Source organism: Chelon labrosus (genome assembly GCF_963514085.1).
Source record: "Chelon labrosus genome assembly, chromosome: 17".
Lineage (NCBI taxonomy): Eukaryota > Metazoa > Chordata > Actinopteri > Mugiliformes > Mugilidae > Chelon > Chelon labrosus.
The window spans coordinates 11718767-12247696 of NC_140350.1; the positions used below are offsets into that span (position 1 = coordinate 11718767).

A 528930-nucleotide genomic window follows, 5' to 3' on the forward strand; every position below is an offset into this window, starting at 1 on the left:
AGGAAGGAAAATGATTTTAATAGAAACTCAAAATCCAGGGAACGAGAGGCTCTGCAGCTGCGAGGCAGAGTAATCCAAAAACACTACTCCAAGAACAAGTACCAGAACCAAGACGGGAAACACAGGAACACGAGGAAGCGTGAGACAAACACCACAGAACAGGGGAAACATAGCAGATGATTTGACAGAGAACAAAGGGAAAGGCAGGACTATATATACACGCACACGTGGGCAGAGGGGTTAACGAGACAAAGGTGAAACTAATGGGGGCGGAACACGAAAGGAGAAACCAATCCAACAATCAAAGTGGGGAAAAAACAGGAAGTAACACGAAACAAGAAACACCAAGGAAGAACTTTACAACAGAGGAACAGGAAACACAAGGAAAAACCAAACAGTGTCACAGAAAACACTCCAAATTCCAAAACATGACACAAGTAATAAGATGAATGGTGAATGTAATTGTCTACTGTTCTGGCAAATTCTGAACTGGCAAAAGTCTAAACTTCTGATCCATTTTCCTTATATGTTGTTCAATTAGAAATGTTATTATTCTGTTAATGTGTATATGATTTCTATAAACGTATCCTGGAACGCGAGGTAAAGAAACTAACAAAATGTTGGACGCTAGTCTCAGCGTAAACTTAAGAGACTTAACAGTTCTTGGAACAGTTTAGTTCATAACTCGTGTTTTGTCCTTGGTGCTTACAGCCTTCGGAAAGCCAACAGATTGATGGACCGACCATAAACTGAAACGTTTGGGCCCTCGCGGGAATCTCTGACACCTGCACACGCTCGCGAGGAAACATCAGGGGTTGTGGGGAGATGAGAATCTTTTTTTTATTTATTTTATTTTTTTAACAGCACATTGAATCTTTTTTATGCTTTCATTCTTTTCTTCGCTGACTGATTGCTCCGCACCGCGGTCCAGAGAACGGTTTATTTTTTTAACATTTAACAAATCTGATTAATGGGGCTATTTTTAATAATGTACAAACAAAGTGCATGAAACACTCACTCAAAATGGAGTTTAAAAACGGCCCCAAAGTCTCCGAGGGGTTATTCCTTACGTTTCTTGTAATTTCTCACTAATTAACAGTGCAGCAGAGTTCAAGCATCTTGGCTCGGTAACACAAAGTCTGACTCCGTTTCTGCGTCCAGGCAGGTACTGCGGTGCTTTGTTTTCCTCTTGACAGTCTCACTTGTCATCTCTCTCCTCCCTTTCCTCCCCTGCATCTCACTCTCCTCTCCCCTGCAGTGCGAAGTATGAGTGACACTAGTGAGGGAGTCCTGTAACACGAGGTCAGCACAAATGAGAACCAGGCTCGCACTGACTCAGCTGGCTCCTTTCTCCTGTCATTTTTCCTCCACTTGACGCCACGCACAAAAAAAAGTGGAAACTCACTATAAATAGCAATTCTCGAGGCCAAGAGCCAAATAGGCCCAGTGACTGTTTTTCCTCTGCAAATCCTGTTAGTCATGCAAGTGGCACAGCGTAAAATGGAGGCAGAAATTAACTCTGTTAGTACTTAAAGTAACTTTTTGGTAATTTGGTTGTTGACCTTTACGCTGTGAGAAAACACATATGGTATGTGCAGAACACATAAATACGCATTTCCCAAGCAGCGGCAAGAAGCTTTTCCTTTGCCTACAGAGCAAACAACTGATAAACAGCTTGAAGCTGATTCTCGTCACGCTGGGTTTTCCTGAGAACCTTTTGAATGTCACGGCATGAAAGGATGTATGCGTTCGTGGTGATTTCCTGGGAGGGAGACGGCAGAGAACAAGAGAAGATTCACTGGGGCTGACCTGAGCTCGGAACAAAAGATGAGTTAGCCAACTTCCACAATTCATCTTTGTTGTTCCGGGAATCCGTTCAAAGAGATTTCGGGGCAAATTGATTGGAGTTATTTGTCTGACCTCACGTGGAAATGTCCATATTTGACTGAAGCGAAATGCAAAATGACGAACAGTGTCCTGATGTTGTTGTGAATGAAGCCTTTGCAGGCCAAGACGCTTACTTGGACCAGGCAGCAGTAGTATTTCAAATAACACACCTCCACTTGCTTTGCTTCAGCTCCAGATCGTTTTAAAATTACATTTATTTTTAATCACATTTAAAATTTGAAATAGTTGTCTGTTATCCAAGCGGACAAGTTCTACAGCAGGTCTTTTCCACATCTCCAGATGAGAATATTTTGACAAGTATACTGAACTTCAAGTGAAACAATCTGCGCCCCTTAAAATATTTTGCCACGCAACGTGTAGCCTGATTGTCGTGAGGAAATAAGAAAATACATCAGGTGTTAATGCTGGCGATATCCTCAAACATTCCAGTTTTATTCATATCATACCGAGATGTATCAATAATAAAGTTTATGAAATAGAAATCAGTGGGCTACGAAAACACGTAGTTAAGAGGAATTCAGCGGAAGGCAAAATCATTAATACCATTTGGATGCCTTTCTGTTTTTTTACAATGCAATCTAACACTGTAAGGCTACATTTATTTCTTCGTGAATACGTCTTTGTGGAATCTTTTACAGTTTGAAATCCCCGCAGCACCTCGAGCTCCGTTAAAAGATCCTTTTGTGGCTCATTACTCTCAGAGCTCCTATTGCTGCGCTCCTTTTTTCCATGTTGTTTTCTGTCTGCACTGACCTACATTCACGACTACTGTATCAACTGGTGGAGAGCAGCGATGCGTTTCTTTGGTGGTACACAATACTTCATGCTTAACAGACACGTGCACATTTCGTCTTTTAAGCGGCCGCACATTCATGTACGCGTACTGATTCATTGTTTAATAAAGCTGAACTGATCAAAGCCAGAATGAAAAAGCACCTGGACGCTAACTGCGGCGTGGGCCAAGTCTAATACGATGTTCGCAGGCCTCGTTCCCGGAGAGTGCAGCTGCTGGAAAGAAAATAGTCTTTAACAGGGTGTACTTTCTTGGAATGCAGCGTTTGAGGAGAGTAAGATTTATCAAAGTGCCTTTTCTCCAAAGACTTCACTTCTCTTCCAAACACTTGCGGTGCATTTTCTGGCAATTACAATTAAATTCCAAAAGCTGTCAGTGAAAATTACACTTTCTCAACAATTGAGAGTTACATTTATGTGTAGATTTTCAGTCATCCAGTTCACGGTAATCCTAAGCACTTGAACAAAAAGCAACAGGACTTATTATTATTTTTGTTTCTTGGAGACATTTCACCTCTCTTCTAAAAGGTTTTTTTAGTACTAACCAAGAAATTAAAATGCAACTCATGGGTTGCTTATACTGTTGTAATACTAAAAGCTGTTAAATGATCTTAACTTGTCTTTAATGTGCTGTATCTCATGCATGTCATGCAAAATTAAATCAGATAAAATTGTCTTTGTAAATCATTCAGCTCTGGATAGGCTTTGAGAGGGTTTAGTCAAGTTGAAAAGCAAATAAACAAGAGTGAGTGCAGACGAGCAAGTGGATATTCAGGAGTTTTGGCTGCACTTGTTTTGTTAAATTAATATTCATTCAATAAGACATGGGCTTTTAGTTGTGGATGACTGTTACTTCAAGAATGAGTGGGGTGAATGGGGCTTTAGTGTGCCTTTCTGGTATCACCGCTCTTTCTCAGACCGTTGCTTTATAACAAAACACAGACACAAATATCACAGCGCACCAAGGATTCCATACAGGGCTTACATCTTCTCCAGGGGATATACTTCTGTTCCAGACAGATTTCTCCCAGATTTTAAAACCCCTGCAAAGTATGTGCCTTCAGGAGCTGGATCTGAGCCAGTATCAGCTGGGGAGATTGTTGTGGGCCATGTGTGTCACTGTGTAGTAGCCCCCGTTAGTGAAGGGGTAGGCTGCAAAAGCAGTTGTGGGACAGCAGGCTGTAAACACAGCTGTGTGTGGAGGTAAATGTGAAAACCAGGGCAGCAAGATGGTTCGTCCACAGTGAAGTCTATAGTTTAGGTAATATGTTTTTGCTATGTAGTTGTCTGTATAATATAGGATGAATGTATGGACCATCCCTGTGACCAGTACACTCAATCGTAAAATGATTAAAAATAGAAGAGTGTTTGTGCAATTCATCATCACCTTTCATTTCATGAGAGAAAACAATCTAATTTACGCTACAGGCGCTTCTGTCTCTGGCTCTTTCTCTTGCACCTTGTCAAAATGGCTATACGTGATGACCAAATGAGGCAGAAATCCCCAGCAGCTATGCAAACATGTCTATCCATATGAAATAAACATTTTATAATTATTCAGCTATATCAACATCATATGCCTTTATATGAGCTGGAATAACTGACTGGAGTTTGGCTAGAGTTTCTGCGACTATTTCAGGGTGGCGTTAAGTTGTATGTGCATGGTTCAAAATGTTTCCGACCTCCCCGCTCTTCAAAGTTAATATTTGCAGCCCAGATCACTTGGAACACGGTTAAACTTTAATTAGTTCTCAGCTCTTCTCGTGAAGTCTTGGTTTGAAATCAAAAAAAGATGAAGTCTGAATCCAGTTTGTCAAAAGAGATCAGTAGGAATTTATTATTTGCTTTAAATACATGTACAGCTCCTTTTTTTTCTTCCCGTCATTGCTCCACTGATCAGTCACTGGCAGACAAGTCAAGGTTCTCCGACACAGAAATGTTTCTGAGACAGCATGTTGTGCTGGAGTTTGGCTCATGGCATGAGTAGCTTTTAGCTGAACCAGTGCCAGCCTTGCATGAGGCGGTTTGTACGGTAATGTTGAACTAAGAACAGAGGTAGCAGCCATTTCTTGAAAACAAGAGGACATCCAATCACTGCAATTTAGAAGATTAAAAACAGGCCCGCATGATAAATACACCAAAGAACAAGAAAGATGCTCGTAAAGCCGTTGGCCTCTCGCTGCAATAATGTGTTGGTAAAAGTGATTCTAGACAGTGAGAGGAAATAAAGAAGGTGCAGATGAGTTAGACATATGCAACCTGAAAACACCTCATCATGTCGCTGGAAATATTGATGCATGAATCACAGAAATCCTACAGTACATATAAATACTGCACTGGTTGCTAAATCCTTGTACATTCATCTATCATGCATATAGGCTTTTGCTTCCCACTTGTCTGGCTCATGTGCTACAATTGTCAAAGTTAAGCCGCTTTCCAATGCGAATCTCAGCTTGGACCTTGCTTCTTATTTCCATTGTGCTGAGAGGAACAACTTCACAGTAAAAATGCAAGTAAATGACGGATGTAACTGACTTTAGGAAGCACTTTCTTTCAAAGACACAGAGGTGATCAGCAAATTCAGTTGTCCCTGAATAACAAAGGGAATGTGCTGTTGTGCCTGTGTGTACACCACAACAGAGTGCTGGACTGCTGGAGAAGCAGGCTTTTAGATTGAGAAATCAGATCCAGTTGCCCGTTTTGGATTTGGGTTGATCAACAATTTGACAAAAAAAAAAAAAAAAAATCTTAAGGTAGCAACACAGCACAGAGTGAGCTGCGTTTGGTTTCCTACTGTCAAACTGTGGCAGAAAGTCCTCTTTTCATATAAATAATAGTAAAAACACAAACGTCTGCCTCTCACACACATCCGAACTGTCACAAGAGTCTCTAAAAAGCCTAGGAGACACGCACAGTATACATAGCATAACCTGCATACATACAAATATACATATACGCAATACACACAAAAAACAAAAACCTCTCAATGTGGAATAATGGATCTGAAATCATAAATTTATATAAAAATATAAAAATAAAAGTAAAATCAAAAGAAGTGTCATCTGAATTGTGAGAAAAAACATTAATCCCCATTGCTCCGCCACTTTGTGATGCATTGGCAATTCAATGAATCTGTCTTCGTGAATGCACATTGTTTATCTGTCCATGGGATTCACGACGTGTCCAGAGGCCATTTCAAAAATAGCCGCTAGCTGAGTTTAATACTGAAGTGTAAAAATGTCCACGGACACAAAGAGAGGGACGAGGTCCTTTGCTCTCTGGCCAGCCAGCGAGGTAACACGAAAACTACACATCTATCTACACACTAAGGGATCTCTGACTGAAGGGCATGGTAAGTGCACATTCCCATGAAGAGGTCAGTTCACCTCTTACCCCTGATCAGTTCATGGAGACCTGCGTCACTGTGAAAATGGAAGGGTGGGCAGCTCCTGTTAAATCAGGCACACACACTTCTGTGTTTTCTTGCAACGCTGCCGACCAGTGGGAGCAAGAATTCAAATATTCTACCCAGAGTACGTTAAGTAGGTTTTTGTGGGTGTTTATTGCCCATAATTCACATGGTTGAGCTTTTGAAACAAGTGCATCTATCTGGGCATTTGTAACACCGTCCTTCTTATGATAAAGACCATGATTTCTGAGAATGACAGTACAATTGACTTCCAATTGACTTCCTTTGTTCCATGCCAGAGAACATCAAAAAGGATGGTCTATCGTGCTTTGTTTGAGATGTCAGTCTTAGTTCCTCCTTAAATATTTTTGTCATTTTTTCAATCATATTCTCATCTCATGATCTGGACTCTGGTCCAATGAGGGCTCCCTGGTGCTGATCATGGACGCTGAGGGCCCTTGATTGACTCCAAATGGAGAAACAGCTGGAGATCGAGCTGCCAAAGGGGACAGAGAAGGGGAGAAGCTTGGGGACATTGCTGCTGATGAAATGGACCCCTCGTGACTGATAGGGGACCTGCGGAGCGAAGCCAAGTGAGGGAATGTCCGCCCAATCACTGGGACTTTTGGGGGAACTGACATGGCCCCTGGATGGGCCACTGATGTGATGAGCGGTGGAGGGTCAATTCTAGGCTTGGGATCAATTTTGGGCTTGGGGTGGAATGGCTGGCGAGGGTTCTGGCTCTGCTGAGCAGTTTCATCTTTCAGCCTGGCAATCTCTGTGAAGACATTAGCGAGAGGTTGGAACTGAGGGCACCAGTTGAGAAGGTAATCCCAGTTATAGCTACCACGAAGCTCCTCATCACTGGCAACAATAGCTGTGAGGGAACCATCCACAGAAGGTTTACCATCCTCAGGGAATGCATAATCCTTGGGGAGGGAAATGTTGAGACCACGGCCTACTCCGAGGTAACCACCTCCCTCGTCCCTATAGACCGGGAGTTGGCCAGAGAGCAAGGTCCCACTGAGACTGCCTCCCAGTTTCTTCCCTTTGAACCAGGTGCTGCCCTCCAAAGCAGCAGGCTCACAGGAAATATCAGAGAGCTGGTCAGCATCCTGTTGGATTCCAGAGTCTGGTCCTCTGGCTGAGATGTGCTCCTGCATGGAAGAGGTGATGGAGGCGACGCGAGGATACTCGTTTATCATCCTGATCTCATCATCCTCTGCTGCCTCCGCTGATCCCCTCCCACTGGAGTGAGAAGGATCCAGTGAGCCTCCTCTAGTGTAGGGACCACCACCGGCCCCACCCTGATCGCCAGCATAGCCTGGTAGGGCCTGGTGGTAGATCCTGTCGCCTCCTGGTCCTGAGCTGCAATCATCCAGTTTCTGCAAGGCAGTTCCTGAGGTAACAGTTCTATTTCCTGCATCCTGAGCCTTCTTCCTTCTGCGTGACTTGACCAGGAACACCACAACGGCCATTACCACAAGCAATACGATAAAACCAAGAGACACTGCAATTATGCTAACAAGCAGGATGTTGACATCAGCAGCTAGGCCAAAGTTGGTGTTTGAGACATCAATGGATACTTGGGCTGTAGTGGTACGGGACGTATCTAGAGGACTGTGAGCTTTCACATCCAGGGTCATTAACCTGGTTTCTCGTTTATTCCGTCCTGAACCGCTACTACTACTACTGCTGCTGCCTGAACTGTCCAACTTGAGGAAAATCACCCCAGTGGTTTTGTTGACATCAAAATACGGAGAGCTGGAGGTAAGAGAATAGAGAATGATACCATCGACCCCTCCATCCTCATCGTTTGCTTGGACTTGGCCGATGCTCTGGCCTTTCTTGGCTCCCTCTGGGACTTCAAAGGAAAAATCAGAGGATGTGAAGAGTGGGTCATATTCATCCTCACCCGTGACAAACACCTGTACAGTCACAGTGGCTGAATGGTTTCCTGAATCTACTGCCATAGCTACAAAATTGAAGGAGTTGATCTTTTCAAAGTCAAATGGGATTTTGCTTCTGATTTCTCCTGAATTGTGGTCCACGGCAAAGCTATCTTTTCCTGCCCCAGACCGCTCAACCATGAAATACTTCAGCTGTCCAAAAACCCCTGTGTCGTGGTCTATGGCATGTAGAACAGTAACAGCTGAGTTTGCTGGTTGGTTTTCTCTGATGCTGGCGGTCAGGACTTCAACGGGAAAGAATGGATGATTATCATTTACATCTTTGACCTCAACGATGACAGGAGCTAGCGCGAAGTGACCCTGTCCATCTGTGGCTTGAATAATGATAATATGGGTGGACTGGTGCTCCCGATCAAGTGCTCGCTGGAGTCGCAAGGCTCCAGTCCACTGGTCCATGGTAAAAAGGTTCACCTCATCACCAGAGCTGATAGTATACTGGACTTCAGCATTGGGAGTTGAGTCAGAGTCTGTAGAAAAAAAGATGACAATGAAGTACATTGAATTAACTGTAAGACATAGTCAGAAATTACAGATAAAAAAGAAGATATTTGCTCACCTGTAGCAGTCAGCCGTATGATCTCAGTCCCAGCAGCAGCTCCCTCACTTAATGACACAGTATATTCTGCCCTGCTGAACACTGGAGGGTTATCGTTCACATCGGCAATGGTTATTACCGCAACAACACTAGAGCTTCTCTGGGGCACACCACGGTCTGACACCACCACGGTAAGGTTGTACAGTGGCTTGGTTTCAAAGTCAAGCCCCTCGGCCAACAGTAGAGTCCCAACTGTCTGGAAGCCCCGTCCCTCCAGGAACCTCACACTGCTTTCAATCTGGAAAGCGTTTCCTTCATTCCCGTTGGCGATAGCAAAGTCAAAGCCGCAGTTTTCTCGAGAGAGGTCGCTGTCAAATGCCTCAAAAGTCAAAACTGTTGACCCTGGGATGGTGTCCTCAGAAACTGTAGCCCTGCAAGACGGAACAGTAGGCTTGTAAGGACAGCTGTTGAAGTTACACTGAAATACATAAAAACTCTATGAACTGACCTGTAATCTGATTGGTGAAACACGGGAGCGTTGTCATTGACATCAGAGATTTGAACCTGCACTGTAGTAAGAGAGGAGAGTGGAGGCGAGCCTCCATCGCGAGCTTCAATGACAATACTGACAGACGGACGCTCTGGGTCAAACTCAGCTCTGTGATTGATGAACAGTGTTCCTGGATACAGAAGCAATGACATGGATTCAGTCAAAATGTTTCTTTCAACATGTGATAAATCTTACTTTCATTTAAAACTGTCCAGTACATGAAAATATTTCAAGAAGAAGCCAAGTGTTATTTACCATTGGTGGGGTCAATGTAGAAACCCTCCTGTGTTGATGAAATCACCCTGTAGGTGATCCTTCCATTCTCTCCAGAGTCCCTGTCAGTTGCTGTTACTGTGATAACCGCACTTCCTGGTGGCGTGTGCTCAGGCAGAGTAATCTGGAGGGAAAAAATACCGAGCATGAGGACAAAAGAAACAAAACAGGCATCAAGTGGTCACATAAAACGTGTGATAAAATTCCCAAACTTGCGGCACGGAGGTCAGGACTCACTACACTCTGAGGGGAGTTTGCATTTTATAATGTAGTTCCTGTTTTTCCTGTGTGAGTGAATGCTGAGATCATTTCCTGAGATGTAGCAGTAAATATTATATACGCTCATCTCCACAACTTCTCCCCAGTCAATGTTAGGTAGTTAACTTTTATCGCCCTCACTAGCCACAAGTTGGGAATGTACTTGTGTGTTTTTACAGTGTATGTCACATCCAAGAGAGCATTTTCAAAATAGTCTGCTGGACAGGAACAATCTCTGAAGTGAATTTATTTTGCTATTAAACTTTACAAGGTGTGAATACGCCAGAAATTTAAACCCAAATTCTGTGTTTCCTCAAGTGTATGGTGGAAATATGTGCTTTCTTTCCCTACTGTATTTATAGCGAACATTAAAACAAAGTAACACAAATAACACAATAAAAATTATGGTACGGCATATGCCAACCTACCTGATAGAGATCCTGGGTGAATGCAGGTGCATTGTCGTTAATATCCTCCACCACTATCGTGATGTTAGCCTCAGTTTGGTGCTGGCTGTCTGTGGCTCTGACAGTCACAGTGTACCACGTCTTCTCCTCAAAGTCTAAAGGAGCGGTGAGTGACACGCCCCCACTGTAGCGGTGAATCCCAAACTTGCCTAAGGCTGTTGGGTCCAGCTGCAATGAGTAGGACAGGGCAGGACTGGAGTCGACATCGTTTCCTGTCACCAGAGTGATCTCTGAGCCAATCAAAGTATCTGCCAGAGAAAGCATTTAGAAACAAACCTATTAGTTTCATTTTATATTGCATCCTGCACAGTCATGAAGCCTAACTGTGCAGGATTTGTTTTGTAAATACATTGCATCTGCTGTGGAGTGACATATATATGACACATAACCAGAATTCCCTTAAAAGTAAATACTTACTCTCTGGGATGCGGATTTCTTGGGGTAAAGGAATGGTGGGGCTGTTGTCATTCTGGTCAACAATGATCACAGTCAGTGTGGCTGAGCCAGCCAATCGTGGACTTCCTCTATCAGTTGCTGTAACTACGAGCCTGTGTGGGGGGGGGGGGGGGGGGGGCAGAAAAATAGGGTGTTTCTCTTATTACATTTGTAGTTGCAGAGAAAATTATGTGCATCTACTGAGTATACTTTATTTGTATACTGGTAACTCTATACATTTTTGAAAGCAACATGTACAAAGTAAAAATGTTTTAGTGAACAAGAGCCCTTTTATAGAATTTGAAAATGCAGCTTTGATACATCTGGCATGCAGATATTGGTTTGCACTGATGCTTATAACTTAAACAGACTATGTCAGTTTCCTAACCAGCTATCTAAACACAACGTGGCGGAGTGAATATTATTCATAATATGCCACGTCTAATTTGTTCCTTATGTTTACGTCTATGTAAACATAATGGACTTTTTGCACACCACATTGCATGAACACTTATTGCACATGAAAAATAGATATCAGTTCTCAAAACATCCACGTAAAATGGTGATTTAGTCAAAGAACAGATCTGTCCTCACTTGGTCTGTGTAAAGATCTCACGGTCCATGATGGCTGCAGTGGTGATGCTCCCTGTCACAGGGTCGATCTTAAACAGGCCGCTCATGCTTGATGATTGGATGGAATAGGTCACCTGACCATTCTGGCCCTGATCCACATCCTCAGCGACCACCTGGGAGAAGGAGGGGAAGGAGAGGACGGGGAAAAAGGCAGAATTAATTTATTTTTACCCTGAGTGGAACCAGCCAACCAAATACCTGTATGACTTTGCAATATAGAGCAGTTTTTCCGCTCGTGGGCACCTGTATGATTGGCATTTCATATCCTTGTGCTTCTTTCATGTAGGCCACATAATTCTGCAGCTGGAAGCGGGGAAGGTTGTCATTGACATCCTGCAGGATCAAGTTAATAGCCATGTATGATGTGGAGGACACGGTATCAGCCTTCACGACGAGACGGAGTCTGGGAGTGTCTTCAAAGTCTAAGCCGTTGGAGCTCTGAACCCAGATTTCACCTGCAGGACATACATAAAAAAGAGGATTAAAAACAGAAGATCAGGACAGGATTATGATACTGGTTTTGGTGTGTATACGGTATTTTTGAGAATCAACATCTCATTAACACATCCAGTGGAAGATATTCTTTAAAAAAGAAATGTCAATGTGAATTTAACCTGTTGAAGAGCTGATGCTGAAGGCCTTCTTTCTGTTCCCGCTGAAGAGGCTATAGCTGATATCGTTACGAGTCCCATCTGGATGTTGAGCCTGAGCCTGAGCCACAGCTGTGCCTGCATTTTTTTTTTTTTTTAATAGATATTTGAAAAAGATTTAATTGTGAAAGCAGATGAACTGACAAAGGTATACACAGGAGCAAAACCAATGATTAAATTCTTTTAATTCCTAGCAATACTGTCCAACCTTTTGCTGCATTCTCCTGTATGCTGACGTCCCTAGCATTCCTAGAGAAGCGAATTCCATTGTACTCCTCCTCCTTCACGTAAATCACCACCACCCCCTGTGCAGACTGAGCCGGGCTGCCCTGGTCCATGGCCTCCACTATCAGGGTTCTCTGAGCCTGGGTCAGCTCTCCCAGGGGCACAGTGGCCTGGATCTCCCCGGTCAGGGAGTTGATATTGAAGCCCTTCACTGGGGCGGCGAAACGATAAAACACAGAACCGTTGGCTCCAAAGTCCTTGTCCTCAGCCTTCATGGTGGCTAAAACTCGATGGGAACGCCTGCTGGACACTTCGATGACCAACGGATCTTGGATGAAGAAGGGAGTGTTGTCGTTGACGTCTAGGATGGTGACTGTTACCTATACCGTGAAAATATATTTCTATAAATCAGCACAAATCAAGAACCTCCTAAACCCAACACGAGTCATAAACTCAAGGAATTTCTTCAACGATAAGAAAACTGAACACCTTCGATGCCTCCACTTACCTGAGCAGAAGTGTTCCTGGGTGCAGCTGGTGAAAGGTCAACAGCAAACACCTGGAAGCTGTATGACGCCCGTTTCTCCCGGTCCAGGGGGGCTGACGTGGTGATACGACCAGTTTTGTCATCCACGGTGAATGCTCCATGTGCCTCCCGGCTGAGAAAATACAGAACCTTCCCATTTAGTTCGTCATCAGCATCTATGGCTGTCACCTGGAAATTGAAAAAGAGTATGTGAGATGTTCGAAAAAGACAAACATGTATTTTGAATCATCGTAAAATTTATTTCTAATTACCTCCAGAACGTGGGATCCCTGTTCAGCATCCTCCGACACATCCACCATGTAGCTGCTTTTACTGAAGACAGGGCTGTTGTCATTGACGTCCATCACTCTGACTTCCACTGTGACAGTGGCGCTGAGAGCGGGGCTGCCTCGATCCGTGGCCACCACCTCCAGAGTGTATTCTGCCCTTGTCTCCCTGTCAAGCCCGCGTGATGTGGACAAGGCTCCTGTGCTAGCGTGGAGTTGGAAATCTCCATCGGGGTCTCCCGCTGCAGGGAAGAGGATGAGGAGAAATGCTTACAGATTCATGTGGAAGACAAGAAAGGGCGGATATTTGTGCAAACTGTGCGCTTAAGCCAAGGTATGAACTTATATATACTTTTAATAAGACAGTGTCAAAAACGATCATGTGCAGAACTTAGAGTCAAGCCAAAAGCAATAAGCTACTTCAGCAAGAATAAACCCTGCACACTGTCAGTACAACTTCAGATAGCACTAAAAATGTTTCCAGGTGTCCGTTACAGTTATCTGTCACCACTCTCTAAATTTAAACTTGGCCATTTTCAGCTCAGAAAACAACAAAAATGAAGGAAATTTAACATTTCCCTCAGGATATTGTTAATTTCACAGTGGACGCGCCCCGGAACAGCAATTACAGCAATTGTGGTGAACTAAATGACTCTTTAAATCCAGCCTAATAAAATACTGGGGTTAGACACACAAAAGCTGTTTCTCACCAGTGATTCTGTACTCCAGCTCTCCACCAGGACCAGAGTCAGGGTCTGTGGCTTTGAGGAAGCAAAGCTCCACAGGGGCCTGGTTCTCCGGCACTTCGAGTTCGTACCACGACTTTGCAAAGATCGGGGCGTTGTCATTCACATCCTGCACCTCCACGCGGACAACAGCCTTGGCAAAGTTAGGAGGCAGCCCTCCGTCACGGGCATATACTGAGAAGAAAAGGAAATTATTAACATTGTTGAGATGTTCTCAAAAAATGATTTTAAACTGATAGACAAAGTAGTACCTGTGAGCGTGTATTGATTCTGTAGCTCTGCGTCCAGTTCCCTTGTGGTGGTGATGGCTCCCGTGACAGGGTTGATGACGAAGCCTTCCTCTGTCACGCCTCCATATGTTATTAGGCCATTGGAACCTGAATTGAGACACACACAAAAAGACCAAAAAATAAATAAATCAAGAGTCTGGGCACACTATGAAATTGGCAACGAGGCGGCATTAAATAGCAATGATATTAATGAATCCAAGGCCGCATGGGTCTGGTAGCAAATCCTAATGAAAGCTCCAGAAATACAGGGCTCTGGATGATGACTGTAACCACACATTTTCATTACCATGTGCTTGTGGTTTGGTTTAAAGAGATTTGGTCTCTCAAAACCATTTATGTTTCTCCATTGTTTAGTTACATTGCCTTCTAATTGGCTCTGCTTTTTTACAGTTTCTCTCCGCGTAGAAATTCAGAACCTTTTCTATTTGTGCTCATATCTTGATTCTTACTTTCTGTCTCTAATTTCCGCTCTTTGTACTTACGTTGTATATATTGAATGAAATCTTTTAAACCAACCTTGGTCCCTGTCAGTGGCTGTTACTGTCAACACTGTGGTTCCTGGGCCCCGGTTTTCCATCACCTGGGCCTCGAACTCTGCTCGCTGGAACACGGGAGCTTCGTCGTTCACATCAATCACCTGCACGCACAACACCTGAGAGGTGGAAAGCTGAGGTACCCCTTGGTCCTCTGCCACAATTGTCAGATTGAAGACTTCCTGCTCTTCCCGGTCAAGGGCTTTAAGGATGGACAGAGAGCCTGCAAGACAAATATATATACATATATATTGTTAGGAGTGAATAAGAACTCTCTAAAACTTTCCCAGATCACTCCGCGATGTTTTATGTGTTTTTTCGTCTTTAACTGTGTATCTAGCTGTTTTGGTGCCTGAGTAGGTGTTTATTTCTGTGAACATCCAATTTTCTGTACCTGAAAAAGGCAGCATTTGTATGCCTGGAGGCCTAGTAAAAACAAAATTCTCTACAGCTTTTCTTTATGAGATTTTCCACAGTAGGAGCATTGACCAGGAGGACCACTTTATTATTCACTTCCAGTACTTTAAACTTTCATTCAACGATCAGCGTACTGCAGCGCTATATCAGATGCATGTATGATTATTGCAAGGCAGGCAAACACACAGAAGCCACACAACTACGTCAAACCATGTAGCTCCCAAGCCGACTCCTGACCTTACCACTGGATGTTGTTTTTACCCGCTCCCTGTGCAACACTGGAGTATCTGCTTACCTTTAAATCTGCAGGGCATTAGCTAGTATGCGTGCATGTGTATTTTATGTAAATCACACTGGTTTAGATAGGCTCTGTGAATCAGACCTCCACTGCACAGGCTCTGGCTTCACTTACTCTCCTACCTTTTATGTCTGTATCCCACAGCACTGTCATCACCCTGGCTACAAGGAGGGTCAGCCAAAGTCAGAGGAAATATGAAATGCGTGTGTGTAATTTTCACAGCAGTGTACAAGTTTAGCTGACATGCAGTGCCTGAGAGACATTCGTAATTTATAAATGCCACTGCATGCCAAACATTCATTGTGTGTTGACTGTTTTGTGAGGCTGGATGTCTCTGTGAGGTCTGGCTTGCTGCTCCTGTCTGCTCTATCTGTTTTCTACCGTTTTGTTGTACTGGTACCAAACATATGATAAAGTATGAAATATCTGCATAATAAATGTTCATTTGTAGTGTTTCAGCCATAAAAAATGTATAAATATTTAGTCCGATAGTCCTAAAACAAGCAGATATAGAATATAATATACAGTTAATTAAATATAGGTTTATTTTTTTACTTCAACAAGTTTTCAAGCGGTTCATGCATCTAACAGTAAAGCAACACTACTGTGAAATAATGGAAAGTTGGCAAGGCAGGCATATAATTTCTAAGCGGTAATCAGTCTAATGATACCCCCCACATTAGCCAGGCAGTGTGGTAAACGTCTCCACAATACGTGCTAATCCGTTATTACAGCTATTATTAACCGCAAGCTTAACACCACGCAGTCCAAGAAACAAACCAGAAGTGAAATCAACTCCAGTTAATGCACACTTGACAGTAATGACGTAAAGATTTTTCTTCCATCTGGAAGCTGCATTAAGTGTCTGTCTTACGGTTCTTGATCCCATCCCAGCTAAAGCTGAGCACGCCTGCACCACCCAGCTCCAGCGATGAAGAGATTACTCATAAACATATATCTAAGATATCAAGGGCTGTCCACAGCCCTAGCCCAAATAAAGCTCAGTTCCCATGAACAAATCCGTCCAAGAAAGAACACCAATGCATTATTCAAGTGAAATATTGCTGTAAAGGCAGGGGTGTCCAAATCTTTTTTCGCTGAGGGCCACGTACGGAACAATATTTGAAGGGCTGGGCTACTTTGGCAAATAAATTCAGGAAAATAATGCTTGGGAAAAGTGTATATTTCATGCCTGTTATGCGAATAAGTAATTTGAATTATTAACACCTGAATACTGTGGAAAATATATTTTTAACTCATTGTTACTTACACCGATCAGGCATATCATCGCCTTCCTAACATTGTGTAGGTTTCCCTTGTGCCTCCAAAACAGTTCTGACTCATCAGAGAATGGACATGGGCCTTCTGAGGGTGTCCTGTGGTGTCTGCCAACAGGATGTTGTTAATGGGGTCCTTTGGGTCATATGGGTTGAGAGGAGGGGCCTCTGTGGATCATCCCACAGATACCTGATCAGTTTGGGATCTAGGGAACTTGGACGTTCCAGATGAAGTCATCGTCTGAGAAGGGTTTCCCATGTGGGGCAACTGTCATGATTGTAGAGCTTGCAGTCTAGCTGCCATTTGCTTAACTTTTGTTTGTTCGTTTCATCAGGTTCGGCACCTTCTTTGATTAATCTTGTTTTATGGAGAAGTAGGAGTAGGCCCGCGGGCCGTGGTTTGGACACCCCTGCTCAAAGGCACTGATAGATCCTCCAGTGAAGAAGGTTATGAGTGTTAAAGCTGTTAAGACCAAATAGTCACAGCAATTCAGTGCGTAATTATGATCTTCTGGAAAGTTTTGTTCATCCAGTCAGCTTCCATGGGTGGGATGCTCATTATCTATCAATCATCAAATCCCACGGAAAAAAAAGGCCATATCCTAATCCTGCTGTGCTAAATCATTCAACACAAGATTGTAAACACAAGACATTATAAATTTTACTCAAATTGTCCCATGATGCTGTGTAAATTGAATATTTATGGGGAATTCCATTTCTCCTGACATATAACCATTAACATATCCAATATTTTTAGATATTATGTCTCACTCTTAAGATTAGCTTACCAGTGTTGGAGTTCAGGTTAAAACGACCAGCACTGTTGCCTGCCTGAATCCTGTATGAGACTCTGCCATTTTCTCCTTCATCTTCATCTCGAGCCATCACGTACAGAATCACAAATCTGTCAGTGAAGACACAGGAAAAATGTTATGTTACAACAAACTCTCCAGACCATTATTAATGCTGTAGCTTTTTTAAAGGCCAGGACCATGAAAGCAAACTTGATATTTAAAAGGCTTCCTGGATGTTCCTCTTGTTTGTGGTCTGAAGACTGAAAGCTGTTAAAGCCATAGCTGAGCTGCAGCTGAAGGTATTCGAAAACAAACACTCACCCTACAGGCTGATCCTCCATGACGCTGACCGCAGACGGAGAGGTGAAGGCCGGAGCGTTGTCATTTTCGTCTGTCACAAACACTCGAGCAGTGACTGAACCCCAGCGCCTCTGAGAAGGATCCACTGCCTGGTCCGTGGCTCGCACCACAAGGTAGAGGGACGGCGTGGCCTCACGGTCTAACTTCTGCCCCAGGGTCAGGACTCCGGTGGAAGGGTCGAGGGTCAGGAGGTCGGGGGAATCGGGCCAGCAGTGCTCGATGGAATAATGTAGCTCACTGTTGGGTCCACTGCCATCCTATGTAAAAAAGAGCAGATGAATTCAACAAAAGGAAATGCATCCTGAAAAATTTTTTGATCATGTTGTTGGTCTGTTTTGGCTGGTTGGTTTAGTTGGTTATGTTTTTCTCACCTGATCCACAGCCTGGAACGTATATATGGAAGCCCCTGACTCTGTGCTCTCTGAGGTCACAATAGTAACAGGGTCTTCTGTGAACTGGGGGGCATGGTCATTGCTGTCCTGCACGTTGATGTCCAGTTTCACCATGTGGCTGCTGGGAAACGCCTGCGAGAAGTCCGACACCTCTACGTGCAGCGTGTACTTCGACCCCTTCTCGTAGTCCAGCTCCCGCACCAGGTACACGTCGCCCTTTAACCGGTCCACCATGAAAGTCCCATCCCGGTCTGTCCCTCCCACTACCAGATAGGTCACCTGGCCTTCCAGTATATCAGGTTCCTGCTGGTCAAGAGGGCGGACTGAACCGATGATGGAGCCCGGAGCCACTCCTTCGACGGTGTTCAGGGTCATAGAGAGAACATTGGGCTTTGGGGCAGACCTGGAGGAGCTGAGAACCTGGAGGAAAGGAAACTAGGGTCAAATGTTTGTTGTTATTAACATAATAATGGTGAGTCTGATTGCAGTCTCACATAGTTTTCCACCATCCATGGATGTGTTCCTGAACTGAGAAAAACAAACTTTCAGATGTATTATATCAATAGAGAATAGAAGAAATGCATCAAGGCAAGTGGTGTTCTTTATGTTTTACTGATGTTTTTTGATGTTTTGCAGATTGTGCAGTATATGGCTCCAACCCCAGCCCATCCCTAAACACAGCCTTGGGCTGTAGTCTGTTTCTGTTTTGTTGTTATTGCTATAATAACCCTCACAGGCATTCTCATTATACATGAAGTCATTATATGCAACAAATCCATCCAACAAATATCTTGACACTGCAGCGTTCTGGTTTCAACGGGAGAGTCAAGCTTTGTGACCTGTGACAGAGCAATGAAAGGTGGGAAGGCAGGGAAAACTGTAAGCAAACGCCACACATCCCGCAGTCGAGTTCTAATGGGGGGAAAAAAAAATAAGTGCCAGAGGGCCTTTGACACTTTGAACCACCGCAGGGTTTGACACTTCTGGAGCAGATCAAAGTGCAGTGAAGACAGCAAACATGAGCAGATTTCAACAAGCTCTGGTTTCATCATCAAAAAAACACCCATATATAAAAAATATTTATTACCAAGATGAGCTGCGTAGAATTGCGTTTTTCTTGTGTCTCTATTGAACAGGAATGAATAGACTGAAGCTAGAAAATGACGAAAGTGATTTGGATAATCTGCATTATTTAGACTCTATGACTGCCCCTGTGTGCATTTGCAGATATAATATATTTACATATGTAATGTAATGTAATGCGCACACAATTTTCATTTTTGTTACATTACAGGGTTGCAGCAACTAATAATTGATTGCAAGCTGTGTTTAAGTTGAAAATATTTGCAAGGGCCGACACGATTGAGTGGCAGAATTAATCTTACCATTTTTTATAGTCATTTGTCCAATTACTTTGCAGCTATTTCAATTATCTAGCGTTTCTAGCAACTGTACTGAACCATTTCAACATTTTCTCTCCAATGCTTTTATTCTTTATAAGCCAGCTCATGTGTGCATTGTAATACTTTGTGTACAACAATATCCCGGAGTCTGATTTTACCCGCAGTTTTGTGAAATGTTATCTCAAAATCATTACTCGGAAATGTGACCTCATGCGGGCATTTGAACGTGTCATTACAATGAGCGTGCATGCGTGCGTGTATGTGTGTATGTACAGTACTGCTGCCTGCTACCGTACGGCGGTGTATTCCCTTTCTCTCTCTGTGTGATTTGATGCAGCTGGCTCTCATCAAATCTCATCTGGGAGCATTTGATTCCAAGGTGCCTGTTTCCCCCCCTGTCTAATCTCAGTGTCGCACAAGCGGCGCACAGGGCGAAATCTAAAGCAAGCACTCCCGCAGTAATTAGCATCCTTTTCCTCTCTGAAATCACATCTCACAAAAACACAGAGCTCAAAGCTCCACAGTCAAAGCAAACCACCACCCTTTCTCTGGCTAAATGCCTCGGTGGCAGACATTCCTTCTTCCTGCTGTTGAATTCACGATATCGTATGTTGATATGCAGGACTGACCCCCCTACAGAAAGTTCAGGACATTAACTCACTCTAAACCGTCTCCCTCCTGCGGCTCGGTCTTTCTCACCATGGGTTTTGGTTACCCCAATAACCCTTGGATCAGGAAACACACACTAGATTGGATAGATTCTTTTGTTTATAAAAGCACGGGTTTGGTTTCCCTCCGTCTCATATTTACCTCCTTTTCCAATTCCTTTGACAGTTATACTGCTCGTTTTCCACACAGATTGAGGAAATTAATCACAGGAAGTAATGTGAAAGAACTGAGGTAAAGTGTAATGTGACAGATTTCAGTTTGGTCACCAGATTGGCATTTTGTCTAACACCCCCCCAAGCGCCTTTAAAAAGTTTTGAAAATACAACAAATGGGAAGGTTAAAGGAGGAGGAGAATATTGAAAATGTGGAGATCACGCTTACCTGTATCCGTAGCTGGCAGGTGGAGCTGAGGCCTGGCGTACCGTGGTCAGCAGCAATCACAGTGAAGGCGTACTCGGCTCGCTCCGCCCATCTCTGAGGGGAAGCGGTTCTAAGCTCGCCGCTGTTTGGGTGGAGGGAGAAACGTTCTGCTCTGGGGCCTGAGTATGTGGAGATAAAAGGTTATCAATGTACGGCTCTGTGAATACAATAGCAGGTAGATCAAATATGTAGAAGCGCAATTATGATGCTCACCGGACAAAGAGTAGTATATGGTCCCATTCTCTCCCTCGTCTGGGTCTTTAGCTGTCACTGTCCCCAGGACTGTCCCAGATGGAAGACCTTCCATCACCTATAACAAAGAAGTGTTACTGATTTCAGTGTCTCTTGAATTGATGACTGAATCGATGGATTCTCATTGAGCTATAATACTTATGTCCCAGAGCAGTTGGAGATCTCTCTACTATATCTATCTAATTTTCCTCCATTCTCACCTGAAAAAGCAGCTCCCTGTCCGGCCTGGTATGAGTGAAACTGGGGGCGTGGTCATTCTCATCCAGCACAGTGATATGAGCAGTACCAGTGGCGCTGCGAGGAGGCGTACCTCCATCCTGTACGACAACAACAAGCTGATAGCTGGACTGCTGCTCTCTGTCCAGGGCAAGGCGGGTGCTGATCTCGCCTAAAACATAAAAGAGAGGGAAGGGAAGGGAGAGTTAGTGAGTGATTCCAACACAAATTCAAATCAGAAAGCGCAAATCATTAATTCCTCAAGAGAAATGATGCTATCTATTAGTACTTATCCTCATCCAGTGTACCTGTTTGTGAGTTGATCTGGAAGTGCCTGTCAGTGTGAAGCAGCCTGTAGGTCAGTCGAGCATTTAGTCCTGCATCTCTGTCCGTAGCAGACACCCGGCCAAAGCCTGTTCCCGCCAGGAGATTCTCTCTGACAGCCAGGAACACCCTCTCCTGGCTCAGTCGTGGGGAATTATCGTTCTCATCTGTGACTGTCACCCGGACAGCGGCACTGCCAGTTCTCCCTATCCCTCCCGGGCCTGACGTGGCCAGGACAGTCAAGAGGTACATGTCTTTGACCTCTCGGTCCAGAGAGTTGCGGACAAAAAGCCAGCCGCTATCTGGCATGATGCCAAAACCGGCAGCATCTCCATCAGGCCTGAGGCGGTAGGAAATAGAGGAGGAGGAAGTTGATGAGGAGGAGCTTCCACCATTCCCAGAAGACTCTCTGTTGAGTGCTCGAACTTGAAGGAATCGTGTGTTGAGAGGTGTATTTTCTCGTAGCTCCACACGATAAGTCATGGTGTCAAAGTTGGGGCCTTGTGCATCTTGTGCCTGGATGTGCACAACAAGGGTGAAGGTGGAGCTGAGCTGAGGAGCTCCACCATCCTTGGCAACCACCTGAAGGTCATAGCGTGGCACACTTTCATATGACAGACTCCCAATCAGACGTACCTCCCCACTGCCCCGGTCAACACCGAACGTCCTCTGGCCACCGCTGCCTGCGGCCCCAGCAGAGACTAGGTCAAAGCTGAGCTGACCATTATGACCAGAGTCTTTGTCAGAGGCCTGAATACGGTAGATAACAGTCCCCATTTTGGTGATCTCAGGTAAAAGCAGAGACTCTGACGAGGAAGGGAGGAAGGTAGGGGCGTTGTCATTGACGTCTGAAATGGTAATGCGCACTCGACTGGTTCCGTACGCCGGAGGAGAGCCGAAGCGTGCTTGGATCTCCAGGTCAAGACTGGAACAGGTCTCATGGTCAAGAGGGAGCGCTGTGCGAATGGTTCCAGAGGCACTGTCCACTGTAAAGTAACCATCAGGGTCTCCAGAAGAGATGGAGTAGAAGATACCCTTGGAGACACCTGAATATAGAAGACAGAGAGAAAGGGCGATAAATAATACAATTAAGAGTTTAGCAACAAAATGACAGGAAACAGTGAAGAAAGCATGACAAAAGTATTATGAGCTATTCCTCCAAATGCTTGGTTTTTCACTTACAATAACATAAAACACAAAAAAGCAGCAAAAAGGATCTTTTGAGAAGTAGAACACGTCAAATATTTGGAATTTGGACACTAAAAGGTCCTGAAAGACTATAAATTTAGTCCATATGACCGCCGATTACCCTTTCCATCGCCAAATACATTATTTACAGGTATTCATATATCCTTTTAGGAGGCTGCTATATGTTGTGTGTACTCATGAAGTGGTGGATTCACTCAGAGTGGGTCTTGATTCACTGTCAGCCTCGTACAGCAACACAGGCACGAGTTAAATGTACATCTGTCCACTACACCACTGATCATTTTGACTCCCCCTCACAATCACATCCCCATCCAAATCCATGTCTCCATCATCAACAGTGAGAGAAAGGAAAAGTCTGGCAGCAGTGAAAATAATCCCTGGGAAAGCCCACGCTGTGTGATGGATGTGATTTCTTCATGGAGTGTGGGTTCTTGTTGCTACAGTATATGTTCAAATGCTGCGAGGTAAGGTATCATGCGCTCTCAGCCCATTAGTGCATTTCTGTCCTGGAACTTGTCAGAAAGATGGAAACATGCAGGCCACATGAAACCGTTTCTCACCATTGAGTCATATCAGCGCTAAAGGCAAGCCCGAAATGGCAAAACAAGGAACAGACTCAGGACGACGAGGAAACATTTAATCGGAGGACAGACAGACGTCTTTACCTGTTTTGGCGGCAGCACGCACCACTCCCACCGCCGTCCCCCTGAGAACGTCCTCGGGCACGGTGAAAAAATACTGCGCCTGTTCGAACACGGGGGACGCCACCGAGCCTCCCACCACGCTCACGTTCACCCTGGCGTTGACTGGCGCCGTCAGACCACCGCCGTCCTCAGCCGATATCACCATGGAGATTACCGTGTTGGCTTTGCCGTGGAGCGAGCGGGAGAGAGAAATCACACCTGCAGCGGAACAGAAGAAACAGAAAAGACAAATTACTCCGCGTTCTTTGGTTTTACGTTACCCCTTATACAGATCATTTAGCAAAACTGACTTGCAAAGGTAGAGAGCAAATAGAAAGTTGTAAGTTTGAACAAATGTATATAAAAAAAAAAGAGTATTTCTTCTAGCTATGCCATCAGTATATTTATCTAATGATGAAGTTCATGGCCAAAAGACAAACTGAGCTCCTGACTCAGTTTTGACCAAATGTGTAGTTTCCAGTATTTGTTCTGAATATTATCATAACGCGCTACAACACACCTGTGTCCTTGTTGAGGGTGAAGAAGTTGGAGCCTCCTCCCGGCACAGTGCGGTAGGTCACCCTGCCATTTTCTCCAAAATCCGGATCATTGGCCGTTACCTTGACGACAGAGGTTCCCGGGGCACTGTGGGTGCTGAGACTGACTGTGTACATGACAGGGTAGAAGGTGGGACGGTTGTCGTTGATGTCCACCACCGAGACCCTCACTCGGGCGACCGAGCTCAGACCCCCCTGTAAAAAATAGAAAACGACAGATCCCATGAGAAGGCATCGAAGATGTAACGATACCGCAGACCTTTGCGGACCAGTCCATCGAGATGAACGGCTGCTAAATTAAAATAAGACTATCTGTTGTAGTTAAATCACATCCTCCACGGTATATCCACAGAGACAATTAGTTTTTTATCCCTTGGTGAAAAGTGACAGTCCAGGACTTTCATGTTGATAATCCGTGGCAGTAGATTTATGTCACACTGTAAAGATGAACAGATGTAAAGGAAGACAGAAGGATGACTTGTCTGCTGAAGATCCCTAAAATATGGAGCCAATCAACCGTTGTATGCGTCTGTCAGTGAGGAGCAGGGTTTGCACTCATTACACTGTATCTGCGAGCTTAGTTTTATGAGACCATTAAAATCAGGGACAAAGGGAACAGACACCAGCTGGATCGAGCTGGGAATGTGGGAATGTGGGAATGTGCCGCAAATACTACTGTGACTAATAACATATGGTTGTGTGTCTATTTTTTATTATGAAACTCAATGATACTCAAGAGAACGGATGCTTAATTGCACCTTATTTTTAGTTTTCAGCTCCTATTTCAGTGCATTCATAGTGATTTATTGATGCTTTGAATGTATGTGGGACTACTGGGACGATCCAAGAGTGGAGAGTGGTCAGGTAAGGCATCATATTCAACTAAAATGGTATCGGTATCTAGTAAAAGTTTATTTAAACAGAAACATTTTAACTGGATCTGTTTCCCTACTTTTTTACCTCCCGGCATTCCCACTGTCTTCTCTGATTACTTTGCCATGCTGTTTCTGTTGCCGAGGCACTGAGTAAGCACAGGATGCTGCCGTCTTCCTAAAACATGTCCTGGATGTCACTTTGATCGGATTCATTTGAGTTTTGGGGCTTTGATCAGAAGGAGTACTACATATGAAGCAACGCAACATCAAATGACATACTGCACAGCATTCCTCCTCAGGCAACAGAACTAGTGGTTTGACTTTAGTGTAGTTTGACTTGTTGGTCTCCTATCGCCGCTATTATAAATTAAGCATTAGATGAAAAGATCGATGTCACTTACACATCTGAAAAATGAACAAATGAGGTGAATGCAGGCTGAAAATGAAGTCAATGTGGAAGCGCCCCAAACTGCAGTTCCAAGACTGTCCACTTGAGACTGAGTCCTAAAGTAAATCAACCCCTGAAGACCTCCAGGTTAAATTACTCAACTTTACAGCAGAAATAAACCTGTTTAAAGCCAATTTTCTAACATATCTCAATTGTTTACAATACATAAAGGTTATGCATAATTAAGGGCGGCGCTGCTTTGAATGACAGTTGGGTTGTATGTGCACTTTGGTTGTTAGCTGTGTCCTCTCCTTTCCTTTCCATCTCTTTGAACATTTTTAAATCAGGGAGTTAGTAGAAGTCAGACACTGCCAAGATGGTGATGACTGTTGCCACCGACATTGAGCTTCAATACCGTTCTTCTTGAGACCTGTTTGTGTTCGGCGTGGATGATTTGTCCATCTTTGTCCACAATGAATGGTTTAGTTAAGACACAAATCTAATCTCTTTGTGCTAAGCTAAGCTAATTTGCTGGGGGTTTCATACTTATCACACAGACACAAGAGTAGTATTAATGCTCTCATCTAACTCAAGAAAGTGAGTGCATGTATTTCACAAAGTAATACTTTGATTTGTCTGATAAAGTTACTAATTATTATTATTATTATACTATTGTGCAGAGGAAGTGTTTGCTTACTCCATCAGTTGCAGTTACAGTCAGGTCAAACTTGTCCAGTCCCTCATCCCGGTCCAGAGTTGTGCTGGTGCAGAGCTGGCCAGTCTCCTTGTCTATGGTAAAGTGGGTTGGTACTGCGCTTCCAGAGCCTGAACCCAGGGTGTAGACTATTGTGCCGAAGGAACCGCGGTCTTCATCTGTGGCTGACACCTGAGGGAAAAGAGACATGTGTTAAGACGGTCCACGGTCCACAGTCCACGGTCCAACGGCCCGTGAGACATTTCAAAACGCACCGCAGCAGGTCCCAAAAACCTACACGTGTCATGATTATTATATACGAGCTAAGGGCCTTTCTGTTATCACAATAATGTTCCGTAATACAGTCACCTCATAGGCTCACACATCTGCTCTTGTCCAAATATCACACACCATAGCACGACTTGTTATGATTTCCAGAGTACTATAAAAACGAGCATCTGTGAGAGCGATTCACCTTGATAAATCACAGTTATATGGTATGTTAAAAGAAATGGACAGATGTACCCCATGGTGTGGTTGAATACACTGGCAAAGAGATGGATGGTGCAGTGTAACCATGGCTACAGAGGGAGGGAACCGAGGGATAAGAGAAGAGAAGAGAAGAGAAGAGAAGAGAAGAGAAGAGAGGGAGCGTCTCAGGGTCAGAGGTCAACAAAGGCACTTAAAAGCATGTTAGGAGGTCAAGTGACATGAACTGGTTTTTAAAATAGCATTTAGATGTAACACAGACTGACATAAACACACCACTTAAACACACACCTCAGACATTAATCCTTACTCCATTTTTTCTCCTACAAACATTCGTCCTGACCCGACCTTTCACCCATTTGCTCTCATTTACATCCTTCTTTCGGCCAGACAAACACAGAAGCGCCCCCCGCACAAATAAACGTTGCACGCTGCGACAAAATCTATTAAAACACTGAGAAATCCCATAACACTACAAAGACGGCCTCGCAAAACACAAAAGGGAAACGTCCCGTGTGCTCTGAGGTAATGCGTCCGACTTGAGCTTTACACGTTGTTTGTTGGCGTTTATGGTGCTTGTTACGGAGTTTATGGAGCATTCTTGCTCAGATGTCGAAGCCTTGAAGGCAAGCCAAGAACAAGGAGGCATTGTGACATCACTTCCTGTCTGTCGTTCAGTCTCAGAAGGCAAAAGCAACGTATAGTACGAACTGTTGGATTTTCAAGAAACCTTTTCTGCTTTGATGCAAATACTGATTAATTTCTTTGACAAAGGAAGACTGCATGATATGCAATGCAAAACAGTAAAAGTATTTCACAATGTTTTATGTGCTAAATATGTAAATAAGGGTTAATTATGAGTTAATACTCTGAACGTAAGAGGAAGGCAAGTTTAAAAACCTGAAAGATAATCAATTTGTGCATAAAATATTCTATAACTCAAGTTATGAACAGTAATGCTGCACAATGAACAAATCTGTCTTTAATAACTTTCAGAATATATATCAGAGTAAAATTAAATAATCATATTCAAATGCTAATGGAGTACAATGGGTAAAGGACACTTTGGCCCTTGTTGACATTGCAAAATCCTATTCATTTTTGTTAGAAACCTTTTAAATTTTTCCCAGTGAATTATTACTTAAGGGAAAGTAGTAATCTAACTTTATATCACTTATTGTATCAGTTGTTTTTCTGTAGATAAGTGTCAGTTTGCGTTGCTGTCGAGTTTTCCACTCTCGAAAAAATGGCTGAAATAGACAAAGACAGGTGTAAAAGAGACATTACTTCTGCTTGTCCTTGTTGCTTAATGAGTCCATCACACGTCTGATTTCTACATTCAAACCTGCCCCGGCCCTGAACCCCGCAGAGCACAAGACCACCATAGCAGACATCCGGTCGGCAAACAGCCTCCCTCCCATCCCACCGACACATGTCTTCATCATTACACTCACCTATTGGCTATAGACACACGGAAACACTACCACCCTGACTCATACTGTTGCTCCTATAGGAAATTAAAACATGGGAATATTAGAACGGGTCCTTCTGGGATTTTAGTCAAAGCCTTGCCATGGCTAGACGGTTGTAGTTTTCCGAGGGGTCACACTGTACTTCCCTTCCTTTGGTCAGTGTTTACACCTGGGGGTTTTAGATCACCGCCTGGACTTCCTACAGAGTACAGTGTTGAGACTATCTTTGGGATCTAGGCTCATGGCTCAGTGTCCATCGTATCTTCCGGGCTGTCTGTGGTGGATTAGCCACCTGTGGCGATGAGAACTGGACAGTTGTGAACATGCTCATGAGTATATGATGACCCCATCTTTTTCACAAAATCTAATTAAGGAGGATTTAAACGCCCATGACCGCCCACCTGGCCATAGGGTGACTTCATCGTCACCTCTATCTATACCCCACAACACAGATTGTGAGAGTTTTCCAGGCTGGATAAGGCCACGAGAGAAACTCTGATTGTTAGGTTTGTAAAACTCAGCATCTGAACAGTGTACATGAAACTGCTTTTTAAAAGGAGGCTTAGACTGGAAAGGCTGGAAAGGACTTGCATAAAGGCTGGGAACAAGAGTAAGAGCAGGACATTGATTCTCCACACCCTGTAAAATTTAAAAACCCCAAGCAGTGTGGTATGGATTCTTCATGCTGGAATAACTACGCTAGACAAACATAAGGTTGGACTCGAAAATGGCTATGCGTGGATACCGTGGGAGCTGTAAAATAAAAAGATGTAATGCTGCTACATATTATATAGAGGACAGTGGTTATGTGGTTCAAGAGTTGAAATTACAGCATGACAAGCATCGTCCATGCCGTCACAACATTTTCCTCACTAGTGTTCTGTTTATACGACCCGGCCCACAAGGTTGGCTCTAACCAGATACCAAAAACTACTCTTCCGGGTTGCTGGAGTATCCTGCATTTACAGCATCTCCACCTTTATCTCTACCCCAAATAGTAGCACAGTTTTAAAGCCGATAAAGCAATCTAGTAAACACGCACCCTCGACATGTCTTCTTAAATCAAGAGATCTGCTGGGCCAGGCAAGGGAGGAATCCCTCCCACACCGGAGCCTGTTGTCTGATCCATGACCGGCCAGCCAGCCTCGGCTCCGCACCACTATTCCTCATCGTACTCTCCCGCGTTGTCCAGTTGTGATAAACACACTTACGCACATAGCAACACAAATACAAACACCAGCTCATACCTTTCAACATCTAAATTTATTTAGCTGTTGAGTAAGGTCTGTTTGCATAGCGCTTGTCTCCGTGATATTTCTGGTTAAAGTGCAACATGAATCTTCCACATTTATACAGACTTTTGGAAGGAGGCGGTGTATATTGTGAATAGCAGGGCAGTCTAGTCGTTGTAGAGCATGTTTTAAAATATACCTGTAATATTGAACCCAGACATTGAAGCTTTTCTGTATCCCATTACTTGCTGTTCCGGATGAAGCAACATTTTCAGATATACATGAGTGTATTCTAAGGTGGCCCCTTATTATATCATAGCACAATAATGGGGGTTTTGGAATTTGATTTTCATACTTTGTCGGCTCAAAGTAAAACTAATGGCTGCCTGGAAGGTGGTAAATGCCTGGTCTGTGGTCTCCAGCAATGCTAAGTGCAGCATACACAATTTACAGTTAATGGGCTAAATCTTGCGGAACCACCAGTGTGGTGCCCTGATATCTGATGTAAGGAAATGTTTTCAGAGAAAATATTTGAAAAACAAGCCCAGGAACTCACTCATGACAGCATGTTAAGATAACAAAAATCAAAGCTATTGCATGAAAAAAACGGCGTGTGTGTGTGTGCTGAGTATGTCTGGAAATTTGTATTGAAATGATATGATGACAGTTGTTTCTTCAGACAAGATGCAGACTTATGATAGGAACATGGCTAAAATTAGTTTGTCTTAATGGCAACTGACATTCAGATCCTGCATTTAAAGTTCAGGATCACTTCTAGCATGTATTATCTGAGATACTAGCAGTACAGCATCCTTTTTTGATTTTTAGGATACATAGTTTAGTAGTGGAAAAAATAACATCAGTCCTCAAACTGAACCATCTGCCAGCCATCTAAACTTGTAATACATGAACCGTAACTTTGATTTGCTTACTGCGCCGTACACTGACTGACTACTATACATCTGTTCAAAGACAGGACCTAAGCTTGGTGAGAACTATGTGAAAAACAGTCGGGAAGAGCGTGCCGAGTATCAGATTCAGCCAGGACTCAGGCCTGGAGCTTTTCCTCCATAGAGGGCCATTCATCCCAGGCTGGGACAGAAGAGGAGCCATCAGTCACTGGAGCATTAGCAAAGATCCAGACCTCATCACTCATATGCTTCGCTCTTCTTCTCAACCCCCGCTTTTCTTCTTTCTGTCTATTTGCATGTCTACCTTTCCATTTAGCTTTCCTCTTATGCTCCCATGTCACTCTTGTTCGCTTTCAGACAGGGTGGATGTCTCGCCATGGGTCCACTTAGAACTCAGACACACACCTCAATGCACATTACCTAGATTCATCTGTCAGTGTTATTTCATGATGCAAAGAAGGAGTGGTCTTCTGTCTGGAAGGTGGAGCAGATGATACCAGTGAGCCAAGATCTTCTCTTTTGTTCTGCCCACGACGTATCAAAACCCCAAGAGGACACATGAGCTGATGTGTTCCAGGTTTTATTTGCTTTCACTCCTAAAACTGGAATACGTTCTCATCTTCTCACCCCTTTCCTTCCTTCTTTCACTACGCTCACAGCTCTGTCCCTGTTGCCATACTCCATCTCTGCTCTCTTTTCCACTCCTCTATTCTCATCTTCTCCAGATGTGGGCTCGGGTCCAGGTTGATCCTGCTGTTCTCTGCAGTTTGTCTCTGTAAAACATCAGTTAGTGTCAGGAGGAGTCTGCGCGCGGCTACTTTGGACTCAGCTGCAGCTCAGGACTTTTACAGGTTCTTGGGAAAGAGAGTTTCTATAGACTTTGGTAGTAAAAACCTATAAAACCCAGAGATTTAATCTGGCTCTTTCTTCTGACTGGTGCCAGGCCTGAATGTTTACAAGGCCATCACCAGATCAGATAGGCCAAGAGCAAGGCTAATGCAAATGCTGTACACTGAAATAGTATTAAAGTATGATACCAGTATATTGCAATTTGGGTATTACTTAGTAGAAATCGTTTCTGTTGGTTATGTAATCAGGACTTTAGCTAGAACTGGTGAGTTTGGACCCCTTTTCACATATTTTTTGTTCAATCTCAAGCCAAGTCCATCCCTGTACAATACATATATTTACAACCTGGTACAAAAAAAACAAAAACGTGTTGGTTTCTATAAATTCCCCGTCCATGACAACTGTAGATAAGTTACATTTTTATGTAACCCACTCATTTAAATAGCATCAAGACTTAAAGTTATGCATTAATAAGGGGCATGGTCACTTTCACAGGCTGCTAGCTGTCTGCCTGGGCAACACCCAATCGCAGAGGTAGGAGGAGACAGGGACTGCCAAGATGGCCTCCCACACTGAGCTTCAAAAACCCTTTTCATTAAGCCTATGGGTGACGTAATGGAGGGCTTATCAACCTTTATATACTTATTCTAGGGATGTCACTACATCCTCTGACGTCAAAAGTGAACTTAATGTCTACAAGTATACTATTGTCAACAATAACCATAAAAATCTACTCTCCGGGTCTGGAGCTTGTGAACTGAATGCATATTTGCACCCAAGCTCAAGTTATTTACAACCAACTGAAACAAGAGTCCGGGTTTGAAAGCTATAGGTAGTGATGCAGTGTCAGAAGGAGCTAAAGCATTCATTTAACTTCAGTGCACTCGTTTCCACTGGCACATTCCTCTGCTCCCCAGCGAGCCACATTCCTCATTTTAGGCATTTTCAAGTCTCCAAATCAATTTCTGCCTCTGGGTTGCTGATGAGAGGAGGCACTACGGGTACAATTAAGATGTATGGCAAGGAAGGAGAGAGGCAGAGAGGGGAGGGGAAGGTGGGAGAGGTAATGAAGGGGTGGAAATAGTCTGGCAGAGGAACAAAAGGAAGGGCTAATGATAACATGAGACCTTGAAACGGGAATGAGGAGGACAGAGGCCTCATCTCCCTTCTCGTTCAGTCTCCATTCCTCCCTTGACCTCCCCTTTTCTTATATAGTGTCTCGCCTCTCCTCTGTCCTCTCTCTCACTCTTTCTTTCAGCACCCTATTACGGCAAGTGCTTGTTGTCTTTCATGTGGAGTTCACGGCTGGAAATAATTAGGAACATCAAACCAGCGAAGGGAAGAGAAGGGGAGGGAGGTGAGAGAGAGCGAGCGAGACAGAATGATTTCTATATTTGGTAGAAAGAATGCTAATAGTATTAATGAACATAACAAGGGATGATGGCAAGCAAAACTCCCTCTGCCTCAGTCTCTCAGAAATGTGCATATTTGTATACACACTCACACGCAGCAAGCCAAATGGTAAACTACGCTGCAGAGTTACAGCTTTGGCCCGCCGAGTTTAACATGCAGACATGTGGTGTGTATTAGGAAGTTTATCTTCGGGCTGCATCTCATGTTAAAGGACACAAGGCACGGTTTACCCATGCTGGTTTAACGACATGCTGTCAGTGCGTATGCCTGGTTATGCTCCAAACTCAAAAGCAACAAACATAAAGATAGGCAGGAATCTGTTGCCTTGATTAGGAAGTACGTATCGTTTAGAATCAAAAATAACTACAAGACCTGGGTCAATGCAATGTAGTGTACTTAAGCATACACCAAAAAGAATTAAGCTCAACTAGAACAACATTACAGGTGCATAAAAGCAGCTGTTTCTGGCTTTTCCTAAACTGGAACCACTGACTGTTCAGCACAACACCATCAATTATCAGAAATACTGGCACTTTAGTTTTCAGCTGACTGATTAACTGACTGACCATAACAAAGCAATATCATTTTTTTTCATTAAAGCCTGTACATCGATCAGGCATAACATTATGACCACCTTCCTAATATTGTGTAGGTCTCCCATGTGCCTCCAAAACAGTTGTGACTCATCAGAGAATGGACAAGGGCTTTCTGAGGGTGTCCTGTGGTGTCTGGCAACAAAATGTTGTTAGTGGGGGCCTGTGGGTTGAGGGGAGGGGCCTCTGTGGATCAGGATCTAGTGAATTTGGAGGCCAGGTCAACACCTTGTGCTGTTCTTCATGTTCCTAAACCGTTTTTGTGTGTGTGCCTGTGTCAGGCTGCATCCTGCTGGGGATGGCTGCGGCCATCAAGGAGTGTCATTGCTATGGGGTGGGGGTACCTGGTCTGGTCTAGGTGGGTGCTACATGTCTAAGTTACATCCACGTGAACGCCAGGTCCTAATGTTTCCCAGCAGAACACTGAATTGTCACAAGATGGTCAATGCTATTCACTTCTCCTGTCAGTGGTCATAATGTTACGCCTGATCGGTGTATGTTTTATTCTTGAGACACGCTCGGAAGAATAATTTATTTGCGGCAATTAGACCAAGCCTCTCGCCGACAGCTCTGCTGATCAGGAACAAGCTGCCATCACTTTTCTAAAATTGTGTTGAAAACGAAAGGAGACTGAATGCGGGTTAAAAGCGAGGTCAGAGGGAGATAAAAAGCTGGTTACAGGGATGGGCAGAGAGATTAAGGGGAGCACAATGACGGATGACATCACTTCACTGGACTCTCTGGAGTGATAAGGGACGCGGGAGATTTAGATGGCAGCGGTCCTATCTTGTGCAAAGCCCTGCATTATGGCTACTCTTGTGCAATTTAGCATGTACCCGCCTGTACTGTACTCTGTGTGTGTGTGTGTGTGTGTGTCGGAGGCAGTTTTCAGTGCGGATCTTCTGGGCTCTGATTGACAGCTGGCCTAATCACAGAAAAAAAAAAAAATCAGCCCTATTTTTTTAAGTTATTGTTAAATATTAATAGCCATTTAAACCCTGTGTCTCTGTCTGTGACCGAAGCCTCAGCGAGACTCTGGCTAGTGCAGCAGCTGCTAGCAACAGTTCTGCACATCCGTGAAATGCCAGAGGTCTTATTTTTGCTATCTTCTAACAGGGAAGCTAACAAGAAACAAGAGCTCAACGCTGAAGGGGGATGTGCAGGAGAGACAGTTACTTCAAATGAATGATTTTCGTCATTGAATTGTCTTAAGTCTGCACACAACGGAAGGAAACGCAGTGACCGATCAATAACATTTTTCGGCATCAGTGTTGCTTTTTAAAGCATAATTAGGGAAATCAACATTGCGACCTCGTAAATGATCCTTGGTCAGCAATCAAATTTGGATATTTTTGAGCTTAATGAGGCTCAGCGCTGTTACTGTGCTGATGAACAGTGCGGCTGCTCTGTTTTACGTATCCTCAAAATATCAAATTACAGCAAAAGCAAAGCAAAAGCTTCTAAAAGACGAAACACACAATGCATGAGAGTCAAGTTTGTTACTCTCTAAGTCGTCTGCTTTGATTTACAGAGCGACATCTATGATATAAAGTGAGCAGTGATTATCACTCATTGTCCTCCAGTTGTAATTTCGCTCCAGAGATGAAGAGAAAACAATAATTAAGGAGCACAAACATGGACAGAAGTTGGACCTCAGACTGGGGACTGCTGTCTCAGACCGTCTGAGCTGCTGGGTTTGTGGATGAATGAGAGGAGGAATGATTGAGAGTGAGCGTCCCACAGCTGCCTCGGGGACACCACTCTGGGTAATTTCACGTCCTCAGCTCGCTAAAACAGCAGTATGTGTTTAAGAAGATGCGTCTGTGTTTCTGCTACAGCACGTCTCCCAGAATGGGAGCAAGACGTGTGTGTGTATATATAAATTTGGGGCATTTCAGTGGTTTGTGCAATAAAAACATGACAAAGAGATGGAGGGAATGTGGAATCTTTTTTTTTTCCTCAACTGGCACACCGCAGGATTTTATTTTCTCTTCGACGAATGTGTGGGACTTTCAGACCACTGTTAAAAGAGTATATCATCGGGAGCGGGCGCTTGGAATTTGAGGGTTAGCATCTTGTTGTTGGTTATTGTTTCCAGTTAGTGCTTTATGTTTAAAGCAGCCTGTCTGCATGGAGAGAGGGGAAGGGACGGAGGCGTAGCACGGAAAATCTGGGCTCCATACATCCATGCATGTGCACATGGTCACATTTAGCACCCATTTACTTTTTCCATGTCAAACAATTTATACAGCCGAAAGTGAAAATTATTATCCTAATTGTGAAGGCCCTCCCCATTTTCTATACCCTCACTACAACTCAGAGTCTCTGGAAACTGAGAAAAGAAGGAGGTGTGGAGACTGTCCATCACTGCTGTTGGCCGATTCTTGAGCTTGTGTGGGCTTTGCAAATTTGGGACACCTAATCAATGTGTGTTTGTGCGTGTGGGCAGACACAGTGAGTAGTTCTGATTATGGCTATTGATCGGTCCATCTGGGAAAGCAAAAAGCACAGAAAGGAGGAAATCAATAGGTGTGATTTTAACAATCCATCACAAAGACAGCTGTTGCGGGGGAAGAGAAAGTCAATGTCAGCCTTCTACATATCTAAGATATTCAAGATAAGATTCTGCCGTTACTAGTGTTTTCAAAGAAGAGAAAAAATGTTTGATCCCAGCTTTGATGTGGTCAAGCATGTGCTCCTGAGAAACCTCCTGCTATCTTTACGTTTACATTCTTCAGTTGAGCTTTTTCCCGATAAAGTTGGCGGTTTAAAATAAACTTTATTAATCTTAAAACAAACTTTCCTAATCTGGACCCAGAGGGGAAACCTCCTGCCCTCGCAATAATATGGTTCAAGTTGATTCACAAATAGATGCGCTCACAATACCTTCTAAACGTGCCACACAAAGGGCTTATCCCCGTTGATTGCACAGCTTCGCTCCAATAAACCAAAATAGTGTCTCTAAGCCCGCGCAACCCTCCGCCCACTTAGTCATGCTTCCTGGATGAGATCCCTGAGGCCTTTATGACCTCAGCGACCGCCATGTCAACAGGGCGCTTCAGCACTAAGGACAATCAAAGGTAAACTGATTAACACCAGATGACAGCCAAATAACGTACCTTTTTGGTTGTGAGTAATGGATTTTTCTAACAACCACAAGCAGTGTGTTACCGTCAGTATTTAAACAGATATCCTAATTAGAAGTGGGCAATAATTCCATTGTATCCAACCAACTTTTAGCGACGTCACATGGTTGTATTATCATTTTATTGTGTTGTTACTGAAGAATCAGTGCAGTTTTGTCGGATCTGAAGCAGTTGTTGTGCTGCACTCAACTCCAGTTGGTTTCTTGATGTATGATTTTGTCCACAGTTGACTGATTTTTAAACACAAAAAGTCCAAAAGTTATAATTGCCCAGTCAGTACGCCGATTTATTCAGACATTTTAGCTGCCTGGTTAAAAACAGTTGGGAGTTTCTAAACGAATCAAATGAATAAAAAATAGTTTTGTTTACCCAAACATGACAGAGCGAAAAGCCACAAAAGTCTCTCTGCTACTCCCCGCCCTCCACCAAAAGCTCAAAACAAAGCAGATTAAAAATGGCTGACTTCATCCAAACACGGAGGTAAACTCCAGAAATCATTTGTCATTGCCACAATGATTCCTTGCATCATGCGCCGCTGACTGGGTCGGGGCTTTGTCGTTCGCTGCCAGATGGAAGCCTTTAACTCAAAGACATTATTTATCTTCTATTATCTCTGCCCGGGGGCTAAGAATACAATAAATCTAACCAAACTTGAGTTAAAGGATTCTACACTGACATGTTTCCAATTCAAACTAAATCATGGGTGTATAAAGTAAATGTGATTGAAACCGAGACCCCCCCCTCTGTAGAGCAGGAGTCTTCCAGGCTAGCTCGATTTTCTTCATATAAACATTTATGTTTCAGCGTCATTTTATTTCTCAATCTGTAAACCAACACCGAGCTATGTGGGAGGTTGACGCTAATAAGGCAGAGTGTGTTTATCGTTATAAGTAAGCTAGGCTTTATTGGGGACAGACTAAACTAGCTTTGAGTGTCCCTCATTGACAATATTAGTTTCAGGGATGTGCGTGTGTGTGCGTGTGCGCATGTGTGTGATATGTGGGTCTGCGTATGATCAAATGAGCGTGAGTCTCAGGGGTCAAAGGTCAGACAAACTTCCAGCTGCACCTCTCTTTCCTTGACCCCCCCCCCAGAGACGAGTCTGAGCGCGTGCGTCAGCCGTGATGGAGCACGGATGTCTCACTGGCAAGAAAAAGGGAGAGCAACACCTGTTATCTTTGTTGAAAATAATGCAGCTTTGATTACAGGGAATCAATCTGGTCTCAACGAGGAAATCCAAAACGAGGTTTTGAAACTGTCAGGGTTCATCTCACTTTTGTTTTCTTAAAGAACGGCAGGTCAACTGATTCAGTCAGCTGTGAGCGTGTGTTTTCTCTCCCTGAATCCCTCGTCTACGTCTGTAGTTTCTCCATCTCGCTCCTTCTTTCTCTTGTTCTTCCTGAGGTCAGGCAGTTAGTGACCTCCGCCTCGGGGAGGTGATAATAGTAAAAGATAGCAGGAGCACCCCTGAGCCTTGAGCTTACATCTGGTGTTGGGTTACTCTGATAGTTGTTGACTGCAGAGGGGAACAGCATCTCCAAACCAGAGGGTCCGTGTGTGTTTGTGTGTCTTTGTACACAGTTTCTGACCGAGCATGCACTCTACAAACACACAAGTAGGAAATAAAACAGCTTTCTTTAAAGGTAATCAAATCTTTGGTGAGAATACACGCTGTGTTTAGCATTATAAACGTACCTCTTCTAAACAAGGGTAGCTCATTCTCTCTCAGTTTCTGTCCCACACACACAGTATACGGTAGTGCTGACCACAAGCATATTTTGATACAAATACTGTCATTTTAAGACAAATTGGGAGGTCATAAATGAAAAAAAGACACATAAAGGTCTCCTGGGTCCAAAAGACATTTTGGCCAGTTTTGTCCTCGTCTGACACTTTTCATCTCCATATATAATAGCTACAGTCCTCATTACAGCTGCCTCCTTATAGATGTTTCTATTCTGAATAAATGCTGACATCCGTTACTTCCATCCATCATCTGTAACTGTTTATCATGTGGAGGGGTGAGGGAGGATGGAGCCTAAGCCAGCTGGCATTTGACGAGAGGCGGAGTACACCCCGAACAGGCTGCCAGTCCATCACGGGGCAGAGATAACCACCCGCTCTCGCACCTTTCACCTACTAAGAATCACCAATTAGCATAGCATGCCTGTCTTTAGACTGTGAGAGGAAGCTGGAGCACCTGGAGAAAACCCTAACAGGCACAGGCGTGATATTTATAGAAGCTCTTCACCAGACAGTAAAAGTGTAAAACCAAAACTCATGCACATCCATGCATATCTGATTGTTTGTGCGGTTCGCGGCCATGACCTGGTGCAGCTCCTGCAGTCATGTGCAACTTAAGGGTCACACAACAAGCAGCAAAGGGAGCTTGACATCAGTCGACAATGGAACTAAGTTGATTGTGCAGTTAGGAATAACGGGCAGCTATGGTAACTGGATTAGCGTCTCATTGACCTGGGCCTGAACCACAGCCAGAGTCAGAGATGGGTCACCCGTAAGTGACTGTTGAGAGAATCGTATAAAGGTTCTTCTGTCTGTGTTAATGCTCATTAGCCTGGGTTAAGGTTAAAAAGAAACTAAACGCAGTTAGAAAACTTAATGTTGATAAGGTTAAGCTATTTGTGTCCCATACAAGACCCTATAGGTCACGACCTCCAGCTACGACACACGATGTGTGATTTAGAAACTGATTGACGCTGTTAAAAAAAAAAAAACTCATTACGCCACACATGCAAAGACACACTTGTGCACCCGTACATACAAACTGCTGAATGGTCAGCGTTCAGTGAGGGCTATTACATCTTAATGAATTCTATTGATTAACTTTATTCAGCTGACGGTTCAGGCGCCAACCCTTCAATACGCACGCACACACGTGTTTCAAAGGTATAACCAAGTTCTGCTTAATTGACCCGCAGAGACACAAGAAGCCTCCACGTGCATGGGTGAAGTGAGGATATTAGACACTGCAATTACATATTCATACACAGCCAGAGGGGATAAAAAAGTAGCTTACCCGTCTTAAAATAATTTCCTGACTCGGCACATGAGCGGTGAATATGAGGAAGTGGTGAGAATTCAATCATTGTCCTGATTCCTAAAGCACCTGTTAAATCACAGTTCGTGCAGGACCAAAGCCTGATCCCCAGAATTTAGACCGTGCTCAGAAGAGGCAGCCAAGTTATTCTCAGAATAAAGTGTTCATTTTTAAGGTGCTTTAGCTGCCTAAATCCTCTTTGTCGTTTTTCCCTTTATTTGGTCCTCGAGCTTTTCATCAGTTTTCATCAGTTTTCATCAGTTTCACGACACGGGATTAAAGCTAATTGCTCCTTTGGGTCGGCAACTTTCTCTCTCATTTGTTTTTCTGTCCCTCCGTTTTCTGTGCTAACAAAAGACATTCACTAGAGACAGTGACGCCTCAGACAAACAGCAGGGAACCCAGCAGATTAAAGCAAGCACCGGAGGCCTCATAAACCCCAAAACACACTTGGTAAACTGGGCTGTCAGTGATGTAGAGCACCTATTAAAGATGCATTCATGTCCGCAGAGGTATACAAGCGCATATGTGCACACTCCTCCCCACCACCGTCATCCCATCCTCCACGGCGAGCTCAGCCAACTGGAATTTCCAAGAAAAACAGGTTGGCTATGCATGATGCAGCCCTGGGGTCAGAGATACAGCCAACTCCTGCATGCAGCGAATCAGGCAGGGATGAAGAAAAGGAGCGAAAGAGGGAGAATGTGAGAGAAAAAAAAAAAAAGAGGAAAGAAAAGGAGGGTTAGCAACACACACCAACGGTTCTTTTTGTGGAAAGAAAGACTTAAATCAGCCGCACGTCCGCACTTCATCAGTCAGATCACTGGGAAACGAGTTCTCAGCACAAAGACCAACTTGAAGCACTCTACAGAAAAGTAGTAGCTTCAAACACTGCAGGCACGAACTAGGCAGACAGAGCCTGAGCCACAGATTACTCCATTGTCTCCAATAAAAACCTATAAAAGCAGACCACAGGTATTTGAAGGAATGTTGAACGCTTAGACAGTTATTTTATCTGAGTGTTGGGGAACCGAAAATCTTAATTGCATGAACAGACGCGTAGAGGCAGAGATAAGCTGGAATGAAGATTAATTTAGAGCTGAGTAGCCTCAATCTAGAGAGATGCTGGATTCAAGGCAAAGAAATAATGAGACTCCAGCGACTGATTAATTAAGGGGCCCTTTCTGTCTTCATCGCTCCATCTTCTCTGTTATTTGTATCTCCCCGCCGCTTTCATTCACCGTGCTGAATCATTTCCACAGTGCCTCTGACGTCATTGCAGCCCATTACCTCATCTTTAATGCAGAAAGTTTGAGCAAATTTGCCCCCGCAGGAGATAGAACAAAGCCTTCCTCACACTTCTTCCTTTGGTAAAAGTTGGAAAGAGCGTGCAAAGTCTCTGGCAGGGTGAAAAACAGAGGGCCCAGCAGCAGAAGACGCCACGCGCCAACATTTATAACGGGGTCCAACCAGAAATGTTGGACATGATCACTTGCACTCTGCTGTGTGAATCATAACGCACCCATCACTGCTGTCCAAGATAGGAAGAGAGACGGAGGTGTAAACAGAAGTTGGGAGTTAAAGGGATGAAAGAGAGATTACACTAATGGTATGGTACTGAGAGATGAGGCGAAAGTGTCGGGTAAAGTGTGTGAACGGAGGAGTGGAAATTGTTAGCGTGCACGGGGAAAGGTGCGTAGCGAGGGTGGGAGAGAGGGAGCAGAACTAATGTGGTGTTCTGGAGATGTGACAGAGGGTTAGAGCAGAAGAGGACAGAGAGAACGCCAAAGGGAACAAAGGAGAACGCTTTGCGGGAATAAACAAGAAGACTATTTTGACTTTCCTTTAGTTGTCTTTTTCGGCATCACGTGCTGCCACGGAGGAGGGGAGGACAGGCGACGAAGTTTGAGAGGTTTAGCCGAGAGTTAGAGGAGAGATTAGCCCAAAGTCACGGGGTAAACAGACCTCCAACACAGTAAGCCGAGGGGTTCAAAGAAGAAGGCGCTGACTAAGATGCACTAAGCCACACAGTAATGTGAAATGATGAGGTCCCAGCTATCACATGGCCGGTCACACCAATGCTGCCGGGGCGTGGGATGAGAGGGGGCGGAGGACTGAGGGTGGCGCAGGTTATTACCCAGATCAAAGCCACGTTAGAGGAGATTTGAGTTTCAGAGACTGTGAGTTGAATGGAGGGTGGAGATGTAAAGATACACCTAACGGTATTTTAAAGAGGTTAAAGTGGCCCTGTTAAGTCATACCCCAAATCTTATTTTATAAAATTGCCTGCAGCCTTTACTCATCCCAAGCCCGTGCTACTAAGAAAAATTAGGTTAATGTAGTTTTCCTCACCCCTTAATATACGGCGCTCACCATTTCTTGCAACATGCACCTGCTATGACAGATTTGCATCCCACTGCCTCCCCAACCCCCACTATACCGCTGCCAGAAACAGCTTGTGCCCGTGCCCATCCTCTCTGTTTGCTTACCCTTTCGCGTATTTACTTGACCTCCAAAAGGGAGCCACATGATGATATTTTTCTCACCCCCCTAAACTCCCCCCGCGCAGCTCGGATAGCAGTGTGGTACCTTAGCCAGCAAAGCTCACCCTCACCGGGGTCACATTTAGCTTGGCTCAGCACTTACGCGGGAGAACGACAGGGGGACAACCGATACAACTGCAGAAGAAAGACAGGAGTGTTCGGGAGTGGGATAAGATACAGAAGACGGTGGAAGAGGGGTGGAACTAAAAGAGGTCCCTGCTGCCTTTAAAGTGTGATTGGTTTTCTCTTTTATTACACTGCGTCGACTCTGCACTCTGCTTCACTGTGTGGATTAACGCCTTGACCCACACGTACAAATAAAAGGAAGGAAGCACTAACCTGAAGCATGCATGGCTGTATTATGCACCTACGTCCCACCTCCTCTTTAACATCATAACACAGTGATTTACCTTCCATTTAATATATAATGGCAGTTATTAAGGATGTCGATGCGATGTTTCACTCGGTAGCAAACCTCCAGCACGCAGAGCTAGGCCTCCATGTGACAAAAGGCTGTCTCTTACAGAATGATTGAAGCGTGAAAAGAGACCAGCACCAGTGACGGAAACGGCAGCAGCCGCTTAAACGATGTAGAAACAACACGGCCCTGTAAATTTCTATCTCAAACACATTGCTCCCTGAGGGGCTTGTCAAAACAGGCCTGTCAAACCCGGTTAGCGAGCAACTATAGGCGCACAATGGCGCCTTGTGTGCGGGGGCCAACCAAAACCTCTCCGAGGTCCCCCCCTTGTTGGCCTGTCTTTGCGCTGACAGGATATTTTCCTTAAACGTGTTTCTTTTTTATACCTCCATTTCATTCTTATCTCATCCTCCTCTACTATTTGAGTCCTTTTTTTGATCTCTTGTCTACCCATGCTGTTTCCTGACTGTTTTATTGACAATTTGTCCCCACTGGACTTAGCGCTTAAGGCGACGCGTGCAATATTGTTTGCTGAGAGCAGAACCCAGAAAGCCTGGTTAATTGCCTTTTAAAGCCGCCATTTTCCATTTTCTTCCTCTGTTTTACTTAATTGGAACACAATCCATCTCTACATTGGAATTTGAATCCCTCTATCCAACTCTATCTTCGTACGCGCTGTTGTATTTTCAATGTGCATTTATTTTCTGTTATGGTTACAGTTTACTGTCCGTTACTTCACAGACAGGGTGTGTCGCATGCATTTCAGGATGTTTTTTTGCTGCAGTCCACTCTCATTTTGGTTTTGACCAGAGAAAAGTACCAAAATATATTTATGGTTGATTTTTATTTTATTCCGCGGGTGTGCGGCGTTTCCTCCGCTGCACCATCCATCCAGCGGTGGCAGAACCGCAGTGCAAAAAATATGTAAGAAAATCCGACAGGTAAGACACTAATCATTATCATGTCCGCTGTCATTGTCCTACCAAAAAAAACGCACACTTTTGTTATGTATGTGTAATTTAATCTCATTAAACATTTAAGGTTATGAACTGCAACACAGGAAATGGGATTGTGATGTGGTTTGAAAATGGACCACAGGCTAAAACTGATTCGCAAAAAAAAAGAGAAGAAGAAAAAACACACCACACACACACACACAGTGTAAACAATGTGATGAATTCCTCATGCGATGGTGGAAATATTCTGTTTGTTTGGTATTTTTCTACATATTTCGGTTTTATTTTGATGTCTTCTTCACAAAATTAGGAGTTGGACAAACATTCAGTAGCTTCAGTAATAGCTGAGGGCTAAAGATTGAACTCCTTAAATCAGTTGAGCCCTTTCTTTCTTTTGATGACATTGTTTTAATCCATGTGACATTAACCGCACAGTGAAAAGTCAACGAAACCATGAAGCCAACACTAACATGAATATTTGAATGCGACATCAAAAAAGACCCTTTGAGGCAGGAAACATCGTTCCTTTCTCAGCCCTATCCCTGCCAGCTCTTTTTATCCCTATGTTTTTAATCTTTGTTTTTTCTCTTTTGTCTTCTTGCTTCCCACTCTCCTCCTCCTCCTCCTTCTCCTTCTCCTCCTCCATGCTCCAGTCAGTGCCAGCCTCCGCTCCCTTTGTTCTCCACTAGGTGTGGCCGATGACAGAAGGCTAGGGGGCAGCACTGCAAACTCAGGCATCGCTCTAACGCCGCTTCACTGATTCGCTGCTTTGATGCTCTTGATAATCTCCAGCACTCGCCGTGGCACACACTGGCACAGGGCTACACAGTCCGTGATTACACGCATGCACGCAGGCTTGCCCGCTGCTGCGAACAGGTTCGAAACCCAGACGTCTGCAAAACCCGCGTCAGACCAATTTCTGCGCAAAACGACGAAGCAAAATCTGATCTTTGCAATTGGCACAACGCACAGGGAGAGCTCAGATTTAGGCTTACAACGGCAGAACAACAGCTGCAATGCGCCATCCATCAAAGAACTGGGTCCATGATTAGACATTGTGTTTCAATTGCTCTGTGTTGCACCAGAACAGCAAAGAGAGCAGTGTCAGGTTCAGACAACAAAGAATGAAGGAAGGCTGAGTGGGGATGCACACACCCAGACACAGCTGATTGCTTCGCCTAAAGTTACTCATCATCATCATTTTCCCTGAATAGGCCACGCAACAGTGTATAGAAGTATAACTATAACTCCTGCAATGAACAAATAACAAATAAGGTTGAAACTCTGATTCCCCTTTCTAACCAAAATAATGACGAGAATAGTGGAACAACCAACAGCACTTTTGCTGGACTATGAGAAACCGTATGCCATTATTTTAGTACCAGTGGACACAGAAAGTGTCACTTTATGACAAGCCCAGCTCTAGACTCAAGGCTCTGATGTGCTCACTGGCACAAAGCTGCATGTGTATATTAAGTTTCACAATCATAGCAACAGCACAGTGTAAATCCTGTTTTTGGATGGTTGTACCTTCAAACTGAATCCCTTAAAGTCAAGAGAGTCCCCAGGCCTTTGCTTACAAAACTGTCATACTTCATTAGTTTGAGCCGTTTTGGTATCAGATCTTTCACTTGATTCTGATGAACACATTCACAGTCAGGCCAAGTGATCTTAATACAGTGAAGTAATTCCACATTCACGTTGCGCCAAAATTCATAATTACATACGATGGTAGATAAAATGAACTGGGAAGATTGCAGTGCATCATCGCCAAAATAGGAGAATGTTTCCATTAGATAGGTTCCCTAAACTAGATGAAAAGAAAGATCAGCACAGTAATAACCCGTTCTAGTGTATCATGAAAGTCTGTGTCATTACCCCTGGGTTCAGTTTGATTCCATACCCCTGGCATTGGAGTGAGTGAAAGAGAAGATCTAGATTGACCTGTCAGCAACGTGTTAGTTAGGCCTGTCTTATTCCAACCTGCCTGCATTGTGTCCCACAGCACGGTCCTTGCAGCCCTCATCACAGCCTGCAGCTGCTGTAAACAAGGCTCCGAGCCAGGTGTATCAGGTGACTTCCCAGTCAAACCCTAAAGAGAGATTCAGCCTTACTGGCATGACTTAATTCAACGATGATGAAAAACACAGCTAAGTGGAGCACCAGGATTTTGTCATTGCTGGATATTCCTGACCGCTCACCTTACATGGGCTTTGAAATAAAACCACAGATGACAGAGAGAGACGTAAGCTGTTAAGAGATTACTGTGTTGCTGTGGACAAACTAGACCACCTACTCCTGGGGTGTCCAAATAGTTTTCGCGGAGGGCCACATAAGGAAAAATATACAAAGGGTTGGGTCACTCAGGTGAGGTAACTCGGCAAATAAATCTTGGTAATTTATGCTTGATATATAATAATGCTTTTTGGTGAGGCACTCTTTTATGAAGTCATCATCTGAGAAAGGTCGGCAATAAGTTGAGTAGCTCAGAACTGGCTATTGGGGCATTCTCCTGTGTTTTGTCAGCATGGGACCACCAGTGTTGGTCTGAAGTCTGGTTTAGTAGTATCTCATCGTGTATTATACACTTCCATCACAGCAACAGTTTCATTGCGTATCAAACAGACACACTTCGCCTCGTTTTCTGTGGAGAAATATTCATTTTCTCACCATGTCCTACATTTTCTGCACTCACTTGCTATCTTATGCTTCTTTGGTTCTGCCATTTTTGGTCACCTGTTGGCAAAAGTATTCCCTGATTAATCTTGTTGAATCTGTTGCCGTGGTCTCATCAGCCTGCCCAGTCTTCATGGCCTCCTGCAGTTATCCACTCCTACCTGAATGAACAATTCTCCAACCTGCCTATGATTCCTCTTACATTTTCAAACTGTCATGTAACATCATCAGTTTGTATCATAAGATTCCACGTGTACGCTTTAGTCAGATATGTGTATCTATGACAGATGTATGTTTATCTTGCTGTTCTCTTCTCTCTTTCTTCTGTCTGTACCCGGCTGGCCTTAGGCAGATGGGTCCCTCCATAAGAGCTGGGTTCTGCTCAAGGTTTCTTCCTGTTAAAAGGGAGTTTTTCCTTGCCACCGTCGCCTTCAGGCTTGCTCTGGGGGTTGCAGGCCGGGTTTTGCAAAGCGTCTTGAGACGATTTGTATTGTTATTGACGCGATATAAATAAAATTGAACTGAACTGAACTGCAGCGTTCAAGAAGCTAGTGTCACCTATTTTGAAAACTAAATATGTGCAAGTTCCACCTGTGGACCATATTCCATTATAGGTTCAGAATTTGCTGTGTGCCAACTAAAAATGGACCAAACCTACTCACACAAACACACGTACTGAATATATAGCATAAACAAGCACAATGCACTGAAGAGCAACCTCAAGTTACCATCTGAAGCAGATTATTGTTACAAATGTGGGGATATTAAATCAATCTTTCACACAAGAAATCGAGTATTTGGGCACTGATAGAAACTTCGATCAGATTTTTTGATCCTTTATAGTGTATTTGATAGAAATCACATCACAACCTGGTTCTGAATAAGAAAAGATGGTTGTCATTCCCCTTATTTACTGGTTAGCCATGAATATCTGACCCAAATAACTGATTTCCAACTCAATTCATTCATTCATTCATCTGTAACCGTTTGTCCTGTGAAAGGTCGCTGTCATTGGGCGAGAGGCGGGGTACACCCTGGACAGATCGGCAGTCTATCACAGAGCTAACACAGAGAGACAGACAACCATTCACACTCACATGCACACCTACGGCCAATTTAGAATAACCAATGAACCTAATGAGCCTGTCTTTGGACGGTGGGAGGAAGCTGGAGTACCCAGAGAGAACCCACATAGACACAGGGAGAACATGCAAACTCCACACAGAAAGGCCCAGTCGGCCTCCAACTCAATTTGCTATGTTAAATTTACAATTGCTGCAGAATAAGTGTTTAAATTCGGAAGTTAACGCCATAAAGATGACCAGATATATTACTGAGACTGAAAGACCATAATGAAAGAACATAAGTTACATGTTCCATAGCCCTGGCATTGGAATGAGTGAAAGAGTCTAAATTAACCTGTCCAGCTTTTAGAGGAAATAAAGCAAGCCCCCACCACACACACAAATTTCATTTATAAAATCAAATTAACTCCCCCCTATCCTCAACTTTTACCCTGTCCCTGACTGCTTGCTGGGTAAGGAGTGGATTTCCATATCTCTTGGACCGGACGCCGCGGTGTGCGACTGGATTAGAACTGAGACAGGAAATGATGCGATCAACCAGGAAGCTGCCGCTATTGTTGGGACCAAAAAAACGGAAGCTCTGCTCTGGACGATATGCTCGAGAGCTGGAGTTCTGTGAAAAAAAAGACTCACACCAGAAAGTGCACGGAAATACGAAACAAAAACAGCACACACACACACACACACACACACACACACTCTTGAACATAAAGCTGAGCTATTAATGAGAATTCCTCAAGGAAGTTGACCCAAGAACTTCAGCTGCATATCTTTCCATTTACATCGACACAGTCTGTGTATTTGACTAAATACTGAAAATATGTGCAGATTTATTTCTTGAAATCCTTCTTCCTTGTTATAAAACAATGTGAAATACCAGTGAAGGAGACAGGCCTGTTATTGCAGACTATAGCTTAACAAAAAAAGAAAATTACAAACTGATCCGTCAAGGTAGCAAAGACAGTGAAATGCTTGTGTGAAAAGGAACAAGTCCATTACCAAATTAGATTCCTCACATTTTCACTCCACGAGATAATTCTTAGATGTGCGCAGACCCCGTGGGGCCTTGTTCGCTTTTAACCCCAGCAGTAATTCTGGTCTGACTCAACGTTTGCAGTTTGCTGACATGCATTTCACACATCTCAACCACAGATTCAATTAAAACCTTTTTACGGCGTCGCCCCAGGAGAAACACACTCGCGTCCCCGTGCTCAGATTTTAAGCACATCCCTCCGGCTCTCGTCACTCCTCGTACACACATAAAACGAACTCTGGTGACAGAATTCTTTTCTTGTCAGCGTCCAAGTCTTGATGTTGCGCGGCATTGATTTACACATCTAGGCGTGAACTACTTATCAACATCCAAAATTCTCTCAGACCGACAGCGAGAGAGAGAGAGAGAGACGTGCAGAAAATAGAACTGACATAAACAGTGCAGAGCTTCCAAATGGCTCCGAGCGAGCCGATGTTTAGCTGCGTCGAACATGCGTCTCTTTGTGTGTCTTTCTCTGCCATGTCTATTTACCATGAAAACCTCATAATGAACAAGGACAAAAAGATGATTGTCAATCTGAATGATGATTAAATTGGATTTTTACATGCTACCAACAGCAACAGACAAACTGTGCGCCTACATGTGTGTGCGAACGAAGAAAAAGCACGTATATGACTCCAACGGTGACAGCCAGACTGTACGAGGCGTCAGGGATTTGGTGTGAAAATCAATCTCGACCAGCCATGAGCAAAGCTCTGTGAAATAATAAAGAAGAAAAGCGCTGCAGACAGAGGCTTAGATGAAATGGACCTTTCATCGCTTCATTGTAGGGGCCGACTCACAAGACGACACATCTGGATTACTCATACGGCCCTAATCAAACAGCTAGCCGCGGGTGCGACTCGCTCAGAGGGAGAGCAGCAGGTTAATAGACTGTATGCCAGCGTGAGCGTTCGCATGTGTGCCGATGTGCACCTCCTGTTTACAGTTAGCTTCATGCTATAATGTGGTTAACTGTGTGAGAAATTCAACTTAGAGATGGATCACATCTGGCACAGTTTAAATAGCCTTGGTGTGGTAAACAAAATATGTCTTTCAATATTAATAACAACAAATATGGATCCCTCTCCCAGCGTGAGAGTCTTTCCATCAGCATCAGTTGTGCAGTTGTTTTTCAATCTCCTGTTCCCTCTTAGTAGATGTAGTAGATAATATAAACCAAACTTGTTGTTTTCTTGCATCCCTGCCTCTCTGTGAGCTCCACATCCCCGTAGTAAAATGATTTGATCCTTCTGTTGATACAGCAGAGCACAATACAAGCCAGCCTCTTGCTTCATGTGATATTCTCTGGCTCCTCCGTCATTTATTCAGAGGAACGAAAAGGTTGTTTTAGGACTGATCCTCCGCAGCTACGAATCAAAGTGGCTTGATCAGCAGGGGGCTTACAAGTGGAGGAATGAGACACCGAAAACGGAAATGCAACACGACTTTGGTTTCATCAGATACGGTGGAATTTCGGAACAAACGACCCTGCCCAGGTAAAGCCTGCGCTCTGTTTTCCGTGCCGTCAGTCTCTCAGAGCGCAGCGGGGACGCTTCTTGACAGCAAACATCTCAGGTGTACTTCCTCCTGTCGGTTCAGGCAATACACAGCCTGGAAGAACCGAACTATCTGACTTGTTGACAGAGTTTGAGAGGGAGTAAAGTCTTTAAAGGAAGGGTAGTTCCAGGTACCAGTTTCCAGAGTTTTTGAGGCGGGGGCATGAGTCTGGTACTTGGTACTTGCCACACTGTGATGTACATGAGCTCTGAGTAGCACGGGAAGAACCTACATCACATGTAGATATAGTATACATGTCCTGGGCTGGTGCTTTTATGCCTTCTGTCTGGTTTTGGGAGGGTGGTCTTCTAGACGTCCCCTTCGTACCTGCACATGATCAATAGGCCTGTAAATGTTTTAGCACTGGAGCTACAAGGGGCATAAAATATTAAAGGGACAGAGTGAAACACAACCTTATGGGGACATGGGAGGGATTATATGTGCCTGCCTGTGTGTGTGTGTGTGTGTGTGGAGGAAGAGGAGGAAGAGGGGTGACGCTAGAGAGCCAGGCAGCATTTTAAAGTACCGCATCAGTCACTCTACACCATTGTTTGCAAGACGAAAGGAAGAGGGGCTGAAACCCAAATTCTTCATTCTGCAAGCAACTAGTTCCTTGATAAGAGTGTAAACCGCATCCCAGCTTCTCATCAATAATACTTGTTTCTGTCATGGGCAATCGGTGGTGAAGTTATCTGTCCTCGGAGGAGAAATGCACATAAACAGACTCAAGGAGATTACGTATAATTTGTTTACGTCTAAACCACCGCATAGCTCAAACTCTGGCTTCCAATTCAACAAACCACTGACATGAGGGATTACCTTTAACCAGTCCTGTTCCACTCTCCCGCACACTTACAAACGCTCCACTCACCTCAGGCTCCACATGATTCACTTGAATGTATATACACCAAATGAAGTCCAGCCCAAACACGCCCGCTCATGCGTTTGTGCGGAAGCAGAACTGACCTCCCCGTTACTATGGGTGTTAAATGACAACTGGGCACGAGGGAGTGGAAGTTGGGCCTGAATGGGCGTCTTTATGACAAGAGTAACGTGATAGGTTGTATTTATGATTAAGGAAACGGAGCACAGTAGAGAGGGAGGCATGGTCTTTTGTTGGTTTATCAAAAGCTGAATCTTGATCTCATGATATGTTGCGAGAACATGGCAACGTTACAACAACACAAAGGCAAAAATGTAATGCGTTAGACGGATCAACTAATTTATTTTCAGTTAAACTAAACTAGCAATATGTTTTAACCAGAAGTTGTCCATCACCTGTATAGTTTGGCCAAAATGAGTGAATGAGTGAAGAGGTGACAACTGTTTTTTTTACCACCTATGTCCGAGCCCAAATTCCACATTTCCCAGTCTGTGAACTTTGCAACAGCCCTCTTAACCTGCACGACCCCGTGACGACCTCCAGCGGGGACAAAGAAACACAAGCACATGTTCGTCTTCTCAAAAACTGGCATTTTACTCACATTAACAAAAGCTCAGTTCTAGTTGTGAAACTACTCTTTACCTTTTTGCTTAATTTTTTAATTTTTCTCTCTTAGGAACTCTCCACAAAAGCACTGCATGCGCTTCATTTTCATCTCATGCCTTCTCATACTGATGATGGATGAAAGATTGGAAGAGAATTAAGATCCGATTTGGGTGATCCAATCACGTAAAAGACAGGTGTGAACATCCCCAGGACGCATTGAGACACAATACGACCTAAATCACATTAAAGCTCGCCTCATTCATTCAGAAAAGACATCGCACCGCAAGTGATGTGCACACACATAAAACAATGCTGTTCTAAGTTCTGGAGCAGCGGTAGAGATCCGTTAGAGACAGTAGCTGTTAAAATATTGTACTGCGCACCAGACGGTGTCAGGGTCTATATTCACACAGAGCGCAAAACTGAGATTGGATCTGGATACGGATTTGGTTCAGGTCTGAACACAAGTACCTAAAAGTCACTTGCGTTCAGATCGCCCAGATCGGATCTTAAATGCAAGGTCCGATCTGGCCCTGTGTAGTACCTGAAAGAGTACAGATTTCATTGATGCCAATGCATGACATTCTCTACAAAATCGGTTTACACAGGCATTCTGGTCATGAAACCTATGCAGTACCAAAATTACTGTGTAATGTTTCAATCCAAGTAATAGATCAATCTTGAGATGCAATCTTTTTTCTTCCAGGATACAGCCGCATTATGTAACAGGAGTTTAAACATAGGCTTGAGTTACCTCCACTTTCCTTGTGCATTATTGTGTGTACATTATGTGAGAGAGACAGGGCTGACAGATGGCTTGAGGTCCCGACTCACCACCTCGCGTGCGTAGCGGGCCTCAGACCCAGCTCTTACCCCTTGTCTATGCCCCAGGCCCAGGCCTTAACCCAATCAGAGAGATGGATAAACCAGACGCACACATGTGAATGTTTACATTCATCTGCTAAATATATACCTTAGGGGAGAGAAGATTGAGAGGATGAAACAGACAGGCAAACAGACTGTTGTATGGGGGTGTAACAAAGTCTAAAGAAACAGGGAGCATTTTAATAAGCACAATCTGTAAGCTCAGGTTTTATCACATCTAGCTTTTTCCTCTCATCTCCTCCTCCTTGTCCCTTCTCCAGGTCACTGCAGCAGTTGGTCGATGTAAATTCAGACCAGCTATTAGACTAATTTCCTCACAGCTGACTCACCCTGGAGACGGTCAGTAATAAACTCTATGCCAGATGGAGAATACTGTGCTGTGGCGCTGAGATCACTGTTGATAATTCACTTTTTCCCACCATTCAACACACGAGGGGTAAGGCCGGGCGAGGGAACATGTGGGAGCGCTCGTGTGGCCGCATGTGATTGCTTCCAAGTGTGAATAGGAAAAGATGGTAAAAATTTAAAAATCACAAATTATTTTTTTCTTAAAAGGAAAAAAAAAAATCCCTGAAAAACAAATCACTGAAAATGATTATAATTCAAATTGTGGCAAGTGGAAAAATATGTGTCATGTGTGGAAATAATGAGCCGAAGAGTGAAACACCAGCCTTACAAAAGCAGTGCCACTGCAGATATGCTGCACCATTAGTTGATATGCAGCCAGCGTTCAACTTCGCTCCTGTCCAGGTCCTTCATCACGGGGAAATTAGGCAAACAACTGAGCTACTGCCAACTTTACCGTGACTAAAACGGTTTGAGGAGATGAGGTGAGAAGGAAACGTGAGGGTGTTGAGAAAAAGGGGGCACCTCGCGATTATAGTAGCTGTAACTGATCAGGACATTGGAGCGAGGATTGAGGAGGAGTGAAGTTAAAACCAGGGAGGGGCGGTTACATGAGATCCTGACCTTAACCCCGGCGACCCTTAGGGGAAATACTACAGAAACCCATGGGTGCACACATAAACTCTGAGGTTTACTGCATGTATAAACACACCGCATACTAAATGGTGGTTTCGTGCATGTGTATGTCTGGCTCGGTGCGCAAAAGACAAAGTGAAGAAGACCAAAAAGTGGAAAAAGAACAGACCCAGACAGAGAGTGCGGACTATTTGAGAGCTGTCCACAGTAAATCACAGTAATAGTTCTCTTTGAAAATTCCTATAAGTGAGGTCCAGCAGAGGGACGCCGCTGGCCAACTTAATAGTGCAGATTAAATCTCTATAGCTGGACTATAAACGGGCGTCTCTTTGTTTCCATAGGTCTTCTATAGCCTGCATCTCACATTACCTCTGTCCTGACTCTGTGGTCTTATGGCTAACCAACCCTGACTCCTAACTCCTAAACCTGACTCCTGTCTCCTTCAGGTGCCATTAAGCCTAGAGCCGTGGTTCCCAAACTGGGGGCCAGACACCATTACATGGCCTAAGGGGGCTCTAGGGGGTCTCAACTCAAATGAGAGTAGTTTGTCACTCATACAAGCACTGCGAATTACGGTTAATTATTTAATATATAAATATAATAATGAATAAGTTAAAGCAAGAAACCACGTGATCTCCATTCAACATCATATCTGGTGAAATTCCAAGCAAATTCTATGTCCATCTGACATCAACATGATATCTTATATGCTGCACGCTATATGTCATACCCAATACAGGGAAAGTTCTTCACTCCCTTGCAGTCGATCTGGCAGCTCCTGCATGTCAGATCTTTGCTCTGCATGCCTTCACATACAGTAGTCCTATAGAAAGTCCTTGCTGGTCCAACATGAATATGAATATGGGTGGAAGTCGGGGTAAAAGCCCCAAGGATGGAACTGTCAGCTGTGATTCAGGTTGTAGGAGTTGAGATTAAAAGTACCTTTGTCTCACACACCTGAGAGACCCCAATGCATCTGACACAGTCACCCTGTTTTGAACAGCTGAGCCCAACATCAGGCTTGCATGGAGAACCCCACCCTTCTTCTATTGTAGGTTTTTCCAGGAGTGGGAGAGTCTGATCGCTAAACCAGGCAGTGTGTTATACCCTTAATCCAGGGGTCTCAGGTACCTGCCCCCTCATTATTCCACTCCAGAGCTGAATCCATAGAATTTCTTCTTGGGCTGGGGACAACCCAGAACGACGAAGGAGTACGAACGGTGGAATTTCGGTGTCACTGTTAAGTCACTCCATAAGCCAGCTGTCAGCCATGAAATAAGTGTGTGTTTGTTTTATTGGCACACTATCCAGCCAACATAACCTCTGAATGATCCTGATTATACCGACATTGTGCGCCCGCATTCGTAATGCGTGTATACATTCGTGCACAAAGGTCAGCATTGACTGGGGCAGGGGACAGGGAGCACAGTGAGAGCATACACACAAAAACTGAGTGAATGACTGATTTATTAGGTGTATAATTGCCACGGCTTTCCTCTATCTTGGCTGTGGATCTCTGCTGGATGTCCAGTTTGTGTGTGGGTGTGCTGCTGTGTGTGTTGGAGCGGGCAGTGTGCGACGGAGTCGGATTAATGGAACACTCAGCACGCACCTCCGTGCCGACCACCGGCATTGCATTAACCTTGTACACGGAGATATTGAAAAAGAAAGGCCGTGAAATCATGTGTATAGCTGAATGTGGGTGTGTTTGGCAGGTCAGTTGCACGCCTGTCCATCTCATTTTCATCTCTCGGTCTTCTCTTTTTCTGTTTTTCTGTGTAAGAATAGGCTTAAATATTTGAAGACCTTGAAGAAGCAGGTTGTGAAATGGTTAGGGTACCGTTCTCTCAATGGAACCACTGTTGTTTACTGGACAACGTGATACTGGAGCCACTTTTATGATGATGTGCTGTGCTATGATGTATACATATTTGTGTTAAAATGTTGACTTAAAGGTGATATTGGACGCCCAATTCCACAAGCATACTAGTGGAGTAAGGATCAATTGTATGACACTAGCAAATAATGGCATGGCAACAATATCTAAAACTAGCTGTGGGGGATCCAGATCCTAAAGGTTGATATTTTTGTTTCTTAGTCTGACCTTTCATTTCTACGGCATATGGACATCTGAGCATCCGGTGTGTGTGTTCTGCTAGATAAGCTACGTGATCTTGCCTTGCTGCAGAGAAGAGGAACCCAGGCCAAACCCTAGCTTTAGCCATTGTTGTGTTCACTGTTTCACTCCTTGGCTACCTGTCCTTCCACATGATTGACAAGGAGTTAACAATCATAGACTATTTCTGTGCTGGTGTGGTGCTAGCTGGTTAGCATGCATTACTTAAGATATAGATAACGAGACAGCAACACGACAGAAATTTGTCTTTTACATATTTACTGGCGTTTCTCATGTTCATTTGTTGATTTTTTTTATGTTACGTTCTTGGTTATTATTATTATTTGGTTTTATTATCATGGCTACTCTTTTATTGCACGCTGCTGAAACATAGATTGTTTATTAAAGATGGACGACGGGACAGCTCCTCAAAAGTGAAGCCACAGCAAGTAGAGCTCCCCTAGTGGCTGGCTGCAGTATAGCTCATTTTAGTTACTCCTTTCAGTTTCAGTTTAGCTATAGAAATAGGATGTGCAATCATGATGACTACCAGCTCCAGTTGCCATGCCAACCGCTCTGTGAAGCAGTCCCCAGTAGGAATAAATAAATAAATAAATGAGTATAATCCCAAATTATTTTGTGACTGGTGGAGGTAGAGCAGAGTGCAGGATTAATCGAAAATGTGAGTGAGTCTGGAGGACGTGTGTGCGGATCACTGATAACGTGACTCCGCGTGGCTCCACTCTCGGACCGCACTGTGCAGACTCTGGCTCCAAATTTGAAAGATAGCGCCACCTGTATCCCCGTAATTCTACCATCAGTTCGACCAATGCGAGGAGGTGCATATTTTATACAGTCTATATGCTGGAGTCACAAAATGACAAAAAAAAAAACATGTGAGTGCAAAAAGTGAACATTGATCCCTCATCACTATCATCATTGTTTTATGTTTTAAACGTTATTTCCTCCAGTCTAAAAAAAATGCATTTTTAAAGTTACTATTTGTAGTGGATTAGGATTCCAGCCCTGATTTGGCGTCTCCTTTTGACTCCTGGAGACACTCTGCTACATCTGTTACTCTGGTGACTCAGTGTATTTCATTTAGGATTTCAGCCAAATGCTTTCTGGTGATATGTCAAGTCTTAGTGATGTTAAGTCAAAAGAGAGAAAAGCTAACACACATGCACACTTGCAGACGGCCAGAGAGCTGCGCCAGAAAAGAAATCTTATTCATCAAAACTGACCTTGTGAAAATGAAGACCCGTGTACTGTCCCCTAAATCACGAGGATGAAATAGCAGGGGTGAAAAGGAGTCAAATCACTTCATCACTAAGTGCACAGGCTGGAGCCATGACTGAAAACAAAAAGCGATGATCGGAAAAAGAGTAGTTCAGGACGTGGAAAGCTTTCCTCCAAAAATAGGAGAACATGTTTTGTTTTTTTAGTATAAATGTTGATCTAACTAAAGGGTACAGACTGAACTCATTTGTTACGGACAAATTTCCTTTGCCAGATTATATGATTCATTTGTGTATTCTAACTCGTGATTGTCTTTAACTCCTGCAGAATCTTTCCCACTGAGAACCTGTTTCAGAAATACTAAATGAGCCACTGATTGGACTTAAAGCTGAGGTTCAAGTCCTTTGAATGGTAAACCGGCGAAGACGGCTCTGAATTCTGAGCCTTAATTATGTGTCTTCAGGGCCGTGCAGCAGGGGGACATTAATTAAGCTAAATGATCCTTCCTCTACAAAACACTTTGCAGCATTCATCGAGGAACAAGCAGGAGAATTGCTCCCGTGGCGTGAAATATAGGTGTGCATTGTACGGAGCTGTGGGCAGCCCGGACAACGCTACAGGGTTCACATCCACTCCACTATGAAAGAGAGGCAGCTGGAAGAAAAGGCCGGGCTAACGGGCAAAATGGAGGACGTGTGATTGGACTGAGAACAGGACGTCTGCTGCGCAAATAAATATAAAAGAATAATCACCCACAAAAAAAAAAAAGAAGAAAAAAGAAGAAAGAAAGACAGAAAGAAAGAGTCCACTCTATTTCACGTTGTAGTTTTCCATTTTGGAAGCTGGTCCCTCCCTCCTCCTCCTTCATATTTTACACACATGGCTTGGATGGATGGGGCTGTCGAGTGGCACTCTGGGATTAGAGGCGCACACATAAACACATACAGATACACGTGCATCCTCACATTGATGCGTTCACAAGTCCTGTACATGCTCTCTCTCTCTCACTCACACACTAGATATTGAGGAAGCCTGTGAGGTGATTGTTACCAGATGAGGAGGTCGTCCATCCAGTTTCACTCTGTGACAGACAAAAGATTGCACCGACTTTTCCTCATCCTTTCCTCAATGTGTGTGTGTGTGTGTGTGTGTTTGTGTGCGAGAGAGAAAGGGAGAAAGATTTTTCAAGCATGTTCAAGTAGTTTGGGAAGGGGGAGGGGGCTTGTGTCTTAATGAATGAGGGGTAAACCCCCCTTTTTCACTGGATGAGCTGGCAGCTGGCATATGTGTGTCCCATTCAAACAGAGTGACATGTTTAATTTGACAATTAAGAAAACAAAGGACTGCACAGAGCCACAGTTGGAGGCTGTGTATACTGCATGTGTGTGGGTGCCACAATCAAGATTCATTACCGAACTGAAAGAGGCAGAAGGGGAAGTATTGTGGATGCAGAATCCCAAAAAGCTTTAGGAAACCTGGACTGTCAGTTCGGATAAGCGAGAAAAGAAAAGAAGCCGTGAGCGAAGGCAAGGCAAGAACAGAACAAACTTAAGCGGGAATTTACTTTTCTGCTAATTCAAACCACCGGCCCTAAGCTCCTGCCAGTCAATCTGGCTCACGCGTGGAGTATTTACAGTTGTGGAAAGTAGGGAAAGCATTACTTCAGTTTACCTCAAAGCAGCAGCAGCAGCAGCAGCAGACCACAGGGATTTAAAGGTGATGCAAATAAATCCAGCGCGCTGTGTTTCTTTTCAGCTGGCTGAGGATCGTTAACCTCACATTATGTCACACTTCAGGTGTTGTAAAAGCAAGCCGAGGGCTTACTCATGCACACACGGTGTCTGTCTTGTAAGTGCGCATGAAATCGCGCGACATGAAATCGCATCCATACAAAAACACAGCTCGCGTTCTACATGGGGAGCGGCGAGCCAAATTAAAGCCGATTTCCTCAGAGGTAAAGAAAGAAATTTTATATTTTTTGGCCTAAAGAATACAGCATTGTAACAAGGAACTAAGGGAGGCTGTTAAAGGAGTTTTACAATTTCTGAAACTACTGCTTTTAATGCAGTTAAATAAAAGATATTCAATTCTTCTCTATTTTAAGCACACATTTTTGCAAGTTCAAGGATATGAAGAACTGCCAAGTTATCTCCTATATGTGTGTTACATTTGACCATAACCCATAAATCATTCTGAGACACTTTTACCTCAGCCTTTGAGCAAAGTCTCCTGAAATTTTCATTTTTATTTTGATTTAAATGTACTCTGATTTGCCACGTGGCAAACTCTGCCAGAAATAAATCATTCATTCTCCATTTTGGCTGAAAGAGGCCCAAATTTCCATCCCCGCTTATCATGAGATACAGACGCTAACCCCGCTCCCCGTAATTCCTTCTGTCTCCCCCTCTTTCCCCCCGCGTCCTCCTCCCCTTGCTTTATTCCCTGTGGTCCTGAGAGTCCTGTTACCATGGTTACCGCTGAACGATGGCTCCAGCCCTTTAGAAAACCATCATGCTTCCCCCCACCGCGCACACACGCACGCACATGCTATCTGTATGAAGTAATGACGACCATCCTTCACGTGTGTGAGTGTTCATGTGAAGACTGTCTGCTTGCTCCTCTCTGTGCCCAGTTACAATAACATGACCCCACTCTCCCCGTGACAGCACTGAAAAACACCTTTCTGTGGACGATCCCTCCCTTCGCACAGACACACACATACACACACACAATCCAATCTACGCTCATTCTCATCTGGCCGGTCTAATTTGCAAAGACAGATAGAGTCCCCTCACTGCAGCTATTATGGTCTAATCAATAGCATCTAGTGCAACCTTGTGGCATTTCTTGTACCATTCTGCACATTGTCGACACTGGGGAACGCGATAGACCGCTTTAAAAATAAATTACATCTAGAAGGACTCTCTTTACTCCGTTTCCATAAAACGCCTTGTTAGATGACCTGCATGGCTGCCGTGCCCGCAACCAGTCTGCTCCACATCCAATTCTCCTCTGCACTGCTCTACTTTAGTAATAAATATGTGTTTAAATGTGTGTGTGTGTGTGTGTGTGTGTGTGTGTGTGAGCCAAGCAGGGCGGGAGAGGAATAGCCCGTTTCAAGGGCGTACTCAGACAGACAGAGGTGAAGTCACGCACGTAAACGCTCACACACACACACACACTTACACTTACACACACGAGTAACGGTGATGAATTGGCCCGGCCCCACCTCCCCTGTCCTCCTTCCACGTCCCTCATTGTCATGGTAACCATCAGCACCTCCGCTGCATCCCGCATTCAGGCTTTCACACCAGCCATCCTTTTCGTCTGGCTTTTTTTTCTTTTTTTTTTTTGGAGCCTCGCTCGCTGAGTTGTGGTCTTTCCAGAGCCACTTCATTTCATTACTCTGAACCATCAACAGCTTTAGCTCTTCATTATTAAAAGCATTCAATTCCTTGCACATTTCACACCGCAAAGTCTGCAGCGGTTTTTATAACATGGTTATGGATATTTCCACGTCCTGAAACCTGCATTTTTAACCGACCTCAGTGCCTCTGCCCTCATGCAGCATCAGTCGCTATTCAATGTGAATGAGCTGTGATTGTGACCAATTATTTGCGTTACTTCCTAATTTGCCTCATCATGTTACTATTATGAAGTCATTAAGGCTCACATGTTGGTTCACTTTAGAATCTACTATGTCATCCAAACCAGTGGAGAATCTATGAATTAAAAGCATTGTTTTGTGGTTCGCTAATCTAAATGTGTTCGCTCTCACTCCCATTTTTTAAGCACAGGTAACGTCATATCATTACACTCTGTTAATATGAATCTATTACCACCATTGGGAACTTCAATACAAATGTGCATTGTGCTACATTTCATTCAAGCATCTGCTCTGCACTTCCTGTCATCTTAGTTTCTCCATCTGCTTGACTTGAAAGAACCCTTCTTTAGATAAGAAACAAAGGCTCGGGAGGAGAAAATACCCTTCGACGGATTCACATTAGCCCTTGTATCCGGTGTTGAAGCAGCTGATCTGGAGCTCCGAGATCCTTGCAATCAAGCAGCTCCTCTGTAATCGCGCCCTGGAGCAGGGCACAAAGTGCTCTATGAAGCTTGCCAGCAGCGTGGGTGTTTACCAGTATGCATGTGTCTGCGGGGGAAGCGTGTACGCATGGGTATAGATAAGTGTGTGTTCGCGTGTGTGTGTGAACACCACTTGACAGCGTCAGAAATCACTTTCAGCTTACTAAATTGATATTCCCCTACAGAGAGTGGGACGCAGGCCAACGTCTGCGCCTGCCAGAGAGTCAGGGAGGGCCAGACCAGTCTAAGGGAGACTGGTTTGTACAATCATGCATAGATACAAACACCACCAAGATATTGTCAATACTGACTTGCAAGTGCATTAGGTACACTCATGAAAACGAATGCATTCTAGCTGAACAGTTTTGAAAGAAATCTTAGCTTCATGAAGGTTTTAGAGGCTGTGGGTGGTAGTACTGTTGAATTGTATTGTGTTGTACTGACACATGTTCATTTTATTTTGACAACCCCATTTTATTCAATACAGTTTCACAGCAACACAAACTATATCCTCCAAAAGGATCATAGGTTTGAATTACCACCCTTCTTATGCTGTTTCAACATAAACTGAACATTATAACAATCAAGACGGGGGACTCACAGCAGGACTGTTATACTAGAATACATTCATTTACTAGTGTACCTAATGAACTAGCAAGTCAGTGTACACCGATCAGCCACAACATTATGACCACTGACGGGAGAAAACAATAACACTGACCATCTTGTGACAATACAATATTCTGCTGGGAAACTTTTGGACCTGGCATTCATGTGGATGTTACTTAGAACATTTGTACTTGTACCACCCACCTAGACCAGACCAGGCACTCTCACCCCATAGCAATGACACTCCTTGATGGCAGCATCCACAGAGGCCCCTCCCCTCAACCCATAAAACCCGATGGCCCCCACTAACAACATTATGTTGCCAGACACCACAGGACACCCTCAGAAGGACCATGTCCATTCTCTGATGAGTCACATCTGTTTTGGAGGCACAAGGGAGACCTACACGTAAAGTTATGCCTGATCGGTGTAAATAAATACCATCTTTATAAGGCATTCATTGCATGTATTTTGTAAAGTAGAGGTACACTTTTCTTATCATCCGGAACCTAAGAACCAAAATAATTTTTCTGTATCATCTGTATGAAAACGCATGAACGGGACATTAGATTCAATAAGAAAATGTATCTCTTTTCATCTTCCAAGCACAACCAACTGCTCCCGCTTGCCACAACAGTCCCGCTCTGCTGAGCCGTGACGGGAAAACATTAAGCTGTGGTGAGTGACAGCAGCTAGGACACCAGATGTTGACATTTAACGATGGCTGGTGCAGCTCCCTGCTACTTTTCCTGTTGTCAGTTCCTTTGATCCATTTTGTAGGAACAGAGCTGCGTACGGCATTCACGCAATGACAGCTTGTGTAGTTTATTTATTTATTTATTTTCCTCTCACAAGTGTTAGAAGAGTGCTCATCGGTTCATAGTAATGTACACGTCTACTGCCTTTTTTCTCTTAGGATTGTGCACCTTGGCCTGAAAACATCATCTAGTAGCACTTTGCCTGCTAACTTCTGCGGGATGGACATGTTATTTCAAAACCAAGAGATTTATTCCAAGTAGTATAAAGAGCTTCCTAAACTGCACACTGCACACTAGGGTGTGTTAGCCCGCAGTAAATCTGCTCCAAAACCACAGAACTGAATTTGGGCCACGTGCACCAGAAATGTTGGTTCTCCTAAATTGACATTAAATCTGACACATCCTTACTCTAAAAGTTAAATCACTTACAGCAGCAAGACACAACGCAGGCCAAATCAGAGGATTTACCTTACCTCAGCCAACACCTACCACCCCAGCCAAATGCCTGCAAATGTATTCAGTACGGGGTTAAAACATCACATAGCAACTACTGTTTAATGTCAGAAAGAGTCATCTTGGAGTACTTACACAACTCCAACACAAACACCTTATGCGTGAGCAGACTTCGGTCATCGACCTTGCACAGTTTTCGGGATGGAGATACTGAAAGGTACAGTGACAGAAGAGATAAAGAATCCCTTTACCCTAATAACAACTTACAGGACGTAAGGTTCGACAAGAGGATAGACCACCCTGAAGCAGCAGACATGTGGATTAATGCTCTATTTGGAATGAAGCCTTGTCAGAGATGCTTAATATCAAGTTTTTAGAGAAATGATCAAAACCATAATTATATAATAAATCGCAAATTTACCAGTGGCAAAAAGCCACGATGTTCAAGTGTATCAGTACTGATACTTTAAACACTAATCGATTCATGGCTTTAATAAAAATAAAAAATCAGTTGTAAATCTAAAAAAGGAAAAACAGACACTTATCTCCAGGCTGCTTTTTAAATTAGCGCTTTGCTCGATTGGTTCACCGAGTTCAAAACAGCACATTGTACAGTACAGGGGAGCTTCAAGGCCGAGTCTGAAAATGGGACTTTGTTTGCTTTTGGGAAAATAATTGATATGGGAAAATAATAATTAATAATAAAAAATCTATGAATCTAATTCTCATGTGATTCTACGTTCCAACCTTTTTATCCTTCTCTGATCTTCTCTCCGTTAGTTGTCATCGCTCGTTCGGTCGCTTCCGTCCTGTCGCTCTTGCAGTTGAGAATTTTTACAGTTGAAAACAAACACGGTGAAGCTATTTCCACTCCTGTAGCCCTTCCAACCGTGTCTGACAGACAGCAACCACAAAATACACACGCACACATTGGCGTGCACGGAGTCCCACAGTGGAAAAAAGACTCCTACCTACTCTGGATACTATCCTTCAAGGTTGAAGCTCTGGTACAAGCATTTATTTAAATCTGGACATCAAAATCTGAAGTTTTGTAATCACAAATGCACCACGTGTACAGTTATACAGTATATGCATAATGAAGTGTCGCAGACAGGAATCACAAAGAGGGAGAGAAGGGCACTAGTGGAGGTTAGTGGTGGCAGGTGAGAAGTAATAAAAGACCTCTTGTAAAAAAAAATTCCACTATGGGGGAATGGAAACTTTCTTTCACTTTTTCTGATGTTGCTCTAACCTTTAATAGACATTTCACGGTGAGAGCTATCCTTATAAACGCTGAAGTCCAAAGAAAAGGCAATATGAGGTGCACGCATGACAGAAATGCATCTGGGAGATGTAAAGGAAGCGAAAGAGACATGATGTGGACCATATTGAATATAAAACACCTCTCTGTGATCTCATATGGACAAGGCAAAAAAAAAAAAAAAAAGACTGTTGTGTCTTTTGGCACTATTAACGCATCACAAGGACTACTAATCTTCCTCTCTCGGCTTCTCTCAGTATCTCCTGAGGTGAGAAGGAAGGAGGAGAGGACAAGTCAGATTATTAAATTGATGATTCATTTGAGAAAACAAATATCTGTAGCTACACTGTCTTTGACCCGCGAAGGGAAAATAAATAGCGTGGAGAGAGCTGGGACACAGACACAACACCAGAGGAGCAGGGCCGGCCAGACAACCGCTCCGAGGCTGCTACGCCAACACACACAAACACCCACACGCAAACAACAAGTCATGCCCGACTAGCGCAACAGCTTAAATCATTCACATTTTTTTACCACAAAAACTCAGACCCTGAAGAGAGAGAAAGAGTGATCCTGGTCACACCCAAATGTGACTTCAAATCTAAAATTGATCGGCCTGTTAAGCCGAAAAGACAGTAATTGATACGCTGGGAAACACATGCTCACACGGCCCTTCACCCCTAAGTTTTTGACCACCTGCTGCCCCACACCGCAGAACCCCTCCCAAAGCAAATACAGCACGGGGAAACACAGGAAGCATGCTAATTTACACCAACTTAACTCGGTGTGTCGTGTAATTAGATTAGAGCGACCTAATGAACTGCAGAGCAACACAAGAATCACCTGCTGCTGGCATGCGGTGTGTATGTGTGTGTGTGGCTGTGATTTTGTTCCTTTGACTTTGCTCCTTCCACTCCCTCTCAAACGGCAGAGAGCCGGAGAGGTGGAGGATTTGAGCAACAAGAGATGAGACGGTGGCAAAATGGATGCTCAGGCAGAGACAGACACGACGTCCGGACAGCTGATAACGCCTGAAGGGGAACACAAAGCAAAAGCAGCCCAGCAAGAGAGCTGCAACAGTGAGATAGGCAGGAGGGAGAGGGAAAGTGTGAATGCGTGGCTACAGTTTTGTCTGGATTCTTTACGGGAGGATCCTGCGTCTGTTTGATATCGGCGTGTTCCACAGACAAGGGAAGCTATCGCGACCGTTTTCTTGCTAAAGCTGAACGCGTTCACCTTATCAGTTTCAGACTGGTGATAGGAAACCTCTGAACAAAAGACAGAGTTTTGTATTGTCTGTACACGTTTATCCATTTCTGAGTTGATAAATCCGTTTGAGAACTCAGGGTCTACAAGACGAGCCCAGAAAACCAAATACTGTTTCTTAAAGGTCCACTGTGTAGGATTTATATGGTTTTAGTGTCAAAAATGGAAGCCCTTGAGCCCTTTATATCCACCTATGAAGCAGGTCCGCCTCCACAGAGGCTGCCATGCTGCACCGCCATTATTCTACTTATTCTACTCTTCATTTTTAGGAGCAGGATAGTTACCAATTTGGTTGTTATCTGCAACCTCATGACTAGATGAAACTTTTAATCAATTCGCTGACCCACAATTTGGTTAACCATCAAGTTACTCAGATTTCTGCACCAATCCAATCCATTTTATTCTGTTGTAAATTAAATACATTTGGTCTAACCACAGTATGTCTGAAAGCATTTTGAAGGCACGCTCTGTGATGGGTTGATCAATAATCTACATAACTGATCATTTCATCTTAACTCCTCCTCAAAAAAGGGAGAGCGGAGCGATGCTTGAATACATGCAGATAAAAACAAAACATGGTCGTTTTGAAAAAAGACACGCACTTTTTGATTTTTCTTTACATCTTTTAGCTTTTGGAATGACTCCTTTTATGACCCCATTGTGTGTCACTGCACAAGGGAGAGAGAATAAAAAGGATGTTTTGGTCTTTAAAGCTCCAGTGCTTGGCAACACCAAGCAGCCCAGTACAAAGAAATAAGTATTTTCCATTCTTGATAGAGAAAGCCATGAGGATAAAAGCCAACGAGACATGAGGTAAAACGAAGAAGAAAAAAAGGAAAAAAAAAGAATGCAAAGCGAGGTACTCACTACCAGATGAGATGAAGAAATGGAAGAGAAAGCAGTCAAACTGGAGAGGGACTGAAAAAAAAGAGGGAGTGAGAGAAGAAAAGCCCTTACTGCCATATGGTACAGAGTATTGGGCTTAATGAGGCGTGAGGCCATCCCGTCCGCAGAGGCATCAGGCAGTCAGATCACACATGAATGAACACTCTGATAGGTTTAGAACGCAGCATGTGCCAACAACTTTTGATATGGAACCAAAACACTGCCAGAGCAACCTGAAAGATCTGAAAAATGTCCTAGCGAAATGAAAGCTGTCTGATAAGAAGTTTAAAACTTTGAAGCTCATTAAAACTACTGAAAATATTCAGTAGCGGCGATGTTGTCAGGATCACGGGACAATCTGGGCTCTGAAGTGATACCTCTACCCCAAAAAAACATAAACACTTCAAAAAATGATTTGCACCATTAGGTTATCTAGTTGCAACCTTGGTAGATTTGGCAACACCTGCGGTAACTCTACATAACTGCATTTTTAGCAACCAGAGGGGGCAGCAAATAGGCCTTGAAGGACTTATCAGTGATTAAATACAGGAGAAAAAGTGTAATGGGTGTACGTGTTTGCAGACCAGTGTATCGACTTCATAGTGCTTCGTGTAGAATAATTTCCCCCCTCAATTTAATTTAAAGGGCCCAAATTACCAAAAGCTACAAATAGCGCATAAACATATGGTAATAAAACCAAAATTAAAATGATCTGGCGTCTCCTCTGTGGTATCTGGCTCATAGTTCGATTCGAGACAACTGATTCTGAAATTTTTCTTTGTGGTATCGTAACAAAGTTCAGCTGCACATTGTTCTAAACTTACGGTTTTCACTGGAACCACTTTCTCCTGAAGAAACAGTCCATATGAAAACTGTCCGCACTTGTGTTTTCAGACCTCACTGGACTGGAGGGCTTTCGTTCTTAAATTCAACCACAGCACATGTTTGCACTGCTGGCCCTGCCATATTCCCGCTTAACCTTCTGCATTATGATGGCATCACAAAGTTATAAATTTAACAGCAGATACACGAGTGTCATTGCTTCGGCAGTAGCCAGTGCCTGGCCTGGTCTAGGTGGGTGGTACGTGTCTAAGCAACATCCACACGAATGCCAGGGCCAAAAGTTTCCCAGCAGAACATTGGATTGTCACAAGATGGTCAATGTCAGTGGTCATAATGTTATGCCTGATCGGTGTAAGTCTACACTAAATCTAAAGTGTTAGACTAACTCAGACAACCAAGAGATAGGCTTTGCCATCACTGCCAACTGTTCAAGAGTCGAGACTAAAAATGGAGGTTCTTATAAAGAAATAAAACGTAATATTTCTAAAAACACTCAGAAAGACACCACCATTGTCAATTTCACAAATCATGCCCACTTCATTACGTATAAGGTTTATGCCCTCAAGTGAAAAACCCAAAATGGATTTCATTCATGGCATCTGAGTCTCCAGTAGCAAACAGGTGATAAATTCAGTGAGTGTTGATGGATGTTATGAGAATAGTTCACATAGCAGACACACCATCCTGATCCTTCGTCACACACATCCTGTCAACATCGCCGGCAGCTGAGAAACGTCTGGGCTGGTGAGAGAGAGCAAGGGAAAGAGACAGAAACACTGTACCGGAGTGAAAGAGAAAGAGTAAGCATGTCAGAACAGGGGCCAGCTGTTAACAGCATGAAACGATTCACCAAAGTTGTGGATCACACTGGTGTCTGTTGGTGTGTAGACTTGTTATCGGTTAGCACCTGTTAGATACCTCCTAGCATGTGGTGACAGGGATCGCTGCAACCTATAGCCTCGCTTCACTCAGCTATCGGTCCAAGCAAATTAAACACACTGACAGATTAATTAAAACACACAAGACAAAGTTTCAACAGCACCAGGCCATACTAAAGCACAGCTGCCACTGGCGAGTCCAGCGAGCAGGATGGAAGACATCAAGCGGTCAATAAATTTCATCTTCCTCCCTCTATTTCAAGCTTAATAAAAGCTCAAGTGTGTGTGTGTGTGTGTGTGTGTGTGTGTGTGTGTGTGTGTGTTGTGAGTCTGGGCCGGAGAAGAGTGTGTGAGCTCCAAGTGGAAGCTGTGGTTTGTTCTGGCTCCGGTTTCCAAGGGGTTCAGATTGAGCACAACTCCAGCAGGAGACTGGTTCGGTGTTCCAGGAAGTTTAAGCCGGATACCTTCCTGCGTTCGGGGTGTCACCATATATCTCTGGCTCTATTGCTATTGGTTTAACAAATGCGATTAGTCTCAGTGTGGGTGCGTGTGTGTGTTTTAAATATGATTAGAGTTTCCCCATATAGACTTTAGCCACGGGGTCGCTAATGTTGGACTTCACACCAAAAGGGCTGATTGCTCTGACAGACAGCCGTGCTGTGTTTGTCTAAGTGGTTTTGTGGGAGGTTCAGGAGGACTAGCTCCACCTGTCAAAAGAAACCAGTCTCCTTCCTATGTGCTTTTGCTCTATTTCAACCACCTCCACGCCGTGCCTACTTATGTGCCATTCTCAAATGATTTTATCAGACTACCAGCGAGGCTTGCGTGGTTGGTGAGACAGTCTGTCAGATAAGAGTTGTGCTGCAGAGAAAGATATCACCACATGAAATAACCATCAGGTCTAAATTTCCCCATGGCCAGCAGGTTGGTGAACGTCAAAGCATAATTCTGTTTGAATACGGCAAATCACGGTTTCCAAATGAGCAGATTTAATAGATAATTGACGATAACAACCAGCGGACATGACTTCTGGGCTGTATTCATGTTTTCCCTACAATATTTCACTTTTTGATTCTCAAAATGACTATGGCTACGTACAGCGCTCAGAGACTTGGCAGCGCCGATGTGCTGCAGTGTCAACAAGTCATTCCCCCTCTCTTTGTACATGTCCCAGATGAGCACATCTGCGTGTCTGTCCACATGATTGAGTGTTGTTTAACAGGCTTGACCAGGAAACCACATGCTGAACATCACAGGGGAGATGCATCACCTGCTGAAAGTGAGGTCTTGGCTTCAGAAGTGTACACAAGTACACATACACAGATGTAGGACATGCAGGCGTGCACATACAGTCACGCATGCTTTCCTCTTTGAGGCCTTGAACTCAACTGTCTAAACTAAGTTAGGGTCCTTTTATTTAGCTTTTTCTCTTCTTTCATTTGGATGGTTTTTGCCTAGGTGTTGTCTAAACTGCAACTCATCTACTGATGTCAGTTAGTGCTGCATTTGAGCCTTGACCAGAGGGCGACCCTTGTGACATTAACTGAGTTTTTTCCAGCAGTGAGGTTTTGCTAGATGTCATCATCTCATTAGTTTTGACAGAAAGGCACAAGGAAGAAAATGCTTGGAAAAAGCACAAATTATGACCAAGAAAGACAAAAAGAGATCTAAAAGAGATCTAAAAATATCGACTCAATGGTAGTAGTGATTACTCAGATCAGATGAGTAGATTTTCGTGACCTTCACATACGTTTTAGAAGTTTTAGCAAAGACCAAGCACCACTCTTAATAAGCCACTTTTTACCACCAGCAACAATTTGTGCAGTTCTCATGACCTTTACCTTCTCAGGTTATGAACCTGATTCCGATGGATGTTCATGCCTTACAAACACACACATGCAAACACACACACCCACACACACACACACTGAGGCACTATAACCTCTCATGCCTGGGAAATACTTTAAGGAAGCGGGGGAAGAGGAAAGTAGGGAAACCGAGAAATAAATAACTCCTTTGTGCCGGCGCTACATAAACAGTACAGCGCATTACAGATTACTACAGTGGCCAAACTGATAAGAGGCTTCCTACACACTGCATATGGGTGTGTGTGTGCGTGTGTGTGTGTGAGTGTGAAACTGCATTAGAGCAAATAAAGGAAAAAACAGACAGAAACGGGTAAAAAAGGAAACCCGGAACTTAGTCTTAGCAAAACAAGAGAGAGAAAAGTATATGTCCTTCATATACTTCTTCTGATAACACATTTCCTTGTTTAGATATTAAACATTGGCTGATTTCCCTTCGTTTTTATACAAGTGTGCAAAATCAAAACTTAGCCAGCCAGGCCGCTATAATAATTCCAAAATCCAAATAGTGATTGCGATCTATTGTAAATATTGGTACAATTCTGAGAACATTCTGCCTGCGTCTCGACTCTGTTAGGAACGTGACAAAATCTCACAATAGCATTGTCGGAGCCAAGCGGCATCAGACAAAAATGTAAACGACTGGACCAGATGACCCAGTTCTTCACTTTGTCAGTATCTGACCAGTGTCTCAGTAGCTGGTAAAGAGTCAAATGGAGAAAAAATCTGGGACAAGACTCATTTTGCTGTGTTGTCAGGTCTAATATCGTTTGCGCGTGCGTCCTGTCTGAGTGGCCACATATTCCATTAACAAGGGAAAAAAAACAGCAACTGCCATTACACTGCAAATTGCTGCCCTTGTGAAGTAGACGCTAGCTTGTAGAATCTTGGCTCAGCTACAGCAAGCCTAAAGGAACGTGTTGGAATAAGCAAATAAAACCTTATTCACTCGCTCTGGCATCCTGGAAAACCACCCGTGATGTCTGGCATGGGACTACGCCTGCGCCTACTGCCAGAATAACTGCCGGCAAGGATTGGAAAAAGGAGTAACAGTTGATAGCAACAACTGGAATGGAGGTCTAGTGGGTTCATTTAGTTGCTTGAGGGATAGAATAATTCAACAGAGCAGGGAGCAAATTACAGGGTTCAGATAGGCAGCAACGTAGATTGTATTCGAATGCAATGACACTTGGGGCTTTTACTTTCTCAATCCTTCCAGGTCGATCAAGTGATAGGAGATGCAGCTTCATTTGCATCTCATATCACTACTCCTCATTACCTTCTGTTACTTCCCTCGTCTCATGTCTTCCCTAAGGAGCAGGTCCATATGCCATGTGGTATTTCCACAGAATACCAACCAGCCATCCTTTCCAAATGCATATCTGCGAGTCAAAACTCATATCAACCCCGCAAGTCAATTAGAACTGAAGGAGCCATTCGGATAAATGGTGAAATGTCTTCAAGAAAACTCAAGACCAGTCTAGTCACCTTTGTTTTTAGATATTTGCGTGTTCAGTGAACCCGCATCTATGTGAAATTCTACTATTAATCTTCTTTAAAAAATACTGAGAAAAGCCTCTTTCTCTTTGTGTTCCTCCACTTCACATTAGAGGGGTAAGACCATCTTGTGAAAACAGTTGGCCTAAACGATGCAAGATGCCAATTTAAGACCTTGCTCGATGACAAATAGGCCAGGCATGCTTTTTTATTTTTCGGGAGAGGTCCTCCTTTTATACGAGTGCCGCTGGAGTCGAGATAAAAACAAAACAGCTGAGATGCAGCAAGATAATGTGCTGATACGCAGGGCAACTCCTGGTTACTTCAGCAACTCTATGGGGTGAGAGAGAGGACATACCAGAACAGAGTAAATCTGCTCAAGGTACCTTCAAGAAGTCTCACTCTCTGCCTTTCTCTCTCCGCTTTCTTTTCTCTCTAAATGAACACATTGAATGGTTGCACTTCTCTCATCTCAGAGCCCAGACTTTGTGAATCACATCACAATGTGTCAGTGCTTCCAAGGGCGCTGTCCTTTTCTAAAATGAAACTTTTGCTTTTGACTTCTGACATGACTTTCATTTCCAGATGGGTTCGTATTGATGTATAAATCAGGCTTTTGCCAGCGGAGTAATCAGAGAGGTCTTATAGGGAGGGTGTGAATGAAATGAGAGTGAATAAAGAGATGAGAAGACAAGGGAGACAGTGAATACTTAGTTTTGGCTGTATAAGTAGGACAAGCCAGCACACAGCAAGATTGAATATCATGAGAATTAAAAATGGCTGTTTCAAACTAAATCGTCTTGTATTTATAAAACTCTTTTCTACCCTGTTGGTACTCAAAGTGCTTTACAGTCACAGTGACAAATCTACTCATTCACTCACACAAGCACTCACATATTCACACACCAGTGGACTGGGACTAAGGGAGGGTTCTGTGTCTTGCTCAAGGACACTTCGGCATGTGGCATGTTACGGGGATCGAACCGCTAACCCTCCAGTTTGTGGACAACCAATTCTACATACTGAGCCACAGCCGACAAATAAGAGATGAGTAGAGTGAAAACAGAGAAAAAGAGAAAGATGAAAGAAAACAGAGTGGAAAGGAGAGGAGAGAAAACTCTCTTTGTCAACATTCCTCTTACCTCTAAGAAGCAGGTCCCAGCTGGGGTGTTCTCCTTGATGGAGGCATTGTAGAAGCTGCTGGAAAACACAGGTGTGTTATCGTTGATATCCTGAAGGACAATGTCCACTTTCGCCGTGGATGACAGAGGCGGCCGACCGCTATCCGTCGCAACAACAGTCACACTAGGGGCTGGCTCCGATTCAAAGTCCAGAGCAGTTGCGGTGGTAATGATTCCTGTAACTGGGTCGATCGAAAACCAATCAGAGTGAGAGTTTTTGCCCTTTAGCAGGCTATACCGGATGTCCCCGTTGGGGCCCTGGTCCTTGTCCCTGGCAGTGACTTGAAGAACAAAGGATCCAGGATACACAACCTCAGGAATAGTTTGTCGGTAGGCCTGCTGGTCAAACAGCGGTGGGTTGTCATTGACATCGGTCACCTGGATGGTAAAAGAGGACTCCGCCCTCAGGGGAGGTGTGCCAGAGTCTGTGGCCATCACCCTGAGGTCGTACGAATCCCGCTCCTCTCTGTCCAAAACCTGGTCGACGTATATCAGGTAAATAATGCTGTCCTTGGTTGTTAAAGCAAACTTCCCATCTCCCCCTTCGAGGGACACGTTAACGTTGGCATACTCTCCATAGTCTGGGTCGGTAACCGATATCCGAGCTACGTACTGGCCTGGTTGGGCTCCCTCTGAGATTCTCGGAGAGCCGTCCTCACTGAGGAAGATGATGGTCATGGTAGGCTGGTTGTCATTGTAGTCACGGACGTGAATAGTCACAAAGGCATTGGTCACCTGGGAAAAGATAATGGTGTAAGACTCTTGTTACTGTGCTCTACTTTAAAAACATCATACACTGAGCTTAATCCTCAGAAATAATTAGCCATTATGCAATTACCTCAGGGTGGCTGGCATTGTCCCTGGCCTGCACCACCAGTTCATGGACCCTCTTCAACTCAAAGTCCAAGGGTCTATTCAAAGTGATGACCCCTGACTTTATATCAATGACAAAGTAGCGCTCAGGATCACTCTGACGCCGGTTGATTTCGTAAAGCACCAGACCATTGTCGCCTTCATCCTCATCTGTTGCAAACACCTACAGAAATGAGTCAAATAACAAATTAACCCAGTGAACCTGGAAAGATTGCTGTTGTTTTGTTAATAAGGCAAAAGCAGATTTTAACTAACCTGCAGGATGCTACTTCCTTGCGGGAGACTTTCGGAGATAATAGCATGGTATCTGCTCTGATTGAAGGCCGGCGCATGATCATTGATGTCAGTCACTGTCACTTCCAGGGTCATGGATCCCATTCTTCTTGGTGAACCCCCATCATACGCCTCCAGGACAAGGGTGTACGATGAGCGTTTCTCCCTGTCCAGCTGTCCACTGACCACCAGGTCTAGATACAACACCTTGTTAGCAGCTCTCTTTGTCTCAAGTTTGAATGTCTGGCCTACATTTCCCTCTCGAATAACATAGTCTTGGGTGGTCAGCTGGTCCTTGTCAGCATCAGTAGCAGGCTCCAAAGAAAATCTTGTCCCCACTGCTGTGTGCTCAGGGATTTTGAGAGCAACTTTCTTTTTGGGGAACACAGGTGCGTGGTCATTGATGTCATTGACAGTGATTGACACCTCAATAGTGATACCCGTCATTGTCACGGCGATAAAGCTATAGTGGTCCCTCTGCTCACGATCCAGACGGCGTGCGGTGGTAATGATGCCCGTGTTCTCATCGATGTTGAGGTCGTTGCCAACGCCTGTGCCCTCATGGTCTGAGATGAAGTAAAGACTGGCAGTTTCACCAGGCGGTAACCCAGCGCTGATGTCTCCGACGATGGTACCTGCCGGTTGCTCTTCATCCAGCTGGAGCTCCAGGGCTCCGAGAACAGATTGTGACTGAACTAGAACAAAGATGAAGCAAAAATAAAAAAGTGGTTTCTGTTGCCACAGACTTGAATACACACAGGGTCGGCTGACCCAAGCCCTCCGTCTTGACCCTTTACTTGTTATCGACATGGCTGGGCTCTGCTACGCCTGGAAGAGAATAACAAGAGAGAGAAAGACAAAGATCAGAAAAGACATAGATATATTTTATGAAAAATTCACTAAATGCTCTTAGCACAAAATGAAAACAAAATGTTCTTTAATTTCAAAGTGGAGTACGTATCTTAAATCCTTGCATGACAATGTGCTAACACTTTAACAGTCCAGAGCTGATATTAAAGACACTGCCTGATGAATTTCAGATTTTTTTCCCCATAAAATGGATATACATACTGTATAACGTTTTGGAAAGAACTACTCAGCTGGATCAGAAACCTTTGAAATAGCAATGGAAATGGAAGTCTAAATCGGTCCAGAATCCACATTGGCTTTAACCACACCGAGGACAGAATCATAAACTATATTTATCTCAAGGATAACATTTTTTATTCACTGGGTGAGAACATCTTAAAGTGTCCAGAACATCACACACTTAAATCCCAAGGGAAAACCCATTAAAGTCACTAAATCCATTAAAGAGCAAAATCCTTTGTAAGAGTTTTTATATCCGACACAGATGACAACAGTTAATGCTTACATACAGTACACACATGTACAAACACATGGAATGCATGGGAAAGTAAGTATATGGCAGCTTCACCAGGGCCTTCACCGGGTAAAGAAGTCATTTAAGACTGTGAGCTACGCCTCTATGTACCACAAACACTGAATCATGCACACATCCAGAAAGATAATGTCATCCTCATGCTAATGCTAAATCTAATCATGAGCAGATATACATACTGCAACTGTCCACAAGGGTCTGAATCAGAGTCAAGCTCAAAACTTTGTTTATGGTCTGCTTGGTGTGCCTAATCAAAAGACTTTCCAAAACTCACCTGTCACAGTCTGAGCTACCCTGCAGCAAAGCCACCATCTGGCACTTCCAGCAAGTTAAAACAAACACCAATAATTATTTGCAAATGGCAATTGACCCAGCTTTGACACACATAGTTTCGCATACTACCATAAAATCCTGGAAACGCACCCATAACTGTTCTGGCGAGTTTAGCCGAACAAGTTAAACTGCACTCTCACGAGATAGATGCACATTTTACCCCTTGATGAGGTCTGCAAATATTTAGATTGCGTTCAAATTGAGACCAATTGTTTATGCATGTTCCTCTCGTATTTATAAGGGAGATTTATTGAGCGTGTAACTCTTCAAAACATCCTGCAATGAGGAAAGCAATCTAGCCCAGACATAAATCATCCATCACACTTTCAGACCAGAGGCTCAAAGATGATGCTTTAACAATCCTGTACACTGATCCGAACATTAATACCTAAACTCTCTGGAATGTGAATGAGCTTTTACTAGCTAATATTTGGTCTATAAAAAAAAAATGTGTAATGCAGGCAGAATGCCAGTAGCGGACGGGAGGCAAGTGGTCGGTGCCGGGTGTTGGCCCTTGCCGGTCAGCCATATTCACCCAGACAATCGCTCCCACAGTGCATGTATAATGTGGACAGTTAACTTTAGGAATGTATTCCATCTCTAGAGAAAAAGCCAACCTGCGACCGGCTGCAGGATTTGCACATACGTTGAACTGAAGCATTCATACCCAGACATGCAAAAACACTATAGAGTGAACTTCTGGAAGCAAGTGGAGAAACTGGCTGCCGTCCCATGTAAATATGAAAACCTATGTCTTTCTAATGGAAACCATTTAAGGAGAAGGGCAGCACTCATTAGTAAAGACACATTCACTCTATCAGTCACAAACATGGCGAAATATTTCAGCCTTTGAGCTTAATTTACTAATTTCATAGCTGGTTTCATTTCGATTTTACAACTAATTTCTTGCAGCAGGAGAAACCCAAATGATCATTGCATGCATTGATTCTACTGAGCAATGCTCCTTAAAGACTTCTTTGAGCATAACCACAAATAAAACACAATTATTTTACATCTATTGAATCCTCCTGTTTTCATCTACGTCACCAGACTCTCGAGTGACCTTGACCTCCTGCGGTAGTTTATAAGGCCTCCGAGGAGGAAAGATTAATAAAGGCTATAGCTCCAGTGGGACACGGAAAGGGACACCGATACTGGCCCCTCTGCTGAGGTCACTGACCTCTACATCTGGTCCAGGCGGCTGCTCTGGACAGTTGCTGCACTCCTCCACAAAGAGTGTGGGGGGGGGGCAGAGTTAAGACTGAGCGCATGTCTGCAATACACACCCTTCCTTTGTTGTGTTTGATGCGCATCAAAGTCGGTGTTTGTTTTTGTTTTTTCCCTACTGGACTCTCCTCCTTAAGCACGAGTGGGAAGAAAAGAGAGAAGAGATTGAAGTTGAAGGCAGAGGTCTGAGGGAGACAATTAGGGGCGTGATGATGAAAAGTAGTCTTTCTGCTGCCGAGAGGGAAACTCGGAGTCAGAGCCTGGGCCTTTTGAGACCCAGCTATGATGAAATTAACCCACAATATTATAATGGAGCCATTGAGGAGACCAGGGAGAGCAAAAAAGTGAAAAAAAAAAGAGAACAAAGCAGAGAAATGGAAAGAGTGGATTCAGGACACAATAGAAAAAAGTGATTACAGTTTGCCTGGGCAGCCTTATTGTCTTTAGGGACCACTGAACTGTGTAGGCAAAACTTAAAACAAGGTCAGAAAGGGTGTTTTCCAAAGTGTGTCGTTTTACGTCCTCTCTCCTTCGCTGCTTTAGCCGAGTGTCAGAAAGAGGTTATACCGATGAACCGATCTCATGGCTGCCATCTGTCACTGTCAATGAGCAGTCGGTCCATGACATCATCTCCCCTTTGGCGTGTGCTGTAATACACTAGTGTTTAACCTGGAAAACGCAAGCTGATGAGGAATGGGGAGAGCAAAGGCTAAAATGTACCTCATGCTGAAATAATACTGGCTTTAGCAGATGGTCAGTGGAGTACAAGATTGCTACCTGATTCACTCCCTCTAGTGGCACTCTTTATAACACTGACTAAAACTATTTCCTGTTAAATAAACAAGACAAAATGAGCAATCAAGAAGTTCCAACCTGAGTGGTTACACAGGTTTTTACGTGTTCGAGACATGTGTGAGCTAACGGTGACATCATCTCTGTGCGACCACACTGACAGACAGGGCAGACCCCGAGGGCTCCATGCAGTCTCAGCCACATTATATCTGGCATTGCATCCCCATAATCTGCCTCTGCTGTGTGCAAGCCTCAAAGCCTCAAATACATGGGCCTCCACTTTTAAGTGCTGCTACCAAATAATAGAGACCCATGGCGTTTTCTATATGTGACCAGTTAAAGAAGCGCAGTATGTGTACGGGGGATGTGTGTGTGTTTACGCTTCCAAATATCAGTTGGGAGGAATAACTTTTCCTCTTGCAGTGCCATCTCTCTATCCCACGCGTGTTCTCTCCTCCTCCCTCCCTCCCTCCTTCCCTCCCTCCTTCCCTCCCTCTGTCCGTCCCCTCTAATGGATTTAGCAGATCAGGTTGGGCACGCAATGGATACCCGCAGCCAAGCTAAACAGGACCCAAAGTCACGAACTTCCAACTAAGAAAAAAACGGCCATTCCTTACCACCTCTATCTCTGCCATGTTGCTTCGATGGAACAGCGCAGAGTTGAATTCAACCTCAGCGGTTGAGAGGTCTGGCATGAAGTGCACATTTTTGGCCGCCACTCGTTCGGCCCTGCTACGGCTTCTGTGTCACCCAGAACAAACATTGGCCAGACCTTCTGGTTGACAGCAAAGTCGGACAGGGTAAAAGGCACTGGATATTACCTCTATCAACATCTGCAGAAATCTGATTGGTGTTGAAATTTGCAACAGTTTACTTGAAATCCATGGCATTGAGATAGACTCCTCATAGTTTTAACGTCATTATAAAAAACTGCTTCTCAGCAAGTGTATAATTACATTTAAATGGCTGGAGAATGAAGGGTTAGGTCAGGTTGTGGCGAACACACTGCAGTGATAAAAAAGCTTTGTGAGAAGAGGGAGATCCAGTCTGGTGGGGGGGTAGAGGATGGAGGAATGCTTTGCATCTCAGTTTTCATGTCGTTTGGGTTGCGTGTGTTTAGGGGAGGGGGGGGGGGGGGGGGGGGGGGGCGACAAATATGACCCCTGTCTCCCCTTGAGTTGCCTTTCCCTGGATATCTGGATATAGACATCCCATTTCTAACCCCAGCTGTCACCAGCACTACAGGCATGTGTGTGTTGTATGTTGTATGAGTTGCAGCCTAAAGTCTGTAATAAAGGAGGATACCAGTTTTAATTACTTTCCATAATTGGCTCGATTTTAAAACAGATTTGACCCCAATCCAACGATTCTAAAGTATTACAGCTCAAGTAACTCAGACAGCCAGACGACAACTGTCTGGACACTTACACAAGCACTGAAATATACATGCATGTGCTCCATCAGGGCTCAATCAATATTAATACTACTACTCATAGAGAGAGAGTTCATCACTGTGTCAAACAGTTAGGGCACTTCATCCCGCGGGATGCACACAGCCGTAAAAGCTCTCACAACCTGCGAAACACACCTATCTGGTTTTGTGTAGACCGGTGTGAGACTAAGTAAGTACGTTTGAATTAATTATGATCAAGTGAGTTCCTTGGCAGTTCCCCACTGTTGCTCAAGTGGTTGACGTGGCACTGAGGGATGAGCAAACCATCCACAAATATTTACTTTAAATGAGAAAGCGCTGGACTACAACAGTGATTATTAACTCTGGTTCCAACAAACCAGTTGTTGCATTCTTCCCAGTTTACCTCAACTCTGTAAAGACTTTTGTTTTTAATTCCATCCGTGAAATGTTGCTCTGGAGTTTGGTTTTATTACTTATTTCCTGCATAAATGTCCACGTCAGTGACATCAGTGAGGCTGAAGCAAGAGAGGCTGAGAGTGGGGGAGGATGGGGGGGGGGGGGTCGCATGAGACTCGTCAGTTCACAGCTAGAGCCACCCTCTGTGCCAATAGCCCACTGAGACTGGAGCTTTGAAGTTCAAGTCTACATCGTGTGTTCATATTGCAGCTTTTGTTACACTGTGCAGCACAAATCAGAATAGAATAAAGCAGAAGACACCAAATTTTTTATATTTTTTTTTTTGTTCCACTCCAAAGATACTTGGAAAGTGAGATATTTTTTTATGGTTTGGCTCCACACTCTCGTTTGGACGTTAAACCATGCGATGAAAATGAGATTTAAGTGGTGATCTGTTGTTTAAGTTTTGTTTTATTCTCAGCCATGATTGTACATTATGTGGCCTCATATTTGGTTTGGTGTTATTAAAGATAATATTAAATAAAATCACATATGGTTGCTGCATCCCAATCTTTGCTGACAAGAAAACCACCAAAGTGCTCTTTTCGTTCATCTGTGGATTAAACTATGGCCTTCATTCTGTAGTGGAGCACCATTACAAGTTATGACAGGCTGAAGTTATCAAATCAGCCTCTGTTAACTGTACAGCTGCGAAATAAGCTTGTTACGCTTCAATTTTTGTGTCTCTTCACTCAAATTCTTCCTTGATTCCACGGGGATATTAGCTAAGGGAACAAACAACTGCAGACTCAGAAATTCTACGGCCACAGCATGACAACCCAGAGCTGGCGTGATGACTCAGATTTGTTTATTTACTCTCACAGAGGCTGTCAAGTGGGATACACAGACACACACAGTTACAAACTGCACCAGGTCCCCTGCGACAAAACGTCCTAGATTTTACTACCCGGCAGATACTGCAGAGATAGGAGGAGCGCAGGAAGAATGGGGACTAGGGATGCAGAAGAAAAGTTTGATTCTGAACAAGAAAATTATTGCCGCGGTGACAGAAAGAGGAGCGAGAAGAAGTTGGACCGAGTGAGTGCACGAAAGCAGACTCACAATCATAAATAATGGACCATCGCTGAAGCCATGGAGCAAGTGAAAACACAGCCGGAGGAGCTTCACTTGCCTCTTAACCTTCAGGGCCATACTGCCAAGTGAATGTGCAGCCAGCTTTGCTCTTCTGATGAATTTTACTATGGCCATGTTTTTTTTAAGAAACAAGACAAAGGGTAGAAGATTAGAACGGTTGAAAAAAAAAAAAAAAAGACAAGCAAAGAAGGGTGGGAAGATGTCCATAAAGGTAAAGCGGCAGCTGCCATATACCATCACTCATCGCCCCTCCCCATCAGAGCATGTTTAATATCCCACAAGGGCAAGCTGTCGAGCTCAACCATATCCATGGCTCTGTCAAACATTATTACATCAGGGGTGAAACAGAGATAAATACCCTCATAGTAGATGAGCAAACGGGTTCTCTACTTATGATCTGGTCTGTGAGGTTGAACACCAATCCTGTCCTCTGCCGTGAAAAGCAGTACTGGAAACAATTAAGCTTCAGGAAATATTCTTTGTGAAGGTGGAAGACATTAAAATGTACAAATAACTGCTTAATGACTCCACTTGGTCCCATATTAATCTAAAACACGCTGCAGGTTTATGCTAGTATTTTGGCGTTTGCATTAACAGACATCGTTCATGTGTGAGTGTGTAGCTTGTGTGTGTTGTTGTGAACCATTGTATCTGGATGTTAAATCTAATGCAAATAATGAACAATCGCTCTGGAGTTGATTATAGTGCAATTAAAATTTCAATTGCAATTTCAACAAAATCACTTGAGTTGTGTGCGTGAGTGTGTATGACTGATACCTACACACACATGTAGGAATGGTGCATTGTCTTACTTTCATTCCCCGGAGGCTTAGCCTAACCTTAAATGCCGAACCCTAACCTTTACCCCAACCTTAACCCTGTCATAATTCTGAACCTAAAACTCTAAAACGAATGTTTAACCTTGTGAGTGGAGTAGGAGCGTGTCCCCACGTGTGATGAACACTTTAAACTGAGGAAAGTTTCAAAGACAAAACACTCAGCTGACAGTCAAAACAGGGTCCGGAGAAAGGAAAGCTTCAATCTGTCTTGTAACCTAAGCACACATTCTCACACATGTGCAGGAAAACACCCACTTTAATCTCCTTCTTGCATTCCTTCCAATGAAATAATCAGCTACATGGCCTAACAGCAAACAAGGCACAGAGTCCTGTCGGGTCATGTTATTGTTTCCGAAAACACATAAATATTAATCAAAGTGATAAAATGCTTTGTTGAAGAGTTTGCCAGGTTTTGGATCTTCTTTGGCTGATCGATCTGGGAAACTATCACAATCTGTAATTATTCATCTGTAGCTCAGAATATGGGCCAGTGACTTGGTTTATTAGTTATTAAATTCTCCATCAGCTCTCGAGTTAGTGGCGCGCCAACAGCTGTTCTCCAAGAAAATGCCTTTGTATCGTGTTACTCCATTATATTTCTTGTGGTAAGTCTGGGAATTAAGTGCGTCTGTCTTTGTTTTTTATTGTGTTCTACAGTGTTGAACAGACATCAGTACATATCAGTTAGTAATGACTAAATAAAAGCATGATAAAAAAAGATGCATGATAAAAGGTTTGAGGCTTCAATATAAAAATCTATTTTAGAACAGATCAATGGTGCTTTGTTCCAAGTCAGATAAATCAACAACAAGCAACTTGGTTTGCGGTCTCTCAGTCAACTGAGTCGATATCGTCTAGTCCAATCAAATTGCCATTGGTCAGACAATCACTGGTGTGACTGTGATAAGGAGAAAGGTGCTACAGCAGTATAGCTGTCCCTGGTGAATCCATAGTTTGGCCATGAGAGACATCTCGGAGGTGCTAACTTTTTATGTAAGTCTCTTGTTGGAATTATATCAAGACTTGTGGCCACTTTGAGTGACAAGCAGCTACAGTCGCGAGTTATAGATGGTTTAGACCAGTGGTTTTCAAAGTGGGGGCCACGGCCCCCTGGGGGGAAACTGCCTCAGACAGTTGGAGGGAAGATAAGAAAAAAAATTTGAAAAATGAAAAAAATATAATCAAATTATTTTTAACCATTATTATAAAATATAATCTAACGATTTTATGAATCATTATTATAAAATATAATCTAATTGTTTTTTAAATCATTACCATAAAACATAATTATTAATAATATATCATATCTAAATGTTATTTGCCAAGCTCATCTTTCCGATTCCCTGCCAGTCAAAACATCATTCATGACCTCATAATCTGTGTAGACCTGGCGGTTTGCGCCATTTATCAAGCTGCTTTGCTCCTCAAGCTAGCATGTAGCTAGCGTGTAGCTAGCGCAAAATGAACAGGTTTTTGACAAGAAAGAGACTGAAGGAACAGACCAACAGCCCTGTCGTGGAGGACACTGCTGCAAAAAAAAACTCCTGGCCAACTAAAATCAGAAAATATGAGGGAGCACTTATGCTAAACAAATGTAATAGTTATTGAATTGTGAATAAAAGTAAGAAACATTATAAAAGATGACGTTTCTTTACATATTTTGTAGCATTGTCTGTAGGTTTGCAAAGGGGGTCCCCGGCCAGAAGCTAATGCTGTTTGGGGGGCCTTGGCATGGAAAAGTTTGGGAACCCCTGGTTTAGACTGCTGGGTTAAGTAGGTTAAGTAAGTTAAGCAGAAGCTATGGCGGCAGCGCAGACCCTGCGCAGGCCCTAGTGCCGTAGCTGACGTGCTACGTATGTAACTACGTGCCGCAGCGACGCAAAGCACAAGAGCTGTGATTGGTCAACTAGTGTGTTTCCGCTTTAGTATTTTTGGCAGCTTCTTCATTTCCACAAATTTCGAATTGATTGTTTTGGATCAATAACGATGGAACACATCGTGGAAAGGTTAACTGAGGAGGTTCGGCGATACAACACTGAACATTTGTATGACTCATCTTCGTGGAAATTTCGGCGAAAATCTCAGTAGCCATTGCTGAAAGTGAAGCAGGAAGTAGAAAGTGAAGCAGGAAGTAAAAACAAAAATTAACCCGACTGGCAAAAAGACACAGCGCCAACCAGCGTTTGGGTGGCATTTTTACAGAGCGAGCCAGACTGACGAGCGCACAAGCGGAAATGACTCGCATCGGCGCAGGCTACGTGCGTAAGTTACGGCGTCTGTGTCATGCAGTACTCTAATAGAGGAGGAGTCAGGCCCTCAAGATGGCAACATGCCCATGCTGTCCACACTGAGCTTCAAAACACCTCTTCTTGAAATCTATGGGGGGCTTCACTAAAGGTTTGTCAATCATTATATATAATCATTGGGTTTACTCTGCAAATGGTAAGCTAACTTGCCTCAATTGCAATGCCCAGCCAATTTTTGTGCCTAACACTTGAGGCTTTGAGGGTGGACGTCAGAAATGTGGGTAAGTTAAAATTTGTCATCTTTAAGTCTGTTGTTCTTTCAGTATAAAGAAATGAGGTTAAAATGATTACATATGCCCTACTAGCATTTATTTTAATTTACTATTATTTATGCTAGAAATGATACAAGTTAGTGTGCAGAAAGATTTTGTTTGGTTGGCTACAGCCCTACAAACAGTACATAAAAGCATATTTGATTTTCCAAAAGGTCACACCGCTCCCACTTCAAGAAACCCAAAAGTTTCTACCAGTTTTTTCCTCTTCTCTTGTTTTGTTCCACTCCACCCACCCACACACACACCCAGTCTCCGAGTCCCTTAACTTGCATAACGCATTGCTATACCTGAGCTACAATGCCTTACACAGCTCTCAACCTGGTGCAAGTGTTTGAAGTAACCAGAAGCTCAGATCATCTCACTGACTTCATTAAAAACACATGAGACGCTACACGGGCAGGGCTGCCTCTTCTGCTTTCTGCTCGCCTCAGAGCTCAGACTCTTCTCATCCGTCAAGCACCCAGATGGGCAGTGGTTACCACATTTCATTCATCTTTGTTCAGAGCTATTCCCACATTTATCCCTTCATGTGACTCATGAAATTAATACATCACTTCATTCAGATACATGTGGGCAAAAGCAGTGCACAGGCCTGAACTGAGCATCCCCACAAAGGGTGGAAAAAAATCAATCTTTCTGCTAGAATCTGGGAGGATTCAGCACTGAGACAACTAATCAATTAATCGATTAAGGGATAGACAGAAAACCAGTCAGCAATAATTAAAGCATTTAACAAGCAAAAAATGGCAAACGATTTAATGTACAGGGAACAAGTTGGAGTTTTCGACATTTTAAACAGGTTTATGACATTCAAGAGACTAAATGGTAACTCTGTTCATAAAAATAATAACCGAGAGATTAATTGCTGATGGAAATGGTCGTCATTTGCTGCCCTAATGAGACGTCTTCATCTTCAAAGGCGCCACATTTCCCTCGTGCGAGCACAGAAACAGCCATGCTCGCTCTGTCCATCTATAGCGACTAGAAGAAAACCATAACTCTGATGATCTAGCCAGACTTTGGCGCTCGGAAGCCAGTGTCACAGGTCCAACCGAGACAACACCGAGCTTAGACAAATTCCATCTGCAGCTTCGTCCAGGAATATATAACAACCCATTTCCAGCAGTCATTATCCTAGTTCTTAATCTTGAGCCAGCTGAAGGCCTGGCCAGAAGCTACACTGACCAGCTTGGATTAATGTCCAAATTAGACATTTCACAAGTTGAGGCATTTGGAATTTGGGGTTTTAGTGGGGTAGTCCCAAAGCAGTGTGCCTGTTGCCTTGCTGACAGCAACCATTGTTCTGTAAAGACGTACTTTTTTTAATTTGTCCATTCTCTGTACATGTCAACCGATAGTTACGCTACAAACGTTGCGTGCAGCCTGGACAAAGACCATGAATAATGATGATGACAGTTACATCACAAGTGGGCCTCAGAACAAACAAAAAAAGGAATTGGACCATCTCAGAGCTCCGGCCAGTCAATCACTCTGCGTCCGACAGGAGCGTCGTTTCCTTTGATTGACTGAGTAATATCTTCTCCAGAGCCACAGATAAATTGGCTTTCAAAGCATACGTAGGGAGGTAAGGTCCGAATTTCCCAAGGGGAAAGACAAGAGTGCACTTTCGGAAAATAGGTTTTAGTCTGAGCTTAAGGATGAACTATGACTTGTTTGCTAACATGTACTTAACATAAACGCATTCCTATGACCACAGGCTGAAAAGTACAGCATCCTGTACCTCGTAATTCAATTATTATCTCTCAAAGCGGCAACAAGAATTAAAAAGATATCATTCACATCAATAATTTAGAGACTTTAATGAAATTCTACAAAAGCACCAATCATTTTAAAGCCATGCCACACGGGGCACTGAAACCAACGTGAGCCAATATTTTGGGTACCACATGGACTAGCCTTAAATTTAACAATAGTCTAATTAAATTTCACAATTACACTCACAGCAAGATGCGGTGATTGTAGCTGCCATGGCAACCAAGTACAGCCCGAGGGCACAATTAGAGAAATCTGGAGCGATCAGCAAAGAGAATTCCTTATCAATGGGAATCATATTTTCTTACTCTACTACTAAAGCTATTAATAACCGCCTGAATTTCCCGTGGATGGATGATGCAAACAAAAAGTGGCTTTCCAGGAAACCGAAGCTGCTCCGTCACACGTTGCGGCAGCATAACCCCGGCTACGGTCCACGTGCTGCTTGATAAATTAAGATGCCATTGAACTCCTTCAATGTTGAGTCTCTGCTTTGTGTTATGTCTAAGACAATGGTCTGAGGGGTAAATACAAACACCAACACAGACCTCTGGCATCAGCAGCGTGCACAGGGTGAAAGATGGAAGGTAAATATTTCCTCTAGCTACTTGTGGAGCCAGAAAGCAGGGAAACAAACCTTTTTGTTTATGCTTAATTTTTTTTTTTTTTCGGGGTTGGCTGTCATCTTCTGTCCATTCGACACAGTGGTGAAAGCATTAATCAGTTTAACATTTGCAGGACTTGATGTTTGAGGTTATCGCCGGGGACGGGACACTGTTGGGAATATAACTAAATGAGGTAATGTTCGGCTTGTGGATGTGATGTGTTTACGCTCGTGCGTGTGAGAGGGACGGAGAAAGAGGGAGGGGGAGTCTCTGAGTCACTTTCCGATATTTGTGCTCAGACACTGATTTCCCATGCTTGAAGAACAAAACCCAGGAAGAAACAGTGCTGGGATACAATTAGACAGATTTTAGCTTGAGCTGCAACATTTGGATGGGAAGATGGCCCCGTCTCTTTCTCTTACTGGCAGTGAACCGTGATTTGAGACAATGAGCTGAAACAGACATTGCACAAAAACCTTTGCTCCGCAATGTAGCATCTTTGTTTTGTCAACTCTGACTTCGCAATTCAGAAAACTTACTCTGTGAGAGAGGGGATATAGGATAAAATCTGGCATGTAAAGAAACCTGGCTGCACTAGACATATTGTTCTTCTTATGTGGGCTCTGTAGGAGCTACAAAAAAGGACAACATGTATACAGCACAAGCAGGATTTCAGCATCAATGTGGGTGGCAAGTTCGCAGTTTGATTACACTGTGTATCTTTAGAGTAAACTCTCCAAATTGCTTTTCATTTGTAAAAGAATAAAGCCTCGGCATTGGGGCATTCCATAAAAGTAATGCCATTAGAATCGACAAAAAAAATATCCTTAAAGACTGTGGACTGTATTGTATTTCTTCTTGAAGCAAGGCGAACCTGATGACAGCTTCAAAGAGAAATGTAAAAATATTTGCCTGTATGTCAAGTGTAAGATTTCACGATTCAAGTAAGTGGCGGCCAACATTTGCCCAAAAATAATCTGATATAAAACAAAGGGAATGTGGATTTTTTTTTGTGATGTGGGTATCATTCAGTCACCTCCCCCTTAAGAGTGTAATATGAAGTCATTCCACAGATGCTGTTGTTTAAGAAGCGTGTGTGTTTTGGGCCCTGGTGAGAATCAAGCCCCTGACCCAGTCGGAGTCTGTATCATGCTCGCCCATTCGGCTACACAGAGCCACATGAAGTGCAAGGTAAACAGCGCACTGTTTACATGGTTGATAAGCCCCGAAAAGACTTGACAGAGAACTGAATAAATAGATCTCTCTGCCTTGACAAGCTTGTTAAAGACGGCATTAAAACCACAGGTTGTAACATTTGCTATCGCAGCCTTGTTTGACAAGGCCCAAATGAAGATGAATGAAACCATCTTTTGCAAGGAACTCGGGGGGTCAAGGTGGACACCTCAGCTGCCCACACTCCAAAATTGACCGCCCAAAGTCACATTAAAATGTGATCTAGGCTGAAAAATATTTAGATTTTTCCAAAATCTCCAGCATGTGTATCAAATTGATCCAAAATGTGACTGTGGAAATGTTTTTCTTATGTTAGTATCCTGCTCCTGTAGCGAAGGATCTCTCGTTCAGCAGCTGATGTAATTATAAGTTGTTTGCACAAACATGAGCTCCGACTAGAGGTCCATATGGTTCCCGTTAGAAAAAGTCTTGCTGCACACCTCATCACAGACCAAGAGGCCGAGGCTGCGGCCAGCATACTGCAAAGCTGGAGAACACACTCACCATGTAAGTGGAGAGCGGAATAATGCAAAGATTCGTATTCCCTCCTTACAGCAGAAAGCCGGGAGCTGCGGATGCCAGCAGACACCAGAAAAAGACTAGAATAACTATTGTGGTCAAGAGCTTGAATATGCCCCGGGATTCCCATTTTTAGCTTTTGGCCATGTAAACATATACTGGCAGAAGTTTCTGCTATAAATACACTTTGGAAAACACGTTAGAAAAAGAAAAATTTATTTGTTGGATAACAAAAGTGCGTCTTGGACTTCATGCTTTTGTATGTTTAAGGCATTATGCGGTCTCCGAGATGGTTCCTCTGCGATCTTTGCTTCTGTTTTCACAATCATACTAGAAAAGAGGAGATCTCAGCACAGCAGGCCCCGCAAGTCTTCTAAGTGCCTTGCTCGGTGGCACACAGGAGCACTCCAAAGTCTCTCCACCAGTGATGCCTTGCAGTCAGCCCTGCACTGTCACATCAGTTGGTCCCTCCAGGAAATACTTCAAAAAATGCTGGCCCACTTTGTGTACGGAATGGTGTTTCCCATTAAGTGGTTCTGTCCTCCGTCCAAAACAAAAAGTGCAGTTGCTCTAAGCTGCCAGCCCTGTGGAAGAAACCACTGACTAACTGTTATTAAATAGTTCCATAAGGAATAATAAGCTTATGTGGTATCCTACTAGAATGACCCTTTTTTTATGTTTGGTATTTATTTTAAATGGGGAGTCATTCTTTTTGGGGTTTTTTCCGCTTCCAACCAGGCTGCTTGGCTGGCTCAGCTCTGAATGGTGATCAATAATTAACATAAAAGGCTACACTGCATCTCCATGATCCACCGTGCTACTTTTGTATAGTCTCCCACATCCCGGCGGTCTGAGCAGCTACTAGCTCATGCATGCAAGGTGCAGATGCAGGGTGCACCCCCCCTCTGCAAAACCAGAAGCCTCCACCCAAGAAAGAGCTCATTTCTCTACCTTTATCCATTGCTTGTCAGTGATAGAGAGCACACACACACACTGCATATGAGAATAAATGAGAAGCTGTCACTTACATTCATTGGACCCACTCCGTTGCTCTGGATGCGCGCTCTGGATATCCCCTCCAAAAACCTGATTAGTATGCAAACTGGTTTCCAATCCACCCCCAAAAGACAGACAATCCTCCGGGACAAAATCTTGAATGGAGCCGTGCTGGCCAGCCGGACTGTGCTTTTTTTTTCTCTTTCTTTTTCTTTTTACATAATATCCACAAAATGACAGCTGTGCCAATTCCACAGATTTAATTTTTTGATCAGGCTGACCGGCAGGTTTTGTTACTCCACCGGTGAAAGGTCTTTTTGCGTCTCCGTCGCCCTGTCAGGTGAGCGCGTTTGGATCAGCTGAGGAGCCGAGTACTACGGCTTTCTTCGCTGTCTGCAGCAGAAAAGGAGCCGCCGGTGGTGCTCTGCGCGGTCCCTAGCTTATCCTAAATGTTTCTCTCCTCTCTGGGCTCTCTCAGCATCCAGCCACTCGTACGCGGTGTGCGTGTGCCGAGACAGACGCTTCAGGGCACCGTGCACCTCACTAACTGAAAGCCGACTCCTCCGCCACAAGGCCCAGCCCCCCTACTCTTCTCCATAGCCTCTCCTCCGCCTCTCCCCCTCCCTCCTTCGCCGAGTTGGATTGCTAATTTATTCGGGTAGCTACACAAAAGGGGGGACACTGGAGAGGGAGGCTGTGGAATACAGTAGGAGAGAGGGGAGAAAGACCGGAGAGCAGACTTTGGTGCCCCCCAGCTCCGTTCAGTGGAAGTACCCAGACTTTGAGACAAAGGAGCGCACCATGCGCAATCAACACATTATCCAAGTCCCTGTTTTATTAGTGAGCAATCATAAAAATAAGACTCAAATGTCTGGGGTTCATATACTTGTTTTTAAGTAACTATTTTTTACTGGCATTCAAATGTTTAGACAAACTGGTTCTTAAAATTAAGAATAAGACAACATGTTGCAATGATAAAACTAGGCACATTTATGCCAAAAGTTACTTGCACACAATAAATGAACAATCTTTAGATTTATTAGAAGAAAAAAAAAAAATAAATAACCCGACCGATTGAGTTGCATTCAAGGTATGTGGTTTCAAAAAGGTTTCAGATATCTGGATTAAAGCTCAAGACTGTAAGAGTAGGAAGCAGATCAGGGCTGGGCTGAATTTCAGAAACATAAACACACACACACACACCATCGGGCTGCTAGCATCAGCAAAGATGGGAGTCATCCATCACCCCAGATTTTAGGTCAACCTCCACCTGCATCACTGGAGCAGAGCGAGGAAGGAGATGTGGAGGAGGGAGGGATGGCGTGGAGGCGGGAGGTGCGAACACGAGGAGAGGCCTGTAGGTGGACAAGGACGGCGATCGATCCCCCCCTGCTTTGGGATTGCCATTCCGCCGCCGTGTGCTCTGTTTACCTACGTCGGCCGTGACATAATGGCCAGACACCACATACTCGGACCCCTTTAACTCTACAGGAGACCCATTTTTACATCAGAAGGTGTTTGGTTAGCGGCAAATGCAGGAAGCAGTGATCTATGAAACACAAACAAACATAATGTCCTGCTTCAATATACTGTGACAGTGGTCACTTGGGGGTTGAACCATCAGTTGTAGTAGTATTAATGCAGTGTGCTGCCATTAAAGTATAAAACTGTGTCCCAGAGGAGCAACAAGTAAGAAGTGGAAACGTAAAGGCACTAGTTGGAAGTAGATTTGCGCCATTTTAAATCACCTTCAGACTATTTCACAACATCTGATACATTCCGCTTGCTGCTAACTTAAAATGATAACTGTTCAGAAATAATCAATATGCTCCATGCAATAGGCAAAAAAGCATAATGAGTGTCCTCCTTTAACAAGTGGTACATTGCAGTACTATAAGCAGCCTATATTCTTGGTTTAAGTTTTACATAACAACATGTTTTAAGTAAAAGAGCTGCTTTACAGAGTTTTTGTTTTGTCGCACCGTTGTTTGAAGGGCAGTAACTTTTGTCCTAAAAGTAAGAGAGACAACTTACTGAACATTGTCTAACAATCTGCTAGCCTTCCTGTAATGAAGTAGATTTGTGTGGAGCCTGATTCTAAATTGGCCGTAGGTGTGAATGGTTGTCTGTCTCTCTGTGTTAGCCCTGCGATGGACTGGTGGCCTGTGCAGGGTGTACCCTGCCTCTAGCACGATGACAGCCCGGGATAGGGTCCGGACCCCCGTGACCCTTCAGAGGACAAGCGGTTACAGAAAATGAATGAATGAACAAATATGTGGAGCCCATAAAGCACTTCACTGTTTCACCAGTTGAAGTCATGTTCCTTATTGAGTATAAAACATGCTCGTCTCTGCCACAAACTGGGCAACTGTGGAATCATTCAGCATCAAGAATAATGGTCTGATACCTGTAAACATTTGTAATTCCATGATTTCATGCTTTTAGCTATTGAAAGGCTTAAAAAGGCTATTTCCAGAGGTTAGCCTTAGATTTTCTGGTATATACTCACCATTCATTCAGTCTTGACAAAAAAAAAAAGACTTTGCTTTTTTTTGTATTCTTATATAAGTTAGATAAGTGTACCAGTTCCTACAATACAAAATCTCTCCCCTGTCCTCACCCTTTCACTCTTAATTCCTAACTCAACCTGAGGCCTTGAATACACATGCATTTCTAACATGGCAAAGGGATAACATGAAAAGATCCAATTTATAGCCAAGATAGTAAATGATTTACCAGTTGTGGGCGGCCTGTCTTTGTTGGATTTGATTTATGGGGGCAGTGTTTTACATGATATTTGCTGTATTTTCAAAAGAAGAACCACTCAGCAGGGGGAAAAAATGGAAAGTTTAAAAGGCAGAAAGGTTCTGATTGGTTTGGACAAAGATGTGTTTTTCAAGACAGTGGAATGAACAATCCCGCTTATAAAATTTGGACAATATCTTTGTCTCAGCAATAAATGTTTTAATTTCCCCGGAGAGACATCTTAATTTTAATCGAAGTGTCCTCGCAGAGTGGCCAGTTGTGCATGTGTGGTTGTGTAAATCTACTGCACGTGTTTGTAAGTGAATTTACTCAGCATCGATTTTGTTGTGTGAACACTTGCCACAGAGTTGCAATTACACAACTTTAACCGAGAGCAGATGGCTAAGGAGTGACGCTTTTGGTGGGGCTCCCCACGACGGAGGAGATCAGTGCAAGATTTATATCAGTGCCACACACATTCATAAATGCAAAATGTCTTTCTCCCAAATACAGGCACACGCATAAAAACGGAGACACATACGGACATATATCATGACTACGGAGCACCACGAGAGGATTTATTTGGCTCCCGTGTCTATCCTGTTTGTCAGTTCCTCCCTCTAACCTCAAAATTGACAGTCTGACCATGATAACCCAAGTCTACATTTCAAAATCTGTAGATTTACAGTATGTCACGTCTTAGATAAGCCTTGTGTTTATTCCAACTCCATGCATTCATAACTAAACTGATTAAACCAGCAGTCAGTGTACACTCCCAGAAACCCTTCGGAATTCAATTAATCTTACCTCAAGAGCATCATCCGTTGTTTTAGACAAATTTTAGGAATAATCACAGCGTAGAAATAAGTGTGCCATGGCAGTTAGCGTACAGCTAGTGGCTCTGAAGTCATCTGGAAATGCATCGTTAGGAGCTAATGGAGGGGCTTGTCTATATTGGCTGTACATTTGCGCTTGTTGGCCGGGTCGCTCTCTCTTTCCTACACTAACACTCACACGCAGTTGACTGCAGCACCGTGACGCCTCCGGTGTGAAATCAAAGCATTGGATCGGACATATTAGTATGCTTGAGTATTTAGTGGACTGAAATTGATTTTTAAATTTTATCACTTAAAAGGAAAAAAAGGTGAAGCATAATTCTCTGGAAGGAACAATGCTTTGACTGGCAAGCAGCAAAATACCTTAGCTCCATAAATCCTGCTCCATCCAAGCATTAGAAACTAACACAAACTAAGGCGATATCCAGTTTCTTTCAAAGATATCCCCACATGTAGTTAATGAAGAGGTGGGGAAAGCTAATGGCTGAGGAGTAAGAAGACACTTTACTTTCTTCAACTTCCTTTTTTTCTGTAGAATTGTGTACAGGTGAACTTTCTTTTTCTTGCCACGTCTCTGCGTCTCTCTCTCAACCATCCAATTTCACCCTGTGTCTATGCAGGTGTCGGCCACAGATATCTGATCCGCACCTTTCCTGTGCAGCAGGATGAGATGAGGTCAGAACTGTGACTGTGCCAAAAGAGGAAAGAGGGGTGGTTTAGTCAGACCTTCCTTTCCCAGGGCCAAAATATCACGGCATACTCCTGATGAGTATAGGAAAAAGTACTTTACTTAGTACTTTTAAGTAACTTTTAACAAGCAATCATAAAATGTGAGATGCCCCAAGGATCCACTCTAGGACCACTTGCTTATCATGTCACTTGCTGATTATGTCATCAGGACACATTTATGGATAAATTAAAAAACCTCTCACAGCTTATTCAGGATAAAACCAAATGCATTACTTATTCTCATTTGAGTTACACTTGCTGAAGAGTCCCCATCTGTTTTAGAACTTTTTTTTTCTTTGTTACAGGTGAAACTATGCCTTTATATGATGATTTTATTTAAATTTTTAAAACTTGGAACAGACATCCTTGAGCTCAGTGCCTCAAATGGGATGAGGAAGCAGTAAAAACTGGGACATGGAATAACACATTATTCTTTTTGTTCTGGTGTTTGTTACCAGTATGAAAACACACACTAATACAAGTTATCATTTAAAATTTAGCTAGCTGTTACTGTCAGGAAAGTATACCTTTAAAATCCTGGAAATTAAGAAAATGACAATAAAATGATTCTCTTTGTTCCCTATAGGCACATTCACATTTTTCTGTTTTTCCCAAGTCTTCCAATGCCACTGGCCACAAATACAGTTGCATTTGTCCTCATCTGTGCATGCAGGGTATTCTCGGAGAGATTTTTTATAGCTTACTTTGCTCCGAGGCCAGTCTGCGTACCGCACAACCACACACCGGACCAGTGACTTTGGCTGTTCTTTCAAAGCTACTGCATTGTGCATTTCTGCAGATGTCACTGAAAGGGGACCAACAGTTGAGTATATTGTATTGAACGTAACCCAATGAGAGATGTGTTTTGTTCACCCAGCAAACAAGCGTTTCCATTTTGTTAGGTGTTGGCACCACGGTTCCTGTTGGTTACGTGTGGTTTCCTCTAGACCATTTTAGCTGTTTCAGTGATTTTTACTAGAGGATTGTTTATGGGAGTTTTCCGTGAGGATGTGAGCAGGTTTTGGACTATTTTGGGAAGAGACGGTGAGGATAAATAGAACGATGAATGGCAGAGCAGGAAAGGAGCATTGTTATTAGGAGCTCAGAGTGATAGTGTCTCCCCAGGGTTAAAATGTTTCAGGTTGTGAAATAACCGTGGCAGCTACTCACGCTTAAAATACCTGCCATATTCAGCACAGTGCCTTCCAGAATCCAGCATTAAGTCCTCTTGTCACTCCGCTAAATCCTAGCTTCATATTTTAGCCTTTATCTCAAATTACGTCACCTCAATGCTGTGCTTGTAGTTGAAAGAAATGTTAAAACTTGTCTTTTTCTGGCTGAACTGTTATAACTTTAGCGGCTGGCCTGTTTCCACTTGGCGAGGTTAAGGCCTCTTAGCATTAGCTAAATGTTTGCCGAGAAACTTATCTTAAGCATTCAAGCCTGACGGTCATAACTTTGCAGTGATCTTGAGAAAGGAGTGAAAACAGGAAAGCAGCAGTTCAGGTTTTATGCAGCAGTTGTTATGCCCCTTACACTCTCTCTCTATCTTTACATGCAGGCTGATATCAGAGCGGTTCCTCTGACGAGCTTCCAGGTTTTGTGCAATGAAGAAAATTAATGGGTCAAAAATCAATCTCTCGAGTTATGGCGAGTTTATTGCATTCACTTCTCGCATATCTCTCTCAGGAGCTCACGAGTTCTCCTTTTCAGCTCATTATCTTCTGTTCTTATCATTAGCCTCATCTAACTTTAGATGACTTGGACATCACATCTACACAATACCAGCAGACTGCATCCTCCTCTCCTGCACCCTTGTCTCCCGCTCTTCACTAATTTATCTCTCCAGGACACCTCTCTTCCTCCTGCTTCCTCCCGCTATCAGAATGTTTTATTGTTACAAAGCAAATGCACTGAGCAGATACTAAATCAGGGCGGCCTCCATCTGAGGCCTGAAATTGTTTAGGCGGTGGGGAAACTGTTTAGCTCCTGGATAAGAGACGTTCTGTAAAACACTGGCGACTGCGAAACACGTCGTATTATGTGCTGGTTTAATCGATGTTACACTCATGAACATTCAGCCTACTGAATGCAGGATAGCTACAGAGTTGTGCAGCCGCTTAGTGAATAGCTGCTGAAAAGTTTCCACAATGTGCTTCTAATACAAGCGTCTAGCAAACAGGAAGTAGCCAGTGCTGAGAACTTCCTGTATGAGCCCATCTACGGGCCAGCCTCCGTGCTATGGGCAAAGGAGGTTCCTGAATACGTCCTGACTGTGTGATTGTAGGTAAGTGTGTGTGTGTACGCTTGCCATTCAGCATTCCACCCCCTCAGCTTCCTTCCCCCACCCCGGCCCAGCTGATGCACGGCATCGTGGGAAAGAGAGAGTCGCACCTCCACGTACCACACTGGCTCTCTCACCACACGCATAAAACAGCAGAGAGGGGGACAGATTTAGTGGGTGTTGTGGGCCAGATGTGATGTCGTGTCGCACCGCTGTGACATTTTGCTGTTAATGTGCCACCGTGATTCCATATTTAGCGGCAATGACAGACGAGCCTGTGTGGTGGCGGCGGCTGAGAAAGCTCATTTGTTACATGGTGCATTTTAACCCAACCGGCCTTTCTTTGCATGGAGATAATTTATGTTCTGGATCAGATTTATACCTTTAGGATAAACATAACACACACACACAATCACACAAGCTTTATTTTCCTTTGTTCTCTCTTCTGTAGTCCCCCAAGACAAAATTTGCAGCTTTATGTGACAACTTTTAGAGTTTTGTTTATGTGTGTACGTGTGTGGCGCATGTGTTGTGGGACGCCTGAACCTTGGCTCAGCCCGCAAAGTGTGTGTCAGAGTCTTCAGAGGAAGAGGAAGATGAGAAGGTCAAGTGCGTTGGGGGAGATAAGTCGTAGCTCACGCTGGCCTTCTGGATCACCTGCTTCCTGTTTACTGCCGCACTAAAATGTTGTCCTGTGGAGATAACAAGGCTTTGAACTTTGACCTCCGTCGGAACAGGAGCACATCCTGCGACGGATGCCATATTGTTCAGGGCCCGGTCACACCTCGTCACATAATCGCTGTGACCCTCCATCTACTCACGTTTGGACAGTTTGTACGTCATAGTGGATCATAGTGCAGCATTATGATTGAGTGTTTTTTATTTAAAGTAGGCGTTTACCGTGACATTATCACCACTATTAATTAAATATTTCCTTGGATTGTTGTGCCGCAACACTAACTGAATGCAGTCAAAATTTTGCGTATTATTATTTTGTTGGCATAATTTAGTTTAAAATATATTCTTGAACTTGTGTTTCTAGATAACAAACCAGGTACGTTTTGCCCATCTACTAAAACAGACTTAAAGGGGAACTACTGTTTTTTACAACCTGGACCTTATTTCTGGCATAGAATACGCTTACTCGCCCATATAACTTTGGGGTTATTTTGAGTCCTTTGGAAGATATTTAGCTCCAGTGGAGTGTCACGTATATCCATATAGTGGGAGTGACTGGGGCACCGAAACACAGGCACTAAATAACGCATTATCTGCCGCGAAACTCCTTCATTTCACCAATATTTTGTTATGATAGGCTAGTGTTATAACCCGTTGAGTCCGGGGTTACCTGTTATCATCATCCGGGGTCTGTAGATTGACCTACTGACTTCTGACCTGGATGACATCATCTCTGAGCGCCACGCACACCGACGACAGTCGGCTTGTTTACCTGTAATTTGCTACTGCTAGTTTTTTGCAACATTGACGAATATTTTTCCGATTCTGAGGTTGTGGACGACAACTTTGTTTATGACGGACGTTCTTACCATTTTGAGCCAGAGTATACGGATGAGGAGATCGTTGAGAGGAGGATGCGGAGGCAGAGAGAGGAACAGCTGGCCAAAGAACAACAAACCACTGCACGTCCGCGAATAGACAACAGGTAACTCTAGACTCAATGGGGAATAGCACTAGCCTATCATAACAAAATATTGGTGAAATGAACAAGTTTCGCGGCAGATAATGCGTTATTTAGAGGCTATGTTTCGGTGCCCCAGTCACTCCCACTATATGGATATACGTGGCGCTCCGCTGGACCTAAATATCTTCCGAAGGACTCCAAATGACACCAAAGTTATATGGGTGAGTAAACGATCGTATTTTATGCCAGAAATAAGGTCCAGGTTGTAAAAAACGGTCGTTCCCCTTTAACATGTTCATATACATTTTTTGCATTTAATGAATACAACCTATTTGAAACTGTCTTCAAATTTCCAATCCTTCACACACAAAATGAAAACCAACAGACATGAACAACACAAAACTGTCCCTTATGCACACTCTGTTCTTTTTCATTAAAGCTCAGGGTATGACTTTTACCTCAAGACATCGCCGATGATAGATTGTATTCATGGTTTTACCTATCTTCTTGGAATAAAAAGCACAAACCCAAGGCAACTTTGTGTCTGGATAATTGTCAAGAAAAATTCCGACATCAGCTCTGTAACTCTCACAGCTGTCTGCGGCTGGAGCCAGGGCAGGAGCAGGAGAGTATTTTTTTGTGTCTATCCCAGAGCGTGATTTACATCCAGTGCAGTCTTCTCCCACCGCTCTAACTTTCCTTGATTGTTTGTTTTTTTTCGGAGAGTTTGGATTTCTTTCCCAATTAATAGCTTTCTACAGAAGGACAATAATCAAGATAGGGTAATGCTGGTCTCCCAGCCACTGCCGCACACAGTTCTGGCCACAATATGTTTACATTACGGAAGGCTGTCGGAGCTTTTAGAGGGATTAGGGCCAAGGGATGGAAAGGCTCCAGCAAAGTTCGTATTTGGATGCTGGGGTTAGTTTGGCAAAGTGACAAAAATATACGGAGGCTTGGAGAAAGATGGAGAGCTACAAGTTGAGGCCACAGTTTACAGGACACCCTAGAGTAGTTCAGGTTCTGTACGTGAGTTTTGTAAGAAAAGCTTAGTACAAAAGCGTTTTATTTCTTTTGGACTGCTTTTACGGAGAAAGGACACTCTGCTCTTTCAATTCATACAGCCACTAACATTCGCCTGAGGAGGCAGAGGAAAAGGTTGTTCTAGCAATATAAATAACAATCTGAGACTGATTTACTTTTGGTTCCGAGCACGGCAGAACTTCTCTATTAGATCTTCTTTGGAGCATTCAAGGCATGTCAACTGCACAGGGGGATTACTGCTATCTACATCATCAAGTACATGCTCTGCTGATGTAGTGACCTCTGTGTGTCCCTCAACATGTGACCTGAGGCATGGACCGTGAAGTCTGAATCCTCTGCGGTCTCCTTTAAGTAAAAAGTTCACTGATGGCATGCAAAGAGAGACAGACGAATAAAATGCCGTAAATACATTTAGCCGGTCCATAGTAAACACGGTAAACAAGGTTAAGTCTAGACTACACACTGATAGGAGTTGGAGACAGTTGATGCTGCTGATGATGTGGTGTGTGTCAGAGATTCCAGTGACTGCTGCGCTTCTTCCCAAAACTAACTTGCTAAACTCAATTTGAAAGTCTTGTCTCCTTAGTGTTATCACGTCCTGTCTCAGCTGAGATAGAGGGCAGGCAACGTGAAACCTGATGTTTTCGGTTTAGTAAAGTCATTTATTGCTTTGCGAATTAACGAAGAAACAAATGAGACGACAGAAAGAAAAAATAGTCAGGAGTGGATGCTGCTAAATCAAAGAAATCAAAGAAAGAAAGAAAACCAAAAAAAAAAAAAGCTGTTTTTGAACTGGGACGGAGCCTGGCCCAGTTCAAGTGTTTGAGGACATTAGACAAAACCTGAGGTCCAAACAACCATTGGTAAGAAGCTACTGAACAGGCAAGGACAATTGCTGCCTTCAAATGCTGTCGTGTTTACCATGTTCACGAGAGGACTCAATATGAACAGCCCTCTGTTATAGAGGTAGACACGATCTCACAAGTTTGCTGAGGTTTTTAGAAATGACGGAAGAGACTGATTATACGAATAATAAAAAAATTCTGTTTGCCACACCTTTAGATTTCCCTCATAGGGTGGCTTCAGATGCTCCAGTGTCTTCTAGATACTAGTTGATTAGCAGCTCGCCTTCCAGTCAGCATTAGCATGCGAAGGCCAAACATTTTGTGTGCACAACATCCCACGTCGCAATGAAAAGTTCAGGAGCTCCATTTGAAGGCACCGAATGGTTAACCACTAAAGAGCAGATGGAGATGTATGTATATACAGGTGGCTACTAGCAAGTGTTTCCTTTTGAAACCGATGCCAATACTGCAGCCGCTTGATTGTAGCGTGGCAGCGGGCAGCGGTCCAATTTGTCACCGTGGCTGGTGTGACGAGAAACAAGGACAGGAGAGCACAATTAATCAGGTTGACCAGCAGTGTGCAGCGACCTTGCTAAGGAGCTTAAACACATGTTGAGCTTTGCCAACAAATCTCTTTTCATTCAGTGTAGCTGTACATCGGTATGTATCAGGTACACAGTGGCTCCAAAAAGGATGATACCCATCACTCTACGATATCACGACACGGTTGCTAAATAGCACCGAGCTCATGTTGTGTTTTGACCAGTGAGTCCGCCCTCGGAGGTTTTAACTCTCTTCTCCCTTTGCAGCTCGGCAGTCTGTGAGACCCAAATATTTAAAGTGCCTTGTCCGTCATCTAAACACCCTTTCTGCGCTGACATATTTATTCAATTATGCTTCATTTTGCAGAGACAAAAAGAGGACCACGGCTCCCAGCCAAGCCGAGCGTATTTTCCACCAACAACTGTATAGTCCCAGTGGCTTTGATTCAAAACAGACCGGCAGAACCTTTGGATGCATGTATGACATTTGTTAAATTCTCTCTGTAAACCATTTTGACTGGTGAGGAAATCATAAACATTACTTTTGCACGATTCAAGCTCCAGGTATAAGCCGCTTGGAGTCGACAGTGTGGTGAGGTGTTTTTTGGAAGCAGGCCTTTGGCTTAACAAAGAAAACTGCATGAGCTACTAGTGATTACCTACCACAAGGGAGGTATTCTCCAGTTTACAACCATATTTCTTGTCTATTAAACATTTGTTTTTTAACGTGCGGGCCTCCTCAAGTTCAGGCCACATGTACTGGGCTTTCCAACGGGCAGCATACGTATTTGCGAATGCTCCAGCGTGTTTATTTATAACCATTGACTGCAAGAACAGATTGGGGTCTGTTCCGCGGTAATTTAAATATATGCGACAGCTATTATTTTTCTAACACTTCTCTTAAATGACAGAAAATGAGAGCGACCACAATGAATGTCCAAAGAAGCCAGCAGTGGCAGCTAATTCTTCATTTTTTTCCCCCATCATGCCCACTTCCACATGAGCTCGGAATATAATACGTGTGGTTACGCGGTTCAGCAAATGTGAAATATTGCTTTTAAAGATCACTCTGACATCCTGACAGGGCCACACTTTGATCAAATTTCTGTTGTAGGATAAGAAGAGGGATTTCCACCTCCATGTGTCCATTATGTATTTATATCTCTACAGCGCATACTAACAGTTAGTTAGACTTGGAAGGGTATGCATATCATTGCACAGTGACTACTGAGCACAGTAGGATGAAGCTGCCAGCTCAACTGTTGGTGGAAAGGAAAACAGTTGATTTTTTTCTCTTAAGTGTTGCAATCTGCAAACTTCTCAGTCTTCCTCCCGTGGTGTGCGATCTCTAATGCTGCTTACTTTGTGAACGACCACATTATGTTTATTTTAAGCGCTTTGGGTACAATCCAGCCATGTCCCAGTCCCTTCCATGAAACATAATGAGGCAGTCTTCATTTCCCCCCTTCTCTGATTTGCAATAACTGTGCCTATCAGGCAGACAGTGAGGTGCCAGGCATCTTTGAGAACTAGGTTAATGCCCTAACGACTTCATTTTTGTTTTTCCAAAGACAATCAGACGGATCTGTATACCTGGATGCCAAGGGGTGCTGACATTTCTTACACATCCCACGTGGCTCAAGCTGGCATCCTTCTCTTTTTGTTTTGCTCTTTCAATGTCCTCAGCTTTTCCCTCAGTGCCACTCCTCTTCTTTTTTAACCTAATTGCTACTTTTCTCTCTGAGTTTGCCTCAGAGGCACAACTTAATACTTTCTTCTGAAATATCACTGTGCTCCGCAGAGGCAGCCTATTTCATGTTGGTGAAGTGTGTCGGGTGCAGGGATTAGGGGATATTGAGGCTGTGGTTTTTGGGGGGGAGGGGGTTGTCGCCCTCCCGGGCAACCACTGTTTTATTCCCAAATTTTCCATGCATTAGGCCGTTATTATTTAACTACTGCAGCTTTCGTACACTCAAACGCACCGTGCACACCATCATGGCCATGCCATAGTGGCAGGACTTACCCAGGGAGAGAATGGTCACTGTGTTTCCCATCATTCTCCACACACACAGATAGCCCTAAATGGAAAAGCAAGGTGGTGTGCGCAACCACAACCAGAAAATCTGCTACACTGCTTAGGATCCCCACCGGCTGCCCACTTCACAGTGACCACTGATTTCTGAGCTCTGTAATCACGGTACACAGGACTATTTTAGTGCAATCTGACTATGGATTAGACAGCAAATTGCCAGGGATAGTGGACGTTTCCATGGAGAGGGTGGAAGTTGCTTGTAAGAAATAATAAACAGAGTGAAATCCAGATTAGACATGACGGCCTGAGAGCGGCGGCAGCTGGAGAAGCATGTTGTTTATCTGCGTCTATGATGTTCGCTTATTCAAAAGCAGAAAAAGAGAGATTTTACACGAGAAAAAACATAAAGAAACTAGGCAAATACATTTTCTTTTATTTCATCCTCACACTTAATCCCCTCCATTTGTGCGTGTCTAACTTATGACTGCTTCCTCATACACTATTAATCAGCTGGGTGTAATGACAAGCTGACATAGCCATAAATGTTTATACTCCGTCAAGCTCACACATATGTGTTGGAGGCCCACAAGCTTGTCCCGAGTCTTCCCAAAGTTGAATTCATTACAGACCTTGCGGTTGCAACTGTCATGAAAGTCAACTCAACCCAACAATTATCTCCTTTAATGAATAAAAATATGAGAACTCAGTCAATATCCCTCCAGTCTTTGCCTCACAGCCATGTGTTTAATAAACGCGACTCCCATCAGCTGGCAGACTGCTGAGATGTTGGCGCACAGTATGCCTCAGCCACATATGCAAACGCGCTGCAGAGGGAGATATAGATTGCACGTGGGCCATCTTTCACGGCATCAGGAAAATAAACTATGAAAACACTGACTGGAAAACTCGGCGATGATTTGAATTGGGAACCTGAGCGTGCATTCTTTGACATTGCCACATCTTCTGTCTGTTGCTTCCTATCCACCGCAGCAAAAATATGTGGGCTCTTCTCTCGCAAATCAGCGCGAAATCTTTCAGCGATAAAAACTGAAGAAGATGCACGGAGACGAAGAGTCCCGAGCGCTGGTGAAAGCACAAAGGCTTTATGCAGATGGCATGTAAATCATGCCAAAGAGAAAGAATCTACCTTGGCTCTATCGGTGATAATGGTGTAAATTACTGAAAGAATAACATCACTGTGCGATGAATCATCTCAGCAGCAACTGGGTCAATGCTGAAAGAGTAGGTACATCAAGCTGCTCTCATGAAGTCATCCAGAAAGTTTTTTTTTTTGTTTTTTTGTTACTGATTGGATTCCAGAAAAAAAATGTCTTTCATTACTCATAAAGAAACTTTTTTATCAAATGAAACACAAAGTTCATTCCTCTTTTATTGACTTTTGGAAACTGGAGAGAAACTTTGACAATGAAAGCAACTTTCACCGAAAACAAATCCCCTTACAATTCTCCCAGGTTGGTCTTGAAATCCAAAGCTACATGTTAATAGTTTCGACCATTGCCTAAGGTGATTAATGAGTGTTGCTATTAGCTTAACCACATTTCGCTGGAACCGGCCTCTGATCACTTCTAAAGCGGGGCGGCAAGACTCACCTGCTCCCCAAATGGTTAATTTCCTGAACATCAGAGGCAGTCGGCCACAAAGACAGGAAAGAGTTTATACAAACGTAAGGCTTTGATAGTTATGAGCTTATTGTGCCGCGCTGAACGCTCTCTCTGTGTGTGCTTGAGTGTGTGTGGAAGGGGAAATATGGGTGCCATGTGGGGTGGAAGGTGTGAGAGGAAGCGTAGCAGGCCTTCTCATTTGTTCACCATTAGATCCACTGCAATAGGCCCACTCTGAAACTACTTTGATGACTGTTCGGGAACCTCGCGGCGTTTGCCAGGTGTTCGGCGTGACCATAAAAAAGAAACTGAACACAGCAGTTCTTGTTCACACTCTTAGAATAATGCAATAATATTCCATTCTGCATTTTGCCCATCAGTTTGAATAATACGAAACACTTTTCCGAGTGCCACGGATCTCCTGTGAAGATTTAACAGGCGACCATTCTTTTGCTCAGCTGCTGCGGCGATCGCAGTCCAATAGAGATGGCAGGGAGCTGTGATTTTTATGAGACCCTTCATATGGCTTGTGGCTCCTCTTGTTCTTTGTTTCATTCTGTCCATCTGTCACACACTGATGAGCGTGCCAGTTATTATTCGAATGCTGGGTAATGCCAAAAGGCTCATAGTCCTGTGATGTGGTAGTTCTCCGAGGGAGACTTTAGCTGTGATGCAACCGGATGAGTTGGAAGAGATGAACATGCGAGGAGATTTCAGTTTGTACTTGACAAGAGGAAACTGTGTGTGCAGAAAACTTAAAATGTACCAAAAGACAGAGCACACTTTTCTGTGCATTCATGCAGGATTGCCTGTGTGAATGTGAATGTACGCTATTTTTTTTAGAAGGAGTGAGTCTGATCTGGAGCTAATTCTGCAGAGCTGAACCCACCCAGGGACGATGTGATCAGTCCCAGGCTACATGGAAGATTTCGAGTCGCTTCGGTGTTTTTTTTTTTTTTTTTCATTTCCAGGTGGTTTTCATTTTAGTGACAGTATCATCTTTGGATTCTCGTCCTCCTCAGCCGTCTGGCCCCTGCACCCGAACCCACCCTCTTTTTCGGTGTAACCCAACTCTCGTGTCCCGGCTTGCCCTCTCCAAACGTCTGTTTCTCCTCCGTTACTTCATTTCTGACACGCTGCAAAAGAAGGCACACTTTTAAAGTAGAAACACATTCAAGAGCTTTGTCACCCGACGGATATAAAATGTAGAAGTATTTTGACTTTCCCTTTTTTAAATGTGTTTATAACACAGCGATTCTGGTGACACATTTGCGGCACATACCAGTCATTTAGGTCTGAGCTTGCTAAGTCCGTCGCCGTTGTTCGGACCTAGTTAAAGGCATGGCTTCAACTCAAAAAGTGGGAGCAATTAAAAGCTCTGTTCCCAAACATTGTAGTTTGGTATTTTTACGCATGGTGTCACTGGACTCTCTTGTCGTCTTTCTACCCAACTGCATCCTCTTGAATTCCAGGTTTGGATACAAAAACCATTCAGAGTTTTCAATAAGTATGGCCACCAGTATCATTTTCTGTTTTCTCGGTTACAACATACTGACAACCGTGTCCATTTTGTCATTTGTGCATGACAGGGTCACACATTTCCATTAATATTTAGGAAAAAATATACTTCAGTTCGGAGACAATGCAACCTTAAACCTAAACACATCAGCATCAAAGTGCCTCTCATTTCTTCCTTAAACACAATCTGCATCCTTGCATCAGCAGGACATCCTATACCAACACAGCTGACCTCAGTAGACCTCCATCCACAGCCGACATGTGCATGTGCGGATAAGATGATGTGTGCCTGCACTCCATTAAAACACATCAGAGAAAGTGTGAGTTTTTTAAAAGGCTCTAAGCATAGGCTGTAATTTGCTAAATCTGTGTTTAGAGTCCACGCAGCGCATGTGCTGGTTGACTGTTTGGCACCGGGTTTTTTTTTTCCCCCCCTAAAATACAGTGGGCAGTAGCAGACCTCATCAAAGCCGCTCCACCGTTTAAGGCTCTTGCTGCCTGCAAAACGTAGTCCCCGGAGTATTTCAAAGGTCACGTAGACTCACGAAACCTCCTCCATAAACACACACACATGCGCAGGGCGATCCAGTGCACAGAGATGTCTGTAGCCGTACACAGATTAATCATATGGCTTTGCCATATGAAACTGAACCTGGCATTTCAGTTAGTGCCTGTGTACATTTGGACACAGCTAGCTAGGTCAAATGTTTCCTTTTGTTTCATCTATGCTAAGGGTCCTGTTTTTATTTAGCCCTTTTCTACTCAAAGCACTTAACAGTCACAATGACACTTCTACTCACATTCACATACCAGTGCCAAACATAGGTCCAGTGTCTTGTTCAAAGAAGCTTTGGCATGTGGTCCATGTGCCAGGGATTGAACTGCTAACAATCTGGTTCGGGAACAATTGGCAATTTTCAGCATGGTTACAGTTTAAGGCAACAGGGCTTGTTTAATGAAACACATTTGATTAACCTTAGTGGGAAAGGTCACTCAGGACATTAAGTGGAAGGAACTATTTCATCAAGTCTGATGACAGTTTGCCCATAAATATTGTACAGAACAATGGAGTGGGTGACTGGAGTGGAAACCAAAAGCACTCCGAAAGATTTCATGAGCTTTTCTTTGTAACGACTGGGAATGCTGATTTTTGGAGGGTTTAACTATTGTAGAGCGTAAGGAACGGAAAAACCAATGGCATGAAACACTTTTCTTTTCTACTTCTTAACTGATCCCTTCCTTCCCTTCAAGAGAGTTTGGCACGATAAATAGATCCGCTGATTAAAAGGGCCGGTCGGTGTTTTACATAGCGTTTAATAGTGGTTCTCTCCCCTCTTTAATGTGACTTATGTTTTGCTGAAATATCAGGATTTATTTTACTGCCATTGTCTTCTACCAAGCTTCTTACAGTCAAGTTTTACCACTTTATACCTGGGCAGTTGTTTCACACTATCAAGATCAGCCCCCTGGAGTTCAAGAGAGCTATAACTGCAGTTTAAATGGTCCCTATCCCCAGTCAAATCTGATAAAAAATACGCTCATAAGGATCTGGGACTTTGCATCATAATAAGGTTTTTAAAAGCCCGTTTCCCCCCACTGATTATTTCTGCACCTCTACTGCAATATTTCACAACACCGACTTCATTTACGGCTCAGTCTAGAGTGCCGTGATGTGAAAGCTTTTTGGGAGAGGCGCCAGGACATGTGTTGTACAACCACCATCTTTGGCGTTATCAACATTCCCCATAGAATGCCATTCAGGATTCCCTGCGTGGTTTCTGTGTCTTGTGTAACATCCTTGCAAAAATGCACAGTAGATATGAGCAAGGCAGGCTGATAAAGACATAATCAATAAGGTCAGATGAAGGTTAACTACCCCTCTCTGCCTCATTTGCTAAACATCTCAGTCAGCACCGGGCCAGCTATATCACAAAAAACCTCCATCTGGTGCTGGTAAAACGATGGAGTCCGTGGCCAGATAATTTGGGTCACATAAGTTCACTCTTCAAAATGGCAACACATGTAAAGTCTAAAGCTGTCAAGTAGCCAGCTTCTTGTCAGGCAAAATATTTCATGGTAAATGGAGGAAACCAAAACAGATTGAGTCTAAAAAAAAAGTTTATATCTCGCGCATTTATTAGGATTTTCAAGTACGGCTTGTTGTTAAAGGCTCTTGACTTTGCGCAGTGGGTTAATTTTCCATTTGATCAGTGGGGGTGTTTTAAAGAAATTGATGAAATTGTCCTGGTTAAAGCATCTGGTCCACATACTAAACTGCTCCCTGGTGTGGCGGTTAGCATGTAGCAGCTGTAATACAGGAAACATCTTGGCAGAGTTTATTCATTTCCAGGTGCATGGAAGTCAAAAGCAACCATAACTCTAACTTTTCTTTTTTACACATAGGGAAAGAAAAGAAATATATTGTCCTCATGTACAACATTAATGACCGCAATAATGTGCGAGGAAGAGGAATGTGGAAAAAAAGTGTAAATGTGTTTGGATGCAATCTTTGTGGGGCTTGTTTGTGTGAGCGTGTCCACGCTGGTTTATACTTAAATTCATGGTCCTGCACCGTAGTTAGAGCTGGAAGGCCGACATAGATTGGTGTTTGACCAGTGGTTTCCTCGCAGTAAAATACCAGCTGTCATCTCTTTAGCTTGGCACAATTTAGACAAACTAAATATATACATACACATCAAACTTCTGCATTGCAACAGCTTGAATGAACTGGGAACTATGTGGGCACTAGAGGAAAATACAAACTGGTTATTTTTAGCCTCACCGAAAACATGATTGTGAGTGGCTGGGGACGCCAAGCAGATAGCCTTCAAGCTTTGACAAAGAAATCAAGCTTAAAAATAGCACATTAAAAGAAGGGCTTTGACATTATCCTGCTAAAATCTCAAGTTTCCTTGATGTAATAGAACATCCCTGCAGCTTTACCAGGCATTGGGCACAATTTTAACACAAACAGCTGGTGTGGCCGAGACCAGACCAGGCACCCCGACTCCATTGCAATGGCACTCCTTGATGGCAGCAGCCATCCCCAACAGGATACCTTAGGTATTTAGGAACACCTCAAAAAAACATGAAGAACAGCACAAGGTGTTGACCTGGCCTCCAAATTCAGTAGATTCCAAACTGATCAAGTATCTGTGGGATGATCCAGAGGCCCCTCCCCTCAACCCATAGGACCCAAAGGCCCCCACTAACAACATTCTGTTGCCAGACACCACAGAACACCCTCAGAAGGCCCATGTCCATTCTCTGATGAGTCACAAGGGAGGCACAAGGGAAAACTACACAATATTAGGAAGGTTGTCATAATGTTATGTCTGATTTTTGTGATTGGACAACTTCAACAACCTTATTAAAGGTTTAGATGTTGAGGTTTGTGCTTTGTTTAGTCAAATAAAACAGTAAAAGTAATTTGAAATAATTCAAGAGTTTCTGGGTTTAAGGGCAGGAGAAGAATAAACTCAATGCACTTTAAACAAATGCTATTTCAGATTTTTTTCTTTTGTTAACAAGTATCGGTGGCGGCCTATCTCTGCAGTGTTATTTTCTCCATGAATCCTTTTTGGAGCATGACTTCTGTTACCGCTGCTTTTGCAATTCTTATAATGTCACTGCACGGCACAGACAAGGAGCATTTTTGGACACATACGCCCAACCCACACACAAACCATCACCACCGCCACACCATCAAACCCGTATGCCATTTGTTTGAAGAGAGTTTGTAGAGAGTATTTGAAAGTCTTGGGATTTGGTTTGCAATAAATAAGAAAACACTAGAAAACTGGCAAACATATATAAAACACTCTCACATTACCAGGCTTATGAGATATTAGAGTAAACCCCCATTGTGTTGTCATTATAGTCATCACACTATATAGAAATAAAGGAAAAAAAAAATAGAGCCAACTGTTGGGTGGTAGCCAACAAAGCTATCATGTGCACATGTCTGGTTGTCAGTTGCATATGCATGCATGTGAGCAGATGTGATTTCTGTGCTCCAAATCCACATGTTCATGTTCGTATATGTTTGGGGTATGCTGATATCACTCACATCAATCTCTTGCAGACACCGCACAGATGTTAGCAGTGTTCCAGCAGACACAAATACGACTGGAATAACAGCTGGAAGAAGAGAGCTCTGAAAAAAAAAATGATAAGGTCAAAACAGGCCTTGGGATGCTATCTGCGTCCTGGGGCTTTCCATGCTGGTGGGGAGCGTATATGCCTCTGCAAATGCACTCCAGGAGGTTTCTGTCCCAGTCTCTCCCGGCTGCAGATGACAGTCGGAACAAAGAAAGGCTCAAGGACTTTTCAGTAGTTTCGCTCCAGCTGCAAGTCTTCCCTCACTGTTGGAGAGGAAGAGAGGATAGAGGGAGGATGCCCTTGGGGCTTCATGGACAATAAATTCTCCATTATATCCTGGTATCCCCTTCATCTCAACTCCAAAACATGCTATCATCTACTACTGTACCGAATGGGACGTGGACTTCCTCCCTTGTGTTTGGGTTCACAGCAGAGGCCTGTTAGACAAAATACAGGCCAGCTCAGATATCTGCCTTCATTAAAACCTTGGTCCAGATGGGTCATTTGACTCCATTGTTGGGCATCAAGGGAATTTGCTAATTTAGACAGATGAAAACAAAACAGTAGTTTATGGCAGACGCTTGAAACACGAAATTGGCTGAGGAGGACTCAAACGCATGACTAAAGACAATGGTGGTGGACTGAAAGTCTTTACTTTAAAAGAAAAGGCAAAGATAAATCCCAAAAAAATCATTAGGAACAGAAAAGAGCACACTTGAAACATTTCTGACATGAAGTACAACGACAAACAGGCCAAGTGGGAAGGAAACACAGAGACTAAATACAAGGGAAACAATGAGACACAGGTGAGATAGATCAGAGGAGGGGCTAACAATCAGTTTGTAGCTTGTACAAAATATAACAAGAAATGGACAAAACACAGAGATAGAGTTAATCATGACCAGCTGCCACAGAGCTGAATATGACACAGCTCTCTTGGAGATGCTTTTAACATGCTTCTCGTGTTGGTGGTCTTTAAAGGATAACTCTTTTTACCCTTCACATGAAATAGTTTCGTCTTCTGTAACCGCTTGTCTTGTGAAGGGTTGCGGGGAGGAGGGGAACACCCTGGACAGGTCTCCAGTCCATCACAGGGCTAATACAGAGACTCAGACAACCATTCGCACTCACATACGCACCTATGGCCAATTTAGAATCACCAATTAACCTAACAAGCATGTCTTTGGATGGTGGGAGGAAGCTGGAGTACCTGGAGAGAACTCACACAGACACAGGGAGAACATGCAAACTCCACACAGAAAGACCCAGTCGGCTCATGGATTTGAACCTGGGACCTTCTTGCTGTGAGGCATCAGTGCTAACCACCACACCACACCACTCATCTGTGCCATAAAGCTCAGTTGTTGTCTTCATACTGTAAAAAAGTTCGTATTACGTGCCTTGTTTTTTATACACACCAGAGTTTATCCAATAGTCCCATATTTGACTTTCTCTAATACTAAAACACCGTCTATATGTTCATCCACACATTAAAATACAACGATCAGCCACAACATTAAAAATACTGACAGGAGAAATAAATAACATTGATCATCTTGTGACATTACAATGTTCTCCCGGGAAACCTTTGGACCTGGCATCCATGTGAATGTTACTTAGACATGTACCACCCACCTAGACCAGACCAGGCACCCCCACCCCACAGCAATGAGACTACTTGATGGCAGCAGCCATCCCCGGAAAGATGCAGCCTGACACAGACACAGGCACACACACAAAAACGCGTTAGGGACAACTCCAAAAAACATGAAAAAAAAAACGTGATTGTGAGTGGCTGGGGATGCCAAGCAGATAGCCTTCATTTCAAGCTTTGACAAAGAAATCAAGCTTAAAAATGGCACATTAAAAGAAGGCCTTTGACATTATCCTGATAAAATCTCAAGTTTCCTTGTTATAATAGAACATCCCTGCAGCTTTACCTGGCATTGGGCACAATTAAAATACAAACAGTTGGTGTGGCCGAGACCAGACCAGGCACCCCCACCCCATAGCAATGACACTCCTTGATGGGAGCAGCCATCCCCAGCAGGATGCAGCCTGACAAAGGCACACACGCAGGAACGCTTTAGTAACAACTCAAAAAAACATGAAGAACAGAACAAGGTGTTGACCTGGCCTCCAAATTCACTAGATCCCAAACTGATCAAGTATCTGTGGGATGATCCTCAGAGGCCCTTCCCCTCAGTGATCAGGCATAATGTTATGCCTGATCAGTGTATTTGAAGTGTAGACCATGGAGAAAAGACTAAATAAGACTAATCCTTTATTTTAGCCTTTGTTATTTATTTTATTCAAACAGCTGTATCATATCATAATTTTTGCTAACAATTTCCACTGTTAAGCCATTTTCCTTATATTATAAACCAAGCTAATGTAAACTGAAATAAAAAGCACCTATTAATAGACCGGCGAAAAAGCCGACGTAGCCAACTGGAGGCTGTAAAAAAAAAATGAGCTCACTGCAAGGAACAGGAGCAGGGGTGGGGTTTGAGTAAATCTGATAAATACAGATGTGCCTGTGTGGCTCTAACATCACTCCACGGCATGCCGGCTTACCATTCGCCAGTGAGGCTAAAGAGAAGGTTTACTGGCTCTGTGGTTAGGGTAATGTTAGAGTGAAACTGGACAGCTTCTGATTTGACCAGAGATACTGTTCCTCTCTCTGTCCGCCTGTGTGCTCACGTCTGTGTGTTTAAGAGCACGCCCCGACCAAATGCAATTAGTGTGAACCCACTTAAGACACACGCTGCTGTTAATATACCCAAAGAGACAATAAAACCTCCAGAGGGAAAATTGAGACCAGAGGAAAAAGAGACCAGATTAATCAACTGAGCACAAGATGATGACGACGGCAAAAAGGAATAATGACAAGGATAATGATGACGAAAATGTCAGGAGGACCATTAATGACACTCTGAAATTACAGACACTGAAAGGCTTCCACGTATCGCTGTTACTAAGCTTTCTTCTTTCCATTCTTCTCTGATTATCAGGTCCTGACATCTCCACGAATCCGGGCAGCAGGCTGATTAGTCCGACGCACTGAAGCAGAACCAGGCAGAGTATTGATTGTCACAGTGACCTTTCCTCTGCCACCGTTCCGGAGATGTGGGGGGATGCCGTTCTTTAAGACTGCGGCTCACCAGCAGGCGACGCGGCTAAAGATAGGAACAGTGGTCCACACAAATGACATTCATAGCTTTCAGGCGGTAAACTGTAATCATGGTGTTCTCAGCAGGGTGGCAGCACATCTTCAGCTCGGTCCTCCCACGCAGGGCCGGGAGGAAAATCAATTTAACTCCCAGTGTTTAAAGGAGCCCGTCTTAATGCAAGAACTAAAGCTTTTAACACTGATACATTTAGAATCACCAGTAAGACCAATCAACTTTTGTTTTACACAGACCTGGCTATGAAAACGATGCAATACAGCTGCCTCCAATCAGTCAAAAGTGTCAGGGTGGAGGCTTGATTGATTTTTTTAATCTTACATTACTTAAGTATTCAATCCATATATCACATTTTTATCTTTTCATATCACTCATCACCTCACTTTAGGTGTGGATGTCTGCAATTAAAGCAACGCAAGTTATGGATAAACACATTCAGGAGATGTGCAGGCCGTGTTTCTAATCCCAATTCGTTTCTCTTAAATGTGAGATGGAGACGGCAAAAGAAATGCAGAGATGAGGGCAGCTGGGGCCGCGTGTAAATAATGGCGGTTAAACACCTTTACTTGAAACGTTATCAAAAAAAGCCGGTCAATTTTCTCAAGTGGAGTAGTGCAGAGAAAATAAGGAGGACGTGAAGAAGGGAGGTATCAGGACCCGTAGGGGAACACAGGAAATAGACATTATTGGCAGTTACGACGGGGAATAGACATCTGTGGAAGGAGTGGTAACCACATGAAGCCATGGGATCCAGATGAGGCAGAGATGGGGTGGGCACATGGGATTGTCTCAGCGATATGAACAGATAAATCAGAAAAGACAACAACCTTGGGGAAAGTAGAAAAGCCAAAATAATGATTTTTTTTTTAAGATTGTTTCGTCTAAAAGTGTTTAGAACCCATCACTTAAAATGCACAAGAGGGAATTGGAGTAATTGGGGCATAACTCAAACAAACACTTGGCTAAGAGAAGACACAAACAACAGACAATTAAAAAGCACACACGGATATCACATGGGGAGAATTGGATGATCGGAGCAATCAGAGAAATGTCATGCGCACCATCCACGGCGAATGGCAGGCCCTGCCAGCAGGGGAGAAGCAGCACAGCAGTGTGACCTTTGTGGAAGGAAAAAGGGGTGGAGGAGGACTGAACAGATGAGTCACCTCCAACCGATGGTTTAGATGACAATAGGAGACAAAATGTTCTTGCTTATTGTCCACAGTCATTCTGGTACATACACAAACAACACACCGGCATCAGGAGTAAAAATGTAGCATGTAAAAGTTGAATGTGTCTTTTAATTTCCTGTGCATCTGAGAGTGTAGACTAAGAATTAAAATAAACGTTCAGCGGATCCTGGTGTGAGCAAATCATCCTCAAACGATCTCCATTTGCCCCATCGCTCCAGTCACACAAACCACCTCAAATGGGTTTTTATATTATAGTGAATTATCTCCTCACAGGGAGCACCAGAGTGAGATAAAGAGAGGTCTGTTAACTTCCTGGATCAACATCAGAGGTTGGGCCTTTGGTGATGTGGTGTGGTGCAGATGATCGTACTGCTGACTCAGCGAGTTTGGAAACCAGAAACCAAAGACCCCTCGGTCCCCTGCCTCCACGCTCAACCATGCACTGTCAAACCTCCCTTTAATCCTCATCGACCCCATGCGTGCCAGACGCACACAAGCCACCACCAAGACCGTCTCCCACCCGAGCTCCCTACCCCTGGGAAAACAGTGCAGACTATCGTCACCGCTCACCACACCTCTATCTAATTTAACCCGAAAAACCTCACGTTTGGTGCCAAGCAAGCCCCCTCCCCCTCCAACCCTTGGTTGCAGTGTGACCTCAGGCTTTGCACTTCATTCAAACTCGGTGTCAAAATTACCTTACAATCAAGCTGCAGTCACGGATCTTAAGATTTGAGGATGGAAATGGAGTAACTGCACTCTATGATCAGACGTCATCTCAGTTTCCACAAATTAAGCTCAGGCTGACACGTAATGTAAGACCAGGGTTTTCAAAAAAACGGGGAGAGGAAATTGCACACACTTTCACTGCCATGTTAAGTTTTTATTTCTCTTAAGTGCAAGGCAGCCTGAAACATCTTTTTTTCAGACTGAGGCCGTTCGTGTTTAGTGTGTCTTTATGTTCTCGTGGTTTCCCATAACAAACAGGTCCCATTTAAAGCCGAACTGATACCTTGTGATACATCATGTGTCGGTCGTATCTGATTTTAATCATAGTCAGAGCAGATTCACGCGAGGGAATTTTTATTACATTTCCTCCATCTCATTCATCTTTTGTGGTGGCCCACATCGGTTACACACTTCTTTGTTTCCACACTAACCCACTGGTCCAGTAACTAAGCAGCCATGCAATCTGACGGGGTTCCCGCCAGGATGTCTGACGTCCATTTATCATCCATACGACACACCATTTGCATGCTTACACGGTTTCCTTGAGTCTCACTTTTGTCCCAGAGAAAGGGCACGCACATAAGAAAAATAGGTTTGCATTTGCGCATGTGCACACACTAAGGACATTTGTATGTAGAGGACAAAGATAGAGAGGTGGTAACTTTTAGAAATTCAGTACAGAATTTAGAACAAAAAAAATAAATAAATAAATAAATAATATTTAAAGAATATAAAGAATAATATTTTCTGATTTCAACATAATTTCATTGCACTTGATTTTATTGTGCCCTTAAAGAGGAGCTTTTCTTTTGCTGGGGACCATGACATTACATGCAGACAGCTCTCAACTGGCCATCAGATCATTAAATTCAACCGTGACTGCACTCTCCACATAATAAAGTTTGTTATGGTTGAATGCGGAGTCATCAATACCCCCTTTGTTGCCTTTGTAAAAAACAGAAACACTTCGGAGAGGAGTAGCTCTGCTTTATGCTTACAGTCTAATCAACTGTTTAGAAAGTAAGATGAATATGACTGTTTTAAGACAAAATTATGGATGAATAATCTAAACTAAAACGAGTAGAAGAATTGGGTAGGCGTAGGATAGTAATTATGAAAATTCTATATAGTAATTATGTGCAACTGTGTGCCTGGAACAAGAGTGACACCCAGTGGACAATATCAAAAAGACAGCACCAATCCAACATGCTTGTCGTATGATCCAGAATTCATATTCAAATGAGAGTCAAGCCCAAAACACCAACAAATAAGCACAAATTGGTGTCAAACTGTTTATTGTAACACATACAAATATTATACTGTGTTTTTGACAGGTCAGGTTGCAACTGAATGTTTGAACGTGCCCAATAGTGAAACCGAATCTTCTGCGATTTGATCATGTCCCTGGATCCCAAAGATGGGTCTCCAGCCATTATGTACCACTTTTTATGGTTCCGTCAAATATCAAATAATATCAGGGTGACTTGTCGCCCTCTACTGGTTTGCATTTGTGTGTGCGCTTTGGCTGTTTCTTTTTTTTTTTTTTGCCCATCTGGCTTTGTTTTTCATTAAAATTCTGTCCCTGAGCCTGAACTCTTGCGTCCCGCGCCTGGGTTCTTTCAGACAGGTGTCTTAGTTCGCCAGTAGCTGAGTCCGATTAGTGAGACAGATTTCCATTAAGACAAAGACCTCCATCAAAGGCATACTTTTAACTGGGAGAGTATTGTTAAGAAACAGCACATACAATATGTGGTGGTTTTAAGCGAGCAACAGGAAGACTCCATACAGACCATACAGCGTGGTCTGAGTCTTCTTCATAGGTTTATGCTCTTCCCATATAATATAATTTAGGTCTTTACTTCATTATCATGTCTAAGAAAATGAACAATTCCATTGGAGAACAAACAGGAACATTTTAGCGGAATAGACATCTAAAAAAACATCAGTTGGTTCCTCTTAAAAGCGCTTCCTCAATCTGTGGTTGACTTGCATCACAGATTTGGGTGGTGCAATTTTCCTATTTATGCCAGGATTCTTATTATTTTACTCACTTCTATATTACATGGGCAAAATCAAACGTCTACTTTTGTGCGAAAGGCTTAAGCAGTTTTATACAGTAAACACTGCATATTTGGTGCATGTCATGAAATGTCTTCACAGAGTGACGGAAGAGGTCATTTCAACTACACCCGAGACACAAGGATACAAAATATTAAATCTCACAATAAACATGTATTAAAACAAAATACTCACAATCCCTTTGTAACGTCAGAGTTAGACCATTTTGAGGTATGTATAAATAATTTCTGAGGATGCTCCCACACTATTCCTCATCAAGACCCGCTACACTAGATGCACATCAATATTTCTTCATGTTACTATCTTGGCAAAATAAAAAAAAATAAAAAATAAAAAAAGAGATGTAACTGTCTGAAAACAAGTCACTGAGATATTTTTGGAAAAGGGTGAGCAAATGAGAAAAGTGCTGGTGAGGGTTTGGCTGTCCAAATGGCTCAGCCGAGAAGACGACTGTTCTCGTTCTGATCTTCAGAATTCTCCTCGTCTGAGCAGACAGGCTCTCGCCCATTGACCTCTTTGGGAACATCCACTCCTACTAGAGCTACCACCCTGAAATGTGGAAAAAAAAAAAAAAACAGTGATACGTTGCAAACTCTTAGGAGACATCTTTTCCTGTATCACCTGGTGTGTACAGTACAGTAAAAAAAGATTGAGATTGTTGAAGCATAGACTTTGTTATTCTGCAACTACCCACTATGTAACAGTAGAAGCAGGGCATGTGACAGAGTTGGACTCACTCAAGGAGTTTTATGTTTCACGCTACGCCCTCAGGACTGACTAAGCAGCACTACTTTGTCAACTCACTGGAACAAAACCAGTGGGAGAGCACAATGTGCAACGGGTAAGTATCCGTTTATAGCCTTGACTCATGGTATAGTTTTCACATACACACAATGTGCATGTCACAGGAAAGCTGAAGCTGGAGAAGAAATGAGGAACTTCTTGCTTTCTGAAGTAAAGCAAATCATTTCTCTATTTTTTGGAAACCGGGACTGTGCAGAAAAAAGAACTGTGTTATGCAACCGAATCTGTGGAGGGCAGCCCCACACCTGCCACCTACCACTCCATAAATCGGTCCTGTAGGACCATGAGAAAAAAAATAATAATAATAATAATAAAAATAAGTACAGTTTATAATCCAACATGTTCTAAATGGTGGCGGTAGAGCAGAGGGCAGCATTAATTAAACGAAAACGCGAGTCAGTCTGGCGGAAGCGTGGCTCCGTGTGGTTGGTCATTTAAGGGTGAGGTAAATACCGAATGATTCACTTACCCCAGGACAGACAAAGGAATGACACAGAGTCCTGCGGACAACTGGAAGGCAAAGCCAGGGTGCCATGTCACTGTAGCAGCATAAATACTGTTGAATACTGCGGACGACACGTTGTTGGTTAAACTCTCCAGAAAGGAGAGACAGGCAAACAGGGCTCCTGCAAAAACAGGACATAAGAAAAAAGAAGTGAGAGAGAGACAAAAAACAGGTGAAGCTTAAAATCAGATGTTCAGTTTCAAGGTTATCTTTGCTACAGGGAACAGAAACTCGTGAGTGTTTTGCTTTCAAGTGAACATTGAAGTTGCTTGGAGAGGCAACTCTTCAGTGTACTCTGGTGTACTCTGACTCTGCAAACACAGACAGAGACACGGTTCTATGGTTCATGCAAAGCCCTAAACCCACTCACCCTGCTCGGACTTTGAGATGATCTTTGACATCATGGAGCGCAGGACAGGGAAAGGCATGATAGACAGAAGCATCGGCACCCTCGCTGTGGTAAACAGATGAAAATTGGAATCGTACATCACATTGCTGCAGTTAGGATGTAACCAAACCAAACTGTGCTTACAGTCAATACAGTGTATTTAGGGTAAATTAATATTTCAGTTACATAAGAGTTGATAAAAACAGGCAGAAATTATAAATGGAACGGACATTTATGACATGACTAAAAAAACAAAGCACTGATAATATGTATTATAAATATGGCCAATTGTCTTACAAGCTCACGAAGCAACAATAAAAGATAATCCTAGTAGCATTTCTGCACCTAGTAAATTGCTGTAAAGGTAGGTTCTGTTAATCAGTAACCCTTTTAAAAATGTCCTGCTGCTTTTTTATATGCACTGCTGTGTATTTTTACAACTCCCCTATCTGTTTTATACACACATTAAAATATCCAATTTATTACCAATTCCTTCCTAAAACAAGCCACGTAAAAGAAAATCAATTTAAACGTCTACTACCTCTACTAAAAGTCTTTAGTAGATTGACTCACATGAATGAAAGAGACATTTTCCAAAGGAGTTGCAGTATTTTGATTTCCCTGATAAACAAATGTTTTTGTACAGAATAGGGACTTTGGATTTTGTTCACTGAAGATGCTTAGGGTGCTTGTTTTTTTATCATTGCTTACCTACAAACATCAATAAAGTGGTCGTAGCAAATGACACGATGACCATGCCGGTCGTGACAGAGAGGATCCCGAGCAGGACTATGAAGAGCTGTGGTACACCGCAGTATGTCAATGCCAGCACTCCCACAAAACTGATCACGAACACTGTAGTGGACATCGCCGAGCCATAGCCAATCAAAATCTCAGTCCAGCAGAGTGGCTCGTTTAGCTCGTATAGTGTGACCAAGTTGATTCCACCCACATAGGCGAAGGAGAAGCTGGTAAAGATGAGTATCAGGAGGAACAAAACTGTTTTAGTCCTGGAGCTGGCCCTTGCAAACATCTGGTAGACCCCAAAGACCATCTGTTTCATGGCTGAGGGCTGAAGGGAGCCATCTAAAATGGTACCATCTGGGGGAGGCTTCTTCACGGTCTCTTCCAGGATGAAAACTGCATAGAGTATGATCAAACACTGTCCCAGTGCAGAGGTTAGGAAAGGCCAGTTAAAGCCTGCAGCTCTCACAAAGTAGCCTGTTGATATTGCGGCTAACCCCGACAACAGGCCGATCATCATGTCCAGTCCAGCCATGCGCAACGTCTTCTGATGGCCATCCTCGCACAAGTCCGATACATAAGCGAAACAGCCCCCCAGAAAAGTGCCCAGGCCGCCAAACAGCGAACTGAGAAGTGAGGAACCAATGAGTAAGTAAACGTTGAGCTCAAAGTACGACACAGTCAGGAAGCTCAACGTGTAGAGCAACGTGCCAATCAAAGGCATAATGATGGGGGTCTTGCGTCCTCCCCGGTCACTATAAGCCACCAACATAAGAGTGACAACTAGAGATGGGATTGTGGAGAGGAGCTCTGAATAAAGGGAGAAGAGAGATGCTTGCCTCTGTACCTGGAAATGCAGACAGAGAGATAACAAAGTTTAGTCTAAAAATCATTAATAGGCTGTTACTGGATTGTCTGAATTTAACTACAATGGCATGAGAAGGCAAAACAACTATCTGACAAATGACACAAGTTAAACATATATGGACACTCTGTGATGACAGAACTTTGAGCTTTGCGTACATGTCATGTGAGGTTTTCTCGTTCACAGCTGAGGGGAACAAAGCCTTCTTCCGTGCAGGTGCACAGGTGACTATTTCTGGACCGGTTTTTCCAGTTTGTTTTTGTAACTTCTTTGCTACATTTAATTATTTGTATGATACATACCAAGGGTTAAATGGTACTAATTCCTCAAGAAGGATAGTTTTTTCCTGAATCCTTTCTTATAATTTGAAATAGCAATTGGTTTAAGAAGATTATCAATCTTTAGTCGCCAGCTATGATCTTGCTGCCACAGTACATGAGTGACTATGCAAGTTTAGAAGTAAATAGAAGTCACAAGACTCCCTTAATGGGCACTAGCTAAAGCTGTTACCCAAGTTGTGTGGTAAGATGGAATCTTAAAAGCCCGTGATACAAATTATGCTGTGTCATGACAGAAAAGTCTGAAAAGAAAAAGGTGGATAGCTGCTGACACAAGGTTCAGTCTGCAGTTGAACGTAATTGCTTATTCAGCTTATATTTTATCTTCTTTTCCTGAAGATAAAATACCAACAATATGTAACGCTGATGCAAAGTTTTTGTACTTATTACAGTCAAAATATCAATGTGTAATTTTGGAAACTTTCGTGTAAAAAACAAAAACTTCCATTGCTGCCATAACAGAGTCAACTGATCAGTCCCACATGCTTTCTGCAAGGCATGAAAAGTGACCCCAAACATGCAGTCTGAGTACAATGGGAATCTTTTGATACTAAATTCACTGAGTAAGTGTAGTGAGTTGTCCCAGATGCTTGGAATAACCTTCTCACAAAAGTACCTTACAATCCTATGTGCTGTTTGAAAGTGTTGCCCCACCACAAATCGTGTTGGTTTAGGTTCTGATGTGTTTACTGCACAAATATTGGCATTTCGGAATATTGCTCCGGGCTTCAGTAACTCATTAATGGATGCTTCTTAGCGTCCAAAAACTTCTGACTAACCTCATTAAAGTATGACTGGTTGCTGCTGTTGTGCGGTGCACATCTGGAGGTGTTGTCAGAGATGGGGTAGGTGGTGTTGGTCAGCTCCTGCCAGAGCCTCCGGTACACATACTGCTGCACAAGCGGGTAGATGAGGAAACTGCAAAAGGCGTACAGAGCCACCACCGGCTCCACGAGGTAAAGACCCTTCATTATGAGGGGCTAAAAACTTCCATGAAAAAGAAGAGAAGAGAAGAGAACACGTTTAGAGACAGACTTTGTAACGGATCACGACTTCAAAGTTAAATGCACACATCTGGGCAGACAAGTGGACACAAATTATTTCAAAACATCTGACACCGGCGTCCACAGCAAACAATATTCCTCTCAAAACCCTTAATCTTAAAATATTATTTGTTTGTTTTGTTTTTGTCTTTTCTTGATCACCGAGGAGATCATGTGCAGTACATCAACGATCCAGTTTCACAAGTACATACAACATAGAAGATAATAAATATCCCGAGTTTGCTCCTGTGCAAAGCTGCGAGATGAGCTGGGTCCGGTCAAAATTAGATAACCCGCCGGAAGATAACAACGTTTACCGTATTTATATCTACGACGTTAGCGAGGGAATACACTGTAACACGTACCTTTTAAATAGTCGCCCGGAACATTGTCTTCTCAGTTAGTTCAGTACCAGACAGTGTAGTTATGAAATAGATGTCACCACCTTAGTTATTTAACCAAACATACCAGGTTGATCTGAAACACAAAACCCCGCCTCTTACTGCATGCGATTGGACAGTAGCCTCTTGAGGCTGTTTTTATTGGATGGGAGGAACTGTCAATCATGAGTAAAAGTGGACGAGAACATTATGTGACTTTCTGCACAAGGAAATCCATTACTCCACATTAACCTGTATTTGAAATACCTCCAAGCTGCGTGAGTTGGATTTAGCTTGCAAAATGTTTAATTTGTGTACTTTAAAATGTCCTCTTAAGAAAGCCTACGCTCGAGCATTATTCGTTTTTTACGGCAACGTGAAGTAGCCGTGCTTTGCGTCGGAATGTACCATTTTGCCAACACACCGGGAAGGATTTTGTTGTGACAGGCAGCGGAGTAACAACCCGGCGGGGAAGACGGTAAGACGAGATACGTTGTCCTCCCTCGGCGTCATTTAAATAAAGCTGTCTGTTGTAGGGCCCAATAGAAATTTAAATGTATGTGTAGATTTAAATGTTTACAAATGCAATTGACAGTTTATCTTCCCGGACGTGCAGATAGTACCACCATCAAAATAGTGTAAGCTAGCGAATCATAGCTGCCCCTGTGATTAATCTAGCTAACTTGGCTAGCGTTACCAGCTAGCGTTAGATAGGTGAACGGCAGCAAGCTGCTTTCGCCCTCTTATCTTATCTCTCTCGTTTGCCTTGTCTGTCTCCCGTCGCTTAAAATCCAGCTTTCAAGCTAGCCGGCGGGTTAGCCTTAGCCCTGTGCAGTTTGCATTTTGAAGTCGTGACTGTCCGTGTCAGGATGGATGATATTTCACTTCCCTGGCCTAACTGTTAATCAACGTTAACGGACGCCGTGTTCCGACTGCCCATAATCTCCAGTTAAATCTGCAATATTTAGTTTAAATTAAGATTGGTTTATCATAGGCCTTGGCAACAACCCTACAGCTGATGTGGATGTTAGGTTTCGGATTTCGCAATGTAATCACGGATCACGCAATGTATTTCCCAAGATTTACTTAACACGTCCTTTTAGCAGATTCATTGACAATTAGAAACCTTAAAAGATATATTATCTGCAATGCTTAATATGTTGTGTTCAATATATGTATTCAATATATAATGACTGATACAGATTTTAGATCACCTCTCCATCAGCACTGAACAGAGGTTATTGACACTGTAGTCATCACCCAATTGCAGATGTGGTATCTTACTCAGATTAATGTCTTGTTTGATCAGCTGCCATTCGTTGCTTTTGGTTTCCACCCAGGTCATAGTATAGGTTTTCCCATCTTGGACCAACAATGGCCTTCAGCAAGGGATATCGCATCTACCACAAGCTGGATCCACCACCTTACAGTGTCATAGTGGAAACTAGGACCAGAGAGGAATGCCTCATGTTTGAATCTGGGGCTGTTGCTGTTCTGTGTAAGGCGCCTTGTTTGATTACACTTCAATAAGATATGACTCAGATTGTGTTTAAACCTTTACCCCTAATAAGGACACAGCAAGGGGAAATGCTTGATTTATTTGTGACTGCTATAATTTTTTAATCGCGGGCTACATTTAGCTCGAAGTTTAAGGGAGAGCTGGACAAATCTCTTCCTTACAGTTTGTTACTTTGTTTGTATTCTAGCGGCGGCAGAGAAGGAGGCCATTAAAAATACATACACCAAGATTGTTGATGCATACGGGATTCTGGGTGTCCTTCGCCTAAATCTGGGTAAGAAAACTGAATATATTTTTGTTTGTTTATTGCTCATCGACTGGATCCGATCCAGTTTTTGATCCCCCGGTACATGTGTGACGGTGAAGGCCCCCTGATTTGTGGCTCTGTTGCTGGTTACTTATAAGCTGCTTTCTCCAGCCTGTGACCTTGACTGTTCTTGTTATCACAACAAGGAAAAAACGGTGTAAAAGATTAAATCTCATAGATGGCTGAGATTTGACTGCTTGGGGATTTTGTAGAAGTGACATCAAAGTTTTATGCCTTTTAACGCGTGATATTTTTGTGTCTTATTTCCTCCCTTTCTTCTTGAAAATACAAACTCCCACCTTTTTTTTCCCCCACAGGTGACTCCATGCTTCACAGTCTTGTGGTTGTGACAGGATGCAGCTCTGTGGGCAAGGTGCAGGATTCAGAGGTTTTCAGGGTCACGCAGACAGACTTTATATCCCTGAAGAATGATCCAGCAGACGAGGACCGGATAGCTGAGGTGCGAAAAGTCCTCAACTCAGGACACTTCTACTTTGCTTGGTCTTCCACTGGAGTCAGCATGGACTTAAGTCTCAATGCACATCGCAGGATCCTTGAAGACACTACAGATAACCGCTTCTTTTGGTAAGGGCATGAAACAGTTACTGTTTGAGGTTGATATAGAGACAAGTAGGCAGGTATTTGGCTTTAAAATATTTCAAAGAATTAAGGGGAGTAGTTATGAACTTACGATTTGCTTTTGATTTAAAATGTGGTTTATTTCCAGTGTCTTATTTGCAGCAAAGCTTTGTGTATTTACTGTTGTTCCTGCCTTTCTATAACAACAGGAACCAATCTCTGCACCTGCACCTGAAACATTACGGAGTAAACTGTGATGACTGGCTGCTCAGGCTGATGTGTGGCGGCGTGGAGGTCAGGACCATCTATGCAGGGCACAAACAGGCCAAGGCTTGCATCTTCTCCCGCCTCAGCTCAGAGCGAGCCGGCACGCGCTTCAATGTGCGAGGAACAAATGATGACGGACAGGTGGCGAACTTTGTGGAGACCGAACAGGTGAATCACATCTTTTGCACTTTTACTGGGACGTTCTGTCTGAAAAGTGTGACGCTAAACTTCCGGTGTTGAAAAGTCTTTTTGGTGCTGTTGTTTGTTTTGTCTGTGTGTTCTGTGCATCTTGTCAGACGACACATTATTCCACATACAGAAAAATTATGAAGCTCGAGTCTGAAACGGTTTACTTAACAGTGATTTATATTCTTTATTAAATGGCATTCACGTCAGTATTTTTTTATTGCTGACTCAGCACATTGTCAAAAGATACATGTTTATTTGAATATGAAATTAACTTCTTGGTCCTTCATTGTTATAAGCAGTGTGGTAACCTGTATGGGTTTTTAACCTTTTTTATAGTTCCTGTTTGAGAAAATAACTGTTACGGGAAGGGTACAAAAAAGTGAACTACTACAATTACAATATAAAATTATGTAAATATGTGATCGGCACAGCACGGAGACTTGTAATCCCACGTACTGTCATTATAATTTTTCCTTTACGTTTCCTTTGTGTCCTGAAAACACAACTACAGACACATGTCGGTATTTTCCATAGTTGAATACACTGAAATTGCTCTTTCTTTTATTAGAACGTGTTTAATAGTGTGTTTTAGGAATGCATCTCTGTTTGTCACAATAAATGAACATAACTGAATTTTAATTTTGTTTTCGACAGGTTATTTTCCTGGATGACAAAGTCTCATCCTTCATACAGATCCGTGGGTCCATTCCTCTTTTCTGGGAGCAGCCAGGAATCCAGGTAATGAAAATTAAGCCCCACTGTATGACGATCAGAAACAAGCCCCCATGTTTCTGCAGTCCTGCCCTTTTCATTAATGCTGCAGTTAGAGTTGGAGCTCACTATTAAAACAGTGAACTGTGGTGAGCTTTCGCAAAGAAAGAGAAAAATCAATTGGATTTCCCTCTTAAGACGATGTCAAGGGATTAAAAAGCTTCCTTGTTATTACAAAAAAAAGATCTTAATCCTAGTTTTAACGCATTTTGTCGCTGTGTTCAGAAAAAGTCCATTAAGGGTGTTTTGTTGCACCTGAATGAAAACCGGCACCATATTGGACTGGATGAGAACCCCCACCTGGTATAATCCTTTTTGTTTTTTGGGCTCTGCTGGTGCTGGTGCTTTCATACTGTAGATAAGTGTTTCTCTGTGCAATGCCAAAGGCCATGGGTGAAACCATCCAAATCTCCTTAAGGATTTTCATTCTGGGACCTGACACGGTAACTGTTTGGGAAATATCATTTTGGCTAATTGGAGCAAGAACTAAACCCTTTGTCCTGACATTGCACAGCCTGGTAGATTAGATCAGATGTGGGGAAGGTTTATGATAGTAATAGTGGTTGGTAAAGGGCATTTTTCTGTTTTCCTCAGCTCCCAGACTTCTTTGGTCAGGTGAGAGCCTGGTCTGAAAACAACCCCGATCAACTTCACTTCATTTAGTCTGCTGAAATTCCCCAGGCGACTGGATAGGTGTTAATTGATAATATGGAAGATTGATCTGTTAAATCTGCAAGAGGCCCAAGGCAAGCCAAGGCCATATTAGTCACCTATTCAGACCAAACGCAGGATAGTGGGCTCGGGGTTGTTTTCAGACACAAATGTAGTCCTCCTGCTTTTAAAGCGCTGTTTTAGCTCTTCGTCACCTCTGCCAGTTGTGGCTTGTAGGCTCTCCTCCCCATACATTCCCTGAGCAGGATGTGTAATATTGGTTTCATCCAGAAGAAAAGTGGTTGGTTTTTAGAATACATGAGCAAAAGCTTGTGATTAGTATCCCAATCATAAGTGTAGTGTAGTGTCATGAAAGCTTTCAAGTAAAGATGTAAGTCTTTAGTGGTAGGGGCAGCTTCCTTCTAGTGAAATAGTTGTTGCAACATAAAAACAACATTGTCATCCTTCCTATGGTTATGTCATTGTAGTATAATACGAGCATTACATTAATATATACAGTATTGTCCCATCTTGGCTAATCAGTTGCACGATTTATTCAACTTTGAAACATGTGGTGAAAAGTAAATGCTTTGAAAAGAGGAGCATGGAATATTTGGTGTTGTCTGGCTGTGCAGCTATAATCCGAGTAGTTTCAGATGGCATCTCAGAAGCTTATTAAATATTCATAGCCTAGATCTGCACAGCAGTAGAGCAAGGAGCGTATGACAAATGACAGGAGCACAGAGCAAAATTCACACGCAAGCCTAACCAAAATAGGCATGCACAAACAAACTAAGCAAATGTATACAAAGCAGGGAAGGGGATTAGTGGACAGTACAAATGAAAAGGGAACCCAAGAGTCTTAAGGAAGGATAATGATGACAAGAGTACAGTGGAAGTGCACTCAGTAGGTCTCGGTAATATCCCCAGAGAAAATGCAGTCGTGATGATGAATGGCTGGTTTGGACCCAGAATGTGTGCTGTTCGCAACCTGAAGTGAGGGCAAGAGGCCTGTCATATTTGATTATATTTTTAACAACTGATGACGCACTATTACTGACAGTGAGGTTTTGAAAGGCAAGAAAGGGGAAGTGAAAGTATTTAATGTTGGTCCTCAGGTAGAGGTCTGTGCAGAACAAAAAAGGGACAAGTAGACACTTGCTGTGCAGAGTCAGCATATTCTCATGTAAGCTATTGTCTTGCTGAGCCTGTCCAGGTCTCCTTGTATTGTATTGTATTGTATTGTAATGTAATGTATGCTGAAAACATTCTGTGGTGTTTCTCATGATTCAGTCAGAGAAATTATACTCTCTATGTATATGGGAGAACAGAATAGGCAAAAAAATGTGTCGGCAAATCTGTTTTTCTACAAAAAGGTGTTAGATGACAGACGACAAGATGTCTGTGCTGCTCAGCGTCTTCGTATGAACAATTCTCCCTGTATTACCACTGTGTCACTGTTGCTCTTTGCTGTTCTTTCAAATGTTGTGTACAATTTCTGTCTCGAGTCCTTTCTTCATCAGGTTTTCTGGCCATCTTCAGAATGTGTTGCGCAACTTTCTTACTTTGATCATTACCAAAGAAGGACAATATGACTTATGTCTCTGCAGGTTGGTTCACATCGTGTCAAACTCTCAAGAGGATTTGAGGCAAATGCGCCGGCTTTCGAAAGGTAATTAAAATGTAATGTGCGGACGGTGTGTCTATGTGTGTAGTAGTTTCTGGCTGCTTTAGATGGGCTCCAGCAGATTAACAATCCTCTGAACAGCAGAGGAGACACCATCTCCCGCCCTTACTGTCTGCGCTCTGACTCTCTGGATCCATGAAAGAGAAGATGTTAACTGAAGTACGTCATCATAGGCTGATTTACTGTAGAGCAGGGGACATTAAAGACACAACAGCCCTTGATCAGCTGTTCCTAATCTGTAGTTTGCAGTTTGCTCATCTCTTTTGGAAGTTGACTTATAATTTGCATGTGCGTGACTTCAAGCTGTTAAAACAAATCAGTATTACCCAGTAAAAAGTATTCTTAAATGAGTTCTTTTCACGATACACACTGCAGAGTTAAGAAACAGAACAGAATCCTTTCGAACTGCTAGTGTGCTTCAGGACACTTAAGCCAGACATATTGTCAGCGAGACCTACGCTCACGACCATCTAGAGGAAAGATGATCGTACCAATCACTGTGCCACGCCTTGATAATAGCGGCTCCATTCTTATCAGCCTTCAGCAGCCACCTTATCAGTCTTCAAGTAGCCATGCTCGTGTTCACTCGGTTCAGAATGAAATGTAAAGCTATGAAGACTATGGGTGTTTCTTGATATCAGACATCTTGGTGTAAGCCAGGCTCAGTATTTCTGTCAAGTTATTAGTATGACTTCATGGAGACAAGGAAATCAGACTCGACAAACCTTTTCTCATGTAACACACCCCACTACACTAGGTAGTTGGCAGGGCTACTAGATCTGCAATGATGTGTCATCCTTTGTAATATGTTGCCAAGTATATCTCTGGTGACGTTGCATGGCTGGTACAAGGCCAAAAACTATACCAAGTTTGCTGCCCATATCTCCGTTTCTCTCTCGTACTCCCTTTTTGCCTTGTAATTTTGAACCAGTTTGATATAATAACCCTGGATTAAGCTTCTTTGCTTGAGCTTGTCCATTCTTCTGTCCCTCCACACTCTACCGCTTTGCAATATCACTAATGCACCTGGGTTTGTTTTGTCACTACATCTATAACACAACGCCACAAAAAAAAATCTAATTAGTTATATGTGTGTTTGTTTCCCAGACACTTCACTGCACTGCGCAGGTTGTATGGTAAGCAGGTGATCATAAACCTGCTTGGAAGTAAGGAAGGAGAACACATGCTCAGCAAGGCGTTTCAGGTGAGAGGAACCGTTCCGTACCCAAACAAAGACATGCACTGTATCGGATGTCAATAACTAGAGAGACAGACCACAATACACTGGCAACAAGTAATGTGAGAATGTGTCCTTTCTTAAGTAAAAAGCCACATTGTATTGATCTGTCTCACTAGAGACTAGGTTATTCGAAAAAAAAAATGGCCTTCAGGTGAAAACACTTGGCCAGCTATGTTGCAGGTATTTGATCTATATGATAAGGTTGTAAAACCAGACCTCCACGTTCACAGATTACTATCAAAGATCTCTTTGGAATTCAGTCTACTAGTTTTTCATTATAAAGGGCAAACTGCTTTGCTTTGCACAACATTTTTGGTTTGAATTTCAGGAAGTAAGTTATCTTGTTCTCTTGTCACCCTCAGAGTCACTTGAAGGCATCCGAGCATGCCACAGCTGTGAAAATGGTGAACTTTGACTACCACCAAAATGTGAAGGGTGGCAAGGCGGACAAACTCCACAGTGTCCTCAAACCATACCTCAGCAAATTCATGGAAGAGTGCGGGTTCTTCTACTACTCTGGAGAAACGGGCATTGCGAGGTGAGAAATAAATAAAAATGTGTATGAAGATGGAGTACAAGATGTAATCTTTCTTATTGTTTCCATCCACTTACATCTTCTATTCTCTAAACTTTCAAAATAAAATGTTCCAGTGACATAGTGAAAATACCACTTAAATGGTCTTTTATCACATCTTTTTAGGACTCAGGGAGGGACCGTCAGGACCAACTGCCTTGACTGCCTGGATAGAACCAACAGTGTCCAAGCCTTTTTTGCTCTTGAGGTAGGACTGTGTAGTTGTTTTTGTCATCTTCTGTTAAAATCTGTAGTCTTCACATGTGATGCTTTCAGCCTAACGCCCTCTTCTGTCATCACTTAGATGCTGCCTAAGCAGCTGGAAGAAATGGGTCTGACAGAGAAACCGCAGCTGGTGGCCAGGTTCCAGGAGGTTTTTAGGACCATGTGGTCCGCCAATGGTGACTCCGTCAGTAAGATCTACGCAGGCACTGGCGCTCTGGATGGCAAGGCTAAGGTATGGACAGTAAACACATACAGATACTCAATGTCACAGAAATTAACAGTTGAACCATTTATTTACATTGTATTGCACAGCAGGTTGTCAAATCTGTGTGTTGTGTGTAGAGCAGTGGAACTGTGAATGATAACATTTGACTTAATTCAGAATTTAGAAATTAATCAAACCTCAGTTTTACAGAAAAGGGCCTTTAGGAGCCATAAATAAAAATGGCACACATGCACACATGTCCTGCATGTTTGCAGAATTGAGGGAATTTACTTTGAACTTTGACAGTAAGACATAAATAGCGCTGTTTAATGAACGTGTCATGGATCCTCTTGCAGTGTGCATTCAGTGACATATTTCTGCATGTCGATCCTCTCTGTGTGTAGAGCTGTGTGTTTCTGTTTCTAAATTCTTGTGTGCTGTCTCTTTCGGCTGTCCTCTGGACCTCTCTACCTGTGTGGTAAGTGAACAAGACGGTCGATGTTGTTTTGAGCTGTCGGTCTATTTCTGGTGAATTATTGATTTCAGTGTCTGGGGGTTAAATGAGGATGATGATGATGATTGAGGAAAATGGCATTAACGGGACTTCTTTAGTTATTTGATGTTGTTTTTTAACTTGCGATACCTTGCGATACGTACTGTCTTGAAGACTCCATGGAGATCTCACTGCTGATCTATAGAAAATATTTAAAAAGAAAGAGAAAGTAGCTGTTGTTAAGTGGTCACTTTCTTACTACAGATTCATTGTCTAAATTACCTGTCAACACACGTCTTTCTTGCAACATAGAGGAATCAGTTCAAATTATCACCATGTGGCCATGAATCAAATCATGTCAAAATTTTTAAGTTGCACCTTGATGAGCAATTTTGATCCTTCTTTCAGTTCTAAAATGAGTGTTCATTGGATCTCTATGAAGTGTTGCTTCTTTCCTCTCTTCTGTTGCTGGAGTGGGACGCCCTGACTATTTTCACACCAAATGAGAGTGTCGCTTAGTGTTTTTATCTAATTGTTTTTATATTGCGTGTGTGTGTATTGTAGGGGGGGAAGCTTAAAGACGGAGCTCGCTCTGTGACACGGACCATCCAGAACAACTTCTTTGACAGCTCCAAACAAGAGGCCATAGACATCCTGAGGCTGGGCTCCACACTCAACAGTGATCTGGCGGACAAAGCTCGGGCCTTGCTGACCACTTCCAGTCTTTATGGTAATCCCTTACAACATGGGCAGTCTGCCACATGATTGCATGCATAACGTTTTCTTAACAAATTAAAGTTTTGCTGCATATTACACATTGCAGCTTTTGTATTTTGTACTTTTAGGAATGCATTCTTATTTTTCTGCTCAATCAGTGAGAAATAGTTCACATGTTTTGACATGTGTCTGTTGTAGCCCAAAGCTATTTTGCACAATAAGGGTTTGTCTGGCCTGTGTCAAGTAGGCAGCGTAATCTCCATGTGTCAGCTCTCCGTCCCCGTTAGATTAACACTGACCAACTGCTCTGCTGGTATTATCTGTGAAAGCACTGGTTAACCCACACTTCTCTCCCTTCTCTTCTCCTTGCTCTGGCACACAATCTTAGTCACTGAGCCTGTCTTACAATCAGGTATAGTAACTGACAGACTGCCACCAGTGAATGGATATTTTTCTCCCTTGTCCCATAGTTGTCCTATCATTTGAGTTTGTTGTTCATTCATTCACAATCCAGTGTTGGTAGTGGTTGAATCCGCTGTCTGTTGCATGTCACCAGGCTCCTACTGCAGTGATAAAAAGGACAAGGATCATTTGAATTTTGCAATAAAATTTGACACTCAAATCTACAGACTGTAAAGAACCATTACCAAGGTTGATTGTGTGAATGTTTTGTGTATTTCAACGAGAGTTCTGTTTTACATCCTCCCTTGCCCCATGTTTTCAGACATTGTTGTGGACTTCCTTCATTGTGTTTGGATTCTGTCCCATTGGTTTTGTTAGTTTTGAATAGCTTTTTCCCATTTTTGTTTCATTACCCTGTGTGCAACCCTTTCTACTTACACATACCTTGCCATTTTCCACTCTAACCCTGCTCGTTTCCTCCCTGCAGCCTCCCCGAGAGTATTGCTGGGAATGTGTCAGAACTATCATAAATACACGAGGCCCAAGCAGATCCGGGTGTGCGTCGGCACCTGGAATGTTAACGGCGGTAAACAGTTTCGCAGCATTGCTTTCCGCAATCAGACACTGAATGACTGGCTGCTGGATGCTCCAAAGAAGGCAGGACATCCTGAGTTCCAGGGTATGTTGGTTTTATTTATCTGCAGCCTCCGTGGAAAATGTTGTGTTTGGTAAATACATTTTTAGAGGGCTGCTCTTATTTATTAGCTTGAAGGAGAAGTTTGGCATTTGCTTTTCTGCCTTTCAATGAGGAAATGGATGCCACTGTCATGTCTGCAGCTAAATATCTTAAAACAAAACCTTGAAATGGGAAAATTATGCTCTCATTTTTTTATATTTTACATCTAATTTGTAAGTTTGAAAATAATCATTTGCTTTTAGGCGACACTGGTTGCCTTGCTTCAGTGGCAAAACTTCAGGAAGTGACTGATGTGACATCAATTTGATGTTTCCAGGGGACTCAAAAGATTTAGTCGGGAAAAAGTGCACAGAGGCAAACTACTATTTTATACTATTTGTAGTCGACGAAAATTAATTGTCAAGCACAGATGATTCTGCTATTTTACAACTCTACTGTCATAATTTTATGTTCAGCCTATAGGTTAACAGAACATCATATAGTGTTTCTGCTGCTCTACATTCAGTTAAATTGATTAGACACTTACATTGAACATAAACGTCACTTTTTTCATTTTACAGACAGCAAAGCCAACCCCATAGATATCTTTGCCATCGGTTTTGAGGAAATGGTTGAACTGAATGCCGGAAACATTGTCAGTGCCAGGTATGTGAGCAGGACTTCAATTTGAGATACCGGAGCTTTGTCACACAAAAGCGATTACAAAATAGCAAAGATATTTCATGCTAAAATACTTCTTTGTTTCTTGTCGTTTTTTTGTTTCTGCACTTTAACCTTCTGTTCTTGTTTCAGCACTACTAACCAGAAACTGTGGGCAGCTGAGCTCCAAAAAAACATCTCACGAGACCACAAGTATGTTCTGCTTGCTTCAGAGCAGCTGGTGGGAGTGTGCCTGTTTGTTTTCATCCGCCCACAGCATGCACCCTTCATCAGGTGAGATGCACAGATTCTCATTAGAAACATTTTCTTACGTGCTTTTGTGATCGTGTGGTGACGGATCTTGTAATAATTCATGTTTCAGGGATGTAGCTGTAGATACAGTAAAAACTGGAATGGGTGGGGCCACCGGTAATAAAGGTGGAGTGGCCATCCGCCTGTTGTTCCACACCACCAGCATCTGCTTCGTCTGCTCCCACTTTGCTGCTGGCCAATCACAGGTCAAGGAGAGGAACGATGACTACAATGAAATCACACGCAGACTCACCTTCCCTATGGTAATAATCATAACATTAACAAATCAATTTCAAATCCCCTTTTTGCTTATATTGCATGTATAACGACCTTTATCTTGTCCTCTAGGGTCGTTTGCTGTACTCACATGACTATGTATTCTGGTGTGGAGACTTCAATTATCGTATCAGCCTGCCCAATGAAGAAGTAAAGGAACTCATCAAACAGCAGAACTGGGATGCCCTGACAGCCGGAGACCAGTTGGTGGACCAGAAAAATGCTGGTTTGGTAAGATCTTCAGCACACATGAATACTTGTGGCATAAAGGACTGTTCATGTGGCTTTGCTCGCATTTCTTTTAGAAGTAAACCAATAACAACTAAATGTGATGACACAGTATCTGTATTTTAATTGTATCTGCATGTATGTACGTGTGGAAAAAGTCAAAATAATATTCTCTTAAAATGTCTTCCGCAGGTCTTCAGAGGTTTTATTGAGGGAAAATTAGATTTTGCCCCCACCTACAAGTATGACCTCTTCTCAGAAGATTATGACACCAGTGAGAAGTGCCGCACGCCAGCCTGGACTGACCGCATACTTTGGAAGAGGAGAAAGTGGAACTTTGACAAAACAGGTTGGATGCACATCCACTGCAGACAAGTCTTAATAAAGCAAATAATTATACCCCCTTCTGTGTAACACCTGTTAACTGAAGGCATCATAAAAAGACTGACAGAAAATATGTTTTAGGATTATTTGTGCTGCTGTAATGTAATCCTGCTTGCATTTATGTGTGACAGAATAAATGTTGCATGTTTTACAGCTGAGGAGATGAATGTTGTCGGCGCAACTTCTGCTGAGAATGAAGATGATCCAGACTACCCCTGGAGCCCTGGCACATTGAAGTACTATGGCAGAGCTGAACTTAAGACCTCAGACCACAGGTAATCACACCGTAAGATATATCTTTAAGAGTCAATGACTCAATTTTAAGTTTGGTCAACTGAAACTGTATGATCAGCTAGACAAGTATCAATATTGTTACATTGATGTCCTCAACATCTCCTGCCTCCTCTCTTGTCTGTCTTTAGGCCTGTGGTGGCAGTTATAGATGTGGACATCCTGGAGGTCGACCCTGAGGCTCGGCACCAGGTCTACAAAGACGTCATCGCCCTCCAGGGGCCTCCAGATGGCACCATCCTGGTGTCACTCTGCTCCTCAGGCCCTGAGGACTACTTTGACGATGCACTCATTGACGAGCTGCTGGACAAGTTTTCCCAGTTTGGAGAAGTCATCCTCATCAGGTGAGCCTGGCTTCTCAACGCAGATAGTGAGACAGACGTGCACCGTTGTCAGACACTTGCTCTGACAATTTTATTTATTTGTTTGTGCAGGTTTGTTGAGGAGAAGATGTGGGTGACCTTCCTGGAAGGTTACTCCGCTCTGGCTGCTCTGTCTCTCAGTGCTTCCACTGTAAGTCCTTACTGATTATATAAGTTGCTTCAAAGCCTAAAAAGCCTCATGTAAACCTTAACATTATTAAGATAATAATAATCATTAAGATAATGTGTCTTTAATTTAATAATCCAAGGGCTAATTGTGCTAATTTTGACGATACCCCAGAAATAATCCATATCGGTTTTTGCCAATATACCCAGGAACTAATGTCTCATCCTCTCTTGTGTATATCACCTGGTTTACATTGTAGGTTCTTGGCAAGGTCATTGACATCCGTCTGAAGAGTCCAGGCTGGATCAGGAGTCTGGAGGAGGAAATGAGTGTGGAGAGGATCTGTGGAAGCATTCCCACTTCAGCCAGCTCTACCCTTCTTGCTGAGGACACAGACATGGGGGACGATGATTACGATATGGAAGGTGAGGAGCGTCCCCCATGCAAACCCACTTCTTATCCACAAAAATGCTGTTTTATCTTTTGTTTTCTTTTACTGCTAGTATCAGGGAGGCTGTAGAGTTTATTTTCCAGGCATGAATTCCTCCCTTCTTATCTCCTGTATCAGGCGATGTTGACGATGAGGTGGAGGAGATCCTTCCCCAGCACCTTCAGCCTGGAGCAGGCTCTGGCCCTGGATCCTCCCCCCTTCCTTCTCCCCGCGGTAGTCCCTGTCCCTCCCCTACCCATGGAGAACCTGCTGCCCCCAGCAGGCCTAGTCGTGGAGCACAACCCTCCCGACCATCACAAGGTAAATACGATACACACTGCAGAATGACACACAGATGGAATACGGCTGCCACTAGTACAGTTAAGTCCTTTATTTAGGAAGCAGTCTGCCTGCTGGAATATAAACTGTAATTTTGTTGTGTTTGTAATGTGTGGAAGCAGATTTAAGTCCATCGACACTGAGGAGAGAATTTCCAGGTAACGCAATGTGTGATGATGTAGTTTGCTTAGTCTTTTGAGACACGTTTGTAGTGCATTATTAAAATGTGTGCAGTGTTAGCTTCCCCTTTTCTTTAGTCAAAATAGAATCACGCCTCTGCAGAGGGACCAATAATAGGATGTGTCTGCGTATGGTATTAGATTTTCTGAAATGGGGCACATGGCTGGATGTTTGACCACTGTGTGTAGAAAAGATTCACGTTCTTGCAATAGGACATACATTTTGTGAAATTTTACAAAAGGTATCCATATTGGGGAAAGGTGCATGCTCTCACCGAGTGTCTGGACAGTCACACGTTTTCTGAAAATAATTGTCATAACAACCATTTTCCTTGGCTACATTTGTGTTATATTTTTTCCTTCCAGGACCCCCTGTTGACTTCCAGCCTGGTGCCCCCACATCTCAATGCCTGGAGCCCAAACGCCCACCTCCCCCTCGCCCCAATGCCCCTCCAGCCAGACCTGCTCCCCCTCAGCGTCCACCACCACCTTCAGGTAAAATATCACGCTTTAGCAAGCTTAGTTAGAGAAACTAAATAAAATCCAACATTGGGAGTTTGGATATTGAATTCCTCATCATGGTGCAGGGTGTGATATTGTAGGCGGATGTTAACATTTTCACCTTTATCCCACTGCTTCACCTCACTCCTGAAGGAGGCATGAGCCCTCTACCAGTTAGAAAGGACTCTGCAGGTAATGTGGTTGCTTTAGTGTGTTTGTGTGCTTACATTGCTAAAGCATTTGATGGAGCTACTGCTATTTTCAGTCTAAGCTACACACAGAAAAGCAGTTATTGAGTTAGTGATGAGTAAGACAATCAGTAAGACATTCATAATTCATCACTGATGCCAGTAATGTCCTTCTATCATTGTAAATGAAAAGTTTCAACAGATAATGCAGAATGATAAATTTAGAGACTGAACAATAATTCCTGATGCCTTCATGCAAACGGTCTCCTTATATACAAAGCTACAAGGGCTCTGTGGAAGATAATTATAAACATGAATGGTCATTTTCTTGAGCATAGTGCACAAAACTCTTCATTGATTATCCAATGAATCCCCATAACTAAGGTACAATAGGGATCCATGTAAATCCAGACTTTGGGCTTGATATGATATGAGAGTGCTGCCAGTTAATGGGACTAGTTTTAAACTTTTAAACTTTCAGCTCTTTCTTTTAACTTAACATGATTTCCAGACCTCCTGTCCTGCAGTTGCTTTAATTGCTGCACAAAGATTGCAGTTAATTTCAGCATCACTGTATATGACTGCACGTGACATAGACCTTATCTTTAGGTTTAGCTTCAACTTGGACGTTGGAAAAGCTTAAAGTGGATACACACTAACTCTTCCTGTCCAGATTGACAAAAGAGTTAGCAGCAGCAACATGGTCATACATGTCATCCTAGTATCGTGGAGTTTAAATTTTGTTTACAACAAAGTGGCTCTTACTGGTTGTAGCACTATTGAGTTTCATGCAACAGTATTTTTCTTGAAACATCCGCCATAATGAAATCCGAATGGTGTGTTAGCAGACAAATATTCTGTTAAGAATTGAGGCTGCTGCTTGTGCATCGTCACTTCACCTCTCTTATAGAGAGGGCATATCTAGTACTCTAATGGTTAAGTTAGATACTGCAATCGTAAACCTAACCCGGACCTAGCCTTGTTGCACGTCATTTCTCATCCAGTTCCTTTTCCTAATTCCCTTGCTTCTTTGAAGAAAAGCAAATGCCAGCAATATATTTTAGAGAAGTGTTAGGTGCCAATCCCTTCTCTGTGTTATCATTGTGAATACTGTAAGACCACCCTTTGTCCTAGACATTATTGTCCCTATTTGAATTTATTGTAGTTTGTGTTATACCAACAATGCGGTTTGCAGCTACTTGTTCTTATTTCATCTTTATTATTGTTTATCCATATCTATGGCTGTAATTTATTTTGAAAATGCTGTTTCCCCCTTTTTGGCTTAAAGACTGGTGCGAATGTCCCAGCCCACTGCTTGGTAGGAGAGGCAGTGAAGGTAACTGGCCAGGCGTTGTGTTCTTAAATGTCTTGCCTCCTGTAGTCTTACACAGTCATCAATGTTTTCGATACTTTTTCCGACATTGATGGTTTACCTTTGGCAAATACTCCTTCACTGTGGGCCACTTCAGTCTTGTGTATGTTGAAGAGAGATGTGTGTGGTAGCCTGTTAGTTTATGTGAATGCAGAATAAGCAGGGAATGCAAAGGTTTGAGAGCCAGGTAAACCAACTACACTCAAACTTACTGCCTCTCTGGAAACAAATTCAGATTTTACTATTTATTACAATATTTGTGTTGAGGAGCACACACTATGTTTCACATAGTCATGTCCTCTGTTATTATTGACTAAATGAGTATTGATCTAGTTACTGTAGACTTTTTCAGTTTGCATAATGTAATCTGTTGCAGTTAGTGGGGAAATCCTCCTTCGACAGGTCGATATTCAGAGACCTGCTTCCTGTGACTAGCATACCGCTTTGTCTTTAACAATTATGTGGTTTGGTTTCCTTTGTGCTGCAAAGGACCAAAAAGCCCCGCTCTGCCTCGGACAGATGCTGCTGCAGGTGAGTGCCACAAAGCATGAGGTAGCCTCACATAGCATTAATGATTAATGACCAAGGATTGTATCTTTGCGAGGAGTTTCCTGGTACTTGTCGTGGTAAGGTTTTCCCTCTCTGACGGCTATAATTCAGTCGTATGTGTTAATCCCCTAATGACATAAAATATGCCTGTCTTAATGTTGGAGTATAGGATTTGGTTGCATAGCCCAACGGTGACTTGACCTGTCTTCACCTGACTTGTTTGTATGGTGGAACATGGTTTGCCAAGTCTGTCTGTCAGAGTCAGGGTGTGTGTGGTCAGCAGGGTTGACTTACATTTGATGATTGCACAGAGACGTATTACACAGAAGCAGACATCAAAGTGGCGTGGGAAAATGTTTGAGAGGGGCTCAGCAAGAGAATAGTGAAAGAAGAGGAGTATGCTTGCTGTGTGGTAAACAGTTGGCTCAGAGAACAAAGCCAGTCTCTCTTCCAGACCTCCTGCCGTCCAGGAATGACTAAGTCATCATTAATAATGAAGTCAGCCTTAGGGAATTTGTTCTGTCACAGGCTGAGGTGGGTTTGCAGTGTTCTCTTACGTAATTTAGTAAAGTACCTGCATTTCTTCAGACAAGGGACGAGCACTCATAATTAATATGGATTAGTATAAAATACTTCTGTCTGTCTTAACCCATTCAGGTCGAGGCCAGGTAGCTGCAGGTGCTTCCAGACCGGTGAGTCAAAAAGTTGTGACTCATAAAAGGAATTATAACAATATGTTCTGATTTTACTTTTTGATGTCAATTATCAATATACCCGTCCTCCAGAATATCCCTCCTCGAGCTGGGGTGATCAGTATGCCCCCTCAGTCTCGCCCACCACCACTCTCACACCCTGGAGCACCCAGGCCCATTCCAGAGGTACATCCTGGAGCCCCTCGACCTATCCCGGACACTCACCCTGGAGCTCCACGACCTGTGCCCAGTGGCCTGACCAAACCAACTGACCTGCCTCTGGGTAAAGAGATATGTTTTCATGGAGGGCAATATAATAGATGAATGACTGTAGAATATTATTATGGGGACATACCCAGCTTTGCCCTTTAATCATTGTGTTAGAACCAGGGCATGTGAGAAAGGGCGGGAGGAAGACATAAAGTACAGATGTCCTGGATTTTTCTATAATTTATATACTGTTATGCCGTCAGAAATCTTTGTACGAACCCAACAAACAGCCCTCCGTTGCACAGCCGTAGTGGCTACAGTTGTTGCTATGGTTGTGAAGTCTATTGTTCTCCACTTTTAAATTTGACCTTGAACCAGCTCCAGTGTATTTAAGACATTGACATTTTGAATAATGTAAAAGAAAAAGATGTGAAAGTCCTCACAATGGCAGCTTCCTGATGTTGGCCAGTCGGAACAAAGTATGCACATTGAAAGGAATGTCTTAAAGAGACAGGTGCAGAGGCAAAATCATGTGAAGATATGCTCGTAGAGCCCCAGAGTAAAATCTAAATTAAAAAAACATAGAAATCTAGAATTTAAACCTTGACTCTGTTCTCTTTCCTCGCTCAGGTCCTCCACTATCAGGACCATCTCCTGCAGGCCCCCCTGCAATGAAACCCCAGGTCCCGTCATCCATGCAGCCACCCATGCAGCCACCCATGCAGCCTCAGCCAGCTGCACCTTCAGTTCAGTCTCAGCTCCCACCGCCAATGCAACCCACATTTCCAGCTCCTCTCCAGCCACAACAAGCCGCAGCTCCATCAGCTGCAGCCGCTGCCGCCCCTGCTGGGCCTCAGCAGGGTCTAGCGTCTCCCAAACCCCCGCCACGTTCCCGCTCCTCTCACGCTCTGCCGCCTGATGCTGCCAAGTCTGAGACAACCCCAGCTGCACAGGTTGGTGCCAATTTCATTTTCATTGCATTGTTGGAATTTCAGCAACTGAACAAAGAACACTAACATTATTATTTATCGAGTATACTGAGATCTTTCTGCTTGCACTATTAAGTTCTGTTGCTTGAATTCTGCTGACGAGGCAAGCTGTTGTATGCTAGGTTATGACAGGTGTAGAAGATGAAGACTGCAACAACAGTAAAAAAAAAAAAAAAAAGGCCTTTCTGCTTCTTTGCCTCACATTAGATGAGCTCAGCTGTCTGTGTCATTCTTCCTGCTTTTGTCTCTGATACATTTGTCTCTTTCTCACAAGCTGGAGAAGCCCTCAGGGTGACAGGTACTTGATATTAAACCACCTTTTTGTCTCATCCTCCATAGAAAAAGAGTCCTCTGCTCTGATGTTATTACCTCTCATACATTACACCCAGTAACCGCCTCTTCCCTTATTATCTCAGTTGATTTTTATTACCTTTTACATCGAGTTATTTTAACCTGGATGTTTTCAGTCTACTGCAAGGCCTTGCATTTGTTTGTCTCAGGCTCATAAAATGGAGCGTTATTCGTTTTCACTCCTTTTTGTCAGTCAACATATCAAACCATTCAAAACAAATGATGATGAAAATGTGATGTTTGTTGTTCGCCATTTCCCCCCCCACTTGTCCTTGCCCATGTGCTCACTGTGCTACGGATGTTAAGAGTGAGCACATATGCAGGGACCTCATGGTTTGATTTGACATTTTGTTTAATTTTATATTCCTTCACTCATTTGTATTAGATTGTGGACTGTGACACATGCATCAGTTGCCACAACTAGTCAGTGTAGTAAATCAAACATGTTTTAGGTCTGTCGGATTAAAGATACCCTATGGAGGGCAGTTATGCAGCTGTGTAGTGCATTTAAGCCACAAAGCACAAAGAAGAGGAACACAGACGGATTACATGTCAGATGTTCTTCAATATAGGAATTCGCCATATTCTACTGTTAATAGCATCTTTCAATGTGATTTAATAGAGTCAAGGTGCATTCAGTATATTTATTATGGATGCCAAAAAGGAAATTAAAGTTGTTTACAAGGAAGCTCCAAAGGGTATCTTTAAACTGTGTTTTTTTGAATGTGTCATCCATTAGTCGGTTAAACACTACACTAATATTAGACCCTGGTTTATATTATCACAGCATCTGTTGAGACAGCTGAATGTCATTTTTCTTTGTTTTGTCCCTCCTCAGACCAATGGACTGAATGGAATCCAAAGAGAAGCACAATGGAAGCCTGACCCCTTTGACACACTTGCATCTGACTTCCTGTCCTCCTCTTCATCTACCTGCCGCGCCACCCAGTCACTTACCAGAGGCTCCTCTCTGCGTTCTCCACCCTCTCTTCCTCCATCTTCCTCCGCCACTCTCCCTTCCTCCTTCTCCGTCCAGTCCTCCGCACTATCCGACCTGCAGTTCCTGAATTCGTCCTCCTCCTCGTCGCTCTCCACCCCGTCGCCTTTCGCCTCCTCCCTGCTGCCTCCTCCCCCGGTCCCGTCTCGCAGTCGCTCTCAGGAGACGCTGCGTGCCTCCCCTGGCCTCTTCCCGGCTGAGCCACTTCCTGCCCGACCCAGCAGCACCAATCCCTTCACGGGCCCCCTGGCACAGCAGCATCAGCAGCGGCGCGCGCTCACCCCAGACTTCAGCGTCCAGCATCCAGCAGCAACAGCAAACCTTCAGAGAACCATGTCTGCTCTTTCCCAGCCACTGATCCCCACTCCTGCAGCTGCCGCTGCTACTGCGCCCACCTCCCAGCTCCAAAGGACAACGTTTGGACCATCATCCAGTCTTAATCCTTCACCTGCTCCTCTGCTCCCTCTTGCCCCTAGCCCATGTCCTGTCCCTACTTTGCCCCTGGCTCTGCCCTCTAGCCTTCCACCTGCTCTCGCGTCACATCGCCAGCCGTCTCCCGCAGGAGGGAAACCAACTCAGCAGTGGGTCACTTTTGATGATGATTTTCCAACTCCAGCCAAAACGCAACAGAACCCCGTCTTCCCTTCAAGTTCCCTATTGCCCCAAACCCAGACTCAGCCTTCTCGCCCTGTGTTTAATTTAGAGCCAGACTGGTTATCCTCTGGCCCTTCAGTATTCCAAACCATGACCCCCGTCCCAACTAGAACTGCAACCAATAACCCAAACTTCCCAGAGGGACCCAGTGACAACAGCTTCCTCCCCAGGGAGTCGACAGAACGATAAGATCACCCCCACGTGTTAAAGGGCATATCAGATATGTATAGATCTATGATAAATGTGTATATGTGTGTGTATGTACAAAAGAGACAGTATTTAAGAAGTATAGACCAATAGACCCCTTCTGAATCACAGGAAAGAATTTATATCTCGACCAGAAACGTGAGAAGTGTATGAGCCCAAATGTGTAACTTTACAACAGAGGTGTTTGCTTGTTCTCTGATATTAACACTTATTTTAATATGAATCCTTCTGATGTAATTTATGGCAGCGAACACGTGCCTGTGTCTACAGTATATTGTTATATAAAGTATGTCTACACGCGCACATCATGTTTGTAATCACCTGTGCAATATTGAGACATATCTTTGTGGTGCACTACATTTGCCTGCGACGTTTCACCTAAATCCGTGTACTCCCGCTGACACGTTGCGGCTCATATCTCTGATTCTGACTGATCTGGTCATCAGTGTGGTATTCTTTAAAGTAATCTCCAGTCGTCACGTTGTAGAAGGCTATGCACTTCAGGGTTTACATTTGTGTCCAAGTTTGCTGCTGTCTTCAGCGATCCGGTTGCTTCTCTGAGGGAAAAGTTACACGGCGTTCTTGCTTTTGTCATGAATGTACTTTAATTTTGCACTGGGTTTTTGCTACGGTCTCTTTGCTGACACCACAGTGTGAAAAAGTCAGAGTCAGTGAAACCGTTCACGGCCGCAGGACCGATGCTCTGAAATATCATCTCATCATAAAGCATTTTATTTTTCGCACTTTTCAAGTCAGCATTGTTCGTCTATGGGTTTTTCTAGCTCTATATCAAAACCTATACATAGCGATTATGTATAAATGTATAATTTCAATATGGAAACCTAAAGGTAAATGTGTTTGTGAAGACCATGCCAGTGGTTCTGCACAACTTTACTGATATGCACTGAGACGCCACACGTGCTCTCCTGGTTGTATTGTTGTAAACGGAGATCTCACAGATAGGTCAGACGCGAGATGACATTTCCTCTGCTCTTTATTGTTTGGAACCTTTTGATTTATCCAAAGCATGTGTGTACCGTTACTCAAGAGTAAGATGATGATGTGATTTTGGTATGCGGCCGCAAGCACAGTCCATCCTGAACAATAAGAGGGCACCTTTTTTTTTTTTTTTTTTAACTTTTGTTTCCTGAGGCTTATCATTTCTAGTAATATTTACTCTAAATATTCTAATATTGTTACAGTGGTGAGAAGTGATGTGTTGTGTTTGAGGTGCATATCGTCCGTTGTCGTGTTTGTGTTTGGATGTGAGTGCGTGTACAGAGTTAAGAGTGGAATACTGAAGCTTTTCCCCTTACGAAGCGGTATATTTCCTTACAGTTTCTGAACTTACAGCCGCCGTATTCACTTGCTCTTGGCTGTAATTGTATTTCAGCTCTAACCCGCCTATGGCCGTGGAAAGGCGTCACTGTACTGTACCGTACTCTAAGGACTTTTTCCCCTCAAAGCACCCGCCACCAAAATGAGAACTCCCCCTGTAGCAGCAGATTATTCAGCACCTTAACTGAATATGCAGACTGAACTACATGGCGTGCTCGGACCCAGGTGACTGTTGTGTCCTTCTCAGGCGCAGTGTGGCCCACATTCCAGACATTAGTGTCATTTGAGCGTCGCACTCTTCTCAGGGTTTGCAGACCCACCTGTGATATCAAACCCGTCGAAGGTGCCCACTGATATCTTAACCATTCTTGAGGTGTGTGCGGTGTTGTGTCAGTATTTCGTCCAGTACTTCACTCTTTCACTGCTGTTGGTCGAGATAAATGTTGACAGTGATGACAAGCAATAGATTTTCCACAGGAACGTTGAGATTAAGATCCGCCCTAACACGACACATGCCAGCCGTTGTAGTCACGTTGTTTCCCCCCCAACCTCAAGAATTATGTAATCGATGTATCAAAAAGCGTTTTGATGGTTCATTGAAGGTAATATATCAGACTTAAGAAGGTACCGGCTAACTAATGCTTCTGCGCTCTGTATAAAAATGTGTAAAATAAGCAAAAATGACCTTCATTCACTGCAACGAACGCAGTAGCTCTCTATGTAAGCAAGTGTATCAGGCTGCCTTTGCTTACATGTCGGTGTCATCTCTAAAATGCATTTATTGTGTTATCCAAATGTGTGCGGTAGATGCTGTAACAGTAGGTGGCTAGCCAGCGCTTTGTGTCATGTCACAGTTCCAGGCGAGGTTTTATAGGAAAACAAATTGCTCCCTTTGTGAAGTCGGTGTCCCTTTTTATGGCTATAATCCATAGTAAACAAGAGTCTGTGTTGTGGAACATATTCTGTACGTATTCAAGTGAAAACATGAAACTGTAATTCATGTTAATATCCAACGTTCCATATTTTAAGTGCACAGCAGATGGCACATTTATGTATGAAGCAGTTTATGTTGTATGTATGCAAAAATAAATGTACGTTGACTTGAGTGTTTGTCATTTTTGGACTGTTGTTTGCACATTACACTAATACACAAAATTAAGTGTTATCAGTCTTTTTACTGAGGCATTTGTTTCTGCACCACTATTAGCTGTGCATGTACTCATTCTGGCATTGAATATTTTCTTTTTGACATTATCAGGATACAACAAATCTTCACCTGATGTCTTTTTGTATGAATATATGACAGCCATGGTAGGCATTGCCAGTCATATTCACATTAAATTTGGGCTATGTGTCAAATAGTCAGCATTTTTCTACCTATTGGTACTTAAAGCGCCTTAAATTCACAAGGACACATCTACCCACTTGTTTGTCGACAATCTGGCTCTACGTGCTGCGCCACCGTTTGTTACTATCATTTAAAAATTGTGGGGTTTTTTTGTGATATGCGTCACCTTACTGGAGCTGCATTGCTTTGACTATATCTGCTATTTTTCTTTACCAGCAGGTGTTCTAGGTTAAGTTCATGAATTATCCCCTTAAAGGATGTGATAAAATAACTCCTCATTGACCCCTAGGGTGAATACATTTGCATTAAAATAGCTAAATTAATGGATTTGAGTTGGTCACATAATGAAAAGTGACGCTTTCCTCATTGAAAATTTGCACTTACTCTTATGTTGTCCCCCCGGGGACAAATAAAGTTTTTAGATTTTGAATCTGGATCTTAATATCACTGACCAAAATACGTCGTTACCATTATCTACCATTAGGGGGCAGTAACATTAATGTATCATCTACAATATCACCTGAAGAAGTATCCGGTCTGGCCAATGCTCATGTGCCTTATGTGAGGTTGTTATGTCGGTTGTAAACAAAGCGTGAGCCCAAACTGAACAGCGCAGGGACCGTGTTGTGCTTGTCGTTTTACATCACAGGTAAATGTCACTGTAGAGAAATGACCGTTTATCAGTCCGAGGTACCGGTCAATGTAAACAGCTTCATCAGTTAGCTAGCTAGCAAGCTAAGAGCTAACGTTAGGTGGGAGGTTTCTGGAAGCGTCCGCGCACCACAACACTGTTGCTATGGTTACACTGTTTTCTCTAAGTACCCCCGGGACACTTCTTCTTTTATTCTTCTGTTGCGGGTTTTATTCGGGAGGAGTTTAATTTTCTTTTTCTTCGTTTTTAGGAAGGAGGTGAACAGGTGCGTAAGATGGTGCAGCTGCATGTGAAGCGTGGAGAGGAAAGTCAGTTTCTATTCGACACCACAGTGGAGGCGCCTCTGGAGACGCTGATCCAGCAGATAACAGCCATTTACAACGGGAGACTGAAAGTGGACAGAATATGTTCAGGTAAAAACACACCCTTACTTCTATACAGTAGGCTATACTCACATTTTACTACTGCTTAAACTGCTTTACAGCAAAGTAGTACTACTCCTGTTATATTATTATGAATGAGAGACAGAGAAGTAGCTGAGCTGTAGCTGATAGTTGATAGTAGCATTGACATAAACTCTCTTGTTCCCCTGTGCACCCTCAGAGATCCCCGAGCTTGCAGACCACGGCATCACTCTCCCACCCAACATGCAGGGGCTGACAGAGGAGCAGATTGTGGAGCTGAACCTGATGGATGAATGGGAAGACAGGTGCATTCCCAGTGGAGGGCCTGTGCTTAGGAAGGACGAGATTGGAAGGAGGAACGGACAGGGTGAGTCCCCGGGTCATGCAACATTAATGCAACTCTTCTTTCGTAAAATGTTTTATTCGAACCCTCTTTACTCTTTCCTGTCCACCAGCTCCGAATGATAAGATGAAAGAGGTGTTGATGCGAACAGTGGATGAGGCCAAAGCACTCATCTCCAAAGTGAGTATTAGCGCGTAAAATACAGATCACCATTTGTAGTTTTTTTCACCAATCTGACCAACTTTTTCCTTCATCTTCTTTCAGAAACAAGTTCAAGCAAATGTCTGTGTTACTATGGAGATGGTAAAAGAAGCACTGGACCAGCTGAGGGGTGCGGTCATGATCGTGTACCCTATGGGGCTGCCTCCTCATGACCCCATCAGGATGGAGTTTGAGGATAAGGAAGACCTTTCAGGGACACAGGTGACACAGCTGCTCCAGTTTCAGTCAGCAACACAGGCTTCAGTTATTTACGTTATAATTGTTTTTTAAATAGGCAGTTTACGTTTTAGCCAACAGGGTTGTTGCATAAGATTTAACTCCTCTCTTCAACTTTCCCCTCAGGCATCTCTGCAGGTGATCACGGAGGATGAATGCCAGCTGTGGTGGGCTGCCAAAGAGATGCAGAGGGGGAAGAAGCTGCAGGACTATGTTGGCAAAAATGAAAAGACAAAGCTTGTAGTCAAAATCCAAAAGGTAAGAGTCATTTCAGCCAATCAGACAACGTATTTGTTATTTTACTGTATGTTTTTGAGAATCATTTTTGTCCCTTTGTTGTTATTAACTTAAGAAAGGACAGGGGGCGCCAGCTAGGGAGCCTCTGATTACGGATGAGCAGCAGAAACAGATGATGCTGCATTACCACAGACGACAGGAGGAGCTCAAGGTGAGGACAGGAGAATCACATTTCTGTGTTCCTCTTGGTATTGAATATACTTTCTGACCTTATAAATATAACATTTTCAGAAACTGGAGGAAGCGGATGACGATAGCTACATGGACTCAGAGTGGTCAGACAGACAGGCTCTCAAGAAACAGTTTCAAGGCCTCACAAATATCAAATGGGGACCGAGATAAAGACGACTCTGGATACCTGCCTTGACCTGGTTTTTCTAACAGCTCTAGGTGAAGCTGACAAAGATGCCTTATCCTGAAATCAGTTTCCTGTTGGTGTTGTTTAAGGTCTTCCAGATAATATTATATGTTCAGCTGATGCTTTCTTATGGTTTGGACATTTGAAGAAGACATCTGGACACATATGAGCAGATGTTGTGATCAACCTGATTTATTTAAAACATAACTGTGATCCCTGCGTTCCCTTACACATTTACAGCTCCACATTTTTACTGAAGCTGTGAAAGCTTTTTACTGTGTATAAAAAATAAAAAATAAAACAATGGTTTCCAGTGTTTCCTGCTGATACACAATGTCCATACATGTCGCACTATAACTGAGATAAGTCTCAGACATAATGTTCCAACTCGAACAAAGTTTTCCATCCCTTGGAGGACCGGGACAAGGATGCTACACCTTTCCTCTCTTTGTCTCACACATACACACCTCAAAAAATTGGTGCCGCGTTGGGGGCGGGAAGTTGCCACATATCTCCTGGCTCATCCCCAGAGCTTAGACTGTGTCAAAAAAAATAAAAAATCAACTGAGACGGTGCAGTGATAGAAACAGGCATGGCTAGTTTCAAGAAAAACTGAATATATATATAGACATCTACATGTGATGTGTGGATTTAAAGGACGATTCCACATTTTGTACATTCAAATCAGAGGAGTCTTAGTGATCAGTTATGGCAGATGAAACTTGATCATATGAGTCTCTGGTACAGTATGAATAGCTGCCAAATCAGCTACCACTAATGCAGTTATATCTGTAGTCTATAGGGACAAAAACAGCCTGTTCTTCTATTTTTCTGTGACATAATAAATAAAATGACTGCTGACATTATGACACGATTTCAAAAAAGTTCCTGATTTTGTACTGGTGTTAAAGGGGAGTTTATAGATGAGAGATTAAACTGTTTCATGGTCCCTTTAGATGACAGGCCACATAGCCTGACATGTTCTTTGGTTTGCATCATTAATCCAGCTGTAATGAGACCGTTTGATGATAAATTAGTACAATAATCTACCTGCATAAAGAGGCAACTTTAGCTTCTGACTAGTATTTTTATCCCCTTTTTGTAACAGTAAACAATGCTTCAGCCTGAAGTATTATCTTCATTTAGTGGTGAATATGAATAAATAAAACACCCCTTTTTGCTGGTACTGCAGTTTTACATGTGGATTTTTACAAACTGAAAGGCAAAACACACAAAAGAAAATGTATTACAATGCAAAAAAACAAAAAGATCACTCCTGAACAGCATCCGTAGATCATTGATTACTCAACACGAGCTGCCGTTCAGGTAGGAGTTCATCCAAATCTCCTGTATGATCATCTCTCTGCGTTCAATCCTCTCCGCCCTGTCCGCCGCCTCGCTCACGTACGTCACCTCCTCCCAGTCGTATGTCGCCTTCCTTTCCGCGGCTGAGATTAAAGAGCTTTCTGTTCCCCCATCGTCGTCGTCGTCGTCGTCATCATCTTCCTCCTCCTCCTCCTGACAGTTAGCGGTCTGACTGCCGGTCTTTCGTGCGAGTCTGTGGTCTCTGACCCGATGCCATCTGCAGGTCACTCGGACAGACACGGCCAGCAGTGTGAGCAGGAGGCCGATGCACACGCTGGAGGTGAACAACAGCGCCGCCGTTTCCGGGTGCTCTGTGTGGGAATGAAACGGATGAGTCGTAATAAAACATGAATTCATTCATCTTCTGTACCCGCTGTTAAGGGTCGCGGGGGTCTGCTGGAGCCTATCCCAGCTGTCATCGGGAGAGAGGCATGGGGTACACCCTGGACAGGTCGCCAGTCCATCGCAGGGCTAACGCACAGAGACAACCATTCACACTCACGGCCAATTTAGAATCACCAATTCACCTAATGAGCATGTCTTTGGACGGTGGGAGGAAGCCGGAGTACCCGGAGACACAGGGTACTCCGAGAACATGCAAACTCCACACAGAAAGGCCCAGCCAGCCCATGGATTCGAACCGGTGACCTTCTCGCTGTGAGGCATCAGTGCTCGCCACATGAATTTATGTATGAATTCATTTACCTCTGATGTAGGCATAGGTCAGGAGGGAGTTGCTCATCATAGCTCCTGAGTTGTGTGGCCTTCTGGACCCATTGGGAAACGGCTCCTCCGGATCTGCAGGAAAAGCCGTTGTTAAAATGTGAAACCAAAGACATTAAAAGCTAAAAACATGCTCTGGTGTTTTTACCTTTTTCTGTATCCGTGGTGGGAGGTGAGGTGGAGCTCAAAATGCTTGGGTTGGCCTCCCTCAGTAAAGTCTGCGGCACTGTTGGAAGGAAGACAGAGGAGTCTTTGTATCGCTGTGAACAAATTGATACAATAACTTTTTATTGGTGACTGTATCTGTACACTTGGCCGCTTGTCGACAAGCTACGCCCCACACCCAAACTGAGCCCACAGTGGACACTCACACTCTCAAATCATGAACGCTTTGTTCAGTTGTATTAATAACCAGCCAATAAGGTCAACAGGCAATGTTTTGCTGTAGATGGAGCCAGTCAGAAGAATTCAGCAACACACTGAAGTCACAACTCCAAATTACGATGCATGAACAATGTCGCTGGATGACCTAATTTGGCATTTATGGCAATAGCAGGAAGTTTGCCAGGATGTTAAATCCAGCTTCACGGTTTATTATTCCCTGCCACTTTGTTGCTGGGCGTGATGGGATAAGAGCAGCTGATGGCTGGGATCAGTCGATAAACAACAAACTAATGTTCGCTCTAGGAACTCTAATGAATGAGCCCTAACACAAACACATAACATGACGTAAGATATCATGTGAAGCGCTCAGCTCCTATTTAGAAACCCTCTCTGGTTTATCAGCCTGTGATTAGATTTTGTGAATGAGGAAGCAGAAGGAGTTTTACCGCAAGAATAGACCACGCTGAGGTACTTCCTGGTTCCTGGAAAGCAGGGGTCCTTGAAGGTGTGGTTGCCGACAGCAACAGCACACTTCTGTTTGTTGTAGCAGGACTTGGATACCAAGTGTACGGCCTCATGGTTGAGGCACTCTGCAGGGAGACAACAGATTTGACAGCCTCGCTCATTAAGAAGCAGTACATTTGTGTACTCAGTGATCTGTGCAGCAGCAACATCCCAAAGTGTGAGGAGTGTGTTTGTAGCAGTTTTTTCTCCATCCAGCAAAGCAAATACTCATCCAGTAACATCAACAATAGATTTGGTAGACTCAAATAAAGCATGACCATCATTGGTGTTATTACTGCGGGCTGTTTTTTTCCTTTTGTGGCAAAATAAAATCCTGTATTTAACTTGTGTTTTTCCTCAATGAAGACCACATTGCCCGCAGATCCTCATTGTTTTGTATCTTAAAGCTAATTTGTGATTTTAGTGTCTTCCAGATGCCAGATGTTTTTCGGCACGTCTCCGTAGGAAAAGAGGAGTTGAACATAAACTTAATGACGGCTGAATCCCATTTAGCTGCTTTGGTTTCAGGGCCTAGCAGCGTCACATGAGGCCAGCAGATGCTGCCAATCGAAAATATTAACGGTCTTGTTTGTGCAAATAAACTATGCAAAGTTTCGAACTGTTTTATTATATGTTATATTAAATCTGTTTGAAAATCGTCTATTAGTACGAAGCTCACATCGACTCACCGAACGGGGGTGGTCTCGTCAGGTGCGAGGGGCAGGTGTCCGTCTGACCCAGGCTCCTCCCGTAGACAGCTGCATAGATGTTCAGCACCCTGGGGGGCTTGCAGCGCAGCACCATGGTCTCTCCCTCACACACCACATGTCTTTTGTGTTCAGCTGAGGGAGGGCAAAAAAAAGAAACAGTAAAAACGAGGAGGTGGAGGGGTGGATATTTTTTTTTTGAGTAGCTGCGCAGATTTTCCATGCCGAGAGAAAGTATGTGCCAGGAGAAAGAGACGCTGGGACATGTCAGGTCTGAGCTGCTGAACTCACTGGGTTTACACTTGTAGTCCACGTGGAGGTATTTGGTAGTTCCCGGGCATGGGTCCTTTCCAAAGAGCAGGTGATTGACAGGCAGCTGGCAGTCTCTGTTGCTCTGACACTCTGACAGCAGCTTCTGCTCAGTCAGCAAATGCAGCACATGGGATAATGATATCACAATCCACAGTGAGCAAAGAACGACCGGAAAAAAAAAGAACCAAATCAGATGCAAAAAACAAATGAAACTGAAGACAGTCAGCTGAGCTTTTACCGTGTGACAGCATTCACTAGCCAGCTAACTTAAGGGTGGGGCATTTATTCGAAAACTAAAAAAACACATGGGGACAAAGCCATTCTTATAAAGCTGGTGACCACCCACCTATTAACGACCAACACAGCAAAAGTGAAAAGGGGCAGCGCATCCCATGCGTCCAGTAAAACACACCTGTAGGGCGGTAAAAGCTGAACAGCTGTGGTTGTGGGCCCTGAGAGGAAGGTCAGGGTCGGCCCCGCACAGCCGCACCTCGCCGCTCCCGTAGAAGGCCGACTGGATGGAGATGGTGGAGTGACGGGGACAGTGGAGTCGCAGGGGCTGTCCATCGCAGGCGTGAGCGGAGTGGCTGGTGATGATCCTGGAGAGGTAGTCTGAGACGCACAAAAGGGTCACGGGTTAGGTTGCGGAGCTTAAGACAGGACTCCCACTGCCGCCTCTGTGTTTTTAAGATCAGATTGTTTGTCCTCAGAGTCTCATGTTGCCTTAAACACCATTACAGTGCTGCCCGACTGCCTGTCCTGTTTCCTGTGCCGCATAGCACGCCAACTGGCATCCAACCAATACGACTGACCTTTTTTGTCGTGCGGTGTACAAACATGATCAGGTTACTTCTGATTTGAAGATCTTAAGAAGTTTACATGACATATCTAAAAGAAAATAGCTCTAGTAAGAATTAGAAGTGAGAAACAGAAATAGATATTTCAGATAAGACATCAGAATGCCACTCCATAAATAAAACAATACAGAAAATGGCTTGAACTATATTATGTCAAGAGTTGGATGAAGAGCTCCAACTCTAATGTTTGTCTGCCAGTTGAATGGATGCAGTTTAATGTAATTTTGTCATTTGTTTCCCTCATTTGTTCTACGCAATTAGCGCATCCAATTACACACTTGGAAGCAGTGAACATATTCTCATGAGACACCTCAGGAGCAGTTTGGAGGGTTTAGGTGCTCGCTCAAGGCACCTTAGTTGTGGACTTGGAAGGGATTCAAACCAGTGACCTTATGCTCCCATATATGGGCCAAAATATACAGTATAAACGGATCAGGCATAACATTATGACCACCTTCCTAATATTGTGTAGGTCTCCCTTGTGCCTCCAGAACAGTTGAGACTCATCAGAGAATGGACATGGGCCTTCTGAGGGTGTCCTGTGGTGTCTGGCAACAGAATGTTGTTAGTGGGGGACTTTGGGTCCTATGGGTTGAGGGGAGGGGCCTCAGTGGATCATCCCACAGATACTTGATCAGTTCGGGGTCTAGTGAATTTAGAGGCCAGGTCAACACTTTGTGCTGTTTTTCATCTTCTTTGAGTTGCACCGTTTTTGTGCGTGTCCCACTGGGGATGGCTGCTGCCATCAAGGAGTGTCATTGTTATGGGGTGGGGGTGCCTGGTCTGGTCTGGTCTAGGTGGGTGCTACATGTCTAAGTAACATCCACATGAATGCCAGGTCCAAAAGTTTCCCAGCAGAACATTGTATTGTCACAAGATGGTCATTTATGTTATTTACCTCTCCTGTCTACGGTTTTAATGTTGTGGCTGATCGGTGTGTATATTGTTTTTCAGATTTCAAATCAGATCTTTGGATATTTTATGAAAACTGTCAAGAGACACCTCCTCTTTATACATCAACATGGCAAACACAAGTTCCCCTCCCACCCCCACATATACTGCAGCTATTATTACACCAGCTATAACAAGCTCCATACCAAACCTACTGTCACTATCTGCAATGCTTTTCTTTATTATTATTATTATAATTATTATTATTGGGACAAACCCATCATCATCATCATCATCATCTTACTAGAAAAGTCAGCCAGTCCATTCATGCGTCTGGTCCACAGGAGTAAAGTCAGATAGAAGAGGCTGTGGCTCCAGTCCAGTCCGTGGCAAGGACGCGTCCAGCTCATGACTCGCATCCCCTGTCCCTTTGACCATACTGCATTAAAGAGACTCAAGAAATTCACTGCGAGACTTCACACAGGAAGGTGATCCACGAGGCCGCGAACGTGACGCTTCATCTCCTTAGCGCACAGAAACGCAGTCCCTGAGAGAAAGTCCCTTCTTCATCCCACCTGCCTTCCCTCAGCGGACAAAACACCGATAAAACTACTGCGGCTGTTTGGTGCCGAGCAGGAGCAGCCGCTGCCTCGGTGCGCAGTGACGGTCCACGGAGGAGGTTAGAAATAGCAGCTGCGCAACAAGTTGTAGAAACACAGTGACGGACGAGGGGCGATCAGCCCGACGCGTGGTTGTTCTCCCAGCAGCCCGAGTCTCCTTCAACAGATCTGTGAAAGGATGAGTGGGGAAACTGAAAGCGACTTACTGTAACAGCTGAGTGGGAAATCGTGATGTGGGCGTGGCAGATAAAACTATTTTAAATGGAAGAGGGGCGACACACACACACACACACACACACACGCTGGAATGACGCACTGGCACGGGTTGGATTTTTTTTCTCTCCCCATGAGGAACTTGTTTACTTTTAGGATTAAAGTGGTTTTCTTTATTCTGTTCATTTCCTATTTTACTTTCTCATGTTTTACTATCATAAACTTACAGTGTAAAGCACCAAATAGCCTTTAGTTTTTATTTTTAAGATCCTTTATTGATCCCACAGTGGGGACATTTAAAATGTTAGTACAGGAGATAGTACAGGAAGTGCATGATATTAGTATCAACTATTAATAAGTGAGAAAAATAAGTTACAAATTCTTTACAGCAGACGAATGTGTTCAGCCACAACATTAAAACCACTGACAGGAGAAGTGAATAACATTGACCATCTTGTGACAACACAATGTTCTGCTGGGAAACTTTTGGACCTGGCATTCATGTGGATGTTACTTAGACATGTACCACCCACCTAGACCAGACCAGACCAGGCCAGGCACACCCACCGCATGCGGGTGCCTTCTTGATGGCAGCAGCCATCCCCAGTGGAACACGCACAAAAACAGTTTAGGAACAACTCTATCTATCTATAAAAACATGAAGAACAGCACAAGGTGTTGATGAAGTATCTGTGGGATGATCCACAGAGGCCCCTCCCCTCAACCCATAGGACCCAAAGGCCCCCACTAACAACATCCTGTTGCCAGACACCACAGGACACCATCAGAACAACAACACCCAGGACAATACTGGGTTGCACACAATATTGAAACGTGCTTGTATCTTAGAGATACTGCATATGAAAAACATGTAGGCTATGAACATGTTTATGTTATTTTGGTAGATGTAAGGTTCTTTCTTCTCTCTGTATATTATAGTTCACTATATCTGTATAGAGTTGCTCTTTATTTCTGACTTCCATGGCCTTCCTAAACATCATTTGTCAAATGATGTGGTACCTGACCAAAGCTAAATTAATAAAAGATCGTGGCGAGTATGAAAGTCAAACAAGCGTTTCCTTTGGTGTCTTCACTTCTGAACTGAAAAGAGGCACCTGGATGAGTGGTGAAATGTTTTCAAGAAAACTCAAAAAGTCCGCTTGAGTTTGTTTTAGCTTTAGTAATACCATGTCTCGGATGACTGAGAATCAGCACATCAGCAGCATGTACCCAATGATCAGAGCACAAAGATAAATACATTAGTGTCAAGCGCTTGCGAAGAACAAGTGACTGATATTTAGATTCTGTTTCTTTTCATAAACCGCAGATACCCCCATCGTGGCGCCTTTCAATGAAGTTGGGGGCCTACTGGGTAAATTGCCCACATCCGTGACCCACTCCATGGTAACCGGTCAATCTCCAAGTCAAACTGCGGCGCAGACCTACAACAGTCAAACCGACAGAGACCGTTGGGGTCTCCATGCTCGGCCCCACGGGAGGGAGACAGGCTGGGTGGGGAGGAACTGTCAGGGTGGATGGGTGGATGGGAGGGGGGGTGTTATTTTGCATCCAAACAAGACAAGTTGGTTCCATTCTCTGCGCTTTAGCTTTAGGCACCAAGGGAGTGGCTCCAAGACCCCTTTCATGTGCTGTTATCCCTCTAAAGTCTGTGGAATTCTGTTGTTTCCTGCACTTTGCCTTTAAGACATATATCACTCATGACAGCCAGACAGTAAAATAACAACTGCATGCGAGAAAAAAATTGTTTATGGTAATATATTCATGTTTGGGGGTTGCAAAATGTGCAGAAATGTACAGACTATTTAAAAAAAACATAGAAATAACCAATAATAAAGCAATTATACTGTATTTTCCCAACACAGGATGAGACCACGTTAAAAAAAAACATATTGTTATTGATTCGCTTACTTAATATTTCACACAGTGAAGCCGTTTAGTTAATGCCACCTTGGTCGGCAAGAACGGATGATTAAAATGCATCTGGCGGACAAACTTGATCAAAGAAAAACTCTCACGACATGTTGTTTTAACTTGTTCAGACCGGGAGCACAGCCCCTGGATTAGACCACAGCGAGCCGAGAATAAAGACAAAACACTTGATTGGTGTTGACGATGTTTGCGACAAACAGGAAAGATGGAGGAGATGCAGAGAACGGATCCAAACGAGAGAGAGAATGATTATGACTTCCATCCTCTTCTGATGACGTCATGTGATTAGTGAGAGGTGGTCACAATTGCACTGAAATACTACATTTTGGAGAAGAAACTCTGAAGCAGAAAGTTGTCAGAAACTCTCAAAATACTATAAAATTTGCAGCATGCAACGGTTAGTTTTCAGTTTTTTTAATAACAGAATATGAAAAGATACTGAGCTTTTATTTTCCAAGGTACAATGACACTCTGAAGGTCCCCCAAAAATGTGAACTGGGCTGCCAAAAACAATAAAAGACACGTCACCAGGAATGGAAAGGACTACTTTATTATTTCACAAACACAGGAAAATTAAAGCTTAAAACACGTCTTTATTTAAAATCAGTCTTCATCTCAAGTTGGGAATCCAGAGCAGCCTGCAATCGAGCAAACAAAATAGCATTAGAATGAAAAAAGTAAGCAAATATACCTCACCCTTTATTAAACAAACTGGCACCACTCACCAGTTCTCTTTTCGCCTCTTCTATTTTCACTTGAGCGAGGGACGGGTTCTGTCGGGATTTATAAGAGTCAATAAGTCATTCCCAAATGTCTAAACGCAGTTCAACCATTTCTGTCAAGTTAATTAAGTGAAATTTACACACACAAATAATAATGTGTAACTTTCGGTTGGCGCTGAGACTTTGAAAAGTCACTAACAAACATACCGGGCTCAGGTCCATGTAAGGCTCCAGTTTCTTTTTCAAGGGCATGATTTCTTTTTTCAGCGCAGTGACTTCCTGTTGAGAGAAAAATAAGATGACACATTTCAAACCCTGAACGCAGGCGGTGTTACGTGATCATTCCCATGGTGATGAAAAGGGGAAAAGCTGTAATACCTCGGAGAGCTGCACAATGGCCTGGTGTGTAATAGACTTGTCCATGTCCCTGGAACCGAGTTGAGCCTGTCGGATTGAACGAGGAGAATAAAAACCAACCGCTAAAACAGTTTGAATGTTCAGACCGTCCTCTCAAAGGGCCATTAACTGTTGGACCGGTCTGAATCACACATGTTCTCTAAACCAAAGGCTCTAACATGATGCAGACAAGATGGTTTCCAAGACCATCCCCTGCATCGTTCCCTCCTCGACATTAGTGTTTTTTTAATCGGTAGACTGTGATGATCATTAAATTCTAGCTGACAATTAACTGTCATATAATTTATAGCGTTCCAACGAGTCAGTTGTCTTCGTTCTCCAACCATATCGAACAGCTGCCTCTCTTTGACTATGTACTGCGCTACACTATTAGCATGTGCCATCTGCTACTGTCACATTTATATTTACACTCGTCAGAAAAGCTTCTGCAAAAGCCAGTTGCTGGGATGGAACTGCTGCTGTGCTCGTCTCGCCAAGTTTGGAAAATTGCGTATTTGGCGCAATGCACCTTTGACCCCAACGTCTATGATGAACATCTGACGGATCCTCATATAAACTATGAACAGCCCGAGATAAACAACTTGCTGTTAAACCAAAGCAGAAGAGGATGCAACAAGATGACAACATTCAAAGAGTGTCACTCAAACGTGACATTTCTGTTCATTTCATCCAGGTGCATTTTTACCGGTGAGCCATTCTAACAATTATGCAAAAATAAAAAAATCACAATCGGCTCCAATAATTTAATAATAGTTTAGGCAATGATGTAGTAATTGCACCAGGCCTTAATGTTGGTAAATCTTTTTGGCTAGTGCTGACTGGCATTTTCTGTAACTGGAGATTTAGGGCACAAATCATTCGAATCTCTCTCGGCTGCATTGCAAGATGTCACTGGTAAAGTTGTGTTTTGTCCCAGAACGAACCTCCCACTCAGATATAAATATTAAAACAGAAACAGAGTAAAGAGCAAAGGACAATGCCACCACTACGTCTTCTTTCTGTTTGACTCTGGCTTTAACCCTGACTAAGGAGATCGTTGTGAACTGCAGGAAGAACAAAACAGACATTCAGCCGTTATTGATACGCCGGGACTGTGTGGAGACGGGGGTCAGACTTCCGCTTCCTGGGAGTCCACATGACAGAGGACTTAAACTGGGGTGTAAACACTGTTGAGCTAGTGAAGAAGGCCCAGAAGAAACTTTACATCCTGAGTTCTCAGGAAGAACTACATCTCTCAAAAACTGCGGGTGTCCTTCTATTGATGCACTGTCTGTGTGTGTGGTTCCCCAGCTGCACAGTAGCACAAAGGAAAGTGGGTCCAGGGAGTCATAATGGCCGTCAAGAGAATGATACTGCACAGCTCACACTGCCTCAGGAAAGACCAAAAAGTCATCACATCCGGACCAAAAACTTTTCGAAATGCTGCCATCAGGCAAATGATACAGGTCAATGAAAACCAGCGCTAACAGACTGAAAAATAGTTTCTATCCGACAGTTATTAATGTATTAAATGCTGCCAAAGCATAATTAATTCATATAATTTCTTAAGGAAATTTGCAATAACTTTGAAATATAGATGCATGTGTGTGTTTTTCCACCATGTCTTAGCATAATTTTTATATTATATTTTATTATTTAACTTTTTTTGCACTGAATGGACAGCGCTTAATTTCATCGTACATGTTACTATATACATATACATATATATATATATACACACACACACTGCGGTAATATGTATATGTATATGTATGTAAAGATGGTTTTCCTTTGCTAAGCTAAATTAAGATTACAGGGAGAGGTTACCCAAGTGAGTTGGTACAAACACTGACAAACACACCTTAGTAATGAGAAGACCTCTCATTAGTGCTCGATTCTCTGCCTTCTTGTCAATACTTCAATCCTAACCGTGTCTGTGTCTGATGACATTATAATCTCATCAGAGATCAGTGGGTTTGGAATAATTGTTGGTGCAACCAACTAGACAGCAACTGTTCGGTAAAGCATTATTCATTTAAACTGGGTTTTTACACTGTTGTCATCCATGCAGCACATGGGATTGTTTTCACTGAAAAGGGGCATGGCCATGAGAACCTACTCTGGATGACGTATTGCTGGTCTGATAGCTTTGACGACACTATTGCAGATATACTACACGTGTAACACAACAACATACCTCTGACCTCTCCCGTCTGTTACTGAGCTCCTTAGCCTTTGCCGTCACAAAATCCATGTTGAGCAGCCTCTCCTCTGCTTTGGCGCTCTCCACTGCCTGAAATTTGGCCGTTTTGTTGATATCCCTGAAAAAAAACAAAAAAAAATAAAGAACACCAGTTACAGATGTTACAGCAAATGGTTTATTTACATTGTTGTAATACAGATGTGCAAGTGGTGTTACAAATCCTCCCACCAAAGTCATGCTCTTACTCTTGTAAGTTGCCTCGCAGCACCAGAGTAGCGCCGATTCTCTTTCTGAGGGCCCGGAGTTCTTTCTCAAGTCTTCTGCTGGACTTCTCTGCCTCCAGAAGTTCACTGGTGAGGTCGTTGACTGCTGGCATGTAGCTACTCACAAAAAACAAAATCCATATCATGACACCCTTCAAGGAATCTGGGAAACTACTCATAAGGATAAAAAAAAGAAAGAATAATGACTGCGTACCTGCCAAGTGATGTATCTCTCACTCCAAGCACCATAGCATTGTCCACTAAAGCAGACAGATAGTCAGCAGTGGGCTTTGGCAAGCTTGCACAGGACAGACCAACACTGTGCAGAAGGACATCCTGGACATGAGCACCTAGGTGAAGAAAACACAGCTGTGAATACTTAATGGAGCAAGTAAATGAACCAGTGTTTTCTTACATTTGACTGAACACCACACAGAATACATATGTGTCTTTAAACAGAGCCATGGGTTAACAAATCAGCTTTTAATCCATCATTACTTTACTTTTCACTGCATATACAACAGCTCTGTTTTCTGTCAGCTACTCACCCTCAGCCTCATACTCTGATGATTTCTGCTTCAGGTCCTCTATGAGGAGAGCTGTATCGCTACACCGGGCTTCACTGGACAGTGCTAGCTGGTACAGTATGTCCACTGTCCTTGTGTTGACTTCAAAATGTGGCACCGGCTGATCGCCAAACACTGTGCTGAGCCAGCTGTTCACCTGAGAAACCGACAGAGGGTGTGAACAGTACACAGATGATTGTCAACGAATTCAGTTTTGTCAGCGAAACGCCAGATCTTTACCTTCTTGATCTTTTCACACATGACGAGAGGCGACGACAACTGTCTTCTTAACAATTTAAGATGCTATAACAACTAGCCATAAGAAAAACGACGTCGGTTTTCGCGCCGCCCAAATAAATTTTGATAACTTCCGGGTTATCAGCCAATGGGCTGTGCGCTACCTACGTTTGGAGACAGCAACAATTTATTTTATTTTTTTAATAAATTTGAGAAGGGTGAAAATTGTCAGTGAGACAAATGCATGCAAACAAAGCTTATGAAAACTTATGAAATAAATAAACACGAGAAAAAAAACGTATATCAGCTTTACGTCGCTTCCGGGGCTCACAATGCTGAAGATTAAGTCAAGATAGTTCACGTCGGTCCACCGAGTCTAGCCTCTTTGATTAAACTGGAAAGGGATGAAAGAACGAGCGAATAACAAAAAGAATATATAAATATCGAACTTCTGTCGTAAATAGTTTAATTATTAAGAGAATATCTGTGTGCAAAGTCAGGGAATATGACAAAACTTGACAAAAGATGGGGAAGACTTGTCAAATATGAAATTCCTTTTATTGGCAAAGTGGTGTATATATTGTGCATATGCGGCACGTAAATCATTTAAACATACTGTTTAGTATAAAAAATATTAAATCACGTACAGATATATTTTAATTCAAAGTACTTAATAATATTTAGCCATAAAAAACACATGGGGTGGAAGGCGGAAGTACATGGAGGTTATTATCTTGTTTGATTGTTTGTTTTTCTAACCGTGTCCCACCCTCTCCAGTCCAGTAGGTGGCGGTAATGCACATATAAGATGGTTCCCATCCACCAATAGCCTGCGGATCTTCACTTCAACATCAACAACCCGCCTTTTCCAAAGCAGCTTGGTTTGGAAAACATATCAGAAATGGCGACTTGTGACAAGCCATTAAAACTACCACGGAAAAATGCGAACAGCACGTTCGCAGTGTCCAGTATTACAGACTCGAGTATGATAAACTCCACCACCGTCGAGGAAAAGTATTTGGAGGAGAGGGACGAGGACAGCGACGACGGGCCCGTGGTCTTCATCTGCGGGAAGTGCAAGTTGCCCATTGGAGATTCAACAGCCTGGGAAGGAAGTGAAGATGAACAAAATCAAATCAGACTGAAGCGTGAGTCAGGGTTTTGGATTGTTTGCCGGTGCTTCAACTTGAGCTACTGAGTATTCAGGGAGGACAAAGAAACATAAAGGGTGTCCGGTAATACCTGATGTATGATACATTTTGGTTCATTGTTATAAATGTGCTGGCTCAGCCTGTATCATAAACATGAAACCATAGCAACATATCCAACAAGCTAACATCTGTAGCAGTCTAGTCAGGCCTACAAACCTGTGTGTTGGCATCGGCATCAGCTGACTGCCTCAACATTAGAACAGCATTTTAAAAGTCTTAATGTCTTATTTAAGTGTAGTAATTCAGTGCCTCATCCTCTGGATGTCATAGGTTGGTGAGTGTATCAAACAAGCCGGAAGAAGTCCAAACTTGGTAGTCTAGTTAAACCTGCCAGCTCGTGTATATACACACAAATCAGCCACAACATTAAAACCACTGACAGGCGCAATAAATAACATTGACCATCATGTGACAATGCTATGTTCTGGATGTCATGTACCAGACACCCCCACCCCATAGCAATGAGACGCCTTGATGGCAGCAGCCTGACACAGGAACACACACGAAAGCGGTTTAGGAACAACTAAAAAAAAAAAACATGAAGAACAACACAAGGTGTTGACCTGACCTCCAAATTCACTAGATCCGAAACTGATCAAGTATCTGTGCGATGATTCACAGAGGTCCCTCCCCTCAACTCATAGGACACAAAGGTCCCCACTAACAACATTCTGTTGCCAGACACCACAGGACACCCTCAGAAGACCTATGTCCATTCTCTGATGAGACAACTGTTTCGGAGGCACAAGGGAGACCTACACAATATTAGGAAGGTGGTCATAATGTTACGCCTGATCGTTTTAAGCCTCCACATATTTACTGTTATAAAGAACAATGTTTCCATTGCACTCAAAGCCTCTGGGATAGTAGCGATTGTTGCAGATATTAATCAAACCGTCGTGTTACAAGTGAAACAACTGAGTTAAGGCTTGTGAAAAACTTTCATATAAAACAAAAAGGAAAATTAATGGTTGTAACTTTTCTTTTTTTGGCGAGTGACAGTCAGGAACTAATGAATTATGTGCCCTATAAATTAAATTCTGGCACAGGTGTGGATAATGTTAAGCTTAATTTATAAGGTGTTGTGTGTCTGCTTCTCTAGAGTTGGCACTTTAAACCGCTAACAAGGACATTTCTGACTGAAAAGCAAAATGATAAGGGTGTTGTTGGGTAATTACACATGTAGAAGTTATCTTGTGAATACAGCGCTCCACTGTACATCACACATATTTGTGATGTTTTGGTCTCAGGCGTCACCGACAACGTTGTGATTGGAAAGGACTGTCACCTGTACGAAATGAGCAAACGAAATATCTGGTAAGACCCTTTACTCAAGTAAACATTGTGAAAGTCCTCTTTATAAATATATGGGAGTCCTAGCTGGATTTAAATCTGCCACACGCTGTCTGATGTCTTTGTGATTTCCCCCTCACAGTGTGATTGTGGATCTCTTCTGTCGAGGCTGCAGTTCTGTGCTCGGCATGGTTTACACATCCACACCCAAGAACATGGACCACAAAAGAGCTACGTTCTGGTTCAGAGTAGCTGACATCGACAGGTATGTTTAGGAGGCATAGGTTTGATTTTGTTTTATGCGTACAGAGGAAAAATAATAAGATTCTATTAACGCCAAAGTCATTATTGATTCTGCTTACTGGGCCGATTTGTTATTCATCATAATTACAATATTGTGTCGACATCCAGCTCACAAATATACAGTAAATACTAACAACAGCGCATGTTTTTTTTCCCCCCCCCGTACTTAACAAGTGCTACATCAAGATTCAACACTACACGTTTATTGTTCTGTAACTTCAATGATTGCAACAGAGGTAAAATGAAGCTCTCACATGACTCCAATTAGTAAAGGTAAACACTGAGCTGCACCTCTGGAAGTTATTCAAAATAGCATGACCTAATTTCCAGTGAAGGAGGGTGTGGGAGGCCGTTTGTATAGGCCACAACGCAAGCTCTGCTTAGATCAATAGGTGGAGTATAGACCAGGCCTTAAATACCATCCGAAACTAAGCACGTTGCAGGGCAGCGCTTGCCACCGCGATTCTCAGAAACGAGCCTAAGCCCTTGACCTGGCCTCCAAATCCTAATCCGCATGAGAGTCGGCAGGATTTGTTAAACCAAGCCCGATCCACGGACGTCCCACCTCACAATACACCGGACAGAAACAAATTGCTTCCAACATGCTGTTGCAAGTCACCGCATTATACCCCCAGAGGTCCTGTGGCCCCTGTAGAACCTACACAATATCTGGCAACAGGTTGAGGTGTACACCCTCGGCAACAGACTTGGCGGGAAGCAGTGGCTCCAAATGTACAACATTCCAGGAATTTACGCCCATGCGGCGTAGAAAAACATTTCAGTATGTTGTTGACGTGATCACAGTAGAGATATTATTACTGCCACCGTCGTAATCGTCCTTCGTTTCTTCTTCTCTGTCACGTTGTTACAAGTTTGATGTCAGTGTTTTTGCAATGCATGAACGCCAGAAAAAAAGAGGCTGCCTTCAACAAAAGGATTTGAAAAGCTCAGACAGCTTGGAACCAGTTTTCACAACCGAAACTGGATTTCAATACTCGAGGCGTGCTCATTTTGATGTGCATGTGATCAGTTTGATGCGTACGAAACGTGACTGCGCAGAGAACACCTTGCCTTGTTCCTCTAGATTAGTTTTGGTACTTTAAAGTGAATTATCATTAAAGCACGCAGGTGCGGCTTCATATGTGCGTGCGGTCCATGATCTGAGAAGATAAAACGGTCCTATTATTACTTCTATCTGGGAAGATGAGCAGCATGTACATCTTTTTTTGTTTTAAACATGCCATTAACAAATTCTGCAAAACCTCACGATCAATTATACAATCAATTAGAATACAGTAGAAATAAAAGACAAAAAAAAAAAAAAAGTCCTTTAAATGACAAACCAATGAGTTTAATTTTCAAACTAGCACAGAAAATATGGCTTTTGCTAATGTTATCCCAAGCTTGACACTGGTGGTGTTTGTGGTCCGGGTATCGTACACGTGCTGATGGTACAAATCCCCCGTTTACCAGTCTATTTAGCACCTTAATGTTTCAAACTAAATCTTTTTCAGCTACGTGCTTGGCTCTGCAAGCCAGAGTTTGGCAGCAGAGGGCTCCGAAGAGCAGCCAGTCACACTGGAGTACAGAGGCATTGTTGAAGAACAGATAACCGAGGTAAATTACTGCTGCTGCTTTTCTTTGTCTGGTCGTCTTGTTTTCTTGCTGTTTAAATAAGCGCTTCATTCACCGAGCATAGCGCATGCTAATCCAAACAAACATTAATTAATTGTAATCCTTAAAAATTGTATTGTCATTGTGTAAAATAATTAAAAAAAAAAAAAAAAAAGATGAGAACAGAAACTAGAGATTTGATCTACTCTGTTATAGCTATAGCAGGAGTTGCTGTGCTCTGCAGAAAGCCAGTCCTCTCTCATTACTTAAGATCAGCTCATTCATTGATTATCAATGCACAGGTCGTACTGGGGATGACATCAGCTTTGTTCTGGGAACCCCTTGCTGCTATAACGGGCAGACTGTTGAATCAGACATTACCTCATCTGTCTGTGTCATGTCCTGCAAACAGTTCAATTTTCTGTCCCGTTTCATAGAAGGGGTAAAAAAAAAAAAAGAAATTAATTATTTCTGGGATGTGGTTTTAATATTTCAATTTATTTATGTTTAGTTGTTTGTATATTTTAGCTTTAATTTCTTTTCATGCTTTATTATCATATTAGATAATATAGTGTAATTTTTTTCCCCCTATATTTTCCTGTAATATTGTAGTGGTTTCAAAGTTATTCTTAATCACCCTTTGTTTAAAAAAAAATGTCCATACAATCTCAAATTGACCAGTAGGGGGCGATAGCGCGCAGGAGTTACCTTGCAGCCCTCCCACACTCTTGCACCAGGGACAATAGATGTGATGGGGAGCATGTTGAGGAATCTTTGTTGGAGGAAAAACATGTTTTGATTCTGTAGCGCCTTTGTCACTGTAGCGTCACGCATGCATGGAATTTAGTTTTACTTGGCGGCGGCTGCCTCTGCATGTCCTTCATGTTACAGTCAACCTATCATTTTAAACAGGTTACTCAGCTTACGAGACTTAAAAAAAAAAAATCTGTGTTCGCACAGGAACATAAGGTGTGCTTTTAATTCTTTTTATGTCAGCCATAACCATAAAATTAATGCTTTAAAATAGTTCGGTTCATCTTACGCAATGAAACCGAGTTTACCTATTATGTGTCCTCAAACAAAGGGGCGTGTAAGAAAAACACTCACCTTATATAGTCCTTGTTTACTGTATAGGTTACTACTTAAATCTAGCTTGAATAGCCTGAAGATTAATCGGACTTGCGCATTGATCGTTTTAATTTTTGATGATATACCGCCATCATTCATTGTTAGTCATCGGTGACGACGTCATAAAAGCCTTTGATTGGGTCAGGAATTAGAATCTGTCATCACGTCTGTCGACATAAGTCACTAAACCTGTCAGATGTTAGACTTTAACTGCTTGAAGCAAAATTAAGTGGTGCGTGACAGACTTTTGATCCAGAACTTATCTTAGTATGCAAATTCAGTAACTTTTTGGTGCCCCGAAAAATGTTTCCGTGGCAACAGTTATCATAAACTGTCGCAACAGTTTGTGACTAAAGTCAGCGCCTGTGTTTAAACTGCGTTTTATTTTGTTACCGACATGAGCATGAATGAGTTTGGCTTTCTTTTTCTGGTAACTGCTGATTGAGTAAAGGTAATTTCACCACTTTCTGACGTGTTATGGGCTACAGGATTAATTGGTTATATTAGGTACGATACCACCAAACACATTCTTTTGGTATCAGAAGTTAAACTCAGGTATTGTTACTTCTAGTGTAATCTGTTTTATTTGGAGACTTTGTCCTCAACTGTACCACATATGATGATGATCCTCATCAGCTCTACTGCCATATCATTGTATTCTGTCCGCCTGACTTGTAGACACTTGTTTAGGTTGGTTGTTCTGGACACTCACTAACCTGTCTCCCCCACCCCCTCCCACTCTCCCACCATTGCTTCATACCCATCCATCCCTGACCACTTCCTCTCTGGGTTTTGTCATTCTTCCTCCCTGTCTCCCCTTTTCCAATTATGTCTCCTCCTCCTCCTCCTCTCTTTCCTCCTCACTGCTTCCTGCTGCTCCCTTCATTTCCCACCTGTCCATTTTCGCCTTTTGTTTCTTCCCTGTTCTGACTCCTTCCATTCTCACTCTCCGCTCTCCATTTTCCCTTTTTGCTGCTCATATTTACAACTCTGCACAATCTCAAAACTTGCCCCCCTCCCTTTCTCTCCTGCCCGACCCCCGTCCTTTCCAGATGAAAATGCTGGTCATGACCATGGTGGAGAGGCTGGAAATTATCGAGGCTGACCTTCAGGCGGGGTGCGATAAAGTGTGCAAATGATGGACGCCAACTTGTCTGAATGTGGGGATTTAATATCCACACTCCTCCCTGCCTTTCCATTAATGGTTCCTCCTTTAAGTCGCATCTCGGCCGCATTCCTTCAGTCACACATTGTGTTCTACACACCTAGACACACACTCACACACGCACACAGCTTCCACTCTGCTTTGTCCTGATTACCAATGGTGAAACAAAGACTGCCTGCACTTGTAATCAATCATGTTGCCAGCTCGGCTCCCGCGGCTCATGGCACCGTCTTCTCTGTAGGTCTGAGTGCGGAGTGAATGTGTGCTATGCGCAGAATGTTTATTTGTCCGGGATTTCATCAGGCAGGCTGCACACTCAGCACAATGATGTATTGATCGGGTCATTCGAAGCCACACACACACACTTTTTCTTTGTTCTCTCTCTATGTGTTCTCAAGTGTGGAGCCTTGAAGCCAGACAGGACTGCTGGTTATAAGCTTTTAATTTCAAGAATATGTATTGAAACAAGGTTTTCATTTCTGAAAAAAAAGAAGAAGAAGACTTTCACTTTGACTGTCTCACAAATAGGCACATTATTGGACAATTCTTCAGTGGAGTTATATAAAAACTTTTTTTGCCAACACCTACAGGAAATTGCATTCCTTCATTTGTTGTTATTGTTCATATTGACTCATTATTGTTTTGTTTGTTCTGTTTGAGTTCATTGTTTTAAAGATATATGTAATAAAAACATACAACTGTTTAACAACTTTAAACTGTGAGGATAATCTTTTTCTTAAATTGTCGGGGCTCATCCCGCTCTGTCTGTAATTAGAAGTATCTAATTTGGATTTAAGAGTCAAACAGCAGCTTTTAAGGTCTTTGAGTTTAGGGTTTTGAGAATGAGGAGGTTGATTATATATATATTAAAGCCTGGGTGTTTGTTTACCAACTGACCTCTAATGTGCCTAGCAACACTTTCTACCGAGGCAGGCAGGAAAGCAGCTCCATGCTGTACCGCTTGCCCTCCCTCACCCACGAGGTTTCATCAGCCTCACAGAACAACAACCGTTAGAAACGGCCAACCAGCACGCTGTATCCAAGGGCAGGTTGCGATGGCAACTGAGAGCACGTGCTATGCTGAGTGCCTGTTGCCATCTCGTCACCGCGCTCACTGCCGGAGGAACAGCCAGCCAGCTCGCTGGCCGGCATGCCTGTCAACAGACGTTATCCCCCCCGCTCATGCACATACACATGCATAGGGGAGGAGTCTTGAATGGAGTCCTCCACCCCACCCCATCCTTAATCTCTGTGTGATGTTTTTCTCTCTTTCTAACCCCACCCTCGCGTCTCTGTCTCCCTCCCCCTCCGTCTAATTCTCCCCACCCTCAACTGTTGGTGGGGTGGGAAAGTAAAAACAACAACAAACAAACCGCATGGTTTTTGTTGTTGTTTCTGCTGGTGTTGTTGTCTTCATCCAGCTCTCGCTAAGGATGAGGCGCCTGCGTGCATGCATGCTGCGAGTGGATGGTGCATGCCAGCCGGCCGGTTGTTCTGTCCAGACCAGAGGTGCGCCGTTGCACCTCACCACAGACTCATTTTGGAGATATGTCCCAGTTTGCTCGTTGTTCTGTTCAGAGGAATACCTCTTAAAGGCTAGAAGCTGAGTTTGAAGTCATCATCTCTGAATGGCTTCAGAACTCATGTAGCAGTTTTATATATATAGACTTAGTGTTGCCGGATGCATTGCACCGCCGAGTGCAATTATTGCACCGGTTTCACCTCGTTCACCCCTTATGTCTCAGCCAATCATTTACCACCCAAACCAAGACCAACATGGAAACACACGCGCGCAGACATCCGTCAGTACGTAAACACTCATTCTAAAAGCACTCGGGGACAAAGGATGAATAATGCAGAGGTAGTGTCTGAGAGAAAGTCGCCTCCCCTCTTTCCCTCCTTTTCACCTTCCCCAAGCAATAAGGAAGCAATGTTGCCATGGAGGCAATGAAGCCTCGGCTCGCTAACAGCCAATTACAGCCTTCCCTGTGTGAACCAGCGGACCAATGGCGGCTCAGGCTGATGCTGCTTTTACCACAGACACTGAGATCCCATTGGCTGTTCGCTGCTCTTTGATTGAATTTCTGATCTTGTTTTGGGGAGGAAAAAATATCTCAAGGAGTGCCACCTGTGCGCCAACTTAAAAATACGTTTGTTTTTTCCCATGGAGTGAAAAAGGGTTATTTAATGAGAAGAAAAGCAGGTTTCAGTGGTTTGTGAGACTTAAATTTAATACCATCCTTGGTTGTGTAATGAAGTGAGGATAGTGACAATAAGATGCATGTGTCAGTGGTTTTGTCAGTTAAAAGGCAAAAAAAAACAAAAAAACAACATTATTTCAGCTGTGACAAATGTAATCTTTCCAACGTGTAATCCACCTTTCCCAACATATTATTTGGTTTTCCCCTGACAAAGAGCCACACCCCACCAGTTGCTGCTTTTTGACCAATTCCTGGTTTAACTCTTGATCCTCCACAGCATTGCAGATTGCATGTCACACTGTTCCCTAACAGTCCATGCTTGTGAAATCTAATTTGTTGCCATACATTTATTTACATGGTGCTCATTGCTTATGTAATATGTAATAGTATTATATATGTAATAATGTACATATTATCTCTTTGAGAATATAACAAGGAATAATGTAAATAAATAATCCACTTGTGTGTAAAGAACCCAGCCGATCTTTTGACTTGATCAGTCGTCGCTGCTTTTCCTTACATAGTTGGTCATCCAGCATAATCTTGACCAAAGTCTCCTAAAGTCATTAACACAGTCTGGTGTCATCTTTGTCTTTGTGTCGCACTGACTGCTTAGATGGCTTGTCACTCAGTAAACCTCTTTCTCTGGGGTGTTACATTTCCCAAATTAATCTCAGGATCTTGAGCCTTTGTGAAACTTAACCCAGTTCTGTGATACCAGTAGTACTTCTGTGGCGAAACCGAAAAAAGTCAGAGATAAGCCACACAGCCTTCTCTCGCACATTAATCACCATCATCTGTGTCCGTGATCGAACAGCATAGCCGGCCAGTCAGTGGCTCGTCTGACGGAATAACCCAAATCCCCTGTTAGTACGCAAAGCCTCCTACTTCATTAGAAACATCTGCTTGTTTATTTCCCCCTGCGTCTTTGTGTACAGCAGTGTCTGCCAGGTAGTCTTGACCGCCTCTCACTCTCTCCGCCTCATCCTCTGCCGGTGTAAGAGTTGCTGATGGAGGCAGTTACTGCGGGGCTGCGTCTCTGAACCGGGATGCTCAAGTTGTGTGTGTGCGTGTGTGTGTGTGTGAGAACATCCGCTGCGTTCGTCACTGTGTAGCAGGTTAATCGTCTGTTTTTCTCAGACACAAAGGCTCGTCCGATTCCCCGAGACACCCCGGTGTGAGTGTGTGCGCGCCTATATGTGACGGAGGAGGGGGCTGAAAACAGGATTAGTGTCATCAGGATCTAAGCCTGAACAGATTGACAGGAATAACTCAGTCCTGCTGGACAGTAAGTGGTCAGTTTGGCCACACATTGAAAGGGAATACAAGTGATTTAACTATTCAAATGTGAGGTTTTTTTTTTTTTTTTTTTTTTTTTTTGGTCCAAAGACAGTTTCTGTTGTGATGTAGTGTTGTCAGTGTCATCAACCTGGGTATCAGTTTATAATATACAGCAAAGGCATAACTTTTTGCCAAAAACTGTCAGGAAATCATTTATAATATTAAAGATTTGGCCAGATATACAGCATGGCTTGGCGGTATGGACCAAAAAAAAAATATCTTTCAGTACTTGCATCTCAAAATATTTGTCCTTTGTATTTATTATAGGAAATGCCTTGAAAATTAACTTTATTTTCCAAGAAAACAAAATGGCATGTCACGATCTTTTTCGTTAACATAAAAAACTGATTGTGATGGGGGGAAAAAAAACCCGGATGGAGAGGTTTGTTTATCGCAGACTTTACACAAGGATTAATTTTAAAATAATCTGTGTGATTGACAAAGCTTTGTTCCTCCTTTATCTCATCAGTATGGATTTCTTGCATTAAAGCTAAGGCTGCACTCAGATTAATAAGGTACCACTGCTGTCAGAATCTCTGTCAACTATTTAAAAAGTTGTTTGACCTATAAAATGTGTTAAAAATGACTTACAATGCCCTTTATAATCTTCCAAAGGTATTCATTTTGTTCAACCAGCTATCTTAAACCAAAATACATGAGCTTTCTCTTAATATTAAGCAGAAAATCCTCAGGTTTGACTAGTTGTTTTTTTTTTGGCTTTATATAATGACTGTTAATTATGAAATGCTTGTCATCCTTTCTTCCTTATCTCTCACCTCTGTGATGTATTTCCAAAACATCGTCCGCCAATAACTACAAGTGGAACTGGTTTGGTAGCATTGCATTCTATCTGTAGTTGAACTTGCGCAGGTGTCCCCTGGAGGAGAGCTGAACACTAGCGTTACCTGTCCGTGGGCTGTAATACTCTTTCAGCGTGGTTAAGCCGCAGTATTCATGACCACAGCCTGTTTGTCTCACCAGACCGCCCAGGGATTTCGGTTAAATGTCCGTCTATCTTTGATAAACAAATGGCTCTGGGCTTTAATGCATTTTATAGGGCCGCGCTTGTCCCTCCGTTTTTTATCAGCTTAGCCACGCCGATTAATCGGACATCCCTGTTTGTGTCGTCCACCGCGTGCGTCTGTGTGTTTGTCTGGTGATCCCCCTTCTTTGTCTCGACAAGCCAGTGTCACCCAAAGAGGTTTATTATGGGGACCCACAGCTGAGTAGATTAGTGTCTACAGTGTGTTTTAGTGGAGAGGGAGGGGTCGTACTGAGTGTGTGTGTGTGTGTAAAACCCTAAGGATACTTCAGCTGTTGCAAGGGAGTGGGTTTTTTTTTTTTTTACCCGTCACAGGTGCCCCATGGGAAATGTGTGGTATGTGAGACAAGTGGCATATTGAGGTTGTAAAGTAACACGGATCCTCCCATAGCAAAGGGGCCAATCTTCATTAAGTCCTTGAGGAACTAAGAGCTCGAGGAACAAATTATAGATCACACGCTTTGTGTAGATTATACATAAATGAGCAAGAATGTGAATGTTGAATTATGCGGATTATAGTACCTAATTACTGTAATTAAGAGTATTTATATGATGCATTTTCTGCCAATCAGTTGTATATTGCCATGTGTGCACAAAGTACAAGATGTGCAAGGAATCAGCCAGACAGGTGCAATTTGAAAGACCAGACAGACACATTAAGGATTCAGTATAAATATTTAAAATACTTTATACAGCATAGAAATCTCTTGACACTCAAAACAAAATCCATCCGTTACAAAATCTTACAAAAGATCCCCCGAGTCCGCGTCAGTCTCAGTATCAACCGGAAAAAAGTTACAAAGACATAATTCCAAATCTTGACAGTACGCTCTGAATCATGCAGCTTTTCAATTGAGCAGGAAGAGATTCTACGGTATTTTAACAGTGAGAGGCCTCGTGTGCCGGGTGGAAGCCTTTTTGTTTCCCGTATAGAGTCAACTAATTATGTGATAATGTCGGTTCAATAGACATAGAAGTTCATTTGTACGGAGCAGCGCACGCAACAGGAACACGGGAGTGGTACTTTGTTTTTTTTAATTATTTATTTACAAGAACGATTTTCACATCACTCTGAGAGCTCTTGGCAAATACTCATCATTGCAGTTAACACTTAAGACTATTGCACAAACTACAGCATTAAGACAAAAGGAAGTGAATTATTTTCATGGATCCTAGTAGCGATTCTTTCCACTGTCATACCCTCAGCCTTAGGCGAGGTTAATCAGTTTTATAAGGCTTTCGATGCTCTATTTTTTATTTTTTTATTTTTTTCAATCAACTATGAACAGTGTATTCTGCAGTGAGGAAGTTGTAATCAAGACTTTTACAGTCCCGGTTGGTGTTAAAGATAAGACTTGTGTATAAAAAGTTAGAACTGTGAGTTATCAGTGCCGAGTGATCGTTCTATAAAAAGTGAGTATGATCCTACTCTTGGTACCTACGTCTATTTCATTGTGTTGATTCTAATGGCAACACTAAGACACTGCAACGCTGTGGCACAGTCCACACAATAAGCATGTCACAAGTGACTGCTGTTATACATTAACGTATGAATAATGCAGTGAGGTAAAAGATGGTAAAACACCGTTACTACAGGTTTTGGTTTTCAAGAATAGTGCAGTGAGCTTCTTCATCCAGACAGCATTTAGGATACAGTGCCTGCTGTCTGGAAGTCGGTGGCAATCAGAGTTTTTTTTTTTTTTTTTTTTTTTTTACAGAGAGACAAAACATTTATACATGTAATCAAGGTCAGGGGAAGAGTTGGGGTCTGTTAGCTGGTGTGAATCAGTTTGCGGTTCAATTAGTAACCAGTTACAGCAATATTACATATGAGAGTATCTCTAACTTGGTCTATAATACAGTATTGTGTGTGTACATTTGTTGCCAAAGCCCATTTTACATTAAGTCCCATGTCCACTCTGTATCTAGGACACTGCGGGGTTCCGTCATTGCCCAGGGATTCACTTCACATCTCATCATCTCTGTGTCACCACTTCATGTTACATAATGAGAGTGGTAACAAGAGATGGAAAACTTTGTTCTCATCCCTTTTCTTTTTTTTTTTCTTTTTTAAATATTCACATCCGTCATGAAAAGTGGCTCAGTTGCAGTAAAGGGACGGTTCACAGTTCAAAAGGCCGCTCCGGGAAGACCTCTCCAACTTAAAATGTTGAGAGGGTCCTTGAGTTCATTCTGTCTTTCTTTCATTTTCGTTTTTTCTTGTATGCCTCAGCAGAGTGTCTTTAGTGCACCTGAAGCACAGAGGAGAGTCTGCATGGGATAGGGAGGTGGGGACACCACTTCTTCTACAACTTGTTCTGGCCGAAATGTAAACGGCTGCAGCTGGACCTTCTTCTTTAGAATCTGTCCGATTCCCATATAGGGGAACTTGCTGCGGTGAGTTGGGCTCTCAGGATCACTGCTACTGCTGTTGGAAGGAGGACTGAATGCTGACGTGGGGTTAAGTGGGCTGAAAGCGGACTTCGGAGGGCTGAAAGCTGAGCTACCTGGGGGGCTTCCTATGGTGCTGGGGGGACTGCCACTGGTGTCAGAAGAACCGCACCAATCGGATGAGATGCTCTTCTTGGGCTGCGGGTTGACAATGAGGACGGGGGGACTGGGAATTGTGGCCTTTTTCAAGTAAGAGGAGTCAGGTTGGAAGGCAGAGACGTGGCGGGGTGGGGACAGAGTCCCGTTGGTCAGCTTGTACCAGGGTGAAGAGGGGGTGTCTTCTATCTGTTCAGCTTTGGATAGAGACCCAAAGGAGTGCATGCCGATGGGAGATGGTGCCGGTGGAGCAGGAATGTTGTGTTCCGGACTCGTGTTTACTGGCGGGAGAGTGGCCAAGCGCCTCCGTTGCTGTGGTGTGTTGGGAAAGAGAGGGTGGATCTCCAGATACTCCATGGAGGAGGAAGCAACAGTGCCGGGTGGTGCCAGGGGTGAATTACGATGTCCACCAGTTATGGCTCGCAATATACCTGAGGAAGACATTAGAAATATTCATTCAATACTGTATTTTGTTTGTCAGTGATCATTTGAAATGTACAACTTAAGTTTTTGTCGCAGATAAAACTGAATGGAAGCTCGAGAATAGCAGCTTCTCTCATAGCCTGGCCTGTGTGTCATGTCAAGACCCTCACACACATAATCATTTGAGAGAATGTAACAGTGAAGTCACAGAGAACATTCAGTTCTGACTTTAACCTTGTTCAGACCGGCCATTCTGACATGAACAGCCTGTGGGCTTTCTCATTAAGCACTTAGAGGTAAACGAGAAGAGAGAAAGGAGCTTAGGATTCAGCTTTGCCCTTGGTGCTCGTCTGTCACTCGTAAATTCCTCTTTAAAGGAGCGTGACATGGCACGCAGAAACATTTTATTAAAAACACCCAGGCCTAGTTCGAGAGAACAGACTTAAATGTTGCTTTATGCATTTTAGTTTAATTCCAAAAAAAAAAAAAACATTACTTACTTCTGTACTATGATTTTACTTTCATTTCATTTAAATGTCAACAGGTAAATTTAATTAAGAGAAAAAGTGTTTGTGTCTGCACTGGACTGGAGGGTTGTCCTTGATGTTTCCTCAGAAGGATGGAAGGATGGATGGATGGATGGATGGACAGACAAACAAGTGATGGGTGGATGGATGGGTGGATGGATGGACGGATGGATGGAGGGATGACTGGGTAACTATGTATGTGTGACACAGGTCGTTGTTGTGTGAGAACATGCATGCTCAGTCAACCTACCCTGTATGAATAAAGATGAATAAAATGGACACAATAAATACACAGGCACTTTTCAAAACAAACGTACTAGAACTTTTGTTTTGTTCAAGTATTTTGTACTAAACTATACAAATCCTCACCGGTTTTGGTTTTCTTCTCCTTGCTGGGCCCCTTGCTGACAGCCAGGTAGACGGGCGTCTGCTTTGGAGGGATGGTGAGCTTGTCCACGTGCTTTCTCCACTGGGTCTGGAAGTACTCATTTTTCTGCTTTTCTGCTTTCTTCTTTTCCTGGAACTGCATCTCCTGAGCAAACACAACAACATTTTAAAACAGGTCTTACCTGTTGTCTGTTTTTATTTCCTTATATTTCTGTTGGTCTTGTAATCATCTATGCACAAAAACTGAAATGAAGAATTGAGAAACGCTGCGAAGATCTTAAACGGGAACTGTCAAGAAAAATATGCTGTAAGAGTTCCGAGAGCTCCTTACCCTGTACTCTTTGGAGAGTCTCTTCATTTTCTTGTTGAGGAGGAAATAGACGGCAAGAGTGTGGCATGCGCGATTAGTGAGGACGGCGCTCAGCACCTCACTGTGCTTGTAGTCCATCTTCTCCGTCATGTGCAGCAACACTGTGTGGTTAATTTCTTCAATGTGGATCCTTCAAACAAAAAAAAAAAAATAGGGAATGTGAAGTGGGACAGTTAATACTTTGTGAAAATGATTTCTGTTTCCACAAAAACAAGAGTCAAAATCCTAAAGGTTCTCTACCTGTTGAGGTATGGTGCACCCGTGTTCTTGTTGGCCAGTTGTAGCCAGGAGTCAGCCATCACCTGATGGATATTTGGGCGCTTGCTGGGGTCGGGCTCAAGGAGCTTCTTCAGCAGACAGATTGCCGCTGAGACAAGAGAGGGGTAGAATAAATATCCATGCCCTCCCAATAACACTCTTCCCACTGCATTAACTAGAAAGACTACCGAAGAATATTAAAGCGTGTTTCTACAAGTTTCACAATACCATTGTCGTGAGAGAGTGCTCCTACCCACATACTTGGCTCTCATCCCATTGACCATAAACTTGGCTCTTATCCTGCTCATCCTCATTCATACTCCTGCCCCAACCTTCATTCTGATATTGCATAACTCAGATAGGATGTCATCTATGCTATTAGCTCAGGTAATAGCTACTTAATGTAAGTAGGTTAAGCCAGCCTTTAATTTGCATATTACAAAGTAAAACTGTTGTGACACGTTGAGGAGGGACTCAGATATGATCGCTACAGCTGCCAGTGAAGCGTGTCAGACACCTGTTCTTCTCGTCTTAGCGTGACGCCAATAAATAATAAAGAAGCCAAATAAAGAAGCCGATTAGTAATTGGTTCTTTCAGTGCCGACAACAACCGCAGTGAATAGCCTTCTCAGGAATTCTGACTAAAAAATTACAACTGCCTCCAAGTCAGGTTGGTCCAGTGCCTGTGGCTACTCTACAAAAGAAATATTCCTCTTATTCATAAATCCTAAAAACCAAAACGGCAGTACTGATTCCACATACCTTTGTATAATTTTAACTCCTGACAGTATTCCTGGGAAACGCTCACGTTAATGCTTTCTGTTGTATCCGTGCATGACTGCACTGATCTGCAGTCTAATGCCTCAGTAAATTTGGCATGATGTCAAAAGCTTTAAAAGAACTAACACGTGAATTCTTTAGCCTTGTGCTTTTCATTTTGTCTGTTTTTTTTTTTTGTTGTTGTTGTTGTTTAGAGTTACATTGAAAGGCATTTAAAAAGGAGTTTCAAATTCTACACCACATATTTTGTTCGCAACCAAGGGACACCTTGTTATTTATGATTTATCTACACACACACACACACACACACACACACACACACACAACGCTTGTACATTTGTATATTTACCAGTGGAGAGTGAGGGAGGTAGAGGGTTCATCTCCTTGTCCACCATCTTCTGGTGCAGAGCTCGAAGGCTGAAGGGCTCCACGGTGAACGGGAGCGTCCCAGTTAGCATCGCATACATGTTCACACCACTGGAAGAGCAAAAAGCACATGTCAGCTCTCGACTGCACACGTGCAATTATTTTATTTTTGAGTATCTTAAAAGGAAGGTAGACTCACATGGACCAGACGTCCACCTTTGGCCCATACTTCTTCCTTGAGAGCAGCTCTGGGGCAGCATAGGCCGGACTTCCGCACTGCGTGCTGAAGGGGTCAGAGTATCCCAAAATGCCAGCACAGTTACTGAGTCCAAAATCTGCGGAACAGAAGAGGTGAGGTGAGTGCTGTCTCTTGGTTTATTACAGTTATTTCAGGTCACATGTAATTTCTGTATTGACTTTTATTCAGAGGAAACTGAAGGAAACAAATGTAGGTACCTATTAGCTTGATGTTGTCCTGCTCATCCAACAGGAGGTTTTCTATCTTCAGATCCCTGTAAGACAAAGAGGGACACGGTCAGTGTTTACTGCAGATAACTTATCTGAGCCGCCGCCGCCGCCATCATACAATGCGTAGGAGAGGTCAGTGAGAATCGAACCCCCCTTCACCTCCCCACAAACCCGACGCTTACACACATAACCCTCCTAATGTGGGTCATGCTGGTTGATTTTCACGGTCTATTGTGTTCCTCTTCAGTCTCAAAAATCCTGTTATACAGTTATCTACATTAGCCATCTCGCTGTGATAGAAATTTAGTTCCCAGGCTTCAAGTAACAATAAACTGAATATTCCCAGGAAGAGGACTAAGAATTATATATCTTCTAAAATACTTATATTTGTGCACTTATTGAGCAGACGGCCTTGTTTTTTGTGGATTAATAACAATTTGTACAAGAAGGATTTAACCTACACTTCAATAACAGAATCCTGTCTGACTCGGAGGGCTTAAGTTCAGCTGTAACCCGTAAACAAACAGAAGCCGTTTGAATAGTTGGATGACAGGCCTGTCAACATATCGTGAGGAATTTGTAGAAAATATTTGTGTTGTTTTTACCTGTGCACAACGCCGGCCCTGTGCAGGTGCTCGACGGCCAGCACCAACTGCCGGATGTACTTCTGAGTCTCCCTTTCGTCGAGGCGTTTCTTGTCGTAGATGCGGTTCATCAGGTTCCCACCTGGGCACAGCTCCATCACCAGGTAGTAGCTGTTCTCCGTCTCCAAGATGTCCAGGAGCTGCGTGATGTTGGGGTGGCGGATCATCTGCTGGATGTGGCCCTCCCTCCGCAGATTCTTGGTGACATACGAGTCCTTCTTAGCCTTTCGTTTGTCAATCACCTTCACCGCCACCTGGAGAAATAAGGGAACGCCGTGTGTAAGAGGGTGAGGTTACAACCGACTTGGCAGCTGAAGTTCGACTCCGAAGCATTGCACCATATGATATTGTAAATAATACCCATGGCTTTGCACTGCTGTGTTTGGAAGGATTTCGGGGAGTTGTAGTGTAACAGGTGATGAGATACTCAATCTCTATTTCAGGGCGTACAACTGACACGGACCTCTCCCTCGCAGCTGCTCCCTAGTGTGGGGCAACCCAGGCGCTATAGGGCCCTGAGACTGGAGGAGGGGGAAGTGTGTGTGTGTGTGTGTGTGTGAGAGCTGCAGGGGTTACTGAACCATCATAAACTAGGGGTAAAAACAAATGTTACCCTATATATTGAGAAGGTGGCGGGGCCAAATGGACAGTTAATATTCCCCCATTTGCCTCAAAGCTGTCGCAGCTGAACATACGTTAGAAGCCAAATGTAGAACCTACTTGGAGGCCGAATCAATTAGAGCTGCTAATTATTCTAAAACAGATTCAACAAGCTAAGTACTATTTAACTACTCTTCCCAAACACTTCATCTGTGTTCCTCTACTCGTCATTCTCGTGCTGGAGAAGAAACTTCCAGAATCTCCTCATAAAAACCGAAGAACACGTCCTTTGGTTCAATGACAAACACATCCATTTGTAGATAATTACATTCAGTAACATGCTCTATTTCATCTTTCGCCCGTGTCTCCTTGTATACTGTCTAGACTGAGTTCAAGAGCATGGCTACCATGCACCGCAAATCATCTCAAGGAGAGTCCACAGACGTGGAAAGCCATGAAACTAATCACCATATCCATTAAAGAAATGGTGAGGGCCGAAGTGGTCGCGCGTCTCTTTCTTCTGCCCTTCAGCTCGTCTTTCGTTTTTACTTTCGTCCTTCGATAATTGATTCACCTTTTTTTTTTTTTTTTATGGGCGCTAATTAAACCTGGCTGAATGCGTGGAGTGCTGCCACAATATGAATGATGGCCTGTGTTTACAGCGTGGATAAGAGATGGGGTGAAGAGTGCGTATGGGGGGGATGGGACGTAGTATTTACAGTAGGCTAGTCTATATGAGGATCGGTGGGGTATGGGGGGGGGAGGGGTGCCTCATGCCAGGGGGCTTCTGGGGTGGGGGTGTTGTTTATCAGGCACCCCTCACAGACAGAAAAGGGGGGGGCGCGGGGGGTGTATGGAGGGGAAAGTGGGTTACAGACATTGAAAACACATGGGTATGACCTCCCCTACCCCCTGGACCATGAGAGCATCTCTCACCTCTCCTCACTTTCATGCCCCCCCTTGCCCGCCTTTAAACGCCCGCTCATCCCTGCATCCACACCGACTTTCTAGTGATGCTAAAAAAAGGACCCAGTATTTCCTTTCCCCCTGAATACCCTTTTGCTTGAATAAACTCACTGCCCTCCTCTCCCTCCCAGCCCCTGTTGGACGCCTTTATTCAAATGAATGAGAGAGAGAGAGAGAGAGCGAGAGAGAGAGAGCTCGGTTGTGTGATTGCCAGTGTTTGCATCATCCTCAACAAAGACAGTGAGGGAAGCTGGGGGGGAAAGGAGAGGAGCGTTTTATTATTTTCACACGGCAACAGAAAGTGGAGGGGTGTTGCCCCCTAATCAGACGTATACTGAAGCTGTATGCCCGTCTTGCATATCATACAGATATGTACGGAATGGCTTTGCGGGACTACACAGGAGAAAAAAAAGGAGGTGCTTGTTTTTCTAATATGCAAATATCTTGGCCGCTTCTCAAAAACGCCTGAAGAGACAAAGGCAACCAGTGGCCAATGGCTGCCCATATCAAAGCCCTGCGCTGGCGGAATCATAATGAGACTGGAGCCCATTTATCAACGACACGATTTCATATGCAAGTAGCAGCTCCGCTCTCTCATAGGCCGGGCAATTTCCCCCCTCTGTCCCTATCAGGGTCCTGCGCGCCCACAGCGCTGACACGGTGAGCTCACCACCAGCAGCAAACAAAGCAGAGGTTCAGAAAAAGCCACAGAGCGCACAACTAGTTATCCACCTTGTTAGGTGGGGGGAAAAGGGTTTCCAGCTTTTCTTTCTCTCTTTCACACACACACAATAAGTAAATATTGTCACTAGAGCAGCCCCGCTGTGTGTATACTGTGGTTCAACAGCTGGCGGTGCCAAATGAGCTCATTAACGCAAGCTCCCATTGCAAACAAGGCTGGTCGCTTTCTCCGAGGAAGAACTGATTGATCAGTGAGACTGACACTTGAGAAAAAGCGTAAATTGTTAAATTAAATGATGTATATTTATATATTTTTCTTGATGGACATGCAGCAGAAATGAAAGCATTGCCAAGCAAGCGTGAGCGAAGTGACAGCTGACACTGTCCACTGAGATGAAATTTAAAACCATACCTTGAAGTGATTTTATTTATTATTATTATTATAACACATTAAACAGTCTGTATAAACTTTGCGACGTTCTCAGATTGAAACCAAATTTTTACTAAAACCATATTTCATCTCCGCTTACCTTCTCTCCAGTTAACGCATGGAGACCTTCTCTAACTTTGGCGAACGATCCTTCTCCCAGTTTCCTCCCGATCAGATAGTTCCCGACCCGTTTGGTGTGATAAAAGTTCTTGAGGATGTCCGCTGCGGGACTGCATAGAGAAGCCGGGAGGACGTTCTCGTTCCCGGCACTATTTGGGGTTTTACCCTCCGCTAACCCGTGGCTGCTGTCCACTACCATGTCGCTGTCGGCAACTGGCATCACAGCTCCCTAGTCCAGAGTCTCCTTTCAGCAAGGGAGAAAAGGAACCGCAGCTCGACTCTCACCCACCTTAAAGGCAGGTATTAAATGCTTAGCGTCCGGTAATGTGCGTTAACACCGCTCAGTGTGCGTCTCGCCCCTAATTACAAATTAAGGGAACCGGAGCTGGCGCCACCTGTTCACCCGAATCATCCGGTCCGCACTCAGCAGTTTCCGAGCTTGGATTAAAATGACACGTAAAAAAAAAGCCCGACTCAGTAATGGAAAGTTAATAGTGTCACTGACGCAACCTGTCCTAATACTCGTAAGGGTTTTAAAAAAAAAACAGTGGCTCAGCCAGAGGTAGGCTATACGCGCTGCGTCTCCAAACATGCGTGAATGTCTGTATGCGGGCAGCGTGTTTTCCAGTTTGAAGTGACTTTCCCGGTCCTGTGGGTGGGCGTTTCTTAGTGTGAGGATGAGATACAAAAAAAAAACAACAACACAGTGGCAGTAGAAGGGGCACTTTTCAATCCAATCAGCGCAGGCGGGCGGAGCGCATGTGAGAACAAGGGGGACAACTCCACCCGGTACCACCTCCCCGTTCCGTTGAGTGCGTTTCGTGGTGCGATCAGATAGTACATGGGTATGAACAAAGAATACACTTGTAGCCGTAAAGCAGGCATATGAGCAGAGCTACTGTTGACATTTTGATATTTTGGAATATTTTTCCGGGTGCCTGCCCCCCTTCCATTTAGTAAGGATTGTGCGTAAAGTACGCAAAATGCACCGCACACATACCTGATCATTCAGTTATTGACACATTTCCAGTGGCAAACATGATCACATTTAAACAACTTAGACGACCATCATTTAGCTTAGCTGTTTTGAGTTTCAGCGGCTGTTGCTGAACTTTGAGTTATGACAACAATAGTAAGTTGCAGACAAAGAGTCATTTTCCTCCTCACTGGCTGAGGTGTTCACTGGCCTAATTAACGTGGTGTTCATCAATCAAAGGAGGACACCTGCAGGGAGGGGCATCAGTTTGAGGCACGTTTTTTTTTTCTTTCTTCCTGTACATGCATTCAACTCGGATTAATCTGCCCTTATATGACTTTATTCATCAGCATGTTTTGTTGCGTAACTCACACTGAACCTGCAATGTCTGAAATAAATAAACACACGGCGATTAATTTAAATCCATTAAATAAATAAAAAAAATCTAATAATAAAGATTGTGGTTTTTTTAGTCGGTGTCAGAGTGATGTTGATTCAGCTCTGTGGTATTTTGTGACGATGTTGTGTTACTATCCTGTTTTGTTCATTCATTGTATGGATCCCTGGAAGGAGAGAGGAGAACATCTACCCATGCAGTTAAACTTGCCTGCTGGACCATGCTTTCTAAGACGCCAAACAGACATACGGTCAAAGGTGTAAGTGCACCATCTATTGGAGTGTTTTGGTACTACATGAACATGCAGTAAGACACTAGTGAGTCCTGCAGTATTGGCAGGAAACTGATGTTGAAGTATTAAAATAAAAGCACTGATTTGATTCCTCTATGGCTGATATATTATTATATCTGACATCATAGATTAAAAATGCAGAAGGATCATATCTTCATCTTAAAAGCAAGTCAAATAAGTGTAGTGGAGATGAGAGTACAATATTTCACTCTGAATATCAGTGGAGTGGAAGTTTATTGTAGAAATAGAAATAATATAAGTATAAGAACCTCAAATTTGTGGTTACATTGCTACTGTATTTGAATAAATGTACTTGGTTATTGTGGTTACTGTTTATCATAGAATTTGAGGCAGTGATGATTATTCATTCATTCATCTTCTGTACCCGCTTAGTCCTGTTAAGGGTCGCGGGGGTCTGCTGGAGCCTATCCCAGCTGTCATCGGGCGAGAGGCAGGGGTACACCCTGGAAGAGGTCGCCAGTCCATCGCAGGGCTAACACAGAGAGACAGACAACCATTCACACGCAGTGATGATTAGATAAACCTAAAATCTCGACAAAATACTGCATTTGTTGGCTGCTGTGAAATGCACATTATAAGTTCTTTAAGATGACTGGGTAAGAAAACAATGCAGAAAATTCCCAAAACTAATGTCTGTACATCTGAGAGATGAACGAGTTCAATGGTCCCTATCTGAAAGGACCCACAGGACACTTGTACAGTCTGGTATGCATTTTCAATCTCTGCAGTACTCCGCCACCTAGTGGACAAACCCTAGAACAACAACATTGAATCCCATCATGCTTTGCTGTGCCCGCCGACCCGAAAGCTACCAATGCGAGGCTAACTGGCGTTAGCTACCGGGAGCGGACATGTTGTGCGGACCCTTCCTTGAATAAACATCGCTGCGAGAGGGGAATCGGGAATAACGGGGAAGGCCCGGAGCGTCTGGCAATCATGGACGCCGTCAACGCCTTTAACCAGGAGGTAAGCTGCACTGAGGGCTAGCCGAGACTCTGAGCTCACCGAGCTGCTGGTCATGGTGGAGGTGGTGGTGCTGCTGCTGCACCGGAGCTAACCGAGGAGGTCGGACCTGTGGGCCTGCTCGGGTAGCTAGCTAACTGGGCATCTTATACCTAACTGAGCTAGCGTGCGTTTTGTACACATGCAATGAAAGTAATGTTACTGAAACCAATGGCAGCGTTTTCTACCGCCTAGCAAGCTAATGAGGCTAATGTGCACTCGGCAGTGGTTTGAGCAGTAGCCGTTATGTTAGCTTGTGGGAGTTAGTTAGGTTTGCCAAGAGTGGTAACAATGCTACTAGCAAAGCTTTGAGCAAACATTCAACACAGGCATGTTCTGTTGTTAATGTCACAGTGCAAGTTAACCTAAACGTCCACTACTGCTTTACTAATATGCACAACTTGTGATGAATGTGTCAGCCTAAGTTAGTGTAAGGCCTGCTAGCACTGTTCATTCACAACCACAACACAGGTCAAGTCTTGTTGGTGTTGGTTGTTCCTCTTGTTCCTGCCTTTGGTATATTAAGCCCATTGATATAACAGTGGCTGCACCCACATAGTTTATTCACCAATGAGTGGCAAACTCAAATGAAAAAGTGCCCATCTTGTTCACTGCCCCCCAAAGCTCTATAACCCCATGGTTTTGGGCAGTTTCACATGATTATTGAGACATATCTTGAAAGTTTCAGTAGCTGTTTCAGTTTGACACATCGGTGGAGAAAGTAGGTGTTAGTAATGGATGCAAGTTAATGCTTTGTGGTGTAATATACACACAAGATCCAGCAGCAATCTCTCTGATCAGCGTGATCAACATTTGTGTCCATTCGAAGCTGGCAAGTGTCAAGAAAAATTAAAAACAAATACTATATTGGAACCACAAGGCCCAAAGTGGTAATTCTTAAAAGTACATTGTGATCACTGTGACCGTCGAAACAAAACTGAGTTTAAAATAGTTAGCCAGCATGGATCAAAATGGCGAAAAACATCTTCAACATGTTTTGAACCTACGGGCCGTGTCTTGTCTGCATCGTGGCCCCACATGCAAAAGAATAGAGGAAATAAATCTGACTGTGAGACCTCACGAAGTAAAAATAATTTGAAACATCGTTGGTGTTGTAATCAGGAAAACAACGTATAGTACCACTAAAAGTCAGTTGTGCGAAAATGATCCCATAGACAGTGCCCTATAATTGCACAATCTAGCCATAACAAGCAGGCGCAGGAGTACTTCAGACTTGGCGCAAGGGCGGCATTTCTTTTACAACTCAGACACCGCAAATGACATTACATAAACTCAGCATCTACAGACGGCATCAAAAAAATGAAACCGTGGTTGCTCTTTTGCACGAAGACTAGCCTTTGCTAAAGAACATGACAACTCAAATGTATATTACATTAGTTTGGCTCAGATGAGGTCCAGCATGTTTGGTTGTGGACCTGGACGCGACTGCTATAGGAAATGCGTAGTGCTGACAGTGAAGCACGGAGGTGGAAGTGGGAGGATATGGTGGTGCACAAGTGCGAAAGGCGCTGGGGAGATTGAGTTTATAGATGGCTCTGAGAATGCTTGTGTACATATCAAAATGCTGCCTGGCAAGATGTCTCAAGAAGATTAACACTAGAGGAATATTCATCTTGATAATGTTCATGAGCAAACTGACAAAACCACTGAAGAGTTTCTAAAGAAGACGGCAGTGAAAACTATGACTTAGCCAAGTATACCACATGACTTGAATCTAATAGAAAACCTTTAGGGTGTTCTAAATGGATAATTTAGTTTCTTTGAAATGGGGTTGTAAGCAGTAGGATATTATCACTGCTTTACCTTGTCGTCACACAGCCTCCAGCAAGTGGCTTGAGCCGATATATTGATCTGTTCTGTCTTCAAAGCCACAAGACTCTATTGACAAAAGCAGTAATTTTACCTCACAGGACACGGGGGGTGAGCATGTGTCCTTGTGTAACAAGTCTGTATTTTGTCTACATGGCATGAATTTTGCAGCTGCGCGTCTTGCTTTCAATCTTTCTCAGACCTGTGAAGAAGTTGAGCTCATATTTTCATTTTGCCATTCTGAGGTGTCTGCTGTACACGTGAAGGAATTACAGCGGGGAAATAAAAGTGGTAAATTATGACGGCACACTTAAATGCATTATCAGGCCTCTCAGAGTGGAACGAACCACACCGCAAGCAGTGGTCAGCCCAAGTAATTGATCAGTTTTGGAAATCACATAATCATAAAACAAGGCCAGCTTGTTAGAGTTTGGAATATCATTTAAATTTACCACTTGTTTAGCCCGTCTTATAAATGTGTGTGTCTTATGTTAGACGACATGATGTTTGACCCGTAAAATCAATGGAATAGAAATGATTATCATCACCTCTGAAATGACTCCAGCGTTGCCTTGTCTCTGTTCTCTGCTCTAGTTATTCTCTTTGATGGACTCCAAGCCCCCAATATCTCGGGCGAAGATGATCTCCATCACCAAATCAGCCATCAAAGCTATGAAAGTAAGACATTTGCCACCAGATAGTTACTTGTATATTTATTTAATCCGCGTTCGTTATGTCCAGATGATGACGTGCTCACTTGCTTTTCTCTTTCTCAGCTCTACAAACACGTGGTCCAGATTGTGGAGAAGTTTATCAAAAAGGTGAGCCAAACTTTTCAGTGTTTAGTTACTTTCTTATCGTCACCAAATATTAGTAAACTTAACTCATTTACTCGTCTTTCTCTCTGCAGTGTAAGCCTGAGTATAAGGTAGCTGGCTTGTACGTGGTGGATTCCATCGTGAGGCAGTCCAGACACCAGTTTGGACCGGACAAGGATGTGTTTGGTCCAAGGTTCACCAAAAACATTACAGGGACCTTTGAGAACCTTTGCCTTTGCCCCGTAGAGGACAGGGTAAGTACACAAAGAGATTCTGGACATTTAATTGCAATTCACGTTATCTAGAATGTTCTAGATCATATTTTCTTCCTCACGTATTTTCTTATTTTCATCGTAGAGTAAGATTGTGCGGGTGTTGAACCTGTGGCAGAAAAATGGGGTGTTCAAGATCGAGGTTATTCAGCCCCTCTTGGACATGGCGGCCGGTTCTGGCAGTGGCGCGGCCCCGTACGCGGGCGCGGACGAGCCAGGTAACGTTTGTGATGCACACAAGAAGCTGGTGATTACTGTAGAGCCACGAGCCATGATTTTGTTCAGAATTGCTTGCAGAATAATTCTAAACAATGCTGGAATTTAAAAGCATCTGCACACGCATGTTCATGCTGTGTCTCCTCTCTCAGGTTCATCTCCACCTCCAGCCAAAGAGCCAGTTACTGTGGCAACGGCAAACTCCACCATGACATCTGCTACTCTGCACAACTCTGACGCCTTTGCTGCTGTGGCACAGCTCTTCCAGGGTCAGCAGGTGCGTTTGTACTAATCCAGACCTCACCCTCATTCATTTCCTTGCGTTGTTGTCATTGCTTTCTCATGTCTTGGTGTTTAACTGCTGATTCTTGTTTCACTTTTAGCTTCAACAGATGCTCCAGAACTTTCAGCAACAGCCAGTGCAGCCTGAGACCACCACTCAGCCTTCTCTACATAACATTCAAACACACGCCCAAAATGTCTCCACTGGCTTGGGCATGGTCGCCCCACAACCTCTGCTGCCCTCCCAGCCTACCCAGCAATCACTCCAACAAAAAGCAGCCTTTGACAAGGTGACAGTCCATTTTGTTTATTTGCATGTGCCAAATACAAATTGTATTATTTGCGTATTCTCACATTCATCATTTGCCTCTTCCTTAGAAATTGCTAGACCGCTTTGACTATGATGACGAACCAGAAATTGGAGAAGAAACAAAGAAGGATGAAATCTCGTCACAGCCCTCCTTGTAAGCCCTTGATTTATTACATACACCACAGCACGTCTGTGATGCCAAGAAGTGGGAAGCTTTGATTGATTTTTAGAAATCTCATAAAAGCTGCGATGCTGACGGTGTTTTTTTTTTATCATCACAGTATGCAGCAGCCTCCAGCCTTCCCACAGCACATGGAGCACTTTAAACTGCAGATGGGCAACATGTCACAAGACCACTCACAACAGGTACAACAGAGCTACAACGTTTTTTCTTCTTGTTGAAAATGAACTCCTCTATTTAATTCTTTGGCCTTTGTTTTCCCTTTTCTATTTTCCTTGTTAAATTTCTGTTAAAGCTTCTATGTACGATGCAGTACACCAGTCAGCCACAACATTAAAACCACTGACTGGAGAAGTTAATAACATTGACCGTCTTGTGACAGTTCAATGTTCTGCTGGGAAACTTTTGGACCTGGCATTCATGTGGATGTTACTTAGACATGTACCACCCACCTAGACCAGACCAGACCAGACCAGGCACCCCCAACCCATAGCAATGACACTCCTTGATGGCAGCAGCCATCCCCAGCAGGATGCAGCCTGACACAGGCACACACACAAAAACAGTTTAGGAACAACTCAAAAAACATGAAAAACAGCACAAGGTGTTGACCTGGCCTCCAAATTCACTAGATACCAAACTGAACAAGTATCTGTAGGATGATGCCAAGGGGCCCCTCCCCTCTACCCATAGGACCCAAAGGCCCCCCACTAACAACTCTCCACCGCAGGACACCCTCAGAAGGCCCGTGTCCATTCTCTGATGAGTCACAACTGTTTTGGAGGCACAAGGGAGACCTACACAATATTAGGAAGGTGGTCATAATGTTATGCCTGATGGGTGTATGGGCTCTTTTTATATATGCGGAATCTCTTGATAAAAAAGAAGAAATTATTATCCGTTTCTGATAAATTGCCCTGTTGTAGGTGCACAGTACTTAATACAATTCTCTTTTTCAGCTTCCCGTCCCTCCTAATGGTCAGATCCAGACCTGTGGTTTATTGCCAGGGCAAAGCTTCCCAGTAACAATGCCTCCTATGGGGCATCCTCTGCCAGGACAGCCCCTCCCTGTTTCCACTGGGCTTCAGGGCTTCCCAGGGATATACCCTCCCCAGAGTGCAGCCCAGCAACAACAGGTAGACTTGACAGTAGTATAAAGAATATGTAAAATAGTAGCACCTAACAAGCTAAAAAACCTTTAGAGAGAATGTTTTTACATAATTTAATTTAATTCTGCTTGTGGTATGATACTGTGAATGCGTGTAGTATCTTAGAACAAAATATGTCTTCTCCACATCATTTCAGGATATGTCTATGGATATGGACCATTCATCCATGAGGGATGGCCGACACGTCCAAAGGTCACACTCAGGCTCAAGGTGAGCATCTAAAATGAGATATGTGGTTTCACACTGGGTTTCCATATCCAAACTAGAATTTCTTCTTTTCACTTTATTTGCGATATGTTCCCGATCGGTCGAACGTCAGTGTTTGAATGAGTTGTAATGGTGTTTTGTTTATTTACCCTCCAGATCACCAAAGCGGAGGAGGTCGCGGTCTAATTCCCGTACGCGGCGGTCCAGGCACAGGCGGTCCCGCTCGCGCTCCAGAGACCGCCGTCACCATTCGCCACACTCTCGCTCTCAGGAGCGCAGAGAGAGAGAGAAAGAGAGAGAGAGACGGCAGAAAGGCCTCCCACCACCCAAGAGCGAGACACTGAGCAGTGAGTCACTATCCGTTTGTGGTTACACTTATTTAAGTAAATCGACCTGCAAGATTGGAATAATCTATAATTTATTTTTATTTCACGTATTGCACATCAGTTCTAAATTCCTCTTCATATTACCCTTTGTCTCTCCTCTTCAGTTTGCAGTACAACTCTGTGGGTGGGCCAGTTGGACAAGAGAACACAACAACAAGACGTTGCCTGTATACTCGAAGAGTTTGGGCAGATAGAGTCCATCAATGTAAGTCGACACTCAGAGATCAGTTACATTGATCCAGCTGTGGCCTCATCCTGTAACACTGGAATTTGCATTAAATCCCCCTAAGATTTAAATTACACATTTTTTGTGTCTAGTGTTCACGATACAGCAAAATTGTCTTTTATATATTTAGTGTTTTATGTGTTAACTTAAGCTAATGTAAATCTGCTTATTTTGTTTGATATGTAAATACTGATTAAAAAAGGGTTTACACATAAAACCACACTTAATACCTAATGCTGCACATGTTTATGAAAAGATCTCGATCTCCGTTCAGTCATTACACTGAGTACAGATTGAAAATGGAAAATTAAATTTAAAACACAACCTCTTTTATTTTTTTCCTCACTGTCTGTCTCGCTATTTTCTTCAGATGATCCCTCCGCGTGGCTGTGCTTATATCGTCATGATCCATAGGCAAGATGCCTTCAGGGCTCTGCAGAAGCTTAGTAGAGGGCCGTACAAAGTAAACCAGAAAACCATCAAGGTAATGTAGGAAACAAACGGGTAGACAACACAAAACTAAACCAGTAGTTTTGTAATAGAATCAATAGCCTTTTGTTTTTCCCTCCAGATTGCCTGGGCTTTGAACAAGGGCATAAAGTCTGAGTTCAAACAGTATTGGGATGTAGAGTTGGGTGTCACCTACATACCCTGGTCCAAAATCCGAGAGGACCAGTTGGAGGAGTTGAAAGAAGGAGGAATGCTGGATGTCGACACCTTATCACCAGGTAAAAACTCTTTTGAGTATACACTCAAATTAGGACATAATATGTAATCACACACCACAGAGTCCCTGTTCACATCTGGCATTAATAAGCGTCCTGATCAAATCACAGCTGCACAGCATTAGTGACCACTTGTGATCGGGTCTCATTTTCCCGAGCTGTATTAGAATAAACCTCTATATGTTGTTTTTACCAGTAGGAAGCAGCAATGCACGTCCCATGCCCAGTCCATCAGAAATTAAAGGAGAATAAGCAATTAATAACATTACAGACTGTGATCCATTCATTGGTGTATTCCAAATCTTGCAAATTAATTTGGACGAGATGGTTTGAGTGACTGAATCTCAGTGCGTCTTGGGTGAATTCACATTTGTACTTTGCTCTGTCCACTAGTATTTAGATCTTCTTTGATGTTTGTTAATACCAAGTGTGAACAGGGCCTGTGCGAACTCTAGTTAGTCAAGTACTGAACAAGATGCCAAATGCTGAATCCTGAATTATACCTACCCGAATAAACCCTGCCATGGCTTTATTCATTTAAAATAACTTGGTATTGAAATCGGTGTCTTTCCAGAGTGGAGTGCAGTGAGGAACACTCTTGAGCACTCGGAGGAACTCACCCACAACGGCCGTTCAGACCAACAGCAGCTTGAGGAGACAAAAGTATTGCCTGTAGTGTCTTCGGCGGCTCTTCCCACACAGGTAAACAACACCTGAAATATAGTTTTAAGCTTTCAGAATAAGAAATGTCTTGATTTATCGCTGTTGGTAAAAATAAAAAGGTGTTGTCTGGTTGAGGTTTGTGGTTTGTTATTTATTCTTTGCCAGAGCTCAGTGCAGTAAATTCTTACAAATATCCTCAGGTTCCTCCAATGCAGCAGCCAATGGTGGGTTCTCTCCAGCCTCCTGTCTTTCCCGGTCCAATTGGCATGCCTCCGCCGTCCTTCCCTCCTGGTGTCCCTCCTCCTCCTTTCATCAGGCCGGGCTTTAACCCCATGCAGATGCCTCCAGGTAGGAATTCCTACAACCAGCTGTTCATGTAACAATTTCCCAGTTGGCATTTTTTTAGGAAACATTTATAAGTCTTTCTCACTTATCAAGAAAAATCCCATCACACACGTGCTGCCATGGATGCGTATTATGCTTGCACTGAATCAAAAAGGCAAATGCACTGTTTTTTTTTTTAACTGAATCTAACAAAAGTCTGTCATCCCTCTTCTTCTAGGTTTTCCTCCTCCAGGTGCCATGCCCTTAGGTCCCCCACCTGCTGCCAAAGGTGGAGTTGAGGACCCAGCTTTGGACCCAGCAGGTCTGGGCAATAGTAGAGATGACGAGGGTCCTAGCATATTTAACAACCAAATGGGACCTATGGGTCAGTTTATTTTTCTCTCTTGAGTTTTATTCAGACAGAGTGCTTTTGCCTGGCCTTCGTGGTACACAGTTCTAGGCATATTTTATTTGATGCTTTTCAAATTATTAAACTTCCTTTGAGTGTAATATGAAGCTGAGTTCAAATTAAAGCTCTATTTCGTATTTGTTTCTTCATCAGGTAACCAGGTGGGTGGTCCTCCAGGCTTACCTCCGGGCGGACCTCTAGGTGGACTTCCAGGTGGTCCTCTAGGTGGACCTCCAGGTTCACTTCCAGGGGGACCTCCTGGGGCACTTCCAGGTGGTCTTCCGGGTGGACCTCCTGGAAATATCCAACCAGCTTCTGGAGGTCTGCTAGGTGCACGCCCTGGTATAATCCCACTCCAACGTCCTCCCGCTCCCCCACCGTCACACATGCAACGTTTCCCTCCACCCCACGGTCCAAGACCACCTCACCCCAGTCTTCCCCCAATGCCCCCACAGATGATACCTAGGGGACCACACCCTCAGATGGTGCCCCATGAGCCCCCTCTGTCCAAAGGAGCCTTTGGAATGCCTCCTCCACACAATGTGAGGGCGCCTTTCCCTCATGGGCACGGCCCTCCTCCTCCACAAGGTCCTCCTCCACCTTTTATCAGGCCTGGGGTGCCTCGTGCTTTGGAGAGGCCAGAAGAAATGGACAGCAGACCATTCAGAGGAGACAGGCCTGGATTCAGAGACAGAGAGCCCGAGAGGGACAGAGACTGGGATCGAGACAGGGACAGAGAGAGGGACCGAGGCTTTGGGAGTGGAAGGCGTCCATTTGGCGACGGAGGAAGGGGAGGGGGTGGCGACAAAATGGATGGGAGGGAAAGGCTCGGAGGCTGGCAGGAAGATGGAGGCAATCAACGTGGAGGAGGATGGGAGAGAGACAGAGATCGGGACAGAGACCGAGACCGAGACCGCGACCGTGATCGAGACAGAGACCGAGACAGACGAGACTGGAGAGAGAGGCGAAGCAGCCTGGATAAAGACAGGGATCGCGGGAGAGGTGACGACGGGGAAAGGGACCGAGGCAGGGGGGAGGGAGGAGAAAGGGGAAGAGGCGAAGGAGGGAGTCGAGAAAGTGGCAGAGGAGCTGAAGGAAAAGGGGACAGGCCAAGGCGGTCAGAACGGCGAGAGAGGACCACGCGGTGGGACAAGGACGACCGATTGGCTGAACTGGAAAACATGGACAAATTTAGGACCTCTAATAGCTCAGAGCAACCTTCTGTGACTGCTGTTACCGTGGAAACCAGTAAAGAACCAGCTGTGGAAGCTTCTCATAAGGACGCAGAATCTGAACTTTTAGCTCCGCCACCAGAGGTAACTCCCGCAGGAGATCCAGCGCCCTCCGAGTCCTTACCTTCAGCTCAAAGTGAGCACACAGAAACTGAACAGGAAGCTGAATCATAGACTGTTCACTGAAAGATTAAAAAAAAAAAAAAGTTTTCCAGTTGTCTCAGCTCTTGGCAGATGATTTTGACCTAGACACAGTTTGTGAGTTGGTAATTGGACAGTTTCTGGGCAGTAGTTCATTTATTGAAAACAAACTGATCTCCCACACATGTCAGCTTCATGGGTTATGATACAAATAATAATTTGGCCTTGCATTTACTTCTCAAAACACCTGAAAATCAGTTTGGAAAAACGGCCGTAGTTCAATATTGGCAATTAACTGTAGTTTTTTTTACCTTCCTTTTAAGTTGCGAGAATGACCTTACATCTGTCCATATCTAGTTTTGTCTCTAGTTGCTTTGCACATGGAGGACACAATGACAATTTTTTTTTTTTCCCTCCATGCCGTCATCTATGGATAGCAGGAATACATAACATTGTAAATGTATCCTTTTATAAAGTAGTTTTTAAATTTGCCAAAATGTCATGTCGAACACTGAATATTGTTTCAAGCAACTCTGTGGTAATAGAGGCACCATTATATTTTCTTCATCATCTTGTCTTTTATGTTGACTCCTCATTGCAGCCAAAAAGAAACAAGATAGGACTACAGTGGCCTTAAAATCTAATCAAGTTACTTGCAGGCATTTGCACTGACAAGGGTTTGGGAGCTATTCTTCTGGACGTTGGCTTGGCTTGGTACTTTTCTCACAAAATGTCCTCACTTTTCATCCTTTGAACCACATCAGGTAGAATAAAGACAAGTATTGTCTCCACTCTACCAGACACTTGGTGCTGTAACTAAAGAGTGACATGCACTTCTATAGTTCAATACTCTGTGTCCTTAATATTCCTCTGTGAATACCTGGTTTTATGTTCTTGTATTTTTGACGTATTCCACTAGAGCTAAGACTCCTCAAAACATAGAACTCCTTAGAATCTAAAATTGATTTAAAAGATCTCTAACTCGATAGTTACTGATAAGCTGTAAAAGGTCAGTCAACACGTCATGTAATTCTAATGTTTTTACAAAGTAAAGATTATTTCACATGTTTTGATCACGCTTTACTCATCCAGATGTTACTTAATTGCAAAGATGTTTGTGTTAATTTTGTTGTTGGGTCACAAAATACTAGTCTCTTGTAGCCAGACTTAATTTTTATCAGAATGAGTCTCATAAAAATACAATTATATGCTGTGTTTCAACCCACACAGTGACAATAAATACCCCCTACACGCAATTTGATAGTAATATATCCAAGCAAAGCCACAAGATCACCACCATGGCACTCAGATGTCTATGTCGCTGTTACTCTTCTGTCCATCACCATACAAAATCTGCCCAGAGGATGTGGTTGGCCACACTGGTTCTCATCGGGCATAATGAATTCCTAATGGGGCTTCTCCAGGCCAAAATTTAGTAGCTAAGGACAAGGAAATTTCGGGATGGCTTGTAGGCAACAGAAATACAGGAGGCTGTTGCAAAGACCGAGAACATAACCTTTTACTGAGGCCAGTCAAATGTATTTGGGCTATGTAACGTGCACAAAAAGTAAGAATGGAAATGAATAATGGTGGATAAGTGTGAACTGAGTAAAGGGGATATACCCGACTCAAAAATAAAGATCCAGTTATGAAGATTTTCTCTGATATTACAGGGTTTCATCATAGTTTATGATTTTGATAACTGGCTGCAATATTTTCCAAATTGACATAATAAAAACCTAGTGCACGTGAAATGGTAGGATGTGTATACTTTAGTTTTTGCTGGTCCAAAGTTTCGCACCCCTGCCAAAATGTGTGTGATTTTATTTTTCAGTTAAATGAAGTAGAAGTTTAAAATGCATATTATAAGTTTAACATTCACATACCAAGTTTGATTTTTGAACTTTCTGTGTTTTGTTGAGGTTAACAGGCTTATTCTTTAAGCTTTACATTTGCGATGGTCTTTCCTCTATGAGTTAGGAAGGATAAGGATAATGATTTGAATCGTATATGAATTGCATTTTTTAATTTTAATCATAATGAGTTTTTGGCCACCTAGAAATACAAAATGAAATGTCTATGATAAACACAGCTTACAAGTGTCCGTTTCATTGAAGCGATACTACACCGAATATTAAATTGTTAAACTCTGACGCCCAGATTCTGCAAGTGCTTCTCTTGTTCTCAAATAACTTTACACTGAGGCAATGATGGCAATAGTAAGGTGAAGAAATGAAGAGTGTTTCTGTAAATATGCTTGTATCACTGACGATTCTAAAGGCGTCTTGGTAAATGTTGTTAATAATCTGTGGTTTGTTTTTCCCAGAGAAACAAGTTGACTCGAAAGGAGCGACTGAGGCCCTTTGCTTTAACGTTTTTAACTCCTAGTGGTTTGAATATTGACAGATGTTTCTATGATTTGTTAAAAAAGGCAAAAGACATGGACATAAAATCTTCAATATTTCAACCATAGGAAATTGTTTTTAATAAACTATTTTTGTACCAAAATCTTGCTTCATTTGTGTTCTGTTAACTGTTGATCAGGTGTAGATGGATGTGGAAGATGATGACCTTGAACACATTTTATATAAGCTGTTAAATCCCACAGGTCTAATATTTACTATCATATGCTTATAACCCTTAGAAAGTCTTGTCTGATCTTCACTAGAAAAAGTAAATGGGATCAGTGGCTCAGTGTTCATGCTATTTGTCACTAGATTTAATGATAATACTTTGTTAGATAAATTACTTGATCTGCAAATTGGATTAATACTGGATAAATCCTGTAACAACCAGCACTTTTACATGGCAGTCGTGCTTATGCAAATATAAAGCTTTTGCAATAATGTGTAAATACTAATATAGATGCCGTTTTACAAATCAACGTTGCTTGTTAGCAATGTTTTCGGACATTTTTTAATAATATAACTTGTTCAGTTGCTTGAAACGCTTGATAGGCTTCCGGTACCCATTGACCAATCAAAATGTATCTTTTTAACTGTATTTGATTCTGATTGGTTGTTTTGTAAAAAATAGGCCCGCCCACTAGCCACAGACACACATATGGTTGGTTGTCACTCTACTAGCAAGAGAGCACGCGACAGTAAGTTCGTCGAGCTGTGAAAGTGCTGCTGCGAAGATGGTGCTGAAAGCTGTTTGCGTGTTGAAAGGAGCTGGGGAGACCACTGGGACAGTTTTTTTTGAGCAGGAGGTAAGGTGTGCTACATTGTGTTAGGAGGAGAAACTGCCTAGCTGTTGTTTTAGAGAGAAATACCTGGCGAGTGAGCATGCACAGCCTCTAGGAAGCGTCGCCGCTCGAATGCTAACCTAGCTAAGCTCTTCATTCACAAGCTAGTAGTCAAGGTTTTCGGTTCAATACTAGTTCACTAGCTAACTAAATGTAACATTTCTTCGACAAGGCGTCGAACTTGTGCAGATTTGGCAAGCTCCCGCTGATTTGCATACGTTAGCTTACACAGTTTACGTTATTCAATGCAAATTGGGGGTCCCCTCTGTATGTTGCAAAACATCAGTTAGCGTAAAGTACGCACTCAGCCAAGTCTGCTGCTCGTCACTTCTTATTCAATGTAGCCTGCTTGTGTGAATGGGTAATTATCTATTTAGTGTAACAACTGAAATCAGTGCCTTGGCATTAAACGCGGTACCTTTGAACAAGGCCAGGGGTTTGTTAATGATTCAGCGTAGGACCGCCTGTTGCATAAGTTGCATGTTACGTTTCCAATGTCAGTATGTAACAATGCCAGACTGTGGTGGTTTGCAGGACAAGTGGGCCAACGCTTCTGCTTTAACATGTTTTGGTGAAAACATATTGTTGTGGGCCTGTGAAATAAGAGCAAAGGCTTGTCTAACAATTAGATTTTTTGCTGAGTCACTGCCCACCCAGGCATGTTTGGCCTGGCTGATAAGGATAACAGAGCTGGCCAGTCATGTTCCACTGAGGGTGAACCCCTGGACTGTTTTATTATACACAAAGATAAAATACTAGTATTGAAGGTCTTGTACCACATGCCCGTTAATGCATGATGACATGTCCATTTTAATGATAAAGAAATACAAAGGTGAAGTAGACACTCAGTAAAAATTGTTTTCCAGTGTTGGCATAGTATTTTAGGTACCATACTACAGAAAATATCTGCCAGGTGCAGGGCACGTGATTGGCTGGAAATGATCCTTGTTTTAGCTTCTAGTGCTTCTAGCCATCTGGTTTTGTCAGCCCCCTTTTTTTTTTTTTTTATGTCTCTGTGGTTGCCTGATGCATTGCATTTTCCTCTTCTACTAGGGCGCCTCTGCCCCTGTGAAGTTGACGGGAGAAATCAAAGGTCTTACCCCTGGTGAGCATGGCTTCCATGTCCACGCCTTTGGAGATAACACGAACGGTGAGCATCTAACAGTAGTCGTGCGATGATCTATAAGGTTTCTGAGAAATGCTTGATATTACTGTGTGTCTGAACGTTCCATGTGTGCTTTTTTTTTCGCCAGGATGCATCAGTGCAGGCCCTCACTTCAATCCCTACAACAAGAATCACGCTGGCCCCAAAGATGCAGAAAGGTGAGTCCACTCCGAGGCCCCGTCCACACGCACCAAAACGATCTTTTCCCCCCTCCGTTTTCCCTGGCATCGTTTCAAGAATATTTGCGTACCCACGGATCCGTCTCAACACGACTCAAAACACTACTTCATACTCTAGGCCTATGGGTGGCGCTGTTTCAGTTTCATAAATTCACCAAAAACGGAGAGGAAGAGGCGGAGCATGCGCATAAAGCTTGAACGCTGTTTACAAATCGGCTTTAGAAGAAACCAAACTCAAGGAGAAATTATATTTTGCCCTAGTAACCCTAATAGGCTCAATATCTTCTCCAGCAGGAACACGAGCATGTAGTCCACCATTGTTGTTGATGTTGTTATGAGACGTCTCGCGGGATATAAGAGGTGGAAGGCTGCTCGAGGGGTGTGGCGATGACATCATCGAAACGCATTTACCCGTTTTCGCGTTTTCGCCGTCCACACGAAAACTCAAGAGCTGCGTTTTGCGAATTTTTTCACCCTGGGACCAGGTTTCAGAAAAGTGCGTTTTAAGGTAATTTCAACTTGCAGGTAATGTGTTTACAGGATTCGTGTGGACGATCGGCCAAAACGATGCAAAACATCTGCGTTTAAACCAAAAAGCGCCTCCATGTGGACGGGGCCTGAGTGAAGAGAAGTATTGTTACAGGCCATATATTGTTTAGGAAACCACTGTGGTGGTTAACAGTTAATACAAATTGCTGCAAAATACCATTTAGATTTAGCATGAAATTTACATCCCTCTTAAATGCAAAATAACAATGTGCTGAATTATCTTAAACGTGAACTAACATGTTTGACAAGATCATATTTGATCAATAACTGAAAAAGCTCTGGTGTTTGTACAGCAGGGAGGGACAAAAATAAAGTTATGTAAGATTCAGTTTAGTCATGGTTACAAAGGTTTGTTTGATCACATAAGTCATATTTACTTTGATTTAGTGTCAACTCAGAGGTTTGCATAGTTTTGCATGCATTGTTTATAACTTGATACATTGTTTGGTGACGGGTGTTTTCACTAACAGATTAACATCTCACATTAGCATTGATTTGCTTTCTGTGAGTAGATTTCCGTGTTTTGTTTTGTTTTTCCTCCAGAGGATGTAACTTGGAGCACAGAGTTTTTGGGAAGCCACTTGTATTTAAAAGTGACAGCGGAGGCACAGACTGAAAATATGGTTAGAGAGAAACTGATACTAAATGTGGGAAGGATCAACAGCTGCATTAGAAAAATTCAGGGTTTCAGACCGACTGCTACTTCCTCATTATTAGTTTTAGCCCTTACTGAAACTCTGGTGATTATGAGACTAATGCAGGTTGCCATAATGTAATCTAATCTAATGTAATTACAAATCTTTTTCACATAACGATGTAAACTACCCAAATTATGTCCATTCTTTACCCATGTTTTTTTTTTTTTATATACAGGCTTCCTTCCTGTCAGTAAATTATGACTAAATCATTTTTTATGCAAACAGACACGTTGGAGACCTGGGCAATGTGACTGCAGGAGCCGATAATGTTGCCAAGCTAGACATCACAGACAAGATAATCACCCTCACGGGCCCCGACTCCATCATTGGCAGAACCATGGTGGTAAGAAAAAGTGTCATTTTGCTCACACTTAACAAAGCTTGAGAGTTAATATGGAGTACCTAAACTTTAATTCGTTGATGGAAAAACATTTGTCTTGTTTATTAGATCCACGAGAAGGCAGATGACCTTGGAAAAGGAGGAAACGAGGAGAGCCTGAAGACCGGTAATGCAGGTGGACGTCTGGCCTGTGGAGTCATTGGCATCGCCCAGTAAAGAAAACGCCAGAGTTCGAAGCACTGAAAACGCTTTTCCCCACAGCACTTAATGAGACCAACATAGCTACTTGATGTGACAGTCTGTCCTTTTTCAATTCTCTATGGCTTTCTGTCAAGAGAGTAGATGAGCCACTCTTTGCCCTGTCAGTTAGTAATGACAGTTGTATGTAAGAGTTTATATGTCTGCAGATTAATTTTGTTCCCAAAGAATTGGTAACGCACAAGTAATAACCAGAAATGTAAAAGTTACAAGATGAATAAATTGTTTATCTGAATCATGTGAGTAGTATGTCATTTAAAGTGTGTGTGGTGTGATGTTAACAGTGCAAACAAACCTGGATAAAGTTCAGCATTTCTTTGTAAAGTCAGACGTTACTGTAGTTGAATTGTATTGTAGCAGTTCTGGTTAGGGATGTGTGATAGTATGGCTTACTGACACTGAGTGTACCTGTGTTTAATCTTACTAGTTAACTGGAATATCAACTTCTTCAATGGTCTTTGCTTCCCTTACTGTGGCAAGTATTTTGAATGTTTCTGTTGCGCTAGTTGGATATGTAATGGTACAAGAACCCCCTGTTGTGAAATATGGCAGCCACTAGTGGTCTTCCTGAGATGATATTCTGTGCAGTCCAAGTGACAGACACGCCTGGTAGACGGTAAGGTAAGATAATGTTGAAAGAGGCAGTTTGTTATGGTCTGACGGTACCCTAAAGAAAAATTTTGGTTGTTGACATTAGATGCACATGGGACAACAAAGAGACATACAAGTAAATTAACCATTTTTCAAAACATCAAATATTTAGTGAACAAGTACACATTTAGAAGAAGGGAATTATAGTCTTCATTCCAGCAATAGCTTTGATCCAACTTCTCGCTGTATTAACCTCTATGTTCCTCTAGAGGGCGTTGCTACTCCTAATATCTCAAATTGCAACATTTACTACTCAGTTGCTTCATCACAGGTGGATCAGATCACATTTTATCCTCCTCTTCAAGATTAGAAAAAAAAAGCTCTCATGGGGATTTGTAAGAAGTGTAGGTGCGTGACTGAAAACATTTAGGTTGAGACTGGAATCCTGCCCTCTATTTTTCATCCATCCATTTTTAAACTGAACTGCTGAACAGTAGACACACCCCTTCCCACAGACAACCGGCGCGTGGCTGCTTAAATTGAAGACACTTGAAGCCTTTTATTTTTTTTCCTTTCACAGGAATTGTATATATTCCCACGTGTGCTCCTCTCCAGGAGAAATTAGATATTGGATGCTCTGCAGTGGAGTTAATACCTCGGGGAGCAATCCAGAGGAAGTGTTGTTTACACTTTGAATTCAAACAGAAAATGTTTAGTTTGCAAGATGTGTGAAATGATCATATATGTGACAATGCATGTGGAAATAAGTCAGTTTGTGCAAGATCGCATGGCCTTTTACTGCTCTCATCAACATTCGTGGTGGCAGAACACTGATTTAAACAGTGCAATATCTCTTGCACTCAGTTTTCAGGACAGATCTTTTACAGAATGTGTTTGGTACAATATGTTCATCACTTAATGCTGTGTGTGTGCTTTTGAACTGTGCTCGGGTAGTTATAGTGATGCCGTTTCACGCTGAGAACTCAAAGGCGGCCCAAATCTGCAAGTTGAAATGGCTGTATTAGTGTAGACAGATGCATCCGGCAGAGCAGAAAGACGGACTGACTGTAAAAGCTGGTATAAATAGCCTGGGAGTGGAGGTGATGAATAATAGAGACTGCCAATGCAGCTGACAGTGAGGTAGAGAGGGCACGACAGCAGGAGGATTCAACAAAAGCATAGAACATAGTGAAAATGCTTAGAATATCTCAAATGGAGAAAAAAAAAAAGAAGAAGGGATAATCCATGTTTGCATGGGCAAAAAAAAAAAGTTGCGCAATCAAGTATTTCGTTGGAACGCCTTTAGCTCTGATTACAGCACGCATTCACTGTGGCATTGTTTCGATAAGCTCCTGCAATGTCACAAGATTTATTTCCATCCAGTGTTGCATTCATTTTTCACCAAGATCTTGTATTGATGACGATGGGAGAGTCTGACCACTGCGCAGAGCCTTCTCCAGCAGATCCCAAAGATTCTCAATGGGGTTAAGGTCTGGACTCTGTGGTGGCCAATCCATGTGTGAAAATTATGTCTCATGCTCCCTGAACCACTCTTTCACAATTTGAGCCCAATGAAACCTGGCATTGACATCTTGGAATATGCCCGTGCCAGGGGGTATATTCAGGTAGTCAGCTGACCTCATTCTTTGGGCACACAATGTTGCTGAACCTAGACCTGACCAACTGCAGCAACCCCAGGTCATAGCACTGCCCCCACAGGCTTGTACAGTAGGCACTAGGCATGATGGGTGCATCACTTCATCTGCCTCTCTTCTTACCCTGATGCGATGGTTCCCCACTATCTTTCCAGTTTTTAACAAAGCGTTGGACATTTTTTCATCCAATTTTAGTAGTTTCTTCAATCTCTTTAGATGTTTTCTCTGCTTGATGCATGCCAATGATCTGACCCTTCTCAAACAGACTAACCTTTTTTCCACATTCACGGGATGTCTCTTTCGTCGACATAATTGTGAAAGAAATGAGAAGCTACTCATTGCATCAGTTGGGGTTAAATAACTTGCAGCAATTGTCCAACAGGAGGCTCGTACCTATTTGCTTTGTTAAATCCAGGTGGCGGCTTTGTTTTTGGCCAGGCAGTGTATGTACATTATGTGCATGAAGGCCTTTGTTAGATTGAATTTTTACATGCAACATGCAAGTTTTAACTTACATACATTACCTTTCACCTTTACAGCACAGGTTTTCAATTTCAGTGAAATCTAAGAATGCAAACCACGCAACTATACCCAAGTAATGCTAGGAGCTCGACTGTCGCTGCGTTTCAACAGCAAGTTTGCAGGTGAAAGGTGATGCTTAAGGTGTATTCTTTCTTCAGCAGCCATTGCTTCAGGGCTATACGTGTCTGAGTATCTATGCGTGTTCTTCCCAGGAATACATGTAAACCTGTCTTACAGCATTCACGGCTTTTGTTCGGTTTTGTACTCTCAGTGAATGCGTGAGTGTGAGTATGTGCAATCATATTAAAGAAGGAACGGAAGGGAAAAACGTTCCACTGTAAACTGATGCCCCACACCCACAGCTACGCAATCACGACAGGGAGGTGGTGAGGCTGCCCTGCTGGTGTTCACACAGGGATGACTCAGAGGTGGAGGTTCTTCTTTTTAACCACGTTACGTAAGTGCACTTTACTGGCATGTGTGTTTGAGTGTTTTTGTCTATGTGACTCTGTGAGTAGGTGTATTTAATGAGTGGTCACTGTGTGTTTTTTTTTGTTTTATTCTCTTTAAACCAGCTCTGCACTCTGAAGCACTGCTGACAAGAACCAGTGCGGACACATTTCTGAGACAGTTTTCCCCCCCTGGGCTGCAGTAATAAATATATGGCCTAGCACTCCAGCTCAACACTCTGGACAGGCTTTTACTTGTTTAACAGTTGCATGAAGTACGCAGAGCACAGATGAGCTTAAACATTATGATCCCCACTGCCTGAGATGCAGTGCAGGCAAGAAGACTCATCTGGCTCATCTGTATGTTCCTACCCCGTCCTCAGTCTGTGTATGTACATTTTTCTTCTTTCCTGTTTGTCGGTCGGTTGATCCTAATGGATATTATTCAGGAAGTATGTCTCATCAGTTCAGGCTTGGAATTAAATTGCCACCACCGGAGACATATTATTGACCAAAGGTTGCGTGATTTATGACTCAAATGCCATACAGCATGCACACAGGTGCATGTTTGCAACCTATTCTGCTCTCAAGCCTGAATGCCCCCATTGAGGTATCGGTAGTCACTCCCCTGTGACCTTCCTCTATTCTCTGGGGGTGAAAGTTCACCTTCCGGTACACCTTCTACCACTGACATTGTGGGGGATATTTTAGAGGCTAGGAGCCATAGGTCAGGGGGTGAAATGCCATAAATGGTGCCCAACCTATGAGACATGGTTGGGTGGTAGACAGACTAATTACAAGGCCCCTGTGACCTAACCTTTGACCCCCGAGCTGTGTGTCATGGGATCATGTGAGCGGAGCCCCTGAACGCTGAACACTTCCTTAGGCTTTTCTCTCTTTCTGTGGATATAATTTTATGCTCTCCACCTCTAAGTAGATAGAGATTGTCACACATGTTTCTGCATTACACGGATGAAAATGGTTCAGACACGGCAGCAGGTTGTAGGACAGGGCAACACCGTGTTCAGTCTGCTTAGAAGTGACTCCGGAGGGATTCAAAGGCCTATTTAACACATTGCAACCCTTTTCTCATCCATGGTCAAACAGCAGTCTAGGGGTTTGACCTTTGAACTCGGTGAGCCGCCAGCCCCGCACGACCATAACTCTCACCTCTATTCAAGAAGGTGCTTATTATTCTTTCTAGGATCTCCAACTCTGTTCGCTGGATTTGAAAGGCAAGGGACACCGACATGATTGGATATTTGGCAGCTGAGCGCACTTCCAGATGCTGACCTTGCATGAGATTCCACAGATGCTTCTGTGTCTCACTTCTGAATGGTCAGTGGTAGGAATATCACGCACCATTACCAACCAAATTACATATTTTGCAGACGAACAAACAATATTTGTGTATTATGCCTTTTCAGTGCCATATCTCTAGGGACTTTATGCCGTATTATACAGCGTGAGCTTTCTACCTCTACATGACACCTATACACAACATCATGATCAAGGCTTGATAATCCTGCAATATTTTAAGGTCTGGGCAGTTGAACGGATGAGCAATGTTGTTACCTGAAATGAAAATGAAATGCCAGTTGAAACAATACTCACATCAGCCAGCTATAATGTATATTTGTGTCTGACATCGTTTACCATGGCTGCAGTCTTAGCTCAATGTGTTAGCTTGCCAAAATTTCATTAATGGCACAAAATACAACGTACATCTGAGCCTGATGAGAGGCCACTAGTTCACACGACTTTTCTATGAAAGCGTGTGGGAAATAATCCAGCGATACTCGTGCTCATCTGCATGTTTTATACATATAAATCGAATGAAATGAGTTTGGAATTGTAGCCTTCCCTCCTCTCCCCCCACCCCCCTTTTGTTCCCTGGAGTACACCCATGCAGATTTCTCCCCTGCAGACAGACTCTGGATTCAGTTATGTAAATTCTTACCCTATTCTACTGTTATCTAAGCAAATATTTAGCTGGTAGTTACAGAAACAGGAAGCGCTGAGCAAGATGAGGAGAATAAGCCAGTTGTCAAACACTGTCAGCTAAAATGGTGAGCAGGAAAAGGTGTTTCACTGTCCAGAGCTACTTTCTGTTCAGAGTTCTGATCGGAGTGAGAGATTAGTCTTTACTCACACATGCAGAAGCTGAGTCTCGAAAGCTCCCAGTGCGCACTGGTGCACTTGTGTGTGTATTGAGTCTTTCCATTTACTCTCATACTGTATGTGCATGTGAGATGTGCTGCACAGGTGTGAAGTGCTCTGCAGTTCCCAGCAGAATAGAGACCACTACACACTTTTGTCAGGGAGAGAGGGAAAAGGCTGGAGAGAAGGAGGGAACAGAGGAATGGGAAAGGGTCAATGAGTCTTCTCGCAGAGACTTAAAACTACATTGTCCACAGCCAGACTAGAGCTGCTTCCCTCACAGGCCTTTTTCTTCTGCTCTTTCCTTCTCCTTTCTGGCTATTACAGATAATAGAGCGCGCCTCGGCTCTGACCCCGTCGCTCTTTGAGATGAAGGAGGAAATTACTGTGCTAATATGCGCATATTTTGCATTCTTTTGAAATACCCAACTTGAAATTATACCCTTCACCCCATGTTTTGCTTAATTATTCATCTACTCGTGAAACGTTTTTGGAAAGTAAAGTATGTTCAGGGATTCGAACCGCGTGAAGACTAGGGTTTCATCCGCTGGGCTGACCGTTTTCTCAGTCATCGGAAATAAAGTCCCCGAACATTAGTGGACGTGGTCAGCTTTCTTGTTACGTACGAACAACTGTTGAAAATCTAAATGTATTTTAGTTGATGTACAACTAGACATTTCAGCTCTAGAGAAGACACGTTTAGACCAGGAACTAACTCTTTTTCTCCTAAGGACTAATCTCATTAGATGTTATTTCTTTTCCCAATTCTAAACCACAAACGTGATACGACTGTGGCACATAGCGACTACACTCACTTGCCGGTTCATTAGGTACACTGCTGAAAGCAAACTGCACAAAATTTTAGCTCCGTGACTGTTAAAATGTTCAGTTTATGTTGAAACACTGTAAGAAAGGCGGTTAATCAACTGTGTGATTACTGGTGTTAAACTGTATTGTTGTTATTAGCCCTGTTTAGCCTTGCCTGCTAACTAAAATAGAGTTGTGAAAATAATAGAAACATGTATCATTACCATTCAATGGTACTACAAACCACAGGCTCCAAAATGAAAACACACGTCAATCAACCGCTCTCTCGGTTATTTTAAACAAATGCTGAGTAGATTCAGTGCAGGACTGTTGTATTTGAATGTTTTCACTAGTGTGCCTAATGAACTGGCAAGCGATTGAGCAAGAGCGCTTGACCTCTGCCGTGCACCAAGCTTTAATCGAGGGTGACTATTTAAAATTAGCCAAATATCCTCCACTTTGGGTACAACACTATAAGCAGGTACATGTTCTTATTACACCAATTTGTGTAAGTAAGTAATAAAATGGTATTGTTATGTTTAATATGTAGTTTCCTGTTAACCTACTCCTTGAGCGTGGTGACTATTACTCACTGCCGGCCCTATGTGTGTGTGACGGTAAAAATGTGCTCCTGCTGGCGTTTAAAGTTATCGTATTAATTACTTGTGGCGCCCCCGGCCTTGTTAGTCCTGGACAGCAATTAACCTGCCTTAATTAGACTCGTGTTGCCGAAGGAGGCGAGACAACAACACCTGCAATTACAGAGAGGAGGTTAGAGTGATTATTCTGCTGTGTGCGGCACTGTGCAGCTAGTAATAACCCCTGCATTGGTATCTATTTGTAGCCACCAGCAAAAGAAATAAAATAAAAAAATAATAAAATTTCCTCTGATCAGCTGGCTGTGCCATACTTCCTCTGGGAACTGATGTTGACCTTTCTCAGGTGAGAATTTGTTTCTTCTGTATTACACCAGGTAGTCTAAATGCTTGTAAATCCAGTTTCCTTCCAACTGCAGGCACTATCTTTACAGCACCTTTGGTCTACATGCACTTATACTCTATTATCTACGTAATCTCTATAATTATTTCTTTTGTCTATTACTGTTTTCACAATGTACCGGTTGCTTGTTCCAACTCGTTCATCAGCAGGTTAAGATTAAAATTAGACCGTCATTAGGGTGAAAGTTAAACGTAAGCCTGTGTGGTTAGTCTTGAACACTTTATGACGCATGGATGCACCAACAGGATCAGCAGCTGCTCTTTAACCGTGACCGTGACGCTGTTATCTTGCTGAAGTTGCGCTCCAAACTTTTTGCTCGGTTAGTCAGTTGAAAACAGCAAGAAGGGGAGAGGTCACGATGAGGGCAGTTTGTCACTTTTCCCCTGAATGTACTCATCAGTACTTGACAGTACCATAACAAGAGCCACAAAACAGCTGGAGTTAATGAGATGGGGGGAACGGCCTCTTCTGCTTCACCTCACCCATCCAAAGGTCAGCTTCCATTCTTGTCACATGACTGAGAGCAATGGATACCTATGTGTGTTTGTGTGTGTGTGTGTGTGTGTGTGTAGAGAGAGGTCTTCTCTGCTTTTATGACTGTGTCTAATTGAGACGTATGACCAGTGTTTTCCGTTTAAATCCACTTTCTGAAATCAATTCCCTAATCCACTTATTCATTATCTGATTGAATGCCACAGTAATCACAGAAAAAAAAAGATAATTTGACAAATGCAAACCCTCAGATCTACAGTTCAATGTCTGATAGAATCAGTAACGAAACAATAAATTGCAAATTATAGAACCCAGAAAAAACAATGCATTAACTAATGTAAGCCTTATTTGGGAAGAAAATGCGTATGGTGGTAAATGTCAAGAGGCAAATGATTTTTCATCCCGTATTGTGGCATACATTAAACACATATAATGTAATTACACGTCAATTTAAAGGACAGTTTTGGAAGTCAGGAAAGTTGCAGTTTGTTGTAAATACAGTAAAATATCATTTTGTTTTTTTCTAGTAAACACTCTATATCTTGTCTCAATTTTCACCATGAACACCAACGTAGTCTTCTCCTTGATGCATTTGAAATTCTCTGCCTGTCTATCTGTCAAAGCCTGTACAGAGATAAAGTTCTTATGTCATTTGCATGACTTTTGGGGGTGTAGTCTTTCTTCTGGCATATCTTCGTACTCACTTCAACAGTGTGATACTTCAACAATTTTATGATAAACTATGACTTTCTTGACTTACGACAATGTCTTTTAAATTGCCAATCCTATGTGTAATTCATGCACAATTAAAAAATGATCAAAAAATATTTGTTTTCTCAACACTGACTACACCGTTCACTCATAACATTATGACCACCTTCCTAATATTGTGTAGGTCTCCCTTGTGCCTCTAAAACAGTTGTGACTTATCAGAGACTGGACATGGGCCTTCTGAGGGTGTCCTGTGGTGCCTGGCAACAGAATGTTGTTAGTGGGGGCCTTTGGGTCCTATGGGTTGAGGGGAGTGGCCTCTGTAGATCATCCCACAGATACTTGATCAGTTTGGGATCTAGTGAATTTGGAGGCCAGGTCAACACCTTGTGCTGTTCTTCATGTTTTTTTTAGTTGTTCCTAAACTGTTTTTGTGTGTGTGGACTAAATCAGCATTTATCCAAGACTGAGAAGGGCACTGATATTTTTTGTTTGTTTATTTCAAATGTCAAATGGCCAGATGATAGTAGTTATAGTTGTCTTTGGGCCTTTTTGGGGGTTCACTGAGCTTAAACAGTTCAATAGCTTGGTGGCATGTTTCAGCCCCATTCACTAAAATCCCATCCTTCTCTGCCTCCTGTCGTCTGCCTCTTTCTGGCTGTTTGAGCTTCTAATTATTCAAGCTTGCCAGCATAAACTTACCACAGCATTGATGTGTTAGCAGCGTCACACTAGTCCAAATTTGCCTCTAGCTCACACGCAATATAACACACACAGACACACAGACACACAGGAAGACTCTGTCGTGTTTTTTTTTTTTTGTTTGTTTTTTCTCATAGCAGGACACAATGGTCCTTGGTTCTGCTGATGTACACAGAAAGCCTCAGAGTTGGAGGATGCAGTGGGTGTCAGGTGTCCTCACCTGATATCCCACTGCACAATATCTTCCACTTCTGCAGTCTGAGGGATTTTGCCGAGTGCGTGCTTGTGCAAATTTGGATATTTTTGCATTTCGGTCTAAGTATTCAGAAATGCAGGAGAACCTGAGAGGGAGTCATTTAATTTTACCTTGTTGTGCAAAAAGACAGGATTGTAATTAATAATACTTACAATAGTTTGTTGTATGTGTGTGTTTAGCCTAAATTATTCTTGGTTTCTTTGTTGCTCTAAATCCACTTAGATCTCCGAGGAAGAAAACGTTGCGCATATACATGTTTGCGTGTTTGCGCGTCTCGTCTCTGTCTCTGTCTCTGCGTATCTTTCTCAGTGGGTGGTAACTGTTAAACTCTTCCATTTGGCGGGATTACTCCTCCACTCTGTCCTGTGGGAGAAGCCGTCAGCCCGTCAGAGGAACACTATACCTTCTGATGCTTTAATCCCTTCTTCCCTCTCCTCCCCTCCTTTTCCCACACTCAACCTCTTAACCTCATCTTCCATTTTCTCTCCCCCTCCCTCCCTCCTTTTTTTTTTTGCAGGGGCTGTCAACTTTCAGCTGAGGTGGCTGAAACTCAGTACATGCAGCAGTGGTTGTGTTTAAAGCTGCGATGTTACAGCTCAGTCTGACAAATTCAGTACCAGGAAGCTGCTGTTTTTTTTTTCTCCATGTTTTTATTTCACGAGTGCGAAATAACAATCGCATTATCACATTATGTAGCATGCTGAGACTTTGTTATTCATTCTGATTATTTGCCTTCGCCTTTGTGTTGTGCTGAGTGTAATACTAGAAACCTGAGAGTAACTGGATGGAGCTAGATGATGAAGATTTGGGAGGGCTGTGTGTAACACATAGTGAATGATGCAATGAGACAAGCACAACTGCCTGGCCAGAAAAGGTCTAATTCTGTCTCTACTGCTTGACCTGGAAACAACCCATACATGAAGATTTCTTTAATGAATGCGCTTGTGGGTGTATGTGGTTGTAATTTGTGTGTGAAAGACGTGACAAAGAAAGAGAGAGAAAATTTGAAAACCTTAATAACGCCGGCAGCTGTACTTGCGCATTAGTTAGCTGTGCTTTGGGCTAAATGCTAGCAGCTTGCAAAAGGCATGTTTGCGGGGGTCAGCGCGCAAAAAACGTAGTCATCTGCCAAGTCTGCACAATTTGTGTCTGCACTGCTAGTGAGCGGAGGGTACGTGAGTCATGACAGTAGCTAGTTTTGTGGCTGTGCTAGGAGATTCACCATTATCCACATCTTTAAAATGAATCATTTCCATCGTCCAACAGTAAACATATGCTGTTTAACTCCTGGCAAGAAATTGTTCCAAATTCTCCAGAAATGATGCGCTACATCCACCCACGGATGGGACGGGAAGTCAACAAACTCCATCTGCATGTCATTTTATTACTCTTGGAACACCTCATCATGAGATGAGAAGCAACACTGATGATCTCATTACAATTTCTTTTGATTTTCTTCTGAGAAACCTGCGTCCTGGTGTTTATGTAAATGTTACTCTGATATTTACCAAGTGAACATTGTTGCAGACCAAGCACACCCCAATGGCGAAGGCAAGGAGGTGTTCCTTGCATCCCGGTGCCATGTGTTCCCCAAGTAAGCGATGCACACTCACCTGGCTACTCGTGTGATATGAAAGAAAACAGGCTTCATCAGATGAGGCCGTCTTTTTCTATTGTTCCTGATCATTACAGTGCTCATGTGCCCATAGTTCGGGGCTTTCGGCAGTGGAAAGGCGTCAGAATGGGCACCCTGACTGGTTTATTGTGAGGATCTGTGTTTTCTGACGCCTTTTTATGAGAACCATCATTAACGTTTTCAGCAATTTGAGCTATAGTGGCGCTAATTGGACCACACGGGCCGGCCTTTGCTCCACATGTGCTTAAATGAGCCACCCATGAACTCAGTGAGTTAACCACTTTGGTACATACTGATCTCTGAAGAAGAACACACATGAGTGGCAGCTTTGGAGATGCTCTGACTGCCCAACCACTAACATTTGGCCTTTGCCCAAGTCGCTCTTTCCACTCGCGCATTTTTCCTTCTTCTAACAGTTCAGCTTTGAGGACAAAATGTTCACCTTGTGCCTAGTATACCCCACCCACTGGCATGTGCCAAGATATTTTCTTTCCAAACGCGTGGGAAAGGGTCTTGTCACTTCATCGTAGAAACACAAAAGACCCTCTCCAGAGCCAGTGTTTGGTTTGTACTGTTTTGGCTGCCATAGAAATGTGCCACTGCCGGTTCCTGCTCCCTGTGTAAGGAGCTAAATTAAGCTAACAAAAATGCTCGAAAGATAAATAAATCTCACACACCTAGTTCACCAGGTGTTAGCTTGTCAAGGGATTCTATTGGTAACTGTCTACAATCATCAATGAAATAGAGGGAAACTCATTGATCTAAAATTCTGTTTGTACTCTTGGATAATGATTAATTATTCTGTTTTTACAGAGCCAAGGCGCGATTCCACTGTGTTTGACTTTTTAACCCACACAATTTCAAGTGTGCTTGTTTGCTGGCCAGTCTTATGTGTAGTATTAGATCTCGGGGCTAGTGATTTTTCCAGGATTGCGTGTCAGAATTTATTTCCATCCTTTCCCAAGAATCTCTGATGAGGAGTGAAATCTTTTGATGTTCGAGGCTGCGGCCCATAAGGGTTTGAGCTTATGGTGTGTCTGGGACGTGCTTTAATAAAAAAAGAGCAGGGGCGGTTGTGCGCATTTGCGGCTGTCCGGGTAATCAAACGGGCCGCGCAGTTTGCGGCTCGTGAGTTTGTGACAAGGTCAGGAGGTTGCGTGGTGCGTGTGCAGCCATCTGAGCTCAGCTACATGCAGCCTTGTCTGTCTCTCACTCTCTGAGATGACTCCTCATGTCCTACGCACACTTTTTTTTCTTCCTTTGATCGCATTCCTTTCTTTACAAATGAGAGCAAGGGAGCTGAGGTACACCAGAATAAAAACAAAAGAGATCTATACTGTGTTCCCACCCCTGCCGTGCGTTTGTATCCCACATAATTATCTTCGAATTCAGCACCCTAATTATCACTGATCCTTGTTTACATTATGATTTGCAAGTATGATACCTCTCTCCCGGGTGATGAGAGATGCCTCTTTCTCAGCCTGTGAAAGTTTTCAATCATCCAGATCACAGTATATCCAAAAAAACAAAGCTCCTCTCTTCCTCTCTGTCTGTTTTGGGATATCTTTTTATCCTCGTGACAAAAGCCCAGTTTGGATACCCACATGTTCTGCTGTGTTTTTCTGTCTTTTCCTTTCCTTCTGTCCCTGAGGGTATTGTCTGCGCTCGATGCTGTAGCGTTCTGATGACCTCCAGCTTTGGATTTCAGAGGTTGGTGAGAATCAACCAACCATTTGCTTCTTGGAGCCACAGATCTTTTAATAGACCACTTAGTGGAAACTACTCTGTTGAACTTAGTCAAAATCCATTTGGTTTGTTGGTTCTTGGGGGGTTTCGGACGAAGCCCTTTCAGATATCACTCTGCCGACTCTTGCAAGATACTTCAAGCTTTATGTTTACCGCCTGTTTCAGTCTTGATCTTGATCCACGTTGGACGCTATAATGTCTTAACCGATTAAAGTAGTGCTGACTGTAGTGCCCTGTCTTGTTTTATTCATCCTTCTGTTTATCTCAGCATAAGATAGACAAAGACAAAGTAATCCATTTTGGTGTAGTATTAATTATGTCGTGTGTCCAGGGGAAGGTTTTCTAGTTTGTTTGTTACAATTGCACAGAGCATCTCTCGTGATTACTCCATTTCTAGTGCTTGTGCTAATTAAGGTAGATGCAACTTCTTATTTAGCGTTAAGATACAAGAGTTTCATCAGTCTCATCTCACTAGCTTGAACTAACTCTTAACAAGAAAGCATTTCATTGATCAAATCTCTCCCAGTTTACGAAACGGCCATGCTCGGCTACACTGTTGGTGAGTCACTGCTAAAGTGTTGCTCAAGCGCTGCACGTTGACATTGTTGGTGACATCCTCCATTTGAAACTAGTGAAACATACACATTTGATTGGTTTACACGTCATCGGATCATCAAAAAAAAAAAAGAAGGCCAGCTCAACTGATCACACGTCTCGTGGCGACAAGTGTCGTGCTTCTCTATCGGCCATAGTGAGAACATTACTCCTGATGCACCTTGTACAGTGGACCCACTTACACATTTCTGTTTCCTGTATAGATCGTCTAGAATCCTGTGACCTCTTGTCAATCTCATATCGATCTATCCGCCTTCAACCTCCAACCTCTAGTTCTATAAAACTGTGTGGTAAGCAGAGTTTGTGCAGGTGCTGAACTTCTCTTGAGTCCGATTTTCTTAAAAGCTGTAGCTGTGCCAATAAAAAAGCATCACGTGTGCTTTACATAATTTAGTTTTTAGTTCTTGTCTGTACTACTTATCTGAGTCACTTTCTCCAGCAGCAAGGCTCACATTCCTAACCACTGTGTCAGATTTAACTGCACCGTGACGAGTTTCAGTTAGTCTGTGGTTATCAGATTCAATAAAATTATGCTGTTTTTTTTTTCCCCTTTTGTTTTTCTTTTTTTTTTCCCCTTTTGTGAAGGTCATGTTCCTCTACGCTGAAAGAGCATTTTAACAAACAATATGCAGCGTTTTAGGAGCAGTAACGCGAGACTGGCCAAAATAAAATGAACAGTACACAATGTACCTGTTTAATAACCGCGCTGTAGGTAATGAGCTAACCTCCCCTCCATGAATATTCATTTTATTCATAGCTTTGGGCTAAGGTTGTGCCGCATGACCTTGCAGTATAAGGAAAATATCCCATTACCCCTTTAGCAACATCAGCTTGGTTTTATACCAGCTTGTTTATTGTCCGTCTCCTCCTATAGGGGCCATTAGAAGGCGTGTGCACCAGAATGTATTCACATGCTGCACGTGAAATACAACTAAAGGAGTTAATCATTGTGTTTTTGGCATGAACGTTTAATCGCTTGTCAAAAAACTGACCAATCAAAGACAATGTAAACCGAACACCAAGCATGGTGGATGAGTACTGAAGCCCTGTCTGTATCTCTGTGGTTTTATGTTGGGTATAGGATGAGGGGACACAGAGACCCACTCGCGATCTCCTACACTTGACGAATGAAATAACTGACATCTGGCCTATCGCGTCAAGCCCGAGCTGTCCATCATGGCGTCACCCTTGATGCATGACATAGTTTCTTTGTGTTGATCATGGAGGTATGCGGCCTAACACCTGATGCCTGCTTATCCTCCGGTTTGAAGGCCTGTCAGTCACATCTGTCGTCACTATTAATGACTACGGTTGGGTCCTCCTGTGTACCTGTCCAATTTATTTTTACGTCTGGAGCGTATCCGTGTGTCTGTCATACGATGTGTTCTTTGTGCACATGCTACAGTACATGTGCATATATATATATATATATATATATATAGTGGCGTTCCATGCTAATGGAAAATGTAATAGTGCTAGACAGGGATTAGCTGATATGACCTCGAGCAGTAGACCAACCGGTAGCTAATGTGAGCCTAAAAGAAAGGTAGCAAGCCTGATACTATTGTGGCCCAGTGGTATACATTATTCATCACCTCTACTCGCATGGCTGGTGATGATGATTTTATCAAATCTGGCAAGGTGGGTGTCAGCTGGGTGGGGGAAATCCTGACTGACTGTGTATATGTGCATATCTTTCTTTTGTCCCTTTCCCGGTGCAGCGTGTTCATGAAGCAGCAGAGATGGCAGGAGGCATGAAATGGGAAACCAATCTCATCCTGTCAGCTTTTAACCGATATCGCCAACCCCGCCTACACACATACTGTACACGCTGTGATAACATCTGAAAGGTGGAGTCTGTTGTGCCGAAAGGCCATCTCAGGTGTGCAGGAAGACAGGTGAAAAAAAACACGAACACACTGTCAGTCCTGCTACCAAGTAGTAAGTTTATTTGACAGGAAACACAACCGGTGGACGGGTTTTGATATCCATTTACTCCACACTGTTTTACCTGCTAACCGAACAGCTGCACAAGCAATGTGTGTTCACATTACAAAAGCAGCACACCAAAATTATGTGTGCAGACAGAATAAAACAAGCAACATCCCCCTCTCCACTTTACATAACATCCTCCACCTTCGGCTGTTGTTATTGCCTCCTCGGCATGCTGCTCGCTCAAACATGCCATCACATCCACTGCTGTAAGTTATCATTAACAAATTTTCTCCCCACTCCTTGGGTAATTGCATTACCGCCCAACAACAGTAGGAGTGTGGGAACCGGTTGCTGTTCCTCCTGCTAGATTGGTTATTTCCTGTTTCAGCTGGATTGCAGCACACCGCAGCCCTCTCCAGCTATATTGTTAGATAACTCAGAGACAACAAACAGAGGCAGAGGGGGAGGGGGCAGCTTGGGGAAGAGGGGGTGGTCTGATGAGTTGACAGTCGGACAGATAGCATAATGTATGTGCACCCACATACACACAATCTTTACACAAAAGAACTGTGATAGGAAAGAGTCACTGCTGTGCCATTGTCTGAGTAAGGTGCTGAAATATCACCATGTGCCCGGGGGTAAAAAGCTGGGAGTGTGTGAGCTGTGTGTGTTGTCCTGGCACCTGGGTGCATGTGCGTACACTTGCGACTTTGTGCTGGTGACTGTCTCCCCTTTCTCTCCCCGTGGAGGCCGTGTCAGGTCCTTTTGTCGGGTTGGATCTGTTACCTTCCCCTGCCCTTTGTCCCGACATGTTTGCCTCTATAAATGTTAAACAACCAAGCCCCCGTTATTTCTGTGGCTTCACCGCAGACGGAGACAACGGGGGACCATCACTTTATTATGTAATCGTCCCTGTTTTTCTCATAAATTCCCATGCCCCTGAGCCAAATATTCTGGTGAACGACGATCTTTAGAGAGAAAAAAAGTCTCTTCTTATTGGAGTGTACTTTATATTTATAGATTTAAAGATACACTGTGCATATATGAGAATCACTAAGACACATAGATAAGTTTCTTTTTAAAAACTGCAGACATACATTTTTTGGATTTCTCTGCACTTCCTGCCTTTTGATCGTGACATAAACTTAAACTTTCTGAAGTAAATACATTAAGTTAGAGTAATTTAAAATCCAAAACGAGTTTCTCTCTGTAAAAAACTAGGAACAAAAACTTGAATACTTAAGCTTCAGTCATTTATTTCTAACAAAAACAATGTTTAAAGCGACAGTGTGGGACTTCAGGATCATCAACATTTTCTCTTGCCCAAAAGTGACGGTGAATTCATAGAACCATTGTTACATCTGTAACTTTGCCTGCCACAGGCTCTAATGCTAATGTTTACACTAGGGCAACATTGTTAGAAAAAGACAAGGAGTACCAGTTCTCAACGCAACCATGGCTACATGGACAAAAATGGATGGAAGGATGGAAGAATGGAGCACTGATCTCATTTGACAAGGGCTTATACTGTATACAAGTCCCATACTTTAGCTTTAACATATTCCAATGTAACATGACCCACCCTTAATACAGAAACACTTCCAACACAAAGTTACACATCACATTATTTGTATTTACCCAAGTTATATACACATATGCAAAGTGACAATATAAGGCTCTGAATTTACCCGTACTGTGGAACATGTTGGCAAACAGTGAGCGCTCGCAAGATACCGAGCATACGCAAGAACAGCGGAGTAATGGAAGTCGCTGCGGGTTACCGTGGGAATCCACTGTAACTGCTGTAAATCTGAGCAGACTGCAACTGCTGTCGGTGAAGGAGGAGGCTACAAACTTTTCAGAGCTTCATTTCGAGCCTACAGGTGGTGATTTCTTGGTACTCAAAACATCGGAGAAAATAGTAAAACACCACTCGACGGTTGGTTCCTTTTAGTTCAAGCTTCTCTTACAAAATGCCTAGTGGGTTGTAAAACCGTAAAAGAGAGTGAGGCTGCAGAGTAAGCGCACCAGCAGCTCTCATGGCAGATTTCCAAAAGAGAGATGGTTTCCACTTATTCTCCACCTTTTTTCACCTTTCCATTCAACCCCCTTTCTTTTTTCAAGGGTATTCAACTTATATGTAAGGTAGAATTTCCCGTGCTTCTCTCACAGCGTTCATTTGGATTATCTTTTCATCTTTTCATGAGGAAATACAGCCTATACGTCCTTGCAGGCAAATCCGTTTACGTTCAATGAATGTTTGTGCGTGCCCGCGCTTGTCTGCTCTGTCCGTGTGTCTTTGTTTTTGTGTGGAACTCGAGACCAGAGAGCCAGCAATTAAAAAGAGGACTGGGACATCTAAAGGCTTAGAGGCACAGACCCAGCACACATGCTGGCAGTCAATTGGCAAGCCAGGGGAGGTGAAATTGGAGCGAGAGAAAGAGAGAGGGAGCGGAGATGAGAGAGGGAGAGGAGGAGGAGGAGGAAGAAGAAGAGGAGGGCTGGGTGAGTGCATATGGGAGAGAAGGGGAAACCAGAGAAAAAGAGGGCGGGCTCAGACCCAGGCAGCGCTAACACACCCTCTACTCTGCCTTCAGTCTGGTCTAGGCATGCAGGAGGCAGCATGTGCGAGTGTGTGCTGTAATGTGTGTATAGAGTGAAACGCTGCGCTGGAGTGCTGGAGACGTCTCACCGATGCAAGGATTCCCCTCTTTGCTCTCGGGGAGGACACGTGCTGACTTTGTTTTAACCACCACAGGGAATTAACTGTTACACACACGGGAAGCAGTGGGAGCTTAAGTAAAGGTAAAGAGATGTGTTTCATTGTTTTGAGGATGTTTTGTGGAGCTTTGTGAGGGACAGAGAAAGAAACAGGCCGATAGACTTGTTTGGAAGGATTAAGGTTATTGGATTTAAAAGTGAAGACGTCGGGATCTGTGTGTCTGACTTGTTTAAGATTTTTGTAGTATGTGGTGTGTACACATTAGTGTGCACACGTGCGACTTGTTTCTTTTACTAGTACAGTATACTACTGCTGGGTGAATGGCTTTCGTCTTTTCATGGCTCACTCTTCATGGATATTTCTCACTCTCTTGCACATGCACTCATAAAATTTACATTTCTCTAAGATTCAAAAGAGTTGCACAAAAAAAGCCTCGCAAAGGTTTTGCTCATATCCTGCACGGGCCATTGTGTGTGTGTGTTGATGAAAGGAGTTTATCAATCATTAATGCTCTCAACTGGGACACTGCCTAGTTTCCTACGCGAGGTAATTTGGTGATAAAGAAATACCTTAGAAGCCCTGTAGACTGGCGGCACCTGATATTTCCCCCGCCACTGAACAAACTGCCCAGCTCAAAGGGCAAACAGAGTGATGCATGCATGCAGCAGGGCTTGCACTTGATTGTGTCCTTTTACATAAGAGACGCATGAGATAAAGTGAGATTACTCTCACTCCCGGATCAAAAAAATCAAGTGGTACTTACAGTGATTATGGCCGGTTAAAAGCTCATATGAGAGCACTGCACTCTGAAGACACTGAAAGCCTGTCCTCAAGATTTCTGGTTGTGTCATCAAAGGTTCCCAGTGCAGAAATGAAGAAAGCGGGATCGGATTTGTATCTGATAAACACATTAGCCTTCTTTGTGTGTGTGTGTGTGAGAGAGAGAGAGAGAGTCATATGTTGTGAGAAAATATTAATACAAGAGAGGACAAGCAGCAAAAACGCAGAACAGAGAGACTCTAGACCGACAAAGAAGGAGACCTAAGAGCTACTGGAAGTCTCAAGGGAACAGAAGTTAAAGGCAAAGTGGTACTGAAGACTTTGCAGAGAGTGACAGTAGCCAAACAGACAGAATAAGAGAGCTGGAACAAGTTGAGAAAGCAAAACCGAATGTGTCTGACATCTGCAGACATATTTACCGCCTGTAACTCAAACGCATGTTAAGAGGTGTTTGGTCTCCACTGCGCAGAGGGTCATCTTCAGGCATCCAGGCAGCCAAAGAATTATGACAGATCAAAGGGCGCCGAGTCTCCGCTGTCCTTTCTCCACCCACACCTCCTCGTTTTACAAGGGAAGATCGTAACGGTCATCTCTGGAATTTCGTCTGGGCCATTCGGAAAACTTAAACAGACACAAGACAGATTGTTTCAGAGTTTCTTGAATTCTGCTTCTTACTTCAATACGGGTGAAACGAGAACTCTTTAAGTTTTACCGTCATTTTATATTTTAGGGAGCCTTTATCATCGTGTGATTTAAGTGCGTTGCATGACTTATCCAACATTTTGACTAACTGAAATAAGATAAGGCATGTTTTGAACCGGAAAATACCTCAGTGTTTTTAAGGACTTCTGAAGAAAATTGATGCTCAGATCTGGCACGGAACTGTGATAAGTCCTAAAAGATAACACTGAGGCAAGACCTCTACAGCAAACCATGATTTCTCTTCAGTGCCATCGCCAAGCTGTAGAATAATGTCCAGTCTTTTAGCATTTACTATAAGGCTGATTAACTCCTGTCATTCTCCCACTCACTCTCTCCCCCTTGTTTTCTTTTCCTTCATGTTATCTTCCCCGCCACAATTGACTGCTTCACTTACTGCCACGAGGAAGTTGAATATTGGCAGCGTTGGTTTGAGGAAGTGATCCGTGAAAGGATTTATAGTGGCAGATAAAAACCGGTGCATGCGCGTGTGTGCGCGCACGCTTTTTTCAAAACTGACAAAGACTTTGCGAAAGCCTGGGGAAATAAGAAGTGGGGGAAGCCTTTATCTCATATGCTGTTACACGCTGCGTATCCCCGCTTCTTGTGTGCGGGCGCGTGTCCATTTACTACGAGCGCAAATGTGTGCTCAGGACAAATATGTGTACATCCGTGCATGCAGCCATGTGCTCTGTGTACAGTAAGCTAATATAGTGTGTGAGCGTGAAGGGGGGGATGGGACTTTGTGAAGTGAGCTCTGTGAGTTTCTTTTTAGTGTGTGTTTATGTGTGTGTGTGTGTGTGTGTGTGTGTGTGTGTGTGTGTGTGTGTATACTGACCCAGATTGATACACTGCTTTCATGCTAAGTCAGCTCACCTATAGGGCAGATATACTCTTTTACCAGCCTCACATAAATACCCATCCTCAGACACTTAGGAGCCTCTTAGGAGGACATTTAACTCGCTTACATTCATGCCTTTAACCTTTAACCACGATATGAGTCCCATAACATTAACCTTTATTTAAAAATCTAGTGTTATTATATTAAATCTAGTCTTATTATATTGGATGGGTTTCCCTTAGAGGAATTGATTTCAGTTCTAAAACGACAGATTGGTCCACATAACAGATTGTTTCCCCCCACAGTGAATACAGTGCTAGATATCCTACAGTCTTAGTTTAATCTGTGTCATAAATAGAAATAGAAGTCGTATTTATTGTTTTGATTGGTCCATCACAATGCGCCGCGTGCATTAAATAATGCATTGTACTAATGTAAATAATAATCATCTTCTCCGTGAGCATCACCAACAACACATAACTCCTCCAAATGCTCCCACACTGTTGTTGGAGGCTCTTCTGACCTTGTGGCGGAGCAGACAAGCAAGCGATTACAGACGCAGCATAATATATACAGATGTAAGACAGAGTTGGCTTAGCATGTGGCGGGCATGATGGAGCAGTGATGCAATTAACATGAGAGGGTTGGTCGCCCCCTCTCATCTTTGGCCGTCCACCCGCTCTCATTTCTAAACGCCGCTTTTCCGACGCTCCATCCGTCTTCCTCGGTGGTCCACTCATTTCTGCCGCTGAGCAAATACGGGGCTTATGGCGGCCCCCCGTCGCCCATCTCCCCGCATGCAATCAAGCTGTTTAAATGTTTGTGTTTGACTGCGCGCCTGTGGGTTCTCTCTGTGTGTGTCTGTCTGTGTGTGTGTGTGTGTGTGTGTGTGTTCCCGTCGCTCACTCTCCCGATTGTCTTCTGCTGTCACTTGCAGCCCAGTGGAAGACAAATACGGCTGAAGTCTGTTTTGGGAAAACCGAGACAAAACTGACAGGCGAGGGTGGGGACGATGTTGTTCCTCTTCTCTGGTTTCAGTGTGTCTAATTAAGGTGCTGGTTCTGTCATGGCTGCGTGCAATAGCAGAGGGAATCCCTTTGCAATTAAGATTACAGAATAAGGCAGTAGCTAGCGTTAAAGCCGGGGGTCATGATGGAGGGGTGATAAGATAAAGATGCGTTACAGAACAGGCCGACAAAAATGTGTCGTACTTTTTCTAACCCAATTCCTTTTTGTGATTTATTGTGTAGTGGATCCTCTTTAGCTCTATGTAGTAAAGAATATTCAAATAAATCAAGTGTGTGTGTGTTTGTTGGAAACTACTGGAGCAAGACAAGGGAAGGCTGAGTGATTCAGTGTGAACATTATGTCAGCCTGACGTCTTTGCTTGTGCGCGTCCGTTTGTAATGTCACTGGTCTGGTCGAGCAGGACTGCAAGAGTTGTTAGCCGGGGAGCGCGGAGCATCGGGCGAAGAACACCGTGCCGTGACTCCTCGGCATCAGCCCCCCGGTGAGAAGGGAAAGGGAGATGCAAAAGGAGTGGGAGAAGCAGAAGGGATGCCTCTAATTTGTCAGGGGGTCCAGACGGGGGGAGGGGTGTCTCATGGCTGACATGAGCTGGCATGTGCCCTCATTCATTTCCTCCCTTTTGTCTGTTCTGTGTCTGCTGATGATTTGGGAGTTTCTCCCTTCCTTCCTTCCTTTGCTCCCTCCCTCCCTCCCTCTCTTCTTCTCTCTTTTCTCTCTTTTCTCTACCCCTCTTTCTGCCACTTGCTCCTTCCTTCCTTCCTTCCTTCCTCTCTCGGCGTGTGACAGCATTACCATCCCTGTCATGTCTGCCCATTATCTCTGATCAGTGTTGCGTTCCAGCCCACACATCAGCTTGGGATGCCAGTCGATGAGAATGTGTGACGCGTGTGTGCGTGTGCCAACGCATCTACATCTTGTTTCATACGCAGATGTAGATGCAGAAAGAAAGAAACTGATCAACATATGCAGGATGTCTGCAGATCTGATGGGAACAGTGAAAGATGCTTTGAGACGAGGGAGATACCTGATAAGGAAGCTGCTGTAAAAGACTTGAGAGTGAGAGAGTGGAAATACACGCGCGTGTGAAGTGCTGAGTAGGGATTTAAAGGAGGAATTACTGCACGAGTGCCAAGACTGTCTTCAAAGGTTGTGTTTATGCTTTGTTTGCACTGCAGAGATTTGGCCTTCCTGGGATCTCCTTTTATATGCGCTTTATCTCTGCTTGGAAATCTTTACACTGCCCTTTACTTTTTTGAAAGTGTGGTTTGTTTTTCTTAACCTCCAAAGCGACTGTGTAATTAAAGCAGAGGAAACAGGCCACTTAGCCATTGTCTCCCTTCTTTTTCTCCTCCTTCACTCCCATCTTTCCCTTAAACCCCCCACACGGTTACGTAAAGCGCTGCCGACCTAGCTGGCGACTCGGAGCTCATCACATAGTCACACTTCACATTCCTGCTTGTTGACCTGGAAGTGATGCAGTGGGATATCACAAGGCGGCCTCAAAAGCCTGTGTCTGCATTTGTAAGTGCGCGCCAATATGTATGTGAATATGTCTGTGCGTGTGTGCGTGGGAGTCACAAAAGGAGAGATGAAGGCTCGCGGGCAATGCTGCATGCATGTTTTTTGTTCTTTAGATTGAGTTTCTTTGGGGACAAAAATCCTGTGGCGAGTGCTGGATAAGGTTTCTGTTTGACTTTGCGTTTTTTTGTTATCGTCCTGCGGTGCGTTACCTTTTAAGCACGTGAATGTGTACGCACGTGTGTGTGTGTGTGGTCAAGTTGCCTTTGTCGTCTCCCCTCAGGCCTGCACTCAGATGTCAGTGTGTCATGTGGAGCTTATACAGGTCACTAATGCACCTAGAGGGGAGGCTCCATTCACTGTAGCCACTCAGAGCCCAAACAATAACCCCCAGCTCAAGTCAAGCACACAAGAGATCAACAACCAGGAAATGGACCCATTGACCTAGATCCAACCCCGTCCTCTGAAGCCACGCCACATCACTGACATGCTGTTGACATCTGAGTCTCAGTGATAATGTTGTGTTTGTCACAAGACATCTAATAATCACTGGCTGAAATCTCCTGGGTAGTAATGTCAGGGGCCTTATTTTTAGCCACCATTAGTTTGCCAAGTTCTATGACGTTTAAAGGCATCATTTTTTTTTTGATAAAAAGAAAGGTACACTTTGCTTTCTGGACATACTTTATGTTCACCATAGCAATGTGACACAACTTCTTTCCAGGTGTTGTTTCTACTCTAACTTTCAACCATCTTTCAGTTTAACACTGTTAAACACTAACACTAATAAATATCAATTTACATGTCTTGACACATACAGTTATACACACTGCAGCTTGGTTTCCCTGCAAAGATTTAAACCTAAATCTAAAGATTCATTTGAAATATCGTCTTATACTGCAACTTTGATCGAAACAAGCAATTGGTGTCCAGGAAACGGCAATTATTGTTACTATTTTCTGACTGAATGAATCAAAACATATCAACAGAATAAGTCAGATATAAAATAATCATTATTTGCAAACCTGGAAGCTTAACCTTTGTGTCTCTGTCAGGGAAGCAGACCTATTGTGTGCAAAGAGAGCGGTTTGCTATTGTTGAAATTTGCGGAACATCGATGCAACATTTTTGCACGTAGGTCCCCTTTAATTATATGAATTTGGCACACCTTACTGCATGCAAGCAATGTCCATGGGTGCAAGTGAGATGCACAAAGAAAGAAGGAAAGGCGGAAAGTTTAGGGTTGTTTTTTGTTTTCAAAAAAAAAAAAAAAAAAGTGTTGTGTTTGTGTGTCCCAGAACTGTACCGTATTGTTTTGGAGGTCTGTGTCCCATGCTGAGCAGAGACTCAGAGACGCAGCACACTGAGCTGATGTTTGTCTGTCAAATTCTTCCTGGAGCATTCCTTACCCCCATCGCTCACTGCAGTTCATTGTCTCATGTGTCTCCTTCAAGGAGGCACTTTGTTTGCGAGCCCCGCTGTTGACTCAGGTGCAGGGATGCACTAAGATTACTTCCATATCCCGTTGTCCCCCTTCCCCCACCTCCCTCCAGACTTGGCCTGTGCTGCCCATTCCTCTGCTTCCATCTTTCACCTGCATCATCTCTGAGGGTTTGTTTTGCCCCAGTGTCTCTTTCCTTAAGCTCTCATTTCTTTCTTCCTCTCCTTGGCATATTCTCCACTTACCTGCCCTGTTGTTATGCCAAACCTCCTACCTTATTGCTCCCTGGCAATGATTAACTTTAGAGGATTTTGCAAAGCCTTCTGCAATAATCTTAATTAATAAAGTCTTAGCAGCACTGTTATACTTTATTAACTGTCTCTGCATATCAATTCCATTGAAATAAGACTAATAATTATGACCTTCTTGTGGTGTTTACATATTAATCTTTGTTGCACTGTTTTGATTTAGACTTCCGTTCAATACATTGTGAAGTTTGTGATTTTAAGTTCACCTTTATTCTGCACAACTCAGCTAACTCGGCTATTAAAGTGCTCTTGTAACCCTGGATTAATGGGAAATACAGGGTAATGGGCACTATAAATCAAACTGTCAAACTATTAGATTAATATGGATATTTATACATAGCCTGTGTGCAAATATTCATTTCATTCTTCTATAAAAACATAGCTTGAATGATAATTAAGTTGCTTTTATGATAGATTTTCTTTCGTAAATACAGAAAACACAGTTTGGCCTTTATTTTAGCACCGTTTCTATTTATGGGCTCTATCTTTCTTACAGACAATCCTGTCACGCCTAAGCACACACTAACAAGGACAATGGCCCCTTCAATGGCTCTCTCCAGATAGTTTTCCAGTCATATCATTACTGACAACAAATCGGGCTTGTTCACATCTGCCCTACTTTGAACTGACGCGACTATCTATCTCTATCAGCCCCTCAGGACCTATCAGCACCACTCCACCTCTTTACCTCTCATGTCTCCTTCCACCTCAGCACACATCATTCATCTGTCTTACCTGTGGCCCAACACTCGATTCCACCGGCTCCCCGCCGCATTAACAGCCTCTCATCCCCCTTTCAAAGCCATCATCACTTTTTTTTTTCCCAGACTCTCTTGCGGCTCTCATCCCATCCCCCCGTCTCAACCTCCCACCTCAGCCAGCCTACCTTTGCCTAAAACCCTCTTATCCCTCTCTCTCACCCACTCAGCCGCCCTGTTATTTCGCCGTCCCTTCAGCCTGCACAGAGCTGAAATAGAAATATTACCTGCCAATTTGGGTCCATTCACACCTTTCCATGTTTGTCTGCGGGTGTGTATACTGCATGTCTAAATGTCTGGCTTTGTGGTGATGCCAAGGTTTAACTGACATAGATATCTGAAGACAGCATTTGATGCTCGATATGTCAATTTTCAGCCTTAGGTTATTCACGTTAAGACTACATTTGTTTTGAAAGCTCACATTATGAAACATACTGTACAGTTTGTTGCGGTAAGCTACTCAATTATTTAAGGCTCACGGCTCTTTTTACAGTATGGTCCATCCACACTTCATTACTTTATTGACATGTCAACAACAGACTCATTTAAGGTACTGGGGGACATAGGCACCGTAAGCTATGCACGTAGCCAGCGCTGGTGAGAGCCATTTATACGTGTGCGTTCTTTGCCGCCACAACGCCTGGTTACATTTCTGGGGAGGTGCACGTCAGGCTACGGCGTTAGGGTCTGCGTAGGGTCTGGGCTGTTGCCGTAGCTACGCCGTCAAAGTGGTGCAGAAGCCTGAACCGCCTATAAGCTCAGAAGAATTTCTCTCAGATAAAACTGACAAACAAGACACTTCGTAGAACAAATAAAGCAAACAATTCAAACACAAACATTACAAGATACAGAGCAAACATAAACGACTCATTCATTCATTCAGGGTTCATTCATTCATTCATTTATTCCTTCTTTCATTGAATAATAATACTGCCATAGACTGTGCATTAGCATGGGCCAATGCTCCGTTATGGCACCCATAGCGCTGTGGTATGGTGGAGCTGAGGCGTATGGGGGATGCCCAGGTAGAGAAGTAACGACCTGTGACGGCACCCAAGTCACTCAGAGCGACCCTTTATCATGCATAAATGTATGCCTTGATTTAAATGACTGACCTGTAGAAGAATTCATCCGATGCAGTTGAGACGAACAAGGAAATTAGTCACCAGGATGTTTGTTTCTGCTGGAAAATATATGCGTAAGCACTGAGGTGGGCGGTGTAGTGGTTAGCATTGATGCCTCACAGCAAGAAGAAGAAGAAGCCGATGTACCCCGCCTCTCGCGCAATGACAGAGGACAAGCAGTTATGGAAAATTAATAAACATTGAGGTTTGGGAGCATTTAGTTGCTTTTGGAGACAGCCTCAAGTGGCCATTCGAAGTACTGAAGTTTTTGGCACTAAACATATTGGCTTCGATTTTCAGCCCTTGGCGTTGCGCTTGGGATTGCACCTCCTCATTGTTCCAGTTTGTAAATTTTGTGTTAATCATTTCTTTAAAGGATTTGTCTGAGAATTTTTGACTGACACAGTCATTGCCTAAAGATGACTGACTTGCTCAGGCTACAGTACTTGAGTTCCCTTTTCCACGTATCATTTCACAAAATTCAGCTACACTGCCACGTCCGCCCACTGCTCTCCTTCAAGTTTTTTTTTTCTGTATACTTCTTCTTATTTTGGCACTCCCAGCTACTCCTCCCCTAGGCTGTGTCCGCCTGGGTTCTGCAGTTTGGAGCACAGCGAGCGTCTCATCCCACTCCTCCTGGATAATTAAACAACACTCCTTTTACTGAATCTCGCATATTCGGGACAGCACATCACCATATGAATATTCACTTGATTGGTTTTGATGAGTGGGAGTCGATTGTCTGCGCAATCACAGGTTCGTCAGGAAGAGCGTTGATTGAGGATTGGGAAAAGAGGGAGATGATTTATTAATATTTAACAAACAGTAACGGTTCTTTTTTGTCATTTGCAATTCAACCTGCTGCACTGCATGGTTATGAATGAGAGGATTTCAAGTGGCACATTAGCCTACGACAGAAGTCCAGGAAGGATTTAATTAACACTGACATGCCTTGATCCTGACCTTGGGAGAATGGAGGGCTCTGATCAAATAATGTAACAGCCTCGCATTAAAATATATATCTTTAAAATACCATAGTGAGAGTTTCATGTCTTTAAATTCATACAAGGCTCGTTGAGCGTTAGCAGACTGTAGCCGCGGCCCCATGCATTCATTGACTCTTCTGGGCTTCTCACTCAATGGCGGGCTTGTGGTAGCAGAAATTTGCTTTAAAATATGGTAATCCTTGGCTGCACCATGCCGCACAGACAGTCAGCTGAAATCGGAGTTAAGGAGCGCACAGCGTAAGCTCCGAGAGAGACGGAGGAGCGTATTTAATGAGGTTAGAAACACTTGAGGAGCCAGTTTGAGTGAATTGGCTGACAGTGAATTCCTCTGGCCTATCCTCCCCTGTCACAGTGACCCAAAATCTAAAACCTTTCATACTATCTTCACCTTCTGGCACACATTTTTGTCTTTACAATAACTGCTAGTAAATTTGTTATTATTATATCACAATCTTAAACAAATAGAGGAGGCTGTAGTAATTGAAGAACAATCATCTTCTTTCCTCCCACTCTGCTTTTTGTTTTATTCTTTACCTCCGTAAGCTATTCAGGAAGCAACCATCATTTCCCCCCTACCACTTTATAGAAATGAATGTTTGATTTAAGTAGCAGCCGAGACTCATTCTTGCAGGCACGCTGTTTGTGTGTGTGCATGTGTGTGTTTAAGCGGGGAGTGGGGGGAGGTGGCGCGTGCCTTGTCAGATCCCGAAAGGATGAATAAGAAGCTAATCTCCGTCTTCCAGGGAATTCTGCCGGTGATGTCTCAGACAGTCCCGTCTCAGAGGGACTGTGTGAGTGCAATGGAGTGTGCGCTCCCATCTCAACAATAGGATGTTTCCAGAGCATATCTGGCTCTTGTCTCGGTGACATGCATTTCCTCCTCGAATGTGAACAACGCACACACACCTAAGTGTGGATATACTGATCCTTCATTTTCGGGACCATGAGCCTTCCTGCGCCCAGGCCTGATTCAGTGTGTTTGTTATCTTGAAAAGCTGATTTGCTCGGCGTAAAATCACAACAAGGAAACCCCAGTGTGCACACCTGCACGTTTGCAGGTGTGTATTTCTGAAGGTGAGTGCAGGTGTGCGTGCATAAGCGGGGAGCCTGGAGACACTGATAAAACCATTTGCCAGATTCTCATGGTAATCTATTTTGACTTGCTTGGTAATGGAGTTCCCTCCCATCCAGAAATTCCTTTGTTTACCCCCCTCAGAGAGCGTAAACCTCAGCGGCTTCACTCCCCGCATAGCAATCTTAGGAATGTAAAAAAGATGCGGGAAAAAGGCCTGAGGGTAGGGTGATCCCCTGTGACTGTGTCATGTGTTTTGAAGCTTGATGGGGGGTGGTCGCGGTTTGAGGGTGCAGGGAAGGTCAGAGAGGCCGGTCGAGGTGAGAGCTTCTCTGGTTACAGCGGTGTCTAGACTGGTCTCTACTGTTGCCAGTCTATGTTTCATTTGATCATTTATTTTAGAGAAGACACTAGATGATGAGGACAAAACACATCTTAAACTCTCTTTTAAAATTATGTGTAATACGTAATAGCTAACAGCGGAGACAAACTACTAATCAAGTTCATAGTAAAACAACACTTAATTCTGCAGTACTGAATGAACACACTGAAGTTCTTTATGAGAGCAAAAGACAACTTTCTTTCTTCGTAGATGGGATGTACAGCAGGTTGATTATTGTCCATGAAGACAATGGCTGATACAGATTCTTCTGATCACCTTCACTGCTTTGCATAAGTAGTATACACCGATCAGCCACAACTTTATGACCACTGACAGGAGAAATAAACAGCATTGACCATCTTGTAACAACACAATGTTCTGCTGGGAAACGTTGGGACCTGGCATTCATGTGGATGTTACTTAGACATGTACCACAAACCCAGACCAGATCAGGCACCCCCACCCCATAGCAATGACACTCCTTGATGGCAGCAGCCATCCCCAGCAGGATGCAGCCTGACACAGGCACGCACACAAAAACAGTTTAGGAACAACTAAACATGAAAAGCAGCACAAGGTGTTGACCTGGCCTCCAAACTCCCTAGATCCCAAACTGAACAAGTATCTGTGGGATGCACTGGAACAAGCCTGATCCACAGAGGCCCCTCCCCTCAACCCATAGGACCCAAAGGCCCCCATTAACACCATTCTGTTGCCAGAAACCACAGGACACCCTCAGAAGGTCCACATCCATTCTCTGAGGAGTCAGAACTGTTTTGGAGACCTACACAATGTTAGGCAGGTGGTCATAATATTGATCTATTGATTGATTTGATTTGATCTGATTGATCTATTGTAAAAATCATGTCTTTGTGTAATGAAGCTGCGTCTTTTGGCAACCAATAAAAGTTTCAACAGCTCCTCCAGACGCAGTCTAGACTATGACAGGCTTAAAAATGAGAAAGCACTGAGACTTTTGAGATGTTTTGTTTGGCTTCATTCACAGTACAGTCAGTGTTGTACAGTAGTGCACAGCCACGTCAAGTGAGGTTTTGAGTCTGAGGAGCTGAGCTGTGTGTCATGTTGGGTGGAGCTGTGAGACAGGTGCAGAGATAAAAAAGACTGGCAGGAAGAAATAGGGTGTGCCTGCGCCGTGGCTGTTCTGACAGGCCTTTGGTATTTTTCCAAAGAGTTTAAGTGTGTGTGTGTGTGAGTCAGAAAAACCTGCTTCCATTTCTCTTGGGACCATGCAGGTGTGTGTGACTGGAAGCGTGTTTCCCTTCATGCCGTTGCTCTATACCGTCAACAGCCGCAGAGGACTACCTGCTTTGCGTGTCGGTGTGCGTGTGTGACGTGACAGACGCGAGGGCCTATAGGTGTTGAACATCTTTCTAATGCAACCGTCGCGTCGTTGCGATGTAAGTTTGACAGCTGCGGGGCATAGTTGTCTCTGGCACTGTAGGTAAATGGCACATCCATTCCCAGAACAATGCTCATCCCTGTCATTGTCTCGCTCTGATTTCGTGATTTAAACTCAGCCAGAAGAGCTCTCCACTCCGCGCTCAAAGAACAGCGCACTCACCATTTAAACATGTCCGCTAAAACATTTAGTAAATAAATATCAAATATTGAGCTTAAAACGAAGTGAAGAGTTGTGTTCAGTGCATCATTTATGGGATTTTATTTTCTTCTGCGTCGTTCTTTGTCTCCCCTCAGTGTGTGTGTGTGTGTATGCTCGAGCTGTGAGTGGGCACGTCTTCATGATAATGATGCTTCGGCTGCTGTTGCGCAGGCCATTGTGTTAATACACTCTCTCAATGTGTTAATATACTGCGAGAACGAGAGGCTGAGAGAAAGAGAGCGAATAATTATGTTTCCCCTTTTGTCTCGGCTCCCTCAATTAAGTCTGAAGAGAGGCAGACAGAGCACATGTCTACTTATCCACTTAAAGCTCAGCAACAATAGGACCCCCCAATTTCTCTATTTTTTCCCTCTCCCTCTCTCTCTCATTTTTTTTCCTCACTTTTCCCTGCCAAACTTCTATTCATAGCACAGTACCCCAATATTTTCTGCTCCCCCACCCTCCCCCCCTTGTGTGTTTTTCGTCTCCAACCTCGCCTCACCTCCCGGCTCCACGTGGGTTTAGCAGAGAGGTCTCCCTCCTCTCCCTGCTCCCCTTCTCCTTCCTCCGTGCCTTGCTTCAGGGCACAGGCGAGAGGAAAAAGAAAACGGCGAGACTAAACATTTCAGACGGTTACACTGCCAGAGGAAAGGCAGCGGTTTGATTTCCCCTGTGTTGTGTTGGAGGGGATCGTCTTGTTTGTTTGGCCTGCGTGTGTTTGTGTGTGTGTGTTTTCACCTTGCCTTCAGAAACAGACCGAACTATGCGTTGTACGTATGTCCTCGTGACCTTTTGTCAGTTTAAAAAGGTCATCAGGAAGTATAACGCCTGCATTTGTTGTTATGTTTTTACATAACAAATCTTTCATGCACTACCTATCTACAAACAGCATTTAGATTTTTGCTCAATTTGACCACAAGTTCCACTGATGCCAGATTTAAAAGGAAAGCAGGGCTTGCTTCAAAATAAATATTCAGCATCTGCAAAGCATTGGGTGTGCATTGTGTGTTTCTGTTTGTTTCCGGGGGGGCCGAGGGATGGAGGGTGGGCGGACAGCATGTGGGTTCAGGACAGAAGGGATGGAGTAGACAGGAGAAATAAAGGGCGGAGTGAGAGGCCGAGGAGAGGAGGGAGAGGAGAGGAGAGGAGGGAGAGGAGAAGTATCAGGGTCAAGTTTGGCTTACATAACTGCTTCCCACAGCTGGAAAATGTGCCGCAGTGGCTCAACGCATGGACACACAAACAGGCAATGTCAGAGTTGCCCGGTGGAACGTTACACGCTGAGCAGGCTTCCACTTCTCTTATTGTCCTTACCACTTCTCCTTTTCTGAACTCTCATTTCTTGGTCCTTTCCTAGAAGCGTAGCGCCCTTGGTTTCTTGTATGTCTGCCTGAGAGAATAAGCAAATCAACAGTTTTATCTCTTTTCTATCAGTAATAATAAAAATAGCAGCTAGCTGTCGAAGTAACATTTCATTTGTACCAGCACTGTAGACCCAAGGGAACAAACCAAGGCTTCTTTTGCATTCTGTCGAAAATGACTCAACAGATGTGAAGCTTCGAAACAGACCCTGTGTTGATGGCCATCTGCTTTGAAGCCGAAGGAGAATGTCTTTTTTTAATACATGACAGTAAGATTATATTCTCTCCCATCTTTTTCCCTCTTATTGTCTTTTCAGATTGCAAACAAATTTGACAATCATGCGTGCAACGTGCAGGGCAGCAGGTAGTCAATAAGAAGGTTGCTCTGGGCTTGGGGGAATATTCTCACAGACAAAGCAGGATCATCAAGGATATCTGCCTTGTTTTGGTGGAGAACTTAATCTAGATATGCGCTGAAAACATGAGCAGATCTGCACGCAGGCAAGCATGCTTGCGTTTTCAACACACAACACGTTTGCTATACATAGCACATTATGGAAATCTTGGTCTACCCTAAGCGGCTCACGGCTGGCATTAGAGAAAATTAGGCCGTGCTGGCAAGGATCATTTAATTGAGTCTTAAGCCCAAAATCATACTCCATAGCTTCTTTCATCTTCTGTCATATGTGTGTGTGTGCGTGCTGGCTTTTCTTTGTCTTCAGGGGTGTTTTCCCAAAATGTTTTGTGCACATGCATGCCTGTGCATGTCTGCATGGTTTCAGGTGGGCAATGAGTTCCAGAGAAGAGTTCAAAGAAATTGTGTCAGATTCTGTGAGCCCCTCAAGGCACAGGCAATGCATTAGAGCTTTGTTTCCGATCACCTGTGTGTATTTGATGAATGCCCTGATTCATTCTTGTTTGTCTGCTGTGTTTTTTGGACCACCAAGTCCTTTACTCTCGCTTCTAAAGCACTTCGTACAGCAGCTTTCCATTCAACTTTACATCACCTGCTTTATGTAACACACCTGACAGGTCCTCCTGCAGTAGTTTCACATGTACCGTCCTCTTCTGGTCTTCTCACCTCTCATCTGTGTGCGTTTGACACATCAGGTCGCTTTGAAGTTGTGAGAGCTCCCCTGAACCACTTCTTCTTCTTGTTTCTCTCAGGGCAAACTGACAACACCCTTTGAGGATGGGCGGGGGATCATGCGGTCGGTAAAAGTTGACACCACACAGACGTGGGGAAGCTGGTGATGCGGCTACTTAACCACAGGTAACGGCCACTTTTACAGATTGGTGTCCATGCACTGCACGAATGTGAAGAAATAATTTCATTTGAATTTAATCATTGAATATAAACATAACCAAAAAAAAATCTCTTATTATTTGTTTTGCTGCATTAACTTAAAGTAATTTTAAATTATACTGTCATATGCATGTTCTAATCCTGTCAACTTCCCCCTTATCTGTGCTGCTTTCTCTGAAAAAGCCATTTTTAGATTCTCCTGGCAAAGCAATATTCATAAACAAAGAAAAATCACTTGTTAAAACAGACTTTTTTTGTCCGTCTCTCAGTTTGAGCCCACACTAATGGTGTGGGTTTGATGAGGTGTGACTCAAAGAGGACGAACAGATCCGACAGCAATTGACTCAGCAGTTCCGTGTGCTTATATAACGCGGAGCAAGAGGTGAAGGGAACTGCTGATATAACGTTATGATCAACAGAAATGCAGCTAAAAACAACTTGTTCCTGTGATGGTTTTTAACTCACTCGGGAATACGGCCAATGCATATGTGAGGGAGAAAAGTGCCGCGCTGCCACTTCTAAGTTGAACACGTTCATCAGTGTCTTGCGGCAAACGTGCACTGTGCATAAGACTTAAAGGGGAATTACCATTTTTTTTTACAACCTGGACCTTATTTCTGGCATAAAATACGATCGTTTACTCACCCATATAACTTTGGTGTCATTCGGAAGATATTTAGATCCAGCGGAGTGCCGCGTATATCCATATAGTGGGAGTGGCTGGGGCACCGAAACGCAGCCTCTAAACAACACATTATCTGCTGCGAAACTCATTTGTTTCACCAATATTTTGTTATGATACGCTAGTGCTATTCCCCATTGTGTCTGGAGTTACCTGTTGTCTATTGTTCTTTGGCCAGCTGTTCCTCTCTCTGCCTCCGCATCCTCCTCTCAACAAGCTTCTCATCCGTATAATCTGGCTCGAAACAGTAAGGACGTCCATCATAAACAAAGTCTTCGTCCACAACCTCAGAATCGGAAAAATATTCAGCCATGTTGCAAAAAACTAGCAGTAGCAAATTACAGGTAAACGAGCCGACCATTGTGGGTGCACGTGGCGCTCAGAGATGACATCATCCAGGTCAGAAGTTAGTAGGTCAATCTTCAGACCCCGGATGATGATAACAGGTAACTCCGGACTCAACGGGGAATAGCACTAGCGTATCATAACAAAATATTGGTGAAATGAACGAGTTTCGTGGCAGATAATGCGTTATTTAGAGGCTGTGTTTTGGTGCCCCAGTCACTCCCACCATATGGATATACGTCCGCTGAATCTAAATATCTTCCGAAGGACTAAAAATGACACCAAAGTTATATGGGTGAGTAAACGGTCCAGGTTGTAAAAAACGGTAATTCCCCTTTAAACGAAGAAACCGCGTAGATTAGATTTGCGTGACCAAAAATTTTACTGGAATGAAAATTTTAGGCTTTTCAGGTGTTGGATGGTGTAGGATTTAATCAGACAAAACAAAACAGGGAAATCTGCTACCCCATTACAGTGTCTTGTCATAAGCAAATTACCAAACGTCAAGGTCAGTATTAATGGCCAAAAAGTGACCACGAGAGAAGTCCCCACCTTGACTCTTGATACCTAATTTGTGATGTTTAAGTCTGCCAGGCCTTCACAGAGATTTGGCCTACCACCGTTATTCACTCATGCAGCCCACTGAGGGATCTTCTTTCTGGCAATGTGTGTGACTGACTAAACATATTTGTCATAGTATAAATGTCAAGAACATGCTCTCCAAACCTCATTCAGATCTTTGTTACTGTATAATCCATATTTGTTTAGTTTGCAGGCGTGTGCCTTAAAAGTTTTTGACCATACCATCAATGGATTAATTGCTAACAGTTTAGACTTGATTTTAAAGCCAACTGAATATCTCTGAAACTTACTGTATGTACAGTAGGTCTTGCAGTACAGTACAGATTAAATACAAATCTGACAACTCCCTCAATTAAAACAATATTAAGAGCAGTATTAAGACTGATGATCTTTTAAAATAACATAAACAACTCTTGTTGAGTTTACTCCCGGGTAAGAGCATACCATAGATGAATAAAGTTAATAAATTGGGTAGAAATCCGTAAATACCTTTTAAACATTTATAAGAATGAGTCGCAGCCTAAATTAAGGGAGAATGTGAACACTGTTTTACCTCTTCCTTACTCCACAGTTGAATCATGGGAAACGTGGAAAGTCAAAATGGGGACAGTGCTTTCCACAGCGATGTCAGTGGACACATCTCTCGTAAGCACACATCCCGCTCACTTCGCCTCTCTGGCAAGCAGTCGATCGCCCGCCGTTCTAGGCACTCTTCCTCAGTGAAACAGGAACACAGGAACTCTGAAGCCTCGACTCGCTCCTCCAGCACCCCAAGCATCCCACAATCCTTAGCGGAGAATGGCCTGGAACTTTTCAACGCAGGAGAGGAGTTCGGGGAGTTTGGCATCAACCCACACTGGACACAGCGCGTCGCCATGACGATGAGGCCTGAGTCCTATCAGCAGGATGACGACACCTTGGCCACACCGACTCCCGAAACCTCAGAGGCGGACACCATTGCTCAGGATGGAGGAGAGGACTCAATGGGGGAGGGAGAGGGAGAGGGAGATGTTATTGGGGCCGAAAGATACCTCCAGCGAATGACTGAGGGTCCCAGAGAGGGGGGGAGTTTTAAGAAGAAGCGGTCGAAATCGGCGGACATGTGGAGAGAAGACAGCCTGGAGTTTTCTCTGTCTGACCTGAGCCAAGAGCATCTCACCAGCACTGAGGAGATAATCGATGGGGGAGAAGAAGAAGAGGAGGAGCGGTTTACATGCCCCAGAGGCAGTGCAGGTGAGGATGGTGAACACACAAACAGACCAACAGTCAGTGGTCATAATGTTATGCCTTGTGTATTTTCTGATAGAATAGATAATGACATCTCTACATTTTGTACATTGTTGTTAATAAAACACCTAGGCTGTCCAAGAAACTGTTGACTGATGACTGTTAAAAGCGTATCTTTGCGCATGTGCAGGGCTGTTTCAAGTCTGTGTATAGGTGATGAGGGGGCGAGAAGTGGGAAAAACTGCAGGGGCTCACTGAGGATGGAAAAATGATTTGTGAAAATCTGCTGATTGAAGGTTAGCTGCCATCCATCAGTCGCTGCAGTTCAGTTGATCACAGAGCTGTTAGCCTAACTGGCACTGTGCAGGAGCTGCAGGAGCTCAGCGAGACAGCGGGCGGTAGCTAGCAACTTTACCGCTGAAGGTCTTAGTGCTGCCATACGTGGTCGACTGGCTCAGAATAATGAATACGTGCTTGCTGCAGACACATACACACATGCACACACACACAGACTGAAAATCACTGACGAAAAAAAATCATACAGAAAGTAATCAGTAATCTGAAAGCAGTCCGAATGCACTTAACTCACCTTGCTCTCTCTCTATCACACACACACACACACAAAAAGACACACACAGCCCTGCAATAACCACCTGTGTATGTTCCAGGCTCAGCTGAAAGGGCAGCGTCTCTGGACCATCTGTGCAGCCAGCAGAGTCCTGGCCTCAGGGGGCAGAGGAGACGCAACGCTAAAAACCGCAGAGAAGCAGAGTGTGGAGGAGAAGGGGAGGGGGGGCTGATGTCTCCAACCGAGGAGGATGGCGGCGGGTATGGAGCGTTCACGCTCCCATGCCGACGTTCACACTGCCTTTCCGAGGGCTTGGCAGGCCTCGGTATTCCAGCTGCACCATGCCCTGCCTTCCAGGGACGACGGGCACAGACGACTCAGGTTTGATCACATTTCACAGCATTATAAATCATTACACATGCAGACAAAATAGCAGTCAGGGTAGAGTGTCTTCGTCCTCTACTTTAGTCTCCTTTCTGATATACAGAGCCCTAAGCTTAGAATGATAGAATGATAAATGGCTTCGTTTAGTGTCCAGGAAGTTCAGACAGCGGACATCAGTCAATACAGTAATTAAGACATTTCCTGTGTGTGATATGCTCTGCACTCGTGTATATTTGTGTATTTGGAAAGGGTATTACAAGGGCTCACATAGAAAGTCACTGTGGGGCTTTGATTTGCTCAAACAGAAAGAGACAAAGCTAAGTCAGTGCTTTTTTTATATCACCAAAAAGCCAGCTAATAGGAGATTCACTGGACAAAATAGAAACTACAATAGTGGAATAAGAAAGTCCACATGCTTTCTGTTATTAGTCATGTCATTGATTAAAAGTTCCCAAATAAGAAGGAAGTACTAAAACAGTGAACCGGGCTTTTCTTTCAACTCATTCCCACAACCCCCAAGCACCCGCGGATAGCAGATCACCCTAAGTGCTTATTATAAATTCATCTAGCCAGGCTGAGGGGGTTGTTAGATATAAATAGACTGACAACACAGCAAAACAAAGAGGAAAAAGAACAGAGGGAGTCTCAGTTTGGTGAGAGGACAGAGAGCCTCCTGCTCAAACGCTTTTCTTTGATCGGATGCACAAAGGCGCCAAGCAACATGCACATCCACACTAAGGTATACCCAGAAACCTCTTGTGCAACATAAACTGTCAGGTTGATTTTAGAGAAATAACTTCTTGTGCAGACTGGCAGGTTTGTTTTTCCAAGGCAGACTTTTACGTCTTTCTCTGCGCGTCTGTTATGTCACCAGTTTATTTTTTGACTATCCAAATCTAGCAGTTCCTGCACTTACATGAATAATTCCTCAGTAAATCATTTCTGTTTCCACTCTGTTTTTTTCCATATGACAGGACATCTCTGGTGTTTTGGGCGAGGGAAGTGAGTACGGAGACAGTGGAATTGATGGCGTTGCCGCTGAGATAGATGGGGATGGAGAACTGGTGTCCCGGCGGGGTAAGACCATGTCGGCCTCTTTCTCGGTGTACTCGGCCGCTGAGAGCAGTCTCTTCAACGGGAGCGACAGTGGGAGCAGCAGCGCAGGAGGAGGAGACGGACGAGGGGGCGAAGGAGGCAGGGGAGGAGTGTACGAAAATTTCCGGAAGGAGCTCGACAATCACGCCTGGGTTGGTTACTTTTTGCATTAATCTGTGGGTATTTCTTTAGACTATACAGAATGTTTGATAGATCCACTATGTGTCTAATCCCTCCATCTTTCAATCACCGTTTCTTTAGACAAATCGGGGTCGAGACTGCACAGAGGAGGCCAGCTCTGCTGTAAGTGACGAGCAGAGCAGCGGCACGCTGAGCAGTGCGTATCCATCCGACACTGTGATAGGCTGCGCTCAAGGCACAGTCAGGAAAGCAGGGGCTCTGGCTGTGAAGAACTTCCTGGTTCATAAAAAGAACAAGAAGGTGGAACCTGCAACGAAGCGCAAGTGGAAACACTACTGGGTTTCCCTGAAAGGTGTTGCATAGACTTCTTTTAATATTTTTATCTATATAAGATTTACTGATTTTTGTCCATGTCCACTTTAATACCTGCCGTCGTCGTGGTGATACATCCATGTGGCATCCTAACCTGACTCCATCCAGTTTAATATCCCACACTCTCTCTCCCGTTAGAGACAATAATCACATCAGTCTTCACATCAGTCTTCACACGGTCCGTGCCCTTGGCTGTCACCCCTACTGTCCTCCCTCGCACTTTTCTGTGTGGCCTTACGCTTCCTCCGCTCGGCCTCATCACAATTTAATTTTATGCTGGGATCCGTGCCTAATTCAATCTCGTCCTCTTGAAATGCGTTAAGATACAGCATCTCCAGCTGCATTCCTGTCTGCCTCCACTGTCTGTATCCACCCCCCTAAAAATAAATGTCTCATCCTCCCGATCTCACGTCGCAAATTGGCACAAACAAGTAACAATCCGGGTCTGTAATTTTAATGCGGTTTTATTACACTGTTCAGTTATTATTATTATAATTATGAATTAGGTATCATAAACATTTTTTTTCACACACTTCCTTTTGTTTCCTTTTCCTTGTTTGCAGTCAATGGAATTAAATAAAATGGTAAATGCACTATAGTGACCTTCTTCCATTTGTTCCTCAAGGTTGCACGCTCTTCCTGTACGAATCTGATGGTCGCACAGTCATTGACCATAACAGCGTTCCTAAACACGCACTGTGGGTGGAGAACAGCATTGTGCAAGCTGTGCCTGAACATCCCAAGAAAGACTTTGTCTTCTGCCTCAGCAACTCAGTCGGGGATGCTTTCCTCTTCCAGGTGAGTGAGACAGTGGAATTTAAAACATCCGCATGACATAACTGATCTGTTCCTGTCAAAAACACACATGGGGGAGTGGAAGTATTTTACACAAACACACCAGCTAAGGCTAAGCTACGGTAGTTTTATATATATAGTACCTAGAAAAATAATGGCGGTTCACAGTTTTTCAATCATTTCCTTGTTTTTGAGACAGACAGAGATGGATGGAACTGAGGAGTGAGATAATTTCCCCTGGGTTGTTTGTGTATGTGTGTCTTTTGTGTGTGTGGCACACAAGTACATGACATTTAGCCATGTGTGGGAGATAAGACAGCCCTGTGTCCATGTGTTTGTTTTATGTCTGACATGTTTAAAGGCCACACTGTCATACTGTGACAGTGATTCACCACAGTGACCATTGTGTAGTATTCAAATATGTCTATTTATATTCATGGTAGCTCTCCAGAGCGACATTAAATCTATTAATGGGAAGATCAGTAATAAATTGATGATGAGATTATAGTGACCACCTTCTCCCAGAGGCCAATATTGAGACTCACACTGCAATTTTTTGAGCTGTCAGTTTCTTAATTAAATCTCCACACTGTTGTTTTGTTATGTTTTTAAAAACTTCAGGGACTTCCTCACCTATGTTTCTTTCCTTCCTCTTCTCGTCAGACATCAGGCCAGACAGAACTGGAGAACTGGATCACCGCGATCCACTCCGCATGTGCCGCCGCTCTTGCTCGGCAGCACCACAGGGAGGACACCGTGCGACTGCTGCGGACCGAAGTCCGCAAGCTGGAGCAGAAGATTGACATGGACGAGAAAATGAAGAAGATGGGCGACATGCAGCTGTCCACCGTCACTGACGCCAAGAAGAGAAAGACCATACTTGAGCAGGTATGGAGGCGAAATACTGCATCTGGTGAAAGCAAGCAAATAGACTGAAGCTGACACAATATTGTGTAGCAATGCAGCAATAACATGAATCAGACAGAAGACAAAAGCCTTTTTTCATAATGAAATAAATAAAATTTAACATCTATGTTATACTGATATGAACAAGCTTTGTAATCTCATGTGTTAAGAAAACTGCTTATGTCTTTAGCTTCCAGTTACCTTGAATCAAAACACCTAAGGGGCTCCACAGATGCACATATTTGTACCTTTGAAGTGCACTGATGTTCACGCACACTGAGCACTTGGCACTAAATCATCTTTACTGCGTGGCGTCATCCCGATAAAATGTTCTCAAGGAGTTGGCCCGGCCGCAGATGTTTTAAAATATCCCAACAGGTGCTCATTTACGAACACATGCAAGTGCAGTAAAATGCAGAAATATCCGTAACACATGCCGAAGCACAAGCGTTGCATACATTAGCGGGCAGGTGAACCGGAAAACTCTCGTTAAGCCTTTTAATGTTTAATAGCAGTTTTTGTTCACCCCAAGAGGAACGCAGCTTTATTTTTTACCTCATGCATGTCTGGAGCCGTTGCAGAAAGCGGGATTACATGTAAACATTGCAGGGGGGCTTAAGAATGTGGTCATTATCAACGTGCCTCTTTGTCTCAGCAAGCAACTATGTCTATGTATGTGTGTGGCAACAAAGAAAGTCAAAGAAATAAATCATACATGGAAAAGAACCTAGGAATGTTTGATCTTAATCATGCAGAGTTTTGACTGCCTACTGAAACGGCACATTAACTAAAACTGTGGCATCACAGGAGCCTCACATTCATCCGACACGGTAGTCAATTATACCATCGTCTGACTTCTTTCAAGATCCGCGTCTGGAACCACATTAATCCACAAATTGAGTTTACATAAATAAACATCCTGCCTTGGATCTATGTTGAACTTATAAAGACTCAAAAGAAAGAACAGCTCCATTAATGAGATTGAAGCCCTGGAACAAATAGTTGATGGCAGGAAGCGGTGCGAGCAAAGTCTAGTTTGTGTTTCATTGTGAGTCTGTGTGTCCCTGTGTTTCGCCTCCCACGGCCCACCCTGTGATACATTGCACATAGCAGCAGGTCGGCAACTGGTGGGGGTTGTGTTGGTGAGTAATACCTCTCCACAGGGGCTGCAGCACTCCTACATCTCACTCCCCCTGAAAAGACCAAATAATTATCTAACACAAAGGGATGCTTCGTGCATGTTTTACATTTTTTTTTGCTCTTTATCAGTGTTTTCGTTAGTGGACGGAATCCAACAGATAAATCAGCAAAGTTTGTTTATGTTGCATAAGTAGCAATACACCGTTTCCTTTTTTTTTTTTCTGTGTTAGATCTTCTTGTGGGAGCAGAACTTGGAGCGGTTCCACATGGATCTCTTCCGCTGCCGCTGCTACCTGGCCAGTCTGCAGGGCGGCGAACCTCCCAACCCCAAACGCCTGCTGGGCTTCGCTTCACGCCCCACCAAACTGGCCATGGGACGACTGGGAATCTTCTCTGTGTCTTCTTTCCACGCGCTGGTATGATTAAAAATGTCAATGCACCCACTTGCATCGGTGCACACACATAGAAAGTTAATTCCAGCTGTCTATCCAGCTAATTTGGTTCTTAAACCTAATCAGACCTCCTTAACCCTAAACTCTGCCCTGCGTGTCTCTGCATGTTCCAGCAGGCATTCCCGACTACCGACCCTCAATAGCAGCCCAGCTTGGAGAGTGGGTGTGAACTTCTTGTCACATACGCCTACTGAAAGCAAGAATGTCTGCTTGCCTGACAAATGTTCACATTAGTAGACACTGAATGTAACCTAAGGTTAAAATGCAGCACAACCGAATAAGCAAGCAGAGAGCAGGAAACTAGAATCTTTGGAGTTTGCACTAGATTCAAGATTCAATTTAACTGTAATTATACAACAGTAGATTGTATAACAAAGTCATGTAGTCCCTTTATGTTGCTCCCAAAAAAGAAAAGTTATACAAGAATGAATAAATAATCAAGTAATAAATAGAAAAACTAGTTCTGCAAACTCCTCTGTACGTCAGATGGCAGCAGTTTGAGCAGGCTGTGGTTTGGTGTCGTTTAGTATCTTTTGTGCTCTGTGCAGACACCTCATCTCACCTCACCAATACTGCTGATGCTCAGTTGAAGGATCACGTTCGGGGCGCCAGGTCAAGACAAGTCCAATTAGAAAGCTTCCCGCTTCTCCTATGTAAAGATTAAGAAGAAGAAGAAGCCCCTAACCTGGTGTTACCCAAATCAGAACTAGCCTCAACGCTGTTCTCACATTGATGCCTTGATAGGTACACACTGGGATGTATAGCCTCGCGCACACTGTGCTCACTACACAACATTTCGATCGTTCTCGTACAGTCTGTCAAAGCCTGAGACGAAAATGAAAACAACAGTGATTTAGTCAGTGGCTGTAGGCCAAGTCATGAGCTCGGTGCTCTAACGCTGTATTTGCTGTCATTCGGGGCACTCCAACTATGTATGGAATGAAACACCACCATAGATGGAATGATCTATACGGTGCTGTGTGTCACGCAGCTGGACGCCGTGCCAAATATCATCCGGGAAGGAAAGAGCAAAGGAAGAGGTGGAAACAGTGTCCCTGGAGACCAGTTTCGTACAAGCGGGCCATCAGATATGCCAAATATACACTAACTCACACGCACACGCACACACACACAGAACATCAGGCATTGACAGTGTTTTTTGGTGATTGGTGGATCAATACAAACTCTGTTAGTAAGCTGCCATCCCTGAGGCGCTTTCCCACAAACAGGCTTAACACTCTCTGCCCCTTGCCCCTCCTCCTTCCTTTTACTGCCTACACCCTCACTTCTTTGTCTGCGTCTATCTCCTTCAGTCTGTCTCTCCTTTTCCTTATCTGCCTTACTTTCTGATGTCTGCAATCTTTCATCTGTCCCTTTTCTTCCTGCATTTTACATTTTATTAATGAAATATTTAAATTTAAATAGCACTAATCATTAGCATCAACTTATTCCTATTACCTATAGCAAGTTTCCTGCCCTCTCTCTCAACTCTAGGTCTCTTTTCCTCTGTGTCAATTTTTTATTCCTTTCTACATTAATTCCTTCTATTCATCCGACTTGTTTTTATCTATAACCCAAAGAGACACTGTAATAGAACAAGCAGAATAAAGGCATCTTGCACGCAGCTTGCATAAGAACAGTCTTGAAGACAGCTTGGCCTATTATGTTTGAAGAGTGTGTCTCACGAGCAGCGACTGATAACGTGTCAACGCACACTGACACACATTCGCACAACTACAGTATGTGCATTGCGTGTGCATACAAAAGTCTGTACTTAGAGGTAACGTACAGTGAGTCTGATCTGATTCTAGTCCAGTAGTTGAGCGTGAATAACCCAGAAATGCCAAGAGCTGTTTCTCTATGCTCGTGTAGTAGGTCACCAGAGAAGATGAGAGGACGAAAGCATGCTGTGTGAGCCATTAGTGTAAACTGGGGTGCTGAAAATGTGTTTGTTGTTGTGCTTACAAGCCTGTGTGTGTGCATTTGTAAGCAAAAAGTGACTCACAGACCAAACACAGACAGCCACTAACGCCAGTGTGCTGCATGCACTGTGCCCCAGTCCCCTTATTCATTTGATGCTCAACACAAAACTGATTTAGTATCAAAGATACAAAAACATCCCAGTAGGGAATCGAACAAGCTTTGTAGCCAATGCAAAGCTGGATGCTGAACCCCTTTCGGAGACAACAGCTTAGTGACGTACTGTACAGTATATGGAAGATGTGATTGCATAAGAAATTACTGTACATTATGTTGTTGGTCGGTTTCTCTAAAATATCCAAGGATATTTAATGTTTAAATACCTTTTCCATTCATGCCACCTTCTCTGTGATCGTCCCTGTCGCAGGTGTCTGCCCGTACAGAAAGCAGCATCAGGAGGCGGAACCAGGCCATGCATCGTACCTTCAGTAAACGCCGCAGCCGCTTCTCCTCCCTGTGGGGGCTGGACACCGCCTCCAAGAGAAAAACCAAGGGACATCCCTCAATTGACCAGGTTACCATACTTACATATACTCACAGAAGCCTTTGATTAACTTCACAGTGTTTATTGACTTAAGAATTAGTGACACTGGATTCTGGCGATGATCCAAGTCAGCTGCTTACAAACCTGACATGCAATAGATATAATCCATAACAACATTACACGCTTGAGGTTTTTTTTAAATAAATGTGGATGTCATAAGTGCATCAAAGCTGCTCAGTAGGTGATGTATTTGCATGCATTTGACATATACCGTATTCTGTGTATTTGCAGGTGTTTGTTGATGGGATGGAGCCTGCGAGAAAACCTTTAGAGCGCATGTTTGAAGACTCCGCCAGTGAGAAATCTGTAAGAGCTCTGCCCCGTTTATTAGCCTTTCAGTAAAAATGTTTCTTTGTATTCAGGACTAACGTGAATTTGTGTCCTTCTCGACATTTGTCTGTGTGTGCTCTTATGTATTTCACCCCTTTTTGAACAGGAACAAGTCAGACTTAAAGCTAGGCTTAAGAGATCGGTGCAACAGCTCCTTAAACTTTTAATTTCTTTAAGTTCAATTCAGGCTCATACTAAATGGTACTAGATTGGCTTTAATGCTTGTCTCCATTTACATTGTACTTTCTCCCTCTATCCTGCAGCCAAAGTGAAATGACAAAAGCCACAGCAGATACAGTGGATGTTTATGTTTATGCTTCTTTAGTATTTTATCCACTACTAGAACCAGAGCTCTTGTAGCTGTGAGCTAATTCCTTGTCATTGTTTGCCTTTCTCATAAGCCAAGAGAAAATCACTGGGGCATCTGATAAAACCTCTGTACTTGCATAATGGTTTACGGGCTTCTTAAAACCCAGAGGCCAGCAGCATTGCAGGATTTTCCTCCTCCTTTCACTTAACTGAGATCCTTTTGGTGCTCTGGCTCTTCATTTAGCGGTTTATCTGGGGGGAGGCACAAAATCCCTGCAACCTTCCGCACCAAGGAGCATTTCTTCGGGGTCATTTTCAAGCTCTTGCTTTAATATTTGCAGACATCCCCTTCTCTCTTCAATGGAGACGGACTGGAGAAATTTGCTTTAAACTCCAAGAGCTGCAGAATATTTTGTTTAATGTAGATGATTTTAGATTTTATTCATGGTGCATAAACAACTTTTCATCTTCCACGGCTGATCCTCCTCCTACAACGAGCCATTCGATGTGCTTCAAGTCTTTGCACTACAGACTTTCTCTTTTTTTCCTCACCACTGGCCATTCTGCATCTTTGCCAGAAATACTCTATTATTTTTATTCTTTATTCTCTTCTGTCTTTGGAGTTTATCAAACAGCATTTCCAGATCAGGGTTGACAGGTTCCCTTTTCTTGTTTCATTTGCTCCAGGCAATTCCAACACAATCAGCATCAAATAGACTATCAGCTGGGGGGATATTCCTGTCTGCTAATCCCACAGAGACAAATTTGATCTGATATGTTCTGATCGTTAGCTTTCTGATGTTTCAACAGATTATGCAGACATTTGAAAATGTAGGGCCTGGTAGTTTCACACCATCTGCCCACTTGTGTACCTGCTGGACTGACCACAATTTACACACAATTGCAGTTAATGAATAATACCATTAGAAAGAAAATAGATACCAAAGGCCACCGTGGGACTGTGGGCTTCCAGTAGTACTTTATCACAGCCTGGTAAGTGGTGAATTTATATGAACCGTGAGGAAAAATTGGCCATTTACCCATGGGCTGTGCAGGGACAAGCACAGCAGCTCCATATTTCATGAGAACTGGTAAAAGGCAGCAGAGATGACGGGAAGGAAAGACAGCCCTCTGTCTGAACCCGGCAAAGGAAGCAAACTCTGCAGCAATAACCTGTTCTGGCTGAGGAAGCCTCCTGTGGCAGGATGGGAGATCAGTTTCCTTCCACCCACGCCCAGCTTCACGGATAACCGTAAAGAAATGTGCAAGATGTAAAATGCTTCAGTTGGTGGTAAAATGAAATGGAGCATCGGTGACAAAGCCTTTCTAAATGAGCGTTTTACAGAAAGATGAGTTCCAAATGTTCACACCTGATGGAGGCAGCTTTTATTCTCTATTTGTTCTGGGGATTCCCATTGTTGGTATAAGAGGGAGTGAAAGAAAATGACTGTTTAGTATGCCTCCTAGAAAGCCTCCACCCCCGAGCAGAGGCATCCTAGATAGGCCAGGAGGGGAGCCAGATGGTGCAGAGCAAGGCTGGGAGTTTAGGGAGTTGGGGGGAGGTACACATTACAGGCCCCCCAGTCTGTTGTCTGTCTGAAGAAAATGTGTGTGTATCTTTTTTTTTTAATAACCATGTGTGTCTGTGTATTGTTTGTGCATGCGAAAATGTCTGTGTTTGATAGTAGAAAACGTGCTATTGCATATCGTTTGCTCGCTCCATTTCCTTCTCTGTTTCACTCTCTCTCTGTCTCTCTAACACACACACACACACGCCTGCACAGACAGATTCAGCCAAGTCTAAGTTCATTTAAACAGGGACCACCGGGCCTGATTGTTAACCGTCAGCAGATTGTGCGGCATGAACGCTAGAGATGGGGAGGAGGGAGCTGATGGAGTGATGAACAGATAGGGGAAAGGGCACCAGAAGGAGAGGCGCTGATTAATGGGAGAGGGGGGCTGGAGGAATGAAAGAATAAACGTGGATGTTGTTACTTGATAGGAGGAGATACGTTACAGGCAGCGTGAGGTCAAATAGAAGAGACGAGGGAGACGAGGCTGACATGGCGGCCAGATTGTCAGAGGTCAGACTGATGAGCTTAAAGGTTACGGGGCGCTTTAAATGGAATGCACACACGCCCATGAAAATGCGAGAGCACGCATGTGTAACACATACTCATGCAGGGATACGGCTGTTGAAAGAGACTCAAATGAATTTGGTTTTGGAATTGGATGTTTTGCTTCTTTCAGACCACTACCAGTTTCAATCAAATTGTTATCATATAAGCAAATCTGGTTCATTTGTGTGTGCGTATGTGTGTCATTTTGTTCTTGGTTGCATAAAATGCGTAAACACTTCTTTAATTGTACTGTGTTTGTGTTGTATTTTCAGAAGGAGAGAGAGGGCTCAGTGAATAGCGTTCCTCAGCAAAACGTGGACAGTGATATTTGGGTTCCTGATTACCTGAAACCCTCCTGGGTGTGCCTGCCCAACAATCAGCCTGTCCTGGCCATCATACAGCCTGGTGAGACAGCACTGGACGTCCTGAGCACTGTCTGCAAGGTGGGTCATTAGTGATATCATTGCATCTATTTACTAGCTGCAAGCCTGTCTCTAAAGTTAAGGAGCACATTTTACAGTACACTAGATAATATTTACAGACATAACATTATGCATGTTGGCAATAATTTGAAGTGACAGTTGTCCCATGTTTTTATTCTTTCAAAGCGCATACCTTTATTACGCCTGCGCACATGTAGATGCCATAACTAAAACTGGTAGCTGTTGAGCTGATAAGAATTCAAATCATTCATTTTAACAGCTCTGTCAAATGCGTGCAGTCCTGAGGTCTCATAAAACAGCACACAGCTGTGTCAAGGAGAGTTTAGAATACCATTGTCAGTGACATAAGAACCATAAAATCAGATATTTTGACATGCTGTTAAGAACCAATGACGGGAAAACTTTTACAAAAACAAAATTCAGTCCCTGGTAACGGGAAAACAACATGGATAATTAAGATGCAGGTTATGAGAGGCTGTCTGCTTGAGATTAGATCTCAATACGAATCTGAGAATAGTCTCTCTTCTACTTCTAAGGCGGAAAAATAGATGTTGTCAGTGCTCTCAGACTGACAATGTCACAGATTTATTTTTTATTTTTTATGTCATACACGGTTCTGTCAGTGTTCTTTCCACTTCATCTGTCCTCCCCTCCTTCCTAATTGGTCTCAGTCAGAGACACGCTACGAGCCATGATGATACGTATAGGTTCCACTTAAGGATCTGGTGAAACGCATACATAAAACTGATTGATGTTAGTGAGCATGTGGGTGTTTGCGTGCGGGCATGCCATAAACATGTCACAAGGAACTGGAGCTTCTAATTCGTGTTATACACAGACAGTATAGCATGTACTGTACACATACAGTACAGTATATCGCTGTCCTTTAGCCAAGACATGCTTTAAGCTATACAGATTTCAGTGTTCACCTTAAATATGTACTTTTACTCATTGCCCTCTTCTCTTTTGTCGCTTCAAGACCCACAAGATCGACCCTTCCAGTCACTACCTGCGCCTGAAGATGTGGGTCGACAACCAGATGCTTTTCTACGTCCCCAAATGTGAAGAGGACATCACTGATCTGGTGAGGGACTATGCGCACACACACACGCGGGCCCCGTGGTGATATCTTGTCATGTTTTCACAGCAGACATTTTGACACTTTGTTATAGCTGGGAAAGCACAGTTGTGTTAATGATGGCTGAATGCCAAATACGGGAGGCGCACGCTGGTTCACTAAGTCAGTAAGTCGTGTCTTACTGGAACAGCCTAGGGAAATTAGCCTTCACTGTGACAAGTCAAAATGTCTGTGGGGTGAATATCCTAATTTTGGATCCTGGGCTATCGCAAAAAAGAGAGTTCAGTTATATCTCTGTGTGTTTTTTTTAAATTTTTGTTATTTGCAGCGTCCCATTTTATTTGGGGGCTTTCACCTTATTGTTAATTATTTTATGCTGTTTTGATTTGCAATGCATGCAAAATTCCCAAAAGAAGCACTATTGCACACACTATGAATTATGCAAACCGTTATTCCAGTTAGATTGTGTGCACTATGAACAACCCATTCGTGTCCTTTCTTATTATTCACACAAACAATCACACTCATTGAAAAAGACCTCACCTCCGTATTATCCAGCCACTGTAAATGAATTCTCTTTGTGACGGTGCTTTGTAGGTGACACACTGAAATCTTTCTCAAAGCGCGATCGTTGTATAACTCGCTCTTTTCCTCAAGAGCTCTTTTATCTCCCCGCTTTGATCAGTGACTCATTTCGCCCTCTTTCATCCTCAGTCCACGATATTACGTTATTATTTCTCCTCAGTGACGGCTATTGCACACTGCAGACTTCTGTCCCTGCGTGTTTTTTCACACACACAGCTGTGTCTATACTCTGGCCCGCCGTGAGGTCAAACCCTCGTCTGAACACCCACTCGCTTCTCGGCCTCACCCTGGATTTTGATCCCACAACCTGGACGTGCAATTGTTCTGCTGAAGAATAACGCATCAGTCTTTTTATTCTTTATTAGGAGCAATAGCTTGACACTTACCCATTCAACAACTTCACAGTCCTTTCATTTTTTGCCAATTAAATGTAATTTTTTTGTGTGTGTGTTTGCAGCTCTACAAAGAGATTGAGATTTGCCCCAAAGTGACCAAGGTGATCCGGTTTGACAAAGCCGAGTCCAGCACCATCGGGCATGGTATGCTTGCCTCTGAAGGCAGTCCTAAGTTACTGACACGCTCTTAAATTCTGTATCAAATTGATTTAATAATGGGTTTTATTGAGTCATGCTTTGTTAATGACTAAAGGAGGGTGACTCAGTGTGAGCATGTGTGGTCTTAAGTGGATCTAATCGCTCTGTATTTATGCGGCAGGAGGGCACACTGTTACACAAAGATATCTGGGGAGGACCGAGGATTAATAAGCGAATCCGTCCGTGTCTAATTGTCTGTCTATAGGTTTCTCTGTGGCAGTTATAGACGAGGATGGGGTGCAGCAGCTCCACATCACTGAAGTGAAAGCAGGAGGACTGGCCTCAGCTAAAGGTACATGGGTCTTTTTTATCAGCTAAATGTGACATCCCGTAGATCCGGTATCTGTGATCTAACGCCAATTATGCAAGGGACAAATATTTCTCTCTTGAACTGACACTGCACACATACACCTGAGGGAAAACCTGATTCCACATGACATCTTACCGTATGACTGCATTCCATCAGTTACTGAAACAGATGAATGTGTTTCGTTTGGGAAGGGAGTACACTGTGGTGGCTTGGGACAGTGCAGAGAAGAAGAGCTTGAGGAAAACAAAATGCACATCCTGGCTAGAAAGGTGTGAGTGGAAAAGAAGAAAATAATTCATTCATTCATCTTCTGTAACCGCTTGTCCTGCAAGGGTCGAGGGGGGGCTGGAGCCTATCCCAGCTGTCATCAGGCGAGGCGGGGTACACCCTACACAGGTCGCCAGTCTATCACAGGGCTAACATAGAGAGACAGACAACCATTCACACTCACATGCACACCTACGGCCAATTTAGAATCACCAATTAACCTAACCAGCATGTCTTTGGATGGTGGGAGGAAGCCGGAGTACCTGGAGAGAACCCACGCAGACACAGGGAGAACATGCAAACTCCACACAGAAAGGGCCCAGTCGGCCTGGATTCGAACCCGGAACCGTCTTGCTGTGAGGCATAAGTGCTAGCCACTGTTCCACTGTGCCGCCCTCATATAAATAATGATGTTTTTTATTTAAAATTCTGTGGATTCATCATTTAGACATACATAATGGAGGCATAAAAAGCATAGGCGACACGGATTTCTGCTTCTTTCCGAGAGAAAAAAAAAATCCTTTGTCTGCTTTGTGAACAGCTGTGTTACAATATCCACCCCCATTATCTGGTCCCTATCTTTTAACCAAAGCGCAGAGATCTAATGGGTTCGAGAAACACGCGGGCGCTCTGTAGATGCAACACTAATGTATAGAAAATAACTCCTGCCCGAGGGTCACAGCAAGGTTACTCATGTGTGAGATTGTGCCCTCCAGTGTATTAGCAAACTAAAAGCAGCGAGCTTAGCGGGCTTCCAGCAGCCAGAGGACACAGCTGTACTGACCCTCACCTATATAGGCGAGCAGAAACAGAAAAGGCTTGCGGCATCCATATAACACTATGCATCATTTTTGAAATATTACTCCATATTTTCGCTGAATCACAGAATTAGAAGTATGGTTTTTGTGGGTCTGCGTGCACGCTGCGACGAGATGTGAGAGTGAGGAGTATGAATGGGGAACGAACGAGAACGCGCTCAAGTTTCTGCAGGGTATACGCAGAAAAACCAGGCCAGCACTGGACAAGGAGCCCCAAAGGGTCTCTCTCTCTCTCTCTCTCTCTCTCTCTCTCTCTCTCTCTCTCTCTCTCTCTCTCTCTCTCTCTCTCTCTCTCTCTCTCTCTCTCTCTCTCTCTCGCTCTCTCTCTCTCTCTCTCTCACTGTAATTCCTGTTCCCCCTCCCCCTACAGAAGACACAACACATGCAACCCACACAGTCAAGCACACACAGTCATACACACACAGCAGCAGTAGTAGATGGCCAGAGGGGTTATCTCTCTCTTGTCCAATAAAGGTTCTGCTAAATCTGACATTTCCCATCCCAGACAACTAGGTCATAACTTACGGCTAAATGTTCCCTGTGCGTCTCTTTCTCTCCCTCTCTCTCTCTCTCTCTGTATATATATACATATATAACTGTGTGTATGTGTTTATAGCAGCAGTCTGGGCTTTATGAAAGATGTGTCACAGAATGCTGCTTTTCCTATTACAGCAAACGATATCAGATGAGTCTTAAGTCGGGAAAATAGATCCCGTTCATGGGCCACTGTAGACTCAAAACACTTCATATAACTTAATTCAGCACCGAGGGCAGGTGAGACTGCTGTCAGAGCTCCTAAACAGCTGTCACAACCAATCAGCTGTGCTGCGGTGAGGTTAGCTGCTAACTGGTGTCCTGATTGAGTGCTAATTCTCAGTTAACAGAACTGGGCACAGGTGGTTGAGGGGCAAGAGGAAAAGCCTGAAGCTGAAGCTGTGTTCCTGTGCAGTCGATGGATTGTTTTTCATACACTGTATAGCACAGTATAGGGTGTACACACAATGACAAGACGGGAATAGACAGGTATTGCACACTCCCTCTTAAATCCATCCAGTCTTGTTAGATCAGTTTTGGCCTCGAGCAAGTAAGCAAGTATGGACGGATGCATTTTTAATGTATTGGAACACGTTACAGGCCCAACGTGTCTGATTAGTCACAGAGCTGCTGCTGCTGGTAGGGATGGTACCAAAGGTTAAGTTTGTATGGATCATCGGTACACATAAGCTCTCTTGAGTTAAAGGTTTAAAGAATGTTCGATGGCATCTTGTTTTTATTTTCAGTCTTTTTCTCTCCAAAACGAAGCTACTTTCACTAACACACCATCTATTCCTCAGCATTTAATAGGTGAACTGTACAAGTAAAAAAAATGCAATTTCTTTTCTGTAGGTTTGAAAGAGGGGGATGAGATTCTGCTGCTCAACGGTAAAGCTGCATCTGCCCTTCAAATTGATGACATGAGGGCCGCGTTTGTAAACCAAACGCTCACCTTGAGCGTCAGCACCCTGCCCCAGCTGGACCCACGGGTGCTTTGCTCCCTTCCACCCCGGCGATCCGAAGGAGAGCAGGACAACGCCATGGACATCTTTTCCATGAGCCAAGGTAAGGCTTCATGTTGTAGATACACAAAGCTGTGGATGCGCTGAGTAAGTTATTGGTATTATGTGTGTTTCGGAACAATGGCAAATAGTGATCTCTTTTTTTTCTTTTAATCTCAAATTGTAATTCAGATATGATGATGTCCAACAAATCAGGTAAAAGGGGGAAGATACTTAAGTGAATTTGCCAGTTTTAAGACATTTTTTGCACAGTTTACCACCAAGGTGCTTTATACATATGTTTCTTTTGTTAAATTTAGATTGAATGCAACTCTTCCTCCAGATACTCGCCTAAATAAATAAATAAATAAATAAATAAATAAACCCCCTTTTTGTTGTTGGACTCTAGACAGAAAGCCCTTTCTTCTCTTCTTCCCTTTTGTCTGTGGAAAAAACTACAGAAAGTGATGCATTTTTTTTTTTTTTTTTTAGCAGAAGGTGAACAGGCCAATCTGGTAATTATGCATGGATGCAGTCTGATAACTAACCTGCAGGCAGCCGCCAGCCTTCCTCTGACCTGCTCTTTTTTATTTGTGCAAGGGCACCATTTGTATTCCTTATGAACTGGGGCTTGGAATGCAAAGGCTGACAAGCTGGCGTTGTTTATACAGGGACTCGGAGCAGTATGAATATTAATATGAATCCTTCAGTAGTGTGGAACTGTCATTGTGGCGGATACGCCATATGCACAGGGTCAGACGGGGAGTAAAAACACTTTCGCACCCAGATGGAGGTTATAGATGATGTCATACTAAAGTATTTTTCAACACAGAGGAGACTTTAAAGGGGACATATGCAAATTCAGCTTCCATAATTATGTTTCCTGAGTGGGTTTATAGAGGTCCACAAAGTATGAAATGAGACAATCCCCTTGTTTCTTTAAAAAAATGCCTTTGTGGTGTCATAGAGGAATAAACATTGCGCCCCGCTGATTCAAACATGGATTAGGGTTAGGGTAGGTTAAACTTTTATTACCAGCCATATTGGTTTGGCTGCCTTGTTTTCGCCAGTGTATCCATGGTACCAGCATGAAAGGCAGAGCTCTTTTCCAGAGAGGGAAGCATCAGCTCATTTCTATTTAAAGCTACAGGCACTAATACCTGACATGGGTATATTAGGGCTGTAAAATATCAGTACACAGACATGGTAGAATGAATAATTTGTGTTTTAGACTTAAAGTAGTAATTTGTTGAAAGGAGGTGTAACATGGGATCTTTTTAAATTGAAGATTTGCATGTAGATTAAATAATATTTTTTTCTGTATACCATATCAAACGATGAAGACTAAGTTTTTTAGGGATTTTATTACTATGTCTATCAGTGTAAAATCTGTTAAATTATTTCTAGAGATTAAGGTGGAAGAACATGTATTCAAGACAGTAGGGGCTCTTAAAGGTGGTTTAGACTTCTACGGCTACAGCCTAGGCCTACGCAGACCCTAGCGCCATATCTGACGTGCACCTCCCCAGAAATGTAACTACGCTCCACGGCGATGCAGACCACAAGAGCTGTGATTGGTCTGCTTGGTAGTAGCGTGTTTCCACTTTAGTATTTCCAGCTGCTTCTCTATCTACGCAATTTTCGAATTGATTGTTTTGGATCAACAAAGATGGAACACATTGACGAAGCTTAACTGAGGAGGTTCAGAGGTACAAACATTTGTAGGACTCACTTCACCTGCCCTCACCGGTGTTGGCTGTGTGCGTAGGTTACGTCGTCTAATGTCCCGTGGCACTCTAAATGAGCCTTCAGACAGAGAGAACTTAATGGATTTAATGGATTTTACAAAAAAGGCCAGGACTATCAGAGAAAACTTCCAAATGTGTTATACACGCACCATTTTCTCTGTTTTTAGAAGACATCCTGGACGAGGTGTCGGGTTTGACAGTGGAGAGCCCAGATGAGACTTTAGAGGAAGGACCTCGACTGACCCCTCAGAGCCCTGGAGATCGGGAAGATGAGACCTCCACAAGGACTGGACAGAAGGTAATAATATGGCATGCAAAGGCACATCTCGGATGCGTGCCAAACATCCGCAGACATGTACATGCAACAGATCAGAGTATAACCACTCCTATGTCTTATCATATATAGATAGATAGATAGATAGATTTTGTTTGCGCTTGCAAGTGTGTAATAAGAATGAAAATGCTGATAGCTGCTGACAAGCTATTGCGTTACCGTGGTGTTTTCAAAAGCAACATGTTGTGTGTGTGAACCTCTCAGTCCTTGCACATGAACAGATGTGTGTACAGTATGTACCGGGTGTGTGTGCGTGTGCGCCGGAGCACACAAATGGAGACAGACAGGTGAGCGAAAGAGTGAGTGAACAGCATCGCTTTGTAATTAAGATTACGTCTGGTCTGATCAGGGTCGGCACAGTGATTGCTGGGACAGGCCGCGCGCCAGCCAGTCTCCCTTGGATACGGTTGTCATTTCCATTACCATGGCAATGTGTGATAGCCTGTAACCATCGGAAACTTTTTTTTTTTTTTTTTCCCGTACCTCTGTTGATAACCCCGGCATGAACAAAAGATGAGGAAAGGGACGGGACAGTGCTGTGTTCTTTATCTCGGATGTGTGTCAGTGAGCTTCAGCGCCGAGGGAACGCTAACGGGTGAGGTCAGAGCCGGCTTCAGTCTAGACTCGGTTCTGTTGGACGGCAGCGATTCCGTGACTCCAATGTGCCATGACTAGTTGAAAGCAAAGTATGAGAAGCTGAGAAATACCGACAGATAGGGGTTGCAACTTGGGCGTCTCGATGGGAAGACTCGTTTGCTGCACTTGATGCGAGCAGAAATTGTGATTCAGTTGTCGAAGTTTGAACCTTGTCACAGCTTCTGATTAACATTTAAATAACTTTGCTATTTTATGCTCACTGTGTACAGAAGAAATCAGTTCAAATCAAGTCAAACCAGCGAAACAGAAAGAAACCACAGATTGCTGCTTTTAATCTTTATATAACACATTTAGTGTTTCACTTCAATATTTAAAAGTTTATGAAGTGTTGCAAGTGCCTGAGTAGCTGCATGTTGTATAGAGGAGAGGAAACTTACCACCATTTTAGAGAATGTTACCACCGTCAAATAAGTGGGTAAACATGCATTAAGTATACAACTGAAGTAAAAACAGTCTGGAATGATTGTTCTGAAGTTAGTAGTTTCATACTACTAGACTGTGAACCTATGGACTCTCTTTGGGGAAACACTTAAAACGATTTGCAAATCTTACTGTACTGTATATGGTCCCTTTCTATATTTAATGCTATTTATCTATCAGCCACAACATTAAAACCACTGACAGGAGAAATAAATAACATTGACCACCTTGTGACAATGCTGCACGCTCTGCACGTGGATGTTACTTAGACATGTTCCACCCACCTAGACCAGACTAGAGACCCCCACCCCAATGCAATGACACTCCTTGATAACAGCAGCCATCCCCAGCAGGATGCAGCCTGACACAGGAACACACACACAAAAACACTTTAGGAACAACTAACAAAACACGAAAAACAGCACAAGGTGTTGACCTGGCCTCCAAATTCAGTAGATCCCAAACTGATCGAGTATCTGTGGGGTGATTCACAGAGGCCCCTCCTCTCAACCCACAAGACCTAAAGGCCAGCACTAACAACATCCTGTTACCAGACACCACAGGACACCCTCAGAAGGCCCATGTCCATTCTCTGATGAGTCTGAACTGTTTTGGAGGCACAAGGGAGACCTACACAATATTAGGAAGGTGGTTTTAATGTTATGCCTGATCGGCGTGTATAATGGGTGATAATGCCAACATAATATTTGTCATGTAGGATTTGTAGCCAAGTATTTTTTAATTATGGCATTTTATTCCACCATTGGTTCCATATATATACAGTATACAGTCTGAAGCTAGAATTCTCTCCAGTGCGGTTTCCTTGTCAAAGACCAAGAGAAAACTTTTTCTTTTTGAGGATTCACCACATGATACAAAGCAGTTTCAAGCTTTGTGTGGACTGATGAAACAAAAAATAAATAAATAAAAATCCCCATCGTCAAAATGATCCAAAGAGGATAATGTGGATGAAAAGGGGGAACAGCTCATTAACCAAAACACGCCACCTCGTCCATCAAACGTGGCAGTGGTTCTGTTGTGGTTCGGGCTGCCAAAGAAGCTGCTACGCTGGCAGTTATTGATGATTTCATGTCTGACGAAAGCAGAGATGTAGAGCAGCCTTCTGTGTGCTCAAATTCAGCCGAATGCATCAAGACTGATTGTAGAGCATTTCATCATTCGACAGGATAAGGATTCTAAATGGCAACCGCGTATAAAAAGCTCTGGAAGCCTGTGATCTTCATGTCACCTTACAGTCTCTCACTTCCTGCTCCAGTCTAACATGTGCTGTCTGATTTGTGTCCTAATTTCCATCTGCCGCCTTTTTTTAGACTTCCTTTTCATCTTCCCTTTTTTCTCCCTATTTGATTTACTGTCATATATTTTGTTCCCATAATTGAGAGCAACAATGTGACCGTGTCCTGTCACGGAAAGGAGTCCATTTTTCTTTCTTCCTGTTTGTCCCTTGTGATCTTCCTTGTCCTTATCTGTCCTTTTGTTTTGAATGCCCTTTCTTCTCTCCTGTCCTTCCAGTTTCCTTCTGATCTCCTTCTCCACCCTCCTCCTCCTCACTAACCCCCTGCTGCTCATTACCATAAACAACATGCGGCTACTCTTGGCTCTTTAACAGTTTTCTCTCCAGCCGGCTGTGAGTCCTGGTCCCTGCCTGAACACTTGGATGCTTCCTTCGTCAACAAAGACAATTTAAACTTGCCACAGAATCTGCGGGAACCACCAAAACAATGTATTTTCTCATTTTTTTTAATGTGCTTCATCCTGATTGCTCTTTTGTTTCCCAACTTTCCTCTTTGGAAAAGCTCCAAAAGAGCAGAATATTGCGTCTTACCTCATTTCACCCGATGCCTGCGGTCACATGGTGTCAGAGGACTGAGGAGGGGGAAAAAAAACAGGCGAAATGGGACAATTTTAATTATCCCCACATTCTAATTACTCCATTCTCCACAGTGTTTCACATCATTTAGTGCAGATAAATGAGTGTCTGGTTAGCCGCGGGAAACGGGAATGTTCATTATTTTAGACAAAGCACGGAGCCACCTCCCCGGTATGATAAACCAGCCGCAGAATAAAACAACGATTGCCGGGGATAACGGCGATAATAGAGATGACGGTGATTGCTGGTGTTCTCCAAGGTGTAGTCTGCCTCACTGACAAGTGCTGCTTATAATTTAGAAACGCCTATCAGTTGGGCTTGGGGGCATTTGAAATGGGAAATGCATTATTCAGTGTTTGAAGGGGTGGCGGACCAGTATTCATCAAGGTTTGTTTGATTGACTTCTGATAGTATAATCAAAATATTATTCCAGTTAGCTCCTTGCATACAGTTCATTTGTTTAATGTAGTTAATTTTAGCTACTGATTTCCATTAATCCATAAATCCTGTATATCTTTAGCCTCTTTTTATGATTGTCCTTTTACCTGCCCCTTGCCCTCACTGTCCCTAATCAGGCCTCCACTGCTTTATCTCAGTTGTTGCTGCTCTTCCACAGCTTTCCACTAGAGGGAGCACTGCGCTGATTCATGAAGCCTGCAAGAGTGCAATGATGTTTGCAGTGTTGACACTGAGCATGCAAACAGAACTGATTCAACTGTGAGATGATTAGAATATTCAACCATTTACAGTCAACAATACTTAAATCTTATGTGTGTTTGACATGATTATGTGCAAAATGTAAGTTTATTTAAATACGTAAATCTACATTTGTCTTCTTATTATTTGATAGTTTTGAAGGAATAGGGAAACCTCGAAGGCCCGCGTTCAATTCATGCCCCTGACTTTGAGTTGTAGGAAGACGCTTGCGGTCGGCAAGTCGCCTGTTCCTGCGCAGATTTGTGAAGGCTCATGTCATACCATAATCATCCTGTCGCTTCAGATTAAACGATTAAAGTCGCCCTCTGCATATCCCATCATTCCTCGTAGGGATTTATGGATTTGCATGTTTTCCTGATTTCAGATGAAACCCAACTTCACGGCTCATCCTTCCTTCTCTTCTCCTCTCTGCCTCCTCCCCCCACCTCCCGTTCAGATTGTTCTCTCTGAGAAATGTTCAAGTAGGAGATACAATATGGGTACTTCCCATCAGCACTGCAATCAGTCAGTCTCAATTTACTTACACACTCTGCGTATCAAAATCCGGTCCATATACACGTGCATATGCCAAATATGTGGATATATGTAAGCTCTGCTGATCCTGGTTCTCAATGTGCAGGTTTGTGCTTGTCTCAGTGCTCCTCCCTCTTTCTGAAGGGTGTGCTGTGAATGTGGTACATTTAGTAAAAGCATTGTGTCCCTGTGGTTGGGGAATGCGTGTTTTGGACTTACTAGAAGAAAAGGTATTGCTGCTGTACTTTTTTTTTATTCACTTTATGGCTTACTCTGTTTGTTTATGTTTTTATGTACAGTAACTTGCTGTTTTCACACATTCGAACTGAAGGTTCATTGAAGACACTCTTGCATTTCCGTTAAGTTTCCTTCTTGAAGCTTTTACGGCACGTGCTTCACACAGATTCTGTTGCCGAACATGCAGATATTAACTTGAATTAATTTTACGGTCTCCTGCAAGGTCCTATTCCGGCAAGTGTTACGTAATGCTTGTCTAGGAGGAATTACAAGTGTGCACCAGGTTTGGTGTTGCATCTCCTACCTGAAACTCCATTAAGGACTTTATGTAGATGTGTGCCTTTCGATCAGGTGATTGTTTCACAACTGCTATTTGCACACAGAGTGGGCGCCTGGGGCATTTCAGAAACCAGTTCTGAAACATGAGAATGCTCAAATAGTGCGCATATTTATCCTGAATCCTGTTTTTCACTTAAGATGTATGTGTGAGAGAGAGAGAGAGAGAGAGAGAGAGCGGTAGAGAGAGAGAAGGCAGATGCCTGTTGTCTTTTCCTGTTGAAGTGTTTGGCTCTCACCACCCACCGCTTCCTCACTTCACTTTCTCTCCTCCCTCTTTTCCCCCCTCCCATCTTTTCTTCCATCTCTTGCAAGGATGTGATGTTTGATCTTGTTATTCAATATTGTACACCGCTGCTGCAGTTGGCTCTCAATTGCCTGGACAGAAGAGGGAGAGAGACAGCAAGGACAGAGGGAGAAAAAATGTGAGTGCAAACAGGCAGATGACAGGCAAACATGCAGAGTCGGGGGATTGAGACAGATAAAGTGATTGGATAGACGCTGTAGGCTAAAGTAGTGACATGAGAGCGCTGTTATTCATTGCAATCTGTTCCATTCAATCTGGGTAATGACCTATTTGTTCTGCTGCAAACGTAATGATTTTAACAGCAGCAGTGTTTTGCATAGCAGAGTGAGCGTTGAATAGCAGACATTTACTTGTACCCTTTTGATCAGCTCCGCTGGAAAAGTTCCACATCCAGACATTCTGCAGAGTTGCGCATTTTGGAAAACAGCCTTCTGACAGTGAGTGCTGCGGAGGAATGGGAGCTACCTGGACTTGAACAGCGGAGCTTGTCCTTCTGAAACCCATTTGACTTGACCAGGATGTCAGCTTTTAGGAGGAGCAGGAATTCTAAACCCTCGACCGAGTCCATCTATGATATGTTACAGCTGGTGAGCCGTGCTGCCTGGCGTGTGTGCCAGTGTTTGTGTGTGCCAGTGATGGATTGTGTTGTGGATTTTATTCTGCAGAGGTCAGTGGTTATGTCATGGTACCGTACCAGCAGTGCTGAGCTTGTGCTTTAGTTCATTTCGCAGTATAACAACAAATTGAAGTAATATTTGTCTCTCATCACACGTATGATTCCATGAAGTGTGGTGTTTCATATATATATTTCAATGGAATGAGGGGGACAAGAAAACTGCAGGCGCAGTGCTCCATAAAGTGTGTATCTGTTGTATGTTTTGACTAGTTAAAGTAAAAAATAATGGGAGATTATGTTAAATGTAACCCTTTAAATCAAAGAATCTTGTCTGTACTATGTTTTAATTCTCAATGAAGTTCATGATTGGAAAGTTTCGGCGGTGCAGTATGGTGAAGCCAACCTTCTCCTCCTTCCCGAGTCCCCATCTCCCGCTGTCATCTGTCTCTGTCACAGCTCCATCTGTCACTTGGCTGTCACTAATTCCTCTGGCTGTCGAGGGCAAGACCCCAATTACGAGTGGCAAGACTGACAGTGTCATTGCTCTTTTTTTTTTTATGCGTGTGTGTGTATAGAACAGAGGCATCGTTGGAGCTTGGGTCGTTGTTTCTGTTTGAACACTGATCCCAGTATTCTGTTCGTTCGTCGATGTGCGTTTAACATATGCACATAAGCACAAAACCAGTAATATGTGCTGTTCGTAAATGTGCGTCCGTGAAACGGCTGTGTATGTCGCGTGGCGTCGGGGGGGCTGTGACTCGGTTGGTGGAGCCCGTTGTCCACAATCCAGAGGGTTAATGGTTCGATCCCAGTTACATGGATCACGAGTGTCCTCTTGCAAAACACTGAACCCTGAGTAGCTCCTAGTGCCTGGCACTGGTGTGTCAACGTGTGCTTCTGTGAACAAATGAGGCAGATGTACCATTGTGACTGTAAAACACTAGGTACAGAGACTACATGACCTTTTACCAAACCAGTTTGGGGAGTTTTCTAATTGTCAGGTACTTCTTTGGATGTTCAAACATGACTAAGCCTTTTTAGTGGTGTTTACAATGCAGTGAGGGTGCCCTCGGTCAAACACCACATCTTATTATAATAATAACAATAATAATATTTCACCCACATGATGTACTTTTGGTTTACTGTGCTATAATTGTGGTTTTTTTACAAGTCTAGGAAGGAGGTCATGTTGACACCCTGGGAGGAATCTCAATACCAGCATCTTTTTTGATGATATTACATTGTGTGCGTGTGTGTTTGGATATTCCAGTGTTGCGGAACTGGTTTGAATACCACAATGGAAAATTGTGTTCGTCATAGCTGCGGCTTGACGGGAGACAAGCCGTGGAACCAGCAAAGACAGGCCACTTTTCCAGCTCGAGCAGCTGTCAGTAGAGACACACACAAGCAGGTGCAGCGTGTTATCACCGATTACAATTAATAAACACTTTCCCCCCCCGGCCCCTTTCAGATGAGGGCTATTTCTGTGCGCCTGTCTGCATCTGCGACAGCGCTTCAATGAATATCAGCTGATTGACTGCAGGAATGAAATAGGAGCATTAATCTCGTCAAAATCAACTGGTGGCTAAAAACCGGATTGCCCCCGCTCAAATCTTCTGATCAGCTGCGCACGAAAGAATTCTGCTGCACTGTGTGATTGTTTTAGTTTGTTGTGCAACATATTGTAAATTTAGGAAATCCTAATGAACTTCTGTCCTCATTAAATCATGTTGCTTTTCATTTCTTTAAAGGTTTATGATAAATAAAGAAAACATTTTTCTTATTGTGTTTTAATCTAATAATCTGAATAGAGGCAGTAAATGATGTAAATGTACATATTTTTCTTTCATATCTCAACATGACTCACAGTCTTGGCAACAGCATGCCCGGGCTTGCAAAAAAACTAAATAAATATCACAGATTCACCGATGCTCGGTAAGAACCCAGTGACATTTCCAATCACCGGAAGTAGACTCAGGCTGCACTGTACTGACAGACACTGGGAAGATTAATAACAGTCTTCAGTATAGTTGGAAGAAGTACATCTAGCCTTTCAGTTTGATATTGCTTCCTCTGTATTTTTCAGTCTCTGCCTGTGTTCACCTTCACGGCCTTGGAGCTATGAAAGAAACAGTTTGACGAGGACAGGACATATTGATCTTGTACTATTTGTGTCCTTGTGTGGGTTGTGGGTTTCTGTGTGGGGCTCTTAAACCGCAAGTCTGTACGTAGGATGGTGCATGTGAGCTTTTTCCAGAAGCGGTTGACCCTCACTTTGCAAAGACATGTTTCTTTATCGTTACTCATCGTTACAGAACGAGGAAGGCGTGACTTTTAGTCTTAAGAGAAGCAACAATATCACCTTATATCGGAGAGAAAGAACAGGGATGTAGGTAGTGAATATACTGTAGTTGTGTTTTGCCCTGCTCTGCCTTGTGGAACGTTGAATGACCTTTGGCCTAAATGTTCCACGAATGTGCAAATTATGACGTGCTCCGTCTCTTCTTCCCTCTCTGCACAGAGCACAGAGCAGGTCACCGCTTTCTGCCGCAGTCTCCATGACATGAATCCCCAGGAGTGCCCCATGTCATCCTCCTCATCGTCGTCTTCGTCATCGCTCTCGCCGAGCCCCGTGTCCGCCCTGCCGCCCGCCGCAGGCGCTGCCACCCAGAGGCAGCTCTCCCACGCGGACAAACTGCGCAAGGTCATCAGTGAACTGGTGGAGACGGAGAAGACCTACGTCAAAGTGAGAACACAGGGTGTTTCGTTTGCTTAGGATGTTTTTTTAGCTTTTTTTCTGTTACTAGTGAGTCAGCTGTCTTCTTGCTAAAACCTGTCAAAAGTTAGTTAAAGTTATTGGTGATGACTCCTCATTTAATACCCTTTCCATCAACCGACGCCCATGCATGCCTTGCCACATTTCTCTGAAAACATCTGATCACTAGCTTTTTCCTCGTCTTTTTCAGGACCTGCGGTGCCTGATAGAGCGTTACTTGACACCTTTGCAGAAAGAGAGCTTCCTAACACAAGATGAGGTACCTTCCACTTCATCTCTCTTATATTATAAGCGCTTTATATATTTAACTAGACTCAGACAATGCCGTTACGGTAGGACTGACTGAATGAATGATCTGTTTGTGTTGTAGCTGGACGTTTTGTTTGGTAACCTTGGAGAGATGGTGGAGTTCCAGGTGGAGTTTCTCCGTACGCTGGAAGACGGGATCAGACTGGTGCCAGATTTGGAAAAACTGGAACGGGTGGAGCAATTCAAGGTGAAGGATTTTTGAAATATGGCTAAGGGATTTGCCACGGCTGTACAAACCCGTGTTTGACCTCACTCCTCCTCTTGGCTGGGCTCAGCGGGACGGTTGATAAACTGCTGATTAGCTCCATGTCAGAGGAGTCGGGTTGTGATAGCGTGATGTGCTTGTATGTTTCCACAGAAGGTGCTGTTTTCCTTGGGAGGTTCATTCCTGTATTACGCCGACCGCTTCAAGATCTACAGCGCCTTTTGTGCCAGCCACACCAAGGTCCCGAAAGTCCTGGCTAAAGGTGAAAACACGCACACGTTACTGAATGACAACAGGGGCGCAGTCTCCACTTACTCATGACTGTTACACAGTGATATATTGCTCTCTGTCGTCAGAACTTTGTCATGCCTGTTGTTTTTGTCACATACCCCTGCCTGACTCAGCCAGACTCATATCTTGTCGGGTATGCGTCTGCTAACACGGCGTCAAGAAAAAAAAAACGCTAGGCTCCCTTTTCAGAAATGTGTTTATGCTCCTTGTGCAAAATAAATGAACGCTTATATTTCTGCTCCTCCAGCCAAGACAGACCCGGACTTCAAAGCCTTCCTGGCTGAGAGAAACCCCAGACAACAGCATTCATCCACTCTGGAGTCTTACCTAATCAAGCCCATCCAGAGAGTCTTGAAGTACCCGCTGCTGTTAAAGGAGCTGTACTCTCTCACTGACCCCGACAGCGAGGAACACTACCACCTGGACGGTAAGCTGGTGTATTTTTTTTGTTTATTGTACATTCACTCCGTCAAATGACATAACACCATATGTTCCTTACAAACCGAACAGTTATTAATGACGATTATTATTATCCCGCTGTCCCACTCAGTTGCAATGAAGGCCATGAACAAAGTTGCGAGTCACATCAATGAGATGCAGAAGCTTCACGAGGAGTACGGAGCCGTTTTTGACCAGCTCATCAATGAGCAGACTGCAGATAAAAAAGAGGTACAGCCCCTTCTATTCGACGCATTTAAATGTGACTGTTTGATTTCACCTTTTATTCAAATTAGTTCTGTTTCTCTCAGGTGGCTGACCTGTCAATGGGGGATCTTCTGCTACATTCTACTGTGACGTGGATGAACCCTCCAGGTTCTTTGGTCAAGAGCAGAAAGGACCCTGATCTAGCTGCTTTTGGTAAGGGTTAATGTGGAACACATTTTAGGAGTAATTCTGTCCTGCTCTAACAGTTTCAGATACAATATTTACACAATTATAGCTTCAGTGTTATTCAAATAAATGAAACAGGCTTGTCTAGATTTGAGGCTAATATATCCTAAGGACATTACCTAAAACCCGGTCTAAAAGTATATAGGTTGAAATGTTCATTTTTAAAATATTATTACACTTACAAAATAATTGATTACTTGCGTTTTTTGTGTCTTTATGCACAGGACTAATCAAAACATTATATAAGTTTGAAAATCCACATGCTGTACCAATGTATTCCACATATAGTAGACACACTAGTATACCGTTACAATGGAGCGTATTCTACTTTATGTTTGAATCATTGCATACTGTATATGAGAGTATTTTTTCAACCACATTTCCTGTATGATACTGTCACATGTAGCGTACTGATATATCAGGCAGTGAAGACACACAAGATATTTCTGCATTATTTTCTTTTTTTACAAAAGTGAATATTAATGGGATGAAATGGAATTCTCACACACCCAGGAGTGCCAAGATGTATTTTAAAATTTAACTCCACTCAGACACTTTTTGGCAATAAATATTACATTTACACTGGGCTGTGTGTGGAAAGGCGACAGAGGTGGTTGGTTTGCGCACGTGATGTCGTGACTTTGGTCCGTTTTCACCGTTTGTTCTGCTGATAAAGTGCATTAGCGTCAGGTCGTCAGTGAAGTATAATGGGTTTATGAAATGTGACGAGTGTACGCAGACTCTCCTAATGGTTCCTTTCATTTCATCTCTCCCTTGCTTTTGTTTAGTGTTCAAAACGGCAGTTGTATTTGTGTACAAAGACAGCTCCAAGCACAGGAAAAAAATCGTAAGTACGGTTTTCTCATCAATTTCAGTTTAAGCCACACACGACATTGAATGTTGCATTCTTTACAAGGGAGCTGTGTGTTTCCTTTGAAGCATTTAATGCACATTTCCACTGTTCCTCTACTACGGTGCAGTAGATGGCTGTGCCTGTGTCGCTGCTCTCTTCTGCTCTCTGCTGTCGTGCTTGTGCACTGCACTGGCTATGTATGAGATATCAAGCCAGTCTCTCTTTTCCAGGGTGGATCCCATCGTGTGTCTGTGAGCGATGACAAAGATCCCTTCCGTTTCCGTCACATGATTGCGACAGACTCTCTGCAAGTCCGTGCCCTCGCAAGTAGGTTCATTTAAATTCTTGCATCAAATAAATTTCAATCTTTTCCTCCCTGTATCGTCAGCGCTTTGGGGGCTGATTTGATCTCTCAGACGGCACATTAGAATTGCAGATAGGGTTAGTGTTGTGTCCATAATGAAAGCTCACTGAGTAGGGAAACTTATGACTAGGTTTTGGATTTTTGCATGTACTACAGATTGACGCAGCAGTGTGTAAAGCATAGATACATGTACCACATATAATTCTGTGTGTAAATGTGTTTGAACCACATTGTATCATATTTTGATTACGCCTAAGCTGGATTTGCTCAAATTCACAGTAGATCTGATCTCCACTTAAAAGGGCACCACAATCATCTTGGTCTGTATGAAAAAAAAAAAAAGAACTATTAGTATTCTGCATTTTTATGCTGAAGTTGTAGAAAAGATCATTTGCATCTCAGAGTCGGTTTCCCAAAACCCACAAGGGTTGCTTTGGAATCGATATTTTCCGCAAGAAGCTTCAAAGGCGGGGGAGTACTGTCAGTGTTGCTTCTTCTACTCCCACCGAAAATAAATGATAACCTTTTTTTTAAACACATCAGATAAAGATCCGTCAGTAGGTCTTCATGCAATCTCCCTCTCACCCTGTCCTTATCCTAGAGGAACCTTAAATCACTGTCTGGCAATCAAGTGTGATTGTTTATCTAATGGCTTTATAAAGGAAAAGAAATTGAGCAGAAATTAAAGGAATACTTCTCTCCCTCTTTCAGACTCTGAGGGCACAGCAGTGTGTGAAATAGTCCATACAAAGTCTGAATCTGAAGGAAGACCAGAGAGAACTTTCCAGTTGTGCTGCAGGTATTCTTTTCTTCAAAAATGTATGCAAAACATGATCCGTCACTAGAATATTCATTTCAAGGCGTTTTTCATTAAATTTTCAGGTCTCCAGATAGTAAGAAGGACTTCCTGAAAGCAGTTCACTCCATCCTTAGGGAGAAGCAACGGAGGCAGCTTCTTAAGACGGAGTCTGTGCCACCCAACCAGCAGTACGTTCCATTTGGTGGCAAACGACTGTGTGCCCTCAAAGGAGCACGCCCTGCCATGAACAGAGCAGGTGACAAGGCTTGAGTAATTCTTTTTGTCAGCCTGGTTTCTAAACTTTTCTTCCCAAAATAAATAGAATGTCCTCCTCCTTCTTTCTGTGTTTAGCATCAGCTCCGTCTCGAACGCTGGCCCGCAGGAAACAGGTGAAGAACCGCATCACGATCGGTACCGACATAGTTTTCCAAGGCAACAACAACAACAACAGCAGCTACGATGCCGCCGCCGCCCGCCAACTTTCCTACCCTTCCTCCAACTCACCGCTCTCCCAGCATGCCCCGCTTCAGTCGCCCAAACCTCAAGGGGAGGACACAGACCGTTGGGTGGAGGAGCAGTTCAACCTGGGCTGCTATGAAGACCAGTGCGAGGGCATCAGCGTGGGGCAGGTGAAGGAGACAGACATTTTGAGCGACGACGACGAGTACTGCAAGTCTGTCCGAGCCTCCTCGGCAGAACCGGACCCCCTGGAGGGGGAGATGGACGGACTGGACCTGCAGGACAAAAAGGGGAACCTGAATGAACAGGGGGAGGAAGCTGATGAAGCTGGGCAACATTCAGGATCAGTAGACTCTTTCGCATCCTGTGGTGTCTCTCTCTCCGGTTGCGCAACCCCGACTCTAACGCTTGCCCCGTTGAAGCAGTGTGCTGTGGAGGGGGCCACAAACAAGGACCATGATGTCATCTGGGTGCGGAGGGATGACTTTGTGAAGGGGTGCAACAGAGACGTCTTCTGATGGGGCGAAAACGGAAGACGAGAAAGTAGAAGCGCAAGAAAATGTGGGAGAAACTGGACACAAGCTTTAAATGTGTAGGTAGAACTCGGAGAGAGTGTATTAGGAGATGTTAAACCTCAGCCAGTCCTCCCTGTACCACCACACAATCCTTTCCTTCCACCGCACCCGCAACCCTTCCTGTTCTGACAATCCTAAAGTACTGAAATACACAGTGAATGAAAGCAATGTAAAACGAACTCAGCGTCATAAGTGAGAGAACCACTGTGTTGAACATGCACGCAGGCTTTACACACACACACACACACACACACACACCAGTGGAACATTATGTGAACATAAGGCGGCACTGCACGTACACACAAGCAAAGAAGTAAATGTGTGTATATATTGTGAGTGCATATAGTACATAGAGGCACAGCCACAGAGCCAAGGCAGCTACTGTACCACGCACACATTGTACTGAAGAGACGTCGTCACTGAGCCGTGGTGCTCTGGCCAAAATTGTCTATTTTTCAACACAGGAATGTGGGTGTTATATTTTTGTGACTCAAACTATTTGTATTTAACACTCAAGGGCTGTGTGTTACTGAACTTCTCTTCAGGGGCTTTTGGCTTTACGACTGCTGTGTAAAAAGATTCAGCTAGCTTTACTGTGCTTTTATCGTCGTTTTAACTTAATATCAGCCGCACATCGGTGTATAGTCAGGAGTACAACAGAGTGCCGTTAACCTCTTGTATAAATATATTTTGAAGCTCACTTTGACTCCTTTGATAAGCTTTTAAGAGTTTGCATAGATAGTATTCTTTATTTAATCATTGTCTTTTTTTAAGAAAAAAAAAAATACTGTAAATGTTAATGTTTACACCACATTCAGTTGACCAGTATTGCATACTACCGTTTGTGTGTTTGGTGCCAGAAAAAGGCTCAAGAGAACTGTCATTTACACCCTACATATGAATGCTCAGACTTTTTTTTTTGCTTGCGTTAAATGCCATTTTATTTTGTTAACTGATGGTTTTCATATAGGTCATTAACATACTGGACTCTCTGCCCCAGAAGCCACGTTCCGGCCACATGCGTGATAAATAATTCCTTCAATCCTGTTTACTTGAATTACTTTTTTTTTTTGAAAGGAGCCATGACAGTGACTGTACTGTAACTTCTTCAAGGAGAAGACCAGTCTTGCAGTTGACATGTAAACACATCCAGACATCACCTTTGATTTGATCACTGTATTTCCGCCTGCACCCTTCTGCATTTCTTCCTCCATCCACCAGGCTGCGCTGTTTCCCTGTCATCACAACAACGTGCTCACAGCTGTGCTCAACAGTCTTGCTTCACCTTAATGGATGTATTGAACATGCACTTAATACCCAACTGTGAGGGGCATAAATCTGCGAGCTCTGAGAATGAGAGGAGAGTGGCTGGAAATAATAACACATTGGATGTTGCTGTGTTGTCTTTTTATTGCCATGCTGGTTACTTAGATGTTAGCTTACATGGGTCACGATGCCCAGTAAGGACTTCAGACTGTGAGGTACAATCACTTGGCCTTGGAGGCATATCCTGTGAGAACCCCTTTGAATCCTCCCTTTGTACTTTTAAAAAACTGTGTTCGTATATAAAACTGTGGAGCATTATCATTTTTATGTTAAAATAAATTTTCTAAATTTAGTTTTGTGTGAAAGTTTTTTTTTTAAACCCATTTTTCTTTAACGGAAAAAAAATTCTCCCTCATTTAAGTGTTTTTGAGTTAAAGAGAAAAGTGGAAAAATTTTGGTTTAAAATGTGTTCCAATACAGAATACACTCTTCATTTAGACGTATGGTATTTAACAGATGCTCTACAGGGAGACTTTTCTACTCAGTATTCATATCAGGCGAGCATGGTGGTAGGATTTTTGCCCAAGGACTCCTTCTGGAGAGGCTGGGTGGTCATTTTCTGAGTTAATTAAGTTTGTCTATAGGCTGTTTGTCAGAGGTCCAGGTTTGAATTGGCAAGTGTTCTCAGATCACTTGGCTCCCAGCTTTGAGAGACTTCGCAAACATTGTGATAAACAAAATGTCAATTATGACGTGATGTGGATTTTTGCTTGAGGAGAGGAAGACTGTGGCGTGGCTGGCTCTGGGAGTCTTTGGCTTTTTCAAATGTCACAATATCAAGCAGCCGTCCAGAGTTGACACACCTCAGAAGGTTTCCAATCCAGTGCTTGATAAATGACCCCCCCTCATAAATCAATAGAGTCCCCAATAACAAGATTTAGAATGAATAATGATTCACTTAGGTTTTAGAGACAAATTATATCAAATGTATTCCCAGTCCTGGAGCTGGATGGAAATACATCCTGTGATCCAGTCAGATTAAAAGAAAAAAAAAAAAAACATTGCTTTTCTGTAGTGGGAGATAATCTGGCATCTGTAACCTGAAGATTATTCTCTCATCAGGACCATTGGAGAGAATAACTGCCAATCCATCTGCTCCTTAATCCAAACCGACTGTGGCCAAACTATCCAGAGATAGCCAGAATGAGACCACTCGTACCTTCAGAGTAAAAGCTGGCAAATCAAGTTGGACTCAAACGTTTATTTAAAAGTTTCCAGAGTTATAAAGTTTCTCTGTATTTGAATGTGGGCGGCCCATAAGCCTACTTGCGTGCGATACCTGTCACATACATTCCATTTTCAAACAGCAGAACAATGAATAAAAAGGAAATTTATCTTTCTGAAGCATTTATTTTAACAATATTTTAAAGAAAGTGTGTGTATTGCGTTACTTAAATTGGGCTTATTTTGAAAATGCTCACCGGAAGTCACTTAAATTTGGCTTTGCTCTCTCTCGCCTCTTGCGCCCTCGCTCTCTCTATATTCTACCGCCTTGGATGCGCACAGCCTAGTGGGTGTGTTTACTCTTGTTGATGGTTTTTCCGCTTCCACTTTTAGGGGACGTGACACAGATTTATTTCGTGAATTAAAGTTGCATCCGTGGGACTTACGGCCATCAATTTCCGTTTCTCTTTCGTGACGGAGTGATGCAGAGTGGGGTTGGATCGATCCACGTCGCGAGTAAAACTTGGGTTGCGCGCAGCCATGGCACGCCAGTCGAGTTCGCGCTTGGATAGAGGCGATTTCTTCGTGTCATGGTCTCTATGTTCGCGGTGAGTTCGCCCGGAGCGCTATGGAGGACAGAAAGAGACTTTTCTGCTACGTTCTCTTCGCGGCGGAGCTCTGCCTGAGCTCAGCACAAGTCCTCAGAATCGGTAAGCGCAACAGCTGTTTACGCACGGTGTTGTTCGAGTGTCTGAGTTGGTTTGTCGAAACTAAGAGAGAGATCGCACAGAGATCTTGGTGTGTAACGGAAATCAGAGCTGTCTCTTGATATTACAGTTTTATGAATGTAAGTTTTTACAATTTCATCCTTGCCCCTTGTTCCAGTTCAGTGACATTTTACGCATTTTACGCATTTGTATCCTGTCAAAGAGATAATGGAATTGAAATGGACTTGGAGAGGTTCTGTGAGTGCACAGGAAAATATTATCTGCAACACAAAATATACTCAGGCTTCTTCACTCATTTATTAAGTGTAAAATAAATTTGCCCTTTTATGAGTCACACATTCAATGTTGGGTTTTCTATGCAGAAAGCAGTCTGAAATTAATGATCCAAGCTGATTATTTAAACTCTCACCTCTGTTAACTCATTCAATTTATTATGAAGTTTCCATAATAAATCCCACAATTCTGACCAAAACCTATGAAGTTTCAGTTCATAGGACGATTTGAAGCTGCATGTGCTACACATAAACATCTAATAGATTATTGATTCCTCCCTGTATGCTCCTCTGGCTACGGCACACTCCTGTTGGGGGCATTTTCATTCAAAATATGTCACCCAATCATCCTCAGTCCTGTTGTTATCGCCCTAGCGGAGGTAAGAGGAGTCAGAGAGCTGCACCTAGATTTGATTAGACAGGAGGAGGCTGGTGAGCGCTGGGGGCTGGGTTCATTATCCGAGCGACTCACTTTCAGGCTTTGAATCAGGCAGAAGTCGAACAGTAATATGTGGATCTAATTGGCTAAATAAAAGAGAATTGGTGTCACTGCCACCTGTTCTTAACTTGGGAAGGTAAGCTTTAGAGCTTTAGGCTGCAGGAGGTGCACAGACCGTTCCAGCCCTGGAATGGATCGGCAGCAATTAATACATCTGATGTTTATGCAGTGTTTGATAGATGAACCAAGTTGCCAGTTTATTATGTAGACAAATACAGTCTGATACAAATCCTGCAATTAATCCTGGCTTCAACCTTTGTTTAAAGAGAGCTGTTAAATTATATTTCACTGCACTGACACATACACTATATTACCAAAAGTATTCGCTCACCTGCCTTTACTCATTCTATGAACTGAAGTGCCATCCCATTCCTAACTCATAGAATTCAATATGATGTCGGTCCACCTTTTGCAGCTATTACAGCTTCAACTCTTCTGGGAAGACTGTCCACAAGGTTGAGGAGAGTGTTTATAGGAATTTTTGACCATTCTTCCAAAAGCGCATTGGTGAGGTCACACACTGATGTTGGTCGAGAAGGCCTGGCTCTCAGTCTCCGCTCTAATTCATCCCAAAGGTGTTCTATCGGGTTCAGGTCAGGACTCTGTGCAGGCCAGTCAAGTTCATCCACACCAGACTCTGTCATCCACGTCTTTATGGACCTTGCTTTGTGCACTGGTGCACAGTCATGTTGGAAGAGGAAGGGGCCCGCTCCAAACTGTTCCCACAAGGTTGGGAGCATGGAATTGTCCAAAATGTTTTGGTATCCTGAAGCATTCAATGTTCCTTTCACTGGAACTAAGGGGCCAAGCCCAGCTCCTGAAAAACAACCCCATACCATAATTCCTCCTCCACCAAATTTCACAGTTGGCACAATGCAATCTGAAATGTACCGTTCTCCTGGCAACCTCCAAACCCAGACTCGTCCATCAGATTGCCAGATGGAAAAGCGTGATTCATCACTCCAGAGAACGCGTCTCCACTGCTCTAGAGGCCAGTGGCGGCGTGCTTTACACCATTGCATCCGACGCCTTGCATTGCACTTGGTGATGTGTGGCTTGGCTGCAGCTGCTCGGCCATGGAAACCCATTCCATGAAGCTCTCTGCGTACTGTACTTGGGCTAATCTGAAGGTCACATGAAGTTTGTAGCTCCGTAGCAATTGACTGTGCAGAAAGTCGGCGACCTCTTTGCACTATGCGCTTCAGCATCCGCTGACCCCTCTCCGTCACTTTACGTGGCCTACCACTTCGTGGCTGAGTTGCTGTTTTTCCCAAACGCTTCCATTTTGTTATAATAGAGCTGACAGTTGACTGTGGAATATTTAGGAGCGAGGAAATTTCACGACTGGATTTGTTGCACAAGTGGCATCCTATGACAGTTCCACGCTGGAATTCACTGAGCTCCTGAGAGCGGCCCATTCTTTCACAAATGTCTTGTTTCACAGTCTGCATGCCTGAGTGCTTGAATTTATACACCTGGGGCCAGGCCAAGTGATTGGAACACCTGATTCTGATCATTTGAATGGGTGAGCGAATACTTTTGGTAATATAGTGTATTTCTATGAGTTCTAGCCCCCCCCCCCCCCATTTCAATGACTGATGCTAAGCTAAATAACAAAAACAGCTTTGTGTTTAAATCAGTAGTCTTCTATTAAAGCGCCATATCTACATCCTCCAAAATGGTCCTATATATGAATCACCACCTGTCTTATAAGGTTCAGCATAAATTGAACATTAAAACAGCTGTGCTGGAGGATTTATTCCAGAGCTGTTGTATTAGAAATCAGAGGTGTACTTAATGAACTACTCACTGAGGGTTTATTTTAAAAAGCACAAATGGAGACGCTCACTTTTAGTAGATTTCTTGCATTTCAAGGTTTTATCTTAAACACTTTCTTCCCATTTGACAATATACCTTACATTATGCCCCACTTGCCACACTACAGTTATTCTAATATATTGTTCAATTACAGTTCTTTGTAAATCAAAATTAATCCATAATGTTTACACATTTCATTGCCTAGTTACATATTCTTAAAACTACCCACAGGTAGCTTCATTGACTCCCTGTGTCTGCTCTGATATCTCCAGTTTTAACTGTGGATTTGATTAAACATTTTTCCATGTAGCATAGTGTTCATACATTCATCAAGCTGTTAGTACGACGATATTTGCTCTATGTCATAAGATTAGCTAACAAGTTTGATCAAGTGTGACCAATATGGCAAACCGTATTGGTTCTGTTGAAACTAATATATTCTACAGTTAACTACAATTCTGGCCTTTATGTGAATAGGTACACATTGAAATATTAACAATTGAAACATATTTGCAGCCATTTAGCCTATAAGCGTTTTATTCATATTTTTGTTTTTGTTAAGCTCTTCATATATGCTTTCCTGTGAGTTAGATCCCCTTTTGGCATGGATAGCGTTCGTTCAGTTCATGTGGTGAAGTCCAGCTGCACGCTGACGTTTTATGATCCAGAGTTTGGCTCTGGGTCACACATTAACATTCAGGACGATTCAAGACCAATATGTTCAGCTTTGGTGCTTCAGCTCGGGCCCCTTGAACAACACAAGTATGGAAATTCACAAGTCCAAAAGATTTACATACACAGACACTTATCAGTGTGTGCTCGGAGAGAGAGAGAGAGACCTTGCAGAAGTGCAAAGTTTGGCTCCAGGTGTTGCTTTTTGTTAAATTTATTTGCCCAAGTCAAGCTGGAGCTGTAACCTACATTCATAATAAGTGCACCTGCCTAAGCGTATTCATCAGTTTCTTTTTCTCTAACAAATTATATGAACTATTAGTGAATTAACAACTTTTCGGCCAAATTGCAAAGATTTTTCCCTCACTTTTGATGAATATATGTATATATATTTATATACACACACACAGATATACTGTGGAATTGGCTGCCTCAGTAGCGTGATTGCTCATCATGCCGGCAGAGACCCAAAACCTTTTGCTTGGAGAAAGAAGAGGGAGCTGAAGTCTGATATTGAATAACATAACCAGCTTTATTTATTTGTATGTATTGATCCTGTGGTCTCATGAGACCTTTTGTTGTGATCTGCAGATTGAGTTCAGGATGATGAGTGAAACAGAGGCAATTCTAAGCCCTTTCTTTGTTGATAGCATCATCTGTGTCTGTTCGATTTGTGAGCACAGACGTTGGAACTTGAAAATACTTGGCATGATTGCAACTGTAACGTACACTGCTTTCATGTTAGACAACCTGTTCTAAAAATGTCAACCCACAACTAATTATTATTATTATTATTATTTTATCTTTGCTATCAGTGGTAATGCAACAAAAAGCATCAGATTCTTTGATAACAATCTGTTTTAAATGTGCCAAAATGTTTCAGTGGATGCTGAATATCTTAACATCTCTGCTGAATTAGTAATGCTATCAATATCTGGACCAAATGCGAGATATGTTTCAATGTTTTCAGTTTTAAATTTATTCCTTTTGTGCATCCCAAATATGCAAGTGCACTCTTGATGTAGCACATGCTGCTTTTCAGGTACTCCATGTCCTTTTGCTGCCCTTGCAGTCATTTCCAGTTATTAGTGTCTGCCCCTGTTCAGTCTCTACATCCCTGATTGCATTTTTGCCTTGTTTGGCCATTTGTACAGCTCCCTTGATTCGCTGTTGAGAACAAATTGTTTCCTGTGTGTTTTCTCAGCCACAACAACGGGGTTCAGTGAAATGCCTGACACCTGAGACCCCTTTTTTCTCTCCCAGATGTATTTCCTCCTGCCTGTACCACATCACCTGTCCAAAGTGCATGGCAATCCTTTTTCACAGCAGGCAATGATGGCAGTAGTTTTTGTCACCTTGTACGAAAGGGAAGACTTGTCCGGCTCGGTGTTCTTTCAGGGCAGTTCCACATCTCAGTTGGCAGCTGGATGTGTAGCTGCTCTCCTCTGTAATGCAGCGCTAAATAAAAGATGACACTGCTATAGTATGCTTTTTGGGTGATGGCCATCTGAAGGTCAAACCAAGTTGTGCGTTTGAAAATATGCAAAATATGCTGGTATGATAAGTAGGAATTGAGAAACCTGCAAGCTGATGTACCCTTATCATAAATTAATTATTACATTTTGAATCAGTAATTTTTAAATGCATTTTTTATTTATTTATCTTTATCAATCTGAGACTGATACATAGTCAACACAGCATATTAAAGCTACAGCTCAGAATGTTTGTCTCCCCCTTCTGGCTGTGAAATAAATTACATGTATGCCAGTCTACAGTCTAGTGTGCCTTCTCTCGTGTCAGAGCTCTCCAATGAGTAAAAGCAACACCAAAGTCGGAAGTATCAACAACTTTTGTGCTTCGTCTGGACACATAGTTGTTGTTTTTTCTGGTCACTCTAAAAATGATCTCGGGCGCTTCCTAGGACGTCAGAGGTGGAGAATTCATTGAACCATTGTTACATCCATAACTCTACGTTTAACGCCATTCTCCCAGTTGCTGTAAGCTATTCCATGTGCACTGTTACATTTGCTCCCCTCTTCAGCGCTGGCAAACAACACCAGATCTAAAACTCTGGTATACTGCGAAATATAGAGAGATTCAATTAGTGCTGATTAGCTTAATTAGCACTGTGTTAACTTGGTTCGTTGGCAAGGCCTCGCATGTCACATCCTCGAATTATTAGCCTGGAAGCTAGACCAATTTCCCTGCCTACAAATTTTTTGTGGCAAAAAGTTGCTCTGTGGAACACCTTTGCTTGGAACTGATTAGGCAGCGGCAAAGATCTGCCAGGCCATTTAAATCGTTTGTCCAAACTTTATGCGGTAATAACTGAATGAATAAAATCAAGAAAGAGCAAATCTCGACTCTGTCTCTGGACTGTGGAGTGTTATTCTTCTTTTTGTATGACAGAGGATCATAAAGCACAAATCTCAGACAAACCTTAATTACCTCTGAGGAAAATAGATTTTATGTTTACTGTCATCCTCAATTTAGCCATAATGAGCTGTCCTGTGTTTTAAGCCACCTCTCGAGTGTGCTTGTATTTTATGCAGATAAAATCTACCTGCAAAACCCCAGGCACATGTTAATAAGCATTTATGGAGTCCTGCGCGCCCTCTGAAACTTTTCCCATTTTATATGCCAGATGGATGCGGTGAATTACTCCTCATTATTTGGGGGCTAAGTGAATGCTTTTAGTGTTCTGTGTTACATTAATTCATTTGCGAGGGAAAAAAAAAATGCCTGCATTTCGATGACTGCAGCAGTCAGCAGGGTTCAAGCTGTTCCGCAAGAAGGCTTGACAAATCACTAATGCAAAACATAATTATCTGTGATTAAATAGTGAACTCAAGATGGACGGTGTGAGATTCTCCGAGCACAGACACCAACATCTTTATCTCCAAGAGTAGAGATTGATCAGGCTTGCATGGCAGATTGGTGCAAAGCCTCTATTTGTTTGTCAACTTTTTTGTTTTCCTCTCAAAGGAGGGGGATAATGGTTCTGATGTTTTTTCTTCTGCGATGACTAATTGATTGCCAGGGAATTTACCAGGATTTATTTGGGACAAGTCGTGAGTGCTGCCGTGTGAGCTTGAATGTCGCGTGAATGCATGAACATCATTGTAGACAAAATCAATATTCTTCAAGTATGCATAGAATACCAAGTAAAGACCTACAGATAAGTCATTTTGTGTAATCTGAGGGACTGACATTTATCAGCCATTGATCATGAGCGTCGACGTGTATTTACATTGTGTCTGAGTTCTGATAACCTTGACACAGGACACAGAGCGTCTCAGGGTACGGTACTTGACCATTTGACTGTTTTCACAGCCCACTAAATCAGGATGCCTCAAATGACTGCCGGGATTTTTATCACTGCCTGTTTGTGGAAGTGAAAAATGGATTGTACTTCAAAGAACCTCTTTATACAAATCCTCAAACTATGGTGTCACTCTAAGGTGCATAAAACCAGCACAGACCCATTTCACTGGATTTTCCTACCCTTTGTGTTGCATTTCTGAAAAAAAAATGTGTCCACAGCACTGACTACTTAGAATCAGAAGATGGAATAGTAAAACACGACCTTTTCCCTTTAGACATACACCGATCAGCCACAACATTAAAACCACTAACAGGAGAAATAAATAACATTGACCATCTTGTGACAATACAATGTTCTGCTGGCATTCGTGTGGATGTTACTTAGACATGTACCACCCACCTAGACCAGACTAGGACTATTTACTATACTATACTATAGACTATTTACTCCACCCTCATACATTTTTCCTATCAGTCCTGGGATTCAAACTTGTCAACCACCAGTCCCAGGCCCGCATTTACAACCCTAACCGTGGTATTTTCCTCAACCTAACGAAGCAACAACCAAAAGCAACAGAAAACAGCACCGCAACACAAGTAAAAATGACATTTGAGTATAAAAACAAAACAAAAAATGTAATGGCCTCACATGCTCGGGAGTTAAACCCAAGTCTCAAGGGTGAAAAGACTTTGTGTGAGCTAAGCTACATCGCTGCAAGCCGCTTTTTACGGATTAAACGGACAATGCACTTCTTGATCATATGTTTTTTAGCAGATTCAGGTTAGGGTTAGGCTATTGTGGGGCTGTTTCAGCATCTCCAATAATTGTACTAAGCTACGCTAACAGCTGCTGACTTTGAGGTCACAACCACTATTCTGTACAGACATGAGGCTGATAGCAGTTTTCTGGATACATGTTTTTCCCTGGCTCTTCATTTAATAACTTAGTTTGATTTCCTTTTAAAAAAAAAAAAAAAAAAGTTTTACAGGAAAAAATAAATCACTGTCAACGTAATGTGCTGTTTTTCTGTTGATGCCGCATACGACATCAGCATTATTATCAGAAAATGTCCAACAACAGTCCTACATCTCAACCCTGGTGCCACATAATTGTTTGGATATGCAGAAGTCAGGACTGCAAAAGAAATCTGAAAGCACTCCCTGCATGCACAAACGTTACACAACGCCACACGGTGAGCTGCATTATGAGCCGTGAAAGCCTATTGATTGAAACTAAAGGAATGCTGATGCAGTGTGAATTATTTGCTTGTCACAGTGCAATTTATTTCACAACACGCAGACCTATTTCCTCGCACTTGAATGACACTATGCTTGTAGAAAAAACAAGTTATCATTCAAAAGTTAGAGAGAATTATAGGTTATGATACTAAAAGCCTTTGCCATCATTTGCTCCCTGCAAAGCATCAGAGTCTGGAGAAAGAGAGGAAACCTTAATAAACTTCATCTGGACACTCAGGAAACTGCCCTGACAAACTTCACGACTGACAATTAGTCCTCCAATTATTTTTTTCTCCTGCCCCTGTCCATTGACTTGTCCTACAAAAGCCTGTTTTGAACCTCAACAAAGAAAACTCTTAAAGCCTCTTTATTTCCTGCTCTTTCACACCGTGGGAGCAATTACGCTACATCCATTTCATCTGCCCTTTGAATCCAGACTTCACATCTTCCGCACCACCGATGACAGGATGTTGATGAGGGGTCTGAAGGCAATTTTCAGAAGTCAGTCTGCACAGCATTGTTTCTTCACTGACTGCTGACAGCTGGTCCATGCAGTTGAGAGTTGCACATGGCCCTGGGTCCCCGCACTGTAAAAGTGAGAGCAGCGGAGGAGCAACTACCTTCACCTCGGGAACGTCTTCCCTCTTTGAGAGGCGAAGTGTTTTGAATTTACTTAATGCCTGCGGGGAAATTAGGATTCTTCATCTTCAAGCAGTTAATATTCATTTGCATGCTTCTGCGAGAATTTCAAACTGGTCCGCAGCTCCTATAAATCTTGAGCTAAAGCAAGGAAACTACAAATATTATCTTTTATCAAAGGCACAGTGTAATGTATTTATGGATTTGTTAATGAAAGAGATTTGATTTGCATAATAATGACTATTAGAAAGGACCTTCATTTACACCAGGCTGCGAGGCACATGTGGTGTCATTTAGATTGCTGCAGATTATCCATCTGCTTCACAAATATACATGAACGCTGCTGTTCGTATAGATTCTGTTAATGAAATGAAATCTATGTTTTGTCTTGTGTAATGTGATCTGCACAATTTCAGTCATATAATATGGTAACATTTTCTTATTAGATGATGTTTATAAATGTCTTTTTTAACAATTTCTCTGATGACAGGGGTGTCAGGTTGCAAGCCAACAAAAAAAATCCCTCTGTTCTCTATGAGTTACTATTAATTGCTCTCTTATTAATAATAATGGCGTCTAGCAAATTTTTAACTTTAACTTTGTCCTGTTTGTCGGACCCCAGGAAGAATAGCTGCAGTTCTGCTGCAGCTAATGGGGATCCAAATAAACAATAAAACAATATTCTGTTTCTCTTCCATACTCCATGTTCAGGCGGTATTTTTGAGACGCGGGAGAGTGAGTTAGTGAGCATGGACGAGCTGGCTTTCAAGTTCGCTGTGAATAACATCAACCGCAACAAGACCCTGATGCCCAACATCACTCTCACCTACGACATTCAGAGGATCAACCTCTTTGATGGCTTTGAGGCTTCCAGGAGAGGTAGGAAAATGGCTTCGAGACCTGTTTTTACTGTAAGTGATGACGACAAAATCGCCTATAATTGATATGACCATGTCAGAAAGCGACCTGAAACCGTTGGCGAGTCCAGAATAGACCAAATGAGAACATACTGACACTCGAAGTATTTTACTTACCAGGGATTAATTGCTTGCTGCACTCCATGGTATTCAGGATCCCACAGTTATCCCATCCATTTTGCTGGGGCCTCATGTCTCCTTGCCTCTGTCCACTTTGGTCTCAGGGTCAGTTTTTCGGTTCGGCAGCTTTAAAAAAATGAGTTCTGGGTTCTTCACCCTGTTGGTAATGCATCCCACCACTCAGCGGCTTTGATGCATTTTTCACTCTAGCTAGCCAATAGAGCTGACAGGGAGACACCTTCACGCAATACAAAGTCAATGATAGTGATGATTATGTTATTACAGCATACAAAATCATCGATTTAACCGCCCCCCCCCTTCAGTGAGCATGCTTAATTTAGCATACAGTAGCCTCACTATAGACGGCTGTTATGTATTAGCATTCAGGTCACGGAGTTAACCACCGATCTTTGGTAAACTGGTGATGGTTGAAAAGCGCAGGATGTCATTTAAAGGACGAGAGTGTCAGACTGTAAGGTTGCAGATTGCGACCAGCAGAATACCAGTCCCCCACCCCTGCCTTTACAAGAGTGCCCCTGCCACTTCAATGTGAAAAATGCGGAAGGACCTCTAGGGTCACAGTTTGGTTTGTCTGTTCTCGGCTAATGTTGAAATGTGACCACGCATCATGGCGGACTCTGCAGGAAGAGCACCCACTCCATATTTAGATTTGAAGTGCTCATTCTAAACCAACAGAAACACTGCAGTTTGTCATTACATGCAATTATACACTCAATATAAAGCATAAGTATGAATATTTCTGCTATATCCTGCGAAATCTTATTGGATCTCTGAAACCATCTGTAGCTTCTAAATCAGTCTTTGTTTTTAATCTGAAAGAAAGATGCATATTGTCAGGAAATAGTCTCAGTTCCACCAAACCAAATTGTCCCTTTAAATTATTAAACTGCAAAGTGAAGCAGATTTGCAGCAAGCTGAGACACATTCTAAAAATCTACTATCCTAACCCATAATCACCGACCATCTTTCTCACCAGTGTGCGACCAGCTGGCTCTTGGGGTGGTGGCTGTGTTCGGCCCTTCTCACAGCTCCTCGGTTAGCGCCGTTCAGTCCATCTGTAACGCCCTGGAAGTCCCTCACATACAGACTCGCTGGAAACACCCGTCAGTGGACAACAAAGACACCTTCTTCATCAACCTGTTTCCTGAGTACACCGCCATCGCCAGGGCCATCCTGGACGTGGTCACGTTCTTCAAATGGAGGAAGCTGACGGTGGTCTACGAGGACAGCACGGGTATGTTGTTTTCTGACTCCCATAGAACCGAGAACAGAGTTAAACGCGGATGATTAGTCAACTTTTGAAAAACGCTGAAATATACAAAATATGCACAAGCATACAAGTGGTGTAAAATTATAGCGGGATAGTTTTGGATTATATGAATCTGACAAAATGATTTTGACCAAATACACCAATCAGCCACAACATTTAAATCAGGAGAAGTAAATAATAATGACCATCTTGTGACAATCCAATGTTCTGCTGGGATACTTTTGTCCCTGGCATTCATGTGGATGTTACTTAGACGTGTAACATCCACCTAGACCATGGACCATGTCCATTCTCTGATGAGTCACAGCTGTTTTGGAGGCACAAGGGAGACCTACACAATATTATGATATCATATAATGGTGTATAACCCACCTGCATGTGGATTTGAATGTTTTCTACCTGGAAATATACAGCAGTATTGACTGAAAACACTTTAGATTATTATTATTATTATTTTTTTTTTTCACACTGCAATTCTGGATATCACCCTTAAAAATGCATGACATTTAAAAGTCAAGAACAGAGACTGAGAAGAGGTCAAAAGGGCTGGCTTGTGTGTTTTCTGGACCTTGCGATATATTCATACTGTATGTCATGCCTATAATTACGAAACACAATTCTAGCTGCCTCAGTCACTTCCTTCATGCCATCCAGTGAACCCAATCTGTGACAGGGCACCGGGGCCTCATATCAAACAGGTGCCAATATCCTGTTCACACTGCACGGACCCAAACCACACACAAACCACAACACCGATGGCTTCACATCCGGTGGTTTCCCCATACTGAGTCCCTGCCCGACGGTCCAGACAATGTGACATTCTTGCTGTTAAATGTCACACTTTATAGATATTAACCCGTTATTTTTTAACCAGAAATGTAACATAGACACAGCTGCATAATGGCAGACTGTTGTGCACACACATACAGTAAGTATATAGGATACAGGAAAGTGTAGGGTGTGTACAGCCAATACACTTGCAGCTTTCCCATTGTGTGGAAAACAAATACCTAAGAGGGGATAAATGAAAAGGTGTAATTTTCTTATTTACTTTTTTATATTTTACTCTTTTTTTAGGTCTGATGCGAATGCAAGAGTTGATCAAAGCTCCAGCAAAGTTCAACCTGAAGATCAAGATTCGCCAGCTCACCCCGGGTTATCAAGACGCCCGGCCGCTGCTCAAGGAGCTGAAAAAAGACAAGGAGTTTTTTATTATCTTCGACTGCTCCTACCGCATGGCTGGAGAGCTCCTTAAGCAGGTCTGTAGAGAGGCTTATCCACGTTTCTTTTCAACTGACTTTTCTTCTATTCAACACATTTATGTGTCCTTTGAGGGCAACACATCTGATGAGACTTCAAAGACAATGTCTTTTTGCGTCCTCGAATATCATATGAAACCTATTTACTGAGTTTGCTGAGGCTTCTCTTGTGTTTTGAATTATACAATAGCAATTAAAGGATATATAATAAAGATAGTTGTTGAGTCTTCAGGACGACAAAACACTTCCCCTTGTTATTGTCAGAATTTTAAATGGCCCGTGACTTAATGTCCATCACATGTATGTTTTAATACAAAGCTCATTTAAAGCAAATGGCGATGTAGCTGATGATTTCTGAAATTGAAAGTCTTGCAACATTAAAAAACAAACATAATTTTCTGTTCTCCTGGAACTTTCCCAGTATTTGTTCGCGTTGTTTTCGTCTTCATTGCCTCATTCATTCACAGGCTGTGTGTGAAACTTGCAAAAAAAGGAGAAAACTTTTTCAACCACCCAACAGTGGTTAAAGAAAGAGCAATACATAATGAACTGAGCACTGGAATAACAGTTTTTGTTCTTATTTTTCTAAAATGACACCCTCATTTTTGAATACGCTAAGATAAAATATGACACATTTTATGCATAACGCATCTGGAGAGATGACAGTAGCTGTATGGATGGATAACTCCTCATGTTTCAGATAAGCAGTGTGACATTTTCTGATATTAAAATATTTTGTCTTTTGACGTTGCAGCTTTCATCGATGGGAATGATGACAGAGTACTACCATTTTTTCTTCACGACTTTGGTGAGTCAGAAGAATGCACAGCTACACTTGTTTTATTGGAGATGCTAGACAAAGTTAATCTGAGTTTTCTGAGACAGCCTTGGACTGTAAATTTTCAGGAAAATGTTAAAAGACTGGCTGATAAAATGACACCCTAAACACATCCTAACTTCCGTCCTGCTCCTCATCTATGTCTGCTCCCTCCTGTTGCAGGACCTGTTCGCTCTGGATTTGGAGCCGTATCGCTACAGCGGGGTCAACATGACGGGTTTCAGGCTGCTGAACATTGACGACCCGTGGGTAGCCTCTACGATGGACAAGTGGGCCATGGAAAGACTTCAGGGTCCCAAACAAGAGAGCGGCTTGATGGATGGAGTCATGACTGTAAGCCGCAGACACCTGCTCTCCTGAAAGCCAGTGATGCACATTTGTATGCTGCATTCATGTAACTCTAAACCATCTGCTGACCTGTAAAACTTCGAAGGAGCTGTATTTCAGAATAGTAAAAAAATGTAGTTTCATCTTATCACATTTCCATCCGCAAGACATGCTCCCTTGGTTTCTGTATTTCAGCTGTTTACAATCAATGTTTATTTGTGCATTGCTTTTGAGTTTAATGTTTGGAAAAAAAAAAAACGTCTCTTGCTCCCTCCTCTGCAGACAGACGCAGCCTTGCTGTACGACGCAGTGTTCATGGTTGCCGTTGCGTCCCAGCGGGCCACGCAGATGACCGTCAGCTCCCTGCAGTGTCACCGCCACAAACCCTGGCGCTTCGGACCGCGCTTCATGAACATTTTCAAAGAGGTCAGTGTCGTGTAAGGTCTCCACTTGCGCAGAACTAAAAACCCTGGAATATCACCAGCGTGACTTGAGAAAATCCTGTTGCCTTCAGCTTGACCAGCATGCATTTTTGATGATGAGCTTTGGTGTGTTTTGGAAGTGCTTAATGAGATCCTTCAAAGTTGGCTCTATCGCAAACCCAACATGAACCAAAAGTGGATGTGTGATCATGTGATATAATATTTCATAGGTCCCTTCTGACAGGCCACGCTTTGCCTGTGAAACCACACAACATGAAAATACACGGTATTTATGTACTTATAAGTTGAAAGCATGCGGCCCTGCCTGGCTGTCAGACTGGATGCCTACAGACAGAAATGAGGCCTTTGATGCATGAGTGTTTTGATCTCTTAAGTCTTAAATCCACCAGAGGACGGTTGCCTGCCATGGAGAGGGAACATTATCACTCACATTTTCCTCTTCATGCCTCCCTCCGCCCTCCTTCCTCCTCGTTTTCTTTGCATCTAAGTGTCTCTCGTCTCTTTCAGCGGTCCGTTTTGTTTGCCGCTGTCCGTCCTTTGAAGCATCCGTCCTCCTGCGCTATTCATCACTCGATAATAGCCTCTTTGATAGCAAGAACCAGTCATTTTTATTGCACAACACTCAATTAAAAACCATTTCGGACAAGAGAGTGCAGAATGTGAGGACACATCCTTCCTTTCAGCAGCTGAAATTAAATCCTGGGCAGTATAACCTGCACGTTCTCTCTCTCTCTCCTCTGTCTGCACTGGAATACAATGGCGAGTGTGTTTCTCTGGACAAAACCGACTGATTTTTATTTTGCTTGGGCGGAGACACCTTTGTATTCAGTATGTGTCATTTTCTTACGGAAGACAATAGGATCAGATCATAGACTTTAAATATTGACATCTTGAAGTGAACATTTATAAGAATGTAGAAAGGGTTTATTTCTCAAATGTGTGTTAGATGTACGTTCCTCATCCAAGTTAAGAATGACTTCACAACAACAACTATGCAGGAGGAAGATGAAGTTTGACAGTTCTTGTGCTGCAGTATGACCGTATTTTGACTTCAAATATAGCGTTTAAAAAAAAAATGCTTATTTTTTGGGTGAGGGAAACATTTAGTCAAGTCAAAATGGAGGTCTGTGACCACTATCAGCAACGATATATTTGGAAATAAATGAGCTACACTTGCCGTGCATACAGTTTGGATGGGAAAAAGAACTGTGCAATCATACTGCAGCACAAAAACAGACAGATTCTAGCTTCCTCCTGCATAGTTTTTGTTGTGAAATCACTTCTACCTTGAATAAGGAATGCACATTCTAATGTACATTCGAGAAAACCCTTTCTAGCATTATTAGAAATGTTTCTTGGGGTTGTGTGGAAAATTCTAGTTGTAAAACGCGAGAAGAGGGTGACTGAGACGGAGAACGATCCAATGCTGACCTCAAACTCAACTGCGCACTTCTCGAGGAAACACAAGCTGTAGCTTTAGAGCGACTCCCGCAATTTCCTTTTCCCGACGAATGTGTGCCCACGAGACATCCGGAAGTATCCCAGAACTTGATTTCACACGGTGCAATTAAAAGTTCATGAAATAAAAATGAACGGCATTAACATTTAAAGGCTCGTTTTATTTTTTGTTGGTGCATGTTTGCTGCAGCGGTGGTAGTTTCTTCTTTTCACTTCAAAGGATTTGCCTCGCAAAACTGCACTTACTTGTATATGTAGCGTCCACGACAGTATTTATTCAAACGTGTGTGAGGTATCATTCAAAAATAGAAAGTATGTGCAGAAAGTAAGGACATAAAAATTGTTATTACATCATTTGAATTAAGTCATTTCGTGCAGGAAAGTAATAATAATTTTACTTCTACTGTTACCATTTTGCATTTGCATTATACCAACTCAAATTAATATCCCTACCGTAAAGACAATATGAACATTATCCTCCATGCATATTGAGATTGTACCACAGAACAAACTGTAGAAAATCTTCCAGTATCCACCTGATGTCCTCTGTCAACAAAAGCCTCTTCTCGCTCCCTAGACCCCTTCACTGCTGCTCGCTCTGGGGATTTTGTTCCACAACTTCAATAAGGCTCTGCACGCACACGCGCACACACACACACACACACACACTAGAGGAACTCGGACGGTCTCTCACATCTCCTTCCTTCTCTGCATCTCCCCCTTTTTTTGTAGGCACAGTGGGATGGACTGACGGGACACATTGTTCTTAATAAGACAGATGGCCTGAGGAGAGACTTTGATTTGGACATCATCAGCCTCAAAGAGGACGGCACTGCCAGGGTGAGCACAGAGGCCTGGAACAGCCAATTACACCACACTCATGCTGCTTCCACGCTGGCTGATTCATTCCATCAAGGTGTGTGTGTGTTTGCGTGTGTGAAGGACAGAGCGAGCGAGACTGCGGGAAGTGCTGCAGAGATTCAGTTTTGTATAATCCATCCACACATTTATTATTTAGTTTAGATTTGTCCAGTCATGAATAAGTATAACGCTGCAAAGACTGATTATTTCTTTCCGCACTGTGTGTGCTTTGTGTTGCCCTCCTCATAACAAGGGCATTGTGGACGGTGGAAGTCGCCTCACGAAAAGGTGGATCAAGGTTTGTGCCAGTGCCCCGTTTGGTGAAAGCCGCTGTTGTTTGCCACCTCCTCCCCTTATTCTCACTCAACATGCTGCACACCTTTCCTGCTCCTTGCCTTGTCAACCCTGTTTCTCTTCACTGGTTTTGTGTACAGCAGTGCCACGTGTTTGACATTTCAGTTTTCAGCCTGTTTGGGTTCAGGCGTCGCTCCGGCCACGACGAAGGTTTTCCAGCGGCTGCAAAAGGAAAATTATTAAATTCCTTTATTAAAACCGATATAGTTATAGCTCCATTAGAGGCGAAAAGTGAGTCCTACAATTTCACTATCATGGCATTCAGTTCTCACAGCTGGTGCTGGCAAGTACCAAGAAAGAAAGAAGCAAATATATCCTGCTAGATCCTATACTTTTTCATCGGCTTGTCAGTTCGCTACTTAATGTGCCTTCGCTATTGGACTGCCTTTTTAATTTCATGGAACTCATGCAGGCTAGTGGGATTTAATTGCAGTCAAAGGGGATCCAGTTAGCAGAGGGGAAGACAGCTTAAGTCTCGCTTGAAGACTTGCTACATGAGAATTTCCTTCGCTGGTCTTTGCAGATTTGGGCCAGTGCACAATTTAAACCTCCCTCCAGTGCGTTTGTTAGAGATGTGAATGAAATCAGCTTCTTGATATCCAATTTTAGGTGCAAATTTACACAGCTGATAGCTTTGCTCTTCTACGTTTTCTACAGATATTCTAAATAGAAAAGCTGTCTTTACTTTATGCCTTCGCCTATCACCTTGAAAGCGACGATTAGACGAGGGAAAGAACAAATGGTGAATTAATTCATCCTCTTAAATGTAGTTTATTGTCAGAGGCTGGCTATGTTCTTCCTTCCCGTCTGCCTCAGCTGTCAGACAGACAGGTATGTAGGCAGGCAGCAGCTGTCAAGGTGCAGAAGCAGTGATTTATGCTGTAATTTTAATTCCTTTCAGTACTTTCAGCCCTCAAAAAGCCTCCCCTCAGAGGAAATACCACTATATGGAAAGCACATCACATAAAGCGGGCCGACTTTATGGTCATGAAAAATGAATTATCAGTCCGTTGCAGTCCTGTTAGTTCTTGAGCACTGAAGTGTTATATGCTCTCTGAGGAGGAGGATGAGACTAAACAAAGTGAAAGTCTCCCGAGAAATAAAAATATTTTCTCTTAAAGTTGTTGACTTCTCTGGAAAGAATGTATTTTTTATTTTATTTTTTTTTAACCCCCCTCAGCTTTCTCTGCCCGGCTTAGTACGTCTCCACTCTGCGGTAACGGTTTTCCAGAGTGATTTGGTTCTGGATGAGGATGAGCTTTAGGATTCAGAGATAACATTTTACTCGCAGCACATGAGAGAGAATTCCTGTCAGTTTTTATTGCACACTTTGTTGTTGGGAGCTGCTCTGGTATGCAAGATAAATTTGCAAAGCTATACACAGTAAACCCCTGACTTAGGGTTTTAAAAGATGATGACTGTATGCAGCACGCTTGTCCTATGGGCTGTATTTTAGCATTAATTTCATTGGCTTGGTCAGATTGCCTTCTTACCTTAACTCCAGACTGAACTATTTCCAAAAATACCCCTGTCCGACAACGTCTAACACAAGCTATATTATGTGAAATCACATCTGAGACCAATACACCCTCCAAAAATATTGTTCTCACTCCGTCCATTCGTCTTTGAGATTGAGGACAATGCAATTAATTAAACCCAACCCAATTCACAGTGCTCTTCATCTGCAGTGTCCAGAGATAAGACAGATTTATGGACTCCTGCGCAAAGTGGACCCTTACAGAAGTGCCACGGCGGAGATATAGAGTGCTTCTAGCGAGGTCAGAAGTGAGCACATATTCCATCTGTCTGGCTGAGTTAACAGGCTAAGATAGAACGTAATGAAGAGAGAAAGGCATGTTATCTTTTGGAATAGGTAATCCCACACAGCCCCTTTCTGAAAAGGCAAATTATGAAAAATAAGACCGTGTCTTCTGTGCGACTCAGTTAAATAAGGGGTACTGATGCGTTCACTGCTACTCGTCCTCCTGTGCATGAACAGGCCATTGTTTCTGAACAAAAATACCAAAATGCTTTCCTTTTTTTGGTGAACAAAAGGAATCGCCAGAGGAGGAAGGCTTTTTCTCCGTCACTTGTTTCGGTTCTATTATGAAGCGAGATAATTTAATACCCTTAACTTTATTGCATCACTATCACGAGCTCCCTTGACCTTTGCTTGGCTTTTGAACAGTGACTGGATTTGAGAGGGTCAAAATCCAGCTGCCAGACGCCTGTTCTAATCTGATAACTGTCTGGATTATACCGCCTGGCCCGATGAGCCAGACACTCTCCGTCACAGTTACATGCTGTCCTCTGTCGTCCTGACTCTCCCTGCTTCATTCATGCTGTCCCCTCTGCTGATTTTCTCCTTTCAGCAAGTAGAGCAGTAACTAGTGATTATTTTCATTCATGGTTAATCTACTGGTTGTTAAAATCTGATTTATTATTTAGAAAATGTCAGAAAATGTCAGAAATGTTGCTTGACCTACAGATTAAAACCTAACAAATTTATTATCTCTTAAGCAGCAAATTATATATAAAATGATATATATATATATTAGCTTTCAGCTCTATATTACTGTGACTATGCTAAAAAAGTAAGTTATTAAAAAAAGCTGTTCCAGTCCAAAGTAATAACTTATCCTGAAGAAATTCTTCATACTTGTTGTGAGAAACAGCTTTGATTGAAGGCTGCACACTATGTTCAGCACCTGCACAATGACAGGAAAAAGATTGGTTTACTCCAGAACAGAACAACTGTAAGCTTTTATTTGACTCGTACAGCCTGTTTGGAGCCGACTGCTTCTTCAGTTTCATCTTCGCTGTACATTACGTGAAGTTTTCAGCACTTTGCCCAGAATCATCAGAGCGAAGCTGCAGAAATGCTGTAGAGAAGCGAATGGAGCGGAAGGTCGGAAAAGGAGCCGAGAGTGTCGGGTCTTTTAACCTTTACACTTCTTTTTTTTTTATTTTTTTTCTGTTCGCCGAATCAGAAAATATGATTAATATGCTGTGTGCTGGAGCAGGTTGTAGTTTCCTGTTAAGACTCGGAGACCAATTAACCTTTTTTTTAAAAAAAAGAAAGAGAAAATACATAATGAGCCGATTTCCCTCTCACAGCACAGATGGTAATTGTGACTCATAATACAAACACAGCCTCATTCACTGAATTTAATCAGATGCTCATAATAACTACAAAAGCAGATGTTAAATGTAGCATCCTGTGTTTATTTATTTATTTATTTTTGAGCAATTGTGCTTCAGTAAATCAGAATCTCTGTTTGCCTTTCCAGATTGCTGTGTGGAACTCGTACCGGGGGATGAACCTGACGGAGAAGTCCAACCGAGACAAGAATAACAATGTGACAGACTCTCTGGCTAACAGGACTCTTATTGTCACCACAATACTGGTGAGGAGGAAGGTTAAACGGAGGACAGCGTAGGGAAAAGGAGGGGAGAGCATATGAGATGTGGAGAGTGCAGATATGAGGGACAATAGAGGAGAGTACAATGAGAAGGGAGAAGGAAACAAGGAGAAGGAGAGGTTGCTGAGCTGGGTTTCATTGCTTTGTCCGGTTATCACATCAAACCTCAAACTGAGAAGAGGCAGCAGAGAACAAAGTAGATTCTCATTCGACACATACCAGTTCAAGGAGACTGACTGTTTATGTCATTCCTGATCAGAGTGAAACTATAAATACAGCTTCTGTTCACATAAGAAAACATATGAAGACATCTCAGGATGTTTTTTTTTCTTTCTGTCTGTATAGGAAAATCCATACGTGATGGTAAAAAAGTCAGACAAGGAGCTGGTTGGGAATGATCGCTTCGAGGGCTACTGCTTGGACCTTTTAAAAGAGCTCTCCAACATCTTGGGTTTTACGTATGAGGTCAAGCTGGTGGGTGATGGGAAGTACGGAGCCCAGAACGACAAGGGAGAGTGGAACGGGATGGTCCGGGAGTTAATCGACCACGTGAGTGAACAGTTACAAGGGTGGTGCCGTTAAAAAGAGCAACATCTACATCTACACATGTAAATTTACTGAGCTTTTGATTGAGGTTGATGTGAATTTGATCTGATGAGCTCACGTGAAGGCGGCACAGTGGCGAGGTGGTTAGCACTGATGCCTCACAGCGAGAAGGTCCTGGGTTCTAATCCATGAACTTTCTGTGTGGAGTTTGCATGTTCTCCCTGTGTCTGCGTGGGTTCTCTCCGGGTACTCCGGCTTCCTCCCACCGCCCAAAGACATGCTTGTTACGTTAATTGGTGTCTAAATTGGCCGTAGGTGTGCATGTGAGTGTGAATGGTTGTCTGTCTTTCTGTGTTAGCCCTGCGATAGACTGGCGACCTGTCCAGGGTGTACCCCGCCTCTCGCCTGATGACAGCTGGGATAGGCTCCAGCAGACCCCACGACCCTTAACAGGAAGAAGCGGTTACAGAATGAATGAATGAATGAATGAGCTCACGTGAAACAAAAGCTACGCATCAGATAACGTGCATGGGGTACAGGGACCTGATCTAGAAGTGGACAAAATCGCTGTTTAACGGTATAAGAGACATAATTTCTATCAAATAAGACCAAAACCAGAAATACTGTGCTCATTATTTGACAGTAAGCAAACACCCTAATTCTACACCTAAATTGGATGAAGATGCAGGATTAGTAGTTGCAGTTGCATCCTCTGGCTTTTTAAACCAGGCTTCTAATAAATAAGAGGTTTGTCATAGTTAATGTATGAGTTGTCAATAAATTCTTTCATAGAGTTTTCTATGGTTTGTTTAATGTAGCCTGTTATAGATTTTACCAAAGGTCCTAGAGGCGGATGTTTACTGAAGTACTTGAACAATACCTATTTTACCTGCAGTATCTTAACATGTTGGACTTTTCCAGGTTGCAGATCTTGCTGTGGCTCCCTTGACCATCACCTACGTCAGAGAGAAAGTCATCGACTTCTCCAAGCCCTTCATGACCTTGGGCATCAGCATTCTGTACCGGAAACCTAACGGCACCAATCCGGGCGTGTTCTCCTTTCTTAATCCCCTGTCTCCGGACATCTGGATGTACGTGCTGCTAGCCTGCACGGGAGTCAGCTGTGTTCTGTTTGTGATTGCCAGGTAAGAGGGTGGACTGATGTCGCTATCCCATCCTGCATCATGTTATGATGTTTGACTGCTTACTGTCCACAGTCCTCGTCAGCTTTGCCAACGCAAGAGCTGCATGTGCAGCCTAGAACAATGCACAGAGGTGTCCAGTGCCTGGTGTATCAAATGCACATGACAGTCATAAGTTGGCATGACTGTACTTAAGCCAATTCTTGCATTAACATTTGCATAACTGGGCTAAAATAACAAAAACAAAATAAAAATGCTTTTAGTTGGCAGCCGACAGTTTGGATTTCATTGTGGTTGTTAAGTAGGTGGGTGTAATTGTCAACTCCCTACCTTTCTCTCAGATAGAGTGTGAAACTGTTTCCAGCGGCTTTCGCTCAGCAACCCCTAAGTGAGAATCAAAATGTGAGAATCAAGATGAAAAGCGCACAAAAGCAATTCAGGCTTCCAGCAGGTTGCACTGGAGTGGAACTGGAATAATGGGCGAATGTGAAATGATATTTGTCTATACCTCACGATTAGCTACAGTGCATTCCTTCCTGTATAGTTGAATTGCCTTCTTTCTTTTATCGTCTTGCAGGTTCACTCCGTACGAATGGTACAACCCACATCCATGCAACCCTTCCTCGACTCTTATACAGAACAATTTCACTTTACTCAACAGTTTCTGGTTTGGCGTCGGAGCTCTCATGCGGCAAGGTATTTAATGGACTCTTAAGGTGACTGATTTATGTAATTACTACTTCTGTACATAAGTGCTATGTGGAGATAGGGGCAACTTTCGTTATTACAGGTTATGAGTAAGCTTTTAAACACAATGTTAGATGCAATTTGGAAACAAGAGGTCAGGAAAACAATGCTTTCCTTTGTTAAAGTGGGATGCTGTTGCCCTTGACCTGACTTCCTCTTTTGTTTCAGTTATAACTACTATGGCCTCTGGAAGAGATAGTCAGTTTGATATAGACATACACTGATCAACCACAACATTTAAACCACCTTCCTAATATTGTGTAGGTCTCCCTTGTGCATCCAAAACAGTTGTGACCCATCAGAGAATAGACATGGTCCTTCTGAGGGTGTCCTGTGGTGTCTGGCAACAGGATGTTGTTAGTGGGGCCCTTTGGGTCCTATGGGTTGAAGGGAGGGGCCTCTGTGGATCATCCCACAGATACTTGATCAGTTTGGGATCTAGTGAATTTGGTGGCCAGGTCAACACCTTGTGCTGTTCTTCATGTTTTTTTGAGTTGTTCCTAAACCGTTTTTGTGTGTGTGTCTGTGTCAGGTTGCATCCTGCTGGGGATGGCTGCTGCCATTAATGAGTGTCATTGCTATGGGGTGGGGGTGTCTGGTTTGGTCTAGGTGGGTGCTACATGTCTAAGTAACATCCACACAAAAGCGAAGTCCAAAAGTTTCTCAGCAGAACATTGAATTGTCACAAGATGGTCAATGTTATTTACTTCTCCTGTCAGTGGTTTTAATGTTGTGGCTGATCAGTGTATGTCACTTGGTGAAACGACTGATACTGTCATAGTTACAAACTTAGAACTTTGTTAATTCACATAGCTCTCGACAAATGTGTTTAGCTAAAAAAAAAAGCCACTTGCATGCTATCTGCCCAGCACCAAACAGCTGACAGACAAGTCAAGAGCTGGTGAACATAAACAGCAAATATTTCCACTTGAGGATGCAGACTAGACCAGATCAGAGATAAATATAAGTTTAAAAGGCTACTACTAGCATAGTTTGTGAACCCTTTACTGTAGCGCTGCCTCCATACACAAGTAGAGACTCTATTGACTCTATAAACTCTGCTCTAAGCTCTTTAATTCAAAACATCAATATTCGCCTCCTGTTTTCCCTGAATGCCCTCTCAGCGTGGCCTGAGTCCAGTTCCCATGAATTGCAGCCAAACCTTGTTATAAGAATTACGTCGCACTTCATGTGAGACTTGACCTCCCTCGGGGCAGGAGATTTGGGCAGGATCAGTCTGACGTGCCTGATTGGATGACCGGCAAATCTACTGACAACATCAGCCCACAACAAAGTGCCAACAGCAAGCAAAATCTGTCAGATGTGTTCAGGAAAGATATTCATATACAAAGAGATGAGGACGTTATGCTTCCAAAGAGTTCATATTTATAGTTTAGTTTATTTGGTTTGTAATGTGTGAAGCTCAGCTGAAACAAGTTCAGACAGGTTTTACAGTGTATGTGGTGTTTTTATTTTCAGTGTACTTTTCTCAATACAGTATGTGTGGTATGTGGATGTCTGCAGGGTGCGTACTGTTTGGTGGTTTACAGTGACTATGATCTTTCTGTGAGATGCTCTTGGAGCGCTGTTAACATTCGTTTTCTCCAAACGGATAGGCACAGATGTATCCAAAGTCGTGTAAAAAATGTATTCTTCAGTTGTGTTCATCTTTTTGAATCGTTTGTTTCCTCTGCTTGGCGAAGGAAAGATTAAACATCACGCTCATTCTGCCTGTCCCGTTAGATCCTTTTAGTTTTAGATTTCATTATATTTTTGCCGTGATGTGTTGCCTTGTTTTGTTTACATTCAGCTTTCAGGTTGAGTTATTCTGATTTGGACTGCTAGGTTTGCTTTTTCATGCTCAGGTAATATTTTTTTGCACCTTTGCGTCAAAAGTAATGCCTGAGAAGAAAATAAACACACTGCCTGAAGAGATGCACAATTCATCATTTAGGACTGAAGTCAAAGTCCAGTTGGAGCTCTGGTGTGAATCCAAATATAACCTCATGTGGACCATGTTCTTTCCACCTACACATTGTACACACTCGACCTTCACATATTGCCAATCTAGTTGTATCATACTGATGTTTGCACATCCATTCCTGCTTTGTCAACATTTCTCAACCCCTTCCTATCCTTCCAGGCTCTGAGTTGATGCCTAAGGCTCTGTCCACTCGTATAGTTGGGGGCATCTGGTGGTTCTTTACCTTGATCATCATCTCCTCCTACACGGCCAACTTGGCAGCCTTCCTCACTGTGGAACGAATGGACGCCCCCATCGATTCGGCTGACGACCTCGCCAAACAGACCAGGATTGAATATGGGGCAGTGAGGGATGGATCCACTATGACCTTCTTCAAGGTAAACCTGCCGTGGGCTCCTCTGTGTTCCTCTCAGAAGAACAGCACACAACGTTATGTTTTTAACTTTAACTAAGTAGTTAAAATATATATTTTTTTAAAGATCATCTCAAGTTGTTCTTGATCTATGTGTTGTGATACAATAGTGTTATATTAATGTGCAAGCATACACATTACATCTATGTACATCCAGGAAAAACAACACAACGAAACAAAGTGCTTTTTAAACCTCACTTTATATACCTTAGAGTACATCTTTTACATTCACAAGGTATAATAAAGATTTGTTAAATTGAAAATACTGTATTGTAAATTACTGATTGTATTTATCACCTTGACTCGCCTCAAACAAATCAAAATGGTTCTCTTTTAATTTCTTAATACCTAGTAATTATTCCTATACTTATTAATTAGTCTGTCTCATCAGTTAAATATATAGAAATTAATATCAACCACTGGATATTTACAATACCTTATGCTCATCTCTGATAAATTTGCAGTTTACCTCTATCTGGTCATCAGAGTAGATTCACAGCAACACAACAGTTTTTGTTTGTATTCTGTCCAGCCATACTTTAAGATGCGGGCATGAGTCATTCATAGAGCGCTTCCACTTTCTAATATCATATGGCTTCCCTCAGCTGCTAACCCCCATCCTCCTGCATTATTGCCAAGCATCTTATGAAAGGATGAAAAAAAAAAAAAACTAATCATACTGAGGTGCTTATTTTGATGACACGCATCACTGCTGCATCAAGAGAGGGCTATATGAGGAAGAAGTGGAGAAGGTGCGCATTAAAGCCTACTTGTGCTTTTGTTTTGGGGGTGTTTGCGTTGAAGTTAAATATACAGCATGTTATATATTTTTTTGCTCGTATTATATAACGTATCAATGTACCGGTGTCCTCAGGCAGGGCTGTCACTTCCTTGCCTCCCAGCTACTCGCTCCCCTTGCATCCTGTGGCTCAGCGGGGGTGATCCATGCAGGGCTTTATCCTCCCAGATTGCACCCAGTGATTACGACTGCCTGGATAGGAGGAAGCAGGCTGTGTTGATGGCTTGAACAAATTGAATCAGCTGGAGGAGATTTAGAACACAGCTGTCCCATTTTCTCTGACCGAACAAGGAGAAACGCACACGTAGACTCTGACGCGCTCTCGATAAGAGTCCCGCACATCCTGCTGTTAAATGTACACCGTATTGCCAAAAATCAAGCACCTATGCAGACTGCTTCTACAAACATCTGTGAAAGAATGGGTTGCTCTCAGGAGCTCAGTGAATTCCATCATGGTACTGTGATAGGATGCCACCTGTGCAACAAGTCCAGTCGTGAAATTTCCTTGCTACTAAATATTCCACAGTCAGCTGTCAGTGGTATTATAGGGAATTATTGGGAACAACAGCAACTCAGTCACGAACTGGCATGCCACATAAAATCACAGAGCTGGGTCAGTGGATGCTGAGGTGCAGAGGTCGCCAACTTTCTGCAGAGTCAATCGCTACAGACCTCCAAACTTCATGTGGCCTTCAGATTAGCTCAATAATAGTGCATAGAGAGCTTCATGGAATGGGTTTCCATGGCTGAGCAGCTGCATCCAAGCCATACATCACCAAGTGCAATGCAAAGCTTCGGATGCAGTGGCGTAAAGCACGCTTTCGCTGGACTCTAGACAATGGAGACATGTTCTCTGGAGTGATGAATCACGCTTCTCCATCTGGCAAATCTGGGTTTGGCGGTTGCCAGGAGAACGATACTTGTCTGACTGCATTGTGCCAAGTGTGAAGTTTGGTGGAGGGGGGATTATGGCGTGGGGTTGTCTTTCAGGAGCTGGGCTTGGCCGGCCCCTTAGTTCCAGTGAAAGGAACTCTGAATACTTCAGCATACCAAGAGATTTTGGACAATTCCATGCTCCAACATGCCTGCGCACCAGTGCACAAAGCAAGGTCCATAAAGACATGGATGAGCGAGTTTGGTGTGGAAGAACTTGACTGGCCTTCACAGAGTCCTGACCCTCAACTCAACAGGACACCTTTGGGATGAATTAGAGCGAAGACCGCGAGCCAGGCCTTCTCGTCCAACATCAGTGTCTGACCTCACAAATGCCCTTCTGGTCAAAACTTCCCATAAACACACTAAACCTTGTAGAAAGCCTTCTCTGAAGAGTTGAAGCTGTTATAGCTGCAAAGGGTGGGCCGACGTCATATTAAACTCTATAGATTACGAATGGGATGTCACTTAAGTTCATATGCGTGTAAAGGCAGATGAGCGAATACTTTTGGTAACATAGTGTATATGTTTTAACGATAGCATTTGAAATCTTGCCTGGAGTTTACACACAGATGCACTGCACCTCTTACACACTTTTGTCTGATTGCCGTCCTCCAGAAATCAAAGATCTCCACCTATGAGAAGATGTGGGCCTTCATGAGCAGCAGGAAGAACACTGCATTAGTGAAGAACAACAAGGAGGGCATCACTCGGGTCTTGACAACAGACTATGCCATGCTGATGGAGTCCACCAGCATCGAATACATCAGCCAGAGGAACTGCAACCTCACACAGATTGGAGGTCTCATAGACTCCAAGGGCTATGGAGTGGGAACGCCTATAGGTAAGATATAAGTTTGTCAGTTAAATTTGTCAGGAAAATGCAAATGCACTTGTTCACATCCTTGTTTTTGACAAGGCTTGCTTATGACTGAGCTGAACTTTCAGGCATTCCTTCCTTCCTCCTCAAAATTCATTCCATCCAGATCTATGCCAACTGTTCAGTGCAAATGTTCAGGTTGTAAGCCAGTTTGGACTGAGAGCTCATACTGGAAGCAAGTCAACCTGCTGGACCATGTTTGCAGTGGATACAGTTGGATATTTACTTCGGCAAAACCCTTTTTATCCTGTGACTCTCTTGCATTTTCTAATTTCCCCCTGTGGTTATTCTTAGTCTATTATTTTGGTTAATTCGTTTATTTTAACATACAGTATATACATGCCTTCCATGAAGATATTAGAAGGTCATACAGGAAAGACATTGCCAGTGATCCTTGACACACCTCTACTCCAGTTTCATGCACATTAGCAGGCCATCCTGTTAAGCCCGTTAATTCTGGTGCTGTCAGCTGCGTGGTTGAAAATAATAACGGCCACAGCCAAATGGAAGAACATCTGCAACACAGTGCTGCTGAGATGCCAGATAACAAGAGCCTCCCCTGGAAAGTTGGCACCGATCCCTTTAATGCAGGGCGCGCAGTGGTGTTACTATTCCAGTCCAGTTTGCCCTGTTGGTAAAAGCAATCTTGAACTTAAAGTAGAGATGTAAAGGGTGAACAAGAAGGAAGACGGATCAATACCTCCACCTGTTAAATCCTGTAGCTGAACACTTGGATGATTTTTAATTTAAGACGTTAAGAATAGCCTGTGTGTTCATGGACGTCAGCCAAGAGCAGGTCAGGTTAAGACCATAATAATAAAAAATAAAATTTAAAAAAGTGATGTAAAGCAAGAAAATTATGCCAGCCTCCTCCTCAAAATCTAGCAGGTAGGCAAGTTGCATTAGATTTTGGATGTGTGTCAGAGCCAGTTCCTCCAATTACTGACTTTTTTGATGTTTGATGTATTCGACAGGAGGATTTTTCACAGCACAGGAATTTGGCACAGGTTCAGGTTTAGGTTAAAGACCTCTACTTAAGAACTAAATATGACCACAGAAATCTTTGTTTGTCCCCAGGGGGCAATTTAAGGCACAATTGAGCGGCGTGACGTGCAAGTACAAGACATTTAAGTATATACAAATAACTATGCAATAAAAAATAACTATCCAAACCATCCATGAAGGATATAAGAAGGAAGGAAATAAAAAATAAGGTGCTTGGGAGGAAAAAAGGATAGCTTTGGGGACAAAGGTCCTTCCTCGTCTTAGTTCTGCAGGCGGGGCAGCGGAGCTGAGGGGAGTCCCTCAGTGCTGAGTGGAGGACGTGTGAGGGGTCTTTGGTGATCTCGCCTGCTAAGATGAGTGTCTGTTGGTCGTGTATGTGGAGATGAGCTCACACATGAGTCGATTCAGTTGTTTTCTGACCTGATCGACAGGTTTTAATGTGTTGAATACGTGTGTGTGCATTGCATTTTAAACACTAAGCTGTATTTCAACTTCCTGCAGACACATGGGTTCATTTTTCCATTCTCATAGTTCAGACTTAAGTTGTACGGAATAAACATCTTAACACGATTATCTGCATTAATGTAATCCCTCACCAGGTTCTCCATACAGGGATAAAGTCACCATCGCCATCCTCCAGCTGCAGGAGGAAGGGAAGCTACACATGATGAAGGAGAAGTGGTGGAGAGGAAACGGTTGTCCAGAGGAGGACAACAAGGAGGCCAACGCCTTGGGTGTGGAAAACATCGGCGGCATCTTCATCGTCCTGGCTGCTGGCCTGGTTCTGTCTGTGTTCGTGGCTATCGGGGAGTTCATCTACAAGGCTCGCAGGAACGCTGACATAGAGGAGGTGAGTGAGGCCGAGAGCTGCTGCCCTGCCGTGTGATGATGACAAATGACTGGTTTTAAAAGATACCCTCTGCACAGGGCAGAGTCTAACTTTAAATGAGCTCTTTGTTTGGAAAAAACGTTAAAGGACTGATGCGGTTTAATTGTCTTCTTTCCCACGTTCTCAGAGACAGAGAGTGAGGAATGCTGCCTTCAGCTTGTCTTCACTGGTTACTAATGAATCCTTTTGAACAATGATGATGTTTCCATTATATAAATTACTTCACTCAGAGTAATATTTGCGGCCTGTTGCACACTGTGGGTGTCTTTTCGAGGAAGCCATCGGACGGATTTATGACTTCACAGTCAACAGTGTGACAGATAAAGTAATGAAGAGGTGATTTGTTAGCCTCAAATGATAGACACGTAATCCATTCACTTGCTGGTACATGCCCGAAATGTGTTATCAGCACTGGATTATCCCTGAGTTTACTTTGTATTGTCTTTTTAATGACTAATGAAAAAAATGACAAATTATCTGACTTGACGCTGACAGATCTTTCGATTTCACGCTGTTATGCTAAGAAAGATCAACAATAGCATACGCATGATTAGTTTGATTGCCTTCCCTTTGTCTTTTATGTCTGCTGTTCTTTTTTATAGTTTCACGTGTTTTCAGATTTTTTTTTTCCAAGTCTGTTTATCTCTTTTGTGTTTTCTCTTCCACCCTCTTTTCTTTGCGTCAGGCCTTTTGTTTCTTTTATGGGGTGCAGTCCCGTCAGTTTCAGCGCCGTGGCTCTACCTCCTCCTCCGGCACCTCCTTATCTACTGATCTGGAGAGCGGCAGGCTGCTTGGGGACGACACAGAGTAGCCACGGCAGCACATATACAACACATACTCACTCTAGATGATAGGTTCGTAGCCAGGTGTCCTTCCCCCCGCCCTTGTCGAACATGTCCCTGTACACCTGTGCCTGTGTCTGCAGCTTCACTCAATCCCAATTACTATTACCCCTTTTGCTTTCAATACTTGACCCTCGAGACCTCAGCACTTACCTGCAAAGTGTTTGTTTTATCTTGTGATAATGTTCACCTGTGATGTCAGTGATCCTTTTTGTAAAGTTCTTTGCCCCATTGTTCTATTTCCTGTTTGGTCCTGTGAAGGGGATGAATGTCATCTCTTCATGCAGCATCATAAGTGACCACTTACTCTTATTTGCATACTCTTGTCATACTGTATGGTGGAGGGGCATCTTACTGATTAAAGCCCAGTCTTACAAAAAACACTCAACAAAATGGAGTATATAAAAAAGTGAACTGCTACCCTGGTGTTAAGCTGTTTTCTTGCATCTTGTTAAACAGCAGTCTCAGCAGACATGTGTGTGCTGTGCCTTTTGGGAAATCAAAAGATAGGGAAAAGGTACTTTAATATTCCCCTTCTTATTAAGCCGGTTCGGTCGGCTGAAACTTGGATAACAATGATTGAACAACATGTTGAGGTAAGATGCCCCCTGACACAAGTCCAGGGCCAAAAGTAAAGTTAGAATTTCATAAATAACGTCTGGCGACTGCAGACCATTTCGTCTGAAGTAATGATGCAAGTGATCACAGAGGAATATGTGCTTTCAAGGTCTTTGCTCCTCACCTGGACTGACCTTGTCATCCAGTTGCAAGCCCAATCTGTCTATGAGGAGGAGTAAAGAGAGAATCTGAGAAATCATTAAGTTAGTTACAGCAAATATGAACAATAAAGTATAACTGCTACTACTGCAATTAACGGACATGAAGTACGTGCTCATAGTGTATATGATGTACAACACTAATAGATACCATATTGTGTCCGAAGGTTAAATGCACTGAGACTGTCAGGTGGCAACATTTTCTAGAAAATGGCAAAGTCTAAAATATAAAATATACCTACAAAAAAAGTTTATTTTACTTTTTTAAGGTCAGAGGTTGTTGCAGTGTTGGTTGATACTGAGTGCTCCTGGTATCCGTGGGAAACCCTGCAGGAAGCCATACTTTTTTGAGAAGCCTTAGGCAAAGCCTGGGGATGAAAGACGAATGCCTTCTGTGTTCCATGGATGTAAAAGCAACAGACATCAAAAATAAAAAATAAAAAACAGATGACTTGGTGCCGCCGCGGATGACGCTTTGCAAAATAAATCTTGCGAACACATCATCAGTAGGAGAGCGTCACAAAAGGCAAACATGATTGAAGATGAATGTGTTCAATGCAATGAAATAGTCCGCAGATTCAAATAAGCCTGGGGCTTTTAATTTCAGATGGCTTTCTCTTTCATAATTTCAAATAATTACCATATTATAAATTCATAGCTTGCCGCGATGCGATGTTACACAGCAGACACTGTCCTTCATCGCTTAATTGGATTTTGTGACGTGACAACAGAGGTTATGAGTTTTTTAGTATTCTTTTAGATAAATGTACACTTTATGTGTGTGTGTGTGTTATTGCTCGTCAGCTGACGTCATGACACTGGCTGCCTGTTACTGTTCATCTGTAGTCGAATTCCAGATTGCAGAGCAGCACACACTTTAAACTTGTGGCCAAAGTTCATAAAAAATTAATGAATTCATTGGAAATCAGCTTTATTGGTGGCATAACCCAGGCTCTTGATTATTTCTCTTTGGCAGTGCGTGTCTTTTGGCGCCGTGATGGAGGAGCTGGGTATCTCACTGCAGTGTTACAAAGGCATCCGGAGGAGGTCGAGACCACACAGCGGGGCAAGGTCGACTTGCATCTTCTGTCAACCCAAACGCTCCGCGAAGAGGGAGGGAGCGAGACGAGACTCCAGCACTTGAGCCTTGGATCCAGACAGTGATGGAACTTAAATCAAGAGACTGATTGCTTTCCACTTCTTAGATTTGTTTGTGGGTGGCCAACCGACGTGAAGTTGTTTCCTCATCACCCTCGTCTTTAGACTCTCCGTGCAAGCAGTACACTGTAGATGTAGTTTACGGCATCATAGCCTCGTGTCAACATTAATAATGTTTAAACAGGTGATGACTGCAAGAATGAAATCTCTCTCTAGTATATAAACCATTGTTCCCTCGTGGCTGTAGTTCAGAGCAGTTTGCAGGGTTGAAGCTGCAGACTTCACAGATTCTCCCATTGTGTATGACAACTTCACAGGTTTTCAGAATAAAAGAAGACTTTTGCATTTTTTTAAACAGTTGTATGACTGCCTGCTGTTGTTGTTTCTGGTTGCCAGAGGTGCATGTGCATGTTTCTTTGTGTACAGCTGCCAAAGGAGCTATATAGAGTGGTCCGCTGAGCCAAGCGTGGCCAGCCGAAAGAGATAACGACCTCTAAAGAAAGACAGGAACTCACCTGCTGTTTTATGCTCTTGAAGCGCCAACATCGCAGACATCAAACCAGACACACACTCATTCAGGTACCTCGCAACTACTTGTGATCATGAGATATTGCTGTCTGTAAGTCATAGAAAGGATATGCCACAGGCAGAAGGGAAGGACAGGATGATTTTTTTTTTTTTTTTTTTTTAATGAGTGAAAATTCTCAGGAGACCAAAGGAGGAAAAAAGACACAATCTTTTTGTTCCCCTGGGAGTAAAAGTCTTATTTTTCAGTAAATCGATTTTTTTTTGTCTCCTTGAATTTGTTAAATTCGAAAGCCTCGGGGGAGAAAGCCTCGTCTTCCAGCAGAGACAGCGGATCCCTGTGGAAGCGTGCATTCAAAAAAGCGAAGAGCTTTTGCCTCGATGAGATTTGCCACTTTTTACACTACAAACTTGCCCTGCGTGTTTTATAACTTCACCTCTACCTGCATGGCAAGTTTAGAAGACAATGATCCATAGACAAAACTGTAATATTAACAACAGATCCCTAGAAGCATTGCTTAAATTGTGACGACGGCCTCGCATAAATTAGACAGTGTCCGTTGCATAAATTCATTTTTCAGGAATGAAACTACTCGGGGCAGCTCCGGCACCCCTCCCCCTCCCTGGCACTCATTGTTGCAGGATATTAACTCTGACACATGAATGAATACACATAAATTAATATCCCAGCACAGCACCATTTAGACAGTTGTAATTGCCTTATTTTATTGACAAATTCTCATTTCCATTGTCTTCATTATTTCATGCTATGCTACCTGTTTACTTCTGTCCTCCCTCGGCTGTCTTTAGGGTGAAAGAAATTAATTAGAAGGAAGAGGAATATAATAGCCCATATTTTCAACTGGTCTCGAAAAAATGCTCGTACGCAACAGCACTGAAGCCACCAATTTAGTTTTCCTGACATTTTGGAAATGCTGCCAGTGGTGTGATTAGAATCAAGTTAAAAAAAAAACAAAACACAATTATTCACACTCACAAATGCAGATGAAATTATGCTGACAATGTCAACATGACCAGATGTTTGGTAAGACACAAACTCAGGAGGGAAAGGGAAGATGCTAACAGAGAACTCCAGCCGTTGAATCTTAACACAATTCATTATAAATAATGTCACGACTTTCAAAACCGACCTCCAGTTTCCAAATTTTTCCAGCTAATGCAATGACATTTCGAGCGGGAATGAGCCATAAATGATATAAATAGTTTATGAATTAGTCGCGGTCCTGTTGTGACATTTCTCTCGGTGGCATGTGTGCAGTGGTTTGTGTGCATCCTAAGAGAATTGGACCAAGCTTTTCTTAATCTCTGCATGTAATGAGTTTTCTCTTTTTTGGTATTCAGATTAATTCTGGGATTGGGCTCAGTCCAATGTAATAGTGTTTGGTTGTGTGTAATCTCCTAACCCTATAATTCTTAATCAAAACCAAAGTCAGTATTTTTTTTTATCATTATCTAATCCATCATGAACGAGGCCATGGATTACATCTCTGACCTTGGCGTGCCGCTGAGCCGAGCCGGGCTCCTGTCCTCTTTACTAACCTGCGATGACCTCACCTGACAAATGCTGCTGCTGTCATGTTTCAGGTCGTCACCTGTGTTCGCGTCCTTGTCCGTTTCACCCCGGCAAACTCTTTGATTTTGAAACTGTGAGACCTCAACCTTGGTGTTGCTTTAGAGGTGAATGACAAATGGGGAGAGATAAAGGGATCACGGCATCTGTCTGTTTGTGCTGTCAGTAAGAAGGTCGGAGATTACACATGCACACCTCTTGCACGGATGAAGAGATAGAGATACAGAAGGGAGAAAAAAAAATCCAGAGAATCTGAGGAAGAGGGGCGACTTAAGAAGCCATGTTGTTGACGTCTCGAACATGCTCACATGTCCAACATGTTGTATTTGTCTGCTTCATTTCGGAAAAGGTCAACAGAGCACAGACAAACTGAGCAGTGCAAAATACTGACGAAATAAATCAATTCAGCCACAGCACTGTATCAAAAACAGATGCCTTATTAAAACACACCGTAGAGCTTGTTTCTCAAATCCTCCAGATCTGTCAAATCTGGCTCATGTATCACTATATGAAGCTTTCAGCTGTACATGTGAGTACAGGAGAGTAAAATCTAAACTATGAGTGCAGCATAAAAGAGTGGCAGACATACGAGTGTGTCCCATCCATCACGATGAAACGAACACTCCCCGGGGCTGATAAGGCAGGTCTGTGTCAACAACCTGTCAATGAAGACAAACGAGGAGGAGGATGACTCTCAGAGCCGTGGAACATCATTCATCTCTCCCTGCGTTTCCCTTTCTCTTCTACCGTCTGAAGTCCCGCCTTTAAATATTCAGGGCGAATGCTGTCATCTGCTGGCGTGCAGGTGAAGTGGCCTCAGGGAGAAAAAGCTTAAGGTCATCAGATTTCTTTCTTTTTTCTTTTAGCAGCAACCTTAAAACCTTGCAGTCAGTTTGGCAATATGAGAAATGTGATTCATTTTAAGTGTGTGAGGAATTCTAGTAAAGTTAAATAGTTAAATGCTAAAATGTTGCTTATGTGAAAAACATCGCCAAAGTGCATATTAGATAAAATGTATCTTATAGTGATGATACATTTTTCAGCTAATTCAATGGGATTTAAATACATATTCCGTTACAAAGACGGAAAACGTTCTCAACTCGCAAAAGAACATTGTGCGGCTCTGACAGGAGCGTCATTCTGATGTATAGGAGGATGAAACCATGAGTTCAAATTGAAGTTATTACAACTTCTGGCCTCAGTTCAGGAAGCCTCATCTGAAGGCCATCTCCGCATTTGATCTAGCTCATTCCCTGTGACCCCTCTCGTGCCTCCGTCTATTCCCCTTGAGTTATGTCAACCAGTAAAATTCCTTGCATCGATTATGATATGCTCTTTGTTACTGACTCAGCGTGTGATAATAGAGAATTCAAATATTGCACATCACTGAAGTTGAGGGACAAGATGTGTGTGGTGGTTGCGGGTGGGCTTATCTAACTTAGTCACAGTATCTGTCTCCCAAAACATTGATCCTACACCTCCCACATTGTAGATTAGTAAACATATTCATGTTGACATCATAAAGCATAACATTATGACCACCTTCCTAACATTGTGTAGGTCTCCCTTGTGCCTCCAAAACAGTTCTGGCTCACCAGAGAATGGACATGGGCCTTCTGAGGGTGTCCTGTGGTTCCTATGGCTTGAGGGGAGGGGCCTCTGTGGATCATCCCACAGATACTTGATCACTTTGGGATCTTGTGAATTTGGAGGCCAGGTCAACACCTTGTACTGTTCTTCATGTTTTTTTGAGTTGTTCCTAAACCATTTTTTGTGTGTGTGCCTGTGTCAGGCTGCTGCCATGAAGGAGTGTCATTGCTATGGGGTGGGGGTGCCTGGTCTGGTCTAGGTGGGTGCTACATGTCTAAATAACATCCACATGAATGCCAGGTCCAAACGTTTCCCAGCAGAACATTATATTGTCACAATATTGTCAACTTTATTCACTGCACCTGTCAGTGGTCATAATGTTATGCCTGATCTGCGTAGATAATAATTGTGTAGCCCTTACTGTAAAAAAACAACTCTAATATAAAACGTTGGCTCTATCACCTGCTTTTAGATGTCTTTGTCCTGCAGGCTACTGCATCTCACAGATCTTCCACCCAAACCATAAACACCCAGCGATGCCTTGTTTTCATCCACATGAGCTATAATAACACGAGATGTTCATTCTGACCAACTGCCTCATTGCACAGCTATTGCAAAGCCAAAGACCATCCCAGCGGTATGACCGTGTCACTCAAAACAGTGCTGGAGCTATGGGCATTTTTGCGGCCTAAAGTCATGTCATCTGAGACATTTAATTGGGCCCGGGCCGCCACGGGGGGAACAGCGGACGGCATTCCTCCACTGCCTGCGCCCTGTATTGCTCCTCGCCGCGTGGCTGCAGTCCGTGGTTAACATGCCCATGCCCATGCCCACCCAGACTTGAGCAGCCGGAGACCTTCTGAGTGAGACCAGTTTAGCAGACATGTTCATGTCGGAAAACGCGCGCTTTACAGAATACAAAAGAATCTAGTCTCAAGATAGACGGGGAGGTCAACACTCGGAGCGATAGTTGTGCCATCTTTGCTGGATTTGCGCAAGGGCGCAGCAGCTGAGACGCAACCGCCGGCTTCTTCTCCTGAACAGACTTGAAGACTGACAAGGAACGGACAACTATCCTTATCGAGGACGCACGCTACTGCCTGATCTTAAACTTTAACATAAGGCAATTTCTGGCTCGGGTTCGTGCTGTTTCAGGTAACAGTGACCCGTTGGCACAGTAGGAGTGCTTCCAGATTTGCAATGCATGCAGGAGATAATTCATAATATGGAATATATCCTTCTATTCTCTATCACAATGTGAATAATACGTCTAAAACATGTGCATGGCTCTGCAACTTATTCATGTTGTGATATAGTTGATAAATAACATATTTTGATCAGTCATTGCATGTAAATGTCCTGCCCTTTCCCAACTGTGATAGACATTCTATGTTTTTTTTTTTTAAGTACGTCTTTGCTGTAGAAGGTCATGAAGGCATGCTGTGTGAGAGAGTTTACTGGGGTTAAAGCAGGCAAATGCCCTGATATAAAAAGCCTGCACCTTCAGAGGAAGGGGGCATGCAAAATCCAGACCTCAGAGTCAGTCTGTCAAAGCCCCCTAATTATTTAATCCCACTGCAACTCTAAATGCATGATGAAACCGGTTGCACACTCTGTGTGTGTGTGTGTGTGCGTTCACGAGGCTCCACAGGAGTGGCATCATCACTAGCTTTAATCAAAGGGTCTGCAAGCTTTCATTCCCACTCAGCACTACATCTGCTGAGTTCAGGATTTATTTTTTGCTTGCCGCTTGAAACCATATTTTGATTGTAAGAAAAAAATAACATGTTGCCTTCGATGGTAGATTGCAAAACAAATACACATTATGGTGGCTTGTTCTTGTTCCTTGCTGTGTCTAAGAAACATTTAATAATCCACATATAGTTCGTTTCAAAGACAAGAAACTGTTACATGTATGAAACTGGAAACAGTGCTGTTTATGCTTTATACTTTAAATTTAAGTTTATTTCTCATTTAACACGCTGTTCTCTGGATTGTACTGACTGTTCTGTTTTGTGCGTGTGACCCGGTGAAGGGATAAATGATCACCTCAACCAGAAGAGTGTCTCCTGATAAATCTGAAGTTAGGATCGCCTTCAGCCTCGACAACACATCAGGTAAACACACGCTATCGACGCATTCTCCACATACGAATGCCTGCACACACCTGCGTTCCAAGTATCGCAAAACAACTTACGGTACTGATCATTTAACACCAGAGGAAGCCTCTACCCTCGCTGCGTTTTCCAGTGTGCGTGAAACATGTGCACAGCCTGCCTCCCACCAAAACAGACCAGGCTCAAACAATTTGCCCTGAGCAACACCGTCACACCCTGTCACTTTAACTGTGCCCATTCTTATGCTCTCTCAGTGGGACAGGTGCTCTCTCTCTATTTCTGTAGGATATTAAAACCAAACCGCTTATGTGTGTGTGCAGCAGGTGTGTGCACTTGCAAAATGCACACATATTCAACCACACAACAACGATTGCACACCTGCTATTGTGGCTATTATTCCACTATTAAGTCAAAACATGCACGCCTCATCCTCATCGCCTCCTAACTAACCACACACGGAGCTACACTACCTATGTGCTAGGTGCTGTCTGTCAGGATGTTTTACTGCAGTGGGGCCAGGGAATGGGACAGCAGCTGCAGCTATGCAATGACAGAGTCAGGTTTCCCCACTAATACTAACAGTGTCCTGCTGCCTGATTCACTGTTCAGCTTTTAGAACACTGGCCTATATTTATAAGCAGTTAGCACTTCCAGTCCTACTCCGCCCCGCTCCGATCCCCCCCTTGTCTTACTCTTAGGAAGTGAGACGAAGGGCTATGGAAGGAACAACACACTCGTATCTGACAGAAAGAGATTTACCAAACTCTGTTCTGTTTGTGATTTAAAGTATGTCCTGTAATGAATTATTATGTCTTTTGTTCTTAATCATTCATCTTTCATATGACGGGTGTTTTATTCCTTGCCACTTTTTTTCTTTTTCTTCCCTCCGTAGTAACCTCAACCTCAAATGATCTATGCATGGCCTTGATTTAATTTTAACTAAAGCTCCAGAGCTATTCAGGCACAATTTGATCCTAACTTCCAAAATCAAAGTCTGGATATTCCCTAGACGATTGTGTTGTTGTCTCTTTGAACTCATGTTTCTCAGCAGGGGGGCCGGGAACTGTGCTCCATCTGGGGATCATCCTTTAGGCCCTTCATGACTTCATGCCTGGCATAGTTATAACCCCACACTGTGTCAATCCGAAGCATGAGAACTGTATTTATTCCACATCATAATTGCCCCCATGGCTGTGGGCCGGCACGCTAATACTCCTGCTTTTAGAAGGTTGCATCATGCCAGGATTCTCCACATGTGTTCCGCAGCTCCAGCGGGACATTACTATCGGGGCAGAGGCTGGTGCAGACAACCTGTCTGTTTCTGTCTGGCTGCCTGTCTGTCTGAATCCCTCCCTGTCTATGCATCTGGCCTGTCTGTTCGCTCTGCCCACTGTGTTTGTCTGTCTGCTGCATAGTTTTCCCACTGTATTCTTATCCTGCGTGTCTCTCAACCTGACAGCTCATTACTGCTGTTCAGTAAGAGGACATGGCTCATTTATAAGTGAAGCACTGTGTTGCTATGCTGTTTTGTCATACAAGAGGCCCCTATAGTGTTTCCTTTTGGGCCATTTCATGAGGCAGAGAAAAACATTAGAACAGCACCGCACGTAGGGCGCTGTAGTCACTTGGCACATCAGCAGGATACAGCCAACAGTGTTATGGTTATCACTGTGTGGAAAGACATTATGCTCTGTGCTGAGATTAAATAGCGATTGAGATGACCTGTGATTGTCAAATTTCCTGCTTTGCAGTCATCAGCTGAGCTATGAAAATCGACGTGCAGACAGTTCAAGCTTATTGTGATCAATTGCAATAAACGTTATGACGTTAGTGCTGAAGAAAAACACAATTAAAAAAGAAACTAATTGAAAAAATTGCGCAAAACTCCCAAAGGAACACTTCAGTACAAAAACTCACTTTACTGCAAAAGCTTGTAATGTGTGCAACATTTCCGGATGAAGATCACGTTGACACCCTTGCTGCAGCTTCTCCGCACCAGGTAAATCATGCTGTGTAAAAAAAAAAAAATGAACGTAAAGCAGAAGATTAACAAATGATGATGTTGCTCAAATGGTCACTCAAAGCTGGTGCCACAGACTGCCACGTTAAACAGTGTTATACCAGAAATAATCTTGTTCACATGGACAAAAAACTTATTAAAATACTTATTTTCTCCCACTCGCGGCAACTCAGAAATCAGTTTTAATGGCCATGTACTTAGATGCACTTACACAGAATTTGTTGTCAGTGTGTAACCCATCAGTTTGTACACAAAGAGACCACAGTTGGAGCAGTGGGTCAGCCATGCAAGGTGCCAGGGGAGCAGTTTGGTGGGTTCTGGTGCTTACTCAAGGCATGTCAGCTGCAGGCATGGGACGGATTCGAAACAGTCATCTTATTTAATTAATGCAGGGGATTTAATTATCTTGTACTGTATTAAAATTGTATTATTGCATACATCTGTATAATTTATTTTAATCAATCACCAAAGAATCAAAATGTGTTTTGTTTTTTTTTAGTCATGAACCAATACTGAGTTTTAGTTTGAGGAAATATGTTTAGGTCTCATTATTCTTATATGTTTACAGTAATCAGCTGTAACTGAATATCCTGTTGTGTCCCCACAGATGTAAAAGATGTAGAGGACCTCTCGCAGACTTTCCCAGACCTTGAACAGCGATTGCAGGTATACAGCACACACTGCCACACCCCACATTGAATGCACAACTTGTGTCATTTGGCAGTGTGGCACAATAAAGGCAGGGTATAGCAGAAAGGGCAATGAATTGAAGTTTATAGTGTCGATGCATTGCCAATGTCTAAAATGTTATTGGAATCACTCGCGTGTGGTTCTCTTTTGTTGTGTGTTCCTATTATGACATCGGATAGCCATGGAATACCAGAACCTACCCATGCTCATTTGCACCTTAACGCTAAGCCGCTTCTCAGAAAAAGTCACTCTCTTAATCACTAACATATAAATAGAAACCCCATTCAAAAATAAACGTCCTCCCGAAATAAAACAGACATCACGTGCTTATTGATAAAACAAATAAGACTATAGGTGTGTGAGGTTTTACAGTGTGTTGAGGCTTAAAGCTGACAGGGATAAGCTTGGCCATTGTTTACCAGCCCGATAAATCAATGTATTCACTCTGTGTGCACTCACACTGCTATTAGTGTTGTCATTGAATTATCCTTCAGCAAGTGCCACAGCCAGGGTCACATATATTGCATGTTGGTTTAGAGTATCACATGAGAACAGTAGTAACGCGGGCCAGTGAATGACTCTAAGTACTGAACTGTTTGTTGTAGCTTGGATAAGAAGGAGGTGTACAGGTTTCTGTTCATTTCCAATTAGTTATTTTTTTCTTATTTACATAATATGGAGCAAAAAGTGCCACATTATGAACTGTAAACTGATTTTAATTTTGGTCTTGTTAGTAATATTGAACATGGCGGCTGATCTGGTGTCAGGTCTCTTTATATCTTTCTTGCAAATCTGCTGTTCCAATTTAGGTAATTTCCTAGAGGACATCAGTTAATGCACAAAAAATAATAATAGATTGTTAAAACTACACAAGACATTCAAATATATATATATTTTTTAACTTTGACCCCACTTTTAAGCTCATTTAAGCATCTTTAAAATAAATAACACATGCTGCAGTGTTGTTCGTGCGATATATATATATATATAAAACACTCTTTCTTAGTTGTTTGGCTTGAAATTAACTCCTCACCCCTTTCACATGCACCTTTCTTTCTTGCAGCCTGTGCCTCCTTGTGTGTCTCTGAGAGAGAGCGTGCAGGTGTACAAGGAACACTGCAGGATGGCCAGAGAGTTCCACCAGGTCAAACACGAGATTGCTGTGCTTGAGGACCGCAAGTAAGAGTGTGAAGGAACTACTTCCATATTGTTCATACTAGCTCTGTAAACACTTGTTGACGTATAGAGATCATGTCACTGCTTGAACCAGCAGAAAGCATACGGTACATAGAACATCGGTCCGGTAGCTTCCTCCGTAATGAGTATCAAATCATCTGTTAAATACCTGAATGTCCACTTACTGGTACACTACTAAAGAACACTGATCTAGTTCACTTAAACTTACAAAGCTTATAGGTTAAATTCCCTGCAATCCCATACTGAAAATGCAAATATTTTTTGAACTGCACAGCTTTGTCCACCAGATGGCGCATGTTCCTTAGCCTGCATACAGAACTGAACACATTATCTACTGAGAGCATTGACCCTCAGCAGCTGATAACCTGTGACTTTGATTTTTTTTTTTAATAACTTTTAAATTAGAGACGAGATAAAGTGTGTGTGACTGACATAAAGATGTGTGTGAAAGGTGTGCAGCGCACTCGGTTCTCTTGGCTGGATGTTGATCAGATTGGGGAAATGTAACACGTTTTCTGGTTTGAATACGACACTAACAGGTCCAGTTTAATTAGATTAGGCCTACTGTAGGCTTGAACACACACATGTAGCTTGCATGTAAGTGTATACCACACACATACATTGCGCGCTGTCCCTTGTGTCCTCAGCAGCTGTGGTAGTCTTAGCAGTGGGATTTCCAAGGCCCTTGCTGTTATCCCACCGCCACCCCCACACACACAGAGACACGAACTAACACAACTTGCACCGCGCCACGGCTCCTAAATAGAGTAACAGAAGACGAATTCTGATGGGATGAGCGTAGCCTTGAATAAGATAAGAACGTGATGAGTCAGGCTGGTAGAAAATCCTCCTCCCTCACGCTGACAGCCGAGCCAAGATTGATTTGTAATAAACCGAAACTACGAGGTGCAAGTGAAGGCAACGCCACAAAATGTGCTTTTCCAATAAAATCCTATGAAAGCTTTCACTGATTTCTATACTTTTCACTAATATTAAAGCTGAATCCTCATGACAGTGGCTTTTTTTTCTCCACATCCTCTGCTGTTGGTCACCACCATTAACAGACCTTTGTTACTTCCCATATGGGGAAGATTACACACAGACATACAGTGAAGTGTTGCAGGATGACAACACAAATACCTTTAACACACTGAGGAAGGGAATTTCCAAAATTCACTGCCTGTTTTGGTTAGTGTCCATTAAATTCACGCTATGGGATTCATTTATAGTGAATATTTAGACCTAATTTGCCTGTGCCTAATACTGATACCATCACAAGACACAGTGATTACACAAGAAGTAACCCCGTTGTGAAACAGTTGTTAAAACATGACAAACGGGTTCCGTGTGTATTCTGGTATACGGGCCAAAGTATTTAAGATAGTTTCATTCCAGTTGATTGAGCATATTTGAAGTATTTTATTTGCTCTATATCTTATTTTCTGTCCATACACAAAAAAGAGGAACAAATGCGGTGTTGCTTTTTCTAAGAAAGAAAATATGAGATTTAGTCAGGATTGTCTGGTTTTCAAATTGATTCTACTGAGAACTAAGTCTTCCCCTTTTTGTTTTTGTCAGGCTCTCACAAAAACGCGTGCACGTAAACGTGTCTCAGCCTGCTTCTGATACCAGATAGCTGAAAAAAAAACATCCAGCGAGAAAAGTAATCGTTTACTGTAAATCATCTTTTTGACCTCCTTTGGAAATGTATCGTAAAACATGTGTTGAATTACAGCTGGAAAAAAAAGATACATCCAAATAACTGATCAAAGCATTGTAAGATTATTCCCTTTATTTTCATACTAAATCATAAATAAAGCCCTACTTACCAATTCGGTAAGTAATTAATAATTATTTCAGGGACATGTCTAAAAACTAAAAATAGATCATGGACAGACATACGTCATACTTTCCAGGAAACATTTTTATTTCAAACTTGGAGATGTGACATCCCAGGATAGTAAACGTCTGGTTTCCTGTCTAACCTGTGATCCAAAAGCAAAAGAGAAACACCACCAAAATTCCAGCTATTTACGCTCATTTGTCAACAGTTGTTCTCAGCGTAATCGACTGGTGCTGCTAACAAAAACCCCCTTACAGTAGCAACTGTGTGTCTCGCATTCGTATTTCCTAATAACATTGCAAAGCTTTCTTTCATGTATTGTGTCACTAACGCCCCACACACAACCTCTATTGCAGAATACACAGTAAATTTCCTTTTTGTTGACACTGCTGTTCCGTGACTTGGCACATAGCAGCTGTAATACAGCACCGACATTCGCATACCCTCAGGTGGAAGGCCATTACAAACCTCACACAGGCTTGTGCATGCGCGTATCATTACAATGCCTTTCAAAGTCCAAAGGCTGATCATTGTTTGCCAAGAGAAGTCGGGACATTCCGGCTAAACCAGCACTATAGTGTTTCAGTTCACTAGCTTTCCTGGGGAAGCTGGCATGGGCAAATGCGTTTAATATGTTATGTATGTTGTCCCAGCCCACACGGACTGAGATACCTTTGCAGTGTAACGTCTGACATTCCATATTAACACGGTCTTGTGTCTCAAACCTGGTCAAATTTGCAAACAAACTCATTCTTTTCTAAAAAGACAATGGAAGAACTCCTCAGAATGGAGCGACAATTTACAGAAAAGTGTAGCCCTTAAACTATCACATAAATATACATCATTCATTCATTCATTCATTCATTCATCTTCTGTACCCGCTTATTCCTGTTAAGGGTTGCGGGGGTCTGCTGGAACAGGTCGCCAGTCTATCGCAGGGCCAACACAGAGAGACAGACTAAATATACATCATATAAAACACAAATATTGTATCTTCACACTCATCACCACATACATGAGTTTGTCTTTAGGGAGACCATCAAATCTGCTCCTCTCTATGGCTAACTGAAATGTTCCTGGATGTGACATATGGTAAAAACTGAGCCTATATTTGTACCAAACGTCCCCGGCCTACATTTCCATGTATTCATGGGAATATTAAACGGTATTTGGCTTCCCAAAAATGTATTTATTCTGGAAAGATCCGCTTTGTTGAAAATCTCTGTTCTTCCCACTTCAACTCTTCCTATGAGTTTGCATTGTTTCCATGGGTGTTTTGGTTTCCTCCCACACTCTTGAAACAAAACCACTGGAGACTGTAAATTGCTCATTTATATGAACATGACTTATCGTTGGGAAATCTGTCTTTCCCCGAACTGGGATCCTGCTGCGGGTGTTTCCGCTGCACCAAAACAAGTGAATACCTTCAGCTCTTCGCAGTAACTAAAAAATGATTAAGTTTAATAAGATAAAAAGTCTAAAAACCTTTATCACTCTCATTTGTTTAGGCGTAAGTTGCTGGCAGAGCTGGTGGAGGATGAGAAGGTTGCCGTGGAGATCGCTCGTCTTGAGGAGGAGTTTCGGCGTCTAACGGAGGAGAACCGCACCTTGGTGACCGTCCACAACGAGCGCGCTCAGCAGCTGGAGAGGCTCTGCCTGACCAATCGGACGAGGCAAGACTCCTTGTGACCTCTGACCTCCACAGAACCTGAGACCACCTGACTTCCAGCTGACGCCAGCGATAAAGGCTCAGCTAGTGCTCACTGTAAACAACTACAGCCTGTGAATCAGCTAATTACACAGAAAGGTGCTGTGTTTATTCATGTCTGAGTCATTTTCCTGAACCACAGGTGCACAGTTATAACCATTGTGAAGTTGTCTCAGTGATCCCACTTAAGCTGGGAAACTCTTTCCTGGGTGCCCGGTCGCTGATGCAATAGTTCTCAGTATATATTCACTTAACGTCAGCTGCCGTGAATGTGACCAGATGCCCTGAGATCTGTCTCGTCTCAGGTCCTGTGGCGACTCAAACCTTTTACCTGAGGTCTGTCTAGGAAGCCGAAGGTGTCACGATGTGGTCCAAATGCTGTATTTTAAGGATTGTTTAACCTCCCCTCTCTCTCTCCCAACACAGCACGTGCATGGGTGTTTAACACAGTGTCAGGAATTTGGAAATCGTTAGCCTCATAGCGTAATTGCCTAAGTCATATTTTAACGTTTTCGGAAAACAAGAAAAAACACAGTTTTTAGCAAGCACATTGGTGTTTTTTGTTGCTATTGTAACAGTGGCCAAAAGATGACTTGGGCAGTTATGCCATGAGGCTAACAAAATGATAATTGTGAGGAACAGAAAAAAAGAAGAAGGGTGATAAACCATTTCACGCGACACAACACTGTAAGAGTTGTACATTTTATTTTTATTTTTTTCTGATCTACTGTAGTGTGTTCCTGTAGAAGAGGAAGTGGGCAGCAAGATAAACTGTTCCTTATTGTCCTCGTCCAATAATAAAATGCGTTTTATTTTAACACCAGCGTCAGTTCCCGAGTTTCATTTCTCCAAGCCAGTGTTGTGTGTTTGTTGTTACGTCGATACGGCCATCTTACACAGAAAAAGGAACTTGTTTTTTTTTTTTTTTTTTTTTTTTTTTTTTGTTTGCTTTTTCATGATGAGATTAGTTCATCCTGGAATTATGAAACTGTCACCTGATTGGCCAGTTGGACTCTGAAGCGCTTCCTTCTTCCTCAAAATCATGTGACACTGCAAGCAGGGCTTTGCAACGATAATTATTCCACTCTGTTTTACTGATACATCGATTGCGTGATTTACAACTAGCATGCAAAGACAATAATCGTGGCTGACATCTCAACAACCAGGCAAAAATGTTTAAATTCGCATTGCAACAGCTATGCGGTTATGCTAGTAGTTTTTGTTAACTGATTTAGTTTTTTCTCTTTCTGTTTTCCTTGCTCTGTCTCTGACACCACACCAGAAATGTTTGCTACCTGTAAAAACAACAGGATATGAGATAACAAAGACCTACTGGGAAATATCAACCATTAGATTAACACCACACCTCCTTTCTGTCAACCAGTTAGTAATATTTGTTTGGGTTTTTTTTGCGCAACTTGTCCTCACAATCCTCCGCGCCTGCAATCAGTTCAGTAAGCCCATTTGATTTTAAATCTAAAGTCACAGGAGACAGACAGTATCCTCCTGGTTTAACAGCATTCACCTTAATCTTTGCACTGTGTCCATGGTGGATCTATAAAGGGGGTTTCTGGGAAAAGCCTCTTAGTTTACCAGACAGATCCAAGGGTGGGATTGGTATGGACGGGAAAACTGCCTGCTCATCCTTTATCAGCAGGAGTGCATGAGTCAGCGCTGCTCTGTAACGCCCAGAGTGGTTGCAACACACACACACATGCGCGCGCACCAACGCGCACACTCCCTCTCCGTCTCCCTCCCTCCCTCCCTCCCTCTCACATACTCACACAGGCCATATGACTGAGTCAAGCTCAGTTTTTAGTTTGTAGCCGTGTTGAGATAAGTCTTTCTGGGAATGGTAGCTCGGTTGGACAGCATTCCATTTAGAAATAACCATGTGAGCTCAGCGCCTACGGCTTTCTTTCACACCATAAGAAACCTGGAAGTCATTTTTATAAGGTAGGCATGTCTTGTTGTTATTTTAAAGTTGATTATTTTTTTTTTTGTATGTATGTAATGTGTTGTGATAGAAAACAACTGGTTAAATTTGAGAGTGTGTCTGTGTTTTGTGTACATACAGATGTCCCTGATTGCCATGTCTGGCCCCCGGTCGTCTGTGTTTACATTTGAGTCTTCAGTGCATTCCTCCCATGTGCTGCACTCCCTGGACGAGCAGCGTCGCCGGGACACGTTGTGCGATGTTACAGTGGTGGTGGGGGCTCAGAGCTTCAGAGCCCACCGCTCAGTGCTCGCTTCCTGTAGCGAGTACTTCGCACAGAGGATCTCTTCCCTCACACAGCATGGAGCTGTAATCACCCTACCACCAGAGGTGAGGCGCCCCAAGAGGCCACACAGACAGAGAGCTTTTACACGACAAATTGGTTTAAAACTGAAGTGAGAAAAGTGACTAAAGGGCTCATTTCCTCAACAAGCATTAATGGTGCAGAGGTTGGGGATTTTTTTTTTTTTTAAAATGCTATTTACGTCATGAGCAGAGCAGGAAGCACTAACATGAAAATGTCATCTGTCAGCAGAGACACAAATAGAAATAAAAATTTACTATAACTTATATCAACTACTGTCTTTCTTTTATACATCTTTCCATTTAAATCCTATCTGTAAGTGATTTCAGAAACGGCAACTGAAACTTAATTTCCACAGTTGCAATCACTGATTGCTGAGACAGTACAATCTTTATTTCTGAGCATGTTTGTATTTAGTAGTTCAGAAGGTCTATTTTGACACCTGAGCCTATATAATGATCAGCGTACATAATGGAGATCAGTCCAATTACTGTTAGGAACCCCTCATGTATACCATTCATCTACTTTTACAGGTGACAGCTGCTGGCTTTGAACCGTTGCTGAAGTTTGCCTACACGTCCAAGCTACTCTTTGGAAAACACGATGTCTTAGAAATACGAAACTCGGCTTCCATTCTGGGTTTCAGAGACCTTGACGAGGCGTGTTTTGAATTCCTCCTCCCGAAGTTCTTATCCAGCAGCGAGTGCTGTTTTCCAAGAAAGCCGTGCTGTGAGAAGAAATGCAAGACGCGATTATCAGAGGACAACTGTGGCACCGATTCCGACGAGGCTTTGTTGGATGAGAAAGAAGTAAAACCAGTTGCTGACTCATCATCTCAGCAGGAAGTGTTTTGGGACTGTAACAAATCCGTGAACAATAAAATGGGAAGTCTGAGCGGTGCAGACGCTCTTGCACCTGCAGCTGAATGGACAAATGACCGTTTCGTGCAGTGTCCAAAGTATCGCAAGTTCCAGCAAGCTTGCGGAAAGGAAACTTGTGTCACAGAAAAAAGTCTGACTAATCCAGCGGCGGCGGATGACTGCAACCTCTCCTGCTCGCCATGCTCCAGTTATACAAACAGTAAGAATGAAACTAAATTCCCTGGAAATTCAACCTCAGTTGTGGCCAGACCGAGGAAAGGAGGGGCTGAAGAGCCTTGGAAAACTGAAAAACATGACCTGAATATAAAGAATGGAATGGAAATAGGGGAAACTGATATGGTTAAGAAAGACACAAACAAAAGAGAGAGAAAATGGGATGTGAAGGACAGAGAGAAAGAAATGAAGATGGAGGAAGAGATGCCGTATACTACAGGAATCAGCTATTCAGTTGTGTCCAATGTCAAGAGTGTCTCCTTAGAGTCAAACACAAAGCTGAGTGATAGGTCATCAGGGTTAATATTGCACCAATGCCCTCTGAGAGCTGCAAATGAGGACCTCACCAGGTCACTAGGCCAGGAAGGTTTTGACATTAAAGAAGACAGGAAAGCAAGGGTACTGGAGCAAGTCTCCAACCATCAAACTGAGAGGAAAAGGGCAGACAATACCTGTCGAGAAGGACAACAAGGAGGACAGAGCAGCAGCATAGAAAGAGTAGCCTTGTCAGTAAATAATACCAGAGAGAGAAGCACAATGGAGAAAGAAGTAGCTGAGCACCTGGCCCAGCGGTTGGGGTCAGACACATGTTCCTCTCAGCTGAGCCTCCAGGACCCCGAGGCGGGAAGCTCTGCCGACACAGGGATGGTGCAAAGCACACCTTTCGAGTGGATGAAGCTTCACCCCAACCTCGGCTCCCCCCGAACCACTTGCAACTTCTTCCAGGATGTGGACCAAAGGAAGTGTTTATGGAAGGCGGCGGGGCTGTCTGAGTGCGAGGGGGCATCTCAGTCAGGTGTGTCATCCCTGACTTCAGGGGAGGATGGAGACTCAGAGACAGAGACGGAGGGGGACAGTGAGTCCTACACAAGAGAGAGAGCCAGGCGGGTGAGCAGTTAAACCGTGAATGAAGTCTGCCAAGTACTACGTAGCTCAGATCTATTTATCCGCTACCTCCTAACTGTGAGGTTCACATTGTTCTGAAATTAGCTCGCGTCAGTAAGTGTCACCCTAACTGTAGATTATGTCACGATGTTTGCTTTAGATAAGACTTAAAGGTGCATTTTATCGTACGCAAATGAGCGTTAGTCATTTATGTTAACAGAGAGTAGATTTGCTATGGTGACTGGTTAATCATTCACCCGGAGGAGATGCTCTGTCATGCTAATTGGTTCAGAGTCCAGTTTAGCTGAAATACAGTTGACTACAAGCCAAACAACAGATACGAGGAATGTCCCGTTTTTACTGTCCAGACTGACCATGTGGATTTGAGAGAAAGTACAAACAGTGTAGACAAAGCTAAGGTCGTCTCACAGGAAAGCATTTCTTTTATTGACCTAAGATAAAACATGGAAAGATTTAGACTGTTCTAATGAAGCGGTGGGTGTACATTTCCCGTCACATATCAGCAGATTTGCGGAGTTAACAATTAACAGCTTGGTAAAAATATAACTGTCTGGACACCGTATGCATTTGGACTGAACAGATTTTTTATTTTTTATTTTTAATTCCTCTCACGACATTTTAATTCATAAAACTAAGACCAGTTTAAACGTCTTAAAACCTAAGAAACACATGTTGATAGTGATCAGTTGTTGCTGTGAGTATTTCTTATGTAATTAGACTGTAAAGGAATAAAACTGTTCTCCAAAAGCCTCCTTCTCTAAAGCAGGTATACTGTAAGTCTACTACACTTACAGTAGTTTCAGTTCTTTCAGTTTCACTAATGTGATCATTCACAACATATATTTTGATTAATCTAGATGAGTTTGTAACACCACAGAGTCGCGTTATCTAAAGCCCCTTAACTGGCGATGGTCCTCTGTCCTGTGGTCTGTTTAACCTTTGTGTTCCTATCGGGGGTTTCCTCAGATGCAGTTGCCATTCTCTGTGGACTGGATAGTGGATCTGAGCCGAAATGACTTCCAGCAGCTGCTGAAGCATCACGTCTTCACGCGTGAACAGCTAGAGTTTGTCCACGATATGAGAAGGCGCAGCAAAAACCGCCTCGCTGCTCAGCGCTGCCGCAAGAGAAAGCTGGACTGCATATACAACCTGCAGTGTGAAATCAACAAGCTGGTAAAGAAAACAGTTTCATTTTGAAGTAAAGGGAATGATTAAAACCCTTCTTTCATACAACCCATACTAATAAGACTATGTGGTCTGTATGCTCACTTTGCAGAAGACAGAGCGGGAGAAACTGATGTTGGAGAAGAGCCACTTGAGTCAGCTGAAGCAGAAGACATGTCACAGTGTCTCCTCCTTGTGCCAGAGGGTCTGCACCGAAGCCAATCTACAACCGGAGCAGCTGCAGGTGCTCGCCAGATACACCTCCCCTGACTGCCCTCTGTCCTCTCTGCTTCCTCACATAGACGCACTTCTTTCACAGCACGGGATGCCACTCCAGCCCCAGGTGTCACTCTCGGGCCTGGACATGTATATGGCACCCGCGGACGCTCCGTCCACCTCTGGCAGGGACACAGTCACAGGACAGCGTTCACTTTAGGTGCACATGCTGGTACACGTAGGACTGTGATGCCTGAAGCCATGACGTAAAACTGGATATTCATGCAGTATAAATGGACATTACCATGTAGTATGCTCTGATGCATGCTGACAACGCATTTATAATAAGAAGACTATTAACAGCGGTTGTTTTAATTGACTTAAATGCTGCCTTATTCATTCAGAAAATGTGTAATTATGGGTCTGGAATCCCTTCCAGGTGTTCATTTAAATGTGTTTCCATCATTTAAATGCCTTATAAGGGCTTGGTGTCTGGTTAAAAGGGGCAAACAAACCAGCCCAGTCAGCATGCACATTAAACTTTACAACTGAGACATTGACAGCTCCAATCACAAATCAAAGGGAACAACGGCCTTTATATCAGTAACACGCTTTACTGCTTAATTACCTCAGGATGACTTCTTCTAACGCATTTTTTTTGTTTGTTTGTTTTTAAAAGCATTTTATACAGTTTGATACAGTCCGATACTCAGGTGTCCACGGAGTAATTTCACGTACCTCTTGCAGACGGTGTCGGTGCCGCCCTCTGAGACAAAGCACAACAACACACCACTGTATTTTGCGCCAAAACCACACAACCCAACAAAAAGACTTGACTCAGTGTGCCGTGTTTACCTTCAGGTCTTCTGCCTGCCTCTTGTTTGTTTAGTTTTTTTCTTTTTTTCTGGCTGTCACTGTGGTCGCCTCTCCTAAGCTGACCACGGTGACACGGCTCTTTTGAGTTGCACACACCTCGCAGAGCTTCGCATGACTCACTGGCACAGACCTCACATATTCACTCACAAGTTCTGTCTGCAGAAACTGCACTTTGGTTTTGATCCATGAGCAGAGCACACGCTTAGGAGGAAAACTGCCTCATGGTCTGTACTGTAGCAGGCACTGCACTCTTTCAGGTTTTATTATATGGAAATGTTGCTGTGCCACCCACAGCCTAATCACCTTTAACACATTTATCTAGATTACTGCCAAAAGGGTCAAGTGGTGCATTTATAGATGCAGTGCAAGCAGATATCTGTTTATATTTTGTGTTCTATTATGTGCATTCCTTCATTACTATGACTTTTTTTACTCCTGCTTACTGTAAATATCCGACTCTCAGGGCTCTTCACAGAAATCCACCTTTGCAACTTCTCCCATGATTCCTCTGATCGCCTTTTGCTGTACCATATTTTCATCTATTTATAAAACTATTTTCACTCATAATAATCATCCCAGTGCAGACGAGCTTGAAATGATTTAAGTAAAAATCAAGTATACATTTATTTTATAAGTAACCATGCTGTATTGTTAATGACACAGTGGGAGGTCTAGTGATGGTTAATGACAAAAGAATGCTATATTCTCCCACAGAGCTGACTGCAGACTGCACATTCAGTCCAAGATATGCTGTATTATCATGCTGGTGCCTATCGCCCTCTAGTGGCTGTGCATGCACCGGCAGTCTACAGAGAGCTATACAGATGTGTACTGCAGTGTATGTGGCACAAATAAATCTTCCTCTATGTGTGTTATTTGATTTTGACTGTGACAAAATGACTGTATCTTCCCACAAACCCGTCCAAATGGGTTGGAATGGATTTTTAGGACAAAAAAGCAAACAATACCCATATCAGTAATCATCATTTTCCACCAATGAAGATATTAGCAGTGTTACTGCGACTCCATCACTAATGTTGATCAGACGTACAACGTGTTCAAAGAGTAATACACAGCTGAGCTCTCAAGGTCTTCTGGGGGCTCATCCTGCAACCTGAATAGATATATTAATAATTAAATATTACACTTCATCTTCCATGTCTCTACTTCCCGAATCTTAGTATCGATCTGCCAGTTTCTCAGTTTCTCTTTGTCTTCACTGCTCCTCTCCCTGTTTTCTCTCACTATTCGTTTTAATTAGGAAAGATCCTTACTTCACCTAATCTATTTATTTTTTATGCAAGTAACCTCAGCTTCAGATGATAACAAAACTACACGCAGATTTGTTAACGGCAATAAAGGTGCCCGTTCCCACAGGAGAGATCCTAAAGAAAGATCCAGGGGTGCAAAGGTCAAGCAGGTCAGCTTAATGGACTCGGTGGGAACTGAAAGTGGGTGACCCCTGAGGGCTTAAAGACGAGAAAATTGTCCTAATAGAGGATGGATGTTTTTTGCCTGAGTTCACCCGATGTGATTAAGTTTCAAATCCAGTCATTCTCAAGCGGCTGCACTTCACTTTTAACTGCGTGTTTCTTTATGTTTAAATGAAACATCTTGCGAAAACTCATCGTATGGGTCTATTCTGGTCACATTTTAAGACCATAGAAGTTATGTCATTTATGTCATTTATAAAATTAGTGCTAAAACAAAGCTGATCCTTCCACTATAATTGACAACCATAAATTTCATGTTCCTTTTAAGTGGATCTAACAGCTGCAGTGTGACTAGTTTGACAACAGATGGCTCCACTGGAACACTTCCTGACAGTGAGTACAAGGACAGAGACGCTCTCTTATATAACTTGCAAGACTGTGTATGTCTTAATGTGATTAAGCAGGCTAAATGTGTTCTGATCTAATAGAGGGTTTTTACATGATGCTCTTACATGATCTGAGTGAATTCTGTTTTATTTTTTCAAAGGCTGTTGGTGACCATGTGTTTACCTGAATGCACTCCAGATGAGCCGCCGGTAACCTTTTGTCGCCATTTTTAAGATTTAAGTACAGGATCTCATCTGACACATCTTTTTCTCTGAATAACGGATTCTCTCTCTCTCCCTCTTTCCCCTTTCTCTCTCTCTCTCTCTCTCTCTCTCTCTCTCTCTCTCTCTGAAAATATGAGAGCATTTTCTGGAGGTGGTTCTCTGGCAGAGCCTGAGAGCTACAGAGAGGATGAAATGTTGGGCTGAATATCCCAGTAATGAATAGTTAGATCTGTAGCAGCTGTCGACACACAGTTAATTAATAGAGCAAAACTTTGAGAATTTGTTCTGAAAAGATCTACCCAAAGGAAGTAAAAACGTAATGTTATTGTTTTATTTTAATTGTATCTCTTGAAATATAATCCTTTACAGCCACTATCATAACTTCAAACATTAATAATGTTAGTTGTTTAAACTACTTGTTTCATTTACCTCAGTCGTCTTTAAGATATTGTTTGATGAATTTCAAATGACAAAATCAATGCAAAGCATTTTGGGATCGTTTGACGGCTGATGTCTTAACATGCGGCAAAAGGCAAAAACAGGCAGCCAAATCTAATCCCTCAGGCCACGCAGTCATGAGGCTAACTAATGAGAACCTGAGAGTCCTGGATCAGCCTGAACCCACACGCAGACACACATTTCTCAGCCTAAACTAATAAAACGTGGGTCTGCTGTCTCTTCAAGGACCGTTGAGCTCATGCGCCACTGTCACATCATGTGAACGCGCTAAGGAAACAGCAAACACAGGTCAGTGCGGTAAAAAGGTTAATTTATTTTACTGCTTTACAATAAATAACACAAGTATGATCCACAAGTGGTATCCGTGAAATGTGAAACATTGTCCTGTGCCTGAAGGTACATGTGAGCGTTCCCTCTCAGTCCAGTTCAGCTCATGAATCTATAATGTGACACTACACTGATGTCATATGATGCATGATGGCCTCATAATGAGCCAAACTAATGCAGCGAAACTGAACTGTGGAGAAGGCATTGTTTTAACCCATCACATCCTCATATGACCCATGATACTGCTGCTGCGTGCATATGTAGCATGCACTCTGCGGACCGGAGGAACCAATGTTATCTACGCCATTAGACAATTACTGTAGATAAATAGTGACCGATCGCACAATACACTTGATTTTATCCAGATCTGCCACATGTCGCAACCCGAGCAACTGATTCTGGGTTTATGTGAGGTCAGGACTCAGTGATTTTACTGCTGGCAAAAGAGACACATGGATGTTACTACAACCAAGTGTTACGGGGGTGGCGGGTTACTCTGAAGATCTTCACATATAATCAGAGGCTTTTTGTTGAATAACCAATTAAAATACTGCATCTCTGGGTTTGCAGTGCAGCTTGGCAAGGAATATGTAATGCCCCTGAAACACTGAATAGATGAGGATGAGAACAAGGAGAGTGGAAATATCAATCTATAAGTGTACACGTACCGGTCCGTGTGTGTGTCAGCATCGTACAGCGAGAAATAGCTTCACGTGGATGTTTGAGGACATCCATAAAAAAAGGACTCCAGTTACCATGGATACTGAGGGTTAGGTTTTGGCAAATGAACTTAAGAGAGTGCCCAGTTTACAACTAGAAAATCGACAACACACGCACACACAAGTTCTCGTAAAAATAGAAATCACGTTAGTCAGGTGTAGGAGCCGAACAAACTTGAGACATCAAAGAATCAGCTGGAGCTCCTCCAGTGGACCTGCACAAAAGTGTCTAAGTGTTTAACTCTCTGATTCTCTCCGCGCTGCTTCAACTCTTTGCTATAAATACGTATGTTTTCACCTCGACTGCCTAATAAAATAAAGATTACACAGTAGTCCGTTGTAGGACACGCTTTAAGCAGTTCAACAGAGCACATTAACCAGCGTTACACTCATAAAAGCATCATGTAAATAACTTAAAATCGTTAAAAAAAAAACAACGTATGTGCAAATTTCACATGATTACACACAAAAGCAAATCTGGAATCCACTGAGAAGTGTCAATACGGCTTTCTCTGAGCTCGTGCGGAATAACATTAAAGAAAAACGGCCTGTCTCCCGCAGTTTATCAAGTTCACGTGGATATGAAGTAAACAGGGGGAGCACTGGAACACAATCACAGTTGCTTGAAATGAAAAAATTAAAGAAAAAAAACGGATATAAGACTAACAGCAGGTCTGAACGCAACAGACAGCAATATGACTCTATACTGTTTCCTTCTGTCTAATACTACACACTCACATTACGATCAAAACTTTGTTAAATAAATGTGCAATGAGTCCATTTGTCTTTGGTTTGCCAGCTTTGGTTTGCTCCACGGACGTGCGACAAACTAAAATGTTCAACTCCGGTTTGGACCAGAACGAGCCAAACTGTAGGTACTGCTGAGATCTCCTAGGAAGGCTGTGTGGTGCTTCTGTCCCTCATTGTCCAATATTTTTTTTTTCCTCCTTCCTCCTTTCATTACTTGAAGCAGCCGGAGCAGCTCATCTGCCTGCCGGAGTCGAGCTGCGGTGAGATGGTGTCCGGCACCACAGATTTCAGGATGTCGTTCTCCGTGGCCATGATGTGCTTGACCAGGAAGTTTGCGGCTTCGCTGATGTTGAGATTGTCCTGAAGGGGAGAGATTAACTGCCGTTAGTTATGGCTTGTGAAAAAGTTATTGAAACAATTACCACTGTTCAGCTAACCACATAACGTTCCAGCTTCAGTTGCCCTCCTGTCAGGGCTCGGCAGCTAAAGTTAGCGTGCGGTAATTCATTTACTCCAACGTTCATTCAAACAGCGCCACGTGCGCAGTCAGTTTAAAACCACCTCATGTAGACGCAGTAATCATTTTCCCGTCTTCTCCCGAAGAAGGGTGAGTATATCAGTTTGCATCGCCGTGCTCTGACAGCTCTGGCAGACCCCGCGCCTTAAACACTCTGACCTTTCAGAATGTTGAGTCTCGATGCCACAAAGATGGCGGCCCGCTTACAGTGCTCCCACACGTTAGTGTTAACAGAGGATGTGTAAATGAAGACAGCATTTGCAGAATTTAAAGCTCTGTGTTAACACTACGGAGTGTTTGCAATTCAAACTCTTGTGCAACACAAAAATTTACTTAAATGTATTTTTTTTTTTTTTGGCAGGCAAAAAATGAACCAGATAAAGACAGAATCATACAGAAAATATTGGATCAAACTAACAGAATATTATATTTTAATATACTGTAAAGATCCATGGATATCACATACTCATATACTGTATATTAGAAATATACCTAAATGTCTCAATGTGATTCCACTGCCATAAAACAGTACGTCTTGCCTCTTAATGTCGTAATCAATAAACATCTAATAATCTTCAATGGTCCATCAGATGCACAGTATACAGTATATGTGTTTGGATTACTGCCTGAATCCATTGTCTGAACACCAGACAGCAGCTGATTATGATACCTCGTTCTGACCCTGGTTTGTAAATGTTTCTCACAGAGCCACCTTCCACGAGGATATGAAATTCCAGCCAGCTCTGTGGGGATGTTTGCTACCGACTGATGTGATCTGAGTGGGAGAGGATCTCCACTGTGCTCGTCAGGCATTCACTGTAAAAGGCCTACAGTCAGCCCCATTCATAACCATTTTGATGATTAAGTAGTGGATTTTTGGGAAGTCTGCTTATTTACATGTGTCTGGTAACTATTAGGTTACAGCTAGCAACCAGTTAGCATATTCTCCAACAGTGGATAGATATGGGTTAGCTGTTAGCCCCCAATTATCAGCCTGAGTGTTAAGGTTGGCTAATTATCTCCAGTCATGAGGTACAAATTGAGGGTTTAGGTCATCCCTGATAAGTGGCAAACAAGATCTTTTAACCATACTCTGATCTCACCTTAGCGGACGTCTCAAACCAACCGGCAAAACCGTGGTCTTTGCAGAACTGGTCCATTTTGATGCCGTTGTTGGTCAACTCCCTGCCCTGGTCACACTTGTTAGCCAGCAGCACAGTGGCAATGCTCTGTCCATTAGTCAGCATTAGCTTTGAATCCAGGTCCTCCTTCCACTTGATGACGGCCTCAAAGGTCGTCGGCCGCGTCACGTCGAACACGATGAAGGCTCCCATTGCTTCGCGGTAGTACACCCGCGTCATGTTCCCGAAGCGCTCCTGACCTGTGATGAGCAGACACAAAGACACGCGGGGAAGTTTATTCATTAATGTGGTAACATTGCTGTCATCCCAACCACCAGTGCGGTGACAGGTTTCCGTTGTTTTCCTGCATTTTTTTTTCCTGCAGCAAAACAACTAATTCAGCTGGCATTAGGACTGCAGTTAGCGGCGCCTGCATTCCCATGATGCAGCACATTCCTGTGGACTTGCTGTCACGTTGCACTTAAACAGACGCTCAATGCAGCTGCTTGTTCTTGCTGATAACAAACCTACTTAAATGAAACTTTCAGACTAGGTGCTTGAGGAGCAGGTTAGATGTCAACAGGACATTCCCTCAGGGTGTGTGATCTGCTGTCTAATGCTAGTACTTGTTGGTCCAGACCTGAGCGTGTAGGTGTGTGCTTTGAGCTTCCTGTGCATGCCGAAATGGTTTACATAGTTGATGAATATCAATGAATGCCAGGCCACACAAGTACTCTGCAAGGACAAAACACTGCGATCATGAGTAAGAGGAAATGGATAATGTGACTGACAATTGAATAGGCAGCTTCCTCATTTCGATGCAAGGCAACGTATGAATGATTTCGATGGCTCACAAGGAACCGTCATCTGGGCCGCTGCGGCGTGACAGCTGCGTCAGATAGTCACACGCGTCACAACTGTCACTTGACACACCGTCATTCAATAAGCCAGCGGTGCAATTTTCAGCCGTGCGCGACTTCAAAGTACAACACGGAGGCTGAAATGTACCCCGTAAAACGTAACAAAGCAGAATTCCCCCACTTGGCCTGTTTCAGCCTTTCCTCTGGATTCACTTCAAGCAGGTAGGAAACTCAGATGGGACTAATTTAATTTAATGGATCAAAAATTAAACGCTGACAGCATGCGCCTGCATGTGTGCGTGTGTGTGTGGGCGGGGGTGACTGAGTGAGGATGTTTTGTTTAGTATTTAGACTACAATGACACTCCTGTGACTGGCCTTTAAATCTCCCTCACATGGGCCTTATCACATGATACAACATCATACCTTAAATGAATGACTGGATAACAGCATGCTGGTCTTCTCCAAGCAATTTGCGTGTGTGTGTGTGTGTGTGTGTGTGTGAGAGAGAGAGAGAGAGAGAGAGAGAGAGAGAGTCAGTATTTGTGTCAGAGACAAGCTCTCCACAGTGACAGTGCATCTTCAAGTTGTGAATGTTTCCATATCAGTTCGAAGATAGGACTTATCTGGCCAAACCATCAACTTTTGAGGAACTAAGACATCGTTGCTAAACGTTTCAGTTTGAAATGTTTCGTTTCTTTCACATTTAAACATAAAAATAAATAAATAAATAGATAATTAAGCCATAAATGGCATTAAATACAGATCCATCACACCCATCTTTGAGCATTACTTGTCCCTGCAGATGTGTCAGTTGGTGACTTAATACCCAGCAAATTTATATAAGACATGTAGCATGTTCAACCTTTTCATTGTCCCACCTGCAATGTCCCACAGCTGAAGCCGGACAGTCTCAGAATCCCAGTTCAGCACTTTCAAGGCGAAGTCCACTCCGATGGTGGCCCGGTAGTTAGTGGAGTAGGTCTGATGGACGTACCGTCTGATGATGGAAGTCTTCCCGACCCCGAGGTCTCCGATAACCAGCACCTTGTACAGGTGCTCCTTCCGTAGACTCTGCATACCGTTGGAGGAGTGTGATGGGTGATTGGTCATTCCACCTGTCGGGATCTCAGACGCAGCGGCTCCCAGCGACTTTGACTCGGCGTGAGAGCGGTTTGACTCCCCCGATCCCGTGTGTGTCCCTCTCCGTGTGGGTTTAGGAACCGCCCTCCCTGTGGGGGAGTGCGTGATCGCTCAGGGGCTGTGCTTGGGAACTTGTGACCTCGCCTCGCCACCTCGGGGCAAGACGTGCGGTGCGCAGGTTAGTGGGAAGGCGCAGTCAGTGAGTGTTTTCTGAGTATGTACTCAAATATACTTCCCCATAACAAAAGTGTCAGTAAAGTTTAACCCTTCACGTCCTGTGGCGGTGCAGTCACCAGCTATCAACCTGATATCTTACTAGGTTTTATAAAAGTTTTTTTTGTTTTTGTTTTTTTATCAGTATTGTTCCAAGACTTTAGGGATACCCCAGAGAAACAACTCCCCACCCACGTGCTGGATCAAAGGTCAGAATTTAAATAATAATACCATGCACACACACACACACACACAGGTGAGCATTTGAACTACAATGGGGGACCAACATGCAATGGATATGTTAAATCAAATATTAACTCACAATAGAGAGATCCTCACATTCTGAAATACAGTAGCTTGTCTTCTTTGCTCTTGTGGCTCTCATCTATCATATGACAGCGTGAAGGATTGCTCTTGAAGGGTCTTAGGGGCCGCCATCACCTCTTTTTAGTGCCTATTATTGCTGTTGCCAAATGCATGCAAATCCAATTGCGTGTCCATTGGGGTCCTCCTTTTTTTGAGGACCCCAAACATTTGCCGGTTTGCCTCTGTTGAATGCGTAATGCTGATTAAAATGCAACTATAGGCAACCTGCAACCTGGCCTCCAAATTCACTAGATCCCAAACTGATCAAGTATCTGATCCACAGAGGCCCATAGGCCCCTCAACTCATAGGACCCAAAGGCCCCCACGAACAACATCCTTTTTCCAGACACCATAGGACACCCTCAGAAGGTCCATGTCCATTCTCTGATGAATCACAACTGTTTTGGAGGCACAAGGGAGACCTACACAATATTAGGAAGGTGGTCATAATGTTACGCCTGATTGGTGTATTAATTCGTAATTAAACAACTTTAACCGTAAATTATACAGAAGACACTTGCTCGGTTTTGCCTTAAAATATGGGGATAACTTTTAGCAGAACCACATAAAGTCCCGAACATGGACTGAGGTTGCTGAATTAAGTTTCAAAAATAAGTGCATCTCCTTGTTTCAACACCTCCCAGCACCACTATTAACTGATCAACAGAAATTATAGATTTCTTGTGCAAAAACAGACACAAAGGCGCTGGCAGATGTCTTGGAGGGGTGGTGATAGAACTATACTGGGCTTACAGTGGTGGTTACCTTGCACAACATATATGCCAATGACAATGACTAAAACTGTGATTACACTGTAAATATGTTCCTGGAAACACAACCCCAAAGGCACACCGTGTCACGGCGTTAATCTAAAGTGTTCTGATAGAGTGAGAGAAATCATAATGTCCTCCGCTTCAAGATGCATTCGCTTTTTCTCTGCCAAGAAAAAAAAAATTCTATTAACACTTGTCTGTGTACGGATGATCTGTGGCGATGTGCTAAGAGGAATTCGTACTTCGTTGACACATTTAGAGACTGTAGGTTGTTGAAATATACTGGAATGTGTTGCATATATTTTTGTTAATCAAGTGTATGTAACACCACACACCGTTGGTCCCTTGAGGCCTTGCACTCTCCCTGGGCTCATCAAAGCCTGTTACTCTCTGACGATGAAGAAACTCTGCTCACCATCTGGTGGATGTTAATTTCACAAAACAATTTTGGACTACAATATACGGCATAGGATTTTATATCAGGTGTTATTTAATAAAGGGTGCCCTAGAAACCCTGTTCCCCATTAGGTTTATTAATTATCGTGCAGTAATTTGACATAATTATATTCTTATTTAGAAAAGGTCCATAAGTAACGGGGACTAACAGTGTAAAAATAACATTACATGTGGTCCAGGTCGCAGGATTTAAAACAAACGTGACTCCTTAAAACATGCTAATTTTGAATTTTACCTGTCATTTAAAAACAAGGTTTTATAACAGATTCTTTAAAAAAAAATAGCAGAAACCTTCTACTTGCAATCATAATTGAAATGTTCTTCTTGTAACTTCCTATATGTCTTCCTACATTTCTTAATTCCTTCAATGTAAATAAAAAACATTTAATGTAAATTACAAATGACTGTAAGAAATATTTAGCATTCTGTATGGCAACCTTTAATGCAGCATAAACGTATATCGTAAATCTGAAAAGCAGATGTAGAGATGAGACAAACATTCTCTAAATTATATAAGTGAATTACTGGCATAAAGCATAATGCAAAACTGGAGCTGGCACAAACCTGCATGCAAATATGGTAATTCTCTCAGAGGGTTTTCACACTGAAAAATTACTGCACCGTTTAAAAAACATGAACAGATTCCTGTGCGCGTCAACAGAACACATAATCACGGGGATAGAGTCAGTCAAAGTCAGGTAGAAGCTGCAAACATGTGAATTCAAACTATTGTTGTATATCTTCAAAGAGGCCAAAATGCAGATACAAAAAGAAGAATAAAAAAAGAATTGAAATATTCAAGTGCATATTCAATGTGACCCAGTTTATAGAAACACAATGTAAATTACTGCAAAGAGACATTGGCACATAATGTAAGTAGAAAGCAAGGCCAGGAACAAGCTGTTCTGCAAAAGATATCTAAAAACCCCGGCACACTATCAGTTCACTTCTCTCCTCCTAAAAGTAACCTTAAAAACACATCAATATCACTAATAGCATCATTAGTCTGCTACTATAAATTACACGCGGTTCGACATTAAGTTCCTGAAAAGTACTTAATTACAAACATATCTCAGGGAGTGCAAACAAACCTTGACATCATGCAAACTGGAAACACTTTTGAGCCAACGCGCTCGTTCGGGCAGGTAAGAGCAGAAGTCGAAAAGTATTTTGGTTCAGATACATCCTGAGCTGGAAGATCGTTTTGGTCCACCATGAACTTATCGTACATTCAGCTAAGTCACGTCTAGGTAAAATATTTAAAGAAGACATCTGTGTTGTCTGTAAGCTCTTTGTGGGTTAAACGCCTGATGATTGGATCCACTGAGATGATGTCTAACATTCCCTTGAGATATAAGGTGTCCCTGGAGGGGTTTCATTCTCAGTGCTCAGTAATTATTTCTTCCACAGAAAATCGAAGGTCAGTGGCAACACCATGTGCAGAAAAATCTGATTCTTGTCTGTACGTCTGTCTGTGCAACTGTACACCTTTTCCATCAGCACCAGGATGCTAAAAGCTCTCCTACAGTCTCTGGCAACGAATTGGGGGAGCAAGACATATGAGTCATTTCTGACCTTTTGATTTCAGACGAAATTATTTGAGCTGTTTGCCTTCACACTGACACACTCTGCGTCCAGCTGGGCCTCAAAGTATTCCAGGTGAGGGCTGTTTGTCAGTAACACAAACGTCACATCGTGAATAGAAGGTCAACAGCAAGCAATAAAAAAACACAATTACACTTTGTATTATTATGATAAAAGATAATGAAAACTATACAACCCAAATACAACCATCTTTAGTTTGTTTGTAATACCTGTACTTCCTAGATCCTAGAAAACCACATGCCTTACTGAGATTCATCTGCTATTTTGGCATAATCCTAAGAAATACCAAAAAAACAAAACAAAAAAAAAAAACAATGAAAGAAGATAATTGGGAAGTTCTTCTACTTATGATTGAGCTGAATTTTCTTCTCCCCTTACCAGTGTTGTCTTTGGAGTTTAAACTGAGTTTGAAATGTGTCAGAAGAGTTAAAAAGTCTTTAAATTGCCAATATGAGTCCAATTTTCAGTCATTTGGTCAATGATAAAAGCATTGCTCAGCACTGGATAATAAATCCTCTTACCCAAATTCTTCTCTCAGCCGTCCCAACATGGGCATGTGTTTGTATGCATTCAGTCCCATCTGAAAATGAACATGTGTTTTTACAAAATCTGCTTAAACATTCATAATATCCAAGAGTAGAAAGGCATCAAAGAGTTTGGTCCCGTCTGAAGATGTGTCTTAAGGAGTTTAAAATACTCCAAACTACGGATAGACAAAGAGAAAACGCGTCGAGAAGCGGGTTTAAAGGGAGGAGGAGCTCTGGCTGTAGTGTTTCAGCAGCAGCTGGTCATATTCAGCCTCAGAGGCCGGGGACAGGGAGGGGGGTGAGCTGCCATTGGAGCTCAGAGACGAGTCTCTAAATGGAGAAGGAGGCGTCAGAGCCATCAGTTCCTCCATGTCCTTGGCGCGTCTGCCACTCACACAAGTCCCGGCCAGGTGCTCGTAAATCTTGCCGGCTGGTCGATTCTCGCAGAAACTGGAGACCGCGGATACCTCGGCGTACGTGGTGACGGTGGAGGGGGCCTGTCTGCTCCTGGGTGTGAGGTACTGAGGTGGACAGGGGGTGGTATCTGCAGCAGCGGCAGCGGGCACGGCAGTGGTGGAGGGGGGGCTGACGGTGGCTCCGCCCGGCAGCATCATGGTGTTCAGCTCGCTGATGTTGGCGGTGAAGCGGTTAACCACACAGCTGATTTGGTCCATGATAGTGGTACCCTGAGTTTGGCCGCCAATCATCCCTATGCCGATGTCACCCACACCTATAATGCTGATATCCCCACCATCCACCATACCAACACCCTGGGGTGTGGGGTTGTTGTCCGCACCTCTTCTTCTGACCCCAGCAGGGTGCTCAGGTACATAGGTAGGTAAAACCTGCACCTGCTCGCCATCCTCGCCTCCCTGGAGACCCCTCGGCTTTGCTGCATGCTGGCTAATGGCGGGAAGGGGTGAACGAGTGGGCGTGCAGGTGAAAGACTGAGACAGCTGTGGCTCTTCTTTGACGACACAGTCCCCAGGTGTATCTCCTCCTTTAGAGAAGGGCTTGATGATGGCCGTCTGATTCACCTCGACTGGGTCCTTTTTCTTGACGTGGAAGGACATCCTTTTCCACAGGTTTGGTCTGTAGCTCTGCTCATTCTGCTTCCAGGTCACAGATTTCCCATTGGAACTGCAAATCACACGAAAGGCAGACGTGACGATAAATACGACACATCAACATAAAAGAAACATGTACAGTTTATACTTATCCTTATTTTAGCATCATGTCAGGTTAACAGAAGAACATCTACCATCTACGTTAAGGTCCATGTTCTATTTCCACAATCTCCTGCTCTATCTTTTGCTTTCTGCGTAACATAAAGTCATGATCCATGTTCTTTTATCTTCCCTAGAAAGAGAATCCTTAAAGACAGTGAGCATCCTCTGGGAGTACTTAACCCAAATGAGGTAGCCTTTTCTGAGCTCAGGGAGCAGTTTTTCTTGGCTTCATATTCAGCCTGTTGCAGCTCGATATAAACGGTGTTCATAGACAGACTGTATCTCAACAGAAGACTTGTGGGCAGAAATGAGTTGTTTAGGTTGCCTGATAATAAGCCCAGCAGGTAGTTTACAGTTCACTTCCATTTCTCCAGCTGTCTCATTTTAGCTTCTTCTCATTGGAATCTATCCTTTTGTAACCTAACATTACTGATATGATACTGTGTTTTGTATTGTCTTGATTCCGTAGTCTTGCAGGTATTTTTATTGCATAGTTAAAGAGAAAAGTTTTATAATGTTAGACGGATATGCTAAATTTATAACACATGCTATTATACACTGATCAAGCATAACATTATGACCACCTTCCTAAAATTGTGTAGGTCTCCCTTGTGTCTCCAAATCAGTTGTGACTCATCAGGGAATAGACATGGGTCTTCTGAGGGTGTCCTGTGGTGTCTGGCAACATAATATTGTTAGTGGGGGCCCTTGGGTCCTGTGGGTTGAGGGGACGGTCCTGTGTGGATCAGACTTGTTCCAGTTCATCCCACAGATACTTGATCAGTTTGGGATCTAGTGAATTTGGAGGCCAGGTCAACACCTTGTGCTGTTTTTCATGTTGTTCCTAAACCGTTTTTGTGTGTGTTCCCGTGTCAGGCTGCATCCTGCTGGGGATGGCTTCTGCCATCAAGGAGTGTCATTGCTATGGGGCGGGGGTGCCTGGTTCCCAGGAGAACATTGTATTGTCACAAGATTGTCAATGTTATTTACTTCTCCTGTCAGTGGTCATAATGCTGTGGCTGACTGGTATAAGTAAATGAAATCTAAACACTTGTCTGTAGGAGTGAATGCACAGGTTCATAGGTTTTTATTGTCTAAAAACAATCATCTACAGTACATGGCCTTAGTTGAATTGTGCAACTCTTATTTCTATAACAACTTGTGAAATACAGTGTTGAGTTAAGAAGTTAATCACTTGGGTTTTAGATAGCGTAATGCCCACCTAAGTCCCACGTTTACCTAATGTTGTCCTGTGACGAGCCTCCGCGCCGAAACAAGTTGGCCATGCTGCTCGAGGCTTTGCCAGTCTTGGTGGCTTTCTTGGCATCACCCACGTGCATGCGCACAACTGTGGATGTAGTGAAAGCACTGCGGACATTTTTCTCGGGCTTGGCTAGCATGATGTACACCTGGTCACAAAAACGAGCAACAAATAACTGTCAGTGTAAAAACAGTGCAAAGGTACAAAGGTGATACCAAAAGAGCTTGCGGAAATCCCTTATGGGTGTTTCTTACCTTGGGCACAAACATGCAGCAGAGAGCCACCGTGGCACTGAGGCTGACACTAAAGCACATGGTTATGATCTTGTAGTTGGAGCCGAAGTAAATCGGGACAAAGGCCAACCAGATGATGCACGTAGTGTACATGGTAAAGGCAATATACTTGGCCTCGTTAAAGTTAGCTGGTACATTACGAGTCTGTAATGAAAGCAGATTGTATGTATGTTGAAGCAGAAAGAATGAAGAAACTTCTGAAAAGGAATAAAAAAAAAAAAATAACAAGACAACCTTGAATTACAAACTCTGGCTATGCTGAAGTACCTTGAAGGCGTAGAAGGTGCAGCTGAGGATAAGCAGTCCATTGTAGCCCAGCGGCGCCACCACCCCCAGAGTGGTCAGATTGCAGATCAAGTGTACCTCACGGATGCTGGGGTAATCATAGATAACCTACCAACAGAGATAGGATTAGGTCGCTCTAGTTTGTATAAATAAATGCAAATGAACATCCCCCACACAAATAAAGGACACACACACACATATTGTACCTGTGGTGGCTCTATGATAAGCAGTGCCACAATAATTCCCAGCTGCAGCAGTATGAGTAGGAAGGCGATGACCAATTGTGCGCAGGCGGACATAAAGCGCGGCTTCTTAGTGCAGATCTTCTTCTTGCTGCCTGCCAGGATCCGTGCTATACGGTTGGTCTGGAGCAAAAAATAGACAAAACGGTTATGCAGGCTTCAATTACATCGACTCTGGATAATACCGCTCACACTGATTCATAACAATAAGCCCCTTTCCAGATCTCAAACATCAACCTCAGCCCACACACAGATTCAACTTCTACTGTGCCTCCTTTAGAGTTGGCTATCACCCAAGTTATTTAGCCTTCTCCTGCCTTAATCCTTTGTTGCCTTTTTTTTTATATATATTTTGTCTGATTAAAAACCGGCTGTCCAAAGGTTAAATTATAGCCTGGTGTAGCCAGACTCAGCTCTTATCAGAATTTGAGTCTGGTAACACGCCAGTGGGATTTCATTATTTCAACCAACATGGAGAAAAAAAAAGATTTCTGCATCTTACAACCAATCCAAACGCTGTAAAGAAATTCAACTCAATAGCGCTCACATATGACTACGTGGCTGTTACTTTTCTGTCCATTTCTGCATAAAGCCAGCCCAAACAGAAGGGGCAGGGGAAGTTCTGGATGACTTCCAGGCTAGTGAAAGGTAATGAAAGTAAATACCCAAAGTACTTAAGTATACGTAAGAATTTAACTTAAAATATTTGTTGTGACCACTCTTGGCCTTTAAAAACGCACTGATTCACATTAGTTCCCATTTTTTTCCTGTGGACTTCTCAGTAACGTCTGTGCAGGCAATGCTGCAGAATTTATTTGGAACAAATGTGGTATTTCCCTAATGGTATTTTGTTTTCTGCATAAGAACTCCAACATCAACAGCAACAAAGTGAGTAAAACTTTATTCTGTATCTTTCTCCCTTTGTCCTAAATATTTTGTTTATGATTCCCTGAGGAGAGGAAAGCAAAAGATCTACTAAATCAGCTATTGTGGAAATGTTGTGCAGAAGTAGCAGTTTTAACAATATATCAAACAAAGTCGGTGAACCGCGCCTGTTTACTCACAAAGTTTCATAGGAAGTGAAACATGACGCTAAAGCGTAAGGTGCATATTGGTTCCTCTACCTCCTGGAAACCGAACAGAGAACAAAGTACCTTGGTGACTAGAGCAGAGTAGCTCATGGCAGGGGACAGGCCGATTCCCAGCCGCTGGAGGTAGCAGTAGACTATGTGTGGCTTGGCGATGAGGCTAAAGGTGCACAGGTAGCCCAGACATATTCCAGCCAGAATGATGTAGCACAGCTCGCGACTGGATGACTTGACCACAGGGGTGTCCCAAAACCTACAGATACATAAATTTATATAGAGTTACAAAACTAGTGAGAAGTAAAGATATTGTTTAAATTGTTAAAAGTTTGGTTATAAAGTGTCAGACAAAAAGCTGAAGGTTGGCAACAGTGTAGTGTACAGGCAAAATGTATGTTGTGTGGTTTCTAGTAGTTTTATTTTTTTCCAATTGTGATTTTGAGTTTCAATATAAACTTCTTGTTAAGGTGCATGATTCGTCTTGGTAATAAAGTTATAATTACTTGATAAAGACGGAAGTGACAAACAGTGTGGCCAGGAGACCCAGACAGGCGAAGACTACTGCAGCGATGGGCTCTGGATCCCCCCAAAGCACAAACTGCACTGGGATTGGCTCACAACCTGAGGGGAAGCGAGAAAGAACGCAGCATTTTGATCCGTCTGCATGAGTGACAATCAAAGGTAAGTGTGTATTTGCACAGCTTGGTGCGAATCCACATGCACGCGCAAAAAAATTAATAAAAAATCACTCCTGTTGCACTGTTTACTCCAAGCATCAACAATTCAGCTGCTATGTGTAAAATCTCCACTTTTTGAAACAATGGGGTCATGAGAAATGACGCAGATTGATTGTGAAACATTAAAGGGGTCTGTAAGGGAGAAAAGAGGCATCACAGAGAGAAGAAATAAAAGGATAACAGAATAAACTCACAGCTTTTTTATGTTTTACTGTGTAACCTTACACAGGGGTTATGAACTAAACCGGCTTTATGTGTTTTTAGATTTTGAGAATCAATGTATGTTCACTAAAAAGCAAGAAAATGGTTTCAAACTGATTTTATATCATTTGGTGTTAAGAAATTAGGCCTCAGCCAAATCTTTTATTCTGGCAGGGGTCTAAAGTCACAAATACATGAGTTGATTTCTGAGCAGTAGTGCGTCTTTGTACAGCGTGTCAGCCAGTCTGTGATGTGTGTGTGTGTGTGTGTGGTACATAAGATGTAAGGGGATTTGTGGGTGAGCCATCAGTGTGTGACCCAGATTTGATGGCTCATCCGGGCTGTGCTGTAAGTAAGAGAGACGTAAACAAAGTGCGTACCGGTGAGGTCATCTGTGGGCCAGGAGCCCAGGATGCAGGCTCGACAAGTGTACTCGTCGAACACAAACTCATTCTCCTTGCAGGGGGTGCAGGTCCAGCAGCAGCTCACCTCTCCTTTGCGGATCACCTGGAGACATGAGCACATACACACGAGCAGCGTGAAAGGGCGGGAAGGTCTCAAAGCTCCAATGGCACTTTTCTGTAGCTAATCTTACACTCTGACTGCCCTGTAGGACAGGGAAATGAGGAGCTCTTCATCAGGGGATCAAAAGAAGAAAAGTGTGTAGAAAGTCATTGAGTCTCATTATTAATTTTTTTTGCCTTAGCCCTTAAGTCTAGGAAGAAGTATAGTACAGAGAAAGTGAACTAGAAGCATAGTGGTCCAGAGGTTAGTCACAAAAACAAGGAGATGGTTCAGGGTAATATTTGATCATTTTATATAATGCTTGGGTGTCCCTATAATCCACAGTAACTAGTGGAATGTAAGTAAGTACATTTACTGAAGTAGTGCATTTCATTAGTAGTCTGAGTGTCTAAATGTATTTCTCTTTTACTTACTTTTTCCTGCCCGCTGCATTTGTTTGACAGTACTTTCTTTACCAATTCAAATTTTAAAGTGTTGAATTTTAGTCGCCCCCCTCAGGCAGAAAGCGGAATTACACCAAAAAATAATGCAAACTCTAGGTGTACATGACCTATGTTTACCGGCTACGGCCCCTTCTCTTCTTGCCGCGAAGAAAAGCCACAACAATAGCAATCCATGTTTGTCCTCGCTGTCGATTTGTTTGATTATTAGACTGTAGTCTTTCCTCTCACACACGTTTTTTTATCTGGAGCAACAGGACGCTTCCTGGACCCAATGTCATGCTTCCCGACATCACCAGTTACTTCCGTAGCATTCTCTTAGTTGCTGTATGCTGGGAATTGTGTCTATCCAGCCCTGGCAGACGACATCAGATTTACATGGTGCTGATTAACATTGTCACAGTAGCCTGGGATACGCTTCATGGATGTACAAAAAAGGAACTGGTGGAGACAGCAAAAACAGCAGCTGCGAAATAATATGTGAGGTATTTCTTTTAAATGGATATGTTGTCAGTATGATGCTGGTATTGAGTTCTCCTCATTGAGAGAAGAGGGAAAGGAGTGGAGGCATTGGCCGGGTCAGCTCAAGTTAGAGAGGGCCAAAGATCAGAGCGTGGGCTGGAGTGTATGAACTTGCAGATCTTCTCAAAAACATGCATGAGCCTAGAGTTTTGAATTCATTACAGACTGTGTTACAAGAGTTTAACAGACTAGGTTTTTGGGATGGTAAAAAGGAGGCAGACTATAGTTTGGTTGGGCTCAAGGGAGCTGGAAAAGTCCAGATGGGAGCTGATTAAAGCTTGAATGCGGAGCTGCGGTAAATCCCTGGTGGGGTATCTGAGGATCTGATCGAGGAGTAGTTTTGGAGGTTGTAAACCTGTGGGATCAATTTAAGGCTGCAGTGTTCAGCTGCTGTCCTCGGTAAAGCCGGGATAAGTACTGTGGACTATAATGAAGAATAAATCTATGAAACCAATATGCTGACAATATTCTTGTAATCTGAGTTTTGAGAATTCAAATCATATATACCCAAGCAGAGGTTGATATATGCATGCAGCTAAAAGGGTAGCTACACCACTTGCTACAAAAAAAATCATGTAAATCATGTAAAAAATGTAAAGCTTGGAGGGGTTCGTACCTTGATCTGTGCCTTCTGGCAGGGCTCAGAGCAGACTGACGTGATGACGTCACTGTTGTTACTCCAGATTTCCTCATCGTTCATCTTCAAGCCACCCTGATCCCAGCTTCCCACATGGATGTAAGCATACTTCTCGTCGCCTATGTGCTTGAAGTTCATGATTTCATACCTGAGGCACATTTACAGTACATGCACGTATTTAACCTTAGTTCTACTCCTTCACTTCCTTTATTTGACCCTTAGATTCATACTCTTTACCTGCCAGGTGAGTCTCCATTCTGGTCAAAGAGGATGGTCTCCCCAGATACTCCAGTAAAGTTGGTTTTCATCAGGAACTCCAGAAGCTTGCGCCCATCAATTGGCCGCATGTTCTCACACAGACCCTGAGGAGGAGCAAACACAGTACTGTCAGTACTGTCTGGTTCAATGTGAAAGCATTCATATGAGCGCACTTTTGATCATTATACCTTATATCCTGGACAGAGGGTTTGCTGCATGGCATGAAGGCCATAAGCCATGGAGTAAATGGCATTTATGACAAAGCCCATCTTGGTGTCTTGGGCATATTGATGGCGTAAAGACTCTCTCCCTGTGGAAAACAAAAACGTGGCCATGAAGAAGGGACATGTTTAGATGTAATTACAGAAGTGACCAGGTTTAGCACTGTAGGTGTATGGAACGTGATCTCCATGCGGTACTAACAGGTGCACGTGCGGTTGAACGCGGCGCTCTCCTGCGGATGTCCCCTCAACCTGCACTGGAAGCGGTGCTGCCAGAACTCGGGGAACCAGGGGTTCCTCAGGTTGTTATCAGGCTTCAGGTTCAGGTAATAATCATCAAACCACGTCACATACGCAGACTTCAGCTTTATCGTGATTCCACCTGCTGCTTCCTTCTGATAGCCATCGGTCACGTCGTACCTGTCGGCCCAGCCATCACTGGACAGGATGAAGCGAGAGGTCGATAGACAAAGGTACAACAGGTTGATAGAGTAAGGATCAGTCCAGTAATCACTTCTTATGACTTTATGGTTATTGGTATGGATGTGTTTGTTCACATTTTAATTTCTACTGCTGAGGTATGCACACACATTCATGCAAAAACATTTAGACTTACATAGACGCACACACAGTGTTTCTGCAGTAAAACTTTCTAATTTTCATACGGAAACTGCTAAATAAGTATCGTGGGTTACATTGTGTACCAGTTTTAGCATCTTGGTAACTGCTGCTCTGTATTACAGCCCACGCCATGATTTGACAGTTTAGACAGCACTGTCGACCTCAGAATGAGTTGCGGAGAAAAAGTGTTATTGTCTGCAATCTGCAGGGAACAGCAGGTAATCTTGAGACTTTATGCCAGAGAAACAAATGAAAAGAGGATACATTACAATTTACAACGGACAGCTTTCTTTAACCTAAGATATGTCCTCATATTTAACACTAAGTGACATTATAGCATTGCACCTGCTGGCTTGGGCTTGCGTTACAGCAAGAAGATATGGGTTTGAATCAACCACTGGCCTTTTTTGGGTGAATTTCTCCTTGTGTGGGCCACCTGCACATGGTCTCCCCCCATAGCCCAAAGACTTTAGAAAGTTACTGAATTCTATGTGAATCTAAATTGGCAGTATTTTATCACATTTTAAAGATAAAAAAAATTGAGAAATTAAACTGTTCACTCTTTATTATGTTCGTCTGCTGATAACTTCCTCCGGGGATCAAAGGTTGCTGGTGGTGGGAGGACTGAGATAAAGCTGAGATAAAGAGACATGGTATGTTGCTGCTCTTCAACATGTTTTGTGTTGCAGGCCTTGATTTGTCATTTGTATTGCATTCATGGTCACATTATTATTTTTGTGAAGCGTGTGCCTGACTGCTGATTAATTAGATCTCTATAGGCTCATTATCTGTTAACTCCGCTGAGAGATACAAGTAATGAAGACCGTATAAAAATTTGTTGGATTCTAACAACCTCATGATCAAATATCTGCATTTCAGAAACCTTCTGTACCTGTGAACCAATCTGTTAATATATTTTAACACCGACTGGGACCCTAAATGTTTCACATAAACATTATGCCAAGTAACCTTTAGATTACAGACGTCTGCAGACACATCTGATATGCCATTTATTAAAAAAAAAGGTTCCTACTGCATCTATTATTATCGCTCCCTCAGGATATTTACAATCAGCGATGACAGAAGGTTGATTACACCTCAACCCATGTGCATACATGTAAAAAAAACACACAAACCCCACACTAGCACAAAGATTTACACTCTCCTCTGTCTAACTGACAAAAAAAGCCAAAGACTTGAAAACTTCTCTAACTGAACTGGAGTTACACAACAGCAGTGTGGGTGGGATTTTTCTTTTTTTTTTTTTTATGATGCCTGGTTCTCTGGGTGAGGTAGGAGATCATTTCATAACACATCCTTAGAGAAGCGAGCACAGAAATGGTACGCTGGCATAAAAAAGGGAGGAATGGATATGAAAAGCATGGAGGGCTTTGACTCTGGATAGTTTGAATCACTCTTGAGCGAGAGCTCTGAAACCCACACATCGACCCGGGAGGGCAATATGCTGTATGCAGCATGTTGCTGCACCACCTACAAGCCTGAAGACACACATAAGTGTGCAAATGTGCACTCACACACACATAAATACACTGATATTTCACCTAATACGGAACAATACTTTTACAGCCAGATCTTTTCTGAGTTAACACTTGTTCTCCGTAGTGATATGGACTTGATGCCAGAAAGGCGCCCATTACCAAAGTGAAAAACAGAAAATGGAACGGCTGTCTGCACAAAGAGGAGTAAAAACACTCTCCCACAACCCAAGCAATCTTGGTCGTTTGGCTATTTGCAGGTGGGAAGCCAGCGAGAGGTCAAGCTGCTTTACTAACAATAGCAACTCCAAATTGTCGGTTGGAGTACGTGTGAAGAGACTGTCATAGTCTACTATGTGTCCCAGCCTGAATCCGTTTGATAGATCTCGAGATGCTTCTCAACAGATATGAAGAATGGTGGAGCCAGAGGAAACCACATGGGTTCAAAACAGACTTTGAGCCCACCCTGGAGGTCCCTGCTCCGGAACCAAGCTGTATTTGATTAGTTTAGATCAGATTCTTGCTGGATTTTTTTTTTTTAAATCTCACCGTGGCCTCGTGATATGCATGAGGAGGCTTTTTGTATTTAACAGTTCTTCCAAGTGCATCTTATTCAAAGAGTCCAAGGTTGTTCATTTTGACCTTACAGTTGGGGCTAGTGACCAAATTCATGAAGGTTTTCTCTGGAGGACATTTTGGAAAAACAGTTGGTTTTAAGACATTACTTCATGGCTTACTGACAGAAAGACCACTAATGCGGCTAAAAATAGGGACGATTTTACTGTATGTTAAAGAGTAAGCCTCACCGATCATGTGAATTCTGTGATATATGAAAGAATATCCTTTAATTCATTCATCTCTCTAAAACAAGCTGAGGATTGACAGCGGTTTGGATACAACAGTTCTGCCTATCCATAAATGTTATCTACGCAGTCAGGCTGCCATGGAAATGATGTTTTGCGCAGGTTAGCAAAAAGAGAAACAGAGATGAATTTGCCACCTCAACAGTACATCTCAAATCAAATCAAAAATAGAACAGCAGGGAGAAAAACATTAACAAATAGAATTTTCCATAATTCGCAGACAACAACACCGCGACTACCTGCAAGCTCTGTGTGACAATGTGGATGGTAGAGCGTGCTGTTTTGCAATATGTAGTTCAAGGTTATTTTATGTTTCCTGCTGTCAGATTTGAGCGACAGCCTACATATGTGGCTCCTAATGAGGAAAGGCATTTATAGAACACCAGGGACGGGAGCGAGCCAGAGAGCTAAACCTTAAAATAAAACATGTTATTCTCGGAGGGAGAGAAACCTCCTGCCAAATCAACCCCCTCCTTTTTAGCTTGTTTTTCCCCTTGTGATTTTAATTGCATACTTGTTGCACCGTTTGTCCAATCTTTAACAGTTTTTCTATTTAAATGATCCACTGATTCATTACGTGGACACATGTAAGATTTGAAGTGGTGATATTTCCTGAAAATGAATAAATCAGTAATAATTCCCTAATAAAAATGCAATTTTAATATTTCTCCAAAATTATATATTTTTAAAGATGGATTCGCATCTTGCACATATAATCATATTAGAAAACATTTAATGTGTTATCAGTTCATCTGTCTGTATAGCTACCACTATAATACTACCAACTATACTTCATTTTATTGAGTTGGAACCATAGACTGTATAGACTGTATATAATACGGACAAAACGTCGCCACTTCCTTGCATTGGTCAAACTCACACCATTTTCCCGGGGATACAGGGGCCACCATCTTGCAACTTTGGAGCCAGTGTCTGCGCAGTATGGTCCGAGAGTGGAGCCACGCACAGCCAAAATATCGACGACCCACCCACACTTCCGCCAGACTCATTCGTGTTTTGGTTTACATACTACGCTCTGCTCATCCTCCACCAGTTGCAAGGAAATGTTGGATTATACAGTGTACTTCTTTTTTTCCTTTTTTTTCCCTGCTCTTATGGTCCCACGGATTGCTGTTGGCATGGCAACTGGTAGTTATCATGACGACACATCAAATAACGTCATAAACGCGTCAAATAACCAACTAAAACGAAACTCATCAGGACAACTGACACTTGGGCATGAATCAGCATTATATTAACCTACCTAAAAACGACTGAAACCATCCTTAAAAAAATATATTTGACGTGTATTTTAGTGTTTTAGTTTGGCCCAAGTCCCATCCACTAACATGGAGGGGGTGGAGCTTATGACCTATACTGCAGCCCGCCACCAGGGGGAGCTCTACTTGCTTTGGCTTCACTTTTGAAGAGCAATTCCGTCGCCCATCTTCATATACAGTCTATTTTTGTGACAGTGACAATAATAATATAATACTATTTAATATTGATGTGGTTCAGTTACTGTATTTCTTAATATGGATTCTTCAATTGTAACATCACAAAGATGAAAATCTTCTTAGTACCCTCTTAAAGGTACAGTATCACAGTGTTAACTATGTAGCCAAAAAGTACTTATGAAATACCTTGAGTTTCCTACGACACCAAGATGTTGATGGATGCAATGAAGATGGTAATAAGGATGATGATGGGAGGACAGAGATGGTCCGAAAGACAACAAATACATCTTGTTTGTGGATGCTGGACATCAGGAGAAAGTCTAGATTGGAAAGTAATGCAGAAGTCTAAGAAACCCGGAAGCAGAAATTGTCAAAATTTTCTATATGCCAGAATTTTCCACTCACCTTCCAACCAGCAGAAACTCTCCCACCAGGCCTTGCCGCCTCATGGCCATCAGTATGCCTCGGACTGTCATGCCCTCGCAGAAGCAGGCCACCACTCTGGCTTTGGGTAGGTGGCCTCGTAGCTTCTGCAGCAGCTTGTCAAAACTCTGCTCCCCTGCGTTGCTGTATATCTTATCGGAGTGTGCGATGCAGATCCCCTCTTTTGCCGCCATGTCTTTAAACGCCTCCATGCCGCTCTCACCATAATTACCTGCGGCGGACCACATGAATGAAGTGGTTTTCATATACACACACACCGCTGCGCAAACAAAGCCTGGGGTTTAATTACAGCTTACAATCTGAACAAATGAGACTGTAAAAATATTTGACTCAAGAGGAACTTTCAACAAAGCCTTATGAATATTTTACCTTTTAATTAAAATTTTTAATTCTAAAATTCCAGACAAATCTTCTTTTTCACTAATCCACACACAAGTGTATGCATACACAGCGTGTAAACAAACAAATACACAAGTGTAATGCCAACACAGCACTTGAGAATCTGGTAATTTGGTCCTCATTATGAAAACTGTCGGGGGTTAGACTTCCCTCTATTTGCTGGAAATTAGGTCACCTAGTTTCTGATGCTTTGCTAGCGTACTCTCACTCTGGGCATGGCACTGATGGAGGCTTCTTTTTCATCACTACATGTGAGTTTTACTCCAGTATGTGATATGCCTCCTCGAACATAGTCTGATTTTTCTAAACTCCGTTTTCACCTCGATTCAAATTAATGCTTCCGATGACGCTTCGATGTCTGCATGCATAACATTAACCCCGTCCTTTTCTTCAATATTTTTGTCCTTTCTAACTTTCCATCAGGTCTTTCAAACTTTTAAGGGGTAATGGATAATGAGTTTTAATCACAATGTAATAGAAAATAGGCTGAGCACAAATTTCGGGTCTGTAGTATATATGGAACTGCCCTGGTGATGTCTTTAAATAGCTACACAATTCTAGTATTGACCATTGAAAGCTATTTAGTGTCCACTGCAGCTGTGATAAGTGTTATATTATTTGCTGCATCATAAGCCTTGTCATCATGAGATTATGGAAATGTTATGCAGAGTAGCAAACAAGGCTCACCTGCATCTGACAGTTAGTGAAATGTGAGAATAGACAACAGACAACAGCGGATGTGCAATATTTAAAAACCATTCATGGGGATTGGGAACGCAAAGCCACCGTGTATCAAATCTTTTGACATTAATGAAATGTTGAATCACTCAGGACAAAATGCACATGTATGTCTAGTTATAGGTAAAATTAAATAAATCAGTTCAATGATCAAAGTCTTCTACCTACTGGGCTTCAGAAACACCACAAAGATTGAGTGCAACATAAACTATGGGCTCTTCTTATTATAAGCTTCTCGCTGCATTAGGTTTTATTCTGAAAACAGGCATCCAAAGGACCTTATTTTTAAATCCTCACACATGAAAAAAAAAAAAAAAATGACAATCCTGTCAAGATTTGGCACATAGTATTTTATAAACATATGACCTAGAGCCAATGTGAGTTTAAAAGTAGCAGTAAATTTAGCATTGTTACTGCATTAGCTATGTTTTGTTGTTTTTTCTGAACAAATGGCATTTGTAAGTAAAGGAATAGCTCTCTTTAAGTTGTGATAACCCTGCTGTTATTTTGATTTGCTTTGTAAAAAAGCTGAAAATATAAAATGCAGCAACTTCAGTATTGCAGCATTGTGTCAGCCTGTCCTCACAGGACAGAAATAAAGAACTTTTTACAACATATGTTGAGGAGGATGAGGAAAAAATGAAATGGCAGATGTTCTACGGTAAGCTTTCATGATTATGAAGAACAGGATTACGGTAATCAGAGCTAAAATCATATCAATTTCACATTTGCGCCATAGCTATAATGGCCTTCGCTGCACAGTAAGAACTACTGAGATTTAACAGTGGAGTGACTTGGATCTAATAGTCAAAGAGCGGAAGGGGAAAATTGCACTGGTTTGTGTGTGTATTTGTGTGCTGAATGTATCTACAGCGTGTGGACGCAGGCTTATTTTAGCTTCAGTATTCCTGCTGTAGGAGGCTATTAGCACTCAAAATGATAAACATGATTGGGATGAGGTGTTGGTAGGAGGTCAGAATGTCAGTAAGTAAGTAAGTAAGTAAAAGTGCAATGTTTCTCTTCTGCTTCTTCAAGAAAACTAAAAAAGTACTGAAACGAAGAACTGAAACTACAGACTGAGTCAGCCATTGCACCATTTCACCACTTCTGACCTAATGACAAATAAAGGAAGCTTCACAAAGACACAATTTACTGTGGCACTGGTGTAATACAATAGATGTGTAGTTGATAAACTGGAAATTCACTGTAAACATTCAGTATATATGTGATTAATCCCTGTGTAATCACAGTTGAACAAACAGTAACCCACATAAAGACTTACCCTCTGTGTGTATTGCTGACACGTAGCTCCAGTTGTATTTTTTGACTATGTCCACCATGGCTCTGGCCTGTTGCATATCTGATGGCACCACTCTCATGAAATATTTATAAAGGCTCTGTTGAAAGAGATTTGCATGTTCACAAGTGCAGCAGTGTAACAGCCTGTCAACCAGTTTGCATAACCGGCCATTAAATAATTTGCCATACGATTACAAGTCACATTACGGTGCAACTTAAAGCAAAAATGATGCTCAAAACCTATATAAAGATATATTTTTGCAGTTTAATTGTTCTTATTTTTGCTGTTATTGGATTGTTTACCTTGTCACTGAGATCCATGCTGGTGGCTGAGTATGCTATCTGTGGGATGTTGAAAAGCTGGAGGAGATTCTGCACCTGGATGGCCACGGAGCTAGAACCCGGCCCAATCAGGCCCACGATGGGCTTCTTCCCCGGAACAAGCAAGCTCCCTGCCTCCGCCGTACATTTTCCCTGGCTCTCCTCCTCCTCGGTGGACACTAGTGTGTCCCGGATAAACTCGATACTCTGCTCCAGCGCCACTGCAGAGTGCCAGCATGAGTCCCTGGCGCGGAAAGACTGAGTTCACAATCATAGTAGTTTGGCAAGAATTATGGACATAAAGGCGAGGATGGTACCTTCTACACCTCATGCCTAAGACTAAGACAAAGATTATTGTTTGACTCATCTCATGTTTTCTGTGGGAGCTCTTACCCTCTGGCAGATGAGTACCCCCATGTAAACGCAACCGTTTTAAAAACTAATTTGTGCCTGCTTCAATTAAAATTTTAAATACTGTTGCTTGACGCTGCAGGGGTTGTGCGAAAGCTTCATGGTGTTCTTATTATCGCTTCTTATCACTGGATGTGCAATTTGTGCATTTTGTGTAATATTACACCAAGTTGTATTGTGCAATGTGTGTAATTTGTGACTATGTGCCTATACATGCTGCTTTTGCTAATATGTCATTTGTTTTATTTTGTAATACTCTGGCGGTGGTGGCACTTATGCCTCACTTGAGTTCAAGACAAATTTCCTCATTGCATTGTATTGTATCTTTTAATTTAGGCTGAATATTACATATTTGACCCTGCCTAAGTGAGTTGTTTCTGCGTTGTAAAATATCAGGCCGTTAACCAGATTATCCTGTAACCAACTAGTGACTTACACTAGTTGTATTTTAACAGCTCAGTTAAATTCAGGTCATTCTTGCTGATTTGATTCCTGCTTTTCTGATTTATATTTTATTACAGTTTTAAACCAAACCTGCAGGTGTTATCCCACGCTGAGAGATCCTGTGAGAAGGCTGCTGACCACTTAAACGTGTTATTCTGTGTAACATAACGGTGTAATGCTGAGCTTCTCATTCATTTACATGAGCATTCTTCATTGTCTGAATGCATGGTTCACTCACACAGTAAATATCATTAACAATTTATAATAATAACAAGCACAGGACATTTCGAGATTGGTTGCTGACCTGATCTCACAGCCCAGGGTGATATTCGGGAGGATAGCGGGGTCTGCATTGATTCGATCCAGAGTGTGCATCATGGCCTCCACTCTCTGGATCCCATACTGCTCACGCACCGCGCCGCACTTACGCTCGTGGACCTGGATGAAGTGTGACACAAACTGATTGTTAACATTTAACGTATATAAGTGGATAGAAATGAGCGCACACTTAAACATAAACACATACCTTGTCTGCAGGCGGTTGATGGTGGACCGAGAACAAGGCTCCTATGATGATGTCTCCGGGGATATGTGCAAGGACTCTTCTCTCATTGTTCTGGGCATGGACGCCAAATTGGTCTCTCAATCCAAGCCAGCTCAGATCAGCTCCCAGAAACACGCTCACCGCTAACAACCCCACGTATAACCTTCTACCCATCCCTGTGGTCCTCCTTACACCTCCTGCCATCCTGTGTCCTCTTAGAGCTGAGCTTCAGATGAACGCGTTGTCTGTGGCATGGTGCTTGCAGTGCCAAGGGCAGGGGTTAGATTCCTGAAGAAATACACAGGAATGGGAAGTTGTTTTTTGTTCACTGAGAGTTAATCACCTAAAGGCTTCCTCTGTCAGTTTACCATATTCCGGCACAATGATAAAATACTTCGAATCATGGATAAAACATAAACTTTCAGCTGTCAAGTAGCAAGCAGCTGCTGTCCATGGTTACTGAAAAGCTGTTCTCACTTCAGTACCACACCTAAGCTGCTCTGCCGGTGGAGTAGAACTAGATCCTTATCAAAAATCTCTTCTCTAATCAAAAAAACAAGTCATCAGCATGTGCCCTGTACGCGCAAACTAAAAGATTCATTCAGCCTACCTCTTTTTCTGCCAGCTGCCGTGCAGATGCCATTCCTTCCCAGATCATCTCCATCACAGAGGAGCAGAAATAAAAGCGCTGCTGCAGTTTTTTTTTTTTTTGCTCAAGCTCAGTCTGGTGCCTGGCTACAGCAAACTGCAAATAGCAGCAGATAATACCGCCCGTTATTGGAACATGTTTGACTTACTGACGCACACGACAGCCCCCCTGCTTCTCCCCCTCCCCTTCCGAAACCGTGGAAAGCATGGAGCATCGGCAGTGACTAAATGGGAACAACTGTGGAAAACTCCGGGAGGCGAGTCCCTCAGACGCATGGGTAAAAGGAAGAACCAAAGCAATAAGAAAATATGGATTCAAAGTTACTTGATTATTAGGAATATATCAATCAGCTCTTAATGGAAGGTTATGACCTGTTTAACATATCACATCCAATTGAACATATTAAAAACAAAACAATCTCATGCTTCCAATTTGGCAGAATGGTTTTGTTTTTCCGTCTGATCCTCTTGAGTGTAGGGTCAATTTAACCCTCAGTAGCTTTGGACATATTTGAAAATACCTTACATGTGCTCAGCTTGACATTCCATGGCTTTTCATTAAATCTGCCATCTGTGTGCCACAAAAGACACGGTTGTGGTTGGGTTGGTGGAAAATGATAGTATCCACAACAACAGAATAAATAAAATAAAACCAGACAAAATTATTCGTATTCTTATTATTCTTTCACGGTCTTCATCTTTAAATCTCTTCCTCTCTTGCCTTGGGTCAGAATGACTCCAAAAGTAATTTAACGTCTGGTTTGGAAAATATAAAGGGTTACTTGTCCCCTGCTGTGGTGCATTTCCTTTCGATGAGACCCAATTTCTGAATCGTTTAAAAAGCAGTCTGTGTTGCCATGCGAACCAGAACTCTTCGTCGCAAGTTGATCTGATGGAAATAAAAGCATGAATCACAAATTAGGCTCACATCCTCAGTTGAGTAATTTAAGCTGTTAGGGTCATTTTCACACAAAATATAAGTGTGATATTAAATAATTTTGTTTTGTGAGGATTGGCTCCATCTGTATTGGAGGACTAGGGAAGCAAAAAGCAGAATCTGAACCTCGCAAAGCACATAATCTGTGTTTCAGCTTGATAACAACACATGTGCAGTCTCCTGATTTGAAATCATTAAGAACTGAAGTTGGTACGTGGGTGACAAGTGCTAAGATCCCAAGTCACAGAGACTCAATTACATTTTAGAAGCTTCATCAGAGATTTGTTCACATGCCGCAATGTGAGGAAAGACCCAGTGGCATCTGGTGTTAGAGACATTCAATCTCAGAACAAATTACACAACCACAATGATCTTTTTAAAGTCTGTTTGGAAAATAGTTGTCAAATGTGTGATTTGGGGTGTTTGTATGGCTGATTCATTACTAGGCACCAAATGAATGAATTTCTGAGTACAACACTGTGGCCTGTCAGTTGCCTGGGGAGACAGAGAGAAGGAGAACATGGAGTCCGCTGTAACAATATAACAGTTGCATGGCGCCCTCTAGTGGGGACACATTTGCAGTCATGCGCTGAACCTTCTGGCCACATGAAGGTCACATGCAAGAAGCCCCACTGTGGAGCTAAATTTTAAGGTCCGCAGGGTTTCAACTCTTGGGGGAAGAATGCCATGTGAGACAGCAGTTGTGAGAAATAAAACGTCAATGGTTTCTTGGTAGAAAGAATAGTAAAGCAATTCTTAGCCTGAGGTAATGCAAGTCCCTGATGTGTCATGAACTTTAAATGATAACATGCAGTGTTTGGTTTGATCATATGACTGGAGTCAGAAATACTAAATTACGCAAACTGAATCTTTGTCTGGTTAAACTTCACAAAATAATAATTTAACAGTTTAACTTTAGATTATAAATAAAAGCTTTTTCATGCACAGGCTACACCGATCATGTACCACCCAGCTAGACCAGACCAGGCACCCTCACTCCAAAGCAATGACACTCCTTGATGGCAGCCGCCAACCCCAGCAGGATGCAGCCTGACACAGAAACACACACAAAAACGGTTTAGGAACAACTCAAAAAAACGTGAAGAAGAGCACAAGGTGTTGACCTGGCCTCCAAATTCACTAGATCCCAAACTGATCAAGTATCTGTGGGATGATCCACAGAGGACCCTCCCCTCAACCCACTAACAACATTCTGTTGCCAGACACCAGCCCATGTCCATTCTCTGATAAGTCACAACTGTTTTGGAAGCACAAGGGAGACCTACACAATATCAGGAAGGTGGTCATAATGTTATGCCTCATCGGTGTATGTTTCTTTTCAATCAATGAAATGAAAATAAGGTTAAAACTCGCTGTTGTCAGAATTACCATATATATGTATGCATGTTAGAGATACATATCATTCATGACAGAAGAAAACAAACAGTTGATTTGTTTCTTCTCTTTCTGTGTGTGGGGAGCAATCATTACATGCTCATTACTTGGACTGTGGGCAGAATATGAAGCAGAAAATCACTGTAAAATCTGGAATAAGTGTGTCACAGTGTGGCCTTAAATTCTTATTATATGGGCCTTTAAAAGTTTGTAGATATAATTATGTGGTTATACTGATGTATATATGATATTAAACTGGTTAGCGTCCTCCCAGTGAGTACCATAAATGCTTTAATTTACATGTTATACATACATACATTGTTGTTAAATGATTTATTATCCCTCTGGGAACCATCATGTATGTGATTCAGGGTTAACTGCCCCCCTTCAAGAAGTAAGCTCACACAGGGGGCAGCATGTGACTGCCTCTACAAAGAGGTGGGGGTGGTACGGAAAAGAATGTAAAGCCGAGAAAATATCACATTTCCCACTTTCTCAGTTTGAGCATATTCAGTTTGCATCTCTGTGAACGCTTGCCGTCTCCACAGAGAAATCTTGCTGTGATGTTTTTACTGGAAATCATCACTCTCTGGTTGTATTTTGTACCCAGCTATCAGCAGTTCCCTCGCTTGTGCGCAACTCGGGAAGCCCTGCGCACCAAGGAGTGCTGTCCGCCTTGGGAGGGCGACGGCTCGGCCTGCGGGGCCAGCTCGGGCCGGGGCTTCTGCGAGGATGTGGAAGTCTCGGATGAACCCGACGGGCCGCAGTACCCCTTCTCTGGGTTGGACGACAGAGAGAAGTGGCCCTTGGTGTTCTACAACCGGACTTGCCAGTGCGCGGGGAACTTCATGGGTTTCAACTGCGCGGACTGTAAGTTTGGCTACTTTGGAGTAAACTGCAACGAGAGAAGGGAGTCTCTCAGGAGGAACATATTCCACCTGTCCAGGGCCGAGAGGACCAGACTCGTGTCTTATCTGAACTTGGCCAAACAGACAGTGAGTATGGACTATGTGGTGGCCACGGGCACCTACAGGGAGATGGACAACGGCTCCAATCCGATGTTCGCTGATGTGTCTGTGTACGATGTGTTTGTGTGGATGCACTACTACGTGTCCAGGAACGCGCTGCTGGGGCCAGGGGATGTGTGGACCAATGTGGACTTCGCCCACTGGGCGCCTGCGTTTCTCCCATGGCACCGCGTGTTCTTGCTGCACTGGGAGCACGAGATCAGGAAGCTGACCGGAGACACGAGCTTCTCCATCCCATACTGGGACTGGAGGGACGCCCAGGGCTGTGAGGTGTGCACGGATGAGCTGATGGGGGACCGGAGCCCCCAGGACCCCAATCTTATCAGCCCGGGCTCGGTCTTTTCTTCCTGGGAGGTAAACACATATTTTCTTCTCTTTTCTTTCCCCTTTATTTATTTATGACTAAAATGAGTTTTCCTTCAGTTTGAAGGATATTCTAAAAATAATGGGGATATATGTATTTCCTTATTTACACATTCCCACTTACTTACTTGAAAGATCACAAAAATACAGGGCAGTGTCAACTCATGCCTTGTGTGCATTAACCGAATGCTGAAATATAATGGATATAATTGACAAGGACGTATTTGCATATTTTCTTGATGTACAACGATCAGCCACAACATTAAAACCACTGACAAGAGTAAATAACATTGAACGTCATGTGACAATGTTCTGCTGGGAAACGTTTGGTCCTGGCATTCATGTGGATGTTACGTAGACATGTAGCACCCACCTAGACCCAAACCAGTCACCCCCACTCCTTGATGGCAGCAGCCACCCTAAACATAAAACCCACATAAAAACGGTTTAGGAAAAAGTCAAAAAAAACAGCACAAGGTGATGACCTGGCCTCCACATTCACTAGATCCCAAACTGATCAAGTATCTGTGGGATGCACTGGAACAAGCCTGATCCACAGAGGCCCCTCCCCTCAAACCATAGGACCCAAAGGCCCCCACTAACAACATTTTGTTGCCAGACACCACGGGACACCCTGAGAAGGACAATGTCCATTCTCTGATGAGTCACAACTGATTTGGAGGCACAAGGGAGACCTACACAATATTAGCCAGGTGGTTTTTATGTTGTGGCTGATCGGTGTATCTGTTAAGTTAGAGGATTGTAAAAGTACATTTATGTTGGCTTTTGGTCTGCTTTTGCTGTGTGACAAAATAACTGTAACCAATTTCATGTGAGTCACTTTTCTTCCACTCACTGTCAGTTCACTTTATCGCATGCTCTGTACCGGTTAACTTTTTTTTTCTGTCATCTACAGGTCGTGTGTTCCCAAGCTGGGGAATACAACGAAAGAGGTGTGTTATGCGATGCCACGCAAGAAGGCCCACTTCGCCGTAACCCTGGAAACCACAACCGTAACGTGGTTGAGCGTTTACCGACTTCAGCAGAGGTGGAGTTCACTCTCAGCCTGCCCAACTATGAAACCGGAGCGATGGACCGCACTGCCAACATGAGCTTCAGGAACATTCTGGAAGGTCAGATAAGGCTAACCACGCATGTACGCACGTTCTGTGATTTAACTTTCTGCACTGCCGCCCTTCACCGTGAACTCTGACATTCTGAATTATCTGCAGGCCGCTCTTCTTCTTTGTAAACTTGAATTTGAGGACTACATTTGCGTTTTTAAGCCTGCAGTGAGAGGGAAATTGTGTGAAACATCGGGTTGTTGTTCAAAACAGCAATATTTGTATGTACTTTGCTAATATTGTGTAATATCTCATGAGTCTCATTTGCAAGTGATCAGCTGGTATCATCATGGTTTGGCGTTAACGTGGATTCAGGATTACAAATTCCACCCACACCCAGCTTATGTCGGCAGGCTAAATGACACATAACCACCAGACATCTTTTTTGATAATAGGTTGAATATCAACACAAGGCTGTCCAAATGAAAAGCTATCTCTAACAAAGCGCCAGAGTCTTGGGATGGTACTCTGGGATACTGATATCAGATCTGAATATATTCACGTATCTTATACGTCTTAGAAAAGAAAAATAGTCCCCTCCAGGAGAGTTATTAGGTGGCTGTCATTGTCAGACAGATCTTATTTAAAGATGAAATGGGTTCAGTTCCAAAATGCTCAACTGTGTATATGAGTCTTTTTATTCCCTTCTGATACCCAAACCTTGCATGCTGCCATCTTTGTCAGTTCTCACGCAACCCTTTTCATGCTGCAGGATTTGGAGACCCTCAGACCGGGTTAGGAAACAGTTCTCGTAGGGGCATGCATGCAGCTCTGCATGTCTTCATGAATGGATCCATGTCCTCGGTGCAGGGCTCCGCAAATGATCCCATATTTCTTCTTCACCACGCTTACGTTGACAGGTGAGACACACTCACGACATTATATTCATTAACGAGTGGATTTATAAGCTTGCTCTTAACAGCTGTATGGCATTTGCTTTCTTTCTCTATTAAAAGCATTTATGAGGAGTGGCTCAGGAGGCACAGTCCATCTCCATCCCAGTATCCAGACTCTAATGCTCCTATAGGGCACAACAGTAGATACAACATGGTGCCTTTCCTGCCCCTCCACAGAAACAGGGACTTTTTCATTTCCAGCAAGGAGATGGGATATGAATACTCCAGTCTGCTGGATGCCAGTAAGTATTTGACTTTGGTTTGTATTTGAGAGCCTTGCGATAGACTGGCGACTCCAACCCCGTCACCCTTCACAGGACAAGCGGTTACAGAAGATGAATGAATGAATGAATGAGATTTGTATTTGAAGAAATCAGTTACTTTGCACTTTTTTTTTCCTTCCTCAAGAAATCAACCCAATCTATTCCACTGATCTCAAACAGATATCCTGACAACGTAAACTCAAACGTTTTGCCTACATTGCCGTGACCAGCTTTCCTTTACTTGCAGACCAGAGGCTAGCAGAGTCCATGCGTCCTTACCTGGAGGAGCTGCGCGACGTTTGGCCCTGGCTGCTGCTTGCAGGGCTTTGCGGGGTACTCGTGACAATAGTCACAGCCGTTTCTGTCATGGCTGCAAAACAGCAAAAGAGAGGTCTGTCTTGGCTGCACACAAGGAGGTGGAAAAACTTATTTGCTCTCCCGGAAAGAAAGCCCCTTCTCTGGAATGAAGAAACTGTGGAAAGTAATCCCCATAACTACCATACAACTATGTGAAGACAAAGCACATGTTGTGACACCCATATGTGAAGAGCAAAGTATTGTGAATTATATTTTTTTCCACATCACTGTGATGCCAAAATGTTAAAACTATATTAAGTTTATGCATGTTGGAAAAGGATTCTGAGACATGTTTAACTTCTTACTGTCCCTCCCACAACATGTTATTTGTCAGATTCTACTCATCAGATCCTTGCAGACATGGTCTGTGCAGTACTTAGGCTTCTGTCACAGAAATGTTCCACAATGACTTTTCCAGGATTCACAGGGTTTTAGCTGATTACCTTGAAAATCAGGTCCTGCAGTGTGTTGCATCAGTCCGCATACAGAGATCCTCCATGCATCCAACTGCAATTTAGAGCGAGAAACATGAACTGTTCAGATAATTTTACAGAAGCCTTGGGGGGCTTTCTCATATAAACTTTATGTGGGAGTTGACTAAGCCACATTTTGATTAATATTAAAACTGATCCATGTTTGTGATGTAAGACACAGCTTTAAAGAGAAAGAAAAGTGCTGGCTAAGAAATCAAGATCTGAGTTCACCCAGTTCAATATTCTAACCTAAAGTTGTGCAATAGTTTAAACAAAACTTTTGACATTTGTAAAAGTCAAAGCAATACCTAAAGTTAATGTAATTCATAATCTTCACTGGAAAGGTCAACCCCACTTTAATTTATGAGAAGTGCGTTCATTTCAAAAGGTTGGAAGAGTTCAGCATCAAGTCTGTATTCAGATTCACTGTAGGATGTGGACACACACACAGAATACCCAACTTTTAAAATATCAACAGAAAAGTTTATTTTTTTTGGTAAGATAAATTGGTTCCTCTTCCGTCGTGGTCTCATTCAGCCAAATATACTTCATACATTCCAGGCCTTGACACATGCTGTCTGGCAAAGCATTTTTTTTTTTTTTTTATATAATAGCATTCAACTGCCATTCTCAGATATTACAGTACATTGTCATTGAAACTGGACTATTTTGTTTTGAGCAGATAGATACAGTATTTTAAAGCAGAACTTGTACAAAGTATACATTATTTATAATGATGTGGAAAAAAAACTGGAGCAAATCTACAGTTTTAAATGTGAAAAAATGTGAAATAGTTGGAGCACACCTGCCAATCGATACACCTTTAAGAGTGCCACTGAAGTAGTTCATTTCTGATCACACAATTTATTCAGAATAAATTCCATATGACACAAGTGTGGACAAACTACGTAGAGTCGCTCACAAATATGTAGAAATATATCTATAGAGACAGTACTTAGATTGCTGTGATACTTGTGGACAAAAACAATGCAATAATTTACACAATGAGAGAAATCAAAGGATGGAATGAAAAGTGGAATTAGTTTACAAATGTGCCAGGTATGAAACACATGAAAGTGTACAGATGGAATCATCTTTTATCAGATATTGCTAAAACCTTTTAAAGGTGGTCACAACGGTGGTCTGATACGATGACTGCATGTGAGCAGTTTCCATGGGATTTCAGTGCAATTTAAGAAGCGAGCTGTCGTCTGATTTCATTGAAGTCGACTAAAGTCTAAATCCCTTTATTGATGTAAAAAATATATTTGAAGATAATTTATTATTCATTTCGATCAAATCAACAAGATGATTAATAAAGATCCAAAAACTGGGGGAAAAAAGGGAAAATGGTGACAAGGAGTAAAAGGCTTAAGTCCCATAACAGCAAAAGAGGCAATTCTTTAAAGAGGTAAAGAATGGACTGTGTGGCTTGTGGCCTTCGATTCAGCTAAAAATACACGTCTTTAATTTAAACGCTCATCATTCGTCTTCTTCGTCGCTGTCGCCCTCTTCGTTTTTCTCCTCGCTCTCCTTGGGTGGGGGCACGGGGGGAGGAAGGTCCAGACGAGCCCAGGACATTGGCTCGGACTTTTTCATGGCTACCTCGATCTTGGCTGCCATCATGTTCACGAGACTTTTACTCACATCTATCACCTACGAGGGAGAAGAGTAGTGTCCATCAATACAACTTAGATTCAAAGAAAAGAATGTGTGCCATCACAAAAATATAACACATTTAGGGCTTCTCCATAATTTAATCTATCAATTATACTTTGGATTAAGTCATTATTTTCATACAGTGTTTATTTTAATAAATGGTAGATTTTTTTTTAGAAGTAGTCAACTCATAGTACATAATAACCATTAGACTTTTATTCAAACATTTTCTCCTAACAACATATCCAACATTAATTCTATGACTTCATGACTTCTAAGAAACCAAACTAACTTTTACCTAATGATACTATTCATTACTAAAACTAAAAGATTTATGCAAGGCAGACCTAATTAGAAAAGGTGTTGTGTACTGCCATTAATTAACAAAGACAGAGTTGAGCATGATTAATTTTAATTGGAAATGCAAATGAACTATGTATCTGCAAGAGACTGCTAACACCATGGGTCTGCATGCGCATAAACAAACTCTTTACAACTGCACTGGAAAGCGACGATGCAATACTAGTCCTCGGCATCCGCTCTACTGAGTGCGAGTTGAGTTACAGGCGAGGGCACGGCGACCACCAACCGAGCCACCAACCGTATAAGCCAGACAAAACTCACTGTAGTGTTCCAAATAACGCTGTCTTGTTGTTTTGAGGTCAGCAAGGCGGTGGATATTCTCCGTTGTGATGCTCGGGCACAGTGGTTGTGCCGCCGTGATAGGCAGTTTAATTTCTACCAAGTGTCTGGTTTAAGAATTCGTGCTCCTGCATTTTCGGCTACAGTCTTGTTCAGCGTGATCAGCACTCGGAGCATAACGGTGAACGCAAACGTTGCAGCATGTCGCCATATCCCATGCAAATCTATGCCGATTACGCTGTTGTGTTGTTGCAGCCCTAAATCAGTTAGACCTGCACTTGTGTGCACTTTCATTAGGTCTTGCCAAACTTCAACCAATCTTTTAATCCAATCTCTTATAAATTAAGAGATTAAGAATTAATCTTAAAATAACATAGTGGATTTGGTTGGTAATCACATTCAAGGTGATCACAGATAAGACGGGCTGGCAAACAGAAGTGTCCAGCATTTACTAGTGGTTTATATCAAGGCATGAAGGACAGTTGTTGGTATTTTCATTACTACTAGAAGTTTTCTAGTGTAGATCAGCAACATGTGTTACTCCTGAACGCAGTATAAAAACTATGCTGTATATTTAAACTGGCATATAGCACAAATTACAGTCATTTTGTATCAGGGTGGATTTGACACTACTTACTCCCCACAAGCTGATTTTCTGCTGAAATTCCTTCTCTCCCTCAAATATAACATGGATGTCGAGCTGAAGAAGAAAATAGAAATCAACGTAAGATTAAGACAAACAAAAATACAAAACTAAGTGGTTTAATTAACGACGAAGATCCCTATGACAAACTGATGAGTTCCTCACCGTGGTGCTGTTGGCATCCACATAGCTCAGCTCTGGGACGCCGTTTTTGGCGTAGATAGAAATGATGACCTGCGACCCGGTTTGGTGCCAGTCAAACCGACACGGTACCACTTTGTTACCCTGCAAGGAAATTTCAGATAATGCAGTCTTCAAAATTCAGCCTTTGAGTCTCTGCTACGAAGGTCTCCACTGTGCATGCGTTCATCCTACGCCACTAGATGGGAGTCACGACTGAAGGTCTTTCACACAGACGGTAAATAATCACCTGCTGTCAAATCTGCACACCTACCGCATCTTTTTTCCTCCATAGATGTGATCCCTTGGTGCAGCCCTCTTGAGAGAGGAAGGTGTTGAAGTCAGAGGTTTTCCTCTTGCAGCAGCTCCAGTATTTCATCCTGTAGATGCAGGAAAGACACAACACCCGCTGGATTTTTAGCAATCAATAACTTGTCACTCAAGAGAACCGGTAAACAAGTCTAAGAGGAAGCGTATCAGGGAAAACACAAATGGTGCTCTTTGTGCTTCTCTCACGGCTGGAACAGAACTTGCTTCCTATTCCACGTCAAAAGGCAAAGGTAAAGTTTGAATATGAAATGTTGTACATAATGAGGAAATATAACTACTAGCAATACTAACCCTTCATGGAAGATGGGAAATCCAGAGTGGTATGAGCACACATCAGAATCACTTGCAGGGCCATCAAAACTCTGAAGATGAAAACGAAAGTGAGGGGAAAGCAGATTTTTTTTAATGCTGCAAAAACATTAACACATAAGACTGAATTTCATATATCACAATTATCTTATGTTCAACTATTTAAATGCTCCTTCTAGTCATAGGCTTCCCAGTAGGTTATTTGACCCTTATGAGTCATCTTTCTGCAGATAAATGGAAGCTTAGTAATCTACTCAAATCTACCTCTTAAAAATATATTTTTAAAGTATCAGTGTCAGGGAAAATAACCCGAAAAGCACACTTAATAAAAGTACCAATTTCAACTTTATTTCAAGACCAGTGCTGATTAAAAAACGAAAAGCAAAGACAAGCCCTCACGGCTTTCAATCAAATCAGTTAAAGTATAATTATGCAAATCATTAAAGTCCCACTCCAAGCTTCTGCTAAACATGTCAATGCAAATTTTCCTCGCAGTTTATGTTCTAATCTCGGGGTTTCTGCTCTGACAGACCACATTAGCTTGAGCAAAAAACACACAGAAAATGTGGAGGAAGACAAAGGCCTATTTCTCGTGGGATCGTTATTTATCAGAATGAGCATAGATAAACGGGATTAAATTAGGACTATCAGCAAACCAAATTTAGCCACAAACGTTAAGCTGCTGCTGATTAAAGTAGATATTTTAACTCCTTTCAACACCACTGAATATCTTTCATTACATTAGATTTCCCGTTGATACGCATTGACTTACTTTAGTGCATCCTCCATTTTTACAGGATGTTCCAATTTTGATCTCGTCGCTATCTTCCTCTTGAGAGACAGAGAATGGAGACCCATAAAGAGACCGTAAACAGTATTAAAAAACGCACAGACAGTTGTGATGGGCAGTCCTCTCCCTGTTGGCTTTAACTCAAACGCCATGATGTGATTGACACAGATGATGGCAAATTCCCAGTGGCCATCCATTAAGCTCTACCGTCAACGTGACCTTCCTGTCTGCGGTGAATGGATGAGTTTGCAAGGTGAAGATGGTAAAAAAAAAAAAAAAAAGAGGACAAAAAAAAGAAACACGGAAGGGTAAAAAGGAAAAAAGAAAGAAAAAAAGAGTGATCAAAATCTGATCTAACCTTTCTTCTCTGCGGCATTTTCCGATAGTTTCAGTTTCTCCAGCGCCGTCTTCAGAGAAGCAGAGACTTTATGCTGCATTCTCACCATTGGCTCATCAGCACTGTAACAATAACATGTCAGGAATTAAGCTATAATAAAGGAGAAATAAGAATACTACTCGAAAAATACTTGAAAAATACAAATTGTTTTGAACTATTTGTAATGGTATCACATCACCACTTCAGATAGGAGTAGTAATCGATTCATCAGCAGCCTGTCCACTTTTTTTTTTTAACTGAGGCTGAAAATCTAAAAGATTAGAGAGCTCCTCTCCTCGAGATGTTCAGTACATGTTTGATGATTTCAGGCTGACTTAACATCTCTGATTCTGTACATAACCTTTCATAAATTTGATACCAAATCAAAAACGTTCAGTGTAAGATGTGGATCAAATGTGGAAAACTGGAGGCACTGTTCATTTATTACCCTGACAACAATTTCTGTTATACTTAAAATACAATGCAGCGGCTTATGATATTGATCGAATTGTAAAACACTATGTTTGAAGCCAACCTCGGTCTGCGTATCGCCTCCTGGGGTTTTGGTGCGGAGATGATGTACTCATTAAACTTTGGTTTTTGGTCCTCCAACTCCTTCTTTTCTCCCGATGAAGTCACATCTGGTTTCACAGGCTCCGGTGGCTTCTCTTTATTGTGTGGACCTTTTGTACAGCCCTGTCGGGAGAAAGTAACTGTGTCGGGCTCACAAACAATGCATACACAATGCCAATATGGCCAAAGTAAATGTGGAATCCAGTACCTATAAAAAAAAAAACAATAGACAAAGGAGACATGACCTCGGAGAATAGAGAGTAGTGGAAAAGTTAAAAACTTACAACAATGCTGAGGAAGTCGGAGAAGTCAGTGGTTCTTCTCTTGCAGCATGACCATCCCTGAAGGAAGTTACAACGACATTAGCTCTGGACACATAACATGATGAAAGCTAATTGTGCATTTTCAGGTGTTTTACCTTCAAGGCATCATGGAATACTGGTACTCCTGGATGATAGGTGCAGCCATCTGGCAAAACAAAACAAATCTACGTCAACTTTGGTGTGCTGACTATTTGTCCCTTTCTTTTAAAAAGCGCTGAGCGTATTTGTAGAGTAGTACGTTATGTGACACAAACTAAGAAATCTACAGTCACTTTTAACTCTTTTGATGAAACCATCCCTTTGCCAGTGAAGCACTAACAAGCTGCTGAAAACATCTGCACGCGCTCCTCTTTTCATGTTTGTTGCTTCTCTCAAAGGACTTCAGATTAGTCAGGTGGAATGCTGTTCCCTGTCAAAATGACATGTTGCAGACTGAGGTGCATACAGTTGGAGAGACCAAAAAAAAATGGGGCACTTTAAAAAAGTAGTTTTTATGTCAGTCTAGAAATGGAAGAGTTACACTTGTTTGTTAATGTGCAGTCAACAGATGGCTATTTGGGATCAGGTCCATCATTAACACTATTTACACTAATATGCATATTATTTATACTCGTATTTATACTACATTAGCATTATGACGTGAGGATCAAATATATAAAATACATATATTCTCAATGAGGGCAGTTTAATAGTTTATTGAAAGGACGGTTTATAATAAAGAGTAGTTTGTGTTCATCTTCAGAGCATGAACAGCAACAAAGAAACACAATCATTTCTGCTTAATTCTAAACGAGACAACAGATTTAGTGAAACAAAAAACCTACAAAAAGAGAATTTTGGTTTTAGTAGATAACCTATTTTGTTTCATTGCATACACCAAAATGACCAAATTTGTCCTTGTGAAGAATAGCACATACATAGATCATTACCATGGTAATTAGTAAATTAATTGGAATTGTTTAACTTTCATTAAGAACACATTTCTGTGGGGGGAAAAAAAACACATTTTACAAATGGAAGAAAATGTCTGGTGGAATTTAAACAACAGACATTTTCCTTGCAGTACAGTCTGAGCTCAGCCTCTTCTGTGCTACCGCCTTAGATGCACCTTTGAGATACCACTAAGGTAATAATAATTTACTCTACTGTTATGAAAAACAGGCTTCCTATTAAAATGGAAATTAAACTTGACTCCTCTGTTGAGAGTGGAGCAACACACAATGCTGGATTACTTGGAAGGCACAGGAGGGCGATACTAAAGAAAAGAAGTGAAGGACTCATTGGGGGTTTTATTGTGAGAGCTGAGGGAAGAAAATACTGCTTTCAAAAGGTCAATTATATTTAAATCAGTGCCATCATATAAACAACAGTCTCATAAACAAACTTATTATTATGATATATAAAGAAACTTAATATGTCACTTCCATATATGCATTCTTATGGGGTATTGTCAGGTTAATGCACATGTGCACCTTAACTCAGGTAGCTATGTTTTCATATAAATATGCAAGGAATTAAGAATCATAAATTTGGCAAACCCTCACAGAAAAAAAAGGATAATGTGCCATAAACTGTGTAGCATCTCTAAGCACCAACCCGTGGTGTCCTTTGTATATCTGGAGGACATGCTTGTCAAATATGAGAAAAGACGGTGAGACAAACGATGCCGGATTTTTATTATTTTATTATTTTTTTGCATGCTATTATGTTTGAAATGTCTCTCATCTTTTGTTAGATTAAACGAAGGATTTAGCCTGTGGTTTTAAGAGGAACATGCACTGTACACATACAATGTCTACATTCGTCGCATGCCCTCGTTTCTAAATGAGGCCTCTGGTTTTTGGGGCGGCTGCTCTCAATTTTTACAGATTTCGTGCTCAAGTGCCAGCAGCAGACATTGTGTGCTGAAAATACAGCACCTTCATAAGATGTAGGCCTTTCTTGTTGTGAGGAAAAGGATTATGATGAACGCATCTTAATTGTTTTCACTTCTTATGTGTGTGTCAGATTTCCTATCCCCTAACCTCCTACCTTTGAATGCTGAAGGGAAGATACAAGGTTTATATCCAAAAAAGTTCAACTGAGAACCTTCACAGATACAAGCGTTATAATTACAAACCTACGCCACCTTCCAGGGATGTCCCAATCAAGTGTTGTATCATTATTACTTCTTTTACATGATTTGCAACTGTATAAGGTACAACAAACTCAATAATAAATCAACCCAATCTGGGCCAATATTGAAAGTTTTCATTTTATTTCACAACTGTAAAGCCTTGAATGTTGTTGAAAATAAACAACAGTAAAGAAACTAAACGTATATTGGCTATTATCACAATAATGGGAATAATGGGACACTGCTAATACCTACATAAGGTAGGTTTACATGCAACTTAATAAAGAATAAAAAGACATATTCTACAGTTACAGTATGTCTCACATTTAATTATTTTTTTTTTTTTTGACAAAGTGAGAAACCATAACCAAACACAGAAACATACTGCAGGTACAGACAAGCTGCGAGACAAACAGCTTAACATCTGGAGAGAAAAAAAAAACAATACCTGCATCTGTGCCGTCATAATACTTAGTCAGTAACGTCATGAGTCTCCATGGCAACAAGAAGCCTGTCCCAGTCGGGTTCATCACTTTCTAAGTTTCCCCTGAAATCATTTCGTCTGCGTTACCTGCAGTGTCTCTTGTCTTTGCAGTAATGTTGCAGTACTGTTTTGTTTTCTCATTTCGCAGCATCTTTGATATTACTTTCTCATGTACTTATCTGTGTTTACTTAAACTGTTGTGCACCCTTGAGGCTCTTGAGGGGCAGTACGTGAAACCCTCTCTGTAGGGTGTACGGTATAACCTATACCGTATAGGCTGTGGTGGTATTTTAGCATCTAGTTGCTGGAAAACAAGTCAAATGAACTAAAGTTATGTTACAACAGTTGCCGGGTGAAGTGAATAAGACGCAGACATGCTTACACGTTATTACTGATACGAGCAGACTTGATTACTCGGGTTAGCTAGACTTTAGTGTAGTTAAAAAGTGAGAGTAACACATTTTGAGAACGCGGGTAACATCATGGATATGGGAAATACAACGTAGACTGTCTGGATGTGATAAAAACGTAGAAATAGTTTGTTTCCAAAACTTTACACCGCTCAGTGTGAGCTCTGTCAAGACAAAGGTTACCTCTAACCGGCTAACAACAACATGAGCTTAACGTGCTAACAACATGGTGATAACGTTAACTCACAGAAGGCCCACGTGGTATTAGCTACCAGACAAATACACCGGTGTTAATGAATTAACTTGGTATTGAGTTGGGACCAGTCGACTAACATCAAGTCACCTACATGGGCCCTGCCAGGCCCGGTCGCTGTAGAAATTTCCAGATCTTCAGAGGTTAGCTTGCTAATAGTCTCGCACTGCACGGGACACAGCGATAGTTAACTAAAAACGCTACTCACCGTCTGGGTTGTTTTCCGGATCAAATCGCTGCCCACATCCCTTGTTGTAGCACAAAACAGACATGGTGACGAAAGGTACAAGTTTAAATCGTGACCAGGCGCCCAACAAGCCACCAAAAAGGCTCGCGTGTGTGAGAGATACAGTGCCGCTACCGTTGCTTGAAAGTGCTGCTGCACGTTACACTGCTCACACTTCCGGATGTTGTCGGCTGCGCTCGGCAAAGATCGGCGCATGTCCGCCACTTCCATCCCGAGAGCGCACCGTGGTCCCGCACAAGCGACAACAGATGCTGACCGCTTCCAAACTTGCGTTAAGCGACGTGTTCTCTGTGGCACGGTTATTTTTTGATTCAGACAACGAACATCTGGCAGCCGTGTCGCCAGTTTTGTGTCAACTATCGCAGATGAAGCCCACTGCACTCTGGGTTACAGTAGTCAGGTGCACGAAACTGGGGCAATAGCTATTTAGTTTTACGAGGATGTCTGCAGTCTAGTAGACAACTGCCCGTCGGGAAATGCACAAATGAAATTTCTTTTTGTTTTATTTCGCATCATCGACCAGCTTGCCTTTTTTTTCTTCTTTTTCTTTCTTTTTTTTTTTTGGAACCGTATTTTTTTATTGTCCGATCACATCTGTTTCGTCCAAAGGTAAGACACTTTACAGTGTGTGAGAGAAGTCTGCACAGATCTATGCAATATCGTTGTGAACTGTGCAAACTGTAGCTTAATAAACTCGGGGATTCTGCACGAATGCGAGCATCACTAGATCCGCATCAACATGGGAGAGTGGACCCCAGGATCTCCCGGGATATCTCTCAATGGGGACAGCTGAAATGAGCCCACTGAATTCTGCCAGCATTTTTGGTGCTGATAATCGATACTAACCTGGCTATGGGTTATATGAAATAAACGGGCTCGGATTTATTAGCAGAATTTATTTTAGTTTCGGTTAAAGCTGGGTCATGATCAAGAAATCACTATGTATAATGTATAGTAATGTATGGGCTGCATACAGTAGCACATGTAATATTTAAACAAATTTGTAAGCAAAATAAGCAGAAATTTCTTTTTATTTTCTTTATTTTCTTTCTCCAATTGTCAGCTTTGGCGGCACCTCAGTCTTATAACTTTGTGCAACTGGTTCCCATTTAAAAAAAAAAAAAAAAAAAGTGTTATATATTTGTGTACAGGCTGGTGTTTCTCATCATATACAGGATGTTTGTTCTACATTTCCTTTTCTGACAATGTCTCAGCCCTGGAGTTTCTAGCTCAAGTAGTGCCTTGTGTAATTTATTCAGTATATTTCATGTCCAGGGATTTGATGTAGATACACAGACATGTCATTTTTATCCTCTGCATCTTTCTGAATGCAAACTTTCAGGGTGCATAATTGTCATGTATTGATAATAAGTGCCACTGAAATGTCTTTGTAACTTTTGTCCCACTTTTGTCCCTATAAAATTTTCAGCATGTCTCTGGCAAATCACCAACTGACTCCACATCCGTTTTCTTTTTTTCGTTCTTTCCAAATATAGGGTGACAGGGTGATGGAATAGTGATGAAGCCTAATCGGTGGGGAAATATGCTTCCTCTGCCCAGCTTCTCTCGTCTTTTCCATTTTGTTTTCCTCTTTTTCTTCCTCTTCTTTCTCTGTTTCCCTTCTCCCCATGCCCAGTTCCTCCCGGAGCCGAGGGCAGGGCAGAGCCTGCTGCTCTTCACCCAGTCTGCCTATAATGCTTCTATCTTTGAGAACTCTGCTGCAAGAACCTATACCAGAAGTGAGGTCAAAATGGGCATCATTCTTGGGCCCCCTCGCACTTTAGACATAAAATATTTCATTGTGTCTGGGGACAGTGATGGCATCTTCCAGGCTGAGGAGTTTGTAATGGGAGATTTTTGTTTCCTACGCATATGTACAAATGGTGCCATTTTGAACCGAGAAGTACAGGACAATTACACTCTGACAGTAAAAGCGTCAGCCCAAGGAGGCCTACAGGCCATAGCAACTGTTTATATCAAGGTCTTGGATACGAATGACCTGCGACCTCTTTTTTCCCCAACTTCCTATTCATTTATTGTTTCTGAGAGTGCCCCTCTGGGCACTAGCATAGGACGTGTAACAGCCACAGATGCTGACGTGGGATCCAACGGAGAGTTCTACTACTTCTTCAAGAACAGAACAGATCTCTTTGCTGTTCATCCAACCAGCGGGTCCATCACCCTAACACGTCGACCAAGGATGGACAAACAATACCGATTTGAGCTGGAGGTACAGGTCGTCGACAGAGGGATGAAACTCTATGGGAACAACGGCATCAGCAGCACTGCTAGACTGGTCCTAACCATGGAGCGGGTTAACGAATTTGCTCCTGTTCTCACTGCAGTCGCTGTTGTTCCATCATGGAAGGACAAGGACCCGGTGTTTGTCATATTAACTGTGGAAGACAAAGACGACGGCATATCTGGGGATATAGAGTGGGTGTCCATCATTGAGGGGGACCCCTTTGAACAGTTTGTGGTTGATCGATCACCTATTGGGAATGAGTACAGGGTTAAAACACTTGAACAGATCAACTGGGATGCATTCCCCTATGGGTGCAACTTAACCTTCCAAGCTAAAGACAGAGGTATACCTCCTATGTTTTCCAACACCCAAGTTGTTCAGTTGTTGGTTACAAAGCCAGACCCAGTGTTGAATGAGTCGAATTTTGAGAAAGATGTTTATGTAGTTCAGCTGAGTGAAATCGCTCCCCCAGGCACTATTGTAGAGGTTGTGAAAATCTCCCCAGCTCCTCTGAGTGTCAATTACAGCTTCAGCAGCTTCTCATATCCAATGTACTTTGATATAAACCCTTTGACTGGTGTTATTATGACCACTAGGCAGCTGTCGGGGATATCACAGGATTCCATGGCCATGGAGGTAGTTGATACTATCAGTCAGAAGCGGGCAAGGGTCCAACTTACTATAGTAGATGCTAACGACAACTCTCCAGTCTTCAACAGGCCATTTTATGAAATTGCCGTCAACGAGAGCTTACCTGTAGGTACTGTTGTCATTGTAGTGTCTGCTGTGGATGGTGATAAAGGAGAGAATGGGTATGTAACTCACACAATCAGTGGCGATCAGTCTCTTCCATTTTCCATAGACCCGGACACAGGGGAGGTGAGGATCACAAGCGATCTGGACTTTGAGTCATCTGATGATATCTATACCTTTGCAGTGCGTGCGTCCGACTGGGGTTCACCGTACCGAAGGGAGAGTGAGGTTAATATCACCATTCGTGTGGTAAATATCAATGACAACCAGCCTCTTTTTGAGAAGGTTTCTTGCAGAGGGATGATAAGCCGTGATTTCCCTATCAGCCAGACTATTGTCACCTTGTCAGCTGTAGACATGGATGAGCTAGGAATGGTGAATTACAAGATACTGTCTGGCAATGAATTAGATTACTTCGACTTAAATCCAGACTCTGGTGCTTTGTCACTGAAAAGATCACTGGCAGTAGATAGTTTAAAAAGTGGGATATTCAACCTAAAAATAGTTGCAACAGATGGTGAGCTGTTCTCTGAGCCTACATTTGTGAATGTATCAGTGGTGAGAGGTAGGATGCCACCCAGGGGGTTCACCTGTAAGGACACCAGGGTAGCCCAACTGCTGGCAGAAAAAATGGTCTCAAAAGCGTCTGCTATGGCACGACCAAGAGCAAATGACAGATACACGGACCTTTTCTCCACCAACCAACAGGCGCCACAATTTGAGGCCTTGCCTACGAGTATTCTAGTGAGGGAAGATCTCCTTCCTGGTGCCAGTGTATTTCAGGTGCGTGCAAGAGATGGTGACACAGGCTTCAATGGCCGTGTTCTGTTTTCAATCTCTGATGGTAACAAAGAAAACTGCTTCAATATCAACATGGAGAGCGGGTTGATAACTGTGCTGCAGCCACTTGACCGTGAGCGAGTGGATCGCTACTTCCTTAATATCACCCTCTATGATCAGGGGGTTCCTCAGATGTCCAACTGGAGACTGCTGACTGTGATCATCGAGGATGCAAATGATAATGACCCCCAGTTTTATCAGGACAGTTTCTCTGCCCTTGTTTCAGAAAACTCTGCCATTGGCATGGAAGTTATTACCATCACCGCATTTGACAAAGACATGGGCCAAAACGGACAGCTCTCTTATATTATGCTGACCAGTGTCCCTCAGTTTGGGATTGACAGTGAAACTGGAAGTGTATTTGTTGCTAGTCAGTTGGACAGAGAAACATTCCCAGTGTTCACGTTAAAAATTGAAGTGAGAGACAAGGCTGAAAGAGGCACTCGGAGGTCGTCTGTGACTACTCTAAGTATAATAGTGGACGATGTCAATGATTGCTCTCCAGTTTTCATCCCCAGCACCTACAGTGCTCGAGTGCTAGAGGACCTCCCACCAGGAGCTGTGATTACCTGGGCGCAGGCTCAGGACCCAGATATTGGTCTTGGTGGACAAGTACGTTACTCCCTGATTAATGACTTCAATGGCACCTTTGAGGTAGGTGAAGGCACAGTTTATATTGTCTGTACTGTTACATATGTTTATCCTCTTTCTGTTGACAGCTCACGATGCATGGGATTGCTTATGATCTAATGTTTTGCACAGATCGATGCTGTGAGCGGGGCATTGAGGATTAGGAAAGAGTTGGACTTTGAGAAACAACAGTTTTTCAACTTGACTTTACTTGCCGAGGACAGAGGAGTGCCCAGCCTTTACAGCCAGACATTTGTGGAGGTGGAGGTGCGTAGTACACACACAAAGATTTGAGCAGAACAAATTCTATTGATCCATTTCTTCAATTAATATGTAATATTGGCTCATTTCAAATATGCAATTTTCCATCTTTTAAAAAATGTTTTATTGCTCCTCCATGATTCCAGGATAGAAATGCACAAGTGATATCTTTAAATCTCACCAACGGTGAAAATGAAATATAAAGACAAGTTGCAGATACCCTTTAATTCACCTCAGTTTGGGTGAAGAACCCTCGAGAATAAATTTCCATTTTCTAGCTAAATAATCAATTTCCCAAAACAATTACCAGCCACAGGGCCCTTTTCATCATGTGGACAGAAATGGCTGATAATAGTAATTACATACTACAGGTACGACATATTATATCACACAGTTATTCCGTCAAAATGAAAGCAAACCATTCCATTTCTTCAGGTGGTGGATGTCAATGAGAATTTGTATGCGCCTTACTTCCCTGACTTCGCTGTGAGAGGCTCAGTGAAGGAGAACTCCCGTGCAGGAACAAGTGTCCTAACAGTCGCTGCTAAGGATGATGACAGGGGGCGAGATGGCGTTTTGAGGTACTCTGTCCAAGGAGGCAGCGGACTGGGCACTTTCACCATTGACGAAGACACAGGTGTGACACAAGATCAATTCTGAAGCCTATTTATGTAAATTAAAAATCCAATAACGTACAGCGCCATGCTTAGAATATCAAAAACTGAATACATAATATTGCATATTATAGGAAATCTTACTATCTTTATATGCCGCTGATGATAAGTTTCACATATATGTGTTGTTGCACAACTCTTGGCTTTGTTCTATCACTGTCTCAGTCACATGTGGTTTTGCATCGCAAGTGATACTTATTGTGTGAATGTGTACTATATATGTGTGTTTGAAGGAGAATGTGAGGTGTAGTCACAGTCAGTGTGTTGATGGGGCCTCACGTGGGAGCTGTGTACTGGGAGATCATTAATGTAATGAGGGCAGCATGGTAGCTACACTGGCTGGGCCTCAGGCCGCTCAGTACAACTGATTCAGTGCTGTGTAGATAACATTGATCAAGGTTCTCCTGCACAGCGGCCCCATCATTTACAAGTATGTAGAAATCACTGTTACTTATTAAAGGAGGCCTGACCCAAAACAAGTGTGCACTCTCCAACTGTCCTGCAGTTCCGAACTGCAGCAGAAAACATGTTGATCCAAACAAAAAGCCGTGACTCACTCAGCCAGGGATAAAATGAATCAAATACCCAGTATGAAAAATAGGACGTTAGTTCATATTGGGTCATGTACAGAATGAATAGCTCTGTAACACAGATGTGACACTCAGCTCTGAACGTTATTAGAAGGTTTAGGGCCAATTTAGCAAGGGTGGCTCTTGTGTTATATTTCATTAAGGTAATCTAAGAAATGTACAAAAAATGCAGAGAAAAAAAACGTACACATGATTAACATGATGTACATGATCAAGATGAGCACATGTTCATTTTCTTTCTCTCATGGAAACGTGACTCTTGCAAGCACAGAGATATTAGCTTCAATTCAGTAACCCTCACATTTATAGTCTTGCAGTGACAGTGACATTTCCACGGCAACTAAAATAGGTGTGAGGAGAACTCTTTATTTTCCATTAAGGCTTGGTCGCTGTTTATGACACCGAAGCTTTTAAACCTAATATTTCTCTAAATGTCTCTCCATGATGCTGACACATACACACACACGGTCTCTCTTCCCGGCATGAGACTCTGTAGTGAATAAACAAAAAATATGAATAAACCTATGATGGTAAGTCCTACGACTGTCAGGTCCAGTATTGTGCATGAGCAAGCTAAGGTGTCAATCGAGGGAAACTGGAAGGCACGTATTTTAAAAAGGAAGTTTATCTCTGATAGTGCAATTTATGACTTTATCAGTTTTTGCCATTACAATTGTGTTTCATTTGCATTTTCAACTGTATTTCATTTCACTCCATACTCTTTAATCCAGATACCACAACTGATGCTTCCATTAATTGTTTACTTTAGAATATCTGAACAAAGACTGCCTGCGTTTTTCTTCACACTGTAAAATGTTTCTACCTAAAAGGAACTGACAGTGTTTCCACCAGTTTCTAGCTCTAGTTTGACACCATTCACAATTTAATTTTGACTTTTAAAACCTAATTTCTTTCAGTCCACTGCCAACATTATCCACGTGTTTGAAGAAAACTGGTGGAACAGGAGCAGCTGATAGTGAGATATTACTAAGTTATGCTTTATAATTCGATGGCAGAGGAATTAAACTACCCTGGGACTAATTATGACAAGTCTAAAAAATAAAGATTGAGAGAATTCAACAAAAATATATCGAGATATTACTAAAAAGTAATACCAATACTAATCTTTAGAAATTACTGCACAGGCTTAGTTAAAATGGGTATTTAAACCCACATTTGTCACTGACAATTTTATAATTAGAACAGTATTTATGCCCAGCAATTAGTCAAATCAATCTAAAATGTTAATTTTGTCTGCTGAGGTTAATTTTCGCACTTATTTTATTGAGCAAATGACTGTGTTTCTCTCCACCAGTTATTGCACTACTGTACATGACTTGCACTGGGGGCCTGTAATGACATTTAACTAGGCTAATTAGTATTGACTGTAGTTGGGAGGGAAACCGATAGACAAAGATAATGTCTATATCCCTCAACCCATCCATCTGTCTTGTCCGTCTCTGACACACACATTTACATGCTGTACAGTATACACCGCATGCATGCATAGAGCAGACAGTGCAGTTGCAGCACACAGGCAGATACTTTCAGTCTATAGTGCTTTCATTCACTTTAGTGTTAAAACCTCAGTAAGGAGCATCACAGCCAGTGAGAACGTTTACAGGGTGCAGATTTTCCAGGGGAAATCAGACTGCTTGTTAGAGCAGAAAGTGAAGGTAGAGGGGAGTGGAAGTGAAGCGAGGAGAGGAAGGAAGAGGATGCAGAGGAGTCTGGAGTACATAAAAAGTGTCAGAGGAAAATACATGAAATACTTTCCTCCTTCCCTATGTGTATATATATATATATATATATATATATATATATATATATATATATATATGCGTATGTGTATGTGTGTGTGTGTTGTTAGTGTAGTTTTTTAACTGCATGTGTGTGTGTTATTAGTGCAGCTTTTTCCCCTAGTACGCATGAATGCCAATCTCTTTGTTGTATCCAACGAGAAGATCCAATGATAACACTCCAAGTTTTCCCTTATCGGGAGTTTCGTCTGATCTCGTACGGCAGAAGACGGTGTTGTCAGGTGTGGACAGTGCAGCGCCGCTCTGTCCTCCCTCCGTGCATTTAGCTGCCATGTTGAGTGGCTTTACTCTGGCTGCTTGTCAGTCTGTGGCTCTTAGTGCCAAAACTAAGTAGTATGCGCAGTGGAGAGCGAGACAGGCAGTGGGAAAGAGTGGACGAGACAGAGAGAATGAGAGAATGAATGAGAAATCTATTTTGTTTTGTGTCTCTTCTGTTATGCCCCCCCACACACACACACACACACACTTGTATAAATTGGCTCTGTGATGCATTATGTGTAGCCCATGACGCCATGACGTCCCTATTATATGCCTTAGTTGTTCTTTATGACTATCCATTTGATATTTAGAATTTCTAAGACGACTCAAGGGGATGTGGGTGGAAAGTACATGGGCTATCTGTCAGGAAAGAAGTAGGATCTTCTCTGGCTTATATCCTCAACTCCACTGCACTTTGAACAAGAATTTGTATTCTTGTCATTGGTTAGGGGAAAGCAAGCCTTGCAATTTCTCATTGGACGGCTGTCAGAAGCCACTGCTCCTCTATTAGCGCACTTGCAAGCTCCAGGATTTGTCACAGTCAGAATAAAGCATTCTTTAACTTACTGGCAAACACTTTTATAAAGCAGTCATTCTGCATTTATTAAAGATTAACAGGCTATATTTCTTAGGTCTTCTTTATGGCGCACACAGAGCTTTTCAGTTGGGTCTTGACAGAGAGATGCACATAACATTTTGTCATCAGTCGTGGGGATTGATTATTTGACACGGTGGCATTAATTAGATAGCTGAATCACAAAACCTGTTTCTCAAGAACAGGGAAACTAAAGAGACATGACGGATGAATACCCAAGCACACCGCGAACTTCTGCATTAGAAAATTTGCCATGACCCTTCAATTTTTTCGTTCACTCTTTCGGGTTTGTTATTTATGGTGAGAATGGATGCTGTCAGGTCGGATTTAGATTGAATCCAGTGAATAGCGCCTGTCGGTCTTAAAGTTCAAAGAGCTTTTGAAACAGCCAGCTCTGTTTTCCTTGTCCCTCTGTCGAGCTGTCTGACGGAGATGAGATGTGGTTTGAAAAGGACATAGTCAAGGACGGCAGGACAAGGATGTGTTTCAGCAAACACTTTTACTATGCATTGTGCATGCCCTGGGTAGCCGCCTAGTCATAATCTGACACACACACACATTCTTTCATGAGATACTTTCACACCTCTACTCGTTGATTTGTACTGCATCGGGGCATGTTAAGCTTGTGGTTGAAGGGGAGGTAAAGTTAGGCAACAGTGGAAACAGTGGGCTAGGTTTGGGGCTAAGGCTAGGGCTAAGGCTAAGGCTAAGGCTAGGGTTAGGGTTGTTGAATGGTCTTGGCCCTCTGCCTCCTTTTGTCACAAACATAGTCCCTCATTTATTTGTTTGAGTCAAATAACATGCACGATTTGGGTAGGGTTAGGGTTATTTTAGCTCTACGTGACCAGAGAGATGTGTTTTTTGATCAAATGTGTTGTCTTGCGTGATGCTGAATTTGGCACGGAAATCGGTTCCTCCCCAACCTCGGTGGGACCCAACCAACGCTAATTCTAATGGCTTGGTTTATACTTCCACAAAGACCAAGTCGTAACCTACGCCAGTGGGCTACACTCCTGTAAGCATTTATACTTGTGCGCTTGTGTGTCAGCATCGTTCTGTAATTACAATGCTAAAATATGTCTGTGAAGGTTCTCAGTCATCCAGGATATACAATGCTAAAACACTAGTGAGCCGCTAGTCAGCTGTGTTGAATTACTCTGTGTGCTTCATGCTATGATGATTGGAAGTGAGCAGCTCATGTTGGAATAATGAATGCTGAATAACAGTTACTTTTAATGGAGTCTCTCCGGTGCACAAAAGAGAGAAAATGCCCAGAGTAGATGGCACGTAGGACCCAGAAGGAGGGGGAATTATCTCTGCTTTTCCTGGCCACTGAGAGCCGTGGACGATGAATTGCATTTCACACCAATCCCAGGTGTCGCGGTTTGCGTTGCTTGTTATGTGTAGCTCCATTCGTGGAGAAGTACACGTCAGGCCTATGGCACAGGTCGGACTCGGAACCATAAATCTGGCTTAACACACTCATAAAGTTCCTGCGAAGGCACAAAAATAATAAAAATACACAGAAGACAGCTAAAATAAATCAGTGTTTAGTAATTAAAAATTGCAATACCTATGTTTAAGTGTATGTGACTATATAAAAGTGTTCCTGTGCTCACTTGTCCAGTCTGAGCTTTGTCTAGCAGCTGGTAGGGGTTAATTATAAGTGCACTTGAGCACAGGAGCAGTAAACAGACTCTGCACGGTTTTGCAAATCCATTCGTCTCAGCTCTTAAGTTAAAGGAACAGACTTTTTCTTGAGATATCTGCCTCTCAAAAGTGCTGTGATTTAACAGAAATCAGGAAATCTGATGTAAGTTTGTATGCATTTTTGAGATGAAATGCTCGCTGCCTTCTGTTGATAGAAGTTTATTTATAAGTTGTTGTTTCTCTCTAGATTCCCTTCTTTATAATTCACGACCTTGTACCACTGTACTTCAGTGATTTTGGCAAAGCAAAGACATGACATAAAGGAACCCTAAACACTTGACTGTGAATGCACGCAAGAGTGTTTGTGTCATTTTTCAAGTGTTTACACGGACAGTCCTGCCCCCCCCCCCCCCCCCCCACAAAAAAAGAGAGAGACAACCACGCGTGTCATCCGCTGTGAGCGTTCACTTTGTCCCTCAAGAGGTCACCAAAGCTGTCAGCCACTCATCATCCTTAAGGCCACTAGCCGCACGCCAGTCAGTGTGTGTGAATGTCTGGGTGTCTTTATTGGTGTAGGGCAGTTCAGGGTACGTTTAGCGCCAAGCAAATAGCAGTGGGAGCAGTTTGGTCAGCTGTGATTAGCTGTAGAGAAACTGAAACATCGAAGGTGACTACAGCGGCGCCGCTAATGCCTGTGAATGTCACTGAAGCCAGGACACAAAGTTTAGTCTAAATTTGTGTCCTGTCTTTGCCTCTGGAAACTCTGTATTCAAAGACTTTCCCCATGGGATCTTTTAAGGATGTATTCTAGTGATAATACCCAAACTGCCCTTTCCCACACACCTAATGGATTCTGTATGTCTTCTCAAACACGTGTAACAAGTGCATTAATCTTTCTCTGTGCTTCAACAGGGGTCATTTACACTGCTGGTATCCTGGACTGTGAGACCAAAGACTCCTACTGGCTTACTGTCTATGCCACAGACAAAGGAGTTACACCTCTGTCAGCTTCTGTTGAAGTCTTCATTCAGGTACTGACATTCTGCTGCCAATACATCCTATATTATGCATGTATAACAGGAAATATCTTGAGGAAATGTCTATAAAGAGGAAATGTCTTGATTTTTGCACATTGAGATATGTATGAGCATGAAACCCCCAGCCTCAGTTCGAGGCTTATGAAAACTGATGCATAGACATCATGCTTGAACATCCTAATGTTTAATAGATAGAAATAAAAAAATTTTTTGTAGCCATGTCAATTGCATGCAGAGAAGCCAGCTCCAAATGAATGGTGCCCACACCATACTAGTGGATACGCAGAAAACATCAAATGTATGTTGAAGTGCTGAGAGACCCCTGCACACAAGTCACACCACATGGTTTATACAGAAGCTTCTCAGCCACCACAATCCGCAAGGGGGCTTCTGAAGCCTCTGGTTGGAGTATCCCTTGCTTAATGTCACATTAATTTCCACCATCGCAAATCACAGTTTCATTGAATATTAAGTCTTCTTTGGATTTTGCTTTATTTAATTACTCGATTTAATTATACATCGAGCACATCTCGTGCCTTGCGGTTTTTCAAATATGTAACATCTCGCTTTCTGCTCCACAAATTCTACCATTGTATGAAAGAGCTCTGCAACAGATTAGCTTTTTAGTGCGTATCTGTCGCTGATAAAGGTTTTCAGCTTGTCACCGTGTAACTGCAGGCTGCCTTTCATGCTTTTATTGTATATTCTTGTGGCGCATCGCGTGCACAGTCACAGTCTGGCGTCAGACAATCTAAAATGATAATTGTGCTCAGTCTGCGAGCCAGAGATACAGGAACTCTCCGCTATTTTGTCTGGCAAGTAATTAACTGCCTAAACACTCAAACACACACATCACTGCCACGCCACAGCTCTCTCTTTGGGGAAGAGTTCAGCAGTGTATAAAAAAACAAGCAGCCCTTTCTGGCTGCAGGATATTCACGTGTGGCGGTGTGATTGGGTGCTTTGCTCCCAGCCTCTTCATCACAGACAAAAATGGGGAGATTAATCAGACGCAGGTGCTTCTCATTCACCGGCTGAACCGTCTTGGCTCTCTGTGCCTCCCGGCAAATGCTCAATCAACGCTCTGTTTGCCATAAATATTCGAGATCTATGCCGTTAGAAGGGAAATTAATTCGCAGTGCATTTAAAGTGTGACATCTATGACATTTTCTGGTAAATAAATTTCCATGTTGTGATTGATAGCGGATCAACTCGGACCCGGTCTCTAGTGATTAACAAAGATACTAAAATCTGCAGATAGATTTTCCTCACAGCGACGCGACATTACCATACATGCCGATTTACAGGGTTAGGTTTTATCAGTGCATCTATTGCCAGACCAGATCCAACTCAGATATACTGGACAGTTAAAAATGATACAAACAACAATTCTTATTCAACTCCCTTACCCACCCCCTGCATTTTCTCCCTCGCTCCCCTCTCGTGTCTCACTTCCTCTTATTTGATGTCTCCTCTCTTCCTTTCTCAGGTAGAAGATGTCAATGATAATGCTCCGCTCACCTCGGATCCAATCTACCACCCGGTCGTCATGGAAAACTCCCCAAAGGATGTGTCAGTCATTCGTATTCAGGCGCAGGACCCTGACCTTACTGCCACTCCCAGTCGTCTGAGTTATCGCATCACTGCTGGCAACCCGCAGAATTTCTTTTCTATCAATCCAAAAACAGGTGAGACAGACTTGTGATGTAAATGATCAGAACATAGTGGTAACAGCAATGGCGCCGTGTGGTGTACTAATATAGATATAAAACAATGTAAAACCAATAATTACAGAATTGATTTACGAGTTTCATGTCTTCTTTCATCAAGTCTCTCATTCAGTGCAGGGTTTTGGCATCCATACAACAAATTTAAGAGGCTCCTGAGCCTACAGTCAGATCCACAGGAAAAAAACACTGTTCTTACATTTGCATACTGCACCCAGTTTTTTTTTTTTAGACTGGTGTAAGCTCTTTGCAATATACTTAAGATAATTAGTGTAGTTAGTTTTTGCTCTAAGCCAGACTGTGTGGGTGAATATCTTCTAATCATGGAGGATTTTACATTAGTCAAAGCAGTTCGGGGAGAGCCAAAATCGTGTATTTTATTGCATTTGATGCTACGCATAATGGCATGAATAAAACATATTTGTCTCAGTGAATTAAAAGAGATGTAAAGTGTAAACCGAAGGCGAAGTCGGCCAAAAGATAACCGGGGTATTGCTTTCGATTCGGAATTAGATTTTATTACAATATTGCCAACCACCATGGGGGTTCACCAAGCCCCCTGCTACATATTGGTTCGCGACAGGGTCCTGGACAGTCAGAGCTTGACAAATGATGCTCGGCTAGCCTGTGGTTATTATTGAGAGTATGTAGGAGGAAGCTGCTGCCTGAGAAATTAAAGTCTGTGAATGCGTATAAAGCACTTTTGCAGCATATTTCCTGGTAACGCTCAGATGACATTTTGAGTGTGCATATTTTCCTTTGCAGTCTTCTAACAATGTGATGACTGATGATGGGCAGTTTGACAAAAAAAAAAAAGGATCAAAATAGACGGCGAAATATAAATATTGTCACTTTTTCGTGTCAAAACTTGGCAGCTAGAGCATTACTAATGCTATGTTACGCTACTAGACGCTAATGTATCCTTGAGCTGTTAGCCTCGAGCAGTGATGAGAATTCAACAGAGATCTGTTAAGTCTTTTTATTCCAACTCCACACCCTCAGATTTTGTCATTTTCAAACTTGTAGTTTTGAGCCCCGACTGCCACAGCTTTAAATGATACTGCTGCAGGCAATTCATCACTTTTTCAAACAGCCCCTTTGAAGCCGCAAAGCCTTTATAATTTTTTCACATGATATCACACTGGAAGACCTGTAAATAGACTCTGATGTGTTATACCAGACGATTTCCCCTTTGAATTTCAGACAAAACGTTGGAACTCTACACGGTGTCTTGCGCGGGCCATTTAATGCAGCCTTCCCTGTTGAAACCGCTTCTGCTCATATTTTGTTTATCCAAAATGTTTTTTAGAAATTTTCACCTTTGTTCTTTTAAAATCTTTTTTTAGACATTCGCACATTTGAATTTCCCATACATATTTTAACAGGCTCACAAAGGATGATTTACGACTGCAGCCTGGAAATCTGAATATCATCTCGAAGCCCTGCGCCTGAGCATCATATCAAACTTTGACTCCTTCGTGTAAAAACATAGGATCGCTGTCAAAGTCGGTCTTGATCTCGGTGTGCTATAAAAAAAAAAAAAAAAAAAGCTACTCTGAAAGTTTTTTCTATCCTCAATTAAAAATCAAATCACACGGAGAATATATCAACATTTGAAAAACAATAGAAATTCTGACATGTGGGTTTCTTTGTTTTTTTTTCCTGCCAAGTTGAATGTCTAGGGATGTCCCTTTGCATTCTCCGTACAAGCTCTGCTCAAAGTTCCCATTGTAGAATTATTGAGGAGATGAAATGTTTTATTCAAATCCCAAGGAAATCAAATCATTGTCAAGTCATTGACAAGTCTTTGCTGACTCTGCTCCAGAAGAAGTTCTGAGCGCTTGAATGAAAACAAAAAGGCAAATATGAACATAGGGTAACATAATGTATCAGCTTTTACAGGGACCATACAGGGTATTCTGATTCTGATGACCTATATGCATCATGCTGCATGTCAGTTATCAAGTTTGTGGCATAACATATTCCCTGCGCCGCTATGCTGTTGCATGCTCACTCTGTTTGTAAATCAAACAGAGTATTTCCATTTATCATCCTCTGCTCCTCTCTGAAATATGCTTTAGTGCATTACGGCTATTGACGCAATGTAGGGAAGCAGACTGGGCTGAACCAGGGTGAGAAGGCTAACATTGATCCCAATAAATATATGCTGGTCCTCACACGGTCAACTGTATCCCACATACAGGCATCCTCACGCATATCTCTTATCCGTACTAATGTCCTGTTTGGGCACAGTCTGTTGTCATCGTTGCTAATTCCGCTGCAGAATCATAATGAAGTGATTTGTTTTAAAACAGATTACTGAGGCAGAGAATTTGTGTGGCAATTTAATCAATTGATTAATCAGCTGCAGCACTGTGTGTAAAAAGGGCCGTTCTGTTGCTGTGAGTCGATGAAGATGATGCAACTGCAACCGCAACACACTGCTGTATAAAATAATTTGCCTGTGTGTGTGTTTCTGTGGCGTATTCGTGTGTGTGTGTGCCACAGGGGAGGGTCTTTAGCCATCTGAGCCCGGCTGTCTGTCTCTGTCGAAGCCCCACAGTATTTTGTCATCTGTTAGTCATTAACTGTATACGAGGGGGCTCATATTGACAACACTATTGTTCACCCTGTGATAAATTAATGTTTACTACAATGCAGAGAAGTAGTTTTTTACTGTTTCTCTCAAAGGACACGCTTCCCTCAGTTCACCGGAGCCCATAAATAACGGAGTCCGTGCTCCTGTAGTGGATATCTGCAGTTTTAGAAACGCACCGTCACGAGAGAATTTGAATGCATCATTAACAGTTATTTTTGTTTCATGCAACTGACAGCGTCAGTCTGCTAGTCTGGTAATAAGACATGGGTGAGTGGGAGATGTGTTCAATATGAATCACTCCTCATGTTTACTGAGTCAAAAACTTTCCATGTACCGGAGCGATTTCATTGGATAGATGAATAAACTAAACCCAGCTGATTGATTTTCTTTCATACAGCGGCTGCCAGCACCGCTATGACGTGAACTGATGAAAAACTTCTTCATGTTTCAAATTGTTTTTTTTTTTTAAAAACTAGGTTTAAGGTGGTTTAACGTTATACATTTTTCAAGTTCACTCTGAAAGTGTCAGTTTGATGCGTTTGAGGTGCCGCGACAATTCCAAAATCTACTGAAGCAGAACTCTGAGCGAGTGTGTAAGTGTGTAAATGTGCCGTGACAGCTTACAGTGCTGTCTGTTGGTCTCTGCTGTGTGAGTGAAGCCTGCCTTCTTTGGGGAGGGAAACAGAACTGATAAGTGTTGACACAGGGTGTTGGACTGAGCGCTTCTTTTAAAGCATGTGTGTTTGCAGAGTGCCGTCATGGAGTCGTGGTGGCCGTGTGACCTTTTTTGGATTTAATTGGTTTTTTTGTACCAGCGGCACATGTCCACATTTGGGTCATGAACACACTGTATCTCCTTTTGGTCTAATACAATATATAGACAATACATATTCATGCTGCCTATATATCCTCACCGTTACACAAATATGTTACCAGGCACATGCCTATGCATGCCGATTGAGAGAATGAAAATACAATACAAGATTAAAAATTACAATGCAGAGGGAAAATTCCCTGAGGTGGAAAGGGGAACAGTTCTTTTCCAAAGTTACATCCACAACCTGCACAACAGAATACATAAAATTTGCCCTATAAATTATTGCTTCAGTTACTAGAGCCATCAATGAACACTAATTACATTTGCTTCTGCCACACTGATAGTACTAAATAAAAGAATTCTGTTTACTAACTCCAGAAAATAGAAAGAATGACAAATAGTTTTGACATAAGTCCCCAGCTTGCCGCTGGTAAATTTTGGGTAATTGTGTATTTTTATTTCAAATAATTGTAAAAATCTATGAATGGATTTTAACTTAATCTTTCTATCCAAAAAAAGGCGTTAAAAAAGAGGCAACTGGACATGTAGAGTTTTTTTGAGAAGACGTTGCACCACTCATCCGAGTAGCTTCTTCAGTTCCAGGGGACTGGTGGGAAGTCTGAGGTTTAAATAGGCAACTTCTACTGAAACTTGCTTGTTGTGTTAATAACCAGAAACCTGTGCAGCTAATTTCCATTAACGGTTAGGTACTTACCTGTCTTTCACTATGAATGGAGCTCTAACGATCCTTGTCCGTCAGAGGCTCCAGTGTCCAGAATCTTTCTATACGAGTACAGTTTATTTTTTCCAAGGGTGTAAAATGGTTTTATAATAAATTTCCGACTACTCCATGATGGACAAAAACTTTATTTGGATTTCTAAAATTAATGTTGGTCTAGTTAGAAAATAAATGAGAGCCCAGGTGGCTAAGAAGAGGGAAAGTTTAATGATTTCAGACAGGCCACTAGACCATTTCATACATTTTGTGTGGGTGTGGATTTTTAAATTATTTCTTCGCATACCCAATTAAAATGGAATATTGTCCAACTGCGGATGAGCTGCGAGCTGTAGATGATCGATTTTTATCAGGGTTGTTACTCGCGCTGCGTTCTGCTGATCAAGCCTACCTCCCTGCTCTGGTCTCTCTCCTACAGCTTGTGACCCCTGCTCTAGATTTATTCCTAATTTGCCTAATTGAAGTTAGCCTGCGTAACAAGCTCAAGGTGACACCGTGATATGAGCAGGCATGGGAATCGGTGAGTGCGCGCGCCGTGGTTTTAGTTTATCCATTAGGCGCTGACTGCACCGATGTTTAAGCACCACAAATAATCCTACTTCGCCGCAACGGTCCGTTGCACTGAAACAAAAGCACCATTCATGCACATTTGCTGTAATTATTCCACATAAAACCGCACAGACATCCACTGCATATGTACTTGTGCATGCTCTTGTCTTAAGTGTGGATGTCTTAAGTGTCAACTCACTCCTCTGATCTGGCTCCTATGTCTAATGACTATTTTTAAAATAGGAACATAAAAATAGTACGTCAGCGCCTGTATCAGTGCTTATTTTTCTATGCATTTGTATACGTAAATCCAGGGCCAAGACAAACGTACCCATTTCACTCTGTTTTGATGCTCTCATGAGACATTGTACGGTGTACGAGCCTCATGATCAGTGACACTGATTCTGTTCTGGAAAACAAAATGTTGGCTTACAGCATCAAGATGGTGTGATTCTGCCTTCGGATCAAGGGTTTCCTTCACATCTGGGGAGCTTTTGATTTGTTCAGAAAGTTTGTACAGACTAAAGTTCACAATCATTAATCCAAACTCTTTTTCTCTCGCACATTTTTCAGATTTATTTCCCTCTGTAGACTTTCCCACAAAAAGAAAAAGTCCCCATAAATCATTGTATTTTTAGGGTCAATGCTTTTTTTCCCGGTTCGGTTAGGGTAAGTAGTGTTTATGGATAGGGTTAGGGTAAGTCTGCAGGAAATAAGATAACTGTGTTTGTGTGTGTCAGGGGGAGGAGGGCCTTTGTAGCTGCACAACGAAAGAGAGCTAGCTTGAAAATGACAAAATAAGAAAACACGGAAATCAAATGGGGAAAACAATGTGTCAGGGGGAAGTAGAGCTGTCACTGATTTCTAATGCGTTTCGCCAGAGTTTGTCAAACCATCTAACTGTCATCCGAGTAATCTGGTTCGATCAGAGCTATTATCAATGGCCTAGCTGCTTTCCCTCTGCACTGGTGGCTTGCTGGCCAACTGAGTGACCCTCAGCTATACCGTGGCCATACGTGCATGTGCCAGTTGTGACGGCCAGGGCTGCAGTCTGTGGCTTTTGAAGCAGTATGTGTGCACACAGTCATTAAAGTGTGTAACTGCAAATTACTTATAATGTTGGAGAGATATGTTGTTATAACTTCTTAATTAACTGACTACAAATCTGTGTATGTTATCTAAAGTTGCTCTTTTATGGTTTTTAGGTCTGATCACAACAACTGCAAGGAAACTGGATAGAGAACAACAAGCCGAGCACCTTTTGGAGGTACAGTCAAACCTGAACTGTGTTCACAGGTTCATAGTATTATTATTTATCCAGCTCTGCCACCTGCCACCGCGCACTATTAACAAAGACGGGGTGGAGGACAACCCTGGCAGACCCTTAGGGCTCCATAAACTTTGATGAATGACTGCAGTTTTGGGCCCCAGGTTTAGGATTTTCTAAATGTAATCATTCATCATTGGTTATCTTCTTTACTCAGGATGGGAACAGGGAGGAGAGGACTCGGTCTGCCCAGCATTTGATAAGTGCAGACACTGGGCATACAGATAGCTCTGTGATTACCATTTCTGTTGGTCCTGCTGCTCTGCATGTTGATGAACCCGATAATCAGAGATTCTTGACTTTAGAGACATGAACAAACTTCCATTTCCCCAGACTTTGCTTACAACTTATTAAACGCTGCTGAATCTACAGGCACTTTGCCCTTCTTTGAAATGGAATAAAATAACCTGCAGTCGACCTACAGTATTGCAGCTTGGTGTATTTGTTATGTATTGCATAGTATTGTACACCTGTGTTGCCGGTTGACTTGCTTAGACTCACGCTGCTTTGTGTAGCTCCACTACTTAATGAGACCCCATCTTATGACAATACACTACAAAACTGAAAGCAGCAAAAACTGTGCAAATAGACTTGAATCTACCACTATTTGCATCTCAAAAGAAACTGGGGGTAGAGAAACCTTTGTTGTTACATCGCCATGTCCTGTGATTTCAATAGGAATGCCAGTCCTTTAATGCCACCCACGGCTCCGCTTGCCAGTCTATGCTGCCTGTTGGTAATTAATAGTCTAGTGAGCAGTCAGGCCAGCAGCAATGGCGTTCACCCTGATCTGATCCAATTGATCAGCGATCGGACCTCTGCCTCTGCCTCCAGGGGATCAATAACACAAAGAGGTTTGCCGTGATCTCAGCCCCACGTGGCCCCGCGCTCCACAGTCGCAGCAAGATTTAAGATGTCAATGAATGCATGCACTCCCATATAAAGTCCCACGCACAGAGTATGACTCATGATGTATTTACACCGATCTGCCACAACATTATGACCAGGGGAAGTGAATAACATCTTGCAATCATCAGCCTGACACAGACATACACACAAAAAGGAACAACTCAAAAAACAGCACAAGGTGTTGACCTGGCCTCCAAATTCCCTAGATCCCAAACTGATCAAGTATCTGTGGGATGCACTGGAACAAGCCTGGTCCACAGTGTGTGTGCTCGTGTGTTTTCTTCAGGTGACAGTAATAGATGGCCCAGTGACCACCCGCCAGTCCACTGTGTGGGTCATGGTTCACATCGACGACGAGAACGACAACCCGCCCACTTTCCCCGAGGTCATGTACCGCATCAGCTTGCCCGAACGAGACCGGAACAAACGCGGTGAACCCGTCTACCGAGTCTTTGCTTATGACCGTGACTTTGGAGCCAATGGCAACATCACATACAGCATTATTAACGGTAACGAGGATGAAAAGTTCAGTATTGACCCCAGGACTGCTTTGGTGTCATCAAAGAAGATGGTGACAGCGGGCAGCTATGATATGCTCACGGTGAGTTCAATACACTGGCTTTAAAACATAATCTAATTTTTAACTGCTGTTTTGTCGGCTGGTGAGTAATTTGAGACAAAATTCAGCACTTGAGCAAAATGAAAAAACATGACAATGAATATAAAGTCTGAATTACACACTACAGATGGTGGCGCTCTCTTTTTTTCAGGGCTCTGGCTTCACGTAACGCTGGCAAGAGCAAACTCAGTCACACTGACATTTTTCATAATCGAAGCTTACACCTTTTTCAACAGTGCCAGGGTAGAAAGAGTGGCAGAGTTGTGTTTGCTCATTCGGTGGAACACTTGCAGTGGCTCCATGGCACAGACATTGTTTTATCCCCAAAACATGCCGGATTTTTTTCAGTCCTGGTTACATTTCTATTATATTTGCACTGCACACACCTTTTATTATGCATGTATATATGTATGTATGTGATGCATTGTTAAGCACATTTATTCTTGTGCTTGTCCTTATTTTCAGAGGAGCTCAAAGTTGAATTAAAGAGGCAGCCTTCTCCAGTAACATGTACCGCCAACACACCAATCTTCTCTCCTCCAATTGTGGTTGTTTTCAGCTGTTCTTTCAGAAAGTAATGTGTCTGGCTCAAAGGTTCTCCGCTTCAGTGAGCACCACTTTACAGCTACCTCCCTGCATAGGTTCCTCCATCACTTTGTTTGGATTTATTTTGGCCGATTGCGTTCCTTTCATGTCATGCGGGGACATTCATCTCATTAAACTGTAATTGTGGAGATAAAATTTTGAGGTTGGCAAAATGATGTTAATGAATGGGATGTTGGTGCTGAGGCGTAGGTGTTGTCAGCGTACTGAAAGTTCATTGTCGGCACAGGGGGGATGAGTATATATATTTGTCAGTCTGTGAAGTGGAGAGGAGAAAATTCTAATATACTCACAATGTTTGCTCTACCTGAATACACACACGAACACCAGATCCAGTAGCTAAATCTTTGCCTTTCATTTGTGAAATCTATTGGGTGTCTGGCTTTTTCTCAGATAAAAGCCGAAGACGGCGGTGATCCCCCATTATGGTCCACTGTCAAACTTCACGTCGAGTGGATTCGCAAACCAATCCCCTCGCCGCTGCCCCTGCTTTTCACCCAGAGGTATTACAACTTCTCTGTTCTGGAGACAGCTGCTGTGGCTCAGCCGGTGGGAGTGGTGGCTGTCAGCCAGTCGAGCACACCCGTCTGGTTCAATATCATCGGTAAGAAAAACTCATGTAAGATACTGAAGTTTTCTGAATTTTTCTTGAGCACTCAACTATAAAATATATTCAGGTCACAAAGGTAACAAAAAGTATTCTTGCTAGGGCTCATGTTTGAATTTTTCTGGTGTCTAAATGTTTAAAGTGAGAAGAAAATATAGTTTTATTCCGAAAGCCGCCAGACTTGCAAACTGTTTTGAGTGTGAGAGATTTACCTTGAATTCCCCTTGAAGGGGGAAGAAAGTATTTTGAATTTGCATTCTGTGTTCGAGGTGTTTTGGGATGTGGCTGAAATAAATTGTTCACGAGCAAAAGTGAATTGTCTACATAAAAGATTTCACTTCTTTATGGTTTATATGGCCAAGCTGGCACACAAAGAACAATGAATTAAAAGCACCTCCTGCTGCTCTGGCTCTGGTGAAAACAATAAATCTTCTGAGGAGTATATACCGGTCTGCCTGCTTAAAACTGAGGAGCTCTGCATAGCCCTTTGATTCAAGTCTTTTGAAAGACTGATTAGCGATTTGCCTGTTATTAACTATTCTGTTTCAGTTGCAGATGTCATACAGAAACATGTTGAAAATGCAAATGTAGTGTTTTTTGTCACAAGACAAAGGCATTAATAGTTCACATATTACTGCACTGGAATGATTATTTTTTTAAATTTCAACAACTGGACTTATAAACCCATGCCTAACTCTGTGCTGAGGCAATCTGATGAAATGACACAGAAATGTGAGGTCAATGTTACAAGTGTCACATATAGTGCATCAGACCTTTGATCACAAGAATATCTTGACATAATAAATATTGATCACCTCTTTCTCGTTTTCTCTCGCTCTCTCTTTCTTACCATTAAGGCGGACGGCTGGCCCGAGAAATGTTCTACATTCCGCAGAACGCGTGTGGAAGAAACTGCTCGCTTGACACAGGTCTGCTCAAAAGTTAATTCCACCACACGTCTTCCTCAAACGCCCCAGGTTTAGAGAGGTTCTGAAAATTCAATAAATGTAGCGCACAGAACCACGACCTTGTTCAGCCAAAGGCAGCATTGATTGATCTGAGTTTGAAATATTCTCCCACATCCCCACACAAACAGCACTGTTTTCTTTTATCTCCGGCCAAGCAGGATATGTTTATGTCGTTAGTTCAGCAACGGTGCGGCTACTCTGGACAGCATGTGCGGATACAGTCTGCCTTGAACTGAAATCCTCTTACTTCCAGACACTTCTCCAAAATAGTATTTTTTGAAAATACCCGACTATGTTGTGATGTTACAAATAAACCTTAAAGTGTCTAAAAAGTCGCCATTATGTCATATCCTGTTTTTATAGCGTCATATAACTGACCTCCTAAATAACTAAAACGAAACTTATGCAAGACACTTGAACATGCATCAACATTATATTAACTACCTAAAATGACAGAAACCATCATTGAAAAAAATATATATACATTTGACGTGTATTTTAGTGTTTTAGTTTGACACAAGTCCCACCCACTAACATGGAGGGGGTGGAGCTTTTGCCCTATACTACAGTCAGTCACCAGGGGGAGCTCTACTTGCTGTGGCTTCACTTTTGAGGAGCTGTTCCGCTGTCCATCTTTATATACAGTCTATGGTCCTGCCCATGACATTACTGTTTTGGAACATCTCTCTGGCATTACTTTCAGCCTCAGAAGACAAAAACTGCTATAGAAGTGATGATCAAGATGAGGAGTGTATTTTGCCACTAAGAAAGGCATTGGTGGAGACCAAATCAAGAGCTAAAAGAGAGTTCTCCACTTCCCAGAGGGGTATAAACAATGCAATAACAAGTTCCCAATCTCAACTCAACTCAACTACCGCTTTTAAATTTTTAGGAGAAAAATTATCCTGGAAGCCAGACAAATTTTCCCCCACCCATAAAAAATACATTGGGGGAATGTTGGTCTGGCAAAAATCTAACAGGCCAAGAAGAACAGTGATAAAGTCATACACGTCATCTGAGTGCTGTTAAGTTGACGCCTCATAATGACATCCCAGTGGTATGGTACTGTTAATGGTAACATTAGACTCAATTCTTATTTGAATAGGAGTCTGGCTATGCCATGCTTGGAGAATATAAATGACAGCACTCTGTGTTGCTGATGTAACTTCAGCAGTTGCAAGTCTCCTAGAGAAGTTCAGTGAAGAGTGTATTTGTATTCTTGGAGTTGTTGTGAAATACATGTCATTTTTTTCATGTGATTTCATGTGCACATCTCGGTGGAGTATGAGATACGAGCACTGGAGGGATCCACTGATTGCTCTAAAACACCAGGTTTTAGTCATACCTGTCACAAATCTGCTGCCGGTAGTTGAGGCTATTACATCCACAGCATATCTAATGACCTGTTCACATGTGAAATGTGAACTGTCGCTTCCAGAAACCGTGAAGCATAATCAGACCCCCTAGAAGCACCTGACAGACGGGAAAGCAAAAGTACATGCTGTGAGTTTTGTTTTTCTAAATGCTCTGAGATTGATTCCTCATTGTATAATACTGACCACTATCTCCTCCAGAAAAAAAAAGAAGAAAACAGCTCCCCGTGGTTTGCTCCCACTCAGCACGCATCAGTGCTTCTGTGAAAAATGCCCAATCAGTATTCATATGCTGAGGGGGGCTCACGCTCCAAGATATCTCGAGAGAGAAGCTGGAATGAGACGAAGGATGGTACTGAATACCGAACGTGTATCAATCCTCTCCCTCACTTTAATCAAACATTAAGCCGCTAAACTGTACACTCACCGCCTGTGGAAAAGACCCGGCTGCAGGTTTTTGATCTCTGAGATGGGTTGTGTTTTGGAGCGATAAGACAGATGTTTGTGTGGCTGTTAACAGCTCTCAGCCTGCCAAGTGGGTTCGGTGCTACATCGCATTGCATTTCGGTTCATTTTATTTCACAGACCCTCTAGCTCCAGACGAAGGCACCTGGCCAAAACAATTACACAGTAATAACTTAGAGCACCTGAGTTTAGAGCGCAAAGTGAATACTAAGTGACTGACACGTAATGTGTGTGTGTGTGTGTGTGTGTGTGTATGATTCCAGGGAGCTTTGACATGCAGTTTGACCTTCAAGTTGGGGTGGGGACTCTAGTCGTGGCCAAGCCCCTGGATGCAGAGGTGCAGTCTGTGTACAACATGACGATACAAGTGACAGATGGGACCAACTTTGCCACAACTCAGGTACACGCTGTCGTGATTTGTTATACACCGACTGCCTCTTATACACTCCACACCCGCATCAAATGAAATTATTGTTACCTCTTTCCTTGGGGGGCTGTTTACTCCCGCTTCCCTTCCTACGCTTGCACACCCTTTTTTAGAAATTATCTCTTGCTGACTATGAAATGCTTTTTTTGTTGCTCTGGCTTTCACATTCATTGTGCTCTTGCTGTCTTGGCTGGCCTACTAGTTCCTCCTTGTAAGGGGAAATCCTTGATATCAGCGGATTAATGGGATTACCCTTGGTAAATAAAGGTCAGGTTTGTGTATAAATACAAAAAGTGCCCGTATCCCTCTTGGACAACATGCTGTTTTGCCTTCAATGGTATCTCCACCTTGCAAGAATCAGGGGGTAGTACTACCCTTCACCTGCATAAGGTATTATTAGTCACTAATTCCACTCTACTATCTTTAGGGATAATACACTGAGCACAATTCTCCTCTATTTACCTTGCCTTGAACATTTCTTCTTCTGTCTATTCATCATGCAGGTGTTTATCCGAATACAAGACAGCAACGACAACCCTCCAGTTTTCTCACAGCCTGCATATGACATCAGTGTCTCAGAGGATATACCCGTCGACATGGAGCTACTGCGGGTCAGAGCGTCCGACGTGGACGAGCGCGCTCGCCTCAGCTTCTCCATCTATGGCAGCGTGGACCCAGCCAGTATGAGACTGTTCAGGGTCAATCCTGGCACGGGAGTCGTGTACACTGCAGACAGACTGGACTACGAGGCCAGGACACAGCACATCCTCACTATTATGGTAATGGTCCAGTGTGTGTGTGTTTGCTGTGTGAGTCTGTTTGTGTCACTGCATGTGTGTGTGTCCCTGCTCTTTCCACCAAATGAAGCTCCTCTTGGCAGCAGTGTCTACCTTACTTAATTTTAGCTGATTTCGTTCATTTATCACCCCCTTCAACTCTATCCATATTAATTTCGTCCCGTGCTGCCCCAGGTCAAGGATCAGGAGTTTCCATTTAACCGTGACCTGGCTCGTATCCTGGTAGCAGTCGAGGACTCCAATGATAACATCCCCTACTTCACCAGTACTGTGTACGACGCTATGGCATATGAGACCTCTCCTGTGGGCACCTCTGTAGTGCAGGTGACGGCCCTTGACAAAGACAATGGGATTAATGGGAAACTCACCTACACTATAGAAGCAGGTGTGGTATTTGTGTCTGCCTTAAACAGTATTGTAACTTTTAATGAATAAGTTATTAAATGCGATGTCTGCTAACTTTGTGCTGCTTCCAGGTAACACCGGTGGTGTGTTTGGCATTGATAATGCCACAGGCCTTATCTTCACTGCCAAGGAGCTGGACCTGACCTCTGTGGGCTTTTACACACTCACTGTGCGCGTCACGGACAGCGGATTTCCTCCATTAATGGCCACAGCTTCAGTTCGCATTTCCTTGATACTCTCCGATTTCTCCACACCCAAATTCTCTCTGAAGGAGTATCAGGCTGAGGTGAGGGAGTGAGCGGTTTCACTATATGGATGACTGCATGGGAGAGAGGGAGGGATGTGAAGGGGGAGATATAGGCGGAATAAAGACGGGCTTGAAGGTGGAAAGCAAGGATGAATGGTTAATGTCTAGACAGTTATGCAAGTGGAAAATGCAGTACTTTCAAAAAAAATATATGGTGCACATAACTGTCCGTTCTTACAGATAATGGAGAACAGCAAAATTGGAACACATGTGATGACTGTCAGCGCCCTCAGCCGCTCAGCGCTCGTTTACGACATCACCAGGGGCAACGAGGACCGATGTTTCTTCATTAACCAGCACACCGGTGTGATAACTACACGGCAACAGCTTGACTTTGAGGTTTGTTAATGTTTGGGTCCCGCTGTTTTAGATGACTTAATTCATATCATATGCAAACATTTCTCTGATTGTTATCTGTTACACGTTACGGTCAGGGATGCGTCTGTTCCGTGGCATGGCAACAAACCACAAATGCAAATATATAAATAACTATATTCACTGAAAGCAACAGACGCTATGGCTAATTTTGTGAAGGAATAAAAGTAACCATGCCAAGCGACACCAAATATTAATTCGATTTTGTTCTGTTCACCACAGTTTGCATGAAACTCACTGATACATAGTATTTATTCATGGTATTATTATTTGAACGTATCTTTGCATTACTTTTGATGGCAGGGATATTTGCACAGTGGCGTGAACACACTGAGATAACGCATCTGCTCACTGGATTTGTTTTGGCAGCAAACGACGTCCTACTATCTAGTGGTGCGTGCCCTGAGCATGGCCGGAGTGGAGGCCAGCGCCGCTGTCATCGTCCAAGTGGGGGATGTCAACGATAGCCCACCTGTGTTCCAACAAATCAGGTATCAGCGGTGGTCAGAGCTGGCTTATGGGACGGTAGGGAAAGCGTTCCTCGTTTACAGCCGTGTCCTGTTTTTCAACCTTAACAGTTACGTGGGTGCAGTCAGCGAGGCCGCTCCGGTGAACAGTGTTGTCCTGGGAGAGGATGGGAACCCTTTAGTCATCCGGGCGACTGATAAAGACCGAAACCACAACGCCCTGCTAGTGTTCCAGATCATAGAGGAGACCGCTCGCATGTTTTTCAGCGTGGACTCTGGGACTGGTTCCATTCGGTAGGTGACACCACCATTGATCTGATTCACCTGCACATTAACTGATAAATCTTATAACAGGGTTTGTTTGAATGCTTCTAAACTTTTAGAACAATCGCCAGCCTGGACTACGATACCATCCCTGAGTTCCTCTTCCGGGTTCACGTCAGAGACAGTGGTCAGCCTCCGAGGAGAGCAGACAACCCAGCAGAGGTGGCTATAAAGGCAAGTGAATATCACATGAATCAGCTTTCACAGCCTCATAAGCCATCTTTGACTCACTTTGATTCCAATGTTATTGTCGTAATTTTAGGCTTATTTTTGCTTCCATGTACAACCTTGTCTTAGGTTATCAACATCAACGACTCACCCCCAAAGTTCGTCCAGGACACTTACGAAGCAGTCCTTCTCCTGCCTACATACATCGGAGTCGAGGTCCTCAGGGTTGAGGCTTTTGACCCTGACGTGTCCTCTGACGCCATCCCAGACCCTGACAAGTCTATCACACCCCAACTAGAGTACTCTCTGGTGGACAGCAACGTGGAGTACTTTTCCGTGGAGCGCTTCACCGGAGTTGTGACCGTCATCAATCAGAACCTCAGTAAAAACCGTTACCGCTTCAATGTGAAGGTAAGTGACTGGCCATCAGTGGGTATTCTATGTGTCCTGGCGCACATCTTGGATATAACAGCACTGCAGTTGCTTTTGACTGGTTTATATAGCATATGATTTCCACAGTAAGGTATGAGGACTGGATAGGCTGCAGTATTGCACCCAGAGATCAGAGTTATGCAGTGTCTTGATGTAGAATACATGATGCTGGGTATTCAGCTCCAACTCTGCATGCTACTGGGTTGTTTTTCTTTTTTTGTTGAGATAAAAATAAGGGCAAGCCATGCAATGTTTACTGAACTCACATTAAACCACACGTATAGTATTACACGCTCTATATCCGCCAACTATGTGTCATTTCTCTTTAAATATTTCCTTTTAAGGTATGGGATGGACGTTTTTCCAGCATGGCACTAGTCACGGTGCTTGTCAGGGAAGCTATAGACAGTGGGCTTCTCTTCACCTTCCCGGTCTACACCGCCTCCATCCCAGAGAACGTAACCAACGTCACTCTAGTGAGTGTTGTGAACACGGTTGGCCACCGCCTGAACGAACCACTGAAGTACACCCTGCTGAACCCCGGCGGACGCTTCACCATTCGGCCGACGTGTGGAGTGGTGCTGTCCACCGGTGTGCCCTTTGATCGAGAGGAGAAGGAGAGTTACGAGCTGGTGGTGGAGGTCAGCAGAGAAGACGAGATACTGAGGGTGGCCAGGGCGATTGTGCAAGTGCAGGTAGGTGTGAATATCATCTGTCTATTTGTGTCAAACAAACTAAGACCTGTGTTCTTGCTGTCTTCACAATAATGACATAACATCTTTTCTTTTCTTTTTTAACAACTACCCATCTTTAGGTGGAGGACGTGAACGACAATGCTCCAGTTTTCGTGAACCTCCCCTACTATGCCGTAGTGCAGGTGGAAGCTGAGCCAGGATCAGGTGTTTTCAGGGTGTCAGCCACTGACCGAGACGCCGGTCTGAATGGACAGGTGACTTACAGCATTAAGGAGAAGCACAGGAACTTTCAAGTGAGTCTTTTGTGCTTTGAATTAATCTGCATTCATTTTATATAAAAAAATATATATATCTATAAAATTCATGGGTTTGTATGTTCATATGCTCCTTACTTGTATTTATAAATTCCATGCAGGTGAACCCTGTGACAGGAGAGCTGACCTTAAAGCGAGCCTTCGAGGCGGATTTATCTAACGCAGAGTACAAGGTGATTCTCGTGGCCACTGACGGCGGCCTCCCGCCTCTGTCCAGCGAGGTCGAGCTTCCCGTTACTGTAGTAAATAAAGCCATGCCGGTGTTTGACAAGCCTTTCTACGGTGTCACTGTCAGAGAGGACGTGGCCGTCTCCACCTCCGTCCTGTGCATCAACGCCAGCAGTCCTGAAGGCCAAACCATCATCTTCACCATCACGGATGGGGACCCTTCCCTCCAGTTTGACATCGGCTTTGATACAGGAATCATCAGCGTGATTTACCCGTTAGACTACGAGACAACGCAGTACTACCGGTTAACGGTGAAGGCTACAGACACGCTGACCGGGGCAAAGTCTGAGGTCGACGTGGACATTGTCATGCTGGACGTGAACGATAACCCGCCGCTGTTCCAGAACACCTCATACTCGACCGTGCTGGCAGAGAACTCCATGATCGGGACGACCGTGTTACAGGTGTGTGCGCCTTTTGTTTACTGAGGGGGCCTGATGTGCACTCTTGAATGGCTGACTGTTTACACTTAGGACTCACTTCAGCAGCATTGTGGACGAATACTTGATGCCAGATCATTTATTTATGAGAGACAGTGTGATCTTTGCCGAGAAATTTCTCTGTGGAAGCTCTTGACCTTTAAGAAATAATACACCCGTGCTGCTACTCTGGCGCATTTGCAACATCGAGGCAAAAACACCTCATTATTGGATTAACTAATTTTCCTCCCTTTATCTGACTACTAAAACAGTTTAGTGACCCTATTAAACTATTGTTATAGAGCGTTACAAGAATCTAGAAGCCAATCTAAGAGCAACGGACAACATTCATGATTATTAAGACTTCAAACTCCCCTCATATTTGCTCTCCGATATTGTACTTTTTACTAGATACACTAAGCTGTGTGATGTGCACCTTCTGGCACATCATCATATATTAACCCATTAAGTCCTAAGGTGCCCTTAAAACAAGCATTCTCAAATATAACACATCCTTTGCATCCAGCTTTGAGGGCGAAGCTTTAAAGGATATACACGCATATTTAAAACTCAGGAGAGTTGATCAAACCAGCAGCAAAATAGTTGTTCCTCCTCTACCCCAAACATCAGACTTTTCTTCCCTTTTCACGTAAAATGCAGTAGTGTTGTACCTCAAGAAAGGGACCATTTTTCCTGTGTGGTTTTAAATGTCACTCCGTCCACCAGAATTTCAGTGAAACCAAGAATTACATTGACATTTTTTCATCTGGCCTCGGTGTTGGTACTGTAGCTACAATGTAAACAAATCAGACTTTTTCCTGAATAATTCATGAGGCACTGCAACATTTTCTGTTACTCTCCCTGTAGGTGTTTGCTCAGGACCAAGACTCAGAAAAGAACGCTGTGGTGAGATACCAGATCCTATCTGACATCTACAACAGCACGGACTACTTCCACATCGACAGCAGCAGCGGGCTGATATTCACGGCACGCCTGCTCGACTATGAGCTCGTCCAGCGCTACAACTTCATTGTCAGGGCGACGGACAGCGGCGATCCTGCCCTCAGCAGTGATGTTAGTGTCACCGTCACTGTAACGGACACGAACGACAACCCACCTAATTTCAGCCAAGCGCTGTACGAGGCCTTTGTCAGCGAGCTGGCTCCCCAGGGACACTTTGTGACTTGTGTTCAGGCGTCAGATGCCGACATCTGTGATGCTCAGAAGCTGAAGTAAGAAACAAAAAAGGTGGTTTAGAAACTTTTGGATATGGTGTTTTCTCTGTGATGTTTTGCAACAGTGAAGATCAGCATTTAGCCAGTTCAGTTGAATTTTAATCTAGAAAAACTCAGCGTGTACACCGATTAGACATAACATTATGACCACCTTCCTAATATTGTGTAGGTCTCCCTTGTGCGTTATGAGAATGGACATGGGCCTTCTGAGGGTGTCCTGTGGTGTCTGGCAACAGAATGTTGTTAGTGGGGGCCTCTGGGTCCTATGGGTTGAGGGGAGGGGCCTCTGTGGATCATCCCACAGATACTTGATCAATTTGGTATTTAGCGAATTTGGAGGCCAGGTCAACACCTTGTGCTGTTTTTCCTATTTTTTTGGTTGTTTCTAAACCGTTTTTGTGTATGTGTCTGTCTCAGGCTGCATCCTGCTGGGGATGGCTGCTGCCATCAAGGAGTGTCATTGCTATTAGTTTGGGGTGCCTGGTTTGGTCTATCAGGCCTATCTAGTTGCATGCTACATGTCTAAGTAACATCCACATGAATGCCAGGTCCAAAAGTTTCTCAGTAGAACATTGTATTGTCACAAGATGGTCAATGTTATTTACTCCTCCTGTCAGTGGTCATAATCTTATGCCTGATCGGGGTATTTCCAAACTCGTCTGAGTAAAATAACTTAATACACCATGATCATCGTTGTACTCTATTTGCCTTCAGGTACAGTATTCTTTCAGGGAATGAGAAAATGACTTTTATGATGGAGCCGGATTCAGGGGTGCTTCGTCTGTCTAACAAGAAGAGACAAGGCATGAAACTCTCGTACCAACTCAACGTGTCTGTGTCAGATGGAGTCTTCACCAATAATGCTCAGGTGAGACAACTTTCTGGCAGGTACAATTTAGTTCCATTTTTTTTTTTTTTTAAATCCCTGTAGTTTTTATACACAAAAAGCTAAGCGACCTTCAGGGACCCTTCACATTTAATTTATTCACATGTGTCTGGTATAACTGCAGTTCCTTACCAGTGGCTGCTGAGCTCCTCTGCAGTTGGAGGTTAATGTCATGTCATAGCAGATTTACTATGAGGATGAGCTGCCAACTGGAAAACTGCTCACATCTGTCTCTTAGTGGTAATTACAAGTGGGACATTTTGGGGGGTTTGCTGGCACAGGAACACCACTTCTCAGTAGCAATAACAAGCAGCCCCATTATTTTGGTTCTTCTTCTGACAGGATTTAGTAGTCTTTCAGAGAGACATTGTTATCTCTGCAGCTGGTTAATATAGCCCTAATGCTCTTACCAGTGCTCTCTGCCACGCTGATTTGATCATGTTTGACAAATCAGCCCGTGATGTTTATTGGGATGACACAAACAGAAAGTCAGCGGACAGTGAGGGTGACGCTGATGGATTGACTATGAGATCATGATTCACAGGTGATTGTACGTGTCCTGGGAGCCAACCTGTACAGCCCAGTATTCAGCCAGAGGTTCTACCTGGCCGAGGTCCAGGAAAACGCCCCCCCGGGGTCAAAGGTCATTCAGGTAATTTCACTTTCTCGCTATTCGAAATGGGCAGTAAGTTCCAGCAAACGTTTAATTGGACATGAATTAATTCGTTTCTATATGGGCCTCCAGGTTCGTGCAACAGATGAGGACTCTGGGCTGTATGGCCAGATCACTTACTCCTTCATCAACGACCTCGGGAAAACACAGTTCACAATTGACGCAGAGGGGATCATATCCACTGTTCAGAAATTAGACAGAGAAAATCCTCTCAACAAGGACATGGTGCTGACTGTTATGGCCCTGGATGGTGGAGGTATTATTTCTGGCAGTGACCAGACTGTTTCATTTACAAAAGCCAAACAAAGCCAAGTCAGCTAATATAGAGACCTTAGAACAGGAATGGCAAAACATTTAGATAATATTAATGCATGCCGTTGTTTTTGCTACGTATATATACGATGATTTATTTTGTGCGATAAGAGCTTACACTCGCCTTACATTTTATCATTATATCCGCTTACTACAATTCCATTAATGCAAACTTTGTATACCTTTTGTCTGTTTTAACATTATGTATCTTTGGTAGATTTATACACTGATGTTATTCTTCCAGGTCGTGCATCATTCTGCACAGTGCGAGTTGTTCTTGCAGATGAGAATGACAACGCCCCCCGGTTCAGAGCAGTGGAGTACCGCATGAGCATAAAAGCCAATGTTGCCAAAGGTTCTCTTGTCACACAGATCCAGGCCACTGACCTCGATGCTGGGTCTAACGGAAGGATCACCTACTCCCTTTACAGTGAGGCACGCCTGTCGCTGGTTGATGTTCTGGAGGTGAGCACAGTTTGTACATTGACTACGTTAACTTGTTACTTACTAACTTATTATACTTTAATTTATACTTATGCTGCTTTAACGAGACTTCCTTATCAAATTAACACGTAATACATAAAAATGCATCCAGATCCAGACTTGAAAAAATGTATTTAAACCTCATTAAAGCACAACATTTATGCTGTTACCTTGATTTTCAGTTAAGGGATATTTCCAGCTGACACACCCCTCCTCCCCATTTCATGAGAATTAACAGCTATCCGTTAACTAGAGATTATAAATTTCTACTCATCATATCAAAATTATGTTACATTAAGGCTGATGCCTCAGTAGATTTTTGAATCACAGTTAAAATCAAATAAAGAACAATTAAAGGACTGTCTTCGATAAACGGAATTTGGAATTAAAAGGAACATGGTCATGGAATATAAATATTGTTAACGGTTCAGTTTGTGAATATGAACTGATGAGGTAACCTACTTCTGTTTGTTGTACTAAAATTGAAGAACACAGATAAGATACGAAAATTAATTATTGTGATTTTTCTTATGCACAGGTGGAGCCAGACAGTGGCTGGATGATGACTAAAAGCACAGTCGACCACCTCCAGGGAACCGTGCTGTCGTTCTTTGTCAAAGCCACAGACTCCGGTTCTCCTCCCAAGCACTCCCTGGTGTCGGCCTTCATCCACGTCGTCCCTCCCGACGCATCTGTTCCCTCATTCACCCAGCCGCAGTACTCCTTCACCATCCCCGAGGACACGCCGGTAGGAACAGCCCTGGGCTCCGTGTACATGGGTCCTGGACAGACTGGGGTCTTTACTGCAGTCGTAGGAGAGATGCTCGACAGCAACCAGGGGGGCACCTTCCTGGTGGAGAGGGACTCGGGTCTCATCCGTCTGATCAAGCCGCTGGACTACGAAGAGGTCAGCATCTTCCGCTTCAAGGTTGCAGCAACAACAAGGAGGGATCTGATCGAGTCTGTGTCCACTGTGGACCTGGAGGTTAAGGTTGGTGAAACTTTACGCGGCAGAGCCGGCATGTTTACTTTCTTCGGTTGATTCGAGGTGAATTTAATCTATATTTCAGCCTTTAAGTTAGAAAAAAAATTAAATAATGAAGAAAGAAAAAAAACACAAGAAAGAGGTGTACTCGAGTGCTTACACAGCCACTAAATCAATGTCTCAGCAGGTGTAGCAGTGAGTCAGAACAGAGCAACATGTTTCAGTGTAAAACTCTGAAAATATATATGCGGAAATATCACATATTATTTTACCATGGTACAGGATAGACAAAACCAAAAATTATATTAAAGGGTTCATTAACAGGACAATGATGCTGATTGTCTTCATTATGTATTAACTATTTATGTGCTATAAATCCATATTACGAGGTAATTTAACTCCATGTTATATTATTTTCTTCACTTTTAATAAGACTTTTCTGAGCTGAATCACTGATGACTTTGCAGATCTTAGATGTGAATGACAACAAACCAGTGTTTGAGACTAACACCTACGTAGCCACAGTGATGGAGGGGATGCCAGCAGGAACCAGAGTGGTGCAAGTGCGTGCTCTTGATCCAGACTGGGGCTCTAATGGACAGGTGTGTGACAGCTGATATTAAATTAAAATGTAGTACTGTTTGTATTTTTTAATTCTGAGAGCTGCGTTAAAAAGCTACTGTATGCATCTATTGTTAAATTGCAGGTGACTTACAGCCTCGGGCTTCTGCTCTCATACAATCTGGACTTGACCAAGGACGCTTACCCCTTAGCTGGCTCCCTCACGACGAGTTCCGTCTTTGCCATTGACAGCAAAACGGGCTGGATCACCACGGTGAGCCAGATGGACCACGAGGCCTGCTCCAGCTACAGCTTTGAAGTGGTGGCCTCGGATCTGGCCGAGTCACAGCCTCTCTCCTCCACCACGGTGGTCACCATCGCCGTGTCGGACATCAACGACAACCCGCCGCAGTTTGAGAGGGAGCTCTACCGGGGCGCAGTGAAGGAGAGCGATCCCCTCGGCGAGGTGGTGGCTGTCCTGAAAACCAAAGATAGAGATGGCACCGATCAGAACCGCCTTGTCAGCTTTTACATCACTGGTGAGGAAATTGAGATCGCTAGCTCAACTGCAAAAAATATCCTTCATGCAGGGAGAGGAGGCTGTGCTGCATAAATATTATTCATTTGCCTAATGGGATTGCTAGTACTAAAGGTCATATTCATTCTAAAATTACATTTTAATATTACTAGGTGTGCATTAAACTACAAAATAAACAGAAAAACCATTTAGATTCATATTTTGTTTCTCAGCTTGTTGCTTAGAAACAATTTTTGAATCTAACCTCTAAAACCGCTGTAAATGATTCATATGAAACTATTTGGAATTGAAACTGACTGTTGACTTGAAACAAGTTGTACTTTTTCACAGACTCACTTATGACTAGAACATTTTGAGACCTCTCCAGTGAAACTCTCACCTTGATAATGGGCTTAATGTTTTCACATTACACTGCCCATTACGCTGTCGGATAATGAGTGTGGATAATATGTTTTTTGCCTCGTGTTCTGGCATTTAAAAATACAGATTAACCTTAATGGAAGTCATAACAGGTCAAACATTTAAACTTTGAAGTTTAAATGCTCCACTGGTGTGGGTTACACTGTTATGACAGATGGCTATCGATTTCACCAAATGCTTCCTGCATCATTTGTGCGTGTGGGTGGTGTGTATGTGCTTATTCATCTCCCAAATAAATAAGACTTGCTGTTTGTTCTCATCTGCTCCAATACATCTTCCCTTCGTTCTGATATCAGCACTTTAATTCTCATCTGTGCAATCTCCAGGAGGAAACCCGCGGGGCGTGTTTGGCCTGGCGCTTGTGCAGGGGGATTGGAAGGTTTACGTGAGCGGGCTGCTGGATCGCGAGCAGCAGGACTGGTATCTGCTCAACATCACGGCCAGCGATGGCCTGTATGTGGCTCGCACCGCAGTGGAGGTTACCGTCATGGATGCCAATGACAACAGTCCCATCTGCAATCAGGTCAGGGAGGAAGACTGACGCAAATGTGCAAAATGAAAAATATCTGCAGGCATAACAGGCATAAACGAGACTGTGGGGTGATGAAAGATGAACTGGTTTTTCAATTTGTTTGTTTCATTTTAGAGTAATTGCCTTTATCCACTCTTGGTTGGCGGGTTAAACATATTCAAGTAGTTTTTTTTTTTTTAGCATATAAATAGAGAGAATACGTGCCTTTTGATACTGTCATGTAGAATGAATATTAATGAAATGGTTGAAACATGAGTCACTGATCAGGGAGGGAGATTTTAGTTTATTTAAAATATTAAATTAAACTGTCAATTTCATCCATAGACAAAAGATGTGACTTCAACCACTGGTTTGTCTGCCACCTTTTTTTGAAGCCTTAGGAGTTTGCCATTTGGCTGCCGCCATATTGTTTTTGGTTTTTTTTGGCCCTAGAAGTGACCATATTGTAAATTGAAGGGAGGACCTGGGGAGGAACAATTACTCCAGACCATACATGTCAATCAAGCCGGACACGCCTCGACGATAGATCTCTCTTTGGACCCATATATCTACTTAATTATTGAATTGATTAAATAATCATGCATTAGTTTGGACCACCAGCAACACTAATCAGAAGAAGTGAATTAAAGAAAATGTATTTAAAGAAAAAACATTTAGTAAAGAGAGGTTGATCAGTTTTAAAAAGTAGTCTATTGGAATCAGACCTTCTGTGGCATTGGCTTATTTTTTCAGACATACCCAGGCTACGTCCGTCTTTTAGATTGTCTTTGATCCCATCACACAGTACCTGATGACTAAATACAGCATAATGCAGCGCTGATGTTCCGATTGACGCCGTGTTAAGAATCAGTAGAGCCCAATGGTGACCTTCGTTTTGAGTGATTTTAACAGTGGCTTAGTTCAGAAAATTACTATGTTGAGTAATGTTAAAATTAGCATATTTATGGCTTTGGCAAGAAACGCAGAGTCTTGGCCTGCAGTCGTAGAAAATGGTTTGTTCAGGTAAAATATTGATTCCCTGCTCCACTGTGCAAAAAGTACAAACTCATTGTGAATTAATTTGAACAAATTGTCTTTTTATCATTTCTGTGGGCGTGCTCAGACTTATGTATAAAACAGACTTTTAGAGTTTTCTTTTAAATAGCATATAAAGTGATATTAATCTTGAAAATACTTGAATATACAAACAGAAAAAAAAAGAATTTACCAAAACAAATGACAAAATAAAAATCTGTGATGAAACAAATTAGGTTTGGTTCACTACTGATTCCATTAAAACTTCAACATCTGAGTTAGTGCTCTTCCAGAAGATCATCCAAGAAGATCAGGAGATAATTGGGCTGGAGAGTCTTCCGGGAGTATCCCACTTTCCATTTAGTAGCAGCTCCTCAGTCTCACATAATTAGTTGAGAAACTTTCATTTTCCCCACAAAAACTCAGAATAATTTTCTTTGAATTCATCCCTGTGTCCCTGTTCTACTCTGATAGTCTTTCTGTACTTGGGCAAGTTAAGCCCCTGTGGCTGCACAATGAAATTACATGGTAGCAGTGTCGAATGCATCGTTGAGGGTCAGAGACTGGTGGTTTTTTATATTGGTGGTGCTCATTGTTGCTCTGATGAGAGGACATATGTCTTTTACCAAAAAAGTATTTATCTATCTGGATGGATTAGTCCAGTGGCAATTAATCCGATTAATCTCTTTGATTAATCGATCAAATACATATTAAAAAAACAAATACATACATATTTTTAACAGTTCATATTTCCTAAAGTCAAAATTTGTCTTTAAAAAATGCTTGTTTTATCTAAAATGCAATCCAGCAGATTGCCCTGATATAAAACAGGCGTTTTGACATTTTCACTGAAAAAAAACAACGACTTAATCGAACAGGATAGTTCTCGTGCAACAGAGCAAAAGCATCCAGACTCCACTATACTTAGACACAGTACACTAACATTCCCACTGTGCTGGTTTGTGTGCCATAAAATTGTGAGTTCATTGCCAGAGGCTGTCATTGGCAGAAGTGGATGCTAGGTCCAGAAAAGGGCACTTAACTCAGCCGAGCTTGTTCTATCAGCGGGGATAATGGATGCCGCGTCCCGACAACTGTGATTTTGATGTGTTGGACAGATGTTATTTCTCTTTCGTGGTGGTTAGTGTGGTTTCACTGTGTGTCTGTGTGTGTGTGTGTGTCGTGCCAGGCGGTGTACAGCGCCTCCTTTCCCGAGGACATTCCCACTAACAAGGGCATTCTGACGGTGGCTGCCACAGATGCTGACTCAGGCTCCAGTGCTGAGATCCAATATTCATTGTTTGGCATCGGGGTTGAAGACTTCTACATGGATGCAAACACTGGTACATTCATTTATTTACTAAGCTTTCTGTTTGATGAAAACGGTATGCACTCCAAAAGTCCTCTCTACACCTTTTGATTTATGTCTTAAGGTGAGTTGCGTACAGCCACCATGGTGGACCGAGAAACGACAGCCACCTACAAACTCATTGCCCAGGCAACTGATGGGGGAGGGCTCTTCTGCCGATCTGACATTTCTCTCAAAGTGTTGGACGTGAATGACAATGCCCCCTCGTTCTCGTCACCTCATTACCTGGCCAGTGTGTATGAGAATGCCGCGCCCAAGGCTTTGCTTACCCGACTGCAAGCCAGCGACCCTGATGAAGGTAAGCGGGTGCGTTGTAACGCAAGCAAGGATAATGAGAACAAAAAGTTTCTTCCGTACACTGAATGCACATTCAGGCCACTATGCCACTAATCAGTCAAACTGCTGACTTGTCCCATCAAGATCATGAGACAAAAGCATCTGGTGTACAGCCTGCATCACACACAATTTGTACATGTGTTCTGCTCAGGCCTTAACCGTACAGTGGTGTATTCCCTGGTGGATTCAGTCAACGGGTTCTTCTCCATCGACCCTGTGACCGGAATAGTAATCCTGGAGAAATCTCTGGACAGAGAGAGCCGAGACTCCTATCGCGTCCGTGTCCAGGCCACGGACCGAGTCGGGCAACAGGGGGCGCTGTCCTCACAGGTTGGTCGGAAGTCCAAGTGACACAGATTCAATCTTGATAGTTTTTTTTTTCTCTTCTGTACAGAATATCTACTATAATTGTAGGAAGTGTATACAATAAGTGACATAAAAATGGCACTTGTTCTAAAATAAAATGTTAATACTAAGATTACTAAAGTTCTAATATTTGCATTTTGGGTCATTCTGATGAACTTGACACAAAAGTAAATTAAAACCAATCATTCGTGAAAGCAATTTGCTTTTTTTTGGAATTAAACCATTTAGTAGTAAGAATTATTACACTACATAATAAATTAGCCAGCCATAGAGTCTGACCATCTGGTGATGTGTTGTGATCTGTTAATACTAGGCGTGAGCTCGATTACAAAAACAAAACTGATGAATAGAAATACGATGTTTAGTGAAGAGAACAGATAAAGAATAGAGTAGATTTTAATTAAGATATATCGTCGTCGAATTGCGCAGTGTCATGGTATGGGAAAGATGGGGAACAGACCATCAGACAGACTGTGTTGACTCTTCACAACCTCCAGGTTTCTCTTTCTGTGGATGCTAAAACTAGATGTGAACACAAGCTGAAAATAAACCCTGGTTAAGAAAAAAAAAATGAGGCCAGGTGTTGTCATTTAAAAAAATATATGCCTTCTCTTATGTTGGGAGGCTCAGTGACCATTGATGCTGAAAATTAATATATTTTTTAAAGCAGCATGTATCATCGTCACTAATAATAGTAGTTTTAGCTGCAGTGGGAGCAAAGGCAGTTGCTCCACGAGGCGTAGCAGTATCTGCAGTAGGCACAGTAATATAAGAGCTGTGCAGCAGGAAGTGATCATGACAATGTCACACACTGTTGATTTCATAGCGCTAAAAGAGCATTTATCAGATTTTGTAATGCTATAAACTGTATAATTCATCCGGCAGCCTAGATGTTCTCTCTAATGCTTTGGTGGACGCAGACTTTTGTCTCAGCTCGCTGTGGGGAAGAGCTGACGAATGAATCATTAAGGTGTCACTGTACAGTCCCCCGTGTCTTCCTCAGGTCGATTTGACCATTTTGGTGCTGGATGTGAATGACAACGCTCCGGTCTTCCAGAGGAGGGATTACGCCGTCACTGTCCCAGAGGATGTGGCCGTGGGAACCGAGGTGCTGCGCGTGTTGGCGACAAGCGCCGACATCGGGGCCAACGCTGAGATCACCTACAGCATCCGGTCGGGCAACGAGCTCAGAAAGTTTTCCATAGACAGAAGACTGGGTGAGCAGGCGCCCTTGCAGTAACCACCGAAATACACATAGGTCAAACCAAAGATAACACAAAACCAGCTTTGACTAAACTGATTGTGTGCTTGTATGTCACAGGGTCCATTTCAGTTGCTGATGATTTGGACTTTGAGGTGTGCAAGGACTACTACCTTACTGTTGAGGCGTGGGACAGCGGGAACCCCCCTCTTAGCACTGCTACCATGGTAACCATTGAACTCATGGATGTCAATGACAACGCTCCAGCCTTCACTCAGGACATCTACAACGTACTGGTCAGCGAGGATGCGTCTGTCGGGCAGACGATTACAAAGGTAAAATTTAGTCTTCATTTTAGTCTCCTGTCACTCCTATACTCGTGTTGTTTCTTCAACGTTTGTGTGTTATTTAGGTATTGGCTGAAGATCTGGACAGCCAGGTGAACGGGCGTATCACCTACTCGATCCTGAAAGGTGACCGGAGCAACCACTTCTGGATTGACCCCGTAACGGGACTTCTCAAAGTCAATAAGAGGCTTGATAGAGAACTGGTAAGGATGCTTTTTCTTTTAAGTACAATATCTTGAAAGCAATCAATTGTAATTTTCTGGTTCCTGAGCACATTCAGCACAGAAAAGTCCCATCAAGGTCATCACACTGAAGTGTCACATTATGCAAGCATAACAGTGCTCACGGTATCGCCTGATACATACAAATATGGTACATAATCTTCTGTATCGTCTAGGTCTCGAGGTATTCCTTGTCGGTGCAGGCGTTCGACAGTGGCTCCCCTGCCATGTCCTCCACTGTGACAGTTAACGTCGACATATCCGACGTTAACGACAACCCTCCCGTATTCACCCCTCCCAACTCCACGGCCATCATACAAGTGAGTCTAGCATGTGTGTGTTTGCGTTCTGTATTTCTGCTTTCCTTTGTTAGGTTGTTTAAACAGTTTTCTTTCCATATTTCCAGCTTAACCAAGCTGCTGGCACCACCTTGCTGAAGTTGTCAGTTAGCGATAAAGACTCCCCCAGAAACGGCCCTCCCTTTGAGTTTCGTATCATGTCAGGAAATGAGAGAAAGTTCTTCTCCCTGGACCAGGCTGGAACTCTGAGGTCCAGCCGCGTGTTTGGTCCTGAAGCGCCCAGAGAATTCACTCTCGAAATCCAGGTTGGAGTCTGGTATTTTTAAAACTGTATAATAATGAGGAAAGGTTGATTGACAAATACACTTTGTCAGCGTGGTTACACACACTGTCACCACCGGGAGCAGCACATTACTCACAATCTGTCCCTGGTAGCAGCTAAGTAAAGCTATTCGTCTTGGGTTCAAAAAAGGAGCATTAAAAACAGCACATTTCTGTCTGGAGAGCTATTAACATTAATATGATGTGACTTAAATCTAAAACTTTCAACACCAAATCAGTCATTTATATTTCTGCAGAGCTTTGCTCCTTTTCGTTTGATTAGATGTTTAATCTCTCACAATAACTGTGTTCTGGTGTCTTAGGCAAGTGACTCTGGTAAACCAAGGCTCAAATCCTCTTCCTGGGTCTTCCTGAGGGTCATTGGGAACAGTCAGTACAAGCCCACCGTCTCCCCACTGGAAATCTTCATTGTCATGGTAACCGATACCTTCCCGGGCGGTCCAATCAGTCGGATCTATGCAACGGACCGCGACCCCAATGACGTTCTGTCATTTACCCACAAGTCTGGGCCCAAGAGCATGTTTAAGATCAACAGACAGGACGGGAGCATTGTCGCTCTCCCGGGCCTAGAACCTGGCAGGTACGCACCACATAGCCAGGGAAAAAACACATATATGAAATAAATATAATATGGAAAACGCATTTTCTTGTCCTCTTTCAGATACCAGATGAACGCTACAGTGAGTGATGGACGCTTTGCTGTGATAGCTGATGTGTCAGTCCAGGTGGAACAGGTGACGGATGTTCTGCTGCGTAGTGCCCTGACCTTACGTTTCAGCTCCCTGTCCCCGGAAGACTTACTCGGCCGCTACCTGAACCAGATACAACTAACCTTACGGAGAGTAGCTGGCTGGAAATGGTCACCGGGCCAACAGGATCCTCTCCACATTCTCAGCGTGCAGCCAGTGACGGGGTCATCGGATGTCGACTTGCTTCTGGCCATGGAGAGGCCAGAGTCGCCTGGCAGTGGCCGCATGGGTGGCTTCTACTCCCAGCAAGCGCTGTCTGCGAAGCTGGAGGAGGCAGGAGCGCGGGGTCAGATCCGAGGTGTCCTAGCCGGGGCGGTGGTGGTGAGCAGCGCTTGTTCTGGTGAGCTGGAGTGCGGGGACCAGGTGTGTGAAAAGCAGCTGGTGATGGAGGGGGACTCACCTGTCACCTACAGCACAGAGAGGGTCAGCTTGGTCTCACCGAGGTTCAGCCGCACAGAGATCTGCACTTGCCCTGGTGAGCACGTCTTCTCTTTCAGTCTAGCTAAGCCCAGCTCATGTCTTAGGACATGATACGTACTGGTCAATAACCGGAAGCAAAGGGTTTCCGGAAGACATACTTAATTTTTGTCATATAAACATAGATGGAATTCTGATTCAATATCTATGGATCTGCCACTCATTTATTACAGGAGGGGCATGCCCAACCCCTGTGGAGCTTTGTGAAGGTCAATCCTGCCCAGCAGATATGCAGTGTGTGCGTTCTGGTCCTACAGCGCCATCTGTCTGCCAGTGTCAGCCTGAAAGACTAGACCAGTGTGCAGGTAGGATGCTATTGTGCTTGCAGTTTAGGGGCGTTTGTAGACACACAACAAGATCCCAGTTTGAGTTTCTTTAGCTCGGCTGAAGCATTTTCTCTCTGTCTGTTGGGAATGTTTAGGTCAGACCTCTCTGAGTTTCTCTGGAAACAGCTACATCAAGTACAGAGTGACAGAGAGCGGCCAGAGTGGAGAGATGAGGCTCGGCTTGAGGATCAGAACGCTTCAGAGGAGAGGGGTCATTATGTTCACACGTGTTAACCCCTGTACCATGCTCAAGGTAAATGGACTGCCCTTAGATAGATAGATAGATAGATAGATATGAATAGGTGCTTTTTACTGGGATGTAACAAAAAAAAATCCAAAAGCAAATGGAAGATCAAAAGAATTAATAAAAAGATCTTTTCACTTTCCTGCTTCAGATTGAAGGGGGTCGACTTTGGTTCCAGTTGGACTGTGACAACACCCTTGGCATTATGGGTATCTCTGGCAGACCAATAAACGATGGGCTCTGGCATGCAGTCGCCTTGGAGCTCACTAGAAACTACACCCTCCTTTCACTGGACGACAGCTACGTGGAACGGCGCCGAGCAGCCCGAGCCCCCGTTCGTCTTTGGCCTCTGGCCCCTGATTCATCGTTTTTCTTTGGAGCGCAAGTGAGGCCGCTGAGCGGGCAAGGCGAGAGGCCAAGTCCAGGGCCAGGACTTGGGGACCGTGGCACGAGGGGCCCTCCGAGAGCCCAGGACGGATTCCAGGGCTGCCTGGGCTCGCTGATGCTGAACGGCAATGAGCTGCCACTCCAGAATAAGAGGAGCCGTTACGCCGAGATAGCCGGGCTCAGTGAGGTCAAGCTGGGCTGCGTGCTTTATCCAGATTCGTGCATCAGTCAGCCCTGCCTCAACGGAGCCATCTGCAGCAGCATGCCCTCTGGAGGTATGCAGTCATCGCAATCTTGCTGTTGTATAAATTAATTACATAAACAGTTGTTGTCATATAAAACAGTATTACAAGCTGAATTTAAATTGTAGGACTTTTTAACAAATTCTCACATACATACTGTATACCAATGTATACTATATATAGTGTAAAATATAAACCTAAATACTCTTGTCAGTTATGACTGTGATGATTTATGATTATGATTATTATTTTATCCAATATTATTTGTCACATTTTGAATCCTTCTTCCTCAGGGTTCATGTGCAGTTGCAGTGCTGGATTCACTGGGGGGCGCTGTGAAACAGAAATGACATCCTGCATGCCAAACCCCTGCCAGAACGGAGGGGACTGTAAGCCCGTAGGCAGTGCATTCCTCTGTGGCTGTCCTAGAGGACTCGGGGGACTTATGTAAGATGAAATGGCCTGAGACTACGCACACTTTTAAACCTTAATAACTGCCTGCCGTTGCACTGGCGTGTCCTACTTAGAGACAGAATATACACAGTGACAGTTGAGGACCGTGATCATTTAGACACTTTAACCCGTGCGTCCCCCACCCCCAACTCATTCAAACGTGAAAGATTACGTGCAGGACTCAACAAGAACACACACACTCATTAGTTCAAATTAGCATCCCAGAACCCACTGTGTTTTTCTAGCACTTATTGTGCGGGGCAAATTAGGGGTTCTAATTTAATTCAGCATAATTTTGGTTGAAAAGCCTGTAATCATTCTCGTGCTGCCGTCTTAATTACAGCTCAGTAATTGCCTTTGAAACAACCTCAATGCTCACGCGGTTGTTCGTCGGAGCCACCACTAGAGAGCAGTTTTCCCTCAAAGGAGAAAACGGTTCTGCTCTTCATGCTTTGGACAAAGACGTACAAATTATTTTTTTTTGTGAAGCTGGATTAAATCATATTCAGCCAAATCAGTTATCACTTCATATTGAGCACAGATTGACAGAAAAGCCAATGAAAACCCTATGTTCCGCCACAAGCAAACAGATGTTGAGTGTAATTGGCTGTGAAATTGTTTTAGTTTTTTTACTCCCCAGAAAGCTAATCAATGAAATGTTTGAACTGAATTAACAAGAAAATAATGTGGACATTGTGAAATGTGAAAATCTAATAGCTGGATTACACTCGTAGAAGAACAAAACAAATACAGCACAACTTACAAAAGAGCCTTTTTTTTTTTTTTTAAATTAGGGTATAAAGTATTCATTATCTAAAATATTCATGAGAGAGGCTATCACTGGCCAGAACATCCAGGCCTTGATGAGCAAACTGTATACGCCTAATGACTCCCCGCGCTTTCATCGTTTAAAGCAAAAACTTTCGGATAGTTACACAAGCTTCCTGAAAAATGCTTTTCCGCTTCTATTGGACGGACTCTTGCAAAGTGTTTTGAAAATCCCATCAAGTACAAAATAATTGAAAAGAGGAGCGCATGTATATTCTATCCCCCTCACAGCAGGGCGGCCTGTTTGAAACGAGGAGCAGGGCTGACTAAGTATGTGTGTGGAGTAAAATTACATTTGCAGTGTTGAGTTTGGAATTTGCATCTTCAGGATCCCCTCTGTGTTTTTTTTTTTTTATATATATAATTTTGACATATTTCTTTTAACCAGAACCACATACCATACGTCTAATATGCGGATAAAAACAAATCCATGAAGATAATCGTTTGATTTATCAAAAAAAGGAAAATAAGGACTTCTGCATGATACAAATCATCTTCAGTGTTCCCATGCGTGGCAATTTATTTGTCTGTCTGTGTGTCTACAGATGTGATGAGGATGTAAATGAGTGCGACCAGGAAGAGTGCGGAGATGGAGGGGAGTGTGTCAACACGTATGGGTCCTTCTACTGCAACTGTTCAGAAGGATACGACGGTCAGTTTTGTGACGATCAGATGCCTGATGATCCGGGAGATGACACGCAGGTAAAGTACCAACATTCACTTTTGAATTTATGGGCGTTTGTGTAATGTAGTATATTCATATTTTGGAACCACACCAACGTCAACATGTGAAACTGAAACTCACAGACAGACACACTGGGTGGAATTAACTTTTAAGTTAAATGTCAGTAAGAACAAAACAGAGAGAGAGGTAGTAACAATCATTATATACGTGCAAATGAAGTCAGATTCGAACTAATGTTGCAAAAAGGGACATTTTAAATCCTTAGATTGCAGTTTCTCTAAAGCACAGATGAGGCAGTGCCTTCAAGTCCTGGAGAAAACAAAACTTTTTTTAATTTTTTTGTTTTTAACTAGAACCGTGCCCATCGATGGAGCTGAAAAAGTCCCAGCTTTTCAAATTGCTTTTTGTGCATTCAGCTTGCACCTAATTGAACTTGGCATACACGTTGAAGCTGGTGAGAATTGGGAGTGCGCAGCAGCCTCCTGGAAGGCTTATTTCTCCAGCATGGTATCTTTGTCTCCGCAGTAGATGAATGGGAGTGTGGTAATGGGTAAATCACAGTTTCCATTTGAAGTTTTCACGCTCTTGACTTTTATTGTCGGCTATGTACCTTATATTGAGACTGCGAACCCAATCACAGTTGGACATTGTAAGAAGCAAGCGGCTTTTATTATAAGACTGTGATCAGCAGGGAAGCGTAGTCAACAAAACCCATTAGTCTGCTTTCACAAGCAGTGTTTATGGCAACTTTGTTGTTCTGTTTTTTAAAACATCCGAAGGCATCTTTTACTAGAAATAAAGCTGAAGAAAAGGTTATAGCGGAGCTGGCTCGTTACAAATTCCATTAAAATGGCGGTCTGTTGCTTTTTTCATTTCCTCTTTACTGCAAGACCAAGAACAGGTCTGTTGTAATCCTCTGCTGTAGATAAAAGTTTAATTCGATCCAGCATTATACCAGTAATCATTAGATGCTTTCTGTTTGAAGCCTTTTGTAATACTGGTTGTATTTTTAAAGTGTGATGTGTTAATTTACACTCATCTCCCTAAAAGTATCTGTGGGTTGATGAACAGCAGCACACTATCCTCCTACTGTTACTCCTGTACAGCAGCCTAATTAACCTGTAAGGAATCTCACCTAATTTATTAAAAAAATTTATTTGTACCTTGCCACTAGTTTTTTTTTTTTGTAGAAAGTTTTAGAGCATGTATTCTCAAAAAGTTTGAAACATCAGCTTGTTCATTATCTGAATGCAAGGTAGTCCTAATTATGAAAAAATCCCCATTGCTGGACTTTTCTTCCACCTGGCAGTGCTGGTGTATGTCTTCTTTGAAACAGAAGATGCTGTGTCCATGTTTTCATTTGTCTTTTCATGTTGCCTAGGCTGAGCCTCTGTCTTACGTCGGACCGGGAGAGATAATTGGCATCGGGGTCCTTGCCTTTGTCATCATTTTCCTCCTCATACTCTTCGTCGCCTTTAGGAAAAAAATCAAATTCAGGAAAGAGTCTGACCCGGGCCGAGGAACCCAGGCGGTGATGGGCATCTCAGCTATTTCCACAGAAACGAGCTACATGCTGCACAAGACTGGCATGGGCGCTGAGGGGATTGAGTTCAAGGCGGTGCGCGTGTCGGGTTCACCGGCGGCCACGAGCACCTATGGCGAGGTGGGAGGCGGCACTGCAGGGCCTCCTCAGGTCATGGTGCGTCCGACTGCCCACTCCCCTCTACCGGGAGGACTCAGCAACCAGGGCGTGAGGAGTGGAGATGGTGACAAGACTGTCTCCAGTGAAGCCAGTCAGGTGTGCAAAACTGTGCATGCATTAATGATGATAATTCGTTTCCACGTCTCTGGTATCATAATACGGGCATAAAGTCACCAGACTGGTAAGATTTCTCATGGCAGCTTTAATGCAGAAAATGTAATTATATAGATTTATATATCAATATTTTCATGCTGCCACTAATGAAAGCAGGCATGAAATTTGAGGAAAATAAATTACCAGTGTGATCGCCAAGCAGGCATCGAGTGTCATTTAACAGTCCTGCAGCCTGTAAGATAAGAACACAATTTTGAGTTGCATAATGAATCCATAATAATTAAAAAAAATAAACATTATATCAGTATGTGTTAACAGCATATCTTCCCGCTCCTTTAGCCCGTTTTGATAATGCTTTTCTTATGTGATCAGTTGACTCATGAAATTACTTCTTGTATTTTTCCCGTTCTTACAAAACAACCATAGGGACAAAAGCAGGCACGGTGTGTCAGAGAAAGGGAAAGCGGGCTGCACGGCTGAGCTACAAATAACTGCTTCCGTGGCATCGCTGAAGAGTGACGAGGCTTTGACACAATACAAAATATGGGATGATGAATGCTTACTGAGTATTTTCTCAAAAGTAGTCTCCCACGATTGCGACCCTGCCCAGAGACACTGAGATAAATGGGCTGAAAGTAGTGTATAATTTACACAAATCTGCACTTGGTTTGTGCCCTAAGAACAATTTAAGAAAACCTTTAGTCTTATTTGTCAGATTAAAATGTTTCTTAAACAGGAGTAAAAAGCAGAACAATGTATGTAGGGTGGACTCATAATAAACACTATCTGTGGTCCTTATAATGACAGATCATGTAACCAGGATCATCAGCAGTGCTTTTGAACAACAACGGATTTCTGTGACATGGAGAACTCATTCACACAGAGGATTACTTTCTTCCTCTCCACAGCTGAGCAGCTTCCTCTCAGACACGCCTAACGTCCGAGGTGTGGCCAACAGGAGGGGCATCGCCGTGTGCAGCGTGGCGCCCAACCTCCCCTCGGCGTCTGCGCGCCGCTCGGAGCACAGCCCGGCGCACAAGGTGTCCTGGGAAGGCGAAGAAATGAGGGAGAAAGCGCTGGAGAGGGTCCGAGATGAGAGGGAGGACGAGTGGGGGCAGAGGGCTTTTGAGCTGGAGAGAACACAGAGAGATAACGGTCCACAGGGTAAGGCTGCGACAGTGTGCGCGCGCACTCAGTCTCTGACCTGATCAAAAGGGCGAGGAGTACACAGGCCGTGAACTCACTGCGTTATACCCATACCACCATCTTCACAGAGAGAGCTTATTTCACAGTGATCTGTGTCTTTTGATCACACACATCAAAGAAAATGGCCCAGAGTAAGCAAGAGTGCTTAAAAAGTCATATTTTTATTTTCACTCCATTTTAGTTTTAGTATTTACTCCCTAGGAGCAATAAATGATCTTTCTGTAACACCGCCGAAATTGGCAATTATGTCCTCTTGTATCAGGATAAAACTCTTACATCTCCCGTGCACTTCTGTTTGAATGGTCAGGGTAATCAGCCAGAACTGATGTCATATGTTCTTGTCCTACTTTTGCTCAGGAAAGTCCAAATCAAAGTAGTCGGAGCACTTCCACACAAAGGCGGCCAACTTTTTTTTTTTGGCCAATTTTCGCCCCACGTGTGTCTTTGTAAGCTGAGACGGCAACAAACTGAAGGCGAGCAGCAAGACATTGTTGTCAGATAATTCAGCTTCGCTCCAATATTTAGCTGACAACTCTTGTCAACAACAAGACCCCGGTTCAGAGTTTGTTCTCCGCCAGTGAAATAACCACGTTGCATTTCAGTGCTAAGGAAGACGTCAGATATTTCGATTCTCTGTCCGACCTGTTGTTTGAATAATACAGCTTTCAGCGGGAACTTCCTGCCTGTTAATTATTGATTTCTTCCTGTGGGAATGGGAAATAGGTTATTTTATTTTTTGCTCCCTTGCTGAGTGTGTGCAGCTAAAGGAGAACCACGTAGCCGTCGGGCTCACAGTTACAACGCAGTCCATTAATTTAGACATTATTAAACATATAGCAAAGTAGTATCCAGATTTATGCACATATGAATCCAGCGTTAATTGCCATGTTAACTAATCAATTGGAAAGTTATTTATATACGTCACGGCAACCAGTGCAATAATGAATATTGCAATACAGGCCACAAGTCAATACATGAAATACTAACTAACAAGGGAGCATATTGGTAATTCACCATCATTACCTGCACCATCATGAATAAATCAAATGTGGTGAATAATTAAATACCTGGGGAAAAATATTCGAGGAACAAATCATGTCCCATATTGCTGGGTTTTTGGCAACTGCGCTTTCAAACACGGGATGATTCATGTCGTCGGCGCAAATGCTACACCAATTACAGGATGGATTACAGGAAAGCAATTTGTGAATTTGTTTTGGTTGCTGAAAAGGAAACGGAGTCAGAACTATCGAGCTCTAACTATGTTTGGCTCGGTGCTGAGACGGTGATGGGGAGAAAAAGCGAGCCAAATTAAAGCGTTTGCAGGCTAATCAATTGTATTGACACATAATTCGGCCTAATTAGATGTTTTATGAAAGTTTAGATTTCGATTCTCAGCTCAGACGAGGTCAGAATCAGGATGGGTGATTAAAATGTGGATTGCAATAGGGAATTTGAAAAGTTTCAGTATATGGTTTGGCTGTGTGTTAGTGGAGGGATTACAGTAGGGGTCGGCTTCGTAACACATGGCTGCCTACAGTGACACATGGTAGGGTTGTCACTGGGAATAACGAATGAGTGCAATTGAAAAAAGAAAAGAAAGAAATGAGTAAAAAAAATATATATATAGATTATGTCGAATGTCCCTTCGCCTCTGTCCTGAATAAGACCGGTGGAACTGCGCTGCCGTTCCTGTTTGGTTTGATTGATGGTACTGCCTTACTGCTCACGTTCCCACAGGAGCGTTTCTCTTGTTCCATACTCTCTCGACCATGACCGCATAGCTCAGGCTTGAAAAGCTGATGTCCAGACGCACTGGCCTTGGTGGACATAGTCGCCGGGTACTGTTTTGATCATAACATGAGCAAAGCCCTGAAACTCGCTTGCCAAATGTGCATGTTTACAGTTTTTAGAGGATCCGACAGAAAACTTGTCGAGTCCGGTTATGAGAAGCAAGGCACAATGACAAAACACCCTTAACTGAATACCACTGTTAAACAAAAGCTATTCACAAATAGGACATATAGGGGTGCAGAGGAAAGAGCAAGAAACAACAGCAGGTAAAGGTCATCTCATTTTTACCTGCAAAACAGAACTGGGCTTAGTTTCAGATGATATGGTACAGATACCTTTGTCAGTACCTTAGCTAGTTTCAAGACAAGAGTTCTCCTACTTTTTCCATTTGGCATTTACTGTGTCTATGTATAATCAGCTGTAATAGAGCTAAATTAGCAAAGTTATGATTTCAGGTTTATCTAATCAAGACTAAAAGCACTTAACGCCAAACCGATGTGTGAAACTGATACTCAGTTCCAAACACTGATTGATGCAAAGTGTGTCGCGATTAGGCAGAGGCAGAGTGAAATGTCTGTAAACTGTTTTCTCTTTCTGTTTCTCCCCATTTGTTCCACCCTCCAACATAAAGCCTCTTAGGTTTTGCCCAGAAGTTTGTCGAGAGTTACTTTTAATCACGTCAGCGAGGCTGCCACTTTCCATTTCCAAGCAGATTCATTTCGCAAGTAGAATTGTTTTTTAGAGCGCATGATTTCCGCTCTGTTGGCCCTCTGTTTCTTTTCCCCCACTTTGAACGTGAAACCAGGCGTTTTATTGCCGCCAGATTGGAGTACCTGGTGGAGCAGCATACCTGTCTCTTAGCTTAACAGACCGTTGTTGCAGACAGCCTTCACAGCCTGATGCCTTTATCTGAAGTCACTGTGACACCCAAATACCTGCTCTGCCCCTCTGGCATCGTTTGACAATCACTCACTCAGAGGCAGTTCTGAGTGATTTGAAAGAATGCTACCCTTTAAATAACAGCCCAGCAAAGAAAAACAATGCCAGGGATCACACTGACTTGTAAGCATTTGCTTATTAGAAGTGGTGCTTTTGCAGACATTCAGATTCTAACTGGAGAGTTTAAGGCTGGCAGAGTTCTCCAACTGATATTTAACTTGTTTGCAGGAACAAAATGTCAGGTTTCGTAACTTGAAATCGGAGTTCTGATTGCTGCGGTGGGAACAACCTGGCCAGGGCACACAAGGTTTTCAGATGCTCACTCAGAGCTGTTTACTTTGTCATGCGTTTTGCCGTGCTTTGGAAGATATTTTTCCAGTCGACTTGCTGTTTTTGAGGAGTCACACAAGAACAAGTAGCCCTCCGTGAGACCTCCAGCTGGTGCTCCAAATGAGCTGAGCTGGAGGCGCACTGGGTGTTCTGGGATTTATTGAAAACGCTTGTCCTCCGAAGCAGTTAGACAGCTTTCGGGAAAAGAGATAATTTACTGCGGCCCATATCTATGTCATCGTCTAAAGTGGATATGTGGCGGACAATGTTCCCTCTAATTTTTCATGTGTCTGGGCATACACAAAAACTCTGTGAGTACACTGTGGACCACTGTGAGCAACATCACACATGTAGGCTGGGGCCACACACCAGTATCACACCTGTCCAAAACCTGAGATCATAGCAAGTTACATAGTTTATCAAAAGAATCACGCTATAGCAGTAATTTCCGTTACTTTTAATATAAGTGATTTGGCCCACTTAACATAAAAAGAACAAAAATCTTGTTGTTCATGAGCTGTGTAGTATGTTATATGTCAGTGTGAGGGTCTTGGTGTTGTCTGGGTGAGGGAGAGTCCTGCTCTGGAAGAACTGACACATGTACACCTTTCAGAGATAAAATAAACCCTGTATTAAAAAAATATTAAAATTAACAGATTAGGCTACAATAAATATCTTTCTTAAGCAGAAACCTGTCCTGCTTAACTTAAAACTGTATAAATGAACATAAAACAATAGAAAGCAGAACATTCCTTTTGTAATAGTGCAATATGAAAAGTTCAAACAGAGAGTTTGAGGAAAAGTTGTAGCTTTGTTGTCTTCTGGTATCTTCTTCACAAGCAACAGTACCTGGACCAATGAGATGAGCAGGATTCCCGCTGTCAGCTTATTGGTCACAGAGCAGGAGACGGCCTGGGAATAACTTTAAATGTTCATATAAAGCGCCTTGTTACTCATTAATTACATTGACATTTTACACGCTACTTTTGATTCTCACGGTAATACGGGACAAAGTGCGTCCTGTTTCAGCTCAATATGGGACGCGTACTTTTGTTTCTAAATACGGAACGATTCTGTTTTTCAAGGGACTGTTGGCAACGCCAAGTTTTGCAGAGCAGACCTTTCTCTCTCGAAAAAGAAAAATCTAACCCAGTTTCACCGCTGGTTCTTCTGTTTGCACACACTCCGACAGCCATTCCATCTTAAAAGAACCACATTTAATTTTTACTTTGTCTTGGTGAGTGGATGCGCCACTGCCTTAACTCCGCCGCACTGTTACCTAGCTAACCTGCAAAACACCGGCGCCGCGGCGCATATGGGGGGGGGGGGGGGCACGTGATTGGCAGCGTAAGTGAACCGCATCATATCATTGGCTGGACAGCTGTCACTCACTGACTTACATTGCAAAATGGTACATAAACAAATAACAATTTACTTGTTTAATTTATTTACAGTTCATGTTGGATTTTTTTTATGCGCTGCATAGATTTTCTTGTGCGCGGAGAACGTGCGAGCAGTGCGCGATTGCGCAAGCGCGCAGCTTAGAGGGAACATTGGTGGCGGATTGAGATCTCCTCACTGAGTCAGAGAGAAAGAAAATTAATGGATAGGTGGATTTATCTCCCATGAGGGCACTGACGGAGTTATTGGTCCATTGGTAATTGTTTCTTTTGTCCATAATGGTTGCAAAATGACCGTTTTTGTAAGACATCTTTCTTCTGAGCGAGCCCGTCCAGAGCTAATACAAGGCTTCAGCAGTCTTGAGTTAACAAAACCACAATGGCTTAGAGGGAAAAGACAGCAATTTAGTAAAGTCCACACTTGGCTTACTCAAATTTCAAAAGCCTTATGTTAGCTCCTTAAATGTGCATACACACTGATCGGGCATAACATTATGACCACTTTCCTAATATTGTGTAGGTCTCCCTTGTGCCTCTAAAACAGTTGTGACTCATCAGAGAATGGCCATGGACCTTTTGAGGGTGTCCTGTGGTGTCTGGCAACAGGATGTTGTTAGTGGGGGCCTTTGGGTCCTATGGGTTGAGGGGAGGGGCCTCTGTGGATCATCCCGCAGATACTTGATCAGTTTGGGATCTAGGGAATTTGGAGGCCAGGTTTTTTGGTTGTTCCTAAACTGTTTTTGTGTGTGTGTCTGTGTCAGGCTGCATCCTGCTGGGCATGGCTGCTGCCATCAAGGAGTTTTCATTGCTATGGGGTGGGGGTGCCTGGTCTGGGCTATGTGGGTGGTACATGTCTAAGTAACATCCACATGAATGCCAGGTCCAGAAGTTTCTCAGCAGAACATTGCATTGTCACAAGATGATCAATGTTATTTACTTCTCCTGTCAGTGGTTTTAATGTTGTGGCTGATCAGTGTACATGGACAGAAGTATTTGTTAGTATATGCTCCTCATGGTCTCATTTGCCAAACTGAAAAACATTTTTCTGTGTTTTTGTGCGCTTTTAAGTTGGAATGGGCAAATGACAAAAAAGATGTGTTGTATTTGTTTTGCCCCCTAGCAAAAAATACAGAAATGCTTCTGAAATGGATCTCTGACACATGATTTATTTGAATCATGTGCACATCAATTGTAAAAACATCATGTATTTGCACAAAAGTGTAATATTGGGTGCTTGTGAGCGATGAACACAAGCGTTCAAATGACAAAACTATATCCACGGCGACACACAACTATATTAGCTGAACAATTTTTCCTTAATTTTTAGCGGAATACTGTACATTTATATGAATCTGTGTGTTTTTACATTAGGTGAGTCAGAGCTGGTGGACGATGTACCCTGCCTCTCAGACTCCAACTCTGAGGAGCACTCCCTCAGCTCCTACACATCTGAGTCCTTCGATGACAACGGTAAGACTGGAAACCCGAAAACACTCCGCACTCTTTAATCTTTCACAAGCCAAAAAAAAAAAAAGAAAAGAAAATACCAGGAACTACTGCTGTAGATAACGTTCCCTGAATGCTGGGACTCTAACCATAGCTCAAGCAGATAATCGACCAGTGGAAATGTTTCATGAGAGGAACCTCCATTCAACCAAATCCATACATCAAAGGTTAATGCACAGGCAGAGGAAAAACTTTTTTAATAAACTTCTCTAGAACTCTGCACGGAGTCTTTTCCCCCACGATAACTCAATACCATTGATCTTTTCTTGGTTAAGTAAAAGAGGCTGGAAGTCGGACAACATAATGATCGCGTGTGTGCATGTGTGTGGGGTTGTGTTCTTCAAACAGGAGATCCAAGTCGATGCATTCCTTCCCGTCTAATTAGTGTAGTTGCAGAGAAAAGGGTCCTCATGTCGCGCATGCATAAATACCAGCACGTAGCACACGCATACGAACGTGTCTATCCTCTGCTCTCTGCACGTGTGCATGCACGCATTCCCCCGCCATGTCTCACTCACGCCCGGCACATGACACCTATCCCATTCATGAATGTACTAACGATGTTTCTGTTTTTCTCTCTGTATTCTGCTTAGCCTCCATAGTGACAGTCATACGTCTAGTCAATGACGCTGTTGATAATATTGAAAGTGAAGGTATGAAAGAACATGTCCTGTTTCTCCTCTATGTTCCTTTGCTCAGTCTTTTGTGTCCCGTCTCCCGAAGCCAAAATGTTTGTCTAGCAGCGGAGTACAAAGATACAATGTGATGAATGCAGCCAAGCCCCTGCGACTCGGCCCCCTCTCTTATTAAGAATAAAACATCCTGCTTAGATTTATAATGTGTTCCGTGTCTCTCCGTGTTTCAATTTTTCCCCTTTGGTTTCGGTGTTGTTTGTCTCTGACTTTCGCTTTCTCGCTCCCTTTGTAGTGTCAAACATGGACAAAGAACAGCGGCGGAACAGCCCCGGTGAGTACGACGCAAAGCAGCAGAAAAACATCTTATTAACTTGCCATCCCTTTTTGCTTCATTTCTCCAGCTATGCTACCAAAACCCAGCCTTTTATATTCGTTCACATCATTTGCTCCGAATACTTTTTTTCACACCCGCTACACTACAGATTACATTTTTGTTCATGCCATTTTTTTTTTTTTTATTATGTGCAGACTTTTAATTGCTACTATAGGCTTCCAGACTCGAGTTAAGTTTCCAGACTTTGGAGGTGAAGAAACATAACTAGAAACCGAGAGTTTGTTTCTGATCGTCTGGCGCCAAAATAAGATACAGTGAGGAACTTTTATCTCCCCCTTGTGGCTGTGGAAAGACACAATTTCACTCAAAGTTTACTACAACTTAAATCAATCAGTGTCATCCATTATCTAATGTAGATGAGTGGCTCATTTAGGCTCTAACCTCACTTAAAGAAAATATACAGATAGGTGGACTTATTTTCCACAAGCTCTCCAGAAGAGTCATCACTTCTGCTGTTCATCCAGGTTGTGATGTGACCCCTTCAGTCCGTTTCTTCTTTCAACGCTCTCCACAAAGGAAATGTCACACCAAGAGTAATCCATGGTCGTCCTCGCTGTTGGGTGCTTTCTTTTTGAGACTGTAATACCCTGAGTGCTCTGAAGGTTGAGTGTCTTTTTTATCTGAAAGACCAGAAACCTTTCTTTGAAGCTTCCTGGGTTCTATTCCATTCTTCCTGACCGCCTGAGACGGTGAATTCATGGAACTTTAGTTAAGTTTGTAGCTCTCGTTCCTGCTTGATAGTCTCTGTTATACTGCAGGCTACTCCATCTTCGTCGCCACGGTTGCTCTCCTCTTCGGCTCTGGCAAACATTCATTGCTCGATGAAATAAAACACATAGCTACCGGTGTGCCAGCACAGAAATGTCACCGCAGCCAACAGATTTAACAGATTTAATGCTCTGGTTTACTGCAAGAGATTTACCTGGTGCTGATGAGCATTTGTCTTGAATGTAATGTACACCGATCAGGCATAACATTATGACCGCCTTCCTAATATTGTGTAAGTGGCCTTTGGGTCCTGTGGGTTGAGGGGAGGGGGCTCTGTGGATCATCCCACAGATACTTGATCAGTTTGGGATCTAGTGAATTTGGAGGCCAGGTCAACACCTTGTGCTGTTTTTCAAGGTTTTTTTTAAAAAAAAAAACTGTTTTTGTGTGTGCGTGCCTGTGTCAGGCTGCATCCTGCTGGGGATGGCTGCTGCCGTCAATGGGTGTTATTGCTATGGGGTGGGGGTGCCTGGTGAATGCCAGGTCCAAAAGTTTCCCAGCAGAACATTGTATTGTCAAAAGATGGTCAATGTTATTTACTCCTCCTGTCAGTGGTTTTAATGTTGTGGCGGATCGCTGTCTAGTCCTTTATATGTGAAAGTGATTATATAGCTATAAAATAATATCTTTAAAATGACAGATTACGTGAAACCTCTTTGCACCACAGTTTTCATAAACACATCTTTCTCTGACATTAGGTTAAGGATATATTGCATAACATAATCCAGTTCATAGTTAATTAAGATCGTGATGACGGTTAAATTGGGTGCATCAGTCCTCTCTCAAAGCAAAAGCAAAGCTTTCACCACGGCCTTGTAGAGGGTCTCGGTGGATTTTAGGGGCACTTTGAGCCAAGCCTCACATCCGCACAGAACAGTGAGGAGAAGGCAGCTTCAAACGCTTTCTTTTTCCACACTAAATCATCAACAGCATGACCACTGGCTTTTCACTCCTACTGAATGCACGCTTTTCCCGAAACAAGCGTCAGGACAGCCGCGATCCAGTCGCACCTGCCATGCGAAACCTCGACGTTCCCATCAGTCGCTTGTGCTACAGTCTTACAATCAATATTAATCGGCGCATAGTTACCGAGTCTGTTTGTTCTCAGCTGCATGTAATTTACTAGGCCTACAAAGCATTTCATTACTTATCCAGAGCAAGGCGGTGTTTGTGCCTCTGTCGCTGCCAGCCTACTGAAGCACAAGCAGCTTTTTATTTCTGACAGAGAATAAAATGATGATTGAATTGTTGAGCAATAGGTTTTTCCACAAAACAGGATTCAGTAGAATGCAAACATATATTTTTTTAAATTTTATATACAGGCTCACTGTAGCGTAAAGAAAAGGACAAACACATCTGATTTATAATGAGGTCAACAGTGTTGATGCGTGCTACTCTGAAAAAGGGACCTGAATGTTTGTCTCCGTCTGATACTGTATATCATTAACGGCGGCCGCATGAGGTTTCCACTTTGTGTTAGTGCGTACAACTGCAGTGTGCATGAGCGCATGTGTATCATAGCGTTCATCGCGCGCGTGTTTTTTTTTTGTGTCTGTTTACATGTATCAGCGATGTGCTAAGCGGCTCTCTGCCAGCTCCCCTCTCCCATTAACAAGTGCGTCTTCTTCTGTGTCATAACTCACCTCGTCCTCCCGCGCTGACTTGCTTGTGTGAGAATTTCATCATCAAAGCCGCCCTGTCCCATGAGATCTTTGTTTTGTTTTTCCCCTTCACTGACAGCAAGTCGCCACCTGCAGAGCAAAGATGAGATTTGTGTAGAGTTCATCAAAGAGTACATTGTGGACTGTAAGAGCATTCAATTATTTTTTCCCCCTTAACCTCTTGAAATGATTGCAACCCAAAAACACTTGCAGCATGGCATGCCACTAGGAACTCCCAAATGTTTTGTTGTTTGTTGGCACGGCTGTCCACACATGTGTCATGCATTATATACCAGGGGCTGGCACTCTCCAGCGCACTAATGAAGTGTACTCTCCATCCCACACAGAGTGTGACCCCTCTGGCTTCTCCCTCTTCATCAATATGATATTTTTTTTCACTCACAGCTCATTAACCTAACCATGAATTATGCAACCTGCATGCTTTAGTTTGTAGGAAGTTCTGGATTAGTGGGGAGTTTGGGCCATTTGACAGCATGAACTGAAATGTGTTTTATTGACAGATTTTATTTGCTCGGTATTAAATACTAAATGAGAAATGGAGCGATTACACAACGTAAACACCACAGTCTATGGTAAACCCGCAGGAGGAATCCACCAGAACACACACACACACAGCCTCACAGCGACACAGAGAAGCAAAGCCATCCATGAGCCTCCCACTGCATCAGAGACCCAAAAAAATAAATACATAAATGAAACTCTCAGACACGGAGCGCACACTCTCACATGGACTCGACTAACAAGCGCCACTTTTCCACAAAAATAAACCCAATCAAGGGATGAAATAATAAGCACAGGAAAAACTAAAGAGGACGAATATAGAAACAAACACAAGAAGAGTTAATGTGATGAATTATTTTTCCCCCTGCTAAGTAAAGGAGTTTGTTTAATAGCAAGCAGCAAATTCCATCCAGACCCTGGCACCTTGTGTTTGTGGTATTTCGCCTCAAGATATGTTGAGGCTTCACAAGGCCAGAGATGGGATCTGCAGTGATTTGAGTAAATGTGAAAATCCCCAGTCCGGCACCAAAGCACATTCACAGCTTTGACTTCACTCTACCTCTTGTAGATAAGATTGCAGCGATATTGTTGTTTTTAAAGTGATTTATTGATGTGGACCTTTCAGTGACTCATCGAATTAGACAGATTATCTGTTATCTAATTCTTGCTCAAAGTGTGCGATGCAAAGAGGAAGCTTTTCATACCATGACACACGCACTCCAGCGAGAGCTAGATATGTCCAGTGATTTGGCAGCACTTGTTAGACAAGCCTCAGGCTCCTAACACCAAAATGTTGACTCAGATCCCTTTTAAATCTAATAAAATCGTACTTTTAGTTGTAAAAATTCTGTCTGTCTCTACTTTTCAGCATACCAGTGGGAGTCTTCCTGTCAGACTTCAAGCTGGTTGTCGCCATCACGCCTGCGTCCTCCAGAAATAGGATCCCATTATGACCTTAGTGACACTGAGCAGAACATCAGACGTGGAGGCAGCACGCGCTCTCTCCAGCTGGACTTCAGAGTGATGGGTTACAGTGCTGACAGGGGCCGTGAGCGGGAACAAGAGACTGGGAAGAGGGCCTTCCAGTGGGAGAGGAATCAGTCTGGGGATTGGGTGAGAAAGCGTAACCTGGCCAGGGAAGAAAAGAGACGCCACGACGGGGAAGGAAAGGATGCAGGCGTCAGGAGCAGGGATGCAGGGTCGCACCGGGACCACCAGCAGCTGCAAGGCCATGACAGATGCGAAGGCAGCTCCTCGCCCGTCTACGAGGAATACAGAGAGTCCTGCCACGATCCAGACCAAAACGAAGACACGGAGAGTCATTACGACACTTTACCACCAACGCGGCGAGCATACGACGGATACCCATCGAGCCCCCCGGGTCTCAACCTGCACCCGGCTCAGCTCATGCCCCCCCTCAGAGCCTGGGACTTACAGACAGGAGAATGGAGGGGATCACAGGAGGATCGCGGGGGACTCGGCTCCAGCAGCCTGGCAGGCAACGGGGACGAGCTCGAAAGACTACTGAACCTGGTGTCACTCAGAGCCAGGAGAGCCACACGAATAAACAGAGCCTCGACTGGATCTGAACCCGCAGCAGGCTTGGACGGATTTAAATGAGCACACAAGACTGATTGAATATTCCTTTATAAACTGTAGGGAGGCGCTGATCCTCTCTGATTACACTTGGCATTATAATAATACACCACTGGTCTACCACGTAAAATATAATTGAACGGGAATATTACCATACATGCTTTTATTATCCTGCATTATTATCCTGGTGTAAACAAGCACTAATCCACCACCAATCCCCTGGCTCATTTATAAGCAGGAGGAATAAGACGAAATATATGTATTCTCCAGACGCCTTCACCTGCGCCGCATGAGAGTTGGCTCCGATTGGCTGCGAATCAACACTTTTGCATTTATTATTTAGAGTCACTGAGGCACAGCACTTGGAGCCGGCCTGACTCTGCTTTACTTGATAGCAATGTATGTACATGTGTTATCACGTACGTCACACTTCAATCGGCTGTGTGACATCGCGCACACACACGCAGTCGTTTAGTTAACTCAGCCGCGCATTCGTTATTTTTGCTGGCACATGCTCAGGGTTGTTTTGGAGAAAACTATTCGGCCACATCCGATACACAGCCTGAGAGATGCTATTAAGATTACCTGAGCTTTATACCATGGGATCTTTACTTAATCATTTAATTATATAGTTATTTATTTAAATAATTACTCTGTTCGATTGTGTGGTTCCTTATGAGCCCCTATAAACACACGAGCCATGGGTATTTGGTTTGTATAACTAACTGTGATTAAATACAGCACTTTAGGTAACGCCACATATTTTTGACCTCTCATTTCTACACACAATACCCGCTCTGCAGTTCGAAAGCCGGTGCGTGGTAGCACTGGTGCACCTACGAACACACATTCAAAAACGACCCACGCGCGCATTTTGTATATATTGACGAAGCCGAACTTTCAGCGGCGCCTCTGATAGAATTAAGCTCACTTTACACCTGGTGTTAACATGTCAAGTGAATTTTTCTGACATTGTGTGTTGAAAGGCTTTAGAGAACTGTGTGGAAATGCAACCGTGAAGTACAGAATCACTCACCCGGGACGTGTGCACATGGTTGGCTCGCTGATAAACGCTGTGCTGTGCTCTCGGTTCATGCACAACAAGGTGGGGGGCGGGGGGGGGGGGCGCAAATGGAAATAACCTCCATGTTAAACAACTTCGAAACAAACAGGGCAGAACAAACAGGTGGAAGATAACCAGGAGCGCTTCGGGATTAACGTATTCGTAATGGCAGTCCAGGACAAATTGTGGACTGGGGATAAGCCAGGCCAGATGTTTGCTGTCAGAACTGCAGTTAGGAATGGAAACACCTGCGCTGACCTGCCTTCATCTCACGTTTAATGTATACTGGATCATCTGGTTAACATTCCCGTAACAGAACTCTCATTTACATCTTACTAAACAGCAAACAATATACGCAAACTGTTCCAGACTCCCAAAGGACACGCACTACCAGGCGTAAATGCAAATTATCCTCAATCAGACAGTGTGATGGAAATTCAAGGACACATCGTTGTACTAAATTGACTTATTTGTTGTCCAACGCTAAAAGCCTCAATCCAGCTGACAGTTTCCTAACGTGGCCAGATCAGATTTACTGTTAATGCATCCATGTCTCACAATATGGCAGCCATTCGCCCTCCTCCGCCCTTTAGGTCTACGGTGTAAGCGGGTTGCCGAAGCGTGTCCCAGCTTGCACCGACCGGGCAGCTGGCACAGAAACATCCCGGACAGGTCAGGCCAACACACTGACAAACACATTCACACCTGTGGGCACTTTAGAGTTTCCAGTTCACCTGGCCTGCATGCCCTCCGACCGCGGATGAAAGACCGCGTCAACCGAAGGAAACCCACAGGAATATTGTGAGACCATGCAAAGTCGACACGGAACAGCTAGCAGCTTCCAGAGGCTGACATTTTAAAACCCAGAGCCTCGGCGCTAACAAGTGAGACACCTTTGCTGTCATGTTTTTACACTTTATTGCCACCCATTACGGCTGAATCATCCTGCAAACTACCTTTCAAGCCTAAGTTATTTCAGGTCGCTGACACGCTGGTGCACAATGTTTATGTACTTGGGGCTGAGCGGCTGCACATTACGTGGACTCGAGGAATATATTCCAATCGCACTTCATTGGAAGGAAAATGACATGTGTCCTAAGGGGGAATATGTACCTGGTGTGCTCTAGCAGGTTAGCTATATCTCAATCCAGACGACGTGAGATAAATAATCCCCATAAGATATTTAATCCCATCAAGTCTGTCTTGTCACGCCTCTTATGTGTTTTTCTTTCCCTCCCCACTGGAATCTGGCAGATTCATTTAGCAGAGCTTAAAGTCATCAATGTCCCGGGAAGACGTGGGGGCGTAAGAATGTTTCTGGAATGTCAAGTGCATAAACTGTATGATCAGTCAAACAATGAATTTTATTCTGAAAACCGTTCGAGGTGGTTTGAAAAGGCTGTAGCGATCGTGGCTTAGATTGCTTCGGCTATAGACGCTGTCTATAACAGTTGAGCAGATTTCAGCAGAATCTTCCCATTATGTCTAGTTGTTTACCTCAGGAACAGATTTCTTTGCTGACTTGAATAAATGTTTCCGGCTTGTTGTGTGCTACTCTTTGTTCCTGCGGGTTTATTTCCATACTGACCCAGTGCTGTAATTAAATAATGCAGACTGTGCATCTCCATGTGCATGCATCTCTGATTGGGTAAGACTTTGCCTGCCTCCGTGTTGAGACTGGTACACCAGCCGTCAAAAACGCGGAGGCATTCCAGAGCCTAAGGTGTTTGATTACTAAAACATTCACATCTGCACATGATCCAAATTAGAGCAACTTAAATGTTAGAGCGTCTGCTACTGGTGGCATTTCGTAATCGCTTTATCTACATCCTCAAAGGTGACCACTCATTAATTCTTGATTGGTGACAAAAGGTTGGAGGCAGGCGGCGGCGGCCATTGTGCTCTATGACTATGCGCTGCACTCTGTCTGCCCCTAACAAGAAGACACGCCACGGAACCTTTGTGGTTTTTGATTATTTCCCCTCCCACCCCCCCGTGGAGTCGACACACAAGCCTCGTCCTTGTTATCATCCAACCCTCCTCGTACAAACACCGTCAGGCTGACTATCTGCCAGAAAACATTCCCATGGCAACCAGACGTTTCTCTGATTGTGTTTGCGTTTTATTTTTTATTTTTTTTCTGTCACATGCAACACATTTTGGCCAATTAAGGGGAGAGTAGGTGTGTCTCGTTTGCTGTGGGCTACAGTAGAGGCGTGATTTTCTATTTTTTTTTTCTCTGTGTACTTTTCAACACGACATACCTGCCCTTAAAATAGTGCATGCTTCATAGATGCAGCGCTACACAGGAGGGAGCAGCAGAACAGTTTGACATCAGACTACACACTCACCCACTCTTTAGCATGTAATATGTAAGAGCTGTTTATGCGTGAGATTGGGACAAGTCAGGATTTGGTGCTAGCATGCATGACAAATTATTAGGGAGGGGGAAAACGGTACCTTAAAAATGTGTCCTTAAACTGATATTTTCCTAAAATGTTATTTTTTCCTTTAAAATGGCTTTTTGGAAAGTGTGCATTTTAGGATAACCAACAGCTGCAGCTGTATTTCCATGACAGCGATCATTTTGCAGAAAGTAAGTAAGTGTGGATATCATTTTTGAGTCAAACACTTCATATATCTTTTAGTGCATGCCAGTTTGTGTCAGTGCAATAGATGGAAATAGCTCATAGTTAAATGCTGGCTGGCTTGTTCCAGTTCTGTTCTCTCCCTGCAGGAACCATGAACCACAAAAGACTCAAACAGGTACAAGGCAGAACTCGAGAGAGAGAGATGAATCTCTTGTTTTTTTTTTTCCCCTCAGCCCAGGAAGAATTTATGCATTGCCCTGTAAAATGTTCATAAAACTAGATGAAACTCGCCACGGTGGGAGACAATTTTAAAACTTCAATAACCAACTTTACAGCCTAAGAATAATCAGGCTGTTTCGCTCCCTAATGTGATCGCAACACCTGAATTCATGTTTCCTCTATTACCCCTGTCTGTCACAACAAGGCAACACAGAAAATGAGTTTTTATCAATTAGCATAATATGCTAAACACTTCTTAAGTGATAACAGCCAGGGGTCTCTGAAAGGAGCAGGTGGCATGTCAGCTTTCTCTGAATCCACTCGTTTATTTATGTGTTTTTTGTGCTGATCATGTCTTCCTTTTAGGAGAAAAAAAGAAGAGTCATCACCCACAGGACATTACGCTTACGGGCAAAACCTTGCATAACATTACCTCTGCCTCCAGCCTTATGTGTGGTGCTCACAGAATCAACAACAAAATCGCACACAACAAACCACAGGTAGAATTAGTCCTGCAGAGGGACGGGGGGAAACACTACAAGCAATTTATTCATCCAGATTCTGAGCTTATTAAATTATTCTGACAAGGATTACGTAACATGTCCCGATAACTTACTCTTATCAGGGAAACTCATTTGATGACCGTCCCGCTTGTTTAAAGTATTCCAAGCATGCTGGGTGTCCCAGTGACAGGCACAGGGTCAAACCAAAGACAGATACTGGGAGGGTGTGCAAGCAAAAAAAAAAGAGACACGGAGCAATAAACATAGTGAGTGCCGTGTTTATTCATCACGCATCAGACAAAGCTGATGAGGACCTGCCAGTCTTTTTAGCTCTGCTGGCTTTTCATTGGACCATCTGGCATTTACACCACAGAGTCAGCTAAGCCACTTAAAACCTCTTTCTACCCACCATTTTTATTTTTTTTTTCCTCCTTCTGCTTCTTCTCTGCTCCATTTTTTTTTCACAATGACTCTCCTCCAGATCTGCCTGGACACAGCAGGAAAGGGATGGACACAAGGATGAAGGGATGTTACATAAAGGAGGAGGGGATTGAAGCACAGGACGCGTAAGAAAGGCGAGAGCGCAGTGGAGGAAGTGGTAAAAGTAGGAGAGATTACCGCTCCCAAGTTCTTGCTTATTGAGGGGTAGCTGTGGGGGTGATTATAAAGCCACGGCGTTCTCAGTAACACCAGGATTACACACCCAGCCAGACCTAATCTATGTGCCTAACATCTGTCTCCGATGACACATGCACGCACCCCGACGAGCCGTCACACATGCACATGGGCACTCATAATGGTTACAAATGGCAGTCAGTGTCTGAAGCAATTTCATCACATGCATTATTTACAGGTCCTTTAAATTTATGACTGGGATCAGACTGCAGCACGCTAAAGCACCGCTAAAGCAAGGCGGCTGGGGAACGGGGAAATTGATTGTGAGGAGGTGACATGTGTGTGTATGTATGGGGATATGAAATTCCATCGTAAAGCTGCCCTCAGACATGTGTAGAAGAGGCTGTACCAGTCCCATCCTATCACACCCCCTCCCCCTCCCTGCTGTTTTAAGAGATTATTACTAAGGCAATCCTCTGGCATATGCCTGCAAAACTGCTATGTGTGAGACGGGGAAGTTAACCGTTCACTTCACGTCTTTTATTGGATTTTCTGACGTGATGAAAGTGCATAAACGCTACAGGATTATGTCACATTTACAAGACACTGAAATACGATAATTGCCTCAAAGAAAATGTCTTTGGTTAGATTTATTTCCCCCCTCCGCTCTCTCGTGGCCACTTCCTGCAAAATACACAAAGAGAAATGAAAAAACTGAATCCCATTTTCTGGAATACGTTCATTTCACCCTCCGTAAGTATTGGCTTCAGCCCCGATATGCTGATTTAACAGGGGCCTTCAGTGTCGCGCTTTTGAACTCCCGGTTTGTTGTAATCTCGTAGAGAAACGCTGCCTTAAACAGAGGTGAGGCAGCGTGATGGATAAACGTGCTGCGGAGAAAAATTTGGCTGCATCATGGGCCTCAGAGCTCAGCTTCTTATCTGCTCTCGCTCCAAGGAATTGGTACGCCGTCACCCTCGAGATTGCTGAGATCTGATTTCGGTAAGAGGGAGGTCTGCTCCACGTTGTGCTTTGATCATCGGGGGGTTTTTATGCTCACCAGCAGAATGAGCATTTGCTGACGTTGCTACTGTAAGATTTTTATTAGGTTGTTGTCGAACCGTGCAGGCATGAAAAGCCTGTGGTAGTAACCTTTACAGTCTATCTGATGACTCAAACGTAAGAACAATAATAATGCACTAGATTGTTTGATGAAAAAACACTTAGAAGGGAACTCGAGAGCTGAAACCTCAGCCAAAAATAAAATCATATCTCTGTATTACCCTGAAGACACTATCCTTATCACTGTCATTAATAACCCTAGCAGCATCTGCCGCTTCCTTTTCAGTCTTTCTTTCCGTGCCAGTTTCCATGCTGTGGCTAAAAAAAATGATAATCTAATGGCAAAACATCCCAAATGCAGATTATACCAAAATCTGTTTATGTGTTCTCTGGCCTAGGACATATTACCGCTAAATTTAGCACAGTATTTTAGAGCGTTTGCACCAAATTTGACGAGAAGACAGAAAAAATAAATGTTTGGTGATATTCTGAGTAATTGTTCACTTAGTGTAACAAAACTAGTTATATAACAAATTGTTATAAGCTTCTGCAATGTCACAAGATTTATTACCATCCAGTGTTGCATTCATTTTTCACCGATCTTGTATTGATGACAATGGGAGAGTCAGACCACTGCATAAAGCCTTCTCCAGCAACCCCCCAAAGATTCTCAATGGGGTTAAGGTCTCATCAGACCACATGACCTTCTTCCATTGCTCCAGAGTCCAATCTTTATGCTCCCTAGCAAATTGAAGCCTTTTTTCCAGTTAGCCTCACTGATTAGTGGTTTTCTTAAGGCTACACAGCTGTTCAGTCCCAATCCTTTGAGTTCCCTTTGCATTGTATGTGTGGAAATCTGCGATTTGATTTCACCAAACGACCGATAAGGATTTTTTTCTGACTACATTTCTTCCTCAAGGACGATGGTTCCCCACTATCCTTCCAGTTTTTAATAATGCGTTGGACAGTTCTTAATCCATTTTTAGTAGTTTCTGTAATCTCCTTAGATGTTTTCTCTCCTTGATGCATGCCAATGTTTTGACCCTTCTCAAACAGACTACACAACACACCTTCATATATTTCTAAATTTGTTTTTTTTTAGTGCAGTTGAATACAGAATATGTTGAGCGATTATCATCAATAGAGGTTTCTGATTTTCAAATAAGCCTTCTTCTGATGCTAAAGTAATAAAAAACAATTATAAACCTGTTTTGCAGCTCAAACATGGTCAGAAGATCTATTGGACTGGTTTTCCATTATTGCCAAACAGTCAAAGCATCAGAAATATCCCCCGAATAAAAACCATCCAAACTGAGAGTAGCTTTTTTTTTTTTTTAACCATTATTATTATTATTATTGTCTCTAACTGAGCATTAGGATTTTAACCAAACTGAATATAAGATGCACCCCACCATGTTGCAACGTCATGTTCCCGCAGTACGCCTCAGGGGACTGATGCTTGACCTTTTTGCATATTCTTTCGCGTTTTTCCCAAAAACATTTATATGTATATTTATTCTATTTTTGTATATCTTGTTTCTGTCAGTATTCCTGCTGTGTTCTGAGCCGTTGCACCAAAATTTCATTTTGATGTAAATCTAAATGACAAATAAAGTCGGTCTAAGTCTAGAAAGGAGAGTTGAGTTTTATTCAGTCGCAGTCTCCGTGCTCACTGCTAGATGACACTCAAACCTACGCTGGACCTCTCAATATAATGACAAGAGTAGGAGTCAAGAGCCATCCCAATAGCTGTAAGTGGATGTATTTTTTATGTTTCTTTGAGCTAAATAGTACATTCAGTCTTTGAGATTCAACTTCTGAGGATCATGCAAAAATAATAATTATTAAGAATTTATGCAAAGTTCTATGCCCATCCATCTCGTATGTATGGAAATGTTTGACGGGATCAGAATCAGGGGATCATCACTAAGACTCATCCTCTGAGGAGCATGAACATATGTACATAATCATCTGGCATCATCTAATATATATTTTTTATCAGAATTTTCTCACTCATTTACACACACGCTTTAGTCAGCTAGGTTTTAATGAATGGCCTGAGTTGCTAAAAGACTGGATTCTAAAAGATGACCATTAATGCAATACACAGCTACACTATTTTCACACACTTGCAAAAAGCAGACTGGTGCCCATAGTATCGCCTGGCAAGTTTCCCCTTGTTTTCCTCGCACCCTGTTCTCCAGACATTTGTTTTGGCTGCACCATCTGGTGATTCCAACAGAACTCTCCGCAGAACAAGTTAGCAAACATAGACTGTGTTATCAATATTAATAAAGCCTGTTGTCTTGTAGAGTGCAGCACAAATAACACGGCCATATGGGACGACCCACTGGTTCTGTCAGAGGCGGCTGCTGCGACCCGATGAATGTGGCCAGCTTTGTCAGAACATCTCTCACGCACTTCTCCATTTGAATCTCACGCGCTCCACTGTCAGATAAGTGCTTAAGATTATTAAAAGATCTGTCAGGACAGGAAACCAGTGCCATCAGAGAAGCCTATGAAGCATGGACGCCATAATCAGCACAGTATTATCAGGGATTCGCCGTTTTCAATTAGCAGATTCATGTTCAGCAGCCCGCACTGCAAAGGCCATTGATTTTCCTTATGTGCGATACTGCTGTGCACCAGTTCGGTCGCAGCGCATATGTGTGTCCATCTGGTTGACCTCGCAGCCGGGACTGTCTGCCTCCTGGTCATCACATCAGGCCCGTGCGACGCACCACCAGCGCTTTGAGGCTGACACTGGGCTGCTCTAATCGGTTCCTAGTCCTGCGCTTGAGGGCATCCGCTGCAGCCACGCGCCCAGCATTGAAGAGTTAAAGGGTGGGGGGGGGTCGGAGCTGGCCTCAATGTGTCACCACTGACACTGACAGTATTGATGACATATAAATCCACTGGATCAGATGGAGAGTTTTACTGCACTGTTGCCACCGGTTAGCAGTGTAAAGGAAGATGGGGATTAAGCTGCCACCTCCACTTGCTCTGAGTGCACTGTGCAGAAAGTGAATCATAGTCCAGTGTCCAAAAATGGCACCCTGGCGGAGGCATGAGGGCACTGCTAAAGGTTTCAATCGATAGTGGAATGTATTTGCAATTAGAAATACTTGCACAGTGCAGTTTTGTGATTGCTGTACTCCTTCAGTTAAATTCTGGAAAAGGCAAAATGTGCACACTCGGGAATATTCTATCATATGTTTTTTTTAGTTGCACATGTTTAACTTAAAATCTATAGCTACTACATGACCATTTCCCCCCTTTTTTTGCTTCTGTACTTTCAAAATGTCTTCTCTCTCAACCGTGACAAATGCTTCACATAAGTCACAGTGCGCAGAATAGGACTTCCCGTGCCTACCCTCCGCTGCGTGCACACTTAGTGCACCTCGGAGCACTGTGCAGAGATCAAAGACAGATTCTGGGGGTCACGCTGGGAACAGGCAGGAGGAAGAATGGGGGGAATCTTTGTTTTCACGCACACCTCGGCATAGCAGGAGATGAAGAGAGCACGTCAAAGGCAGCTGGAGGAGGGCGAAATGGAGAAGCGCTTAAAGCCCAGTCGAAGGCACAAACGTTGTCTGTGAAGCCGAGTCTCTCTCCTCCGCGACCTGATTTGTGTCTGACTGACGGCTCCTCTGTGATATTTGCCACAGTGCCGCCTCGCCTCGCCACGCCACGCACACACAGCGCCCGTTGCGTCGCAGTTCGGAGCATGGCAAGGACATCACAAACGGTTAGGGAAGACAGTCCGCTCCCCCCGTTTGTTCGGAGAATTGCAAAATACATCTGAAAGATTCCCGAGGCGGCGCGGTGGTTTGACGTTTCTTTCTTTCTTTTGCAAAGAAACAGCCATCTATTTTTCCAAGGTGGGCGCCTGCGGGCTGGAGGAGAGTTTAGAGATGCCAAGCAGCAAGAGAGGGACACTTGAAGAGGATGGAGACGTCCAATGCGAGTGGACTGGACCTCCTTTTCTGACATATTTTCTAAACAGAAATTTACATTCCTCACATTAGAGGAGGTGTGGCGCCGCGTGTCCCAGCTTCTGGTGGAACATGGATGGATGACTTTTGCGCGGAGATTAAAAAATAAAAAGGCAAGAGTCAACGTGTGCAACTTTATCAATGTCACACGTGATCACAACATACGTCGAGTAATTCCTGTCGCCTTTAAGTAGCAGGCGTCACCTGCGCTCTCGTGGAACTCGGGCAGGTGCGCTCCATGTTTCATTTAGGACACACCGGTACCGAGGGTACCTGCGGGACTTAAACCACAGCTGGTACTCGGGAGCAGCTCGGGCTGCGGGCCAGTGATGCCGGACACATTGGCGCTCATAAAGAACCGGACAGAGCCGCGGCTGGGGCAGCTGGAGCGCACCCTGGCCACGGAGGGGAGCGACCGCCCCGCCTGGGTCATAGCTATCCTGGCCAGTGTTTTGATCTTCACCACGGTGGTGGATGTGCTGGGGAACCTGCTGGTGATCATCTCGGTGTTCAGGAACCGCAAGCTGAGGAACTCTGGTAAGACCTATCAGGCAGTCAATAGTTTGATTTATTACAAAGTGGATGAAGAGTGATCACTCTCTTTGCCTATGCAAGAACTTTAATTATAGTCGCATGAATTTGCATTACAATATAGGGCGAGGTTACACACTGCATACCTGTGTTTGAAATTTCCTCTGGAGTGAGCACGAGGTTTAAATCTGTTTTGCACATCTTCTTTTAAGCTGCTTGTGTGCAATTCATGCATGACCCCGGACGCGCTTTGCCTCATAATGTCACTGTCATCAGTGGACCCAGTGACCAGAGCCACTGCAGTCACTGTGCATTCTGTCAAAAGAAGAGGAGTTTCTAAATGCCTGCTTTTGGAGTAGGGTGTCAACCTACTTCTGTGCTCACAAATTAAACACAAAGGCTGTGACACAGCCGGCTAGATTATCCAGAGCATCCAAGGTTTGCTGAAAGGACACGGCACAGGGAAGGACGTTTCATAAAGGCACTAATGAGCACGGTCATAGCAGGTACAGGGACTCAACTCGTTTCCTGATGAGTAATGGCACGCCAAAGCCACCGCCGGCCACGCACGTCGTCCTCACAACTTTCTATGACACGACAGCTCGATTAATACATCGCACCGGTAAAACTACTGTGACAGTCTGGCACCTCACTCTTCTCTCTCACTCATGCATTCTTTACCACGAGTCTGAGTCACAAAGAGAGAGCTCATTGATAAGCGCAGGTGAATCCTTTGGAAAACCTGACTGTGGTGTTGATGAATGCATTCTGACGTGAGTGTGTAAAATTACCACGGAGGGGCCCTCGTGTGTGGTGGAGCATAGTGCCTAATCATTATGTACTCTTTCACTGAGTCCGTGCTCCAGGTAATTAAAAAAAACTAATTTGGCTGTTGGAAATGAATGAAATTCAAGAATATTTTAATTTGTAACTGCTTTGCTTTCCTCTTTTTAATAATCTACACACACTTTTTGTTGAGAAGAAATGAACACATCTCATTATTTCTGACAGTAATAGATTTTAAATGATGCTTAAGAAGAAACGCAAGATTGAAAACTTGTCAAAATGGATATTTTATGCAGTTAAGTCTGCTGCTGACTGGCTATTTTGTGCTTATCCGGCAACAATTAGGACAGGGAATATGCATTTATTTGCATATTCCGTTAATCAGCAACTATTTTTCCAGCCACTAGGATGTAACCAGGAATATTTTTTAATTATTAGTCAACAGGAAACATACCCTCAGGATTGTTCAAAGCAACTACATCCTTTCATTTACAAACATAATGAATGTTTCCTTGAATGGAAAAAAACCCGTATTTTTACTGTTATGATTTTATTTGAGCATATTTTCTTTCAGCCAGATGGACACTGGATAATTTGAATGCAGCCCTGTCCCCAGACTCCCAGATTCTGCACTCTAGTATGGATTTTTTATTTTTATTTTTTCAGCTAAGGTTTAGGAAAGGTTCATCTTCATTGCTCTAAATTAGGTCTCCGAGGGTATTTATTTATCAAGGCCTCCAAGAAGAGGAACTCAAAATTTTAAGAAGCCAGAAGTCTTGTAAAGCGGGGCCAATATGCAAAGTGCGATTTCATCAGAGCAGCACGACCTACAGATATCGCTTTAATTGTTATCTTATTAAACTGCATGCACGGTGACGACGTTAAGACAGCTGCATTCGGAGGATTTAAAGTAATCAGGCTGAAGTCTTCCCACTTCTTGAGCGAATGACACACAGATTACGGCTCATTATGTTCTAACCAAAGAGCATGTTTAACATATTAATCTCGTGCTTTTACCCTTGATAGAACCTCTTAAAATGTAAGACATGTGCAGGACAGAAATAGTGAGTGCATCCAATCCAGTGGGCCTAGAGAGAGAACATTAAATAAAATGGCATCATTTTTGCCCTGCATAAATCTCACACTGATGTTTAGGCGGAAGCTTGGGTGTTAGAGGCGATCTCATAGATTTGTCGCTGATTGACACCGCCAAAAATGTTGCATTCCCTGGACGGATAACTTTCACGAACAATTTCTCACGCAGAGACCCCCCGACATGTTTAATCACATGTCTGCAGTAAAGAAAAAAAAAGATTTTACAGCTTAGTTAAAAATTGCTTGAAGTCTATTCAAGGTATTCTTAGGGTGTTTTTGGTAAGCCTCTCTTTATCCTTCTCTACGCCTTCCCACACCTCTAGAAAGGGTGTCACTAAAATATACATTTGTGTGTGCCGCTCACGTGGTGCTGATCCCTTCTCAACACAAACAGCCCACTCAGCAGTTCAGAAACCACGCTGAACCCACGGTCGCGAACTCGAAGGATGCCTGCCGCAGACTGAAACAACCCACTCAACAGTTTAGATGAGAAAACACCTGATTTGAAAGGAGCGTATGAGCAGTCAGAGCCGGAGCAGAGGGCAGCTTCTGATTTCTCACTGCTGTTGTCACACTGTAATTTTACATTAGTCTTAAACTGAGCGCGGAGAGTAATCTTTTATCTGGGTCGGTGAGTGGTTACTAGCTTTGCTTTATGCTCAACTACCCACACTTAAGTTTTCATAGTAAATAGTATAGCGCAGGGCCATTACTATTCAGACGCTGAAGTGGCATCAAGATTCAAGAAAGTCCGAACTGCTTTACCGCCTCTCACTGTTTTTGTTTTTTTTGTTTTTCTTATTATTATTTTCTTTCCACTTCTGTCTCAGACCTCAGTGTATAATTTAAAGGGCTTCCTCGCTCATCACGTCCTATTGTGTATCAAGAAACCTGCATCCATGAGCCATTAGAGGCATTTGTCCCCTGAGATTAGTCTCCGAAAAAGAAGAGTTTTGATTCAAAATCCTGGATGCAAAAAACGCGTATTCAGGTTCAGGGAAAAAAACAACAAAACAAAAAAAACAACAGTACAGTAAATCTACAAATGCTGTTGTGATACTGTGCTTTTGTGTATAAATGTGTGTGAGCGTGTGCACTTGTGTGGGGCAGAGGTTTTTGTCCCCAGAGATTTGTCTTTGAAGGCGTTTAGGTGTTGCAAACCTTCAAAGAGATTTAGACAGGATCACACATTACAGAGACTCTCTTCAAAGAGACTTTATTTACATCATATCTCCCCACCGCCACCACCGCCACTTCTCATTGCCTCTCCAGCTACTTTTCTCTAAAGCTTTCTGTCTGTACTAAAATAATGCTTAAAAATATTCCTTAGTTAAGACCGAGGTTTGAAAAAAGAAAGAAAAAGAAATCACTCTTAGCCCAGTGCAGTTTCACATCCAGCTACTTTCAGACTACCTCTGTCCATGGTGCTGAAATCACTCTTGCTGTATTTCTAAGGAGAGTTCCTCAATTGATGCTGTATTGAGTTATTGCCACGAGTCAAAGCACAAGTATTGTTCGATTCAAAGTTGAGCCAAGTACCAATCCAAATGAATGTAAGAATTCTTGCTTTGCACATTTTATCAAGGACATATTAGAGGCTATGGTAGACAAGTGCCAAACAAAGGAGAAGAATCTGTGCTGTTTTTGCTTAAAAGGTTTCACCGAAATAAGTTGTAAAAAATAGCTTTGAAAACTTTTGGCCACATGAGACTATCTCTGCAGCTAGCTGGCCGGCTCCTGAGATTACCCACCTGGCTTACAGCCATGGTCATCCAAGCCTGGAACAGTCTTGTCTCAGGAAGACAGCTGGTCATTTTAGTTTAAAACAAGAGCAGAAACACAGGTGTACCACTGGTCCAGAGCTATAGATTCTACTTGTAACAGAAGGTGCAGTGGCCGTCCTCGGAAAAAAGGGCGTCATGCTCAATTTATGCAACCTTCATCGAGAAACAGAGGTGCTTCAGACTTGGCTCAAGGATCTTCTGCAAAAACTTTGTGTTTCGGTCGCTACCGAGGCAACCGAGAAGGACGTTTCATAAAGGTAACCTCTACAGTTGTGGGACTGTGATGAATATTGGCAGGGCACTCTTTGCTCAGATGGCACCAAAATAAATATTTTGGATGAGATGGGAATCCAGCATGTTTGGCATAGACCTGGACTCGCCGCAGGGACCGCATAATGTCAAGGGTGAAAGAGGCTGTAAGATGCTGAAATGGGGTTGTACAACTTCAGCGTGTATAGGGGAAAATATATTTATAGCAGCATTAATGTAATCTGTCGACAGAAATATTGAGAGGAAAGATGACTCCCAGTCTTAAGAGGATTGGCATGAGAGATATTTTTCAACAGGATTATTGCCTGGTCCAGTATGTCTCATAACGTGAATTCAATAGAACATCTCTGGAGTATTTATGAGTATTTAAACAACGAAACACTTCCAATAAAAATCTTTCATTTAAAAACTCATGAAGCCATTTTTAACTACACATAAGAGCAAATGCATCATATCTGTGCTTAAAAATAATCTAATTATCAGATTTTTCTGCTAACAGACATGGATGGACTCACTTTAGAGTCCTTTCTATTTCACTGAATTTAATAAATATATTTAAATGAGAACAAGGGGCAATGAGCTGCTGACAACTGTACATCTCACGGCCCTTGTAAGTTTTGCCTAAAAGCTTGTTAACAAGCTTTGACTTGAAGCACTGGATAGTTGTAGAGCTGGGCTAAAGTGCACCCCGGTTCCTCCAATCTGAGCTGGGACGTCAGCTAGAACACTGCGGCTACAATACCTTAGAGTTTGGACTCCCAGACAGACCTTGTTAAGCTTTAGCTACCAAGAATGCCAGTTTGAGCTTGGCATACTGTCCTCCTCTCTGTCTGACTGCCACCCCGAAACATTCAGCCCCCTCCTCTATCTGGACGCCCCTGCATGCCTTCCTCTTCGTGCTGCTGCTGCTCTGTCTTAGTCGTATTTAGTCAGCAGCAGCTTTTTCATTGATAAAATATGAGAACATGATTGAAATATGAATACAGGGAGACAGTGCATGTGTATGTCTGAGCTGCCAAATTATTCTTGTGAGGAGCAACTTTTGAAAGCCCAGACACTTGTGATGACAGCTCGGTTCGTGGAGCCGCTGAACCCAGCCTTGACAACTGAAAAGGCTTTTCTTTTTTTTTCTTTTTTCCTGCTTACGATTAAAGACCACAAATGGGTTTGAATACACTGTAGGTCTATAAGGGTTGTCCTCAAAGTTTTGCAAATGTGTGAACATGAGTGACAGGAGGAAAGTTAGACGGGGAGAGGAGCTGTTAACGGACAACCCCAGCTTTTTCGGGTTGTTGGACAGTTCCTAAGTCTACATTTCAAATCTTTACATTTTCGGCATTCAGCTGACACGTTAATCCAAAGTGCCTCCCAATGAATAAGTATGGGGGGATTTCTGTGTCTTGCTCAAAGACATTTTGACAGGACCTACAGCTGCTGGCAGACTGTTGCAGGCAGTCTCTCTGAATACTAACACCACTCCGGCTGGCCTGTCTGTACCAATCATTTCTACCAGATGTACATTAACTGTCAGTCTGAGCAAAGGGCTATTAACAGCTAGGACATACAGCGAATTTAAGAGAATAAAGACTGACATATCTCCTCTTTGTGCAAAGAGGAAAAAAAACCATTCCTGTTGAACATTCACAAGAGATTTGTTTGATAAGTGTCAGCTTGACTTAAGCCCAGACGAGAGGTATCAACCCATTGTGGAAGTTTCTTAATATATCAAGAAACTTTTACCACTATTGAATAACTTGATTCACATTAGCATAACAATGCAGCGCAAATTACATTCATCTCTCATTTGACGGGTCGCCGCTAAAATAGTTCATTTCTTTGCTTTGCTTCATGATGCAGAAACTACTTTCACGCCAGTTATGTACTTCAAAGTGACAGGAAGACGTTGTCTGTTCAGTTAATAATCAAAATAAGCGACGCAAAATCGATATGATAATACGCGATCCAGCCCGACCTGTTAGAATATTCAGTCAGATGTAAAAATCCACAGGTAATCCACAGAACAGGGAAATCATAGCATCTAATAACCATGTAAACACTTGATCGTTTCTCTCTGGGTTGAATGATACGTTACATGTTAGATCAGGTGAGGCGACGAGCTGCCGAGAGAGACGGAAGCATGTCGGTAGCAAAACCGAATCCAGGACTGATGCCATTTGTCTTACATCGTCTACTCTATCTTTTATTATAGAACAAATTCAGTGTTTTCATTAAAGCTCTGGGGGAAAAAGAAAAAGTTGTTATATTTCTGGCAGATTCGATGCTCCTCAGTGAGCAGAACCACTTTGCACACTTATCAAAAAAAAGATATACTTTGATTGATGTTTTTGTGCAGGTGAAAGCACAGTATCATGTCAGATCTTTTTATTTAGCATCCATGTAAACAGCTGGAAAGTTGGAATCTCAATTATCGCAATCATCGCAGTTATAGGTTGTAGAAATACTGTCTGTGTATATTGTAGTCAGTGAATGAGTTACTTGCATCTACACATGTATGAGGGCGGTGGTGTAACCTATTGATTACCCGTTGAATAGGGCAGTCTTAGCGCCTAACGACCATGCTAACACTCGTTCCAGTTGTTTCTCTCAGGGTGGAATGAATACACTCTTTCTTCTGTGTGTGTGTTGGCTACATGTAGGGGTAAACATCGGGTAACGTGGCGGCATACCAAGACCAGAAACATGGCGGCAGAAAAACAGCAAGTTGTTCAAATAAGTGTTGGAAGTGACAAACAAAGCTGGAAGCAGTGTGGGCAGTGTTTGAAAATGCAGTTTGCCTCGGACCATCTTTATCATCGTTTTCTAGTGAATGAATTCAAGGTCATCAGTGAAGTGGAGGGAAAACAGAATGTCTTCTTATGTTATAGATTTGATGCTCCACAGTGGGCAGAACCACTTTGTGCATTTGTCAATAAGGCATTATTATTATTTTTGACGTTCTGGGACTTAACTATTGATAATCTGTTGAAAAGGACAATCTTAGCGCCTAACAGCCATGATAACGCTTCGATCCGATTGTTTCTCTCTGGGTGGAATGAACACATTCATTCTGTGCCTGTGGGCCACATGTAGGGTTTAGCTGACATGACAATACACAGGGACCACCAACATGGCGGTAGCAAAACAGTGAGTTGTTCAAACGAGTGTTTGAAAAGATGAATGGAGCCAGAATTGATGTGGGCAGCACTGCTGAAAATGCCATTCATCTTACACCGTCTTTGTTATCTTCTTCCCTTGAGTGAAGTCAGCGTTGTCAATGAAGTTCAGATTTGTTTGTTGTTATATTTCTGGCAGCAGGCTGAACCCTCGCCAAAACGGGAGTATTCTTGGTGCATGTGAAAGCACGTTATCGTTTCGGATCGTTTTATTTACCGTATGTAAAGTTGAAATCTCTATTCAGAACGATGTCAGTCAGGTTGAAGACACACTGACGATGAAGCGAAACAGCAAGCGGTTCAAATAAGTGCTGGAAAAGGCGAACAAAGCCGCAATCGATGTGGGCAGTGCCTTTGAAAATGCCATTTGCCTTGGACCATCTTTATCATTTTCTGCCATTTTCTAGAGAATAAATTCGAGGTCATCAATAAAGTGGAGTGAAAAAACATCATCTTGTGTTATATTTGTGGCATATTTGACACTCCGCTGTTGGCAGAACCACTTTGTGCGTGTGTCACAAAAAGGCATTATTCTTTTTGATGCTCTGGGACTTATCGGATCGTATAATGTTAGGTTGGAATGTCTATGCAGAATTATTTCAGGTTGAAGGAATACCGCCCATGTTAATTTATCAAATGTTTTTTTTCTTACCGGCCTCTACGCTTGTAGGAGCCTTATTATTTCTGCTTCACTTAACGCACATTTTTAACCCTGATCCACACCTTCTCAGCTCTTAAGTTCAGAATGAACTTTAATATTCTGGTAGATACTTCATAATGCCCTTCATTTCCACTGTGACCCACAAGGCATCCTCATATATTTGGCTCATCCTTGTTTCTAGTCTAATTTATGCTCTCGACCAAGGTTTTTTGCCATGGGGGCACTCGGGTGTTTGATTTTAATTCATTAAAATCAAAACAGGAGAAAGGCGAGCTTGAACAGGTTGTCAGATCAATCAGATTTTCTTTAAGCTGAACAGGTTGTCAGATCAATCAGATTTTCTTTAATCCTGGGGAGCTTTTTCAGTTTTCTGGTGCACAGTTAAAACAAAAAAAAAGAAAAGAAAAGAAAAGAAAGAATTTTCCCAAACCAGACAGCTGAAGGCAGGCTCACACCATCCACCCAACAACCCTATTGGAACCTTATTATGTGCATAACAGAGGAGACGGAGAAAAGCAGGCAGAGAGGGAGAGTTCACAGAACAGATGAAATGGAAATAGGGGAATGTTAAGCTGTAGCTCAAAAGAAAGGGGGAACAGATTAGACACAGGGGCTCCGTTGCTAGCCTGATTTGTATTAATCCATTTTGCTTGATGGTAAATCATTTAGATTCACCATCGAGCGGGAAAATTGCATTATACATCCCATTGTGACAAATATTAGCCACTCGGTCGGGTTTCATCATGTAGTTTCGTGTAGAATCCATAGGGGAGCTGAGTTACCACTGATCTATAATGCATGGGAGAAGAGCGTCTACCGGGCTTTGGGGGATTTTTCTGTATGTGTTAGGCTTTGCCATATAATTCTTTCATCATCTGGGTTTACAGTGTTTTTTTTTTTTTTTTTTTTTTTACTCAGGGAGTATTTAGGCAGAAGTGAAGGTTGGACATGACTGCTGGGGATGTTTTCAGCAGCATTAAGTGCTCCGGGAGTCTGCTTCTGCCTGAGCTGTGCCCAGACACTGTCCTGTGTCTTTTGGGTGAAGCATGACTTCTGTTATTCCCTTGAACGCAGACAGCTGGGATAAAGGAAACAGGAGGAGTTCAGACCTGCTAGATGAAGAGCAGCAAGCACAGGGAGAAGGAGTCGCAAAAGGAAGGAACAAAAACACAATAACGTGAGGACATAAACTACAAGAAGACAGCCCAACATTTAGATAAAAGAGAAGCGGGGCTGAAATATCTTGTTATGAAAAGTAGGATACTCATGCTGCGTTGTTGTAGCGGCACAGCCAAGACAAAAACTACTGTCATGTGTCATCAGAATCACCCAGTTGTAATCAGTACTTTAGTGCTGAGATGGGGGATGATTCAGTAGTTTGCACAGTACACACTCACAAACACATAGCAACTGACAGAACAGCTTCCTTTAACTCAGTAACCATGTACACGATAGGTTGACCCACTTAATCTGCAATGCAAGTGATCGGAGATTTCATTGCTTTATTCTTTGTCAGATCCCCTAATGCCTGGCGTATCTCCCCATATCCATAATGCATGCATTGTGATAATCTGAAGTGCATTATGTAACGGTTTCTAAAAAACCTCCAGGCAGCAGCGGGTGAAGAGGTGGAAGAAGCGACGGATTTGCTGCAAGAGAAGAAGAAGAAGAAGAAGAAGAAGAAGAAGAAGGAAGAGAATGAAAGGATGTGGAGAGGATGTGGAAAATCAAGGGCAATCTAGGATGAGAAGATGAGAATGGGATGAGGGAGGGAGGTGTTGCAAGGAACTGTATTCACCCAAACGGCTCGGCAAACAAGACGCAGAGAGTGTTTGTTTCAGGCAGACACAATTGAGAGACAGCGAGGAAGGATGGCAGGCGCCACCTGATCCGCTCCTGGACCCGACAGAGATCGTCAATAAAGACTTAGAGGCCAAATGCGAGAAGTATGATACAGATTTTAAGTGCATCTGGGAAGTTAACTTATATTTAATTAGTGCAAGAATATGTGTTCAGATTGAAGCTCGTCTGCGATGGGATTTGCCTATTTTAAGCTAAAAAAAAAAACCTCACAGCTCTGGCTGATATAAAGAAATGGCAGCAAAACACACAGCGTTATTTTTAGCAAGTAAAAAAAATAAAAATTGAAAAATAAAATCCAGCCAACTGTATCAGCGAAAGATCAAGAGCTGCGCTTTGATGCGTTACACCGTAGTGCTGCTTGAATCATTCAAATGTTGTGTCATGTCGGTGTTTGTGACAGTGAGGAGTGCGCTTCAGAGAAAATTAAAAGATGAAACGTGTTTTTATTCAGGCGGTCTTCTAAGTCACGTTAAAAAATAAAGTTCAGGCAGATATCTCATAAATGATGGGCATAAAATCAATACCATAAAAAAATAAACCAAAAAAAAAAGGCACAGAAACGTGTTAAGGGAAACTGTTTCAGATCGATTTCAAATACCCTGAATTGAATAGTCAATCAAAGCTTATTGATTTTTACTTTAATCTTTGAATCTCTGGTTGAAGATGCTCAAGGTTCCAGAGGCAAACCTTGTCCTGATTTCATACATAAATTCATCTTCCCTCATGTTACATATTAAAAGCCTTTAAACTTGTTACATGTTGGATATTTTTTCAGTCCGTGACCTTCGGATTCTGTTCCACAACTCTCGATCAGAGCATGTTTGCAGACCCGGTATAACTTGGCAGCCCGGGACGGACAGTTTGAGTTTCCTGATCAGAATGCCCAGAGAAACTAAAGCCCATTCAAAGGCTGTGCTCGGTCAACTGGATGTAATTATGTAAGTAATGATGTGGAGCGACAAAGGCAACATTTAACATAACGGAAGCACTTGTGTCTAGATCTTTGGTGGTTTCAAAATCAATAATGTCAATAGGCATTTCTCCCTTTGTGCAGTGCCGCTTTAATCTCGACTTTTTTTATTTTCTCTGCATTCACTGTTATAATGATGAGCTAAGACAGCTTTCTGATTTAATCATCTGCTTTGCTTTACAGTTCAGCGTGCACTTCAAAGGTCAATCTCCCAGGACTAACCAGACTTAATGTCTGCCTGGTGTGCTCAGTAGAAAAGCCAGTAAGCCACAGAATCACAGACTATATGTGGATCCATCGTGTAAGTTCAGGTGTAGGGAGTCTGCTGTAGGTGAGGGTGAGCTATTTTTCCCATCATAGGCTTGTAGTGGGACTCGAACACTGCGTGGCAACACCTCAAATTTAGAGGAGCACACACTTGTGCACTGCTTCTGCCTTTGATTTCTTAACTAGATGTAGAACTCATGCAAATACCCTTTGAGTTTAGAGACAGTGTGAGGTGAATCTTCCGTTAAACCTCACAGCCTGGTAAGCTTGGCAGCATGTGCCGCTAGACTGAGCAGAGCGGCATTTTTAATGCGAAGGAATAGAGGGGAAAACGAACGAGGGCCAGTGTTGTGCATTTTAAATGTTGGGGGCGGTGGGATGAGAAGTGGGTTTGGCTCGCCTGAGGCAAGGCGTCCGAAAAGTGCATCTTGAATGTGAATTGTCCTCATCCGAGTTCGCCTCGCCAACCAAAGCTCACCAGCGGACAACGACTCACGCGAAATTTTGCGCGTCGTTCCCAGCCCCGTGATGCGCAGCAAATAGTTTTCCGTGTGTTATTTGGCGTACAAGATATTTGGGAAGATTTCATCCGGCTTGAGAGGCAGCTTGAGCTGGATTAACAGCTTTGCAAAAGTGAAACAGTTGGCAGTAATGTCTATTTCCCAAGCTTCTCCAGTTCTGACCAATAACTTACTTTTTTATTTTGGTCTTAATTTTTTACAGAGACACCGTTTTCTACTCCCCATTAACTCACTAGGGGAAAATAACTCCCTGCAGTCACATATCTATGAACAGTAGTAATGCTTACAAGGGTGTGATTGTATTATCTTTGCAAAATGTCAAAAATGTGTGCCTGCTCATCAACTCACATGCCGTTTTTTCAGAGAAAAGACGTCCCCATAACTCAATAATCATAGTTACAATCTTTTTAGTTCAACCCTACGACCATAAAACAATCCATCCATAAATCCATAAAATCCACCTAGAGTGGTGTATTTATTACCGTTATCGCTCTGTGACATGTCTCTAAGCAGACTTCTCTCCACCTGTCCAATGAAAACGCGGTTACTTCTAAGTGAAAGCCCTTGTTGTTGAAGCAGAATGAACTCTTTACTCCAACTCACGCGCGGCGGTCCAGTGACTCCTCCAACAAACATCCACCTCGCAACTCTGAAGGCGGCCTTCAGCTCAAGAGTCTGCCGTTCAGTTTGAAAACGCATCAATTACAACAACAAGGAGCCAGCCCCTGCCAGGCACACTCATTCTATATGCGGCACCTCCACATGTTTGGGAGACAGGAAGTGTAATTACAGGCGGTAGGAAAACAAATTTGTTCTTAGAAACCTGGCACTGAAAAGTATTGACAGAACCTAAGCGCTAGTTTTGCGCCGTGTTTGTTCTTGTGGAGTCAGCACTGGAGGTCAGACTAGAAAACCAGCGCCAGAGCGGCGTGGCTAATGTGGCATGCATGAAAGATACAAATTGAAAGTCGCTGACAATGGACTGGAAAAAAAAAAAAAAAAAGAAGTCATAAACCATTCATGGTGTCTATTAAAAATTTGATGCTCGGAGCAGCAAGGAAAAGAAATGTGGATCTGATTAGCAGATGAATTCATCAGTGATTATACTTTCAATTACACTCGGTGGCAAGGATTCCTCAGAGCTGTTATATTAACGTGGCGATTCAGTGGGATGCTCCGAAGGAAAACGTAAAGCTTTAATCATTTCCATCTTGTTTCCATGCATTAGTCAGACCGCTGACATGTTCGTAATGTACTCAGTCACAGTCAGCCCGAGGCATAACTGAAGTAGACAGTTGCTTATGGTGCCACAGCAACCACGCGACCGCACAGAGCGTGAAATAGACCGAATTTGTTTTTCTATTTCACCATCAACATTCTTCAAGTCCCAATATAGTTCTGGTTGATTCACAGCATTCTTCGACTTTAACGTCCCCATTATTCACTCATTGCTCCAGTTACAAAGATCCAGTTAGATAAACTTTGTTTTCCCACAGTGGGCAATTTGCCTTTGCATTTTGCACAGGACAAACAAGAGGAAAGATAAAATGGGGTGATCAGTGTCATGAGGAATGGTAAGCATGTGACACGGTGTTGAGAGGTCAGGTGTAAGGAGACCAGTGATCTTGGCGGCGGTGTGTCTAATGCTCTTGAACTTGTGTTCTTTGGATGCAGTCAGGGTGTTAAAAACGTCCACCAGGATTATGCTCTGACATAGCAGAGAGAGGGGGAAGGAAAAAAAAAAAAAACTAACTCACTATTTTGGTTTTCCAGCCTCCAGCTTTACTGTTTTGTTCTGCTGGCTGTTAACAGATACCCTCACAACAGACAAGCCAGCGACTGTGGTGAAGCTTTTCGCTTCTGAGGAAGCTGGTGGAGACAGCTGAAAGGAGAGAAAACCCTCCGAAGTGAATGCTAACGCCGCCTTTAATCTGACGGATGTGTAAACAGGCACCTGTTTGCTAACAAGCTGAAGTGGGTTCAGAAAAGGCCGTCTGACCCCAATTTAAAGTGGTGTCGATGTAATGCACTCACTATGGATAAGTGGCTCATCCTACCCAACTATACCGGTAATAACTTAAAAGGAAATTTACCACTGCCTGCAAGAAGGCAGAACTAGGATTATTACAGGTAGTTATGGATGTATCTGATTGTTCCTTTTACTTTAGAACTTTTAGAAAACCAAATCACTAATAGGTTGTTAAAAATACACTCACAAGCCTGTATTAGACTTTAATATAGGCTTATATAGCAATGTTTTTGAGACATACTGTACAGTACTGAGGTGGATATCAAGTCCCCATGAAAATCTGAGGTGCCAACCAAACAACCCATGAATCATTTTTCCCCTAGTTTATGTACATACTAAACAGTGAATAGTAGGTTTTATTTTGTCCTCTACCTACTAGAGAGTACGTCAAATTTTAAGATGCCCGAGTCAAAATTGGCTTTTTTTATGAGTAATGGAATAAAGAAACAGAGAGGATGAAAAAAAAAAAAAAAAAAGAAGAAAAGATGCGGCTAATAATAATACAGCAGCCCACTCTTAGATAGTGGCTAGCCTAGCAGGAGAGAGGCCTGCCGGGCCTTGGAGAGAGAGCTGATGAGGACTGGGCTGTTGGGAACCAATAGGCAGAGCCGACCGGCTGTATTTACACTGCAGTCACCCACCGTAGCCAAGTTAAACTAAAGTAAATCACAAGGGCAGCTAGGAGTTTCACTTGTTATTTTTTCATGTTGCCGACACACAGAAAGCGCTGACAGGCATGACAACGGGAGATTTGAAAGCTTTCGCAAAGGAATATAAGAATAAACAAGTGGCAAATGGAACAAGAGGCAACAAGAAAGGTTGTGTGCTGTTGGTAAACAAATAAGAAGATCTTCAGCAGTGAAAAACTGCCGCTCAGGTTGGGCTTTCTTGTTTTCATTGTTCACAGCTAACGGACAACGGTCCACCGTTACACAGACCCTAGCACCGTAACTGAAGTGCACCTCCCCGGAAATGCAACAACGTTCCGCGGCGACGCAGACCGCAAGAGCTGTGATTGGCCTGCTTGGTAGTAGCGTGTTTCCCGCTTTAGTATTTCCAGCTGCTTCTCCATTGCCGCAATGTTCGAATTGATTGCTTTGGAACACACAGAACAAAGGTTAATTTAGGAGGTTCTGGGATATAAACATTTGTATGACTTGTCTGCAGCGACATTTATAGAAGTATAAATGGCTCGCACCGGCGTCTGTGTCACGCAGTACTCTAAAAGAGCCTTTATGCTGCATTAAGTTACAGCTAATGTTATCTCTGGAGAATGTGCCATCGCTCCGCATTCTATCATCAGCAGACGATCGTCCACGACTTCCAAGATTGCTGCTAATGCAAACTGAACATTTCCGACTGCTGCAGCTCTCCATTAAAACTTTTAAATAGAGTTGACTTTTATTATGACATAGCCATTGTGAGTCCAATGTGTTTTGCAAGTAAGATTAACTACAGCTGCCATTTATCAAAAGGGTATCTGCAAAGAATAATGGAAAAAGGTCAAATGTTGCCTCACAACTTTATTAAAACCACAATATTCTGTCATATGTAGTTTGAGTTTTTACCGACAATAACGCAGCAGTGTTGGTTAGTACTACTCAATGGAGTGCCACAAATGTTTGCACAGATAGCCAGACTCTCTTGAGGATGAAGCTGACTCACTTTGCTTGATATCTGCAAGACAGATCGTTGCAGCTTGTAGTACAGGCGCTCCTTTTTTCCCAGAGAAGAACATTTTGTGATGCAAAACTAATTGCTCTGAGGCTAGATTTTATTTTATGTTCAGTGCTTTTAGCAACGTGTTAGAGTGCCGACCTGCTAAGCCTACAAGGTTTGTTCTTTTGAAAGAGCCTGGAAGCATTTAAGGACCTGTTAAAGTGTCCCTATATGGATTTTTGACGGAACAGTCAAATGCAGATGGGAATACGTTTTAGCTCACCCCATTAACATTAAATGGATGTATTCTTCAATACTCATTAATCACTGAATACATTGTATCGCACCTGCTCATTTCACCTGCCTGGAGAGCCCGCTTTAATCTCTGACTCTTTGATACTATCTCAGTGCAGTGCTCCATCACTGACAGAGGAGTAAGTACGGAGATGTTACAGAGCTAGAGATAAACCTCTGGCCTTGCATGGTGGATGAACTTTCTTACACCGAGTCCTTGAAACTTGTGATGTTTCCTCAGCGATGGTCCTGATCAATACCACATTTTAGCTCCGCCGCAGCCTCTCAGCTGTTGGATTTCACAGATATTTTCTGATTTTCTTCAGAGCTTTTCCTCCATCTCTGGCTCACCTTCTCTTTATTAAAATAGACTCCACATTAAGTCCAAGATTATGCTCTTCCCACCACAGGTCAACGGGCTATAGCTGACTCCTCTGTTGAGTGTCATTATGTTTGTATCTTAGCCTCAAGCAGTTCACCACAAGTATGAAAATACATATTTTCTCACTTTCTTTCCCGCTGTGGAGATAGACTGGTTGAATTTGTCAAGGTTTTAGGAGATGTCCTCGGCCATTTCTGCTACTGCATTAGTGCAGTAGAGGTGAAAAGGTTTCTTTTTTAGTTTTTTTCTTCTGCGTCATCTACACTTTTGAAAAAGAACAATATTCAACAGCAACATTTCTGTTTTAGCTAATCCAGATGTCCCGCAAAGTACACCGTCACCAGTTTTGTTGCATGTTTTTAGTAAAACTGAGTTCAAATGTAAAGACTTCATAACTTTACTAAGGTTGATCCAGTAATGATATAACTGGGTTTACAAAGCATCCTGGAATATACAGAAAAACACAGTATTCAATTTTTGATTATTTCCTCTCATTCACATTATGCACTATGATTTCTAATATGCTTTTTCTGCTTGTTCCTGGCATTTATTGTATTTAGTGGCTCTATCTCTCTTACGTAAGATCCCACACTTGTGAAGCTGACGCTCTTTTATCCAGCCAATTTCTTCCAATTTGTGTCGCCTTTGACAAATCACAAGAAATCATTTGGCAGCAGTCGTTTCGGGGGAGATTTCCGCGCGGATCCTGTCACACCGCACATCCACAATACCTGCCAGAGGACTTTGCATTCACTGTATGGCACATAGGAACACTGAAGGATTATTATTTCATCTTTCCTTTAGAGTTCATTTCATGTCAGCTGTGACAGAGCGGCCTTTGATCTCGCTGAGAAAACTATGTACGTACAGAGCAGGAATGATCTGAAGAAATCCTTTCATTTAGCCGTGAGGAGTTTTGGAACTGTTTAACGCACTGATACCAAAAATTACATCAATGGTTCAAACTGAAGACTGTTTGCATTATGTGTCCTGTGTCCAGTCACTATCTAGGAGCTTCATTTATTCTTTAAAACATGATACTATGTTTTGTTATATTAGGTTAAACCCACAGCCTTTTTATCACCACTGCGTGAAGGTACTGTTTTGCAGAAGGACTGACTGGATGATCAGAATGCTAAGAGCAACTCTGTATGCGAGTTTCTCTACTTCCAATATCGCATCTGACAACAAAACAAAACCAAGCAAAAAGAAATAGACGGAAACAAGGCTGTCCTAAATGGCTAAAGTGCTAAGAAGCCCATTCTGCATCACAGAAGCATGGCCGTGACAAAAAACATTTCACATGACAGTTGCTGAGGATTTTTAGTTCCTGTGTGTGCAATAAAACCACGAGCTGTAAATCCTTTACTCATCCCTTCACCTGACAAGCTTTTTATCACACCGCTACACTGTATCGTAATTCCACCAACGTTGTCCATATGCTCGCTCGCTCGTGTAGCTTGAGGCCCGCGTCGGCCGAACCGCCCCCACACACACACACACAAAACAAACACGTGCTCAAACACAGAGCAGCCGTATGCACCGGCAGCACTAATTATGCCCCATTTGGAAGGCCAAAACTAACTGCCCCTCCTCATTCAGGACAGGAAAGCAATTCATACCAACTTCTACGACAAACAGAGGTGTTTGGGTTTGATAAAATACAGAGCAGACCTCAAAACTGAGACCTTCTCTCTGATGTAACTCCAACTCTACATGCCCTCATGTATATGTTAATGGAGTTTTCCAGTTATCACATGATGCAGAACCATCTGTCTGCTTAGTGCTTCACCAAGTATGATGTTCACTTCATAGCTGTTCCTTTCTTCCTCCCCGATCTTTTTATCTTTCAATTCTAATATTATGCAAATACAGACATCTGAAACTGAACCACTCCAGTTAGTATCAGGGTAAATGTTTAGTTTTGCAAACAAATCTGTTGTGCACTCCACTGCACTGCAATTGTTTCTATATTACTCACTTGCTGACATTTTGATGTGGTTTGGATGAACATTGCATTAACGCATTATAAAAGCTATAGCCCCCAGCCAGAGCGATGCAATATAATTCTGTCTAAAACATAAAAAATATTTGGTTGGATACCATCTGTATTCTACAATGGATTTTTTTATTTATCATTGTGACTTAGTAATTGAGCCCAAGATTGGATATATTAAAAACAAGCTATTTGGTTATCCTCCATTCTCATTTGTCATGGAAATACCATATGCATAGAAATCAATTCTGTGTGGGGAAATATCCCAGAGGATTGCGGTCGATTGCCAACCAAAAAAAAAAAAAAAAGAGGATCTTTTTCCCACGTGGCACGTAACAGACAACATTTTGAATAATTTACTGCTTGCGCAGCTACCTTTCAGAGTCATGATATGCACATGTGTGAATCCCAGCTGCACTGTTGTGTACACGGGCGCAGCGTGTGGAGTGGTGTTCAGACGAATATGGTAAGATAATGCCACCACAGGCGCACACACAATGGAAGATGAATGACTTTGATAAGTCAGTGTCAGTATGGTCATTCACTCAGAGCTTGACCGCCTAAAGGACAGGAAAGTAGCTGCACATTCTGAATACAAATACTGATTGTAGTTTAATAGCCAGAGCACCGGGGAAAACAGTTAATTTATTTGCATGATAAACTATTTATGCAACTGTGTACAGGCATTTAAGTGTTATATAATTAAATTTTGCTCGTAGGAAATCCAATAACTGGACTGGAACGCCATGTAGTTAATAAACTATAGCTTAATATTACTGATGTTGTTGCGTGCGCTTCTGTCTTATGAGTGCGATTCCAGCTCCTGTTTAGTGAACGATTATGTCAGAATTTATAACCATCACGATTTGTTTCCTTCACTGCTTCCCTTGCGGAGAGCTGCGCACTCCTTCTTTCTACACCTTTCTTTCCCTGCGCCTGACTGAACATGATTTGAGTTGTTCCATATCATTATGAAGGTGATTTATGCTCAGCAGTTGTGGCTGGATTGCATTTATGCCTGAAACTATGGGTTACGTTACAACGCAGTTAAGCCTGCTTCGCTGTTAATTAGCATGAGGGTTGTGTTTGTTTTTGAGGTCAAGGTGTAGTAAGAGTAGTAGTAAAGTGATGTGGCAGCACATATTGCATGAAAATGTATGTGCAGCACAGAGAAACCTCAATAAAAGATAAAAGCCTCAACCTCCCAAAGCAATCAAGCAAAAATGCTGTTATTATTTTTGCAGTGTGTAATAAGGTTTGAGGAGTTTGTTTATATAAGTTAGGGAATTATTTATGCTCCTACTGTGGAAACAGATTATTGCTCATTTCATCATGTTGCATTAGATATCTCGCAGCTAGTTGCTAAACATTGTAACGCGGTAATCACAGACTGCCGTTGCGGTAATTTGGTTAATGGAATTTATAAATGAGGCTTCGTGGTGAGCGTTGCACATTGTTTTCACTGTAAACAATCTGTGACAGTGCCACAGAAAGAGAGGCGACGGAGGCTGAGAAAGAGGAACCTGAGGGAGGTAGCTAAAAGAAGCGCTTCTTGCAAAGCTGGGTTCAAAGCAGCAGCCGACCAACGGCTGAATCACATCCACTGAAACATTCAGCAGCCAGTTTCTACACACTTTCCTCCAATGAGTGCTTTTGACTCTGTTGCTTTTACAGCATCTTAACACCAGCTTAAGAATACGTGCTGGCCTATGAGGGCTGTAGTGCTGCAGCAACGCAGATGTGATGGATCCCACGTAACTGTTTTTCAGCTCACTCTCGAGTTGGAGGCAAGCATGTGAACTAAGATGAGAATTTTTAGAATAGACAAACAACACCATCGATTTTCTGGAATGGTAAACATGACCAATGTTCATTTTTCCGAACTAGCAACCTTTTGTGATCATTCGAACGAAGACAAACCGCCCTTGATTATCTGAAACAGAGTTAAACTGGATGAATGCTCTGAAAGACGTTTTACAACTCACCCAAGTTGCTTCTTTGGTCCTGATGACTGATCTTCACAGTCTTACCACCGTTGATGCATCACCAGCTCCAGTGTAGAGGGCTGCAGGGCTGCAACCAAGCTAAGCCAGGCTCAGCTTCTGCTAGGCCACAACATGGCATCATCCAGCAAGGTGCTTTGGCAGTGTGCATTTCAAAGCTATTATCGTCAATACTCGAGGATTACGAAGTCAGACATTTGCAAAAAGAAGTCTTACATTCTTTTAGATTGAATGTCTGTGAAGATTTTCAGGTTTCCAGGTCATGGTATTGCTAATAATCAAGTTAAAGCTAAAATCTGATATCAATTCATAAAATTCTCAGATCGTCATTTTAAAATATACGTATGCCATTTCCTGCATCCTCTAGTTAGAAATCTTACACTGGTCTTGCGAGACAGGCATCGCACGACAAAGCAGGACGAGATTAGTCCACATGTGAGGGTGATCCAAAACATGGCAGTAGCTACAACTATGAGAGTGTCTCCAGGCTTGAAGGCTGGCTGGATTGATGGATAAAAAAACAAATGCCACATGTGCCAACTAGAGGTAAAATATTGTTGAAATACCACAAGTCTCTGGAACCAATGACAACATTAGTTTTTTGAGAATAGATCGATAGATGGAAGATCAGAAAAGAACATATTGGCAGTATAGGCTGACCCTAACCGGGAAATTAAGAGTAGAATTCATAAATGTAACAAATCTAGACAATCAATTTACATTTTTTGAAATGCTGGGCACATTTTCACTTTATTGGTCTTGTCTGCGATTCATTTTTTTTTTCCATCAGAGAGAATTTGCAGTATTGACTTTGTTTTTAATTGGTCTTCAGCCAATACAAACACACGTAACACTGTCTGGCATGTTTGAGCTAGTTAGAGTCCAGCAGTAATTTCCAGGTAAATAAGGCTAGTCAAATGAAGGGGACATGTCACATCTTGCTGGATGATTTGCTGGACATTTTTAATTAAAATAGGAACCTCAGGGATGTTTTTACCAATTAACTCAACCAGGATGACTATAGTCGAAATTTACCGGAGGGTCAAATAGATGTGCGTGCATGTGGGTTAAGCCAAGTATGTTGGAATAGAAAACATGGTGATAAAATACACATCGGGATGTAACGTTAGCTGTATTTGTCCTCGCTGCTGCAGAAACTGTACGCTTATGAGAGTCTTTAACTAACTTGAGCTGATAACTGTTATTCAGTTACAGCACGCCTATTCCAAACTTTGTGGAGAAACTTTACTGGGGCTTCTCCTCTTCTCCTGAACTCCTGTGAATATGTCAAGCAAGCGATCAAGTGCATTTTGACGGTTATGGCTGTAGCCAGACACTCGGATGCATTTCAGAGTGACAGCATGGGCCGAGTGTGTTTTTTCACAGAGTCGGAAAAACTGCAAGAGGTGTTTTAGGGAGTGAGTTTGCAGGGTCAAATCTTTCAGAGCTCATCGGTCGAGAAATCTTAGCTGCAGCCGAGTGAGTTGACAAAATAAAGAACAGAGAGTGATGGAAGTCAGTGTCATAACGGGGTCAGACTGGGACTGACGTACACAGTTTGACCAGACTAGCGTGCAGGGCAGTGGAGAGAGGAAGCTGTTGGCACTGACAACTGCCAGCATGGACAGAGATGTCCTGCGAGAAGGTTGATGTACACTGGAGGTGACAGGATTGTTTATTGCCTTGTCTACAACACTGTTAAATGTTAAAAGGAGTATTACTCTTTTATCTTGTGTTCTGTCTCATCAACTTATCCCCCCCCCCCCCCCCCCCTTCTCCTTCTCCTTCTCCACTGCCAAGAATACCATCTTCTGGCGACATTTAATCTCCTTTTGTGTTTCGCCATTTTCCTAATATTACTTTTCCTTTGTTTATTAATCTCTAAAGATTGAGAGAGACATTATCCTTTATTCCTCTTTGTGTCAGATTGAAGGAAAAACCAGAGTTGACAGCATCGTTATAAAATAAGACGCAAAGCCGTTAATTGTCATGGATCAGGTCTCATGGGAGTTGCATTATTTGTTTAATGAGATTGAATTTTAGCTTTCAACTTGGAGCACTTACACTTTAAAATGCTCCATTCATCACGCCCGACCACCTCTCCTTCCACATCACTCCCTTCCGGACTCAGTCCCCATTTCCATCACCATTTCCTTGCCATCTTTTTTTTTTTTTTCCTCTAGTAAAAGTAAAATCGAAATGCAAACAAGGCAAATCCTCTCTGCACGTCCTCCCACGGGAAAGACATGAAAAAAAAAAAAAACAGATGAGAGGAGAATCACTGCAATCTCTTCCCCTCGGATTGTGCTTACAGACATGGAGTGAAAAAGTACAAAATCATTTTTGCTTCTAATATTATTTATTACACTCATCAGGCATGCTGTCACTTAGTCAGAGGAAATGAAATTATGTACCTCTGGAAAAGCAGCCATAGGAACGTCCAATCCATCTTTTAGGCATAAAAAAGGAGGAAAAAATACTGTACAGTTCCAACTGCACTCTTCCTGTTTGTTCATTTCCTCTTTGATTGGCGCAGGTCAAATGTGCCACTACTGCAAATTAAACTCTCCAGACTCTCTCTCTCTGTGTGTGTGTCTGTGTGTGTGTGTGTGTGCAGGCTTTCATCTGGAAATCCCAAAAACTCAAGGTCTCCCAAGACTTGGTTGTCCAAATTACACCACATCCCCAAGAGCTTCTGGGCAAATTAAGTTGTGGAGTAATCTAACCGTAGTTTTCATTGCTCTAAACCCTGAAACAAGATTACCATGTTTTTAAGCCTAGACTCTCGTCTATGAATAGTTATGAAATGTGATCATAATCCGTGGCTTAGCGAACAGATGGTTCAAAAATCATTCTCACAGCAGGCATCTGTGTGTATGTGCTCCCCACATGTGGAACACTTGTTTGCTGCTTTGACAAACGCACGCCTCTTCGTGTTGGGGCTGACGGCAGAGAAAATTAAACGGCCGGCTACCGATAACACGCATGGACATAGGCGCGGATTGTGCTGTTGACAATGCGGCGCACGCGTATCAGTGGCTGCTCATTCAGGTTCACGGTCAGAGGAGCCGTGAGCGGCTACAGTTACTGAATGGAAGTTCCAATTCAGTTTTGTTGGCACAGTAATTACAGGGCAATCTGCTTAGCTTTTCAGCGCTGCAGCAATCCTAATACATGTGCATTATTTGTAAAAACAATTTTAGCGTCACACGGTTTCCTGTTTGTCAGACAAACTACTTTCATGGACGAATATAATGACACTTCCTTGCATTTCTCTGTTAAACGCTGCTTCCACAACGACACTAACTCTGGAAAAACAGAAATTCAATTTGGTGCACCAGGTTGCCTCAGTAAGTGCTTCAGGAGAGCTGCACCGCTAAACGGGAGTTCATACAAGGCCGGGTTATTTCGCTGCAGCAGAACAGTGGGTCGTTTTAGAGGTCAGATGTTTAACAGTTTAGACGCCTTTTTAAAAGAAAACAACTGTTTGATCGTTGTCTGAATACTTTGGAATCGGATCACGCGCACCTGAACTGTCGCTGTTGGAAACGCGCACCCCGTCGTGTCGGAGGTGACTCAGTTCAGCACGTAGGCTGAAATTGAAATTCCTGCAATTATCCAAAAAAAATTTTTTATTCACATTTCGCTTGCAAAGGCACCGATGACCTTTTTTGTGCGTCCAAGTTTTTAAGTTTTTTGAGATCGGTGAATAACTCCTGGATTAACTTGAAATCAATTTAAAATAAACTGTGTCTAAGGTTTAAAAAAAAAAAAAAAAAATTTAAAATGTGGGCTGTTTTTCTGTGTGTGCCTCTGCACATTGATTTTAATTGTGTGATGGCTGATTCTCTCTTTCTCATGCACTCTCAGGCCATCTGCACAGTTATTCAAATTTTTTTTTTATATAAAAACATAAATTAAAACTTTAACAGTTAATGATCCACATTTTGAGCAGCGATGAGATCTTAACAAGGTCTATTATCCACGTACCTGTTCATGAAGGCATTCACTTTGAGAGGAAAGGGGGGAAGCTAAAATCCACATTGTTAACATTTAAAGAAAATGAAGATTCAGTGAAACTCATAAAAAATTTATAAATTTGGAAAGTATGTGTTTTGTATCTAAAGTGAAGTTTGTGTTCTGACCTGCACTGTCCTTCCTGTAAAGGCTGCTGTAGCCTCAAGGTGAGACTATAGGACAGTCATTCTTTTGCTCTCGGTCTTTTTATTGCAATCACCAGTGTGCACCTGCGTGCCTCTAACTCCTTGCTTTATAAGGTTTTTTTTTTACTGCTTAATTTAATTGTTCATGTGGGACATGCGTGCACGCACACACACACACATAAAGCTGTCAGGAGTGAACATTAATCTATCTAGACTGAAAAGATAATTTCTGCTTTATCACGTTTGGGGAGCCCTATAATGAAAAGAGTCACACTGGGGTTTTAAAAAGATATAGAACGTCATCCCCATCCTCCTTTTCATGCACACATCCAATTTATATTCAAATAGACAGGAAAGAATGAACGGTAAAGGATAATGAAGTCTTATCAGGCTATAACTGGAGATGCTACGGTGCCACAAACTCACAAATATGCTGCCGTACACGGGCGTTTTTCTTATCAACGTATATATTTGCGGATGGTGGCTGATCTGAGTTACAGCCTAGCTGGTAATTGCTTTAAATATTCGCCACGCTGATAGTGGAATTCCCTGGTGAATATCAGTACATAATCATCTGTGTTTGTGTTATGGAAATTAAAACTTCTCAGATGCTTTCATTTCACGCTAATGTTGGCTGATAATCTTGACACGTGCACGGGAGAATTGAATAAAAGTCTTTGTTGAAGCCAAGTATAACGGTGACTTCACACTGACACAATGTCCTCAATATCAAAAATACCTAAAAAACATCCTTTCCATGTTTTCAGCGTGCCTTAAAGCACATCTAGTTTTTTTTCTCTTGCTTTTGATCGGTAATGTTCATCATCGACGTTCGCATTTGAAGTCCTTAAGCCATCTGTGATAATTTGATCACCCTAGTCTTGTTGGGATAAAGAGCCTAAATACTAACAAAGTGAATTAATCAAATCATAAGAGGCACATTTCCCATTCCCTCTATGTCCTGGTTAAGGAGGTGCTGAATCGCTGTCTCTCCTCTTTGTCAGTCATGGTGCTTAGTGACATTTCTGTATTTACAGACACACACCAAAGCCACACGTGCATAAAAAAGAAAAAAAAAAGAAAGAAGAAGAAGCCTGTCATGCATGGTGTAACTATAAATAAACCTCCAGCGCACTTTGGATTTTGCACTTTTGACAGGGTTTGATGATTATACACGACACAGCAAGCTCCTCCGATTCCTTTTAAGAAAAAAGAGAATAGAGAACACCTTGAAGTGCTAAAACAGAGCACAGAACATGTAATAGCCAACATTAATACTGATAAATACAGTGACTTCAGCTAATGCTTAACTGCAGCAGGCAGGGAGAACCAGCTCAATCTTGCTATTGATCATTGAGGCTAACCCTAGCCCTAAAATAACTATAGTCCAGTAAAAACAACAGTCTTTGAGAAACAGTTCACCATTCCTGTTTTTAGTTTTAGTTTTTTTTCCAACATAACCTTTGAGGGATCTGGAGGTGAGCCAATGTTACAGCCTTCCTCCTTTTTGATCAGGTTATTTATGTTCTTCCTGTCCTCTGCTGTAATGCTTCCCCGCCAACAAAAAACAGCAAGAGGGTGATCCTACAGGGAGGTGAGTTGCCAACAGGAGGAAGTGCTGTACTGTACGTGTCTCAGCTAGGGCAAGAAGCGTCGGGTGACAACTGGCATTGTGTACACATGTTTGATCGCGATATGTCGGCGAAGCATTCACGAAGCGTGAATTGATTAGAATTGATTAGAATAAGCAAATGCGAGGGTGACTTCAGGGCCTAAGCTAAGCAATGTGAGTTGTGAACAGACAGTTCTTTAGACCATGCTGGGGAGGGGGAAAAAAAAAGAACCTGCAAGTCCCAAGTGCCGTGTCCACATGCTTGTTCTTCTACTCTGTCAAAACAGTGACTCTGCCATTCCTGATAAAGCCCTGTCTGGGCCGAGGCAATCGGCTGTGGGGCAGTGGCTAGAAACCTTTTGTAATCTTGGCCTTCTCAGCCAACAATCGCACCAAGCTGGACGTGCCGAGATAGGCTCCTAGCACACTGAAAATCACATCCAATGCGAAAGTCTACTATTTGCTCGATTGAGTCAACGCTCAGTGTGAGACAAAGGGATGAAAGCTGGTTTCCTTCTACCCTGGCTGACCAGTGACAATGATAGGAATTAGTCTGATATCTTGTATGATTTTCTAAATGGTGTCAATATAACTAAACACTGAGCACATGCAGGGAGGGATTACTTTGCCGAAATGAGAAGATGAGGGTGAAATTATCTCAGTAAATCCAGTGTCAGCGCAACGGTATAATTATGGCGTCTGTGGCAAAGCAAAAAGTGACTCATTCAGCAGCCAGAGAACAAGTTTTTGTAAACAAATCTAACAGAACTGACACTGTCTCTCTGCGTCATCCTCTCCAGGTAACGTGTTTGTGGTGAGTCTGGCGTTTGCTGACCTTGTGGTAGCCTTCTACCCCTACCCCCTGGTTCTCTACGCTCTCTTCCATGACGGATGGGCACTGGGGAACACACAATGCATGGTAAGACCACATCACTTGCAGCATATTTCCGTGTACCTCCACTGCAGAGCCAATAAGCACACTCCCCACACAGTCTGACACTTCGCTCCCTGTCTCCTCTGTGCAGGTCAGTGGTTTCCTTATGGGGCTGAGTGTCATCGGTTCCATTTTCAACATCACTGGGATTGCAGTGAACAGATACTGCTATATCTGTCACTCGTTCTCCTACAGTCGGCTGTACAGCTATCGCAACACGTTGCTGTTCGTTGCCTTAATTTGGCTGCTCACTCTGGTGGCCATTGTCCCGAATTTCTTCGTTGGTTCCCTGCGCTATGACCCGCGGGTTTACTCCTGCACCTTCGCCCAGAATGTCAGCAGTTCCTACACAGTGGCGGTGGTGGTGATTCACTTCCTGGTTCCCATTGCAGTGGTTACCTTTTGTTATCTGCGCATTTGGGTACTTGTGATTCAGGTAAGTCTACTGATTCTTTATATGGTTATTTAAAAATAAAGTAAAGAAGCTCAAAGCGGGTACTTATACGACATCTTTTGCAAATAGCATAATAGAGAAATAGCCTAATAGTAACAAGACCCACCAGCCTTCAGGGTTCATCCAAATTGAATCTGTAATGTAGAAAATGACCATTTCAGTTTTTGAAATTTTGACCTTTAATAGTGGACCTGTGAGGGGATTAGAGGATTTTTTTTAAATGCCAGAATAAACTGACAAAATACATCATGCGGTCAGGGAAACCCCTTTTGGCATATAACATTTAATTATGAGTAAGAGGTTTAAGAAAAAAAAAAAAAAAAGAAAAGAAATGGCAAAGTAAGTATCCGTGACTTCAGCAGTGGTAGTTTGTTAAATGTTGGACAGAAAGTAAAGTAAATCAGTTTAGTATGTGGTCTATTTTTGGTGGTAATGAGTAACGCAACTAATAACCACTTCAAATTAAATTAAGGAATTACAATTAAATTAACATTAAATTGTCTTTGTCTTGATTGAAAATATTAACGGACCACTGCAGCCTATAGCAGGAAAACATATCATATTCCCTTGATTTCCTGTTTTTGATCCATTATACAATGATACAACCAGTCAACCAGTCAGTCATCAGTTAACCTGAACCAACTGTCCAGGATATATGGAAATCAATGGTCCCTTCTTGAGATCTATGGGATTGAGATCATGCCATAATTCAACACAGTAGTGATGATCTGATGTTCAACTTGTGATTGGACTGGACTTCAGCAAAGAATAACCAATACATTAAGAGTAAACGTCCTCAACTCCAGGGGCCTGGCTTTCTTTTTCAGACCGTCTTATTTAGAGTTTCTAAACGAAGAGAATGCTCGCAACAAAATCACGACTTAAAAGCTTAAAACTTTGAGGTCAAATCTCTGGGTGTTGCAAAGTCTGAAAGCTCAATTTCAACAATGCAATACGAGTGCAAACATGTCTTTCGAGGTCTCAAAATAGTAGAAGTAGACATTTCTTCCAATCAAGTTTCAAGGTTTCCGAACTTTTCTACGCACATATGCACTGCAGTTTTCAGATGAACTTTTACAAGGTTCAAACCTGGGACACAAAGTAATACAATTGGAGAATGGAGACAAATTTAAAAGTCTGAAAAGGTGTTGGAGAACTACTGTAAAAAGATTACCAAAGGTGTGGAAAAGGAAATTTTTAATATAAAATAAAATTTAAAGACTTTATAATTCTATTTTATTCATCTTTTTCATTCTTTAGAAACAGTTTGCAGGCTTTCGAAACTTAAGTTTAAGTTTGGAATTTGGAATCTTAAGCCTACTGAAATCCAGAGGAAAACAATATTAGTGAGCAAACGACTGTCCCTAGTAATTAACTAGCTCTATGTGCAATAATCAGTAAGGTAATTCAGGTTCTTTAGTAACTGGGTATGTCTGACAGGCTCAGGGACCAGATATCTTCTTTTGTGCATTTAAATGTGTGTGAGGTCGAGACAGAGCGGAGCCTCCTGGTATCATTTACACTCTGTTCTCTATTTTGTGTGTTTTCATCGTGTGCAGGTGCGACGCAAAGTGAAGACCGAAGAGCCTCGCCTCAGACCGAGTGACTTGCGGAATTTCCTCACCATGTTCGTGGTATTTGTGCTCTTTGCCATCTGCTGGGCCCCACTCAACCTGATTGGTCTGGCGGTGGCAATAGATCCGTCCCGCGTGGGCCCCCGTATCCCCGAGTGGCTCTTCGTGGTCAGCTACTTCATGGCCTACTTCAACAGCTGTCTGAACGCCATCATCTATGGCTTACTCAACAGGAATTTCAGGAATGAGTACAAACGCATTGTCACCTCCGTCTGGGTGACTCGGCTTTTCGTGACAGAGACTTCTCGAGCCGCCACGGACGGCAGGAGCATGAGGAGCAAGCAGTCGCCGCCCCCGCCGCTCAACAACAACGAGTCGGTCAGAGATCGCACAAACAAAGAATGAAACATGGATCCTTGAGCCCGTAAAAATGGTAATTCCTGTTCTTATGTGATACTTAGGCAGTTGTGCAGCTAAAGAGTATCAAGTAACAGATGAAACTGAAAAGCATGGCTTTGTTTTCTGGTAGTTTCAATAGGGAAATGAAGAATTTAAAACTAAAAAAAAATAAGAATTAATACTTTTTTGAATTGTGATTGGAATCAACAGAGTGAACCCTTTAGAGATGTTACTATGTCCTGGGAGAACTGAGCCATGCATTGCAGTTTCATGATGTTATTACTCTTATAACAATCAGAATGGTACACTAATATTACATTCAAAATCTGATGTCCTTTAATGACTGCTGCTGTGGACTCTACGACATATTACACAAAACTGGGTAACCATTGGTAAAACTGGTAAACACGCGCCTCACTTTAGTAACTTCAAAAGCCTCAAATAGTACAGCTAGTACAACTCGCCTCACTTGAACGCCAGTTTAGTAAAAGAGGAGAAAAGTCTGACGATAATATAGAGTTTTGCGTGACAGTAAAGTGGTCGGACTTACACACTAAGCGTACATGCTGCAGTAGCACGTACTTAATACTGCCTGGTCTGACCCTTCTGCACTGCAAAGAACTAGTAACAGAAACTTAGTAATATATCCAGAATATCACTGATGGATGACACAAATCAAGACTGAACCATGTCTTATGTCCTATTTTAGTTACTGAATGTCCCAGAGCAAACATGCACTTGATGTAGGAAGGGGAGGATGCCTACGTCTACTATTGCTGCTGCATCTATCAGTCTACAGGTCACCCATACGTCGCTGCTGCTGCCATTCGGCCCTCTCTTGCAATACAGGTTTTGTTTTTTTTGTGTACAAGCTACAGCAGACTTTAGTCACTGCGAACTTTGCAATGACTTTCATTTTGAGAAACATTTACTGATACAGGAGAGAGTCTTTGGATTTTATTTAACATATTCACAAGCTAACTAAGTTAAATGCCCCTTTACCAGGTGCAACATTCAGGTGATGTGTCAAAAATTATGATCCAGGGATAAATTATACAATATTCTGCTTAATTTTGAAACTTGGCAATCTCAAAAATTATAGTTGTGGTTGATTTGGTGACACCTGTAGTTATAGGTGGTAATACTTCATTTAATACTACATGTCAAAGAGTTCTGTGTGCAGCAAACTACTGTCTTTAAAAAAAGAAAAAATAAGACGTCAGGCAGTAATTGGCTTTTCCATCATTCTGTGATGTAATACTTGTGCTGCACGCAGCATGAGTCTGCAGGGTGCTATTAGACGAGTTTGTTAGCTCGCTGAGAAATTGGAGGAGCGCGGCCGGTCGCCTGCAGCCATTCGTCTAACGGCTCACTGTTGGCGCTGCTTCTTGTTCCATTACTGGCCAAAATATCTGAGAGCAATCAGCTGTCAAAAATGGCGGCCGTCTCGTTTCGTAGGCGTGTTTTCTGATGAGCGGTAGCAGCGCTCACTGCATTTCCTGTAACTTCTTCAAAATGAAAGTCGGCTTGTTTACACGTATACTATCATCTGATGAAGATTTAGGATTCTATAGCATTTAGCATAAAGCATCAACATATCTGTTGATACAGATTATATTAGTAGTAACTTAATCCAGCATTTTTTTCCATGGCCTGTCGCCACGGACTTCAGGTTCTTAATAATGCATAATAAATAATATTGCAATACTTTCATCACGTAGGCCAGAGGCTCAGTCACCGCTGTGTTACCTCATTTAGCGGATGATAGTGACTCTAAATCTTTGAGATAGCCACTTTCATCTTTTTGGTACTTTTACTTAATTAGAGGTTTTGGGTGCTGATTCCACTACATGTCCACACCCATAGAGCAGAGCAGCTTGATAGAGAGACACACAGGGAGAGCCTAAGTCCCTACACTGATGTCAACAAATTAACAAAATCACAATGCAATAAGTCCAATTTCACCAAATAGCCGAATGCAGCAGCATGGGTGTTTTTTTTTTATGCACACCAACACTTTGCTATGCAATTCAAAACACAGTAGGCAACATCAGTTGCACCTGAAAATGATACCTATTGAACGGAGCTAGTCCCTCATAGTGCATCCGTATTTTAACAAGCTGCCATAGTATATTATTGATTCATTATACACAATGCTGCTCTCCAGTCCACATATTTCCAGAAGGATTAAAATACACGTTCAGGATATTACCCTGCCTCTATGTCAGGAAACCTCCCAGAAACCCAGAAAAAAAGTAAGTGCATAAATTCATTTACCGAACAAGCAGCAAGCAATATAGACTGAGCACAGGTTCCTCTGCCTCCTACATCATATGCTGTACCATATGTTAGTTTTATGCAGTGATGAGTCTTATTCTTCATTCTGAAATACTTATGCAAAACCTTAGCTTTTCATTTCATAGTGATTTATCTTTGTTAATAAATGTACTTATTTTATTTTCTAAGAGAGAAAAAAATAATAATTACCAGGGACTCGCTTTTGATGCTTTCACTGTGGAAATAAAACAAGCAGAGCACATTAGAGTCGGTCACTCGGCTGCGTTCACTTTGACAGAAGAGAGACATTGCTCGCCTCTTATCTGAACAGTGTAGATTGTTGAGAAGGTACAGCTCATATCTGTATTCCCATCTCAGGGTGCCTACCTACCGAACATGTTGTTGTGATATACAGCAGTCCGATACAGTCGCAGTTTATTAGCTGCCATATGAGGGAGCCTGAAGACATTTCAGTGGGATATTTTGTAAATTATTGTCAGTGTGGTTTTTAACTGTGGTATATTGTTATTGGAGATGTATTCAAAATGTGTTTTTTTACATATATATATATATAAATATATATATATATATATATATATATATATATATATATATTTGGATCTCAACAACCCCATGCAATTAACTGGTCATCATTGGATAATACTCAACTTCCCTTCACATTAACTTCACTACAGTTGGAAAGTGCATCTAAAACAACCCTTTGCTTAGTCGGTGCTTGCATTGCATCACTGTGACTACATGTGTGTATAGTGATGGACACGGATTAGAAATTGAAAAGGGCAAGCTGCATAAAAAATTAAATGTATTTTGCTGCACGTCTTTGTTCTTGCACAGGGTAAATTGTGCAACCGAAAAATCGGTACTGTAACACATGCAAAGCTCAAAGTCACACCATGAATGTTCATAGGATAAGGCAGATGTGGGACCATTGTTCAAACACTGACATTTGTGGTGCAGAAAAAGGTGGAAAATGGGAAGTTTTTTTTGTTGAAAGGATGGGCGTTAAATAAATATTGGCAATGCTCCCCCGACAGCAGAGGTTTGAGAAGGTCATTGCACCATTAAGGAGGGAGAAGTGGTGGAGTAAAGGAGGAGCTGAAGTATGTTGATGTTGTCGCGGTACAGAGAAAACGAAGGATGAAAATGTTTTAAATGCACTTGGAGAAAAGTGAAAACTTCAATTTAAACCAAAGAAATGGATATAGGTGAAGGAGATATGGTGTACATACACATTGTGATTATGTTGCTGAGGGGAAAACTTTAAACCACCTTTGTTCCCTTGAGATCTTTTTTCTTTCTTTCTTTCTTTCTCTCTCTCTTCTTTTTTTAATTCGAAACTACTGCCTTACAGTTAATACAGTTGTGTCAAACTCTAAAATATTACGGCAAGTGCCATAGTTTCTCACAATAACGAACCCATTCAGCAAACCCGGTCCGCCTCCACACTGCTTCTTTTTTATGTATTCAGGACAGTTGTCTATAGAGGTTTTCTCCACCGCATTGCACAGGAGTTTATAAGCGGACCTCAGGCAGCAGACTCAATTGCTGAAACAGAAGAACAAATATTATCTCCTTTGTGTTTTCTTTCTACTTTCCCTATGGCTAAATTATGTAACTATGTTCATTTATGTTCCCTACGCTCAACGTCTGCACCCTCACTTAGGGCCATGCAACCAAATATGACGCCGTGCTTGCTAGCATAAATGATAGGTTCACTGCTTTTCAGCTTGAATGCCAAACATTAAATGCCAAACGTACTTTTAATTTAAAAACTCAATGCATACTTCCTCATTCGTGTGCAGCCCTCTAAATCATATGATAAATCTCGCATTTGAGTGATTACATTTGAAAGTCTGCTGCTAGTATTGAAATGAGTGTTAATATCTGACTATTGTATGAGCTCCCTGTTTAAAAAAGGAAAAGAAAAAGACAGTTTTGATGCTTGATTGCTATGCTGCACCACGTTTTACAGCAGCCTTAAGTTAATGAGTCACAACTGAAGCTACGGGCGTGCTTGTATGATTGGAAAAAAACAGTGAACCGCCAAGTGTCATTTGAAAAAAAATCAATTTTCAATTTACTTAATAATGGTGTGAATGCATCTCTGCCTCAAACAATAAGCAAACACAAGGAGGCACTGGAAGCAGTGGTGGCTGTCACTCCATTTTTCATTGGAAGATGAAAGCTGGGGTTCGTGTGCGCCGCTAATCCTTTTGAGTGCTGTACTCAGTGAGGTGACACGCTCCCTCTCTCTGCCTCAGATTTCTGCATTATGTTCTCGGAGTCCCTCTAACACCCTCCCCAAATTACGCACGCAGTATTCATGCATGGCTGACATCCTCCCAAGAGGAGAATTCTTTGATAAATTTGACTTTTATTTCCACCAGGGGACCTGCGTTTTGGAGAAATGGTAGCTTAAGAGCAGCTGCTGCTTTCCATTTGAAAAGCGCTCGGTCACCAGTGTAAACAGGGTTGCTTCATTTTGCTTCTTTAAACAGATGGATTACTTAATTACTGTCTGTGCCATCACAGTCACAAGATATTCCCAAAATCATAGACCTTGATGAAGTCAGAATTTCATAAAAGTGAGTGAATTAAGACTCTAGGATGAAACGAGTTCACAGAGAATGATACACTAATCAAGGATTTTGCTCTTCAGGGTGCAGAGTGAAACACTACTTACTGTAGCTTTTTAATCAGGGTTACTGAATGCTGTGCAGAAAGCTGGGAAACCTTTAAGCAGATATAAGAGAAGAAGAATTTAAGTATTCTGCTCTGCAATACACAAACTTTGAGTTATCTTTACATGCCTGCATGGTAGCATGGCACTGCACAGACCAAACAAACTTTGTCTTGACTAGTTTCTGTAGCCTGAAGGATTTAGACACATGATTAACTTTGAAGCATTACAGTTCATGTCCTGAAATTTGATTTGGACCAACCCGCTGTCCAGCCTGAAGTGTGTGTGTGTCTGTGTCAGTCATTAAGAGATTACGTAATAGCGTGATAACACCAGCTGACAGCTAAAGATAAAAAAAGACTGATTAAACTGCGCGCAAGGTACCCTTAACAAAAAAAATGCAAATATAAGTAAGCCTTGGGAACATAACTGAATGCACTTACAGTACCTCGCCATAAGAAATACATTGAGAGAACTTCACACACAAGAAAAGAAAAGTAGTGGCGCATGCACTCCCTGTAGAGATTACACTTTTTCTAAACTGTGACATAACAAGGCCATTAAAACTTCTGCAAAGCACAAGTGCGTCTCAACTGATTAACATTAACATCCTGTGGCCACTTAATTGCGTGAGGCTCATTAGACACAGGTTGCAGGTTCCGTTCGGCTGCCGCCTGAAATCTCTGAGTCATGAACTGCATCACATGTTACGCAGGACGTCCTGTTCATACAGACCTGATGCTGTTACCGGTACATCCGTGCAAAGGGTGTGGCATTCATAAACAGGGTTTGTAACTAACTAAATGTGAAAACTGTGTGTGTCTTAAATGTCAGAAATTTGCTTTGTGAAGAAAAAGAAGTATTTGTAATGCTTTATTACTTTTGTTTTTTTCCTTTGGTGTAAAGAGGCACCAGATTAAACAAATTGAAACTGTTGAACTGAATTTGCATTTCAGGCATTTAGCCACTTGACTACTCGTGTCATGATAAATGTCCCCTGTTCCAGAGGGTGCGTGAATGTGCATGCTTGTCTGATGTTGTTTATGGCCAATGTTCAATGACAACAAGTCACATAAACAGGGCTGGGCCCGGACGCCCAGGGGATGACGGTCTGAGTAACCAAAGGGAAATCTGTGGAATGTAATGAAATTTCAACGCTCAAAAGACTTGGTCGTGACACTGAGTCTCCTTGAAATGAACTGTGTGTAAAAAAAAAAAAAAAGAAAAGAAAAAAAAGATATGCATTATGTGTACAGTTCTCCTCAAACACAGTGTTATGGAAAATAAAATTGATATATCATACTTTGGTGGATTTGCTTATTCATGCATTTGTGAAATCAACAACAAGAAATTCACAGCAGTTGTGTTGCATATTCTGTAAATATCACACATTTTTCTTCGTAGACAAGGATGTCAAATGTTTTAGGGTTACTTTTCTGTTGATGAGGCACCCTTCTTAAGGTTTAGAATTAGGTTGAAATGGAGTTAGAGGACTCTTTCCAGCTGGTGGTGCAAACTTTTAATTCCCTGATGCCATCAGGCCCTGCTGCTTTGCGCTTGCGGTGCATGCCTGGCTCTCTTAAGGGGTGGAAAATTTGGATAGGTATTTTGATCGGGAACGCGCGCTGCCGCCGTTACTTTTTGAAAAGGTGAGGATTTAAATTGGGGCAAGCAGCTTGGAACGTTAAAGGGCATGTAAGTTGGGTTGCGTTAGGCATGCTTGCTGCGCTTGTGGAAAGATAAACCTTCACTTTTGAATTTTAGTCTCTTGTTTGTCCCCAAAATCTCCGACATACATTAAACGCCACACCATTTTCTTACATCCCCTCCACACAGTACTGTATGTGTGTGAGGGGAAAGAACTGGCGGACAGAATAAGCACTTGGGAGAGTAAATGCAGATTAGATTTTTTAGCAGACGGCAAGACACGGACAAGTGGCTGGAGGCGATCCAGCACCAGAGGCAAAGGCTCTGATTAAGAAAAGGAGGGTGTGGTTAACAGAAACTGCAGCTTGCTCCTGATGAATAATTGCAGGAGATAATATCCAGATGGGGGCTTCCACTCCTTCTCAAACTTAAAGCAGACATCGTTATAATGAGTTATAAGAGGGAGAAGACATTAAGATGGATGCATAATATTTTGTCATATATAACTTTCCCCACATGTAATAGTTTAATAAGTATTAAAAGCCCCATATGGCACCATCCATCCGGTGTGTTCATTAAAATGCAGCCTCTCAATAACAATACGCTGCCAAAGATTAGGTCAGCTGATTTTAAAGTGATCACCACAGCAAGTATTACAATTTAGTTCCACTATTTGTTGTTTCAAAACTCCACACCCTAAAAAAGATGAATGTGCCCTCTCCGCGCTGCAGCGTCCGTGGCAGCTAGCCACAGTGAATATCACAAGTTCAACAGATCAGCAAAGAGTTTAATCTCATATTTCAAGCTGATGTCTTTGTCACCCAGCAGCCCTTCAATTTTCCTCCCAGGGCTTAACAGTTGCCTTTAATAATTTAATAATTCTGATTAACATTTAATGTGTAAAAAAAAAAAAAAAGGGGGGGGGGGGGGGGGGACTTTAATTTGCACCTAATGCATGGATTAACAAAGATAATCCACGTGTTAGATTAAGTTGGTTAATCCATGTATTAATTTCACTAAGAAACAATATGATGCCATTCCATTTCATATTGAAACAGAGATTAGAGGACCGTATTTTATTAAATTGCACATATCTACTCCATATATCACCATGGCCGGTATTATGAGGTAAATACCACATAGATGGGTCTTTACTGAGAAAGTTTCGGAGTAAGAGACTGACTGTAGAGGACACACAGAAAAATAAATAAATAAATATGCCCCAATTGTAAGAGTTAGAAAACACATGCTCTAAACCCGCGTGCCCTTTTGACACATGGACCCCTTCACATTTAAGACAGAAACAGAATGCCAGATAGTTTCCTGCTGAGAGGAACACAGCAGTCTCTTTCAAAGGAAAAGGGATCAAAGGACTCTGGGTTTTATATTCTGGAGCAACACATTTATCTGTTCAAAAAAGACTATTCTGCCGTGATTTTGTATTTTCTATAACAAAGTATAAAACTGTTGTTGGAATTTCTCTTCTTACATTTATGACAATTTACAGAAATCCTTTGCATACTCGCCGTTGTTCTGCAGCATGTCAGCTTTTTAAATGAACTAAATTCAACCAAACAATCGTCACTGTTACTCAGAGATAACTTATTTATGTAACCGCCATGTCGCGTGTTACATATTTTTAGGTTTTCGCTTGCCATTTCACACCATGTCTGGATGAGCAGCTGACTACCCCTGACCTTCTCATGTGTCACTTAACGTCATACAATGATACGTGACGAGGCAAACTTTGCTCGGAAATGCGCTTTTCATATGGAATTCCATTATGCTTGTGGTTTAGCTTGTGCCAGCTCTTCCTCAATGTTGTACAGTGTCTACACTAAATCAAAATTCATACCAAAGATGCCAAGTTTTATATGGTTGCCACACATTGAATCGAAAAAGCATGCACCCAAGTCGGACCAGTAAGATAATAGCATAATAACCTATGAATAAAGAGAACTTCAATTTTTTTCCTTTGTTTTAGCACAAAGGACTATTCTTTTAGGAAACATTGGAATTTCAGGGCATTGCTGCCATCTGTTGTTTAGTTCTCGGTCTCAGTGTCGCGTTACGTTCACAACACTTATAGGCGGTTTAGGCTTCTGCGTCAAATTGACGCCGTAGCTACAGAAATAGCCCAGACCCTGCACAGATCCTAACGGCATAGCCTGATGTGCACCTCCCCAGAAATGTAACTACGCGGCGTGGCGACACAAACCTTAAGAGCTGCGATTGACTCGCTTGGTAGTAGTGTGTTTCCGCTTTTGTATTTGATTTGATTGTGATGAAGATGGAACACATCAAGGAAAAGGTTCGGAGATACAAACATTTGTATGACTCTTCTTCGGCAAAATTTCAGCGAAAGTTTCCGTCGCCATTGCTGAAAGTAAAGCAGGAAGTGGAAAGTGAAGCAGGAAGTAGAAACAAAAATTAACCCGACTGGCAAAAAAGACACAGCGCCGACTAGCGTTTGGGTGGTGTTTTTACAGAGCGGGCCAGACTGACAAGCTCACAAGTATAAATGGCTCACAACGTTGTAGGCTACGTGCGTAGATTACGGTGTCTAGTCCCGTACCGTAAATGAACCTTTACTAAAACAGTGGACAAATTAGGATCATCACTTACTTTTGTTGAAAAGTTCCGTTCTTCTATGCAGTTTTCGCACTTTGCAAATTCATCTTGCGAGCCAGATTGGACCCTCTGGTGGGCCAGTTTTGGCAAGCGGGCCTTATGTTTGACACCCCTGATCTGAGAATGAAAAACTGCAGGTTTGCAGAATAATTTCCTTTCACGCAGGCAGAGAAGGTATGTGCCAGATGGTCAATGACTGCAGTCTTTGCTGTGTGTTCAAGTTTTTGGTCCAGACACAGGCGACGTGACTGTCATGTTTGCTGTGTCCGTACCTTTGAGGAAGTCTGAGCTGTGACAGTGACAAGAAGTATGACCTTTACAACAGCAATAGATGGCTAGAATTACTGTTATACTACTTTTTGACTCTCTGCATGTATCCTTTCCTGTTGACTATATAGTTAAATCTTAACAGCCACTTATTAAATATTGTCTTAGAGCCGGGCTCGGCCAAACCAATGAGTCTGAACGGCCTTATCCATATTACAGCTTGTGTCCCGCTGCCAACAAGCTCCTCTTCTGCCACTGAAGCAAAACAATCGCGGCTGCAGTAATGCTCAACTTCAAACCCCTTTAATTACTGGACTTTGAAACTGGCAGAAGTACACTGACAAGCTGCTGCTCCGAGAGTCCAACGTCTGCTCTTTGCTGGGGGCCGTGGGAGCCTGAAGACAGTTGATAGCTGACGAGACCCTCCAGTATACTGCCCAATGGTTGTCATGACAACAGACACCTGCCCATCTCTGTAACTAAAATCAACAGTCATAAACAAACCGAAACTGTAGAGCAGCCAATCTGTGGTGCTCCTGTGAATCAGGCTGAGCGTTCAGTGGGGAGATTAGGTATTCCAATTTTCATTTTCTTCTCAGTCCGTTTTGTCACTGCATAATTCTGCATAAGTCAGCGGTCTCAGCTGCCATCCAATACGATCCACGTTACTCCTGGATATACCGGAGGTCTTGTCTTTGTGAATGCAGATAAAACCTGGGTCGTATTTCCGCTACTAAAGCCTTATTCTGCTTGTGAATTGCTGAGTCATTCTCCAATTCCATCATTAACTGCACGTATATGTATGCACCTTCTAATGTTTTTGGACTCGGGATTTAATTGGTATTTAGGACCACTTATATTATATCTACCCCATTGAGAAAGTAACGACTCGTACAGCCATTTACATGAGGCGAAAAATAATCAAGGATCCGTTTGGAGACAAGACAGTACCTCTTGTAGCTGCTGAGGCTACTCTTTTTTATTGCAGTTCCTGTGCAATTTGCAGGTGCAATTTACAGACAATAGTAAGTTGCACCCGTCATTAAACACTTTCGCTCTTCTCACATGCTTACCTCACAGCGAGGATGGTGGCAGAGAGTTTTTGGTCCTGTGTGTGCCGATTTTTCGCCAGGTGCACTATTTGAATCCCAAAGCCCGGTGACACGAAGGTCAGGTGAAATGGGAGCTCTAAATTGTAGGTGTGATTGCGCGTGTGAATGTGTTCGCCTGTGACAGAGTGGAAAGCGTGCGCACAATGGCTGAGAGACGGGATGCGCCCTTATCCTGCTGTGAAGGGCTAAGACCTCATGTGCCCTTGGACAAAGTTCCTTAGAAAATGTATAAAGGGGTCTTGCGTGACAAAGCACTGGCGTCCCACAAATAGGCTGCTGTGCCTCTCACACAATACATAAAGAATAGAACTGTTAATAATCAACAACTGCAATCAGTATATTCAAAAGTATTTTAAATGTAATTTAAGTGATGCACAGATTATGTTCCTGTCCACATATAGCCTTGTTTCTTCGATAATCACCTCCCTCCCTTCCCCTTCCCCTTCCTTACCTTTGAATCCTCCCCTTCTGCTTCCACTGTGCATTCTTCTTGAAGGAGGCCTTGATTTACATATTCATCTTTACATGATTCTTTCCAAGGTCACAGGAATATTTCACTACAATGACTGTCATCTAGCACTACTGCTCTTGTGCAAGCACATTTATCATACACTGGGATGTGAATTAATTAAATGGACAAAAAGCAAAGTGTGACTTGACTGAAAATTGTATACGGTGCTATAAATAAAGACTAACGTGACGCTTACACACAATGTGTATGTCCACACAAAAGATGTTTTGGCATGAATACAGTATTCTGTTCCTCAATTAATGATTCTCCCATAGACCTTAGACTCCTACATGCGCATACGACAGTATGTCATATAACGCATTGGCCAATATGTGAACTGAATAATAATGTAATTTATCTCCAAAGTTTTTAGAATTAAAGCATGGATAAGATTTTCTGTTATCGGTGACCCCGGCGAGGTGAGTTTGTGCATTTTTGGCCCGGATGATCAACTTTATCTGAAACAGAAATAGGCAGGGAGCTCATAATTGGTTGAGCAAGCTTTAATTTAGACCTTGCCCTTTTGCCCTCTGCACACTTTTCAGATTGAAGACCAAGATGAAATTTTTAAAGTGGTATGCATGAAGGGCATTTGGTTTTTCTGCACAGCTCTTCAGATCTAATGCACACGACTTAGCCCCTTTTTGGTCAGAGTGAAGTACCTAATTTTGCATGAGGACTTTTTAATTCATAATTGACGTCAATATGTCGATTAAGAGTCATATTACTTACTTTTAGCAGTCTTTTTTGTACATGGGATGCCTTTGATTTTACACCAAGGATGTAAAATTGCTTCTCAATCTTTCTTTCCTTTTTCTTTTTTTTGCCATTGCCATTGTTTTTTCTATTCTCCTACTTTCTCTGCACAAGCATTTTCTTAAGAAGGACGTTGAGAGAGGAATTTATGTGTGAGTTCTGACCTGGCAGCCTTGTGTAATTTAGCTTGAAAATGATAACACTGCTGCTGTTGCTGCTGCTGCTGCGGCTCGTTTAATAGTCAATAAATTAACCGACTGCAGACTATTTATTATAGTGTACAGCGGCTGTTGAAGCTACTGAATGTTAATAGTCATGCAAATGTAAAAGAATAAGAACTGGATATCATATAGATTGCAGAACAAAAAAAGTAAACACTGATGTATGATTTTGTCTAATGCATTATCACGTTTGATTATGGATAGCTAAATTTAAATTTAATAGAGTAGAAAATGAATGTCAGCGGCAGGCTTTGCCTCCTGATTCCTGATTCATTAAATGGTACTGATGCATATTGTGGGTGGCGTATTTAGTTAACTAAAGTTTGTGTTATTGCTAATAAAAGCTAAACACGACGTGTGTTTATTCATGTCATTGTGTGGCACTCATTTTGAACTATCCACGTCTAATGATACTTTATTGTTTCATGTTTTTTTAAGTGTTGTTAACACAGTAAATGATTACATTCACTAAATGACTGCAGATGCTTCTTCTTCTTTCCATCTATCCATGCCAATTATTCTGTAAATGGATAGTAATTATGATATCATTATTTTTCCATTTACTTTGTCGCAATGCTAAGTGCCACAGGGATGTATGTAGATCTGTGAGACCGTCTTCACGTCTGCAAAGCCAGCACTGAAAACACTTGCGAAATAAATAATGGATTTCTCTCCTGTTTCTATCACAGATACAGCAAATTGGGAGTTCCTCCACATGTTTCAGGGTCAAATATGACAAACGCAATTTATGAGTTTTCAAATGGCATGCTCTCTCTAAGTAGCAGAGCTCCATTTTGTGATGCTCTACAGATAAATGTAGTTTAGTTAATAGGCTGTTCCCTGAATGGAGTCGGAGACTCGAAGACTCACTGTGCTGACTGGCAGGCCGTCCCAGCTCTCCTGATCCAAATCTGCTCGGCAGAGGCAGTCCAGAAGGTGTCTCAGTTGCCTGACTGGAAGGATTAAAGACAACATCAAACAGTAATCTGAGATCTGTTCATTAAAGCTCCTCTGATAAAATGGAAATATGGATGCGAGTTATGCAAGTTGAACAGAGGGAGAGAGAAAACTGCAACGGGAGTTTAATGGCTCGGGCACAATGAGAATCACTGAGTTCAGTCACCTGAACCGTAACCTGTAACTACTTCAGCTAACGATCACATTTCTTCCCACAATGTTCCTGATTAGCTGACAACCTGACCCCTTTGTCAAAGTAGGATTTAGCCATCAAAACAATTTAAATCGAGGTTTTATAGTCAGCAAAAAATAAATAAATCGTTAGTATAATAACCTACTTACAGAATATGTTTAATCCTGCTTTACTTTGCCTCCATTAGTGCAGCACATCATAATATTCAAGAGTCAATGGAAGGTCCAGGCGTCTCACATTTTAACACCTGCCGAAAAGTATTTAAAGGGGAACTACTGTTTTTTACAACCTGGACCTTATTTCTGGCATAAAATATGTGTAATTTGTAGTCGTTCGGGAGATATTTAGATCTGTGTATATTGATATATTGGGAGTGACTGGGGCACCGAAACGCTGTATACTGCTAGTTTTTTGCAACATGGCTGAATATTTTTTCCGATTCTGAGGTTGTGGATGAACCATGGCATTAGCAAATTACAGGTAAACAAGTCGACCGTCGCAGGTGCGTGCAGCGCTCAGAGATGACATCATCCAGGTCAGAAGACAACATCATCCGGGGTCTGTAGATTGACCTACAGACCCCGGATGATGATAACAGGTAACTCCAGACTCAAAGGGGAATAGCACTAGCGTACGATAACAAAATATTGGTGAAATGAACAAGTTTCGCAGCAGATAATGCGTTATTTAGAGGCTGCGTTTCGGTGCCCCAGTCACACCCACTATATGGATATACGCAGATCTAAAAATTGTCCGAACATCTACAAATTACACAAAAGTTACATGGGTGAGTAAACAATTGTATTTTATGCAAGAAATAAGGTCCAGGTTGTAAAAAACAGTAGTTCCCCTTTAAGATATTACCTAGTAATTTGAAATAAAAGTTTGAATCATCCAATTTTAGAAATCCCGCATATCACTAAATACATTGCAGGTAAAGGACTTATTTAAATCACATATTAGTGATGTGCTTAGGCTTGATTTAAATTTAATTTTATCAGCTGTGACACTAATGAATGGCATTTTGTTTTTGTCCTTCATCCAGCTCAATGTTCCACCTCTGCCCCTCTCTTGTGTTTGATTAAAGTTGCCCTTGATGGTGCCGGCTTCATAACACATGCATGATTAATGCAGTAATGCAAACGACGTGCAGAAATGGATAATGCTGTGTGACATTTGTCCTCTTGAATACCATCAGAATAGCTGATCGTGCTCAAGATTGGTTTGCTAGCCAAGTGTGTTAAATCTCGACTTAGAGATATGTTTATTTATTTTACAATGGATCATGAAATGCTAATATGTTACGGTATATAATCTGATTTTGATCCCATATATTTAAAAGACATGCCTGAAAAAAAAGGCACGCCAGATCCTGGTTTCTTGTTGATAATGTAGAAAATTCCATTTCCCAGATGTTGATCAGTAATTTTTCTTGGCCGTCTATTAGAAGCATATGTCAGTTAGTTTCTGAAAAATCTGTGCCATGCTTTTTGCTTGCCAGATGGCTGTAATTCCACTAAACAACTGGTCACTATGTGACGGTGTTGACGCTCGGTAATCATATTGACTCAGTTTTCTTACTGGTTAGTTGCTGAAGAGGAGAGGTGGGTTCAGCTGTAAGCAGCTGTCAGGTTTAAAAATGAGGTGTGCGCCACATCGTCTAATTGGCTTTCCTATCAGAAAAGACTTGAGGGGGTTCAGGTCTGGTTGACCGGCTCAAAGAGGAGGAGGGACAAGCCGCTTAAATGGCTGGCTGGATGGGAAAGCTGTCTGACTGGTTAACTGATTCAGGAAGGAGGTCAGGGCCAGCTGTCTGATTAGGCCTTCCACACACAGTAATGCACTGCCTGGATAGAGTCTGGACCTGGCTGCACTGAATCACAAGTGAATACCATCCAACAACCTAAACAGATAGCCACATAACAGGGGAAAATCAATCCGATGAGAGCACACTCTGCAGTCCAATGAGCTAATGGATCAAAAGAAAACGACAAAAAAAAAAATCCACTTTCCTCAGTTGTCCAATTTACTCCCCAAAAGGTTTTTACAAAGTGGTGCACATGTAGATGCACATGTTGCCTCTTCCTGATGATAAGGGTCCTCTTTTATAGGGCTTGAAGTACTATCATTACACAGTCCCCAGTTCAGTCTTTCTTCATGTGAACATGTTTGCACTACGCACAGTCTGCATTATATTGTCTTCTCTTGAATATCCACTCTGTTCTGCTTCACCTTACTCCAACTGCCACTTTGTAAAAGTATATCGTATCCTCTTTATCTCTGGAGACAGACCATATGCCGCTCTTTGTACTCTTGCCATTATAGCGTATATAAGGGAGCTTCTGCTAGACCTCACAAGCTATTGCACTTTATTCTATTTACCGATTGTGAAATGCCACTTTTAATTTAATCGGTTTTCCAGTTGTTTCTTGTGGCTGTAACACGTGTGCCGAGTCTGGCCGCACGCGCGACATTAGCTTTGTTTGCCAAACGCAATTTAGTCCCAGGTGATGAAGAAGAAGTCCATTCACCACCCCGCTTAGGAACAACAAATAGATGTCATCAGAGACTGCAATTGCACTCCTTCAAGAAAAATAGTACCTTAGTGCATACACAAAGGCCTGCAGTTGTTTTTTACTGGCACAAAAGTTCTATATCAGTATACTGACTTTTATGCAGATGTGCAGTGATGTGGAAAATAAAATGTGTCAGAGGTTATATAGAAACTACTGACATCTCACACAGGGTTTCCCATACAAGGTTAATACTATGGCAGCCTGCCAGGGCCTAATTTACTCCACCATAGTCTCATAACGAATCGGAAATATTATTGCACATTTTTTAGACCATGGAGATTATAAATTATTTATAGAGTAGGTCAAAACACACAGGAAACGAATCCAGACGTAACGTGAACTAGCTTAACTTTGTAAGTGCTGGCTAGCAAAGTTAGAGTGAAAGTCAATTGTTTGTTATTTATAAATTAGATTTATTCGCTGATACTTTTGTTAATCTTACATACATTTTCCCATAGAATACCACGTCTCAACAGCTTTATGTTGATTATTCCTGTATATAAAACGCACAGACTGCTGCTATTTGTCGCTAAATCCAATATCCGCGCTATTACGGTAATTTAAATACGGACTGATCTTATTTTATGTGCGGACATTTCAAATACTGCAAAAAAAATTTTTAATAGTTTGGATATCATCATAATTAGGGGCATTTATTAAGACAATAGAATCCCAGTAGAATCCCAGGATCTCATTAAACCTCGCGGGAAACACTGTGACATAATGTGTTACATGGTGGGGAAAATAAAGATGCATAAGATGCTCATGTTTAGTTAATATTCCAATAATCTGTAACCTTCTTTATCCTTATTCAGAAGTAAGAGTCAAACTTGGTTGTAAATATTAGAGGTACGTTTGTTAAGTGTATATTACTACTGAATAATAGGAATAGGACTATCATGGTAATTATGTATATATGTTTATTGTTAGTGTAAGATCTGGCAGTTGTGAAACAGCACAAGCTGGCTAAATTAATGGTGGGCAAAAACTACAAGTTGGATATGTTCAAATGTCATCTACAGTTCAAATGATGGTTTGAGCCATTCAATTAGGTTATATTTGTAAAGAAAAGTCTCTGTTAAAATGACAATAGTTTGTATTGTTGCTGCTCTGACTGAAGTATTAAGTCACTTTTGCTGTAACCACCATTCACTAAAGGTGTCGCTGAACCAACCAGGACTGAAATGCTTCAGAGTACAACTAGAAGTAAATTCCAAATGTGTGAGATGTCAACACATGATCTGCGGTTTCAAGAAACACAGCCGGTTTCTAAAAGCCAAGTTCTTTCAGGAGGCTTGGTTGCAAGAAATGCATCATCTAATCACATTTATTTTACCATTATTTCTGGTGGCATATCCACCCCACTGAGCACTGTATATGTACAAAAGCACAAAAGTATGACAACAAGAATACATTTCAGCATGCTTCTCCACAGGGGTGGGTAGATAAAGATACCGTCTGTGGGCTCCGCCTGTGCTCCAAAAAACAAAAAAACTGTGTTACAATATGTTACAGCACAGATTAGTCCTCCATCTCATCTAGGAGTTCAGCTTCTTTCATGTGTTCTAACACAAACCTTAAGGACCACTGATAAAATAAGGCTGGACTTAATTTTAAAATAACAGCAGAGACCTCAATGTGAAGTGTGGCACCCAGTTTTTTTCCACCCATCCATTTTATCAGAAAAGGTTTGCAACAGCAATGAAAAAAACAAGTCAAAACCTATAAAGATGAAATGAAAGGAAAGGGTAATTTGAGCAGCATGGAACCCATCAGCAGGCCTGCGTCTTCTCTGAGGTTAGCAAAAAAAAAAATATTTCCTCTGTTCGTATCCGGAAAATTGTAAGTATTATCATGATTACTGGAAAAGTATCTGTGTGTGTGCGAATGTCTGTCTGTGTGCATGTGTGTGACCAATATGAATATTTGTTGAGTCGAGGCCATGTGCATGCTATTGGCCATAGACAGTTATTTAGGCTTTATTTATTTATTTATTTATTTATTTATTTATGTATTTATGTATTTATGTATTTATGTATTTATTCCCAACTGGTTCTGTATTTTTTTTTAGGTAGGAACATAATTCAGCTGCTGTTAACTCAGGGGTACATTCACGTCTATAATATCAGTTGATTTTAGATTAGAATCAGCCACAACATTAAAACCACCTTCCTAATATTGTGTAGGTCTCCCTTGTGCTTCCAAAACAGTTGTGACTCATCAGAGAATGGATATGGGCCTTCTGAGGGTGGGATGTTGTTAGTGGGGGCCTTTTGGTCCTATGGGTTGAGGGGAGGGGTCTCTGTGGATCAGCCCACAGATACTTGATCAGTTTGGGATCTAGTGAATTTGGAGGCCAGGACAACACCTTGTGCTTTTCTGTATGTTGTTCCTGAACCTTTTTTGTGTTTGCGCATCTGTGTCAGGCTGCATCCTGCTGGGGATGGCTGCTGCCATCAATGAGTGTCACTGCTATTGGGTGGGGGCGCCTGGTCTGGTCTAGGCGGGTGGTACATGTCTAAGTAACATCCACACGAATGCCAGGTCCAAACGTCACCAGCAGAACATTGTATTGTCACAAGATGGTCATAATGTTGTGGCTGATTGGTGTATACACACAGTATACAGCACTATTAGCCATATGCAGTGACCTGCAAAGGTTTTGGCCACTAAAGTTGTGCTGAGGATGCTCCACTTTACAGTTTTGTTATGGTGGTTCAAGACACCTCGGAGAACTTGTCTTCTTTATTGGTGCCTTCAAATGCATCATTAGCTTGCTATATTGTTTGCTTCTGTGGCTTCCAGGTGCCCACAGTTGTCCAGCAGCAGTGTTTGTGATTTACAGCTGATGTTACTGACCACACATCAGAATTGTGGAAGAAGCTTGGACCGATATACTGATACTTTATAAAATGATTTAAAAAAAACAGAATCCAAAATGCAATAATGTATTGATTGATTGCTCAGTATTACACACACATTATACATGTTTTATGTTCAGTTACAATCATCGGAACATATGTGTTAAAGAGCATTCATATCTAGCTTTCACTGGCAGTGCAACATAGATCATATTAGCCCATTCACCAGACTTCTGATCATCACTGAGACTGATGGCGTCTACACAGCGTAAAGGAACTGCAGCCGCAATTCCAGACTATCAGACTGTCAAAGGTGTTAAAGTAATATCTAAAGAATCTAAAGAAGAATAAAAATGGTAATACAATCATTTATGGCAAAAAAGGAGGCAATTCTGATTATGAAATAGAAACGCCTCGAGCCAGTGACAGTAGGGGGTCTGTGCGGAGTGGAGCTGGTGAAGAGCATGTCAGATAGACTTTAAAAGAATCAACGCTGGTACTTGCACCAGGAGGACACAAAAAAATAAAACTATTCGCAGAAAATAAAAACTTAATAATTGATGCCAGCGCTCTCCCGATCAAAACAAACAGGTGTTTCATTTCAGACCACTCATCATCAAAAAAAAAAAAAAAAGAGAGAGAAGAAGTAAGCAGTCTGATCTTTCTTCAATAGACAGAAAAATGAAATAAATATTCCCAGCTATGACTACTTTTACACTTTCAGCGCATTGCAGGAAATGTGACGTTTGCCCTCTTTTTCACATAAAGGCAGAACAAGCTATTATTGTTGTCTGGGTAATTTATCACGTCGCATGCATTGGTTTCATTAAAACAGGGGACAGACATATGGAGGTCTTGATACAATACTAATGGGAACTGTAATTGATTGTACAGTCGCGCTGAATAACAAGGTGCACGGCGTACTTCACAAATATCCCTATTTATTAAGCTTATCATGCAACATTAGCTTGCCTACCAAGTCCAACTAAGAGGAAGATTGATGTCCCGGGTTTTTAATTGAATAGTTATTCACAAGGAGTTTTAGCTTATGCAAGTCTGGGTTTCCAGCTTCTCGTAACTCTATTCCCAACCCAACTTCTTCACACTCACTTTCTATCTTGCTTCATATAGGGCAAGCTATGTCCTGCAGCGGCACTGAGAATGGCAGTCAACCAGGTCAGGGTGAAAAACACCTTCTTGGTAGGGTTGGACTTCACCTTTCACCTTTCACCTTTCATCCGAAAAGCTTCTTCAATTCTAAACAGACTGGTGGGAATCCTGCCAGAGGTTAAAAGCCAGGGACTCTGGGAGTTTAGAATAAGATGCAGTTTACATCCATGTCTGTCCTGACTCATGTAATAAGACTCTGAAGGGCTTTAATGAAAATGCTATTGGAGAACATTAAAATGTCATAGTGAAGTTGTCCTTTCACCTTTTGTATATGAAATGTCATTTGTCTGTTAGGCATTGGTGTGGCCAAAAGCATATTTTGTGAGTCATTGTGGCTTTTGACCTCGAAATCTAGTCAAGTCATTATAAGTCTAACTGAACCTTGGTGTTCCCGAGATGGACGTACACTGAAACATGACACGTTTGGGTGTTGAATGTTTCGTGTTACAGTGAATCCCTGTGTACAATACGTAAAATGTAAGAATACACAAAAGAAAAATACTAAGGGGGGACATTGCAGGAAAAAAGTTGTTCAATGCAATGCAAAGTTTGTGGATATTGGGCTATTTTTATGAAAAGAAAACATCCAAAATAAAACTTAAGGTGTTCACTTTACAACATACTGGCTACTAGACCTTTATGAAAAATAGTGGTTATTTGATTATATAATAATTCATTTGCATATAAATGCATAACAGTTCCAAACATGTGTAATATAGTAGATTACTGTTGTGTTTTCAACTGCAGAAGTGTCATGGTGATATCTATTAATTTATGTTTAAGGCATAAAAAAAAAAAAAAAAGGATGAATTTCCCAATACTCAAATTAGTTCATATTAGTTTCATATTAATTTCCACTCCAGCAGCATTCGCCAAACTTTCCAGTTGTTTTCCAATGAATATTCTGAAGGGTAATATCGAGGGGCTTATTTATATATTAGTCATACCCTGATTTATACAAAGAAAAACCTTAAAAAACATTTATGTTTTTTAGTTATGGAAATCCAAAGTTTGTTTGGTTGTTGTTTTTTTCAATCAAATCAAATCTAACTTCTATGTTTAAACAAACAATTTCAAACATTCATTTAAAAAAAAATGAATGTTTTATAGATACATTTCTTACCCTGTTGACTTGTAGTGTTTCCAAAGACAAATATATAATGAAATGACGTCCTTTGCCCTATATGTCAGACAACAACAGCAAGACAGTTGAACAAAAGAGCACAAAAATAAATGGCTTAGCTACAGCTGCAGAACTTAAACAAGATTAAAATCATTGTCTCACAGTTTTCTATCATGAACTGGGTCAGTGATGAATCTCATTGTGCAGAGGCCCCTCAAGTCAGCAACTGACACAGTTAGGACAGAATGGCAGTCACATAATCAGACTCAGCTGAAAATGGATGGCTGCTCATAACGCTAACGCTAAGTTTTATTTGCTAAAGGTCTGCGAGTTGTGAAAGAAAATAAGTCTGTGAAGACGCATGTATGTGATCCACCATTCCATGATAAAACATTGTCAATAAATGTAACAAATCTGCATGTTTGAGTTCTCAGCAGTCCAAAGGTTATCTGGTTCTGGTTGTATTTTAACTGTGGTGTCAGAATTGATACAATTGTTGTGGATTAATTTACACATTGTAGTTAAATGATTTCCTTTTGTCTGTTTCTTCTTAAATACTGAATTGTCATAAGAGAAGGAACTGTATTTCCAAATTCTGTCCATGTAATTGGCACAGATGCTCTTCAAACCCACACTATTGACCTACGCGTTAAAAAATAAATAAATTATTTGCTTTGTCACTGGTTAGATTTGAGTTTGAGTGTACCATTTCTCAGGCCAACAGGTCTGTTAAAATCCTTTCAATAATGAAAGCTCTCAGAACTGGATATTAATGCACAACACATACAGTTTTTTGCTTTGACAAAATGTTAAAGAAATCCTTATTTCAAGTTTAAACATCTTCCAGGGCTTGGCCACTGGCTGACATCTAGCAAAGATGTATTGTCAATTATTATGATTGTCCTGTAAGTCAAAACTTAATAAACCTAATTTTATGACCATAAATATTGAAGAGGATATAATCGGTTAGAAATAAAATTTAACTGCAGCCATTATATGCAGCAATTAAAGTTTTTTATTAGTGCAAGTCTCTAGAGCTATATTGTTGTCTACTGCGAGTCTTATCTTTTCATGGTTATCTCTGTAATATAAATTGTGTTCTGTTTTGTTATCATCTCTTACAAAAGCTAGTTAAAGGGCCAGTGATTTCCGAAGATCCCTAGATCCCGAAGCAGGATGTGCGCTTAATCTGCTTGGATCAGTCTGTATTTATGTAATTCGGTAAAGTGGAAATATATGCACAAGTTTTAACTGTTCTGATCAACTCATGAGTGAAACATTGTTTAAAGAACCGACAGAACAGCAATGAGATTTTTTTTATTATTATTTTCATCAAAATGAGTCATCCTCTGAGCTGGATAATCTTTGTGCCCAGACAGTATTATGCAGCGCTAAAGCGACTGCAAAGTAGCATCTACAAAGTGGAACGCTGAAGAGAGATACTACAAAAATATTCGACAATAATGACAGCTCAGAAAAAAATTAAATAAAAATCTTTTGGGAAATTCTGGTGCAACTACACTGTAACATAACACAAAAATACCATTAAAAAGGTGAGGAAGAATACCCAGCAGGAGGACATTGATTTGTGAATAGATTTTGCTGGCACTATATTGTGTTAGAGTAGTTATTGAACATTTCTTGAAATGAGAATTTCCCCAAAACTGTGCAAAAGCACAATTTTCCCAACACAGGGATATAATATAACCTACAAGAGACGGCTGATGTGTGAAGTGATTTTGGTAAAACTGTGCAGTGTAAAAGTGAAGTTCTTGAATACTTCAGCAGTATCTCTTTTCAGTGCTGGACCTTGTTGCATGTCCCTGCACATTCAGCCGCACATAGAGATTTGCTGAGCTTAGATGATGGCTCGTTTTCATTAAAATTCCCTTGCTGCTTGTTGTCTACCTTAATACGGTTGGAGAGAGGCTTTGTTTGCATTTCCTTATGAGTTATTGATCCGGAAAGTTTGGATGTGAATATACACTGCCTGGCCAAAAAAAAAGTCACCACCTGGATTTAACTAAGCAAATACAGTCGTATGAAAAAGTTTGGGCACCCCTCTAAGATTTCATGATAATTTGCTCTAACTTTATAAAAGAAGATCACAGCAACAAGATTTGATTTCCTACTGAGATGTAGACATTTGAGTGTTTTCCAGACCAAAATTCTCAGAGTAGCATTACATAGTTTTATTTTGATGAATTAAAATGTAAAAAATGGTACGTGCAAAAGTTTGGGCACCCTTTTAATCACATTGATTTCAAGACCTGTAGGGATTTATAGCTGGAAGGTTGCAGCACAAAATTGCTTTGACTAGCTTGTGAGACCTTCAATTACAAAAACAGGTGGAACCAATCATGAAAAAGGCTATTTAACAGAGGCAATTGCTGGCTGTGCTTGTCCTAGGTTCTTTGTGGCAGAGTGTGGCAACATGGGGGCATCAAAACAACCCTCCACTGACCAAAAAACTAAGATAATTCATTATCATGAATTAGGAGAAGGGTACAAGAAATTATCAAGAAGGTTTGGACTGTCTGTCTCCACAGTCAGAAATGTGGTGCAGAAATGGAAGGCCACAAGAACAGTACTTGTGAAGGAAAGATGTGGTTGGCCAAAAAAAAATACTGGAAAGGCACAGGTGAAGGATGGTTAGAATGGTCACAGATAAGCCACAGACCACCTCCAGAGAACTACAAGAACATCTGGCTACTGATGGTGTAGTTGTTCATTGTTCCACAATCCAGCCTACCTTGCACCAGGGAAAGCTCTTTGGAATACTGATGCGCAAAAAGCCTTTCCTGAGTGTTCGTCACAACAAGAGCCCCATGACGTATGCAAAAGCACTTCTGGATAAGCCAGAAGCATTTTGGAAAAAAATACTGTGGTCTAAGATAGAGTTATTTGGTCAGAACAAGAGGAGGTATGCATGGCGAAAAAAACACACTGAATTCCATGAGAAGAACTTAGTGCCTACTGTGAAATTTGGTGGAGGGTCCATCATGTTACGGGGCTGTGTGGCTAGTACAGGGACTGGAAACCTTGTTAAAGTTGAGGGCCACATGAATTCCTCTCAGTATCAGCAGATTCTTGACAAGAATGTTCAAGAATCTGTCACAAAGTTGAAGCTACGCCGGGGTTGGAATCTTCAGCAGGACAATGATCCTAAGCACTGTTCAAAATCCACCAAGGAATTCATGCAGAAGCACAAGTACAATCTTCTGGAATGGCCATCCCAGTCCCCAGACCTTAACATCAGTGAAAATGTATGGATTGATTTGAAGCAGGCTGTTTACGCACGGAAGCCAAAAAACCTGACTGAACTGGAGGTGTTTTGTATGGAAGAATGGGCCAAACTACCACCTGCCAGACTTCAGGGACTTGTCTGTGGCTATAGGAGGCGTCTACAGGCTGTTCTTGCAGCAAAAGGAGGCTCTACTAAATATTAATGGAATTATTTCTTTGGGGTACCCAAATTTATGCACATGCCTATTTTTGTTTAAATACACATAAAAATGTTTCTGTTGGACCAATGAAAATTATTTCACTACTGAGATGTTTCTGTTTCCATAAGGTATAACATATGTTAAAATAAAGTTGCTGCTTCAAAAGCTCAGCAAGTGACAAACTGATGCAATGATTTTCCTAAGGGGTGCCCAAACTTTTTCATACGACTGTAGGTACGAGCCTCCTATTGGATAATTACTGCATGGGTGATTATCTTTCAGCTACCAACAAGTTATTTAACCCTAACTGATGCAACGAGTAACTTCCCATTTCTTAAACAACCATGTCGAAAGACACATCCTGTGGAAAAGATGTTTGTCTGTTTGAGAAGGGTCAAATCATTGGCATTAGGGGTGGGAAAAAAAATCGATTCTCTGATTTATTTCGATTCTATCCTGAACGATTCTGTCTCGATTCAAATAAGTTCATAATCGGAATTTTAAAATTAAAATTTTTAATTAGTTCGCCCGCTGCAATATTCTGTGCGCCTGCTGCGGAGCTCAACAGAAAACTCTCCTCTCTGGCCTGCTGATTCTCTGCTATACGCGCATGCGCACACACGTGCGAGTTGTTTACATGCGGCGATAAAATGGCTGCAACAGCGAGCGGTAGACCCATAAGACTTGCACCGGCTTCTTTAAAAGCTGACGTATGGCAGCATTTTGGATTTTTTGAGGATGGAGGAAAGATCGACAAGACTTTCACCGTTTGTAAGGTAAATTCTAAAAAAAATTAGAGAAGGTAATTCATCTGTTTTTCTTTCTCTAATGATCAACACAATAGTAGGAAATGATTTGCAAATTCTGAGTAGCAAACTCATATTTAAGAATCTGACCAAACTAAAATATGTGTGTGTGTGTGTGTGTATATATATATATCACAAAATTTAAAGTCACGCATGGAAATGTACATTAAAAAAAATAATAATAAAAAAAAAAAAAAATCGATTAATCGATAATCGATTAATCGATAATCGTTTTAGAATCGAATCGTTGACCTCTGAATCGGAATCGAATCGAATCGTGAGGTGCCAAGAGATTCCCACCCCTAATTGGCATGCATCAAGCAGAGAAAACATCGAAGGAGATTGCAGAAACTACTAATATTGGGTTAAGAACTGTCCAACGCATTATTAAAAACTGGAAGGATAGTGGGGAACCATCATATCAGGGTAAGAAGAGAGGCAGATGAAGTGATGCACCCATCATGCCTAGTGTCTACTGTACAAGCCTGTGGGGGCAGTGCTATGATCCGGGGTTGCTGCAGTTGCTCAGGTCTATGTTCAGCAACATTATGTGTCCAAAGAATGAGGTCAGCTGACTACCTGAATATACTGAATAATCAGGTTATTCCATAAATTTATTTTTTTCTTCTCTGATGGCACGGGCATATTCCAAGATGTCAATGCCAGGATTCATCGGGCTCAAATTGTGAAAGAGTGGTTCAGGGAGCATGAGACATCATTTTCACACATGGATTGACCACCACAGAGTCCAGACCTTAACCCCACTGAGAATATATGAGATGTGCTGGAGAAGGCTTTGTGCAGTGGCCAGACTCTACCATCATCAATACAAGATCTTGGTGAAAAATGAATGCAACACTGGGTGGAAATAAATCTTGTGACATTGCAGAAGCTTATTGAAACAATGCCACAGTGAATGCGTGCTGTAATCAAAGCTAAAGGAGGTCTAATGAAATATTTTTTCGGTGGTTTACAACTTCATCAGGTACTTAACCATTGACTAGTTGAAGCAGGTGAAAAACACTTAAATTTTCAGGGAGAACCGCTGGTTTGTGCTTGCTCTTGCTCTGTCTATATCTTGCATGCCCAATCTAAAACACACAAATGAATCAAAACGTGTTCACAAATTAATCAAATAGTATCTTTTGCATATGCAATACCATTTTGAGCACTCAGTATAGTAAGGAGTATTCTCAGTATATACTTTTTTCCATCTGCGCCCACTGCAGGGCTCCATAAAGTGTGTCCGAGTCTCATTTGTGTCTGTGCTGCTGGGAAGTGTTTATCCAGAATTTTTTTTGAGTGAATATATGTGTGGGTAAGCATAGAAGGGGGGTCATCCTGGGGCTTATTTATACTTTTTCTTTTTTTTTTTTTGATGTAGTCCAAATCCCATAAGCACCGGAACGTCCTCAGGTCATACTTTATCAACTGCTCTACCACCTCCAGCTAATATTAACATATGGCCCAAGTGAGATTTGACAAAGTCAATTCATCCTAAGGCCAACAAAGTTCATTCCTCAAGAATGGCCACACACACACATCGCCCTATTTTGTAAGGACCTATTTATGAAGCCTTTCTTATGTAATGTAGACAGAATGCAAAGCAGGCAATGTGGGTACTATAACTTGATTTAAAAAAAAAAAAAAGTGCACTTTACAGATACCAGTGGTGGGCCGTCAGGGCCAGCAAAGCATACTCTGCTGCCTTAAACTTCACCAAAATCACTGACTTACATTTTAGTATTTTCCCATTAATGTCATTAAATTATTCCCAATAGCCTATTCTTGTCATTTTATGGCTTGTCTGTCAATCAGCTGCGGTGCTTCTGGTAGTGTAACTTTGCATTAGAGCATTTATCCAATCATATTTCAGCTAGCTGGGGAAAGGGTGTGTCTGCCACTTTTAGGTCAGCAACTATGAACGCTATGAGGAGAACTCTAAATTGTTTCTCAAGTTCTGGTGAGTAAAATCAATTTTTATGCTATTGTATTGTGTCGATTATTGCTGGATTTGACGTACGTGGCGCTGGGAGGAGCCTTTTTGAATTGTTCTAAATGAGTTTCTTGCTTTAGTAATGGCATTCATCTCGCTATATGAGATACCCGTCTACAATGCAACATCCTGTTTTATTGCATACCCATATGATGTTGATGGTTTCTATAGCAGTGGTGTCATAGCAATTGTATTAAGAGGTGTTTTGAATAAGGTTGGAGGTCATTGAAGGCCTAGGTGGAAAATGCACGGACCGCCATTGATAGATACACACAACAAGCCTTAGAAAAATTGTATTTGTAATAATGTAATAATTCACACAGTGCACCAGCACAAAACAGATTGGAGATTAGATTAGACTAAGAAACAATACTGCGTGCCGCGTCATTAATTTGGTTTGGATTAGCGTGAAGTCTGTTGATCAATGAAAAACACAGTCCTGTGTTTATTTATTCATAAGACCTTGCCTTAAACCAAATTCATCAACATAAACAGATCATTTGACACAGAAAATTATTTTAGAGGGACAAAACATGAGATCTCAAAATTGTATCTCTAAAGTTATTATTATTGTATATTTTTTACTATCTAAGCATATATATATATATATATATATATATATATATATATATATTTGAGATAGAACACTGTGCAAGAGCCAGCCTCTCACCAATTGCATGCTGGAATAGCATAGAGCCCTCTGTGACCCCGAACAAGATAAGCAGGTATGGAAAATGGGTGGATAAATTCATAACATACTGTATATTCTGGCCAAATTGTAGTCCACACTGAAAATTGCATCCACACACACAGCAGCAAAAAATGAAAAATTACCTATTTTACAGTAACCGCACAACCTATGTCGATGGACTTGTGCAATTGTTTTTCTTTTCCTGGAAGACCCAGAGCCCACAGCATACTTTCCATTAAGCATCAAGAGTGAGACAGAATGTTATATCAGAAGAGGTTTTAAAAAAATCTATAGATAAAAAAAAAAATCAATACGCTGGATTGTTACAGTTCCCATACCACACATTTCTAGTAATGTTTTTGTCTTTTTTTGCTTTTTATTTTTCTTCCATTATCATGCAAAATCTTTTTGGTATTAGACCTAAGGGGGGGGGGGGGGGGGGGGGGGGGGGCATCAACGGGTCCTTTATGTAGATTTATTCCACTCAGAAATGAAAGGTGAATGGAGTGGAAAGGACAGCATTATTCATTTAGGTGTGAATCTCCGGCTGCCTGGCTACTTTACATTGTAAAATTCATTCCTGAGGTGGTGCGGAAATATGATTTTTTTTGAAAAAAAAAAAAAAAGATTAATAGGAGTTCTAAGTGTGTTCTAATATTCCCTGTGGAGACCGACGTTGTGTTTTTGGTTTCTCATTCACCGAAGCCTCACGTCTTGCCCTTAAGGACAAACAGCAATTTTTGCAGGTGCTTTCAGAACGGAAACCGGTTTGTGTTTGCAAATTGATTTCATTCAGCCGTAAAAACAGCTTTGATCTGTGAACAGTTTCTCCCTTTGTGATTGTATCCTATAATAATGCACTGGGAACATATTAAACACTTGCAACAAATCTATCAGAAGCCACTTCCCGACTGGAAGAGAAAAACTTTTTAATACTTTTAATAACTGTTGGAGGTACTACAGCATCCCCTTTTTTATGGGTCAGCACTGCAGGAACAACAATATAGCTCTACAGACTTTCACTTCCAAAGCACTTTAATCACTGCATATACTGGCTGCAGTTCCATTTTATTTCGAACCGATTACTTGGCCTTGAATATTTATGGTTGCTAATTAAATTTCTCATTGACCTCTTACAGGACAATCATGATAACCGTTAACAATACAATCGTAGTTCTCAGAATGTGATTTTAAGAGTCACTTTTACATTAGGGGTAGGTACTTCCCCAGTTAGGGAGTCAGGAGGTTTTTCCTGGGCAGCCCATCACAACTGTTTGGTCTGCAAACATCTTCAGTCAACAGTCAAGCATAGTCTGCACACGCCTTTAACCAAAGAAGAGCTCTAATCAGCCCTCACACCAAAACTAAGTTGTTTTTCATAAATGTAATGCATGCTAAAATAAGACATCATTTAAAACCAAAACCTCACTTAGGAGTTCAGGATCAAAAGTCTCTCATACAAGCTTATGTTGAGTAGTATTTCCCCCTTGCAGTTTTTAGAAAATGTCTTGGAACCTCAAACTGCATCAGAAATGTATGCACAGCGGTCACGTACTGGCAGCAGACAGACATCACACATGAATCCTAGATTAAGCTTTAAATCAAAGTCACTCAGTGATTAATCTCAGACGCTGTACATCAGTTGGTAAGTATGCATCAATATTTAACTTTGACTTTCAGTTAACAAACTGCAGAATATGTCCTATTAAACAGTGTGGATTACAACAGACATAAATCAGGCTGATTAATGGACTAACACAGGGGTGCCCAATGCGTCGATTGCGATCAACTGGTAGATCGCCATGGTAGGATTAGATCTAACATCGTTTTAGATGTTAGTCTTTCACCTCACTATGGCATTTGACACTTGTTTGACATACAGTAAAATTACAGACTGACAGGTGGCCAGTCTGAGATCTCCCTATGCATGCGAGGTCAAACGCGTGAGCTCATAAAAATGAGTGACAATCCTGGACCAAGTAAGAAACCAGTGGAGTGTAAGTCATCAGAATAAGGTAAGTGACCATAAATGTGTGTACATATACACATCGATCAGCCACAACATTAAAACGACAGACAAAAGGAAGTGAATTACATTGACCATCTTGTGACAAAACAATGTTCTGCTGGGAAACGTTTGGACCTGGCATTTGTGTGGATGTTACTTAGACATGTAGCACTCATCTAGACCAGACCAGGCACCCCCACCCCATAGCAATGACACTCCTTGATGGCAGCAGCCATCCCCAGCAGGATGCAGCCTGACACAGGCACACACACAAAAAAGGTTCGGGAACAACATGCAGCAATCCCCCAGCCTGATCTTCACAGACCCCTCCCCTCAACCCATAGGATCCAAAGGCCCCCACCAACAACATCGTACTGCCAGACACCACAGGACACCTTCAGAAGGCCCATGTCCATTCTCTGATGAGTCACAACTGTTTTGGAAGCACAAGGAAGATCTACATTATTATATTAGGAAGGTGGTCATAATGTTATGCCTGATCAGGGTATATATATGTTCTTTTAGATCCTGTGAAAAAATGCAGAGTGAAAAAAAAAACATAGGTGGTTTCTCCAGTGTGGCCACTGGGCGACACTCCTCCAAAGGGAGAAAGAAAGGGTCATTTTCTACCTCAATGAACCACGGTGTTTAGTTAGTTGTCAATTACTGCCAGCATATCTCAGAACAAAGTCCAATAAGTTTAAAGCAGTGTTTCAAGCACAGCGATTATGTGAGCAAACTGGGCGATTTCAATATGGCTGTAAATCACCCAGATTGTAATCATTTTTCCTGCAGACGCTGCAGTAAAAGCAGAATGACTTCCACGAGGACTTGCCCTGACTGTTATGGAACCTGAGATCCACCAAATTATCTTTGGCACTTAAATGACTCACCTAAAAGTCACTGAGACAATATCTACAGTTCGTGCAGTATGTTTACTGACAGGTCAAACCATCTGGATTTACTCCAAAGGTGTTTGTGGCGTTTGACTGAACAATCATCAGCTAAAAGATAAAAAGTGGCTGACTATACCACCCACCCAAACACTGTTGCAGACCACATGCCCTCTTTCATAGACACAGTAATCCCTTAAGGCAGACGCGGCTTTCGCCAGGATAATGTGGCCTGCTACACTGTACTGCAAGAATTGTTCAGGTCTGAGGAACATGAGTCCAAGGTGTTGACTTGGTCTCAATCCGATTAAGTATCTGTGGGATGTGCTGGAAAAACAAGTCTGATCCATACAAGCCTCAAATCTGAACTCAGGACTAAAAAGATCTTGGTGCCCGATACTTGATACAGGACGTCTTCAGAGGTCTTCTGGAGTCGATTCCTCAACAGAGAGAAGTTTCGTTTTTTGTCAGAATGAGGTGGATCTACACAATGTTAGGGATGCGACTTTAATGTTGTAGTCATGTGTATATGTCATGTAATCATGTGGTTGATCTGTGTACACACCGAGGCCAAAAATCCTTTTTCGGTTTAAGTGGCGATGAAAGAGCAGGCGGCATTAAGAGGTGGACTGCACATTAGACCTTGAGATCATGCTGAGTTTAATGCACAGACGTACAAAAATATAAACTGTATGCATGACTCACACATCCTACCTCAGCTCTGCTTCTACTGCACAATGTGCCCTATATACCACAGACATTATAGGACACCATATACAGAATATATGGACAGCCACATGGAAAATCCATTCAGTTATGTAAGCGTGCTTACATAAAAATGTAACTTCTCTGTTCATCTGAATGGGGCTACTTTCTTGAAGGTTTTTTTTTTTCTTAAATCTTAAACTTCTTTTGTGTAAGACACAGTTTCACTCACGGAAGATGAGTCCATCACCTCCTCTACATTACTGCTGACCTCATGTCCCACAAACAGAAATTGTACTCATTTTTATATTACTTTCCTTATTACCAATATGATGTGGTATGTAGTGCTATTTTATTTTAAGATACTACAATGGAAGTGTAATGATTTACTATAATTTTAACAGCACTGATGTTCAATTATTAACAGTAATTTGCCATTGGAGACATAGTATAAGAGGAAGCAGAGGCTTTAGCTCCTCTCCTGCGGAACCAGTTCCCAATTTGTGCTCAGCAAGCAGACACCTCTCTGCTTTTACAATTAGGCTTAAAACTTTCCTTTCTGAAAAAGCTTATAGTCAGGGCTGGCTCAGGTGACCATGAACCATCCCTTAGTTATGCTGCCATTGCCCTCGGCTGTTGGGAGACCTTCCATGATGCACCGAGCACCTCTCCTCTCTTTCATTCTTAATGAAGTTATGTATGCAAAGCTTGCAATTCATTAACTTGAGTCTTTGCTCTCCTGTAGTTTGTGCTTGAGCAGCATGTTTCCAATTTGTTTAAGGTTACTGGACCCACAAATCTGTTCAGCATTTGTTGTTTCTCAATGCACATGTTGTCTCTTCCTGCTCTCCTTTAAGCTTCAGTGATTGATGCAGGTATTTGCCCACCTCAGGAGCCTGGTTCTTTTCATGCATCAATCTCTGGGCCTGAAAATGAATCGAACGCCAAGTGCCAAAAATGGCATTACCTCAAACTGCCACTTGGGGCTTGCTCCAAAAACGAGTCAATCCCATTGGTCCATCCCCATAGACCTCCATTTTTGTAATGGACAAAATTTACAGCACAATTAAACAGCTTATTTTGTCGTTCAAGACAACGGTGCAGGTGTTGGATTCATAAATAACTAATTTGTTTAAATCCTATTAAGGCTTACAGTTATGCATAATTAAAAGAACCTTGACTGACAGATTGGTGCGGTCACATGTCACTAAATGCCTGACTAGTTACGAGCATGTCTCAGCTCCACTCACACTCCACTCACCCCATTTTTGAATTAGCTGGCAGTTAGGTGTAGTTAAACTCTACTAGGATGTCTGAGGCAGGCGACTCCAGACTGCGCTTCAAAACTGCTCTTCAGGAAATGTCCCATCTCATTTGCCCAACTTTATTTACAGTCCATGAGGTTTCTTCTGCTAAAAGGTAGTTTCTCCTGCCTACTGTCACCAAGTGTTTGCTCAAGGGGGAATTGTTAGGTTTCTCTCATTAATATTGTATGGTCTTGTCTTTAATATGTAAAGTGCTCTGAGGTGACTTATGCCATTATTTGGCGCTTTATAAACGATAATAAAAAAAACTGTTGCTGTAAATGTCCAATATGAACACATTAAGCAAGAATGATAAGTAAGAATTATTATATCCTTAACAGCTAATATTACACTTTGTTTTTTAGATGTAGCTGTGTAACAAAATGATAACCAGGCTACCTTCCAAAAATTTGTGTTTTTGTGCGTCAGAAAAATATTTGTCTAATTCACATTTTTATAGCTGTGTTTGGGGTTCTTTTTACTCCCGAGGCTTTTAAAATGCTTCACTATATTAAGAGGCTGGATGCCAACAGTGTCCCGCTGTTCCTGAGCCGGTAGTTTATTTTATAATGCAGCTTTGTTGGGCTCAAAGGGAATATAACAGTTTTATGTTTTTATGTTTCAGTAGGATTTACCAAAACACTGCTAAGTACTGAACATTAAAGATGTTTTTATAGATTATATATTGAAGAAGTTTATTATAAACTGAAAGGTGCCTGACTGAGCTACTTTAAAGTTGTGCAATACAAATGCCACAGTAGATACTGCTGACACTGTTGCGGTATCAGATATCACACTATGGTAACAGAATTGTGCTGTAATAAGCACATTTATAAATAATAAAATAAAATGCCTTTGCCAATAAGTTGCTCGTTTTCTGTGTAATTTTTTTTTTTTTTGCCAATCCAACACTCTGGTGCAGAAACATATGGCAAGAATAGTGGCTTGATTGCCAGATTTGCTACTGGTGCTCACAGTACCCAAAATGCAAATTTTAAATGAATGCATTTTGGAAATTCAGTAATCAAATTGTCGACTTGGTATGCATGATATTAAAAAGCTAATCCTGAGATTGTGGGCCAATTTACCGGAGAGATACAGTACTGTGGGCTCAGACTTGTCCATTCAGCTAGAAGTTTAATATATTTAATAGACATCAGCTATAATCCATATGCATTCTTTGGGAGATAGTATTATATTCCCTGAAACAACATGAACAAACGTAGTCTCTTATTCTTTATCCTTGGCTGCCTCTGTGAACCTTCACTTCCCACTGTGTGGATTAAGTTCTCTGCTCCACTTGACAACTGCGCAGACACGTAAAGTGTACTTTAAATATATATATACACATGCATTGCCACTATAGTCACTACATCAGCTCTCCATAAAAGTCTGACAACACAAACAAATCAGAGCCCGCAGCAGCCTTGAGTGCTTCAGATTTTCCCCATTATCATTCAGATGTTACTTAACAGCGTAACAGCTATAGGAATTCACACGCTCACAAAACGTATGTAACTTAATTAAAAGTGACAACTCTTGAAAAATGTCATTCAGGGATGTTTCTGTTATTAAATGAGTCTATAATTAAGAGCCCTGATTAAATTCCGGCCATCTCCTAAAGACTGCATACTGCATAAATCATTCACCAGTTTAACTGTGGGTTTTAATTAGGATGAATGACGTGTGGATTAGGTCCAGCGTAGCCTGCCATGCTCCATTCACAATAATGGTACTAGAGGATGAGGAGATCGGGCAGATGGAGCGAAGTGGAAGAGAGAAGGGTCTTTGAACAAGTAAAAGAGATGCGTGTGTTGGACCATATCGAAGCTCTCGGTTTATGTGTCTGTCTGGCTCACTATGCTTTTATATTCTGTGACTGTTACCTCACCTCTGTCAGTCAGGCAGTTATGCAATTCAGTACAATACTACATTCAACAGCAAAAAAAAAAAGAAAAAGAAAAAAAGGAGTCTTTATTCAGACAAAATCTTACCAAGTAGCTATTTGAAGTTTCATTCATCTTCATTCATCTTCTGTAACCACTTGTCCTGTGAAATGTCGAGGGGTCTGCTGGAGCCTATCCCAGCTGTCATCGGGTGAGAGGTGGGGTACACCGGACAGGTTGCCAGTATGTCGCAGGGCTAACGCAGAGAGAAAGACAACCATTCACATTCACATGCACATCTTGTCTTTGGACAGTGGGAGGAAGCCGGAGTACCCGGAGAGAACCCATGCAGACACAGGGTGAACACGCAAACTCTATTAGAAGTTTCTTGATTTGAAAATATTTTATAAGGTTGGAGAAAATAAAGGCGCATGTAAGAAAGCAATTTACGGAGGAGACATCTAAAAAAACAAACAAAAAGAACTGAGGGAAAGATGAAGAGAGATTGTGTTTCCACATGCGAGGGAAAAGCAAGACATCATGGCTCTGATCTCAGCGAGGGCCTCTATTACTCACTGTGACACTGTACATCAGCTAAACTGTGCTAATGGGCACGGGCTCCTAGAGGATTTACAACAGCATCAACAAGGGTTTACAGTTTCAGAGAAAACTAGCCTGTCCTCCAGCTGCTGATCATTCTGTTTCTAACAAGGTAGTTAAAAACTGTGCAATCGATGAGGACATGCTTGGATTTACAGCTCAAGGTGCAGAGTTCAGCCTTTTCCCAGGAGATTAAGATTCCCTTTGTTTTCCTAAATACTGACTTGTCACTGTTTGAACCCTGAACAGACAGCCCGCCACGTAATCTGAATGGTTTCTGTGTGAATTGCAGCTCGCGAGATACCGTAAATGCCCCTTTATCAGTCACAAACATTCACAGTTTATGCCTGTTCAGGGTGTGAAACGCATCAAATGCGTTTTCGCACCTTAAAGATTAGACCAGATGTCATCATTGTAAGAGGAGCAGCAGAGGAGGATGTGTGCTACACTACCCATAATATCTTAATGTAGATATCAACTAATATAACCCTCGCTTGTTATGAATGCTGAGTAATGCAATTTCAGTAATGTCTATAAATTGCCAATGTCAGGAATAACAAGGGAAAGGGCAAAAATACTTGCGATGTACTGCTCTCTTTCTGCAGTAATTGGCAGCAGCAATTTTTTAGAAAGCACGGCTTCCTCGATCCCAGGTCAAATTTTACGGAGACACAACCTCCTCAATAACCCGTTCTCCAAAGAATAATGTTAATATAAATAACAGTAATAAAGCTCATATGTTTTGCATAAAATTGACAAAAATAGAGGGGAATTTCTGTGGAAAGCCCAGGCAGACACAGGTCAGGGTAAGCATATAACAAGTGAAGTACACTGAGCTGAAAAGGGTTCAGAACTAGCAGCAACAGTCAGAGAGGAACTACAGAGAGAAAGAGAGCTAAAAGAAGCAGATCAACAATCATCCCAGCTGCACTGTTCATTAAGACTTATTCCGTTGCAAGCAGTTCACAAAGCACTTCATTGAGGAGGACAGCCAGCTCATGCCCTTGTGGAATGGCAGCACTGAGTGCATTGGGGACTGCAGTGCAACAGCAAGCTCCTGCCACACTAAGACTTATCATACGACGCTCCCAGGGATTATAAAACTGAAACACAACTGCACATTACACAGTCTCAGCAGAGGCTGGGAGTTGGTAATGTTAAGGGGATTTAACCATGGATTCACATAAGGCTCAAAGCATTCAGAAATCAAACCTAGAGATATTCATCATATGCGCAACTAATTTTCTCTGCCAAATGAATTTCAAACATGTCTGGTAGCAACACCTTTAAAGCAGTGGTGGGCTGTCAGGGCCAGCAAAGCCTTCTTTGCTGGCCTAAATTTCATCAAAATCACTGACTTACATTTTAAGTCAGTGATATTTTCCCATTAATCTTATTAAATTATTTCCAATAGCCTATTGTTTTCATTTGTGGTCTGTCTCTCAGCTGCAGTGCTTCTCGCAGTGTAACTTAGCATTAGAGCTTTGATCAAATCATATTTCAGCCATCATGCGTTGCTGGCGTCAAAGTAATCTGCTGAATAATTAAAACTGCAGGCGTCTGAAGCTACGGTAGCATCAGCATTTTCGTGTCCTCTGATTGGCGGGTCAGAGACCCGCTCCATTTAAGCCAAGCGAGCAGTTCATGTTAATCTGTTGCGAGCTGCACAAGCAAATTGGCCCCATTAACATTTTGACAGCTGTTTTTGTTTTGTTTTTTTAAATTCACGATGGCAGAAGGAGGAGAGGCTATCAACTTGGTTGCAGATCTTCTTAGAAAGACATTTTCACGGCGAACTTTGAAGGAAAAGCTGGATATTGTGAGGAAAAGCCGCCCAATCCTGGAGCTAGCTAGCCTGACCCAGCCGGGGAAAGGGTGTCCCCGCCACTTTCAGGGCTGCCACTATCAGCGCAACCCTTGGTTAACAGGTTCCGAGGAGAACTCTAAATTGTTTTTCAAGTTCTGGTGGGTAAAATGAATTATATTTACACCTTTTTTTGTATATTTTTGTCATTTTATTGGGTCGACACTGATGCTTCTGCTGGATTTGACGTATGTGGTGTCGGGTAAGTGAGAGGAGACTTTTTGAATTGTTCTAAGTGAGCTAGGTTAAAGAGCATTGTCATTGTTATTGCTCAATTATAACACTTGAATCAAACTTAAATATCAAATAACCACTTAAGAACCGTTGGGATAGGATGTGTGCCGGCAAAAGAAGCCCACTGTCCAAAGAGAGGTTTCCACATTTCTTAGATCTAGGCGCACACCAGTCCTATGTCTACCTACTTACCTATAGCGTGAAGGTGCAGTGTGTCTCAAAGCAAATATTAACAATTAAATGTCTACTTTCAAATATTTACATGATAGAATTGGTTAATCTTTTCCTTATTATCATTGTTAATCATATGTCAAAGTAATATGATGTCTATCTTGAACTAATACCTAAAACTACCCTGTTGTAATTTTGTATGATGTTCCTCAAATGAATAACAACCAATCTAGGACACCATTCATACGCCTGCAAGAAATCACTAGGAAAACATTCACATACTTTAATGCTTTAAAACGCTTTAACGGATGTGTCCTCGTTGTTCGGGTAAGGACAGTTGAAGGGAAGTGTATTGCTTACCCTAGGTGTTTTGTAATGCATTCTTTCTTTTTCAAGTGTAAGCACTGCCCTATTGTCCGTATGTTGCGATGGCATCGGGCCCACAGTTCAAATGGGGCAGCCAGTTAATCAGCTGGAAGCCAGGATGCACATACCATGGCCATTCTCTGTCTCAGAGTGTGAATACTGGAACTGCTGCTACTGCTGCTGCGCTTCACAAGCAAACTAACTGGCTCTTTGCCTAAACAAGAACAGTGGTAGTTGCATAAGCAGTCTCGATGTGGGTAGAGGAGTCAGACACAGATCCTGCTTTGTAAATCTGAGATGTCTAATGTTTAATCATCTTTGACGTCCCGTTTGCTGTCCCTGGCAGCTTTTTTTAAAGAGGAAGAGAGCACTCTTATTTAACTTGAGGGTTTTTGAGATATTATTTAGGTCTGTTTCCAGGTGGTTATGTAATCGACAACATGGAACAGAGGCACCACTCGACGAGAAAGACGATATGGATCATATTAAGGTTTCTAAGTACATTATTCGATTAGTAGTTTATTTTTCCCGCTGCTTTACCATCAACCTAACCATGCTTTACATTACAGCCAGCAGTTTCTCAAACTGTACTTCTATATTTTTAGATTGATTTCCCACTTACTCCGCCCATTGAGGTAAAACGAGGCCAGCAATCCTTCTGTGTTGGCAATTGTCTTCTCAGAGCTTAGTTTGTGGCCTCTGAGTAAACAAATCATGAATGGTAGCTACTGCCAAAGTTGGTGGAAATGATCCGGTCTGTGAGCATAAACCTTAAAATCCACTCTGCCTGACCTACATACTTTCTTTCTGATAGAGGCAGGGTAAATTGTGAAACGCACAGACATTTGCCTGAAGCTCATCAGTGAGGTGGCATGCATGCAGGACCCCTTCTAGTAAAGAAAATAATGCAGCGTACACTGTCATTAAGTGCCATCTTGGCTGTGGTGAAAGTAGGTTTCTTGCAGGGTGTCAGCATGTATAAACAAGATACATTTAAAAGTTTTTAAGAATTTATAATAACACATTAAATAAACTTTAACACCAAACTTTTTTAAATATACAGGGCCAGTACAAATTTAGCCTTGCCTTTTCTACATTTACGTACTTAAACAAGCACCGTATGGAAACATTGCTTGCAACACATCTCCAGATGCTTCATCTGATGTGTATGAGAAGTGATTTGTCACCATCCTCAGCACCCAAATCACCTCTGCTCAGAGTGTTGGTGTAAAGTCACATATAGGCAGTGGAATAACATGCATGGCAACACTCATGGTACTGGTGAGACTAGTGAAACAGAAATGGGCAACTGGAGAGTCCTGCATAGCCCTTGGGCTTTAAGCTCTCCATGTGCAATTCCACCGCCTTGACCCACATTGTCCCGAGTTTGAAAAAACAGTTTTCCTTGTGGGCATTTTTCTAGCACTTAATTTTAACCACCATGAATAATCACTTTTCCCAAGCCATTTGAAGCTGAACTCCCATTTCAATAACTAAAGAAAATACAGGCTAACACAGTCTTCTGTTTTTTTGGGGGGGGTTTTTTGGAGGTTGGCAAACAGCATTTTTGTGCATAATGAACACCGTCTTAATTGGAGTATCCATCATATATATATATATTCTTATATATAAAAATTTATATAGATATTCTTCTGTCAAGTTCAGTTGTTTTCCAAAAAAAAAAAAAACATGGAGTGTGTGAAAACTGGGACATTTGCACTGGAAGTTATCATGGTGTTTTGACTAAAAATGTTTAAGGCCCATCCAATCTGAATTTAAGATAGCCAAATGGCTTTTAAGGTGTTTTATTAATAAATGTGTATTTAGGACATTTCATGGCTTCTTAAGGACCTGAAGCCAACATGCCTTGGCAGTACACTTTTATTACCTTCTTTCACCTCTGGTTGAAGGGCTTTTTCTTGATTTGTTCCTACCTTATGGTACTAGAAGGTATACATGACTCTTTGACACACTAAAAATGACAGACTTCCAAGGTCATTAAATGTAGGCTTGTCCTCTGGACATATCATCTGGGTGACATTTTTGTTTTCAATTACAATACCTCATTAACTGTTACGAGATTTGTCACAGATGTCCGTGGGCCAGATGATGAATTATAATGAGTCAATAAAAAATGACCCCATGCAAGCAGCTTATTATTACCCATAGTAACCCCTATAACTACCCAGTGTCATTGTAACAGCATTTTGAAGTGCCCATATTTTATGATGGGGGCCAATGTAGTTATAGAGCCTCTAAAGCGACGTTCAAATAGGGAAGAGATCAGGGGAACTGGATGGATTGATAAAACACTTGAAATTAATGACAGTAGAATTACAAACATGATCACAAAGGGCCGATGTTCAACTGCTGTTTTATACCAAAAGTAATCATTTTACTTTTTGGAAACAAGCTGTGATCCAAATCAGTTCCCCAATTTCCTAGTTTGACTGGACCATTTATTTTATTCTCTCTTCTCCATTGTTCGTATTTTCACCTACCTCCTATTAACAACAGTAAAACAGTCAACTTGTTATATAATATCAAACTCAATGTAACCTGTAATCATAGGGGGATTGTAATTACTACTCTTAAAACTGCACATATGAAAGTGTAGAGCTCTCAATCAGAGGCAGCTGAAGTAGAGACAATCATGACAACTAATAGGAGGGGGATTGTTGAAAAAAGTGGGAAAAAAAAGTGTTGAAAAGTGGAATTAGTCACAAGGATAATGAGTCATGTCTCGATGTGACTGTCAACTTCTTAAGTTGGAATGGACCACAGACGCTTGGTCTGCAGTTTTTTCATCTAACAAGAAGAAATATAGGAGACTATAATTACTATAAGGAAGTGAAGCAATTTCAGTTTCAGACCCATCACCACAAAATCCATAAAGTATATTTAATCACCTATAAGAAGCGCAGCAAATTAACCGAGTAAATGTAAATAAACAAGTGTGCACGCCCGTCTCTGCGCTGAAGCACACAGAAATGACTAAAAAGAAAAATACCATCACAGAAATGCTTTCTAAATAATGGACACGGTTGTCAACAGAACGGTTACAGAAGAATTTCAAAAGAACTGTCTTTGCCGTTTCCGTTTTGTTGTGGGTAAAAAAAACAAAAAACTACTCTCTGCTCCTTGATTATTATAGTAGATGCAAAATGCATGTTTCTGCTAATGCCACTACGCACTTAATAAACTGGGGCACATCAAAAGACATATTGTATAGCGTTTAGTGGGTGCCGACGTGCTTGTGCACAAACTGCTGCTAGGATTTGATCGTCCCTCGTCCTCAAACACACGGAAGCACCTACACACAAGCATACAGACATACGTATGCATTTCCGAAAGAGATTAGATTTAATTTCTTTGTCACCATACCAGGCAAATGTTTGGCATTCTCCTCTGCCAGTCTTGACCCATGGTAAGTATTCAGGGTCTAGAGAAGTTGACGAAATCTTAAACCCACTCATAAATAATTACAGACAAAATACTCCAGTGAAAACTATGAGATACAGTGTGTGGGGATGTGTGGGGATGTGTTTAAATATTCGAAGTCCTGATGCCTTAGTATTGTAATTAGCTTGTACAAGACTGGAGTCTTTTTCCAAGAAGTAATTTCTGACTTTCGAAGACACATAAGAGATGTTTTTTTATCCACATGTTCCAGCAAGGTTTTAGCTTTTCTACACAAACGACAACAGCATGTGCAGACAAAGGTTAATAAAACATGTATTCCAATGACAAGTTGTGTATGAAAACATTTCAAGAAGTAAAACACAGTTTTCAAAGGTTTTACGGTACACCACAAAAGCTTCTATAGCAACTCCTGAAAAAAATAAACTTTATCTTTGGCAACTTTATCTGGTCGAACTTCACTAACAACCACTGTTTTACAAGCCCGGTGGTGTACGTTATGTTTAACAGTTCCTTTTTAATTAAAAAGAATTGCTTGCTGTTGTTGGAAATGAGGTTAATGCGAGCACTGTGATTGAACCATACATTAAATTTGTTGCCAGTGAAACTGAGACAGTAGGAGCTAAAGCAGGATATAAACAGAGAGCATAGAGCAGCAGAGGCTCTCTGGATTCCACACTATGATTTATTCATTTCATATTCCACACAGACTGATCAGGCAACATTAAAACCACCTGGTTAATATTGTTTAGGTCTCCCTTGTGCCTTCAAAAGACTCATCAGAGAATGAACATGGGCCTTCTGAGGGTGTCCTGTGGTGTCTGGGTTGAGGGGAGGGGCCTCTCTGGATCATCCCACAGATATTTGATCAGTTAAGGATCTAGAGAATTTGGAGGCCAGGTCAACACCTTGTGCTGTGAGTTGTTCCTAAACCATTTTTGTGTGTGTCTCTGTGTCAGGCTGCATCCTGATGGCTGCTGCCATCAAGGAGTGTCATTGCTATGGGGTGGGGGTGCCTGGTCTGGTCTAGGTGTATGCTACATGTCTAAGTAGCATCCACATGAATGCCAGGTCCAAAAGTTTCCCAGCAGAACATTGCATTGTCACAAGATGGTCAATGTTCTTTTCTTCTTCGGTTAGTGGTTTTAATATTGTGGCTGATCAGTGTATGCACATGCTAAATAAAGAAAATACCAATGTAGCTTTAAGCATGTTAAATCTCCAATGTGGCAGATATTTCTGGCCTGACAAGATTAGCTGCCTTGTTTAAAATCACTTCTATTCCTCTGGTAGCTCCTCCTAAGGGTCACAGCACACATCCTGGTTTAATGACAATAAATTACGGTTACTAAGAAATTCCACATGTGGTCGGATTGTCTCTTGAGAGTTTAGTCACATTCAGCTTTAATCAGTGGATAATGTTGAGAAGAGAGACACAATCAAACTGCTGAAGGGAAAAGCACGGCATAATGCAAGGTGGAGCAAGGGAATCAACAAGGGATTGAGCGGCGTATATTGTGCTAGGAATGAGCTAACATTTGGAGCCTGAGGTTCTCATCTGCTGGGTTAGTTCTTCCTTGGTGCACTAAATCTGATTCCCGGGGGACTTGCATTCAAGCAAGAAACCCTCAGACTGCAGGAAAAATTAACGAACTCAAGCAGTTAAATCTGGGTTTACTTTAAAACAATGAGATCGCGGCTCATTATGCGCGATGATGTTAAGTACACCCCAGCAAATGTATAAACAATGCGGCATCAGAGCGATCACTGTAACTGCATGAGAGCAAAAAGAGATGCATTGCTCATCACGGACAAAACAAAAGGGAATTAAAATAAACAAGAGAATTTTACGCCTTTCACGCAAAGTAAATGTGACTTTAAGCTCTTGTTTTAGTGGCATTATAAGCCCGAAACGAAAAGAAAAAACATCTCTGAGATACCCCAAATAAACCCCTCTTCACCAGTGAAAGAGGAAAGTGGCTGGATGTCATTTCTTTTGTTGTGTAGAATAGCGAAGGGAGGAAAAAAAGAAAAAAACATTTCTACATTTAAAATTCTAGATTTCTGTCACAGTCACTTTTATTCACCGCCTATGCTTTGTTTGATAGAGATATTTTATTCATAACCAAAGGATAATTGGGGATTATCAGTTCTCAGCTGGCATTTTGATGGCTTTTAAAGAACACTGATTTTCACTGAGACAAATCAACACTGCGCTTCCAAGTATAGACTTATTATGGGCTTTCCGTTACGGGAAATAGGGCAAGCCATTGAGAAAACGGGAAAGAAAGAAAGCACGTGAATTCAGACTGAAATGAAGTTGTCCGCCCAATTAGATCCATGTCTTTTTGTTATGTACACATTTTATGTAGTCTTTGTCTTGAAGTAGCTGTGGATTTTGCTGGATTTTGTTGCAGTTGTCAGTCGGCTTGTGTAATCGCATTACAGATTGTTGACAGTGTTCGCAGTTTTTGGTTGGTTTGTTTTTTCCTGCTGCTTTGTAGCTTTTGCATTACATTACATTGAATTGTCTTCTGCTACACTGGCCTACTCTCTTTACACAACACCATCTTACAAGAGGGAATCACTTCCTGTTCTTTTTGAAGTTTCTTTTTCTTGTTTTTTTTTCTTCAGTGAATGAAAAAGTCTAACAGCACATCATATGTATTGGTTATTGTAATGTATTGGTTATTCTGAGGGGGAATAAGACCACACATGATTGACTAAAACTGATAGCATCCCTACTGATTATGTTTGACCCTACTATATATCATAATGCATTTCCCCTAATCCCAACCTGCTTTCAATGCCTGGCAAAATGCCTGTCTCAAACCATGAAATCATCAAAAGTTCACTGACATCTCTCATACACACACGACTACACTTTGCAGTCAGTTCTGCCATTTGAAAAAGTAGGGCTTCTCAGTGTTTTGTCTATTATGATTAGAATCAAATTCACAAGAATGATTTTAATTCGTCGGAGTGACATTCGCCAAGTGTCTGCATTAGGTTTAATATTTTTGGTGCCTGACGCAGACTGACTAACTCTTTCAAGGCTCAATGTTAAAAAAAAAAAAAAAGTTAAATCTTGAGTAAAAGAATGTGAATATAACATTCTTTCATCACAGAAAGAACCCATTGACCTCCACAGGACAAATAGGGTAAAGCTGAAGGATAAATGGAAGGATGTTAAAGTGGCATATTACTGGTGATGCTTTTTGTCATTTCTGCACAAGGTGGGTGAGCGAATGAGCAGTGAATATATTTTTACATTTCTGTTTTTGCTATCCCACCTTACACCCCCAAAACAACATAAACCATTCATTCTGAGGCCCATTGTGTACAGTCCTGACAAGTTATAAAACCCATTTTCAACCAGCACAATGGCTCACTCAATTTGTCTCTCACTCCCTCGCTCCCACTCCAGACGGCTTCCAAAATACTTTCAGAAAGTTTGATGTCGTTCGGTTGTCTGAGGACGCTCATTGCAGCTCTCATTCGTTTCCAACCATTTATTCTTCAAAAGAAATACCCCCAAAAAAATCCCGAACGTTGGTGGTAATGGAGAAAATGTAGACACAACTAAAAAGGAACAATTGAGGAAGGGTGAAAGAGACAATGAAAACAATCATGGTAAATGCGTGATTTTGTGGATGGTGAACACCTTCCCCCAGTATAAGTGCAGTGATAAAAGACAGATTTTGTGCCTTAATATGGAAGTCTATTTTCAGTTCACCCTGCACCACACGCCTTCTGCACCATACATTGATTTTTTTCCAGAGGATGAAGCCTAAACTACATAAATATTCATTTTGTGGCCCGACATTTGATGCTTTTCTTAAACATTGTGCGGTTGTTTTAAAAGAATGCAGTAAATAGCTGAGCTACACAAAATCCCTCTCAGGACCGGTGTTTTAAAATCAGCAGTCACTATTTAATTAGGATGTCTGGTCTTTACATTGTAGCCTTTAAAAGCTATGTGTTTATACGTTCCAAAAAATAAATTCAGTGCACTTTTTATCTTGGTTGCAATGCTTAGAGGGGCAGCAGCAGTGTGGTTTAAGTATAAACTGGGATTGTATTGCACACAGCTGTTGTTTCTTCAACTTCGCTACACCATGTACATAAGAACACTTTCAAACCAATAAAATGGGGAAAATGCTTTTTCAAATAGTTACAGATCGTCCACCCCAAGACTCCTTACACGTATTCAAGATCTTGCACTGCTGTGCAGTTTTTAAGAAAACTGAGCATGGGTTCTGATACAGCTACAACAGTAATAAACATTTAGAAACTTGCTCTCTTGGGTATAAAGCTCAATCTTAGATATTTAAACATGAATGAAGAACATGAGTGGTTTTTTTCTAATGAATTGCTTTCAGTTTATGCTTTAATATGATGCTTAAAAACAAAAGACAGAAAGGTTCAAATGTGAAAGCAGTATAGGTTAGCAGCAGTACAAATAAAATGGTCTTGGGGCTCTGACTAGTTAATCTGCGCAACGTGCCCAGATTTTAATATTACATTCCCTCTAAAAATCACAGTCGAACACAGAGTGTAGAATGTGCATTCACACTGGTCTCACACACACCCTTGAGGTAAGCAGACACACGAACACACAAATCGCACACGGCAACAAATATCTACACACATTGTGGACAATTAGTGTTCTGGTGCAATGTGCTGCAAAAGGTGCAATTTGCTGCAGGTCACAGGGGTATCATGAGAGCCCTGGAGACTTTCGAAGCATGCATGACCTCAGTGTGGTACTATTACTACTAGTGTGTGCAGGAGGGACTGGGTGCATCAACGGGTTACAGCACTTTCTTTTCTTCTCAGCACATCAAAGAAAGCGAGGGAAACCGAGCCGACCATCACCATTTAACTGTGAATAGCAACAACGTGAGAATAATTCCTATTTTGTGTGAAGTGATCAGCACATAGAGTAATGCTAACTGGCTTTACATTTTTTTTCTGCAAATCTCCATTCTTCTTGAATGAAGTAATCAGAGTGATGGTACATTGTGTCAGAAATACTTGAGATTTCCATTACTCCCCAGGGAAGTGATGGTGCACTCAAATGGAGTCATACAGCTAGGTCCCCATTACACCAGCAGAATACTGATAGAAATCTCCTACTGGATGGTGGTTCTCTTGTAAGCCCTAGTGTAAGGTATAAAGGTCATATGTAGAATAGGACTGTGAAACAATCAATCATCTAGGTGAGCGGTGTACAGAGATCATTTACAACAAATGAAGGGGAGAGCTCATAATATGTACATGAGAATGAAGCTAGTTGGATAACAGTATTGTGTGATACTAATAGCAGTTAAAACGGCGCTCTCTTTGATTAGCAGAATTAGTTACTGAAGAGAAAAAAAAAAGCATTTACCTCTGAAAACCGATCCCCGCAATCATATAATATGAATACCAACAAGTTTTTATCTTAAACCCCCAAAGAGTAATTTTACAAGAAAACATTTTCCAAATAATCAGCTCTTCCTTATCCCGAGCTCATTATTAGATATGCACAAAGATGTAGCCTTTGGTTAGATTTAAACAAATTTCCCAGTTTAGTCTTATGATCTGTACTAATTGGATATAGTTATTTGGAGCTCTGAAAGCTGCAGACAAATGATTCAATTTTCTTTGAAGATTTAATTTATGCCTTAGAAATTGAGTGTTATGACATAACATCTAACCAGAAAATAGCATGTCTCTAATGAACAGGGTAAACAAAGTATTTATTGAAGTGATCAAATCACAATTGCTAAAATTGCCTATTATTTCTGTAATACTTTATTTAATCTGTAAATCGCAGTGTGACAAGCTTCAAAGTTAAAGAGGCCGTATTCTGATTTCTGCAATTGCCTCCTTTTCCTTTGTGTGTTAAGTAGCTTCTGTGCGCATGTAAAAGGTCTGCAAAACCAAAGGAAGTAAGTCTCTCTCTGACACTGCTCAGCACATTTGCATAAAGCCCATCTGGTGGCTGGGTTGTAAAGACTTATTATAGACTGTACATAAAAAGGCTGACATAGTCACAGTGACATCCCCCAAGGTTTAAATTTGTCATATGACCATCTTGTTTTTTTTTTGTTTTTTTTTGTCAAGCAGTGACCATATTTTCATAAGAGAGAGGAGCTGGGGAGGAGTGAGGGGTGGATGTAACTGAGAACCCACGTACGGCTTGTCAAACACTCTAAATCTGTGTTCAAAAGGGCCACCAGCATCTTTGTCATAGGAAGTGACTGACCGTAAATAGCAGGTGCAGTACATAGTGAGATGAGAGGAAGTTCCTCCGAGACCACTGAACTACATGAAGACACTGGACTAAGTACAATACAAGGGACTGAGCATAAAGTGCGTGTGTGCAAGCTTATGCAGACAACACAAAACAGTGCCGACGGTGCGAGAACGAGAGACAGTGCAAAGACAAACAATACAATACAAACAGTACAAAACACTTGGGAAACAATGCACAAAAACTACACAAAAACAGAGAGAAGCACCGACTAATAAGCAGACTAGTATGAGGGCGCCAGTAAACGTTTGACTGATTAGCAGCATAGTGTGTGCAAGGATGCAAAGATATGTGCAAATGGCTAAGGATACGTTATGATATGACTGTGATTGTAGGTGAGTGTGTGTATTGCGTATGATCAGTCCAGTTCTAGCAGGTTCAAGCGTCTGATGGCTTGAGGGAAGAAACTGTTACACAGCACCATGCCCTTTCCCAGATGGAAGGAGGGAGAAGAGTGTGTGTGAAGGGTGTGTGGTCATCCAAAATGCTGCTGGCTTCACGGATGCAGCGTGTGGTGTAAATGTTTGTGATGGAGGGTAGAGAGAGACTGATGATCTTCTCAGCTTTCCTCACTATCCACTGCAGGGTCCTGCGATCCCAGATGGTGCAGTTCCCAAACAAGACAGTGATGCAGCTGCACCGGATGCTATCTATGGTGCAAAATTATTAAATTTCACAAGAGAAGTAGATGAGTATGGGTCCACTGGAGACAGATTTTTTTGGAGCATGCACCTACTGGCCATCTGTGGTGTTGCCCTTTAAGCTACTTTTACTTTGGCTTCACCACCAACCTACGGGCTCAGTGGGAGTGAAGTGGGACTCTATGCAACCCAGGCTCTAAGTTGGCTGAACAAAAAGATCAGACTGGACTTTTTGGAAGGGGGGCATGGAAGAAACAAATACAAATCATGTGGTTTATGATTAAGCATGCAAACTCATTCAAGTATAACCTAAAAATTAAAACTGTGAACTTGTAAAAGAGCATAATTTAGCCATAGAATTCATGTACTAAAACATTAGCAAGCACACAGGACACAGAAAAAGCCAAATAGCACATCATCATTCTTAGATGTGGCAGCTAAACAACGTTAAAACAACAGCTTAGACTGAAAAGAAGAACAATATATCTAGGTTATAGTCTCTGTTAAATATTTGACCATGTGTACAGTGCAAAATGTGTGTGAGTACTGCATGTTTTTAAGCGTTTGGGATACATGTGCTCCGGTGTTTGAGCCTGTACTCGTGTAAAAAATTATCCCAATGGTTGTTTGTGAGAGCAGCACATCAGAGGCCATGGTTATGAGTCATGACTTCAAGAGGTTGTGTGACACACCATCAGCTGTTTTGGTAAAAAAAAATAAAAAAAAACAGTCAAGTGACAATGTCTTAGTGCCTAGTGTGAGGATGTCTGGGTGGATAGATGGGTCAGCAACAGAAAATGTACTGCCTTGGCAGTACTTCAGAGTGGAGTACAAACTATACATATTTGACATGAATTTATAAGAGAGTTAATTTAAAAGAGCACAAAATAATCTTTTAGTCTGACTCGGGTTAGTGTGTTCCCTCCATATCATCCTTCCTAGGTCATAACTAATGATAAGCACTGCAAAGATTTATGTTTTGCAAAATGTCTGCTTTGCACATGAGGTTTTTACCACAAAGCATAAGCACTAACTGTGACTCATTCTGTCTCTCTCTGTGTGGCTTCCTGTAAAGATAGGTCATCCTGTTCTCTGTCTCGCAGTCTCTGCCCCACTCTTTAACCTCACTTGGCAGTGTACGGTTTCTGTCTTTACCGTTTCCCCCGAATGGATTCGGTGTGATTGATTGTAATAAGTTTGGGGAACTCAAACATGGCTGGAAATGCACTGAGAACGACCTTCTTCCTTCTCCTTGCCTCTGTTATTCAAGGTAATCCTGGACATACACATGCACTGTCGCTCGTATATTATGACAAATGTGGGATGTACACTATGGGTCCAAATGTGGATTGGTTTCTGTGTGACAAGCTGTCTCAGTATAATGCTCCGACTGTATCTGCCTGCATCCCAGCCGGCTGCAGTCTGTATAATAAACCTCAAAGAATAAGTGATTTTGTCTCCTCACTTTTCTTGCTTCTAATGCTATCTGATGTGCTTGACAGGGCTCCAGGATGATATGTTGTTCCATTATGAAACAATGGAAGCTGAAGTGGGCCAGAACATTACCTTGCCCTGCATTGTAAAAAATATTCCTGATTTCAAGACTGTCAGTATTGAGTGGAATAAGAAAAAAAATGAAAGCACACAACTGGCGGTGTGGGTCCTAGGTCATGGAGAGCATCTGTTTTGGCCAAATGTCACAGTCCAGGTTTACAAAAATGAAAAAAACATGGTGATGGGCTCCTATCTACACCTTCATGATGTGAAGAAATGGGACAGTGGCATGTACATCTGTGAGATTAAACAATTTCCTTCTGGCTCCATCGTTTGTGAAACTGAGCTAATAATCAAAGGTAAGAGGAAATCAAGTTTGTGCAATCCATACCTACATACATCTACCAGACCACACAGGACTTACTATTTGGATATAAATGTACAGCATCTTTCTATCTTATGGTGTACTGCATATATTTCATGTTACTCCTGATTGCATCAGAGTGCTGTGTCTCTGCCAATCACCTCAGTTATTTACTTCTGAGCAAATGCATGTAACAAATTGCAAGTGCATGTCTAGGAGCTTTGCCACAAGATACTTATTTTCAATTCTTTGTTTGGCCTATTTTTATTTTTTTCCCCTCATCAGCCATGTACTTTTCCCTTGACACATGCACATTACGCCCTTCTATTCAGAACTAAGTGAACTGAAGGGATGTTACGATCATAATGAAGGTAGCATACAATTACAGACGGTGCCGTTGGAGTGTATTACATGCAGAGGTACTGCAGTTTGTAGAAGCTCATTTGTTGCTTTGTTATTGTGTTCTTGTGGTTTCAAGAATTCCAGTTCATCTCACATTTTCTCACCAGATGAAGATGAAATAGAATGTGATGTAAATGGCAATCTTGAGGTCCACAATGGAGAAGATGTGTCTATTCGCTGCAGAGAATTCCCTAATGCACAGTACAGATGGACCAAGGTAAAAGAAACTCACTGACTGGATTAACGCTAACATCAAATCATCATTAATATGAAAGGCCTTTATGTAGTGCATAATCTTGTTCTTCCCCAGGGCAAAGAGACGGTGTCAGAGCAGGCATCTCTGGAGCTTTGGCGGGTTACTCGCGCTGATGCAGGGGTTTACACACTGACTGTGTACACAGGAAACAAAAGTCTGCATAAAGAGTTCATCATCACAGTGTTAACCACAAGCTTAAGCACAGGTGAGCCTCTCTATTTCTTCGCTGCTATCTGCCTCTTTGTGTCGTACTCAATTTCGTCATTTCCTCAGGGCTGGATTAACAATCTAGCAGACGGCCCAAGAGACTGAATGACTTAATAAACTGCACTGGACCAGAAAGCTGATACTTGAACTTTTGTTATTATACTGTAGCTCACTCAATTTTAATTTTTAATTAGCTGAAAGGAAGGGAAGAGATTCAAAGGATTCTGAAGCTGCCAGCCATGTTATGAGAATGTACCAGTAACCATGAATAAATTGAACTACTAGACTTAGAAAAAAGTGAAAGTCTCAATTATTTGCTCCAAATCAGTTTTCCATTGGGATTTGAATGAATTTGGAAAGAAGCACGGATAAAAAAATTTTTTAAAATAGCGTTCACAGTTTTAAATTGTGATACGAACGTCTCGGCACAGTGCTGCAAATTGTCTTCAGGTAGTTAAATAATTCCCAGGTGTGTAGCTCTCATCTAGAGTACATGTTTTTCATAAGCATTCAAACGTGTAACACATGAGCAAATACAAGCCACACAGACGACAAGACTTATTTCCTGTTCTGCATTTCTACTCTGCATTCAAACCACAAGAACAAACAGTCTCAGCAGAGCCTCAACAGCCTCTCTGAATCATGGCGTGGGGTGAGAGCACAATCTGTTGGACACATTGGAGTAGTACAGTAAAACAAGGATTGTAACATACAGAGATACTCCACAGTGTTTTACTACCTGCAGCTTGAATGTGCTTGCAAATTAGCACACTTTTGCATAATTTCAATGTTTCAGTTGTGTCTCACTGGATACCAGAGATGTCCACATCTGTATTTTGGGGTAAGCAAAACGTCGTATAATTGGATTAACTGCCTTATACAAACATGAACCAACGCGAAAACCATCCAATTTGCAATTCATGCCAACACCACCTTTACCTCAGGAATCTGTGTCCAAGGCTTCTTCAGCGATTTCACTTGTATTGATTATGCATGCACTCATAAATGCCAAGCCATGTTTTAATGATGTACCACTGTGCACTGGGTATTTTAAAGTTCTGTGGTACATTACTTTGTATGATATTCCTACTCTAAATTCAGGTCCACCGTGAAGCTCATTAACGGAATAGCTTGACGTTTTGGGATATACGCACAAAAAAAGTTAAACAACAACAAAAACAAAGCTCTATTACAAGGGTTTGTGTACCAGACTTTCTTTTACAGGGAGCAGTTGCTAGGCAACCAGCAAAGGACTCCAGGAAGTTATTGTTCTTAGTGAAAAAAAAAATATATTATTACATAACTCCCTCTTAAATTAAAATTCTTCATTTTAACCTATTTGTGTTGGGATAAACAAACTACACAAGACCTTTAGAGGTGCTGAGAGATACAATTTTACAAGTGTGGGATTGTTTACATCTCGGCAAGAAAGCAATTAAGCATATTTCACAACCCAACGAGGGATAAGCTTGACAGCTTCTAACATGTACATATTGCTACGTGATGGATAGACAGTTTGTTCATCTTTAATGTGCAAGGTTTTCCAGGTCAGGTGTTTCTTTTTTTAAAAGTCAGTGCTCTGGCGCTCTAAGAATGTATTCGTTTGATTCTGCTGAGGCAACATCAAACCAGTACTCTTCCTGACAGCATGTTTATTATTCCTTGCCTTCAGATCTCATGACAGCATCACCACAGGGTTTGACTGAATCAGTAAACAGAAGCCAAAGCACATCACAGACCACTGAGCTTCCAACCCTCCCAGAATGGACCAAAAGCAATCACGCCGATCGCCCAAACACCAGCGAAGTCACTACAATTACAGCTGAAGAACATACAACCTCTTCAATAAATTCTACACCTTTTAGTGTTACATCTTCCCCTGACGCACGGCCTGTCACCGGTCACAAACTCAACTCTACGAGATCCAGTTATGCTAGTACAGGTTCCAGACAGCAAATGACCACTGGTGAGATGAGGAATGAGTCCAAGCTACATACACTGCGGCCAAGGGACAATTTCTCAACCATGCCATCGGAGTCAAGCACCAAAAAAAACAGTTTGAAAAATCCAGAAACAAGCCCAACGCAGAGAATTGGAACCACAAGGGTATACATGGAGGAGAGAGGTAAAATTTAATAACCGAAATAGTTGTTGCAACTGTTTTAGCTAAATTATGCTACCCCAAAAATGTGTTGGTATAGTTTAAGGAATAATCTTTTTAGGTAATCAATAACCAAGGTCCTGTCTGTCTCTAACTAAGACCTGGTGTTTAGTTCACTCTATCTACATTGGTTTGTTTGCCTGGAATTTGCTCATCATTGGTGCTACTGTATATTAGATTGGGACAGTAGCATGAGTAGGTTTGTTTGAGGCCATCAAGGCAAGAAAAATACATAACAAGCCAACAGAAGAGCCAAAACGCTCAAAAGGCAAAAGCCACAGGTGAAAATTAAACACGGTTCCTTTGGCTTCCTCATCTGCCTCTTCACCACATGTGGAACTTTAACAGTTTCCAGTTTTCCAGCCCTAGGCTAGATGCCATTTTAAGGTAGGGAACTCATTAAAATGAGCCTTTGCTTCAAGGACTGGTGCCCTACCAACCGAGGGGGAAGACTGCAAGACAAACTTTAATGCCTCAAGGCAAAATGTTTTCCATTGTACCATTACACTTAGTAATATTTGCTGGAGTCTGGGTGTTGTTGGATTATCAATATACTAGAAACACATCTATAACTGTTTCTGACCTGCTAAAACTCACTTCCCTTTCTTCAATCTGTTTCTTACAGAGGGTACCACACGGAGTCATGTGTTGCTGCTGTTAGCACTCATTCCAATGATATTATTGATCGTCATCATCGGCTTTCTGTACAGGAGACAAATTATAAAGAAGAGGTAAAACTCCCACTAGCTATCTATTTATCCATTCTCTACACTTCTTTGCACATGCCTCGGTCCACGCTCAGAAAAATTTCTTTAGTTGCCTATATATGCATGTGCCTATAATATCTGCATGTTTCCTGGATATACATTAGCTAACTGTCTAGCATTGTGCTCTCTCTCTCTCTCTCTCTGTCTCCATCTTTCTCTCTGTAGAATGGATATGCCGCCGCCGTTCAAACCCCCTCCACCTCCAGTCAAGTATACAGCTGCAAGACAGAGCGACACTCCAACACAGTCTTTCCCCACTTCAAGGTGTAATTCGATAGCAGGCCCTAAAGATGCGATAGTCATATGACTAAATGTGCGGAAATGAGGTGTAAGCTGGATTCTGTATTTGTTATATTATTTAATTTGTGTACAGTTTTAATGACCAGCCTGCCACAGAAAATGGTGCAAATGTGAGCAGTGTGTTTAGCTAAGGAGTGTTTTTTATTGTGTACAGCAAATCTGTATCATTTGCCCCTTTAAACTATATATATTTTATATGTTGTTATGTTTTGTACTATATGCATCAACATGCATGTGTGTAACTGATTAAAAAGTGGAAGTGACTGAACTACTTCATGAATGGTTCTTGTTTTATCTACATATTGTCTTATGAACATTTTTAAGGCTATTGTATCTCATGCAGCAGTAAATCAGCTTTTAGTTTGCACATGGACAAATATGTGGGGGACACAGTACGGTTTAAAAATCTGCTGCTGCTGCTGCTGTTATCTTTGAAATCTGTGCTTTCGGATTTCCTGCCCAGAAGCCCAGTGACTTACTCTAATGTAGGTCTTCAGTGTGAACTGACGACTGGCTCAATATCAAAGACCACTCTTGTCCACAGGTACCACAGTGTCACACTTGTGCTTACAAAATAGGGCTGAAGCCACAAACCACATGAGTGTAATGGCTAACAAACATATCATTCATTTATTCATTCATCTTCTGTAACCGCTTGTCCTGTGAAGTGTCGCGGGAGGGCTTGAGCCTATCCCAGCTGTCATCGGGCGAGAGGCGGGGTACACCCTGGACAGGTCGGCAGTCTATCACAGGGCTAACAAACATATCAACCACTGGATTTCATTACATGTACATAAGAGGTGACTTTTGGACTAAAACATTATTTATTTTTATTTTTTATTATTATTTTTTTATTATTATTTTTAGGAATTTACAGATTTTTAATCCGGTGTGTAAATTAGGTCTTTTATGATTTACCACAAACATTTTCAGACCAAACTGACACGCCTCTGCTTTGTTTGGTTTCTCGGTTATATATTTATTTAACTATACTTTAAACACAAACACACGTATCGTATGTGTGTACTGAGAAACCTTTCACTATTGCAGTTTTTCTTCTGATTTTCCGACCACACTGCCTAAACCACAGTGCATTGTGTTGCATGCAAGATATAAACTCCTGATATACATGGCACTGAAGCTCTATGAGCGCATGCAATACAACGCATTCAAGATTTTCTGTACTGTACTTACACTAAACCTAAATCTAAGTGTGTCCTTGTTGTTCCTGCTATTGTAGGGACTTGCTCACCATTTGGGAACTGAAAGTTTAACTTTTAATTTTACGGTTAACACTGAAATGTCTTGTTTTATATGTTAACATTTAAGGTGTTAAAGGTTCGTTCTTAACAAATATGACATTTGCTAACATTCATAAACCCGCGTCAAGTTAACGTTTTTAAAACAGCGATCTGTGTGAAGTCATACTGCATTCCTCAAATGGTATTGAAGCTGCCTGCCTCAGAATGAGGTTACATTGTTTCCTGTTTGTAACTGAAGAGCAGCCAGTTTTCAAAGGGAGAGGTAACTAAGGCTGCGTAAAAATAGACTACAGTGTAGCACACCTCTCTGATTAAACACAGTGATGCCCCGTAGCCTGAGAGCAATTGTGTCAAACTCGCGTCCCGTGTTGTTCAAGGCAGCTGGAGTATGGACGGTAGGATCAGAACAACTTTAAATCTACTAAACTTTTATTTAGATTTTCAAATGTCTACTTCCACATACTACACATCTGTGTTAATATTTTATGTAGAATCCTGCCACATGTTGCTTTCACCACAAAATTAGAATAAGCGACAGCACATGTCACAAATGTGGCAGAACAAAAGGTAAAGACATGAGGTTTACGACAAAAGCGTTAGCTCTAATGAGTGCAACCTTATATTGCTATTAGTTTAGCATCTCACACATTTAAACAATGTGTTTATTCTTTTCCTTGCACAGGAAATGTGAAAATTAAAATGAAACTATGGTTGTAGCAAGTAGAATGAAGTTTCTGTCAATTTTGTCAATATTGTTATGAGGCTCAAACGGGAAGATTAGAGACGTTCCAGGAGTCGTACCACACGACAGCTACAGCTACGCCTCTAGCTGTAATGTACACTAATCATTTTAGAACATTTTTTTAAAATCGTTTCAGCTTTTTGTTCTTTCTCCAACTTCTTAACCTAAACATCAGGAACTGAAATTGTACAGTATTTTTGAAGTATTTGAATGTTTGTTTGTAGATCTTACTGATGTTCGATGTCGGTTTCATCTTCACTCTTAAAAATCCTATAATGATGGAAACTAATACAAATTTAAGTCTGAAATTCCTTAAGTTTTGTGGTGTTAATAGCTGTTTTCTGTTTGTTGTTCAGATTGTTTGGCTCAACATATAGTTCTGGCGCTGGTGTCCCTGGCCTTGTTGATCTCTCTGTGCCTCAATTTCGTCTTGTGCATCAAACGGAGAGCCGTTTCGTGCAGAGGTATACTTAAATACTTAAAGTCAGTATTTTTTGGTGTATTGTTTGTCCTTTTCAAACACAGCCTCTGTTAATCTTAAATATATCTCAGCTTGTACAATAACACCAGTGCTGTCTTCAAATTGCTAAATATATATATTTTTTATTTTACACAGGCACAAATGAGTCTGGCTACCCACACGGTTCTGATGCAGATATGTAAGTTTAATTTATTTATGTATTTATTTATGAATATGACCTTAAAAGGAGTGCTTTCTCAGCTAAGTATTGTTTAGCGTAAGGCATATTACTTTATGCTAAGTAATAATAGGTATGTCCGTTTCCTTTCTTATTTAAAAACTGCATGGCTTTTTTTTAAACTAAACTATGACATTTTTCTTTATCAAGTGTGTCGCAGCACGAAGGGCAATATTTCCATGACACGAATCATGAAGAGCAGCAGGAAAATCCCCTCAATCATCATGAGCAACAGGAAAATCCAATCTATGGCAACATCAGCACAGACAGAGGAGGTGAGCACAAGCCTACATTGTCACCTTTTTGAAAAAAAATAAGGGGAAATCAGTGAACGTTTTTAACATCACTGTATGACTCAGCCTAGCACAAGAATTTGAAAAAAATAATAAATTATATAACCTCACTACAACTTACTGTATTTTTAATCATTTTATTTAAATTTTCAAGTATAACACCTCAAAACTGGCAGCCTGAATGAATCAGCTCTGAGCGGGCCAAGCTTTAGATAAATTAATGCATAAATGTAACTGTGCAGGTTTACTTACGCCACAAACACTATTTAAATTTCTTTAGTTTAAAACTTCTTAACTGCCCAGTTTGTAATACTTAGTCTGCAGACAACCTTTAAAATGACAAATGTATTTTATTTCAGTTACTTCGGAGGCTTGCTATGAGACCATGACCATGCAACGCAAAAGAGACCGTTTGAAGGTAACTGCTCTAATTACACCTTATTACAGCTCCCCGGGTATTTTTTTTTTTTTTCTCCAGTGGATGTACATAATTCTTAAATTGCAAATTTTCTTCTATTTACTCATCATTTTTAAGGTACTGTATGCGATGTTTTTGCACAATATATAATGCACGCTACTCATCAAAGATTTATTGGCGTGTTCAGTTTGGTTTCATGGATATGGTTCTTACATAATTCTCGCATTGTTTGCATTATTTATTGCATATGATTTTGTTGCACTTTGTGTGTGTATTATATATAACACATTTTTGAGCGTGTGTACGGTCTGCAAGCATTAAAGCAGAGTGAACTAATGATGCGTTACGCTATAGTGAGCTGTGGCGCACGGTTGCTGCTGCTGCTGGATGTTTTTAGTCTGTATTATAATGCCCAATTTGCACATACATTTTTAATGTACGCTACGATAAATTTCACGTTTATGCAGTCTGAAGCTTTCAATCTCCATTACGGAGGATAACGAGTTAAAATAATATGTGCGGCCGGAACACACAAAAAAAAAATTTCTCGGTTCTTTAATAAATGGAATCATGTTCTGAACCGCTTGGATATGTTTGGTAAATGCTGATATTTTAGTATATTTTTTGGCATATTTGCTCCGAGATTAAATATATACACTGGCGTATATTTCTAATGAAAATGCACATGCAGGCCAGTTTAACCCATGCACACAAAACTGCTTTCAAAACGGAAGGTAGCAAGCACCAAAGATAGATTGTGGTCAATGAAGCCGTGAACCAGTGAACAGAATTTAGCACAGAACATTCTATAAATAAACTAGACAAGCTCTTGTTCATGAGAACATAAAGGAGACCCGCAATCAAAGACGGAGAAATTGGTGTGTGTTGCTGCAAAACCTAAAAGGCTAACCACTGTTCTGCATACCCATTTGGTCTCTGTTGTATGTACCTAGCCTCCAGAGCCTGACCTGAACTATGCCTCGCTGGATCTGAAGATTGCAAACAAACGCAAGAAGAAGGCTCGCCATCAGCAAGGCCAGGCGCAAGGACGAAACAAGCCACAAGATCAGCTGCCGGCCCACCACGCACCTGCGAATACTTTCTTGGAGGTGGACGCAGAAGTGGATGCTCACCTTCCCCCCAGGGACACCAACACCATGGTTTCACACAGCAGCATCTACCTGAACAGTCTGCAGATAGCTCAAGAGGCGGAGGAAATGGAAAGAGAAAGGAGCGTAAACGTGGAGAGGGAGAATGTGGGTTGGGAGAGCATACGGAGGCGCGAGGACGGGGAAAGCAGAGAATGGAAGAGAGATCAGGAGAGCGAGGAGAGACAAGGTGGTAGCAATGGGAACGTGTGTACACAGATTTCAGAGGCAGAAACTATTCAGAGCGACACAGATCACTTCATTAGCTGCTTTACCGGTGACAGTGACCAACAGCTTTAAACAAACATCAAATTAAGACTGTTTTGCTGTTTTGCTAGGCCAAATGAAAAAGCCAAGAAAACTACCACTTCTGCAAGTCTGAAAACTATGTCATCTGAAGTTTTCAATGGGCTGTGCAGAATTGGGCAATTTCCTCTCTGACGCAGGCAAACTACCTCTTGAACTCTCTATGTTGAGCAACCGAGGAACAAATGTGTACCTTTATGTGCAAAGGATGTAATAAATGTAGTGTATGAAAAACGAAAAGGAAAGTCTGAGTGTGACATTTAGAGGTCAAGGGCCACGTGGAAAATTTCAATTTATTGCGAAAGCCTAGGAAAACATCAAATCATCACAGGACACAGAAGAACTTTTACTGTTTTGATGTCTCGCAATCATACATCAGCAGACGTCTCATAGACAGGTGCGAAGGAAAACAATGTTACAGTTGTTTTCCACGGTGTGGGTGAGTGCTGAGCCTTCAAAGACTATAACTGTCTGGCCTCAGCACTGCTCCTCAGCGACGTGAGGACTAACATATTAATAGGAAGAGAAAATGTAAAGGCAGAGGGATAGCTGTAAGGGGGACATGGCAGTGGCGCTGTTTTATTTTCCCTGTGGGCACACTGCAGTTTATTGTAAATGTCACCCACACACTATTTCCCATGTCAGAGTTATGATAATGGTCATTAACTTCATAATCTATGACCTGATGCGCCATCTGCTTAAATCATGATTTCCCTCTCTGTAATCTCCGCTCCGGCATGACAATTAACAGCCCTACTATCTGCTGAGGGAACTGAGCTCTGACATGAACTCAGCAGTCAGACGCCTGCGGCACACTAACTGTTTGTTGACAGCTTCCCAATAGCTGACCATGGCCTACTTCTACTCTATGGATTAATTTTTCCCCACGGGCATTTTGTATATAACTGTTGCAGACATACGGGAAAGCAGCAAAAAGGAAGAAAGCCCACACGAATAACAGGAAAGTGTTAGCAAAACGACACATCTAGGTATGAAAGAGAATATATTATATATTTAAAATTCTAAATATATAGTGTTTTTATAGGAAAAAGGACATTCACATTTAGAGAAACAACCTCAAAGATTTCAGTTCTGGTTGATTTGTCGAAGCCTGTAGTTTGTGGTGGTAACAGCAAGTACTATATAATACTACAGGTCGCAGAACTGTGGGGGCTGTTATTGTTGTTTTAGTATAAAAATAAGGTAATAGTTCTTTCTGTGAGCGACTGTGACCTGATTTCATGCTTCATGTTGCAAAGACTCCAAACAAAGTGAGAGGATTTGGCCGCCTGGTTGAGAAGTTGGAGGTCTGCAACTCTTCATCTAGCAGCTCAATGCGGCTCGCCTCCTTGATCCCTCACTTGCTTCAACGTTCCAAACTGATCCCGCTGTCAAAACACGCCACAAATGACAGCGGTCTTCGTTTCCAACTCACTTTTTACGAACGTGGTATGTGCCACGACGGCTCACAGAACACACCGCATGTCCTCTGACTGCTTCCTAATAAAAGTCGACTCGTGTTTTTCGTGTAAACACAGTGTGAAGCTGCAGCAGGAGGAAATGTTCAGTTTGCATTCGCGGCAACCAGTTGTTGTCTGATGACGATCATTTAGCATTCCTATCCACATATCTTATAGTGATTACATTAGCAGAAACTTAATGGATTTTTTTTTTTCTTCTGTGAATGCTGCCACACGTCCAGATCATAATAATGCAAATATAAAGTTATGGTGACCTTTACTGTCAACTTATTCAGTTCTAGATAGTGATTAAATTTATTTAAATGAAATCTTTGCCACTTGAATGTGTAAATAGTCTTAATGATGTGTAAATTATCAGCTGAATTACCATAAACGGTTACTACCAGTGCCAGGATGTACTCTATCTACTGTTCAGTTGCACAAGATGCTTCCTCGGTTATTTTGGGAATACACTTTTTTAATGCAGCTTTTGAAGTTTCTTTCCGTGGCAGATGGTGGTATGATAGGTATAAGAGATCAAAGGAAAACTGTCATATAGAAATGAGGTACAGCAATGATAGTTAAATCAGCAGCGACAGCTTAATGTATAGACATGCTCTTATGATGTACGGCTCACAAAGAACATTTTAATGTACTGAGCTCGACCATTGAGTGCTCAAGCTACGGGTTTATGCCTTTC

General features: G+C 42.6%; 22 protein-coding genes across 27 annotated transcripts; 14 read left to right on the top strand and 8 right to left on the bottom strand.

Moving 5' to 3' along the window:
• Positions 1 to 3324: 3324 nt before the first annotated feature.
• Positions 3325 to 88473, bottom strand: dchs1b (dachsous cadherin-related 1b). Its single transcript, XM_084564896.1, has 29 exons — positions 87891 to 88473; positions 72576 to 73421; positions 72286 to 72483; positions 71409 to 72182; positions 25719 to 25907; positions 23722 to 23953; positions 23184 to 23420; positions 21294 to 22355; positions 20970 to 21157; positions 20731 to 20827; positions 20479 to 20636; positions 18005 to 18445; positions 17595 to 17890; positions 17268 to 17383; positions 14471 to 14710; positions 13916 to 14041; positions 13629 to 13838; positions 12904 to 13160; positions 12614 to 12820; positions 12089 to 12485; positions 11845 to 11958; positions 11474 to 11685; positions 11192 to 11343; positions 10580 to 10710; positions 10124 to 10410; positions 9420 to 9561; positions 9123 to 9294; positions 8636 to 9045; positions 3325 to 8546 (listed from the first exon to the last, which is right to left on the bottom strand). Exons 2-29 carry the CDS (start codon positions 73401 to 73403, stop codon positions 6493 to 6495), a joined length of 9927 nt encoding a protein of 3308 aa, XP_084421022.1. The 5' UTR covers positions 73404 to 73421; positions 87891 to 88473; the 3' UTR covers positions 3325 to 6492.
• Positions 88474 to 114465: 25992 nt separating this feature from the next.
• On the bottom strand, positions 114466 to 120150 carry LOC311502529 (lysosomal proton-coupled steroid conjugate and bile acid symporter SLC46A3). The gene is made up of 6 exons (XM_084564800.1): positions 120040 to 120150; positions 119411 to 119618; positions 117396 to 118275; positions 116667 to 116750; positions 116261 to 116417; positions 114466 to 115536 (listed from the first exon to the last, which is right to left on the bottom strand). The coding sequence occupies exons 2-6, from the start codon at positions 119600 to 119602 to the stop codon at positions 115422 to 115424; spliced, it is 1428 nt and encodes a 475-aa protein (XP_084420926.1). The 5' UTR covers positions 119603 to 119618; positions 120040 to 120150; the 3' UTR covers positions 114466 to 115421.
• A 153-nt stretch (positions 120151 to 120303) lies between these two features.
• On the top strand, positions 120304 to 143297 carry synj1 (synaptojanin 1). Of its 6 annotated transcripts, XM_084564799.1 has the most exons (31): positions 120357 to 120532; positions 121395 to 121552; positions 121761 to 121847; positions 122198 to 122465; positions 122669 to 122894; positions 123570 to 123653; positions 125948 to 126009; positions 127132 to 127228; positions 127627 to 127802; positions 127965 to 128046; positions 128143 to 128295; positions 129326 to 129491; positions 130368 to 130559; positions 131138 to 131222; positions 131370 to 131510; positions 131599 to 131791; positions 131877 to 132035; positions 132225 to 132381; positions 132571 to 132691; positions 132839 to 133051; positions 133142 to 133220; positions 133456 to 133621; positions 133765 to 133947; positions 134511 to 134639; positions 134799 to 134837; positions 136122 to 136169; positions 136695 to 136736; positions 137412 to 137446; positions 137540 to 137729; positions 138287 to 138609; positions 139835 to 143297. In XM_084564799.1, the coding sequence occupies exons 2-31, from the start codon at positions 121429 to 121431 to the stop codon at positions 140834 to 140836; spliced, it is 5022 nt and encodes a 1673-aa protein (XP_084420925.1). In that variant the 5' UTR covers positions 120357 to 120532; positions 121395 to 121428; the 3' UTR covers positions 140837 to 143297. The 6 variants fall into 6 exon arrangements, with proteins under 6 accessions (XP_084420921.1, XP_084420925.1, XP_084420922.1 ...); XM_084564795.1 differs by lacking the exons at positions 120357 to 120532; positions 134799 to 134837; positions 136122 to 136169; positions 136695 to 136736 and adding exons at positions 120304 to 120332; positions 123912 to 123989; XM_084564796.1 differs by lacking the exons at positions 134799 to 134837; positions 136122 to 136169; positions 136695 to 136736 and adding an exon at positions 123912 to 123989 and having other exon boundaries at positions 129335 to 129491.
• A 760-nt stretch (positions 143298 to 144057) lies between these two features.
• Positions 144058 to 146336, top strand: cfap298 (cilia and flagella associated protein 298). The gene is made up of 8 exons (XM_084564983.1): positions 144058 to 144189; positions 144443 to 144605; positions 144796 to 144963; positions 145052 to 145119; positions 145204 to 145362; positions 145504 to 145635; positions 145730 to 145825; positions 145906 to 146336. Exons 2-8 carry the CDS (start codon positions 144467 to 144469, stop codon positions 146014 to 146016), a joined length of 873 nt encoding a protein of 290 aa, XP_084421109.1. The 5' UTR covers positions 144058 to 144189; positions 144443 to 144466; the 3' UTR covers positions 146017 to 146336.
• Positions 146337 to 146509: 173 nt separating this feature from the next.
• Positions 146510 to 152653, bottom strand: eva1c (eva-1 homolog C (C. elegans)). The gene is made up of 8 exons (XM_084564982.1): positions 152080 to 152653; positions 150440 to 150639; positions 150007 to 150130; positions 149698 to 149850; positions 148951 to 149094; positions 148269 to 148346; positions 148103 to 148195; positions 146510 to 147708 (listed from the first exon to the last, which is right to left on the bottom strand). The coding sequence occupies exons 1-8, from the start codon at positions 152192 to 152194 to the stop codon at positions 147338 to 147340; spliced, it is 1278 nt and encodes a 425-aa protein (XP_084421108.1). The 5' UTR covers positions 152195 to 152653; the 3' UTR covers positions 146510 to 147337.
• Positions 152654 to 155092: 2439 nt separating this feature from the next.
• haus1 (HAUS augmin-like complex, subunit 1) lies at positions 155093 to 159051 on the bottom strand. Its single transcript, XM_084564392.1, has 9 exons — positions 158949 to 159051; positions 158691 to 158865; positions 158357 to 158492; positions 158125 to 158259; positions 157874 to 157997; positions 155659 to 155724; positions 155488 to 155559; positions 155284 to 155331; positions 155093 to 155196 (listed from the first exon to the last, which is right to left on the bottom strand). The coding sequence occupies exons 1-9, from the start codon at positions 158967 to 158969 to the stop codon at positions 155152 to 155154; spliced, it is 822 nt and encodes a 273-aa protein (XP_084420518.1). The 5' UTR covers positions 158970 to 159051; the 3' UTR covers positions 155093 to 155151.
• A 646-nt stretch (positions 159052 to 159697) lies between these two features.
• mis18a (MIS18 kinetochore protein A) lies at positions 159698 to 166375 on the top strand. Its single transcript, XM_084565471.1, has 5 exons — positions 159698 to 160093; positions 161407 to 161473; positions 161592 to 161714; positions 163267 to 163369; positions 165547 to 166375. Exons 1-5 carry the CDS (start codon positions 159847 to 159849, stop codon positions 165631 to 165633), a joined length of 627 nt encoding a protein of 208 aa, XP_084421597.1. The 5' UTR covers positions 159698 to 159846; the 3' UTR covers positions 165634 to 166375.
• A 4123-nt stretch (positions 166376 to 170498) lies between these two features.
• On the bottom strand, positions 170499 to 180413 carry hunk (hormonally up-regulated Neu-associated kinase). The gene is made up of 9 exons (XM_084564801.1): positions 179791 to 180413; positions 176975 to 177267; positions 176358 to 176413; positions 176101 to 176236; positions 175885 to 176012; positions 174738 to 174864; positions 174459 to 174627; positions 174110 to 174272; positions 170499 to 173221 (listed from the first exon to the last, which is right to left on the bottom strand). The coding sequence occupies exons 1-9, from the start codon at positions 180028 to 180030 to the stop codon at positions 172473 to 172475; spliced, it is 2061 nt and encodes a 686-aa protein (XP_084420927.1). The 5' UTR covers positions 180031 to 180413; the 3' UTR covers positions 170499 to 172472.
• Positions 180414 to 182170: 1757 nt separating this feature from the next.
• scaf4a (SR-related CTD-associated factor 4a) lies at positions 182171 to 194391 on the top strand. The gene is made up of 19 exons (XM_084564601.1): positions 182171 to 182462; positions 184923 to 185006; positions 185105 to 185149; positions 185239 to 185400; positions 185504 to 185636; positions 185787 to 185911; positions 186018 to 186206; positions 186295 to 186380; positions 186508 to 186592; positions 187367 to 187543; positions 187713 to 187786; positions 187940 to 188130; positions 188274 to 188374; positions 188766 to 188879; positions 188967 to 189123; positions 189695 to 189822; positions 189984 to 190131; positions 190346 to 190492; positions 190670 to 194391. Exons 1-19 carry the CDS (start codon positions 182433 to 182435, stop codon positions 191920 to 191922), a joined length of 3429 nt encoding a protein of 1142 aa, XP_084420727.1. The 5' UTR covers positions 182171 to 182432; the 3' UTR covers positions 191923 to 194391.
• Positions 194392 to 194972: 581 nt separating this feature from the next.
• Positions 194973 to 198560, top strand: sod1 (superoxide dismutase 1, soluble). The gene is made up of 5 exons (XM_084565093.1): positions 194973 to 195100; positions 196190 to 196286; positions 196390 to 196459; positions 197953 to 198070; positions 198176 to 198560. Exons 1-5 carry the CDS (start codon positions 195029 to 195031, stop codon positions 198281 to 198283), a joined length of 465 nt encoding a protein of 154 aa, XP_084421219.1. The 5' UTR covers positions 194973 to 195028; the 3' UTR covers positions 198284 to 198560.
• Positions 198561 to 216213: 17653 nt separating this feature from the next.
• LOC311502394 (rho guanine nucleotide exchange factor TIAM1-like) lies at positions 216214 to 267864 on the top strand. Its single transcript, XM_084564600.1, has 29 exons — positions 216214 to 216406; positions 231432 to 231537; positions 233751 to 234412; positions 235075 to 235355; positions 236333 to 236605; positions 236715 to 236946; positions 237592 to 237764; positions 238425 to 238649; positions 240038 to 240223; positions 242607 to 242753; positions 243015 to 243089; positions 245815 to 245985; positions 246965 to 247069; positions 248106 to 248187; positions 248447 to 248533; positions 251023 to 251235; positions 253087 to 253217; positions 261469 to 261693; positions 261914 to 261982; positions 262094 to 262219; positions 262391 to 262499; positions 262776 to 262955; positions 263079 to 263197; positions 263278 to 263386; positions 264208 to 264266; positions 264503 to 264599; positions 265348 to 265435; positions 265519 to 265691; positions 265787 to 267864. The coding sequence occupies exons 3-29, from the start codon at positions 233758 to 233760 to the stop codon at positions 266410 to 266412; spliced, it is 5016 nt and encodes a 1671-aa protein (XP_084420726.1). The 5' UTR covers positions 216214 to 216406; positions 231432 to 231537; positions 233751 to 233757; the 3' UTR covers positions 266413 to 267864.
• A 1694-nt stretch (positions 267865 to 269558) lies between these two features.
• On the top strand, positions 269559 to 480582 carry grik1a (glutamate receptor, ionotropic, kainate 1a). The gene is made up of 18 exons (XM_084564465.1): positions 269559 to 269669; positions 278862 to 279029; positions 280185 to 280442; positions 281556 to 281737; positions 282492 to 282545; positions 282738 to 282908; positions 283185 to 283328; positions 285536 to 285643; positions 285918 to 285962; positions 289309 to 289425; positions 289786 to 289989; positions 290908 to 291131; positions 291706 to 291824; positions 294019 to 294236; positions 296622 to 296847; positions 298488 to 298738; positions 301372 to 301782; positions 480573 to 480582. Exons 1-17 carry the CDS (start codon positions 269588 to 269590, stop codon positions 301537 to 301539), a joined length of 2739 nt encoding a protein of 912 aa, XP_084420591.1. The 5' UTR covers positions 269559 to 269587; the 3' UTR covers positions 301540 to 301782; positions 480573 to 480582.
• On the top strand, positions 307301 to 315695 carry map3k7cl (map3k7 C-terminal like; the record flags this gene model as incomplete). Its single annotated transcript, XM_084565485.1, has 4 exons — positions 307301 to 307376; positions 310004 to 310062; positions 311150 to 311265; positions 314635 to 315695. 4 exons carry the CDS (start codon positions 307301 to 307303, stop codon positions 314813 to 314815), a joined length of 432 nt encoding a protein of 143 aa, XP_084421611.1. The 3' UTR covers positions 314816 to 315695.
• On the top strand, positions 316660 to 322504 carry bach1b (BTB and CNC homology 1, basic leucine zipper transcription factor 1 b). Its single transcript, XM_084565587.1, has 5 exons — positions 316660 to 316790; positions 316912 to 317160; positions 317668 to 319116; positions 320101 to 320307; positions 320411 to 322504. Exons 2-5 carry the CDS (start codon positions 316912 to 316914, stop codon positions 320732 to 320734), a joined length of 2229 nt encoding a protein of 742 aa, XP_084421713.1. The 5' UTR covers positions 316660 to 316790; the 3' UTR covers positions 320735 to 322504.
• Positions 324575 to 329299, bottom strand: rab38b (RAB38b, member of RAS oncogene family; the record flags this gene model as incomplete). Its single annotated transcript, XM_084565095.1, has 3 exons — positions 324575 to 326049; positions 327310 to 327587; positions 329068 to 329299. The coding sequence occupies 3 exons, from the start codon at positions 329297 to 329299 to the stop codon at positions 325900 to 325902; spliced, it is 660 nt and encodes a 219-aa protein (XP_084421221.1). The 3' UTR covers positions 324575 to 325899.
• Positions 333485 to 350760, bottom strand: grm5a (glutamate receptor, metabotropic 5a; the record flags this gene model as incomplete). Its single annotated transcript, XM_084565094.1, has 17 exons — positions 350225 to 350760; positions 350003 to 350136; positions 348826 to 349087; positions 348506 to 348620; positions 346048 to 346297; positions 341408 to 341643; positions 341173 to 341294; positions 340964 to 341088; positions 340706 to 340874; positions 338983 to 339109; positions 338168 to 338285; positions 337734 to 337920; positions 336544 to 336702; positions 336320 to 336445; positions 336014 to 336196; positions 335738 to 335907; positions 333485 to 334409 (listed from the first exon to the last, which is right to left on the bottom strand). Exons 1-17 carry the CDS (start codon positions 350444 to 350446, stop codon positions 333485 to 333487), a joined length of 3630 nt encoding a protein of 1209 aa, XP_084421220.1. The 5' UTR covers positions 350447 to 350760.
• LOC311502277 (tyrosinase-like) lies at positions 353786 to 357566 on the top strand (the record flags this gene model as incomplete). Its single annotated transcript, XM_084564431.1, has 5 exons — positions 353786 to 354604; positions 355530 to 355746; positions 356450 to 356597; positions 356694 to 356875; positions 357144 to 357566. The coding sequence occupies 5 exons, from the start codon at positions 353786 to 353788 to the stop codon at positions 357407 to 357409; spliced, it is 1632 nt and encodes a 543-aa protein (XP_084420557.1). The 3' UTR covers positions 357410 to 357566.
• On the bottom strand, positions 357568 to 367201 carry chordc1b (cysteine and histidine-rich domain (CHORD) containing 1b). Its single transcript, XM_084564432.1, has 11 exons — positions 367023 to 367201; positions 363647 to 363696; positions 363513 to 363569; positions 363191 to 363351; positions 362638 to 362738; positions 362262 to 362320; positions 361472 to 361542; positions 361125 to 361230; positions 360836 to 360955; positions 360665 to 360727; positions 357568 to 359382 (listed from the first exon to the last, which is right to left on the bottom strand). The coding sequence occupies exons 1-11, from the start codon at positions 367084 to 367086 to the stop codon at positions 359209 to 359211; spliced, it is 1026 nt and encodes a 341-aa protein (XP_084420558.1). The 5' UTR covers positions 367087 to 367201; the 3' UTR covers positions 357568 to 359208.
• Positions 368581 to 428769, top strand: fat3b (FAT atypical cadherin 3b; the record flags this gene model as incomplete). The annotated part of the gene is made up of 51 exons (XM_084564098.1): positions 368581 to 371553; positions 371662 to 371796; positions 372226 to 372427; positions 378290 to 378408; positions 379904 to 380102; positions 386048 to 386109; positions 387365 to 387679; positions 388694 to 388904; positions 389765 to 389836; positions 391977 to 392113; positions 392644 to 392919; positions 393112 to 393322; positions 393414 to 393628; positions 393830 to 393988; positions 394394 to 394515; positions 394603 to 394785; positions 394875 to 394989; positions 395113 to 395394; positions 395760 to 396110; positions 396230 to 396403; positions 396526 to 397056; positions 397939 to 398303; positions 399021 to 399174; positions 399737 to 399844; positions 399938 to 400121; positions 400422 to 400642; positions 401199 to 401651; positions 402113 to 402247; positions 402352 to 402745; positions 403491 to 403687; positions 405900 to 406053; positions 406144 to 406377; positions 406567 to 406745; positions 407785 to 407998; positions 408103 to 408317; positions 408395 to 408532; positions 408727 to 408870; positions 408957 to 409154; positions 409494 to 409771; positions 409853 to 410415; positions 410591 to 410722; positions 410839 to 410996; positions 411139 to 411649; positions 411910 to 412063; positions 413443 to 413599; positions 414964 to 415380; positions 416307 to 416562; positions 422439 to 422537; positions 423167 to 423226; positions 423501 to 423539; positions 427422 to 428769. 51 exons carry the CDS (start codon positions 368581 to 368583, stop codon positions 428171 to 428173), a joined length of 14307 nt encoding a protein of 4768 aa, XP_084420224.1. The 3' UTR covers positions 428174 to 428769.
• On the top strand, positions 438527 to 467623 carry mtnr1bb (melatonin receptor 1Bb; the record flags this gene model as incomplete). Its single annotated transcript, XM_084564464.1, has 4 exons — positions 438527 to 438734; positions 465057 to 465175; positions 465282 to 465626; positions 467204 to 467623. 4 exons carry the CDS (start codon positions 438527 to 438529, stop codon positions 467621 to 467623), a joined length of 1092 nt encoding a protein of 363 aa, XP_084420590.1.
• A 36414-nt stretch (positions 480583 to 516996) lies between the features above and the next one.
• Positions 516997 to 522504, top strand: LOC311502331 (uncharacterized protein). Its single transcript, XM_084564513.1, has 7 exons — positions 516997 to 517222; positions 517455 to 517805; positions 518320 to 518429; positions 518523 to 518673; positions 520348 to 520800; positions 521462 to 521567; positions 521769 to 522504. Exons 1-7 carry the CDS (start codon positions 517165 to 517167, stop codon positions 521908 to 521910), a joined length of 1371 nt encoding a protein of 456 aa, XP_084420639.1. The 5' UTR covers positions 516997 to 517164; the 3' UTR covers positions 521911 to 522504.
• Positions 522505 to 522924: 420 nt separating this feature from the next.
• LOC311502989 (uncharacterized protein) lies at positions 522925 to 527885 on the top strand. The gene is made up of 6 exons (XM_084565472.1): positions 522925 to 523560; positions 524264 to 524371; positions 524524 to 524566; positions 524756 to 524880; positions 525258 to 525316; positions 526270 to 527885. The coding sequence occupies exons 1-6, from the start codon at positions 523554 to 523556 to the stop codon at positions 526762 to 526764; spliced, it is 837 nt and encodes a 278-aa protein (XP_084421598.1). The 5' UTR covers positions 522925 to 523553; the 3' UTR covers positions 526765 to 527885.
• Positions 527886 to 528930: the final 1045 nt, after the last annotated feature.

What these genes read in the sequence shown, in the direction of transcription:
- LOC311502529 (XM_084564800.1), bottom strand. Translation starts at nt 119,602, where the DNA reads ATGAAGGGTCTTTACCTCGTGGAGCCGGTGGTGGCTCTGTACGCCTTT. An exon ending in ACCAGTCATACTTTAATGAG is followed by an intron (nt 118,276 to 119,410) that starts GTTAGTCAGAAG and finishes CTGCATTTCCAG; the next exon opens with GTACAGAGGCAAGCATCTCT. An exon ending in CATCTCAAAGTCCGAGCAGG is followed by an intron (nt 116,418 to 116,666) that starts GTGAGTGGGTTT and finishes CTGTTTTTGCAG; the next exon opens with GAGCCCTGTTTGCCTGTCTC.
- dchs1b (XM_084564896.1), bottom strand. Translation starts at nt 73,403, where the DNA reads ATGTCGATAACAAGTAAAGGGTCAAGACGGAGGGCTTGGGTCAGCCGA. An exon ending in CACCCTCAACAAGGACACAG is followed by an intron (nt 23,421 to 23,721) that starts GTGTGTTGTAGC and finishes GTTCCGCTGCAG; the next exon opens with GTGTGATTTCTCTCTCCCGC. An exon ending in AGGGATCCCACGTTCTGGAG is followed by an intron (nt 12,821 to 12,903) that starts GTAATTAGAAAT and finishes TTCAATTTCCAG; the next exon opens with GTGACAGCCATAGATGCTGA.
- bach1b (XM_084565587.1), top strand. Translation starts at nt 316,912, where the DNA reads ATGTCCCTGATTGCCATGTCTGGCCCCCGGTCGTCTGTGTTTACATTT. An exon ending in CAAGAGAGAGAGCCAGGCGG is followed by an intron (nt 319,117 to 320,100) that starts GTGAGCAGTTAA and finishes GGGTTTCCTCAG; the next exon opens with ATGCAGTTGCCATTCTCTGT. An exon ending in AGTGTGAAATCAACAAGCTG is followed by an intron (nt 320,308 to 320,410) that starts GTAAAGAAAACA and finishes CTCACTTTGCAG; the next exon opens with AAGACAGAGCGGGAGAAACT.
- LOC311502331 (XM_084564513.1), top strand. Translation starts at nt 517,165, where the DNA reads ATGGCTGGAAATGCACTGAGAACGACCTTCTTCCTTCTCCTTGCCTCT. An exon ending in AACTGAGCTAATAATCAAAG is followed by an intron (nt 517,806 to 518,319) that starts GTAAGAGGAAAT and finishes TTTTCTCACCAG; the next exon opens with ATGAAGATGAAATAGAATGT. An exon ending in AACCACAAGCTTAAGCACAG is followed by an intron (nt 518,674 to 520,347) that starts GTGAGCCTCTCT and finishes CCTTGCCTTCAG; the next exon opens with ATCTCATGACAGCATCACCA.
- hunk (XM_084564801.1), bottom strand. Translation starts at nt 180,030, where the DNA reads ATGCCAGTTGCCGACAGCGACATGGTAGTGGACAGCAGCCACGGGTTA. An exon ending in ACCTCCCTCACTCTCCACTG is followed by an intron (nt 174,865 to 175,884) that starts GTAAATATACAA and finishes CTCTTGTCTCAG; the next exon opens with CGGCAATCTGTCTGCTGAAG. An exon ending in GACTCTCCAAAGAGTACAGG is followed by an intron (nt 174,273 to 174,458) that starts GTAAGGAGCTCT and finishes GTGTTTGCTCAG; the next exon opens with GAGATGCAGTTCCAGGAAAA.
- grik1a (XM_084564465.1), top strand. Translation starts at nt 269,588, where the DNA reads ATGGAGGACAGAAAGAGACTTTTCTGCTACGTTCTCTTCGCGGCGGAG. An exon ending in GTTCTGTTTGTGATTGCCAG is followed by an intron (nt 291,132 to 291,705) that starts GTAAGAGGGTGG and finishes ATCGTCTTGCAG; the next exon opens with GTTCACTCCGTACGAATGGT. An exon ending in CCACTATGACCTTCTTCAAG is followed by an intron (nt 294,237 to 296,621) that starts GTAAACCTGCCG and finishes GCCGTCCTCCAG; the next exon opens with AAATCAAAGATCTCCACCTA.
- eva1c (XM_084564982.1), bottom strand. Translation starts at nt 152,194, where the DNA reads ATGCGAGTCATGAGCTGGACGCGTCCTTGCCACGGACTGGACTGGAGC. An exon ending in GGACTACAAGTGTAAACCCA is followed by an intron (nt 149,851 to 150,006) that starts GTGAGTTCAGCA and finishes GCCCTCCCTCAG; the next exon opens with CTGAACACAAAAGACATGTG. An exon ending in GACCTATGCCTACATCAGAG is followed by an intron (nt 147,709 to 148,102) that starts GTAAATGAATTC and finishes ATTCCCACACAG; the next exon opens with AGCACCCGGAAACGGCGGCG.
- LOC311502989 (XM_084565472.1), top strand. An exon ending in CATCAGCACAGACAGAGGAG is followed by an intron (nt 524,881 to 525,257) that starts GTGAGCACAAGC and finishes ATTTTATTTCAG; the next exon opens with TTACTTCGGAGGCTTGCTAT. An exon ending in GCAAAAGAGACCGTTTGAAG is followed by an intron (nt 525,317 to 526,269) that starts GTAACTGCTCTA and finishes GTATGTACCTAG; the next exon opens with CCTCCAGAGCCTGACCTGAA.
- cfap298 (XM_084564983.1), top strand. Translation starts at nt 144,467, where the DNA reads ATGGTGCAGCTGCATGTGAAGCGTGGAGAGGAAAGTCAGTTTCTATTC. An exon ending in TGGAAGGAGGAACGGACAGG is followed by an intron (nt 144,964 to 145,051) that starts GTGAGTCCCCGG and finishes CCTGTCCACCAG; the next exon opens with CTCCGAATGATAAGATGAAA. An exon ending in TTGTAGTCAAAATCCAAAAG is followed by an intron (nt 145,636 to 145,729) that starts GTAAGAGTCATT and finishes TATTAACTTAAG; the next exon opens with AAAGGACAGGGGGCGCCAGC.
- synj1 (XM_084564799.1), top strand. Translation starts at nt 121,429, where the DNA reads ATGGCCTTCAGCAAGGGATATCGCATCTACCACAAGCTGGATCCACCA. An exon ending in CTTAAGACCTCAGACCACAG is followed by an intron (nt 132,692 to 132,838) that starts GTAATCACACCG and finishes GTCTGTCTTTAG; the next exon opens with GCCTGTGGTGGCAGTTATAG. An exon ending in ACCAACTGACCTGCCTCTGG is followed by an intron (nt 137,730 to 138,286) that starts GTAAAGAGATAT and finishes TTCCTCGCTCAG; the next exon opens with GTCCTCCACTATCAGGACCA.
- scaf4a (XM_084564601.1), top strand. Translation starts at nt 182,433, where the DNA reads ATGGACGCCGTCAACGCCTTTAACCAGGAG. An exon ending in TTTGCCCCGTAGAGGACAGG is followed by an intron (nt 185,401 to 185,503) that starts GTAAGTACACAA and finishes TTTTCATCGTAG; the next exon opens with AGTAAGATTGTGCGGGTGTT. An exon ending in TGTCGACACCTTATCACCAG is followed by an intron (nt 189,124 to 189,694) that starts GTAAAAACTCTT and finishes GTGTCTTTCCAG; the next exon opens with AGTGGAGTGCAGTGAGGAAC.
- haus1 (XM_084564392.1), bottom strand. Translation starts at nt 158,969, where the DNA reads ATGTGTGAAAAGATCAAGAAG. An exon ending in AGAGATACATCACTTGGCAG is followed by an intron (nt 158,260 to 158,356) that starts GTACGCAGTCAT and finishes TTTTGTGAGTAG; the next exon opens with CTACATGCCAGCAGTCAACG. An exon ending in CTTACATGGACCTGAGCCCG is followed by an intron (nt 155,332 to 155,487) that starts GTATGTTTGTTA and finishes AAATCCCGACAG; the next exon opens with AACCCGTCCCTCGCTCAAGT.
- sod1 (XM_084565093.1), top strand. Translation starts at nt 195,029, where the DNA reads ATGGTGCTGAAAGCTGTTTGCGTGTTGAAAGGAGCTGGGGAGACCACT. An exon ending in CAGTTTTTTTTGAGCAGGAG is followed by an intron (nt 195,101 to 196,189) that starts GTAAGGTGTGCT and finishes CTCTTCTACTAG; the next exon opens with GGCGCCTCTGCCCCTGTGAA. An exon ending in TCATTGGCAGAACCATGGTG is followed by an intron (nt 198,071 to 198,175) that starts GTAAGAAAAAGT and finishes CTTGTTTATTAG; the next exon opens with ATCCACGAGAAGGCAGATGA.
- LOC311502394 (XM_084564600.1), top strand. Translation starts at nt 233,758, where the DNA reads ATGGGAAACGTGGAAAGTCAAAATGGGGACAGTGCTTTCCACAGCGAT. An exon ending in AGGACTGGCCTCAGCTAAAG is followed by an intron (nt 248,534 to 251,022) that starts GTACATGGGTCT and finishes TCTTTTCTGTAG; the next exon opens with GTTTGAAAGAGGGGGATGAG. An exon ending in CCACAAGGACTGGACAGAAG is followed by an intron (nt 253,218 to 261,468) that starts GTAATAATATGG and finishes CTCTCTGCACAG; the next exon opens with AGCACAGAGCAGGTCACCGC.
- mis18a (XM_084565471.1), top strand. Translation starts at nt 159,847, where the DNA reads ATGGCGACTTGTGACAAGCCATTAAAACTACCACGGAAAAATGCGAAC. An exon ending in ATGAGCAAACGAAATATCTG is followed by an intron (nt 161,474 to 161,591) that starts GTAAGACCCTTT and finishes TCCCCCTCACAG; the next exon opens with TGTGATTGTGGATCTCTTCT. An exon ending in AGAGTAGCTGACATCGACAG is followed by an intron (nt 161,715 to 163,266) that starts GTATGTTTAGGA and finishes AATCTTTTTCAG; the next exon opens with CTACGTGCTTGGCTCTGCAA.
- chordc1b (XM_084564432.1), bottom strand. Translation starts at nt 367,086, where the DNA reads ATGTCTGTTTTGTGCTACAACAAGGGATGTGGGCAGCGATTTGATCCG. An exon ending in GAGGCGATACGCAGACCGAG is followed by an intron (nt 362,739 to 363,190) that starts GTTGGCTTCAAA and finishes TTATTGTTACAG; the next exon opens with TGCTGATGAGCCAATGGTGA. An exon ending in TATGGAGGAAAAAAGATGCG is followed by an intron (nt 360,956 to 361,124) that starts GTAGGTGTGCAG and finishes ATTTCCTTGCAG; the next exon opens with GGTAACAAAGTGGTACCGTG.